The 576,716-nt window shown below is 44.2% G+C and overlaps 6 protein-coding genes and 3 long non-coding RNA genes across 37 annotated transcripts; 4 read left to right on the forward strand and 5 right to left on the reverse strand.

Annotated features, from left to right (window-relative positions):
* Positions 1-3,678: 3,678 nt before the first annotated feature.
* On the reverse strand, positions 3,679-77,555 carry PLXNB1 (plexin B1). 9 transcript variants are annotated; one of them, XM_038148949.1, is made up of 39 exons: positions 77,500-77,555; positions 55,653-55,924; positions 39,653-39,742; positions 38,429-39,572; positions 33,680-33,862; positions 33,136-33,264; positions 31,257-31,357; positions 30,470-30,602; positions 29,617-29,773; positions 26,679-26,787; positions 26,472-26,580; positions 25,013-25,873; positions 24,766-24,891; positions 23,536-23,658; positions 22,480-22,573; positions 22,062-22,228; positions 20,883-21,034; positions 18,976-19,081; positions 17,513-17,649; positions 16,725-16,901; positions 16,367-16,535; positions 15,006-15,248; positions 13,587-13,763; positions 13,106-13,254; positions 12,634-12,734; positions 11,636-11,853; positions 11,240-11,418; positions 10,673-10,739; positions 9,979-10,125; positions 9,319-9,496; positions 8,401-8,504; positions 7,665-7,749; positions 6,785-6,951; positions 6,291-6,451; positions 5,902-6,049; positions 5,133-5,197; positions 4,976-5,051; positions 4,545-4,619; positions 3,679-4,003 (listed from the first exon to the last, which is right to left on the reverse strand). In XM_038148949.1, the coding sequence occupies exons 4-39, from the start codon at positions 39,560-39,562 to the stop codon at positions 3,899-3,901; spliced, it is 6,612 nt and encodes a 2,203-aa protein (XP_038004877.1). In that variant the 5' UTR covers positions 39,563-39,572; positions 39,653-39,742; positions 55,653-55,924; positions 77,500-77,555; the 3' UTR covers positions 3,679-3,898. The 9 variants fall into 9 exon arrangements, with proteins under 9 accessions (XP_038004877.1, XP_038004876.1, XP_038004873.1 ...); XM_038148948.1 differs by lacking the exon at positions 39,653-39,742 and having other exon boundaries at positions 55,674-55,924; XM_038148945.1 differs by lacking the exon at positions 39,653-39,742.
* A 7,726-nt stretch (positions 77,556-85,281) lies between these two features.
* CCDC51 (coiled-coil domain containing 51) lies at positions 85,282-89,124 on the reverse strand. 3 transcript variants are annotated; one of them, XM_038149465.1, is made up of 6 exons: positions 88,893-89,124; positions 88,169-88,274; positions 87,849-88,078; positions 87,378-87,724; positions 86,900-87,064; positions 85,382-86,158 (listed from the first exon to the last, which is right to left on the reverse strand). In XM_038149465.1, exons 4-6 carry the CDS (start codon positions 87,693-87,695, stop codon positions 85,382-85,384), a joined length of 1,260 nt encoding a protein of 419 aa, XP_038005393.1. In that variant the 5' UTR covers positions 87,696-87,724; positions 87,849-88,078; positions 88,169-88,274; positions 88,893-89,124. The 3 variants fall into 3 exon arrangements, with proteins under 3 accessions (XP_038005391.1, XP_038005393.1, XP_038005392.1); XM_038149464.1 differs by having other exon boundaries at positions 88,774-89,124; XM_038149463.1 differs by having other exon boundaries at positions 85,282-86,158; positions 88,169-89,123.
* Positions 89,125-89,471: 347 nt separating this feature from the next.
* LOC119706193 lies at positions 89,472-93,218 on the forward strand. Its single transcript, XR_005258427.1, has 4 exons — positions 89,472-89,531; positions 89,608-89,663; positions 91,449-91,536; positions 92,964-93,218. It is a non-coding gene; the product is annotated as an uncharacterized LOC119706193 (long non-coding RNA).
* Positions 93,219-94,770: 1,552 nt separating this feature from the next.
* Positions 94,771-108,364, reverse strand: CCDC174 (coiled-coil domain containing 174). Its single transcript, XM_038149526.1, has 11 exons — positions 108,235-108,364; positions 106,707-106,811; positions 105,682-105,782; positions 104,748-104,806; positions 103,646-103,826; positions 102,062-102,157; positions 101,082-101,218; positions 100,594-100,688; positions 100,200-100,347; positions 99,260-99,394; positions 94,771-98,210 (listed from the first exon to the last, which is right to left on the reverse strand). Exons 1-11 carry the CDS (start codon positions 108,274-108,276, stop codon positions 97,168-97,170), a joined length of 2,142 nt encoding a protein of 713 aa, XP_038005454.1. The 5' UTR covers positions 108,277-108,364; the 3' UTR covers positions 94,771-97,167.
* Positions 108,365-113,330: 4,966 nt separating this feature from the next.
* On the forward strand, positions 113,331-380,518 carry GRIP2 (glutamate receptor interacting protein 2). Of its 10 annotated transcripts, none has more exons than XM_038148767.1 (24): positions 113,331-113,401; positions 320,841-320,921; positions 324,119-324,254; positions 325,024-325,169; positions 327,977-328,063; positions 328,331-328,406; positions 329,009-329,154; positions 334,347-334,494; positions 336,313-336,482; positions 340,152-340,277; positions 340,923-341,075; positions 341,297-341,483; positions 347,076-347,221; positions 347,837-347,917; positions 356,208-356,274; positions 357,130-357,275; positions 357,566-357,710; positions 361,891-362,030; positions 364,315-364,491; positions 367,250-367,403; positions 370,282-370,402; positions 373,878-374,114; positions 375,796-375,942; positions 378,422-380,518. In XM_038148767.1, exons 1-24 carry the CDS (start codon positions 113,347-113,349, stop codon positions 378,617-378,619), a joined length of 3,270 nt encoding a protein of 1,089 aa, XP_038004695.1. In that variant the 5' UTR covers positions 113,331-113,346; the 3' UTR covers positions 378,620-380,518. The 10 variants fall into 10 exon arrangements, 9 of the variants coding, with proteins under 9 accessions (XP_038004695.1, XP_038004693.1, XP_038004690.1 ...); XM_038148765.1 differs by lacking the exon at positions 113,331-113,401 and adding an exon at positions 123,680-123,900; XM_038148762.1 differs by lacking the exon at positions 113,331-113,401 and adding an exon at positions 123,912-127,610.
* Positions 380,519-383,325: 2,807 nt separating this feature from the next.
* SLC6A6 (solute carrier family 6 member 6) lies at positions 383,326-440,285 on the reverse strand. Of its 9 annotated transcripts, none has more exons than XM_038149269.1 (17): positions 439,549-440,088; positions 435,697-435,732; positions 433,108-433,173; positions 428,816-428,872; positions 416,330-416,569; positions 415,592-415,726; positions 413,487-413,721; positions 407,546-407,678; positions 404,078-404,212; positions 402,025-402,128; positions 401,787-401,911; positions 397,002-397,114; positions 394,171-394,308; positions 393,033-393,135; positions 392,035-392,135; positions 391,182-391,352; positions 383,326-389,724 (listed from the first exon to the last, which is right to left on the reverse strand). In XM_038149269.1, the coding sequence occupies exons 1-17, from the start codon at positions 439,565-439,567 to the stop codon at positions 389,584-389,586; spliced, it is 2,052 nt and encodes a 683-aa protein (XP_038005197.1). In that variant the 5' UTR covers positions 439,568-440,088; the 3' UTR covers positions 383,326-389,583. The 9 variants fall into 9 exon arrangements, with proteins under 9 accessions (XP_038005197.1, XP_038005198.1, XP_038005205.1 ...); XM_038149271.1 differs by lacking the exon at positions 439,549-440,088 and adding an exon at positions 440,149-440,285 and having other exon boundaries at positions 383,328-389,724; XM_038149270.1 differs by lacking the exon at positions 428,816-428,872.
* On the forward strand, positions 439,579-444,778 carry LOC119706156 (translation initiation factor IF-2-like). Its single transcript, XM_038149413.1, has 4 exons — positions 439,579-439,605; positions 440,139-441,049; positions 441,933-442,095; positions 443,400-444,778. The coding sequence occupies exons 1-3, from the start codon at positions 439,579-439,581 to the stop codon at positions 441,994-441,996; spliced, it is 1,002 nt and encodes a 333-aa protein (XP_038005341.1). The 3' UTR covers positions 441,997-442,095; positions 443,400-444,778.
* A 10,964-nt stretch (positions 444,779-455,742) lies between these two features.
* Positions 455,743-471,860, reverse strand: LOC119706089. Of its 2 annotated transcripts, XR_005258397.1 has the most exons (4): positions 471,739-471,860; positions 463,470-463,604; positions 463,110-463,363; positions 455,743-460,469 (listed from the first exon to the last, which is right to left on the reverse strand). It is a non-coding gene; the product is annotated as an uncharacterized LOC119706089 (long non-coding RNA). The 2 variants fall into 2 exon arrangements; XR_005258396.1 differs by having other exon boundaries at positions 463,110-463,604.
* Positions 471,861-510,317: 38,457 nt separating this feature from the next.
* Positions 510,318-512,770, forward strand: LOC119706088. Its single transcript, XR_005258395.1, has 2 exons — positions 510,318-511,412; positions 511,515-512,770. It is a non-coding gene; the product is annotated as an uncharacterized LOC119706088 (long non-coding RNA).
* The last annotated feature ends 63,946 nt before the right edge of the window (positions 512,771-576,716 follow it).

A 576,716-nucleotide genomic window follows, 5' to 3' on the forward strand; every position in this document is an offset into this window, starting at 1 on the left:
CAATACCAGCATGACACAGAGGTTGTATATTAAAATTTATTGAATTATTGTGTAAGAATTCTCTTTATTAAAATCATTTTGACTCTAAACTGATTATTTACAGACAAAACCTCTTATATCACCAATAGATTCCTACATCTCAGAACAGTATCTACAAACAGTTATTACACTATGTAACAAAATTCAGAATTTTTTTCAAGCTTTTTATATTAATTATTAATTCAAACTTGAGAAAGACAGTACCTTGGGTGCTCTGAGCAGAACCTAAGGTGTGGCAGGGCAAAAATGCAGGTCAGGCCATACCATGACAGACAGACAGACACCAAGTCACAAGGCTGGGAGAGAGCAGAGTCACCACGACACAGACCAGGAAAAAGACTACAAGAGCAAATGCCCTGGGTGTTCTGGAAACCAAAATAACCATCCCCACAAGAAAGGCACACATTAAAACAAAAAAAAAGAAAGAAAGAAAGAAAAAAAAAAAAGGAAAAAAAAAAAGCATCTTGCTGCAACTAGGGCACGCCCTGAAAAAGATGGCATTCCACCAAGGCAGCAGCATCCAAGAACCCTCTATTTTCTTTTTAAAAAATCAGCCACCATTTCTACCAAAATAAAAAAGCTTTCAGGTACAGCCTAAATTTGCCACCAGGCAGATGAAAGGAGGAGCTCTCACATCTACATCACGTGGGCGCCAGCTGTGCTTCATCGTGCCAAAGGGAGAGACATTCAAATACACTAACGGAGATTTATCTTAACACTGATCAGTCCTCAGCCTTTCACCCAGACCACGGCAAAAGCAAGTCCCTCCCTCTGACCACAGCACTAAATAAAGCTGGGTGCCTGCCACTAGGGAATGTCGTGGTCCTGGGAGTCCCACTGGAGCAGTGACATCCCTGTGTCCCACAGCAGGCTGCGGTAGCAGGGCTCTCTCTGCTGGTGCCCACTGAACTTGCTACCTGTGAGCAAACAGGAACATCCAGACAGGATTCTCTGTCCTTGACAAGGAATGTCTGGTTGGTTGTGGAATCAGGCAGAGACTGGAAAAAACTTGGAAGGATCACGAGGAATAAATAAATAAGTTTTTCCCTGCAATAGGGAATTTCATAATAAAACCTGTTTTGTGCAAATTTAAATGCAACAGAACCCTGCCACAGAAACAGATTTTGCCACAGGAGAGGGGCACGGACGGAGATAAGAGGGGCCATGCCTAAACACCCAAGATGATCCCAGTGAGGGCCTTCAGTGCGCATCCACGGGGAGCAGGATGCTGGGATCTACAACACCAAGGACAGGTGGATGGGAGGAGATGGGCACTACCAGCTGTCCACCCTCACTGCACCTGCACTGGGCAGTGTGTCCTGTCCAGCCATGCAAGGACAAGCTGAAGATGTTAAGTAAGTCAATCACCTATGCTTAGTTCTATTATTAAGTCTTGATTATCAATCTAATAAAAGCAGACTTTCACAGATACACTCGGAGAAAGCAGATGATTTCCAACATCCAGGAACACAGAAACAGCGAGAATGGGAGGCGGAATGAGAATTAAGCCTCAAGCCACTCTGTTCTGGGAAAGTGCAGAGATAATTCTGCAAAAACAGGGGCAGACACTGACAGTCTGTAGAGCCATAATTCCAGCTGAGTTTCTGTGACTTCTGGCAGACACTGAGCAAGTTGGAGAGGCCACAAACCAGGCCTTGTTTCCTAGGGTAGAAAGTCCATCCACCAACACACAAGGGGACAATGCTACTCCACCACTATAATTGCACCTGCCTCAAACCAAGGAATCTCCTCCTGCAGTCCCTAAAAGAATGGGCTTTACTAACATGCATTGCACTGGCTTTTTCCCATCCAGCAGTCCTTTCCTCTACTCAGCTTTTTGGGGTGACAAATTCAATCAGATTTAGTCACGATAAAGGTTTCAGAGATGCTAAGTTCCCCTAAGTTTTGTGGAAATGGGTGGTCAGGCTGGAGTGAGACCCTAACCGGTCCTCATCTGGGGAAAGAGGCAAACTCTGCAGCCCCATTTTTGCCTGGCAGCAGCCAGCCAGCCACCCTGCTGCTCTGTACAGCAGGATAGGAGCAGAAGGTTGCACAGGGATGCTCAGACTCTGGGCACACCATGTACCTGGCAATACTGCTATACTGCTGAGAGAGGGTCACAGAAGAGGAAGAGAGGCCAGTGTTAGCCCGTTCCAAGAACAATTCTGCAACTGCACAGCACTCACACAAAGCCACAGGGCTGACGGAGCAGGCCTGGAATTACTGCTATTTGCAATGTAAAGAGAAGTAGGGATGTGATCCTGCTTGATTCTAGCTCTGCTCCCTCCTGGCCCACACAATCACCACCTCAGAGTAGTGGCAGAGGAGTCAGACCTGCCTACCTGCCCCAGGCACACAGGACATCAGTGTGGAATTAGCAGCTAGGGGGGCAGGGGTGGGGCGAGCGGGAGAGACAACAAGTAAAGCACCCTTATAAATTAGCTCCTAGAAGGGCAGAGGACCTTTCACAAAGTGGAGGAACTAAGGAGGGAGCAGTGAGGAGCTGCCCAGTGACAGCTGCCAACTAACTGGGCTTGTGCCTGCTCCACAGCCTCTCCTCCATGCACAAATCATCGCTTTTTGCGATGACACCGACCCTCCTTGGGAACATCATGGTTGTGCTTGACAGCTCCTTTGAGTTCACAGCTCACCAAATAATCCTTCTATGTGCCACAACGGGAGAGTTCGAGCAGTGGAGCTGAGAGTTAGGTGTAAGGCAAGCCTAAGAGAAGAGCACAAAGAGAGCCTGGGACTGAGCCGCGGGGAAAGGCGAGCTGCTGGTACGACAACGGAGACACCTACAAGTTATCCCTGCAGACAAAGCAGTGGAGAAAACTGCTCCAGTGCTGACAGACGTTTGTCAGTAGAAGTGCACAGAGATACTTCTCCAAGAAAAGCTTTGTCTCAAAGCCACGAAGTTAAACATTCTCCTTTAGCATTTAAATACATTAACTTTGAGGGTATTTACAAGTCCAGTTCAGAGCAGCAGAACAGCTGGACACTGGAGGAAGGGGGAGTGGCACAAGGCATTTGTTGTGCTTTTCCAAAGAGCAGGGCAACCTGTGACCACAAGGAACCAGGAAGACAGATCCGAGCTGAGTCAGTGGAGACCGAAGTGAGCCAGGTAGCGACTCTCACACACCGAATTTGTCCTGAGGGAAAGGGTGAGGGGGTGCTGTTCATTTACAGTGGGCCCTATGGCAAACACCCATGCTGGTGAGCACATTCCAGCCAAGCAGGTGCCACACACGAGCTGTCAAGAGACCGGAGCACTGGGGAGCAAGAGACCTTCACCATCGGACACTCTCCTTTCCACATCCGACATCTGGGACCAGCAGGGACATTGCTGCAAGGAGTTTCTCAGGAGTGCTTGCTAGCTGGAAATAGAGGTTAGCACAGCCATCAACCCAGGAAAGGCTTCCTCATCCCCAAGGAAGTGAGTGGTTGCAGCAGGGAGTGTTCCAGCACTGGAAAGGGCATCCGTGCAAGGCTGAGGACTCCAAAGACAGTGCTCAGTGTTGTCACCTAGCTCTTCAATAACATGGTTTGCAAACTTGGCACATTCACATAACATCTGTAGGAAGGACCTGTGTGGTCCCTCCGCAGTCTGCCAGGGAAAAAACAGAGCTTGTCTTTTTTTGTTTCATTTTGCTTTTAAAAAGAAAAAAAAAAACTGTAAAAAAATATTCTCTGAGATGCAAGGACGCTTGTACTTTGTACTGCCTTGGCCATCCCCTTGCTCACGTCACCCGCAGGTTCCTTGGAGAGTCTGGTTCCAATGGCAGCAGGACACCCTGTTTATCAACTAGGATGAGCACTGTCCCCATTCAGCCAGGGGAGAGCAGTCTGTCTGTGCCTGTCACAAATCTGTGACTTTATTCTCCACAGCTGCTGCAATCTGTTGCAGTCTATATCCAAGCTGCATCTTCTGTGCCGTTGGGTCTTCTTCCAAGGCAGTGATGATCTGCAACAAGACAGAGCTCACTGGCAGCCCTTCTCCAGCACACAACACCCAACCAGCTGAACACCATGCAGTATGGAGAACCTCAAGCTGAAACTCAGCATGCTCTAGTCTAGAGTGGGTATGTAGTAATTAATCTCAAAATAGCCACAAAAGAAGTATTCAAGATTCATTGTAGTAACTTACAGACTTCACAGGGCAAAAAGAATGCTAAACTTCTCACCTGAAAATTAAGTCTTTAGTACATTAATCTGAACTAACTGCATTTCTTCTTTAAGTAGAGTATTTGGATATTGGAGTAAAAGTAAAGAAGCACACATGAAATCCCAAGAGGCTCCAAGTTACAGGTAAGTTCTTTTTGCTGATCTCCTCGCTTGCTCTTTGATAAGAATAAAACAAACTCATGACATGAGTTATGCATGCCAACAAAACAATACAGTGTTGGAATAGTCTGGCTGCTCTTAACTGTTAATTTTTGTAGTTTTTTTGTTCGGGTGGCAGAAGAAGAAAGGTATATTCATACCTGCTGGAAACACACACTCACCTGGTCATAGTACTTATTGATGTATTTGTACAATTCATGTAGAGCCACCAGGGAATTGAGGTCACCTGAGTAATTCTGTTTATAAGAGAAGAAATTAGACAAAACTGTGAGACACCTAACAATTGTCCTGTCAAATTCTGTGTCCTCACAACTCATTAAGAAAGCAACAGGAAAGAGAATTTACCAACAGTTGCTAACAAAGGAAAAATCACATGTATTTCTAGCCCTGAATCCTTGACTACCCCCTCTTCTCTCCAGTGCTTGCTGGGCAAATCCTCACCCTCCCTGTGGTGCAGGGCAGCCACTAGGCACAGTCAGTGTGTCTGAGCAGAACTGCACACTCAGCTGGAATATTAATAACTTTGCATTAATAACGCTCTCCTGGATGCACAGGTGAGGGGCCAGGTGACTTCTGAAATACTTTTATTTACCCGTGACAGCTCAGCCAGGGCAGAGTTCATCTCCTGGTCACTGGCAGAGATGGTCTGACGAATGTCTGCGTAGTACCTAGACAGGGGCACACAGGAATTAGTGCATGGTCCCCTCTCCTCTCTGCTGAAACTACAGCTCCTCACATCCATCACTTACCTTTCCACCATCTGCTTGTAGCGAGGAATGTCCCGGGCATAAAGCAGCTTATTGATTGGAGAGTCCTTGAACATCCAAAACCAGAATTAGTTATGAAAAGCTCCTTTATTTTGCTGTGGACTAACCGCAGCAGGTAACACACTTCTGTTTTCTGCCATTTGTTCAGGATCAGGAATTTTTTGTCCTCTGCATGGAGAGGCACTTCAAATAGCAGGCTCTCTTCTAGTAATGCAGTCTGAGGAACCCTGAGATGTGCTGATGAAGGCACCCCCGGATCCCCAGTCCAGCCTTCCACCTGGAGCTGGGTGGTCACCAGTATGAGATCACACTGGCTGTGGCTTTGCACAGCTGATGCCTGATGTGCTCCAGAGATCCCCATCCCATCTCTGGTGACCTGTTGTGCAGGACTGTTCCACCCTCAGCACAGGGTGACTAGTGATGGTGGAAAGCCTTTCTAATGGCCAATCTGAATGTCCCAAGTTGCATCCTGTGACTCCCACTGTCTGCCACACCCAAGTGGACTTCAGCTCTGCTCCCCAAGTAACTGCAAGCTGTAAATAAAGAGCACTCCTCAACAATTTCTTGTTGCTAAGCAAAATCTGATCCTCCCTCCTCTCTTCCCAGGAGCCCCCATTCCTCTCCCGCTGCACATGGAAGCCAAGGGGAGCCTGGCCTGCTGTCCCCATGGTGCTATGTAAACATTATTGCCTTCCTAAGGCAGCATTGCTCAACTGTGTGCCAACCATGGTCCTTCTCCCTCTGTACTCACCCGCCCCAACTTATGGTCAGCTATTGTACAGGAGTCCATGAAGGTCTGTGCAATGACCAGCAGCACAGCGTCCACGTTATCCGACGTCTGAACATCAAAAACAAACTGGGGGTTCTTGATGATGTTGATCCAGAACCGCAGGGGGAGGCTGTAGAGAGGACAGAAGTGCAAAAGGGCATCAGCAGAGGTAGCAGCTACAGCGCTGAAAGATATTCTACATTTTATTGCATCTCTCTGCTTTGCTCTCCCAGCAAAGCCAGCTCTTCACCCTATGGTCTGCTGCCCTGCACTTGAATTTTGCTCCTTCTCAGTAGGTAGAGGTGGCTGTCACTTTGCAAGCTCTAAGCAAGCCAGCAGTGCCTCCTCGAGGGCCCTCAGTAACACCCTACCTGTTTGTCTTCCAGATGTGGATGGTCTCAGGGTCTGCAATCCCATAGTGTATGGCCTGCTCATCTAACAGGTCAAAGAAGTACTTGACTGCTAGAGGAACAGGGCGGTTGGTACTGAGGATCACCTGGAACAAGTCATCCACAAACTTCTGCAGAGTGCCCTGTGGAAAATCAAACAGGAGAGGGTCAGCACAGGTAGAGGAGAATAGAGAGCCTAGGCCTCACAGATGAGAGTCACCCTCTTCTTCTCAGTGACAGCCCCTCACCCATCCAAGGGTACTCCACCCCCACTGAAGGGAGCAAGGAGGCCCCTGTGGTGTGTGGAACAGAAGAGAACCTTGTGAACAAAGCAAAATGTAGAAGAGACTCAGATGTTCCCAAAGCCACTGCAGGTAACGGGTATTGCTTCATCTTCACACACACCCCTGAAATCTGCTGGGGGATATGAAGGAAGGCAAGATCCTAAGCACAACACAATCTGTGCTTCTTCTCACCTTCATTGAGAGCAGACGTGTCAGATAGATCTCTGGGATTGCCTTGGCCCGCTCCCGATCTCTTAAGCTCCCACGCCGATGCTTGGGAAGCTCTGGCTCTTCTGTTGGTTTTACCAGGTGCCAAAGTTTGATCCCACCTTCATCTGCATCCTCCAGCATTGGTGTTTCTAAACCAAGCAATTAGTGTTAGCTCCCTCACAGTAGACTTTGGATAGGTGAGGTTCAAGAAAGCAAGATTTCCCAGTATAACAGAAACACAGATGGGAAGGAATCTCTGGAGACCTCTATCCAGCCTTCTGCAGAGTACAACCATTGCCAACAGTACAGCAGGTTGCCTTTGTTCACCCAAAACCTTCAAGGTCTTGGAAACTTCCCCACACAGAGATCCCCCACCACCCCAGTGGTCTGTTCCAGGGTTGAACCACCCTTTTGCTGAAGATGTTTTGTTCCATATTGAATTTGAATCTCTTAAGCTTCAGCCTGTGGCTATTATCCCTCATGCCACAGGAGCATCCAGGGAGTTGTCCACTCTGCCAGGCAATAAGGAAACTGCCTGACATCCCATCATCCCTCTCACGCCATGCTCAGCACCTGAAGGCACAAAGATTTCTGCAAGTTGCAGACCGTGGTCAGCCCTAGAGTCAGACCCTGTGCTTATTCTGCATTTTCACACCCAGCCCAGCCTTCCTCTGCTCTCACACTTTTGCTTTTCTCTGACCTCACCTGACCAAGCTTTCACATTTCCTGACAATCCTGTGAGGGTTCAAGGCATGTGTCAGCCTTCTATATCAGCATAAAGCTGGGGCTACAGCAAGAGACTTGTCCCACTAACTGGCAAGTGCTCTGAAGTAATTTTATGAGAACAAGACATCAAACTCACTTTCTCCTGGGATGTAATCCTGATTTTCCCTGTGGATGTGCTTGGTCAGGCGTGGGACGAGTGCTACTGTTGCTCCATCAGGCACCTGCACATAAGGAAAACAACAATATTCAAAGCAAATGGCATGTTTCATCAGCAGAATAGGCAAGTGCTTGTAGAGCATAACAGGCTGTACCATCACTAGGAATAGGGACAGAAACAGGGATTTGGAGGCACCATCACTGTTTTTCCTGAGGGTGAGAAAATCTTGTCTGTACCAATTAAAGAACAAATGTTCAAAGCACAACGAAGATAATACTCAGGGACTGAGGTCATTCAGATCTAGAACATATTGCAGCAGGGTACTAGCATACTGCAAGATACAACGTACTGGTGCAAGGTAATTAAAACAAATCCCTCTTTCCATTGTTAGAAGGTACTTGGCAGCTCAGTGCGTCATCACCTCCTAACTGATCTGGTCTGGAACAGGAACAGATCCAGCACATCACTTTCACTGCAGTATGAACTTGTGCCTATCCTTCCAAGCCATATCTATGTACACCTCAGGTATGGGATAAGGAAAGGGTTGTGTTTGAGGAAGTCAGGCTGCAGCCACAGCATTGACTTAATTTGAATATGCTCTGCAAGAAAGGTCCAACCTTTTGACAGTGGTCCACCAGGAGCCAGAGCTGCAAACAGAGCCTGACAGTGCGTAGGATGAGAGGAGAGATAAGGCAATGGCAGACTGAGTTCTGACCTTGTAATGCTGAAGAGTGTTCAGACGTTTCCAAGTTCCTTGAACAACAGATGTCACATCCTCATCGGACAGTATCAGATGACCTGCCAGCCCTGATCTCCACTCTACAGCCATTGAAACACAGAAAAGGAAAGGATTAACTGCTCATTCGAGGCATCATCTGCGTTAACCTGGCTGACCTCATTAAACACACTCTGGTCCTCGTCAGCTTTTACCTGTGCTATTTCACAGAAAACATAACCTGAGCAAGTGCCTGTAATGATGCTGAGTCCAGCACTCACAGGACAGACCCCTCTGAGCACAGGGACAGGTGGCCTCATGGCCTCCCATGTTCCACCTGTGATGTTCCTACAAATTCTGTCAGATTGTGACTCTTCAAGGAGGTGGAGACTCTTCAAACCACAAACATGCACCCATAGTTCTTATCAGCTACTATTATCAGCTACTAAATGTCACCATTATTCATCAACAGAATTAAGAAGATGGAAAACTGAGTGTTTTCTGTCCCAGTGTAAGTTCTACCACTCATTAGCTACCATGGGCAAAATCCTCCCTGACATATATTATGAACAGGCTGCCAGGAAGTGCCAGTCTATGCCCACAGCATCTTTGCACTGCACTCAAATCCTCCTCCCCTCCTACACTTTCTCCATATCCCTTTGCCCAAGCCATTGCTGTGGTCTGAGTCTGGCAAAAAACACCATGAAATGAAAGAAGGTGAACCCAACTGCTTCCTTCCCACCCCTGCCTCTTTCTGTTACAGCCTCCTCCCTGTTGTGCCTAGCCAGAGTGGTCAGTGCTTCTGCACACTCAGCAGAGAATGACAAACTTCACATGTGCCAGGGTGCTGTGCACAGACAGTGAACCACCATTCCTTCACTTCCTCACTGAGTTTTGTCAGCAAAGAGCTCTGCTCACCGAGGTCCAGGGTGTCTGGGTCTGGCCGGTGACAGTATGGCGTCCCTTTATAGATCTGATCTAGAATTTTCTCCTTCACCTGCGTTATGGTGTCACAGTCCAACACTTTCGCAGAAATCCCTTGGGAGTCTTCTGCCCCTCCTGCACCAACTCCTGCTTGTGTCAAAGCATTTAAGGTCTGGGGAAGAAAAGGTCAGAGCTACTCAGCTGATAAGATTACATCGGACACATTTACACCTTTGATGGCTGGCATTCAGGCAAGTTAACAGCTAGTCCTTTCACTAGGAGATTCAGAAAAGAAAACATCATGGATGTTAAACACCTCAGTCTTTTGTTCTTAGCCTTGTGTCAAGAGCTGGAAGCCAGTTCAAGAGCGTTGGGCAGGAGCTTGGATGTGCCATCAGCAACATCATCCCCTTATTTCTAGACACAGCACAGCATGTACACCAGATGAGTACGGTGAAGGCTCCTACCAGCCTGGGGCAAAAGTGCCTGATTTAGCAAGAGCTCTTCATCATCTACGAACTTGGAACTTGTGCTGCTGGAACAAACCTGGCTCCCAGGAGACAGTGGCAGGATGTGCTGCACTTGTGCTTTGGTTATGGCAGCAGAGACATTCAGCCCTGCTGTACCAGGGAGGACAGAAGACTTGGCACTTACCAGAGTGCGGTACTCCAGGTCCTCTCTCAGAAGGCGGTTGTCATTCAGGGTATATTTGGCTTTCCCTGTCACCCAGTCAACTGGCCCTTTGTCCACCTGGTGTTTGATTCCTCGAAACAGCATGTAAAGGGGCTCCCCAACAGAATCCTGGCATGGAAAGGAGGAGAGAAATTCAGCTTGGTCCTCCCAGCAGAGCCCCAGGCACGGAAACATGGATATCACGCAGGACTGAGGATACAGCAGCTGAGCCACAGTAGGCAAAGACAGAGCCAGTGCCAACAGCTCCTGCTCCCTGCACAGGAAAAGTGCACTGTCCAGTACCAGAGAGATGCACATGACCAAAGCATTGTTCTGCCTCTGTCACTAATCTGAGAGAATCCTTGCTGCCTCCCCAGCCCTCTAGAAAAGGAATTAGACCAGCATCTGTCCTCCCATGCACAGACCAGCTTGTGTCCTGTGTATTTCAAGATAAAGGAGCTACACTGAAGCCTCCATGACCTGGTGACACATCCTAGAAACAAGTGGTATTGATGCTGATTTAAGACTCCCCGTTCCCAGTGAGCAGCCCAGCCCTTATTCCTCACCCTGAAATACAAAGTGACCCTGGCACTATTTCAGCTATGGGTGAGGCACAAAGCAAAGCTGTGTTTGTCTCCCCTCTTTTGGCCCCTCTACAACGGGACAAAGAGCTCACCCTCACAAAGGCGTACAGGCAGATGGACATCCAGTTGGTCAACAGCTTCTCTACCACTGTTTCTGTCCTGAAAGAGAGCATCAGGTTGGTCACAGGAATGTGGTGCAGAACTGGGAGAGATCTGGAGGTAAAGATCACTCCCTTTGGAAGAAAGGCACTCTGAGTCATGATACAGAATGGAGAGGGGGGGAAAAAAGCCTTTTGAGACCAATGCAGTTAATGCTTTTGACACTACTTATTGGAAGCACTTGTCAGCCTGAAGGAGGCACCAAATTACAGAATTGGAGAGACAAGAAGCAGGGAACAGTAACAGTGGAAAGCCTCTGGTAGGTCTCAAACAAGGGAAATGTGTTCAGATCAGAAGGATGGATCAGATAGGAGACTACTGGGGATCTAAACATGGGAGATAGCTTAGCTTCCAAACATGGCATGGCTGTGAACCCAGGGACGTCTGAACAGCAAAGTGGGATTAGAAGACTTGGCAGAGCCTTTCAGAGCTTGCCAACCAGGCAGAAAGGCTCTGTCCCCTCAGGTAGCTGCCAGTGGGACCATGGCTGGCTCACTCACCTCCGCAGCATCAGCTTGGGGTTTTTGGCCACATACTGCTCCACAAGGTCGTTCAGAAGTGTTTTGAGGATGTCAGTGAAGTACTCCAGCTTCCCGTGCAGCGACACCGTGAGCAGCGATGCCACATAGGCCCGGTCTCTCGGAGAGAAAGTGCGCTGGATCTCCAGAGTGTGGATGAACTGGTGGGAGAGAGATAAGCCAGCGTGTGAATCTGCTAAAAACAAAGCACTCACAGCTGCTGGTTCTTGGAAGAGGTGCAGATAACTAGTAAGGAATTAACCTTAACAGACACTGCCCACCTCCTGCTGCCAGTGCCATGGCTCTGGCCCCGCAGCAGGCTGCCAGCACTATGGCTCTGGCCCCGCAGCAGGCTGCCAGCAGAGAGAGGGACATTACCTTTGTGAGGAAGAGTTTGCTGTTGAGGAGGTTGGAGAGCTGCACCAAGCCCTGCTCCACTGTTTGCCGTCGGCACTCAGGGATGTCAAGGTCCCTTTGCAGTGGGGACTCACGGTGGCCCGGAAAGAAAATGCGTTCTGCGTAGGACTTGTAGTCCAGGAAGGGGATCCCTGTGCCCACAAGGTCACTTGTGAGGTCCATCATCTCAGTCATGAGGTCTGAGGGAAAGGAAAATGCCCATAAGGATGACACAACTGACATGATCTCAACTGATAGTGCAGAGCATGAGGTAGATGGAGGAACCAGGGCCAGCAGCATGGGACTGAGAAAGAGGAAGGATATTTCCTCTCAGGAAGAGGCATACTGGGGTATCATTGCTAGAATATTTAAAGCCAAACTAGGCAGCAGGAGAAATAGCATGAGGAACGTTCCAATCAGGAGCTGGTTTCCAATTTTATAAAGTGAAAGTCACTATTCAGCACACATCTGTGGTTACAGGCATTACCTACAGCAAAGACAGAGTACTAGAGACCTGCTTCTCACTCCTTCACACATTAACTGGGGACTACAGTCTCAGTCACCTGCAGAGTTTCAGAGCCCCAGGTCTCCCACAGTTGTAAAGAGCTGAAGTACAAAGTTTGTAAGCTTTTTGTAAGTTTGTAAGAACATGGGCTGCAATTCAACTTGCCCTATACAAAGACTGGACTATTAGTTGTCCTTAAGATTGCTCCAAATGTGCTGTCTTGACTTTAGGTCTTCACCTGAGTATGGAGGATGAAGTGGAGAATAAGAGAGGTCTGTATAAATCACTGTGCCCTGAATTAAAGAATTTAAAAAGGAAGAATTTGGCTCTACCTTTCTATGCACTGGCACAGGATAAATTATCGCCTGCTCTGAGCTACGCAGACAAGTACACAGGAATGAGAAGAGAGGTAGGGTTGAGGGTGGTTCTCCAAGTTTCCCTGAAGCTGCAAAAACCCAGGAGCTCAGTGACTGACCTGTGAATTCCTTTTTGCATCTGTCCCGAACACTCGTTTCCAGATTTTCCAGTTGGATTTGAACTTTCTTGTAATCCCTCAGAGCCTGTTTGCTCTTCCTCCTGCAATAAGAAGCAAAATTGTTCCTGGTGGCACTAGCCCAGGGACTGTCCTTGCCAACCGCTGTGTTGCTGCCAGAGCAGTTGGTGCTGAGGCGATTTCTACAGAGCATCATCTTTGCAGGATACCACACAGCGTACCATAAACTAGATGTGTCTCTTGAAGCACCCATTAGATTCTAATGAACCACAGGGCAGACTGTGACTAGCACTGCAACATGCCTCCTGCATCCAACACCACCAGGGGCTCAGAATTTAGCACAAAATAAAGCAAACTGTAACCTTGTTTAGGCCCAAGATGTACACGCTTGGTGACACCCGCTGAAAAACACTGAGAGGAACTTCAAGGCCTCATCCACGCCAGAATTTTTTACCTGTATATGAAGACGATGACCAGAACAATCAGTGCCACAAAGGATGCACCAACACCCAAACCAATTTGTGCCTCCAGCGGGAAGGTGAGCTGGCTCTCCGTGTCATACTGCACTCGGCCCAGGAGGAAGTTCAGGTTTCCCATCTGAACCTGTGAGAAGAAGGCATTTGCCATGATGATTCCATTCCTCTGTGCAGGAACGAAATACAAAGCCACAGGGCTTCTCCAGAATGAGCACAGTGGGCACACAGCTGCCTAGAAGAGCTGTCCCACAGCACAGGGAACCCAGCTATACTGTTTACTTTCAGGCAACTTTAGCCTTTAAGAGCAGAATTTGAGAACAAGACCAGTTCCCTGCCACCCCTGTTACCTCCTCCATTCCTCAGCAGGCTTGTACCTTTCCTAACTTCACATCCCACTCCCAGTTCTTGCACATGCTTCTAGAAATGACAGGGTTCCTGGCAGTGCTGCTGATTCCCTACCGTGAACTCTGGGAGCAGGTCCGTGCCCTCGCGCTTGGTGCGGTGCCGCGGAGCCGGCTGCTCCGAGGGGGGCTCGCAGTAGAGGTGATTCCTTGTTAGTGTCTTCACCACACAGATGCCTTCCCCAATCATAGCCATGACTTCATCCTTGGAAATAGCCAGATCTAGATTTTCCCCCTGAAATACATTTGGACAGCGCATGAAATCAGTGAACAAACAACTATGTATTGCCATGGCCTCAGAGAAGATGGAGGCGACTAACACCATGAGATAAAAGCAGCTTTTTTTCTTCTTTGTTTAGGCTCACATGTGAATAGGCTGCAGGAGTTAGGTTTGTAAGTTAAAAAATTCAGTTGCATATGATTTAGGTTTAGCTTTAGGACCTGTAGCACACTGCACAAGTACAGTTATAAATAGCCTGTCCTCTTAAGGCTCTTCAGCAAAACCCAGCTAAGCTCAGCTCTTCACTCTGTATATTTAAAAAGGTAGTCTCATGTCAGTTAACCTGCACACTCAACTGAGTCAGTCAATGCCTTTCAAAGGTGTAACATATCTGTGCTATTTCTCTTATTTGCTTTAATTTTGGGGGATTAAGACTTTTTCTTTTTTTAATAAAACCATGCTGACTGACGGTAATTACATTTTTATGCTTTAATGCTTTCTAAGCCCAGAGCTCTGTCAGGGTATCCCAACAGGCTGACAAGTCAACCTCCTTGTCTTTTAAAGTTCTCTTCCAGTCTTCTCCAACTGCCCTACATCTCCAAGATGCATTCAACTCCAATGGCAGAGGTTTAGGCATTTCTATGCTCTTACATCCTCACAGTTTTTCACCCATATGCAAAAAGAGAGCATGTGGAGAATTTGCACCTACAGCTGCAGCCATTACTTTCTTTAAGAGTACTGGACTGAAAAGCACCTTTCCATACAAAAGAAATACCTGAAAAACTTTTTCTTGCATGTACAGTAAAAATAGAATCACAGTGCTCTTCTGTATCATCTTTAATTAGTGATTTTCCTGCCTTCACTTAGTAACAGGTCTTCCCCACTGGCAGGATTCTTTTAAGTTATTTCTGGAGGAAACTGAAGTAGTTATGATAGAGTCAGCAGCTGAGAACAGGATGTGGGGATAATGTAGTATGAATATCTCATATACAAACAGTTTATTAGGATTAAATAACACCCAAAAAACAAACCACAGAAGTTTCCATAAGCCCTATGAAGCTCGAGCAATGATTTATGGACTCAGGGAGATTTTCTGATGCACTTTTCTTGCCTCCTATGTACTGTTTCTCACAGGCCAAAACAGATGTCCTGCGGCAGGTTGCAACCTGTCAAATGCTTTAAAAACCTTGGATGCTGCACGACACCAACTTAAAACCTCATACAAGGAACATTAATTCCAGCTGGCTTTTGTCTTACCTCCACAGAGATGACACTTCCTGGCTTGTGACGATATGGTTTGGCAGGGTCCTCAGCATTCAATGGTTTTAGGATGGGGTTGACTTCATAAGAGAAAGGCATGGGATGCAGTGAGTTGAAATCAAAGCTCAGATTATCCAGAATAAATTCCAGTTTGATTCGGACACTCCTCAGCAGCAGGTTAATGGCTGGAGTTTTGCACAGGATCAGGTAAGAAGAGTTAACGAGACATGGTTCTTCAAACTAAGTGGAAAAGGCAAAAAAAAAGTGTCAGTAATAGAACACCAATGCTTCTCCTGCAGCTTGGCAATACTTTCCACCCCAAACAATCTGGGGCCAGTCTGCATTCTTCTTATCTGGAGAAATGCCAGAAGAACCCTGGTTAACTGTAAAGGGGAAAAATCCAAGATCTGAGGAATTCCCCATGTTCCTCTAAAGGAAAGCTTTCATAGCACTGGTTTTGTTGGAAGGTCTCAGCAGTGGGAATCAGCTCTGACATTCCCCTGGCAGCAAATTCTGGAGAGAGACCAGCTTTAGATTTCCCTGCTCTGAGAGAATAGGACCAAACATTTTCAATGCAAGGCTGTTTTCCCAGTCTGAATGCTTCTGTGAAAGCGTTCCCATGCCTGGTTGCATATGTTTTATACATTTGGTGAAAGTATTAGACTACTTTTTTTTCTGCCCTACAGCCACAAATCTTTTCTAAGAACATTGATAAAACCAGCTGTTATTGATGCATGTGCATCAGGAGCACATTTATGTACAGGAAGCCCGTCATCATTTGCACTAATGATGCAAACCCTTCTCGTACTAGGGCTGCCAAACCACCCTCTACCTCTGCAAATTCTGCTGCATGCGCTGTGACCTTGGTGACCACATCAATACCTCTGTAATGACCCATCTTAGGAGACTGGCAGCAGGAGAGCAGAAAATAATTGTGGTGCTGTTAATTTCACTGCCTGGTTTTGTATGTCAGAGTGAAAGACATTCCCAGGAACTATAGGAACAGACTGAAATATGCAAAAGGAAGAATCTGAAGCACAGACACACTGAGCCACACAAGCTCTCTGGCTCAGATGTAGATTCCTTTATCTCCCCACTGCTGCATTGCTATTTCTGTCCCACATCACAGTCCTGCACATCTCTAGGCAGAGGCAGACCCAGCCCATGGAAATGTCTGTGGAGGTGCTTAACCTCTCAGCCTGGCAGAGAACACTTCCATGGGCCAAGACTGTTAGTACAATCCAAGCAGATAACAGCAAGTGGAGGGAGGAAAAAAGCCCTAGGGACAGAAAGGCCACTTCTTCAGAGGTGGAACATCAACCCTTGTGCATCTACATCCCCACAGAGAGCTGTGCTACCTGCTGGATGCTGCACAGAGAGCCCTCAGGACACTCAGAGTCCGGGATGATCCTTCGCCATCGCCCCACTCCTCGGCGCCGGCGTTCAGATGGAGAAACTGTAACTCGGATCTTTGGTTTCTGTACAACATCCAAGTTGTAGCCATGAACTCTGAGCACTCTTCCGCCACTGAAAGACAAAAGTAGTTGATCTGACTCACCTGTTATTCATTAGCTCAGTTTTGTCCATGCTCCCATTCTTCTGTTTATGCTCATTCTGACAAGCCTGGCTCCACCCCGAAGTGCTACTCAAGAGAGATGACACTGATGCTGCAGCCCCAGCACACTGCCCAGGGGAAGGGACACTCATTCTTTCTACCTGAGGAAGCTTTTAGGTGGCTCTGCAAAAGTGATGTTGGGATCCAGAGTATATCTAAAGAGGGATCCTTCCAATCTCCGCTCTTGCTCCCCATATTTGATGGTGACTGGGAGTTCTGTGGACACATTGCTGGGACTTGTCTGGCACGCCAGCTGATCCTCTGTCATCTCAGAGAGACTTGGAGAGACAAGAAAAACAAGGGATTAACACAGCCACTGCAGAGACAGATTTTATAGTACTGCGCCTTTCTCTTTGCAAAGAGTCTGCAAACCTCTTCTGCTATTTTCCTAAATCTCATGCTAAAAGCTCTTGTGCCTTATCTTGTGCAATAATTGCTGGGCAGCTGCTGGGAGCAGCACACAGACAAAAAGCAGGTACAGTCATGGTCCAGATTGAACAGACTGGACACATGCTACCAAGGCAGGCACGTGCACCTTCTCACCAGCAGTGAGGTAAGCAGGTTTATGTGTCCCGGGGTGCAAGGAAACAAGCAGCTCTTGGGATCAGGCTGCAGGAGCCAACTGCAGCTTCCCACCAGGAAAACCAGAGTGTCAGGGTGGGTTACAGTCCTGTCAAGGGACAAGCAGAACAGAGGTGTGCAGCCCTGCTCATATCCAGGGAAGGTGGGCCAGAATCTAAGACGGTTGAGGTTGCTGCCATGACCCTCACAGGGAAGATCCCCTGAAACACAGAGGAAAGCAGAGCTCCAGGCAGCATCACACCCTGGGAGGCTCTAGGGGGGACTCAGGACAGTGCACAGCTAGCATACTGGCAAGGTGTGATCTTACATTTGACAAGGGAGGTCTCCAAGCAGGACACTGATCTCATTAGGATGCCCAGTCAGCAGCTTCGAGCCTAGAAGGGTAAGGCAGGTTCCTCCTGCTTTGGGACCCTGGGTTGGAACAATGGATTTCAGCTCTGGATTCTAGAAGAGGGAAGAAAAAAAAAAAAAGAACAAATAAAATAAAAGGAAAGTGAATGACAAGGACCTCAAAAGACAAGACAAGGAAAGAAAACAGCAGAATGTGTTCAGTAGCCTACAATGCTCTGAAAATAGAAGCTACAGATCCAAACCACAGGCAGGCCTCAGCTATACTCCAGCAGTTACTTTGCTGAGCAGAGGAGGGATCAATAACACCAGCAAGAACCACAAATCAAGGACCTTTCCAGAGAGTGCCAAAGGCATATGGATGCTGCAAACAGCTGAGCTGTGAGCCTCACACACAAACCTGAGGATTAACAGACCAAAGGGATTGTTCAGATCAGTAACTGGATTAATAACTCAGTTTAGGAAAAACAAGGTAGCAAATAAATTGCCTGTTTGCCTAGCAGATGAGGAGATTAACAGCAGGGAGCCCTAAGAATTTTTGTTGAGACCTGTGCTGTAACAAAAAAAAAAAACTTAATACCACTGAGGAGCTGCAGCAAAATTTAGCAGAGTGACACAAGTCACTGCTAACAAACAAAAAGCAAGATCCATGAATTAAGAAGGAGGAAGAAGACTAAAGGATAAAAAGCAAACGTACACCACTGCTAGTCTCTAAATGGCATCCTGGTGATAACCAAAAGAAGAGCATCAAGTACAATCTAGTACATAAAATGGTTATATCAAGCCCAAAACCAGAAGAACTTACGATTTGTCAGAATCTATTGTAAATTGCACAGAAAGGAAGAAAAGGAAGTAATTGTATTTAAAGTTACTCAAATATTATTTCATAGTTGCTGGGTTTAAGATATCAAAAAGTTATCAGAAACATGTTTAAAAACGATAGGAAACATTTCTCCACACAATGCACAGGAATTTTGGACTTACTGCCACCAGCTGCTGAAGGTCAGAAGATAAAAGCATGTTCAAACAGCAATTTATATATTAACAAAAGAAAAGTCAGAAGTCTTTGTGAGATGTTAAGCCATCAATAAACTAAATCTTCAAGTTGGAAACAGAGGAAAACCACAGAATACCTCTCAGTATTTAACAGCTACTACTGTCAAAAAAGAAATAAAAATCACTAGACTTCAGGATCTTTAGTATTAGCAGTAGAGCTGTTCTTATAATCCAAAGGAGGGTGAGGGAGGAACAAACCAAATCAAACAAAAAAAACCATCCCAGTATACCACACAACACAAGCAGCAGAAAAATCAGAAGAAAATACCAGCAGGAAGTGCCTGGTAGGGTCTTTTAAGTCCATACAATAAACAGCCATTTAGCAGAGATACTGGGAAAACAGGGGAGATATTATAGTTATGTTACCTGATAGGTGAAAACATGACCAGAAACCCCACGACCTCCTCCAGGCACCTCCACCACGATATGCCCAAACCTCTCTGTCCAGCTCCCGCCGGTGACGCACACGATGCTGCAGGACAATCCAAGAACAAAGTCACACCAGGGGAGAGCAGGGGAGCTGCATCCACTGCAGCATGTCCTAAAAACATCTAGCAACCACAGATCCCTTCTTCCAGCCTTATCTGATGCTCAGAATATGCAACCAAACATCGAGAAAAACCTCTAAAAAAGCTGGGTTAGGTGCAGCAGAAAAAAGCAGGGACCAGTTCCAAACAGGCCCGTCTTATATAAAATTATTCCTTCTGGGACAGACAGTATGAATCCCACTGTGTCACAAATACACAAAGGGTCCAAGAACTCTTCTATATTCCAGAGTTGATGAAAATCAGTTGCATCTGGAGGGACCTCAAGCCAGCAGTGGTCAATCCACACATTAGTGCTGTGTCTGATGCAGGAGAAGACTCAAGACCTGGGTTTAGCTCTTACTGGTCTTCAGCCAGTGGCCTCTGCCACCAGCCAGATCCCCTGATCTGCACCAGCCATTCCTCCCCTTTTTGCCCTTTTTCCAGACATTATCTGCTATTGGAGATGCTGACAAGATGAAAACTGCACTTAGAACAGAGCAGCAAGGAGTCCCGTATTACAGCACTCATTTGCTAACAGAAAAGCTAATCTGCAGGAGACTTCCCAGCCCTCCTTCATAGCAGGAGATTAATTTTGTCTGGACCTTGCTCAGGAGCGGGTTCCAGGTTCACAGCTATATCCCCTCAACTAAAGCGGATGAGGAATTTGAACTTAGGCAGTGCAGCCCAAACCAAGACCCTGTGATACCAGGTGATTTACAGATACAGAACACAGACAGTGCTAACCCCAGAAAGATTAAGCTCTAATTCTAGGATGAAAACAGAAAGCAGATGGATCCAGACAAACAAACTGCACAGACAGGACAACACTGCTCAACACAGCAAGCCATTCCCAGCAGGATCTTACCTGGCTCCTAGAGGGAAGGGTGCTACAACTACTGCTACCATGGAATGGAAAAACATGTTTGTGATAGCTCTGATAAGAGTTTACTCACAATTGCCCTCCTTTTCTCCTGCTGGTTGTTTGGCTCCTCTCCCTCCCTTGTCCAAAGCTCCCACCTACCTGCCCTGCCACAGGTCAACTACACAAAACACCTAACTACTGCTTCATTATTTTGTTGTGCCCTGGCCAGACACACCAGCTGCACAATTCTCTGTTACTGACATGAGCCAGATTCAGGAGGATAGGTCTTTCTGCTTCTCATCCTTCTCCCTGCCACTAGTTTTACAAGCACTGTGTGACCTGTCAGGCACTCTTGGCCACCAGAAGAGTGGCACTGGGCCCACAGGACTTCTTCATCTGTCCCTGGCAGAGAGGATCTTTTCTTTGAGTTTGCTCCTGGGGGGAAGTCTTGCTAGCAAGTGAAGACTGACAGTCTAGGGGTGTGCCTTCAATCATGTGTTCCCATCCTCACCCTGTGTTAACACGGTCAGGCTATTTCCCTATCAGTGACACCTGCACAAGCCATGTCTTTTGCTTTGTTGAAATCTCCTGTGGCTCAGTGAGACACCCATGAAATTGCAGGGTGCTAAGCCCACAGCTCCACGCTGTCTGGGCAGCGTGGTCGGAACACAGCATCGCTGTTTGGCTGTTGCCTTGTACACACCCTTATCTCTCTAGGGTCACTGCCTGAGCAAGTGCTCACACAGTGACCTTACTCAGGGCACTTCCTGGGAACAGGCAGGGCTCAACACCTACTACAGCAAAGGCAAAGACATCTCAGGCTGGGTCAGCAGCCAAGGGAAAAGCCAGCGCCTGCCTCTGGGAGAAGGTTTCAGATACTCTACCTGCTAGAGATCTCATACTCTTGAGCATCTACGGCACAGGGAATTCCTGCAACAGTGACAGTTTCTGCAATGTCTTGATGTTTCTGCCCGAGGTTTGAGCCAGTGATGGTGATTCTAGTGCCACCTTCCACTGGTCCAGACAGGGGGTACACCTGCAAAGACATCCGCGCACGTGTAAATGTCACAGTATCTCAGACCTCCCCAGTCTGGTGACTGATCTACAGCACAGGGCCCTTCAGCTGCCCTGGGGCAAACTCTGCCTCTTCAGGTCACTGCTGTTGACTTCTTTTACTGGCTTGGACTAGTCCCAGGCTGCAGCCTCATCAGAAGAAAGGCCATAAAGAACATCACAGTTGGAGCCTTCTTTCCCCTACCTCGCTGATGCCAGCAGTCCCCACCCAGAGGTGATAATCCAACTGACAAGGCAAAGACGGCCCTACTTTGCCTTCCCATCAACATGCTGACCACTCCACAGGGCATTTCTGCTGAAGAGTGGGAATGCACAAGCCAATACATGTTACTAGTATTGAAGCAGCAAGCACCATTCCCCCCTCAGCATCAGGACGACAATGAATTGCATGCTGCACAAATGTCAAAGCTCTGTCCCTGAGCAGCATCCAAGGTAAACTAAGACAAGATGCAGCACATGGATGTTGTGTGCCACTGAAGGGAGGACAAGCTGACAGCAAAAGGGACACATGGCTACAGACACTTGTCATGTGGCAGTTAGCAAGAAACATTTAAAATAAACAGACAAAAAAAATTAATTCCAGTAACCTGTCATGCCTTTCCCATCATTGCTGTGCTGTTGTCATTAGGTTTTACCCTTCTCTGCCCCAGGCTTAGTTGGGCCAGCCTGTTTCAGGGTCTGGCTCAGGACAGTTGGAGGATCCATCCTGTGGACCATTTCCCAGCTCCTGAATGATTCTGGTGTGCCAGTTTCAGCTGAGATACAAATGAATTCTTCCCCACTGTTCTCTATTAGCAAACTGAAAGCCCAGCAACAACAGTCTAGAATCCTCACAACACTGAGTGACTCCAGTTGAACTTCCTCTTCAGAAGGTCAATAAATTATTGAGCTGCACTGTTTGCACTCTGAGTTCACAGCCCTTTGATTTCCACTGCAGAACGGAGCCCTCCTTGCCCTGTGTGCAGTACACCAGTGAGCAAATTACTCACAGAGTGAATGAGAGGTGCTGGGCACAGGTCTTCAATTTCTTCCTTGCAAGAGCCCCTGAAGATACAGCTGGGGTTGTCACCTCCACACCACACACAGTTGTACTTTGAGTCAGCTGTTTGGCAGCGGCTACAATCAGTGTGTCCCACAGAGCAGTTGTAAAAAGTCACTGCAAAGGAGAAAAATTCAGAGGTACCTGCAAACATCCCCACAGGGCACAGCATAACCCAGCAACCTGGTGTCTTTCACAGACCCCCACTCCTCCTCCTGCCCCATGACAAGTGACAGAAGTGCAGCTCTGTTTTCCTTAGTTTTCTTGTGATAGGACTACCACAAGTATAAAAAGCCTCATTTGAGGATTTCTCAATTCCCCTCCACCTCATCTGCTGTGTTCTTACTGGGAAGGTGTTGCACTCCTACCATGAAGATCTGCAGCACTGTCCACTCGAAGGTGTCGTCGCCTCTGCACAAACACCACAGCATTGAATTCGAGTTGAGGTGCTGTGTAACTGTACTGCAAAGACAAAGATCATCAAGAGGACTTAAGAGAGGTAAAACCAAACCAGCTGAATTGGCAAGAAGCACCAGCATCCATACTAAATAGTGCATGGCACAGACAGCCTGCATGGAACGTCCATGCATGTAGACAAGACAGTGTTAGTTGGGGCAGGCGCAGCAGAGGCTTGTCCTCGTTCACAGTCACAATTCTGCTCTAGAAAGAGTAACAAGTTTTGGTTCACTAAGAAGAATACTGAAAACCAAGTCTGTGCTCACAACAATACTTGTCTTCTTCCTAACTGCATTCCTAAGTGGCCAATTCCTATCTACAAGCCACCTGCTCAGAAAGGTGCTCAAGCTGGCATTTATGTAATTTCAGTAGAGGTGACAATGTAGGATCACAATTGGTCTGCAGGGCTTGTGCACAAGAGCCTGTGTTGTTCTTCTCCCTTAACTATATGAGTTTGTAAACTAAAAAGAACATCTCTGCTTGCAAATCTTGCCTTAAGTAAAATTCACACAGCATCCAGAATTGTACATGTCTGTTTTAGTTTTCCCTGATAATTTTACAATCCACAGGCCCGCTTCTATCACCAAGGACAAAATCAGTACTAAAAAACAGCATTTTTCTTCTCACAAAAGAACAATCATCACAGGAGCCATGATGCAGAGAATGACAAACAACAGTGCTTCAAGCTAAAGCAGGAGTGGCATCGTGCTGGCCATTTCAGAGACAGCACCATCCCCTGCTACAGCTAGTGAGCAACAGGTCATGTGGCTCAGACTGCACAATCTTCCTGAGGTTGAAGGTACCAGTACTGGCAGGCAGCAGCATCATAGCTGAGGGCCCTAGAGTGCTAAATATTCTACAAATACTTTTGCAAAATATGCTCTTTTCTCCAGAGCTTGCCTTCCATCCTATTCTCTTGCTGAGCAAAACCAGCACCTGTGTGAACTGTGAAACGGCACAGCACTCACCTGGTTCATCTGGCAGGTGATATAACACAGGGACTTGTTTGTTTCTTCTCCTTCCACATAAGCTTCCATCACCACTGTCCTCCCCTCCAAATTCAAGACACACTCATAGTCCCACTGCTGGTCCTGCAGGAGGAGACACATGGCACCATTCCTCAGTGACACAGAGCTTCGAGCTGCACAGGTGTTGTCCTGCCTCTCCAGCTCCTTTCCCCAAGCCAGCAAGCCAGCAGCATGCTCCTCTTGTTCCCCTCGTTATGCCAACTCTATGCTATATTCAAGGGCTCTCCATGCTGTGACTGCCTTCATGTATGAAGGGCAAACCATCACAAAACACCTAGAAAGGAGCGCGTGTGTCACTGTGCAGAGAACGCAGCACAGAGGGAGAGATAAATAAAACCAAACAGTGGAAACTTTGAAGTTATGCCAGTACATCCCCATGAAACACTAGCTTGGAGATGAAGAATAGAGTACACAGATTAGGGGAGAGCATGTCAAAACCAGTAAGTGTGTATTTCTCCTCCCTGTCTCTTTCCTGTAAACCTTCCACTGAATTGCTTAGATACTTCCTGTAAAAAAGCTAGATATGCATCTCTCTGGAACCAGCTCTGCTCCTCTGAGCAGTGCAGTATGTCAGGTTTAATGTATAAAGTAACAATTAGACTGTGGGCTGCATGTTCTGAGTTGGTTTGTTTCTGTTTTTTTTTGTCAAAGGTTACTAAATCATCTTCTGTCTTGAGAAGCAAAGAGAATTTTTATCAGAGGCACACCCAAGAAACAGCTGTCAAGGGTGGTTTTCCCCACTGCAGAAGTTTCAGGTATGGCAGGAATAGCCACATTAATATGAGCATGCCAGAAAGGAAAGGGAACACATGACTTGTCTTTAGCTTATGGAGAGACAAACAAACAGGATGAATTCAGTAGAAAGTTATTCCAAGAACTACCATCTGCAGTGCAGCACAGGTGCAATTTAATCCAAATACATGCAGATCTTCTCCAGCAGGTTGGTGCACACCTGTATGTACTCTCCCTTTCTCTGGGTGACCTTCTACACACAAATACATCCAGCTATGGAATTCTTTATGCACAGAAATAGGTTATTCCTCTAGGAGAAACCTAAGCAGAGTCACACCTGTATCTTACACATATTTTTAGCAGCCCAGTGGCCAGGTTGTCCAAACAGTGCCCTGCATTAATGCAATTTCTTGATGGTGATGGCATTGAGCTGACTACCTGATAGAGGTGGAAGTTCTTTCCCAGCAGGGTTATCTTCCTTGCCACGTTGACTGGAAACAGTGAAGATCCCTGGATTCCCTGCACACAGGGACATGCATTTGGACCCCAGCTAGGCTCTTCACTCTGAAAAAAAACCACAGGACACAACCTCTCCTGTGTGCTGAAATACTAGATTGACAATCTGTAAGAAAACTTCAAAGAGTTACAGCCTTAGACTGTGAATTGCAAAAGGCCAGTAACTTACCTCCTCCCAGAACTCAGGGGCATCATACTGATAATCGAGGTCGGGGTGAAGGATCCTGGGAAAGTCAGGGACATCCCTCTCTGAAGAATCGCCATCACCCGACAGAAGAGTAGAAGCAGAGAAAAGAGATGTGTCATTCTCAGCCTGAAGCAAATCCATCCAGTCCTCTGTGTCCTGGAGCTCTGTACCTTCCTCCACCAGCCACTGTGGAGGAGCTGATGTTGGGAGCCCTGAAACAGGGAGCTCAGTTCCTGGCAATCCAGGAGTATCATCAGAGACAACAGGGCTCCCTGGCACCTGGCTGGGGCTCTGAGGAGATGAGATGGCAGATGTCAGCGCCTCTGTGGTAGGAAAAGGACTTGGAGGCCACTTGAAACTTGTGACATGAGGGGAAGGTGTTACAGCTGCCTCTGGAGATGTGTGCAGAGGGCTACCCCCGAGGGTGGTGGGTGGGTCTGTGTGCCGGGCCTCCTGGGCTGTGGCTGGCCCTTCAGTGGGCAAGGCTATGTGATCCATGTTTTTAGATGGGCTGGAGAGGACAGATGCAGCAGGAGAAGTTGTCTCTGGCACAGTGACAGGTTTGTCTGCTGGCGGTGGCAGCGGGGACTCTGTGGCAGCCTGCAGGGAGGCGGCTTCGGTGGGGAGGGCCAGGTGGGTGTAGCTGGGGCTCTGCGCCGGCTCCGTCGTCGTCTCCGAGGCTGCGGAGGGCGTGACGTGGATGGGCTCCGTGTGGGGCACAGTGCTCGGGCCCACATGCACAGGGGTGGTGACAAGTTTTGTGGCCATGGTGGGGGGTGTGGTGGAGGACTTGGTGAGGGGAGCAGCTGAAGAGGGATACACACTCGAGGTTGGGATCTGGGCCTAGAAAGAAACAACAGGTGAGATGAGAAGAGGGAAAGAAATGAAACAATGAAACCCAAGCAGAAGAACACTCTGTATGGCTTCCCATAGACAAGATGCCTTTCCACCCTCTGGATTTTAATGACAGCTATATCTTGTACCATCTTGTGTGACAGGACTGGGGAATGTTCACAGTACAGAAGATCCAGCAACACTCCCTCTTCCCATAGATGGCTGCACCGGCTTCCTCTCAAAGGGTGGTCTGCTAGTGTTCATCCTCCACAAAAATGCAAGGCCACCTGTGGCAGCTACACAGGGTACATGTTCCACCTCCCTGGCGCAGCCTCCCTGCCAGCTTGCTCTTGTCCTTCCATTTTGACAACGCTGGCTGCATAGCCCCAGGACAGTGACCTGCTTCATCTGACTGCACTTCCCCAGAAACCCGTAATATCTATCAGGGATGCAGAGCCTCGTGTCACTGCAAGGAGAGCTCCTCTTTGCTCCAAAAGCCCACCTCTCCTTGCTTGATGTGACTGACAGCTGCTATTTTTCCTGGGAAGAGATCTGACTCACTGAGGCTGTGAGAGCACACAGGACTAGGACTGAGCAGGAGACATACCCTTTCATTGTAGATAATGGTTCCCTCCTCACAGGTTGCTTTGTGGGTGCAGAGGTGCTGCTGGATGCACCAGTTACATCGCCAGAGACTGCTCACACACTTCTGGCACCTGGAGGAATGACAGAAAAGCAGCTGCTAAGACAGGACAACCCAGAAAGGGACAGCCACCCTCCCTAAAACTACAGAAGAGAAAAAGCAGGTGCTCACGGTGCCGATTTCCACAGCAGGGCCACTGCAGCACAGTCATAGAAAGAGAAGTCCACAGAAGCAATGAAGATGTCATGGAAACGCACTACAAGCTTTATGGTGACATGATCTGAAAATGAAAATAAAAATTTCTTAGAAATGGAGCCCCTACAAATTTGCCATACTGTTAGGAGATGCAGCATGCTTTAGGATAGACACTGTCAAACACTAAAGCAGACTCCCTTCCATGCTTTTAGCACCTCAATCACTGGATTACCCTACGGACACTAAAAGCAGGTTGGACAAGTTCATCAGGAGTAGTTTGTGACAGCTCTTGCCAACCCATGGGAAAGAAGCCTAGTCTGAAGATCTGTCCATCCTTATCTCTGTAATTCCACTGCCATCTCTGTATTACAGGAAGAAATAACATTGAGACTCAAAGCTGATTGCCTTCTTTTGTCATCCAAAGGAAAATGAAACCTTAGAACAGATGTGCCCTTCACATGCTGCCTTTACCTTAAGAGCTTTGTTCTATGACCAGACTAAGAAGTGAGTCAGCGAAGAGGTTTATAAGATTTGTGATCTCACTTGCAACGACTAAAGGCTTATCTGCTTTAAAATCCAGGTCTCACATCAATTACAACCATCAGGATAGCCTTGTTCTCTTTGGGAAGAGACTGTCACTGTTTTTTGTAGATCAAATAGCTGCAGAGATGGTCAAATCTTACTGCAGCTGACAGCATCAGCTGGAAGGAGATATTTTACACAAGACAGTACTAAATCAGCTTATTAATCGTGTCCCAGACAAATGCCTTCAGCCTTAGAGCTGGTTACTAGTTCTTCAAATAATGGGAGCATACTGCATTCTCTGCTCAACCCCAGGAGCTGCTGTTTCTCTAAAGCAATTTGCAATAAACGTAAGTAACAAGAACCTTGTGCACTGTTCCTCTCAGAACGAGATTTCAGAGCTCCTCTTGCAAGCAATCTCTAGTCACAGGAAAACAATCAGCATGTGAAGAACCAGTCAGGTCTAAGCTGGGTTCCTGACAGGATGGCAAGGGAAGCAGAATGCTAACAAAACAGTGATAGGGGGTGTATTGAAGCCCAGGATGTGCAGAAAATAAGGGTATATCCTATGCAGCTAGAGGCTGGAGTCACTGCAATACTGCCAACTCCTATCACTGTCATAGAGGTGATTGCATTTGGCAGTGGCGGAAGGGCTAACACCTCCCAGGACTTCAGGGTTATGACACCATATTTATAAATGCTCCTTGCTCCAGAAAGGCCATTATTTCCCATGACTGCCAATAATGCTGTTTGACAGTACAGAAGATGAGGTCGAGCACTTGTAGATTGAGAGCAAGAGTTTGTGCTACTAACTTGGAGCTCAACAGCTACACATGATGGATGAGCTGGTATGCAACCTTTAAAATAAAGCTGGAAAATGGCAAATATTTTCGTGATCTGGGGAAAGTATTATAAGTAAAAATAGGAAAGTGTTGGTATCTGAGGCCCTAATGAGATCTCATTTAGAAAACAATGCATGAATCTGGTTACCAGCTTCAAATTCATCTTAGCAGAGTACAGAAGCCACGCAGAGAAGAAATAAAAATACAGTGAAGGAGAGAGGAAGTCTGAGAAACAAGAGAACACGAAGAAGCAGCTGGCACAGTTAAACAGCAAAGCTCTGTGCTAGGAAGGCCTGGCCATAGTTCATTGAGTGGGAGAAGCACAGCGGAAGCAAAAGGACAACACAAATAGATCAAATGGACAGAAACCATCCACGAGCAAGCTTATGCTACACAACAGGAGCCACTTGATAAGTCTCAGACACAATATGAAAGTAATGTAGGAAAGGTATCTTGCAATAAAAGCAAGGCTGACTTACGAAGGAGTTGATAAGAATATCTGAAGCCTAGAATAATGAGAACTACACTGTGCCTTTATCTACACTGATTTTTCACAACTGTGCTTACATTCAGGCCCATACAACTAAACAGAGAAGCAAATCCTGCCCACTCTGCTTGAAGTGGCAGTGCATGAAGCCCCCTTCCCTCTGCCAGAGCACCCTGAATGGTGAGCTGGTGGGTTTGTTCCAGACTACAGCAGTGTGAAAGCCAGGTATTAAAATACTGCAAATAATATTGAAAATGAAGGAGTTGAATGAGTGTGTTAGCTGAGTTCTGGTGTTATGTCCATGGAGATTGCTTCATACCTATTAGCCAGCTGCATACTTGCACAGAAAAATCTGTTCAGCCATTTTAGGTGAATGGTGTGGAATGTGTCCCAATGGACACCTGCCTTTTACTTCAGATGAACAAGCTCTTTGAAGAGATCAGTTCATCAGAGCTCACACTGACAGGCTGGGTAAAATCCAATGCAAAGAAAACAAATTGAGAACTTTCCAGGTTCTTTAAAGTGGCCAATCAGCAATACTCAGCCAGCTATTGTTCACAGGCTGACTGTGTATTTTCTGAGGTTATGCCACATTGCAGATTTATTTATATCTTGAAGGACCACGGGTCTCTTCTTGCCTTTCCTTATGTGTACTTCCTTCTCCCACTACACGGATTTTGAGAAGGTTGCGTTTTGTTTGGTTTTAATAATAAAGCAATATTTATGAGAGTCTTCTCCCCAGATTTAGGAAAAAGCTGCCAAACCAGCCACCTCTCTAGACTGCATTTCAGATCACATTCAGATTTGCATACACCCCTTCAAACAGGATCTCCTTTCCAACTATCAGAATTTGGCATTGGAATTTGGCAACAGCCCAAAATAGCACAGGATGTGTGTGACACAAGTAGAAAGCAAACAGATATTATGAGGAATGAAATGAACACCTGCTGACAGTCCACATACATTCATGGCTGTTAATCCTGGCAATACGATGGCCTACAACATACTTTCTCCCAACAATGTTCTCAGAGCTATCATGCTCCATTCAAAGCATTTCACTAACCTGTTCCTGCTGGCAAAGCTGGTGCTTGGCTGGGATCTGGAGAAGGACACATGATTCCTGACTCTGTCAGAACTGCTGGGCTTTCGTAATCTTCAAAATAACACGAGTAAAATTCTTCCTCACGCAGAGAAGGTAAGTCCGAGATGGCCAAGAATATCTGTCGGTTCAATAATATCCAGTAAATAATTTGCCTTCATTTAATGTAGTTGTTTGGTTCTGTTTTCTCAAGAATCACATAAAGCAGTTATCTACAAAAACACTCATTTTCCTATAATGTTTCCTAGGACTGACTGCTCCATTCATCATCTCTTGCCATTCCCGAACTGAACTTGGCATCCTTCCAGCAACTGACAACTTCCCCCACTGCCCAAGTCTCTAGCAAAAGACAGGTTCTTGCCACCTCCTGACACAATGACAGACTTCAAACCCCTCCAGCACATTCTTAGCTTTTCTGCCAGCTATCACATGCCAGACAGGAGCTGTAATTTTGGGCCACTCCTTTCAGGCCTTCCTGACAGCAAGTGACAGAAACACTGAAAGCACAGACACAGGCACCTTATAGATACTAAAACAAGGAGGTTCCCCATCCAAGCAGGCATCACATACTCCAGAATACCCAGTAACTCTTAGCAGGCAAGGACATTTAGTTTCAGAGAAAACAAAGAAACAACCAAACAATTGAATTAACAGCTTGGCTGTATTAGGAAATAAGTCCCTCATGTGAGGCAGACAATGTGCCTGAAGGTTCAGTGTTTCAGCACCCCAGTGAAAACAACAGAAAGACTTGTGACTCCTCAGTTTGCAGAGGACTTTTTATAAGCTTGAGCACCATCAGAGGATCACCCTCACTCACATTTCTCTTTTCCTCTCTGCTGATATTGGCTGGAGTTAGTGACTGGACAGACAGACACTGCTGTGTAGAGTTAAAGCTCCAGAGCCACTGCTCACTCAGCCTGGACCGCAAGCACTCGGAGTGACGGCTGCACCTGCAGGGAAACAGCAAGAAGCCCTGTGAGAGACCTGAGCAGCAGCTTGTGTTTGGCTCCCAAGCAGACACTGGCTGGCTCAAGCCTTGCTGCACAAGCCACTGAAGTCCCAGCCTCCCACCTCCTTCAATAACAGGATGAACTGTTGTGAAATTATAGATGGGCAAGCACTTCTTGGGCTTCAGGGGTCATGAGCTAATTCCTGTGACTTTCTACAGGGAAGCAGAGACAGCAGGCAGACACAGACACTGGAAGAAACCACGTGTCATTAAGCAACATCAGTAGGGGAACAAGTAGTGAAAGAGTGCTAAATAAGACACCAGAAGAAGAGACAAGATAGTTTCTCTAAACTTGCAATGTGGTAGTTTGAGCTGAAACCAGACTAAAATCAGGCTGAAATCTAATGAACAGGTGAATTGTGAGTGGTGCCAAAGTCCCAGAAAGCAATGGAAAGATGCCCCTATGTGCAACTCCTACTGCTGCTGGCAGTGTTTTAGGGAAGCAGAGAGAGGAATGTAAGTTAGAGCAAATATCCCATAAAGGAACTAAAAAGAAACAAAATCTAGACACAGATATAAGGAAGAGAGTAAGCAGAGACAATCCCTAGGCACTCTCCCTCCAAAATCCTTACAGGTGAAGAGGGATCAATCTTACCTTCCCTGAAGGACACACCAGCCACAGTAGGGATCTTTCAGTGCCAGACAGGATTCACAGTCCAAGTACAGGGAACATTCCATTATGGGAACCTTTACCACCTGTCAGAGAAAGAAATAATAAGTGGAAAACACAGCACACACAACACAGCTCCCAGGTCATTGGCTTCTTATGCCTAACTAGCAAGTCTCATCATCCACATGCTCATCAAAACAACTTTTTGATCCTCAATTTATCCTCCCTTAAAGACAAACAAAATAGGAACAAGTTTCCAGAGCCCATTTGATTAGACATTTCACATATTGGTGAAGGACATCTAAACATCAGGCTGTAGAGAGACACTGAGGAAAGCAAACTGTATTGCTGTTCATTGGTTATTCTGCAACACATTTTGCAAGGAGGAAATTGTATTTAGTCATAAAAATGCATTTTAACAAAGTGAATTATAGAATAGCTGACTGAATATCATCCACTCTTTTCATTTTCTGGACTCTGTCATGTGAGATAATCTCTCCTGACACACAGGTGACTGAAGCTGGAGACAGCAGCCACAGCTGAGGTCTCTGAATCCATCTGCACTATTGCCCAGCTCTACCTGGCAGAACTATCACTTTGACTGAAAGTAGACCCTGAAGCTTTGATCAATGTGGAACAAAAACTTTCTGCCATCTCAGGGTAAATTTTACTTGCAAAATTTTTCTGCTTTAACTTACCATCCTTGCTGATTTCAGCCTCTTGCTCTCCTTAATCTGCTACTACACTTCAGCTACTACTGTCAGCTACTTTGAAATACCAACTTCTAATCCCAGACCTATTACTTTTGCTAAGTACATGATTTAATTTGCATATTTTAATTGGCAGAACAACTACTGTTAAGGATATATTTCAGATTTCCCTAATCTTCTTCCACTCACAGATTTCAACTCCTGCTTTGAAGTGTTAGAAATTTTACAAGTATCTCAAAGTGCACTGGGGGAGTAAAGGAAAGCAGTGGCTCTCATTCGTTGTTTGTTCTTTCCTTCACAGTGACTCAAGGACTGCTTTTCCTTTGCTAGGAGGATCCTTTTCTTTCCAGTTCAAGGAGCTGATACAAGTGGTGGTAAAATCCTCTCAAATAAAGTATCCATAGCTGGATTTCCTACTCAGCAGACACCAATATCCCAAAAGCCTGAGGCATTGCAATGCCTCTTCTCCTCCAACTGCCTCTAGGCACAAATAGAATTACAGAAAGCAGGAGTAAAGAGAAAGGTGCCTCACATGGGTCCTTCCACAGCCTGATTTCATTTGCAAGACTGTTACTACATCCCTGGTCAGAGAACACCTCTGCTATCTGAAGACATTTCCCACACATTTCTGCTTTTTGTAGGTTACAGAAGAACAGCTTGATCTTTTAACTGATTCAAAACAGAAGTGACACAAAATCTTTCTTTTTTCTTTTTAAACTCCTGCAAAACCAAGATGGGTCACATGTGAACCCAGAGGCTTTCTTCTGCTCAAATGGAGATGCAAACTGTTGTCCAAACAATTCCTGCTCAACACAGCGGAATCCAGGAACTGGTGGTCCCTTGTATTCATGCCAGCAGAGCAGCTTTTTGCAGCCTGCAGTTCACATTCCTCCATCACTGCTGATACAGCCTGACAGACTTCAGAAAACGCACACACAAACAAGCCACGGATTAGGCTAACAAGGCTTTCTCCATGCTTCCTCCAGCTTTTGGGAAAGGTCAGTCCCCATTCCTGTAAGAAGACTGGCAGGCAGCTGCTGCCCAGCACAGGCTTAGCCAGGTGCAGTTCCCCTGCCTCCCCTGCTCCTGTCACCAGTTTGTCTGGACATCTAGTGTTTTTAGCTCCTCTGCAGAAAGGATTGTATTGCTCTTACCATTGACTGGGTCATGACAAAGAGGTGCTCCTGCAACTGGTCGAACAGCAGGTCTCCACTCACCATGCTGTTCACCTGGATAGATACGGAAGCATAGGTGTGTGCCTCTCCCTGGGCTCCCAAGTACACCTGCAAGAGAGCCACAGTTGTGAGCAGGTAAAGCACCACCACATGAGCTGGGGGCACCTGTTCTACAATAGGAACAGACTGGAACTACTGCTGTGTGCAAGGATTTTAACCTCCCACCAGAACCTCTGTACAGTGGCTTCAGCCACATGAAGCACATGCCCAGAAATACCTGTGCAAACCATGCAGGATGCACCAGCCCTGCTGCTGGCTCAGTGCAGATGTAACCAAAGGCAATGTGATCACGTTTGGGGCATTCACATTTTCCACAGGCAGTGCAGGATGAGAAGAGACCATCTGACAGTAATGATCTTTAGTAGGAATCCAACTTCCCAAGGAAAAAGAAACACTGTCCTTTTCCCTTTCTACCTGAGCACCCTTGGTTAGTTTTATCCTTTTTGCAGCATGCAGAGCATACCTTGTGCAGCCTTCCTCTGCTGTCTCCCAGAAAAGCAATGGTGTGGCCATCTTCCACATTCACTGCCACAGCTGTCAGACGGGCCTCAGTTTTCTCCAGGAGAGGAGCTGCTTCCAAGGGTACCCGGCTGGCCATAGGGCTGGGAGTGTGGTCAGAGCCACAGGGGTAGGCATACAGGGTGTCCTTTTTGGAGGAGTGAAAAGAACAGGGAAATCAGTACCAAAAAAATAGGTAAAAATAACATTAGCACATTTAACACTTCCCACCATCCCCTTTCTACCCAAATTCTCCAGCAGTGAATTCAGCTTTAACTCCTCTAAGCTTTTTTACTGAGGGCAAAACCACCCATATTTTAATAATTAGTTTAGGTATGTTGGGTGTCTGTACCCTCATAGAACCCCGCAGACATTTCAGCCAGTTCATTCAGCATCAGTAATGAAGTGCATTGAAACTCCCTCAAGTTCTCCAAAAAACCTTGCTGTTACACACTGCCATGATACTGCTTTGGGGAAGATTAATTGTGCTTTTCTGAACAAAGGAAAAAGAAAAGCATTTCTGTTTCCAGTGCAAAGCCACCTTGTGATAAATTTCACCTCAAGCAATTTGCATGGTTTTGCTGTAACACCTACAAGTTAAATTCTAAGCCTGAAGTAGAATCCCAGAGCATCAGGACACACATAAGCACAGGGTGGGACACAACCTGCTCCAAAGAGCTTACTAACTGCACTTGGGAATCAGAGAGCACATACAAGAGACACCGTTGCGCGCTGTTTCGATCCTTCTAAGTCTTGTGAGAGTTCTGAACATTAACTCCACTGCTCTGTGCAGAAACAGTCATTCTTCTGCTCCAGTTAGTTCCCTCCCAGTGCCACCAAACCTTCACTTACTGCATTCTAAAGAGGGACAACGCAAGCTGCAAACTTATTTACTATTTGTGGTGTGCAGAGAAGAGATATCCCATTATGATTAATCTTTTTCCTATGTAACAAACTCAGTCTTGTCTAGGATAGTTCCTCTGTTGCTCTCTATCTTTCTGGGTGCCTTGTTCCATGTCCATTTCAATTTTACAGTATCCTTTTGGAGACTGAATACAGGATTGTTCACCCAACAATTAGTATCTAAAACACCATTTTTTAATTGATCAGTGTCTTGTCTTCAAACAGTGTGGCTTGTGTAAATTCAAGATTTTCATCATGAAATCCCTTATGGATAATGTTTTCACTCTCCTCTCCAGCCCCTTTACTAATTACTCTGACAAAGCTAAGCGTGGAGCAGCACATTAACCATGCAGTCCGTACTGACTCCAGATCTCTCTCTTGCCTCAGGCAACGTGGCTCAATTTAGACTCCTTGTGAGCAGGGTTACATATTCCTTCTGTCTGATGTCTGTGGCTTTGCATTTGGCAGCTCAGGCTGCGTGGTACCAACCGGCACCAGGCAATGGAGCTGCCCCTGTCAGAGACCCATGATAACAGCACATCATGGCATTCCTGAGGTGTCTGCATATCTCTCCACTCACTGATCCAGTGGAAAACCTGGACCTCTCTCCCCTCTCCTCCCATTTCTCTTTTTTTTTTTTTTTTTTTTTTTTTTTTTTTTTTTTTTTGGTGTGGTTTGTGTTGTTGTTGGCTTTGTTTGTGTTTTAAATACTTGACTACTTCCTGGAGAAACTAGAAGCAATCAGCAGCTTTTGGTAAGGTCTATGGAAATCCCACATTAAAATATATTTAACCTGCTCAGCTCTGTTCCCTTCTCAAATGCATTGTTATCTTAGCAGGGAAGCAAGGCTTGACACAGCAGTCCTATTAACAAACCATGCCAGTTAGACTAGCACTGCTTTCAGTCCAGTGCTTTATTGTTTTCCTTTCAAATACTACTTCAATTATGATTCTGCACACTTGGTATAAGGTTCTGACAAAGTCTGAGGAGGTTACAGCTTTTAATGATGGCTAGTTCTTACCATCCTCTAAACTATCATTTATTTTTAGTAGTATACATTTTTCTTACCACCTGCCATTTGATTTTTAACCTTCTTCCAAACATCCTGTAACTTAAAGACTTCTATTTCTCCAGCTATCCAATTCCTGTAAGATTTATTAGGAAGCAGGCCACTGCCAAAATTCCATGCTCCAAAGCATTAAGCGCTTATTTTAAATGGGATTCTAGGTATCTTTTGCAACCTTTGTACAAATTCTGGAGTCTAATGACCCCACTACTAGCTGATTTTTCAAAGACTGCTTAAAAAATGTCCACATACAAGTCAGAAATATTTGTAAGCCAGTTGTGCTCAGCACTGCTGTTGCCTTTATGTGATGCCAAGGGCAAGTCACCTCACACACAACACTTATCCACCATAAACCAGCGTGACCTGTGCAAGATCTCCCAGCACTGGCACAGCCCAGCCGTGGCCTCGCAGAGGCTGTCTGTATAAAGTACTTCTATAAATTTACATAGAAGCTCTTTGAATTGCTTGCAATGAATAACATCTTGGCAACGTTGCAGAAAATGCACTTGAGGAATCATCCAGTGTCTTAATGAAATGCAGCAGCTGCTGCTGTGAATTCTGCTGTGTGTATCCTATCTGCACAGGTAGGAAACAACAATAGGACAAGCTATATCTATGCATGAAGAGGACTAAAAACAAAAGGACAAGATACATGCCTTGAAAACTACACCCACAGAAGACATGCAGCCTTCCCAAGCCTTGTAGAAATGTTTCACACTTCCAATTTATCATGTCACTAAACAGCATCTACACAGCCTCCTGCATCTCATAACTAATGAATCTCCAGCAGACTGAACAAATGAACTGGGTCTGAAATTCCTATAAAAACAAGCTGTTGTTTTTTTTTTTTTTTCCCAGTTCAAGAGATTGTATTGAACTGTAAAACTCAATTTTAGCCTCCCTTTTTGGGCTGAAACCCAGAGGCACAGCTAACTAAGGAAAAGGGCATACCTTACGCACTAGTTGGTTTGGAGGCAGAAAAATGTGAAATTAATTAGCATTATCCTTACACCCAGCAAAGCTGCCACCATTGAAAACAAGTTAAAACTGTTCCTGCATAAAATGTCTGCTGACAGCCGCTTCCACTCAGCCCCGACTGGAGCAGGCTGGAGCTGGCACAGACCTTTACATGGTGTTAGATACAATTTGAACGACAAGCGCTACCGTGTGCTGAATGATCAGGTTTGTTAGGACATTTACATATCATTGGACACACTTGTTAATAAGACATCACACTATGGTCAGCCCACTCAAGCCAAATCATCCAGCTGGGGCCCTGGGATCATGCACCAGGAATCACAGACAGACTGCCTTTTTCTCCCACCCTATGCATCCACTTCTCCATTGGATCAAATGGTATAAGGGTACTCTACATCATTTTGAATGAAGGATTCATCTGCTCATACCTGTTCAACATTTAACTCCCTTAAGCTCCCCTAAAAATCACTTGTCATTCCACAAGTCATTCCATGTGGCTTTTCAAAAGACTCACAGGGCATGCCTAAGGAATACAGTGAAAGCAGGACATCAAGCTGGGCAGTCTCCTTTTTCCCAACTCTTAGATACTTCTGCTCTCACACTCATCCTGCTCCAAGTCTGCTCTTTACTCTTCCCTTGTCCCACAAGTACTCTACAGTCAGCTTTAGCTACTGAAAGGAAAACCATAATTTTCAGACTGGTTTTGAACCACACACCCAACCCCAGAAACTTCTAAAGCTCTGTGGTACCGCGTTGCTCTTTGCAGCACCAGGCTGGGAAGAGGCAATTCTCTGGACAGCCTATTCTGTGGAGGGAAGACACAAGATAACATACTGCCCTGCTAAGGACCTGAAATACCCTTAGTGAAAACAGGCTGCTCATAGTCACAGAGCCTCATGCCAGGACACTGCATCCAGGAGAGCACTGCTGCCCTGTGTTTCAATCACTGTCCCTGATTTTGCAGCCATTGTGGCTGCCAGATGGTGAGAATTTAGGGTCACAGCCACTTTAGGTCACATTTTTATCCTGCAACATCCCATCATGCTTTTGTCATTGAACGTAAAGGATTATCACCTCTTACAGCTCTGGAGAAAAAGAGCCAGTTCAGGAGAAGGTCCTTCTTGCGCCCAAAAGTCTGCAGGACTAAAGCAGTCTACAGGAAACTGGGATTTTTACGGAATCACAGAATTATTAAGGTTGGAAAGGACCTCTGGAGACCATGTAATCCAACCCCTCTGCCAAAGCAGGGTCACTTAAAACCTGTTACACAGGAGTGCATCCAGGAGGGTTTTGAACGTCTCTTTGTTGACACTTGGTTTTGCCAAGGTTCTTTTTTGTTCCTGAATGCCCTTGCAGGAAGCTGTGAAGCTGGTGAGGTGCACTTCACCATGAGCAACAGGGACCCAGCATAGCCCTTCAATTCCCTTCCCAACACAAAGGAGCACATACACATGCTCCTCTCCTTTCCTGCAGTGCAGATCAGGAGATGACACAGATACAGAACGACTTGAACAACAGCTTCAGTGCTCTTGCCTGGAATTGCCACAAGACAGGCCTCAGGGCCAGGTCACACCAGATGCTCTTTCCACTGCCACATACAGTTCCTCTCCTTCTGCAAGGAATCCTGCCCATGTGGGGCACAACAGATTGAGCCCAAAGGCTTTTAACCCAGATTTCAACATCCATCTGTGTAAGCAAAATAACTTCAGGAACACGCAGCAAGACAAGAACACGCTGCAGACTGCTCAAAAGTACAAAGCCACTTACCGCTGGCAGCTGGACACAGTTGGAACTGACATCATATTCAATATATGCCACTTCTGTCCCTTCTTCTGACTTCCCATCTCTCATGTAGCAAACATCCCTAGTCCAGTTGGTCAGGCGATCCACCTCCTCCATTGTGTAGACACAGAGCGCAGACTCCTCGCTCAGTTTCCCAGAGGAAGCCTGCCAGGCAGAGAAAGCTGCGAACAGCACCTCCCCGTCGGTGTCCAGCTGTCCCTGGGCCAGCTCCTTTCCTGGCCGGGTGACATAGGCTGCTTGCAGGAGGCTGTATGTGTTGGTTTTGCTCTGGCAGAGCAGAGGTAACTCCACGTACGAGTAATAGTGGGAGTCATCCAGGCAGATGCGCGAGATGTAGGTCTTGTACTCACGCGACTGGGATTTGAGGTCCCGCCGGTAGAAGAGGAAATAGACACTGGAGTGGTAAGTGAAGGATTTAATGAAATGGTGGTTGTACTCTGACAGCCGGCCCACAGCCAGTTTTGCTGTTTCTTCATAGGAGAAAATGGAGTGAGAGTCTGTTGCTTGAACATCCCCTCCGTGGGCCCTGAGATTCCGGGTTGTGATGGGAGGAATTCCTCCTCCCACTCCTCGACTAGTGTACCCTCGTCCCACAAACAGCAAGGGCACCTCATCCTTCGAGTAGGCGATGAGTCCCACAGTGGTGATATTGGGATCATTGGCAGCCACGTACTGAGTGTCACCAGGGCTCTCTGGCCGGAAGAGGACGTGGTCGATGGACTCCAGGCTCCTCTTCTCACAGATCCCCTGGTGGACGCTGCCACACACGATGAGCTCCTTCTGCACAGTGTTCACCAGCAGCAGCTTGTTGTGATTGTCAGTGTGGTGTGCCTGAGGGCACTCCAGCTTTGAGACTGGCGGGAGGCAATCCTTACTGTCCAGAACGGGCCCAGTCTGAACCACGTTCTCCAACAGCAGGTCAGATGTCAGCTGAAAGAGAAAATTGGTGGCCCCCAAGTAAATGGTCCCAGATTCCAAGTCCATGGACAGGTGGAGGAATTTTGTAGCATTGTGTGAGAATGTGACATACTGCAGTCCCTGTGGAATTGATGTTCCCAAGAAACAGAGAACAGAAAGGAGGAACGTTCCCAGAGGCATGGTAAACACTCTGCAAGAGAGGAAAGGCTGTTATAACTCCTTGGAGCCAGAAATAAAGATTTATACTCAAAACCCTTCAATAGCACCTACAGCAAGAGGCCTTCAGGAGTGTCAGAGATTTAATTCAGTCAGATCCACACCAGGATGACAGGCACAGCATCCTCAGGAGAAGCTGCAATACTGCAAGTAAATGCAACATTGAAGCTGATCACTACTCTTGTAACATCAGAAAAATCCACATTTAACTGGACTCCTGCACAGCTGAGCTATGATGCCGTATTGGATGTTCTCCAGGACAGGACCAAATTTCCATAGGAGCCAGCATGTTGCATATGGTATTAATGAGCAACACCACAGTAAAACAAACCTCTGTCTAAGACAAACAACCTGCAGGACCATTGTTTAAATAAACTGCAGCTGAGGTCCAATTTGGAGCAAACTTACAAGCCCTTCACTCTGTATTTGATCTAGGTATCATAATTAAACCTTCTCTTTGTTATCACTTATGGCTTTCAACAGCCTCTTATGGGTCTAAGGCTGTTCCACTCATGTTCAGAAGGAACCTTCCCATACCATCTCTGCCACCTAGCATCACCCACCCAAGCAGAACCTGGGTGCCAGGATTAAGCCTCTGGAATATCAGTCACATCAGCTCCTAGCCTCCCCCCTGGGGCTACCAATCTGTCCCCAGCCTTGCCAAGCCAGACCCTGTGGGACCCCATCTTCTTGGGAAGTTACACGGCACATCCAGGTGAGGGGGAGATCACCTTTACCTGCTCACCTGTTACTGCACTCTCTGGGGTAGAAGTCTCTTACTGACACTCATTTCTCCACAGCATTTCTCCCAGTACCATGAAAGGTGATTTAAACATGCCTGTTTTGTAGACAATGCTCCATTCCTTCCCATGTCTCAAAGTGCAAGCAAGTCCAGGTAGGGCAGATGTTGGACAGACCCAGGGAACCACCAGACCTGTTCAGCTCCTCTCCAGAGGATATTTAGACCAACTCCTTTTTAAACCTACTGTGATCCACTCAAGCCATGCCATGGATGGGAACAACTGCTCTGGACAAGACCAGGAACCCCATAGCCTGGTGGAAATGTGGTAATAAGTACCTGCAACATTTAGATTAACACTTTCCCCATGGAGAAAGGGAAACAGCTGCAAGTACTCAATAATTTACTATGAGTACCACCTCATTTAAAATGAGAAGTAGGTGGTGATGCAGCTGCAAATCTATTTCCTTCCACCCCTCCCTCCCTCTTGCAGACAGGGTATCAAAGCTGCACAGAGCTACACAGCTGCCAAGCTGGGTCAGAGGCTCCATGGAGCTGATGAGCACAGTATCTCCTCCAGAACTGCCCTGTAATCTGCTGTGCTCATTCTGGCAACTCAGCTCCTCAGGGGTGATATTAATTTTGTAGTTAAAGTTAAGAAATCTATCATCACTTCCCTCCTAGGGCATCAGCCCTCTTGGGTCTTCCTGGTAAGCTGAAAGTGATTTAGCTCAGAAGTGCTTAAAGCACAGAGGCAGAAAAAGATCTGCAGCATTTCAAGAGTAAACTACTCCTGCATTTACTGCAGGACTTAGGCCACAAACTTCTCAACCCATAAACTGTGTCTTACGCTCATTCTATACAATGCCCAGCACACAATGTGCAGAAAACACAGCAGCAATGCTGAGAATAGCTGTAAGACTCTAGATCCATCTTCTACTCCCATGCTACAGCAAAAAAAAAAAAAAAAACCCACAGAAGTCTGCTTTTTGGCTCCTTTGTCAGTAAAACTGGCATCTTTGCTCTACCTAAAGACCAGTTGAGAGGATTAGTTTACTTGTGAAATCCAGCGGATGGAAGGTATTATAAAAACAACACTTTATTAAATATAGGCTTTGTGAAGCTCTGGAAAAGCTCCACTTCACACGGTTCTTGTAGGTAAGTAGGCAGCACTGTCAGGATATGCCCGGGTGCAGGAATGCTGGCTCTGGGCTGGCAGCTTTCCCCCAGAGCACACAGCCGCTGATTCACACTGCACCAGCGTCGTGTTTAGGCTACGTGCACACTGGGGCTTTTGTTTGCCCTGATAATGGACACTTAGTGCTTTCTGCTTCAGAGCTATGAACACACTCTGCTTCACCCAGACTGGCAAACAGCCCTGAACTACCCTAGGAGTCTCTTATCCAGAGTGGTAAGCGAGTGCATTGTAGCACCTGAGAGAAACCCTCACCGTGTGGGAGACATTATGGGAAAACCCAGCAAGAAGATCCACACAGACTGAAGGAAGGAGATCTAATTTGATTCTATCCCCTCAGGTTTAGATCAGCAGAAAAGATCTTGCTCCAACTCCAACATGTCAGTTATTTTTAATGCTTTTTAATAATTTCTATTGGAGAGAACTTAATTTAAGGAACCCCTTAACCATACATCATGCAGATATCATGATGGCTTGTTGTCCGACTGTCTGGAGTCTCCTCAGTTTCAAAGCTGAAAATGCCTGCAAACAAAACAACAGGCTGATGGCCATCCACCAGCAGGAGCTTGACTATGTTGTGAACAGCAACAATGACACGGAGAAGAGAATCTCTGATCTGGAAGCAGCTGAGAATCACAAGACGTCATTATAGCTACACCACTCTGAGGAATCTGTAATCTTCTTTTGAGCTAATGCAACCTTCCTCTACCAGCACTTACAAAGTAAAATCGGCATGTGTCTCCAGGATTTATGGATTCTGAAACAGAGGCCTGTGGCTTTCTGGCTAGAGGTTATGCCTACAAGCTGCATCACTCTGCTCTGTGTCCCATGGAGCCTCACTGGCAACCGCCAAGGCAGAACTAACCAGTACTTCAACTCACACAACACTACTCCAACAACATGGATCTTGTTACGAGCTCATCAATCTGTATTTGAACCTACCCCAAATGTTTCACTGAAAGCATTTTATCTATTGAAGTACCTCTACTGGAAAGAGGTTGGAAAATCAACTAGTCCTTCATTCCAGCAGACCATAATCAGATCTTGCTGTGGTCAAGGCTCTAACATACAGCTACTCTTCTTTCAGTCACCAACATCCCCCTGGAAGTCATTTTGTGAAGAGCTAGTCCTTAAAAGTGATTCAGATAAGAAACTACTGTCTGGTCCTCATGACTCTGTGAGAACAGAGAAAAAACAGAATGGTAGTACAGCATGTTCTGCAGGCTGGTCCTAATCACCCTGCACAATGGATAAACACTGAATATAGTGCTCTTTGTTGCTCTTTGCTACAAAGATCCATTAGCAAATGAACTAGTATTTATTGCTAGGTGAGCAAACATACATTAGAAATGAGCATGACTGTGTAGCTATCAGTAGCTAGAAGCATTTGCACCCTACATGAGAATAGAGGGGGGAAAAAAGCCAGCCGTGTGTTTTGATTCCATTTTCCAAGTTGTTTCTCAAGCACAGGCATCACTGCCTTTTTTATGCTTGCCTTTCAGTTAAGCCCATGACAACCTCTCTGGGAGGACAGGAAGGAGGAGGATAACCTACATTTAAATCTGATGGTTTCATGACAGGCTACACTACAGAGCTCTTTATGGATTTACTGAACCGTTCTGCTTCCTGTGCTCACTGCTAGTGTATAACACAGCTGTTGCAGACAGATTGCACTAAAAGTGTGTAGCCTTTAATTAATTCTGAATGCAATTGCCAAGGTTTAAAGATTCATTTTAAATAGTCCATTTTTTTGATGAATTCCCGTTAAACAGGAAAATGTTCCAGACAATACTCTGAACATTGCCTCTAACTCACCGTAAAATATTAATATCCAAATAATACTGCTGAGTTTCATTTATTTAATCTGGATCACAACAGAAGGGCTGGAGGATTAGTCAATTCTGCCACAGAATATTTATATCACAACCACGTAACAACAACCAGTAACATTAAAGCAATGGCACAATTGTGTTACTTAAAATTTGAAGTAACACCGTGTTTTCTGTAGCACTATTTTTACCTCTCTGACCTCACGTATCCCTCTGAGAAACTTTGCTTATTTAATAAATAAACAAACCCAGAATTCATTTGGGCACATTTTAACAGCGTATCAACACACAGAGATTATTCCAATCCTCCCAGATTATTTCCCTAATACCACATTCTATTCTCCAAACATAGAGAGGTCAGTTCATGTTCCAACTTCTAGGCTAGATTTCATACTCACCACCAAACCCAGCAAAATTAGCCTTGGGAAAAAAATAGGTCTCTGAAATCTGCACCTGCAATTCCCACCTTATCATTTGCAGAGCCAACCCACAGTGTGAGCACTAAAAGATTTAAAAATTAAAAGCACCATTCTTCCAGCTGCACACCGACCCTTGTGCTCCAGCACATTCAAATGGCCCAGCAGCAGGAAGACCACTGCTCTGTTTTCTGCACAAAAGCCCTGAATTATAGCCCCCTTCTAAGCTTCATATGCTCAACAGAGACTGGCTGTTTTCTGCTGTGAAACATGGCATTCCCATTAAATAAATAAATCTTTGAGTCCTATTTACTACTACCAAGCCAACTCCCTGTTCTGTTGTTTAAGAAGACTTGCACCAAAAAGCTTCGACAGAGATGAACACAAACCACTGTTTTCCAAGTAAAACTGACCCCAAGGAGAATCCCAAGTTCAAGCAATCCTGTCAGCAGCACTGGCACAGACAAGAGAGCTCTGTTATACCAGATGTGAATAACACCAAAGCTGAGGTCAAAATAACTTACAAAAAAACCCCCAAACCCTTAAAGACAGTATCAAATATGAAATGGCAAGGTGGCAGAAATTCTGTACTACAGAATTAACAGCATTCTTAGATAAATACTTCAGAAAATGATGTTTTCTAAACCCTTGATAGTTATTGCTGAACATTACAAGGTAACTTCCTGGATGGTGGTTGAAGGTTTACTGAAAGAATGTTTCACAAAATATTGTCAACTATGTGATACTTTCATAATGCTTGTGCATTGCTCTTTGGAAAAACTGCAGAAAGTGCTTCTACCTCTCTGGGGCTACTTAAATAATAATTTCAGCCGTACTGGAGTTAACTGATGATAGTGAACAGGTATTTCCTCTAAACAGCTCTAGCACAACCAAACTTTATAACACATTTTCATCAGTGCAAGGATAAACACTAAGCTTCCAGTACAACTAGCTAATGAAGTGTTAATGATTAATACCATGTTAAATAGTGAAATTTTTACAAACCAAGACCAACTACACAAACATTTACAAGGAATATAAAGTAACCACGAGATGCTTACTGTTGAAGAAACTTTCTTTGTATATACAATATCGTTGCAAATCAAGGGTTGACTTTTCCACTTCACCATCCTCTCAAACACTAACTCAATGTGAACTCAAGACCATGCTGCATGTGCGTTTTTAAAAGGGAAAATCAAGCCAGCTGTTAGTTTCACAGCATCTTAACACAACCAAAAGATAACGTTCTGCCAGTGTCACACATTTGAAGATTAAAGTCCTTTAGGATCTGCTCCAACTTTCTGTGTAATCAAACCACAGAAAACCACTAAACAACCCTTCTAGCCCATGAGCTCCTGACTAAAGTCTCCTCATGACACCAGGATTGTTTCTTAGGGCCCCTAAATTATAGAAACTACCACCTTAACCCAGCAAGCTGATGCCTGAGGGTTTTCAACCCCAAGTAAAATGCCTTCTCATATTGTCTAACTTTGCTTGTCAAAAAATCTTCTAACTCAAAGAAGCTTCTAGTCACTTTTTGCCTGAACAGTTTGAAAACTAATCCTCCGTCTTAATCCTCCTTGGGCAAGAAGATAAAGACAGCTATTCTAAGTCTGACAGAGGTCCACCTACACAGAAACCCTAGCTGCAGCAGCAGACAATAATAGATGCCTAAGAAGTAGACGAAGGGCAGACAAGCATAATGCAATCCTTCCCTTACACATCCTGCCAGCTTTGAGCTTTCCCAAATCACAGATTGCAGCCACGTGTAATCCTTTGGATGGATACATTAAGCGGTCTGAGCTTCTTCAGTCAGAAATACTTAATTTTCCTAGTAGCTCTCTGATCTCATCCCAATTTGTCAACACCCTACTTTTTTAGCTACCTGACCTGGATAAGCATTCTCTTTTGACAGGACCTGACCTGGACAGGCCACTCCTTTGGCTGACACTGCACTCAAATGTTATTTTACCCAGTTTGAACCCACCAGTTCTCCATTTACCCACACAAGAACCCCTTGATCTTCTAGCTGCCACATCACATGTTACATTTGCATGTGGACAAACACCATCAGTGACTTAAATATTCTTTCAATTTGGAAAAAAAAAAAAACAACCAAAAAAACCCCAAAAAACTAGTTAGGAAAAAAAGATCCCATTCTCTTAGAGTATGTCCAAAGAGCCTAGACAGGTTTACAGCTGTAATAAAACCCTGCTAGGAAAGCAGGGCTCACTGAAGTTAGCCATCCAATTGGCTCTGCCAAGCAAATTCTCTGTTTCTATGATAATCTACATAAATCTAAAGCCCATCACTCCACATAAAAACAAATTTGCTTGCATGAGTTCAGGAAGCCAATTGTTGCCCAAAATATATGAATATGTGGAGCACAGAGAAACCTCTGCAGCACCCAGGAAATTCCAAGTGCAGATTTCCCATTTCTGTTTAACTGAGATCCAAGAGACAATTTTTAATCTGGTTAATATTAACTAAACTGTTTTAAAAAGAATTGTCAGCTAAGACTCTGGAAAAAAAAACAACCAACCTATTGTGGAAATAAAGTCACAGTCCCTATCATGATTTAATAAGTAGTTAAAAGACAGGTGTTTCCCTGTCAGATGTGGGTTATCAGTGAGATCTGCCAAGAACTTATTCTGCAATCTGCACTGCTCAGTACATTCACATAAGATCTAAGAAGAGGAATATGGCTAGAAATGGCAAATTTTATTATTAAAAAAATTAGTAATCACAATCAAATTCGGAGAAGACAGTAAAAAGGCACTTTAAAGTAACTGCACAATATCTTAGGATGTCAATAAATACCAAAACCAACAAAAACTATTCTAAGTAGATAAACACCACAGGATCAAAACTAGCTATTATCACTCAGAAAAACTTTGAAAACTTCATAGGTCAGTTCAGTACTGAGTATCAAGCAAAAAGGCAAATACAGCCTGTGGGGTAATTAGGAAAGAAAACACGTATCCCCATTATTCTGTCAAATGCTGAAGGCAGTTTTGATTCCCACATCTGAAAAAGGAGACAATAACAAAAGGGACAACAAAGATGACCAAAAGCATGGAGAAGCTTCCATATAAGGAGTGATTGAACAGAGCAGGACTTCGGACAGACAAAGAAACAAGCACGGGGAAGATAAGGAAAAGTCAAGAGGTCTGAAACATGGCAGTGTCAAGATGAAAAACACGGAGTTATCGATGGAGTTACAAGGCTATACTACCATATTTTACAATGCAGAAACAAGAGAGCACTCACCAAAGTTACAGACAACTTTCCTAAGTCAGCTCAGGGACATTGTCACTGGATGTAGAATACTTCAAATAACATTTAAAATGCATAATTAAGTTGTAGAGCTCACTGCTGTAGGATGTCATGGAGACCAGAAACATAAACAAGTGAGAAGAGGGATTATATAAATTATGGAGAATAGATATAGTCGAGATCAGATGATGAGATACAACTCCTCATGCCAAGCAGGGCCCTAAACTGATGATGGTCATAAGCTGGGAGGCAAATGGAGGGCGGGGGGGGGGGGTTTGGGGGAATGAAAAAAAAACCCCTAAAACAAACCCACCACATTATACATGCCCTGTTTCTTACAATCCTCATTAAGTATCTGCCTCTGGATCTTGTCAAAGGCAGGACACTGAGCTACACAGAGCTTTGCAATTTGCCCCAGGATGATATTCTATTTAAACTTCTATTTTATGGTACATTTATAGACTTTATTTATTTTTAAATATTAAGAATGTACTCCAGCCCTGCCTAATCACATATTTAGAAGGCTGGAAGCCTAACCTCCCTGGCTGTTTCTGAAGGTAGTATCTTTCATGTTAACATTCAGATACCATCTAACTGAATCCTGACAGCTCAACACAAAAGTTAATGCACACCATGGGAAAGCAAACCCAGGGCCAGAGCCACAGAGCACAGAAGTGGCAGATCCAAGTTAAGTGCACCCACAGTCCCTCTTTCAGGAACAGCTCTTCCCTGTCTGCCAGCACTCGATGGAAACTCCTCACTCAGAGGGAACACAGCGGATCCGTGTGTGCCGTCGGAACAGCCAAGCCTTGGGCAGAACCACGATTGCTAAAAGTAGGTCAGGACCATCCGTTCTAACCAGGGAGAAAGGAAAGCTGGAGCACACCAGACTGTTTGGCCAGGTATTACAGAAAACCTTCATCTGGGATTTCATCACTACTTCAAACAGATGTGATTCATATTTTACCAGCCTCCACCTCAAACAAGGCACACCTTCCCAACCACAGTGCCCTCCCTGTCATTAGGGGCACCTCTCCCAGCCTCAGCCAGGATCCTCCTGTTCTCAGCTCTGGCTCCACCAGCTACAAAAGCCAGAACCCTGCTCTGCCATAGCTGTTTCGTGCCAATTTCTATAAAGCAGAAATGTCCAGCTGCTTCATCCAAAAACAGCCAGGACAGCACAAGATCTCCATGTAATCACTTCTGCCTTAGAGTCTATTTTCCTTGGCAGGATGCCCTACAGAAGGGAGAGAGAAGACCTCTGCAACCAGCACATGCTTCCCAGAGGACAGGACTGTGACCCCTAACCAAGCTCTCACAGAGGCAAAGGCCACACCCCCTAGGGAAGTTCTTTTGCATCCAGCCTGGCCTTGGAGTAACTCAGCAGGAGAGGAGAGAAACTTCAAACATCCTATGAAACGCTTGTGAAAAAGCACCAGTCCTGCACTTTCACTCCAAGAGGAAAAACCCCATGGTCTCCATGCCAGCATCAGCCCTGCAGGTTTGCACAGTGGAAGGGAGAACAGAGGCTGACTACAGAAAGAGTTCATGCCAGCAGTGGTACAGACCACAGGCAGACACACAAGGACCATGTCCCGAGCTCCACCATCCAGTTGTCAAGATGCAAATGAGAAATGTTATGCACTGTAGCCTGTCTTGAATAAATAATTTTGCTTTGCAGACATTGAGCAGTGCAGGGTGCTCTGTTCTGTTAAAGAAATTGTCTTGACACCCTTAAGTCTCAGATTTAGTACCACAATAAATCTATAAAGAACTAATGTGCCCTTGGTAGACAGGAAGAATTCTTTTTGGTATTTTCCTTCATTTTAAATAAAATTCCCTTTTCTGCCTTCCCCTAATCTCCTGGAGAACCATACCTCCTGACAGCAATTTGACAGTCTTCCCCTCTCACTCCAAGAGTGTCAGCAGTTCTGGCTGTAGCCATGAATACAGGCAGTAACATGCAAATACATTTAATGCAATGCAGCCACATGAGTAGTACCTATCCCCTCCCACCCAGAAGAGACAGCAGAATAAACAGAACTCCACATCACTGCCACAATCTGCTTGTGGTTTGCCTTCAAACCAAGATGAGGTATATTCTACCTTGTATTACTCAAGTTATGTTAAAGCATTATCAGAAATGACGCTTTGATCAATTATCTGCCATGAATTAGTGCCTCAGCCTGCAAGGTTCTCAGTCATCAGCTGTGAACTACTAGGCTCAATAGTCTGGCAATTAGGTTACACAGGTCTGCTAGATAATGATCCAAACTGAGGCGACCAGACATTTTCTTCCACCTCAGGAAGGCAATGCCAAGGCTTTCATAAAGCCAGTAACAGATAACAACACACCATGCTGTTCAAAAACCCTGGGGATCTTCCCAAGCTTGGGAAGCTTCACACCTACATAACACATCTAAGAAAGAACAGCTCTCACCACGCTAGTGCAGAAGCCTGAACAGGTTGGGTGCAGACCTGAGAGCCAGGATCAACTTCACCCCAGTCACAACAGCTCTGAACAAAGACTGTCCCATGCAGGCTGGATATTCAGTGCTTTCAAATGGAGTCCAGCATGGAATGGTGGCCCAGGAACCACCCATGCAGGGCATTCAAGGTACACACAGCTGAGGGATCACAGGCTGGCAGCAGCCATGCAGCCTTATTCTTCTACTGCACAATCACAGCCCTCCATGCCAGGCACTGCCCACACTTGGAAGTTCTTGTTTCAAGGATAAAATTCAGAGCACGAGACTGCATACAGAGAGGGGTGAGAGAACTATTGCTGGGCACAGGCCATCAGGCAATGCTGTCCCTTCATACCACAGTGGATCCACAGCCTGGAGGAGTGAAAACAAGCAACAGTAAAATTAAGTGGCAAAGGAAGCAGAAGCTGGGACCCTGCAAGATTTGGTACTTGTAGAAATAAACCTTGTGGAGCAAGAGTTCTTCAGTTATTTTGTTAGCATGCAGACATCTAGTCATGTATTATCCAGAACAAGGAATTGTATAACAAGAAAAAATTCCCAGTAAGAAATTTTGTACCTTCAAGTGGCTTTACAAACATGAGGTTCTGTTCGCTCAGATTACGGAGATCCCAACTTTTTCTGGCAAAATATTTGAGCTCCTGGTTCAGGGTTGAGAAAACTTCTTTGGTGCTGTCCTAGAGGCACAAAGGTTCAGAACCAGCTCATGACAGCCATGAATTTTAAAGACTTTTTGGTCGAGACTGTTCTTCATCTGGTTTGCTACCCTCCCACCTGCTCAGTCTGACAGCCACTGGCTGAGCAGGACTGACTGGCTCATCCTTTCCCCTTTCAGAGAAGCCCAGACCTTCACCCTAGGGCTGCAGAGATGCACTAAACAGGTCTGCAGTGCCAATCTGAAATGCAAACTGCTTGAGCAGGAATTTCAGCCAGTATAACTGGCTGACTGTTGGCATTTCAAGACCATGCTGCCTGCCAGGGTCACCCCTGGGCAAAAAAGTGCCCAGGAGACAGGAAAACCAGATTTACAGTGACAGCACTGAGTCCTACAGCTCAGTAGCTGCTCCTCTGCTAGAAGGAATAGCTAGACAAAACAGAGAGGAAGGAAACAAGGGACAAGTATGCACATCTGTGCTAGAAGGATAAACCATAGCCTGTGGTCATCACAGTTCTGCTTGCAGACTGTCCCAGGTCCAGGCAGCCCTCCTCTGTCATTTTAGGCTGTGTACTCCACACACATGGCAGGGACTGTGCCTTCCTCTGGGAAAGGAAACAGTTTACTCTGCCATGCATAGATAACTAATCGAAACCCCACAAAAGTGTGGCTCAGACAGCTCTTTTCAGACTTATACACGGATCAAACTGAGCAATCAGCCTCCCAACATCAACCCAGGAGTCCATGGTGGGGCTGACACAAATTTCACCTCATAAAAAAGTTTTAGTTTCAATCTTCTCAGGGCTTAGTGGGAAATACACTAGTTAACATCATGGATCAGCTAGGAATAGAAAAGATCATACTGGCTAAAGATGGGTTCAAACTAAAACTAATCTGGACAGACTATCTGGAGAATGGCAGACAGGTCCAGCACACACAGGAGCAAGCTGAGAGAGAAACACTGCTTGAGCCAAGCTACTGATGAAAAAAATAATTGAGAAACTGAGAACAAACCAGGAAAGATACTCCGTAAATGGGGTAACAACTGAGCACATTGCTACTCTGCAATGATGAGACAGGGTTTGGGATACAAACTTCTTCCTACATCAGAGTTGACTAAATCAAGATAAAGGAGAAGCAATCAACAGGAAAGGAACTTCAGTCTCCTCCACCTGGATTCTCAGCCCCAGGTCTGTCTGTATTCCCCACAGCTGTAATCTGAGCACACAACTCCTCAGCCACTCCATGGAGTAACGTTCACTACAGAACATGATATGCACACAAGACTGTTTCTGTATCCTTGGAGAGGGGCTACAGCTTCCCAAAACACACCAACTCAGTTTTCAGTCATAAGAGCCTGCCTCCAAGAATACACAGCACCACAGTTCCGCTACCGGTCAGCTCTGCATAGCTGCTCCCCAGGGATCACAGCAGCAAAATTAGTCAACAAAAAGTTTTAAACCCCCCACCCCCAAACTCAAAACAGCAGAAACCATGTCTCTAGAGACAAAATAACAGCCTGATGTTGTCCTCTTCCTTCTGAAATTAAAAGTTCAAAGGAACAACTAGGGCTGTTCTGTACTGTGCCCTCTGCACATCTGAGTAAGCATCTAAAACCAACTGCAAGAGCTGACTTTCAAGGGTGAAGCATCTAGAAGTGAGCCCTGTTTCTGAGTTATTTTTAAATGTTTAGACAGGACTTAAAATAGGACCAGTGTTTTGAGTACTTCTGAAGAGTATGAACCTCACGTAGGCCATGACATTTTTAGTTTGAAAAAGCTTTGGAACAGAGGTTTTACTGTTCATGCATCAGCTTATCACCCATTTTAGCTCAAATTAAGTTAGAGTCCATTACAAAGCAAGAAACACCCTTTCAAAGGAGGGAAATTAACACAAATAAGATGTAGGCTATCGGCAGTAAGGCAGTCTCTGTATCTCAATAAAACCTACCATCCCATAATAGCAGGAACAGCATTTGCCACAGAGAAAAGGGGAAAGTCAGCTTCTCTGCTTACAATATTCATCTTCACACCACCTTTCCTACCTGTGTAGTTTCTAGACTTACACTCTGCCTCTCTTCAAATTCAAGTCAACAGCCTGCAGACTCCAGCAGCCCAAGGCAGTGCCTTCAGCAAGCAAGAGGTGCATGCTGTACACCACAAGCAGCACAGAACCAACCTAGAACACAAGCTGTGCCAGTCTCTCTTTTACCAGTTTTATTAGCATCCCCCCACCCACCCCATGCTGACAAACCAGGCTGCACTTGCCTGGCTCTGGCCTGAAACATCAGACTGAAGCAAACCCATAGTAGCACTTCACCTCCCTGAATACTCTCCCAGGCTTCAACAATGAGCAGCTCAGGGACTTCCTGGGATAAAGGTGGTTTCTATGCATTTAGTAACCTTCAATAGCTCCTTCTTCTACAGACCTGCCCCATGTCCTCACATATACACATATATTTGGCATTCACAACATCCTGTGGCAAGAAGCTTCCCAGGTTAAGGGCACACATCGAGGACTAAGCTGTTACTTGGTTTTAAGCTTACTCCATGCAACCTGTTCCTACTTCTAATGGAAAAGGAAAAAAAAAAGGCTGCTCCCCCTCTAAACTTTCCACGTGATTCAGCAATTGAAGATAACTGTCATTTACTGTTTTTTCAGGTGGAAGAATCCCAACTTATTCTGTCGTGCTTTGTATGGAAGGTAACACTCACCTGTGTTCACTGTTGCTGCTGTTCCATTTCTAAAAACTGAAGATACCTCTATTAAGATGGCAATGGTTTTCCTAAAGCTGTAGAAAACTCAACTTCCATAAGAGCTGGAGGAACCAGTCTGATGGTTATCAAACACAGCAGGGATTCCCCACTTCTATAGTGAATTGCCCATCTGTAGTTGTCTGTTAAAATATTCAGCCTAACTCCTTAAACTGAGTTTGTTCAAAAGCAAGTTTACTTTCAAGCCACAGCATTCAGCTGCACCCTTCTTCCAGAACAGAGTATATTTTAAAAAAACTTTCTCTTCCTGTTAGTTCCTTGAAAATACAAATTATCTTATGATTGAACCAGCCTGCCCTGATGAAGGGTAGATCCCTCACAAGATTATGTGCCAGAGCTTTATTATGTCATGCGTTCTTCGTGAACATTTAAATCCAGCAGTTTTTCCTCAAGTATGGGCACAGTGTTTATAGATTCCTGACACTCCACAGAACAATATTGTTACCAGACCTTGTTCACCTGCAGAGTCATTTAAGAATATTTGGGTTTGGAGACTGTTTGTATCATGACTCCCAAAAATCCTGAATGACTTCTTTCACAAATGCAGTAATTGCTTCCCACATTGTTTATGAGATATAGAACTTTGTTAATAATACATGCTTAGCTGACTAAGCAACCTAAACTTTCCTGTCAAGCTGAAATAACTTTCCTGGCTTTACTCTGTCCTTTGCCAGTTTTACTCTTAAGAGTCAAATAAGTGTTTTTTAAAGATGCACATATGTAGAAGTATAACTGGAATTTAAAAAAGAGAAAGAAGGCCATTAAAACCCAACAGAACAATATATTACCTAGAGTTACAACAGCACTAACAGCTTCTTAAAAATATAAACCTACCCCACAATTTAAGGTTTTGAACCACACACTAAGGATTAGAAGGAACACCTCACCCCACAAATGGCCCATAACTTGTCCTGATAAAAACAAAGAACCCTTCTCCCTAGGTTCTATGAGCTTCTGAGGTGTTTTCAGAGGCAAAGGTGAATGTTTTTCCTGAAGAATTCTTGCCTTGCACACAGCACTGCATTTGTGTGTTTATCTTTATTCTTAAAAACTGGTGGTGCACAGAAAATAGGGCAGAAAAGCAGTCCCTGAACTGCTTAAAAGGGAGGGGAGGGAAGAGGAGGGAACAAGAAACACTCTCCTAGGTAACACCAAGTCGCTACTCCGGCTGCACAGGAATGAAGTTGAGCGCGACTCAGATAATGACCGTAACTCACATTTCAGAAGTTAGGTTGTTCAGACATGATCTTTCACACTTAAAGGTACTAAAAAGCATGTCCTCTAGTGCACCTCTGCTGGAGCACTTTTTCAGTAGAATCTGGACAGAATCATCTCAGTATCTCAAAGAATACAACATACAGTCCTCTGGCCTCCTTACAATCTTGTGTCTTTTTATGTACCCTGAAAGCATGGATCCAGAAGAGACTGGCCTGAATTCAAGTAATCTCAAGTACTTACTCATTCCCTATTTCAAACTTCTTTCATTTAATGGTTTTACTGGAACCACACAGAGCAATGCAAAGCTGAGGCAACCAGACTCTCCAATCTTTGTACATTTGTTATACGTACTCAGGATTTATTCTTGGATGCCTCAGATTGAAAGAGATTTTCTGAAAACTTGCTCTTTATTACCTAAGAGTTCCATCCAGGTCTACTACCAAACTTTCAGGTTGCACCCCAGAGAGGTCTGGGCTGGGGGTTGCTGTCTCATTTTGTTCATTGTTTTTATTTCTGCTGATTTCATTTCTCCTGATGTTAGAGCTGCAAACCCAACAAGCAGACATCCTTCTGATGAAGGGCTCCTGTACTCCCGGGGCTCTAACGTGATACTCATCTCTCCAGTGCAAAAGTCAGTGACTCATCTACATCAGCTCCTAGTATCCAGGTGCCAGGGTTTCACTTCCCAGACAGAGGTTCATGCAGATTTGCAGATCTCCAGCATCTCATTCAGTCTGGGCTCTCTGGTGTACCACCCTACATTTGATATTCAAATTCCCATATTCAAATTGCATGCATTCACCTACAGAGTGCTTCGCCAGGCAAACTGACAGCAGAGCTGTAACTACCTTGTTTCATAGGAAGCAGCCTGAAAGAATTCAGTTTCAGGGAGACATCTCTTCAAGGGTCTATAGCTGTCAACACCACAAAGCTCAGCCAGCACAAAGCAGCTCATCACACTCCATGGTGATTGACAGACAGAGATGAACATCACTCCTGCTCCAGGAGCCTGTCTTCAGATTTGGCAACACTCACTGGCCCATTTCTGCTTAGAGATCACCATCAGAAATTCATGGCTTTGTTTTGGTTTTTTTTGGTTTGTTTCTGTCTGTAGGTTAAATTAACTCCCTTCTACAGAAAATTCAAAGTTTAAAAGTTAGTTTTTATATTTCAAGTGCAGCACCAGGGTGCCAAGAAGACTTGCAAAAGGTGTACAGTGGCCTGACTTTGGTAGCATTGCAACCCACAATTCCCAATCACTCTCTCAAGAAAGTTAGGGTGACAAAGGAAAAAATGACAAGCAAATAGGCAATCTCTGGAGTAAATACACGTGCTTACAGCAGAACTCTACAGAACAGAGCTTCTGTTGAAGAGATGTCCTTTATCCTTCACAGGATTTCCGTGCATAAAGAGAATGTTCCCTTTGCAAAGGGAACAAGTGAACACTCCCACATACAGCCACTCACTCTTTCCAGCAGACCACGTGCCTGGAGAACTCGTCCAGCTAATCACAGGTGGAACAGTTGGTCAGGTGGGTTCGTCACGCAGCAGCATCCAGAGGCTGCCCAGCATGACAGTGGCCACGCACACGGAGATGATCAGGAACACGGAGGAGCCCAGCGGGCTGCAGCTGTCCATGGGCATCCCAGTGGTGACTCCTGGCACATTTTGCTTACCATCTGGACTCTTGGGAACGTTGAGACACCTTCATTTCTCTTATTGAGGAGTGTGCCTCAAGCTGGAAAAAACAACAGAGCATGAAATGCAAAGACTGTTTTTCCAATAAATTAAATCTGTTGCACTTGACTCCCACTGTGGTTCCCTTCCTCCGAGAAGGCATGGTCTGGCCAGCTGCACAAAGTCCAGGCAGCCCTGAGAAAACAATGGGATCTTTTTCTTGCCAGAACCAGCCTTCCTGTTCACCCTTCTAACCATGGCATGGAGGACACCCCCAGCGCGTCTGCGGAGGAGAGGAGTCTGTTGGCATAGCAACTGCACACGCTAACTCTCTGCTAATGAACAGGGATAAAATGTTTTGTTCTCATTAGGAAAAATACAGACACATTCCTGATTGGTGAGTAATGTCTCTGCCTCTGGGAGATTAGCTCAGAGCTGTGCAGCCTGAAACAGCCTCAATTCAGCCCACTGCAGTGCTTCCCTTGAACAGCCACTCTCCAAGGACCCCACATCTCTCAAGGGAAAGCCCACAGAGCTTTCTGCAGCACTTTGCCTTTGGGCCTGCGACAGCTCAAGGCGAGAATAATGAGAAGAGGCTAGACAGGAGCAAACCGGAACAGGCACAATGGGAACACACCCCCTGTCCCTGCAGGGGAGCCAGCTCTCGCTAGTGCCTTCTCTGCACCTGGGTCCCAAGCTACCTCGGAGCCAGTGAGAGCTTGTCTTAGTGCATCCAATGCAGGTCTACCTTGCACAGGGCTCAGATCCGCCTGGGACCCCAGCTCCCACTCCAGCCACATCTTCCAGTGCTGGGTGAATAAATGGACAGAGCAAAGAGCTGCAGAACACTCACAGCAGAGCTCTGTGACCATTATTAGGTGCCTGGGTGCAGAAAAGACAATAAGGGCTCCTGCCTACAAGTCTTTATTAGGATTTTTGCATTAACAATCAACAAGATCCACCACAAGCCTGGTATTTGCAGAATATTTGCACCCTGTTGTTTTACCACTAAGGTCTGTGTCTGGGTGCTAACCCGAGCTACACAAAGCCTCTGCCCACACAGGCAATACTGCTTCCCAAATCCTCTCCTCTTCAGATCCTCCTGCCACAGGAGCCAGTACAGCAAGTGGGAGGATCAGAGTACTTCACTCTTTGCAAAGATGATCTGGGGCAGATGCAAGACCAGACACCCAATGCACAAGCAAATATCCAGCCTCTAACCACAGTTTTGCTGGGCTTTTGGCATAACCTGGTCTGTACAGCACAAACACAGCCCAGCAGAATCAAACTCTGAGCCCACAGCTCATCTCTCCTTTATGCTGCTACTGGGTCCCATTGTTCACATCAGTTCACCTTGCCTTTCAAAAGCTGTTGGGAATAAGGACTGCACACCTTAGACCTCAGAGGGGACTTCAGTCTTTCTAGAGGCTGAACAGGTACACAAACTCCCTTCTCCCTCTGGTGGGAGACAGGTGTTGGCCGGGATTAGTACCTCACACAGATACACTCAGCTCCACAGCAAACTGGGATGTGGCAAAGCTCTCCTGCTCTCCCACACCCCTGCACTGCTGATGGAGAAAGAGTGGGATTTAGGCTCACAGGCAGCCACAGGCTGTGCTCTGAGCACTTGCTAACTCCCTTATCCAGCCTCTCAGACTTTCACCTGCCATTTTCCTGCTCCTCAGGACTTCAAACACCTCAACTCAACAGCTCAAAGGGATGCAAGAGAAGGCAGAGTCAGCACAGGGAAGAAAGGACCCTGCTCCCTTGCACCTTTGAGAGACGTGCGTGTGCTGCAGGGAACCCAGCGCTGCTGCTCTCCCTCAGCCACAACACCTGCGTGTTAACCTGCGCTGTGATCCGCCCGTAGGACTGCTCGGGCTTCATTTCTACTTCACGTCCTTCCAGCTGAGAATTCTGTCATTTCAGCCCCTAGGCAGGCGGTCTACTGCCTGCAAAGCCATCTCTCTTTGCCTAAAGGAGAGAAATAACCCAGCTCTTGCCCAGCAGCGACAGACCCCGGCCTTGGCTGGCAGCCCCTGCCCAGCCTGCCGTGAAGCGCAGATCCCTCCCAGACCAACACAAGGCCAGAGGGGCCGGGGTGCTGTTTTCCAGCCTCCAGGCATTTTACTTGTTCCAGGCGATCCCTCCCCCAGCCCTCAGAAAGGAAAAGCCGTGGGAATGGAGCTCAACACCCCGAAGTAGGCTCACCCCCGGGCGATGAGGAGCTTAACTCCCTGCGCGCCGGCGGGCAGCCCTCCGCACAGGCTGGCGGCACCTCGGCACACGGGGACATCCCGGGAACGGCCCGGCCTGCTCCCGGCACTGACACCACAGCCCCAGTGCTGGGCCAGCAGGGAAGGGACGGACCTGCCACTCGTCCATCACAGTCCCTGTCACTTTCCCTGGACGCTCGTCATTCCTGCAGTTTTTCTTTGCAGCGTTTCCATCCTCCTGCACACAGCCAGCGAGCCACAAGAGCAAAGCCCTTTCTTCATCTTTCGACTCTCCCAGCAGGTCCCAGAGGCTTCCCACTTAACAAAAAGTTATCTTTACCATGTCACCAAGGCACTTTTCCTCCCTTCCGCCCCACACGCTGCGGTACAAAGCCGCCCTCGTGGGCGCGGAGCCTGCGGTCAGCCATCAGCCAGCATGTCAGGAGTTAAGTTCGCATTTCCATTCTCCTGACCTGCACCAACGCTGGCTGAATATCGAGCTATTCTTTGCAGCTTGATAAAGCATGAGAAAGCTAAAGGCCTCACACACTCCTCTTTTCACAGCTTGGCCTGCTGCCCACAAGCTGTCACTCGCTGGCACCCAGGGCAAAGAGAGAGAGGAGGCCAAACTGCAGCCAGCTGCAATGAATCACTCGCTCCCCGTCCCTCCTCCCCAGGGAGCCCGGGTCCCTCCTTCCGGCAAGGGGATAATGTCTGCCTGGCCGCGCTGCCTTCTTTCACAGAAAAAGCCATCCTGGGGCGGGGGGGGGGCTCCTATTGCAAAAAGCTGCTGCCACAAAAAAGCGCAGAGCCTGAAGAACAAGGATTTCTGCTCAGCAGCTGGATGGGAACGCACGGCTGCCAGCGTTCAGCACAAACACCACTTAAAAAAATCTGAAGTTGGTCATTTGTCTAAATTGCAGGAAATTCTGGAGGAAGGCTCAGGCACAGAATCTGATTTGAAGGAGACTCTTTATGCCCCACTCATGCAATATTTATTTCGGGGACTGATTTCCATTTAGTCCTTTCCTAACGGCCCTTTTCCTTCTCGCTATCCCCAGTGTGATAGATGAGCGATTTCTCACACCAGCCCAATTACCAGGTTTCAGCCAAGCTCTCTCAACCACCACCACCATCCCCTCAAGTTTATTTTGATGAGTTCCATCACATAAACTGCTTCCACACATTACAGTTTGTTCTTCATATTTAACACAAAACAGCAGAGGGAAATGTCCAGATCTCAGGGTCACTGGCATCCCAGACAAAAAGTGTAGCCAAGAAGGCACAGGAAGACCAAGGTCATCACGTGCATTTCTTGCTCTATAGACCCACATTTGGAGAGCAGCGCTTTCAAAAGGTAAAGATGTCCAAGCCTTTGCAAGGTAAAGATGTCAGCTGTTTGTTTTCTGAGAAAGGGGATTTCTCCAGTAAAACACATGCAAACTCAACCCCTCTCCATCAGCCAAAGCATGAACTGAACAGTGGCACATGGATCCACATGGCACATGGATACCTCATCCACTTGTTTCTGTCTCCTGCAAAGAATAACTTTGCTGCACAGTAGCCAGTCCCTGCTCAACAGCTGCATCTCTCCCAGTACAGAGAAAGGAGCTGCAAACTGCAGTTTTACTGGGAAGAGAGTTTAGCCCCAAGCCCCACAAAGGCAAATTCTCATCACCTCCAGGGCAAGAGGAGAGGTTGCTTTCCCAACAGCATGTGCTACCATGTCCAGCATCCCTCTTCTCCCACTAGCACTATCCCAGTGCCTCATATCCCTAACACCCATACTCTCTGCTTTGCTTTCCTACCCAAGGCAGCCTTTTAGGCTCCAAATTCAACACACCTGTCTGGTAGTGGGCTTCAAATTCAGCCAGTGTGAGGGCAGGAGTAAATAAATTCCTCTTATCTCTTCCTGCACTTGTAGGGTGATGAGGGAAGAAAGCTGCACAGTTCCCACCTGGCAGACAATGTGTATTGAAACAGTGAGAAACTCATCAACTTTGTTTGGCTCACAAAGGTGATCCACAAAGGGTTTCTTTTATTATTGTTGATGTTTGGGCTTTAAGGGTGTTTGTTTTTACAAACTTTGAAACAGCACAAAACAAAACCATGAAAAGAAACCTTTTTTTTTAACAGAGAAACGGAAGGACCTTCACCATTCCTAAAGCCACCTTCATCACAAACTAAAACAAGTCTTAAAAACACTCAGGGGCACAGGCTGTCAAGAATCACAACTAATCACAGTCAATGCCACTTTATCACATTCTTTCTCTGCCAGATGACACACTATGGATGGATTTCCCCTTATGACACATTTATAGCACTTTGTAAGGCTTCTCCTGCACTCCTGTACATCTGCATCAGTGTCTCCTCCACAACACCTGCAGCTACAAAACAAGTACATTGAAAAGATTATTACACTGAGCACCCATAAGTTAGCAAGCTCTGGAACTCCGGTTACCCCTTGTGCAAATGAAATACAAAACACTCCCTAACCATGCTCACACACACTGCTCTGCTGCGGGAATGCCAGCTCATCCAGCATTGCCCCCCTCCTCTGACAGAAGGATCTCTAAAGGCAGAGCTTAACAGAAACAGTTAATATCCTGAGTGTGGCTCTGAGCCATCTGAGCTCTGTGTGTAATATAATCAGGTTCATAATGCCCAGAATAGCACTCTGGAGTCCTAGCACAGACTAAGACCTCACTGTATTAAAGTGTTGTGTGGATAGCTGCAGTGGTGCCGTTTTCTCTTCTGTAGAATTACTGAGCACCATATACAGGAACCAACCATAACCCATATTTTACAGAAGCTGGGACACAGGAGAGCAATGTACACTTTTCAAATGTCTTTTTTTGGCAGCTAAATCAAGTTAGTATTTTCACAGACACACTGAGGGAGGGAGGGAAGGGAACACTGAGGTTACTCTCTCTCCAGAGCAGACAGGCAAAAGCCTAGTTCAGCCAAAGCTCACTGAGGCTCTTTATGTTCCTGTTCAGTGACAGAGGTCACTTGTCGAAGCCTGAACCAGATCTGGTACAGGGCTGCCTGCTAAGCATGCTGGCAAAAGGATCTGAGCTATACCCTTCTTTGCAGTTGTTTGTGTTTCTTCAGGAACACCAAAGACCTGGAGTCCGTCCCAACACCGCTTGCACTGCCTTTGCTAAAAACATGCCTTTTAGCTCCAAAGTAAAATTTGTCTTGAATTCGTTGTGCTCTGAAGAAAGAAATCCCATACACAGGATCCACAAAGAAAGTAATTGCATGTGTTTGCCAAATCATTTCACTTATGCAAATTCTAATTTTCAGCACAGATTCCAGGGTACTTTCCTACCATAAACACAGGTTAGATCCATGGTTGAGCTGATTACCCTTTGATGCTCTTCCGGTTCACATTGCACAGCAGGTGCTGCTCATACTTCCAAAGCATCCAGAAGTCACAGCTCTTCAATTCATTGATTTTTATGAAGCATCAGGTCATGCTTTCTGGCCTTCAGCTGATCACAGTTCATGAGCTTTCTGTATATTTTGGGCTTAGGATCTGTATGTGTTTGAAGTGAGTAGAGACTAGATGCCTTTTGGCAAGATGCCTGAGGCAAAGGCCTCAAGAGAGAAATCCACCATTTCCCAGGCTGACACAAATGGACAGGCATCCCTTTGCTTCAACTTTTATTCCCTATTTGTGAACTGGCTATGAAGAAGGACGTTCTCCTCTCACCTAAAAAAAAAATCAGTGGTTTTAGCATTGCTTTTCCTTTTTTTCTGCTGTGTGTTTTCCCCCAGAGAAGAGGAGCCCCACCAGTGTCTGATCAGAGTCCATCCTGCCCCGGCAGCATGTTCTCCTGAGCTAAACAGAACAGGTGGGGAGGCAGGAAGACAAACTTCCACAAAGCTGTTTCTTAAACCAGATTTACAGGGATACAGTGAAACAGAACAGGGTCAGGGAAGATTGAACACATTTGTGCCTAACCAGCAAGACTGCCAGGAGAGACCCTGACCTAAAACAGATTTTCAGGGAGAAACACCAAATCCAACAATCACCTGCAGCCCAGCTGGGAGCTGCCACTGCCTCCACTCTGGCTGTACCACTGCAATGCCATCACAAACGCAGTACCATCTTTCCCACTGAAGTACCTGTTCCTCTAAGAAGAGGCCATAAAAACTACCTCATCTTTTGCATGCTGCAAATGATGAGGATCTGAAAGTCTGGGTTTTGGCATCTAAAGTAACTACTGTGAAAATGCTACAGGAGATTTTTGCCAGAACAGGTGAGAAGAGCTTTCCAAATTCTTGAAAAAGATAATGTGTACAGAGGCAACCCAGTGCAGAACTGCAGAGACAGCAAAAATTGAAGTCCTACTGCTGTTGTGAACATTCCTGAGGCTGTTGGTGTGGGAAAGAGGAGAAAGTTGGTTGCTGCTTTACCTGTAGTCACTCAGGAGACAAGCCATCAAGATCTATAGAAATTATGATTATCTTCTGGAATAATAAATGCAGTTTCTGGGAGAAAGAGTTTTCATAGGGATATTTTTGACTATTGGTTGAGTAACTTCTTTGTTGCAGACTACAGAAAAAAAAAGACCCTTCTTAAAAAAAAGACCCTTCTTCCTATTGCTTTGCCGTTCAAGACATTGTCATTGTCACCTTTCAGATGTGTAAGCATAAGAGACAGCAGCAGCTGAGCTGTGGTAATTAGGAGGGAGAGATGTGCAGACCTTGCTCACATCTTCCTGTTAAGATGCAGTTTACACTTTGGCAGGTTTAACAGTCCCCAGTGAAAATAAGCCATCTGCATCTGCTCCAGCACACCATCCCCATTTCTGAACCCTTCAAGCAGTTCTGGAAAAATCAGCATTGCCTCCCTGCTTCTTTCAGGCCTAAATGCAGTCACAAACCCATTAATTCTCTTACAGTAATGCAGGAACACTGGCTCTAGACCTGTTCACAAGGCATCTACTTAAAAAAAAAAACAAAAAACAAAATAAAACCATTTCCCATTTTATTCAGGCATCTACTGAGTTCCAGGTTTCACTGCTTTCTGTACTTGCAGCAGAGAAGCCAAGAGGGACACAAGCAACCTTATTCAATTCTATTCACAAGCACCCTTCCTTGGGAAAGCCAATAACTTTCAGAGGGTCTCTGCAGACTTTGCTCCACTGCTTTGCACACTGGAGAATGGCTGGTTGGTAATCCTCTTTTCACTCAGTGAGCACAGACCCAAAGGTTTTCATTCCTGTGAGCTCAGAAATTTCCATTTCCATTTGAGAGAGACATTTTCCTGGCAGTTCTCAAAAGATGCATTTGTAAAATAGGGAAACAACCTCAAGGAATGCTAAAGCAAAGGAATAAAGCTGTACGTGGACAGCCTTTCTACCTCAGCCAGGAAAGGAAATTCCTTCTCAGCACCACTGCCCCATAAACACAACCTACTCTGCGAGTACCAAATACTTGATCAAAACAAAGTGACCAGCTGACCACCCTACCCTGTACAAACACCAAACATTTTCAGATCACCTGGGGCAACAGCCTCCAAAATCTCAAATAAAAGAGAGTCCAGAAATGTGCACTTGTGTGTGCATGCAATACAAGCAAAGAAAAGGGGTGCACATCAGATGGCTGCAACACAGAGAAGTGAAGGTGTTCTGCTAACTCACTACAGGAAGACATGCTCACATCAAACTTTAAACTCTGGTCCATAGATTTTTGCTGTCTCCAAAGAGACAGCAAAACTAAAAAGACAAATCCATTGATGTATCCGTATTGTAAAATGTTTAGAAGTTTGCAAATCCAAAGAGGTTGAACCTTGCTTCTTCCAAGTGCAAAAGATTTAGATGCCCCAGAGCCAAGTCCCAGAAAAAAGCCCTAGTCAGTGGCTCAGGAATGCCAGCTCTTAACACCGACCAAATGCATACAAACCCTCTGGTGGGGCAATTCACAGTATCATCTCCACAAAAACTCACTGAATATTGCAGCTATCATTCACTGCCTTACTTCTGTGCCAGGGAAACTTAAGTGAGTCTCACTTTGACACCCTCCAAAGTAGTCAGCCAAGTGAGCTATTTCCCTGCCTTGCTTTAAGGGGATTCCTGCTTGGTGTTTCTGTAGAGGAACAAGAAGGCTTCACACTGCAACGGGCAGGATCCCCTCCATCACTCCCAGCTCCTTAGCAAAGGCATTCCTGAGGTGCACTGTGCCCTAACAAATCAACAAAAGCGCTCCAGGTTTCCTGGCAGCTGGAAATTGGAATTCTGCAGTGAAGGCAAACACCTCTCCAGCTAAAGCAAACACAGCCAGGGAGCCCCTGCTGAGCACCACAGCTACTGTCAAAAGAGGGACAGGGAGAAGGTGGGGTCATAAGGCATCTGGCTGACAAAGAGCAATCCAACGTAAAGACAGAAGACGGTCATAAGCCCAGCCCTGACACAGGCATTCCTCTGAGCAGGCATGTGCTTGCTGAAATGGTTTATCAGAATAAACCCACAAAGCTTAATTTTTAGGGCAATGACCATCTTGCCCTGATACAGATGGTACTTTTGCCTTTAAGAGCATTTATTTTAATGTTTAGAAGACCCATGTAAAAGATCCTGCAAAAATACAGAACAAAAATAGCCTAGTCTTAAACAGCTTATAACTTAACTCTAAAATAAACGAAGACAAAGGGAACAGCAGTGATCAGTATGAGCAGCACTCAGCTCAGCAGAACAAGACGACTCCTGTTTCCAGGGGTAAAGGAAGGCATTTGGGGTTTTTTTTTCTTTTTAAACTATATAACAGAAAAAACCTGATGAAAGATTTGAGAGAAGAATTATTAGGTGGGTTGGAATACATTTATGGGCCAACCACCTCTCAAGCAGAAACCAAACCAGCATTTTTCAAAAGCAGCACAAGGAAACAACAGAGGGTAATGTTACCAGACAAACAGCAGCAAGAGCCCAGTTTCCAGCACTAATATTTGCTAGATTGCATACAAAAAACTAGATGGGCTGCCTCAGTACCTCATTTTCAGTTGCACTTGGCGAGTAAGGGAAAGGAGAAACCAAGCAGGGCTGAAATAGTGACAGCAAAAGAGCTGCCTGCCTCAAACGCTCTTACAACAGGCACAAGCCCATCAATACCATAAAATATCTCTCATTCAATAAAACAAAGGCATCTTCCTCAGATGCACCCTGAGAGCTGGAATAAATACCCAGATTTTACCATCTCCCCCTCCTGATGGTTATGCTCTCCCACAGGGAGTTTCCTGGTAACGCTTTCAGTGCATGGATGGGAGGCAGCAGAGGGTATGTGTGAACAAATTCACTTAAGTCAGACCCGATCTGGACTGCAAATCCAAGTCTTCAGCTTCCATGGCATCATTTGGAGCCCTCACTGAGACCACTGTAAGGCACATTTTCCTTCCCATTCCCTTGAAGAACCACCAGATACCAGCCCATAGGCAAATACTGCCTTTAGGGTAAATCCTGGTCTACCTACACGAGGTTAATTGAGACACACAGATGCCAGGCAGCTGACAGTGCTCAGCAATGGTGCAAAGCCAGCAGCCCCATCAGCAGGTGAGTGCCAGGAGCTCCCACACCACAAATCATCCACCCCCAGCCTGAGGGAGATCCAGCTGGCAGAGTTGTGCTCTGTTTGGGAAGATGGTGAGTGGCACTTAAAGCCCCGAGTCTCAGGAAAGAAATAACAGCTGAATGTGCAGGGTGAAGGACTCCTACATATGTATAGTGGAGAGACACACACAAAGGAGGGCGGGGGGGCAGCTGGGAAGAGTGACAGCAAGACTTGTCTCTGGGCCTTGTGCTTATTTTGACCTTTCAGTTAAAGATTCTCCAAAAAGGCACTGCTCAGCCCCAAGCCTGATTAGATGTCTTGGGAAAAACAGAGCACAAAGCATCACACATGAATGAGCACAGAGCCATAACAGGATCTTGATATTCCCACCCATCCATATGGCCAAAAAAAGCCACGTTCTTCAATGCAAACATTGGCAGCAGCAATATGAAACGAATGTGTTAATTAGCAGATTTTGCAATCCAGCACACAGCAGAGACTGCTGATGGTGGCTATTATATAGTCAATCAGAAGTGAAACAGAACAAGTACCACGTTACTTAAACCATTCACAACAAGGTTAATAATTTGCTAATTGCATATTTCTGGCCTGAGCAGACCAAGGTCTGTTTTTCAAGCTTCTTTTCTCAAAGGTATTTTGAAATGTATTTAGTAAGGCAAGCTCTCCATCACTTGCAACTCTTCTCTTTGTTAACATTCAGTCCCAACTTGAATGTTTAGCTTAAATTCAAGAAAGGCCGCTGCCTGGCTTTACACAGCACCAAACTAAATGAGCTCAATGATTTCCCAGCCTTGTAAAGTTCTTTCATTTTCAGCCTGTAAACAACCACAAGTTATTCTGAAACAATCAGAGGTTAAATTACAACATTCATCAGATTTATTTCTTGTATAGGATTTTCACATTGAATGCAAGAGAAGATTATGAAACTGAATTACTTAAATGCCACTGGAATTTAACATAATTCCTTAGAGTACATGGGTTTACATGCTAAATGCTTAATAAAACTCTACTCTCCTAAAAAGTTTAATCAATAAAATAAATACTGCAAGACAGGTGAGATACACTATTTCACCATTACACTGATATTTCTAAGAAATATAAAAAATATAAATAAGATTTCATTTTCATGAGATATTTGAAGTACAAACCTCAAGCAAACAATATTCTTTACATCCAGGATGTACCACTTATGGTGCATAAGACATGTAGACATAAACAAAGTTTGGAAGGAAAAGAACAAACAGGGATGAAGAACATAACTGAATTGGTCTCGGGGTTATTTCTAAAGCACAGAAAAACAGAAATCAATTGCACCAGGACTAGTCAGAGTCACATAATTTAAGGTACAGCCGCTCTGATTTCCTGCCTAACACACAGGCACTGTTCCATTTTATCCACTCACACCTCCATAAAGCCCATTAAGTGGTTCTGTGAAATGTAGTGGTTTATGGCATCCAGACTAAAGGCCTTTGGAGGTCAAAACCTAAGTTGACTACTCTGCTAGTAGTTTGCTACAATGGCTCCATCATTCTTTCTGGCAGCGTGGCCAGACTAATTTCTTATTTGTTTGCCTTCTGCCTTGAGCCATTAATTCCTTCTCTGCTGGATTAAAGAGGAGCTCCTCAGAGTCAATTATGCACATGTTTTAACCAACTCACCTCTCAATAGCTTTTTTGGCAATCAACAGATTGGCCCTGTCAGTGTCTCAGTACAAGGCATCTTTTCTTGAATCCTTGAACAGCTTTTTACTTTTTTTTTGGTTGGTTTTGGTTTTTTTTTTTTTTTTTAATATCAATTTGATTGTCCTCCCCCCACCTCTTCCCCCTTCTTCAGGGTCACTGCTTTGGTGAGGAACAATCAGTGAAAAATCAGCATCTCTGGCACACAGAAGTCCAAACTTGCCTGTATCAGATGGATGCAATTTCACTGGACTCATTTTACAGCATAACTGAGGAGCTACAGAAATCAGGCTGCAAAGATCGTATCAATTCACTAACAGTCAATTATCTGACTGTACTGAGGGCAAGGAGCTTGTATCTTTCTTAATCATCATTTAATCATTTCTCCAAAACCTCTAAGGTAAACTTCATTACCTCCCCCATTCTGCCAAAGACTTACATACTATTCAGAATATTCAAGCAAGAAAATCCCAACATTCCTGTCATTTCTAGCCATGGTTTTGAATTTGTCCTCAGCATGGCCTGTTCTCTGCTGAATCAACATTAACAGTGGCTTTACACTTATTTTCAGAATACTGATGAACTACTGAACAGCAGAGTACACTACAGATACTTGCTGAAGTCACCTGCTAGGAATACCACTTTCTGAAATGTACCCAGTGACCCATGATTTCAGAAGCATCAGCCTTTTATTTTAATTAAATAATTATGAGGTATGCTGTTGGTGTTGGCACAGATCAATTATTCATACCATTCTACGACTCCAAGTCAAACATCCAAGAAACACATTACATGAACAGTCACCTGCTGCCGTGTTTCTTTCCAGCAGCACTTTCTTACTATTAACACAATCCATCCCTTCAGAGGTGTCTATCCTTGCAAGTATACACCAAAATTATAACTCAAACCTCCCCAAAGACCTGACTTATTCAGGATGACTGCATGAAAAGCATTAATCCCTTGTAGGTGTTAACCAGGCACTCCATATCACAAGGAACTGTACCTTCCTCTACTTCTGTTCTAGCAGCAGGTCCACTGAACTTCCACCTCTAACCAGATTTCCATTGTGTGGCACTTCTCATTTTGTGTTACTTCTCATTTGGTGTTATACAATAAACCCACATTGACGTTTGCAAAGAGCACAAGCAGAGAGCTTATGCTCTGTGTACAGGCCAGCCCAGGGTGTAGGTCAGTGTGACAGCTGGAAGGGCTCTGTCTGTTACACCACTTGGAAGAAAATAATTCCAAGGCAATAGTAGAATGAAATATATGGCTTTTACCAGTCCTTACCTTGGCATTTTCAAAGCAGGAAATTTATTTCCCATTGTGACCCTCCTCCAGCCCAGCTACCTGGGAACACCAATACCTGGCTGTCTGTCAGGGACAAGATCACCAGGACAGCTCCAAGTTCCAGGACAGCAGGAACAAGCAGCCTATGGAAAACTGGTTTCAGGGAAGGCTGGCCATCAGTTTGAACAGCAGAAAGTCTGCTCATATTTATGCATGACTGCTCAAGTGAACTGCATGACTGCTTTTGTTGATCTGCTCTCAGCGATCCATTCTTTCAGTAGGAACACCAGGAGGAAGCCACGCTGGGACTGGGCAAGGGAAAAAAAAAACACCCCGTGGACATACTGAATGGGACAGAAAATTCCCCTACAATTTCTGTAAGTTTATTTCCAGCAATGTCCTGCATTGACTTTTCTAGCAGCTTTTTGGGACACCTCCACACATCAAAGCCCAAGCCACACCACAGTAGTCATTTACACTAAATCTACTTTAGAAATTGATTAAACAATTGATTTTTTTATAGCTTAGATAGATACAAAGTGACCTTTCCATCCCACAAAAAAACAAAGGGAATTAACACATGTAAACAGAGTCTTCATTTCAAAGGGAGTGTTTTGCTCCCTTAGAGGGAAAGTCCTGCAATACTTAATTTTTTTCTTGCAGCTCTCAAAAGATCAATTCTCCTCCCTCCACTTAAGCTTTTCACCTTTCTGTCCAAAACAGGCCAAAGGCATAAGACTTCTCAGAGCATACACAGAAAAGCAGCCCGAAGACAAACATTAGTCTTGCTATAGGTCACCAAGTGGTGAAGACATCAGTACTATTTTGTCAGCTAACAGTTCTATGTCAGTCTGTGAAGCAGCAACAGAGGACAGTTCCCAATAGAGATAAGAGTTTTACAAGCACAAAAAGTTTTATTTTTTCTCTATACAGAAGAGAGGTTTTTGAGATGTATTTTTCATTGCTGAGTGGAATAACAAGGATGGTCCATGTGTTTATACTGGCTGAGACCATTTCCCCTGTGAATCACTGCATACATAAAATTTCTACCTGCTTTAAAATAAACACATTGTGTTTTGGGCAAAGTTCCTTCATTAGGGCCTTGTGGTGCTTTCTACCTGGTGCACTTGGGGATGCAGATTACAATCCTAGAGCTGAACAGCCAGGTGTCATTTGTGTTTTCATGATCAAACAGGCTCTGGCAGCCTGCAGAGCACACGGTGCCTGTAATTGTCACTGTAGCACCCGTTAGCATCTCACTGTGCTGGCAGCACGGGGAGGAAGGGAAACAGATGCACAGCCCAATGGCTTTCAAACATTCAGGAGAAGGATGAAACCTCAGAACGGGGAGTGCAGGTCATTCTCTTGTAACAGCTTTGCTCAGTGCAAAGCAGCATCCCAGCAGCGTCCTGGGACTTGCATGTGGATGCTAAACACCTGCACCAGGCACAGACACAAACCTTTGATCAGCAGGAGAACACTGAAATGCAAAACTACTTAAACAGAAATGTTCTTGGGACTGTGTGAGCAGCACCAGCACACAAGTTCCTCCCAGCAGGACACCCATCCCTGTCATCCACGGGAGGGTAAACACTATTCAGATGTTATTTGTCTGTAGCCAATGAGTCTGGCATTCGTAGGTCCATGGCAAGAGCTCTGCTACAGCAGGTCTGGGATGGTGGGATGCTGTAGATGTATTTGGATGGCTGGATCCAAAACAACACTGTTACGTGATACATCCATCAGCTTGCCTACTCTTTCCACTCTTCACAGTCCTTTTTCACAGAGTTCAACAGAGACGGCTCTCCACAGTGGTGAAGCCTAGTTAAGCATTGTGAACAGTGGCCATCATCATCAGAGGTCATTAAGGAAAGCTTCATGATGCCACCACCCTGTACAGACAGGCATCAGACCCACAGTGAAACAGAACAATTACTTGCAAGACCATCGATGGCAGGGAGCAGCCTGTGTTCTATGCCCAGAAAAGGCATTCACAAAGCTCAAGTATCCACAACAGTACTGCCACTACATACAGGCATAACATACAGGAATAACTAAAAAACATCATTAGCAAGAAAGCATGGCTGTCAGAAGCCTTTATATTAACAAGCTCTGCTGAGCTTGTTACTGAGGCTACTGACACAGGCTTTCACCTCCCCTGCAGACCAGTTCAGTGTGGAGAAGGAAGGGGCCAGGGTGACTTGGGCACTGTGAGGACAGAGACTTGACTGTCCCAAGCCCAGAGAAAGCAAAACAGGCTAAATGGCTCTTTCATCTGGTCCTGTGCAGCTGCTTATATGGCCACACTGCCAGCAGCACAGTCCCTACTGCCCATCTGTGCTGCTGTGGGAGGACATCCTGCAGGTACCTGCCCTCTGGGCAGTACAGAGAGCAAGAGCAGCATTTGTACGGCAGCTGCTCTACCCCACCACTCCTTTTTCTTTAGCTCTGCATCATCTCAGCAGTGCTGGGCACAAAGCACAACCAGACACTCCAGCTCTGGGGCTCCAGCTGCCTGTTACTGAGGCCAAGGAGCTCAGCACATCGAGTCACTCCGGGATGGCAGTGCCGCAGGGGCTGCTCTGCCTTCCTGCCAATTCACATTCTGCCTGTGCTGCCAAGAGGACAAGCTGGTAGCAATCACCCAGGGCCATTCTGAAATTGCACATGCACCTCTGTTGGCTGTCACACATCTGGAGAACAGTTTCTGGTTACAAATCCCCAAAAGAGAGGAAAAAATTTAGATCAAAGGAGGAAATAAACAGTACGAGTCAGTGTTACCCGTTACAGCCACAGCAGTGCCTCAGAAGGCACAGTCACACAAGGGAACCACACCTCTCCATCACAGCCATGAGAAAGCTGCACTGCCATGCAGGACAAACAGCAAAAAGCCCTTGCAATCTTTGTCTTAAATCTCTCACAAGTTTCAGGTTGGCATAAAATGCAATTCAAAATACGTTTCAGCTAAGGATCAGAATATAAATTCACAAATGCTGTAGTGTCCCCAGGTATTTCAGCCTTTCTGCAGCCTCATTTCATCAATTTCTATCAAAATGCTGAAATGATCTGGCAAATAAACCAAGCCCCTGGTTAGTACTTCTCTATTTCCCACAGTGGCACACATAGATCTCATGCAATTAATTCAGCTGCAGATCAGCTTTACCATTCTCTGGGGTAGAATCATTCAGTAGTAGACTGCAATCTGTATGCAAAAAGTCAAGCAGGAAGCAAATAAAGATCAAAATATTGATGTCAGTGCAATTCAGAAGTCCAGGAACTGCTTCTGCACTCGAGATCTCCAGCACATACAACTTCTGGCTACACTAGGAGACCATAGAATACAGGTGAGAAGAGCTCATGATTCTGGTATATGGAAGACAGCAAACAGATGATCAAAATTCTCATCACGTGTTACCAAAATGCTCTCGTGTATGATAATTTTGTAATTCACTAACACAATCACTCTCTCCAACATTTTAAGAAGGTTCAAGGCAAAAAAATCTTGGGACCAAGGCTGAAAGTACTAAAGAGAGAGTTGCTTCAGGACCATTAGCTAACTCCAAGCTGTCCAAAACCCTACAACAGCTTCAGTGAGGACATGATTTCTGACAAAGCCTGGTCTGGCTGGACCATCTCTGAAGCCATGGTTCCTCTGCTTCAAATATTTTTTGTCTGAAGGACTTCCAGCTGAGCAGAACACTCAGCAGGCAATGCCAGGAGCATTTTCTCAAGCATTTGCCTGGCCAGCTGTCCACAGAGGTTGGCATTTCTTTATGGAAACCAGAGAACCCAAAAATTCTGCAGGAGGATGAGGGCATGGGCACTTGTAAGCACAGAGAGATTTCAAGAGCACACAACCTCCTGGAGTCAGGATCAGAGGAGGGGAGACAGGTGGCACTCCAATTCTTAATGTAACTCCACACAAAGAGCAGGGTAGCCACTTACCCAAATTGTGAAATGCTGCAGTACAGGAAAGCTAAAAGAGCAGAGATTGAAACAAAAATTATTTTGAAATTACATAGATGGGCAGAAACCCTCAGCTGAAAACACTACTTCTATGTAGTAATTTTGAGAATTATTATAGCAGGGTAAGATGTCAAACATTCCCATTCTATTTATAGAATGACATGCAATTTAGTCAGAAAACAAGTTTCATCAACATAAATGCATGAACACAATCAGCTTCCTCCACCTGCACAGTTCCAGGCACAACTACCCTCCTGCCAGAGCAGAGCTGCAGGGAAGGGCAGGACACAAGGGCTGCATTCCCCCTGGAGTAACTTCAGCAGCAGGATGAACCCCATCATTGAGACTCAATACCACATTATGCTGAGATAAGCTGACACACATGGTTTTTTCACTGAAACCCAGAAGCACTGCCTTTAATTTCAGAATTAAGGAAAAGTGCAAAGAGAGGGAGAATGGTGATGACTTGAAATTGTCTGCACCTGCAGATACAAAGCAACAGCAAACCATTCAGTCAGTACCTTACAGCTGTGTGTCCCAATGGCTCACCACAGATTCTGTGGGGGTATCTGGAGCAAGTGGTGACGTAATTCCTAAACTCCAGTCCCCAGTACAGACCCAGCCTAGCTAAACCATACCCAGAAGCAAAGATCAGTCCCATTACAGCCTGTGACACAGGGAAGAGAGACTTCCCACATGAGATAGGCCAGGAATAGATACAAGTAGCAAGATGAAATTACAGTGTTCAGATACTTCAAGAAGGGAAATGAATTATCATTTTCTAAAAGGGAGTAGCTATGAAGTTGCAAGAATTTTGAGAGCAGCAGTGCTGGTGGAGAGCAGAGGCTGGGGAAACTCAACAGTTCCAGGTTGTTCCACAGTTAAACTTCAGAGCCAAAAGCAAAGTAAAATCTCACACGTTTACCAGGCACTGAAGAAGCAATCCTAACAGTACTTGCAGTTTTTATACTGCAAGTACATCACTAAAGTTCCCACTCAATTAAAGTCTGGCATCTGGAAACTTCCTTAGGATCTGCTTCATTTGAAGACTCATTTCACATTTTGATCAACATCTAAAATGAGATCATGATACCACAAATTTCTTTTCTGCTTCCTTTTCTCCTCTTTTTCTTTCTTGAGATTGGGAGGCAGGACTTGAAAGTGAAGGTCTAAAATTAAATTCAGGATATTAGAAACTATTTAAAAATTGATTCAATAACAAAACAAAACTAAAAAACCAAACCAAAAAAAAGGCAAAAAATCCAAAACAAAACAAACCACCACCAACAAAAATTTACCTAAACTGAAACCATTTGTTTCTTCTTTTTTCTTTCCCTCACAAGCATTGGGAGGCAGCACTTACTTCTAGTTAATGAAAAGAATACCTAAATTGTTTCCTGGAACCTCAGAATAGCTCAGATGTCTTAGTTACTACTTGGCTGAAAAAAAATTATTAGCAGTGAAAACAAGTCCTCTGCATTTATTACTTCAGCAGCTGGGGAGAAGAGGCAGAGCCTTGGAGAGCTCATTCCAAAGCGCTGTGGTTCTCCCATTAGTCAGGGCTGCGTGTCGGTACAGGTTGGAACATCCTCCTTCGTGTTTTTGCACCTTTGCAGCTCTGCAAGTCTGAGCTCCAGCAACTACAACCCCGGCCAGTTTATTAAGCAGGGGAGCATCTCAGTTATCACTGTGGCAAACCACAGCACGCAGGCTGATTCTTCACGGTGCCAGAGAAAAACGCAGGTAACAAAACCCCCTCCATGCTGACTTGAGAGAGTCTCCCAGATTCAGTGTGCCACCAGGAAAGGTCCTTTGGCTTTCACCGCTGTGCTGGAGTAAAGACAGTGCAACACAGGAGTTTACTGTTTCCCAATTAAATTAAGCATCTACTCTGCCTTGCGGAGCAGCGGTATCATGTCACGAGGCTGTGCACGTGCTCCCGCTGCCTCAATCACTTGTTTCTGAAAAACACATGCAAGAATTTATAGGAATTGTCTTCCAGGACTGAGACGAAACCAGACAAAGCTCAAATAATGATCAATATGAATCTTCTCTAAAGACATCATCACAACCATCAGGTCATCAAAGACGCCTCCAGTAACAGGACAGGGAAAATGATACCAGCAGCACAATGAAAGACCAGCTGGCACATTCCCATGAAGGCAAAAGCAGCCCTCCTGTGGTTTTCATGAACAGCAGAAGATGAATCCTTTCAGATACAGTAATCCTGCAATCAGATACTCACAAGAACCACAAATAAATGCAAATCAAATCCAGGGCTTTAACAGATTATAGGGAACGCAAAGGAGAGTCAGTAGAAGGCACCAGATCCCAGCACGCAGAGCACAAAGACGTTTCACTGAAGATCCAGGTGAGCAAAAAGGGCACCAGTCCAAGCCCTGCTTCCTGAAACTAGCTTGTATCTAGAGGGCTAATTCTTACAAGGAAGCAGGCAGGCTCATGCCTCCTCTGACTGCTACCACCCTGCACAGCCTCCAAGTCCTATCATCTTCCTCCAAGATGCCCTTATGCAAGATTGGGAGGGTTCAGCTCAGAACTTGGCTACAACAAACAATTTGAAGTTTCAGGAGAAAAAAAAACAACAGCTACAAACGAAAACAGAACAGACGGAGAGGCTGTCAGTGAGGAGAAGAAACTGATGTCCTTGTGAGTTGGCTTTGACAGGCAGCAGGAAGGACTGAGACAGAGAAGAAGATGACAGAAGAGAAATAATGTCAAACTACCCAATTCAGCAGTAAAGCTTTTACTAGAAAAAAATCTCAAGCATTTCTGGGGAGTGGCTGCTTCATCTTCTTCTGAACTTGTCTGTTGCTCTCCCTTTCCAGCTGACACTGAAATTTACACTGAAAAAGATATCATGCTTCCCTGTACCCATCACTGCTGGCTAAAGGAACACTCCAGAAAGCAAACAGCAATAGTGGAACACAGAAAGTGCAATTACTTTTGTCTTCTGTTGGACAGTGCTGGATAGCACACACCCCACACAGGCAACCTGGGTGGGTGCTTTTTCCTTCAGAGCACACCCAACATAGAACTGGCACTGCTTAATTTGGCAGGCAGCCTCTCTCCAGGCTCACGGGGCCACCTTCGGCAGCAACAGATACTTTTCAGACTGGTTCAGTCCTTGCAGGCTCTGCTGGCATTGCCAGGAGAGCCCAAGCGTGCCAGCAGCAGCAACACTCCAGCAACAACCCCGCTTCACACAAAGACTGGCACTGAAGGAACAGCTCTGCACACTCATTACAGCCCTCTGTCAGCTATTCCCTCTGCCCTTATATGGGAACATCCCGTGGCCCCGCTGGGAATATGATGCTGTTGGTGGACATGAAAGGTAAGGCAATACCTGAGCTGTCAGCAGGCGAGGGCAGAATTTTTCTGTTCTGAAAAGCAAGCAGAGTCTTGGAGCCTGAACTCTTTGAGCCAGCACTCACATGGGAGAAAGTAGAGATTAAAAGTGTCAACTGCTGACAGTCTGCACCCACCTTTCTCAAGAGTTATGCTGGTGATTTTAATCTTATTAAATATTGTTAATCGTATTACTAACCTAACTCTTTTCACATGTTAGGAAGAAATTTAAAGAGAAAATTCCATATATGACCAAGCTATAGTAAAGGCTTTCTGGCCAAATCTCAGTTCAGGACAAGTCCCTGGCTTGCAGATTCCAGTTCAGCTGCACACAGGTGTGGATGTGCATAGAAATAGTCTGCTCAGCACCAAACTGCCTACAAGTCACCTTCCCTGCCAGATTCTTCTCAATCCATAACTTGTTTAATCTCTTCTCCTGTGATTCTGCTAGGCTTTGCTGGCCTCTCAAAGTGACCCTATTCAAACCTGTGAAATTCCATGCCCCATTTGCAGCAAGGGGAAACACCAATTTCCCCATTACAATGCAAAACCACGGAGCAAAACAGCTCAGTGCATCAGCTTCCCCCTGAATCAGGGTGAATGCTTCCACCGCTGGCTTAGCCCCCCGACGTCACACAGACACATCATTAATAAAAGTCATTGATTTCTGCATTTCATACACAGGGCAGAACACTTCTGTGATCCCTGTTCAAAAAGTGAGGTCACAAATGAGCAGGTCACATTCGGCCTCACACAGAATAAAGCACTTGTTTAAGAAAAATACTGACCCCGCTGTTTTACAACACTCAGGGTTGTAAGCCCCTTCCTCTTTGTAACTAGAGCGGCACTCCAGATACTCTCCCAGGACTACTCCTGTTCCAGACTGCTGCCCTGAGATAAAGCAGCAGCCACAGAAAGTTTAGATTTAAGAAAATAAAGATCTCAAATTGCAACTCCTGGAACACAAAGCACACCTGCTCAGAGGGGCCCGAACACTTGCTGCAAACTCTTTCAAAAGGAATGTGTTCAAGGTGGAAAACGAGATCTCCAGACAGCGGGAATTGCCCAGTCAGGGGAGCGGGGCCAGGGCCGGGCAGCTCCTCCGGCGCGGCTGCCCGACGCTCAGCGCGGCGCCAGCTCCCAGCGAGCCGTGCCCGGGTGGCGGGGGCTCGCCCGGCCCCACCGCTCCCCGCTCCCGGCGGTGCCACCGCCGCCGGAGGGGCTCGCCAGCCCCGCCGCCCGCTCCCGCCGCTCCTCCGGGCGCGGAGCCGCGGGGACCGCCGCCCTCCTCCCCGCAGAGCCAGCCGCGGGGGCGGCTCGGAGCGGGGGCTTCCCGGCCCACCGGAGCCCCCTCGCCCCGCCCGGGAGGCGCCGCCGCTCCGGAGGGGCCGCGCCCATCCCCCCACGCGGAGACAAAGCGCGGCCCCCGGGCGGCACCTGCCGCCGGCCGCCGACCCCCGGCAGCGCTTCCTCGCCCCCGGCCGGGCGCGGCGGCGGCGGCAGCCCGCGCTCCCCTCGCCGCGGCCCCGCCGCCCGCCGCCCCTCACCTGCCGGGCGGCCGCCCCGCTCCGCTCCCGCCGCCGCCGCCGAGCGCTGCCCGCACCGAGCCGCGGAGCGCCCGCCCCGCCCCGCTCCCCGCCGGCCGCCCCGCCCCCCGCCCGCGCTCCTCCAATAGCAGCCGTCCGCTCCCCTCGGGGCCCCGCCCCCAAGGCGGCCCCGCCCCGCAGGATCCGGCTGCCCCCCCCCGGCACGCGGCCGGCGGCGAGACCCCATTGGCTGGCGCAGGGAGGGGGCGTGGCCAGCGCCCCCTCCGCGCCCGGGCCGTGCCCGGGATCCCGTGCCGGGGGCCGGCGGCGGCCGAGGGCTGGTGCTGCTCCTGTTCCGCACGGCGAGCCCGGGGCTGCTGCCGCTCCGCACGGCGGCCGAGGGCTGCTGCCGCCCGGCACGGCGAGCCAAGGGCTGCTGCCGCTCCGCACGGCGGCCGAGGGCTGGTGCCGCTCGGCACGGCGAGCCAGGGGCTGCTGCCGCCCGGCACGGCGAGCTCCGCCTTCACCGAGCGAGGCCCGGGCAGCGAGAGCGTTGCCGCCAAAACGAGCGGCGGCTGCCGGCCGGTCCGAGCGCACAGCGCTGCGCCAGAGGAGTCCGCGGCGCCGCTGGTGAGAGCTGGGCTTAAAGCTGTGTGTTTCGGAAGAAATCGCAGCATTTCTCTCGTCTCCGCGTTTGTAGCAATGTAACTTTGCAGTCGGGCTCGGCAAGCCTTTGTGCTCGGCTCTCCCCGCCGAGAGTGCGAGTGAGTGGGAAGCTGCAGCGGGCCCGGGGCACGGGGAGCAAAACCTGAGAGCCAAGCTGACAGCGAAGCCGCTTTATCCCCCTGCACACACAGCATCGGCAGGCTTAGGCACAGCCCAGCCCCAGTTTGCAGCGTATGTGGGAACCGGCACACGAGCGGGATTGAGGAATTTGACAAAAGCATGGTTATCTCTAGTTGCAAAACAGCGAAGGACATACCATTCTAGCTGGAAGTCTGTGGAGACAAAAGCACCATAAAGCAGAAGCGCCTGAAGTGATATGTGTAATGTAAACTGACTGCTGGTTTTGTGATTTTTGTTCCTGTGAAGCTGGAAGCGCCAGTTATGGGCAGAGCGGAGGCTGGTGCTCTGTGTGAGAGACAAAGGCATTTCTTGCCACTGAGAACTGACTGCATAAATTGCTCTCTCTGAATTAGGGGTAAGTTCTGTCAGTAACAGTTCTACAGAGGGACAGAATTAATGCTCCCATTTTTCTTGCTCACACTGTAACTTCTGTGTTTCCCAGATGTGCTGTGCTCTGCTGTGTTGTTGATCAGTGAATATACAGTTAGTCTAACAACTGACTGGCTATACGTGCAGTGACTGACTGTAAGTACTGGTCATTTGCTTGCTGAGCTGACTGCCAGATGTTTGGCAACCCCAGACAAAAGATGGAGTTATGCCTCAAGCACCCAGCCACAAATTCTGTGTGCAGGAAAGAAAACATCTCTGAGGATGCAAAGAAGTGATTCAGGAGGTGTAGGTAAAAGAAAACTGAGGCAGAGTGCACTGGCCTGGGCTGTGCAAAGTACAGAATTTGCCTTATGCTGGGGTGCCCATCACTTCTCCTTTTTGGCTGCAGATGAAGCTACAGATCTCCATTGAAGGCATAATGCTGCTCTGAAAGTCTGAATCGGGCTTTCCTCCCACGTTCATTTCTGACATTTCAGAAGGACATAGCGGGTACAAATCCCACGTTCAGAAGTGTCGTTAAACATCTACTGTCTTTGTTACAAAAATACATCAGTCTCTCTTACTCCCAGCCCCCCAAATTTTATGAAGGATAAAATATGTCTGAAAGTTTAGAGATGCTGAACAGTCCCCAGGATCTGGCAGCATGACCACGGTCTCCCAAAGGAAGGATTATTTCAGAGGCAGCTGCTGGCTGCTTCTCTGGACCTTTGCTCCTTGGCCCTTCGTTATGCTGAAGAGTCCTTGGAGCCTGCTGTATGCAGAGCCCATGGGGACTCCCATGAGGAGATGATCCCTTACTTGTTCTTCTCCCACCCCAGAAAAAGCCATGCTATTACCACACCCCACTCACTGAATCGCTCTTTAGCTTAGAGCTCACTGAATTATCATCTCACTAATCAGACACATTTTAACTGCACTCAAATTGCATCTGCCAAAATCCAGTTGTGGTGACTAAGAGCATTAAAAAAAAAAAATCCCCTAACTTTTCTTTGCTCCAACCAATTCCTAACTCAAAACACTAATCCGCTTTGTGCCTTTCCTCCAGAGCCAGTCCCAACCTGCAGCCCCTTCTGTCTGGTAAAAAAACATCTGCAGGCTTCACTTAAAAAGCAGCAAAAACCCCTGTGAGAGCACATTTGAAAGGAGAGGCTTTTCCTTCTGTGCCATGGCAGGGTTGGTCAGGGAACTGGAGATAGGGCCTGCCTTGGGAGCAGGGCAAGAAGAGCTTCTGTGCACTTTAGGCTTTAGGGATATCAAAGTGCCCCCTCCCACCCCTCCTACAGCCCTTCTGAGTGACAAGGGTGTTGTAAAACCACTATGGGATTAACCATTCCCCCTTCTGGGAAGAGTTTTTATCAGTCTGCACAAAAATTTTGCAGTTCTTAAAAAAACCAAACAAACCAATCAAACCCTAGAGAAAAAGCTAATTCTCAAACATTATACAGCTGAAAATGATGTCACACACAAATAACAAACATTTTGAGGAACAAATGAAAACAATTGTTGATTTCCATTTGTTCAGAAGGTTTGTTTTGTTGTGTTTGTTTTGGTATATTTAAATCCCTAAAGGATCCTTTTCTGTAAAAACTCTTGTTAATGTTGGTTCTAAGCAGGTTAGCTAAGTTTCTTACGTAACTATTATGATAATCACAAGGCAAGCAGCTGCTTATACTCCTTTTGATTTCCTTCTTACTCTTCCTTCCCTCCAAGCAGGGGATGAGACAAGTTAAGAAAGTCACAAGGGATATGTGAATATTGTCTGTAGCTTCTGGGAATACAGTGTATTTAGAGCAGTAATTCAGGGACCAGCTGAAGGTTAACTACATCTGCCCTACTTCACATCTGACTCCGTTCCTTTCAAGCTTTCAGTTGTCAGAACATTTAGAAACAGCACTGAGGTATTTGTTATGGACATTTGGGCACCTACAGATCTGCTGGCAGCAGTCTGTTGATGTTCAAGGATCTGATTTTGAGTACAAAAAATAGCCAACACCCCAGAACCTGCAGGGGTACAGCAAGAGACTCTGAGCACACACCTATTTGCATAGGTTTGCCTTTCTCCCTGCAGAGCACAGCAAAACAAGCTTGGGATGCTTGTGGCAATCCCTTTATCTTGGAGCTCTTCTGCTGTTTAAGCCCAGACCTTCTCAGATTATCCAGCTGCCAAGCACCAGAAATCTCACTTCTCTTTGCTTTATGAGTGAGGTCATGAATGTAACTTGCTAGCAAAAATCTGGCAATAAAATACAGTTCTAAATATAATATGGACAAATCCAGCATTGTCTGCCTTTTCCTAGCTCACGAACCTCATTCCTACAGCAAATCTCAAACCTTTTTCTGAGGTAAACAGGACATCTCTACCACTCCTGTGCTCCACAAAGAGGGAAGTATTTGTTTTTAGAAGGTATGTTGTGAAAGGAACTGTCTTTTCCAAACAAACAGATACAAAGAAATCAACAGGAGCACCTGCAACTTCCGACCAGGATCCTAGAATCTTGGAACATTCAAAACCCAAGTATTAATAAATAAATATATATCCTGATTGTTATACCACATCTAACTGCTTTTTTCCTGTCTTCTTAAGCAACATTTTCTAGTTCTCTCATGAGTGGAAGGAAGTGCAACTTTTCTCTTGAGAAAGCACCTACTGTTAGAAGTCTGCAGTGACCTCATTCAAAGTTATTTCCATAGCCACAAGCTGTTTGCTTTTGAGTTACTGGTGGTTTCTCAAGGAGCAGTAAGAACCCAAAATAGCTTAGCATGGTCCAAGCTCAGGCCACTGCCACCCATTTTTCTATAGTTAATGTCTATCAAAGAGCTTCCTGTTGCTCTTACCAGGTTCTCCCTGGCTCAGCTTCTGTGTCTTGCCAGACAGAGGAAGTAATCTGAATGAGCGCTGCCTTCCTCTGACCTGCACACCGTACCCAGGTCAGCCCTGGCCTCACCAGTCCTGTGTGGGATTTTGCAGCCACCATCCCCCTCGGATGAGCACTGGGGCCCAGGGCTGGCTGAACCATCCTGCCTAGAGAGGCCTTTGCTCACAGAGTAAGAATTCAAGTCTCAAAAGGCCTTAGCAAGCAGAAAATACTCGTTGAAGAAAGGATCTGCTGAGAGACCTCATTCCAAAATGGAAACTCAGCTATCTATTATAAACCTTTCTAATAACCCAAAGGTATGCGACAGAACAGCAGAATGCATGCAGGTTGGTGTGTGTGGTTTTCTTGGTTGGGTTTTTTTGTCTTCTTTCTTTCTTTTTTTTCTTTTTTTTTTTTTTTTTTCACTTAGTCCTGGCTGAATCATCAGGAAACATGCACTGAGATGTCATGTGCTTGTATAAATCACTGCTGCAAAGGTACCTGAACTGAGTGCCCAGGTAAACACCCCCTGTACAGCTGTGCTGGTTTTGTTCAAACTCATGTATTTGCTGCCTGCGTTACCATGACGAAGGTTTAGCACAAAGAACTAAACAGATTATACATATAGTCCATGTTTTAGCATCTTCCCGGACATTGCCTTCAGCCAGCTCAGGTCGAGCTGCCACTGCTGCAGCCACACCTTCTGGCTTTGGGGTGCACATACAGCGCAGTGCCAAGCTACACGTTTAGATCATTGCCACAATGGAGTGATGATTAATCCAGGATTGAGGGAATACATAAATCTTCTCTCCTAATTATTATATAGTCACAGTTAATTACAAGGGTTTTCCCCTAATTGAAATTATTCTGCTGTCACTTCACATAGGAGGATTTAGCGAGGAAGAGCAGAACTAAGTGAACCATGGTAATTACTTGTAACACAGAGCTCTGCCAGCTGCACACAGGATCTGTTCCTGAGTCTTCCAAACTTCTTACAAATAATCAGTTATTTTCATCTTGACACATACACCTTCCAGCTCTTCTCAAATTTCAGGTGCTATTTCAAACAATCATTTAATACACATAAATGTTCATTGACTGTTCATACAGCCCTCGACCGACTTTTTCTTCCTGTAACTATACAGTTAAAGCTACAGACTATCATAATACTCTCTTTAAATGGGTAAAAAGCAGATTTCTGTAGAGCAATAAACAGTCCTCAGTTTTGTATTCTCATTTATTGTACACAAGTTCAGCCTCAGTCCTCTGCTTGTTTCTGATGCCACCGAGTGCAATTCAGTGAGTGCTCCCTGACTTTCAAGTTTAGCTGCCTAACCTTCAGCATTTAAAACCATGCTGTTATATACAATCCACATGTTCAGTGATGTGAAATAAAAAAAATCAGCCAGTTATAGTAAAGGGGGCCAAGATTATGTAATTAAACTGAAAAAATACCCCAAACCCCAAGCCAGAACAACATTCTCAGTGACTAGTGTGGCAAATTACAAATAGAACCACTGTACTAGTCCTTCCCCTTTAACTACACAGTTGTCTGATTTTCATCAAGCTCCTGCAGGAAATATAACCTGTAAAAATATTCCTGAAATGATAAAATGAAATATTACAGATTTGAAAAATTCTATTGATCTGTATGCACACTTCTTGATACAGATAAGTGTATGGGAATTTTTGTCCCAGTTCTGAAGCCAGCAGATCAAACTGCTTCCCTGACAAATATTTGTTACTCACTTCACACTCCAAATAATCAATGTGGCACTTCCCAAAAGCACCTTTTGCACTTTCATCACGCTTACAGGTAATGAATCCTCAAAGATCATTCCTAACACTGTTTCTTTATTCTGTCATTAGCACCCAGAGATACCAAATGAAGTTGGTGCCACATTTGTCCCTGTCCCAAAGATCTTGCAGTCTTAGGGGCTTACAATCAAAACTTCAAACTCTCTTAGACCAGGAGAAAGTCCCACCACAGCAGTGTGTACCAGACAGGTGATTGCTCACACAAAAGCATTACAACACGAGGTGAGCACGCTGCTCCTTTGTCTGCAGAGGTCTCACAGGAGTGCTTGTGAAGCAGGAGTCCCACTCTGGATTTGCCTATCTGCTGCCCTCGCAGGGAGAGAATGATTTCTTATCTAAGCCATACCAGAAACCTTGTGTGAGGCCACACACAGACACTGATGTTTAACTGTTCAGGCAAGTGTTTAGCCTCGATCAGCCAATTTTCATCCTTCCAGGAGAAACAGGCAGCTGGACCTTTCACTTCTTTCCAAATATTATTTTGTAGTTTGTGTCTGTTACTGCTAATGTACTGGCTTAAAAGCACCTGCTGTAGAGTAGCATTTCAATTGTCAGGCAGGACAAGATGAGGAAAAAACCCCAAAACAACAAACCTGGAGAAAGTCCCAATGAGATACCAGCAGGATAAGAAAGTGATTGCTTCATAGATGATTACTAAAACCGCAAAATACCTTGGGAATGACGGGTTAAGGAGGCTGTGGAGAAAGCATAATTGGCTTATATTGTCAGAATAAACACCAGCAGACTTAATACAGCTCTGTATCTGAAGCCTTTGCCTCTTTCCCTGCCTGAAGGGACACGTAGATATCAATAACAAAGAGCTGAAGCTTCAGAAATGTTTTGGATACTTCATGACAAACCATCCACAGAAAAGGTTACCATGTGTGGCTTCAATGAATTTTAAATTCATCATCCAGCTGTTTGTTAGGATAACTCCTAATTATTTGTGAATGAACAAATGGCAAAACTATGAAGAAATAAAGAGCAAAATACAGATAATTATACAGGAGGCATTTAAATTAATGACAGAGCAAAGGAGTAATTGGAACAGGAAATCACAGATCCAGCTCCAGAGCAAAAATCACTGTATATTTAATCAGTTGTATCATGTCCATCTTGAGGTTCTGTCACTTGGTCCAGTGGTGGCCACAGTGTGGGGTGGTGAAGATGAAATAGGACTTCATGGTGTCCTGGGGGAGAAGGAGGTGACAGGGGAACACTGATGGCTCTGAGGGGATGCAGGACTTGGGGGGCTCACCTCAGCTCAGTTCTGGCACTGTGCAACTGAAGAAGGCTCCTCCTTGTGCCCACACCTGGGGGAGAGGGGAACAGTGGGGATGGAGGGACACCAGTTCATGGGTCAGGCCCCAGAGCCTGTCTGTCCCAGCAATAAATGTGTCTGAACCCCAGAATCTCAAGGGGTCTGGGAGGTGGCTGGAGGCTGCAGAGAGTGGCTTGGGGCTGGGTACAGGGATCTGTGGGTCAGGGTACCCAGGATTTGTACCTGATTACACCACAGAGCTTGTCTGGGCTACTGGGGCCACTGGGAATGCAAACTGGGGCCCATTGGGGTGAGTTAGAGCCTGATGGGAACAACTGGGACCCCTGTGGGGTGATGTGGGGCACTGGGAGCAAGCAGGGGTACAGCTCAGGGTCTGAAGGGGCCATTTTGGGCCTAGCAGATGCAATTTGGGGCTGAGAGGGGATTTTGGGTGCTGTTTTGATACACAAGACTAGACAGTAAGAGTGAAACAGTGAATGAAACAAACAGATCAAGCTGTGGCATTTCCTTTGCTTGTTAAAAAGCACAGTGTGACAGAGACTTGACATGGAGCCTGCAGCAGCAATGGACTAAGGCTTTTCAAGTATTTCAAATATACAGGAGAAGGCATAATGAGAAACACTACAGCAGCTTTATTTGGACTTGTACTCCGGGTACTTAGAGTGCAAGTTTACCTTTATTAATCTAATAAGTTGTGGCAATTAATTAGGGATCAGTTCCCTTTCAGTATGATATAGAGTACAGGCAGAGTAATGGCAAACATAGCACATGTCAGTGCAGTGCTGTAAATGGAACTTCTCTTGATTTGCGTTTCCAGTCTCCGCTCGGTATCACACAACTCCAAAATCACATCTCTCACAGCAGCAGCCTGGCCCTTGCCCTCCCCTGAAGGCCTTGGCATCACTCTTTCTGTAGGTCGGGACTGGATGGCGAGTTTGACACTCTGCAGCTCAGAGAGCACCTGTGTGATACTTTCCTGCAGACTGTTAAACTGCTGCTGTAAACTCCCTAGACATGAACTGACTTGTTTAATGTAGTTTAGCTGCTCATTTAAAGGCATTAAAAGAGAATCTATTTTTATGGAGTCATTCCTGGTTTCTCTAGTTAACGAAGCCCCTTCTTTCCCTCCCTTCGATGCTGTTGTTTGCAGCACATTTTTTAGGTCTTCTATGACATCACTGAGATCTTTCTGCTGCAAGTAATGGCTGGAGGCCTGTTCTTTGATGGCTTCTTGTAAATTTACTGGGCCCTTCTGTGCTTCAAGCACCAAGACTTTCAATTCCTGCAGCCTTACTCGATTGACATAGGTGGAACCAAGAACACCTATAACAGCTCCCAGCACAGAGCCAATAATAGACCAGTTCTTTGTTTTTTCAGCTCTTGTGCGTTCCTTCTCGTGGCTTTCCCTGACAGCTGCAGAGAAGAGAGAGAATTTTTCTCTCTCAGATTCTTCTGCATTTAAATATGCAGCTCGATACCTCTTCTCTTCCTGCAAGAAATAGAGTGATGAAAAGAGAAGGTATAATATGAAGCTATAAAGTCTATACTAAAGGAAAAAAAAACCCAAACCAACCCCCAAACTCCACTGCAGGTGAAGGAATGGAAATTGGGAACATCTATTAGTAGTTTCAGAAACTTTTCCTTGACTGTGGGATTTTCTTTATTAATCCTACTTAAGTCAATCAGGCATCATTCTAAGTCTGAGAAATGGAAAAGGCTATCAGGAATCACAGCCGAAGATCCTGTACATGAGAATCTGCCACGTGATGACAGAAAATGGGTATGAGTGAGCAAGGTCTTCCACTCCCCATAATGTTCACCGTTTCAGCCCTGCTAACTTGTCCAGACACCAGCAGAAAGCAATTGAGAGAATTTCCATGGATTAGCCAGAAAAGAGTTTCTCTCATCCCATGGACAGTTAATTCATTGAATGGCAGCTTTTTCTTTACTACTCAAGTACAGGTCACCACTACAACAATTCATTATCTAGGCTCATTACCTTCAGTTTGATTCTCCAAACTTACTACTCTACTTAAGCATTAACATATAAAATTTGCACAGGGGATCAAACCATTGATAATAAATAATAAGTAAAACAAGTACCCTAAGAAATTAACTTTGATCACTTCAGAACTGAACTGCATCTACAAAGACAATTAATCACCAGTGAAGGAAACAAAGCACACAAATTTTCAACATATTCACCAATGCTTAAGTACCAACAAATTACCTGCAGCAACCTGTGTTCCAGAGTAGCCAGTTCTAAATACTGGGTGTCATCCCGAGAGACCCTGTCTAAGCGATCCCGAATTTCCTTCAGTTTAATCTGTTGGGCTTCTACATTTTCACGAGCCTCTCGAACTATCCCTCGAGCTATCATAAAGACATTTTCTGCCTGAGAAGAAAGAGCATTTATTTTAGAGACTTACTACCATACAGACCTAAATTGCTAATTATATATATATATATTTTTTTGTGGGGGAAGGAAAAAAACCACCAACAAAATAAAACACACTCCATTTCAATTCAGAGGATAAGCTCTATTTACTACATGCATAGCCTAGAACACATTCACAGTACCTGCACAGACAGCCAAAGCAGAAAAAGACATAATTCTCCTTAGATAACCTTTTCTGTCTCAGACAGTGTTCATGCTTCATATAGCTCTATTCATCTTTTTAAAAATTCCACACTATCTCCATGTTTACCTCTGTCACTTTTCCCTGAGCCTCTCGAACTTCATTGATTCCAACAAATTCTTCATATCTGTCCCACCAATTCCTGCACGTTGCAGACACTTTTTGGAGGGAGTTTTTCCCCATAGCAGTCCCTGATTCTGTGATCCGATGAAGGAGGCCCATGGCCATTTCCACTGCAGACTTGGCTTCGGGCCTCTTGGGTGCCGATGGGCAGTAAGTCCTCACCATGTGTAAGTTCACTTTTGGACTCCACTTCATCAATGAGTGGTGATACTGCAGACCACAGGACACTGAGGACACGCTTGATTTGTATTTCATAGGCCCCATGTCTTGAATTTAATTACTAAATAAAAGTGCTACAGGGAAGAAGATGAGAAGTTATTGAAGTATGGCTGATTCGTGGCTCTTCAACTACACGTGTGCCAAAACAAATCAATTCAAGAATGGCTAAACCATTGCTACTTTAACACCACTGCTCACCTAGAGAACTCTCCGCAATTTTCAACAAAGTGCAATTGTGCCACAGATTCCTGATTTTCTGTTAGGAAGTACTCCCACCATGCTTCATGCTTCTTGATAACTAATTCCCCCACGGCGTGAACAGTGATCATGTGCAGATCCAGTAACAGCAGGAGGAACTTCAGAGAAATTCAGTGCTTCAGCAGAGCAGTGACTGCACGGCGTGGTTTGTGCATCAGGCACTCATAATTCTGCAAAAGAACAGAAAAGGAAAAAAGGCAGAGAGGGAACAAAATCTTGATAAAAAAAGAAGTGTGGCTCGATCATTCTCTTTATCTTACATTGCACAGATACAGGAAGTGTTGAAGGATGCAAAGACAAAAACACAAAGGACAGAGGGAAAACCCAGAAGTGCTGAACCGAATACAAGTATTCCCATGAGACTGCCTACAAAATAGAAAACCAGGATGAGCCACAAGAATGGAAAAATCTCAGGCAGTGAACGCACAGCATTCTAACACACAGGGCTGCATTTTAAAATGACCTTAAAATTCTTGCTTACCCTGCAAAAGCATGCTGCTAGTTATGGTTTATTGCCTACTGATTTTAAAGATGATCTTAGAATTCTACTGAGGCACATTACCCTAAAAACTAGAAACTGGAGAATTTTTCAGTCAGGTTTTATGTGGAATTTGAGTATGACTATATTAGATTTTGACTAATATAATGTGAAAACATGAATTACTGAGAACACTTGATAGCTGCTGCATAGTTTTAAAAATTATTTTAAAACAGCTTTCCTTGTTAGTTTTAGGTGGTTAATACAGGCATCTTCACAAAAAAGTACTGAAACAGCAGGAAAAATTCTGACCACCACAGGTTCATTCCCCTGCTGACTAGGTCTAACAACTAATAATAACACCAAGTGGCATGATGAAAATCTTACCAGTTGTTTTACATGCATAACATGTAAGATCAAACCCACAGGAACATGGAAATGAAAGCAGCTCTCTCTCCTGCCAGCATCACACACATCTACTGTCAACAGCAGTGCTGAACACCTACTCTACACTGCAGGCCGCGATAAACATCAGCTCAATTTTGTCTGTTCCGGAGTGCAGAATTCCCCTCTCTTAATTGCATTACTTCCTGAAGAGTTTAACCTAATAACCAGGCGATTGGAGAGTAGAGAGAAAAGAAGGAGAAAGTTGAGATTTGAAGAAGAATTTTTATGCAGACAGTCACAGACTGTGATGAACGTGATCTCAACCCGAGCTCAGAGGACACAAGAAACTTGTGAAAGCTTAATCTGAGATTACGTGCCTGGTTCCTCTCTTGCCTCCCCTTGCAAGAAGCGTTTCCTCTGCCTGCCGTCACTGACAAACCCACTCTCAAAAGCCGCGGCACACACGGAGCCGCTGCCGGGCGGGACTCGACTCCCGGGCCGAGCGCGACCCGGCACGGCCGAGGCGCCCCCGCATCCCGCAGCCGGCTGCCTCCGCACCTCCGACCCCGTCCCTGCCCGGGGCCCTTCCACCGGCCCGGCCGAGCCGCCGCTCCCCTCCCGGCCGGCCCCGGCCCCGGCCCGGCCCCGGCGCGCCCGTACCTGCCCCGGCCCGGCGGCGGCGGAAGCGGCGGCGGCGGAAGCGGCGGCGGAAGCGGCGGCGGCGGGCGGAGCGAGCGGAGCCATGTCGGGCCGGGAGGGTAAGGCCGGGCCCGGGGCCGCCGGTGCCGCCCGCCCGGCCCCGCCCGGCCCTCACTGTCTCCTCTGTCTTTGCAGGCGGCAAGAAGAAGCCGCTGAAGCAGCCGAAGAAGCAGACCAAGGACCTGGATGAGGTAGGGCGGCGGGACAGCCCCGGCGGCGGCGGGGGCCGTGAGGGAGCCGGCGAGCCCGGCTGCGCCGGGGTTCCTTTACAGGAGCAGGCAGTGGCAGGACGAGGGAGAACGGGCTCAAAGTGAAAGGCAGGCGGTGTAGATTAGGTATTAGGGAGGTATTCTTGCCCCTGAGGGTGGTGGGGCCCTGGCACAGGCTGCCCGGAGAAGCTGCGGCTGCCCCATCCCTGGAAGTGTTCAAGGCCAGGTTGGACGAAGCTTGAAGTAACCTGGGCTTGTGGAAGGTGTCTCTGCCCATGGCGGAGCTTTGGAACGAGATGAGCTTTAGGGTCCCTTCCAAGCCAAGCCATTCCGTGTTTCTCTGATGGCATGACGACATCCCGCCTGTGTCCCCCGTGCTGCTGGATGCAGCAGTGCTGGCTGCCGGAGGAGCTTGGGATGCCCTTGCAAAGCATCGGACTGCGAGCTGATTGACCCGAGTCAATCCCTGCGGTCCCAGGAGCCTGGGATTATTGTGTAGCTTGGATAAATTATGTACTAGTGAATATTACATTATGTACTAGTGAATTGCGTGTTAGAGATACTCTGATCTCTTACATTTAAGCATGGATGTCAGCTGCTGTTTCTGAGAATTGTGCATGATGGATGAGGTGCCACTGTTTGGAAAAAGGCAAATACAATACCTCTTTGGAAAAGGAAAAAAACCCATAGCTTTCTAAATAAGCTTTATTGTTAAAGAAATGGTAGAACTAATAAAGTGCTTACAAGGATCCAAGTTATAAACATTTGTGTGTCAAATGATGTAATATTTATTTTTGTCTCAGCTCTGCAATACTGTGAGCACATGGGAGCAACACATTGCAAGAAAAACCCCACAGAAGTGGATAAATGTGAGGGATTGATTTACTAGGAAAGACACATTAGCCAACTGGAGACAGGAAAACCTGGAGAAACAGAATATTCTGTTCTGTGAGGGGTAGGTAGGGGAAGTAATACAGTTACATTGCAGCAAGGGAGGCTTTAACTGAAAGAAGAGGAGAGCTTTGCAGTTGTAAAGATGAGCCATAGACTGGATTGGTGAAGAATCTGTAGAATCTCAGTTGTCAAGGTCCTCACTTCAGTTTCCCCAAAGTCCTGAATACCAAGTTAAAAAATTGGGTCCTTTTCAGCCTTGGTGTCTGTGAAGAATGTGTGTCTGAGGGACTGAGTATGTCTGACTTCACCTGGATTTGGAGGCTCATCCAGCAAGGAGGCTCAATAGCTGCCTTGTCTGCACAATTTGCTAGCAGTCTCATTAGATTGCATGGAATTAATACAAATTTATTAAACCCAACAAAAATGACATATATGTGGGAGGATTTTTAAAAAAAATTATTATTTTTTTACAGGTGAAAGCAGCCTTACTTTATTTACATTCTTTATAGCCTAAATGTTTTTGTTAGTGCCTGTTTGCTGGGCTTCATGTGTCACTGAGGGTATTTCATGAATGGTGTTAGTGCAAACATCTATCAGTCAGAGGAATCATAATCTCAGAATGAGATTATGCCACGGGAAATAATTCCAGAATGACCAAACATACAGACTTAAAGTTCAGTTTGTGGTCCAGCAAAAACCTTGCTGATAGTTCTGCAGTGTTCTGCATATTTAGCATTATTCAGCCATCCTGCCTCAGTCCAGTCAGGTGTTTGTTGCTGCTGGAATATTACATTTGTTTTTCATTGCTTCTCAGTTGTTTTTGAATTTTTCTGTGGAAGAGATGTTAAAAAATGCTGCTGTTCTTTTCTTTAGACGGATCTGGCATTCAAACAAAAACAGAAGGAGGAGCAAAAGAAACTTGAGGAGATGAAAGCAAAAGCTGCTGGAAAAGGGCCCCTGGGTAAGTGAGGTGCCATCCTGGCAGGAGAGATGGGGGTCTTGCTGGCTTCAAAAATTTGATGGTTTTGCTTGACAAACACAAAAAGGCAGGTGCCTCTGGGTTATTTGACATAGATAAATAAGTTGATGGCAGGTACAGATGATATGAGACAAATAGAGGCTATTTTTTCCCATGCATTTTCATCCCCAAATGATGCAGGTTCTGGTTCAGCAGGCAAATCGCTGTGTCTGGCACGCTGACTTACTCCACTGGTATGTGCAGGGACATTTCTGCTCTTTTCTTAGCAAATCACTCTTTTCTTTTCAGATGTATTACCTGTAGGCTTTGCCACAATCCTCCAAGTTTAAAAAATCCAGTGCTTGTCCTCTGAGAGGATGAATTTCTTCATTATAAAAAAGTGACTGGAAGCCAGGCTGGCTTCAGTTGCTGTGCCTGAGTGACTGTAAAACACGTGAGACATGAAGTGAGTCCACAGGGTGTGTCCTGGTGGGCCATGGAGCCATTCTCTGTCTCAGTGACAGTCACAGAGTGGGTCTGCACTCAACTCCTGCTCCTCCAGCTTTTGCTGTGATCCCATCAGAGGTGTTCAAGGGTGCACCCTGCCTGCCTCTGTTCTGTCCTTGCCATCCTAAACTCATTCTGTGTAGGGTGCTTGAGCTCACAGATCTCTTCAGAGTTCTTTCTCTGCCCTTTTCTAGACTGGGTGTCAGCCATCTGGCCCTTGTCTGATGCTCACCAAAGTAGGTAATGACTCTTGTGCTGCTGTGGCAGGGTCAGCCCATTTCCAAGAGCCTTAGCAGGGCAGTGCTGTTGGAATCAAGTTGCAATGCAGAGTCTGTTGCTGACCCTCACCCTTGCAGTCTGTCTTGGTGCAGCCTTGCTGTTCTCTTTCCTTCCCACTGGTCCTACCTGACACAACTGGAGAAAAAGAGCGTTTACAACAAATGCCACATTTGTTGCTGTGTCAACACCTGGTGTTCTTTCACTTTAGTGTCTTCAGTAGTCTGCAGGGAATTCCAGTACCTGCTCCTGTAGAGCTCTGATCCCAGCTGGGGGCTTTGATGTAGGGATACCAATGTTTTTATTCCCTTAGCCTTGATTTTGATTTGACCAGACTACTCCTGCTGTATAAGAAATAGTCAATGGAGAAACAGAGTAATTGTTGGAATATTTCATTCCATTGTAGAATCGGGGGCATATTTGCTTCCAGGAGAAACTTAATTTCCAATGTTAAATAAATTGCTGTGCACAGTAAGGTGTGAGAAATCAAAACCACACAGGAGGATTCTCACATGCAGAAACAATTCACCAGTGGGGACCTGGGCTGTGCAGGCTGTCTAGTGGGGGCATTCAGCTTTATGAGGAGCTGCATTTGTAGCTAAGCTCTGTCACAGTCACCTAACATACTGTGTTGTTTCTTTTGGCAGCCAGTGGTGGAATAAAGAAGTCTGGCAAAAAGTAACTTGATCAAACTGCAGAGTAAGAAATGATCAAGTTACTCAATGGACCTGCAGACTGCAGAGAGTCTTGAATACATTCTGTCATTTGGGAAACATTGTACATTTTGTTTAGTCACAATAAATCCTTTTTGTTAAGATGTGATATTTTCTCTTTACCTGTAGGTTTTGTTTAAAAATGGATTTACTGTTTTATACCGGAAATGAAACTTTTACTGAAGACCATGTGTGCCCTTGCGCAGCCTGAGTGCATCTGTTCGTTCGCTAGTCATTTGTGAGAATAAATTTTAACTTCTCCTCTCTTTTGACCGTGAAGTCAGGGCCTGAGTGTTAAAATCTGCAGAGTTTTATTCTGGAGGCTTAGGTTTAGCTGCAGTTGTTTGAGATGTGGCTATAGCAGTGTGTGCTCTCCTAAGAGCTCTAAGTTTTCTTTAAACAAAAGTTGGGTTATACTTCCATCACCAGCACCTTGGGGGCAGCCACTCCAAAAGAACTCCTTCCTGTGTTCCTACTTTGGAGCACTGCTGTGCCCTGTAATCCCACTGCCTGCTGAACATCACTTGCCTTTGTCCTACAAATTGTCACTGCACCGTTTTCCTGAGCTATGTCTTGACATCACAGCTCTGTCACAGCCATGGAATGCCTTTGGGGTGGAGAGGGGAGGGGAGCAGTAGCTGAATTCTTGAAATGAATGGCACTGACTGAACACTGGTTGTGGATACTTGAAGGAAGGAATATGCTGTTCCTAAGGTGGAGTTACAGGGGAAAGAATCAATTCAAAGGCCTTATTCCTGAAGAGAAATGGTGATACAGAGACTTCCTGCTGTCAGGCGAGGCAGCTGATGGCTGCAGGGAGGGAATGGCTTCTGAGAACAGCGGGACTCTTGGGCTGCAGTGGCGGGGGGAGTTAATGGGAAATCTGGGCTTGCACAGTCTGGGCTCCCAGGGAAGAGACTGCAGCTGCTGGCTGTTCAGTGCACAGCGTGCTGCTAAGAGGGTTTCCTTGTTAAAAACACATTTTTAGAGGACTAGAGGCGTTTCCTCCTTCCCTCCGAAACGCGAGGTTCCGTTTCAGCAGGGCGGGAAGGGAGGATGCCCTGGGCACCTGGGAGCGGGAGGCGCAGGCCTTACCGTGCCATCAGTCCCTGTAACGGGCCGGGACCGGGACCGGGACCGGGGCTGGGACCGGGCCCGGGCGGGGCCGCGCGCGAGGATCCCGCTCTTCCTTGGGCTCCGGCGCCCCCGCGCGGCGCCCGAGGGAACGGCGGGGTGCGGACCGTGCCCGCCGCTGTGCGCATGCGCGGCGCTGCCCGCGGCGGCTCCCGGCGCGGGAGGCTCCGGCCGGGCGGCCCCGGCTTCTGCTCCCCGGAACGGGAGGCTCCGGCCGGGCGGCCCCGGCTTCTGCTCCCCGGCACGGGAGGCTCCGGCCGGGCGGCCCCGGCTTCTGCTCCCCGGCGCGGGAGGCTCCGGCCGGGCGGCCCCGGCTTCTGCTCCCCGGCGCGGGAGGCTCCGGCCGGGCGGCCCCGGCTTCTGCTCCCCGGCACGGGAGGCTCCGGCTTTTGCTCCCGCTGCCTGTGCCCGAGCCCCGAGCAGCCGGCGGCGTCGCCCCCGAGCTCACACAGCTGCAGCCACGTAGGTTGTACCATCTCACGTGCCGCTGGTTCATAGAAGATCAGAGCCCTGCCCTTGGTGATACTGAAGAAATTGTCTTCTCTAAAAGTACTTTTCTGGACATCAGATAGAGCATGAGAAGGCTGAAATTCAAGGCTTGCATTTTGGATAAGGGTACCTTTGGTAACAGAAAATTATTCACACAAAAATGTAGGACAAAGCTGCCTTAGATATAGAGCAGGGACTGCTCCCGCATCCGTGCGGAACACTGAAGGCAACACAAGCCAGCACTGGTACCTCTTGGGGCAGAGCTCCAACCCGTGAAACACAACCAGAGACAGAGTGTGCTCCCAGCTCTGCATGCTCAGTGAGAGCACAAGATGGCTTTACTTCATGTTCATCAGTCACACATTAATGGTGGCAGATCCCTGCCCACCTGCACCCCCTTGCCACTGGTGTGTAACCTGGGGGGTGGTTTAAATGAGGAGGAAGAGGGACAGGGAGACAACACGCTCCAAAATATGAGAGAAATAAAACTTTGGCAGTGCATCAATAAGGAATTGTTTGCTCCAGGAATTACTGAATGAAATGAATGAGGTTGCTGATCCCAGCCAAGCTAACTTGAGGTGGTTTGAGGGGAGGACAGTGAACAGAAATGTGTGCTCCACAGCATGAGACAATATGCAAAAAGCATTTCAGCAAAAAAGCAAGACAAGAGGGAAGCAGACCAAATGGCAAAGTGACAGATCACTGCAGTGAGAGCTGTTCTCAACAGGCTCAACTTTAATGTAGGCACTGAACGGCCCTCCTGGCCAAGAGCCCTCCTGTTTAATGTGGAAAAGAAGCTCAACAAAGGAACACTTTGATTGTATCTTTTTACATAACACTATGCAATAAATGGCATCTCATTCCTTACTGCACCTCCAGCTCAATGTTAAACTAATGCAAAGACAATATAACTCCTAAATCAGAGATACACATAAAATTATCTCAGTCTGAAGGGCACAGGAAAAACAAAGTCCAAAAGGCAGTTGGAAATGGATGTCAATTAAAATAGCAGCAAAATAGACACAGATATTCTTTTTGGGAAATCCATTGAAGGATACGATCGCCATAATCAATTCAAGTCAAGCTCTGCTGTTTGAAAAGACTTTGCCCACTCTTCAGAGTTAGTTCAGCTCCAAGGAAATTATACCCTGCCCTGAATGGCTTCCAGATACTGATTCTGTGAGGTTTCCGAAGAGGAAACTTCTTCAATGTAAATCAGCCAGCCTGGAAAACTGCGTGTGACCTTCCCCAAGACATTTTCCATCCTCATTTTCTTCAAAATTGAGATAGTGGTATTATATTACTTCAGAATAGTATTCTGAGGTTAAATGAATATATAATTGTAATGTACTGTTCCTGCTCTGCAAATTCCAGTGCAAAAGTCAGTGCTGTAGGAGCTGAGGCTAAATTAGAATTTGAGGGCAGAATATGTTCTTCTGCATGTCCTTCAGTCACACTGAACATCTTGCTGTTCACCAGGCTTGCAGAGCAGCCTGAGATCTGAATGAAGCACACAGGAGGAGCACATCAGTTTTGTCTCTTTGGCCAGTTCACTGTTGCATTTAAATGGTCATTATTTTGGCTTTATCTCTGCCATTTAACAATCTATGCAACTGCCCATTCTAACCTGCTTTTCTAGACCTTATCCTTCTATGAGGCTTTTAAAATACAAGTGGAGTGATCTAAATTACCTTCAGAAATAAAAATCTTCTACGTGGCAAGTAAGTATTCTCATTTACTAAGATTCTGAAATAAAAGTTAGTTTGGTAGAGCTTTGTATGCTTTTATATTTAATGACTCCAATATCACAGTTTTTGGAAAAAAAGTATTAAACAAAGCCATATATGTAACTCCTTATGCAAGGAAATCACACTTGGAGAATTATGAGAGGATCTTCTAAATCAGTAAGAGAGTAATTTCAGGTGTCAAGGCTTCTGCTTCAGTGTTGTGTTTATTGTCAGCTTACCCATCATTATTTATTGATTTCTGCAATGTCTCCACTCTAAAACACTGCACAGAATTATGAGCTATATATGGACCTCAGGAATGCAGAGACCATATGAACCACTTCAGTTCACTAGATAATGTTCTGCACTTCCGAAAGATGAGAGATTAAGTGAGGAACAAAATCATTCTGTGTTTGGCAGAACCTACCATTTCCATACTGTTTCTGTGGATGTCACTGAACTTGCAGTACCTCCAAAGAGAAGCCAGCTGGGAGCAACCAACTAAAGGAGTTTATCTCTTGAAAACAACTAATTAATATACCCTTAAGTTCAGGTGTTAGATTCAAAGAGTTAAATTTTAGTAAAGAGGTAAGAATAAAAAAAAAAACAAAACAACAGGGCAAAATATAGCTGTGATGTAAAACAGCTCAGGTGTCCAGGAGATTTATTCTGATAACCTTACAGAAACTTATTTTTCCCATATGTGGGAAAATAATATTCTGCCGAGCATGTAATTAATTATATTCCAGTTCTTTAGATCATGATTCTTGCTTATCTTTTTGCTCAGCTCAAGTCACTTGTCTATAATAAGAGAGCATATCATCTAAACTTTGGTAAAGTGGTTCCTGATTTGGAGTGTCACTGCTGCTGGTCTGTGCTGGAGGTGCCATATCCTGAGTGCTGCAGCCACTGGCCTGCGTTCCTGGCGGCACATCCTGGCTGCTGCTGCCACAGGCGTCTGTTCCTGGTGGCATCTCTTGGCTGCTGCTGCTGCCACAGGTGTGTGTTCCTGGTGGCATCTCTTGGGTGCTGCAGTCACAGGTGTGTGTTCCTGGTGGCATCTCTTGGGTGCTGCAGTCACAGGTGTGTGTTCCTGGTGGCATCTCTTGGGTGCTGCAGTCACAGGTGTGTGTTCCTGGTGGCACATCCTGGGCACTGCATCCACAGGCCGGCATTCCCGGTGGCACATCCTGGGCACTGCATCCACAGGCCGGCATTCCCGGTGGCACACCCTGGCTGCCGTAGCCGTACGCCTGCATCGCAAAGGGCATCTCAGGAGTGCCGTAGCCGTAGCCATGCATTGGTGGCACCATTGCTGGCGTGCCATAGCCGTAAGCCTGCACAGGGAAGGGCACCTCGGCAGCGCCGTAGCCGTAGGCTGGCATGGGCGGTGGCACGCCCCGGGCGCTGTAGCCGTAACCCCGCAGCGGGGGTGGCACCCCTCGGGCACCGAAGCCGTAAGCCTGTGCTGGTGGTAGCATGTCCTCGTCATCGCTGCTGTCATCCTCTGCTGATGACACGCCCTGAGCGTCACGGCCACTGGGCTCTGCTGACCCTGGCTTAACTGGAACGTTGCTGTCGGAAGGCTGTGGTGATGGTGGCACATCTCCGGTGCTGCTGCCACTGCCCCCTGGCACTGATGGCCTCTGTTGGTTTTGTGCTCTCTCTGTTTCCAGCTTTTCAGAGGAGGTTTCAGAACTGTTAAAATTCCGACTTCGGTGATAATCATCTTTCTTTTGTCCCAAAAAGTAATCAGAAGGTGGTGCAAATTCTGGGTCTCGCTCATCTCTAAGTTCTTCCTGTTTCTTTTCCCATTGTCCAAACATCAGTTCTGTTAGAAACAGGAAAATGGCAGATTTAGCAAGGTCTGAAGGCCAGCCAGACAGGAGGGAAAACAAATTGGCAAACAAAGAAGATACAACTGTGTAAAGCCACCTGAAGTTCCTTTTCCACCTCATACTACATGGAAATACAAGAATCTAGTGCAGATTCCTTCAGTGAACCACAGTTAGTTCACTCTGCATTTTAGAGTAAGCTGTCCCCTGTTTTCTGAGTGCAGTATTTGCCGCAGTGCTGCCTGGGTGTTGGTGAAATACCAGGCTTCCTCAGAGGAAGGAAAAAAATAATGTCAGAGAGGATAAAGATTTATGAGCTAGAATCTGAAAGTTTGGGAGTTTAATAGAATCATGAAGTTTCCACTCACAGTGATGTTCATTAATGGAACGTAAAGATTGAAAAGTAAGAAGAATCTGGAAATATCAGTATTGCACAGAAGAGGAATAGTGCTGTTATAGTACTAAAGAAGGTGAACATTTATGTGCTTTGTCTATTCCTTGTTTGCTTTTAATTAGAAGTCAGGCATCAGATTAGAAGAATGTGCACGAGCTTAGATTAATAGTGCAAAATGAGTTATTAGGTTTGGGAAGGACCTACAAGACAGCCATCACTTTGTGACAAGGAAGATGCTTCAAAATGGGACACAGGCACTGAAGTGGGCTCTGCTTGAATCATGTTTTAGTATTGTGCTGTACCTGTTTGTGTGATACATCCTATCAGGTAGCAGAAACCACAGGAATACATCAAGAAAAGATCACACTGTACATCTTATGAACTACAGAATTTGTCCTTCTGTCAACCTGTCAAGATCACTCAGAAATGCAGTAACTCATATAGAGGAAAACTTTTGGGGACATTACAGCAGCTACTGGCACTAAGGCACCCTTGTCAGTCACTGCCCTGGACACTGGAGAGTCATCAGTACCAAGGCAGAAAGGATTTCAGTGCTTCTCAGTCTTACCATACTTGGGTCACAAAACAGAAATGAAAGTGGCAGTGTACATGCTCCTTCCCAACAACGCTCCTGAATCTCCATTTCCTTACCTTTGCCTTTATCCCACTCTCGCACATAAGGCACTCCAGGCTTTGTATCTCTCCTCTCCTGGATGATGACCTCTACCTTCCTACTTGCTGCAGTAACTCTTGGAGGTTCTGGTTCCTCAGCAGCACCTTTCACCTCTGTGTTACAAGAAGAGATGGTAGAGATTGTCAGTTACAGAATAAAATCTGTATGACTCTCACAGGTAAAATTAAGAACACTTATTTCTCCAGTAAGAACAGTATCTCTGTTTTATTTACTGGAGAAAACAATTTGCATTCTTATTCTTCTGAACAACCATAACAGTGAGCAGTGGCATGATGCTGTTCTTCATTTCCAGAACACTTCACAGTTAATCACTTGCATGGAATTCTGACACTGTAAAATATCAGCTACATTTTCCAGTGGGAGACAGACAGTACAAGTTGACTATCAGTGTTGTAAGAGAGACAGCACAGAGACAGGATTAGAATTCAAATTCATTATCCTAAATCCTAGAGTCAGCTGTATCTCCAATTCACACACTGCACTGAAACTGTCACAGTGTATACTGAATGATATAAAATTGACTTGTTACTACTTATTCTACCTCATCTTCATAGAAGAAAAAGCCAGTACAATGTCAGCAGCTCCAGCCTCAACCTGCATAATTAACCCATGTAATTCCTGCTGTCAGGTGTGAATCAGAAAAAGGCTACAATCTACATACTGGATTTCTACCTGCATTATTAAGCTATTTCTGGCATGATTTTATATCTACACACAATTAAATCAGCTCTCATTATCCTAACAGTTATGTTAATTGTATATACAGAATACACATATATAGAATATATATAGAATACATTGAATGTCTAAATGAATATAAATTAGAATCTGTCTGTCCACAGATCAAGAACAAGGTGAAATAGCAACTATTTAATTTAAAAAGGCAACAGATCATACCTCCATTCTCCAGTTTTTCTGCCTCTTCCTCTAATCCAGCTTCTCTTAACTTTTTAATCTTCCGTGCTCGAAGTTTGGACAACCTTGCATCTAGAGCTGCTTTCCTCTTCTCCTTCAGCTGTTCACGTTTATTTCTCTGATCAAGTGTCTTAACAACAAAAGAAAACATGAATTATTCCTCCTTTGTTATTATAAACAAGAACATATCTTCCTTCACGAAACAACTAAAAGCAATCCCAATTGCAATCCTAATCAAGTACTGGGTGTCAACAGGAAAAAAGAAGCCAAATTTCTGTGGCTTCTTTGGGGTCAGTTGCAGGAATCACCTAAAGCAGCACTTACACAAGAAATCAAAGACAGTACCAATGAAACCACTCTGCCCTCACTCTCATACCTGCTCCCTCAGCATATCCAGGGTTGCCCGTTGTTTATGCCTGAGTTCTTGGTCCCGAGAAAAGGCAAAGTAACCAACACCGAGCTGCCTGGCCTCTGAAAAGGAGAAAAACAATCGGTTTAAGTTAAATTCAGTTTATAGTTGACAATAACTACAGCCTCCAGGCACCCCGCTTTCAGGCACAGAATTATTCCCAACACTGCACTGGTTTTAGATGGCTAAAAAAGACTTGCTTTAGGTAATACATGAAGTGAAGCTTCTTGAAGGAGAACACAGGAGGAGGCAGAGAAACATTTGAGAAAAATACAATTTGAAGAAAAAATAAATTTAGACTTATGTACTGGTAACTTTCAACAGTTATTACGCATGTGGCTTCACACACACCTACACTTTGCCACACAGGCACAGGAAGTAACTTTCCCTTGCTCCCTCTACAACTGATTTCTTTGGTGATACAAAAGTAAGTGGTATAAAGTATGGCAGTGTACCATTTTCTCGAATGTCCTCATAATGTATGGGTCCCATGGGCTTTCTGAGGGCTTCCTCCTCTTCCTTTTCCCACTGCTGCCTCTGAAGTTCTCTTCTCATGTCTTCAGATAACAGAGTATTCCCGTCAGGTTCTTGTCTAATTAAAACAAATTAAGGATTACAGAGCACAATTTACCAGTTTGTCAGTACCAAACAGTGCAAGTCTGATTTGGTCTGATCCACTACTGCAGCTTCCTCAAAACACAGATCACTGTAGACACTACTTAGTGATACAATGCTGATGACTATGGCACATGGTCAAGACAGAAATACAAAGCTGCCTCTAAAACAAGGTACTGGTAGAACATGTTATTAAAAGCAAATAAAATAATATCCTTTCTCAGAAGCTTTATGAAGTAATTATCAAATCACAAAATGGGAGATGAAATAATCAGATATTGGCATTTGTGGGGATTCTAGCAATCACATATAGGAACAATGTAAGAAATTGAAAGGTATTTGAAGTAACAAAAAGATAAGCATTTAGAGAGAGAGAGAGATCTACTCAGAATATTAATATTCATACTCAGAATATTAATATTCAAATACTAACACCCAAATATTAATAAGGAAGTAATTTTAACAAAAGAGATGTTAAACAGCTGTTTAACAGAAGAACAAAACTAAACAAATGGAGGTCTAACAAATTCACTTTGAACATCATGAAGAACTTGGAATTGCTAAAAGACTATCATCAATTTCCACATTAAACAGAACTGGAATCACTTTCCTGGCATTTTACGGAAGGTATGATGAAATACAAAGACCTCAGTTTTTAAAAGATGCTTAAAACATTTTTTCTGGAAATTATACAAATCTGGAGAAAGCACTAACATCAATTCTGGATTGGGAATGGGGTGACAAAGCACAGCCTCTCTTCCTTCTCATAAAAAAAGTTAAATACTGAGAGGAACATGCAGCTCCATTAGAGCAACCACACCTTTTCCCTTGAAGTTCCTGATCCATTTTAAGTAGACTTGGTAAGTCCTTCTTCATGCAGCGTCTAGATCGGCCCAAGAAATCAACATAATCAACCCTGTAATGAAAGAAAAAGTGATGCAAAACTTCTATTTGCAGATTAACAGAAATCTTACCCAGAAGACAGAAGCAGTGACCCTTTCCAAAGATTATATGTCACCTCCCAGTCTGTGTGTGACGGTTGCTCCTGTTTCTCACTTAACACACTCCCAGATTAAGAGGACAGTTCTGAATGCGGCATTTGACAGTTCTACCAGACATTTACTCAATCTCCTTTTGAGACCCCTGTTCACCTGGGCAATAAACTGGTGTACAAAATGTTCAAAAGTAACCATGTCATGTAGTTTTCACAACAAAATAGAACTCAGCCTACTGTTTGCTTCCCATGGTGAAGATAATGATGCAGCATTGACTTTCTGTGGATATGAAATTGCTACAATACATTTCAATTATTGGTCTAAAGGCCATTCAGAACAGACTGATAGTGTGCATTCAACTGGCATAACAAAGGCAGACTAAAACACAAGCAAAATGTTCCTCTGAAGCTATTGTGCTTCTTATTCAACTCTTTATAGTACTGAACACCTGATTTACAGTTGTTGAAAAAGCTGTTAAGAGCCACACTTACTGTCCTGTAATGTGGAAAGCTCTTTAGCATCAAGCTGCCTCAATTATCCCATTCTAAAGAATATTACATCTGAAAAAGTATGACTGGCAATCAAGCTCCCAACCCCCAAACTTTTAAACATCTGTGCTTTTAGTAAGTCCTTTACATAGTTTCTAAAGGTATCTACACTTCAGTATTTGAATAACAGGGGTGCTGTTTTGTAGTGGTTACTGCTGAATTAAACTGATTACCAGAAGTAAAATCTCTTGTTCCACAAGCATTTTAAACAATTGGGCAACGAAAATGTTTAGTCAGGACTGGTTTCATAATTATTCCTAATGTCTCACATGAAAAAATAGTGGTTACTTGGAATGACACAGAAAACTGTCAGAGACTATTTGCTGTGCTGCAGCAAAGTGCAAGAAATGCTGAACACCGTGTTCTTATTCCAACCAGAGTTCCTCTCCTTTAAGAGAAGGCTGTACAGTTAAATGACTGCTCATTTTTCAGTCACTCACAATTAAAGAAAGGAAGATGAATACAATAAAATCCTCAAGGTTTGCTAAAATACATTTCAGTTCAGCACATCAAAGCATAAAATGGTACCAAATACTGTGATGACTACTCGCATAAACTATGCAATAAAATAAGAGAGATGATGTTTTCCCCCCTATAGTACATCGCCTTCACTGCAGTTTCTCCAGATCCTAGATGTAGATTCTACTGCAGTGTTACCGATGAGGATGGAAATGACAGTGACATGGAGGACTGTCTTTATAGGAGAAATGAAAGACTGTTAACACCTCCCTGTCAATGTGTAGTATTAAACAAAAAAGAAAAACAAAGGTGCCACTTTGCACATTTTGGAAAAGTATTTTCTCATGAAATTCTCAGGAATAAGAGTGGCCGGGACAGATGAGCCCAATCAGTAGCACCAACCATTCCTCATCCGGGTCCTCTGGTGGTGGAATGTCTGCTTCAGGCTGAGTTTCCTCCTCATCTGTGTCTCTTTCTGAAGTCTTCCCAGCAGCCTCGCTCTGCTGCAGCTCCTGTACTTCGTGCTGTTTGTCTATGATCTTCTGAGTGAAATCCACCAGGTACAAATCCTCAGTTTCTTCATCTAAGGCAGAAAATCGATTCTTAGCGAACGGCCGTGAAAAGAACAGAACTGAGCACAAAATCAATACCAAATAGCTACAATCAGCTTTTCAGCTGCCAGCAGTGCCCTTGACCACAGTATTGGGGAGTACTTAAATCTCATTCAGTGCCAAACAAACCCGGAGCTATCAAGTGGCTCCACAGTGATAACGTCTATTTCTGAATCGAAGTTTCAGGGCATTGTGTGCAGTACAGAAAAGGCTGCATTCTCTGCAGCACAACATTCTCTGCTTGTTAACTATTTCATAAGCAAAGGATTTGCCATGTAATGGCTCAAATACTCTTTTGATACTGAACGTTTGGTATGTTGGCAGGAGCCAAGCATTCATGAGGGTACTTTTTAGGAAAGTAGAGGAAAATGGTGGGGTCATGTGGATGAAGATGGACACTGGTAAAGAAAACAGATAATTTGCAAGGAGGTTTGTATTCTATTTTAATAATTACTTTTTGAAAGGGACTGAATGTGTGAGAGAAGAAAGGAACAGATTAGCATTCTCTGTCCCTATTATCTGCATGACTGGCATTCAGATATGGACCAGCCAGACTCTCCTGATGCTCTTCTCTTCATAAAGGCCCAACAATTAGAACAGGACAGAGCGTCAGCAATGCAATCCACAGATCCCACAACGAAGAACAAATTTTTTTTTGTTTTTCTAAGATACTGTATTGAAAAAACAGAATATAGTTCACCCATTAATGAATGAGTGAAACAAGCCCCTAGTGCTTTACCTCGTCTGGCTGCCCTTCAAAAGTAATTTTATTTTCTCCAGTAATTGTATATTTTTTCCTTTTCAAAATCAAATAAACCATGTCAATCTGTTTGTATAATAATTCCAAGAATTTATACATATATAAATGCTTATTTTGCAATAGTATTGCTCACCTGGGAAGTCTCCTTTTGTCATTTTTTCATACAACTTTGCTTTCTCTTCAAGCTTCTTCCTGAAAAAGAAAATGAACCCAGCAATCCCACCAATTCCAAGCATATTTTACAGTGACCTATTTAGCCTTAGATAAATGGAGTAGGAAAATCATGGGAGTGCCTGAGGTGTTTATTAGAAGCTGACTTATGCCTGGCTTTTGTTTTGAACCTTCACTAGCATTTCTGAAGATACAATATTTTCCAGTTCCAGAATTTATACTGAAAATAATTTTAGTGAAGTTACAAATTTAATCTCAAATGTAATTTGTCAAGTGTGCAGAAATATGACGTTACAAGAATTCCACCTTTATCTAAGTACTGTGGTCTGTCAGATAAATACTGGAAATAAAACTATTATTTGCAGATACTGAAAGGTAGTTTTACAGGAAAAAAGAGAGATAACACAAAATTACACCAAACCTTAGAAACTGAAGAGAAACCCTTAGCTAATATCTAGAATTTCAAAGAGCAAGGAACTGCTTACAGAAGCACAGCAAATGATTTATAAATGGCTTTTTCCACATATATCTTTTTGTACAACCAACCCATTTAGAAAATGAGGTAATTCTTGCAAATGTGAGCCATTTTCTGTCAAGCCTAAGAAACACTGCTGTAGGATTCTAACACATCACTGCACTGGCTGGTAATTCTAAGGATGACTTAAAAAAAAATCAGTACCCCGACACATTTAGACAGCTGTGATAATTTGAGATCATGGGAGCATGAGACTGCTGGGATGCAGTTTGTACGCTGCTGGTAAAAAGTGTGGATGATGCTGAAATTACTCTCTGGTCTAATGAGAACTGCTGGTCCAAAAAACTTCTTTCTGTGCTTTTCTTAATACCAAAGAACAAATTCTGCAAAGCATTCCTTTCTTTCAGAGCCTAAGAGCTACCTTGATTGATCCAATATATCCTGTTCTTCTGCCTTCTGCTCAACATCTTTCGCAGCTCGATTTACAACTCCCGTGTTCTGTTTGGTCCAGATACTTGGTTTCTGTGGAGGGCAAATTTGTAACAACAAACAGATGAAAATATTGAAATGGTAATAATTAAAAAAATATTTCAACTCTATGATGCAAACGATGCACATGAATCATGGAAGGCTTTGTAAATAACATCTTACACATGTTTGACTTGAGACCATTCCTGTGCTGTACAGGCTGCAGGATGGTATCATAGTTAAGGGCAGGCTGAGAAGGCCTTAAAAATCCCAAAGGCACTCCGAAATCAGACAAAATTTATTCTGGAAAGGATGTTAAGGTAAAAAACTCATTCTCAACAATCAATCAAACTCAGCAATCTTGCTGATTAAATATGTAGTAACAAAGCTAAAAAATTATTCTATTCTCTACTGTCTCCATTTTAGATAAAAAACACAATCAGGTGGCCTGTTTGCAGCATAACACTGTAAATGCTGCACGTGCTTCAAATATGGCAGGAACAGCACATTCTGCTTCTAGAAAGCTACAGAATGAACAAAACCCAAAGTGCAGTATAGAGCAAAACAAGAGAGATAATTGTGTGTTCATTATTGTACAGCAGAAACAGATAGCAGAGCATTTATCAAGGGAGTTCAGTGACTCCAGAAGAAACTCTCATCCTCCATCAGCAGCAGTGCAGCATCATACAAAATCCTCTAATAAAAAAACCTCCATCTTTTCCTATAATTAAAGGGTGTGGATCCTTGGGGAATAAAGATTAAGTGGGGATTTAGATGGGCAGAGGCACAAGACTAAGCTTTCCGCTGTGCACAGGAATCTTACCTAGAAATGAAATTTAAAGAATGTTCTCATCATGTACATTTTATATTTGACTAGAAACACAGCTCTGAGTATTTACTATTATTTAAATTTGAATATTGACTTCCTTATTTTCAGGTGAAAGAATGACAAAAACAACAATGGAAGATTATTTTTACCTTATTAGAGGTTCTGGGCTTTGCAAAGACACCAGCATCTTTCAACAGCTTTTCTTTCTTGAATTCCTCTTGCTTTCGGAAGAGTTCAGCTTTGAGATCTACCAGCTACACCAGCAGCAAAACAGCACATAAATAACAGATCACAGACATCAGTTACTGCAAAAAATAACTGCAACTCTAGGAAAGCAATCTGTTAGTTACACTTATAGGAGCATTTGATTGTATTTTTATGTGGAACTTGGAAGCACTGATCTGATCACCAAGAGCACCTCTTACAGCAAACAAAATAAAAACCCACAGAATGCAAATTATGATTAGGGATTAAAACAATCCCCAAAGATTTCCTTGATCCTTTGCTACATAGTGAGGATAAGAGAGGCACAGCTCTGTCTAGATTTTACCAGCCTCCTAATGGCTAACAAACAGAGAAGAAGTAAGGAAAAACACTACTGAATATGAAAAGGGAACTTTTAATCATTAGATAATAAATAAAATCCTGTCTCAGAAAATAATTGATAAATTTTTGCTGTAATAAAATACATATTTTCCCCACCACTTTATGTACTGTTTAATAGTTTTAGATTTTTTTTCTTCTTCTTTTTAAATAAATATATGAATAGCATTGCCATCTGTGACCAAGGTTCATCTCAGCTTTTATTAAGGAACATCACTGGCAGGGGTGTTATCTTGGGATTACAGAACTAGTTTGGAAGAGGATATTAAGCTACTTTTCCTGCAAGTCCTACAGATGACAAAATTCAGAGCTGCACATTAAACCAGGCAAGTGCAAAACTTTGGCATTAATATTTGTCCCAAGCACTAAAGCATTTGCTTTTCAAGTCCCTGGGACAATGAAGAGCAGTGTCTTAAAAATCACTCATTCTCCCCTCTGCTTAGAGGTGATCCTCCAAAAATTCACTGTAAAATATTTCATAGTTAAGTATTAGCATGCATTAACTATTTACACAGCTGTTTATCTGAAGTGTTGGGCAGAACCTCTCGTGAGCGTCCTGGAGAGCAGCGCGGGGCAGCACCTCACCATCCCTCAGGGTGGGGAGTTAATCTGCCACAGCACAGATCTCCTGCTCCTTAGGAAAAACTCTTCTCCCTGTTATGGGCTGATTTAATCATTGCATCAGGAACGCAAACCCCGGCCGGGCAGACTCGGGTTTGGAGCGCAGGGCGTGTGCCCGGTCAGGAAGGACAGGGGACAGACTCCCAGCCCCGACACTGTCACAGACCGAATATGCGACACACGGCCTCACCACATCCCTTCGATGCAGCCTTGGCTGCTGGGACTGCACACGGCAGTGGGGTGAAGGCGAGGAGCAGAGCACCGGCCCATTCCCGGTGAGCGGCTCTCCCCGCAAGCGGCGGCCCCGGCGGATCCCGGGCCGAGCCTCACGGCCTGCGCCGGCCAGGCCCGCCCCGCCCGCGGGAGCCCCGCGGCTGAGCACACCTCACGGCCCTACAAGCCTCCCGGGCAGGCGGAGGGGTTCATTTCGCCTCTCCCCGCTCGGTCACTCACCGAGGACGCGGCCACGTCCAGCGGCTTCTTCCTCCGGTCCATGGCGGGACCGGCCCCGCCGCCGCCTCCTTCCCCGCCGGCCGCCTGCCGTGCAGCGCGGCGGAAGCGCGGCGCTATCGCGACACTGCTGCTGAGGGCGGCCGGGCGGGCGCTGCCGCCATCTTGGGGAGGTCAGGGGAGGTCGGGGGGCTCGGCCCGGGGTGGGTTGGTGGGGCCGGAGCGCGCCCGGCCGGGGCTCCCCTGGCTTTGGGTAATCCCCGAGCTTAAACTGAGAGAGAAAGTGAGCGTTTGTGGCGGGTGCGGGACAAATCCTTCCCGCGTCCCACTGGAAATGGCCTTGTGCAGCCGCGGGGCCGGAGCTGCCGCTGTTGTGACGGAGCTGGGGCTGCCCTGGGCCGGGGTGGGCAGAAACTGCAGGATTGCAGGCTGGCCCAGAGCTGGGCTGGGCTGGAGGAAGAAGATGGTTCAAACTTGGCATCAGTGTGGGCTCATTACGTGGTGCCAGTGCCAAGCCACACGCTGAGGCCAGGTATTCCTATATTTTATTCTTGTTTGTGCAGAGTGGGGAGCTGGGTGTTGACCCGTGGAAGGTTAATTCACCGATCATCCAAACTTCACGCTCTTGATACACCTTAATAAACAAAGGCATCAGCATTCCTTGGTTACAGATTACTCAATTCCCCTGTTTGCTAGTTCCATCTCTTGCTTCTCCTGCTAATCAGTCTGCAGGCACAGTTCTTCCCTCCATTTGAGTCTGGAGCCTGTTTTGGGTAGGTGGTCAATGAGTTGTCACGATCTCCTACTGTCAAAATCATCTTTCCCCAGGTACTGCACAGTTCTGACTTCACTCCTGGTGCCTCTCACCCAGACACCCCATTCATTTGGGGATTGTCTTCTTTTTTTCTTAAAACAGCAGATTAGCCAAACACACAATCAAAACCATCCAGCCATAGCTACTGATTAACACCTAAAAAAAGGAACAAAGTTTGACTCAACCCCCTTTCAAAACTTTGAGAGCCTCAAAACTTGAGGGGTTTGGTATCATCAAGAGGAAAAAAACCAAACTAAACCAAACAAACCACACCAAAAAAACCCCAAACAACCAGGAAAAAACCCAACCCAACCAAACCAACCCAAACTAAAGCTCTCTGTCCTTGGTGAATGCCACAGAGATGAGGCCTGAACATAGCAGCCAAGTACAAACCCACCTACATGTGATGGATCCAGCTCTGTAACCTCACAGAGGAGCACAGGTGCTCTTGGGGAGTGAGATTCTGAGTTTTAATTATACTGGCTAACTCTTTATATCATTTTTCATCCCCACGAAGGAAAAGGACTCTCTGATAGGTTTTAATTGAAATAATGAAGGTCATAGTTATCTGTGGTTGCAAGAGGAAGCTGCCTCTCCCTTGTCTTTAATAAAGTGGAAAAAATACAAGGTGCTCTGATGCTGTTGCTTGGCAGTGTGACAGCTGATAGAAGCACCAGATACAGTTCTTCTGAGTTTGGAAATGTATTGCTTTTGTGTTTGGCAAGCTGGGTCAGGCCTGTGTTTAATAGTTTATGGACACTGAATTGCAAAGCTGATGGGGAAAATCAGTTGCTAAGAAAGCTGCACCTGTATTCCAGGGAGTGTGAAGTGTGCAATTGAGAAAGAACAATTTCTGGCATTCATAAGCAATTTCTGACAGTGAAGCTGCCTTGTTTTTGGCTGTTTAAAAGGGGAATTGGTGAGAGACATCAGGTACAGGGAAGTGCAGGTCATATTAGAGCCATAAAGTATTTTAATCTGCAATGGAAGAGGAGAAATGCACATTACTGGAAAATAGGACAAATGAATGAAAACATCTGTGCTGTTCTAATTAAATCACACTTCAACAAATCATTTATTGTTGCCTGTTCAAATCTCATCTAGTTACAGCACTGAGAAGGAAAAATAGCAAAAAACCCAGGCCAGGGTTGGTTCTTAAAATATTCCTTTCTGGTTGAGGGTGAGATTCATCACCAAGCCTGTAAGGAAAATTTGTGCTACTGAGTTGCAAGACAAGATGTGGAAAAAGGAATTAATCCTAGAAATTCCAAGCTGGCTCGTGCTGCTGTGAGGATTGCAGAGCTTGTGTTCTTGCAAGAAGCAGTGCATTGTTCTGTGGGTAGCAGAGGTCTGGTTAGGGATGCCTGGATTTGAAAGGAGGCAGCATCAGTGATGCTGTACAGAACTGAGGGATGTGTGTGATGAGATAACCTTCAGCTCAGGCTCTCTCTCATGGAGCATCAGCAGGCAGGGAAAACCACAGAGCAGGACAGAGGGGAGCCCTGCTGGAGCCGTGGGATTGCTGTGCTGCTGGGCTCCAGGACAGAGGGGAGCCCTGCTGGAGCCGTGGGATTGCTGTGCTGCTGGGCTCCAGGAGACAGGGGAGCCCTGCTGGAGCCGTGGGATTGCTCTTCTGCTGGGCTCCAGGACAGAGGGGAGCCCTGCTGGAGCCGTGGGATTGCTCTTCTGCTGGGCTCCAGGACAGAGGGGAGCCCTGCTGGAGCCGTGGGATTGCTCTGCTGCCAGGGGATTCAGCACTGAGAGCACACGCGGACAGGTGGCTTTGGGAGCACCGTGTGTCGCTTCAGTGGTCTTTCAGGATTTACAGCCTAAGAACTGACAAGCTTTCACACGTATGGTTCCCTCAGAAAGACTCTATGTGGACTCTAACCTGTGAAGGGCTATTCTGTGCATGCTTTTAATCCAGCCCACATGAATTAATAAAATTCCAGTGAGGGAGGAATAAGAACACTTCAAATTGTGAAGTAAAACCAGCTTAACATAAAGAAATGAAGTGGGGAAGGGGAGGAATCTGTTTCAGTGTACAGTAGAAGCGCAGTGTGGCTTTTCTGTGCTTATTTTTATCAGGATTTTTTGAAAACTGGATAGACTGCCATGTCTGATCTCAGACTGCTGATAGCTCTGAATTCCTGGGGAATAATTGATTCATCACTTCCAATTAGTATGCTGCTCATTTTAGAATGAGATCTGATTGTGTTTGTTTCCACAAAGCTGCATCAACACAAAAAGCTTGTTTATTATTTTTGAGGAAGATTGGGGATCACAGTAAATTGTTCTAAGGGGATTTTTTATGAAACAGTGGTGTTTCACTGTCTCATGAAATTGGTGAGAGGTGCTGCACAAACTTGAAATGAATAAGTTTCAAAGCTTTGGTGTGGATTTCTCCAACACCCCCCTACCAAAACCTTTAGGAGCTCCAGACCAAATGATATTGATGTTTGGAGGTTTTGTTCTTCTGCGACTGATTCTCTTATCTCAGACACTAAGGTTTCATCCTACACTAAGGCCTTGATATTCTATCTTATTTTTCTGCATCTCGGCTTTAAGATGAAATAAAACTGCGAGTAAATAACAGCTGGACATTTTGTGAGGTAAGCCCTAGTGCTAGGGCATTCAGTCCTCATACACTTTCAGAGCCACTCAACATAAGACAACTCATCCATATTATTCTGAGGAATGCAGAAATTCCTTCTGGCTTTCTTTTATATATTTTTTTCAGTCTCTTCATCTCAGAAGTTATTGTATGAAAGAGTTTGTGTTATGTCATCAAAAATCTTTTGTAAAATAGAGCAAGTTTTTCTTTGCTTTTCATAGTTTGCATGATCTTGGTTAGCAGGAGTATTTGTGGAATTTGTGTGTCATAGTGTGTGTGAGGCCAAAAGTGACTGTGGATCAAGCAAAACTGTTGGCAAACTAATCCTTGCAGCATCAGAGGTCCAAAAGTGTTTCTTTCCTTCCTAGAAAAGATCACATCTCTTCCCAAAATCAAGTCCCAGCATGTCTTTACTTACTTCTCTATATTTTCCTAAGGGGACCTGAAGCCTAGTCTAGACTTTTATATTTTTGTATTGTATTTTCAGAAATGGGCAATTGCTGCAGGAAAACAAACAAGCAAAAAAAAGAAACCAAAAGCCCTTTGGTAGAAAATCTAGATGGACACAGTGGATTTATTTTTTTTCAGGAAGCTGCAAGTTGGAATCATTTGGGTAGGTAATTGGCAGGTGTGCAGAATAGGAGAAAAAATCCCAAAGGTTTGATAAAAATTAGTCCAAAGGAAAAAAAAAATCTGACGATGACTTAATACTAAATTGAATGGTGATCTAAAGGAGCCTTGTCCTGTTCTATGGGAACCTGTGTTTTATGTTCAGTTTTATAATGTACTTTAAATCGTGGCTGGTGTCTACAGTGTTGTACTCTCTTCTCTCTTCCTCTATGTTATGAGAGAAGGAATGCTGTTATGTGCTGGTTGTACAGAAATTTTAATTCCTCTCAAATACAGCTTGAAAGTAGGGATTTCCTAAGACCATCCAACAGCTTCAATCAGAAATAGGCTTAATGTCATCTTGCAACAGAATCTGTAGGAGTGACATAGTTACTGCAACCAGAATTAGCTTAGTAAACTGTTATTGATAGCCATGATTTTTTTAGTATGCATTTCAACAAGCTTTGCTGCAAATGGGCCCAGTGACCCTCCTTTGGGGAATGCGTGCACGTTCTCAAGTCTGACGGACATAAGAAAAAAAATTGAGCATGAGTTCAAAAGAATAACAGGTTTTTCACTGTTTTCCTTGTACTAGGAGATACCAATAGATATATTTTCTACACTGAAGATGTAAAAAGGAAGCTTCCAAAGGAAATTGGCTTGTCAATTTCATTGGTGTGTGGCTGTGGATATTTTCATCCCCTGAACAGGAATTCTAATTTATTAGACTACATGTGTTTCTGGTTTCTATCTGACTGGCATAAAAGACAAACATGCCCTTTAAGGAATTGCTCAACTCCTTGTGATTTACCCATTCATCTGTCCACCCTTCTTTCACCATCTGCTTCTTCTGCTGTGGACATGCGAAGTTGCTCCATGCCTGCAGCAAAATGCAGCCTGGATGGTTCACAGTCAGGCTTTTTCAGGCAGCAGTTTTCCTGTCCTTGCAAGCACGGATGGACTTGCCTCTTTGTCAAGGTGTAGCCCTATAAAGAAGCTGGGTTTTGTATTCCAGCTGCACATCTGCAAACTCCTTCGAGACACTACAGACTTGTATTTCTTTGTCTCTAGGTCTGGGATGCCGGGCTGGAGGAAGTGCCTTGTTTTTTGTCTGCGGAGAATGCAGGGCAGAGGTAAGGCAAGAGGGGAACATGACAGCAAAGGGGAGATTATAATCAAGGGGATGCCCCTGGGACGGGCTTGAGTTCAATGCTTCTTTTTCTGCTCATAGATATTGTTACAGCTGCAGGATCCAGGATCCATCCCAAAACTTATGACTTTTTATTTAAAAGAAATGAATACACAGTGTAGCTTTCCCATAAGAATAAGCACATTTTCAGCTTGTAATCTGTTCCCCTTCCAAAATGCTGGTCTAGATGCTGCTCGTGAATGCATACCTGCTCTGCTTACAGCTCTGTCTTTAATCTGAAGCTGGCCTAACAGAGCTTTTATGGTGGTAAAGTTGTCTATCAAAAGCATCTACCAGAGCATAACATTTGGGAACTCTAAACCTCATTGTACCTGCTTTATGGTCTGGTTTTTTTTAAAGAAAACACTGGGCTATTGATTGTGTCAGGTAAAGAGACACATGCTCGTTGTAGCTGTAACTTTCCAAAGAGGCTACTTTCTAGCTGTGAGTTTAAACCTTGTTATTTATGTTAATTTAGTGTCACAATGATGATGTAAGTCATATTTATATCACTTCTTGTAAAATGCTTCTGTTTATATCCTGCTGTTTGAGCTGAATTATTTTAAACCAGCAGGCTCATGGCAGCAGATTCAAGTTTTCTGACATATTGGCAGAAATCTGGGTCCTGTAGCACATTACCAGGCTGCTTTAAAGGAGGGGAACAATTTATATTCACTAGTCTTTGCACAATAATGTTGAATTGCAGTTGATGCTTTTTGAACATATATTGAACGGTGCCATTGCAATCTGTACTGGGTGGGATTTCTGTTCAGTACAAAGCAGTATGTTTTTTTCCCTTAGACCAACAGAAATCTCTAGCCTGAGATCTTTAATTTGTCTTCTCAGGCTAGAAATGCAAGAAATGCAATTAATGTGACTCTTTTAAGAATAAATAAATAAATAATAATTTAAAAAAGTAGCATGTATACATAAATCTTTGTTCTGTGGTTATGAACGATCTTTGAATTGCACTTTGAGATGCAAACATGAAGACATCACTTTTGCACACTTACTCTTTATGGAGGGTCTGGTTCTTGACACTGAGCAGAAAATGGGCTGGTGTTATAGAACAAATTATTGCTGTATGTGTGATTTCCTGATGTATTGGAAAAAATCAGGTCTGTGTACTTAGGCAGGACACATCTCTGGCACGGGGTCTTTTTTACCTTGATGCAACAAAGAGATTTAAATCAGCATAATCAGGGATGGGGTTTCTCTACCATATGGGAATTGATTACTTAGTAGTCATCCTCCATCTGCCTGCATAGATGGCTAAGTGGCAGCCATGATTAATTTATTAAGAGAACAAAACTATCTTGTATATATAATCCTTCTCAGATACTCTGGTAGTGAAAAGCTGCTGTTAGGTGTTTTGGAATTAAGGGAATTTTTTTCCTTCACTGTAGCTCAAAGCCTTGGTCCACTCTAGTTTGGATTTCTCTTTATTTTCTACAGGGAGATTTATCTGCAATAAAGTGTTATTTCCCTATCCATCATCCTGTCATTTATTCCAAAAACATGAAGTGAAAGACATAAGTTGTCTTTCTGGACAAATTAGCTGAGGAGAGGCTCGAAAGGCTGTTTCAGGTAATTTTCCCAGGAAAAGAGAGAGCAGTGTCTAAGGAAGAAAGGAATAGTGGTGGATGGCTCTCTCCCGGCTCCCCTCTGCAGCAGTGTCCCGGAGGTGTCACTCGCGCTGGCAGAGGGACCTTAGGGCGGTAGATGGCACTGCAAGACTGTCATTGCAACTGTGTAATTCCCGTCTCAGCGAGACCGTGAGCGCTTGGCAGAGGTGACCTCGCATGAATGAGTGTCTCCCCTGCACCTCCCTGTCATCTCGCCAGCACTGAAGAGGTAAATTGGTTTCTTCTCCCCACTCCTCCGGTCTCATACATGTAAAGTTAGGTGAGAAACAAGACAGGTGGAAAACCCAGAACTGCAAGAAGAGCTTGCCCCTGATTTCCAGCTGCCAGTCTAAGTTCGGTGAGAGTCAGTGGGACTCGAGTTTTGGGTTCTACTTTGGCCAGCTCTCTGCAATAAAAGTTGGACAAGCGCTTTTATGTTAGGAGACTGAAATAGCAGCCATCCTTTCAATCCCCCAGCTGACAATGGCTTTGTAAGGGCTGAAATCGAAGATTAAATAGGTAAGGAGTTCTCCAAAAGGGTTGTTAGCTTTCTAGAGACACCAAAACACACATCCTAAGGGAATCCATGTTCCTTTTGCTTAAGTGATCCCTGTCCTGTTGTGGAATGGGCCTTCAGCCCCTAATACAAAGGCTACTCCCCATACAGGCTTTCCCATACAAATGTTACTTCAAATAGAACCCCAGAAGATACCAAACTGTTGCTATATGTATCATGAAAGCTTAGAGTGATTGTAGATGTTATTTTAGCAATAATTGAGAAAAGAAATATTGAGTCTCTGTGCATAGAGAGAGCTTGAAAGTGTGTGTGGCGCTGCTGCTATTAGTCAAATATAGACAAGTGGAATGAAAACTAGAATAATACTTCAAAATGAATAACTACATCAGGCAAAAGTCCAATGATTTCTTTATTAAGGCCTTGATGAGTGCCAAGCAACCCCTCAGCTGTACCAAGGAGCCATACAAAATGTGAATTCCATATTTTATGAAACACTGGAGGAGGGAGCCCACTCTGCAAAGAAGTGAAGGGGGCTTTACATTTTTTAGCTCTTGCCCACAGGGCTTGTTTACTTGCCAGCTGATTTGGGACGCATCAGAACACTGAAATGGCAATTATTGTATTTTTCTATCCCTTTTGAATGTTCATGCAAAATTACAGAGTGTTTCCATTAAGACCAACAGTCAATATCAATGATTTGCAACTGTCTTGCCTCCTTCTCTGATCTGAAATAGACTGCAGTCATTAATGTGCTACTGACAGCTGGAGCTGGGTCACAATGAGAGGGACGAGGAGGCAAGACAGTTATAGTAATGACTTTTAACATATGTTGACAGAGATGTAGTGTTGCTTTTTGCACCCTGCTCTTTGCTTGAACTGCTTCTGTTAATCAACCAGAAAAAAAAAAAAAACACTTAATTTTTTCTAATGGCAATATTGAAGTTAGTTTTCATGAGAGTCAAACAGTCATGTGCTTTACTGAGAGATGGATGGATGGATGGATGGATGGATGGATGGATGGATGGATGGATGGATGGATGGATAGTGCTTCTTTTCTTACTATGAAGTGCAGTGGGTTTTGGTGGAATAGATGAATGCTTAATGCCAAATCTGGTTAAGGAAGGAGCCTGAGACTGTGGCATGAGTGAAGGCTGGGTCCAAGCCTGTCTTCATGTCCTGAGGCATCTGCCAGTGATGCACAACAGGAACTCACATCATAAATTCGTTTTCCACAGCTTCTGGTTCATAAGATTCTGGATACTGTTGGATCAGCAGGGCCAAACTTTTGGGAGTCAAACCTGCCAGCTGGTACTCTTGAGTCTGACTGTCCAGAGCAGCTGGGATTGGATTTGACTTCCCTTCCACTGTAGTTCTGAATGGACTTCTGAGCATGCAGATACTGTAGTCATGTTAATAGAAGGCACAGAAGTAGTTCCATTGTGTATTTCTTTCATGGTTGTTAAAAGACACTGAGCTATTCCTGGAAGAAACGACAAATCCCTGGTGATCAACTTTTTTTACTTGCACAGCTGGTAACCAAGAAGAATGCTGTTTGAGAGTGCAGGAACAGCTTAAAGATCTTTTCACATAAAGAACAATTTGTCAATCAGGAAAACAAAGCAAAATGGAGAGCATGTCCTAATGGGAAACCTTCCCAGGCTGTGTGGTACCTGGCATTCTGGGTGATGCAGAGCCAACTATCCTATACCTAATAGCTCTTTCACTTAAGTGATCTGTAAAATTTCCCTGGGGCACCCCTGCAATGAGGAGCAGAGATGAAACCTTACATAGCCAGAGGCAAATCTCGATGCTAAGTGGATTCCTGGAATGAAAACCTCTATGTAGCAGTGGGATGGTTTGGAGATTTTTGCTGTGGGTAAATGGCGGTAAGCACAGTTCTTGCTTGGGAGGGTTATGTGGCTTTATGAAGGTAAACACTTGCACATGGTGCAAATGGTGACATTTTATTACTCATGCCTTTTGTGTGTCTAGGGCAAAACATGGTGGTGTGTGCAGGGGAAAAACTAATATGATAAAGGAAAGGAGGGTGTTCTGAAAGCAGTTTGAAAGAGAAAGAATATGTTTCCAGCAACTCCACCTTCAATCAAAAGTTAGAAAATGGCTGTTCATTGCTGTGACTGAGTTCAATCTTGCCTTTAAATTCTCCTGTCTTCCAAATTAACACTCCAAATCACACAGTAGCTTCACAGTGACCCAGACAAAGCTGTCTACTGGCTGAAGTGAGGAGATTTTCACATAGGATGGGACCAAAAGTATTGTCTCTTATGTTGCATGGTTGTAAACAAATATTAAGAGTATTAAGCAGTTGTATCAGCTGCTAATATTTCAGACTCTGCTGTCTGCTTCCATGTGGAGGGTAGTACACAGAGTAACATGTAGCATGCATGGCCACCTTGGATATTGAATTTCTGACATGTTTCAGTAGCCTGGAAATCAATAGGCAGCAGCTGCAATGGAGCTGAGGGCACTGCAGGCCCCTAATCCCTGCTGTCAGCAGGGCAAGGGGCACAGACCTTGGGGTCTTGCTTTAACATTGATGGTTTGGGGCATGAAGCGAGGAAGATGCAAACCTTCCTCTGCCTTGCTACACTGTGATCCTCCCAGCACCATATTGTCTGCTGGGTCACTGGCAGGTAAATAGGAATGGTCTCTGTGGCGGGGCATCAGCAATAAGTGACAAGATTAGGTTTGGGAACAGCCAGTGGACAGCCAGAGGACAGCCAATGTTGTGTTGTTGGCTGAAAAAGTGATTGGTGTCTGTGACTTGCTCTAAACAGCATCTATAAGTTAAGAACCCTCAAGGGAAGCAAAACCAAAGCTTCACCATTAGCATCAGTCCAGCAGTCAGCTCAGCAAAGACAGGCCTTGTGCCCAGGAGAAGAGATCTGCTGACAGTGGTGTTGCAAGAAGTGGAGAACCAAGGAGAGAAACCCCTGGGTTGGCTGGTCACAGGCAGACTCACTGCTTCAGCACTCAGAGCTTATTGCACATGTACTTTGTAGGGCTCTCATAGAAGGAAGATGACTTTGGAAGGAGGTGAAGGGTGAGTCTGAGCCCTTTCATACTTATGCTGTGATTTCCAAGGGAGAGGGTGAAGAACCAGCTCCTGAGCTGACTCCAAGTACGCCTTTGGGACAGAAAAAAGGAGCACTTCAGCTCCCTTCCAGCATGAACAGAGCACAGAGGTGACCATATCCTCATGGACCCCATAAATGGCTAGCTATACTTGTGTCAGTGAAATCCAAAGACATTTGTCTAAAAGGTATTCAGCCATTCAGAGAGATGAGTATCAGCCAGAAGAGGCAAAATGACAGATTGCTTCCAGCCTTCAGAACCTAGTTGGACATGAACTCTTCTGCAGAAATCCATAGTATGAAGTGCCTGTCAAGAAGCAGGCAACAAAACAAGTAAACTGTTTGCACTGCCTGAATTTAAGGCAAAAACAGAACCAAGTTAGATTAGTAAGTAAAGTTGCTATTAATCAACCTTTGGTGGTAGCAAAGTGAAGATAATCCATTTCAAAATTGCCTTTAACCTTCTACCATGACAGGATCATTATTAAATTCCATGATCTCACTGCTGTGTATGGGTATAAAAGTGAGCGTAGCAGCCAGTGAGACAAACCCATTGTGATGCTGTGTTGTGACAGAGATTGATGCTCTATATTCCCACTACCCTTCCATGTGCCTGAGAGGTGAAAGTAGAGGTTGGTTCTGCATTAATGCAGCCATGTGCTATTTACATATCATGGTGGGATGGAAATAAATTTCCTATAGTCCCTGCCTTTTCCATGTACAGCTGTAAGGATACAGGGTGCACTGCTTCAATACTCAGCAAAGTAGCCCAGCCTTGGTAGAGAAAGAAAATTTATCTTTTACTTAATTAAGTCTAGGAGTGGGAGTGAGAAAGGAAAAGATTATTCTAGACACCTAAATAGATTTCCTTTGTGTAGGATTACAGAGGTCAAAGTAATTTCTAGCTTGATCTTAACTATTGAATGCTGCCTGACAGTAGCACCAGGCCAATATGGAGGGGAGGGAGCCCACAGTCCTCTCTGTTCCCCAGGGGGTTTCACCTCCAGATCACTGCTGAAGCAATGCCACCTCACTAGTGGTGTCACCTCACTAGTGATTCACCTTCACTCAAGCTGCTGGGAATGGTGGGTGGACAGAGCACCACTCCTAAGGGTCTCCCAAGTGCCAGATCCTCATGGATTCAGACATGGCAAGAGAGGAGCTCTTAAGTCACTTGCTGTGGGGCTGAAAGTGAAGATTGACTCGTTTCACTGACATTCCTTGTTGCAGGAAGCCAGCTTACTCTTGTGAGATGATGAAATGAGTGACCCTCAGAGTGAGGGAACACATGACAGGAGAGTTTGAGCTGGAGCTGTCTGGAGGCAAAGAGCTCAAGGACAAAATGGAAGCTAAACAGCCTGGACTTTCTCCCTTAATCACTGCAGGATAATGGGACTTTTACATGGGAGCCTCCTCTCGCGACACAAGTGGCATCACTGTTTATCACCCACCATGTGCATGCAGCATGCAGGAGAGGTGAGATCCATCCCATTTGCAAATCCTGGTTTGAAGGCTTGTGACAGGCCTGAACCATTGCTCAGTTGCCAGCTCCTGAGATTGGAAAACTTGGTATTTTAATATTTTTTTCTTACGGCTATAGTGGTATTTAAAGCACAGTGGAGCCAACTGTCCCCTCTCATGTGCCACTGAAAACTGCAGGGAGGGAGAGGTAGAGTTTGAAGCTAGCCAGGACCATAGAGACCATGCTCTCTACAACCTATTAAGAGCAAACCTCTAATTCAAGACCTCCCATTGTTCCTCCAGCCCTAGAGAGATACCCCAATACACATGCAAGGAAAATTTGGTTTTTGTACTGAGCCATGCTGCCTATTTAGGCTGCACACACTTCAGGGCAGAGACCTTTCCTTTTGCCCAGCTTAGGAGCAGCTGGGCCTTTAGTCTTGCTGTACTCTGTGTTCCTCAGTGGGGCAAGGACCACCAGCTGCTGAAGCAGCCAATGCACAAGGCACAGAAAAGTCCTCAGTTGATCAAACCAGGTCATCCTGTCCTGGGGCATGTGGCCAAAGAAGAATTTCTGCCTCACAAATTTGCTTTGACATTTCTGCAGGATGGGGGAGGACAGCAGTGCCTTCTAAAGTTGTGGCAGTATCCATGTCACAGTGGTGCCTAAATCCTGCATCTGGACATTTCAGTTATACAGACAGGTTAGACATTGCTCAGTGATGTGGCTATTCACTTCTGAAGTTTTCTATGGACTTTCTGCTGTCTGACTTCCCTCCAAAGAAGTGTCATGGATCTGTCTTACATTGATTGTGCTTGTGAATTCCCTACTGATATTTCTAGGTAGGTTTCATTTTTTCTAAACTAGTTTCCCATGTGAGTACTGAAGTTAGTGCTCAGGAAAATCTCACCACACTAGCTTTGGCTCTTTCTACAATAATGGATATGTCAAATTTGATTCTTAAGACCTCTGAGCTGCTTTTTCATCTAATAATATGCTTGCAATTTTCATGTTTAATTATTTCTGTGGTGGCACTGTCCTTTAAAAAGCAGTACTGCTGTAGCCATGACAGTCTAAAGACACTTCAGGGAAAGAGTCTTTTGTGAGAATAACCAGTGTAAATGGCAAAACCAGATGAGATTTCAGGTACAAAAAGTGTCAGTTTAACCTTACCTTTAAGAGCCCCTTCCTCTATCATGTTTGTTTCAGATTCTTATTACTTTTCCTGAGAACAATATTAGATCAATAACAATCACTTTCCTGGAAATAATTTTCTGATGCCCAGAATCTGGTTATCATCATGTAATTATAAAATACAGCTGAGGAAATCAAGGCACAGAAATGGCAGGTGATTTGCCTGTGTGGGTGGTTGAGTTAGTCATATAACTCAACAGCACTTGTCTCTGTGTGCTGCATTTTAACTATTGAAGAAGCAGCATTTCCTTTCCCCAGGATTCATCCTGGCTTCAGATTAGTCCTTCTCAAAAAAAGCTTCTGAGTTGTGCTATCAGAATATTTGGGGCATATCACAAACTTTCTATAAATTAGCATGATGTGCCCTGATCCAGTCCAGCTGTGGAGTTGTGATTTGTTGTGCGTCCAAAAAGTACAAAGAAATTGCAGGGAAGGGGTGGTGATGGAGGGGGTGTTGTGCTTTCCTCCAGGGAACAAGCTGTGCAAATGTGCTGTATTTAGCACAAGGAAAGGAGCTCTTTAAGAAGTTTAGCTGGGTGGGGAGGCAATCCCTTCTTATGTTTCTAGTTTGAAGGTAAATGTGGGCAAAATATATTTTTATGTCTGTGAATTTTTCTGTGCTGCTAGTGGGGTATAGCAGGTCTGAGCTATATCTGTGCTCCTGCTGCCAGCAGTCCTCAGGAAATCTCTCTTAGAAGTGATTGCTCCAGCTGGCTGGAATAAGCCTTCAGGTGCCATCACTCCCATCACTGTCCTTTAAACTGATGGGTAACTCTGGTTAGAAATATGGAAGGGAATCAGCTGTACAGTGCTGCTCTCTGCTGTGGTAGGAACCTCTCATGCAGTCCTAGGGCATTGCATGCTGCTGTCTGCCTCTGCAGTGCTGCAAACTCTTATGATCAAATGAAGAGGGCTGTGTGTTCTTATGAGTTTATAGTTATCCCAGCTTAACTCACACCAAAAGCATGCTACATTAGTAACTTCAGAAGACCCTCTGCAGCCCAGCTCCCACATTGCTCTTCAAGAACTTGGGGGGCAGGGGGAGAAGCTAATTTAACTGTAGGCCTTTAACTCATGTACTTCAGTTAAGATTCTTATCCCCTAGACTGCCCTAAAATAATGGATTTCTGCTTTTGCCCCTTCCTGCAGAAACTGATTTTCTCCCTTGGTGTGCTCAGAGCTTTAGGAGGTTGTTTCAAGAAGATTCCCAAGTACCCTTGTGTTGAGCCACTTTCATCTTCACCAGGCACTGAAAAGGTCTCCCGACTCCTGCTGCCCAGCTTGGCATATGCCATGCCACACTTGGCTGGCAGCTCCCTAAATGGCAAATGCTTCTCAGATGTGAGCAGAGCACAGAGGGTGAAGCTGCTGAGGTGCTGCCCCTTGCAGGGTGCTAGGCTGTCCTACAACAGCTGCTTTTCATGCAGGAAGGGACAGAAAGGCTGAACTGAAAAGCCAAGGTCCATATGGAAGCATTCTCTTACAATTATAGTTGCCCTGTTCCCCCTGAGTGGTGTGACACACCAGCCTCTGAAACTGGAATTAGCTCATGGTATCCCAAGGAGAGCTTGGTCCCTAATATTTTAGATTATAGAAGATGTTGCACATAATATAATAACTCTCACAAAGGGAGGCAGAGATGCAGAATGAGTCCTACCAGATAGCTAATAAAAGAAAAGGCCTCATGAAGAACAAAAAAAGCTGCTAGTGATTGCGGAGATATGTTGCCCCCAGGAAATTAAAAACATGAATGCCCTGGCATATGCAATAAAGCATCTCCTTTGTGTCCATGTAAAAGTGCTGAAACCTCTGGACTATTAAGTAATTGAAAAGATGCTTGTAAATTTTCCCCATACACTTCAACAGCTTGAAAGTGGTAGCGAAAAAGATGAAATAGATCAGCCTGGCTGCTATGCAACTTTATTTACCAGAGAAGCCAACTTCAGGATAAACACACGCGTCAATGCTCGCACCTGTGCGGGGCTGCCAGGCAGCTGCCGCTCGGTGAGGAGAAGAGGCGCCAGGCTGGAGCTGTAACGGGAATGTAGAATGGGAACAGTGTGCTCTCCATATCTTTCCTGGGCATGTATCTGTCCAACGTCAGCCGGAGATTTGGGACCCGCAGGGCGCCGGTGTGGGTCGGAGCCCGGCGCCTGTTTGTAGGCGGGGCCCATCCTGTCTACGCAGACCCCGTCGGGGGGAAAATATACAATATACACATATTGACACAATTTCTCTACCCCGCTTCCCCGAGTTTGCCGTTCCCCGCCCTCCGCGGCGGGGGGAGCGCACCTGCGCGGCGGGCGGCCCGGGGCTGTGCGCAGGCGGGGGCGGGCAGCGCTCCCCCGCCCGGCCCCGGCCCCGCCGCCGCATGCACCGCCCGGCCATAAAGCGCCGGGGAGCCCGGCCGCGCTCGGTAGCGCCCGCCGCTCCCGCCGGGCCCCCCGGGCCCCTCCAGCCACGCCGCTGCCCCGGGGGGCGGCAGCGCTGCCGCGATGCCGGGCTGGAGGAAGAGCCTCGCCCTGTGCCTGCAGCGGATGCAAGAGGACGGTGAGCGCGGCGGGGGGAAAGGAGAGCTGGAGGTGCTCGGAATAACCCTCCGCCTCCCCTTTTCCGTTACTCTTTGGGGTGATGGTGATGGTGAGGTGCGCCCCTCTGGGAGGGGGATGATCCTTTGCTGGCGTGGAGCTCCGCGGATGAAAGGACTGGAGGGGGGATGCTCTTCGTGCCGATAAACTTTGCCGCAGCCAATCTTCCCTTCTATCCCCGGGCTTGCTTGGTTTCTGCTTTTGTTTATTTTTCTTGTTCGAGCGGTGGGGGGCAAACCTGAGCGCGATGTGGCTGCGCGGTCCTTTTTGGCTATTTAGAGGTGTTTGTAGTACCTGAGCCCCAACTTTCTAAAGGTGCTGGTGATGTTGTTTTCAGCTGGTAATTTTCCCCAGCGCCAGCTCCACCTGAGGGATAAAGGGTTTATAAATTGCACAGAGGACGTGTCACGGTAATCTGATTTCTATTGTGCCGCTTACTGTTGCTCACAGTGACTGTGAATTTTTTTGTTTACATGCTCAAGAGTGTGATGTTAAATAAATGCTGGACCTGCGGCTCATAAAAGTAGTGAGAAGACATCCACAAGGTGGCACAGCGTAAAGGAGGTTTAAATGTTGCACTCCGGCTCCTGCCTTTGTAGATGAACAGGGATGAGAGTGGTGGGGAAAGTTTATGTCTCTGAAATCAAGTGTGCTTCTCCTGTGCTCTCATGGGACACAGGTGCAGGAGTTGATCCGGGATAGGCAGAAACAAACAGGAATGCGTGTTTTGTAAAACTAATGCTTTTGTACAAAGTAGCTAATGGCAGGCTTTTCCTTTGGACCCCTTCCCAGACTACCTCTCTAGACTGTTCTAATCTGTAAACAGACTTAACAAATATATGAAGTGGCACTGTTGCAGCATTTCGTGTGAGTAATGCAGGAATCGTGGCATTCTCTGAACCTGCTGGTTAATAAGCACAGAGAGAAATTGTGCTGTTAGATCCCCTGCAAGGTGTTAGGACAGAGTCATTAAGTTGCTGTGCCTTTCTGATGCTGATTCCTGGCTCCCACTGCTTTGGGAGAGCACCATCTATTTCTGCTGCTGGACTGCTCTAGGACCATGGCTTCCCCTTGGAGCCTCTATCCACCCAAGATAGAGCTGTTAAAAATCTTGTCCTGTGGAAGAGTGAATCAATCCCCTGCTCAACACACCGAGACCTGTTGGCGCGAATTCAGCCCTGTTATGGTGCAGTGCTTTGTAACGCTGCCTTGCTGCAGCTGGCATGGATGCTTTTGCACTGTCGGATCGGGGTGGCTTTGGGAGCCTTAGTAAACATTCACTGCAGGGACTTCTTTGATCTACAGCTGTGCTGGGTTACTTTGTCTGTGACTTCATATGTGTGTGTGCTGGCTCTTGTGTCTGGCTCTGTGTAATGCCTTTCCATCTCATCCCTCTTCCCTCTGATTTCAGTCCCAGCACTGCAGTGAGTCTGTGGCTGGTGTGTGTCCTTTTGAGTACATTCCTTTTATTTCTGTGGGTGGTTCACAGAGTAGTCAGTCTTAGGAAGGTGCCATTTAATCACAGAATGGCTTATCTGGTTGGATAAATCTTGCAGGCTTGAGCTGATATGCTGTGTAGAGGAAGATTCGCTGAGCTTGTCGGGAACTTCTTTCCCTTTTCTACAAGGCAGCTCATTTGATGGTTGTGTTATAGCATATACCTCTGCAGGGGCAGCAGAGGAAGTATTTGGTAATGTTTTTGTAGCACTGCAGTGTTAACAGGTATGTTAGAGAAGGTTTTGCATCATGACGTGTCCCTGTCTGTGATGGGAGAATTGGAACTAGATGATCTTTAAGGTTCCTTCCAATCCAAACTATTCCATAACAACACTGCAAGAAATGTCTGCTCTGTTCAGATTTTGATTTTGCAAACCAGTCTCCAACCAGTATATGAAAAAAATATTGACTTCTGTTTTTCTTTATTTCAGAGCAAGTTATGTCTGCCTTCTTGGCATCTCTATGCCCATGTGGTTGTGATAGGTTTGGGGTTTTTTTTAATGCCCAAGCTGGGAAGCTTTTCCCCTGGGAATGTGTGCTCTGGCCCATCAATTTGTTCACTTCCTCTGAGGACCAGAGTACTTAAGCTTCCAAAGAAAATGTCCTGGTGTTCAGCAGGAGCACAATTGTAATTAGAAGAGTGGTATATTTTGGTTACTGAATATTAAAGTGATGAGCACCTCTTGCAATTTGCAGCCATTCAGAGATGATGAATTGAAAGCTTCATTAATCACAGTTGGTAGAAAAGGTCAGCCATGGTAAGTCATATAGGGAAATGCAAGGTATACACAAACTGTGTTGAAGTATGATTGCCATTTCAAATACTACACACAGCAAGTCTCTTCATGCATGTTTTGCCTTAGAGTTTCTGTCTCCTGGAAGATGGATTTGACTTCTGGCCAGTATGCAGAGTGCTTCATTGTATTATGTGTTGGTTTTCCCCTCCACAGAGACTTGTACATGGGATATTCTACTGTTTATTGTGTTTCATGCAAGGAAAAAAAAGAATTGATGTCAACGACTTGGAAATATTTGGTGGAAAATGTTTCCTCCAGCCTGCATTGATAACAGACTTGTTACTCCAAAATCATGGGGTTCATCAGCTCCTCCCTGCCTTACTGTGGGGTTGTCTCAGGCCTGAAAGAAGAGGTTCAAGCATATGGTCTGGCTTTCTGTCCCTCACTGCGTGTGCAGAGCTTTGTGGCCAGATCTGCTGATTTCTCTCCCTGATAACTCATCCTCTTTTGAGGCAGTGATGAGAACTAGTGGCCCACGCCAGACCTTTTTCCATCCCAGTTTCCACCCCTTGTATTGCTGTCCTCTGTGTGAGGACTGAAGGATTTGAATTTCATTCTTGCTGCTCCAGGGTTTCCAGGAGCACAAGAAGCAAAGGCTAATTTCTGCTTTGGTAGCAAGAGTGTATGTGGGCAGGTGGGAAAGTCTCTGTTTTTGGCACATCTGAGTCGATGTGGAAACTGTGTGTCTAGAAAGGATAAACTGTATCTGCAGACTGAGAAGTGGAGATACTTTTATCCAAACTGGTGGAAAGCAGTGTTAGCTAGATGGATGAGACTTGTGTAAGATGGGCCACGGTTGTGGGCAGACACCCTTTGCTTAACTTGAGATGTTTTTCTGCCTTTAGGGGGAGGGAATACAGAGTTTCAGTGTAAATTTAGGTTGTTGATACAATTCCCATTCCTCTCCCAGATGGTTTATCTTGAGTAAAAGCAGAAAATTTGACTCTCACCTTTAAAAATCCAATATGATGACTTATGAAAAATAAAAAAGTCAAAACCCAACCTTATGAAAGACTGAGGTAATGGGATTATAAAATGTGAAGTGAGTTATCTAACCCTTGCTTGAATCATGAGGCAGGTGGCAAGGAGGGGAAGGGGAAAGAGACAAGTCAGACCTGCTTCAAAAAGTGACAATATAGCAGGGTTATGTTGCTGCTATTTGCTTCCTTCCCTTGTATACAGCACCATGCTCGTTACCTTGGAAACAGCTGCAGGAGCATATAGGGGCATTTTGCTGCTGTGCAGCCGTGGGCAGAGGTGTCCTGTGGTGCATGGAAAGGAAAATCTTTCATGGTGCAGGTTGATTTGCAAGATGAGGGCAACAAAGTAAAAACCCATTGGAAGATCTCCCTTTCTTGGCTGCCCTGTCTTGCTGCAGGTACAGTTTGGCAGGAGTGGGACCCTGGGGAAAATTTAGCAGGGGGGTGGATTTTCATGGTTTTGGCAGAGCTATTTAAATTTTTATAATAGGAAGGTAAAAATTATCTCAACAGTCTGTTTTGAGGAGGCTTATAACAGCTGGGCTAAGGACATCAGGTTTTTATTCAGTTCCTCAGAACAATGTACTGGGATGTTTTGCTCAATAGCTCTGAAACTATGTCCATGACTAGAAATGGGATTCTTCTTTACTTATTCACATGTGTCAGGGTGAAACATCCCACTAAGATGTAAATTTGCTGGGTTTGCATGATTAGCAGAAAATTAGATCTTTCAATGGGTTCGATGTTGTTTGTGATATGCATGTGATGTGTAGAATAACTAAAATATAGTAACTGCTAAAAATAATGTGAATTGTCTTTTGTTCACTTACCATAAACATTTTGATCTTGCAAATGGTATGGTGTGCATAACTTTAAATAGTTGAACTATTCTGCTGTTTGAAATACAGTGTTTTTTCTTGTGCTTACCACATCAGAAATAATTCAGTCATTTGGAAAGGTTTTTTTGTTGTTATCAAGTTGTCTTAGGACCATCTTTCAGTGCCAGGTTGAGTCTATTCCATTTCAATACATTGCTTTATGGAGTCCTTTTGTCCAAACCTACAATGACATGATCTATTATACTGGCACTTAATTATCAGTAAAGAAATGTGGCTGTATAGCTGTCACTTTAGTGTGCAGTTGAAATGGTACAGCTGAAGGGCTGTTACATCTGTCCACTGTATGTGGTGCATTAATGTGTTTCTGCATGTGACACTTTTGCTTTACAGTGGGTCCCAGCTTTATCAGAGATGAGGACTTGCTCACACAGAGCTCAGGAATTTATGGTCTGCTGTTTGTTGGTAATACTCATTATACAGGCCACTGCTTTTAAACAAAATGTAAAAATAGAGGTTCTGACCCTCCAATGAAGTGTGGTGAGGAATTAGGATTGCATGAGGGCTGTGGTGGTAATGCTTAAGGGATAATGCTCACTTATCAACCTGATGGAACAGCTGAGCAAATCCTGCTAGACTTTGATGGGGTCTTTTTTCACTCATTAATATGCTGATGGGGATTTGGCACCCATTGAGTGAGTAATAACTCACTCAATGCACCCGAGCACTGTGCTCACTGCTCCCCTCCTTGCTGGCTGTCACACTGCTCTGAATTTGGGCTGCTGCTTTTGATCCCATACTTCAGCAGTCTGAAAATGTTACTCTGATTGAGAAGTCCTGCACAAGCTGGGGAAGAAGCCACAAAGGTTTTATGGAATGACTCCAAAGCCTCATTGAGATTTGATTAAAGACAGAGATTGACAATATTTTGCTTTTTGTAGTGATCTCCCAGATTTTACAACCTGAATGTGCTCCTATATCTGCAGGCTTTGGCTCTATGAAACTGAGTGGACATTGTGGCTTCTGCTCTCTTGTTTATGTTATTACTCTGTGGGGATTCTTGTGAAGAAGTTTTATTAGCAGTATTGAGTGATGATGCTCAGTGCTGACAAAAGCATCAGCTGCAGTGGTTTGGCATGCTTTACCTTTAGAGCTGCCAAGACTGGAAAGTGTGGGGGAAACCTTTCAGGATGCTGAAGACCTTGATGGAAACCATGAATTGTGGTAGCCAGGAAAATTTCAGAGAAGAATTGCCAGATCTGTCTGGAATCAGGCCATGCTTGTTCTCCAAACCTGTTGGTGTTTCTATGGACTCATGCCAAGTGCAGTGGAAAAACACATGGGAAATTCCCAAGAAATGGATGTGGTCTTTGAAACTGTTCCAGTCTTATGTTGTGATTACAGCTACTGACCCAGAGGTCCTCTGATGCTCTGGGTTGCACTGAGAGGAAGATTGCTCCGGTTAAACCAAGGTGTGTGACCAGTCTGAGGTAAATGATTTGCTGTGCTTTTTTTTCATTTGTTTGTCTCTTCTAAGTAGACACAAGTGGGCAGAGCTGCTTAGTGGTAGGCAAAAGAAGGCTGTCCACCAAGACATGAGCTCTATGCCAGGTTCTCTTTCTAAGGCTGAGACTGTGTAGGCCTTCCTACAAGTGTCCCATTTTACTGACTAAATATTTTAAATGTTTTGTTAATTATTAGACTTCATTATGTCAGAATAAAAGTATTTATTTTGAAAATGAAGTGAGTTTAGAGGTGTAGATATAGTTGGATAATTATAGGGGTAGAGCTCTATTGAAATTTCCTCTTTGTAGACATCCCCAAGACAGTGAACCAGGCATTTCTGGAGCTCTGCATCACATAAATGGAGCCATTTCTTTTAAAAGTCAGACCTAACCCTTCACATTCAGAGCAGTGTTCTATGTGCAGGAGGCTTAGGTTTTCTAGAAAAAAAATATCTTTTCTAGAGGAAGAGGAAAACTTTTTTCCCCTGATAGTCTCTTGAAAGGCCGCGTGTCATGTTCCAGTGAATGTTGGTGATGATCCCATGTGTATGGGAACTGCTCCTGCATTCATGTCTTGTGCCAAAGGCAATCATACCATCTAAATATCTGTTTGTGTTCCTGAAAAGAGTATAGCTACTGTGCATGGACACTGGTGTAACTGGGAGTGGAACATGGGCAGCATTTGATTGAGAAAATAAATCCCATGCTCATGGTGTCTGTTGGAAATGGGAGCATCTATTCTGCAGTGCTTGGTCTGAGAGAACCACACAGTGGAATGGAACATTCCCTCTTGGAAGGGTCTGCATTTTGTCCAGTTATTCTTAGTCTTGCTGTGTGCTCTATCCATTGAGAGAAAAATGTAATGAAACTTTTCATGTAAAATCGGAGTAGAATTTTTATTGTTTGCTTGTTTTGTCAAAAGAATGAATTACCTTTTTATTTTCTCCAATTTTCCTCCTCCTCTCTGTCTTTGGAAAATAAAGGAATTCAAATAAGTTTGTAAAATCTATTTGTTTTAGCAATTATGGTGATTTCCCTGTTACTGACTCTCCCCCTCATTAATGTTAGATGAACTTGGCATCTAGTAATTACTGGCTTTCACTTTTCAGCCAAAACTATTTTCTGGCTTCAGCAAAATTTGCTGATTTCACTGAGAGTGTTGAGAGAGCTGCTTTCCACTGGGAAATTAGTTCAAACCTTTTCCTCTGACAGCTTCAGGTAAGCGGCATCAAGACCACTCTGCATTTAAGGAGAAGGGTTATCATGGTATTTGAGCTCAAGGAAATGCAGTGCATTAGGATGGAGTTAGATCCATGTCTTATCTGCATTAAGTGGAGGTGTCAGTGACCCTGCCAGCTAAGCTGCTGTGTCTTGATGAGTAGAAACCTCTTGCTGACGCCACAAAATAAATTCAATGCTACATTCTTCAAGTTGTCTATGAAGTAACACAATTTTTTGCTTAATGACTTCATTTCCACTGTGAACAAAGCACTACAGAGCTTTTGTTTTAGCAATTATATTAACATTGGCTGCTGCTTTGTTACCAGTCAGAGGCTTTTCAAGGCATTTATTTGGATTACAGGTGTTGTTGCCTTTTCTTGTACACGTGATACTGTTAGTCATCCTGGTGACATTTCATTCATCTGTACAAAGAAATAAAGGTCCCAGCTCACATTTTGAGTATTGCCTCATACAGCCCAAGAGGGGAGCTGCTACTTGCATAAAGCCTGAGAGATCTCACTTGGGTCCCATGGGATGGAGCTGAGATTAGCCCCTGGATTTTTTTCTTCTGTCTTTAATTAAAAAAAAAAAATTCAAATTCCTTCTCTGTTCTCAAGGCAAAGTTGAGCTGAATGTACCGAGTCTGTGCACAGGAGACTCCAGTCTTACCTTTGGCCCCAGTTTGATGAGAGCTGTAACCACAGGAGCAGGGTGTAGACTGTAGGGTTGGGGGTGGAGGGCTTGTCCTCATTTCCATCCCCTTGCAGCAGAGGCCTTGAAGATTTACCAGCAAATGAGATGCAAAGAAACAAGGAGAAAAATAAGATAATAAGGCAAACTGTCAGGCAGTGTGACAGTTTTGCAGAAATTAGTGATGCTAAGTTGCTGTCTTCTTACTTGGTACCAATGTGCTTTTCTGGTTCAGTTTTTCTATGTGTTTTCAGGAAATGATGATGATCCCAGGAGTGGGGGCTTCCTCATTAAAACTATCTTGCCCAGATGCATAGCTTCTGATCATTGGAAGTCGGGGAAATTCCCTGGGGCTGTCAGAGTGGGATGAATTTAGTGAAGAGCTGGGAGGATATGTTAGTATTCATAGCAGCTTGTCTCAGGGCTGTGTGTTAATCCTGAGCAGAGGGCACAGCTGGGAATGAATATTTTGTTTCTAGATTAAATGTTCTTTTGTTTTCTTTCATCTTGAAATAGGAGGCAGTCAGTCTCAATACTGTACATGCAGTCATGTCTGTCAAAACACCCTCACAAAGTTCTCCTTTGAGGTTAGAGGGCAGGTAGATCTGTGTGAGGTGGGGTGGTGCTGTCTTCCCCTTGGGAGCATCATCCTTTCAGCCTTCCTCCATCTGGTTCTCCCTTTCAAGTTTTGGCAGTTCCTTCTCAGCTGGAAGGTGGCTGCAGGTAAAATGCTTGGGCCCTGTCCCTGCAGAGAGCTGAACCTGGTGGGCTGCCCCTGAGTTGTTTGCAAAAGCAAAGTTCAGGCATGCTGCAAATCCCGTGGCAGGCATTTGGATGAGATATTGATGATGTGAGCATGCTCCAACTCACTGGCCCTGCTTTGCTACTCCAGAATCTTTAATGGACTTTGTGTCCTTTGCATCCTACCCTAACACCTTGTGCAGTAGCAGCTGGCTGCATGAAATAGCTGCCCAGCTCCCCAACAGATCAGGCTGCAGCCCAGTGGTAACTGCAGCAATTCCAGTGTGGCTGGCACTTACTGATGAGTTGGTTGGTATTGGGGATTGAGCCACAGGCCTTTTGGTCCTGTGCCTGTGTTCCTGACTGAGCACAGGACTTGCAGCAAAATATCTTATCATTTAGTTTCTCAGAGTGATGGGGTATTTTCTCTGTTATTTGAGATTAGTGGGACTGAGGGGTTCTGTGCCACTCTGAAGACCTCTCTATGCCCCAGTCTTTGTGTCTGCAGAACATGGATAATGACTACACTTTAAAAGGGTTTGATGCTCAGATCAAAACAAATATGGTAGTGCAGTTATTAAGTGTAACTGCATGGCTGTCTTCCTCTACTTAGTATCTTCATATTCATAATTATACCAATTGTGCCAAATATTTGAACAAAAATGAGGTAGAAAACGTCTTTCTGGCACAGGCTTGCAAATTTGTTGCAGCATAAAGCTGGACAGAACAATAAGTTCTGTTTATGTGGATAAAAATTTCCCTGTACAGTAATGAACTGTGCTGTGAGTTTACCAGCTATCTAATCTAGTTTCCATCCGTTACACCAAGTGATAATCCTCTAGCAAATTCAGTGCTGTTAACAGCATTTCTGTCAGCCTGGCTCTGGCTGCACATCTAGGCAACCTGCCTTTGAGGAATTTCAAAATTTGCTCTAGTCAGTCATGCTGCTTCCTCAGCCTCTGGAGACTGCATTTCACATGTAACACAAAGCTGAACTGTCTTGCTTCTTTAATTGTATTTATTCTGCTTTTCCTCCACCCACCACCTGCCAAGGCTGTTTGGCCATTTCTAGAGAAGGCTCCTGGGTTGTTTTCTTGGAATAACCATTGTAATTGGCTTTTTGGTGTACCCTGTCCTACTTTAATATAATTCCTTCACTGTTACTGTGCTTATACAGGGACTTGTTAGTAAGTGGGTGGGGGGATCAGAAAGCAAAACGTGTGCAGACCAGGCTGGGATGCTGGTTTCTCCAGGGCTTGCTGGCTGTAGGGTGTGTGTGCCTGGGGATGAGCTGTACAGCCCCGTGTGCCTTTGCTCCCAGAGACAGGCTTGCTCTCCGGTGAGCCCTGTGCTGCTGTGGCAGCTGGCCCTGCCCTGCTGCTTGGGGCTGCCCCTTGCCAAGGGTCACGTACTGCCTGGAGAGGTTCAGTGACAGGCAATACTGCAGTGAATGCCATCCAGTTTCTGTCTCTGAATAATTAACAAGGAGAGCGTGGCTTTTGGCCAGGGATCGCCGTCCTTTGCCACCCATCTGCTTCCCTGACTGTTGCTTGGAGCAGCTGCTTGTCTCCAGGGGCTTCTGGGCAGGGCAGGGGGGGGCAGATTCCTGCCTACCCTTCATTGCCTTGCCACTGACATACTTAGTGAGCTTCAAGTCCTTGGGGTGCTGTTTTTCTGTGCTTCTCTTTTGTGCAAATTCATGCCATGTTTTTTAACTGCAAGCTGCAATGGTAGTTCTTGGTTTCAGTGCTGTGGTGAAGGGCACAAAGGTGGGAGTGAGGGACAAGGACTGGAGGAGTGCAGAGTGAGGGAGCTTGTTTCGCTGTTATCTCCCTCTGCAGCTGTGAGCTTCTTACAGAAATCCAGCTCCAGCACAGCTGGCTGTAGGCTGGAGGTGCTGCTCAGCAGTGTGCAGGGACAGCAGCACTGAGTTGCTCTGTAGGCAGATCCCTCATGCTCAGGTGTGATGGACATGCTGGCAAAGCCCCCACGGACAAGGGGGAAGCCTGTTCAGCACCATGTAAAGCAAAACCACTGACAAAGCAGCCCTTGCACTGGAGGAGCAGGTTATGATGGCAGCCTCTGCAGTTGCAAAACAGCTGAGGAATTCCCTGTGTATATGACTATGTGCAAGTTTTGTAAGGTGACTCTGACACTAGAGGGAATTGGCTCCAGAGGCTTTTTGTAGCCTCTCAGTATAGTAGGATAATGTCATATTTTTATTAGCTGTGGCCCTGTACAGTGGGTGTAGTCCAGCATTTGACCTGTTGAACTTCAACACCAAGTAAGTGACAGTCAGGAAGACACCCCTAAAGGTGTGACAGCTTTTCAAACTCATGTTTGAGCACTACACTCCACTACAAACTCTTCCCCATCTACAGCTTTTCTCATTCAGTTTCCTGCTGAAGCCCAGCAGATTTCCTGTGATGAGTCACTGCTCCGAGCCAATGTGACAGTCAGTGTGTGACTCCTATCTACCTGTCACCTCCTCAGCCTGCCACTAACTAGCTGGGTGGGTTAGCCACTGGCAACCTATTTAACTCATTTTGACACAATGAGTTAGTCAGGTTCACAAGTCAGAGTTGAGATAGACCTTATCAGACAACACACAAACTTTGATTTGTGCTGTGAGAGTATTGCTGATGGTGTTTTGGGGAACATTACGTGAGTAAAGGAGCAGAGGTCTCTAAAGAGATCTTTTAAAAATGTATTTCCCTCTTTTTTTTGTTCATAAAAATTTGCAGTTGCATGAAAAACAACAATTTGGGGATGGATAGGGGGAGTAGGAAAACTAATTTATGTAGCTAAGTAAGAAAGAGGATGGAGGTACACTGTGCCACGACTGGATGGAGGTATTGGGAAGTGCAACTCACCTCCAGTGTATAATATTCACATTTCACTGCACAAGAAGACAGACACAAATCTACCCATCCTCCACAAAAAAAAAAAAAAAATCTATGTGGAAAGGTGTCCTCTTCCCAGGAGGTATTTGTTTCCAACCAAGAGAACAAGTCCATCTTCCTGGCTGACTGTGGTGACCCAGCACTGGAAGGGACCTCTGGGGTCTACTTTCCCTGCAAGTGAGATGTTAAAGCACCAATCATCCAGGATAATAGTGTTTCAGGAGCTCATTGATTTTTAGCAGAGGGAAGTGAGTTAAAATGATGAGTCACTGACCGATTTGAAAATGAACAACCTCCTCAGTGCCATTAGGAGCTGGTAGTAGATCATCCTGGACAAGAGCTGGTGAAAGGGGATGAAAGGATCTCCTTGTGCCTGCTGTTGCTCTACACTGTATGTGGCTGCTGTTTTACTCAATTTTTTTATGGGTGAAGAAGCAGCACACCTTTTTATATAAAAAGCCAACAACTTCTTGTGAGTGTAGTTGAAATTTTAGTCTAATCCTTACTAGTCCTGGTGTAATTGTTGCAGACTAGGAAAGGGTGTTATGCTGTTGCTGAGGAGATGTGGCAGTGCTGGAGAGTTGGAGCAGTTGGAGCTGGTGTAAAGCACCTCTCCCATTAGAGATGCTCTTGCATGGGGATATCTGAATTGAACAGCAGGGAATTTACCTGAAAGATTTCTTCTTGGCAGACTTGTCTGCCCAGGCTAAGGAGCTTCTTGCTTGTTTTGGGCTTTAGGTTGCCACAGGAGGTGTGGAGATGTGGAGAACTGAGGTCTGGCCTGCTTTGTAAAATACTCTGGGGCATACCTTTGAGAGGTGATGAACAAAATGTAAAATTTTATTTTGAAATTGAATAGTACTGTAATGGGTTTTGTTTTGCTTCTTGCATTGTAGACCAACTGAGCCCATGGTTACTTGGTCTCTCAGTATTTGAATGTAAGTCCCCACCTGATGCCTTCTTTCCTATCTCTGGTACCTGCACAAGGCTTTGGTTTAATGAAGTGGAAGTCTGGTGCTGAAATATCTTCTTTGTTTTGTTCCAAGTCTTGACTTTGGGAGTTCAGCCAGTGTTGTGTGCAGATATGATCAATAAAGCTGCTGGTGATGTACTTTGCTATTAAGTCTTAGTTCATTGATTTATGGAGTACCAGGAACTAGGAGAATAACGTGGTTAATTAAGTTAATTGGATTGTAAGGTCCACAGGGATTGTGCCTTTCTTTGTATTCTCTGAAGTGTCTTGGACACCTCTGATCACTATAAAATAATGACTTTTTCTCTTCAAATGCTGGCAGCTTGAACTATTTAGTTGCTTTAAAACTACATGCATTTCAAGGCAAAGAATTTCTACATGGGCCATGGAGTTCTGGCTTTGCAGCCTTTGGCTTTAGAGCTCCAGGTAAAAGTGGAGAAGTAGACTTTTAATAGAATTTAGCTAAATAATCCCAAGCTTTGTATTTGTTTGCCAAGATGTCTTGTGAAATTGTTACCCATGCTCCTAGCAAAAAGTCTGTGGGGCAACTTGTAGTGTTTGTGTTTTATATCTTGGCCTTAGAGCTAATTCTAATTATAGCCTTCTTCCATCCAGTAAGATATATGAAGAAATAATACATCAGGCTCTAGATAGATTTATTCTGTAGCATCCATTTTTTCTGGAAAGTAAACAGATCTCCCCCTGTCTTAAATGGAAATTTATTCTTTGGTATATGAAGTCAAGTCTTGCACAGAGGTATTCTTCTGCAGATTTCATTTCATAGAATTTATAGCTTCTCTTCTTCTCCAAAGGAATTGGAGACTTCAACCTTCCATTATAGGTCTGTAATTTATGTTTTCAAAATTCAATGATTGTTATCTCTCAGTGTTTTTATGAAGCTCTGCTGTGGAGGTGCTCAGATAAGGTTGTATATTAAGTATTGGCCAATTTGCTAGGAGCAGAACTGGGATTATAAATTACCAGAAACAGTCTCAGTCAGCATGAGCTGGTTCTTGTGTTAATGTCTTTAACTTGCTTTGAAGAATTATGGAAGATGATCTGTAGAAAGCCAGACTGTATGAAGCTATGATGTGGTGGCTGGAAAACCTGTACTTGTCTTCCTTGGACAGTGATGAATTGTCACTATCCACAAACAGATTGAGTGAGATTCCCCTGGCATCTTTTGAGGGTCTGGTGAAAGTCAACCCTTATTTTTATAACCTCCTGAAGAGAAAGAGAATCTGCTCATTAAATTTTTAAGATGGCAGCAAGTTGAAAGATGTTACAAAAACACTGGTGAGGAAAGCATGGGCTTAATCTCTTGAGACATCTCAGGAAAATTCTGATTTCCATGACTTTATAGGAAAAGCAAGGCATGGAGGATACATGAAGACTGCATTTGTTCCTTGTATAAATTAGAGCTTCTTTTATTTAGAAAAAAAGGGGGATGGATGGAGAAAGCACTTCTGTGCTGCTTGGCAATGCAGCCATCAAGAGAAGAAAAGTTGTTGAAATTGGATTTACCTAGTAATTTGTTTTGAAACTGTACTTATCTTTAATGATTTAAATTTAGACCTGAGCTATCTGTGCCTTCTTTGGCATCCTTTTTTTGGATGTTCTGTGATTATTTTCCATGTTTACAGTTCCATAGGAACCAAGTACTATCTGAATCTGGAATTTAAACACTTGGCTTTGAGGGGTGTGTTTTTTTTTTTTAGGTTGATGTTGGTTTCCTTTTTTATGAGAGGGTTTTTGGTGTCTCTTTTGGTTTTTGGTGGTGGTTTTTGTGTGTTTCGGTTTGCTTCTTTTTTTCCCCCACCACGAAGTTTAATATATTGTAAAATAGGACATATCCCCAAATCCAGTTGTGAGAGCAATTTACCATTTTTCCTCTTTGCTTGACAGTCATTTTTCTTACTGTTGTTTTTCAAAGTGGAACAAAGTATCATAAAGAGTTCTACTACTTCCATAATGCTACCTGTGATGATATAAATATAATCGAGCCACTTCCCCTCTCGCCCCATCTATCTGTCTTGTCAGGAAAACATTTAGTCCTAACTTTTGCTTGCCCAACTTGTGTGTACGATTCTGCTGCATATTGATATGAAGCTGTCTGTAAAATTAATTTTGATGTGAAAAATTTCAGTTATTTTTTGTTACTAAATAGAAATCCAATATTTAATGTGCTTTTCTTTTCCCTTAGGGAAAAAAAAAATCTATCTTTACAAAAATACATTCCTTGTAAAAGTGCCAACATGGTTTTTCCAGGAGTAATTCCTGTATGTGGTTGGTAAAAATTCAGAAGTACATGAGAAATACCTGCCCTGATAGTAACTGAACTATATGAGGACAGCTTTTCTGATGCATCCAAGTGTTGCATGGCTTGAAGGAGGAATTGATGTTATGTGTTTGTGGTTATTTGTATGGTTGGGTTTTTCTCTATATGTGGATGTGTGTTTTAAAATCTTGCCTGCAGACATCTGTGTTTGCAGAAGCAGCCGTCACTTGAATGAAAGACTGTGTCCTTGTCTGCTGTGCCTGATGTAGGCATCATCTTACAGTTACCAGTGCCAAAATCATTGGCAGCAGTGATTAGATGGAGGCTAATGAAGCTGCAAGCAGTGCAGGGTACCTTGCTGTCTTTTTTGTGGTCAACCCTGTGGACAGGAGGGTGCTGGTGTGGGCCTGCCAGGTGTGTCTGCAAATGCCTCTCCAGCTTCTCCCCTATCTTGCTTTGAATTCCCACTCTCCAGGATTATTCCAGCTGCTACAAGAAGCTCATATAACAAACTAGGAGTGTCTGCTTTTTCAGCTCTTCCCAATGTTAGTAAAACCTCTTTTCTCTTTAATTTTCAGTGTCTGGTTGTTACAGGCTCTCAAATTAGTTTAGAGAGCTTGTGGTATGTGTGGAGCTGAAGCAGGGCAGCAGAAGCAATGCTCCTGGAGGAGAGGCTGAGGGCTTGCCCAGGGCTCCACTGTGGGCATAGAGTTTCCACATCTCTATACCCCTGGAATACAAACTCTGTGGTATGGAACAAGGAACTTTTAGCAAAGTCTTCTGGTGTAAGTCTTTTAGATCCTAAAGAATTGCATTATTCAGGCTGTAGTCTTGCATTTACGTGTGGAGCTGAACAGATCTGTTCCTTCTTCCCACCCTACTGAGTCCTCTGCGAGGCTGCTGCTTTTCCTTCTCTCAATAACTGATAGTGGGGTATATATAAAATTATATATAATGGTCACATTAAAGCACTTCTGTGAGCAGCATAAGTGTTACCTGCCAGCTTTTCCCAGTGGTGCAGTGCAGGTGTGGGCACTGCATTACCTGTGTGAGTACTGCCAGATTTCAGTTGAAATCCTGAAATCCTCTCTCTCTGCCAACAGTGATGGCTGCCATCACAATCTTTATCCCAAGGGACACAACAAGCATAAATGGTTTATGCTCTGTTTTAACCACCTACACCCTTGAATGCCATTGCTACTGCAGATCTCTCTGCATCCAGCTGCTGTTCAAACGGCAGCATGGCTGTGGGCTGAGATGTCCTGAGTTTCTCTAGCCTGCAGAAGGAGTTGCCACTGAAAAACTCACAATAAAATTCCAGAATGACAGTGCTTACCTGCAAATATTTGTGTGAGAGGGATAAATATCAGTGCTGGAGAAGGAGGAGAGACCACAGCAAATGAGATGAGCAGAAGTACTGGTGCTGATCTTCTTGGCCAGGACCAGAAGCTGCACTAGGCAAAATGCCATTGTCAGTGAGTAATGAGGGAAATCCCAAGACATCTGGAGGAGGAATGCTGAAGTGCTTCTGGAGGAGAAAGACTGACAAATGGACTTAAGGGCAAAGCACTTGTAAGAGCTCCTGAGCAGAGAGAAACTCAGAAGCTGAACCTGGTGGAGGGATGTGAGGTCAGTTAGGCACCTTTGTTCTGTGAATCCCTAACGCCCCTTACCTCTGTCCTGAACACCTGCAGCAGGGAGCCTCTGGAAGCTGTAATTTTACATTATCTATATGTGTAGGCTGTTTCAGGCAAAGCACTAGAAATCCATCCCAAAAAACCAACAAACAAAAAAAACAAGAAAAAAAGGAATAGTAAAACACCTTCGAACTGCTCCAAGTGCTGCCTCTGCAGTGGATAGATTTTCCAGCAGCACAAATCACTGCATTGCAAAAAGCAAACCAAACAGGGGAGCACCTGAGTACTGAAATGAACTCTGAAATGCAATATAAATCCTTGCAAGCAGTTCAACAACAGCTCATTTAGTTCTCAGGTTGGTGCTTCTTGGGTTTTGTTTTTGTTTTTTTTTTTTGGGTTTTTGTTTTGTTTTTGTTTTGGTTGTTTTTGTTTTGGGGAAGGAATGAAACAAGATTTAAGCATTGAAAACCATGAAGTAGACTTTCCCCACTATGAGAGTTCTTTTGCAGCAAACTACTTAAGTCTGCTAGGAAGATTTTGGTGTAAAAAGAGGGAATAACAGTTTGAGGCTGTTAGAATTGGCTGGGAGACTGAGCAGTGCAATGTGTCTCTCTTGATGTGGAGTTGCAAAGAGTTCTCAGGGCCTTTGTCCCTTTGGTGCCCTGTTACCTCCGTGGTCTCATCTTTCAGTGGATGTTTCAGTCATCCCTGTCCACAGTCTCATCTAACCCATCACTGGAGCATTTGTCATCTCTGAGGTCAGTACCAGAGTACAGCAGCCCACACTGCAGGGATCAAGCCTTTGCTTGTCCAGAGCCACTGTGACTCGAGAGCTGCCAGCCAGGTTCTCACTGATCTCCCTGTGCACTTACTCCAGGTATTTGGCACGTCACAGTGGACTTGAAAGCTCACCTATCTTCTACTCTTGGCATGGTGATGCTGGAGTAGCTAATGTGACTCACTTGATGTTATTATCAAGGTTGACATGGACCTCTTCTGGGGAGTTTTTTCATTTTTATGGCTTCTTGTCTGCTATGACCTTATGATATCTTTATTGGTGTCCCAAACCTCTGATGGACATTGTGACCTGAAAGAAGAGGCTGTATAGCTTTCTCTAGAGCTTCAAGGCTGTGACTTGCAGAAATGAGGCAATAGAAGACCAAGTCTGGATGGAATGCAAGAAGATGCAAACTGCTGGCTTTATCTTATGATGAAAAGATGTGGGGGTACCTTTTAGGAATAGTGTTATAGTTTGATAGTTTGACGTTGTAAAAGTGATGATTTAGGTATTCTGGCCTCCAAAATGCACCACCCTGCCCTGCCTCCTTGCCCAAGAGTTGTAAAATTCTTAAACTTTGAGAAATACAGTTACAGCTCAGGTCAGAGGCAAGCAGAAAGAATGTGTAGGAGTCCCCTTTGCTGACTTTGAGGTAGGAGAGAATGAGATTTGGATAAAAGTGAAATTTGAGTTGTTCTTCAGTGGAGGCTGTGATTAGTGATTCAGATATGCCAGTCAGTCCATTAAATCTTAACCTTGCTCATCAAGTCCTCAGAGATCTCACTTCCAAAGCAGAAGGCCTGTGCTGGTGGCTAAGGCAGAGGGAAAGAAGCATTTGGTGTCCCAAGTTGGAGCAGTGTCTTGGCTGACTGGCAGATTGCCTCTTTCATCTTTGTTGGCCTATTCAAAAGACCAGCTAGTTGGTGTAAATCCCTGCTGTGCTGACTCTTAAAGATCTTCATTTAGGGTAGTCCCTTCTGCCCCTATTTCCTCCAGCATGCTGCAGGCATCAGTTTAATAGAAATAAAAATTGATTAGTGGGGTCCCTAGTGAATCTTTCAGGGGTTTGGCAGCAACTGCAAATAATGTGTGTGCAGCTGTTTAGTGAAGGGGTGAGATGGCTGTTATTCCTCTTAAAAATTGATCAGTGCTATTCCTGGGTATTGATCTGAGCCTCCTGGACAGAAGAGGAGCCAGCCCTGTCCAAGGGCACATGGATGGCACTTCTTGAGGAAGCTGGGAAAACAGCTCACTTTCTGGGACAAGAAAACTGATTCTTCATCCCATCTTGTATTTTAACCTTTTTTTCTAACAACTTTCCCTAGAGTCATGCTTATGGGTTTGGGTTATGGGAGTCCCCAGTGTTTAACACCTGGTGGAAGCTGTAAATGACTCTGTGGCTGAACAGGTCTAGCACATGTCAATGTTCTGTATTTGCTTAGGGGAAGCACACAGTGTAATTCCCACTGCAATGGATGCAGGCAGGATGACACTGCACCAAGGAGCTTTTCTTTAGCTCATTCCTGTATCCTGTTTACTTGGTCTGTGATAAACGGATTGATGAAAGTCTGTACTGGTTGACTGGGAAAAGCAGTGTCTCTGCATGTGGCTCCAGTCCTTGTCATCCTTTCCTGTTGCTCTTCATTCACAAAAGGCCCTGTGCTTTGCTACTTCCCCCTCAGCTATGAAATGAGAAGTGCAGGCAAGCTGTGGTGGGGTGATTAGGACCTTGCCTGAGGAAGAAATGTGCCCACAAACCAGAACCAGTCCCTCTGCACTGGTATGTGGCATCAAATGCTATCATACAGGAGGAGGTCAGAAGGGATGCCCAGAAAACAACCTCTCATGTATTTCCCTTCCTTGTCACCTCTGCCCTCTCCTGAAAGCTGAGCTTGGCTTTTCCTTTGTAATAAAAGCTGGTTAGGGAACAAGAGATCAGGGAGGGTTTTCAAGTCCAGGTTGCTGGTATATAGCCAGATATTCACAGGCTAGTACATCTCATATTGTACATTCCCTTTGCTGAACACACTGTGGCTGCAGAGCCTCTTCTCTCCTCTCAAGTAGTGCTGCCTGTTGGGAGCCTTTAGCTGGATGCTTATCCCAGGTATTGCCAGGCTGAGTCAGGGCCTGACCCTAAAACACTCTGTGCAATAACAGTGTGATCTCTCCATCTTATGTTGGAAATCTGTGACCAAGCATTGAAAAGTAGCAGAGTTTGGGCTGGTGGGTGGTTGTTGCTGTTGTTGGTTTGTTTGGGTTTTTTGGTTTTTTTTTTGTTTTTTTTTTTGGCTTTTGTTTGGTTTGGTTTTTGTTTTTTGGTGGTTGTTTTTTGTTTGTTTGGTTGTTTTTGTTTTTCAGCTTGTAACCTATAGCTTTAATCCACCTTGAAATGAAGAGTGAATACGTTTCTGTTGTCTTTGTGCCCCAGGGAAGTCTGTGTCTGAAAGGAGAAGCTTAGAGAGCTCAGGAGTTTGTTGTATGGGATTAGCTGGGAGGCAGATGAGGACCTTTTTTGTTCTCTTGGTAGTTATACTGAGTCCCTGTAAGGGTAGTAGGTTTTGTCTGTGTTTTTCAGGGATATATATCTGAAAATAGACACATCCATGAGGAGAAGCAAGCTCTGTTATGCACCCAGCTGCTCCTGCATGTTCAGTAGCAGGACGACAATTTTTGCTGCTGTGCTGGCTCTAACAAAGCTCATGGTGTCTTTCCTCATGGGTGCCCCACCAATGGCCAGGATGCTCTGGTGCTGGACGTGTTGCCTGGTAAATGTTGCTCCTAAATCCTGGGAAGTGCAGTTCCAAGTAGGCTGGGCTGTAGTGTTTCTGAGCTCACTGGTGGAGGTGTCCAGCTCTGCATGGGTGCTGGGGGCAAGTGCCCAGGGTTTTGGCATCTGAGTGCCAGTGCTTGCAGCCTTGCCCTTCTTGGTGCATGTGTTGATGATTTATTAAGGGCTTGTCCTTCAGCCCTGTGCCACTGACTCCCTTCTGAAGGGATTAATGGAGGAGGAGGGGATGCCTTTGGGCTTGTGATTGAGATTTGTTGCTCTGAGCCAACAGCAGAAAAACTTCATTGGAACTGGAGGAGCAAGACTGGGATAGAATTTGCAAGCAGAGCATTCACTTTTCAGCCAAGATTAGCTGCTGAGGAAAGTGCAAGCCAAATGTCCCAGGATAAATGACCCAGTAATGGACCTTTACGAAGGGGGCAGCAGCCTTGAAGGGAGAGTCAGTGCTGGTACCATCCTTAGTATGGCATGGAAGCAGTTTTTCATTGCTGTTTGGTACTTCCTGCAGGAGGCTGCAGCAAACTAATCCTTGCTATTCTCTTGTGTGTTTCATGACTGTTAATAATTAATTTCCCTCTCTTCAGGTTTTTTGGGCGTATGGTGGAGTTTTTTTGCACAAATCTCAGTCCCTTGCCACCTTCACATCCTGTCGAAGATTATTTAATAACATACAAATATCTGCACAGAACAGGGCTGCTGGCTTTTGGGTGATGACTGTATTAGCTGTGCTGCTGACAGCTCCTTGCATTTTGTGCTGGAGGAACGCTTAAACAATGAAATAAGCCCCTGGGGAAAGAGGCAGGAAGGCTGCTGTTTGATATTTAAGGCTTGATTGCACAAGGAGGGCATGAAAAATCAAGCCCCTTGGGAAGGTGCCAGGCACGAGGCCCACACAGAAAGGGATGCTGGAGATCCTGGATCATGTGCTGGCTGCCCCTATCACTCTGTTGGGTGCCTTAGCAGTGACTGTGAGCATGACCCCTGGGTGACACTGCAGGAATGAAATTGCTGTTAATTGCAGCAGTCTGGCCCTCTGGTTGTGGCTTGTCAGGATTTCCTGAGAGATTTTCATTACTAGATCAGGCTTCTGGGGTGTTAAACACAACAACCCATGGTAGGTGGTATCTGAAATAGCTAATCTAGTTATGTCAAGATACATATTGTGTTTATCTGTTGAGCCTCTTTTTTGCACCAGTGGGTGATGGTCATTCCATACCAGAAAACATATTTCAGAATTAGTGAGTATTCAGAGGATGGAAGAAGAATTAATGGCATGATTAAGCTTTTCTGATGTGAAAGAAAAGACAGGGAACCTAGCCCCAAAAATAGATAAATAAGATATCAGTAAATGTGTACCACAATGGCCAGTCTGGGGAAGAACAAATTGGAGTGCTCAGTTATTCTATTTTTGGTCCCTTGTGTTAGTTCTTGATGCCCATGAGCTGAGATGTGACACTACACAGAGCTGCCACCAGCCTGTTCAGTGCAGTCATTATCCCCTGCTATTTGGGGGTGAGCTGTTTGCAGTAACAGGGATGCTAAGAAATGGCACTGCTGTATATGGCAACAGAGCATTTCTGTCCACGGTGTCATCTTTGTCTTTCCCCTTTTAATGACACCTGTAAAGAGGAAGAAAGGGTAGAGCTTTTTGCTCCAAATAGGGAAGAAGGCCTGGACAGCTTCCTCTATCAGCAGCATGAAAGGCCTTCATCCTTCTCAGCCTGGTAAATCTTCCAGGAAAATCAGAAATGGCTTCAGGTGACAGACATGTGACAGCTGGCCAAGCCTGGCCTCTGTGGCTGAGAGGTTCACACAGTGTTCAGTCCATTTGCCTGGGCCCATGTCGCATACATCCCTTAGATCACCCACAGGCAGAAAACAACTTCTGTGCTCTTTGTTTTCCCTACTTAGGTAGGTTTTTTTTTTTTTTTTTTTTTTTTTTGATGCATGGAGTTAAATGAATTTCCTCCAAGGAGGGGAAAATACATCAGGATAAGTAAGGAGTGTGCTGCAAACCAAACATTATTGGGAGTACCTTCCTAGGAGTGGCAGGTTTGTCATTACTGGGATTTGGATTGACAAAAGACCCAGCTACTGAGCCATGCTGTGTGTGGCTAAGAAGTGCATCATTGCTGCTGTCTTTGTGCACACCTGATCTTACATACTGTGGCCAGAGACAGAAATAACATTTTAGCAGTAAATTAATTTCAGAATTTCCAGGTGCTAGTTTTGCTGTAAATTATAAAATACAAAAACTCATAGAAAAGTAAATATGAAAGCATGACTCCTACTATAAATATGTATGTAAATACTAGAATTCAGGCATTCATTATGTTTAAACTGAATTGAGTCTACCCAGCATGCTGAGTCTAATTTCTAACATTGCTTGCTTCCCAGTATTTCTGCTGTGTCCTATTACCAGCACATTTTTCAAAGCAGTGGGATGCATCTTACAGGTAGGATGTGGGGAGCTGGAGAGATTTGTCCAGGTTGCAATGCTGTAACAGGACCAGATTTCTGATGGTTTAGTAGACCATATGGTCTTCCTTGCAGGGATGAGAGACCCCCTTTACAGCCAGAGGCTTTGCAGCTTCTGGGATTTTTGTGCAAGGAAGTTTTGCTCTTTTTATGATCTGGGGACAGGTTTTGGCTGGAGTAGTTTGAAGTGGTGTGGAAACTCATTCTTTTCTGAAATGCTGCTCTCAGGCTGTGAGTTTTCTTTTTCTTCCCTTCTACAGAGCTTGGGCTTGGAAATGTCTCCTCACTGAAATAAAAAGTGATCTTGAAACTTTATGGCAGGCTCATCATTTCTCAGTGTATGACTGCTATAATAGTCATCAAAGCACTAAGGAAACTGTGGCAGCTTTACTTTAACTCCTACTAGTCACTGAACTGTAATCCTAGTTTTACAGCAGTATAAAAAGTGTCATTAAGCTGATCATAAATCACTTGGTTTGCTGGGAAAGCTGTTAGGACCATTCTGGTTCCACAGAAGAGGTGCTTGGTTTGTGATGACAAGTTATAATGCAGCTGTGAAAAAATAACCCAGTGCAGTGCAAGCAAGATGTTGGTATTGGCTGGGAGGGGTCAGTCTTGCCAAACCTGGAGCTGAAAAGAAGCAATTTAATCAAAGTGAATGTGTTAATGGATCTTTGCTGGGCTTTGTTTTTATTGGGTGTCTCTGGGATGACTTCTGCCAGGAATGGGGTAACTCGCCTGGTGCTGCCTGCATGGAGCAGTGTGCTTCAGTGGCACTTGGTTTTTCCATGTACAAAACTGCATTTCTACCCTCCTATCACTCTGCTCTTGGTACAGAATAAGATGTTTCAGGTGCATGCTGAAGCTGTGCAGAGTTCACCACATCTCCTGGAGCCACTGCTGCAGGACTGAGCAGTGCTGTGCAACTTGCCTGCAACATGACTGTCTTATCTGTCACCTGTGTGTGACCCCTTTAGTGCTGAAAATTTCAGTGCTAAAAGCTACCAATTAGAAAAATGGTGTGTTCAGAGCTGGCAATTAATTTGAAGAAGATGATTTTAGGCTCACAAATTCACAGCCTTTTAAATTGTCTTAAATACCAGTGCTCTCCCCATTCAGCTTTCTGCTGTTTGGGGGATGATTTGTGACCTCCATCCTGTGTGCCTGGCCCAGAAATGGCAGCTGCTTGCTGAGTTCTGTTGGGCAAACCTGTCTGAAGATCATGAATTAAGTAAATCATATGTGGATTAAAATAACCTGCTAACTCCAAGACGTGGAGGAAAAGGAAGGTTTTGGTTTTTTCCCTCATGGCTCAAGTCTATTAGACAGGGCTGCTGGAGTGCTAGATGCTTTGCTTTCATCCCAGTTCATCTTTCTCTGTGCCTGAGATACTCTGCTTCTTTTAAAATGGGTCTTCAAATCGGTTTTTGCTAAATTGCTGCAAAATCCTGTGTGGATGCTCTTCAGTTGATTTAATCTTGGTTTATGTTGATTTAGTTTCTTGCCAACTTTTGCTAAATCCATTTGAGGCAGAGTTAAATCAACTTATGAGTGTCCTTGCAATTTAATTAAATCGACTGATGTAGCTAATGCAACTGATTGTAATTAAACGCAAGCAGCTTTTATATAAAGACAAGCCCTGAGGGGGTTCAGGAAATCCCATCTCATGTTCCCATTAGCCCCTACAAGGAGTTTGCTCACAGTTTACCATCTCTGCCTCTGATCCTTGTCCCAGAGCAGAACTTTGCTGTGCCTCGTGTTTACAACTAACTCCATCCCTGGTGGCTCAGCTTCATGGCTCTGCCCCACTGCTGCCATCCTTTCCTTTGGTGACCACAGCCTGGTGGAGAATGGCACTGGCTTGCTTGCTGCCCTAGAGGAATAATAACCTGCTCAGGTGGTCATTATGAAGTTGGTCATTGAGTTCAGTAATTCTGAATACTGACTTTTGCCTAGAACTATGTTGCTTTTTCTTGTTCTAGGCCACAAACTGGAGGCAGTGGTCTGTAATGATGTAATCTTCCAAAAAACATCCAGGTCCCATGCCCCAAGGGCTGCTTGTTGATCTCCAGCAAGGAATCTTGTCATTTAAGTGAGCAAAGATCCTGTGGTAACATGAATTTCTGTGGTTTTGAGTGATAGAAGAGAGGACCAGATGGGAGAGCAGCCGGAGCAGGCTGTAGCATCCTTCCCTGACCCTGCTGGCATTGCATGGACTAACTGCAGTCACAGCAGCAAAGGCAAGGAGTAGCCCTCTTCTTCCACCCCTTTCTACTAACGTCCCCAAAAGTCTGGGTAGCAGAGGATGAGCAAGGGAGGCACTGTTTATGGCCATGCAAGCTTTTAATTTTCCTGTTTAATTTTCCTGTAATTAATTTGCTCTGTTTCTAGCTCAGTTTCCATATTAAGAAAACATTAATAGCCTCTGATGACAGTTTTATGCTCTGTTTACAACATTCCCAATGGGAGCCCTCTCTCAGTGAGCTGAGGTACCATGTGCAGATGTGCCATTCAGTGACAAGCCCACAGGAACTTGTGGGGCTGTCCATGCCCTGGTACTGAAGGCTGATCCTGTGAGCCCCTAAGAGGAGGTTGCTCACAGTTTACTATCTCTGCTTCTGATCCTTGTCTTTAAGAGACTTCAGAAATCATCTTTGGTTCCTGAGGACCCAGACTGAGCTCTTGCACTGCCTTTGCTTTGCACTTATTTTTCAAAGGGCATCAAACCTTCTTGAGGTCCACCTTGCCAAGTGATTCTAGGCTCTTTTTTTTCCCTGTCATCTACCTTTTCTTTCAGCCTGGAGTGACCCATAATCTTTATTGTGCCCCATTATCTCTCTTGGCAGCTGTGTCATGCCTGCAAAAGCAGTGGGAGAGTGGCACTTGGGCTTAGTGAGCTGAGCAAAATCATTGCCTCAAGAGGAAAGTGACCAAGGAGAAACCCCACATGCAGGGAGTTCTGGGGTGCATCCATGGTTAAGGAATAGGCATTCACATCAGGTGGTGGGGTGGGAGCCAGGAGAACTTCAAGAGAATCAATGGGGGGAGGGGGTTTGTGGATGTAAAGGGAAGTGACTGGCTTAACAAAACACCCACAAAACCTTCCTTGTATGATTATTTGTAGAGGGATGTGGTGAACATGCCCAAACCACCTTTTGTAGGATGGAGTTACTGGTGGAAACTGAGGTCATCTTAAAACAGCTGATTGTAAAATCCAACTGTCTGAAGACTGGTAAGTTCCACATCTCAGAGCAGTGTGCCAGAAGAGACAGGGCAGCCTTTGGCTGACATATTTCAACAAAGCGTTGGAACTGGGCCAGGCTGGATGGCTGAAGTGAAGCTGACATCTTGCAGAATAGCTGAGGAAAGCTGAGCAAAGAAGTGTTGAACCAATGAACCAGCAGACATGAGGCTCCTGAAAGCCTTTGGGAGTGAGGGGAGGGAAGGGTACCCTGAAAGACACTGAAGGTAAAAGTGAGTATGATACAATCTTCCTCAATCCGTGGGAGTTGAGCAGGGAAAAAGAAGTCTTAAGGGACAGCCCAGATGTTTGTCTGGATGTTAGATGGAGCAGATAAAACAATCAGCACCTAAAAATAGATTTTGCTTCTGGAAATGCTATAGCAAAGAATGAGTGAATTCAAAACACTAAATTTTGTTCATTTGTTAAAAATCCAATTTGGCGTGCTCTGCTCACCCTTAAAATGCATTTAGATTTTTAATGAGTGAAAAAATTTGGAAAGTGATTTTGATTATTTTGATGTTCTTGAAAGAGAAGTACTTGTAGAGAAATTAATGAAGGAGAGAAAGAAAAGGCTATTTATAATGTTCTCAGCCCTCCCTCTAGCACCAGGGAATGTTTTTGTACAGCAGGATCACAAGTGTGTTGCCAACCACCCTCAAGGCAGAGGAAGGAAGCAGAGCAGAGATGGATGGCATGAGAGGAGTGTGTGCCACGTGCAGTATGTACCTGTGTGAGGTGTATGTAGCTACCATATGCAAGTAAAAAGTCCACCTAAATGAGTGTGGGAACCTCACGTCCTTTTGTTCTCCTCAAACCCATTCTACCAGAGAACTCCTGCTGGAAAATACAGAAGGATAAAAAAAATTAAATACTGCACCAGCAGTAGTTACTTTATGCCTCATTTTCACCATGAAGGCTCTTCTGGGAAAAAGGTATTCCCATGGCCTTGCAGTCAAATTTAATGACAACACATTAGCAATTCCAAGAGGACTGATTGGTTTGAATATCTTGCAGGCTGTCAGCACTGGAGCTGGGCTGCAGCCTGGCCATGGGGGTGGGGTGTGTGTCTGTCATCATCAGGAGCTGTGAGCATCCTGCTGCCTGCCTTAACCAGGGTCTCCTGCTTCCCTGGCCCCAGGGTGGCAGGTGGGTGACTGTGGCAGCATTTCTCACCTCCCTGTTGAAATGAGAATCACCTGCAGCTGCTGCTTCAGGCCTGAAGCTTGGCCATGAAAGCCTCCAGCTGGGGCTGCTGCCAAAGGAAGGGTTTATTTTGTGTCCCACGGGGGTTGTGGAACTGGTGAGATTTGTACTGGGGGTGTAATTGCTTTGGGGAGAGGTGATCCTGCAGGACATGAGACACATGGAAGCAGCAGGTGGAGGTGCAGAGGTAGGGGCTGCCAGGGTTCTATTGCTCCCACCACTCCAGCTTGGTGCTGGGCAGCCTTGCTCAGCTCACACCTGGGAACCAGGTAACACTGGGGGAAGGAGTTTAGTGGGATCTTCCAGTCCACAGGTGCTTTATGTTGTTTGGCTTATTCTGCAAAGTCAATAGCTGTTGATCTCCAGCTCTTGGTGTAAAGTAAAACTGTAGCACCACACTTTTTTGGTTTTAGATTTACCTCTAAGAAGAGAAAAAAATGATTTGGTAGTACTATAAATATTATATTTTCATGCTGGTAATAGGAGGGAAGTGAAGCCAGGCCACTGTTGTCCCTTAGGCTTTCCCTCTGTGGTAGCAGGTCCTGTCATGCTGACCCATGGAGAAAACCAAACCACTGAGTCACTTCTGGAACTGCTGCATTTGGCTCATGGTTTGTGGGGTGGTTTTTAGGCACGTGATAGCACTTGGGTTTAGCAACTGTTTAAGGAATGTGCAGCTGGTGTTCACTTCTCTATCCCCTCCAAACATTGCTGTTGCTCAGAATTTTATATCAATCCACTAAGAGGTTGAAACAAAACACAGTGAGATGGGAATAAGCATAGGAATTAGCTGTGAGGTAACCTAATAACTATTGATAGAAGAGGAACTCACTTGTGACCCAAAGTAGAAATAAAATTAAAACAACTCCTCAAATGTGTTTTCTTTCTACTTTCATCTGCTCCTCTCAGAGTTGAAATGAAAGAGGATATGACAAAATACTGAGCTGGAGCCTGCTTTCTTTGCCGAGTCTGGCCCTGCTGTAATCCTAACTACTTGTGATTGAGCAGGGTTTGAAGGATCACAGGCCAGGGATTTTTGATTTGCTCTTTAAAGAGATTCATGTGTGAATGAAGCATCTCTGGCTGTGTGACTCTCAACTGGTCTTCTGTGAAATTTTGTGTATTTTTAGCAAGACTGTCTGCTTCCTAGTCCATTCTTGGGCCCAAAATTTTTTTTTTTCTCAAGTAACAGATAAACCTTTTTGGCATGACTGGGTTTTGTTGTGTGAGCAGTATTTCAAGTCCTTGCCTGCAGAAGTTTAGCCAGCATAGTTCTGACACAGGTTGGAGTCTTGGTTCTGGGCTGCACGTGACCAGCAGAGATGGTGGCAAGCCCTCTAAATAAAAAACTTCTGTGCTTACTGTTGGAAAGCTTCTTCAAGCCACCCTCTCCTTTTTTGAGGCTAATGAACTTCAGCCCTTGTTGAGTAGCACATGGATCTGTAAATCCCATTGGAGATGTCTCATGCAAAGACTATACCTCTTGAGGCATACAGTGACATGGAGGACATTCCCAAGGGAGCACCATACTCTGCAGAAGGCCCCTGAGCACCAGCCTCCCTAGCTCTCTGGACATGGCTTTTCTCTTAAGGTGGTCCTTGCAACATGCTCTGTCACACAAGCAGTGTTCTGAATTTAATTTTATCACTGTTTTATTGGTCCCAGAGAAGAGCAAAGGGAATTTCTGCAGGTCACAAGGAAGAGTGGAGGTGGTTTAGCCACAGGAAGTACTCGGTGTGGTGTGGAGAAGTTACTGCACAGAAGCACCTGGTTTTAATTAATCTGTTGAACAAATTTGGTTCTAGCAAACTAATTCTATTAACAGGCTAAGCAGAATAATGACAGGCACAGCTGCTATAATTCCTTGTTACGCTTCTAGTTAAAACAAAATCCTCTTTGCATCAAGTAACACAAATCTAATATGTTTATTATAAAATCTTTGGTAGTTGGGCACATCCGAATGTTTCACATGTGTTTTCATAATTTTCCCCCTCCCTACTCTACGAACAAAGTGTGGAAATGATGAGGTGATTTCTCCCCAGAGAAACAGCTAATTGGTGCATTAATGTTCCTGAGATAAATCAAATTGAAATTCCCTGCTATGCTTAGTTATAGGGTAGACTTTCATATTAGTTCTAATGTTCTTTAGGAATATTTCAGTTGGTTCTTCAGTTTTGAGTTTGTTGCTCACTTGCCAGCCAGACCTGTGTTCAAATGGTCAGTTGCTGTCTTCAGGGAACTCGAATGTGCTTGAATTATGGTCTCACTACTAAGGAAAGATAGTGTCAGACCATCTAGCTCAGTTATCTGATCCCTGCTAGTACTAAAGGATGGCCAGAGAAAAGGGGACAGTGTCAATGTGTACACTGGGTGCTCATTCCTTGTGTGCAGTCTGTCCCCTACTTCTGCCTCTTAGTCCTGGCTGCCTGTCCTGCTCCTTGAGAACTGGCTGCAAGTTGGTGACGCTCTATTGAATCCCACCTGTGATTTTAGCCTCCTCCCCATCCTTCAGCTGTGAGTTCCACAGTGCAGCTGTAAACTGTGCAAGAACAACGGCCCTGCTTCATTTGGTTTGAATGATTTGTCCTTGTGTGTGCCCTACATCACCAGGGTACCAGTGTCTCCAGCTAAAAGGCCAAATGCTTAGGGAGGGGGCATATATTGTGGGGCATGAATGATCAAGTTGTGGAGTAGGCAAAATATGAAACCCAAGGAGACAAGAGGGGAATGTGGGCTCAGACCTGACCCATGATCTAACCCTCAGCCTTGGAAGGAATGCTTCCTCCTTGTCACACTTGCCACGTGCCTGTGCAGGGATGCTCTGTGTGCTGCTGCCCTTTGGAGATTTATAGCTTACCCTCAAGATCTGACACTGCTAATTTCTAAAGTGCTACTTTTCCAAACTGGATTTATCACTAAGAAACAGACGAGGTTTCATGGATTAGACTCAAATCATCCACCCTGAGAGAAGGAGAGGGTGCTGGCATGGTCTGCAATTCTTCCCTGCTGGAGCAAGTGGGATGCATAAACCAGGAGTGAGCCCAGGTTCTCTCCTGAACCTGAGTTGGGCTCTGCCTTTTATCCATACTGCAGTGTTATCAAGTCCTTGCATGTAAGTGGCCTTCTTCTGGGATGTCATATCTCACTTTATCACTGTGAGGAAGTTGTAAGGCTTTCTGGTGTTGTTAGCAGCAACACCATCTCTGGTGTACTGACTTCAGGTCTAGCTGGTAAAACATCCTGGCTCCCTGCTGCGAGGGTTGACTGGCTGGAGTCATGCCGTGGGGGTTGCATGTCCAAAAGCATCCTGTCTTCAGATGGAATGCTCTTGTAAGCTGCTCCAGTTTCCCTGTGCATTTTTATAATGCATAAAAACCCATTAGAGCCCTGATGTGCATCTGGGGGTCTCTTACCCTGCAAACAAAGTAGAAAGGGTATTGTTAAACTCCTGGGAAAAGCATTGGGTTTGCCTTGCTGGGGCTACAGCTGCTTGTATGCCCTTAGGGATACAGCTCTATCTGTGTGGGTTCTCTTGCCTGCAGAGCATACGTGGGACAGCTCTTGCAGTCAGTGAGCAAGCTGGCATTTGTTAGACTTGCACTATGAATGGATGTGAGGAAATGGGCTCTTGATATTTGTGGAAAGGATGTTTTCAGTGCAGCACAAGGGAAGGGAAGAGGGAAATCTAAGTCACTGAGATAATTTTGAAACTGTCTGCCCCACTGTGACATTTTGCAGAGTGATTTCAGAAGTGACTTTCAGCACAGCTTATCAGCTTAGTTTAGGAAGAACTGGAAATTAGAGAGTGACGGAGGCCAACCTTCAGAGACCAGCTTTGTCAGAGAAGGCAGCTGCCAAGCAGAGTTTATGTGACTTGCACGCAGTGGAGCAAGACTGTGGAAATCCTTGTGGCTCCAGCTTGCAGCAGCTTGCTGCAGACAAACAAAAGCACAACCCTCTGCTGGCTGTGTCCATCCTCTCCCATCGGTGTGTGTCGGCAGGCACATACCCACACCCTCTCGGTAAGCACATCCACATCTCAGCTTTCCCACCTGAGTTAGCTCCAAATCTGCTCCAGAAAGATAAATAGGAAAGTGGATAAACCAGGGCTGTGATTGTGCCCCATCTGGGATTAGTTTCTGCTGTGTTAGTTAGGGAGATGCAGGTGTCCAAGCTGAAAGCTGCCGGTGTTTGCGATGGCAGTGTCAGGAGGTGAGTGCGAGCAGCTGCAGCACCCTGCGAAAGGGAGTGTTGTACCCAGCTCGATCAGCCCTCGGGTCATGGGGCTGCACTCTTCCTATGGAACATGTCTGTTTTCTTTCCTGTTGCTCTCACTCTGTCAGTGCAGATTGTGAATTACGTGGGTGTTCTGCAGGTAGAAAAGATGATAATCATTCTGCTTTTTTTTTATGGTTAACAATCCAGGGGCACTTTTCTCTAGAAAAAATCCAGGGTATCCAGTGGAGTTATGCCAGCAACATACTTGGCATGGTAGGCTGATTGGAAAATCTGTTTGCTTCTCTGTGAATAAACCCCTGACACCTCATTTTGCTGAAACCCCCAGAGTGGTGTGCAGCTTCTTCCTATAAATACTGGCTGATCAAGGATGCTAAAAGCAGAAAAGCCATCCATTGCTAATTACAAAGCCATTTCTGCCAGGCCATTAAAAGATGATGTTTTATCTACTCTTTGCTTTCAAAACTCACTGTATTTGCATGAATTAATAACAATTTCTCTCTCAGCTTACATTGAATATGATGGCATTTGAACTACAGCTCCCAGCGTATCCAACATAAGCAGTACTTTTAAAAATTCAGAAAAAGACCAACAAACCAAGGAAACACTGATAAAAAAGGACCCCTAAACCAATAGCAACAAAGTAATAATCACGGTCAACATTTCAAGGCTTAATGCTTCAGCCATGGTACTTCATCGATAATTGAAATTGCAAGAGAAATGTAATGCTTGAAATTAATGCAGTTAATTTTATTGCTAGTACTTGTAATTTGAAAGCAATTCTGAAATCAATATGACTTTTTTTTTTTTTTTTGCACAGAATGGGAAAGCCTGGATTAGGTTCAACCACAAACAATTTAGTATTTAAGTGGGACCGACTGTTCCATGAGACATCGGGATTAATTCTATCCTTTTTTCCCCCAGCTATAAATACAATCTTCCCTGCACCATTTGGGTGCATTTAATGTTTGTAAATTGTTTGATATTGTATTTCTTAAAGGCTTCAAATGCTACTCAGGTTTTCTTGCTGTCCCACAGGTCGCTCTGAGTGCCAGTAAGGCTGTGGGAGAGGGGAGAGGCCAGAAGAAGGTTACAAAACTTCTTCCTGCCTAAATTCTATTCCTTCTCAATGAAATATGCTCCTGTACTGCTTTCCAAGCTCTATATCTCCACTGCTGCAGGATCCAAAGGAGATGTCAATTATAGCAGGAGTGTGCTGGGATCATTTGTACCTTGGTCTTCCTGACGAGCTCATCAGGAATGGGCTCCTTTGGGGCTTATGGGGGCTGCAGTGAAGGTAAAGTGTAAGACCTTAAGATGGGAAAGCACTGCAATGCTCTCATTTTGTCTCACGTCATTAAAGCTTCTGTAATGCATTTCTAGACTATGCAAGAGGCTAACTGGGATGGTTGTATCCTTCAGAGATGTCTGTTTGTGCTGCAGGTGTCCCTGTGCTGCAGAAAACTTGGCCTGAATTAATGCCTTGGGCCTCAGTGGGGTTGGAGAGGCTCTCTGAGCAGTCCTGGTGGGCTTCCCTGAGAAGATGTAGGAGACCTGGAAAGGCAACCATGGTGGGGAGAATCAAAGAGGTTATGTGTATCTTGCAAATATGTATTTCATCGGGAAATTGGACTGACTCTGGCCTTAGAACTTCTCTTCTGGGAGAGTCCGGGCAGTTTTGTAACATCCCACCCTCTTTCCAAACTGCTCAAGCTTGTCAACCCCCCAAAACCAACTCATAAGCATTGAATCCAAAGAAGAATATTACCAATTGCCACTGGTGTGTGTAGTCTTATTTTCTGTCTTGTTGGCTGGAGGATCTTCATCCTTATCACCTGAAGCTGCTCAGATGCACGGTGCCTTCTGAGCCAGCCCTCCTCAGGTGTCAGGGTGTGAGAGTTGGCAGCTTGGATATGTGTCTGTGCTTTCCCTCTTCCAATGCAACTGCATTTATGGGCACAGCAACAAATATCACTTATTTTGCAGACTACCTCTGGGGGTCCTGCAGTTCAAAGGTTCTTTTTGACAGAAAAGTCTACGATGATACATGCTGTGATCAAGAGCATGAGCCTGCAGTGTAGGCAGAGAGCAGCATGGGTCCTTCTCCCCTGAGCAGGGATTGGGACCAAAAGCTGCCATCCAGGCTGTCTCGCTGCTTATTCAAACTGGCATCCTCTTGATCTCTGTGGGAGTGCTGCAAATGTAAGAGCAATGGTTTCTTTATATGAAAAATACCCAAAAAAGCTAATTTTAGAATTAACAATGATCTGATTGTTTTCCAAAATACTTTTGGTGTGTAGCTTCCAGTGGCTGGCAGGACTTTGTGGGCCGGAGGGTTATTTAAATAAGAAAATTAATTTTTACCTCCACTATCATCCTTTAATTTATCAACCTAATTAACTCATCTTACCCAGGGATACTTTGTTCCTATGCAATGCCCTCCCCCATCAGAGTCAAGGGAAGACATCTGTGCATACAAAGGGTGTTTCTCCTGTATCCTGTATGCAAGTAGGGTGGTGCTTTCTCATTCATCTGGCTTCATTTTAATCTTTCTCTCTTCACCCCCGAGCTCAGCTGAAGTACATCACAGGTTCTTCAGCTAATTAACATGATTACAGCTGTCTGCATCAGGTTGGGAGATTGAGTTAGAAGCTGTCAAGATCCCAATATACTGCTGTCTCATTACTGAGGCTCCAGTGCAGCCACATATAATGAAATTCAAACAGATCAGGTTAAATTAGATTAACTAATGGAATTCTCATCTTCTCAGTTTAGTGTAATTCTGAACAGTGACTCTTTAGTTTACTTACAAAATAAATATTTCTTTGAGTTGGATTTGACCTGACTCTGTGGGCCTCAACTCTTTGGACTTCTGAGACACTAATGTTCAGGATCTGAACCCTGTGGGTTTGGTTGGTTGGTGGCTTTTGGGGACCTTGTGCTAGGGGACCTGGAAGTAACTTGGCGCTGGGAGAGGAGGCTCTGCAGTGCTCTTAGTTGGTGTTTGTGGGGTGGCCCCAAGGGACTTACCTGGTGGATCTCTCCTGTGCTCAGTGACTGTAGCTGGGATAGAAATACACAGCAACTGCCTCTGCCACAGCTCCTGTACCTCAGTGCAGAAACAGAGGGGCCAGGAGAAACAGCCTCTGCTGCAGCACACTTTGAAGTGTTAGATTTGTGCTATTAGCAGCTCAATCCTTTGTCCTGGTACTGAGAAGGAGGAAGGATGGAGCAGGCCCCTGCTAGCTAACTCCAATGGGTTGATGCTCTTGTTTCAAAGTAGACAAAATTCTGGAAATACAGTAGTACTTGTTCCTCTGTCAAACTAGGGGGGAAAGGGTATTGTGAAATATTCATTTTTTATAGAGGCAATGTCTTGCACAGTCCCTTAGCGATGCCCAGCTCTGGCAGCAAAAACAGCAGTGCCCAAGTGAGTTAGAGCAGCCTTCAAATCTTGATGGGGAGCTGCAAAGTTGTGCAGAACTCAGCAAAGCTGCTGAAGTGTCTTTGCTGTGACCCCTTTTTGTAATCAGCAAGGAAACAGGCAGGATGTAAGGCAAGGTCCCTGCCTGTCTGTCACTGGCTTGGTGTGACAGCCTGTGCTGGTGGAAGATGAAGAGTCTGAAGATTTGATGGCAATGGCAGGGTCCCAGTGCCTGCTGGGGGCTGGCTGTGCTCACTGAGGATCACTGGTATTGTGTGGCTGCTGCTGACCCTGGAGTGACACTGAATCTTGGTGGAGGGTCAATGGATCTTTGTGAAAGGGGCGAAAGCTGCCTCTCTGTTTAACTTAAAGAGCAAATAGTGCGAGTTAGGAAAGGATTTGTGTCCTGGTATCCTCTTACCAGCAGAAAGCCAGGGAGGCACACAACAGTTGGATAGAGTGGGAAAGAAACTGTATTTGTTTTATTTTTCTGTCTTTACAGAAATTGCTTCACTTCTTGACCTCTGTCAGTGTGGCACCCTTTGCAAGAACTAAATTCACTTACTGTGCAATGACATTATCTGACTTGGTGTCACTGTCTGACAGTTCAAGGGCTTTTAAGAAGCCGTTGGGGCTGTGCTCAACTCAGATCCCCACTTTTCCTGACTGTGTGGTGTCTGCAGCCAGCACATTAGTGCTTGTATCCCACTGTCATGATCAGAGTCCCACCATAATCACATTCAGCTTTTGATTCTCTTCCCCAGCTTCCCGCAAACTGAACAAGTTTTGATTAGATAATAAGTAACTTCTGGCCATACAGTGACACTCCTAAGGGCTTAAAGCTCTTCTCTGCGTGGTATTAATTTGGTAGCATCTCTGGGTAAAAGTGAAGGTCTCTGACCAAAAGCAGGTCTCCTCAAACCAATTTTCTTTTAAGAGGCTCTCCTTGCTGTGACATCTCTGCTGTGCCCTCTGTGAGGTTGGTTTGGGGGATATATTGTCCCTGGGAGTGTCCACGGGCTCACCCAGGCTGATGCACTGTGTTCGAGGCACCAGACACTTCTGCTGGTTATGGGATGCTGCTGGGACTGGAAGAAGTTATTCCCAGCAAGACTCCTCTGTCCTTCCTTAACACGCATGTCTTCTCAGCTGTAAATCCCACCACCAGCATAATAGTTGTTTTCATTGCTTCACTGGGAGTAGTGAGGTTAACATCTCAAGCACTAGCTAAAATAGACACAAGCAAATAACACAATAGCTTAATCCCCTGGCAATTACTCTTTCAGTACAGAGCTATGTTTCCTTTTTATTTCCCTCCACTTTCTTTTAAAAGGCAGAATTACATTTTATTTACAACTGGGCCCAGGACCTGTAGTTTGGTGTTTCTGCATGCAGAGTTACAGAATAATCCTCCTGATATTCTCTTCCCAAGGGGAATTTCCTGGTTAGACGGTTGTGACACCTTGGCAATGCAGGGTGGAGCAGTTCAACCGCACTCTCTCATCTTTCTTAAATTTGGCCCATTGCAAATAAGGTTCCTTAGTGGAACAACAGCTTTCTGGTCCTGCTTGTGGTGGAGCTGGCAGCAAGTTCAAGTTGTCATTGCAGAGATGAGCAGCTTCCAGCATACATAAATATCCACTCCTTCTCTGTTGATTCTACCACTTTGCCTATAAACAGACACACAGTCACTCTCCAAGTGAGCCATCTGGGTTTGACAGATGTCGCTGGCTTTTTCTGGACCCATTGTTAAATGGGAAAAAGGGAGGGAATATTCTGAATTGAAGGAAATAGCTTCTGATGGCGGTCTGCAATTTCATGGGCAAATTCATGGGAGATGAGCTGCCCTTCTCTCCTTCAATTGCCATCATCTTCGTTGATTGTAATCTGCATTCAAAGCCTGGGGAAAAAAAATCACTTCTTGTGGGAAGTCCTGGAATTGTCACTTTTTGGGGATGTTTAGGTGTATTTTTACCCTTGATGCAGAGCTAATGGGCTCTTAGTACTTCTGAGAGATGCACTGTTGTTTCTGAAGCTATGTAGTGAGGTCTGTAATGCTCTGATCTGGGACTGAATTCCCATACTCTGGATGCCTTTTATCCATCCTGATCCCAGCACTTGGCAGATGCTGGTACAAGGTAAAGGCCCCCTCCTCTCAGTCTGAGAGCCACATGTACTTGCACATTCTTGAAGCTTCTTTGAATCATGATATTTGCTTCCTAATGTAGAAAGGTTCCTGTGTCTGATAATTTCTGACAAATTATGAAGTTAGTAAAGTTGACTTTATGGCTAAATACCAGCATCAAATATCAACTTTTTGCTGCCTTTATATGTAAATATATAATATACGTATATTTATTATTGTGGATGAAAGCATGTGAAACACATCAACTTTCTGAAAGTGATGGTATTAATAGAAGGGGAGGTGTCTATGAGGTGCTAAAGGTCATACACTAAAAGTGAATTTCAAGGAATTTATTCAGATGAGAGTCCGTGATGAGATGCTTCGCTTCTCCTTTCTAATGCGTGTGGGAGTGAAGTTTCAAGTTCTGGTTGACACACACACAGAGTTTTCTGCCATGCTTGGGGTTCTGTTGGTGGTGAGGCATCTGGCACAGAAGACAATGTGTGCCTGTGGGCTGAACATGGACATGTGGACATGCAAATTACCATAATATTCCAGTGAGAGCAAAGTCCAAAGGGCACATTTAGGACAACTTTGTTAAAATTGCAAATTTTTATGCTTGCTTTTACGGTTTATTGAATTAGCCTAAAAAGGAGGAGAGAAGCAGGGGAAACACTGTACTTACTCAATCCTGCACGTGTGGCAGCACACCAAGTGAGAACCTGTCAAAGATAGAAGTTTGCTAAAGAAATCTGTAAATACTGAAAACCTTGTTTCCTCCTCTGCATTATCTTCCCTGAGAGAGTCAATAAAGGGTGATACTACTTAACAACCTACGCTCAGCTCTGAACCCAGGATCATTGTCAGCCTGTTGGAGAATGTGTGAAAAGTCTTTGTACAGATTGCTGCTGTGCTCCCAGATTTGACACCAACTCCCAGATTTGACACCAGCTGTTGCTCCCAGCTGTTCTGTGTTTGTGCTATAGAAGTGTGTTTCTATTTTGTCAGCTTTAGATGTGTTTCTCCCACAAAGGTTCCTGCCCTGCACTGTAAGCATTTCTGAAAAGATTTTGTCCCTACTGTGTATCCCCTAGTAAAACTTTTTCTTGCAAGTGGTTGTGGAATGGAGCCCTGGGTTCATGCTTTTATGTGACTCTAGGGAAAAATGGCAATTTCTACAGAAGGATTTGACTGTACAACAATTGTAAGGGAAAAAAAACAGAAATTAAGTGGCCAACATTTTGTATCAACAGACGTTTGCTCAAGTTGAAAACAATTTGTTCAAATGATTTGCATTTAAGGTGGGATTTGGGGCATGCACAGAGCTTCAAGTACCTTTCCCCATCCATCTGCTCCTTCTGTGCTCTGTGGCATCTGTGAGCCTTTCTGTAGGAGCTGCAGAAACTTCAGTTCAGTGTGTGGCCAGCCTGGTGAGCTACCACAACTTCCTTAGCTATGGTAAAGTTCTGGTGGTTTTCTTCCTGTCCCTGCTGGACTCTGTCTTGGAGCTGTTTTATCAGCACTAGATTGTTCTTGTGATTTCCTTGCTCCTCACCTGCATCCCCTTCTCTCTCCAGCCCCACTGCTGTGCTCCTTTGTTTTTTTTTTTTCTTTTAATAGCTTGTTTGATGTGTGTTCTCGGTGGCACAGGAATAATCCCAAAGTGCTTTGTCCTACTAAATGCTGGGGCTCAGCCTGGAACATTTGCAGAACTGGCACTCCATCTCCAAGAACTGAGCCTGAAGGGTGTTGTATTAGTGTGAAACAGGCAAAACGGGGAAGCAGAGTGCTGTGGAGTCAAAACTTCAGTACCCAGGCTGGAAGGCACAGAGTCGGTAGTGCTGAGTAGTGTGAGTGCTATCAGCTTGATGCATTTATTTTGCCCATGAAGATCAACTTGCTGGAGGTGCCTGAAAGCAGAACTTTTACTGGCTGTGCTGAAGAAGTGAATATTAACATGAAATCCGGGATTTCCAGTGGGCTCCATGGAAATGACATACTTAAATCACTGTAAATGGTGGCATTTAGTTCCCTCCGGGGATACTCGGAAAGCCCTACCCTGCAAATGCGAATCGATTGCAGCTTTGTGAAGAGAAGTGTGATAAAGGGGTTTGAAAAGCTCACTGAGGGATGAGAGGCCTCTGCAGAAGGGGATCTGTGCGTTTAGGAGCTGAAATGCTGTCTGAATCAGCAACTGGATGGATTGGAATGGTTTCAGGGGTCAGTGCCCAAAGAAATATTTTCAATAAGACATTGATAAACCTTTATTAAACCTAGACTGAGGCCACCCTGTACTGTGTGAGACAGTGAACGAAAGAGACTCATGATAAAAGGTTTGCATTAGTATTGGTAGTTATGTTTGGGCAAGGGGTTTTTTTTTGGCCTTACTTAAAGGGAAAAGTAGTTCAGGAGGTGTCTGTGAAATGACAAAAGAGGCACTTGGGACATTTTCCTTTTGCATGAATTTTCAAAACAAAACACCTGAAGCTAGAAAAGCTTTTCCCTCACTAGTGTCCCATGAAACTCAGAATTTGCTTTCAAGTGAAAACAGCTGCAAACACACATGGAGAAGGAGAGGGCAAAATGCTGCTTTGATGGAGTTAACAAGCATGTGGAGCAGGGTGCTCAGTTGGTAAAGCCTGCTTGGGTTTTTCAAAGACATTAAGTTCCTGCAGGAGATGTTTAAGGAAACGAAGCAGCAGTAGAAAAGAGAAGGAGGGTTTTAGAAGAATAGTTGGTTAAATGAAGATGAACAGACAGTGCAAGTAAATGCATTTTCCTGGTGGAGAGAAGTCACCAGCAGAATACTGCAAGGTCTCATGCTGAGACCTGGTGTCTTTCAAATAGGAATCAGAGACTTGAAAAAGGAATAATAAAAAAAAAAGAAATAAGTTTTGGCAACACACCGAATTATTTGGGGTGGTAAAGACAGGCAAAGTGCAAGGATGTGCAGAAGGATATTCTGAAACAGAATGATGGGATGCTAAAATGACAGATGAATTTCAGGGTAGAAATATGTGAAGTGATGCACATAAAAGTAATTCTGCACGTACATAAGGCAATGAGCTGTGAGATGCCAGCAGGCTCTGGGGGCTTGAGGTTCTGGGTTATAATGTCGAGCTCAGTGGTAGTATTGGCTCAGCGCTCAGCAGTGATGAAAACCAAATTGAACATTAGAAGTTATTAGCAAAGGCAGTGGGAAGAAAACATGCTGCAGCTATGTGAGCTTGTGTTTGCACTGCCTCCTCCTCTTTATCTCCTGGCTCTAGAACAAACCAAGCAAACTGCAAAGAGGTTCAGAGCAGGGTTAAATCAGAGGTATTGGGTTGTTTTTTTACCAGGAATTTTTAAGGAAACCTGTGTTCCTTAGACTATGAAAGAGAATGGCTAAGGTGAAATACAGCAGCAGTCTGTAAAAACCATCAGAAGTGGTAAAGGTAAATAGGGAGTGATTTCTATGGTGATCCATCTCCATCAGGTGAAGGAAGGCAAGGTTGCACGTTTTGCTGGCAAGAAGGGGGAGTGCAATTGTAGCAAAGCATGCGAAATAAAGTTCTAATCATGAGTGCTGTGGCCTTTTTGTAAATGTCTAGGAAGCCTTTAATGAAAGGTTAATTGAGTGTTGGATCGGCAGAAAAGTATCCTGGGAGAGAAAATGGTGAGTACATGACTGGAGACAAATTGATTTGATTTCTGTGCATCACAGTAGGGTGGTAATTCATGCTGTTCCCTGGCTGGTGTGTCCTGAAATTGCAATGCTGGTGTTCAGCCCTTGGCTGGCTGGCTGTCATGACACAGGTGCCATTTGGCAATATGTGCCGTTCCTGTGGCTTGGTTTGAGGCTGGAACTTCAGCCCAACGGAGCATGTAGGTCTTGGGAGAAGCATTCTCTGGGAGACCTGGGTGTCTTGCAGACCCAGTTTGCTGTGGAGATAATTAGCTCCATCCACCTTGTTGAAATGTGTTCAGTGGGGCTGGGAAGCAGTGGGACTTCACTGGCTTTGCTTCTTGTCACCACCCGTGCTGTGGCATGCTTACACTGAAGAAGCAAAGCAGATGAGATATGCTTCCAAGCACAGTATCTGGGTTTTATCTCTGTTAATAAAAAGAAAAAAGTTAAAAGGAAGCTCTGGAAGGGGGAAAAACCTTCAAATTAATTTAATTTTCAATCTGGACAGTTATCTGGAAGAACTCAGTGGTTGTTGCATCAAGCTGAGATCTTTCTCCTTGCTCAGGGCAAGTGTTACCTTGTCAGAATGAGATGTTTCTGGGATCTGAATGCCTGCCAGTAATAGGGCTGTGGACCACGTCAAGCTTTTTTAAAGTCTCTTTTATTTCTGGTGTAATTGTCTGCATTTCACAAATTATCTCTGAGGTTGCTACTGTAGTTTTGTGTTACTGGGCTATTTTGGCTGCTGCGTGCTGTTTTGGCTGCTGCTCACCCAGGTACAGGTCTGCTCTCTCTACCAGGGAGGGTTCTTGACAGTGAGGGTCAAGTAGAGTTGAGTTGGGTCAAAACTCACCAGGCAGATGCCAGGTATTATTTAGAACATTATACCTGGTGTTTTGGGCATGGTAGAGACATCTGCATTGGTTCTTGTATGTGCTTAGGACGTATTGCTGCCCTGAGAATAAATGAGTATTTTAATGAGCAGAGTTTGTCTGCTCACCTAAGCATTAGACTGAATGCATGTTCAGTGCATCTGACTTTGTACAAGGCTGAGACTATAACTGCTCTCCCATTAGGCTTCAGCTCTTTGGACATGTCCCTGGCTGCTGTTAGCTTTCTCTCCCCCAGAATTACTTTGGTGATGTGAGAAGGGGTGAGCAAGAGGACTTGACCTGTGTTTTTGTGACACTCTTTTTCAACACATCAACCTTCATTCAGACTTCAAGCTACTACTTTTTGTTGACTGTTTGCCTCTGTTTTTCTAACCTCGAAATTTTAGATAATTTTAAGTACTAGTATCTGTTAGAAATGCACATGTTACTCTCCACTCTTTCTCATTCATTAGTTCCCATGAGATCCTGTGTTAACTGCAAGCCAAAAAATTTAGCCTTGGAAAGGCAAAAAGAGCTTTCCAAGGAGTAGCTGGGGTAGCTGGTGGGGAGCACTGTAGTCACAATACTCCCAAACTAAGTTGACTTCTGCTCTCTGAGAAAAAGCACAACATAACTTTCTTTGTCAGGCCAAATTTGTAAACTAGAACATTTTTTTTTTTTTTTTTTGTTCTAAGGTTTGTCTGCTATTGGCTTTTTCTGAATTGGTGTAGTGAAAAAATGTAATAGGGAAAATAAGCTGATAATTATAGGCTGAATAAATTCTCTCTAAATCTGAGAATTAATAAATCCAGGACAAAGAGTCGAGGAAAATAAGATTTGCAATATCTTATAATAACCCACTGGCCTGGTGATGTGAATATGATACTGCAAAGGAAGACATTTAACAGTGAGCTCTTACATGCTCAATAGGGCATTTGCACCAGCAAAGTCATGTTCTCTCTTGTGTGCTGCTGCTTGTGGACCAGCGGTGTTTCCTAAATGAAAACCTACATATGTTAGAAGAGGTCACAAATGTCCTAGACTTTGCTAAGTTCTCTGCTTTGAAAGAAAAGCCCTGGAAAAATGCATGACATCTGAAATGGTGCAATTTTTAAAGGATGCTCCACTAGTTCCCTGATGAACAGCCAGAGTGAAGTCCCTCCTGGTGCAGGCAGGTGAAAGTGAGCAGGATGAACCCTGATGAATGTAAATTGAGCTTTGAGCCACCTTGCTCTTGTGGAAGTCCCCATGCTCTGTGTCATCCTGAGGCTCTTGGATTGCAGACTGGAGGGGCTACCATGGCTCTCCTGAGCTCAGAGCGTGTGGATGGGACTGTGCTGTCACACAGGCTGCCATGGGCCCCTCTGTGTTTGAAAGCATGTTTTCCTCCCTATCAACACCAGCACAGACTCATGAGCTGGCACTATTAGCATGTGTGTTTTCCTCTCACACAGTGCAAGAATAATTATCCTCTCTCAGCAGTGTGACTGTTTCTGTTCCCTCTGATTTATGGAGGCAAAGAACTCATTTGAGAGGATGAGTCAGAAGTAATTGAGCTCCAGGGGGCTGTATTTCATGGTTTCTACTCTCTTTATTTTTGCCCTGTACTGCACCTCATGGTTACCAATTCTTTGGCCTTGCAGGGAACGTCAATAAGGCTGAGGAACGAGCTCAGGTCTTGGTGGATGTTTAGAAACCAACCTGATTCTGTAAATCAAGAATGTAACACAGTCACAATCTTTCAAGCTTTGTAATGTTATCATGAATATAAGATGATTCGTAGTTGGCTATTCCCAAATACTTGGCACCTTCTGTAAAATGCAGGATGGGTGCAAAAGCTGCTCTGCAGGGAATTCCACATGCAGCTGGTGCTGGAGGGGGTTTGGCAGCTGGTGAGCTGCAGGGACTGGTGCTGGGTTTAGCTGCAGAACACAAATTAAACAGGATTGCTAGGTGTAACTAAAGCTCCTGGAAAGACAGAATCCAGGGAAAGCTTTAGAGAAGTGCTTGTGCTTCTGCAGGGAAGCCAAAGTCATGTGAGTCAGTTTGTGTGTGAGTACCCCGCTGGTGCTTGAGTCGTGCAGACAGATCCCAGGCAATCAGGGGTTGATGGCATGGCCTGGGCAAAGGTGGTATACAGAGTCATCACTTGCTGAACTGATGGAAGCAATAGATGGGCAGCAGATGTATTTTGCACGTTACTGGTAAAGGTTTGTGGGTGTTAAAAATAAGAAGCTTGACTAGGCCAATATTCAAGCAGCAATCAATTTATTAATTAATGTGGTAAAGTATGAGCAAAACAGCGCTGGGTACAGTGGGGGAAGTTTTCCCTCCAACTGCACGCCAATGGTTGGGGCGTACAGATATTTATAGGGGTGCACATAAGCTTTTTTCAGCAGTTTCTATTCCTAATTTTTACGTCACAATTCTATACACTATTGTGAGTTTGTTTTTCTCAGGATGTACCCCAGAAAGGAGTATCCCCAGATGGTGGGGTCCGACTTCCGAAAGAAGAAAGAGGTCTTCCAGCTGGTGCGGTCCAGACTCCAGATGTGGGCCCACCTTTTAATTGCAAAGACTATAAATCTCATAGCAGTGATGTCCAGCTTCCCTTGGTCGAAGCTATCAATCCTTGGGTTGATGTTCATCTTCCTTTCTCAAGCTGCTTTTTACTGTTTTGCTAAGGTGTTGAGATAAGCATATTTCCTTTACATATATTCTAAACTTATATTTTCAAAGTTCCTTACTACAAGCAATATTCCAAAATTATACTTCAAAAGGTTATTATTGCAAAGCTGTTTAATCCTTAGCTACGTGCAAAAAGTTCCTGTCCAGTAGCAACATCCTTAAAGCTTTATTTTAGATGCTATAAAAGTTAATTGCAAACAAAGGATAAGTTCAAAGGCCTTCTTCCATGCTTTACTCCCTCAGTTATTTTTTTTTTGGAATTCATCCTTTAATTGTCCTATGATCAGTTTCCATACATATCACAATCATAAGCACACATGCTGCCTGTGTGTACCTGACACGAAACACAGCTTTGTATCTCACATGGGCTTGACCTCTGCGTGATATTTTGAGAAGGTTTTTGAGTGCCACAGTGGTTGAGTCTCAAGGCAGCATTGAAAGACCTGCTATGGTCTGAGCTGCTGGCTGACCAGCTGGCAGCAAAGGATTTTTATTGCCCTCTTGAAATAATTCCAGTCCTCTTGTGGTGGTGAGTGAGGCACTGGTGTTCACAGTGGCCTTAATCTCACAGGCAGGATTTGAATTGAGGAGCCAAATAATCCTCCCCTACCTTTCTGGAGAGGTGTGGCAACCAGTTAATCTGGAAGCCTTGGGTAGTGCAATTCAAGTTGGGATGTCTGCTTTTTTTTGCTGTTTTGGTTTCTCCTTCTTGTCTGTGTATTCTTTTTTTAAGTTCAAAATTTTTCCTGTGGAAGTGCTCTGGTGACAGGAAAGAGTGAGATGGCTCATGAGGTGCCCTGTCCCCCTGTGATTTGGTTTGATGCCTTTGCCATTGGCTGAAAAATCTGCCAAATTCAGTTGCTGTATTCTCCCAACTTGGGAGTGACTGATAAACTTCTGTACAAGCTGCAGTGACTGATGACTCTGCTTTTGCATTTCCATTTCTATTTACAGTTTAATTTATCTCTCTCTCTGCCAAGTGCTTCTTGAGAACACTTCAGTGGCTTTTTCCTTCAAGTGTAGCAAAACCAAACAAAAGAGCCTGATGTTTCTTTGCTGGACTGAATAAGTCACTGTTATGATTGATAATGGTGAAACTGGTTTATAATTTATATAAACAGTGATGTACATCATTAAAAACAAAGCAGGCAAACTCCAAGTCCACTGTGGATCTGATTGCTTTGAACAGCAGATGATCTCTGGGGAGCTCAGAGTGGGAGTTCTAGTTCCAAGGGCTCTTTGAAGCATTGTAAGAAGTAATCAGGAAAACTGAGGTGATGGATCAACAATTCATTGATTTATATATGCCTCTGATGGGTGGAATTGTCTGTTGCAAATGGGCTTTGCTAGCTTTTAGCCAGTAATCCCTTGGTTGTTCCCCTCTGCCTATTTCTGCTAAACAGCATGCACTGTCTCAGAATTAATCCCATTAGTTAATTACAGTCTTCTTTTCTCTGTGGCTTCTTTAGTTGGCAGATCCAAACTGTGAATGGTAGCATGGGTGGCATGGTATTTGTTTTTTTTCTGTGCTGTGGTCAACTCAGATTTGGGGTGTGGATGCTTTTGGGAATTAAACTGAAAACAGAAGTGTTATGGACTCTTCAGCATTTTTCTCAGGTGCACATACTTGTGCTGTTTGTCTGCAAGAAGAGTTTTAGGAAGGATTTGAAAATGCAATAAAGATCTGGTTACAGCTGAACTTAAGGAACGTGAAAGCCAGGACTTGTGGAAAGTTTTCAGGTGAAGCTGCCAGCCTCTCTAGGACATGTTTTGCAAACTGAATTTTCCTGGGAAGGTACTTAAGGTTTGCCATGCCCATGTGCTCTGTCTCTGGTGTGCATCTGGGCGATGCAATGCATCCAGGTGCTCACTGTGGCAAAGCCATTCTTAGGGTGAAGGTGATGCCTGATGCTTTTCCCTCAGGGCAATGAAAACCTTGATCTGTCTGTTCACCTACCTGGTGGCCTTTCAATCTGACCTTTAAAATCGTGTAGTGTCCTGCCATGTACACCTCTCATGGATAGAAAAAGTTGTTTCTCTGTTGCAGGTAAAGCTGGTGGTGACTTACTCCAGTCATGCTAAGTTCTAGGGGGAGATTGAAACCCAAATTCTCTGACCTTTGGGCTATCCTTCATCTCTGAGCTGAATTGTTCTGTGGACAGTTTTGTAAATGCATGGGTTCCTCACTCTGAAGTGCTTCCTCCCCCACAGATGGAAATACATCCCCATTTCTCTTTGTCACTTTGCAGCTGGAGTACTCAAGGCACCAGGATCACAGAATATCTCAAATTGGAAGGGACCCATAAGGATCATCAAGTCCAACTCCCTGCTCCTCACATCCAACAATCACTGTATTAATCAGAGCTTATTTTGTACTTTGCTGCTTTGAACACAAATATCTCCAAATGGCTTAAAGATGGCATGGTTGAGTAGTCATGTGAAACAACTCCAGCCTTCCAAAAAATCCAAAACACAGGTGGCTGCTAAAAATGATGTTGCCTGGAAAATTCTTGTGCTTGATTTACTAAAAACAGTTACTGCTATCAGACATCTCTGTGGCTTATGTCAAGGGATTTTGAAGGTTAGTAGTAGATTGCAAGTAAGAGATTATTTTCTTATTGAAGGAAAGTAAGGCTGGTCCCAAGCTACTGGTAAATCATCTTGGTTAGCAAGAGGAGTAGAGGAGGTACAGCAGAAGGTGTGGAAGCGGTGTTTGCTGTATCAGAGCCTGGAAGGCAGCGTTGTAATTCAGAATTCAGATGGCAGAGTGTAAGATACCAGCTTGCTTTAAATGTGTTGCAGTCCTGTGGTGTCAAGAGTTTGATGTGTCCCCGGGGGCTTAGCAATGAACAGCCCCATCTCCGTGCCAGACATTGGAATCACAAGGTATGCAGAAACTTCTCCTCCACAAATCCACAGGGACAGGCTGGGTCCTTCAAGTAAATGGATTGCTTTCAGCGTTCAGGGAAAGCCTCGTGCTGTGTTTGATGGCACTGCTGGATAGAAGTGTTCTCATTGCTGTTGGCGCTGCTGCCTCGTTAATGCCGCGTCGCTCCCCTGCCACGGGGATTCGAGGATGATTTAAGTGCCTTTGCTTTGTCCCTTTGGAGGAAGGGTGAGAATTGCAAGGGAAGCTCTGTCAGGTGCATGGGACCAGTGGAGAACAGGCTGGGGTGGTGTGGTAGAAGGATAGTAAAGGGGGAGAATGGGTATTAAGGGACTGGCAGCGTGGCTAGGGCTAATCAGCTGCCAGGGCTGCAGGCAGGACAGGCAGCTTCCTTGCCTCTGAGATGTGCTGTTCTGGGAGATGCTGCTGGACCATGGAGACACTCCAGTACAAGGCATCAGCTTTTGTTAACCCTGACTGGAATCTGTCTTGTCCAAATTTGTGTGTCTGCACTGATGGCAAAGAGCTGTCACCGTGGGGACAAAGAGCTGTAGAGCTCTGGCCTCCTTGCCCCAGGTAGGGATGAAAGAAAAGGGTAAAGGGGCCTCACTCTAGGCTTTGGGGGCAAAGTCTGCGGGAACAGTCTCCCGTCAGTGAGGAGCACTGAATCCTGCTGCCTTCTTAACAATGGAGGGCACACTTATGCTTTTCCAGGAGCACAATTCCATGTGGGAGAAATTTTCTCCCTGACAAAGCCTCTTCTGAAATGAGAACGCCTTGTCACTAATGAGTGCATCAAAGTACATCAGAGGGCACATGAAAGCAGCACAGCATTTTTAAACCCCTGCCTTGCTATGGTGTAGGGTAAAAGGTCTTTTAAACTTCATTTAAAGTTCTTTTGCTGTTAAAGATACAGGCTATGGATGCAAATACTCTTTCATCTGATGATACCTGGAGGTGAATGTGTTCTAGATTTTACCTGGAGGGTATTTTGTTGTGTGTTTTAATTTGTTATGCTAAGTAATTGCAAAATATCTTGCAAGGTTTGTTGTGGTGCAACCACACAATGATTACATTTCTTCCTTCTTCCCTTCTTGCCATTCTACATCACCCTTTTTCTCTCCTCATTAGTGTACATGCAAAATGAATTTAAACAGTTGAGTGGGCAGCTGCTAAACCCGGGAGGCTCCAAATGATTTTCTTCCAGGGAAAAACCTGAAAGAAACACTTGGGGCTTTTTTTGTCCCAGAATCTTAGGTGGAAAAAGACTTGAAGATACAGTTACTATAGCTATGACTATATATAATCTTTGTGGTTTAAATCCTTAAACTGCTATTTTATATCAGGAATGCTGGAATTATTTTTTTCCCCTCCCTCTGTCTTGAAAACAGAATTTTCATTGGTGGGAGGAATAGGTTTAGGACTGTTCATTCCAGTGCAAACTGAAATTGGGAGCCTTCTCAGCGTATTAGGAGTTGAAGTGCCAAGGCAGGAGATGCAGTCCCCTCTGGGAAGAGAGCGCTCGTGGAGGGCACAGAGCAGGGTTGGGGTGTCCCTTGTGATTCTCTCCTGCCAGCTCCAAGCCAGGCACAGAGAGGACCTGACCCTGCTCATGCCCCATCTCCAGCAAGTGTCTGACCCGTTGAGTCGTAGAGGTGCTCAATTATTTTGATGAGCAATTGCCTTTTGACCTGGGAAAGCGTTCTGCAGACGGATCAGACCCATCAGCCTGATGTGAATCAGCAGCTCTGGCAGAGATCGCTGGCTGTTATTTTGCAGCCCTGCTTTGCCGTGCGAGGTCGTGGATGGTGATTTTAATGAGTAGCCCTGAATGAGAGGAGCATTTCTTGCAGTTGACAGGGGCCCCCAGGGCTGAGCTCACTAGCCACCCAGTCCCAAACCCTGGCTCAGCCTGTTCCCCACCATCCTTGGAGGGGCAAGATTTCCCTGAGGCTGCTCATGTCCTCCAAGGAGCCACTTGTCCATCCTTTCCTCTCATTTTCCTGCTGATTATACCTTTCATGGGGGTGTCTGTGTTTGTCCCCTGACACCCTGTCTCAAGCAGGATTGTTTTGGGTTTAGTTACTCAGCAGAGCTGGTGTTTCCTCAGAAGAATTCCCAATGGCTTGTTTCCAGCCTGGTATCTGTGTCCTTTTTATTATTCAAACTGAAATAAATAAATACATGAAAAATGTGTTACTTTAATTGATATCAGAATATATTTGTTTTTCCCTTAGGAGCAGAAATAAGCAACCAAAATGTCATCTGTAATTTTTTCCATGCATTTCACTGTGAGACCTAGAATAGTCCTGCAGACCACTCCCCCTTCAAGCTCAGTCCAGCTTTTTCCAATTGCATGTAACGGGATTTCTGCCCTCTTTTCCTCCCTGAGGGCAGTGACTACCCTTCCTTTTATACTCCAAACCAGCAGCTATTCTGGGCCAGATCATGGAGATAGATATACTAGACCAGCACTGTACATGGACTATTGACTGTTGTTTCATAGATAGGGTGGTGGGAAACTCATGTTTCCTCTGTCTTGTCCTCTATCCCCTTCACTAATTATTTATCAGCTCTATCACAGCGGTGTCCAGAGGCCTCTGATCAGGTTTCCAGTGTGCTAAGCATAGCTCAAAGAATTTGTTTGGGATGATAAATCAGGAGTATGAGGTAGAAGAGGGTGGCTGTGGCTGAAGGTTCAGAAAGATGAGGTACATGATGCCAGAGTAAGGGGCTGCTAAACACAGCATGTTTCTGGTGGCATCAGCTTCTTTTTTGTCATGTTTGTGATAAAGATCTTTTGCTAAATGGATCACTGAAGAGAGAGTCACAGAGTTTAATCTGATGCTGCATTCTGATTACCTAGACTTGCACTTGTAGGGCTTTATTTGATGACAAGTGTGTTCATGGCAGTGTGCACAACCTCTGTGGCTATGTGGGTGCTTATCTCTGTGCACCTGTACTGCAGCAGGATGGCTGTCCTGCTGTTATCAGTATGTTTGGAAGGATTGGTGCAGAGGGAAAAGGAAGACACCTCTCTTGAATTAATATCTTAATATCTACAACACTTAATTTTATTTGTGCATTTTCAATTGAGTGTTGTTTTGTTGTATTGCTGTAACTCCCTCTGCTGGTTAATTTCACAATTTAACCATCTATTTTGCCTGATTTTACACCTAGATGTAGAAGGATTATGTATTGGAGACTGCCTTGGATAGAAAATGTGAGGAATTTGTACCCTGTTGGGGTGATGTGTTTGCTGCCTGTTCTTGCTGTGCAGGTTTGCCTCTCTCTGCAGCTGAGTAAACCCATTCCTCTGATCACTTGTCCTCTGACTCACAGCTACCAAGTGAGTCTGTAGCAATTCAAATCCCCATCAGAAGGTTTGAGTCTTTGCTGCACTGCCGGGCTGCGGCTGATGGATCTGTGGCCAAAGATGCTGGCTGGGGCCGTGCCTGGGAACGTGTTGTTCCCTCCTCCACAAGCACCATTGTAAAAGGAAATGCCAGGTATAATGGGAGCACTGTGCCATGGAGATTCCCAGGAGTTCCCTGACACAGCTAGCAGTTATTAATGCCATGCTGAAGCTGAGACTGGCAGCTGTGCTGGGCAGAAATATCTCCCCTGGAAGAGACAAAGGTGGCTGGGAATTTTGGTCTCTGCACTGCTGGGCTGCAGCTGCGTGTCCTGTGTGGGAGCATCACCTGCCTTTGTGGGCATGGCTGCTCTCTGCTCAGACAGACACCTCTGCCTCCTGGCTCCCTGCTCCACTTGCCCATAGGGAAACACTTGGTCTTTATTTGACAACTGCTCATTTCCCCATCCATAAGGCGTTTTAACACACTGCCCTGTCTGTGCTGCATTGACACAAAAATACAGAAAAATTGCCTTTGCCGATGCCATACAAGAAACACAAAAGAATTGCTTAATGAATATCATCTCAACTGCAGAATAAATACTACGTTCCTGCAAAGGTGTCAGCTCTTTTCATATTTTTATATATAAGTGCATGTCTTTTCAAGACTTTTGGGACACAAATAATGAAGTGCTCCTCTTTTGCCAGCAGAATAGGAGAGACAGAGATACTATCTCTGTGTTCTCTGGATATTATTCCTTGCTGCTTTGTATTGAGTTTAATTAAATTCTGGACATCTAATACTTAGAGTTGATGAATTATATTTAAAACTACCTGCTAGCTAGAAGTATAGGGGAGAGAGTAATGAAATGCTCAGGAGCCATTGGGCAGAGGCCTTTTCTCCCTGTTTGGCTCCTAGGGGTTCACCTTGATTTAGTGCAGAAGTGCCAAAGGTGCCACAAATCTGCGGCCAGGAAGCGGAGATGTGGTTTGGATCAGATTTAAGATTGGACCCGCCTACATACTGGTGTATTTCTCCTGTTTAAAAATGGAATTTGAGGTTGGCTCCTCTTTCCTTCTGGTTTTCTCTGTGCTAATGTAACTGGCGAACTTGTGTGTATGCCAAGTCAATATGAGACTGGGGAGAAATACCTCAGCCTTTTAGCATTGGCTGAGTTGCCCCAGGTTTGCTTTAGTTTGAGCAAAGGATGGAGTTGGGTGTTTTCTGTGTTTTCTTGTGTAGCTAATGGGTGTACCGAGCTGAACTCAGCATTTTGTTACACACATCCAGCATGGCAAGAAGTCTAACTTGGGATGTGTGCTCTGTGGGCTAGAGCAGAGTGTGGGGATCCCCTGCCACCCCCAGTCCAGGAAGCAGTGTGGTCATGTCCAGGGATGCAGAGAGCATCCTCTCAGTGAACAGCTGGGCTTAATTTCCTTTTTTTTCTGTTCAGCTTTGGGCTGTTGAAGAGGCCTAAGTAAGGCAACTTGGGGAGGTGGAGATGAGCTGGTGCAGGAAGGGGAGGTAGCCCAAGAAGGGAAGCCAAGAATTGGAGATGAGGAACAAAGTCAGAGCTGGGAAAAGGCAGGCAGTAACTGTCTCACCAGGCCAGGGCTGAGCTGAAATCCTCCTCAAAAACCACCATTCCCTAGCGTGTCTCATAAGGGGTGAGTTACAGGTAAGAGGTTAGGCAAGGCAGTTTTCTTTTCATGTTTGTAAGAACATCAAATCTGCTGAGCAAAGCTGGATCTGTAAAGTTGCAAAAACCACCTGAATGGCTGAGTGTGATCCATTACTTGCAGAGCTGAGGTGCTATAAGGGTACCAGAGGGGACAGCAGGGGTCAGTCTTGCTGGAAGGGTTAATCCTCCCTGGAGCTGCTGCAGGCAGAGCTAAGTTCCCTTGGAGACCTGGGAAACCAGCACTAAGCTGAGCTGGAGGAGGTAAAATGCTGTAGTAGTGGCAAAGCTGTAGTACCTCAGCACCCTGCCTGAGGGGGTTATGACTGCAGAGAGCCTCCGTGGAACTCAGGAGCTTGAGCAGTGCGGGTGGGTGCCAGAAGTGCCAGACCCAGCTGGAGCACTCATGTCCCTTGTGCTCAATTGCTTGTGGGGTGTCACAAGGAGGAAGATTCATCATGACCTGACTGTGCTGCTGGGAAGAAATCAGTGGGCTCCTCACCTAGCTTGCTGGACATGCATCCCATGTCCCCAGCTGTGCCTATTGCCTGTGCTTTATCTGGCAGGGAATTTATGGCTCTGGGAAAACTAGTGATGGAGGAGCTGTAGCTCCTTGGTAAAGAGCAAGTAAATGCCCCAATACAGTGCTTGGAAACTTTCCCAGACAGTTTTGACACATCTTAAAAGCTGGTGTTGGAGAACTGGACCTGAGGGATCTGCTTGCATTGCACTTGCAGTGATTTGTTGTGGCTGGAAAAAAAATCAAAACTGCAGAACTAGGGAATGTATTACAGTAATTAACTGTGGCCTGAAGAAAGTGAGGGACATCCTGGACACAGAGGAAATTAAATGGAAAGTGGTATTGACCTTATGTGGGATGGAATTGCAAAGAGTTCTGTTTGCTGGGTGGAAATTAATTATTGGATTTTGTCTAAAGCAGAGCTTATGTAAGAGGCATGTCTGTCTTCCAAACTTTGCCACCTCAACTCTTTGCTTCTCTGCTTATTAAAGAGGCGTATATAGTGATCTGCACAGTGACAGTTCAAGCCATCTCAGTGGGGCTGGCTTGCTAAGGCTGCTGCTGATGTTTTCATTCAGGGATGTTTCAGTGTTAGACAAAAATTTTACTTGACTGGGGGTGAATAAAATCTGTCTGTCACTCAAAATGCAAACCCCTGCAAGCCCTCCACGTGCTGGTGGTGGGATGTTGCCTTGAACAGGGATGCCTTGGCAGGATGAGGATGATGTCGAGTTGAGATCTCCCAAGTCCTCCAGGTCGTGGGATTGCCTCTGCCCTTGGCCAGCACTGGTGTTCACGCTTTGGTGTTCCTGACGCTGCCAACTTGGGCATGTCCAGGATGGGACATCCCAGTGGCAGGTGTGGGGATTTTATTGGCAGCAGCTGACACTGCATTGGTGACTACTCATCTGCAACAGAGATTCAGAAGTAAAGGATTGGGGCTGTTACAGTGGGGATATTATTACTTGTATATTTCTGTGTGTATCCCACAGGAGACCAGATTGTAGACCAAGACTTGTAGGCGCTTGTCAGACACAGAAACAGTGTTTAATTCATTGATTGTTCTGCCAGAACCTTGACAGTTGTGCTTTTTCCTTTTTCATTTTCCCACATGCAGAGAGCAGCTCCAATATTTTTCTCTTTATGTTGACCTTTGTTTGAAATGAAAGGAAAAGAAAATTGTAGAAAGCCCCAGTGAGAAAGCCAGGAATCAGTCTTCTTTCATGTACTGCATGGCTTCTATCTCATAGAAAGGCTATGTGCCTCGTTAAAGCATTTTCATCAAAATTCCTTTTCTAGGAGAAATGATTTTTCACTGGAAGCAAAACATTACTGAAAACACTTGCTGTTTCAGTTTTCATATTTTGCTGGAAGACGTTTTTGTTGCACATTCCTGTTTTTAGGAAATCTGTGTAAAATGTCAAACATTCCAGACTTTGATTTAATAGTAGAATATGCCCATCCTTTTTCTAGTTGTTCCTTATCAGTGTCTAGAGAAGCTCACTCTTTATATAAACAGGCAAAAAGAATAAGAAAGATTTTTTTTTTTTAATAGGCAATTCTGCTGAAAAGCAAAGCAAAACCAGAGGAAGAAAGCAAAGCCCTGCCTCGGTGCAATATCCAACAGTGCAGGTCCTACCTGTGAGGTTGCTCTGTCCCTGAAAGAAGATAGAAGAAAGCTAGAGCTGCCCTGAAGCACTGCAAGAACATATATAAGTGGAAATAACAATGATGAAATATTTTACCCATAAAAACAGCATTTAATTGAAGATTTAATCATTGCAAAAAGAAAAACAATTATTTAAAAAACCCAATTAAAAAAATCTGTATTGCAAAATTACTTTAGGGATTAGTAGTGGGAGATTCCTTTACTGCTGCTGTTATTATGGAAGCTTACTATATTTTATTTTTAATGAAGAGAATATTCAAAATATATCATCAACAAAGACCATATTCTCCTAAAACAGTGTTTCTCCTTGGCTCTGCAGAGTTTTGTTGCTGAGGTTGAGGGATAGGGTAGCTGTATGTGCAAGATGCTGCTGAATCCTTGATCTCCTTGTACTATTTAGATTTTTGATTTTATGTGTCCATAACATTTATGGAAATAGACTTTTATATCTAGCTGTACTCAAAGAGAGTGTTGAGATGTCTTGCCAGTGTGTTTCTATCTCTTTAACCCTTTATTGGAGCAACCCAGCTGCAGACTTTGTTTTTTGTGGCTGAAAGAGTGGAGCAGGGGTAGGGTAGCCTTCCACCTGTTTGGGGACTGTTGTGCTTAGAGTCCCTCATGTTTATTTCCAGATATAGTTCAATGGACAGCTGAGACATGGCCTGCTCAATGCATCTGCTCAGTGACTGTGGTTCTTTTTGTTGGTTACCCCTGTTCGGTCTCTCCTGGTCTTTTCAAGGGGAGAAGCTAAGCAGTGGGAATAGGATGTCAGTGCTAGACAAAGGGTTATCTTCTGTAAGGTTCCCAAGGGATCAGAGGACAGAGGCAGGTCACTTGTTTAGCCTTGCACTGGATAGAGCAAAGATTGGTTACAAGAGCTTATGTGAGATCTGTTCAATGTCCAGACCATGAGCTAAAATCCTATTGTTTTGAGTAGAGCCGGGTGATGGATGTGAAGGGGATCTCCCATGGAAGCACAGTTGCAGTTCCTGCTCAGTTCTGCTCCAAGGGCTCTGGGCTCAGACCTCTTAGGATAGCGTGCGAGGGAGGCAGAGCCTTGCAAGCATCACTTCAGGCTCAGCACAATTAACAGTGAAGTGTGATGCTCGCTAACAGATCTGCAGGGAGTGGAGGAGAGGCTTGTCACAGATTTTGACAGTCCCTTAATGAAATATGTGACCTTTTCCAACGTCCACACATGCTTGGTGAGCTGGTGAGCCCCTGCTCTGCTCTGGACCCTTGCTGCTCTGAGGGCAAGGGGCAGACCTGCAGAGGTGAGAGGGATCTCAAACAGATAGCTGGTGTCTGGCATCATCTGTGGTGCCATCCTTGTGCTGCCAGCCTGTGGTGTTTGGGAGAGAGCTGACAGTATTCCCCTGTGCTGCTGCTTAGTTTCAGACTGTTTTGTTTTGGTTGTTTCAAGTGAGTGATGGATGAATTTCTCATGAGGATTTTGAAGGGTCTGAAAAATGTTATTCAATGACTTCTATTTGACATGTTATATTTTTGACATAGGAAGGGAAGATGAAGAACATGAGGCACCTTCCTTTAAATTTGTGAGACTTCTGCCTGATATGGTTAATATCGGATATTTTCGATAGAAATAGAATAAAGACCTGGAAGCACTGACCCAGGAAAGGAGTGTTGTATAGACTGCATCAGGGAGGGAGATGTTGCAGCTGGTACTGCTGATATCCCACAATGGGAAGGTAGGAAGACTTACATGGAATGACAGGCTAGGGTGATCCTTTGGTTCAGGCACTTTGAAGCTGAGACAAATTATAAGCTTTCCTAAAGTCAGAGCATGTGTGCAGATGCTGTTTCCTCCCTTTGTTAAATCAAGAGAGAGATGAACTAATTATTTTCATATTTTCCTTTCATTTTACTGTGTGTTTTCATTGACCTGAGAATTAGTCCAGTACATCTGACCTTCTTTAACTTAACCTGAGCACTTATAAACTATTTCAGTCTAATCTGGTGTCAGCCTCACAGTTCTTGATTGAAAGCATTGGGAGGTAAAGGGTCCTTAAGAAAAATTATTTTTTCATCTGACTGTGTGCAGTGCTACTGAGTGAGGCAAACAGAGTAAAAACATAGTAGAGCTGAAAGTGTTTTCTGTTCCCTGTTGTGTAGAAATGATTTAATTCTCTCAGAAAATTATTTTCATCAGCATATCAGAGGCTGCAGAAAGAATGTGTGCATTTTGTTTCTCTTCTACTAACTGGGATGTACTTTCCTATGGTACAGTATCATAAGACTGGCAAGTTCTAACATGTCCGGTAAATCATAGATTTTTGAAATAGTGAGATTTTTTGTATAAGCAGTGAAACAGAACTGTGCCACACTTCTTAGGTTGCCTGATGGTTATTTGCACTGAAGGCAGTGCCAGTGAATATTTGATTGAAATTTGAGGGGAGAAAAGGTCAGCAGCAGCTCAAAAAGAGAAAACAAGATTCAAAGCCAGACTGAGTCTCCTTTTTATTTCTTTCATTGCCTTCTGTAATCTATGGGGAGTCTACTTCAGTTTGCATGAAGCTACTCTTCTTGTTTGCTGTTCACATCCCGGTTTCTGGCTGCTTTGCGTTGGTCATCTTCTGACTCTTGGATTTTTTCCCTAATGTAGTCTATGGTCACGTTTGGTGTGTTTTATGGCTGCTGTTGTCTGTTAGTGCAGCTTCTGAAATCAAGGCACTAAGGTTCAGTAATGAACTCCTGAATCACCTTGGCACTGTGTATGTACTGTACTGAGGGTGCTGTGCTCAGGAGGAGGGCGTGGGACCGGCCAGCCCTGCCTGGAACACGGGATGGTGACACCAGGCACCCTGTGGCCATTGATGCAGCAGTGGCAGGGCAAATGTGCCCACATCTGCTGTGCTCTGTGGAGACAAGTTTTACCTGGCCTGGAATGGGAGAGGGCTGAGCTCTGTCCACCTCGATTTACCATTGGCTACATCCCTGCATCTGGTTCAGCTCCTGGCTGACCCATGTGAGCAGCTGTTTCTGTACCCAGGGCATTTCAAAGTTCAAGATTTTGATTTCCAATCTAATTACGTCAAAAGCTATCGCCTCCTTTTTTTTTTTCCTATTTCTTTAAGAAATTTATCTTATCTCTTCTCAATATCCGTGTCTGAAATCTGCTGCTACCCTGTTCCCATGCATAAACACACAAAATGGAGCAAAGATAAGTGAGGTGGGAGCAAACACTTTCTTATTAGGGCTGTAGTTTGAAATAATGAAAATAATAAACAGTCTGGGAGGTGCTGCCACATGTCCTGGTGGCTGTATGAAAGGAAGATGAGAAAGGGTGTTGTGATGCCTTGGAAAAGATTTTAAGTCCTTGTTAAAAGTTTACAGAGCAATTGAATTAACATCAGGCTTTATCAAAGTGTTTTATGACTCTGTGCTGTCCTTCCTTCCCATCCTCAACTAAGACCTGTGATCTGTCAGTAAGCTTGTGCCACAGCTGTAACACTTTCATGTGTCAGCTGGGTCATGAGGAATGATGTGTATATTCACAGAATTGTTGCTGATAGAAACAAAGATCTCAGTTGCACCCTAAAAATTACAGCTAGCCAAACTAGTTCTTGGGACAGGGAGAATGCTCTGTATACATAGCGTGCAAAATGTTGCACTACAGCATGTGACAGTCAGAGAGCAAAGTGACCTGAAGTGACTGGGTGCAAAGGTGAAGTTTGGGGGTATGTCAGGAGACTGGAGCTGTTTGGGGTGACAAGGATGTTTTGGATGTGGTTGAGCTCAGCCCTTCCATCACTAGCCTGGGAAACAGCTGAAGTGCTTCACATGAAATCTCACCCTTCCTCCCACATTGTATCTATGCACAGGTATATATGTGCCAGTGCATGTGTAGCCTGAGACAAACACCTGACATGGAGAATGTCATCCCAATCCATTCAGAATTGGTGGACATTTAAGCAGCAAAAACCAGAGTCTTATAATGGAAGATAGAATGCTCTCAGCACAACTTAGAGTCCAGTAAATTGAGGAAAGTGCCTCTTGAGCCTCATTGAATGGATCACGTATTGAACATGCCATGGATTGAGCTGTACTGAAAGGATCACTGAGGGCACTGTTTCCAGGAGATGAGCATTCCCAGTTGGTCCCCTCAGAGGCTGAGCAGAGGGAAGTGTAATTGTATGGACATGTGTGTAAGTGCCTATGGCTGGATTTTACTTGGTGTAAATCAGCTCAGTTCAGGAGCCTCAGAGTGGCTTTGGTGATTACCTTGGCTCAGGCCAAAGCTCTTGTTAATGGAATGAACATGGAGTGCCAGAGTCCTGCCCTCTCAGCCCTTCTCTCTGACATCATTCCCTGGGCTGCTAAAAAGACCCAGGATCAAAAAGGAAGGAATTGAAAGGAAAAAAAGTTTTTCTCTTTTCATTTACCAGTGGTTTTGAAATTTTCCTCTGCAGTTGGATAACATTTTCAGGATTTTTCTGTCATCTCCTTTGCAAAGACACTATCCATGTATGTGCACAAAATTTGGACCAAAGAGAAAATGTAAATGTGGTGTGACTTGGGATAAAATTAGACTGACAGTGCTGGGCTGTTGTTCCTCCATACTGGGCTAAGTCATCATTATTTGGATTTGCTGGAGTCCAGAAAAGGCTTAGCTCTTGTTTTGAGCAAAGCCAGCAGTCACATCCTGCTTTCTTAATTGCTATTTGAGATGAACCATGATAATCTTCATTATGAAGCCAATTTTAATTAAGCAAACAAAACCTTTCTGCTCTTTTTTTTCTGGCAAGCTTTTGATGACTTCTTCTGAATTGTGACAGTTGGGTTCTGATGTGTTCTTCAAATGCAGCCAGGTTTAGAAGCTGCAATAAAGCAGAGAGTCATGTGCATGGCTTTGAACAGCAGCTTTGCATGGCCCAGAGTCTGTCCATGATGGCCAGTGGATCCCAAGCAGGATTTTAGCCATCAGAGTTCCCTGAGTGCTGGGTTGCTCATGGATCTGTAAGGTGATGTGTAGTTTAATGCAATAATTCAGGGGACCAAGGGGGCTTAAACCAGCAGTGAGATGCTTTATTCTGTGCCAGTGTTTTGCAGGAGAGCAGAGAGGATGGTGGTTTTATGAATGCAGCCCAGGGAATGAGGCTGGGAGGGTACAGGAGAGGGTAGATAAAATTCCTATAGATTCCCATGTATGGCCTCACTGCACCTGTGTGGGGAGGAAGATAAACTAGCATTTACCAAATGCTATCTCTCCTTGCAGCAATAACCAAAGCAGTACTTTATTATTCACTTTAAGATTGTGGGACTACTTTCCCCCTACTGTTCCCTGAGAAAGATTTGAGCTAAACACAAACTTTTAGAGATAATCCCAATTTAGCCAGTTGGCATAATTTGCAACCAATTATAATACCCCTCTGCTTGAGTCCTCCTTCATCCTTTGAGTTGTCTGATGATATTCAGACATGTGTAGTCTCTTTCTGAACCACTTTTTACAGTCTTTATAATATTAGTTGTGTTCCTTCCTATGCTGGTGGCACTAATAGCTGTGTTAAATATTAATACTTTTATACTAATAATATTGGTCATATATGTGGGGCTGCTTAGTTGTGATCCTACTGTCCTAGTGAAATGAAATAGATTAAGTACCATTCCCCAGTGAGAGTGTAATTCATAAAAGCAGGGTGGACAGTATGTTGTGCCTGTCTGATGTATTTTAGAGAATATCTCTGCTGATGATTATACTTTGGAAATTGGAAGAACATGTCCCTGAGACATATAATGTGACTGTCTATTAGGAACATGTAGAGGATGTGTCAAGTTTTCAAGAAATGTACTAGAAAGAGAAATTAAGCTTGAAAATGACAGTGCACTGAGGAAGGCAGGCATCTCCTTCTTCCAATGTGGATGAAAGTGGATTCTGTTTAGCCATGCATGCAATTTTAAAGCTGCATGTACAGGCTCAGGAAGGATCAAAATAGCATTTTTAAGAGGCTGGCAGAACTTGTCCGAAACAATGGTACCTCATTAGCAGATGGTGATCCTTTCAGAGAAAAAAAATAAATGGTGTTTTTTGCTTCACTGAAGGAAGGGAAGAGTATCTAGGCAGAGGTGATGAAGGGTTTGAGCAGAGGGGCACCCAGGGTTCAGACAAAGCTGGGACACACAGCAGCACTGTCAGTCCTGTTTGGTTTATTCATGGGCCACATTGCAGGAAGGAGATGTGTTTGGAGCCCACGCAGCCTCAGTGCTCTGCCTGGGGAGCAAGCTGCAAGTCATGTCTGGTACCACCCATGAAGTGCTGCTTTTAAACAGCAGCTGGGGAGCTGTGAGGGGGTTCCCAGGAAAGAGGGATGGTGGAGGAGGAAAGGAAGTGTGTTGGAGGCAGCATGTAGAATCATGGAGAGAAGGAGTAGGCTGCAGTTTTATACTCTGAATCTTACAGTGAAGAAACTACTGCTGAGACTGGCAAGCTACTTAGAATTTTAATTTTTCTTCTTGATATATGTTTAGTGTAGCTATCAGTGCAGTGGGAGGGAGTAGGCAGATGGAAGAGGAAAAGGAGGACAACTGAGGTGAAGGTCAGGGTCCTGGAGTTGGTCTTTGATTACGCATGTGTCCATTCAGGCCCAGGTGGTACAAACTGGCTTTGCTAATAAACCTTCTAGTAATTGATTTTTATTTTTTAAGAAAGCAAAACCAATGAATGAATCTTTATGGGTTGTGACTCTAATTTGCAATGCTGAAGGGCTCAAGGGTAAAAGTTCAGGATAATGAAAAATTCTCTCAGCTCTACCTGGGCTATAGAGGAATCTTTCAGCCAATCTTCCCACCAGCAGCAGCCAGTAAGTGGGGAGGGAGGAGTAGTGGAAAGAGCCTTTATATATAAGTAGGTTGTATTAATGATTTCCTGTGTGGTACCTACCTGAGATTCTGTTCGCATCTTCATTCTTCCTCATCTGAAAGGGTTTCATTAGCATCTAATTGCTGCTTATTTTCCTCATTCAGAGCATCCAGGTGCTGAACAATGTTCTTAATCAAGTGTGGAGTAACCATTTGTCAAGAAAGTTCCTGCTCCTTCAGGAAGGTGCTTCTGAAAAGGTTTGGCCTTTGTCTGTGCCTGTCTAGGGGAAGAACAAGTGACAAGAGTCTGGAACCTGACTGAGGATCTTCACTTGATCCTACCAACCTTGTCTCCATGATCACACCTCATAGTAGCATACCAGTGAAAGCCTCATCTGAACTGGAACTAATTTAATGGTATGATGCCAGTTTTGGCCTTACTGAGCAACTCTTGGGACACGTAGGTCACTCAGTCAGGAGGTTGAGGGGTGTGAGACATTACTGGAAGCCCTAAATCCTTTGTTCTGTAGAACTAGAAGACTGGCTGGGGAAATGCACAGGTTTGAGCCCAGCTGGATGGGGTGGTAATGAAAACAGAAGTTATGTGGGTTCCCCTTGGCCTCATGCATTTTGTTTCAGTCACAAAGGGTCAACTGTGAGAGAGATTCTTGAACTGGGATATCAAGGGAATAGTTCTGGTGATGTCAGGTGTCTCCAGGTGTCTTAGGTTCAGACTTTATCTTTTCAGTAGTGACCAGGGGAGCAGAGTCATGGACTCTTCTGCTGGCAACATGCAAGACTTGAGGACTTGGGTGTGTTTGTCCACGCCATAACCAGTGACACTGGGGAGCTCAAAGGGTTAGTAAGGTAGAGAATACTCTTCTTTGTGAAAGGGACAAAAGTTGTCCCCTGCCTGATTGAGACTGAATGTAGGAAACACTAAGAGCATTTCCCCCTCTCCACTTTACAGAATTAATCCATTGGAAACAATCTGGATTTAAGGTAGCACGCCTTGGATCAGAATAAATACCTTGTTTTTCTGGACTATTAAGATATTTACTAGCTTTTGGCCAAAACCTCTGCTGATATGACTTCACCAAATTTAGTGAAGCTTGGATCAAGGTCTCCAATGACATATTTTTCATCTAGTTCATTAAGCAGCAAGCAGTTGGATCAGATAGGACACAGAAAGCACAAAACACTTGCTGAGAATGTAATATACTTCATTAGTCATCTGGGTTTGCAAAAGAGCAGGGAGAGAATTGTACCCACACCATCAAAGTCCTGTCAGCCCTGGTGGGTGTCTCACTGTGCGTCTCCAGCCGCTGTGTGAGGGCTGGGATGCAGCTGTATTGATCACTGGCTGGGATGATGTGCAGCTCTTCAGCTGAACTGAAATGCCATAAGAGGAAAAACTTCTGATGAAGCAAATGCTAAGGGGGAAAAAAGATAAAAAGAGATGAGAAAGCATATTCACCCCATGGAAATCCTATTGATGTCATGTTGCTCCCAGGCATTGCTGGTGGGAAAGAGGAAGCAGCTTTGAGGGCTTCTGTGGAACAGCAGCCACAGCAATGAGCAGTCAATATGGGACCACAAGGAAACGTTCATGGTTCTTTCGAAAATGAAGTTTTGTTAATTTTATTTTATTTTTGCTCATGCAGTTCTCAGGAAGTCCCAGCTTTCTTTGGGAGGGGTTGTCAGTGAATTCAGCATGAGCTAAATGTGTACTTGGGGCTTGCAGTGATCTGTAGTAAGTGTGCAGGAAAGGGTAGATATCCCACGTGCCTGTCAAAGTGGTGTGCCAGTCTCTCCAAGCCCTTCAGCAGGAGCATCTCTGACTGTGACTGTGGGAGGAGAGGGAACAGGATGGGTGCAGGAGAAAGATGTCAGCTCTGTAGAAATGTGGAACAGAGGATGTGGATTACGCCCACAGTGTTTGCTATGGAAGAGCAAGGATTGCTGCCTGTGTGTGACATTGTGTGGGAGAGATTAAAGGCACCCTAAGCAAGCAAAAAATGGGTGTGAAGCAGGAGAAGAAAGGGGGATTAAGTTGGAAGGGGTGTGATAGAGGAGGAAGGAGGAGTCTTCCTCTGGGTGAAACACAGGTAGTGTAAGATGACAAGAATTGGATGACTTGGTGTGGATAGTAGGTGCATTGTAGAAGAGGTACAAGAGCTGAAGGATCTGCAGCATGGACCTGGGGTCACTCCTAAACCTCCAACTTCTCCTGGAGATTCCTATCCTTCCAGCTCTTGGAAGCAAGTGGTATGAGGCTTACCAGAACAGCAGTCAGCCCCAAAGATTGGAATGGTGCAGGATGCTTCAGAGTCAGGGTGAATTGTAGGGCTCTCTTACTCTTCAGGAACTGGTTTTCGAGGCTTTCTGCTTTTGGGTGGGTTTCTGGGGTCCCCAAGTGCCACTTGTGATCAGCTCCCTGGAAAGCCTCCTGCCACTGTAAAGGATTCTCTAGTCTCCTCATAGCTGAAGTGCCCAGAAGTTTCAGACTAAGCCTTCATGGTGCCAAGTATTACACTAAAATGTAATAAAGGATATTTTTTGCCCTGAGGAGTCTTTTTCTACTGTGCCTGGAAAAGACAAAACAATGCATGGTATGAATGAGCCCCAAAAAAGAGGGATTGTTGGGCTGCTTCTAGCATCCTCTCATGGATATCAACATCAGCACATTTGGTACAAGAGAAGACCCTGGAGATGAACCTGGTGGGATTTAGAGCTGCCTGGGGTGCTGTACTGCAGGTGTTTCAGTGCAAAGGTATGGAGAAGACCATCTGCTGAGTGTCTAAGGCTGATGCTTCAGTTATATTTGCACGTAGGATGCCTGCATTGTTTACTTATGTTTAAAATCCAACCATAAATTGTACTTTCAGTGGTTATTACACATTTCCTGCTCCAGGAGCAGACTTTCAAAGCCCATAAGAAATATTCAGTTACAATTATTTCTGATTTAAAGGGAAAATATCTGTAGCTTTGTAGCCTTAATAATTTGCTCAAACAGCTGTAGATTAATGAAAGTGTTGCTCAAGGCATGTTTCCAGAAATAGCGTGTAGCTTGGCCTGCTCCAGTCACATTGGGTTAGGAAATGTGTTTTTGTTTTTAATCCTGGAAATGCACACAGGAGGTGATCTATCAGAGCTCTCTGGACTCATGGTTTAGCTGGTCGGGTGGTGTCTGGAGTAGCTTGAAAACTGTTTCTTTATGGAGCTGCAGAGGTCTTTAGAATCACCTCGTAAATGGTTTTGCCTATTGTAGAGGGAAGGTCAGCCTTCAGTGAGTGACCACCAACAGCTCTGCAGTCGGAGCACTGAGAACCTGATGTGACTTTCCTGTCCCAGGAGACAAAGCAGGTAAATCTGTCATTTGAAACACTGAGGTGAATCTACAAAGCATTCCAGTGTGTGGTGTTGGACACTATTGAGCTTCTCAGATTGAGTCACCAGGAAAATTATGTTCTCCAGAAAAATGCTCTTTTTAACTGTATGTTTGTTTGGGTTTTTTTTCCTAATTTGATTGAGGGCAGAATGCCTAGAGACAAGAGGCTAATTGATAATAAAACTGCAGTCATCAAGTGGAAGCAGTTCTTATTCCCACACAGAGCCACAGGGACCTTGCTCCATAATGTCCCGTGGGCTTTCCACAGAGAGAGGCGCAGTCCCTTAAGGTCCAGTCAGGGGCAAGTGTGAAAGCAGAGTTAGAGTCTTGTCATGGAGTGTAGTTTGAGGTCATGTAGTGCCCTGTTGATTGTTGAAGATAGTTGAAGTACCTGGTTTGGCATGCTTCCACATTATCTGTTGGGATTGTTCCTGGCTCTCAAAGAAGCATCAGTAACTGGTATGAGCTGAGCTTTGCCAGGAGAGCAGGGACCATGCTGGCCCTTGCTCTGATTGTGTGGTGTGGACTCCAATGTGTCCTGTAAGGTCCAGGAGTGTCCCAGATGGTACAAGAATAGAGTTAAATGTTATTTGCTCCCTTGTGAAGATCTGATGACTTGCTGACTTGAGCCCAGCAGTGGGACTGGCAAACTCTTCCTGCAGTCATTGCTGCTCAGGATTCCTGTGGTGGAGAGCTGAAGATCCCTCCCTCCTGTGGCTAAGAGGGCACCACACTGTTCCCACTTCAGTGAACACGCATCCACTGTTCTGTGTAAGAAGCAATAAACCTGCTAATCTGTTCAAACGCTGCTGCCCTGTAATAACACACACTTTTCTTCTGAGACACTCACTTTATTGGGATTTTTCCATTGATGTCTGGCCTGATTTATCTATTTCAAACATGACTGCAAATAAAAGCAGCGCTCATTGAGCTGATCCAATTTGACCTGACAGGGACAAAATGACTGGAGCTGGGTCATAATTCTCTTCCAAAAGAGAATGACAGTGGTAGATCAGGGAGATATGGATTGGTTGGTGTTTTACACAGAAGTGGTCCACTTCATTTTTTCATTGCTTTCATGAGCCTGAATGCCAAGTTTTTGCTTGTGGGTGGTAGGTATTTTTTTGGAGGACGGAGGTGAATTGCATTATTTGGGGGGGAAAAAAATGGTACTGCTTGAAAATTTTTGCCCAGTCTTAAAAATGTTGCTAGGCTAGATGTCTGAGTGGGGAACATCCGGGGAGACAGCACTCAGTACTCTTTTGCAAAGCAAAAATCTTTAGGCTTGAAAATAATCAGTTTTTTGAATTGGATTTTAAGAAGAAGGCTGTGCAAAAATCCAAACCAGCTCTGTGAAATCCTGAAATGATTTTATAACCACTGTATGACCTGCAAAGGTAGGGAGATGATTTTGGAGTCCTTCTAGACATATCTGACTAAATAAAGTAGGAGAGGATGTTGAATGTCCTTCCCATACTGAAGGCAGTGGTAATTTGCCTGTGCCAGGGACAGGAAACAGTGACAAAGAATTACTGCTAGGAAAACATCCTCTCAAAGAAGTTGATCTGAGGAGCAGCAGCAGTGTCTAACACAGTTGATGTGAATTTGGAAGCACTGGGATTTGCCAAGCGAGTGCTGGCTGTTGCTCCAATGGTGAAGGCAAGCAAGGAGTTATTACTGCACTAAGATGCAGCACCAGACACTGATTTAATGACTGGAGTATTGCCTGTGGGGTGAGCAGGACCTGGGATGAAGAAAAATTCCCGATTTCCTCTTGTTTTTTGGTTGTTTTGCAAATAACTGACCTAGAATGCTCTTGGCTAGATTGGCAGTTTTGCCCTCCACAGAGGGGGCAAAGTAGCTTTAAATACAAAACAAAGCTTTGTGTGGCAGCTGATGGTTTTCAAGGGCATTGACAAATTTGGAGATGAGTATAAATTTTCACTATCAGACAGTACTAAAAGATTAATTCTATTTGCAGAAGTGATGCCACAGAGACTTACTGTCTTTGCCATGCACAGGTCTCCAGGGAGAAGAGAGAGGTGAGGATGGCAAAGAGACTTTCATAACATTGCACAGCTCTGGGTTTGCTGGTCTCTTAATGAGATTTAATTGCGGGCTGCTTGCTTGCCACTAGATGACAGCCTTACTCTGTGCACCAGGGCCTTGGTTATCATTAATAGGGGGCAGGGAAATGACCCTCTTACAGGACATGTCCTGCCTGTCTTGCTTCCAAATGCCTTCTTGCAAGGCAGGGAGCTAGGCACAGAGAAGATTGCTTAATGGAGAAGATAGTACTTGAACCTTGGACACTCTTCAAATATGAGGACAAATCAAAAAGTGAAATCAAGAATCTGCATTTCTTCCAAGAATGAAAGGATGGATTTTTTTTTTTTTCAGCTGCAGGACTGTGCTCTTTGAATTGCTTCTTCCAGCCTGACCCAGTATGGTCTTTAGGCCAGCAAGCTCTGAGCTCTACATCTGGCCTTCAATCTGGCTCCAGTTTGTGGTGAGCTTTCCTATACAATGACCTGGCAGAGTCCCCTCCTTCCACTGAGCAGAGAAGGAATGAAGACTCTTCAAGCGTATCATCACAGAAAAGTCACATACTCTGCATTCCTTGACTCCTTTTCCTCTGTTTTTCTTTGCTTTTTTCTGTTTTCAGTCAGTCTTGTTGCAGATGCAAGAATCCAATTGCATGGGGATATTTTTGGGGCAGAACATCCTACCACCTTCCTTCTGCAGGCTTTTGGGGTCTGCATGATGCATATGTGCTGGGAAGGAAAAATGCAAATTGCTCAGTTCATGTGACATTGCCATCCAGTTGTTAGCGTGGTGTAGTATATAAAATGATAGAGATCAGCAGGGCAGATTTAATGGCTTGAAAGCTTTCACACTGCCACTGTAATAGTATAAAATCTGAATATATGTGTTCTGTGTCAGGGCTGACTTTAAGGGTCCGAAAGGAATGCAAGCTGGGAATGTGAAAGTAGTCAGGGAGATTTTAGTGTTGGACATACGTGACCTGTTACAGCCTTTCTCAAGCAGCCTTTTGGAGAAAGACCCTTGCAGAGGTTTTGAGTCCTTGGTCAACTGTTCAATTATATTTGTAGCATGCTCTGCCTCAATGTGTTTGCTTTCATGTGATCCTGGGAGCCTTGAGCCCACCTTGCCTGGAGGCAGTAGCACTCCTACCCGAACACGGCTTTTCAGCTTTGCAGGACGGAAAACATCCTCTTGGATTGCTCCTCTGGCTCTGCCCAAGCAGAGCAGGGTTGTATTCTAGACTATCCTTTGTCTAGTGTGTTGTCTGTCCTGCAGCCTTTGGCCGGGGATGCTAAAGAGAACACAGGGACACACCAAGGTGTTTCAGTGTCCAGAATGCGTTGCTGTCAGGATGATGTTAAATAAATTCAGTTGTGAGATAATTATTGACCAGGATCTTCTCAAAGTTTGAGCCACTTAGCTTATACCTTATATAATTGAATTCTCTTTCCCTCCTTCTCCTGTCATTAAATTTTTCTCCATTATGCAATTCAGCCTGGGAGGTGATGAGGGATGGGTTCCCTGGAGCACATGGAGGGAGGTGGATGGTCAGCTCATGGGACAGGATCCTGGAGGTAACAAACACAAGCCCACTGCTGTGCCTCACTGCAGACTGCTCCAGGCAAGATACGCAAGGAAGAGATGTAGGATAACATAGTTCCTTTGTACAGTACATTACACGTGCACACACAAGATGTGATCTCGTGGTTTGTTCAGCTGCTGGATAGCCCCTGTGAAACAGTTAATTCCTGGATATAAGCACATTACCATCTCTCTTTTGATTAGGGTGCTAATACACATTAATATTTTACTACTTTCCACCTATCAGCTGAAGGAGTCATGTCCTCTACTAATGCTTAGTTAGCTGACTTATATGGGCAAATATATAAATAATAATAATGAGGGGGAAAAATGGTAATACATGGAGTGGAACTCATTAATTACTATTTATTAGTCATTAGGGAGTGAACAAAATGTTAATTGAAGTATGTGAGCTTGACTAGCCATGAATGTTTTCAGACGACTGCAAGAGAATCACTGCTTTTCAAAACACTAAGAGCATTTTGAATTCTATTAAATGTGTTTTGTGCCCCTGGTCTTTGCTGAAGGTTTTCAAGCTGTGCTATTGCATAATGATATCTGATAGTAATTTTCAGCAGACCTTCTAGCTCTAGAAAATTGTTGGCGACTCATCCTTATGTTTGAAGAATTGCTTTGGTTTGTATTTCTTTTCACTAGCTACTACATGCCTGTGTGCACAAAGGAAAAAGGAAGCTCCGTTCAGCTGAATCTTGTGGTCTTTCTGGGTCACATTCTGCTTTCTCTGCTAGCTCTCCATATTTGCAAACATACCTTATATTTGCTAACAGAGCTGAGGTTGTGTTCTGTCCCCAGGTATCTCTGTGTAGAGCTACCTTCATGTGTGTGCACACACTTGTGTGCAAAAGTCTCCCTCCCTTATGAACCATCGATGGAGAGGGCACGTTTTGTTGCTCATTTACAGTGTGTTACCCATCCTTGTTCTGTTAGAGGCAATGGCACAGAAACACTGAATGCTGCTCTGCTTTGTTCTTTGCTTTTTCCTCTTCTGTGTATTTTTTTTCTCTTTCCTCCTTTCCGCTGTTTGGACGCAGAATTGGGGTTTATCCTTGCCTGTGAGGGTGACTTTTCAGGCCCAGCTATGTGGCAGTGGCTCTCGGGGTGCCCTCCCCACGTGCAGGGACACACGGGGAGGTGCCCCCGGCCTCGATGCCCAACTGCTCTGATGCTTCCTGACAGCTGCGACTGCATCCAGGAGGGGAGGTCTGAGCAGGAGCGTGTCTCGGTCCTGTGCTTTTATTTCTGGCTCTGTTGTGAAAAATAAAGCTTTCCAGCACATTAAATATCCTTTTGGGAAACGGGAACAGAAAGCGCCATCTCCCAGCTGCGTGTCTGCTTGTAGTGGCCAAGCTTTGGGTGAGCCTTTGCCCCACAGCAGCTCTCAGCACAAGGCAGTTGCTTGTGGGTGCCTTTACCAAAGCTTGAGTGTTGTGGGAAAAGGTTTCAGAGGCTTTTCAGCTATTTGTGCTGGTCATGCAGCAACTTCACAGACTGTCTCCTTGCTCCCTTTGAGCTGAAGGATTGTGGCTACTTGTCTTGTTTTGCACAGTGGTCCTGGCTTTTAAGGACCTGAATTTGTAGCTGAGCATGGAGACGCTCAGTGCTGTTGCTGGGGAACCCAAAGGTGGCACTTACTGCAGAGCAACAGAGGCAGCTCCTGGGGACTTGCTCTCATTTTCATAATGGAGCCATAAGGAATTGGATGAAAAACCTGGTTCTATCAAAGGAGAAAAGCCCCAAATGCATGAGCTCTTCTGTTTTGCATCCTGCTTTAGTCCCTAACAGATATTTTGATGGACAGGCCCATACTCCTCTCTGTGAAGGGTATGGGTGTTGCACAGGCTGGACACTTGGACACTGACTGGACTGTTTTTTAGTGTTTTGGATAATTTGTAGCATGCGTGATCCTTTCAAGGACTAGGACCCCTGGATGCATTATCAACATTTCATGTGTTTGTGTTCCACTCATGCTCCTCCCCTTCAGCAGAGACACAGGAGAATGCAGCTATGGGTGGTTCAGGACACACCATGTCCAGTGGTGCTCCAGGCCCCTGTGGCTGCACAGGACCCACAGTGATAAACAGAAGTGCTACCAGAATTTCTGAGCATGGACAGCCCTTCTTGGAGGAATATCTTCATCAGTTCAGAAGCTTGCAACTGGACTTTGGTTGTTTCTTCTGTTTGTTTGTTTTAATATTAGCTTGTTAATTATCCTAAAAAAGACATCTGTGTGTTCTTCTAAAAATAACAAATCCTTACATGCTTTTGTGCCTGAATAATCTCAATTTGGTGACCCACAAACCATAGGCAGAAGCATAAAAGAAATAATTTTCTTTTTCTCTTAGGAAGCAGATGGCTCAGTTCAACTTCTGTGACGTTCCCTAAATGAAATTGTGTTGTAGACTTTCAGCAAGAAATTAATTTTAGGAGTTTGGGAGAACTCTGGAAGGGTGAAGGGACCAAAACCCCAAATTGTGTGTCTCAACAAGGGACAGGAGAGAATATGTGGGAGGAGAAAGGGAGGAAATAATTATAGTGCAGAATTTATTCCAAGTTTTTCCTTCTGTTTTTTTCCTCTGCAAAGAAATAGCAACATTCACATATTTATTCAGCGGTTGCATTTAATAGCAACCTTTTTTCAGTCTGTAGTTCTTGGCCTGAAGCTGTTAATTGAACAATTCCTTCAAGCTGTTTGCAATTCATGTTGTGGCAACTCGCTGTGTACATCAGCTGGCAGTGCTGCACTTTCCCCATATGTGACCACAGCAGCGTGAATTTGGAGCAGTGTATTTGCACATATTGTTTGCAGATGGATGGCTGGATGGCTGGAAATGTGTAGCCTGCAAATATTTGAGTGTCTGAGTATAAAATTTGCTTTTGCCTCAGTGTTCACACCTGTAAAGCTCAAGCATCAGAGCTGGTACTGTGGGAAAAAAACAAAGTTTGAAGAAAGGACAGGGAGGAAGAGGAAGATGGTTCACATCAGGCACTGGGAAAATCCAGTGCTGAGAGGCTTGCTGTACTTGAGGACCACAGGGGAAGGATGAGGATTTTGTTTAGGAAATAAGGGTGTGTAGGAAGAGAAGAATGGACCTCAGGCTGATCAGCAGTTGGTGAGGGCTGAAGGAAGTTGCTTCTGGCAGAAGGAAGTGGCTGAGCCTGCAGAGTAGAGGATCTGGATATGATGGGGAGGTGTGGAGTTCCTGCACTCCTCTGGCTGGCTGGGATATCACTCCCTGCTCACACTGGGGGTGTCTTTGCTCCTGTCTGTGGTGGGTGAGAAGAGTGCATGAGATCAGTAAAACTATGGGAAGTTGTGGCAACCCGTAACTGTGGTGACTGCATTGCTTTTAGTCATGTGCATCGTATTTTAGCAGAGTGCAAAATTGCATTCTGAGGCAGATGAGTGCTGTGGGAGCAGCTTGGTTTTAGCCGCTCCAGTAGCACAGAGCTGGAAAGCAGAAGATGGAAGGAAAAGGCTGGAAAGGCCTCAAGGACTGATAACATTTTTAAATTTATAAAGCTGTCGAGTTGGATCTCTGGCACTTATATCCACTCACTGTTGATGATTTCTATCCTATTTATAGGGATGCTTTCAAACCAACTGGGATATTTGTGCTATTGTGTGGTGAAAGCAGAGACTGTCACTGGTTTTTTGAGCATCCTTGGACAGGTCTTCCCCCATGCCTCATTTTCCCCATGGTGGATAAAATTGGTCATTCTACTTTTAGGATGTGTTTTGGCATCATCTACCATAAATCTACAAGGCACTTGTGAAAATAATAGAAATGGTCCTGTCTCTATGGGTCTCTGGAGGGAAGAGGGTATATGGAGTAGGAAATGTCAATGCAAGAGCATTTTTGGTCAAAGAGAAAGATCCAAGGAGTAGTAGAACAAAAAGGTGAGTAAAAGTAAATAAGAATACAGTTTCATTTCCCCCTCTCTAAACAAATCACTCTGTGTATGTACATGTGTGTGTGTGTATATATATATATATATATATATATATAAAAAATATATATAATATATACTTATATATAATATAAGTATATTTTTCCCAGGGAGAAAAAAGGTACAATTAATGCATTAGACTTCATTATATTAACATAAAGGTGCAAAGGTTTGTGAAGCTGTGGAAGTAATTGCTTTGACTCTTGCACTGGAGCTTTAGGATAACTGGATGATATTTTTTTCTGCCTCTGTCATTGTCTCCTTGTTCCTGTGCATCACCTAACACAAAACATCATCCCTGCAGGCTTTGGAAACTGTGGCAAATTGTCATCTCACCATTACTGGCTTTTCCTTTAACAAACAGTTTGTATTTCCATAGCCTGCAGCTGCCATCTTTGCAAAGAAAGGAAAGGAGTGTTTTGTCTATTTTTTTTCTCAAATTCTAGATTATTTTATACCCTTTTCTTCAAGAGGGGCTGCATTTGCCTCCACAACAAAAGAAAGAGCTTGCTAAGAGCTTTGTCACTGTGCTTACATTGCTGCAGGCTGGTGTCAGTGTTGTGCTTTATGAATTTTCCCCTTTCTCTCCCCCACTAAGGGCTGTCCTTCCAGCTCACTTGGTTGTGCAGCCTCTGGAGTAGCCCAGCATCACTGAATTGAACTCCTCGTCTGTCCTTCCGAGTCCATATTTCTAAAAGTAGCAAAAGCAAAGTATTATTATCCCCTTTTTGCAAGGAGGAGGTGCGTTGAGGAAAGGAGTTGAATGTGACAACAATTTCCATGACACAGAGATGTCATGCTCTTGAGAAAACTGAGGCAATGTGTCCTCTCAGCCCATGACACATTGTGTAGCAGCCTGGTTGCTCATTGATGGTGTTGGATTTTAACAGTGGAGTCACCAGCCCCAGCGGTGAGGACCTTTGCATCTCTTTGTCCCTTCTGTGGGTATCCCATCCTCCTCCCAGAGGAGCAAAAGATGGCTTTGCTCCAACAGCCAGTGTGCTCTGTGAAGACAGGTCAAGTATGTGAGCTCTAATCTGTTGGTATTTTTAGCTCTGCCAGGAGGATTTGGTCATTTCAGTTCACTACTACTTTGATTTTTTTGTGTGTGTGACATTCAACCTACAGCTGTGGAACATCTCTGGCTGCTGACCTCTCTGAGCAGCCCTGCAGTGCCACGTGGCGGAGCTGTCTTTGCATGGATGATTGGTTTTAAGACTTGGCAGCTAGGGAGGAAAAGTGGAGTGGAAAACCGATCCTGATGAGCAGTGAAGGATTAGCTAGGGAGATTGTACACTGTAAATTTGCATTTCCTTTCCTAGATAGTCACAGGAAATACAGAGAAAGACAGGCAAAGCACAAACATCAACAAGAAAATCAATGCTCTTAAGCTAGTTTTGAACTTCAAAGAAACATCCAGCTCGTTTAAGGCAAAATTACAGGCCTTGTTATCCAAGCTCATTGGTACCGTGGGGCTGGTGTCTTGGAGCTGTGGGGGAGTAGGTTGGCTTCTTTTTACTCTGTATATTATTAAATCCAAAGCCAGCATGGTTCTCATTTTTTTCTTTTTAAAAACATGATGTTTGGTAATGTTGCACGAAGCAGGAAGGAAGTTACTTGATTTCCCTTTCCCCCTCCACCCCAATAACCAGCCTTAGCTGTTTTGCATGCTGTCAGCTCAGGAAAAATCATGCTGAGACTTTAAATGGAGCAAATATGATGAGAGAATCATTAGAAAGGGAAAAAAAGTAAGAAATTATGTGACTGTTGGTCTCTGGTTTTAGAGTTGTACAGGAGTGGGATGGCTTATCAGATGTGGTCAGCATTGGATGGGAAACACTGCAGGAGCTGGAGGTGGTAACTGTAGTGATGCTGGTGTGAGTTCCAGTCTCAACAAGGTGGAACTGAGCTGTTCAGTGCAGGAGCCAGGGCTTTTCTGCTCTGAAAATCTGAGGGAGACAACCACAGTCTAAAGACCACTTGCTGGCATTGTTCTGTCTCCTAGTGCTCCTGAACTGGTGAAGGGGGATGCTGAGATCTCAAACCAGTCTTGAGAGCTCTGTTATTATCCAGGAGAAAAGTAGGTCCTGAGCAGCAAGGATCCAAGCTCAGAATGGTTCAAGGCTCAAATCCCCATCCTCTGCTCAGGCAAGCAGCTGGCAAAGCTCACTCAGACTGACGTGTCTAGGAACTGGGGGCCTAGAAACAGTGCTGGCATATCAGTTTAATGCTTGATATAGGAGACATCATGACTAGCAATGCTTTGCAGTCTTACCCACAGCTTTCATGCTGCTGGTCCTTGACCAAACCAATGATGCTCTCAGGAGCACAGTGTGGTTGGCAGTACGTGAGAACCCACCAAGCCAAGTAAGTCCAATTTTTGTTTGTTATTAGATCATCAGTCACTGAAATGAATGCAGCTTCTCTGCCAGACACTCTTAACAATGTGTGGCCATTAAAAACTACTGAGAGGCATTCAGAACTTCTTTGCTTAGTGTTTCATGGAGGTCATACCTGAAATGTCATCATTTTGTGTTTTCATACTTAGGAATTTTTTTTAATTTAGAAGGACATAGGCAGCAGAGATATCAGCTCATTCTATAACAGCTTGTTAACTTGGTTTAACTCACTATCACTTGATATGACAAAGCACATTTTGGCAGCTGAAAGGCCTAACCTATTGGATACAGCACTTCCCACTCCTTGCCTGCATTGATTGCCCTTTCGACACCGTCACTGGGAACAGGGAACAGGGTGGTAATGCCACGTGAAATGTCAAGCACACATGCGCTCAATTAGTTTATACAAGCAAAGGGCACCTTTGCTTAGAGGCTACACTGACTGCAAAATCCATAATGATGTAACAGCGAGGTTGTGGCATAACCTGCCCTGGGAGAGAAGTTCAGGGCTGCTGCTTCAGCTAGCATTTCCTCTACAGAGCAGGTTTCTAAGAGTGTCTGGACTTCCAGTCTCTTGTGATAATTACTTTGCATCACCATGGAGCACCTGACCCTTCATGCAATTTCTGGGACAGGTGACATGGAGACATGGGCTGCCAGCACAGCATGGTCCATTGGGAAATCATCCCTTTTCCCCAGGGGCCTTTGTGTGGAGGACAGTAGCTGGTAATCGACCATGTTTCTAGTGGAAATGAAAATCATTATCCTCTAGTTTTGTAGTGATGTCTGGCCCAAGGGCAGCCCTGCATTTTCCCACTTTCCTCTAAAGTCAGTGACGGTTGCTGTCTTGAGGTTTTGGAAGCTCTTTAGAGTTTCCATGTTTAACCCTGTTTTTCATTCTGTAACCCTAGATTAGCTGTAACCAAATCTAGTCACCATAAAGGGAGACCACAAAACTTCATAAACTTTAAAATATGCTTAATGATGACTTAAAATAAATGAAAAAAGCTCATTATTTTATTGAGGAGCAGTGGACCTTGTTAGGCACTAGTAGTGAGATGCAAAGCCTTGCCTTTATGTGTTGCCAGACTGAGTTCAGTCAGACTGTATGTAAAGCATGGCTCAAGTAATAGTTCATCTCTCATTCCCACCTGAAGCCACAAGAAATCCTTTGTTGATGTCCCAGTTGTTCTGACAATAATAGGATGCTGCCGACAGCCAGGGGGATGATCAAGAAGAAGAAGCAGTAGGGGATGGGCCTGGACTGCTTCTGTAATGGTGACATTACAGAATTTACATAGGAACTCCTAAGGACTAATCCATAGGTGAAGCAGTCGAGCTGATGGTGCATCAGGGAATGGGCATAGCAATGTGCAGGGGTCCTTGGTGATCTCTGGAGTTCAAAACTGGTGGGGGAATATGGCTTCTCTGGAAATGATAGATGAACACCTAGGTGTGTAGGTTTAGATCTATGTTTCCTACACCACACTGAGGATTTATGCATTTATTCATGGTGCTAGAACTTCACAGGAGCCTATGCATTCAACGTAAGCCAGAATCCAGTCTCCACCAAAGGTCTGACCCATTTTTACCAACAGTCAGTGCTGTTGACGCCTTTGTCTTCTTATAATTATGCTTGAAAGGAGCAATAATTTCAGGAAAAAGTGAGATTAACTCTCATTTAATCTCTTCCCTGTTTTAACATTCTAGATGTTTTGAGCTCATTTGAGGACTGCACACTCTGTGCTAGGACTGGGTTGTGGTTTCTGAACTGGCTATTTCCTTGGGAATGAATGTGAAAGGAGATTTAAGGAGGGTACACTCCTTTTCATTGGGTAAAAATACTGCAGAGCAACTATCTTTACTGGACTTTCCTGGCACCTGCACCTCAACTTCTGAAGTAGAGCACTTAGGAGAGAGAAAAGCAAACCTGAAAGATGAAGAACTGTTTCTGAACATTTTGGCTGGACATGCTCTGTTTTCAGCCTGAAAGTGAGCAAATGTCATCTTCTCCAGCACAAACTGAAGGACACTGGTTGAAGTTACTACATTTATTACAGTGAAGTTTAAATAAAGTTCTTGGATTAGTTGGCTGGCTTTTTATTTTAGTGTTCTGATTTGTGAAATAAACCTGTGACTGCTTTTCTTTTTCACTAAGTGGACACTCCTAGTTCTTTTGTAGCTCCTTCTTCCAGCACAAGTGAGATTCCATCTTCTCCAGAAAAGCCAGCATGCATGGTTTGAGCTAAAATAGCCAGAGAAGGCCATATGACAAAAAAAGAGCAATCCTGTATTGCTCCACTGGAGGGAAGTGTTTGCCTCAGTGTCAGAAGTATCAGTGTAATTTTTGTCCTTAAATCTAGTTCTATTTTCCTTCAAGAGCATGTGATGGGAAACAGCAGCAAAAAAAGCAAGCAATACCCTTGTCAGTAGACTATTTCAGCAAATCCCGTGCCCCTGCTTTCAGTTCAAAATAGGTGCTGCAGTCTTCTAAGACCACCTCTGTTTGAGATACTTAAGCTTCCAGGGGAGGGAAAAAATGTCAAAATAACAAATTTTGGGATCTGTTGCTTTTCAGAACTGACTGAATTACTGTCATTATGTCTTTTGATGTAGACCTTTGACATTTGACTGTCTGACATTTCCTTCCAACAATAGTGAAAACATTGTAAGGGTCAGTTTTGGTTTGTTTTTTGATGTCTCTCTGCCTACCAGTGAAGTCCTGTTACCAAGTGTTTAGCTGATACTAATATTTCTATTATTTAAAAGCTTAAATTAGAAGGGGGGGGGGGTGGAAAGGAAAAAAGTAGCCCATGAAAGTGTGTATCTGCTGGGTAAGAAATGACAGTGTGGCTCAACAGTCATGATGCTGCTGACTGATTCTGGCTGAAACCTCTCAGAAATGAAACCACACAAGTTCTCTCAGGTAAGTGGGATTTGATAAATTCTGCTTCACCTTCCCTTTGTAGGCAGGACTGTACTCTGAGCAAAATTAACATCACCTGACACTATAAAAAACATTTCCAGGAGGCTCCAGTGGCAGTGCAGTTGTGTGCAGTGGTAAAACATGAAATTTTCCACCAGGAGGTGTTTGATTTCTGAGGGGTAGTGGAGGATCAAGCTGGGTCCTGGCTCTGTTAGTGCATCCTGCAGTATCAGGAGTCAAGAGGACGCTAGTGGTCACTGTTACATTAAATAAGCAGCAACTGTATGAAATATAATAAAAAGATGGGTCTGTTAGAGATATTTCTTGGTTGGTATTTGAGAGATTTTGGTTTAATTCTATTCTTTATCACAAATTCCCTCAGACCTTGGGCAAATCACCAAGAGAAGCATCAGCCCCATCTGAGATTTTGCTCCCAGAGTTGGTTCCTGGCTGGGGCTGCATCTCTGGGGACATGCAGCCCACATGAAAACAAGATGTGTGAACGTAGGTCTGAAGCCAGATCTTAGCATCTGTGCTTCATTACCTTTTTTTTTTTTTTGACATAAGGATGGCAGCCAACAGCATTCCCTTGGGAATCCTGTGAGGATAAATCCCCAATCCCTTTGGGAATGCTGTGAGAATAAATTAGAGTAGAGAAAGGTGCTGCTACAGAGAATAAAGAATTAATAGGGGAGAACTAGAAGAATGCCAGAAAACCAGTTTTAAAGTTAAGGCAGAAGTTAAAAACATGGACACATATTAATGCAGACATTTGCTTGTAGATTATTTCTTCTCTCCACTGTGAGCAGACAGACCAGCCTGCTTTTCCTCAAACTGCAGAATTATCTCCTCTAGTCACTGCACATGAGTGACTCAGTGGTAATTTCTGATTCTGAGGCAGGAAAGTGCTGGAGACACTTTTAGCCCTGGGTGAGCAGCAGCAGTGTGCAGGGCTGGTGTGGTGAGTGGGGCTGGGAGCACTGGCTGCCCAAGCAGGTCTGAGCTCTCATCTCTTCTTGTGTTCAAGCTCCTGCAACCATTTCTTTTTCATGCCTTCCCTTTCATCATTTTAAAATCCTAATCAAAAGCAGGAAGGGCATAAATGCAGCCAATCTGTTTAAATAGCCCTCCCTTCCCACCTAGGCCATGCATAGCTCCTTAATTTTAGTGGATGCCTTTGCATGGCTTTGGAGGCTGCTCTAAAAATCACAGAGGACACTGAAGGATCGCAGTAGTTATCTGCTCTTGGCACTGCCACTCTCTTCTGTGCTGTGGCATGAAGTTATGCCTCAGCCTTCTGTTAAAATGAGACTGAAGGTGCTGCATTTAGGTGGGTGGTTGGTGGTTTAAGTAGTTAAGGTGCAGTGAAGTTCTTCCTATTGTGAAAAGTATTGAGTTTGGGCAATTTTTTGTAATCCTTACAAAATGCAGGTGCTCTTTTGGTTTGTTTCGTCTTTTTCTATGTAAGGGCAATAATTTAGATAAATCTGGACTCTCTGCAGAGGGCAAGCAGTTTAAAAGTCTGGCCTGAGATGCTTGCCTCTTGCTACCAAGAGGCTTTTCCTACAAACATTGAGTGACTAAAAGGCACTGTGCCTACCTCAGGCATCAGTGAGCTTTTTAAGGTGCTGGAAGAGGCTGCAGCTTGCTCTGACTTTTTCTGGTTATCCTGACTATGTGCCACATGGGATAAAGAGTCCAGAAACTGTTCAGTGCATTTAATGTGTGGTTGATGCCCACGTGTATGTCTTGCTATTAGTGCTGGAAGTGCTTGGAGAAGGTTGTTCTGAGGCTTTTGGCAACTGGGGAGCTCTGAGTAGTGAGAAGTCCTGGTCAAGCTTCTCTGCGGGAGCCTTGATTGTCTTTGAGCTGGCTACCACAGAGAATTGCAATGTGGGAACCATGCTTGTTCAGCCTGTGGGCATGAGGCTATTTGTCCTTTCTGAACAGTGATGTTTTTAATCACAGGGCTGATCAAATATAGTCCAGAGGAAATCTTCCTTTAGTTTTTGTTCTCCAGGTGCAGCAAGGATAAAATTCTGCTCTGTGCTGAGTTCTGCAAGCCTGGGTGAACCTCCCACATGATTTCAACACCCTGACGGTCCCAGATCTTTGGATACTGGGAGTAAACTTCAGGAGTGATGTAAGTGTGCCTGAGCAGCACTTCAGCTCCCAGGAGGTTCACAGATGTGCCCTGGGAACAAGACATTTTGTGTGCTCTGCTCTTCACAAGGGGATAATTTTTCTCACATTTGTCTCACGAAGTGAGAAGGCTTTCATCTTTCCAGCAGTGATTCAAATAAAGCTTGAGTCACTGTCAGAGAAGTCTTTACTATCTGATAGCTCCTCTGTAATCTGGGAAGAATAATTTGATGAGTGTTGGTTTAGTCCCTACTGGGACAGATGTCTGCGTCACAAAAAATCGATTTGCCATTTGAATAGAGAGGTTAAATGGACTGTGAAGACTGCTCTCCTGTCAGCTCTAGAGGCAATGATGTCTTGTGATTTCTACATATCAAATATAAGGCACCTTGATAGGACAAGGAAAAGACTGCATTGCAAGGGCACAGTCTGCAGCTACTTTGTGGCTAAAATGCTCTTTTCTTGGCTTAGAATAACCAGAGTATGCCAAGAATACGTGGGTGCATTTGTGTGAATGTAAATGAGCCCGTGTGCAGGCATATACACATGAAAGGGTGCACAGTGCAGATGAGGAGAAGAGAAAGAAGAGTGAGTCAGATCCAAATGTCAACAGATGACAAGAAAATTCCCATTTAGCTGAAACATCCGAAGAACCTCCAGGAAACCGACAGCTTGACTCTCAGCCTCGAAATGTTCATTGGTAACCTGGTATAATATCATAATGCAGACCTGTCTCCATCTTTATCCCACTTTTTTATATGCTTTTATTTGCCTGCCTCATTTTCATGCCCACATCACAGCTCAAATCATTTTAGCAAGACGGCTGTGCTTAATCTGACTCCCTGTGCCATGTGTATCTTGTTGATTACAGACCCTCTTAAGATGCCATTATGAGTGACTCTTTGCATGCCCTACTGTCAGCAGCTTTTCCTTTCCTTAAGCCTTTTGAATGTCTTTGCTCAGGAGATTATAAGCCTTTCAATAAATACAGGACGATTACTGAATTAGTGCAAATTTTGCTCTGGGATTGCCAGTCACTTAGAGCTTGGACAGCAACAGCAACTGAAGGTACCTGTGGATTTTGCTAATGTCTGACTGAAGCCAGAAAAGTAATGCAAATATGTCTTTCCATGCAAATTGTCAGGAACTGATATTAAGGAAAGCTTGATCTTGTTTGAGGTCTGCTCTCACGCTCCAGGTACTTGGGAATAGGTGAAGTGACACGGCACCTCTGCTTTCTGTGCCTCCTGCTTTCTGTGCAAGCCAGGCTGGGCTGTGATGGGAAGATACAGAGCCGGGGAGAGCAGGCTGGCAGGTGACAGGCAGATATTTCATTAAGGTCTGCTCATTTCTGTATCTCTTGTCAGGAGCTCAGATCTTGCAAATATCTTGCAAATGCCTGCAGTGGCAGAAATCAGGATAAACAGAGATGTACACAGTTAAAAAAAGAGCTGGTGGAAATGACCCCTTTGAGCACCCTGAGGTGTGTGGTGTGACACTGCTGTCTTCCAGCAGCAACCAAAGAAGAGCAGATGAGACATCTGAGTGGTCATTTATCCTACTCATTCTAGATAAAGCTGAACAAATCTCTGATTTCTCCCTGCCTCAGTTTCTTGTTTCAGTATAGCAACATGAGAGGACACATTCCAAACAGCTCCCTGTCTGGCTTGCACTCTAGTAGGAGTGGCAGGATGATTTGAAAGACTGTACTGACATTTTCAAAGAAGTCCTGTGCTGGGATGGTTGAGCAGCTCATGCAGGTGCTGTGTTTTGCTCCAAAGCCTGCTCTTGGTCTGTGTCCCACTTCTTTGTGCAGGCTGCTATTAGGGGACATCCCTTTAATTTCTTGCTGAAATCTAATATGACATATTTTGGATGACTTTTAGAATCTTGATGTGGGTTAGGTAACAAGGTCCATGGACTCTTCCTGCAGCCTGGCTTCCTTGACGAGTTGGCAGCTTTTGAGAAATCTCCCAGGAGCATTGGGTGAGAGAAGCAGCAAGCAGGAAACAGCAAAGCAAGCTCTCAGTGTATCTGAGTAGCTGCTCTCAGTTTGCACTTGGCAGAGTATTCACAGGTATCAGTGATGGCACAGGAGTTGTGGGTTGGGAATGACCTTTTCTCCCTGCTGGAAATAAAAAATGTGATTGCTTCCCTCTGCCACACTCTGTTTTGAAAAAGAGTCTGGTTTGATTCAAGTCAACCTTTGGAAAACCAGTCTTGGTTTCAGGTTGCAGAGGGGAGATGTTTATGGACTCAGGCTGGCTCTGTGCGCCCTGAAAATGGTTGGCAAGGGTCAGGCTGTGGCAAGCGTGGCCCAGCTTGACCCTGGGGCTGTGTGTGCATGGACTTGGGGTTGTCTGTGTGATAGAGGAGCACATCCTGGAGGGCGGGCTGTAAGGGGGCCCAGAGGATTATCTCTGCAGACCAAACTTGCGGTGGTGCCTTGAAGGATGCATAGTCTCATCTGTTCTGGTCCAGGCATTCTGTGTATAAGGCAGGCAGAAGCAGATTGGGTTAAATCCTAGAGGACATGCCAAAGATTAATAATCCAGGAACTACCTAGTTGCATGAAACTGTTGGAGGCACTAAAACTGGAGATGGAGGCATCAGTGTGTGCTCTTTCATGTCAGTGATCCTGATATGGACAAGTCTTAAGGACTTTTTGACTATTGCCATGAAGTCAGTAGGTTTCTGCTTGGAGCCCATGTTCAGAGAGATATTGCTTGGGGAATGACTGAATTTTATGCCTTTAGGCACTGATCTGATAAAAACAACTAGTGCAACAAGAAGTGCATTGTTCTGGCAGCTATTAGCTTTTTGGGAAAGAGAATATCAGGATTTTTTTTTTTAGAGAGGGAATCCTTAGGCTTTAGAAAGTCATTGTGTTTAATAATGCTTTTTGAAAATTAGAATGGAAATTATGTATTTCAAAAAAATATTCTACATCTACCCCATTAATTTGGTAGAAAATTGTGAAAGCCTTGGGGACTATTAGTGCTTTCAGTCCACGTCAGAGGAAGCACAAACTCCTGAAGCTTTCAATTTAGTGGGTAATGAGGAAAAGAGGACATGGGTGAAGCTCTATCTGAGTGCTCCCACTTTCAGCCAATTTCTTACTTCTTCCTAGCCAACTGTTGGCATCACATCACTCCACTCTGGTAGGTTTTGATGGTGCTAAATCTTTTATTCCCACCAATTATGAATTTGACTTAATTTTTCCCCCCTTCTTCCTTTGCTGGCTGGCTTTTGGGATAATCATGGGGAGTCAGGCCAAACAGTAGGACAGCTGAGTGGATGGAGGGTGTCAGTGTGGTGCTTTCTGCAGCAGGGACTAATGATGTGTTCCAGATCCCACAGGAGACACTAGCTAGTTTTGGAAATGGCAGTTATCAGACATTCGATAAAAAAAAATCCTTTAGCTGTGTTATATGTGTAAATGAAATGTGATTGCAGTTGTCCAGGCATGCTCTGACTATTGTAATGATTTTTTAATGGAGCAAATAGTTTCTATCATTTAATTTCAAGTGATTTTTTTTTTTACTATTCTTTGTCTTATACCATTTTATTTCTCTGTTAAATTGTCCATCTTGGTTGCATATTAATTGAACAGGTCAGGCAAATGGGTGTCCAAAGCTGCAGAGAACAGCTGAGATGAGCAGATCAGCATTTGCCTGCACATCTGCAGCAGCTGCAGCCATGCCCATATTCAAATGTACTCTTATTTTCAGATAAAGTTATATGGGGAGGTAGAAACTCTATCTTTATGCAAACTGCTTTAGGGCAGTGTGCCCCCTGAAGTCCCTGTCTGCTACAGGAATGAGAGGGGTTGAATCTTTCATGTGGCTGTGGGAGGTGGTTGGTGCTTCTCTGCAGAATCCCTCAGAAGGATTTTATCCTGGTGCCGTAGGTTGGCTCCCCTATCTACAGGAGGCTGGTTCAGAGTCACTCACTAGCAATCAAGTGTCTTCTCATTTGCTTTATGTTTTTCTTTCAGACAGAGGAGACTCCTCACAAGCTATAAATATACCCTACCTGGTTCCTCCTTCCTGCATCTGCCCAGCCCCTTTGGTCTTGGTTTTCTTAGACCATCTCCAGACTTCCTCCAAGCCTGGGTTAACTTTATTGATTGAAATTTCTCCTGCAGTCAAAGTGAAAAGCAGCACATTTTTGCAGAGAAAAGAGCAACCCTGCTGAGGTAGGAAGAGAGGAGGTTTGAGGAAACTCCTGTTGCTAGTGCTTCTTCAAGATGCTCAAATAAAACAGTGCAGCTTAAGGGTACCCGAGAAGCAAAGCTCAGTAGCATCAAAGTTGGTCTGAGCACAGAGCAGGAATGAGATTGAATGCATGGCTCAGCCACAGTGATTTATTTTTGCAATTATTGTTTAAGGTCAATATTGCAACAAAATAAACTGCAGCATAACTAAGCTAGACATGGAGGACCCTGGGAGGGAGAATTTATAGTCTAGCTCTGCACTGCAATGCTTTGAGGAGATTTTAAAGGGAACTGTGTGTGCTTAGCACCTGGGAAAAATCAAAAGCCATCTGTTAAATGTTTGTGGGACCAGATTTTTCCTTCTGTCCAAGCAACTCAAAGTTGGACTAGGGGCCTGGAAAAATGGACCCTGTTCAGAAGCTAACCACAAATCAACTCAAGGACAACTCTGTTTCACTGACATGCTGGTTTTTTGTGTGTGTATATGTTATCTTTGGTTAAAGAGCCTCTGTAACTAGCTGGGTTTGGGGAGCTGATCTGGCATCTGTCACTGTCTTTATGTTGTGCCATTTTGTTTTGTTCAGTGGTAAGTGAAAAAAGTTCATAGTTGTGGGCCCTGTGCTCCCTGCTTGGCCTTTGAGTTTTGGAAAACTTCAGTTAATAGGCTGAGGTTTTGGTAGTTGTTGCTTGCAGGCAACAAGGCAAAAATGGTAGAACATGGACTAGGAGAATTGCATTTCAGTGTTGAAGGGAACAGGACAACATTGATTTTTGTTTTCTTATTGCCAACAGACTGATTACAGTAGTTTTGCTTCTGTCCTCTGGGGGCATCTGTCTCCTGGGCATAACAGCAACATAACTTTATATGTGTGGCTGTTGTATGTGGCATTTGTCAGGGGAACAGCAACTCCTGCTTTGCAAATTACAGAGGCAGAGCCCAGCACTGGGATGCTCGAGGGGCATTGTGCCTCTTTAACTCATGAGCCACGGCATCCTGGCACAGCAAATCTGTTTGTTCACGTGTTTGTAGGTTGCTCTCTGAGTTCTTTGTCTACCTGTTAGTTCTCAGTGTAATTTATGCCAGAGTGTTCCCATTTCAGTGTGTGGTTTGCAAAGTCAGCGCGCAGTGAACGTGTTTCAATCTTTGCAGGCAATTAAAGAGGTGAAAGTAGGTTGAGTTCATGGAAGGACAGGAGGAGCAGCCGACTGCCTGACTTGAAAGGCTGCTTATTTTTTCATTGCTGCTGATTTCTGGATAATGACAGATGCTTATACTTCAAGGTGAGATGGAACAGGAGAAAAGAGATTATTAGCTGTGTGAGGGGGTCAGTATGTTTCTGCAAGGAATTTGAGGCCAAGGCATTCAGGTTCAGCTGTCTGAAAGATCTGGAAAACAAAGGAGAAAATCTGAGCTGAACTGGCAGCAAAATTTACACGTAGCCTAATGAATGCTTTTGCACTGTGGCAGTTGAATTCTCTTTTTTTCTTTTAAAACGTGAAGGTAATTGCTTTTACAGTTCTTTGTGCTGTCCAATAAGCTGAAATGCTTTAAAGACAGCATAGAAGAAACATGTAAGTGTCACCAGGCAGAAACTGAAGGAGATTTAAGAGCAAACAGTATATGAAGCTCACTAGAGCTATAAGCAGTTAAGGCTGTTTCTTCTCCAGGGCTGCTGGACCTCAGTTGCCTGCTTGGGAAATGCCTTTGGGGATGAAGGATCTGAGTACTACGAGATCCAGATTTTACATCCATAATGAGTAAGGATTAAATGAAAGACTTCTAACGTTTTATTCTGTTCTGTGTTTACTGAGCAAGATTTCATTTATAAAGGTGCAGTTTTCTAAATGTTCCCTGGTGAGATTTGTTTGGTATGGTCTTGGCAGGCACTCTCTCCAGCCAGGAAAGGGTGCTCATTACAGTTTGAAGGGAGCTTTTCTCCATTTACTCTTTGATGTTTTTGCTTAGTAATGGCTAGGATGTCTTTATTTACTAGATGATGATGATGATGTCTGTCTTTGTATGCATTTTTAACAGTGGAACAGAGCTGCTGTAAGCACATACAAAATGAAATTTTCCAGTTAAATTTCGAAGTTGCCTCCTGTTCATGGCTGTATAATGTTTTAGACACATCAGGTGCAGTTTGCAGAAGGCAAATGAGTGGTTGTAGACAATCCCCCATGTCCATAGTGAACAGGCCAAGAAGGAAGTGGCTTAAAATAGCAGACAGGGAAGTTAGGAGAGAGCTTTAGGGCTCCACATGGCCTGAGGTTAGGAGAGGGAGTAGAATAATTGGGCCAGAGTTTCCAACATCAATTATTCTGTGACTCAGCATGCACAGGGCCAAGCAACTGTCCCTGCCAACTTCTGAGGGGTCTCTTTTCACCTAGAGACTGCAAAGGGCTAATTAAAATTGTGCCCTTCAAGACTTGGGTTTAATGAGCTGTCTAGTGACAGGGAGGGATAAACAAATTTAAAAATCCAGCAACTTCAATAGGAGAACAATTGAATCAATTTTCCAATAGTTTTAAGATGCATGCAGGTCGCAGTAACAAGAACTAGGATCCCATTCTTCTGGGCTGATGTGTGGAGGTGCCTTTGAGCATTTCCCCTTGCTGTTCCTGCCTTAAATGGAGGAGCAGAGTTCTGGGATGAGGCTGGGCTTTGTCCCACGACTTCAGCATCTCTGACAGCAATTCCAGTAAAGATATATTCAAAATACCATCAGCAGCACTGGGAGCCCAAGTGCTCTCATTTCCATCCTGTTTCCACAGTTACCTGTGCACAATTTAGATGGTCCAGCCCCAGGTCTGGGAGTCTGTTTCACTGAGGTCTTGCCTTGCCTTCCCTTGCATTCTTTCAGCTGTAAGAATGAAAGAAAATACTTTGGCCCAAAAGTGCCCTTGCTGTGCTCCTATTTTTCTTAGTGTGAAAATGAAGATGTCCCCCAACTTTTCTGGAGTCAGAAGAAAGTAAAGTGGTGCTTCTGGGGATTGTTGGTTTTGATTGAGATGCCCAGATTTTCCCTTGGCAGGCGAAGTTCCCTGCTCTGCTCTCCTTTCCTGTCCTTTAATTCTTTCCCTGTGCAATAACTAAAAACACCCAGGTGTGAATTCCCCTTCTGCCACCATCTTTCAACAGTCTTCCTGAGCCCGAGGCAAACTTGCATTGCATCTGGTTTTACATGGAAACTAGGGCAGTTTCAAGGAGCAATGCAGTATTGCTTGTGTTCAGGTTTGTCTGGGACACCCCATCCTCCTACCCTGACTGTAGTGGGAGTCTGGCTTTCATCAGCCAAGGCTTCATTCTGTGAAACGTGGAGGGTCATCTACTTAGACAATATAAGATGATCAAGGACAAGGTCAAACAGTTTTATGGGAGATGAGGCTCTGGCCTCGTGCCTTCTGGAAAGAGGGAAAGGTGGAGCAGCACCACACAGACCAAAGGGAGCTGTGGGCATGGTGCCACCTGCTTTGTACTAAGTCCGGGCTACTTTCCCCCAAAGAACTTCCTTTGCACTATAAATTACAATCTGTTTGTGTGCTATGGTTGCTTGGAAGGATGTGAGTTAAACTTTAATGAGTTTCTGTCCAAGAGGAATTGTGAAAATAAATGCAATTCTACCTCCTTGCTCTCTTCCCCACAGCAGAGAGCTCTCTCCCCACGCTCCGGCTCTCTCCACCCCCATCACGTCAGAGCAATCATATAATCATATGGTGCTGAATAAACAAAAGGGTCTAATGTTCTGAATGTGGTGTAAATGGAGCAGTAATGGCAAGTGGCACAGTTTTAAATTTCTTTGATAAACAAATGTGCTCAGGGAGTTGGTTTAGCTCACCAAAGGGACATGGTGGCACTCTTTGTTCCTTCTGCAGTGGTAGTAAGGCGGATGCTGAAGGACCAAAGCAGGGGGATTGGAAGGGTTTAGCTGGCTGTGCAGCTCATGTACCAGCCAGATTTTTGTGCTCTCTGGCTTCCTTGGGATTGTGTTTGCCATGGGCTTCTTTCCAGCTGTGCAAAGTCTCTCTCAGCTGCCTTTAATTTCCAGGATGCTTCTTTAATGTTCATTGCCAGAAGGATAAAGAGGAGCCTGGGAAGCAGCAGCTGTCATGTGAGAGCTGTAGTCGATCAGATAGAAGAGTATTTATTTCATAATTCTCTTTGTAACTTTTTCACAATTTCACGGTCCTGGATAGGGTGGTGGGAAAGCTGAAGTGTACCTGTCAGTCACAGCATTAGCTGAAGGGCAATTAGGAGCACCTGAGGAGGTGAAAAAGAAGATAAAGCAACCAAGTCAGCTGGGTTTCAGTGGGGTTTTTTTATGCCTTCCATACTCCCTTATTCCTGCCATTATTCCAGACAACATGGTCAATGGCTGGCCAAGGAATGAACGAGGCTTGACCTAATTCCCACTTGGGCAGCCCATCTCTCTGGGCAAGTTTTTGCAGCTTGGAGATGGTGTCTGTGTTCTCAGCTGCTGCTTTTACCCTGTTGTAGAGAAACTATAGTTAATTATTATTCTTTATTTGTTTTACTTCTGGCAACCAACCCTGTAATATTCAAAGCCTTGTTTGGGAAAGCTGACTCTGGAGGTTATGGAAACTCCTGGGATTTGGGGTCCTAGGGAAGATGAAGTGCACTTGGGTGTTGTAGGTTTTTATGTTGCCACCTCTAGGTTCCTGTAAGTTCACAGTGTGAAATGGGGGCTTAGAGGTAGAAACCTGCTGATTATTATAGTTGGATCAAGTGTGGAGCGGCCTTAAATCTGGGTTAGACAACTCCTTAATTTTGCCCTTAACTTTTCACCTTGAAAAGTAACTAATGAAGCAGCTTTCCTTTTCCTGCTCTGTTGGTTTGTGCACATTTAAAATTCTTCAGGAGTCAAGGGAGCCCAGGAGGCTAAATCTAATTTTTTTTTTTTTTTTTTGTGACAGGCAAGTGGGACTGGGTAATGGCTAAATCTTTTGTGTGTTGAATGAACAATAAAGAAATAGAGAATTTGTTTAACTACATAAATATATGAACCCTGTAGCGCCCTACTGTAAAATGGCTCTGAATTGCACGGGTAGCTCCACGCATTGCATAGCTGTGGGGAACCCATACATTATGTTGTCAGGATGAGTGATACCCTGTTTTGGTAGGAACAACAGGAGTCATTCATTACTTCAAGAGCTCCTTACAGGCTGACAAGGTGGTAGCCTGCACTCTCAATAGCATATTTTAAAACTGAAAGCACCCTCCTTGTGTGCTCAGAAGAGGCTGGACGCTTGAAGAGCTTCTTCCTGCTGAAGTGGTGCTCTAAGTGTGCATGGCATGAGCACCTCGGTGTCTCTCCTGAAAATTGCTTCAGGAGGTGAAGACAAAATGGATGGCTTGAAGGGTTATTGCTGTGTTTGCAACCTCACCTCAAATCCTGATTTAAAGGCAATATTTGCAGAAGGGATTTACGAACCTATGTGGCACAGAGTGGTGCAGGGACCAAAGTTATTTTACAGCTTTTGGCATGTTTCATCCTCTGGCTAGAAATGAAAATATACTCAAGGATCTCGCCAGTAATTATAGAAGGGGAAACTACTTTTGAGCATGTAGGTTAGCAGATGCTTTGTGAAAAGTGCTGTGTGGCAGGAATTGGGTCTTTGGCCCATTGAACTGAGGATCCAGAGACCAGTGGTGTCCAAAGTCAGTGGTGGCTCTGAGGGCTCTCCTGCCCTGCAGACCTGCAAGCAGGACAGAAGTGTCTGTGCAAGTATGGGGTGCTGCTCCAAGCTGTGGAACTGTGGAACTGTTTCACAGGCAGTGATGGTGTGGTGAGTCCAAAAGTGAGAAGTCCTCTCATCTTCAGCCAGAGCCAATCAGCCCTTGTGCGCAAGAACAGCCAAGTAATAAATCAGGAATTAGACCCTATCAATATTCTGGAGATGCAGTTACTGAAATCCCTCAGTAGCTTTTCCTGGCTCAGGTAATGGTAGTGTGGATGCAGAAATGCTTTAAACCCATCTTTGTGGGTTCACCCTTGCCTGGAACAACAATCCTTTTGGGTTATGTGGTCCTGAATTAGAGGCATGTGGTGTGTCTCAGTGTCTTTCCTCTGCCCTTGCTGATGTTCTGCACTGCCTTGTGTCTCCCTGATGTTTTCTGTTTATTGTTACCTTTAAAACATTGAAAAATATTTTGTATTATGTTTCTTGGGTCTGTTCAGCTGTGCAAAATAGAGTTGTTTGTGACTCTGCTTCCACCTTTCATTGTCTAGTACTAAATTAATTTTATTTATCTATATTTGCTGTCCCTAATGCCTCAAAAGATGAGTTTAGGTATTAAATTATTTTTTCTTTATAAAAACATTTAGAGTCCTTGATATGAATTATGATCCCTTAGCCTTTAAGCCACAGTGACTTTGTTTTCAGAGCCTTTTTGTTGGCAATTGTGAAGTTTAGTGAAGTTTACAATGGTGGCTTTTTCAAAAATGAAAACTGATATTCCCACATTTGCTTTCAGGAATTGCAGATTTAAAAGAAATTCTAAATGTTGAGACTCACAGTAAAATCATAAGGCTTGGCTGCTCTGGGAATACCCTGAGATTTTTAATTTGACAGGATAAATGCCAACAGTCTTCTTAGTGGTGCATTTCATCTAATAGGAATTAATTTTAAGAGGCTTCTGGTGAATTTTTTTCCAAAATGGAGCACTCGGACTTGCAGAATATAAGCTTTCACATAGGAAAAGTGTGTCCAGTCAGCAACAGAGAGAGAAACAAATCCAAGCTGGGAAGCAACCTGTGAATTCACTCAGAGCTGGTCTGCACACTGAATATTAAGGAGTTGTTCCTTGCAGTAATTTTTACTTCTGGGGGCGACTGTTGTTCCATCTTAGTCACTGACAGAATTCCTTTGGGCATCACTGGAGCACAGATGTCAAACCTTGTCTGCTGCCTCTGGATTTCTTATGTAAGAGTGTTGAGGCTCTGCAGTCAGGAGCTGCTTTCCTTGGCATTGAACAGAGATCAGAATCAGACCCATTGTCAGAGGCTTCGTGAAATTAGTTTGGGTTTTTTCCCCCCACATCACTAGTTTCAATCACAAGATGTCAATAAGGAGGACCTAAATACAGAGGCTCTGTTGACAGCTTCCTCTCTGCTTGTTTATTTTCAGTTGGCTGATATTAGGTGGTTTATCAACATCTGCTACCTTCAGCACACGTGCCATCACGTTTGTCACGCTGTCATGGGCTACCAGAGGTGGCAATGGCTGTGCTATGGGCAGGCCAGCAGCCCTGGTCTGTTTGAAATGAACATTCAGTGTGTGATCAAACTGTTGTGGTTTAAGCAAGGAGCTCTTCAACACCTCTGGGAGATTTGTGTGGTTTTGGGATCTGTCCCATCCACCAAGCAGCCTCTGTGCTGCAGAACGTGGCCTGCTCATGTCTGGGCCTTGGACCTCCAGAATGGGAGCTTCATTTTGGATAAGCCATAATTTTGTTCGTTCTTGGCTTGGAAAGCTTTTATGAAACTCTTGTTCTTAATCCTCAGAGCAGTCCTCTCTCTTCTATGAAAGTTGGCATAGAGAAAACAAATCTCATTGTGTGATGTTCCTGAACATTAGCCCCACTGCCCAAAGTGCTGAACCATGCTGTGCACCTGTTGGGTCATTCCTAAGGACATGGAAGCATAAAATTGCCCTTCAGGCTTCTTTTTGCTTTTCCTAATTTCTATGAGAAATCTCTTTGCAGGTGGACAGATATGGAGGCCTTTTCTAGGTTTTGGATGCAGGGAAAGAAAAGCTCATCTACTGCAGAGAGACACCCAGGAAGAATTAAGTGAGATGCTAATGAACACTGAACTGTGCTATGAATATGCCTGGGTGTGTATCAGAACTGGGGAGGTCAGAGCTACTGCTCTCCAGATTTTTGTGGGTGTGGAAATGTGGAAAATAATGGAACGGAAGTACTTTTCTTTCTTCAATCTTGTTGAAATTCAAAGTGACCAGAAACCTGAACTGTATGGGAGAGCTGGGATCTGGAAATTTGAAAGTGCAATCTTCTCAGTTCTCCAAAGAAACTCTGAATCAAAAGGGCAATTTTCTCCCATTTTCGCCCCAAAGAGAAAAATTATCAGTGATAATTACTTCTTTTTATCATCAGAGTAGGAGACATTGCATAGGAGAGAAAATCCAAACTGATAGGTCATGGATGATAGGATGGAATTGCTCTAAAAATTGTCATAAGTTGGGATAGGATTTTGATTTTTTTCCCCATGTCAGCTTCATGGTGTGGCTTAAATTCAGCTGAAGAGCAGAGGATGAAATTAGAAAACTGGTATTGAAATGTGAGGACATAAAGACACAAAGAAAATTTCTCTAAAGCATAATGTAGCACATGTGCTACAATTTAAGGTTTCTTGCATGTACTGCCTGAACAGGAATGACTTCTGAATTTGAGCTGAATCTGGCAGAGAAGGTGTGCAAACCTGAGAAACCTGTGCAGGCCAGCCCCTGTTAGAGCTGCACACCTGGCCAGCCTTGGGTTATCAGCACAAGTGCCCAGATTAATTACAAAGAGGGGGAAAATGACCCATAGCTAGCCAATTTTTTCTTTCTAATGGGGCACATTTAACACTTATAGGAAGCTATTACAATCAGAATCAGGTTGTATTATCATCTGCTGCTTCAAATTGCATGCAAATCTCCTCAAAGCCTACCTCTTCCCAGTGGGATAGAAAGAGAGCTTTTTCCCCCATTTTGCTAATGCTGCCATCTCAGTGTCTCACTCCATGACATTTAACATCTTTGCCAAATTTAATTTGTGCAAAATCAGCTGCTTAGTCGTGCTGAGGGCAGTCCTGCTGATTTTAGCAGTATGTGGACAGCATGGTGATTGACACTGGAAGAGGCAACCCCAGGGCTCCTGTGAGAGACTTGCCAGTCCTGCATTACTCTGCTGCACTGGGCCTGTGGAGCAGCCCTGGCTGTGCGGCCAGAAAGGTTAAATTTGCTCTTGGCAGATAAGAATATTTAACTGGTCAACTGAGGAGGCTGCAGCTGTATTTTTGTGGCCTGCAAAGCTAGAGGGTTTTGGTATTTGGTAGAGAAGGGTGGGTGGTTGGCTGGGTGTAATTGTTTTTGTCATATTTGCTGCTGCTGAGGAATGCAAAGAGCAGGTGTGAGCGGGAGTGGGAGGAACCTGTGGCTGACCTAAAGTTTTGTACTCAGTTTGCAATACTGACTTTTTTTGTGGATGATTCAGTCACCTACACTGACCAAAAAGCTGGCAGTCAAAACCCTCCCTGCTCTCTTGTCCTCTACCAGCCATGCCCAGCCTGGCTGTTGACTGTGTCTGTTAGTCATGGTTGGAAAAATCAGGGCATGGACACTCTGGAAGATGAGGACAGAGCTGAAGTGCAACTCATTTTCAACTTCCTATTTACATCTGTATACAGGCTACTGAGGCACACAGGTTTTGGCTGAACAATTAGGAGAATGTATTCTACCTCCTAATTACTGTTAATATCTAATCTGATTCCCCCAAATAGTTGTTCTAGAATTGCATTTTTTTCCTTGATTAGGCTTAGAAAATGGTAGAAGTTGGGGGGTTTTTATCTCTTGGTATTTAAGTATGTCCTTGCAGTATAATTTGAAATAATCTTGAGATTTAGACAAAACTTTTATAATAAATAAAGATATGTCTGGGATTTTAAAAATATCTGGTCCTGCAAACATGGGCACATGAAAACTGTTTCAGGTGCATACAATTTTGTACCCATTTGCAGATGTTTTGAGGCCTAATCTTGGTGATCAGGGAAGCACAGCTTGTAGCCAAGTATTTAAACTAAGAAAGAAACCTGTAGCATTTATTGCACAAAGGCCCTCAAAAAAGTTTTGAATGTGCAAAGCGCCTTGACATATTCTATGCCTCAAAGATCAGACTAGCATGTAAGGCCAAAGTTCTGGTCAGTCTCTGTATTCACCATTCCTTAAATATACCATGAATACTTTGTCCTGAAGGTCACGAGTGTAGTCATTCGTTGAATTGTCTAAGGGATTGCCCCTGTGAGTTGTGCTGCCTTGTAAGGACAGGGACCTGGGAGATCAGTGTCTTGGTTTCCATCATGGTGTATGACTGTTTTCTAAAAAAAAAAAAAAAGGAAAAAAAAGAAGTTTATTTTTTTCTTGTGAAGAAATCTTTGATTTTTACAAGATCTACAGAGAGACTGTTTCAGTTGATTATGTGGGGATCACAAGGTCTATAGGCATCAAAAGCATTTATCTGATGGGTGTGACCTAGTATATTCAGGTAATATTCTGTTTGATTCCAAGGGTATTAAAGGGAATCCAAGTCTAATGGATGCTCTTGATGAGCTATGGTGTCATTTATGCCTGTGTGAAAGAAGGAAAGGTCACTTGGTATCAAAGAATCAGGACTGACTTACTCTTCATACAGAGAAATCTCTCATCTGGCCATTTGTCATGAATGTGTAAGAGAGAGGTGGACATTGAGAGAGATTTTCTGATTTAGATTTTAGATGGGTTATATTAGCCAGTATCTTAGCCTGCAGCAGATGTGCAAGAAAAATCCTTTTTTTATCCCTAGTGATGGCCAAGCTTCAAACTTTGTTTTACCAAAGGTAGAAAAGCTTCTAGATGCTTGGGTACACCTCAAAGTATTATCTGAGTCTGTTTGGTTTGCTTATCCACACAGTTTTGCCATGGCTTAGTTACAGGTTATAAATAAATATTCCTACTATGGTAAAATACTGGCTATTGAAAAGCTCTTGAATCTAGCAGAGAGATGCATAACAGGAATTAATGGCTGAAAGATGGAGCCAGATGAATCTACAGCAGTGGAGTGATGAATGTTTTAAGGAGTAATTTTAGATAATCATTGAGATTAAGGAGGTAAAGAATAGAGGAGAGTTAACATTTCTCGATACCTTCAGATCATGATTGAATGCCTTTCTGGAAGATATTTTTCAGGAAATTATGCATTGCTGAGCTCAGTATAAAGAAAACTGGGCCAAAGATAATGGTCTGTGTTAGAAGAGAGATGTCACTGGTTAGCAAATGGTGTCTCCTGGCTTTGGATGTTATGAATTGAAGCAGTTGATGACTTGGTAAGTGGTACATTTTCCTTAAAGTTTCCAGGACTTCTGTATGGACTGAAAGTACAGAGATAACTCTGAAGAGTAATCTATTTTTATCACATTAAAGAACCCCCATCAATCTGAGCCTGGACTAAACATTTATGCTGATGTCTCACTTCAAATATAAATTATATCATAATTCATGACTACTTTGTAATTGAAGGACATTTTTTGAGATCACTTATTTTATGAAGACTTAATTTTGCAATTTAAAAATATTTTAATGGTTGGTTGCTTAACTAGGAAATTCTCTAATAGGAAAATCCTATGTGGGTAGAAGATGTCACAAAGGGGAGATACTATATGGTAAAAAAAATCAACCCATCTTACCTGTCACAACATGTAGTATGTGTCCCGAGGGATGTTTCAGTGGAAAGCTGCAGTGAAAGGAGGAACAAGAAAGTATTGTATGTTTGACTACTACCTGAATTTTATACTTGCACAGAAACAATGGTGGTTTTTTCCCCTCTACCATCGCTATTTAGGAAAGGGCTTTTATTTCACCATTGCACTGGAGGAGAGCTGCAAATATTCCTTCCTTGTGCCAAGGACCCCCGCTGTAGCCAGTGGAGGTGAACCCTTTTGTAGGCTGGTAGAGTCTCTTGCTACTTCTGCTCCAAGGATGCCACTTCCAAACTGTTTCACATGCAATTTTAAGTGGACCATTTAAGTGTCTCTCTTCTGAGACCCCTCACATTGACCTCCTGTATGTTTTTCACTGAGATGCTTCCTTGAGGAGATGGCCTGTCAAACTATCAAACCTCTGCAGAGCTACTGGCTTTGCCTGCTGTAGCAATCCCTTCTGCCAATTCTTAGGACATGTATGGATCTGAACACTGTCAGGAAGGACAGTGATGCACATTAGTGCAAAATGCTTCTGACAGAGCAGCAGGTGTTGCTCAGTGTAATCTTCCCCATGGAAGCCTAAGAGAGCTTGGTGCCTGAAGAAAGTGAGGAGAGATTTGCTGGTGGATTCCTGTCCCAGACATCTATGCAAATACAGCTCTCTTACAACATTGCAGGGCAGATGTTAACTGAGGTGAATACATGAGTATGGGCTGAGAAAGAGTGGCTGGAACTGAAGGCAGCGATGGAGAGGACTACTTTCCATCTTGATTTGTACAGTTTTCATCTTTTTTTCTCATGGTGCAATGTATGGTTGCTGCATAAGAAGGACTGTTGAGCTTAGGTGGACCTTTGATCTGATCTCCCAAGTATTAACCTGCTGCATCAACATCATTGTTTCTGTTGATGACTTGGTGGCACAGTAGCACTGAAAATCCTCATCCTTTAGGAGTAAATAATCAGTTTTCTGTTCCCAGTGTGTGTGGTGTTGCCTGGCTGTCACACTATACCTCGTTGCTGCTAGTTAAGCCTGTATATTAGGGGATTTTGTCTTATGAGACTTGGCACTGAGATACTGCAGTGATGGAAATAGTACAGGTCCTTTAGGCAGGTACAGCAGCTCACCTGGAAAATGATTATACTGAACAGCAGAGAAATTTTCTGTCTGAGAAAAGAAGTGTTGAGAAATTTGGAGTTCTGAAGCCAACACATCTCTTGTGGGTGTGCAGGCACAGGGGCCAATACTTTGCTGTGTCCCTTCTCTGTGCTGTGCTTTACTCTGAAGTAGGAGCCATGTGATCAAGAGCCACCTTCCCACCAATTATTTAGACACAGAGCAGTGCAACAGCCTCTGAGCGAGGTATTTATACCATGGGATCCTCGTGCTTATAAATAACTGCAGCACTGCCAGCATTGCCTGCTTGACTGTAACCACACTATTTATATAAATCTGACAATGTAACTACAGCTGTGGAAGACGATTTAAATACAGCTGGTGAAGTAAGTACACCCTTAGGAAGATATAACTAACTACAAACATAATAGTCTCAGGTAACTATACCCACAGGAAAGCATAAACATGCAAATAACAGCCACAATGTAAGTGTAATTTAAATGTCAGAGGGTCTCAATCTTGATGTAATAGCAGTTGGGTAACTTTACTCAGAGGAGAGGAAAATAACTGTGTGAGTAACAGCTGCAGTCCTCTCCAGTGATGGGAGAGGGGAGCTTGGAGAGTTACAGCTGTGATCTCGAACTCCCAGAATCAGGAGGTCATCTGCATGGGGCCAGAGCAGGTTTCAAACTGAAACTTTAGGTCTGGGCAATTAACTGTGGAGGGGGTCTGTTCCTGGGAAGTGGAGTGCTGGGAGGGGGGTGTTGTGTTCTGGGCCAGGATGATGAGGTGGGTGTTACGTTCTAGCCCAGGATGATGACAGATGGAGGAGTGCAGTGGATTTGGCTTCTGCTCACTTCCCCAGGAATTCAATTCAGTATATTTCAGAACATGGTTTTAACCTGAAACCAGATGTTCTGAAAGAGAAAAGGTTTCCAAACACATGAAATAGTGATGAGCCCCTACAGCTGCAGAGCAACACATCACGTTGTGTATGCTGTGTACAGGACTGGTAAAGGAACTTGTGCTGGAAACAGAGGATAGGAAAACAGAGAGATTCTAAAGCAGCAATTCATGCAGAGGCAGACAGCAAATATGAAGAGAAACTGTTAAAATAATGTCTCAATTTAATATATTTTCTTTTTTTGAAGCAGCCTGATCTAATTGACCTTCTAAATAGAGATGATTTTTCCGTTTTCTGTCTTATAAAAAATAAAAAGTGAAATAAAAATAATTGCCAATTATTCTCTGTTTGTATACAGCTATTCAGCAATAAACTTGACTGAAGATGCAGCAGAAGCAATCCACTTTCCCACTGCCTGCCATGTTAGATTGAGACTGTGGCCTCTGAGCTGTGTTTAGATAGAAATTGGATTGAGTAAAATAAAATGATTGCTGTCTCCTCTGGACCTTCACATGGGCTTTATATCTTTCTTAAGATGTATGTTTGACAGTGGAAGGTGAATGCCTTAGTTTTAAAATAGAATCAATTTAAAGCTTTCACACAGTACTGATCAGTTAAGTTATTGTGTTACGTCAGGAAACCGGGTTTTGGAGTGGGTTTTTTTGAGTTAATTTTTTAATCAGTTTTGTAGAAGATGTTGATTGTCAAAACTTGAAATTAAATACTTGTGGGGCTGTGTTGAGAGTGAGACCTGGAACATCACCAAGTCCAGGGCATGGTGTCGCTGGGTTTGGCAAATCACCTGGTAGATTTCTGAGAAGTTTCGGATCACTTCTGATATTTAGAAACAGGGAGCAAAATATATTCTTTGATCTCTCTTTGGAAATGTGGTATAAATATGTAATGATTAGCTTGGTTTTCCTTTGTCCTTGGTGCAATGACAGCTGTCTGAATGCTATGACAGCTCTGTAGGAATTGGTGCTTGGAACAGACAGGTGGTTGTCAAAGGGAGCATTGTATCTTGGGAATGACTCACTGGAAATCGGAGTTATCTCCATTTTAGAGGTAAGCTGAAGTGTCTGACTGCTTTACCTTAATGTTCCAAGGATATCCTTCACTCTGCAAGCAAGATGATCAGTAAACCCTTGGGCTCAGTATTAAATTCCTACAGGGTGCAGGGATACAGGCACAAAATGCAAAGACCAAATGAGATAAGAGGTAAGATTTTCTGCCTGCAGCTTCCCACTTAACGGGACTAAGGACATGCACTGTGCCCTGCAGGAAACTTCTCAGGGAGAGTGTATCATTAGCAATGCATATTCCCTTCTTTAAAGCTCAACCTGGGAGCCTTTCTTGATTTGAAGTGTCTGGAAAGTGATGGGGCAGTGTGATGCTGGTGAGTTGGGTATGGGCAGCAAGAAGCCCTACTGACAGAAGGATTGGTCAACAAGAAGGGGAGGGGGAGGGAAGTGATGCTGAGCATGGGGAGATGTCAGCTGCATTATTCACCAGCTTCCTTCAGGCCAGCTTCAGGACTCACATTCTGCTCTGCTGCATTCAGAAATCACCATGGTGAGTGCTCTCTGTAATCTCCCAGATGATTTTACACCACCAGTGGAGAGATTTAGCAGATGGTATCAGACATGAGCAGCAATGTCAGACAGGCCCCCATAATCACTGCTTATGTTGGTTGAAACTAAGATTTCTGGAGCAGCATGAAGTGCTTGTATTGGTTGCTAGTTCTGCTTGGGTCTAGTCCTAATCAGAGTCCTAAACAGGTCAGTAGCTGCAGAAATGAGGAGGGCTTGAGGACAAGTCTCTTGCAAGAGCTAACAGAGGATAGGTAAGGTGTCCTCTTAGTCAGTGATAAGAGCATCTTAATCATAAAATAGTTTGGGTTGGAAGGAATATTGAAGAGCATCCAGTTCCAACCTCTCTACCATGGGCAGGGATGCCATTCACTAGACTGGGTTGCTCAAAGCCCCATCTAGAACCCTTCCAGGGGTTGGCGTATTTTAGCCTTGGCTACACAGCAGTGACGTGCTTTACTCTTGCTGGGATCCTACCAAATTTTGTTTTCCCTTTGAGTCCCAAGGAGGTAACACAGGAGTTTTTTAGCTCTCAGAGGAGCTGCCACTGCAGATGTGGTGTGTCTGCTTTATTGTAGTTTTTTTTGGATCCAACTGACAAGATCTGTCACAATTTGTTGTCTTTATTGCACTTCCTCATAGCGATTAAGGAATTCAATATGCTTTTATTTAGCTAATGACCAGAAATTGTGCATTATAAGGTTTCAGTCCCAAAATTCCATCATATGATACTTTTTTAATGCAGAAGTCAGCTGCCTTGTGTCAGCCTAACTTTCAAAGAAATGCAGTAAAATTTAATGGTAATGGGGGTTACAGTTGTTCTTCATTAAATGCATTTGTCTTTTCCTTTAGAATTTCAGCATTGCAAATTTTATTTGACTCTGACTTCTGTTTCGTAACCACTCTTGCTTAAGACCATTACAGAAAATTGCATCTCAACCCATACATGCTTTATGGTGGTAGTGGGCCAAATTTTACCAGTGGAGGTGGTTCACAGTGAGCTTGTAGAATTCCTTTCCACAGACTGCTATAAATGCAGGAGGTTTGTACAGACCTTCACAGACCTTTCCTTATAGCTGGGAGAAGTGCCTGGTGGAGCAATGTTGGTAAAGTTTAGGCTGAGAAGAACACAGACAAGAACATAGTTTAAAACGTGGGAGATTTCTTGCAGGAGTCATGTACACCTGCTCTCTCCCTGGTCTTCACTTGATATCCTCTTGTACCCACTGCTGAAGGCAGCAAAGTTCAGTTAATCTTGGTGTTGGTCATTTACTGATTTATTCAACAGAGGATTAAGCTGTTGTTTGGATGTCAAGTCCTTTTTAGTTCGTTGTTGTTCTTAGGAGGAAATGTGAAAGAGGCAGAATTTATGTCAGTCAATAGCAGTTTTCATCAGCATCTTACATAGAAAACCCGACACTAAGCCTGTCAGAAAAAAAAGCAGATGTATTTTTCCCTGTATGAACTATTTTCATCCAGTATTGTCTTTCCTTTCTGTTACAAAGTTTTATTTCTGTTTTCCAGCTGGCCCAAATACCACGCTGCTTAGCACAGCAACCTCTTTTTAACTGAGGTTTTCTAGCATTAATACCCCTGCATTTCTTTCACTGGAAATTCTGTTGTTGCTATACAAAATTGCTCAAAAATTATCCTGTGACCCAGAGGTTGTCTTTCATGAAAGCACACTGAATTGCTAAGGATATATCTGTACAAGGATGGCAAATCTGCATCAAAAATTGGCAATGTTGTAACACATAAATGTAACTGATTACCATAATCACAGTTTCAAGAGATTTGTAGCGGAATTACTGTCTTTTCAGTCTAGGTTACCAGCTTATTCACAGGAGAAGATCCTCACAATAACATGGCTGTTGAGTATTTTTTATTAAGTGTCATGGTATTGTCCATTTGTTCCTGTGTGGACAAATCTATATATGATAACTGGACATACTGGACAGAGGCAAAGGACCGAGAGCAAGTGGAATTTTGGTGCTGAAGATCAGCCTTGGCTACGGCAGGTGAGGCACCAAGGGTTTGTCTTGCTGCTGCCACTGCCACCTGTGCCACAGTATAAAGTTTGTCTCTCCACATTGCCAGCCCAGCAGAGCTACTGCATGCTGGAGTGTAGTTCAGTGTTAAAAAAGAGCAATTAGGGGAGGGTGGCTCTTTGTGTAACTTAGTATGCTCTGGATGAAAGGAAAATATGCTCTGCTCTTTGACTTTGAGAAGGGCTGGGGAAGCTCAGCACTACTTAGGAAGAGCAAAGCTTCACAAAGGATAAGAGGTGGGATTTAACTCAGTGGTTGATCTCCTTTTTCAGTACTTCTGTGGCTTTTCAAATTCTTTGTCAGGCGAGGGACGGAAAGGTATCTTGAAAGCCAGGAGAGGTGTCCTGCCTGGGCCCCTCTGCAGCAGGACCTCACCTGTATGAAGATGGCCATTGTCACTTGTCACCTCTATCTCGAGTGTCAAAGCCCTTGTCCTTCCCTTGCTGGTACTCAGTGTTTGTGTGCTGAGCTGTGACCCTAAAGCCAAGGTGGGTTCTGCTGCTAGCAAGTTTTACAGTATTTCTGAGCTGCTTGGGAAGACAGTTCTTCAACCCACTTTTCCTTCTAATCTTCATTTTTGCATGAAGATAAAAAGTGTTTTCAAGGATTCCCTTGAGGACCAATTTAGAGTTCAGTTTTGATTGAATTAGTTGGATGTATGTAAATAGAATCACGCATTTAACAGAAACCCAGATGAAAGACACTTTCAGGAGGGCTTGGGGCAGATGCTGTCAGTTTAGCCTGCAGTAAGCACCTCAGAGCAAATCCTGTGCCTCTCCCTTTTATCGTGATTTATTCCTTTCTCCTTCACATCTCAGCCACTGGTGAATGCTGTTGTTCCAAGATGCACATTTGTTTTGGGCACTTGTGCCTCAAGTCTACCTTGGGTCTGTGGCTGGCCCCTTTTACATAGTTGTGGGCCAGAGAAAAAATACTTTTGTGCTGTTCCAGAAGCTCTTGTGTTTGAAAAACTGGAATCATAAATATGGATGGCACAATGTGCTGGCATGAGCAAGGAGGGGGATAAAGATTAAGGCAAACTGCTTTAATTAGCTGTCTCTGTGTTGGGGGACAGGCACCCCATGTGTCAGCAGTGAGAGAGGGGATGTGGGATGCTTCATTACCTCCCTGCTGTGAGCAGGGATAAGGAACAGCCACCTGCAAAGCCAACAGCACGGGCAGGAGCTGCAGTGAATGGAACAGGCTTGTGAGTACAGCTGGGGGCTTGAATGGCTGCAGAGTCCTGCACGTCCCTCCCACAAACTGGGAGTTCAGGGACAGGCAGCCAATTTACACCTTGGCAAAGTAAGCCTGGACCACAAGGCTCTGCTCCAGATGTGTCTTCTGTGAATGCTGAGGAGGGCGACTTCCAAAGGCTCACCTTTATTCCTCATGACAAGAGCCTGAATTGCAATCTTCTTGGCTGGTAGTTTTTCTTCATCTGGGTGCCTTGTGAGGTCATAACATGACTGTATCACTGTTTTTGCACCACAAAACACCTGTTCATCCTCCTGTGGGCAGCCCTGATCTCTGCAAGTACCTGCTGGGCTGTGGCTGGGAGGCCCTGCTTGCTGCTGATGTGGCAGGGTTGGATCAACCTCACAAAGTGAGAACGCAGAGAAGGCCATGAGCTGTGGGCAGGGGGCAGAACTTGTGCTTTCCTAGGTGCTTTGGAAGTGACCAGCATGCTTCCTTTCCACACTAAGCTGGGGCTTTAGTTTGCGTTTCCTCAGGTTTGCAAAGCTCAGTGCTAGAATCTGGAAAATGTTGGGCTTTACATGGCAAAGAGGACTGCATGCTTTAAGATGTGTGTAATCAGTTGTGGGACCAATTCTTTCCTTTCAGCCATCTCATAGCACAGAAACATCCCCAGCCAACAGCAAGGCTTTTGGAGCCTTCTATGCAGAATAATCTCTTCAGTGCTGCCCTCACTCGCAGCCATGCTGTTTGGTCAGGACCTAATCCAGTTCAGATGAGGCTGTACTGCTTCTGTGACATGTCTGTCTGGCATGTGATGCTATGCAGCCAGATACCCTGCATCGTTGGTAAAAGCAAAGTAAACAAGACAGTGCCCACGTCCTCCCTCCCAGCCCTGAGCCTGCCTGTCTCTCTCCCTGAATGTGGGCTCTCGGGAGTTACTTAGCCAAAGGCTAAATCATATTATGTCATACATATTAACTGGAAACAAAGCAAGTCTCAGCAGACTTGAGATCTGAGCAGATGCCAAATGTCAAATTTGATGGAAAATGCTTAATTACTTCTCCCAAGCCAACTTGTTTTTTACTCCTCCCATGTTTTCTGCAAATTTCTCTTTTGCAGTGTGAAATGTCTTCCCCGATTCAGCCCTTGGTTCAGCTTTCCAGAATGGAGATTCTTGTTCCTACAAGAAGCTGGGAAACTCAGATGAGGGAGCTTGGAAGAATGTGATCATTTCAACATAGTCCTTGCAGCTTTTGTTCTCAGTTTTATGGTCACCTTCCTTCTATAGAATTGTTTTGGGGGCTTGAGGTTTTATTTCTGCCTTCTGTCCCTCATGTCTTCAGTGGATTTTTGCACCTTCTCTCTTTGGCTGTATTTTTACCACTTACTTTAATCCATGAGAGTGAGTTGCAGAGAGCATGGTGGTGATGTGATGAAACTTGAGAGTAGATGTGCTTGGGAGTGAGTCTGCTTCTAAGTGAGATTACAGGTCAAACTGAGATGATGGGAGTCTTAAATGTGCAAAAACTTCTCACAGGAACTGTGTATGATGTGTGTGAAATTCAGGTTCTACTCACTGTAGTAAAGCTGGCCAGGGTACAAGCTTAAAACTCTTTTCCCATAGCTAAGGTGAGTGCATTGTCCATAATGCTATTCTGGGAGGACCTCTATTGTCTCCTTGCTATATTTTGCTGTTGGTCTAGTGATGAATTCAGATGAGTTTTGTCCCTAGGTGAGACAGGTAGGTTTATGAAATCATTGTTACTCTTAAAGGATAAAAAAACTCACCCTACAAAGAAACAGCAGTTGGGTGTGTAACCATTCAGTTGGGCAGCAGTGAGGATTTGAATACAGAGTCTAGATTTGAATATAGAATCTTAGGCTGCTGCTATTTCCAGGAGCTGTATTTTAGCTCTTGGAGAGCTTTATATGCAGAGGTTGAGAGCTGTACCATCAGCAGAAGCTTTACATATCCCAAAGGGATGAAGGCAGGGGAAGGAGGGCTGCAGAAACCAAGAGAGCTTTTGGGAACAGAGACAGTCATGGGGACACTGAAGGTAACTGACACAGTCCTGCTCCTACAAGTGGGGCAGCTGCTGTGCCTGCAAGGCTGCCTCAGTGCTGTGCAACCACTGCCTGGGGCTGGCACCAGTGAGAGCAGTGACCTTCCTGCAACATTGGCAATGTGGTTTCTCCTCTTGCACACAAGAAGGAGATGATGAGCTAAGAGGTCTCTGAAGAAATAGGTTTTTCTCTCTAAGAAACTTCCCTCTTTCTAGGTCTTTTCCAGCTTTTCCAGTTTCTTGTACCATCCAAGCACTGAGCAGTGCAGCTGCTGCAGAGCACAGCCCAGGATGTACACGGGGCCTGTTGAGAGTACAGAAGTGAGATGTGTTGCGTTTTTTCATACTTGACATATTTTCTGTGATAAATGAATTTCCTGTGTTTGGATTTTCCTGCTTTCCAGATCTGCCTGTGTGTCTTTCTCTAACCCTTCCCTTTGGTGAGTCTCCCCTGTCCCACTGGGGCAACCCAGCAGCAGCAGAGCTCTTCCTCACGCAGGATCTCCCAGCACACAGGGAGCCATGGTTTGGGAGGAGGGGCAGGGACAGTGGTGTGTGCATTTACTGTTGTAGTATTTTCAAAGAGGTGGGAAACTAGACAGCATCTACAGGACCTGAGAGCTGCATGGCAGGGCTCAAGCAGCCTCTAGCATGACATTAGCACAAAAAAGTGAATTGTGAAAAGAAGAGATTGATGTGAACTTACACTTGTTCTCTTTGAAGGGTAGTTTCCTTAATGACTCCCATGTTCTCTCCTGCACCTGAGCAGCCTTTGCCATCTTCAAGCAGTCCTGGTCCACGCTGGTGTCTGGACTCACACTGGATCTTAAATTCCCTCTCCCGTCGAGCTCTGGTGTTTGGAACATCTTCAGTTTCATCCAGAAGCAAACCCAGAGCAATTCACTTTGATGTGTGAAGTCTGAATTAATGAAATGACTGAATTAATGTTTTGTGCCTCTTGGGGAAGAGAGCAAGGGGAACGTGTTGGCCTATATTTCATCAGAGGGAAAAACTTGCTTAGTTGTATGCACAGAACCAAGATATCTAAGACTGTATGGTCTCTGTGTTGATCAAGTGCAGGTTCTCCAAACCTGTTTCATTTCCCATGCAGCCATTTCTTGCAAACTCTTTGTAGAGCTGTGGGTCAAAAGAAGGGCTTAGTGAAACTTTCTTTTGTCTCTTTTCTTGAAAATTGAAATTGAACTTCAAAGAAGAAACATCTTTTCTGGCCGTTTGTGGCAGGGCCTTGTTGGAGACCAGAAACCCCCTCATTTCTGAGGAGTAAGTTCAATTTCATAATAACTGTGAAGCACTTGGATGCTGTGGTGATTTACTGCTATAGAGGAAGTATGACCATGGGACCCTGGATTTAGAGCAGCCTTTGGTTGGGGTGAGGTGAATTGGGCTCTGAGAGGCCCCTGGATCTGTAGATTCATTTTAGTGTGGAAGGACTGTTGCCTTTTGGTCATCACCATTAAACCACTGAATGGAAAGGAGATGAGGCTCGGGCTTAAAAATAGTACATATCCTATAATTTAAAACGTGCACTTTCATAATTATGTACTCAGAGGCTGAATAAAAGTAATAAAAACCCTTAACTGTGCATTTCATAAGGCTTTCATAATGCAGTTTATAGTTTTAATATTCTTGCACCTGGTTCTGTTTCATGTGGATTTTATGAGCAATCTGTCTGGAGTGGCCAGGGCCAGTGCAGGCAGTGGCAGTGTTTGCACATAGCCTTCTGAGCCCAGGGAAGTGGGAGCTGGCAGCCTGGAGCTGCCTGGGGCCAGCCTGTCTGCCAGCAGATCAGCTTCCCTCTGTCCTGGCACGGTGGTGCCTTGCTAAATTATGCTCTGAGGTCTTAACACATAATGCCTGGTGCGTCCCAGGAGCTGCTCAGCATCTTGCAGGATGAGCTCCCAACTGCAAACGGGATCTTACACCCTCCCCACGCAAAATTGCTCTAAGAGAGTGAACACTTTTCTGCAGTAACATTGATTATTTTTCTGAGGTGCTTGCTCACAGCAATAATGTGTGGTTGTGGATCCTGCTCATTGTTCTGGCAGGAGGTTTTAAAAAAATTATTCTTCTTCTCACAAGATGCTCTTGAGAATTGATCCTGAATCAAAGGTAAAGTAACAGGGCATAACTGAGAGGCAGCAAGTTTTGTTCATCTACAAAATTTCCTGGGTTCTGCTTGGTCCTTTTTATTAGCTTTATTTATCTGGGTAGAAACCCACTGAGATTACAATCTCAGTTTCCAGGATGATTTGTCCTAGTCTCCTGGCTTTGAAAAATGGTCTCCAAACCATGTCAGGGGTGACAGTCTGGCTGTTCTTTTTTGTTACTCACAATCTGTCCTGTTGCTATAGGAAGCTGTAAATGGTTTGTTTGTTTGCTTTTTTTCCTACACAGCTCCTATAAATCTTTTTTCCCTTTCTCAGGGTGTGAGTTATGACTCCTAGGAGGTTAGTGAAAATCACCCTGAAAGGGATGGCAAGTATCAATTTGCTCTAAGTCGTTTATTTATAAAGGCTGGGAGAAACACTCGTGGAAATCACAGCTCTGGACCTCTTGATGAGCTCCCCCCTTGCTTGTGGTGTGGATTGCATTGCTCTGCCCTGGCATGGGATGGCTCCGTGCAAAGGGAGGAGCAGGGGGTACATTGCCACCCCGTGTGCAGACCCCTTCCCTCCAGATCCACCATGGAAAAAAGGCTTGGCAAAGCTTTGACATCAGTGCTGGCACTGCTGCTTTCCCCTTGCATAAACATAAGCCTCCTGCAGAGCTCAGCTTAGTGGCAATTCTAAATAGTGAAATATTTTCCAGTAGTCCACAGCACTGGCAAACCTGCCTGTGGGTGATGTCTTGTCAGGTATTCCCACATGCAGGGTGGACCTGCAAGGCAGGACTTTGCTGGACAAGGAGTTTAAAGGGAGATATTTGCCATTAAAAAAAAAAAAAGTTTTATAGTGAGAAAGCCTTTAGAAGAGCAGGAGACTGGATCTGATTGTGCTGATGTCAGTCTGGATTTAGCTGTCCTAAAGGGAATGAGGTCAGTCTAGACTGACACTAGCATAAAAGGAGAGGGCAGAATTAGGCTTATGATATCTAAAAAAGTCTGAGGTCCTGATTCATCAAAGGACTTAAGTATGGCTGAATTCTTCCTAAAGCCCATATGTTAGCATTTTGCTGACAGGGAACATTTATTTTTATTCAGAAATATCAGAAAGGACGAAGAGGAACACTTTAGAAATGGTTTCCTTCTGACTAGAGGTATAATTGGCTCTAAATTTGGGCATAAACAGGAGAAAACATGTTTTAGGTTGAGAATTTTTTGTTAAGTAATGTATTTTACTGTGGAAAGCAGCTTCTGATGCAAATATTGTGTCAGTTGCAATGACAACAGTGGTATAATTATTTTTGATAATGAAGGAGCGTACTATTATTTTGAACCAAGGAAGCTATAGAGTGGTCATCCTGTAGGAATTTTTTACTGGCTACAACTTATTTCTGTATGGTGTTGTAATTGTGACATAATCACAATCTTGAGATAATACAAGCACTTGACTGCCCTTTTTGCATCAAAATACCCCAGAGATGTAATTATCTCATGGCTACTACATTTTCTGACAAGTCTGGTAGCTTAAATATTGCAGACCCTGAACATTGATATGCACAGAAAACATTAAATATTCATTTGCTGATTTGCTGATACATGTATTTATAAAAATCCCATTTCTCCATTGAGTGAGAGGTGGTTTTCAGGTCACCCAATTCAATAACTATGAGCATATTTGAGGAGTCAGGAATTCTTGCTCATTTGAAGTTCTGTAGTTTTCTTCTTTTTTTCCAAAATAAATGTAGTAACTACTTTGCTAGGAAAAGGAATGCATTTCTTCTACAGTTTGTTCTGCTAATAGTCTCTGTGTACTGCGTGTGCAACTGTGCTGGCCTCATTGTAGTATATCCATGGAAATATGCAGTGCTCTGTGCTGGGCTGCAGCTCTTTCCACCCTTTGCAATGCACAGACTGACCTCCCACCCTCCTCGTGGTTCACAGTGGGGAGGGACACAGCCTTGGTCTGGCTCCAGGAGGGGAGTGAAGCTTCCATTTCATCTCTTCTGTCTCCCTGATCATGGTGAAATAAACTTCATTTTTTCAAATTGTTACAAAGTGCTTGACTTTTCTGCAGGATGAGCAAGTGTTTTGAAGCAGCGGATGCCTCCAGAGTAATTTGGAGGCCAAAGCAGCCTCTTCTGTTGAACCTGGGTCTGGCCAGCCAACTGCCTGGGAGGCCTCAGATTTTGAAAGGAAAAATGGCCAGGGCTAGTAGTAAATGTTTAGAAGATGCCTCAGCTTTTAAAGAGCAAAACCATTTGTTCCTTGCTGTATCTGCAGAGTTGTCCAATTCACCTTTTGGGGAGTGGGACTTATTTGTGGCTGTTTGTGTGACCTGTGGTGTCCCTAGTGTACATGCATGAATGCTGTGCATGCCGTGGCGTCACTTTGGAGTCTACATCTGTGTTGCATTGGCTGCTGGAAGTGCCAGGTTTGCTCCTTTCAAGCTGCTTAGGAAGAGGAAGAAGGTGGGGATCTCTCCAGTGAGTTTTGAGCAGTGCATTAGTGTCACCTCTGATAGCAGTAAGTGACCCGGGAAATCAGCTGGGAGCACTCCCCAGTGATTACAGGGCAGAAAAGGGTATCTGTGCCTCAGAGGCTTTTCTGCTGGTGTGCCCCACTGAAGTGATGGGTAAATCCAGGGGCTGCATCTTCCTCAGTGACAAGTTAAATCTTCCCCTTGTAATTGCCTGAAACACCACGTGTGGTAAGTTGGATAAGCTGAGCAGTTGTGCTGCTGTTTGTGTTTATCCAAAAGTCACAAGCAGTGAGGGGTCCTCTGCTTGAGTCCAATGTGAGGCAAAGGAGCAGGATCCAACGTGTGGGCTTTTTTTTTAAGGAAAAAGAAAAGAGGAAAAGCGCAATGAACCCCACGTGGTCAACACAAATGGTTTGCTGCCTTTTCTCCTGCACTGGCTAATAATCTATTATAGGAAAAATAGATTACCTGCTGGTGAACATATGGGGTGGTGCATGAAGGGAAGATGTTCTTCTGGATCTAAGTAGCCAAACTGCTTCTAGCTGGAGCTGTGTCTTCTGTAACAGGTAGGTGCAGGAGCAACCTTTGTAGAAGTGAGGAGCCTCCTGTGCTATTCTTACTGAAGAAAAAAAAAACAACAACAAACCCCTGAATTTCCAGACATGCCATGGCTTTAGGCTGGGGTACTCCTGATGTGGACAGAGAACTGTGTGGGTTTGCAGTACCAATATGTGATGATGCTTTTGGAATTTGCTGTTCTGTTTTGTTCCTTCTGCAGAGCCTAGCTGTCATCCTGCTCTTATGTTATGTTAAAAAAACCCCAAAAAACAACAAAACCAAAATGCCTTTGTAGTGTGTTTTTGATCTGTTCAGCTCTGAGGAAACCTTTCTGGTATCACCCACCTCAGGTATATAGCTACTTAGCTGTGGTTTGAAGGGGAGTATCACTTTTATGCTTTATGTACTTGAAAGGAAGTTAAATAAATAGCTCGTTTACTCCTTTTAGTTTGTCTTAGACTCTTCACCCCAAAGAAATTGTGAAGCCAAGTGGAATAGTTTGCAAGCAGTTTGCCCATGAAATGCATTTCTTTTTAATTGCCTCATTAAGTCAGGTTATGATGGATTATATGACCTTATCCAATGCAGCCTGACATAAATGGGATGCTGTCAGAAGTTCTGGAATAACAGAGTGATATTCACTTGACTGGGGTTTTCTTGCTTGTGTTTTTAGCCGCGTTGATTGCTCGCAGTGGTTATACACATCAAGAATGTCTTGGCATGAGTAAAGGCAAGGTCATTAATGCTTTTTGTCATGATTACTTGATAAGCTTATTGTTCCACCAGGAATTAATGCCTTGCTGTTAGCACAGGAAGGAGGCGTGGGGCTGTCATGCTGTGCTGCAATGGGGCGGGTGTTGGGCTCATGGATTCCTCCTGGTGCCTCCCAGGGCTCTGTCCATCAGCTGTGATCAGGGGTAGCAGCCAGTGGCAGCACTGCCATTCCCAGCAACTCACAGAGCATTTTTCAGCTGAGGTATTTTAAATTATTTGGCTGTGTTTAATAAACACAGCTTGAGGAGGCCCCTCTGTGTTGCACTTCTGTTTTGGAGAGGGGCATAGCAAATGGAGGTGTTGTGTCCAAGGCAAAGAAAGGTGGCTTGGCAGCAGGAGCTGGCTTTGCTCCCTCCTTGAGGGAACAGGAGCCCTCTCATTTCCTGGCATGTGTTGGTGGCTTGTGTAACAGAGAGATACAAGAACATCCTCCTCTTCCCATGATAGATGAGGTTTGTAGGTTTCAAACTGTTCAAATAAGACTTTAAGCCACTAAAAAAGTAGAAGAAAAACTCCCACTCTCAGGTAAATCATTATGCTGCATTTGTTTTCTGAACCCTCTAATAATAATATAAAAAAGCCATTTTGAATGCTATTCCTTTTGCATTTTCAATTTCTCCCTTGGAATCTCTCATCTGTTAAATTAGTTTTTGGATTCACCCCAAACTTATGAATATTTCTTTGTCCCTCTTCACTTATTGTCTTTACTCCGTCATTCTTTTCCAGAATAATTTCCAGTGGATGAATTTTTTGGAAACAGTATTTCCATGTGTAGGTTTTACTCACCCAGCACATCGTTCTTTAAATAATACTGGTGTTTTTTACATCCTGGATGGTTCTATTTAATTGTCAGGAGCTGGACTGTTGACTTGGATGAAGCCCCACTGTGTGTAAGTGCTCTTAAAAGCATTGATTAGGATGGCAGGTTTTGACAGCCGAGTCAGCCAGAAACCTTGAAATACACCATTTGGGATCGTTGTTGGTGTTAATGAGTCTCAACTGCCATGGGCTTCTGTTTTTTTTATCCAAAAGTTTAGAGCTTTCTCCTTCATTAGGACAAGGGCATTCTTCAGATTCCTTTGAAACAGATGAAGCACCTCCTGTTTCCTGCAGTGGTCATTGCTATGGGTACTTTTGATGGAAATAAGTGAGATTTAGGGATTTTTTTGGAGATACTGCATTTATTTGCTTATTTACATTAAAGTTCACTGAAAAACTGATTTCCATAATCATTCTTGAGGTTTGTGGGACAAAAATGAATTCTAAATCAGAATACATCTAAACTTTAAAGTTTTCCCAGGAAGTTGAAATTTTAGTGTATTCCTTATGAAAACACTGAAATATATTTCCAGGAGAGTAGATTGCTGCCTGGCATTTCTGTGGGAACTGAACTTGGCATTATTCTTATCAGCTTCATTTGAGTTCCACAGGGGGAGGAGGTGGCAGGAGAGTGAGAGAACTCACATCAAGTCAGATTTGCATTTACTGGAGCTTGCAGCCTCTGCAGCTCCATGGATCCCTGTGCTTCCAGCCAGGAATGAGCTTGCAAGTGTCAGACAGGGCTGAGCAGGCTGCTTGGCCATTGTGGTGTGTGTTTGTAGCACCTGAAGAAAAAACACAACTGCACGCCCTTCTTGTTTGGCCTCCAGCCATTTGGTCCGGACACCTTGCACAGCCTGACATTCATCCATCCCTCCTCTCTTCTCCTTGTTGAAGTTTTCCTGACAGACCCTTAAACTAGTTGGTTTCTGAACATTATCTATGTTGTGGCTCCTGGGGATGTGAAAACCTTGCAGAAACACAGCAGAGCCGGCCAGTAGCAAGGCTCCCCTGCACGTTCATGAAAATCGAGCTGCTTCTATCAAAGTTCTCCTAAAGCCTCTCAGTCCTTTGTAAAAGCACTCATTTAATCAGAAATCTCCTTTATTTCCGTTCCTCCTCTCTCTCCTCATCCATTTCCTCATTCCCATTCCCAAACTTGTCTTTGTTTTCTCCTGTACTTCCAACCTGAAGTTCTGGTATCAAGTGCTATTTTTGGGCTGCCAGCCCCTTGCAAGCAGTCAGATTTAGCGGGTTTTGGAAAAATGCAAGCAACTTCTCTGAGGCAACAGAGGAAGCCACAGAGCTGAAGGCTAGTCCTGATAGAATCCAGGGAGTTTTTACTGTCATGAAATTCTTTAGCAAGAGCTCTTGTTTGTCTGGAGCTGCTGTGCAGTGATGATTTTTAAATAAGAGCTTCAACTTCACCTGAGTGTATCTTACTGATTACAGAGCTGAACCTAAATGTCTGGGGAGAATATGCTAAACTTCACTGCTGCTGGTGACAGGCTTTAGTAATACCTGCTTCCACAAGCCTGTGGCTTTAGACGTCTGCCTCATTTGGGCTTCCTGCAAATTACAACCCCAAGGAGCTTAGGGGACTGAAATAATCTGTACTGACAGAATGTGGTATGGAAATGTCCCTCTTTAACTATTTTGCTGCATGACTTCAGTGTGGAAACAAAGGAAGATTGATGGCAGAGAGCAAGTGGAAATCACACTGATGTTTAGCCTTGATCTAAGTTAGGCACTGGAGAAAGAAATAAATGGAAAAGGGAAGTTGGATCCAGGAGTGTCATTCCTTTTCTTTATTAACTGTCTAAGTTACTCATGGAGGGAACTCAGCATCTTGTGCCAGAAGCACCACTGTGAATTGCTTTGCTTGGCAGTGCCATCTTTTCAGAGCATTTTGTTTCAATTCCCTCAGAACCTCGGTGGGAGAGCAGAGTCTCTGAACAGCTGTAATGAGCCCATGACTTCATTTCCAAATGGCATCTCCTGAGGACATTAAGAAGGTGGTGAGATTTGGGAGGAGCAGTGAGCTGGCTGCTTCTCACTGGCTATGGCAGCTTCAAGGGTCAGCAGATCCTGCAATTAACAGGGAGCAATGAGCCAGCCAGGATGCTCAGGCACTTGAACTGAGATCCTGGGCAGAAGCTAAGGGAAGAGGAAGAAGGCAGTGAGAAACTTGGGAATGGCTTTTTTCTTGCAGCTCTCATCAAGGCTGACCCCTGGCCATAGGAGCCCTTCATTTGAAAGAGAGAATGACATGTTTTTCCTCCTAAATAAGCTCAGATCCTTGTATTATAGCCCTAATTACTGTGTCATCTGAGTGCTTGAATGTATTTGAATTTTCAGAGCAACTCGATGGTGCATGTGCTCGTATCCCTGTTTTTAGCTGGGTGCTTGAGGGCAAAGTCCTACTGATTTCAAGGGGCTGGCTTGACACCATGGTGTGGCCCATCATCTTGTACAGTCCTGAAGCAATGCCATTCACCTCTCCTAGTGGTAAATCATGGATCCCCTACCAAGAAAAGGAAGGGTGTTTTGGGGCCAGTTGGCAGCTCTGAGGTCTCTCAATGATCTGGCTAGAGGTCCTTACAGCCTCAGCTATTGTCTGTTTGCAGGAGGCTGCCTGTGCCTCCCTTTCTTGATTACAGCAAGACAGCCAGGGCTATTTCAACTGCAGTGATTGCAAGTAGGCTTTGGGAAGCTGATTATTCACAGTCATACCTGACTCTTTCTGATCTGGAAAATAATACCAACATTTGTCAGTGTGAATCCCTTGTGAGGCACTGAGCTCAGAGCCCCTCAGTGGGGTGTGGTGGAATCTGTTTGCCTGCAGAACAGGAGGAGGTAGGAGAGCAAACTGTGCCCACCTCATCCCACTGAAACGTCTTGTACTGTCAGTACATCTTTGGTCTGCTGCAGAGTAAATATCTTCCTAGTTCTTCTGAGCTGCTGAATCCCCCTCCTCCACTGGAACTGCCCACTGAACACAGGCCATATTTCACCAGGGTTTGGACTGACTCCCACATCTCATGATCAAACGCCTTGTCAGTTCTGCATGACACCCTTGGGCTGATTTCAGACTGGCAGGGCAGCTTCCAGTTTCATTCCCCCAGTGTTTCTCCAGCCATCCTGTCTTAAAAGCCATGTGTGTAACTTGTCTCTGCTTGCTCCTTCTAAGTTATCTCTCTCAGTACTGTTTTTTCTTTCTAGTCCTTTACCTATGAGCCTCAGGGTTTCATGTAAAAGCAGAAGTTTGAACCAATGTGTGTTTTTCTGCCCCTGTGAGATCATCCTCCACTTAGAAACCACGATTACAGGGTCAGTCCCTTTAGACTCAGATACTACTGAGCCACTACTTTATGCTCCTGAAAAACTCCACTTTTCTCTGAGCTTACTTTCTTTGTCAGCTGCCTGCCAGCCTGCATTTGGTACAGGATCAGAGCTGTCACCTTTCCAGATTTCCTTGCTAAACCTTTCCTTGCTAAAATAAAATTTCAGAGTGGCTATAACATGGGAGTGCTGATAAACAGTACCTGAAAGCACCAATTGTGCAGCATTCCAACTTCCACAGAACGGAGTTTTGCTACAACAATTCTATGTTGGTCTCTCTACTTTCCCTTCCAGTAGAAAAGTGTCTACCACATGATCCTGGGCTATGCTGCAGCATGTCTTTGGGTGTCTGTGAGTGCCAGGGATTACAGGTCACTTACCAATTGTCACCAACTCTGTCACCCCACTTTTCCAGCCTGTGGCTTTCACCCTACCGAGTGAAGCTTACTATTTAATTGGTGCTACTGTGATCACACAGCAACCTTTGGAAGGCAGAAGGGCACTGCAGGTGCTGGAATGTCTTGTGAACTATTATCAAACAAGTGAGAGAAATTAAGGTAATTGCAGAAAAGGACCTGGAAAAGAAAATGTGTGAGTCAGATAAACTCATATTTTACTCAGGCATTTTAATAATTTCCTATGATTAATGGCCACAGTCTGTTCCTTGCTCCCAGTATTGTTGTTGTTACAGTGAAAATACCATGGCCACTGTCAAGCACTCAAATTTATTTATATGGTTGGTGTGGGTTTTGTTGTCTCTATAGCAATTACAGCTCTTTATTCTTTCACAGGTATTTTTGGACAGCTAGTGTTTTCCAGCCCTAGAAAAAATAAACAAGCAAAAAGCCAAATATGCACCCGATGCCTTTAAAACTGTGAACATTTAAAAAACTATCGGAGCCTTTTTTCTTTGACAGTTTTTATTCTGAGACCACATTCCCTTGAAATAAGCATTAGCTTAGTATGAGTGGTTGGAAGGAGCTGTGTAAATCCTCAATTGCTCTGCCAGGCCTGTGCTCTTTCATTTCTTGAAGATTTTGAAATCCCCAACTTTAATTTCTGTAGCTGCAGTTAAGCTGGTAAGATGCTGCACACAGGTGGCAAAACTCCAACACTATCCTCTTTCTCTTTTGCCTTGATTTATTGTCATGTTTACGATTTTGTAATAAAGCCAAAAGCCCCAAATAATTCACTTGAGATGCAGCAGTTTCAGGACACTAAGCTGTTGTCTTCTCCAGAACTTCTTGTGGTCTTTGAAACAGCTGGAAAATAGTGAAGGGAAGGGAATGAAATGGCAGGGTATCAGCAGAAACTTGCAGAGGGGGTCAGTGCCACTGATTGGTGTTAAAGCAGGTGAAGACTTCATGACATAAAGCCTAACAGCAGTGCTGCATGGTGTGATTAATAACTGCAGCATGTTGGGCTGTCTCCAGCCTCACAGAAACTCTGAGTTATGCAGCAAGTGAAACAGAATGCGGTAGGGAAGGATCAGCTAAGGGCTCACCTGTGAAATTGTAGTTGAAGCAGGATGAACCTCCTTGTTTGGAGAAATTTGCTAAGGGTGGAACAAGGATGTGGAGTGTCTGTGGTGTCTCTGTGCTGCAGCAGACCCCTGTGCTCCTGTGATTTCCTGGAACCATGTTGCAGCAGGTGGGGATGGCTTTGAGAACATAGTGCCAAGCACCAGCTCTGGAGAGCAAAGTTTTGCCTGAGGATTGCCTACCAAAACAGGCCACAGGCTGGGTCTACTTAAGTCTGTCAGATCTGTCAGCTGTGGCTTGGGTGGCCTGGCATAGGCAAATAGCGCTGTGTTTTTGCATCCCTTGCTCCTTGAGGTCTTCCTGCTGAAAACCTCTCTCCCTTTAGTGTTTGTGGCAGATGCACCATATGCATGCTTTATAAAAATTCAAGGCAATAGTATTGGCTTCCTCCTGTTTGAAATCCCTTGGCATGTCCCAGTGTGAGAAATATTGAATAGTGCTGCTGCTTAGGGAGCAGGCTCTTCCACAGGCACAGAATGGCTCTGCAGTCAGGGGTGGGATTAGACAGGAACAGAAGAAGAGGAGGATTGCCCATGATGAAGGGCAGCGGGAGGCTGTTCTCAGTCATGTTGGGAAGAGGCAGCTGCCGTGTGCTGCTGACTCACATAATGACCCTTGTGCTAATGTTGTTCCCTATCATTTAACACAAAAATAAAACTGCTAAATTGAGACCAATTTGAAACGTGCGTGGTTTGCTTTGGAAGACATTTAATAGCAGCAATACTTTAACTGTAGGACTCTGATTGGAAAAGGAGGGACAAGTAAATAGTTTACATTAGCTTAGCAATATTATTGTTATTGTTGAACCTTTCTAAATTCTACCCAAATCGTGGCTCAAATCAAACAGCTTCAGATAATTTGTGAGAAGCAATAGGTGAAACTAAGTGGGAGTAGGACATAAAAGGAGTGTGTGATTACCTGAATGGAAACCAAAGTGTTCCCAGTACTCACAGCAGTTAGTGAGATGCTTTGAAGGTTTTTTCACCTCTTAAATCCTTAGTGCTTTGAGGCAGCGATTTTGGCCTTCAAATGACTACAGCAACTTGCTGCCCTGGCAGTGGAATAAATTTTGAAAGCAGTGTGAGTGCAATCTACAGGATTAACAGCCAGGCCATAAAGCAGAAATCTTTACAAAACAGAGAGATCTTGTGATTACTTAATAATGAAAAAGTAGCCTACAAGATCTGGGTGGTTCATAGTGGCTTGTTGCCTTTTATACTGGCAGGTGGGAAAACACAGGATGGGCTGAGTGCAGGGAGCATCTGCAGTCACAGGGGACATACAGGTTGTATCTTTGGTCCCTGAGAGCCCATCTCAGCAAAATCTTTTGCATTGCTCCACGCTGTCTTGCTTTCCTGCTGCTTGCTGTACTGCTGCAGCTCTGTAAAATATTCATGAGATGAGAAGGATTTTGCCCTCAGATGACCCTCTATAGCATTGCTTGCTGGACTGAGAGTCTGGGCTACCGTACAGCCCCAATCCATGTGTTTTGTTTTTATAGAAGTGGTAGTGGTGACTCAGTATGGATGGCAACTAGAATTGGTTATGTCAGCTCTAACTAATGACACTGAAGACCAATAAAGTGACTCTTAGATTGGTTTTGTATTATTAGTCTTGTTATTAATTATGGAGACATGACAGTGGCATTAGTGCTAGTATTAACCATCAAAATAAAACAGAATTGTACTCATAAATCTCACTGATTAGGAGTACATGAAGGATTATAGCCATTCTCCAAAGGAAAAGAGAGGAAAAGGAGTGGGTCTGGAGTAGGAGTGAGATGGAGGTGGAAGAAAATTTAGGGAGGGATAGCAATATGCTGAAAATTGTTCAAAGAAGGAGCCTGAGCAAAGGGGACCTGGACTAGGGCTAAAGTCTGCCACTGCCTGGGTGGACAAGATTAGATTTTCCTGCATGTTAGCAGGAAATATGGACCCCACTGCCCTCGAGCCTGGCTACTCGTCTAGTGCTTCCCACTTCGCTTTGGGACTCTGCTGCTGGCCTGGCATCCAATCTAGAATCCACTGCAAAGAGTTTCTCCACTGTGTGAGGCTGGGCCAGAACCCTGCCCATCTCCCAGGAAGCTTGTGGGAGCCTCAATGCCTGGGAAGAGCAGGCTGATCTCAAATGGTGGAGACCAATGCAAACTGGGCCAAGCTCTTGCCAGGAGCAGGCTCTGATTTGGATGCTGCCTGTGGACAGGAGGAAAGGAAAGCAGGAACATCCATGCAGCCCTGGAGGGGAGGCAGGGAGAGCCCTGCTCAGCAGAAGAGTTGCCTTTGCTCCTGCACAGTGAGCCAAGTCTGACAGTGGTGAAGTGCTGAGAGGAGGCAGTGCAAATTGCCTCCTGCCCTGGAGAAAGGTGGCAGGAGGAGAATTATGCCTCGGAGTGATGCATGGGAACAGCACAATTTCCTGGGGTGGTGCAATTTGCACGGGTCTGCTTTTCTGGAGACAAGACTCATTAAAATATGGGCTTTAATGAGCTGAGAAGCATCTGACAGATCTTGCACTTGGGGTCTGCCTTGTGGCACTGCTGATGTGGCCACGTCTGGGTGCTGGGAGTTCAGGCCTCCAAGGGTTACCCAAGGCTGGCAGTGTCTGTGGCTGGTGACCATGCTCTGCCCTGTGTTGGCCTTTGCAGGGTGTGGGCTGCATCTTGCTCAGCACTGAGAATGATGGCCCTATTTATAATGCCTTAAATGAAGTGCATGATAATTTAATTTGTACATCCATTAATACTATCTACTGCGGGGTTTGTACTTAATTATATCACTCTAAATGGAGTTTTAGGTATATTAACAGGCTCTCAGTCCTGCTGCCAGGCATAGCCATGTCCAATCCCTGCACATGGTTGCTTGGAGAAGGTCTGTTCCATTCCACTAACCCCACTGGCCTGGTTGGGGAGAGGGCTCTTCCAGGCTGGCAGTCACTGCCTAAAAATTATTATTCCTTCCTCAAGTGGCCAGGAGGCAATAATGATATTTCTCTAGCATCAGTCTAGGGGATAGGATGGTATTGACTCTCTCTGCAGGGCAGAGACAAAGGGGAAATTTTGGGCCAGGAGCTACATTGGTTCCCAAAATTTTCCAAGGCAAGATCTTCCTTCAGCCAAATAACTTTGTAGGTTGGCTGAGGATTGACCTGTCTATAGGCAGCTGATAAGCTACTTCTGCTATTGTTTCTTTTGGGTATAAATGGGTTAATAAACATCTGTCTTAGGTCATGTCTCCTGGTCTGGTTTAAATCTGAGAAGCCAGCAGTAAAGGTGTGTGTTTGTCACAGAATCATAGAATGGTTTGGGTTGGAAGGGACCTGAAAAATCATCTAGTTCTGACCCACCCTGACACGGGCAGGGTGCCACCTGCTCTATTAGGTTGTTTAGGGCCTCACTCATCCTTGTCACCCACCTGACCCCCAGGCAGTCATTCTCAAGCACACAGGGTTGTTTTCCACTTAGCCTCCTGACTCTCAAAACTGTCATTTACAAACAAAACTAGTCTTTCAAAGGGAATGCTCTCCTTACTGCTCATCCATACCTTGGTTTGCAGTGCTAGGATGACAGCAATGAAAGCAACTCTGAACTCTCTCTCTTTGGAGATTGCCATGGACAGGAGATCAGAGTTTCCCACACAGGGTTCTTGCATTCTTCTCAGTGGTCTGGTGGTGTCTGAGAGCAGCTATGGCCCTGGGTGGGCACTATAGTCTGCATGTTATTGTCCGTTAAAGTCTTCCCAGAATTACCAGAGAGTCATGTAGAAGCATTTAAAGACTCTAAATTATTTGAAAACTTTAGAGAGTCTAAGCTTTTGAAACAGGAAGAGAAGCTATTTTCAGGGATGCATTCATTGGTTCTGCTAAAAATGTCTTGACTAGCTACTTCACCTTGCATTGCCTCGGTGTCTGCAAGAAACTGGAAAAATTACTTGTCTTTGTCCAAAGATGCTGGTGAGAAAGTAAGTGCTGAAAGGTGAGCAATTGTGTGAGCACAGGAAAGTCAAGGGTTTTTTCCTACAAGCTTGCAGAGTTATTTAGCATTTCTCATAGATGCAGATATTATTTGCTGTCTGCGTTAGCTATTTCTAGTCTTTGAAAAGAAGCCAGAATTCTTTAAGAGTCACTGCTTTTTCTGAGCTGATGCTGGCTCTTTTGCCTGAGGAGTATTTGAAATCTGCCAGAATGCATGTATTGTCAAAAACAGAAATTGAAAACCCTATACAGGATCTGCTGCCCCTGTGAGTTATGTGCTTTCCCAAGTCATCAGGGAGAAGGAATGCCTGCTCTTGTTGTCTGTAAGGGCTGTGGATGGACAGAGGCAAAAGAAATCCCTCTCCCTCCTCCCCCCTCTCCCATCACCACCCAAAACTCTCTCTTTGGGTGGAAAGAAGCTTTTGAAACACACACACACATACATACAAGCGCTTTCCCAGTGACCTGCCTGCCTCTAGCTGTCCCTCCTTCTTTGGGAGCTGGAGCTGCTGAGACACCGGAGTTGGGGAGATCCCGTCCCCTCTCTGCAGCCTTGAGACCAAATGAATAAAGTGAACAAGGTTTTGAAGATCCTTAAGAAGTCATCGAGGAGAAGGAAGAGATGGAGAGAGGAGCTGAGGGTGGAGGAGGAAGGAGACAGCCAGGAACTCTGTGACCCAGGTGGTTTGTGCCACCTGCACCTCTGTACTGCTGGTAAGGAAACAGGAATGTTCCTGCTCACCTTGGGACAATGTGCCTGTTTGATATCCATTGCTTATGTGTGACAGGAGAGCTTCCTACAGCCAGACACTGCTGTTCTGCTCTTTGTGAAAAATATTGGTGGGAGAAGTGGTAAAGGCAGGGAACTGAAACTCCTGGGTTTCCTTTTATAAACCTTCCCTTGCTTGTGTGGGTGGCATTTTGCACATTTGTGAAGTGGGGAGAGAAGGGAATATTCTTTCTGGAAGAATGGTGCTCCTGGAAATGTAGGGGGAATGTGTAGCTCATTCAGAATTTTGTTTGATATATGTGGTTGCATTTTGATGTATTTAAGGCAGAATGTTTATTCTGTATATTTATGCAACTGAAAAGCAATGGGAAATGGATGAATTTAGGTTGCTGTTTTTCTGAGGGATGTTTTTGTCCACCAAAGTTGGTCTGGACCCAGGTCCATTATATTCACCCTTGCTTTCCAAGCAAACAATGCTGTGGCTGTAATATCATTGAAAATGATTCTGTGTTTAGTCTCTCTATAAAACACCAAAACAAAAGATGCCAAGAATGTGAAAAAGGGCCATGTAGAGCATTCACTGACATGTCCCCAGCACGTCTGAACTTTCTGCTGGGGGCTGTGACCCAGCAGAAGAAAATGTGTTGGTCTGTGCACTTGGCCATCAGGCTCAGCTTCCTTCCTTTTGCATTGCCAGTGTCCAAGGGATATGAAGCCCTTATGAAACCACACTTAGGACGAAGCCACACTCAGGTTCAATGTAGGTCAGTGCTCTTCTTGCTGTCACAGTTGGTAGTTTGTTTGCAATAGTATTGTAGCTTTTGTACCTTTTACAGCCTCACTCTTTTTCTTTCTCACGCACCTAATTCTGTTGAGCTGCTTTTGTGACCCTGTCCTGGAGCACGCGATGGCCCCGTTCTTGCAGGACCCTGGGTGGCTTCATTTACAGCTGGAGACCTGGGGCACAGAGATGTTACTGGACTTGCCCAGGGTTACACAGACTGGGGCAGGGGTGGGCACTGGCCTCTAAGCTCGAGACCTGAGAAAGTGTCATGATGAGCAACACTCGCGCCTGTTATGCTCTTGGCTTCAGCTCCCATTTGTCCAGACTTTCACCTCTCTTACACTCCTTAGGTAGTTCAAGAGTGATTGTTTCTGCCACCATTTTTCCAGTGAATATAGTCAAATAATTTTGCTTAAAATTTTGTTGTATTTCTTACCTTATCTTTAGTAAGAAACTGCTCAACAGATAAGAAAGGAAATTAAAACCTGAATGTATTCAGGTATCAGAATGTGAGAAGGCAGCAGAAAACATTAGCCAGTTTTGACAGTTTGACAGTCTATTTCTATTGGTAACCCTGTGTGTATTTTACTTCCATCTTTTTAACAGGACGTTGTCACTGAGAGGGTTCACCCCCAGCCCTGAGATTCTCATGCTGGGAATGTGGTCCCATCATGGCTGAGTTTTATATTCAGTCCACTTCCTTCTTGCCATCTCATCTAGTGAGCTCCAAGGTGTTGACCTGAGAGATGGAATGCTTTGGTTATCTTTTATTTATTTGGTATCTCTTTTGATAAAAAGAATGACACAGATCTTTTGAACCTGCAGTTAATGCCAAGCTGTGTGGGCAGTAGTAGTTAGATAGCCTGAGTCCATCTCAGCTGGGTGTACACTGTGGACTTCTCCCTCTAAGCCATGGATTCAGGCTGCTTAGCAGGGAAAGAAGAACTGGGGCTTCTTGACCCAAACCATCACAAACTCGTGTGATGAATTCTCTGGAGAGTCTGTTCCTCTCTGTTATTGTAAGGGAAGTAAAACTGATGGCTAAGATTTCACTTGTGGGCTGACTTTTATATGGCTTGTAGGGGTTTTTGGACATGAATGTGTGACTGTCTAAGAACCTTTTGGCTTTATTGCCTGGATATGCTTTAGGTGAAGGGTCCCCTCTTTCACAGTCTCTGCTACTCTGCAACAATTTGTAAGGCTGAGGCTTTCAAAAATCTCAACTGATGGCTTTTTTTTTTTTCCCCTAAATGCAAGATGGGTAGTGGGTTAATGCACTTCTGCCATCCAGGCAACAGTGATAGAGATGGATTGACAGAAAAAAAGAGAAAAGCATCAGTTAAGGCAAATGGGGAGAAAAATACTGCATTCCTGCAGTTGGGTTCTGGGCTGGCAGTTATTCCAGCCAGTTATATCTCCACAATAAAATGTAAATGAATGCAATCATTTCTTTTGGAGCCTGGAGGCCTAGTGGTATGAAAAGATAAGCGAGCATTTCCCATTGTTTATTTGGTGGGGGTGGCTCTTCTGTGTCTGCTACTGGCTCTCTGATACCTTGGCAGCATCTAAATGTTGCCTTTACTATTAAAAACACAGAGACGGGAGTCTAATATCTGAAACGGATTAGAGGGGTGTTTACAGAAGCGTCAGCCAGCCCCCACTCCCTGCAGGCTCTCAGCATTTGTGCTCCTTCTGCAGGAGCAGTGCACAGGAGTGGGAATGCCAGCAGCTGGCTGAGGACTGGGAAAAGCAGATGCATAAGGCAGGGAGAGATGGGTCTGGAACGTGTGTGGCTGTCACTGGTCAGAGGGACGAGCAGGAGGGACTGGGAGTCTCCAGTGAGCTGCTTCTCTGGAGGTTGAGGAGGGGGAACACAGGGAGAGTGGAGAACAATAGGACATGACAGTGGCATTGGGATAATCTCTGATCCTATTTAGGCATATTTAATTGGCCTGTCAGTTTTTCACTTCTCATGCATTTTCATAAGGATTTTTCTTCGCCTCTTGTTTTATCTTCTCGTAGCTCCTTGGATTTCCCTGTGGACAGTCTCTCTGGATTTCTTTGTTTTGTGTCCCTCCCCTTCCCATTGCAAAGCAGCACTGAGTTTGCCTGGCTTTGTGGAGTCTAAGCAGAAAGTCAGATTCAGCAAAGGAGCTGTTTGGGAAAGCCTCATGTTATTCTCAAGAGAGAAATTTGGTAAGGGAGGGCTGATTGTCAGTGACCTAAACATTTATGCCATCTATCACAGCTGTTTTTGCACTGTTCTAAGGCTCTGAATATAAACCTATATCCCAATCATGTGTAATGTTAAGGGGAACTATTTTTTTTCTCCCTCTGGTCCCTCTGTAATAGGAGATACATTTATTCTTATGATTTTTCACCCAGTATTGGCTACCTTAAAGATACAGAGCTGCTGAACTTCTGGGTTATATAAATTAATTCAAAGGGATGTTGCTCAGCCTTTCAGAACATCTCTGTTAAACTCCTACCCTTTCATTCCTAAGTGATGCCAGACCTAGTTGCTTCATCCTCCCACAAGAAATCCCCCAGGCACATGATTAAAACCAAGCCATCCTTGTAAAGTCACTGGCCGAGCTTGCCAGAATTGCTGGTGTATTTCTTGTGGCTTTGAAGTTCACAAGTACTGGGGCTTTGAGGGACATGAGGACCTACAGAGGGACAGCCCTGGCAGGCAAAGTTGATTAGAAGCTGCAGTGCTCTCTGATGGGCTGCTCTCAGAGCTGGTCTTGTCCTACCTGCTCCCTGGGATGAAGACAAACATCTTCAAAGAGGTGTTTTTCAGAGTGATTCCCCTTCAGAAGGGGCCTGCACCAACAAGGGAGTCCAAAACTGCATGGCCAGGCTGTCCAAAGGGTTTGTGTGCTTTGGGAAATCAACAGGCAAAACTCATGAGAAGGGCATCCCAGACCCTCAGCATGGGAGGTGATGGGAAGAGCTGCAGCTGGTGGTGGAGGCCAGGAATGGGTATCTCCTACTTTGGAAGAGACCCTGTACCTCCTGTCTGCGGAAGTGCAGCTGCCATAAAATCCTGTGTCCCATCAGCAGGGTGGTTTTCACAAGGCTTTTATGAATTTTGTGATGACAGCTTGGTTTGTGGCAATTTATTGTCCTGCAGGGCTGTCTTCTCTGCTTATATCTTGTGGGTCTCATTGTACAGCAGTAAATCATTGCAAAGCTGATAGTTTAGTTTCCAGCCATAAATTCAAATGCTGGAAAAAGAGATTTGTGTATTCCAATGCCTCTGTTCTTCAAATGTGGCTGTTCACAGAGCTCTGTATGCCCCTAGATGTGAGAATGATATTTGGTAAAAGCAGCGGTAACTTAAATAGTCTGAGGAACCTCTAAATGAATTTTAATATGGGATTGCAAGAGGTGAAGTGATTTGGACAAGAGTCTACACCAGGGAAGGTAGAGAAACAGGAAAGGGAAAGAGATCCTTTTGGCAGAGCATTGGCACAGGGCTGGGTCTATGTGTGCTGCACTATTTGGTCAAGGCTGTGGTCTGGGGATGGTTCTGGAGCTCTGGAAGCAGCAGTCAAGCAGCTGAGGTTAAACCCCTGAAGGTCCTGGCACAGCACTGAGAGCTGGCACCAAGTGTTCTGCTAGTGAGGGCAACATTGTTGCTGGCAGAACGGAGAAAACCTAGAGTGGGAATTAATGTGTGGCTCTGAAGAAGTCAGGGTTAAGAGCATCGAGGCTGGGATGTTTGTAGATAAAGGCAAAGGATCCCAAGGAAGCCACAGGCTGAAGACCCTAATAATCCTCCCTCCTCCAGTGCCCTGCAGTAGTGAGCAAACTGTAAATGAAGCAGTTATTAGCAGCTCTGCTCATATCACAAGATATAAACTGGTCTATTGAAAGAGTTGCCCTTTTTTAACCTTTCAAAGTGATTTCCCATGTGGGGACCAGCAGAAGGAGAAAGCTGTGCTTCCTGACTGGAGTCAGGTGCCCTTTCAAAGCCCCAGCAGCCCTGATCTCCCTCTTAGCAAAGGGCCTTGTGGAGCTGCATTATTTATGGCTCCTCCTGGGCACCCCACTGCACATCCTGCAGTGCCCATGGAGAGGGAATTGCTGGCATTCGCTGCAGATTCAGAGGTCACTAGAAGCTCACAAATGGTTATGGTCTCTCTTAACTTCCAGCAAAGACAATTGTACAGAGAAAGTTTTTGATCAAATAGATTCAGTCCATTGCAGCCAAACATAAATTTTGCTGAGAAAATATTCTGCTTCAACATTTTCAGCAATTAAACCCTTCTACATTCGGACTGTCTGGTGCTAGAAATTAATTAGTTGATAATATTCTCTTTAGAATAAAGACAAATGTTTTTATGTCTTTGCTGAAGGCTAATATTTGCAAAAAGAAAAAGAAAAGTATATGAGTTCCTTAAATCTCTTTAATCTTGTTCTGATAAATATACTTTCTTACTGTTAAGCATTCTTTGAATTTCTGTGTGCCTCTTTCTCACATTTCATATAATGGCAAGTGCTGCAGAGAGGGTAAATAAGATCTGCAGGTTTCAGCTTTCAGAGGACTGGAGTGATCAGATTCAATCCAGTCTTTCCATCTTGGGATCAACTGTAATAAACACCAAGGAAGTGAGTGAAAATGTTTCATGAGGCAGACATTTTTCATCTTCAAGAGCAAGTACATGAATGCTCAAATGATTAGAGGTGGCATCCACACCTTGCTTGCTTATAAAGTAGTTGCAGAAGCTGTGTAGTTCAGTCTTTTTGCAGCCAGATCTTGAATTTTTCTGTGGTTGAGACAAGCACAGGTGAGCCTGGAGGCCAACAGCTGGAATTTCTAAGGAAGCAGAGACACATACTGAATTAGCTTCTCAAAATACTCTGCAGCACTTGCTTTGGCAGGTTTTCTGCCGTTGAAAAACAAAAAGAAATGAGCAAAGCCAGGCAGCAAAAGAGTTTTAGAAAAATCCAGACACCATCTTTGCTCTGATTCATCTGAAATCCCACCTGTAGGATGCATCAACACTGACTGTAGTGCAAAGTGTTTTCACCTCATTCACCTGATGATGGGACCAACCCATTAATAAGGAAATGCAAATAGAGAGTGAGAGTTTCAGTCTCCCTGACTATAAAATGCAGCTTTGACATTGTTTTTAGACATCAACATAAAATATAAGGTATAGACTGAATCACAGCCTTGGTGAAGGGCTGAGTTTGGCATTGCTGATTAGTGAAATCAATTTGGCAATTCTGGGATGAGGGAAATGTAGGCTACTGGAGTAGGAAAATACTTCAGAAATAGGGCTAATAAATTAAGTCTGAAGACAGTAGATGTGGGAGATGGAGTTCCTAAAGTCTCCCTTGGATGACAAAAACAAATATCTCACTTATTAGGAAGTATGGAATTGCTGGTAAGTGCTTTTCAAAATATCAGCTGTTGGCCAGATTCGATCCATTATTAATTATGCCATCATGGTGATAATTGTTACAAGTTAGACACTTCCCAGACAAATCTCTAATTAATTAACAGTGCAGTCAGTTCTTGGAAAAGTGAGCATTGGGTCTCCTCTGTGATGGTGCAGCTCGGGGTCTGATAACCACAGGGGCTGGTAAATTTACAGCTACTATCAAATGGGGTGAGAAATTCAAGCCTGGTGTGAACAGAAACATGCTTAAAGGAGGAAATATTAATGATGAATTTTCAGATATATGGATATATGGATTTACTCAGGGCTGGGCTCAGTTACCTACTCTGCTGTTGGCTTCCTGTCTAGTGGCTAGGCCACTGATGGGTGAATTTTCTGCCAGAGTAAATGGGTACAGCTGTTTTGCATATGAAATAATAATGCCAGTTATGTGTGGCAGTGGATTTGGTAATAAGATTTAATGGTGGACAAGGATAATTCAGCTTGATATCCTGTGAAAACACAGGCCAAATCCTTCAGCCATGTATCCCTGGCAACTTGGACAAGACCAAGGCAAACCTGGTTGTTTTACTGGTAGGCACATATCTGGTTTTCATTAAGGGAAACCAGAATCCAGAGAATGTGCTGTTGCCTTCATTAATTTGTTATTGTGACTAGAACACCTTTATTGGTATTATTTTGGAAAAGGCATTTGTATATAATGGTTTAAAATAGAGTTAACTGTACTTCTCTTGGTCCATTCTTTACCTCTTCTACTTAAACCCTACTCAGCGTGATATGGGAATATCTGTGCACTGTAGGCAAAATGAACCCTTTGTTTCTATAAGCAAACATAGTATTGGTGCAGTGTGTTTAATGAGACTAATAAAATTCAATTTCATGAGTCCTTAAAACCTCTTGAACATTCTGCTATTGATTAATAATTGTTTCACTTGAAGCTTCCAATATTTTGCTCAAAAAACAAAGTAGTTTTTTACTGGGTGCTAAATATTTGTAACAGCAAGTGTACCAGCACAAACAAGCTATTTTAAAAGGTACATATACATCCTAGCATGAGCAGTACTGATTCTGCATGGTTATTTACATTTTCCCGATAGAAAATGTCTAAAATGAGGCTGTTTTAATTTCAAAGCTAAGCTGCAGGTTGCAGTGACCGCAGCTTTCCTACCATCCTTTCTGGGGCTGATGGTGCTCTGTAAGTGACAGATTTGTGTGTTATCTTTAACTGTGTTCACAGCAAAGGACTGCAGCTGGCACTTAAACTGGGGCACAAGAACCTGCTTAAAAGGGAGATGCCTTTTGGCTTTCAGCTCTCTAACTCGTCTGGGCTGTTCCTGGCTAATTGCTTCATTAGCACAGCAACAATGTAAAATAGAGTGAGAGGACTGTTGGGAGTACATCCATGAAGGCAGAGCATGACCCCTGTCTAGGCAGGCATCTGCAGCCAGCATTTGCAGGAGCCTTTCATTCTCCCAAGTCAATTGGCAGTCGGAGCGAGCGGCAGCACAGCACACGCAGATAAGACTATTTTAATTTCTTGCTTCAGGAGACTCAGCTGCCTCCTTGGAAAGACTGATGTCTTGTCCATGGATTCACAGACTGAACAAACATACTGTGCCATTTAATTATTAAAGGATAGCTTCAGCATTTCCTGGCAAAATAAACTGTGGTCTTAGGCTGAATCCTGGCAAAAGTGTTTCACCTGCAGGACCACTCCTCTTAGTGTGGGCAATAGGCAATACCACTTTGGCCACTACTCTGGGATAATACAGCTCTGCTAGCCCCATTTCCAAATGTCAGATGATAAAATAGTCATAGTAGGAAGAGATGTCTACAAATAATACTGATTGGGTGGAATTCCATTGGGTGGAATCTCAAGAAAGGAACATAGAGGTGAATGCTTAAAGGAGTTGTCTTAGCTCTGGGACATAATTCAAATGCTATTCACCCATTTGAATTGCAGAAAACTGCCTGAAAATCCTGTGTGTTCAGCCTTCCTGCTCTTACGGGGTGTGACTTAGGGAGAGGAAAAATGGGAAGACATTATCAGCACATATGGTGGTTACACACGGCTGCATTCCTGGTCTCAGCAAACACAATGGTGAGAACTAGGAATTTCTCCAAAGAGCCTCTTCTGGTTTCTTGCAGCTGGTGCTACAGAGGGTTGAGGGTCTGGGAGAAGTTCTAACTCATGGGAAATAATTGCATGTAGCTGAAAACTAAATGTGGCATTTCTCATGAAGTGTCCTTTTGGTGAGTTTGTGAGAAATTGCACAAGATGTTAAGAGTGTGTGGCAGAAAAGGTGCTCCTGAATGCAGAAAATAAGAACTTTCAAAGTATCAAGGGTGAGGTTTAATGACTGAAGCATGTTTGCCTTTTTTGCTGAACACAGTTTGTGGCAGACTGTCACCTGCATAAGTTATTGTCAGGGTAATTAAACGTTATAGTGCCACATGACACATCCCAACCCACATTTTACTCTGTTGGAGGCTGTGGCATTGCACAGGGAAAGCTGTAGCCATGCTAATTAGGATCAGGCAAGGTACTTGTAAAGCATAATTTAGACCATTTCCTTTTGGGAATTGTCTTCTAATGAGCGTGGTTCCAATGAAATGATTCATTGTTCACACTGTCACAGGATCATTTATTAAGGGTAATCAGTTAAAGCAGCACAGGTGTCAATGTGGGTAGAACATCTTCTTCCAAACGCCTGTTATTGACAATGTCAATATATGAGGAGAAACCACTTCAGTTTGGCTTTGTTGAGCTGCCAGTTTGACCCCCCCAGCCCGAACTAACAGCATTTATTAGCAGCATATTTGATTTTACAGACTCCCAGAGACAATAAACTTGGAGCACGGAGGAGGGGTGAGCCCCTCCTGGCTACTCTGGTGCTGCTCTGCTTTCCACAGCAGATATGGGTGTTTCTGTGGGAATTCATATGCCAGGAAGGGGGGCTTCACTGCCAACAGATAGCAGCCAATGAGTCTGTGGGATACCTGAATTTTATAGATCAGCTCATCCTGCCTTTGGTTCAAGGCTTACTGTATTGGATTTGTTGTTTCAGCATTGATCCCGCTTGCTTATCTAAGGCAGACTTTTTGTCTCCAAATGCTTTAATGCCACAGTTGGTCAATATTATTTTCTTCTGTGGTTCTCAAAGAGCTCTCAGGCTCTTGTGGGGGGGATCTGTTGTCTGTTAATTGCAACAGATTATCATAATATTCACTATGGCATGAATGTTTTTGAGAGATACCTTCAGATTGTTGTTGGCCCATCTGTTTGACATATTTTTGCAGGACAGTAATCCCACATAATCTGCATGCCCATATATACTCATACACTATTTACAGAAAAAAAACTATCTGTGGTGAATTTTGTTCTGCTTTCTTCCTAAATGGAAGGTGTACAGTGGTTAGCCACTTTAATGTGGTCTGATCTATAGAGATGATAAAAAGACTGCTAGTCCAGTATCTGGAAATACCTGGCTTTAATTTTTGCAGGCAACATGCAAATACCAAAAGAAAAGAAGAAAAGCCTGCCTTTCCATATAAATCTGCATTTTTCTCCCCAGAGCCTGTTTTATGGGTCTGCCCACTGACTGTACTGATAGTCATTGAAGCACATAAACAGTAATGTGGGAACATCCTTTAAACCAGTGAAGAGAAGATGAAAATAATCAGAACAAATTCACAAAGGCAGTATTATCAGTATTTGTAACTTTAATACATTCATCTATAACTGCACCTGTTAGTAAGGAAATACTGCCTTCTAAAATGCATTTTAGTACAGTGTGTAATTTTCAGGATATGTATTAGACACACAGGATTTTGCTTTATTATTCCTGAAGAAGAAAACAAACTATATGGCAACTTCAAAGGAAAATTGAACTAATTTAATGTGAGTTCTACTTGGAATAGTTTCTGCTCCTTTAATTTTGTTCTGATACATATTTTTAACTTTTACTTGAATAGAAGGCTGTTTCTTTTCCTTGCCACTTCTCCACCAGTTGCTGTTATAGAAAAAGTGTATTCATTGTCAGACAGATAAACGTAGCAGTACATACATATATTCTGAATACTGTATATTCATTAATCACACTGTGTTTTTGTTTATTTTTTCTGAAACTTCGTGTATATTTTCATTACCCTCTTGCATTATTTGCAATGGATTCTACGGCTTGGCAGAGCCACCTCAAATACTAGACGTGATAAATGGTAATAGATTTCCCATTATACAAATGCTTTTTTATCCTCTTAGTTTAATTGCTGCATTTCTCACTACTTCTGTTGTTCACTCTTGATGACCACTGTCCCCACAGTCACTTCCTGAGCTGAAATGAGGATTAGATTTATATATGGGAGAGCAGAAAACACATTTCAGTATCGAAGAGAAACAGCTTTCTTTTGTTTTCAACTGGAATTTCCTCTAAGGTAAAATCAATTGTCTTGGGACATTCAGGCAATTCCCCAGGCTAAAGAAGTTCTCTGAGACTCTTGGAGGAGGGTAAATTGGATCTTAATATTAGGTTAAATCAGAATATGCTTAAATTCTAGTGATGAACCTAGAGAGAGAATGAAATGGCATGGTTCCTCTAGTCTTATTTGTAGACTGGTACTTCAGCATCATGAAAGCAAGGAAGCTGTGGTGAAAAATGGTATTTTGATTGGAAAAAGAGTGTAAGATCCTCTGCTGCAGCTCCAGTGAAATTAATTGGAGATGCCTGTGCTCAGTAGAGGGAAGAGGAGAAAAAGCAGCCTGAACAGAGCATGCAACTGTGCGTGGGGAGCTGGGAGTCAGCTCTCAGGCTGTCTCAGAAATTGAACATTTGGGGTCTAATCAGCCCCCAAGTGCTCAGGCTTTTCATCTTCTGTACAAGGCTTTAAATACATAATTTACATCTAAATTTATCTGTAGTTAATACACACGTACACACTTGTCAGTGCTTTCAACTCGATATAATTTTAAAGAAAACAAGATGGAGACAAGAAGAAAATCTATTGTGTTGTTACATCAAGATTGACCTCGAAAGTACTGAGGGTTTATTGAGTTTTGAGGGTCTGTAATGGAAATTCCTGAATTTGGAATTTGGTGTTAGCTCTCTGGGATTGTCATTTGTGTGTGCTGCTGATGCTTCTACACATTCAGAGCAGCTCTCCATAGCCCTTTCACTGCTGCAGAGCTTTCTGGGTCAGTCTGTGTTGTTTTCCTTTGGTTCCAAACTTATACCTCTGAGTCTGAATTTGCAAAGCTGTTCATGTGTCCTTCAAGCCTGAAAAGTGGGAAGGTAACCCTGGTGACTAAGTGCAAAAAACTCAGTGGCAGAGCATTGCTGAGATCAGGCACTGGAGGTGAAATATTCTGTGTCATGTCTCTAAGGAGACTCCTGGAAAGCCACAGCGTGTTGTTTCCACAGACCAATTGCTGCAGGCAGCAAATTGCAATCTCAGAAGTCATCTGAGGGATCAGCAGAAATGTTGGCTAGAGATAAACTCCCAGATGTCCATCTATTGAGGGCAGCCTTTACCCCTCAGGTATTGATTTAGTAATGAAGCTTTCTCGTACAGATCCAGCGTTTCCCTATGGGTTCCTGGAAGGCACCTCTGAGCTCCCCTGGGACCATGGTAAGAAACAGCTGAGAGCCACTACTGCTGTGGTCTGAGTTCCCTTTGAGAGAGGAAAGAATATTTTGCTTATTCAGCTGCTGGGAGAGGCTCAACTCAGCAGAAAAGGTCAACTAAAGTGCTACTCCCAGTGCGATTTGGTCTAAAATTCGGATGAAAGGGAGCACTAACATTGGTCAGGCAGAGTCCTCGGCAGGTGGTGTTCTCCCAGAAGAGTGTGAGGATGTGCAGGGCTGGGCAAGGAAGGGAGTGAGACTTGTGTGCCATCATGAACCCTCTCTAAACCCTTCCACAAAAAAATTGTGTGAAGTTTGTTTGGGATATTGATGTTCAACATGTAGTTTGTGGAATGGTGGATTTCCTCTTAGGTCTGTTTGATATTGTCAGTGGTTTCTACAGACACAGAAAGCTCTACTGCAGACAAGTTTCTTTAGCAGGACTTGCCCTGCTGGGGCTGTTACCAGAACAGTCCCATTGTATTTATGCTGGTGCTGGGTTTCTGGTCAACTGCTCCCATGAAACTGAGGGCTTTTATCTCCTTTGCTCTGGTAATCTCTGGATTAGCTTTCTGGTGAAGTGCAAGCAGGCACTCGTGTGTGCTAAAGAATAATCTTACTTTGCAAATTAATATGTTAATGTAGTGCCAGATTCCCAGCCTTTAACAGTGGGAGACCGGTGATAGGTTTAAAACATCAATGTGCGATTTTATTCATCCGGATGAGATAACAAAACAGCCCTGCTCTGAAAGTAGCGAAAAGGGTCTGTGCCCCCTCTAGCTCAGTCTCTGCCATTCTCCCCCCGAAACCCCTTCCCTCTCACTCCCTAAAGCCCGAGTGTATTTCCCAGTGCTCGCCCATTCATTTGGAGCCGGCAGCCCCTGGCAGAGCCAGGCAGAGGTGCGGAGGGAGCAGCGGCACAGAGCCATGTGAGCGCAGCGCTGGCGGCTGCAGAAGATGTTCGCTGTCTCGCTCAAGTGCCGGCTCGGGGTGGTGAGACGGAGGAGCAAAGGTATGGTCAGAGCAGAGCAGCTCGCTGCTGCCCGAGAGGGACTCGGAGGGCACTCACTTGAGCATTTGCTTTTCCTTGGCTGGGCAAGAGGAAAAAAAGCTACTTGGTCTGTGATTGATTTTCACCCTCTGTGCATTGGCAGGCGGGAGTAGGATTATTTTAATTTCTTGCATGTCCTATATTTTTCAGATGCGGGATTTTTTTTCCGTTGACTCTCTGGATTTTTTCTCTATTCATCTACCATGGTTATTACTGCAGTAAAGTAGATTTAGGTGTGCCTCAGAGTCTCACAAGGTTTCCCTCCTCCCATGGGGGAGCTGTTACTTTGCAGGGAGAAGCACTTGAGTGTTGGACTCCAGCAGACTGTTAGGAAGTCATGGTGCCTGTCCCTCCCTACACTCCTTCCAGAAGGGGAGTGAGTTGAAAGGATGAGAAACCTGGCAGGATAAAGGGGAGAAAATCAACTTTGAAAAGGTTGGAGGAACAGTAATATTTTATTTCAGAGCAAGTTAATCTGAGACGGGACAGTTTCTGCACTCACCATCCTGCAGTGTTGTTTGCAATCAGAAGTGAAGAAGTTTTGTTGTGCTGGACTGTGATCCCGGGTCCCTCGCCCCCAGTTCAGCTGTGTGGGTGTTTGGAGGTCTCTGCTCCCCTGGCTCACGGGTGCGCTGCAGCCGGGGCTCGCTCTCGCTGCTGTTGCCTTTGATTTCTGGGAGGTTTGCATTTTAATGGAGCCTGAAGCAGATCTCACCGCTTGGAGCTTAACTCCCCTGTGCAAGCCCTCGCAGCCAGAGGCGCTCCTGCAGCAGATCAAAGCCCTTTGCTGTTAAGGAAGATGACCTGCATTTTTATGGGGACCTCTAAAGCAAACCTGCTTTTAGGGGCTCAGTGTAACCAGGATGCTATTGATTCCAAATGAATGCATAAACTCAGCTTTTAGTCTCACTTAAGGGGAGAGACACTTACATGCTGATGCAAGGGTTTCTGTGCTGGCACACAGAAACTCTGTTAGGACTGGCAGGTAGAAAACTTCGGTAGCAAAGAGAAAGGCCTGAACATGATGCCCAAGTTTCTGATGTGGACTGGACCTTAAGTCTAGGGTGCAATTCCTGTGTGACTTGCCTAGTAGGTAAAAAAGTATTTACTCAGATCAAGGTTGCAATTCTATGGGATGGATGGGAATAGGGAACGGGAGCCTGAGGGCTGCCTCACTTGACATGGGTTGCTGGGGTGCTAAGAGAGCATGTGAGTTGTGATAGCCCCACTGTGCTCCTTCCTCCTGTGTGTGCACAGGCTGTGAGAAGCTCTCCCGCACTCTTTACTGCACACAGGGGCACGTTCACCCTGGGGTTACAGTTCTGCTGTGGCAGCCTTGGAGCTGAACTTATTCAGATGTATTAATTTATTTTTGGCATCACTTGCCTTTGACAGTTTATCCTCATGCTGCTTTGTTTCTTTGCCTCCATAGTTTGGAGGCTTCATGGGCTTCTCTGCACTGGAAGAAGTTTCGTGTTTGCAATAAAACATGTTGGCACAGGCAGTATTTCCACTTTCTAGAGCAATGCCTGGAAGTGCTTGAATCAAACTCAGCCCTGGGGTCCCTTTTTAATTGGCAGATGCCAGGAGAAGGTCTGGTGCCTTTTTACAGTTCTTTTTCCCTGGCATGCTTTTTTGCTACATATCCTTAAGGAATTGGCAGTAATGTTGGAACACGATGGGTTTTTCTTCTACAATTTTCCAGGAAAGTAAGGAACACAGGGCAGAATAAGGGCATTTGTGCCTGCAAATCACTGAATATACAGCCTGAGATTGTAATAAAGGCTAAGAAAGAGTTATCCCTGTACTACCTGATAAAGTTTTAGTGGCTTTAGTTGAAATATTTAGAATTTACTTCGATCACCTGCTTTTCTTAGTGACAGATTTAAATGAGAGAATTGCTAATCCAATGCTAAATTGAACTGCTTTGATCAAGGATTAAATTGAGCTGGAAGTGGCTTTTGGGACTTGAGCTTTGAAATGAACAACCAGAGAGAGACGTTGTTACTCGTCTTCAGCATTTTGGGACAGATGATATTTCAGGAACGTACCCAAAAGAATGATCAAAAATAAATATTGCCTGGGCTCTTTGGTACTGGAATGAGCCCATCATGACTGGGCAGCAACCAAGGACAGGACATGCTATGAATTATGTTAGTAAGTAAAGAAACTCTGCTACATTTCACATTTCACATGTTGCATCCTAGGAGATGGTCAGGCTGTTATTTGGTACTAAAAATTCCCACCAGCTTTTGAAGAGAGACAGGAAGAAATGGCAAAGGGGATGTGTGAAAGAGAGTGGCAGATACCCCAGCCCAGGTATCTCTCTGTCCTCTGGTCCAGGCATTTATGTGACCCACTGTCCCAAAACTGTGCTCTGCCTGGTTCTGCAGGTGGATGCTTGCTGAGGGGATACTCCTCTGCTAAAGCTGATTTTAATTAATTGTAAGATAAGATGTTCAAATCTCAGCTATGGTGGCTGCTGTTAATTTTGTGTAGTTTTACCTTTAAACACCCTCATAGAAATAAGGATTGGTCTCCTTGTACTTATTGCTACTCTCTGCTTCAAAACAGACCCCTTCCCCCTACTTTCTGCCTTCTCTGCTATTTTCTTTTCCATCCCTCAAACTTTGCCTGCTCCTCGCCAGCTAATCCCCTCACTTCGGGGAGAAATTCTTGCTGTCAGTCCTCTTGGATTCCTGCTTTCCTTCTCTCGCTGAGCCCTTGAGCTTTTCCTGGCATGAGGAACATTCACAGTTAATCCACCAGGCATTCAGCCCGTTGGCTGGGGCTGGCAGAGCTTCCCTGCCCACAGCTCTCAGCTGTCTTTGGCCAACATCAGCTCATGCAGCTGCGGGGCTCCTCACTCCTCTTCAAGGACTCTTGATCCTCTGCAGAAGGTGCTACTGAAAACCCCAAGGAACATACAGTCACCTGTCCAATACAATAATTATACTTTCCTCAGTATTAGTGTGTTTTTCAATGGGAAAAGCTAAATGATTTCTGTCTGGTCGTGCTTGTCATTCAGCTGAGCTCAAAAGGGACTGTGTGGGGAGGGTTGGTTGGTGGTTGCCTGCCCTGCTAGCCCCCACTTGATGCAGCAAATCAACTGGATTTTATAAATAAGTAAACAGAAGCAGTGAAGAGCCTAAATAATTAACTAGATACATGTGTTGGAGTGAAAAGTAGCAAATGAGGCAATTTGAAAGTGTCCTCACTGCTTCCCCTGCTTTCCAAAGCCTGCAGCCCAAGGGGAGAGGGGATGCTCTGTGAGAGCTGGTGAGAGCAGCAGCTACCTGAACAAACAGCAGCACACACCAAGGGATCTGGACCCCACTGCCACGGCAGAAGAAAATCTTGGTTACTTGGTTTGAGACATTCAAGCTTAAAGCATGTTTATTTTTGTCCAGTCTAGTTTCTCCTACTGTGTGGTGTGTGAAAGTAATTTTGCTGTTCCTTTGTCAAAAACTGTCATCTGGAACATGCCAGGCATCACATCTTGTAAAAGAAAATACATGTTCTGCTTTCCATTTACATACCTCAGTGTTTTTCAGCCTCTTAAGCTTCACTGAGTCATGTTTACTACGTTCTTTTTTGGACTAGATGCTTTCTCTTGCATTTTGTTCTTCCTCTCTTGTGTTGTCTGGGAACTGAGGAAATAAATAAGCAAAGAAAAAAACACTCTGAAGCCCCCAGGAATAAAATAGAAGGATATGTTCAGAAAAACTGTCATATAGAGTGAAATTTTCAATTAAAAAAAGTTTTAGAACAGCAGCTTTTACTGTGAGACCCAGATTTTCAATGATAACACATTTGGGCATGTAGGCATTCTTGTCCCTTTGATGGAAGTTACTGCATCCTGTTTGGTGTAGGAAGAGGTTTGGTTTTATTTCCATGTTTTTATTGAGAACAGTGTCATGGGAATCAATCCCAAGAGCTGGGAACATGCTCTTGTGCCACGTCACCTTGTTTGCTGTACAGCAGTGTCATGTTGTAAAGCATCCTGGCTGTGTTTCATAGCAGGGAGTGTTGCTGCAATTGTGTTTCTGTCACAAAAAGATTTGCTCACTGCAGAAGGACAAGAAAAGGTTTGTGTCTCTATTTGGCAAAGGAAAAAAAGAGCAAAAAAGTGCAAGCAGGTAAGCTGCTTCCATCCTCTGGTATGGTGCCAAGTCCAGAGCACCACACAGCGACATGAGAGGGTGAAAAGTCCAGTGGAGCTTCTACTCCTGGAGGAGAAAAACCATTGTTATTCCTGCATTTATCGTCCAGGCCCAGAGGAGCCAGTAAAACAAAGCAGATGGGCAACCAACCCTCAGAGAAACCAGACTCATCCTCAAGATGAAGCTGTGGTGCAGAGGTTGAGCCCATGGTGAGGCCAAGTGCAGTGTTTTAGCCCTTGCTTGGCTACCTTTTCCTTAGGATGATCACTGCCTGCTAGAATTTATCCTCACCTGTCTGTTTCAAAGCAGAAGGCATCCTGGAGGTGCTGCTGGGAATATTTATGGGGCTGTTCCTGCTGCAGCAATGAAAACCAGGCAGTGGTGAACACAGGGAACTCCCTCAGCCCAAACCTCTGGGCTGGCAGTGGCTGTGATTGCTTTCCTGTCAGCGTGGCTACGCTTCAGCCCATTCCCTGTCTCATCAGTAGCTCATGATTGGGCATGTTTTATTTATATCTCCAAATGGAGGCCATTTTTCAGCCTGATGCTCTAGCATCCCAGGTGACTGTCACCTGCTCTGAGCACTGTGGGGTTCCTTCAGCCCTAGCTCATCCCTCATCTTCCTCCAGGCTCCAGTAGCAGAGAGGAGAGTGATCTCTTAGGGGGGTAATTGAATGAAGAAAGCCCCTAGCAGTCCAGAGGCAGATAAATCCTTGCAGGGAAGCCAGTGTGCAAAACAGTGTGTCTGAGGGGCATTAACCCTTCCTGCTGGAAAGGTGCAGCATGGATTGGAATCCTGTGTGCAAATCCTGCCCAGATCCCACCTGTTGGAACAGGAATGAAAGACAAACCCTTCCTTGCTGTGGATATATTACACAAGAGCAGTTGCACTGGCCCTTTGCTGTGCTGCATGGGGAATCCCAGGCTCTTTCTGGAGTGGTTTGGAAAATCTGGGCCTTGATTTTGACCCTGCATGAATCATAAGGGGTGAAATCCTTGTGCTCCTTGTGTGAATCCATGCATCCTTTCTGTTTTGCATATAGGACTATGTGGGGGTTTTGGGGGTGTTACTAAAGCTAAAAACAGAGGCTAGGGACTCTGTCCCATACCTTCCCTTTATATTACTGTGATTAACAATTTGTTGTGCAGGTGGTTTTCTGGGCATTTTCCTCTGTGACAACTAGTCCAGCTGTCTCCCTTGAGAAGAGTTCAGGATGGCAAGAGCAGGTGCCTATTATTGATCAAGGCTTGTTTTTGTGGATGGATTTGCCCACTGGCTGCAGGACATCACCCATCATCCTCTGTCCCATGTATCCCCCTGGCACAAGGGCATGTCACAGTGACAGGGCAGCCCCTGACTCTGGGAAGTGCTGCTGATTTGCATCTCTGGCTTGCCAGCTCAGACAGGCATTTTTGGAGAAGAAAGAATAATTTCTTTAACCCAGATGACTTATGATCTGCTTTGTCATAGAGAGGAAAACCAGGCCTTGAATTTGGAAAGCTGTAGAAGGTCCACGAGGTCACCACTGGCCTATCTGCAGAGTGTGTGAGTGAAGGAAATGCAAATGCACATGCTACTGTGATTTGATAGTTGCCAAATCAAATTGTATCAATTTGATACATTGAACTGTTTTATAAACAAAACCCAGTTCACCAAAATTGTAAGATGTAGGGAGTTCAGAGTCAAGAGAAACAAGACTTAAAAATATTATTTCAGAATTACCATCTTGCTGATGTGTGTCTGAAGGTGTGTCTGAAGTTTCTTTTTTTGCATTGTGTATTGTCACCAGAGAGGGTTTGGATATTAAAACCATGGATCTAAAGGAAGTTCTTTTCCCTGTTTGCCACTGAGCTACTTTCCTCTTGACTCCATTCCTTGCATACAGCTGTGGGACATTTTTGTCACAGTCTTCTAAGACAGTGAATAATACAAAGCAGTTTGGCAGGCAGCATTTAAAACAGATGAGGAAATACCTTGATTTCCTATTCCCCTGCACCTGTACAACTTTTTATCCACAGCATTTCTTCCCTCGTGTACAGGCGTCTGACTTTGCATGCTCACGGGGGTGTGCCAAATCACAATTCTTCATTTATTTTGGAGCTGACAGGGAATCCACAGTGGGTCTGTCTGGAGGCCAATCTGCTCCTGTGCCTCAGGGCCATGTCAAGGAGATTGTATTAGCTTCTCTATTCTCTCAGTGTGGCAGAAAGCACTTTCCTTTTAATTGTAAAAATCCACCAAATCTGACAGAATTGAAAGTCTAAAATCACCCCATGGGCACCCTCAGTAAATTCTGTGTAATGCTTTCCCTCCTCCTCAAAGTCTTAAAATTCAAGCTCCTACCAGGCTGAACTGTGCCTCCAGTGTGACATTGGGAACAAGCCAAAATTATAATCCCCTATCAGTAAAATAGAATCTTTTTCTTTAACCTCTTTCTTCTACAATCACCTACAAAAATATATTCTTTAAAAGTACTAGAAAGGCGAAAGGCAGGAACTGAAGTTATCTACATGCTGATGCTACTAATATGGGACATTTTACATACTTGCAAACAGATCTAAGCTTTTGTCCTGGTTTAGGGCAAATTTGGGAAGAAACTTCCAGAAGGGTTCCTCTAGAAAGCAAATTCAAGCAGCTTCTCCCCCAGCTGGTTTGGGAAAAGATTTCCTTGCAGAAAAGTGGATGAAACTGCTTATTTAACAAGCAAAGTATTCACAAGCATAAAAAAATTGAATAACATTAAACAATAAAACCTCTTGCTGTTCTGAAGAGATGGCAAGTTCAGAAAGTCCTTCTTGTGGGGTGTAGCTTGGCTCACTCAGTCTCTTATCAGCCCCTCCTGCTCTGGAAGTGCTGCATCCCAGGCCCTGGTGGGCCACAGATGCAAGCTCCTGGTGCTCTTCTGGGTTTTCAGTCCAGAGCAGGGATGATCAGTTCCAAGAAAAAGCCATAGTCCAGGGAATTTCTCTTCCTCAGCTAGCTAAAAACTAACTAAAAAGCAAAGGAGAGCTCTCTCCTGCTGTGTGCTGCAGACAACAGTCTGAGAAACACACAGAGAGAAAGCTGAAGCTCTTTTCTCTGTGTTTTTGAATACAGCTGCCTCAGGCATTCCATCGCTTCTCCTTCTCCCCCCTTCACTCTCAGATCTGGTTTTAAAAGTGCAAAACTTAGTTCTGGTCTAAACAGATGAGTGAGGATATGATTCAACATCATAAATTCACCCCAGGACAGCTTTCTATCCTGTCTCAATGTAAATACCTGGTAAGGAAGCAGGTTTTTATTTCATACTTTGCGGGAATTACTTTGAATGGTAATGGACAAAATGAAATTAATTTATTAACTAGCAAAATATTTTAACAATGCATTCCAGAAGAGTAAGAGGACAAAAATAATGTGATGTGAAGCTTCAGCATTCAGGCTCTGGTGGAGTCTTGAGATGATAATAAGGCCATATATTGGCAAGGTAAAAGGTCTGTATTTTAATTTTGAATATTTGTTGTCTGTCCAAAGATGTTTCTATGAGTTACAGATACAAACAGAAACTGAACAACAGTGACTTTTGCTGTAGGCTGAAATTACAGTAATTTTTCAATTACTTTCAACAAATCTGGTGGCCACCAGCTGTTCTCCTAATGCAACTGTTAGCTAATAACAAGAAGTGCTTCCCCAGCTTTCTATTCCCTCCTGGATATACTGTGCTGGCTCATTTAGCTCAGTTTAAAGGAGTGATCTGTCTCATTGCAGAATGTGTTGGGAGGGGGTCTGAACAGGATTCCTCTATTCACTTTTTGCTCTGTTGCATGAGCTACTTACACCTCACTCACCCTGTATTCAGGGCAAAGAAAATAGCACTGTGAAAATAGCACCCTCCTCCTCGGGTATTAGTCCTTGGGAAAAAAACCCACTGCTTTCTTTTAATATGGGTCTATAAAAGCTCTTCTCTAAATGTGCTGTGTTGTGCATTTGAGGCTCACTGGGTCTGACATGCTGGAGTTAGGGTTGTGTCCTTGCCCAGGCTGGCAGCCTAGTGCTGAACTCTTCTCCTCTTCTTGGTTTCACTCAGCTCCTGAGGGTTATTGTAACCTAGTTTTTTTTGTGAGCGATTTCCTTTCCTCTCTGTTGCAATTGCTCTTTTTGCTTTACAGAGTACAGCCAGATTAATCATACAAAGCCATGGAAATCAACAGCAGTGTGTAATTCAGGGCTTGATAACTGATTGTGGGGAGGGCACAAGGGAAGGGTTGTGCTCTTTACAAAATTGCCACATGATATATCAATCCTCAAGACGTATGTCTGTGTTTCCTTTTTTTACAATATATTTTAGGAAACACAAACCAAAAAGAAACTAAGGGCCTTTTAAAAGAAATGGTCTGTCTTTGCAACCCCTTCTCATCTGAGTGCATTGGAGTGTAGCAGAACAGTCATGAGATAATGTTTTCTCCTCATACACACTCTTTTTCCACTGAGAAAACAGGCCTGAGCAGAAAATGAATGCTTTGGGCATTTGTCCAGAATCCTGCAGTGGGTTGTTCATGCTGTTGCTGTGTCTGTGCTGCTTGGAGAGATCAGCATGCATGGCACTGGGGCCAAATGCCAATTAGAGAATAAAAGTGATTACAAACCAACAGTTGCTGAGGTATTTTTGTGTGAACATAATTTTCACCAAGGAACCTCAGACAAAATATGAAGTTAGCAGAGGCTCAGTGCTGTCTGTGAGAAGATATGGCCTTTTCTCAGCTGGCCTGTAACCAAGAAGAAATATCAGCCTTTTTCACTTCATGGCTTTGCACATTACTCTTGTGGTTTCCCCCCATCCCCTCTCTGCTTGCTTATATTTTGTTTATACATTTGCATGTCTTTAAAAGTTTTGGGAAATTATGAATTTAACTGATACCTCTGGCAGTGAGGAGGGCAGAGTCTTTCCACCTAATTCCTTCCCAACTCTCTTGCAACCATATAAGTGGTCTAAGAAATGAAGGTAGTTAAGAGTTTTTTAATAAAAAAGGAGAGTCAGAACTCAGAGATGGATGAGATCTGCAGAATTTTGATGTACCTGCCATTAGAAACTCCTTAGAGAGCCCAGGATGAGCTTTGTAACCACAGTCTGAATAAAAAGAAAGAGACATTTTCGTGAGAAATACGTAATGACTGGGTGGTCAGGATATTCATGTGAGCAGAGAGATTCCAGCTCAGATCTCTCATGTGCCTGACTTAGATCTGCAGTTGGAATTGACATCTCAGGTTATTTTAGGTTATCAGCTATGGCATGTGCAGCTTCTGCATCATCACAGAAACAACGAACAAAGTTCTAGTTTTGCAAGACAAAAAAATTCTTCCCCACTTGGATTCACTGCCAGTGCAACAAGAAAAGCACAGATACATGAATTCAATAACACAGGTCTCTGTTCCTGAAATAATTCTTCCTCTGCCTTTAAGTGAGGGCTCCAAGGGTAAGCATTGTTTTTTCCAATGTCTATTTAGTAATCCCGCTGGAAAATAAAATAATGTCCAGTTAGTTTACTTTACCAGCTGCTCTTGCCATATATTAACAATACCTGTGGTCTTACATCCCAGATGTATTGGCAAAGTCTTTCTTTGACAAAATCATCCTTGATTGGTAAAGCAGGAAGAAATAACTCCTTTTTGTTTCCATGATATGTAGCTGAATGGTCATAAAGATGAGACATTTTCAGAAAGCAAGGAGTTGAAGTAGTAATAATATGCTGTCTGTGTTGCACCTGTAAAGCAAGCGTTGCTTCCCTGAGCAGTTCATTTCTTATGCATTTTCTTTCTTTGAATCTATTGTCATGTTTTCTGATGAACTCCCTTCCTGCCCTGGAAGGAGCTATTGCTTACAGTTTTGTCTTCAAACAATGAGCATAATAATAGATAATTAAAATGACTCAAGAAATTCAGGCACTAGAGTACCCACATTTATACATTCCTTTATGGGAAAAAATATAGGGAGGGGATAAAACAGACTGATTTGAACAATAAAAAGCAATTCTAGCATCCCTCACAGGGAAATTAAAATGATTGTGGTGTTTCTGATATATTTTTATTGAAAAACAGTCAAGAACTGAGCTCTTGTTGAGCAAGTTCAGGCTTTGTCTGTCTGTCTGTCTGTCTGTCTGGCTAAGGTGCTGTCATTTGGCACAGTGGAGCAGGCTGATTTCAGGTTGCCAGCAGCACAGGGAATATGCTGATTGTTAAAGCCTCACTGGCAGGTGCACCCTGATTTTGGGAACCTCAGGGGGTGAAGTAAACCTGCACAAGCTCTGACCCTTCAGCATACCCATATTACTTGGATAATTACTTGGATATTGGTTAATACAAATGAATTAACTGCATGTTGGCCTCATGCTCCCAGTCCATGGGGACACACCCAATGAGCAAACAAGAGCTGAGTCCTGTTCCTGCTCCTAGGCATCAGGTGAAGTGCAACCCAAGGACAGGAGGATATCATCAGCCTTCAAATGCCATCAAAGCTGAAGGTCTCCAGAGATGGCCTTGTGTCACAGAAGGAAGTTTGTTCATGCATGTCCTACTCATACATGGTTCAGAGCCTGGATATCCTCTGTGGTCATTCCTTGGGCACCCATTTCTGGTCTGTGCTGTCTCCCCACCACTGCCACAGGGAATGGGATTTAGAGCTGTAGTGCCTGGAGGGAGCAGTGGGTGTTGTGCTGGGACCAGTGGCACAACCTCTATTGCTCACTTCACCCATGGTCCTTTTCTCAACCCCCCATGGTTGGGGTTTCCAGCACTGGCTTGCCAGAACTCTCCCAAACCCAGAGTATTTCCCCAAAACCCCTTTATCTGCTACTTTCAATGTAGCTTGGGGTAACATGATATTTTCTTTTCCCAACAGTTGCACCACTTTTTTTTCCTCCTGCACATAAGCATCAAATGCTGTTTGCTGAATATTTCACTTGTTCTTATTTGGGCTGAAGGTTTCTGTTACCACTGGCCCTTAGGGGACCAATTTAGCTGCACTGAACCAGTTTTGGTGTTCAATTCCTTCTTTTCAAAGAGCTGCATTTACACATCAGTTGAACCCTTCGTATGCTGGCATCTTCCACACTTCCAGCTCGATGAATGTTTAAAAATGATACTTCTATCCCCACACACAGATATGCTTCTGCCTTCGAAATGCTGGGGGGACATGAAAGTCCTGCTGAGAAGCGGGGGAGATTTTGATGTAAATGATGTCCCGCAAGGGACACAACCTCATTCCAGCTGAGTGAGGTTTTATGCACAGAAATGCAAAATATTCAGACCATGTATCATTAAAGTGTTGCAGCAAAGCTTCCCCAAGCCAGTGAGTGCCTCAGTAAATTCTGAATTGCTGACCAAGTCTCAATTTTCTGCCCTCACCTGTGCTATGAGATCGGCCTTTATAATTGCAAAGGTGTCCTGCTGCATCCTGATGTTTGTGGGGCTCTTACCCCTGGGAATCTTGACCCTGCTGGGGTCTCGTGGGCATACCTTGATGGGCAAGCCTACAAAATTCACTCTCTTCTCTTCCAGTCCTAGTAAGAGATGCAGGCAGAGGAAGTAATTCTATAGTCTCTAGTGCTTTTCAGATAAAATACACAGGATTAACGTTCTTTTGGTGCCCATAGGTTTACATTTGGATATTGGTAATGCACGGTGTGCATATTATTTTATATTATGACTTTCCTTAATGTAATCAGAGTTGTGATGTTGGTATCATGGTGGAGGAGAGAAGGCTTGGTGTTTTATTGCAGGGAACTTTCAGAAGCATCATTCTAATGTCAGCACATGGGTCTTTTCATGAGGCTGGGTGCCCTGCAATCACACAGAAGCTGTAGAAAAGCCCACCACACTGTCTGGTTTTAATTGTCTTCCCACTCTCAGCTGCCTAGGAATCAGCCTATTCAGACGTCACAGGATAAAGATATTAGAACCAGAACAAGCTCCTGTAGAGGATCCCTGGAGGTGGTGTGTGCATGTGTGCTGCACTGACTGTGTGAATACCCCTAAGTTCTATATATTCCTCCTGGGCCATTAAGCAGGATCCTTATTTCCTGTCAGATTGTAGCATCTGAGTGATGGAGTACAAGACCCTGCCTATTGCCTGCCTATCAGTTTAACTTCTCAAAGCCCTTTTGGAAGGCATGGTGCTGTTTAAGCAGAATATATAATTATTTGGAGTTTGTTTTGCTGTAACTGTTGGCACAATGGAATCCACATGGTCTTTCACCCTACTTGGCACAACCCTTTCTTACTGTAGGATGGAGATAGCCTGATGCAAGGGACTGTGATGTAAATGTCAGTACTTAAGATCTCCATCACAAGCTGCAGTAACAGAGATGTGTGCTGGGTCTGGTGTGAAGGGCTGGGAAGGAAAGTGGTTTAATGCTGGTACTGTCTAAAATGTGTTTACTAGTTGTGTCCTAGTATCAGTAGTATATGATAGCCCTGTAGTCTGCACAGGGATTGTGTGTGCAGGGCAATGCACAATTTCAAGGATTCTATGGTCTGTCCTCAGTATGGCTGACGAGACAGAGCATCCAAGAGAGGATGTCCATGTCCGTGTATTTCTCTTCCCGTCTTGTGTTATCCCTGACAGCTCCTGGATGCTGCTGCTCAGTTCTGCACTGTCAGATTCTGCTATTTAGGAATGGCACTGAAGCAGCATTATGTTTGCTTTTCCTATTCAAAATGCATATCCTCCCTTTGCTTAAAGCTACAGAGGGAGTGATGTGGCATGTGCACAAGGCCTCTGCAATGACCATCTAAAGCCTGGGACATTCTTCTCTCTCAGGACTCTCCCCTGTAAAACAAGCTCTGAACTGACTCCTTTGGTGGCAAAGGTATCAAGATGATCCCCAGCAGAAGCCCAAGGGGGATACTGGGATACATTTATTTATTTGTGGCATATCCTCTCAGCTTTGGTAGTCTAGTTATTAAAATGAGGCTTGTCAGCACACTGAAGAGGGTTGGGGGGCCTTTGCATCTTCCATGCGGTTTGATCCTGTGCAGCTCGTTAACACTCAGTTGCTTTTGTGATTAATTATTTAGTCTTCTCCCTTGATACTGGGGTATAATAGCACAGCCCCCATTTCTGCTGAGATTCACAGTTCTTTGCTTTTCCCTTCAAGCCTCTCACACCACCTCGAAGCCCAGAGCAAGGCTGTCCAGGCTGCAGCACTTAAAGAGCCCGGCAGCTCTGGAGCTGCTGCTGGTCCTGTGGCTCTGCTGGGAAAGGACTGGGGCTCAGCCCATGGGTGGCCATCAGTCCCAGCTCCTGCACTGCCCAAGTCAGTGGGGAGCAGTGGGACAGCTGCCCCTGAGTGCTCTGTCCCTCCAAGAAGGACCTCTCTCTCCAATGGGTACTTGTGTGAGGGGAGACATCAGACCAGGCTGGCATCGACTCTGTGTGCAGCCAGACACAAGAATTGCAAATTGGAGGTGAACTTGTCAGCAGAGAGACTTTATTTGGGGAGTCAGCCTCGGCAGCCTTCTTCCCTTTGTTTTTTGGATGCCTTTTGAACAGCTTTCAGTTCAAGTTTTTGTAATCACCCAAGCGTTGCTTCTTCAGCCTTTTGTTTTTGGGGATGTTGCTCGTTGCCTTGATTTGCTGTCTCTGTTTATTTGTGCAAAGAAGTTTGTCAGGTCTCTGCACGTGGCAGGGGCTTGTGCCCATTATGGGGCAGGTGTGGGGTTGACCCTGAGTGTGCTGGTGTGTGATCACACACTGGATGTGTGTGGACAGGCATAGGGTGATGTATGGACAGGCATAGGGTGAATTTGGGCCCAGTGGTTGCTATAGCTGTTACTGGGGTTGTGTTTCAAAATGGATGAGCTGAGAGCTTGCAAAGCCTGAACCCATTCTCTAGGGCATCAAGGCCATGGATCATGTGCAACTGGTGGCCAGTGCAGGGCTAGCAGGAATCCCCAGTGCTGGAAAGGACCTTCCCCAGCTATCCTTGGCTGTGCTTCCTGTGTGAAGCTGCTGGATAAGGCAAAGCCTGAGGTCTGAATAATTACCAAGGAATTAGCTGTGTTTTCTTTATGCCACAGTCTCTCCCCTTCCTCTGATGTTTGCATCCTTTTCCTTTCATCTCGTGCCTCTGTGGCAAGTGCCTTGCACAGCCATGGGATGCGTGGGAGGCTCAGCCCAGGGGCAGACAGGCACATCCCAGTGCAGCAGGGGCTGGATCGTGTCCCCACCCTGCAGATGTGCCAGATGTAACTCAGAGGGTGTGAGTCTGTCCTTTGCCCTGCTGCAAACTCCCTGTCTGCTCCTAGATGAGCACTTTTCCCTCAGAGCCATAAAACAGCCAAGTGCCAGCTCCCCTCCCCACCAAAGATGTTGGAAAAGCCTAGGAAACTGATGAAGCATTAGTCTTGGTTTCTTTATGTTTTATTAGGGCTCATAAATTAAGTGGAAACTCACAATAATGTGGAAGAGAGCCAGGGAGAGCAATTATTTGTCAGAAAGACAACATGACTAATGGCTTTGCTACGTGTTAATTGAAAGCATTGGAAATTTTAGCAATGTAACACCTGAAGGCAGCTGGTGTGTAGAGCAGACTACAACAGGCTGCATCACTCACTCCTGTTTAGGGAGACCAGTAGTAACTAAAAGTTGTGGATCAAAGAACATCTTTAAGACTTGCAGCCAGATAATGGAGCAAAGCCCCAGACCTCAGATGTCCCCCTATCTCCGTTTTACAAGCGGAGGCTCCTGCTTGCAGACCAATTTACTGTCTCCGAGTGTCTGGGCTGCAGTTTCCCCATAGGTTGTAATTCTGGAATTTGTCATCCCTTACAGGTCCATTTGTCATATTTCACTTTACTTCCCAAGTCTGTAGTTAGCTGTAGATCTGTGCCAATCCCTCCTTGGGGCTGCCTGTGCAGAACTGTGGGTGCTCCTGTCCCCTGCCCACATGCCCTCATCACAGCACTTTCCCTCACAGATCCAAGACCTCAGACACCTCCCAGGTGCTGTGCAGGGTGAGAGCTCCTGCAGCAGGGCATCCCTGTGGGCCCTGGCTCCACCAGCATGATGGGGACTGTCACCATTGTGTTGGGCAGTGTCACCGAGGCCCTCCCTGTCCCTGGGGGCACATCCAGCTTCCAGGAAAGACATTTCAAATGGGAGAATCCTTGTGTGCCCCTCCACCTCCAGTGTCCATTAATAGCACGTTAATAGCCTGCTGGGTCAGAGATTTTGAGGGTAACACATAAGCTGGAAAGAATCCAGAGCAGAGGCTGGACTGGCTGCCCTGGCAATTAGGTCATAGGAAAATTAAAAGTCAAGCCCTAAACGTGCATTTTTTTTTTCAAACTTAAGCAGCTCTGGAAATCACATTGGGTCATTGATAATGTTATTTATTAATAATAACCATTTCAGGATCTGGGTCTTAATATATAGGCTTCAATTTATTCCACTACTTAGTCTACTTAGTGTTCATGGAACAATTAATGTTACAGGGAAACTAATATATATTATAAGTTGTGGGATTCAGGCAGTCTATAGGAATATGTTTTCTGAGTTTTCAAGAAATTAGCAAAATAGAAGGTAATTCTGTAGTAAAAGAGTAGATGAAGTAAAGAAAGTTAAAATACAAATTATATACAACATCTTGGTAAAGTCTCACAAAATCATTAAATAACTGAAATGATTTTATTTGTATTATGTTGGTTTTTTAATGTGCTTGATTATATTCTGCAGTGCCCTGAGCACCTTGACTTCATAAATAAAACAATGATGTGGAATCTTCATAATATGAAAATTAATGCTTAAATGCTCAGAGACATAAATATTCCAGCAGTTTTTCTAAGGGTAGTGATAAGGGTTCATAAACACGTTAATTTTTCCACTCCTAAATATTTCAGGTCAATGGAGTAGAAGAGGAGATGTTAACAAAATCTGTGCTCTTTTCATAAGAGACTGGAGTGTTTGGAGGGCAGCTGCTCTTCTGCAGCACTCTAATAACATCTCCAGATACTGCAATAGCAATAAAGCATGACAGGATTGTATAATAACTTGATTTATCCCATTTTTAGTAACATGAAGAGGGTATGTTACAGCAGCCATCTAACCCATGCATCCTTTCAGAGCCTTGGGCAATTTGGGACAGTTACTGCAGAGGGCCACCATTTATTGTTTGAGTCTCTGAACTCACCAGAACTCCTTTGGGGGTGGTGCACGTAGTGCTTTCTTCTTGGAAGGGACTGGGAGCAGGACATGCACGTGTGCCTGTCTCACCTGCCTGCCAGGAGAGGCTTTGGGAAAGGGGCAAAGCCAGTTTGATGCAAAGACATTTTAAACGTACTCAACCCAGTTTCCCTCCTGAGCTGACCTGTAGCCCTTACCTGCATCATTTATGTGTTTTCCCCCTAGCTCTGTGGCCTGGGGTATGGGGCAGGAGGAAAACTCTGGGGTGGGAGTGCCTTTGTGCTGAGTTTATAGTGGAGCCTGTCTGGCCATTGGTGCCCTCTCCAGCCTGGGGTCAAGTCTCCTGAGAGCTGATGTGGCTCTGCTTTGTACACGGAAGGAGCCACACTTTACCACAATGTATCCCCCAGGAGGGGAACTGCTCCAAAGTCCTCAGAGGCCAAAGATTCATCACGGGATGATGCTGCAGGCAGTCTCTGAATGGACAGCCCCTCACTGATTAGCACAGTGTAGGAAAACTGTGGGTTCTTTTCCCTCTTGTGTACATTTGCACATCTAATGATCACTTGGGTAGCAGACATGTAAAATTGGGTTGGATGGAAAGATTTCCAAAAGGATGCTACTTGACCCCTGCCTCCCACACATTCCAGAGCTTCTCGGTAGCCAGGAGGCGTCCCAGAAGAAGATAATTAGGCTCGTGCTATTTCAACTTCCTCTGATCCCTGAGAAAGAGTTAATTACAGTCTTTTCCCTCTTGCTCAAAGGTGGCTGGGTATTATTATCAGAGCTGTAATTATTCATGCTAATTGCTTATTTGGAGAGGGAGAGAGCATGAGAGAGAGAAGTCCCAGACTCCCCCTCAGTGATTAGCAGAGCAGACCAGGTGCACTTTGCGCAGGCTGGTCCGAGGTGGTGCTGGGCTGGAAGGAGCTCGGGGATGCTGGAGTGGCTGTGAGCGAGCTGTGGAACAGCCCTGGTCCTGCTAATGCTGCCACCTCCTCCGGGACTGAGGAAAAAGAGCATGCACTTCTTGCAGACCTTCCTCTGGTGGAGGGCACTCCGAGGTAATTGTACTGCTAACTGGACTCTTCATTCGTTTTGTGGCTTAATTAACCTTTCATCATTTGTTTTGTTTTGTTTAAATTCTCAGGGTGGGTTGTGAGATGCATGTCTGAGGTCTGTGATTAAGCTCGTCTGCAGATCTTGCAGCTGATATTTCAATAACTGAACACAACTTCCTCGATCCTCTGACTGCCTCTGTGCTCCTGGGTTTGAGACGGGATGGGGAAAAGCGGCGGCACGTCTGTCCCCTTCCCCAGTTATGGGCTTCTAGTTGTAAGGCTGATTGCCTTTGGAGGCTTATTCCTGTAACCAAATCTGGGGCTTGCTTATTAAAAGCAGCGTGTTTAAGCCTTATTTGTTGGTGACTAAGGGTATCAGAAGTGTGATGGTCTTGATTAGATGCTTTGAAGACAGCAGCATAGTAAAATTTAGCATGCTGCAGAAGCTGGCACTTTGTGGGAAAAGAGAGTGAGAAGCTGTCTCCTTGGGCACACCTGGAGCAGCCTGGAGATGGAGGTGTGCTGTGAGCATGATGGCACGCTGGCTTCTTCTGAAGTGACCAAATGGTTGGTGAGGTGGGTGCTTGTTGGGAGTACTTAAGTCATCCCTGAGAAGTAATTATTTTATTTGGGTTTACTTTTTCCTGGAACAGCAGGACTTTGTGTTCTGCTTGACTAGGGTTGCAGACTGCTCCTGGTTCTAATCTCTGCATGAGTCAGTGCAGTGGTGAGCAGTCTGCTGTGGCAGTGGGCTGTTTTCTGTTCCTCTTTCTCTTTTCTTTTAAGTCTTTGATTCCTGCTGTTCTTAAGGCTGAGGAAAACAACCTTAAGAATTGTACTTACAGGTGACGTAAACTATGCAGGTTTTAACAAAATAACTGGAAGTAGTTGCCCCTGCCAAATACCTTAGGATGCTCCTCTATCCTTCTGTAAAGGCGTCTGTGCTGTCCTCCTTATGGAGGACATGTGCTGTGCTGTGCTGAAAGCCAAACCCACTGTTCTGCCTTCTGGAGATCTAAAATTATGATCCATATGCTTTAACTTCCTAACTGGCCATGACTATGTTTTAATGTACTGAATAAGCTTTTCATCTGGATATTTTACTACTTAAATTTTGCAGGCTTTCCATGTTCCCATCCTCTTCCTGACAGAAGAATTGGCTGGGGACAGAGCACTGCTGCAGCAGGGACTGCAGTCATCCTCATCCTCTGGGGTGGGAGGCAGGGACAGGGATAGGGAGACATTTCCGTGTGAGTATCAGAGAAGTTTGGATTGACAAAGAGATCAGAGGCTTGGGTCACTGTTCTAACAGGTATTGTGTTGCTGAGCCTCAGCTGAAGCTTTACTTGTAGTTTTCTAAGCCTTTTGCATGTTGCTTATTGAGAAAACTGTTCACCTTCAACAAGCCACAGAATCCAAATATGCAGCAGTGATACACAATAGAAATTGCATTTAGTAACCCAGTTCATCCAAATCCAGATCCCCTAAAGACAGCAAACTTTTTACTTTGAAAATCTGTAGGAATTAAGAGTCTTTTTACTTCCTGAGGCATCTGGCCAAAGTGCAGTGATACATTTAAAATTTTTTTTTCTTCTCCCCATATTTTCTAACAATTACAACTTCATCCTTTGCTTTTTTGTTCCCAAGCTCTGTGTATGAGCATGTTATCCAGCTAATTACTACATACTGCTTTCTGTTATCCAGCTAATTACAACTTACCCTTTCCTATGGACCTCAGATTTCCTGAACACCTCCTAAATAATACTGTTCTAGAAGATCAATGTACCTTTGTGTGCTTTCATAGCAAACCTACCACTCCCTGCCAGCAGCACTTGCTGCTTCTATGTCTGTGGTTTATTCTTTGTGGTGGAGCTGCAGGGCTGTGAGTGAGTTGACTTTTTGGCACCCATGTCACTCAGTAGTTCAACTCCATGTATAAATTGCCTGGGCAGGTCAGAAATCTTCAGGCTTTTAGAGCTGATCTTTGCATTACAGGGGTTAAAGTGTGGTGTGCTGCTGCCATCCAGGAGAGGGATGCTCCAGAGGAATGTGCTCTGGAGAATACCAAAGCCCGTGGGAGACTGTGATCTCCCTAATGGGGAAACACGTCCCTCCATGGAGCAGCTACACACGGCCACAGTGTGTGTGTGGCTCTCATCGAGGTCCCTGATTGTGGGCCTCTGCAGGAACAGAATTGCTTTGAAAATCTCTACAGTTCTTATCTTTTTCAAGTCATAAAGGGATTCCCTGATGGATTTTTGTGTCCCCTATTCCTACTTTGATATCAGAGTTAGAGTATGTAGGTAAGGGGAATCTTTAAATATTACTGGAATTTTCCATTAGGCTGTTGTTAGTAAGGAAACAAAAATCCTGTAAGATGCTGTGATCATGATGTCCCTGCTGACTTGTGTTAATGCTGGCTCTGGACTGACAGGGGTTAAGCTATTGTACTGCTGTGGTTTCCACTTCTGTCCCCCAGGAAGGGAAGTGACACAGCTACCAAGGGCAACTTGTCTGCTCAGTGCTCAGTGTTGGGAGCTGATGCTGGTGTGTGTGTGAGTGTGTTCAGTGGCTACAGGGTGACCAACAGGAATCCTGGGAATGTTAAGCACTCATTATTAATAATAAAAATAATAAAAATAAAAAATTAAAAATTAGAGCATTGATGATGTGGAACTAGCTGAGCTTCTGTGTCATAGGAAGAAAGATGCAGGACGTCCAGCATGGGCGAGTCCCAGCTGGAGACAGCACTGTTACCCTTGACCTGCTGACATCCAGATTTCTGGGATGCAAGTAAGGAGGCTTGGAGCAAGGCAGCTGCAAGTACAGGGCTGGATAAGAAGCTGGGGAATGCAGTCTTGTAGCAGTTTGGTGCTTGCTAAATGCCTGCCTTTCATCTGCTGTTGACCTGTGCTGGACTTGGAGCGAATCAGGAGCAATCCAGACAAGGCTTTTGGACAGCAGGCGTGTCCAAGCAGGCTTGGTGTGCTTTGATCTGTAAGACTCTCCTGTAAGCATCAACCAACCTTTCAACTGGTTGCTGTGGGAGAGAAGTTTTGATGGAATGAGATGGCACAGTTTGGTTTAATGGATTTTTTGAACTCCTGTGGCTGAAATCAGAAAATGTAGATGAAAGGCTTTGGGAGTGAGGGGACAGGGGAAGCTGACCCCCCAGTCCGCATCAACCACTGCAGTAGTTTGGGCAGTGTTATAATTTTCCTTTCTTTTTCTGAAAAGATCCATTAATTAAAAGGTTATATAAATCAGCATTCATTGTGTTTGACAGATCTGAGATTCAGTGCTAATTCATGGAGCAGCTCTACTCAGTGTGTGTGTGTATCTTTAGGGGCTGGGGCTGCCAGCAAGTCATCATCTGTCACTCTGAGTTCTTGCTCCATCTATGCCTGGTATATCTGGAGGGGGAAATATAGGGGGGAGCCCTTACACAACTGGGTGTGATTAGTGAACATCACAGAAAAAAACCAACCAAGCAAACTAAACCTCTGTGTGTTAGCTATCAGAACACAGGAACTGACAAAAGGTATTTGGGCAATGACCAAAATGCTCTTCTCAGGGAATACCTACACTTCTTTGTGGCCACCCCTAGCAGGCCTCTGGGCCAAGCCCCAACAGTGTGGAACTGAGCAGCCTTAGAGCAGCCTTGTTTTTCTACAAGTTAGCCCTGGGAAACATCCTAGCTGGAAATAATTTTCTGCTCCAAAGTGTAATTCCTGTAGCAGGTGATTTCCTTGGGGTTGGGTTTTTTCACACTTTCTTAAACAACATTGTGAAGGGCAAGTGCTGATAGGTTTTTTTTTTTCCTTTTTCCTTGAGATATTGCTATTTCCTTTCTTTTCCCACATAGCACTCATGAGGGCATCCCTCATTATCCTCATCCCTGACAGAACTTTCAAACCCTTGCTCAAATCCTTCCTTGTCATTTTGTCTGACATGCAGTGGTGACATAATGTGACAGGGACATATGTAACAAGCTTCTGTGGAGAGACATATGTAGGAATATATATCTGTGTATAAATATTTTGGTAGCACTTAAATGTATTACCAGTTTCTCCCACATTCCTTTGCTGAATGGTGGGGATTTTTTGTGTTATCCCCAAGCTCCCAGGCAGACACATTGCAGCTTTCTGCTATATTCCACTTTCGTGCTCAACCAGACTGAAAGGTTTTTTATAAAATACCACTGTTCATTTTCCAACATATCACAAGTAAATATTCTTGATAGTATTATCTTGACAATAAATAACCTGTGCTGCTCCTGCTTTGTGCTGTATTATTCTCTTCCCCTCTGTGGCACTGTGCAGTTCCCACTCCCCTGTTTCCTACTGAAATCTGTAAAGCTTTGCTGCTGTGACTGCATGAGGGCCTTTTGTATGTCCATGACCACAGAATGAATGGATGCTGACCTCGTAGGGATCTGATTGAGCTGTCCTGGGTGCATAACTCAGTGGAAATAACAGTGTGTAATCTTACTCCTTACATTATCAATACCATAGTGCAAAAAGCTTGTGTGAGCTGTCTTAACCCACTCCCCATCACCTTCTAATTGGCTGCTCTGTGCCTTCAAAAACTCCTGGCTTTTGAAGGGGCTGACATATATAATTTTTTTTCTTTACTCTTTGTGAGACTTAATTCAAGTTAGCACATGAATTTTGTGTCTTGCTGAGTTTACACGAGGGGAGCAGCAAAGGCAAATGTCAAAAGAGGATCTAATTTCTGTCAAAATGCTGGGAAAAGAAATGCTAAAGGGTATCCTGTGCTTCTCATGCACTTTACTGTATTATCAGCATGTTACTATGATGGCCAAGTCAGGCCCTCCTGGCTTCAATACCTGACTTGTGAATCCTGAAAAGCCTGGTGTAATGGGGCTGAAATCTGTTCTGAAGCCTAATTCCCCCGACATCTGGTGGTTTTCTTTGGTTTTGGGGTGGTGGTTTTGTTTTTGTTTTTTTTTAATTTTTTTTTTTTGCTTGGGCTTTTTTAATAATGTATTTTTAAACTGTCTAGCAGTTATTTACTATGGTAGGTTGGCTTATACAGGCAACAGAGCAAGAAAAAACATCACTTGTGCATTGCATCAGCACCTTCTTTTTTGCAGGAAGAAAAGGGACCCTGTATATATGTGCATGTAAGAACAAAAATATTAACCTGCATCCCTTTCTGTCCCCGTTGTCCTCCTGCAGCTGTTAGCCATTTTAAAAGGGGATGTGGAGTCCAAGTGCAGGGACATGCTGCTCTCTCGTGGAGCTCCATGCATTGCAGGAGAGGCTGGAGCACAGTGCTGCTCTACCTTGCAGCCTTAGGCTCAGCCCTGCTGTAGCAGCCTTTGAAACGACTGATGCTTCTTTTTGGAAGGGAAAATGAGATCTTACAGGTGATGAGATGAACGGCGTTCCTGTCTTTATTTTCCAGCCAGCCCCTGCCTTGGGATGGAACATGCAGGAATACATTGTGGAGCTGGCTTGGCTTTGGTGGGCGGTAAGGAAGGATGAGGATGTGATGGTAGGGACAGGTTTCTCCAGCCTTTTTTAGTGATTAGTGGAGCTGAAGAGCCTGTATACATACCCAGGATATTAGAGGCTTGCTTGCATGTCCAGCGTGCTCCCACAGGCAGCCCTGTCTGTGTCTGCAGTGCTGCAGCCTGAGGCAAAGGCAGAGTGCTGGGCACTGCCAAACACGGGGCCAAATCCCTCTGGCAAAGTGTGGAGCAAACCTGAGGTCTGGGATGTTCCCACAGAGGAGGAGGAGGGATCGTCCTGTGTGTCTCCTGCTCTGTTGAGGAATCTGCTAAATCCTACCGTGGTCCAGCAGCTTCTGTCTCTTGGAAAAGTCAATAAATAAATGATAAATTTAACGTGTGTGCCCGAATGATGTGATTTTCTGGAGAAGAGCCCTTTCCCCCGCTGACGTTCGAGGCGGGGGGAGATTTGGCAGCCTGGCTGTAATCGCAAGAGGGCAGAGTTGGCTCATGGCTCGAGAGCTCCTCCAGCTCATGGCCCCAGCATGGGACAGCGGGGCTGGCCTTGCCCCTGGCACCGGTGGCAGCCTGAGCAGTTGCTGGGCTGTCGGTGCAAATGTGGCTCCATCCCTCTGACTGTGCCCTACAGCACCAGTGTTACCTGGGGGGATATACAGACGAGACAGGAATATCTCTTGTGACTCTTCTCCAGTTGCTTTGGAAGGTCAGCAGTACCCGTGCTACACTTATGGGTGGTCTCTCTATGACTTTAATAAAACTTCATATTAATATTGATGTTAGAATTGAAAACATAAATTGATTGCTAATTAGCAGCTGCACTGTGGCTCAAGCAGTGCTGGTAATAATGCATGGAGGCAGCTTCAGTAGCATTGCCTGCTCTGAACTCTGCAAATAGCTGTAAATGAAGATCACAGGTCCTGTTTGCAGTTAAAATAGCAGAGGTGCCATTGCGAATGAACATATTTTCTGAGCAAACACTGAGCAGGCCAATAATACTGGCACATTTTGAGCCTATCTTTTGTGACAGTGCCTGGAAGGAGCTGGAATGATCATGGTGGGAGACTGCCTCCTGGTCACCTGTTGGTGGTTGCTCTTTGCACTTTCAGATAATGCAGAGATGCAGATTTTAAGGCTTTTAAAGAAATTCTAGATTTAGAGTGATGGGAGGAGAAAATCTTGTAGCATTGCTTTCAGTTCCAGTGGAAAATAACGACTTGGATAAGTTCAGCCACTCCCTCTGGGATCCTGCCTAGAGACTGAAGTGTAACACAGTGCAGGTACTTTTTGGAAGTCCTTCTTGCTGAGATTGAGCCTCTTGTCTCCCTCTGAGCTGCTCTGGCTCCTTGGGATAGGAGAGACTTTGTTCTAACTTCATCTGACCAAGAGCAGATCTAAAACATGAACGCTCACACAGAAGACACTGAAGTCCCTGATCCTAGACTGGAGACAAAGTCTGTGCTGAGGATCTGGGCTGCAAGCACAGCCTGGATGCTGAAGCAAGCTCATCAGAGCCATGAGGTAATTTGAAACTGAAAATTTGAAATACCCAAGGCTCTGTCATGTCTCTGAGCATATCGTCTGTCTGAAGAAAACCCACAGGTCATCCTTCCCCACCTGCATTGCCATCACTCTCAGTCCACGACTACAGCTGTCTGTCCCATGGGCTGGCATCCAGGCTCCCAAGTGCTTCTTAAGAAGGGTCTCTAGAGATAAGAGATGCCATCCAAGCTGTGTGCTCCCCTCAGCCTCAAGATGAGGGGATTTGTAGACTGTCCCCAGGACAAAGGAAAGAGTGCTGCTCACTTCAGCTGGTTTTCACCCTGCCACAGGGAAAGGTGTGGTCAGCCAGAGTCCCAGGGCTGTGCAGCACCGTGGTGGAAGGTAGTCCCTGCTTTCCTGCTTCCCACACTGAGAGTCCAATTAGATCAAAGTTCTAAAACACAGCTGAAGCACAGCAGAAACATCTTGTCCTTGGGAGATTAGTGGCTGAGTCATGCTGCCTTTGCCCTTCCGTAGCTTGGGAGCTTCTCTTCCTCAAGGGATTTTTCATTTTTCTTTAAACTTGGAGGATTTTTGGAGCTGCATGGCAGAGAAACAACTGGCAGAGCCTGGATTGCTTTACTTCAGCTTTCCTCCCACTTTCCTCCCAGCTGCAAGGTGCAATCCAAAACCATTTCCTTGTCAACAGCTTTTCCTCTTGGCTGTTTTGGTCTCCATGCCAAGGAAACACAGGTTTCTCAGTTCCTCATTTCAGCAGTGGACTAACTTAGCGGGAAACAACCAGTGCCAACCTATCAGGCTTAGTGGGGTTGGACATTTTCCTTCACTTTTCCCCTTTTTTTCTTTTTTAGTTCTTCCTAACTGGACAATCTTTGAACATGGTGAACTGTTTGAAAGCAGTGTTATCTTTCTAAAATATAGCTGAACTGTAGTGTACTTACTGCACAGGTACTTGCTGCACTGGGGAGGATTTCTGCTTTGTGCCGTGCTTGATGTTCTGGATAAGGAGTTATCAGGAGGAAATCTTTAATGGCTGTTATTTAGGCTGGTTTGTGTCAAAATAGAAATCCATGGCACAACTCTACTGAGCAGTTTGAAGTGTGGCAATCAATACAAGTGCAACCTGTGCAATTTTTAGCTAAGACTCCACACAATCTTCACTCGAGGTTTTTGAGTTTCATTGACGCCATGAAGTGCAGCAGTAAAGTTATGATGAATGGACAACTCTACATTCTCTGGAATTTCTCCTGGGGTATGGGAATAGCGTGACATTTTTGGCCCTCTCCTCCAATTCTTTCCTGGAAAGAAAAATTGAAGTTTTAAAACTGAAGGCAGAGCCATGCTATTACCCAAGCCATGCTGGCAATCTCTTCTGTGATTGGGGAGCAGCTCCCATGTGCAGCTTTGTCAGGGTTCAGAGTCAGCTCTGCCGTCTCTCACTCTGTGAGTCTGCACTAAGCAGGTGCAATAGCGGTGTCTGGATTGCGGATTCTCCTCTAATGAGGTGATGGTAGGTGGTGCGTGCCATTAACCTTCCAGGCTCTTCTAATTACTCACTTTCTGATCAGACACAGCTTGTATTAATATGTGATGGCTGAACTCAGTAAAGTGTTGCTGGAGCACCTTAGGCTCTACAGACTCCAGAGCAGCCTCCTCTTTTTGCTTCCCTCCTTCCCCTGCTCCATGCACAAACAAAGTAAGCTTGAAGCTCACACTTGGAAGAAGGGTTGGGAAGGGAATAGGGGCAGAAAACTAACATTAAAGAAAAAGTACAAAAAGTACACTGCAAAAACCTCTCAGTTTTTGTGTGTGTTTCCACTTAGTAATTTTCTATATTTTTCTTCTTTACCTCTTAATTTTTGCCTCATCAGCCTTGGGAGTTGCTTTCAATGGGACTTTCCAAATTTGCTTCACCACCACTCACTTATTTTGTTCAAACACTTCTTTAATCCTCTGTCCTTACCTGAGCCCAGCATTTTCACAGGGGAAAAAAACAACAACAAAAAAAGCTTCTTTCAGTGGTTGATTGTGTTTGCCCTCCAGCTCGCTGGCTGGGTGATGTAACTCCTTGGGCATGTAGTCCATAGAGAGGTGGTGTCTGGTGGCAGACAAAGCAGTGCTTGGGGTGGGCTGTACTAGTGGGGGTGAGAAGATGTGTCCCCATAGCTCCTGGAGCAGAGCCAAATCCTGGGGCCAAGGGTGATGGGGTGCACCTGTCTAAACAAGCAAAAGCTCCCCTCTCCAGCAGGTGGGTGTCTATGGTGATGTAGGAGGGACCAGTGGTGGAGCTGGCAGCCATGGCCTCCAAACTGAAGCAGCATGAGGAGGATCCCAAAACCTGCGCCCTGGGTTGGCTTTTCAGGGTGCTGTGCAGAAACAAAGAGAAGTGCCCCTAACTTCTCCCATGGATCCAAATGTCACTGCAAAGCCTGAGGAGAGATTTCCCAAGGACCACAGATGAGTTGAAAGGAAGACACAGAAGGAAAAGGACTTTCCAAAGTGAAACAGGTGCAGTGGGAAACATTGAATTAGCAAGGGAGTTGGCATCCTTATCTTGATGGGAATGCATGGGGAACATAAACGTTGGTATGTTTGACTTAACATGACTGAAGAGCCTAATCTAAGATGCAGAGTAATGAATCTGACGTTACTTAGATCTAAACTTGTCCCTAGGTAATGACATTTGCCTCAGTGAAGACTCATCTTGTACTGTATGTTCATTATAACTGAATTCTGTTTAAGGATGCTCATTGTATAGCATCTCATAAAATAAAATCAATTATGCTTCAGCCATCTTATCTCTGCTAAATGTAAAATGGGAATTGATTGTGCCTCTGAGAAGAAAACTCCTTGTAACACTTTTCATCTGTGTCTAAATGTGTTCCTGGTAGGCCAAAACCTTTTAGAAACAGCTGCAGTGAGAGTTGGATGCTGGGGCTGGATGGGGGAAGGTGCTGCCTTGTCCTGTCCTCAGAGAAAGTATGGGGAGAGTTCTATGCTGCCTTAATAGAGCACCCTTTCTGTACATGCATTTAAACAACAGTCTGGAGACGAGGACAAAATGTAATACCCAATGAAATCATGCCCTTGGGGTGCCAGATTAGTTGCAGGTGCAATGGCAAAGCAGTCTTGTTTAACACATTTTTATCTTCTGTACCAGTGGATCCAAATGGATGAAAAAGATCAGGAGTGCTGGGCCATGGCATGTGGGAGGAAAGCCTGAGTCATGGGTGGTTAGTAAATGACAGCAGAATTGAAATGCCACAAAAGCCTCTACCATGCACCCTTGTAGGATGCTAATTGTTGATGATCTGCAAAGTCCTGGCTGAACTTCTAAGAGTGCTCTATTTCCCTAAAGGAAAGGAGGAATAAAACAGCCTCTTTTTGTAGCCTCTCAGCTGAGCTATGAGAACATGTATGACAGAGTAGGCATGGCCTCCCTTGTGCTGCTGGTTGAGATGGGGTGGCATCACTGCCCTGGGCCCCCAAAGAGCTTCTCCCCCACTTCTCCTGTGGCACCAAGTGGAGCCTACCTGAGTGGCCTGAAGTTCTCTTGGCATCCTGCTGATGATGGTAGTGTCCTGTGCCTCTGCAGGTGAAAGGACTAAGGTGCAAAGGACAGCTGCCCCCTTTCATTCTGGGGGGAAATGAGTCCAGAGAGTGATGCTGGGGAGGGTGGGAATGTGGGGCAAAGGACTGCTGGATGCAGAACTGCTCCTGATAGTGCTGAGAACCTTTTTTCTTTCCCAAAAGGTAAGGGTGCCCTTCTAGTTTATAAAGCTCCAGGCACTATTTCCTGATTGAGAACAATCTTCCATTCATCATCCATTTACCAGGTCTCTTGCTTGCACTTGGGTTGGTTTCCAGGCTGTGCTGGAAACTTCCTGCTCAAGGCTGAGAAACATCAGGTTTGACTGGAATGAGGTATTTTCACTGGGTAACAACTGTCACTTGAGGATTTAGTTGGAAAAAAATTCTCAACCTGTTTAATTTTCCTACAAACCTGGTGTTGTGAGTCTAGTAGGACTCACAGCTCTGTGAATCACTCCCTGGCCTGGCACTGGTGGCCTCAGGGACCTGATGGAGAAGAGCCAAGTTATGGGGGTGGCATGCAGAGAACTGCAGCATGCTGTCACCAGGTTGCCCTGACAAAAATAGCTGTGCATGCCTCAGGTTGAGGCTCTGTATGATGAGAACGTATGAATTAGGAGCTTACTGCTCACTTTGAAGTCAGCAGAAGAAGGACCAACTTGATCCTCCCTGCTGACAGACCCAAGAGATTACTACTCTTCTTTTGTCCCTAAACCCAGTGCTGACTAATTCTGAAAAAAGACATGTTAGAGCTATAGCTCAGTGCCTGGGGAGATGTTGGAGGTATTAGTAGGGCACTGGTTAAACCTATGTAAAATTCTCCAGGGTTTAGCTTGAGGTCAGAGCCTTGTCCTGCTGCTTGATGTAAGACCTGCTTATTGCATGGTAAGGCTCAGACACAAATACCTGTCCCCTTCCTCCCTGGCTCCTTGGGGCTCACAGCATTGCTGGCTCCTTCCTTGCTTCCTTATTGACTTGGTCATCTCTGTGAAAACACAATACTTTCCTAAATTTGGCTTCATCAAGACTGTGGGTGTTGTCTCTTCTCCCCCCTTCCTCAGCTTCAAAAGCTATCTTAAAAACTGTGCAGCGGTTTAAATGGCAGCTTGATGGGAATCCATGGCAAATGACTCTGCAATTAGTAAATCTCTCCTATTGTGACAGCTCTACTATTAAACTGCCATAAATGTCAGGCTATTAATCTGCTGTCTGCTCAATCCCCATGCTTCCCCTTTCTTGCCTGTCCTTTTCACCATTTACTATTTTTAAAAAGTTTTAACTGCCTTCCAGCAAGTGTTTTCAGGGAGAGGGTGTGAGGTTGCAGTGGGAGGAAGGCTTTGTGGCACTGTCCTTTAGGAGCTCTTCACCTTTAAGAAAGGTGAGAGAAAACACTGAATGGTCACCTCTCATTTGCTTTGAAACTTTTGCTAGTTCAAAACTGAAGTGAAACTCCTAATTTGCAGAGTCCAAGGAAGGTGAAAGCACAGGGAGAGAAGCTGTGACAGCAGCTGGGCAGCAATATTGTCTTAGGAAAAGCCATAGCTGTCCTAATGGCACTCTGAACTTTGAAGCTGCCATTTTCTCCATCCCGTGACACAGATGAGCATCACATTTCTGAGCCCATAAATCTGCTCTGTCACCCCAGGGCTTGGGGACAGGGGACAGGCAATGTGCTGGGGCAGAAGCCTGAAGGGCTGAAAACATCAGTGACAGCAGAACCTCAAATTTCACCCCAGACAGGGTTTCCATAGTGGTGGTATTTTGTGTGAGGGCAGCACACTCCTGTGCATTCACCCCTCTGGAAAAGCAGAGGCTGCCAATCCAGGGGCAGAGGGAGCAGTAACATGCTGAGAAGTGGCTGCTGCAGTGTGGGACTGGACTGGCAGGAAGGCTTTGCATTTATTCTGAGCATTGAGATCAGCCTGTTGAGGTGACTCTTCTGTCCTGGGGTTTCTGCTAGACATGGAAGCTGTGTCCTCTGCAGTGGTGTGAGGATGAGCTCATTGCAGGGACGTCTCTGTGGGCTGGTGAGAAAACACACAGGAAGGTCCCCACCAGCCTTAAATCTGTGACCTCACGGCACAGAGCTGCTGTCCAGTGTGTTCCTGGTCTCAGTGCAGAGGTTTGCCCACCCTGCAGCTCCCCATGTACCATGGTGGCCCATGGAGGAAGAGCTGGTGATGGTGCTGTCCACTGCTGCCTGGCAGCTTTGCAGAAAATCTGGATGTGTACTTAGAAAATGTGCATGTATAGCTGTCCTGTTCTCCAAATGAAATAACATTGTCCAGTAACCAACCAATATATTTGCACCTGATGTTTCGAGAAGAATGTATCTTGCAGTACTGTCTGGACTAGGTCTTTCTGAAAGCTGGAAAATTTGGGATACTATGGCCTTTCAACAGCTGGAGTATAAAGAAAGCACCTACCCTGGGATGGGCCTTGGAAGAAGTAACAGAAAAGTGACCCCTCTACACAAAATCTGAGACTTAAAAACTGTTGGGGGCATGAAACAAAGGGAAAAACTCCTCTGATGGGGAATTGCATCTTACTTTGTCAGGCTTTTTCCTCGGCCTCAATGACTTCAACACAGCTGTGATGGCATAAATCAGCTGCGCCATGTAAACACCTACATTTTCTTTGTGTTCTGTTGCTATAGAAACTTTCCCAAAGCCTGGGTACCAACACAGTCACTTTGCTGTTTTGGGAACACTGGATGCCTCTAAGCTGGGGGCATCCAGTCCAGAAGATCTCCTGTAGACTTAGGCCCATTCTGGAAAGGACTTTTTTTGGCTGCTGCATTTGGGCTGCTGAGGTATTAAAGAAAGTGAAGATCTGCATCCACTCAGTGCCAGCTTTATTCCCTGGTGACAGGAGATGGGTTTCCGCTGAGCATGCTGCCCTCTGTTAACTGTGGGTATTTGGGAGATTCTTAAATACAGTATTATATCCCTAATTATGCAGAAATCCTTCAATCTGGTGTGTTTCATCTGGAATTATGCTCGACCGTCAAATCCTGCCAAATACCTTCTTAGAGCGAGGGAGGCTGGTGCACTCGGGTTGCTCTCTGCAGAGAGGAGAATCCCGGCCACGAGGCCACGGCTCCCAGCCCTGGATGGATCCCAGCTGTGGATGCTGCTGGAGTGGCTCTGCCAATGTCTTTTTTCACAGGGGACAGCGGGTACACCCAGCTTCCCTCACCCATGTGGTCCCAGTGTAAACATTCATGTTGTTGGAAGCTTCCCAAGTAAGGGGAGCATTTTTATTTGTGGAGTTCCTTTATGGCAGTGCTTCCAGAGTGGTTCCTTCTAACCCAAGTGATTCCATGAAGAAGGGAAAGAAGAGAGTGGCTTGGAGAGAGGATTGATGCAGCAGCTACAGTAATGACCTGTGAAGAACATTTGCACCTTCCTCCTCCAATACCCTTCTCCTCTGGCTAAATCACTGTACACCAGGAGTGAGTCATTCTGGGGATAACTACAGCTGCATGATGCTTTGTATATTTAATAATGTATTTAATGTAGCTGCAATTCAGATCACAAATACCCTTTGTAATGGTGAGACTACTGCCTAAAAAACATCCTGATGGGCTTGAGACAATGCTATTTCTAAAGGAATCCACTTTTAATTACTTTGGAACACCACATAAAGTGTAAGTAACTGCTAGGCAGCCATGCCTGGGCACCATCTACATGCAGTGGTCTCCAGGAGTGTGTGGTTACTGCAGGGGTGCACCTGAAATCTTGCAAGGAAGCTTTAATGTCCCCATTGTGACCTGCCCCTCAGGTGTTGCTTGCTGGTTCAGAGCCTCTGTAGGTGTCACTGCTCTGTCTGATTGTTTTGATCAAGACCTGTTTGATCCTGTTGTCTGTCCCCTAACATCAATTCTCAGCTATAAAGAAAGCAAACCCATAATTTCCACTCAAATCTCCACATCCTACTAAGCCTTGTGCTGCTTTCAGAAATGAATTAATAGTTGAGTAAATGGGGTTTATAGTACAGTATATTTTGGAGAATAAATATTCATAAGTGATCACTCTGTAAATAATTGCACAGAATATTTCTATTACAAAAAGCTTTTTCTAGGAAGCTCTTCTGGAATGCTAGTTCAGTTCTGCAGTAGGTCTGTGACTGCATGTCAGGGATGTCAGCTAATATGAAGGTGAGTGATCACAAAACTACAAAACTAGGTCTTCATAGTGCTTCTTACTGCTTTCAGAAAATAATTTTCTCTGTGCTTTTTTTGTCTTCCTTTGAAAAGAAGAAGACAGTCAAAGCATCTTTTTTGCCAAATGTACAGCTTTAAAACTTGTTTTTCTTGGCCATAATTTATCCAGTGTTGATTCTGGCTTGGATTCTGTGTGTTCATGTTTGTGGGGTAATAAGGTTTTCAGTATTGTTCCCAGTGGCTCTTGCACAGAAGTGCACTCTTGGAGGAGGAGGTGTAGCTCTAGAGAGTCAGCTTCTGCAGGATTTTTGTGCCTTTGAGTACCAGAAGCAACACCCAGGAAAGCAATAATGAACAAATATCTAACTTTTAATGCCTTCTTGCCCAAGTAACTACCAATTTTCAGCATGTGAAGAGCTGCTGGGGTAGCAGAGAGTGTGCACTTGCTGCCTCTTCTCATGTGTAATCTAAAGGTACAAATGATAAAGCATCTTTCCCATAAACTAGGTCACTGGGTTAAGAGAGTTTTGAAAATATCCCCTTCTAACCCATGCCTCTAGTATCTCAGCATCCATCTAGATTTTAATATGGTTATATGCTTATGATGTGTCTGTCATCTGCTTGCTCTGAGGATTTTCTTCCTTAGTTGAGGAAATACTTTGCAAGATCAAGATCACTGCTGAATGCAGGATGATGCTGTGACTGGCAACAATTCATCTTCATTTGAACACTAAATATTCCAATTCACCAGCTAATGAAAGGCTTGAATTAGGATAGCAACATCGTGACTGTTCCAGGAAGGGTTTGAAAAGGCAATATTGAGCTGTACTTCACACAAATTCAGTTTTAAAAAACTAGCTGAGCTTTTGAAATTTCTGAGTATGGTACCCATTCCCTAGACTCTTGTGTCTTCTGCTTCCATGGGTTTGTCTGAGACACTCTTGTAGGGGTAGTGTTTGCACTGCTTCCTTCCTGGGTTTGAGTAGGTTCTTTTTGATAGTGATTCAGCAGAAAATTCTAGGTTTTAGGGAGAGGAGGAATAGGGGAAGCAGTTACTGAGCTGCATTTGCTGTTCTGTCAAAAGAGATGAATCTTCTCTTTAGTTTTCTGATTGCTAAAGTTAGGAAATTGATTCAAGGGACTTGAGATGACCTGTTCTCTAGGCAAACATATCCTTCTCCTTGGCCATTCCAGGGGAAGCCCTGGAGATGCTGTTAGACAGCTCACACAGGGATCCCTTCCCTGGTACCTTCCTGAACAGCACTGCTGAGACATTATGATACAAAACATTAGCTTGACTTGTTGATTCAAACACTAAATGCTTCCTCCTTCTCCTGATACCTTTTGGGCCCAAGTGTGATCTCCAGTCTGGGCAGGGTGGGCTGGCACACTTTTACTCCTAATGGTGAGGCCTCCCCTGGTCTCGTCATGGGAATAGGAAAAGTTGCTTTGCTAACAGGTGTGTTACCCCTTTGGGACTGGTAATCAGCATCCTGCAAGGAGGTGCCAGATGCTGGTTTTCTGAGCAGCAGGAGCGCAGATTTCAGGTGAAGAAGGACTTGGTCTTCCTTGCCCTGCAGCAGCAAGAGCTGAATGGCCACGACCTCATTTTGTTAGTTTAAGATGTCTTTGAAAATACCTTTTCTCCCCCTCCCCTCTTTCTGAGAAATAGGCTTCACTCTGCCTTGGATCAAGGCAACCCCTTTTTCTCATGTAGTATAAATTCCATCTAGTCCAGGTAGTCAAGATTCCCAACTAGCTTTTTGGGCAGTCTGTGAGAGCAATAGGTCATAGCTGTCACTGTGGTTAATAGAATTAATTTCTCTCTTTTTAAATGTAAGGCAGTTGTTCTCCCATCTGCCTCCTTTAAATCTTCTCCCAGCCCAGAGCTTAACAGCCAGGTCCCAGCCACCCTGAGGTTTGTGGGAGGTTTCATGTTCTGACTTTCGTGGCATAATGACTTTTCTGCCTGTGTCCAGATGACACTGACTACCAGTTACAAAAGGAACACGGTAAATTCATCTGTTAGCTGCTCTCTCTCCTGCAAGATTTACTTCCATCAGGGATTTTTACAGCCCAATGCTGTGTCTTTCGTGATGGGGATGTGTGGTGGAGGAAATTTATTGTTCCCTTCCTAATAGATAGCTGTAATTTCATTTCAGAACAAGCACTTTATGTGCAAGGAGGAGATTCCATTATGCCTCCACACAGCATTGGGAGCATCTGTGGCAGTGGGGTATTTGGATTAAAGAGAGTAAAGGCTGCACATCTGCTGCCCTCCACCCCTATTCACAGAACCAAGTGTTAATCCTAAAGAAAAGAGAGCAATTAGCTTGTAAACCTTTCCTGAACCCACTGGAAGATTAGCCATTTTCAATTAAAGCTTTTCAGCTGGAAAGATAATGGGCTAAAATTTCCAGCTTTAAAAAAATACTATTATTGACCATGTGGCTTTATTTCTGCCAATTTGCGTCCTTTATAATTAGCTACCCTGGGATAATTAGCAGTGCCTCACACCGTACCCTGATCCCCACTCTCTCCCCACACAACGCAAACGGGGAACTGACTTTGTGGTTGGTCTCTTGGCCTGCTGCGGCTGATGTGGATCCACTGGTGCTGTCCGGACCCACGCTGGGGATGAGCCTAAGCAGTGTTTTATAGGTGACTGGAACACACCAGTGAAAGGATAAACCTTTACAGGCTGCTGGGAGGATGAGCCTAAGCAGTGTTTTATAGGTGACTGGAACACACCAGTGAAAGGATAAACCTTTACAGGCTGCTGGGAGCGTGCTGGAACTGCTCCCGGGGAGACCGGATGGGAGCAGGGAGGCTGCTCCCATGCTGCAAACCTGCACTAACAAGCCATTTGCAGTCCCTCAGGGAGCTCCGCATGTTCTGAAGCCAAAATACTTCATAAATCACCGGTCTCGGCACTTGAGGGTTACCCGGAGCTGTGTGTGGCTCTGCCTTGCCCCAGCTTGGGAGGTAAAACGTGACAAGCTGGAGCGGGAGCGGAGCGGGCAGCCGGGAACACCTCGCCCGGCACACGCGGCTGCACCGGCGCGGCCCGAGGGCGGCTGCGAGCTCCAGCGTCCCTGAGGGCGGCTGGGGGGAGCCGGGAGCCCTCCTGAGGCAGCGGGGCAGCCTGACCTGGTTCCACCCCGCGCTGGGAAGCTGCTGCCTGTGGCGTGGCAGTGCCTTTCGTGTCGTGTCTGTCTGCTTTCTGTGATCGGTCCCCCCGCGCTCCTGCGGCCGCCGCGGAGCGTGGGTGGCACTGCTGCTGCCCGCCGTGGGCTGTGCTGCCGAGCCGGCCTGGGGGACAGCCGGGGCTGGGGCCGACACCGGCCCGCGGCCTCGTCCAGCGCTGCCTGCCCGCTCAGCTGGGCACCCCTTCTGCGCTGCCTTGTGGCCCCTGCTACCACGAGGTAATGTCGCCTGCTTTGGTGGCTTTGGTCCCTACATGTGACTCTGAAGCACAGCCGTGTGCTGCTGGCAGTGGCTGGGCTACGGCTGGGCAAAAGACGAGAGGAAGGCTGACCTTTCAGGGAGCCGCCCGGCCATGCAGCCTGAGGTGCCTCACATGAGGCACCTCCTCAGCCAAGGACTTCTGAATGAGGTGAGCCCGCTGAGATATCTGAATGCAAAACCATCCAGAGCTCTGACTCCTGCGTGCTACGTGGGCTGTGCTTTTTCTGAGTCACCAAAATTATTGATATTGCTTCTAGTTCTTGGCTATCTCCCATACAGACCTTGGCCATGTCCCACCTAGCTTTGCCTTGTCTCTTCTGGAAGAGTTGTACAGCTCAGATGCTGCATAGTAGCATGCTAGAGCATATATAAAAGCCATTACAGTTTTTTTTTTGGTGGAGGAATACATCTTGGTGCTCTTGGGATTTCACTGGCCTTATCATGCTGCTGATACTAATATTGTCTTTTGCAGTCAATGCTTTTCCTGCTATTTCTTTGTTGAAACACATATGAAAATGTGCCTTGGAAAATATTTTATATCTGAGCTAGTTAATACAGCACCTTGGAGAGAAAGTGTCTGATGCAACAGAGTACAAATGAAGGCTCATTAAGCAGGAATTCAGTGATTCTACTGAATGCCCCAGCAATTAAATTTCATCTTGTTTCATATGCAGGTCAGGAGAGTTAGGAAAGAGAATAGAGGCAGCAGAGCAATGTGGCTCTGTACTATGCAAATTAGTGTTAACATGGCATTTCATTTATTGTTAATGCATTGTTACACTGCTACTCATTGAAAAGAAACTGTGTGACAACGGGTAAGACTGATGACCCACTTGCTTATTTTTCCATCTGCATTGGCAGCATTGCCTCTGCAGAGACCAGTGCCAAGATGAATCCTTTAAGGGGAAGATGCAGAGGTTTTTCTTCCCACAGGCAGGAGTGGAGTAGGATGCTGACTAAGACCTGTCCTACAGGTTGCAGCATTGCCTCTTTCTCTGTCTTATGGGGTGAGATGTGGCATGGCCACATCCCTGCTACTAGAAGGGTCCTCTCTTTGGGCTCAAGCACTGCATCCTTTTAGATCAAGAGGAGGAAGTCCCTACTACTGCAAAAACCTGAGCTCTTGTGGCATGTATCATGGTAAGGGGTTTAGGGATGCTGATGTGCTTTGCAGCCCTATCCACATGCTCACACCTCTGCTCCCTGCCGTCCTTTGGGCTGATTGAGCTCTAAGGGTGTGTCCTATTCTTGTAGGGCTGCAGCGCCTGTTTCCCAGTTTCTCTCTATTTCCAAAGGTCTGTAGCAGAATATGTTTTCTCTCATCTGTACTTTGATTGTGTTGGAGCTTGTTTCACCTAAACTGCTCGCCCATAGTGTGGAAGGAAGGTGGATGCAGGCCAGCTGCTAAAAGACCCATCACTCTTTTCATTCTTGGTGATATGAATAAAATATAAAGAAGAAACAGCATTTTTGGTGAAGATCGCCAACAGGCCCTTTCAGGGCAGCCAGTGGTGCAGATATTGAAGTGCCAAGTGCAACTGCCATGCACGTGCTGTGGATTGGAGGGGTTTAATGACCTTAAAACTGGAAATCAGTCCCATCATTTGAAAAGTTTAGATGCTTACTGTGCTTACTTGCCCACCATATTTTTTGTGGGTTTTTTCTTTTTTTTTCTTTTTTTTTTCCTTGTTTTTTTCTGTCAACAAATTGCTATCATTCCAGTGCATGGATCACTAAAAGCTGGGAAGTAGGCATTTTGTTTCCTCTAGTGGTATGGTGCTGCTCTTGCTTTCTGTGTCTGCATGGTTCCTCCAATCACACACATGCTCGAGGATTTTACCAGTGTCATAAGGCTGTGGGATACCAGCCAGCTCTATTGCCATGAAAGATTTGAGGGGGTAAAAAGTAAAACCAATTAGGAGAATCTCTAAAGAAGGGGGGGGGTTGTTTATTTTGCCTAGAAAAAGTACTTGTTCTGTAAATAAAGCCACAGAAGTAGAGATAAATGGGAGAAATATGCTCTGTCTACCTGCAAGTGTTGAACCTGCATGCAACTTCCAGAGCTCTGCTCCTTTTGGACCAGGTCATAAACTCCAACCTTGCCCTGGCATGGCTGCTGGTTGTTGTTGTATCTTTAACCTCCTGCTGCATTTCTTATTGTTGTGTCTTGTCAAGCTCATCTCCATTTGGCTTAAAAAAATCATTGTAAAGCCAAGATTCACTTTTGTGGGGATGACCTTTGCTAACAAGGTCCCTGAACGAGCTCTTTTGTATCATTAGAGCTGGCTGGGGAATAAAGGACCTTGTACTTTCCTGCAGCCTATTTGTCTTCCACTGTTTCTCTTATCAGCACTGGGGTCTCCAGCCCCAGTGTGTCCTACTCTGATTACCCAGAAAAATGTGTAGGAACCATTTTTATTGTGCTCTGATGGCGGAGGGAATGGATGGGGGTCTTGGAAGTACCTTTGCTCTGTAAAGGAAGTATTCTGTCTCCGTGCTCTGTGTGTGTGCATGCAGCATGGGTTCTAATTGCTTACTGGATGGGTCAATTTATCTTTCAGTGTTCATTACCCGTAATAAATTAATGTTTAGGACTGGCTGGTGGAATTTGCACTTGAAGAAAAGAACAATCAAGGACTTCTTCCTCTGGCTCCATTATTAAGCTGTTTAAATACCCTTAAAGATTTTTTTCTTTTCAAGTCCCTTCTCCATTTGCCATAAAAATATATCGATGAAACAGTGCATTGCATTTTGGGGTTGCATGTGAAAATCAGGGCATCTGCTTAGACCAGAGATGAGGCCTGAGGCTGATATGCAGTTGTCTGGGGTTTCTAAATAAGCACAACTATGTAAAATTGGAGCAGATGAAATGGAGCAAATGTGCAGCCAGTGGGTAGCTGGGTAATCAGCTGTGAAGTCTCTTCCACCAGGAGAGTGATGGGTCTGCCTTTTGTCCCTCCTCCTCCTCTCTGTCTGTTGCAACCAAAAAATCAATCAAAGAAGGGTATAGGCTCTCCAAACTTCTTGATTTTTGTGCAGAAATGATTAGAATTCCCAGTAAAAACTGTCTTTCCCAGTAGGACAACTGGAAGCACTGGGTCTGCTTTGACAGAAACAAGCCTTGAGAGGGTGGATGAGCAGGAAGATGCGTCCCCAGCCCCAGGGGTCCCTGGTGTACAGGCGTGTATTATTAAATGGAAGGAGTAGGATGAGAAGAAGGAGATGGCAATGGAAAATCTTAATTTAACATCTGAAGTAAAAAAAAGTAGAAAGCATCTGTGTCAGTCTCTTCTGAACCTTCCCTAACCCAAAGCAATTTCTGTTGCTATTAATATCATTTTATATGCGGTTGGAACGTCGGTGTTTCTCTGCGCTAAGTGCATGTGGTTGGGGGTTTTTCCTCATCGTCTTCTTGTGGCTCACTGTTCATTATGTTCATTCAGCTGTCTTCGGAGAGTCTCCTGAGACTTCCTAATGTGGAGTGATGTAAGATTCTCTCTGTGTTCTCCACAGCTCAGAGCATGTTCAATGCTAAATGGTTCACATCAGGTTCTTGTGTGAGCATTCCACAGTCCTGTGACTTCTGACAAGGATCCTTTTGGATGTGGTTAAATAAATAATGGTTACAAATACCCATCAAACACTGGACTAAATAATGGATATTCTGAATAGCCTGTGATCTTCCCTCTCCTGTCCTCCCTGTCTTGTTTGGATAAACGTGTATTCTGTAAATGTCGCCCCAACAGTTTAGGCCGTGTAAGGTTTGCAGCATCACTCTCACCAAGGTCCTGGGAGGATTTGTAAGGCAGCTCTGGAGAGATATGTATGAGTTTCACAAGCACACAGGATGCGGGGGGTACAAGAAATGCATTAGTACATGTCTGTGCATGTAAAGGTAGATATTCCTTACTTACAACAAATGAACTTTACTCAAAGGGCAGCCTGTTCCTGAGAAAAGTAAATGCCCATTTCTGTAGAGCGGGTGCTTCACTGGCATCAGCACTTCAGTTGTATGGATGAGAACCATGAGCCTGCATGGATGGATGTTTCCAATAGGGACTATCCAGAAGCTCTCTAGCCATGGACTGTCCTCAGCCTGTGCTGTCTTTTTCCTTGAGCATTTTATACTGATGTGGAGGTGCAAGAAAGCATTTCCTAAACCCTCTTTCCTCCTGGAATGGTAATAGGAGATCAGAATATGCCAAAAACACAGAACTGAGATTTTTTTTTTGTTTTCTTTTTTTTTCCTGTGAAAAGAGTTTTTTAACCTCCACAAAATTAACTTATTTTAAAAACCATACATTGGTAGGTGAGGCTTGTATGTAGTTGATATTGCCAGAGAATTTTTGGAAAGTTGCTAATTCTGAGCACACAAAGTTTATGTCAAGAAGGTACAGGACAATGCACAGACTGTTCCTGAAACATCAAAACTCCACATACTGTTCCTCGAGTTTGTCACCATAGCATAGGTTGATGCCTCATGCTCTTTTATGACACCTACACATTTTGATGCCATACCATATGTTTTTGTTCTGCCTTGTTTTCTTGGGGTGTGTGGTGTATTCTTTCCCTTCCCCATTAGAAACTCAAGCTGTTCACTTCAACTGGTTTTAATGTAGTGCCACCTGAAACATGAAGAAAGTGTTGTGTTTGTGGATTTTGGCCAGAAACCATAGAGTAAACATCTTTGTCCTCTCCAGGCTCCTGATGCTCTGGTGTCCTGCCAAGCAGCTCAACGAATGCCACCAGCAATTCTAGGCTTGAAATGCCCAAATGCCTCTTCCTTCTCCATCAACATCAGAGGAATGGGGCAGCTCCAGCCAGTTCTCAGCCACAAAAACAAGCAGTTGAAGCTTCTTGTGTATTAGACTTGTGCTCTCACACACTTTCTTTGTGCAGCAGATAACCTGGGAAGAATTTTATGGTGGTGTAAACACACAATTATTTTAAATTTTTCTTTAAAACACCATTTTAGTGACATCCATTTCATGGCATCCAAAGCAACTGGCTATTCTCAAATTAGCAGCTTCTTGTATTTGTGGTGCAACTGGTAATATTTTTTCTTTAAGATGAAATTTCTCTGCAGCAATAGCATTAATAGCTGTGTGAAAAGATTTCTAATTATAAATTTTGCCTCAATTACTAATTAAGTCTATTGTCAGACTGAATAACTTCTTTTAAACAAATTATGGCCCAAAATATCTCTTTTGTTAGTAGTTTTTTTATTACTAAGTGATTTTATTCCTTTTGTAGAAGTTATCCTCTCATGAAACAGCTGAATTTGAATAGAGATGCTGCTGCATTCCAAGCTGAACAAGAGCTCTGGCATTAGGCTGAAACCCAGTTATCCTCCTCCACACCGAGTTAGGGCCCCTAGGTCTGTAAAAATTTCCTGCTGGTGCATTCAGATGCGTTTAGTTCCTCTCGATTTATCCTGATTTCTTTCCTAAGGAAACAAAGCTTAACCTTGCTGCCTTTCCATGAGCTTCCTTCTAAATTTGTGACCTCTTGGCTACTTTCAGACAAATCTAGTAGCAGTCTCAACCATGACTGGACCCTCATACAAAAACGTGGATGCCTTTTGTGCCTTAGTCCATGCTCATCTTGATCTCTCTTCACTGTTTGTGGGAATAATCTTGCTGTTATAGATGACAGTAGTTCTCAAGGGAATAGGGTGACTGTGGAGAATGCTGCCATGAGCTGGTTAGCACAGTTTGCATGTCACAGCTTGGCTGGGAAGGGGACCTGCACAGTGCTGGAGGCAGGATCTGACCCTGTGCACACCCTAATAGCCCCATGGCCAGGGTGTTGGCATACCCTGCATGTTCTGGATCTTCAACACAAATCAGCCAACTTTTCCATTTTAGTAGTAAAGGAAGGAGACACTGGTTTACTGCAACCATTTCTTCCTAGGCCAGTGCCCTTTCCTTTCCCGGTGCAGGGCCAGCAGTTTCGAGGGAAGTCATGCAGCATCTTGTCCTGGAGGACCAAACTCCCCGAGACCAGCTGGGTCCCAGCAGTGCCCTCAAAGCCTCCTCTCGCCCAGATCTCAGCACAGGGACGGCATGCCTTTTGCCCGTGCTGATTCCTCCGCCCTTCCTAAGGAAGGGTTAAACCGAGTTTTCAGCAAACGCTGTAGAGAGGACACAAGGCTGCAGCCTCATATTCCCTTACGAGCACCGTGTGTGTGTATGTTTGGGAGGCTCTGTAATGCTTTGACAGCAGCTTGACATTGCCTTGAAAGGTGCTGGAGGCTCTGCAAGCACTTGCCAAGAGGGGGTGGGGGAGAGGAAAGTGTGTCAGGCAACACTGCAGTCGCAGCCTCTTCTTGTGCTCAGCCCCGCTGCTGCTGCTGCTGCAACTGCAACTGCTGCTGCAACTGCAGCTGCAACTCGGGGGCTGCTGCGCGGCTCCGCTGCCGGCCAAGTTCTGGCGCTGAGCGCGGCGCGGGGGCAGCGCTGCCTCCGCCGCAGCACCGCCTGCCCGCCCCCTCCCGTCTATGCCTTTTTTTATTCCCCCAACCCCCGCCTGAAATGCCCACGAAAGCTTCCGAGGGGCTCGGGCAGGAAGGGGCCAGCGCAGCTCCATGGGATGATGCCCGCTCTCCGCCGGCGGGGCGCGGGGTGGAATTCCGCCGGGAATGAAGTGCTCGCTCGACATTTGCTGCATCTGCCGGAGCGTCAGGGTTCAGTGGCTGCCTCCCCTTCAACCAGCTGTTCCGGTTAATCACTGCGCTTCCAACTTTTGCTTGGCAATGCCTGATGGACAGTGGAGCCGAGAGAACTAGCACCGGATTTTTTTAAAAAAACCCATTTTAAAAAAAACCCCATACCCTTCATTTTCCTATTTCTACACAGGACTGGCGAGCCGCACGTTAAACAGCCGTGTAAAGATATTTCTTCCTAAAGGATTGCCACGTTTCTGAGTCCTCGCAAACTGGAGAGCCCCGGACGATCGTGCTCGATCTCGCTGCCGGGCAGTGCGGGAGCCGCGTGTGCGCCGCAGCCGCGCTCGGCGGTGGGAGGCAGCCCGGGCTGCCCGGGAAGGGATTCCAGCGCGGGCAGGGGCAGAAAACGGAGCGGCTCTTACAATTAGTTGAATGATTTGATAGATAACAGCAGACATGCTTTGTGGACTGAAAAAGGATTTGCAGTCAGACTTTGGTGAGTGAGCCTTGTCTGTATTTTTTTTTTTCGCCCTTGTCCAGTAGTTTACTTCTGTTTAATCTGATTTTCTTTAAGAGTCTTTAATATCATGAACAGTTTCACGTGCTACTTTCAAAGTGGTTTTACAAATCCAAACGGTTGCATGCAAACTTAATTGCTTTGATTTGTGAAATATTTCTTGGCTTCTCTGTAAAGAATTTCTCCCTGTGACCACTGGAGAGTACCCTTCAGGCTGCCTTCTCCTTCTCCACCTGGAAGATTGGCAGTCACAGGGGCTGTTCTTATGGCACCTCAGATATTGTGGAGCCTTCACAACTGTTTTGGCTTTTTAAAAAACAAAATCTAAATGTAGCTCCTTATTTTCCAGGCTCAGTGTGTGAATGGTCTGGGCATTCGGCAATAGTGATTACAGGGCTGGGAAGGAAGAAGGGACTCTGCTGAATGTGGTGGGATCACTGCCATTGCCCCCCCTCCTGTATAATCCACTATTACCTTGTCTAATAAATATTTCAGCTCCTGCTGGAAATCTGCCATTTCAATGAGCTGCTAACCCCTGCTTTAGATACGAGTTCACTGTTACTGTGGAGTATAAAAAAAATCGATTTCATTTCTACAAAAGAGTAGGTAGATGAGTGCAGAAGGGCACCTTTACAAAGGGCAGGCATCAAATTGCAGCCCCAGTCTTTCCAGGATGGACAGGCTCTTATATTTCTAACTGAGTGCAATATTCTGGTACTTTGTTGCATGCTGTAGCTCTGCTTGTTGCAGCTGAATGTGCTGCATGGAGCTTGTCTTCCGCTCTGAGGCAAGCATTTCCCTTCTGAAGGCAAAGATGTTGGAGTTGGAAGTACAGAGGTAATTTACGGTTTCTGAATCATTTTGCACTGCCTGAAGTGATGTAGTGAGACTGACTTCGTCCTCTCCTTGGCATCAAGAAGCCCTAAAGCATGAACCTAACTTCAGAAAATTGTTTTCCCTCCCTAAATCTGAGGGTAAGATGAACCAGGTGGAAAGCATCTTAGCCTGGCTGTGTTGGCTAATCCCATGGATAGTGACTGGAGGCAATGTCCACCTACTATACCAGCACAGCAAGAAGCATTTTGGGGGCTTAATTTGAAGCTACCAGAGACACGTTGATGAGTCCTGATAGGCTCAGGGAGTCTGGGTGTGTGACTTGGCAGGAATGTGCTTGTTCCATGGAAAGATCAAAAGACAACTTGGCAAAATCTCACACTGCTTTTGGGGTTGAGCCAGGACCTGGGCCCTGGTTTGGAGGTGGCTGACACTGAGTGTGCTCAAGGGGTCTCCTTGATGCCACCAGCCACAGGGTCATTTGTGAAGCCCTTCCAACGTGACACCAGAGACATCTGGTGCTTCAAGATGGCTGTGTTGTTGCAAATGGTGATGTTGTCTGGAGGCTGGGTGATCAGATGAGAAATTTTCCTGATGTCAGCCCCAAACATTTCTCGAGAATCTTGGGCCAATGTTGTGTCACATACAAGGGAATGGTGCAGTCACTGGGTGGGTAAGGAAGCTTTTTTACCCTGGTGTCATACCCTCACAGCTTATGCTTATGGTACTCCTGAGGACCAAGACCATGGCTTTCATGGGAATGCTTTCTGGAAATCTAGAATGGAAGCAATGTAGGGAATTGCAATCTTACCACTCATTTTAGCATTTTAAGTGGAATAGGCAAAACCAAATGGATTGTTTCAAAGAAGCACCCAAATATTTCAGAAGTGCTTTTTGGGCCCACTACTATTAGGGCATTGGTGACTTCTTTTCTTTCTGTCAGTTGCTTTCAGATATTTTTTGATGGGACATTTTAATCATAGAGAGATTTTGTGTGTCCTTCAGAATGGAAGGATCAGAAAACACAAAGTAGCAGTGATGTTTTATGGGAAGTAGTGTTTATTTTCTATTTAGAATGAGTGGTTCTGCTGCTAGCAGGCGATTGTGTTTCCACAAGAACCTTTGTACTCCTGCTGTTGGAGGACTTCCCTGAAATCCTTTATGGCCTTTCTGAAATCCAGGAACATCCTCTGTGTTTTGCTCTAGCAAACTTCACATTCAGTCAGTCCTTACTGCAGGATCACTGCAGAAATGGGCAGAGCAACAGAACTCACTGAATCTCCTTCGTGCTGCTCCAAGTGACCCACTGAAGATCCCATCCCAAACCAGCCCACGTCAAATGTTAATTGAGGACAGCACAGACAACTTCAGAAGACCATTTATCTTTCAGATGTGTCCATTTGGGTGACTTAATTATTTTTGATTTTTTAAAATACAGTTTGTATAGAAGGCAAAGGAAGAATAAAGATAGTAGATGAGTGAGGATGTTCAGTGCTTTTCTGTTTGGGTTTAGGTGTGGGTTTTTTTGTAGACATTAGAAGCCATGCTTTTAGCATGAGATGGACTCTCTGCAGACCAAGGAGAGCAGAATTTCCTGTCCTTTTTCCAGACTGGCAATCTGCACCCTTTATTGCAGGACGGGAATGGCCAGAAAAAGAGACCTGTTAATAGATCTCTACCCTTTCCTGCTCTCGGTTTTCAAGGGATCAGCTCCCCCGTTCTCTCACTGCTTGCCAAATAAGCAGGGGAATGAAAGAATAGAAAAAAACATGCCTGAAAGGGATAGAAAACTAATGTGAGGAGCAAGAATAAGACAGGAGGAAATCTTCATAGATAAATCTCCTAGGAAGAAAGATTTTATCTTTGTTATTGAAGAATTCATCACAATAGTGCTATTTAATATAAGTCCTGCTCATCAGGCTGCTTACGTCACTTGTCAGCTTTGCCTCAGTTGCAGCCAAATGAAAGATTAAGAGAAAAACTAACTGGGGTGTGTGTACCAAGATAAACATCTCTGGGTCTGAATCATTGATCTTAATATCCTTGAGCCAAAACTGGGCAGAGAGAGTTTGTGCTATTCCTCTGCCTTGAGATAGTATCGGCCATACCTGTGATATCATCCATCCACCTGCATTTGAATATATTCAATCTGGGAACACCGTATCAGCTCAAATTAATTCAGTACTCTGAAATATTAAGACTTTGCTTATTTTTAATTTCAGTACCTTTGTATTCTGTCCTAACACAGATGACAGATTACTGCTTTCCCTCTGTGTATCACATCCAAATATCTGAAGAAAGCAATAATTTTTTTTCCTCCTCCTGCTCTTCTTTTTAGCATAGGCAACTCATCTCTCCCCCCAGCCTCAAAAGTTGTCCTGCAGATGTCTGACCAGCCTGCACTGATTCAGCCTGATGGAACTCCAGCTGGGCCACATAGTTGTTGAGCAGTGGTACCCAATCCTGGGGACTGTATTCAAGCCAGGGCCTTTATCAGTGCTGAGTAAAAGAAAATGATGATTTCACAGATTTTGTAGACTATACCCACCTTGCTTGCAGCAGGGTGTTAGCTCTTGCATATGACATGGCACTGTGGATTTACATTTGGTTTGCAGCCCACAGTATCTGAAGAGTCCTTGCTGTCACTTTGATAGTTTTTCCCCATCCTTCATTCATTAGATTGTTTCTGCCTGGGTCTGGTAGCTTGCATGCCCCTCTACCAAATTGTACATCTGTCCTTTCATGTATGAGTCATTCTGGGTTCAAAATTTACTTCCCAGCCTGCTTCCAGTCCCTCATGCCTTGTGGCTGTCAGTAAACTTAATAAGATCTCTGCAACCATCCAGGCCATTTAGAGAAAACTTGGAACCATACCAGGCTGGTGGAGGGTCCTCACAGAACTTCATTTAATACATCTTTCCCTCCTGATTGTGAACAACTGATGAATTTTCTCAGTGTGTGGTTTTCCAATCAGTTTTGCATACACTTCATAATCATCTGTATCCTGCTTCCCAAACATACTTACAAAAATAGCATGTGAAACAGTGTCAGAAGCGTTTCTAAAATTGAGATATAGCAACTTGCATTTTCTGTCTATCCAGAAATGTTACTCTCATATGGAAAGCAATTGAGTGGGCATGACTTATTTATGGTAGATTCAGGTTTGCAGTTAGTCCTCCTCATTTGGTGTTAACAGCTCACACACAGATAGCTCCAGGAACTGAAAGGAGGGTGATGGATTTGTCATTCTCTCACCCCCACTCTGGTAGCATGTTGTTTTGGTTTGGTTTTTTTAAACTGAACATTGCATTTTATTCCTCAGCCTTGTGATGTCTTACCCCTCCTCCTTAGGTTCTTATGGATACCTCCTGATGGCTTTAGGACTTTGGTGACCAGGTCTCTAAAGTTTTGTTGACTAAACTTTTAAGTATAAATGAGCTGATCTGTGCTGTCAAAATGAATTCTTGCTCTTTTCTAGAGATTACGCATTCTACTGAAATTGATCTTTTCTAGAAGAAAACAGATGAAAGTAATATCCTACAGCTTTTCATGGCCTATAGAAACAATTTTTTAAATTCAGTTTTTCTCCTCCAGTATGGAGGTTACTGAGTTTTTCTCTCAAATGCTTGTGGTCAAGCACATCTTATTACTACAGATTTGTTAAGAGAAGGATGTTTTTCAGTGCTAAGACCAGGGAGATTTGATACAAATGTTGGTCCACAGTGTCAGTTGAACAACTTCTATAGAGGTTTTCTCTTCAGTGTTAGATGTTGGATCCCAGTTTCCAGCCCAGGCGTTAACCTCCCTGCCACCCTGCTTAAAAAAATTTCATTGCCATTGGAAGAGGTTCAGTCTGGCTTAGAGTGACCCATAGAAGGGGACTGAGTTTCATGTGGTGTGTCAAGTCTTGCTTTTGGCTTTATGTCTAGGATCATTGTTTTTTATAATGGTTCTTCTGTTTCATTAATCCATGGAAGGCAAGGGTAGCTGCCCTGCCAAAGTGCTTGCATATGTTAGGGCATGAAGGATTTGATTTCTTTTGAAAATGGACTGTTAAAATTGATTGTGTGCGGATGTTAGTGTTTACTGTTTGTGATATTATCCACCTAACTCAAGGGTGGAAACCATGGAATTTTACCCAGAAGGTTAGAAAAAGATATTGGGCAACTTGGAGACAAGGGCACCTCTGCTTTTGTGTGTAGGCGTGTGTAGGCATGTGTGGATGTTGCAAATAAACGAAACAATTAAATCTAACAAGTAATAATCAGAAAGATGTGCTAATGCAGAGCTGGAGTGGGAAAAGTAGAGCAAAAAAAAAAAAAATCAGCCATGTTCATCAATTGACAATGAAATGCTACCAGGCATAAGAACATTTAAGGCTCTTTTCAGCTGTCGGTTCAGCTACTGCATAAATTTTAGCATGTGAGTAATCCCATCAGGGTAGGCATAGTCTTAAGCCTTGATAGGATGGGGCCCCCAGGTCATTGTACGCCTGTCTATTCAAGGTGGCAGATTTTGGTTTCAAGACAAACGTGCTTGTGTGTGCGTTAGGAAATTCTGGGTCTGTGACAGTCTGACTGCTTGTCTGCTTCTGATTTTTTTTTCTTATAATATTATTATTATTATTCTGTTCATAACAACAACAAAAAATTACTAACTGAGCATGATGTTCTTAGCTGCCAAGTTTATTAATCTATGGATTTACAAATCAGTTCTAACTTGAAATGTGCAAAATCACACAGGATGAAGAATTTCTCTCCCTCCATTCCTAACAATTGCCACCCCCGATTTTTTTATTTCAATAGAAGTATTGTTTTTCCTTTGACCGTGTTTTTGTTCAAGGATCTGATAATTATATGCTTAGAGATGATGGCTTTTCAAAAGCATCTTTCCCAGCAATTTTCAACTGGAGATGTGGATAAAAATATCTCCCCATTTTTTATCAGAAATGTTTTCAGTAATGTGCAATTATGAGCTCTGCCTTCATTCAATTCATCCTGGAAGAATTTGCTTCACAGGGAAATTCGTTTCCTAGCTGCTGTAGATGCCAGCATAGTTGGCAGCTGCAGGTTTTGTGGGGAGGAGGGAAAAGAAAGGCCCAGAAATTAAAATTGCTCTGAAGTAAATTGATCTCAACACCTGGAAACCATGAAAAGATGGAATATCATACTTTTTTGTTAAATCATTGTTAAGCTGCTTTGCATGTCAGTCCCAAAACGGCCCTGTAAATTATTTACTGTAGCTGAGAGATGAAGAGATCATCACCTTCATCACTCCTCACAAGTGATCTGTTTCTTACTGTGCAGGTTCATGTTAGCAAGGTGAAGGCATTGTGGTTTTCTTGCCAGCAGTACTCCAACTTCCAGCCTTAATATATAATCAACACTTGTGTGGTTTATCATAATGAAGCTGTGAGGTAGGAGCTGGCTCAGGTCTGGGGAGAACAGCATTGGTGAGGTCTGGGGAGCAGTTTCAAAAGCATAAACATGCTTTTGTCCTGGGAGGCAAGAACTTGTGCTGGAAAGAGTATGATCTGGCTCCCTGCTGCCAGGTGTGTGGATGAAAACAGGATTTGTTGCATTCCTTCTACATCTTTCCCAAAGTAGGGATGTAGGTCCCTGATCTGGTGTGTGCTTCTGTTTTGGAGGTCATGCGCCAAGTTGTTTGCAGAGATTGAGTAAAGTGACTTGTTTGAGACTCCAGGTAATTCTTCCCTCCCAAGTTGTGTCCCTCCTTCGAGCCCTCTCAGTACGTGGGAAGCCCAGAGGTCCAGCATCCTCAGCCCCTGCCTTATGGGAGCTCTCACCTGAGGCTGAGGGTGGGATGGCACAGCCCCAGACATCTGCTTTCCCAGCCAAATAGCTGACTTCAGTCATGGATCTGCTCCTTGGTCTTTGAGCAACCACATGCATGACCATACAAATGGTGAGGGTCTGAGTCAGACCTCCAGCAGTCCCCACTGTTGTGCCACCACCCCACATGGTGGAGATGTTGCAGCAATTAATCTGCTTCTCCTTCAGATTTCAGTGGAGATCCCCTCCTTTCCCCTTGTGGGCATGATGGCTGATCCATACAGGGTCCTTACTGCAGTGAATCCTTCATCCTGAAATATGAGGGAAATAGCCTGCTCCTGCCCCAGTGATTTATAGAGGATAATTTCATTATGGAATGTGGTGCCATTTGTGTAGGATTAAACTCTTGGCATCAGATGAAGGTATGTGTTTTGCTAAGGATTTTTTTTTTCAATTATGTAATGCATTTCCCATACAACCCACTGTGTAAAGAGATCCTTCCTGCCATGAGACGCTGTGCTCTGCTGCTCCTGCTCCCAGAATGCCTCCAGCCTGCAGCCCAGCAGCCCCCAGGAGCAGGGGGGATTTTGGGGCACCATCTCTGCAGATTCAGCCTCAGTTGATGCCTCTGCAGCAGTGAAGCCATGCAGGGGAATCACGGGGATGTGAGTCTGAGGTAGGAATGGACTACATGGGGTCCTGGGATAGAGCCATAGAGGTATGCCTGGAATCAGTGGGAAGATGCTCAAGTATGTGCAGATCTGGATGAGACAGCCCAGGTGACTTGTAAACCTAGTACCTGTGGAGTTAAAATCAGAGTGAAGTTAGAAGAGCTCAGAGACAGAGGGTGCTCATTGCTTCATTCACTCATTGCTTCCTATTTTCCTCTGAACCCAGGTGTCACTCTGTGGTCCATTGCTCCCTTGCCTGTCTGTGCTGTGCAGCATGTGGATCTTCTCCCTGCCATTCCCTGCTCCTTGCTGCTGTAGCCAGGCCATGAGAGGTGACTACTGCTGTTAAGGTGGTGGCAAATACCACCCAGCTCCAGGCTGGCTGCAGAGACTGTCAAGAGATAGGTGCCGTGGTTTGTGAGGCTGGACAAGAGGCTTGAGACAGCAGAGAATTTTATTATAATAATAATAATAATAATAATAATAATAATAATAATAATAATAATAATAATAATAATAATAATAATAATAATAATTATTATTATTATTATTATTATTATTATTTCAAAGAAGAATCAAAGAAACTCCTCTTCCCCCTTGTATTTCAATTTATCCCCAACCTTCTTACTCAAGTGAGCTTGGCAGAGGGGCCCCATCACTTAGAGGAGGGATAAGTATTCACCTTACAGGAACTGGAAAACAAAATGTTTGGAAACTGTGGTGGAGGCGGGCAAGCAGAGCTCCACTGGCTTTCCCTCCTTTGTAAAGGACCCTTTATAATTCAGCAGCTGACTCCAGCAGCGTCATGAGCTATAATAGGCAATTAGCTCCTAGCAGATTTATGTGACACCGTGTTTTATAAGCAAACAGTCATGTGTGTGTAGTCATTAAATGGACCTGCTGTATCTGATGTTCACTGAGACAATCTCTTCCCCCTCACCTCCCTGAGCACACACTCAGCTCTCCTGCAGCAGTGTGGATGCACAGACATCCATACTTGTGTGAAATGGTGGAGATGTGTCGTCAGCAGCTGCCTTTGGTTCTGGCATGCAGTGGCAAGAGGTAAACTTTTGGCAATATTTGCTTTTGGAGAGTCCAGACTCCATCTGGAGGTTAGAGAGGTGGGAATGGGAGATATCTGGTGCAAGGATGTCCCCCCACAATCCTGAGGACCCCTGGTGAGGTGAGGGGCTGGATGGGCACTTGCACAGTACCCTGCCAAGGACTGGCATCCAAGTTTTTGCAGTGGATGCCAGTCCACTGACATTCTCTTCTCCAGACTTGGAAAGGAGTCAGGTTTAGTATTCACAGTTAATTTTAGACATACCTGCGCATGCAGCTCTTCCACACATCCATTACACACTCTACAGAACCTGCTGGTTTTAATTTTTATTAGCACAAGTGCCTTGTTGAATCAAAATTAAGTGGGTATTTGGAAGCATAATGTGAAGCATTACATTTAATGGCCTGTGTTCCTGCCTGGAGAAAGGCTGTCACATGCATCTTCTCTCTTCCCAGGACTCTGCAGTCTTTAGCTACACCTGAATTTTCCTGAGTTCATTGCTACTTCCTATCATCTGTAAACTGTAAAACTCCCAGCTGCAACCATTCAGGTGTGTGTTGCATCTTTTCAGATGTATGGCCTCATTCTGCTGCTCACCTGCCTGGCCTTGGGTTGTGGTATGTGGGGAGAGGGCAGGTTTGGGGTGCAGGTGGAGCTGTGCTGCTGGAGCTCCTCAGCTCAGCCCTGGGAGAGCTCGTGTGCCTCTCCCCTTCTTATTCACGTTCCCTTCCCTTGTTCAGGGGGAGCAGGGGTCTGCCTGGGGCAATGCAAAACTGACTTTTCCTTAGTCCTAGGCATGAATCTGCCAGTCCCTCTGGTGTTTGTGATGGTCGGGAGAGCTGGGACTCTCACCAAATTGCAAGTGCTGTTTTAACCAGTGCCCCCATTTCCCAACCTGAGGCTCCTTGTGGCCATACCTTGCTTCTGCCTAATCCTTTGATTGCCATGGTTTTGCGTTTCAAAAAAGGCCAAGGGAAAATTAACCCACAGAACTATGGGGCATGAATTCTTCACAGAGCAGGATTTCCATGTGAAAATCTCATTGTTGTTTTGGCTTACAGGTACTCGCAAGAAATATCTTTGTGAGCTTTTCAGAGGGTCACAGAGCACAGCTTGCAGCATTTTGTTCTGAATTTCACCAGGAGTTACCATGTCTTTGGTGAATTCTTATGCTGGCTGAAGTTGAGACTGGGTTCTCCACCTGTTTTGTTTCACCTGTGTGATATAAAGCAACTGGAAACCAGCACAGCAGTTTGCATTAAGACAGCCATGAAAAACAGCTGGAATACATTAATAACTCTGCTGGAGCAGGGTCTCATCCTTCTTTCATACTGAACAGATGTTTGCTTTCATTGAAGTGGTGCTGTGCTGATCTTTGACATCAGCCTGCTTGGAGGCTGGGAGGTTGGCAGAGTCTGAAGCCAAGTCAAGGCTTAATGGGAAGCAAGAAGTGGGCAAACACAAGAGCTGAGCTTGTTGGAAGCAAGATTTAATGGGCAATTTAGGCAAATTTTTAACAGCTGGTTTGATGAGATCAGACTGCACCAGTTCCAACATCAATTAACTTGGAGCTTTGGAACTTTCATGTTTTACCTTGTTGTCCTGCTAAATCTAATATTCCTTGATTCTTCGATTTCTCTTCTTCTCCCCACTTCCTTTCATTTTAAGTGAGGCTCTTGCTTACTCTTTCTTTAGTCATTTAGCTGTAAGCTTATTCCATCTCTCACACAGCTCCTGTGAATCCTCCTGACACAGTCTAGGATAAATCAGCCTGGGCTCATACATGGGCCATTGCATAAGAGATGGTTTGTGTGTCAGAGTCTAAAATCTACATATGTTTAGATCAGTCCTGAAGTGGGAACATCTGTATGTATTAATATATAATGGCTTTTACCACATGAATGAATAATCCAACTCCCACGATTTGGTATTTACTTTTTTTGAAACATTGCTACTTAGCTGAACACTGAGGGAGAATCACATTTATGGGAATTAAGTCTTAGTAAGGTTTAGCGGAGCTTTGTGGATAAGCTGGAAACAAGTCTAAATGGGGTGCCAGAAATCTTTCTTTTAAAATAGTTAATGCTGTCTGGAATTTCTTCCTTATTTTTTGACTCCCACTGGTTTTTAAGCACTTTGCATCAAAATGCAGTGCAAATCTGGGATAAAGCACCTGATTTGCCACCTACTGCATTAAATGTCTTCCTCTGTGATGTCACCTTCCTGCAGCACCAGCTGTCTTTGCAGTGCTAAAATAGGTTCCCAAACCTTGGGGGCTGCGCTGTGAGCTGGGGGCTCCAGCTGGGGCATCACCCTATTGCTGGCAAACCTGGCTGTGAGATGCTTTAGTGTGCTGGCCCATGGGATGTTGCAAAAGGCTGTTGGAGATAAGTTTTACCTGAATCTATTTGCTCACTTCACACCTTGATCCCTGGCTCACGCTTTTATTAAATGTTACTGCACTGAAATGCATCTCTTCTCTTGCCTGATTTGCCAGTGGTTTTTTTTTTGTTTGTTTTGTTTTGTTCTGCTGTTTTTGTTTTCCTGTGGTTTGCAAGGGTTTTCTTATTGCTCTTGGCACTGAGTTTGATGCATACCACACATGAACCTGTATCAATCTCAGCCACCTCTTGAACTGGCACTGTAAATCTCCCAAATTTGATCCTTCATTTAATTTTCTGTGCCTTTCCTCTGAGTCAGAGCAGACTTGTAATTGGGAGCAGAGAAAGGGTGCTCACCTGGATATGTGGTAGGGTGACCTTCCTTGAAAAAGTCCTCCTGGGCTCCCCTTACCCACCCCTTGTTATATCTTGCTGGTACAAGTGTTGCTTATGTCAAACTGATGAGATCATCAGGGAAGCAAGATGTGATTTGCTTTTACAGAAGCAAAAAGAAAGGGGCTTTTTCCAACTCATCCAAGGAGCTGTGTTTTCTAAAAGGTTTCCTTAAGCTTGCTGTACCTCTCTTCAGTTGGTCTCCACATGGGCTGCTGTAAGTTTAGAGGTGCTAAATTTTTGAGTGTGCTCTTTGGGGCACATAATTTACTTTTGTAACAAAGACTCTTTTTAAAGTACTATAGAAGTAAAACAAAAAAAGGCATTACAGCTGTAGCTAAGTCCCTGTTTGTAAAGGATTAAGAGGCTGAATGTTGGCACAATGTCTTTTTGCCACCTCATCTTCCCTGTGTGGGGAAGAATCCAGTGGTTTTTCCTTTGCTTTGTCTACTGCCTGTCACAAGAGATTTGCTCTTGACAATTTGTCTGCTGAAGTGAGAAAAGTTATCTGCCTGTAGAAAAGCCCAGAATTAAAAACTGTTGTCTCAAGCCCCTGATTTACAAACTCCAGGATATCCAATGGTAGTTTTCATTTCTTCTATTTCAGAACGTGTGCTCTGTTTTTTTACTTCCTGCCCAGGTATAAATTGGGAAATAGGTATTCCAGTTTTCCTCTGTTTAAAATTAAACATCTTTTCACCATAAAAAAGTAGCTCAGGGAACCCTGGCAGTCATTGCTTTTTGTCTCTGTGCAGCAATATTGATGTATCCTTCTGCTTCATTTGAGGTGGGATCTTCAGCTTTGAGCTGGTCAAAACTGCAGAAGAGATTAATTATAGGCAAAAATTATCCTTTCACTGAACCGTGATATTTCTTTTCAGCCAATTTAATCCCAGATGGCACCATCACCTGTTTTGTTTTGGGTTTTTTGGTAAGATTGGGTTGTGACTGAGCCATTCAACATCTAGTCTCACTCCCTGCATAATACAGGTCAAAGAGCTTAGTTCCTGTGAGCCATCCTCTGAATTGCCTAAGGGCTGCCAAATACTTCTGAGAAAGATGTCCATCCATCATGCCAAGACATTCTGTAACACAGTGTCCAGGTGGTTAATTCTTTGCATTCAGTGGAAAGAGAGGACATGCACATGTTCCAACATCTAGGATGCATCTATAGCTTTGCTTCTCAAATTCTGGCTCTCTAGCTCTGCCCTGAAGACTTCTGTGCTCTCCTTCCAGGCTCACACAGCAGACCAGATTGCCTTCTCCCTTCTCTTCAGTAGAGCCCTACCTTGTACTTCCCAAACTCCTTTGCTCGCTGGAAAGTTAACAGCCTCTTGATTTAACAGTTCTTTTGTAAGATCTTGGAGGATGAAAGACAACAAGTACCGTTTTTAAAGCAATCATAATAGGGATCAAAGGAGAGTTTGTAAAAAGCAAAATAGGTGCAAGAATTTGCTATCACTATCACTGCAGCAAATTGATTTCCACTTCAGAAGATGGAAGTCCAGACTTCTCCCTGTTCTGTCACTCCCAAGCTGTTGCTTTGTGCTTCGTGTTCCCACCCAGGCTGTGCATGGGGGTGCCCAGCTCTTGGCACTGCCAATGGCCCTTGAGTCTTGTCTCCCTGTCTTCTCCCTGGATCTCTGTGAGTCCAACCCCAGCATTAAGGTAAGACAGTAAAAACCCAAAAGACAGCAAGATGAAATATATTTTAATACGGACATTGATAATGTTTTTAGCTTCAACTATTGACATGTCAAAAAATAAAAGGTTTTGCCTGCTAGGGTGTAGCTTTTGACAAGCTGCCTTAGTTGGAAGGCAGCTTGGAGCCAAATCCTGCACAGTGAAAACATTCCACGATGGTTTTCATTAAAGCAAACCTTGTTTTCCTTTTTTGACTAACTCCAGGGTTTTTAAAGAAGAAAGTAATAGTGGCCTCTAGACTTAGGTGGCACCAGTGATTTGAGTCCTAAAGTCTAATAAACTGACAGTACTTAATTTCATTTGATTGAAAACCCACAATAGAGCTGTCTTTTATTATTTGATTTTACTCCACAGTCACTTAGCATGGCATTTGGAGCTTGGAAGAAGGTAGGTCCTCAGGGTTTGGATTCAGCAGGCTGCATTTCTTATTCACCTCCATATTTAAGAAAGAGTTTAGAAGCTTACATGGAGTTAATAGGGAGAATTGATTCTCTTGCCAGCTAGGATTTACTGCTGCCTGCTGCTTAGATTAATAAATCCAGTTGTATCTAATGAGGCATTCTTCCTTGGGAATGATGTTAGACTTTATTGGTAATTTCTCACCATATTACAATTGCTAGCTTGGATAATTTCCATGAAAGATCAGTCTGAAAATGTATCTTATTGCTCTAGAATTTTTACTCTTGAAAGTTAGTTTCTTCAGATAACACAATCAATATATCAGCAATATTTCATCTTTCTAGCTTAGAGTTGGACTCTCCCCAGTACACTCTACGCTGCTTAATAAGAGAAATTGCCAGATTGACTGGAAAATGTAACTTTAATAACATCATTTCAGGCACTGGAACCATTGAGAAATAATAATCTCATGCAGTTGGTTTTTGCACTATTCTTTTCTCTCCTGCACAGAATTACTGTGAATGCTCTGTGTGAGTCTGTGTGTGCAAATGACCTGCAAGGGGGTGAGGCACTGCAGGGCTTCCTCTGCCACTGGGTCATCCACAAATATAAACTGATGAAACTGTCTGAAAATGCCTGGGAGGATGAGAAGGATTGAAGGAAGGGAAGTCTCTCTCCATTTCTCTCTTTCTATTTTTAAACACTAGAAATGCAAATCTTGCTGGGAACTGCTTAAGAAAAGTGAACAGGAGAGGGCTCAGTGAGTGAAGAGGGATCTTCTTGGTGTTGGTGTTGTTAGAGGATTGTTAGGAAGAGATGGATAAAAGTGAAGATTCTTGGATTTTGTTTGGGAAAAGCTATTTGTGCTGAAGATCCAGCCTGTGAAATCCCTCAAGCAGCTCTTAATAAGCCTAACTTAATGCACAAAATCATATCCTCACTAGAATCAGGAGAGAGTCATCCCTGATACTTTTAAATGAAAGAAACAAAAATTACATGCTACTTCAGAAGAACAACATAAGCTCCTCTGAACAGAAGAGCAAAAGAATGCTTCATTTCCAGCAGTTCTGCATCCACTATCCCCCGGTTTCCTCCCTACCATGCAGAGGAAAATGAGTGGTGGAGTTGGTCTAGACCTGGTTAGCACAACAGCTCTTTGCTTTTCTGAGATCAATAACTTAAGTCTTTTCTACTCAAAACACATTTTTATTGAAAATTACAGGATTATAAACCTATTTCAGGCTGCACTCTCTCTCCTCTCCAGGCTGATGGATATTGGCCACTGGATTCCAGAGGTAGAGAGGACAGTAGATGAACAGCATGGGAATTTAACTTTCATACAAAATGAGGAGAGAGAAAAAAAGGAGCTGGTTTTAATAATTTTTTTTTTTTTTTAACTTTTGCGAGTGTTTTTTCTTCCATCTCTCAGTACAGCTTGAGTGGCAATTAAGAACTGCTTCTAGGTCCTCTATCACAGAGTCCCTCGGATGTGCTGATTAGATAAAGTGACTCTGTGTTGGCTTCCAAAGCAATAATGAGAACAAACAATGCATTGTAGCAAGGGCTCTGGTATAGAAAAGACATGAGTGTAATGGCAGGTTGATTGTAGATTTTTAAATTGTGGGCTTGTTTTCCTTTCTTCCTTTTTTTTTCCCCCCTTGGAATGTAATGTATTTAATGAAAACATGAGGAGCAGATGTTGGCACTGCAAGCTGAGTCCAGCATTCATTCTTATCAGATGGGACTTGGATCAGTCCTTGAGAGGTATTTAATAACCTGTGAAAGTTGACATAAGTTAAACCTTACCAAAACCTGACTTTTCTGCAAAGCCGACTGAAAAGGGTTTTGTGCTCACAAAACTTGTTTACTAAAAGAAGAAAGTCTTCCCCCATCTTCATGCAAAGCAGGAATCTTTCATCAGTGTTATCTGCTACAGTCTTGCAGGGGGTATAAAATATGCTTTTATATCCCTTGGAAGCCAACCTGCTTGGTAACAGAGACATGTTCTGGCTCATATCTTGGTCCCATAAAGGCCACTGCTGTGCAAATAATTATCTACAGCATTTCAGTTGAAAATGATTGCTTGAAACAAATTGCTCCTTTAAAAGTAATTTTGGTTTCTTATTAAAAATAAAAAAAAAAAACCCAGAAGAACAAAGCATGGAGTTTCTGTTGAACAATAGGCTATTGTATTTTCCTAGAACTGATTTCTGTGAATACAGCAGCAGGTGTTATGAAATTGTACATGCCTGAGGAGGGTTGGTGGGTGAATGAATACAGAAGAAAAGAAGGAGAGATGCGGAGGGTGTGGGGAGACAAATTTCATGCTGTGTCTATTGAGGAGAAGAAATTAAGAAGTACAACTTCCTTTTGGAATACCTTTGAAGTTTGGACAAGTTCTTCCTGACTCAGAAGCCAGGAGCAGCAACTACACAAGTGGGCTGAAGAGCTGCCACAACAGCCTCTGGTGGCACAAGAAGCTGCAGTTGATGGAGCACGTTCCCAGGCCAGGGTTGGGAAAACAGCATCGTTGCAGTACGGCTGGCACAGGGACTGGCAGCAGGTTGCTAACATTTTTTTTCCCCAGAATTATCTGGGAAAATGGGATAAAGCTCAGTTGTTTTTGGGGCAAGAGCCTTATTTCCAGCAAGGGTGGTTCTTGTACAGCATGGCTGTTTTCCTGGGCTGTTCAGAAATTTGTGATGAGAGAAGTTAAGAAAAAACTTCCCCAACTTCTTGTTTGTCTCTGGGTGGCTCCTGAGTATGATCTGGGAGGGGATTTGTTGCCAGTAAAGGGATAAATAAGAGGCTTTTCTTCACAAAAGGCAACCTCTGCAGTTTTTACCAGATTTGTTGATACATGTATTTATTAAATTAGGGAGGAGCTGCTCCCTAAATTACTTGGTCTGTTTCAGCCTGAGCTCACTGGTTAAGGGGAATTTTTTTTAATCTTCCTGGCGCAAAGGAAGGGAAAAGCATTTCAAAACACTGCTTGACTGTGGATTAGTGCTGTGGGAGAGACATATGGAAGGTGCCTTGGGCTGAGGGAAGGGGTAGAGCTGTGGTGGCCACTGGGTTTTTCACTGGCATTCTTCAAGTCTACCCCACCTTCTGAAGAATAAAAAGTGAGGAAACACGGGGCCCTTTCAGGGTTGGGGATTTTTGTTTGTGGGCTTTTTGTTTGTTTGTTGTTGTTGTTTGGTTTGTTTTTTTTTTTGGTTTTTTTTTTTTTTTTTTTTAATGCAGCAAGCTAAAATCAGTGTGATGAAAATGAAATTGTGGTGTAGAATCCTAAAGCAAAAGTGACTTCCTGTTTTTTTGTTTTAAGCACAGGAATGTGGACTATCTTGTCTAAGGATTTAGTGTATTTGTTGCTGTATGCTTGGATTAGTTTTATGTAGGGCAGGATTATGCTTTAGATCAACTTTTCCAGTATTCCAGGAAAAGCAGTCTAGAGATCACTGTTAGATGTATTTCATCTGTTTCTTGGGGTTCTATTTATTTATTTTCTTTACATTTAAGGTTATAGAGCCAAGGCACTGTATTTCTAGAGATGCAGAAAGACCTGAGTAGCTGTACTGGTTATAGTGAACTCATGTACAGATTTTCCTAGGGCCTGAGGAGCTGTGGATTTAGATAAGCAGAAGAAAATTCAAGCCACCTGCTGAGGAAGGCTTGGGGAAGGTGGGATCCTTCATGCAAACAGCTCCTTGTCGGAAGCAAACACATGGGAGGAGCTCTTGCTCTGCCCTGAGCGTCATAATTAAGTAGTTTCAGGAAATCATGCAGTCTGTAACAGTATTCATGGGCTTTTTGTTTTCCTGTCCTGAGCTCTCTGGATCTGCCTGTCTCACATGTTAAAGGCTAAGTGCTTTGAAGATCGAGGCCACCACTGTGCTGCTCTTGTGCAGAGCTGACACCGGCACCGCTGTCCCCATCCTGCTGTGGTGGTGCTGAAATAACCCAAACTGCCCTGGGGAGTTGTGCTGGGGGGGCAGTTGGGTACAGCCTTGCAATCCAGCCCAAATCCATCACTGGTGCATCAGATGCCTCTGGCTGTGCTGCCATGTGGAGTGCCAGCCTGGGGAGAGTGGGAAGGATTGTGTCACTGTCCTCCTCTGATGATGGTCCAGCCTCTGGCCAGACTGTTGTTGGGGCTGTATCATGTGTGAGCTAAAAACCAATTTCAGATTCAGAATGGGTGTGCATGGATATACCACTTTCCCCTTCCCCTCCTTCCAGTAATATATCAACTTTTTAAAGGTGATTAGATGCCCAAAGATGCAGCTAGATGATTATAGTCTGTTTTTGAAGTCCATGTCTGCATCTTCAGGCACTCAGAGATCTTTAAAATCCCAGGCACTGGAGGTTTGCTCCCAGAGCCGCAGTTTGAATCATCACTACTTGCCTGACCTACACTCGTGTACCCTCAGCTGCTCTTTGCCTGACTACAGATAAATGCCTCCCTTGACTTACAGAATTAACTCTCCTCAAAATGGATCAAATTGCAATTAGTTTTAGTCATTTGGATTTCTGCTTCTAGCCCCATGCTTTTGTTCTAGCAAAAAAATACTGGCTTGCCTTAGCGTGAACCGCTTTTGGTTCTTAATGCTGGTTTGGTATTCATTTCCCTAAACAAGGAATGCAATTACCCTGTAGCAAAATAACTGTCTCCAACTGTATTTTTTCCATTAAACAAATGGTTTTACCTTTTGGTCTTCCCATAGGATTAATGCACTTTCTCTGCAGGAACTGTCTTAAAGTGATCCAGGAATCTGAACAACTTGCATAGAGCAGTCTAATTGTCACAGAATCTGATTTAGCCAATGCTCATTTTCATTAAGAAGTGATCTCTGCTAATAACAGAGACTAATAGCTCTCCTAACTGAATAAAACCCTGAACTTTCCTTTTCCCCCCACAGGCAGGGATAATGAACTCCTAAATCAGTGCTTCTTCCAAGGAAGCTTTTTTCTCCCCATTTTAACAGTTTGGCTTGGCAGCTAACTGATGTCAGGAGATCCTGGTGCCTGTGCTTGCAGGGGTAGTGGAGTCTGCCCTGACCTTCCTTTATTCCTGCCCCCCAGCTAAAGCATGGAGATTTTCCCTACTCTTTTTTCTGTCCAGTTTGTTTTTGAAGGAACGAGATGGGGATTCTCTCTTATTTACTGTCACTGTACATGGTACACTGTACACTGATATGTATCACTGTTCTGCACTGCTTCTGCAGGGGAGGAGAGTTCAGAGCTCTGTGGGAAGGTGTAGGGACTTGGAAGGTGTTGTCTCTCTGGTGGTATGTAAATAGTAAGGCATGTAAATAGTAAGAACTATTGTCAAAGACTTACAAGAACTTTGTATGTTGCCACAGATTCCCATCAATATAGGGATCAATATACGGCAAGTGTTGCAATCTCAGTTTTATTGAGGGTCTTATGCACTTGGTGAGCTTTTCTGAAAGGTCTAGAACTAGCATTACCATCACTGCTTGAAAACCATCAATTACACAGTCTTTTTTTGGAAGATTTCTGGCCCTCTTGGTGTGAGAGTAAAAAAAGCTTGATAAATACAACTCTAATAGCTCCAGCACAGATTGCTTGCAAAAAGAACCTGCATGGGATTTAAAAAGAGAGTTACTTTCCCAATTTTAAGGAGAAGAGAGGTTCATGGATTTTCAGTGCTCGGATTGATGCTGCAATTTTGGTCAACTGAGCAATCAGGCTGGTTAGGAGACTCACCCCCAAACTGGTGCTATGATAGCAGAAGAAATTACTGAGAGCACAAAAAGAAGGAGTTCCTTTATTAAAACAAACAAACAAAAAAAACCCCAATGTAACTCCTTGCACAAACAAACAAAGAAGTTTATAAAAAGTGACTCCGTTATTACCAGCTTGAGTGGCAGAACAGGAAATCTGCAAATGCACAAAGAGCCGTGCACGGCGGGGATGGTCCTGCAAGCAAATGCCAGTTCCCATTTCAGCAGGCCTTGTGTGGCAGCCTCCTTTCCTGTTCAAACATTTTAGCCAGATAATGAGGGGAAAAACCCAAACCTTTTTCACATAATCAACTGAGTTTGGAAGGGAGGAGCAGTAGGAGAAGGGTAGCTGTGGTGCTGATTATTTGCTGGCTGATGTGGCTGTCAGGAGCAGTGACACAGGGCGGCGTTGCTAATTGCCAGCAGGGCCTGTAGCTCAGGTCACTGCTCTTGGCCACTTGGCTGCTGCTGGAAGCTGTTGTTAATTCACAGGCAACCTGGTTTCTTGCTCAAAGGGAAGCCAAGGCATGTTTGCCAACAGCTGTTGGGGTAGGAAGGGCAACCAGTAGCGAATTGGGGTTTCCTATCAACGCTGATTGGGGTTGTGATGGGGAAAGGAAGCATAGAAGGGTACTGGTGCCTATCTGGTCTGGGGCGGTGTGTATATGCGAAACAGATGGTTCTCTGCTTCAGTTTGCCAGCAGATTATGGAGCTGGCTTTGAACCATCTTGCGTGGTTTCCCAGGAATGCAGGAATCCCATCCACAGCAGAACCTCACTGCCTTGAGCACGTTACCTGGGGGCAGAGCTGGCAGCAGTGCTCTCCTGTGGTGGGCAGCTGCATGCTGGGGTGGTCCTTGCCATCCGCAGTGGCCTGTGGCACCAAAGGCACACTCATGCTCCAGTGCCAGCAAACAGTTCCAGCCCTGGGTGGCCCAGGGTATGTTGCAGATGCCTTTTGCACAATTACCTCCAGTGTTGAAAAAGGAAGCTTGTGCTGGGTTTCCTGAGCTTTAGGATTTCTCTTCCAATGTGCTGCTGCGTTTGGGAAAGAAATAAAGGGTGGCTGTAGCTGTTGGGAATGTGTAGCAGTTGGATTTGTCCTGCTGCTCCCCTAGGAATTGCCGCCTTCCTTTTATACACCCAAACCATCCCTGTTATCTGACTCTGCAATTGTGCCAGAGGTTACAGAGAGAAGGGAAACCAGAATATTAGGATAAACCTCCTGGTGCAAGAGAACCTGGATATAGGATAAACCTCCTGGTGACAGAGACTAAGATTTACACCATCTTTTTTCTGTTTATGGGGAAGGTGGGCTTCACAGCAAACTGAACATAGGGATTGAGGCCGCTCTGTATAGACCCTTGTCTCGAATGAGGCTGAACTAAAATTTTTGTTCACTTTGTATGGAGTGGGACAAAAACTTCTTTGTACCTTAAATGTAACTTAGTTAAGGGCTGTGGACAGTAATAAATTGATAAGGTTTTCAGTAACCTATATTTATACTATTATGTACAACTTCTAAACCCTCACAGCTACTGAAAAATTCAAAAATGTGGTCACTGAGAATGGGAGTTATTTGGTACTACATGGTTACTGGAAATTATTGATTGGAAAAGTGCCAACTTTTTATGAAATGCCATAAAAATAGACATTTTAGATGGATGGAAATGAGATCTGTAAAAGCATGCTGCCTTCTCTGCAAATAAACTCTGTGATAACTCTGTAGCAGTCTTCCAATAGGATAATACAAAGATATTTAGATGCTTTAAATTTCAGCTTATGCTGGACAGTGTATTTACAGTGTATAAAGCTATTCTCTCTTCACTCTGACTTTTTTTTCCCTTTTAATCATTTAAAAGAGGGTGCTCTTTATATTGTACAGAGGCTGGAACAGCAGCTGGAAAAGGTGACTGAAATAATGGGATCTATAAGAATAGGCAATTTCACTCAAGGATAGTGATTTAGTGCCCTGTGAGTGTCCTGATGTATGACTGCATTTCCAAACACCGTAAGTTTTTTCACAAGCATAATGACAGGCTTGAAACTTGTGATATGAATGCCCCAGCTTTCTCTATCCTCAGCTGTTCCACATAATTACAGGAGTAAGGGAATTTTGTTCTACCCTAGCAGATTAGCTCCAAGAAGAATAAATCAGATAAAGTTACTGCCTTCCAGTTTCCATCTCTGCAAGGTGAGAGTCCACACGGTGTAGTGCAAAGCTGGGGCTGGTAATGTTTTTTTCTTGCCTGCAGTCTGTGATACAGATGGGATTCCAATTTTGGTGTCACCAGGACAACTTCTTAAAGTGCTCTGGTTCAGTTGCTTGTGGCTTTTGGTACTAATTTCAGCTTCTGTGTTTGCTCTGCTCACAGATGATGGCCCTTACTCAAAGGGAAGCAAGGACTCAGGTGGGATGGACGCAGCTCTGGTCTCCAGGAGGCAAAGCATCCCAGGTAAAGGAGGGGATCAGCTCCTGCTCCAAAACATTGGGATATCCATTACAGTTTACCTGGATACCCCTAAAATGGGTAAAACCCCTCAAAACACTAATTTTGGTGCATCTATCAGCAAGGCTTTTGCTGGAAGACAGAAATGGATGGTGGTAACTGGTCTCAGTGGGTGCTGTGTTACTGGTGCAATCCCTGTCTTGTGTGGACCTGTTGGCAGTAGTTACATGGAGCTGGGAAAGGACTTATTCCTGCACTGAACTGACACTCACAAAGAAGAAAACTGCAGAGATGGAAAAAAGGAGAGAGGGAGGAAATGCTGCAATAGCTGAGCTCATCAAGCAGAGAGAGAGACTGGCAGTGTCTGGCAAGCTTCAAATTTCCCACATCTGACTAAGTTTGTTTTGATATTTAGTCAGTCACTGCAAATTTTTGTGTGAGATAAACCTTCCCAAGCAGAAACATCCCAGGGGCTGAAGAGGAAGTGGAGAAGTGGTAATTCATTTGCCTCTGCTGGCCCTGGGCTTCAAGTGCCAGCAGCACTCCAGCAGGTCTGGATGGGCTGCCTTGGACAACTCATCTCCTTCCTAGGAATGCCAGGGACTTGGTTTTGACTTCTTGCTGCTAATGCCCCATTCACAGGGTTGGTTTAATGTGTTCTAGGTAATGGGGAGGAAGCGGGACCCTTTTGCTATTGCTTCATCATTCAGCACTTGTTCCAGAGGATATTCTGCATCACACCACTGCAACACACCACACCTTTCCCTGATGGGGATAGGCTCACAAGAGCCAGTGCATCCAACAACCCCAGCTCAAGACATCTCAATGGGGAGGGAAAAATTCAGGTGTGCTCTTCCTGCCCTGGGATGCAAAATCCAATCATATATGCCAGTAGAAGAAATCCAAATCTGCACATAGATGGTGCTTAAAGACTATGTCTTGAAGGACCAGATCCTCTTAACCAGCTCACTTTTACACTTTGTGGTCTGCGACAGGGGCAGTAGATTTATAGAAACATGGGTCAAAATTCCTTATGGCTGACCTTGATTGGTTGATCTCAGGAATCTGCCTTTTTTGGAGCAGTAATTTCTCCTTGAACCCATAACAATGGGTAATTGCACTCTGGGAGTTCTCATTTTAAACACTTATCAAGGATCAAAATTAAACCTCATTGCAAAGCTAATAATCTCCCCTTGTGGCACCATCTGTGTTGATCAGTCATGTCTGTAGTTGAGAGGAAATTTGCAGGATGGTGCCGGATGTTGTTCTTTCCAGCACGGTGGTGAGCCCCCCCAAGGTCCTGGCAGCCCCTGGGCTCTCGGGTTGGTGAATTGAAAATTAACTTACTGCAGTTGGCTAGGGATCAAAACTGAGTTTAAAGAGCAGAAGTATTATGGACCTGACATTTTTACAAGGAGCTGCCAGTGCCACATTAAATGGATGCCCAGCAGTGCCTAAATGCCTGCCAGACTGGAGTTGGATTGCAAAGAGGTTCCCTACTTACATTAATCAAGTGCACAGATTATTCTTGGAAGTGCTTTACAAAACAGGTAGTGCATGGAAGCGCTCTAAGTGAGCTGCAATTTCTGGTGTCCTGGTGGCTTTGAACAGGAGCAAAGTGCTGGTGATGAGGCACCACAGTGCCAATAGACCCTGTGTTTTGGATGGGTGGAGGAGGCCCTGCACTAGCATGGATCTTCTGTGTCAATATGCTATTTAAGGGGCCCTGCCTTGCTCTGGAAGTCAGTGTGCAAGAGGTCTCAAATGTCTCCTCTCCAAACAGAGCATCTCATTTAAACCTGGTAAGGTTTACTGTGTAAACAAGCACCTGGGCCATTTGCAACATGGGCTTTTTGTCCACATCTGTGGGGCTGCTGTTTGTTGTGTGCTGCCAGTGCCCATCACCATGTTTTCCTCATAACCTTGGAGAAAGGCAACCTGTGAGGGTAACTGGTTTCCTCCTGTAAAACCATGGAAGATTTCAGTGCATTGAGATAGTGGAGCTGGATCGATAATGCTATAGACAAATTGTGTAAAAGCTTCTGAGAGGAGGCTCTGACAAGGTGTGGGTGTTGTCCTATTTGCCCCAGGGATAGTCCCCCTTTGAGCAGGGTGTGAGGTCTGTTGTACGCAGTATCTCAGAGCTGCCTTTTGCCAATGTTTGGAGCTCTTGGTCTTTTCCTTAGGCCAGGACTGATTCTCCTGCTCAGTTACTGCCCTTTCCATGTCAAATCCAAAAGCTGGAATAATTTAGGAACCCTGTTTTTATAAAACCCGGACATGACTTGTGATGAGATCAAAACTAATACAGGGTTGGGCTTATATGTAGGTGCTGGACTGACAGGAGTGTTGTGTTGGACTAGAAAAGGTAAAATGTGCACTGCCTGCAGCACCCAGAGAAGCAGTAGTGGTGCAGCAGGTGTGGGTTGGGCATCCCCTGGACCTGGACCTGTGTGTGGCGGCAGGCAGTGCATGTGGAACAGGTCATGGTATCAAAGTGACTTGTGTCTTCAATTCCAGCTGCAGATGAGGTGGTAGGAGGGAGTTTGACTAGGACTAGGTGCAGATGGGTGAGCAAACTGCTGTGAATGAGTGTAGGTCATGCCTCCCCCTCCGCCCCCTGATGATGGCAGGATCTCACCCCTCTCCACATTGTGTTTTGTATCTCCTGACTATATTGATGTCTCATGATAGTTTTTTTTAATCACAGTATTTTAAGAGTCACGCTGTTTGGTCCATCCAAGCAGCTACTGCAGGTCCACATCTCCTGGACTTGGCTGCAGGAGCATCCTCCTTCTGTGTAACTGTGACCACCTGACAGCTCTGTTAATGCCCTCCCCACTCTATAGCAAACATAGTTCCTGAGGTGGTCTCCCTGGATCATTGCTGAGCTCCCATCATGCTGGTTTTGAATTTTTCTACTGCCTCCAGCACCTTGAAACACAAGGTTTTTACTCTCTTATAGGCCCATATTGCTCTGCCTTGTCTTCCTTGGTCCCGCTTGCCAGATTTCCATGCAAACACTGCTGTGGGTCTACCATGACACACTTCTGTATTACAACTTAACTTCAAATAAACAGAGGCTTTTTCTTCATGCTGGTTGTTCAAAACTACTTTCCCACTACCTGTAGGAAAAGGGTATCCTTGGGATTGAAGGAATGGGCCTTCCACTGAGTTGTTTGTCTTTATTCCCAATCTTTCAGAGGAGTTCAGAGGGGTCACAATTGTGGAGCTGATTAAGAAAGAAGGAAGCACCCTCGGTTTAACCATTTCAGGTGGCACAGACAAAGATGGAAAGCCAAGAGTCTCCAATCTGAGGCCAGGGGGACTGGCTGCAAGGTGAGAAATGGAAATGGGGTGCAGAGAGCACAGCAGGAATGGAGAGGAATAGTTGCATGTTCCAGCTACTGAATGAATAGAGTTATGATTAAAGTAGTTGGCAACCAAGACCCTTTTTTCAAGTGCCCCAGAATGCAAAGTTGTTGCTTCAGGAAGTAGAACATGTTCTATTTTGAGTTATTTCCTATGCTCTGTACAATTATGCTCTGAAATTTTTTGTAGGGATATTTGTGGTTCTGTGAAATTAGGCAGCCTTGTCAGGAGAGCTGCATGGTACAATACATCTTGATCAAGCTAAGTGGTTTAATATTGTATCTGTTCTGAATACTGAGTGTATAAGTAACATTATTGGCTCAGAAAAGAAATGGGCAAAGAAAGGCTCCAAGAAGCAGGAAAAAGGAAAGAGTAATTGAACAATTTTGCAGAAAACAGGCAAAAGGAAAGATGTTTTTTCTTTCCTTGCTGGATTTTTTTCAGACAGCTCTTGGTGTGCTTTTCTTTGACTGATTGCTCTACATGAATGGGAACTGAGCAACAGCAGAGAGGTTGTGAATACATACACTGCAATTGTTGCTGTATGTACAGATCTGAACACTTGCCACCGGGAAAGATAGATGGCTTCAATTTTAACACTTCCCTCTGATAGCAGACACATGCAATCAGACAGCAGAGATCAGTCCAGCATTGCTGGCTTGTTCAGGAAGTCCTACAGTTACCAGCCAGCTGGAGACTTTGTGCTACCACTGCTTTTTATTTTATTTCTTTGCAGGAGTGACCAGCTGAACGTGGGGGATTACATCAAGTCAGTGAATGGCATTAACCTGACCAAGCTGCGGCACGACGAGATCATCAGCCTGCTGAAGAACGTGGGCGAGAGGGTGGTGCTGGAAGTAGAGTACGAGCTTCCTCCAGCCAGTGGGTGCCTCTCAGACAATGCTGCTCTCTCTTCTTGGCTGCTTTTTGTCCTGGGGTGCAGATGGACTTGCTTGTGCAGAGGTGCCGTGGCCAAGGCAGCGTCCAGGGGCGTTTTGCCGTTGCCTTCATCTGCTCGCGCGGGCAGCGGAGGCTGCCGAGCTGTGTGCAGTCGGAGCAGAGCACTTTTTCCAGCACAGTGGGTGCCTGCTCATGCACACTGGCAGGGGATGGCTGATTAGGTCTGTCTTGCCTCAGAGTGACTCGAAAGCACAAGCCAATCTGCCTCCTGATGCCGCTTCAGCTTCTCGTTTTCCTTTTGGATTGTGGCAGCAAGAGGTTTAATTCAGTCTTAAACATGTATTACCAGATGCCCTTTTCTGAGCTGTGGCAAGTGCTGTTAGTCCTTAGGATTCTTTGAAGTGTTACGTGTTTTTAGAAGGGAAACTGAAGCAATCTGCTTTCCAGCTAGGGGGCCCATAGGCAGAAGATGGCAAGCCCAAATAACAGGGTTTATGTCCTGTCATGGGAGACTATATGCTCTTGCCCCCATTTGTTTTGATTAATGATGTTTCTGGTTAAAACAAATTCCTCGATACAGTTTCTTATCACAGTCTTTCCATTGTGAATACAATCCCCCAGTTATTCCTCAATCATTTACCCAGATCAATCAGACAATGATTGGGCAGAAGAAATAGAACAACTAAAAATAAAATGACAGGAAAAACAAAGCTAATGCAATCTAACATTTTGCCCCAGATAGGAAGATATTTTACACTTCAGAGCTTTGCTGTAGCTGCTGCCTTTAGATGAAATGTATTGAATATAGAAATGACAGAGTAAAGCCCAAAAGAATACAATCTGATCTGGAATAGATGAATCTGTATCCATCGTTCCCCTCTCTTCTGCTGTAAATGTTAGTGAGTTTTTGCATACACCTCTGGTAAAGCCGGCTGTGGCTCAAGTCTTCCATGCCCTCATGCTCCCTAGAGATGACCACTCTTAACCTTTCTCCATGGTATTCCTTATTCTCTGTGATATTCCTCATGAGGAATCTGATAAACTGAAGTTGCCAGCCAAGGAGTGATGCCAGCTCAATCAATAGCAGCAGTGCACGATGTCCTCAGCTTTAAATGAGCAGGAAGAGCACATTGAGATAGTGACTTCTCTCCAGTGAGATTATTGGGGCTGTTTATGAATGGTCCAAAGAAAAAAGCACTGCAAAATACAGGGAATTGTCAATTATTGCCTGATTCCAATTCATTGCAGGCTTTTATCTGCTGTGAGGGTTTGTTATCGCTGTGTATGCTCACCATACCCCCCCCCCCATCTTTCCCTGGGCAAAGAGCAGAAATACAGTGCAATTCAATAACTTGTGCTTGTGGGTTTGACTTTTTCTCCCCACTCTGTAATTTCCTGCTTTGAAAGGCATCTTGCAAGTCCAAGTCTAGTTTTCAGGCTACTGTGTCCTATCATCTCTTTCTTAAATAAATCAAACTCTGTGTTAACACTGGCTCAGGTTTCCCAGCTCCCACTGATCTTAAGGCTGTTGCAGCACTTCATACTTCAATGCTTAGGACAGAAATTGGATGGCTTCTGAACTCATTTGTGGATACTTTATACCCTTTTCTTGGTATTTGAGTACCACCCCTTGGCTGGGAGCCTTCCCGTGCCCTGAGCACTCCCTTTGGGAGTATTTCTAGGCTGTGTCCCTGTTAGCTGTCTGTGCACAGCAGTAGGAGCAAAGTGGGGACAGTGTTTGGAGGTTTATTTGGCCTCACTGTAGCTGGTCCCCAGGGCTGTCTGCCTAGAGGCAGTACCATGCCTCCATTGCATGTCTTTTGGGTAAGCTTAAGGGCTGGGCTAAGCCTAATTTGGCTGCAGGTTGCAAGCCCTCAGGGTTCTTGGCAGTAAGGATGAGTGTGGTCAGAGAGGACAGCGAGGAGATTAGCTTCAAAACTCCCCTCCTGAGCCAGGGGAAATGGCAGTGTGGATGTGCCTAGGGCACCCTTCATCTCCAAGTCAAGTTCTTGGTCTTTTTTTCCAGATTATCCTTGTGGCTATTCATGGCACTTGGTTTGAAAATTACAAATTTTCAGAGTGGACCAGGCTGAAATGTCAGTGGGTGCAGTTCTGGATAGAGAAGACTGGGAAATTGTCCCATGTTCACCGCAGTAGTGCAATAAATCATTAACTAGTAGGGGACATCGAGAGATGAAAACCGTTTATTTCTTTTTCTCTTCACTTTGTACATTTTGTATTTTGTACAAATAGTACTGTGTATTTAACATAAAAATACTGAATTGCCCCAAGGATCAGTTTAAAGGATTCACTTAATCTTTTTTAAAATCCAAAATATGAGAGGTAAGGGAAGGAAACCAACTTTATGCATTGAGGATTTGGGATTTTCATTTTCTTTAAGGTCAGCTGGTGACTTGATTCCTTATGCTGCTGCTGGTTTTTTTAATAAGTTTCTATCTGTGGCAGAAGCTTTTGAGAAAAGCTGAATGCATTAAAGCCAGTTGATAAACGAGATGGTTTTACTTGAATGTCAGGGCATTAACCAAGACAAATTTGAGGGGAGATGCACAACACTGAGCTGGTGAAATCATCCTAACACCTGATGTTGGCTCTGATAAAGGTTCATGTGTCCAGGTTGGGCTCTTTTTGCTTCCGAGCAGGGAAAATAAAATATGGGTTTTGGGCTGGACTTTAATTTCAGTGTTGTTCGGATGAGTTTTGATACTGTTTTGCACTGTGGTTGGAAAAGGTTTACCTGGGGTAACTGGGTCTTTCTCTCTTCCTTTTAGTGCCAGAAAGCAGTGCTGGCATTATTCCCAAGACCATTGAAGTGTCCCTCTACAAGGAAGGCAACAGCTTTGGATTTGTGCTGAGAGGTTAGTAGCTTCTCCAGTGAAAAGCAGAAGCAGAGGTGGAAAGTGGCAAAAGTAAGAAGGTGAATGACAAAAACCTCATTTAAGCAGTCAAAGAATGTCCTGGAGAGGATCCCCTCCTGCCTCTAAGGACTGCTGGCTGCGTAATCTAGGGCAATGATTTTGCTGGCAGGCTGTGTCAGCTGTTATGTGATAAATGTTTCTTTCTCAGTGCTCTCAGTCAGACTTTCAAACCTCCGGTGACTTACAGCTTTCCTGGTTTGATTACAGGGGGAGCCCATGAAGACTGGCACAAGTCCAGGCCGCTGGTGCTCACCTACGTGAGGCCAGGCGGCCCTGCAGACAGGTACTGCTCGTGCCACACCTCCACATCTGCCTTCACAGGGCAGGCAGCAGCCGTCCCCTGAATGTATGCCCTTCCTGTCCTCCTCCTGGTGCCTCCCCAAGGCTCCTCATGCTGCTGGTGTGCAGTGCCAGTGGTGGTGTGGTGCCTATGCAGAGTGGGGAGGTGGGCACGGTGCTCCCAGGCTGGCCTGGTGCAGATGTTGGAGTTAAAGGCAGAAACTGCTCCTGCAGAGGCAGCCCCTTCATCAGCCCCATGCAGCTGAATCGCTGGTGCTATGTTGGAAAGCAGGAGCCAGTTTACCTTACTCTCGTGCTTATAATTTAATGTGATGGGCCTGGTACTATAAATAACCCGGACTATTGTCCAAGGAGTGTTCTTCCATCCTACAGGATGAGAATAATTGATTTCCTAATATGTGTGCGTAGGTATACCTGTGTACACACACAAATAAATACGTTTATATATTTACATGTAGATAATATAGATATACAGCAAATTTATCTATATAGATATAGATATTTATATAAAGATATATAGATTATTTATCTAAATATAAATAAATATATATACATAAAGAGGAGAATTGCCTTTGGTTCTTACAGGGAAGGGTCCTTGAAAATTGGGGACAGGCTGCTGAGTGTGGATGGGATTCCTCTGCACAGCATGACCCACGCTGATGCCCTCAGCATCCTGCGGCAGTGCAGCCAGGAGGCACTTTTCCAGATCGAGTATGATGTGACTATCATGGGTAAGGACAAGATGGTTGTGATGGGATTTTTTTCTCTGACTGCCTGGGAAAAATGTGAGACTAGAGACAGTAATTGGGATACTCAGTTTCAGTGGAAAAATTGCTGAGCAGTGTGCTGCCAGCATGGATGTAGGGGGTAGAGTTCAACTCTGGCTTTGTTAAATGCATTTGAAATGCCCTTATGCAGTGATGTGTCTTGATAGGAATGATGAGTGGCTTTAGAGGAGAGGGCAAAAGGGGATTTTCTAATGTAGGCAGGGAGAGCACAGGAGAAATCAGAGCTAAAGGGGGCTGGAGTGCTCTGCCAGCACTGCAAATAGCACTATTAAATGTGAGCAGAGGAGTGAGCTGCATGCAGGCAGAGACTTGCTGTGGCCTTGGTTCTGAATTTTGACCCTGCTTAATTCTGGAGCTTCCCTTTCTTAGAAATGTTATTTCAGATCTTCTTCTGAAATGAATGAGGGGTGATCAAATGCTTGACCCCAAATAAGACAGAATTTACTGGAGGGCAGAGGCTGAGTATTTCTAAAGAGCATTTTTCACATTTGAGGGTTTGGTGGTTTGTTGGAGGTTTTTTTTTTTTTTTTTTTGTTTTTGTTTTTGTTAATTTGATTTTAAGTTTCAAGCCCTGGGAAAGGGTTTATTATTAGCTACTGTAAAGTCATTTTGAGCTGGCTTTGTGACACACAGCTGTTACTGCAGGGAGCATTGTTAATGAGTTTAGGGTTACCACAGAATTTGAAGCTGTGTTCGTTCTGGAAGCCTGTTGAGCTGTGTAGTAGGTTGTGATGTTTCACATCCATCTCCAGAGGGGTTTCTGCCTCCCTGGAGCCATAAGCTTAAAACCTGACTTGAGGCAAAAATAGCCATGAAGGTGATTTGGTGTCTAGGTGTTTCTTCTTGGCTAAGTCTCTGACCTAAAACTGTGGGCATTGAGTGAACATGGAGGGACAGCAGGGTTTTATGCAGTGGCTCTTGGTCTTGTGTTGCTAATCTGTGGACCAGAGCTAGACACTTCCCAAAAATGTAAAACCTGCCCCTTTCTTAGATAATTTTTGCCTAGAGAGAGCTCTCCAACCCTTTAAAGGAATATATTTGTTCTGCTTTCTTTTAAGGCAAGATGATACAGAATATGTCGCTTACAACAATCTCTGCAGACAGTTTTGCCAGGCAGCAGCTAATTATTGGAGTGGGAGATGAGTACATTGTCTCCAGTTCACAACTATCACAGCCTCTGGAAGATGATGAGGGAAGAGCTGGTGCTGAACGTGGTCTGGAAGATGATGAGGGAAGGGAAGGGGCTTCCAGGGAAGCCTCTGGAAGATGATAAGGGAAGGGAAGATCTGCTGCTGAATGTGGTCTGGTGATATTTTCAGCCTAAAGGAAGGACTCTTAATTCCCATTTTGAAAATCTGGTGAAGGGGCTGGTGACATCGCAATGAATTGGTGCTTGTCCTCAGGAAAATAGAGGTTCATCCTCAGGAAAATAGAGGTTTTTACATGGTGCTCACTCTCTGCTGCAGCTGTATGTGCTGGGCTGGTGTGGGCTGACCCTTGAGGAGGGAAAATTGTTTTTCTGCATCTGTCCTTGGTGAGAGCCCAGGGTTGCTGCGGGGGAGTGTTGAATCATGGCATTCCCAGCTGTCTCTGTGGTTTTCCAGCCAAAATTGAGCACTGGGGATGATCTGCATGGGGCCAGCCCTGCTCTTGGTGTGAGGGATGTGGCAGCTGCCTGCCATCGCCATGGGCATCCCCTGCCTGTAGGGATTTCACCAGGGAGGCCAGTGTAGGATGGGACCATGACAGACTTTTTATCAAGTTGGCTAAGATTTCTCAAGGCCACTGGAGGAATTAAAATAATCTGCTATTTCCATTTTAAATGAGTGCCAACTGGGCATGGACCCTCCAGGGGCATTGGGAAAATCTGCCCTTTGCTGATGCTGGATGATCTTTGCAATGAACAGATGCTTTCCCATGGCTGCGCTTTATCTTATGGGCCTTTTGTAAAACTGGAGAATGAAAAAAAAAAATCACCTCAAGTAAACTGACCAGCCAGAAAATGGTATTTGAGTAGTTACTTTGTAAATAATCTGTGTGTGCTATGCACCAAGGATCTGGGCTGCAAGCCTTTAGAGTTGACTCATGAAGGAGGGAAGGTTGCTGCCAGAGATGATGGATGAGCAAAGCAGTTTGCTGTGTCCTTTTCCTCCTCTCCCTTCCCCTGGCTGCCCCTCCACCCATTCAGTTTTAGGCTGAAGTTTTTTAAGCCTGTGGAGCTCTCCTGCTGATGGAGTGGAGGGCTGATAGTCCCACAAGTGGGTGACTTGTCAGTGTCTGCTGAGCACTGGCAGGGACTAGAGCCTGAAGAGGGGCCCAGGAAGTCAAATGCCTCCATGAGCTTGTAAAGCTGCAGGGGACAAGAGCTGGTGGGCTGTGTCAGGAAGGGGGTAGCTCCCCAGTTTGGTTCTTCTAGGAGTTTTTGGTTTATATTGTTTGCATTTGCAAATGATGTCCCTTTCCCTTTCCTTCCCCCTTCCCTTTTCCTCTTTTCCCTTTCCTCTTCCCCCTTTCCCTTCTTATTTTCCCTTTCCTTTTCTATTTCCCTTCTTCTCATTTTCTATTCCCTTCTCTCTCCCAAAGTGCATTACAGCAGGAAAAATTCATCCCTACCATTACACTTGGCTTATTCCCCAAGCAATTGCACTTTCCAGGCTGGTTACAAGAGCCATTCCTCCTTAGAGAGGTGAGCAAAGCCAAGTGAGGCTCAGAAACCTAGTGCAAGAATGAAACCCTCCCACAGTACTTCCTTATAAAGAAGTTTCCTTCTAGAAAACACCTGCCAACCCCCTGTTTTGAGTGGTGGGGTACCTTTCCCATATCTTCAGCACTGGAGTGAGTGAGAACCTGGAGCAGGCTCTGTTCCCCTTGTATCCATCACAATATTGCTGAGTACCCTGCAGGTGTAGGGGTGCGAGCAGGTGTTGCAGAGCCCTTTGTGTCCTCCTGGGAGGTTGTAACTGTGCATGATGGTGCAGAAACACCTGCTGGTGCCAGTGCAACAATGCCAATTGACTCCTTACAGTAAAGTTATTGTATGGCCTGCTCTGTCCCTTCCGTGTTTCCTTTAAAATTAGCTCGGGTATAATAGCTCCGTGTTAATCACACCTCACAAATATTCCTGCATTGCTGACTCCTGACCTTTGATTTGAGGCAAATCTTCTCCTAGAATAATTAATAGAGGCTTGGCTGGTATTTCCTCAATAAATGCCTCTATAAAATGAATTTGGAGGAATTCTCATCTGTGATGGAGATGAGAATTAAAAGGGACAGCGAGGTGGCTCGTGCTGTGTGTGGCAGGAGGAATGACCATGGGCTGGAGGTGGGACTGTGGTTTCCTACAGTCTTACTAATAACCCTGGTCCTGAGGTCTTGAGGCTCTTTCCTCTCACCATCTTGCTGAGCCCTCCTTGGGAGCACTTGGCAAAGCTGAGCAGCTTGGACGCTGGGTAAGCTGGAGAGGAGTAGGTGTTTTCCTTGCAAAGAAAGGTCTGATGGTCCAGCAAACTCTTTTTATTTTCCTTATCTTCTTCCCTTCAGGTGGAGGGATATAAATCCATGTCCTTCTTCAGAGGATATGTGCTGGACATAACACAAAGAAAAACTGGCTGCAAAACTGACATATACCTGGTGTTTGCTATTGGAAGAGATCCTCAGTATCTTGGCGCTTCCTTTGCTAACAAAAGCTTAAGTGCACTTTCTGCAGGCTTTAGCTGGGTGCTTTGTGTATCTTTTGATTAAACTGGGACTGTGCTTTTTACCAGACTTGCTGATCTCCCCCGTGGTCCTTTTCATCAGAGAATAAACAGTGTTTTATGTGAAGCCTCCATAACCTTTAACTTGACTCATTCCTCCTGCTTCCTCTCCTGTGAAAAATGGCACTGTGAGTAGACCAGAGCCTGAGCATCCCTTGGCTGATCCCCAAGGGGAATTTCCAAGGTAAATTTCTATCTCCAGAGACTCAGTATCTTCAGCAAATCTCAGGAAAGACCTTGCTACCTTGCTGCAGCTTAGCTTCCCAGATCTGCATTGAAATTGCCATTTTTCAGAGAATGAGCCATGCATCAGGTTTGGAGCCAAGTAGCATCAGCATTTTTAGTGGAGCATATCTTTGGAAGGGAAAAGCCTTACTATAAATAATTAAGGGTTGAGGAGCCATCAGGTGCTCAGAGGGCTCTGCTGGCCTTTCCTTTGAAGTCATGGCTGGGTCTTCATGAGTGCTTTTGTGGAGGCTGTCACCTACACATGGGGGGTGCTGGTTATTGGATGTCTGATGGTGGTAATACATTTGTGAATCCCACCTCTTTGTGATGGCTTTAGGTAATCTGGAAGCAAATGTTTGTAACAAAGCAGGAGGGAATGCTGTCTCATCAGCCAGAAACACAGGCTTTCTTTGTCCTCCCCCTTCCTCAGAAGAGATGGATAGGTTTGGTGCAGGCTTACGCTAACAGGTGCAATTTCGTAGGAGTTTCATAGTCTCACTTGCAGCATCTATTAAGCTTATTGCAGCGATGCATCTTTTAAAAATGAGTTGCCCTGTATTGTCTCATGGGAGAGGAGGCTGCTGTGAGCAGGGGGTTGGCAGTGCTGTGTCTGTTCCCACTGTCACACTGAAGGAGTTCAAACAAACAGTTGAGGTGGTATTTTGAGACTGGTGCTGAAGCACAGAGGAGTTGACTGGCTTGTCATCAGCCATGGAACTTCTTAGTACTTCAAATTGTGGGATCCTGTTTCCTTGTGCCTTGTCATTTTGGTTTGTTTGGAAAAAAAACAGTAACAATGATGTCCTTAAGATGTTGCTTTTTTGTGCTTGTAATACCATTGATGTGACTGTTGCAGAGCCTTTTAGCAATCTATTCCTCAATATTGCCATTTAATCCAAAGTAAAGAGAGACGAGAGTTCTTTCCATGAGTGAATCATTGTAATACTCTTCATTGTCATGTAGATTTTGTGCAGAGACAATTTTTCTTCTTGAGTGTTCTTCTTTGTTAACTCACCATGTGACATGGACCATAGATGTCCAAGCTAAAGATTTGCTGCTTCACATGGCAAGTCAGCACTGTTGGCCAACCCTTGCATTTAGAGATGGAAAGGCTGTATGAGAAGTGTCTTCAGGTGCTCTCTTGTTTTTCAGATACTGTAGCAAATGCTTCTGGTCCCTTACTAGTTGAAATAGCAAAGACTCCAGGGTCCACGCTGGGAATCACGCTGACCACAGCCATGCACCGGAACAAGCAGGTCATTGTCATCGACAAGATCAAGCCAGCCAGCGTGGTGGACAGGTACAGATTTGAACAGGCTGTTCCTAGCTCTGCTTTTCCTTTCTCTGCTGCTTTTTTTGCCCCCTAATTATTTATAAACCATTCTTCTCAGTCTTGGCTTGAAATCTTCATGTCCACATGTTCTTAGCACTGTTTGCACTAAAAATATCTGACACACCAGCAGTGGACACTCCTCACCAGGAGTGCAGGTAACTCAGTGCATGTGAAAGCTGAGTTTTAAAAACCTCAGGTCTGACTGTGCTGGAGCTGTGAAATGGCTAAAGCCTGTTATGGAAACTTCTGTCTGGAGCCTTTTCCTGCCGGACAAGGAAAAGGGATGCACAGACAGGTTGCTGTGCAGCACTAGCTGTGTTCAGCTGTGTTGCTGAGCTGAACTCCTGGCTCCCAGGATGTAACTATACTGCTGGGCGAGCCCTTAGCCATCCAGACTGGCTATGAGGGGCACTCTTACAAACTTAAAAGATTTTTTGCGAAGCCACCAACAACACTGACTCAAACATGAATGTATTGGTTTTGCACAGCCTGGTTTTTGGTTGTGGGGGGTGCCACACAGGTGGCTTCTGTGAGAAGTTGCTGGAAGCTTCCACCATGTCCAGCAAAGGCAGTACCTGATGGCTCTGAAGATGGACATGCTGCTGGCCAAAACTGGGCCAAGTAAAGATGGTGTAAGACCTCTGTCATAACATACTTAAGAAGAAAACCAAAGGAAGTTTTGTGCACAGTGTTAATTACAGCTAGAGAGGAGGAGAAGGTGAGAACGTGTGAGGGAAACAGCATGGAGACACCACGGGCAGTGGAGAAGGAGGGGGAGGAGCTGCCCTAGGCACCGGAGCTGAGATTTCTCTGCAGGCTGTAGTGAGACCATGGTGAAGCAGCTGTGCCCCTGCAGCCTGTGGGGATCCACAGGGATGCAGAGATCCACCCGCAGCCTGTGGGGATCCCCGCAGCCCGAGGGGATCCATGGGGGATGCAGAGATCATCTGCAGCCCTTGGGGGAGAGGTGCCCATGCTGGAATGGGTGGATGCCTGGAGGAGGCTGTGATCCAGTGAGAGAGGGGAGACTCAGTGGAGAGAGGGGGCCCTGCTTCCAGGCTGGGGCAACCTGTCCTTGGAGGACTGCACCCCGTGGGAGGAGAGACCCATGCCACAGCAGTTTTGGAAGGGCTGTGTGCCTGTGGGGGGAATTCACATTGCAGCAGGTGTGGTAGTACTGCTGCTGGTGAGATTGGAACCATGTTGGGGAAGTTCACTGAGAATTGTCTCCGTGGGAGGGACCCCACAGTCTCACAGGGGAAAAACTCCTCTCCCTGTGTAGTGGAAGAAAACCTCGGGTGATGAAACCCCCACCCTCTGTCTTCCTGCACTGTCAGTGGGAAGGAAGAAGGGATTAGGGGAAGAAAAGACATTTTAAGGTCTTCTACTTCTCATTATTCTCTGATTTTGTTAGTAATAAACCCACTTTGTGCCTTGAAGTTGAGCCTGTTTTGCCCTTGGAGTGTTTTTTCTCAGTCCTTATCTTAACTCATGAACCCTTTGTTTAATTTTTTTTTCCTCTCCTCTGCCCAGCTATGGAAGGGGCAGGTGAGTGAGTGGCTGTTGTGGGTGCCTGGCATTGGGCCAGTTTCAAGCCATGACAACCATCCTAGCTGAGTAATGCTTGAACCTGATGTTCAGATTGGAATTTGAAAAAAAAAATTATGTGAAAAGAAATGAGCAAGAATTTGAGCACTAATTTGCAGTTGAATTTTGTGTCCCTTGCTGAAGGGACGTGGATTTTGGCTGTGTGTGTAATTTCCTCTCCTGCTGTTCCCTTTGCAGATGTGGTGCATTGCATGTTGGTGACCACATTCTCTCCATTGATGGCACGAGCACAGAGCACTGCTCCTTATTAGAGGCAACTCAGCTTTTAGCTGCCACTTCAGAAAATGTCAAGCTGGAGATATTACCTGTTCACCAAAGCAGGCTGCCTTTGAAGCCTCCAGAAACAGGTGTGTCTTCTATGCCTACACTGTTGGTCACCCTCAAAACTCACTTTAGGTCCCTACAAGGGGTTCTTGCTTTTGAGTGCTGGCAACAGATTCCAAAGAGAGACATCTGTAGAGGGAAAAAAATTGATGTTTTGATGAAATGTATGTGATTAGATGATGTTCTTCAAGGATGTGAATAGGAAAAGAGGCAACATCTGAACACCTGTGCTTGAATAGGGAAATTGGAGATGGGAATCCCAGGGTTTTGCAGTACTGTGCAAGCCACTTCCTTAGTGCCTCAGATAAGAGACTTTGATCGAGAGGGAGGAAAACAGCCTTGCTGCTGGCAAGTATATTTTCCAAGCTCAGTTTTTATTTGCTGATTCCTGGTAAGGCTTTGTAAAGGATGTGTTCAGTAGCTAGAACAGGGTCTTGATGAGCTTCCAAAGTTGGAATGGAAGTGTTCATCTTTCAGACCAATCTGCTTGAGAGGCAGCTTGTCTGGGCAGCCTGGGGTAGAGTGAACCCATCTGTAGGTGCTGGTTTCCACCACCCATATGAAAGAAATACCAAGGAAGTAAATTCTGTCTCCAGTAAGATCAAGCCCAAAACGCCTGTAAAATGTCCTTAGGAGTTCACCCTGGTGAGCATTCTTGTTGCCCACTGTTAGTTCCTCTTTCCACAAGAGAAGCTGTCTCAGACTCTCCTATAAATTTCATTGTGACCATGGCCTCAGTATTAGTGTATTTGTTGCAGCTCTTGCCTGCAGTTTTTTTACACTCTGTATTGGCAGTCTTTTAATGCAGGTGTTTTGGGTATGACAGTTTAGTACAGTCCCTTTTTTCACCATTTTCAATCACTTGTCTCTCAGGGACATGCATTTTAATAATATTGATGCACAGTAGCCCTGGGCACATCTGCTCTTTCCACTCTCTTCTAGGGTGGTTTGGGGAAAGGAGGGAAATATCTTATGCCCTTCCTTAAACTGATACAGTGAAACCTAAAACCTAAAAACATCACCATGACCAGAAATAAATTCCTTACATGTCCAGTCCAAATTGTGCAGAATTGAAGCAGTTTAACTAAGTGAATGGATGACTTGACCTTTGTGCCCAAGAAAAAATGGAAAACTATAATCCTTTTTCAATGGCTGTTAAAATGAAGTATTCTCCTCCTTCCATTAGTGCCCTGCTCCTAATCTTCTTGAGAATATGTGCATTGAGCAGCTGCTCAGGAGAAAGAGGCTCTGTGGAAGGACAGCTTGGTGTGATCAGAGCCTCTTTACCCAAACCCCCATACAGAGATCAGTTTGCTCTGGCAGAAATACAGAACACAAACTTAGGACAACAATTGCAACACATGAGTATGAAAACTCAGGGATGTAACAATTATTCCCACTTTTGATTAAACTCTTTATCATGTGAGGGATCATAGAGAAGGATGCTGTGCCAACTCCACAGGCTGTTCTTTCTGAGCTTAGCAAACAGGGATAGTGAGGAAACTTGGACCCTGCAAAAACAAACTCTTGTGGTTGGTAAGACAGTGGAGCCCAGGGAAAGAAACTGAGGAGAGGATATGATGCAGATCCATCCCTGTTCAGCACTTGCATTACTGAGTCCTTTCAGACTGTGAATGCATGGTGTTCATCATTATATTTTTTTAAAGTGGTTTCTTGTGCACTCAGCATCTGGTTGGAGGAGATGGAGAGGGATCTGATGCTGGATCAGTTGCCATGCAAAAAATATGGCCTAATGCTGAAGCATGGGATTTGTCAAACTCAGTTGGCTGTCTCTGTGGTTCTGGGGGCACTTGGAGAGTTTGTGGGAGGGTTATGCCCAGCTCACAGGATCAATGGGGGCAGATGGTGCCCAGGAGCAGTGCTGGGATGGATGGGTTTCCTCAGGCAGGGATAATGTGTGAAAAATTGGGGAAGACTGTTGTAGGGAGTTTTTTCACAGAACTGTCCAAAGTGCCTCCTCTCCCTGAATTTGCTGACAGCTGTTTCAAAGGCACATTTTTTCTGTTGTCAATGTAAGCTAAGAATTAATAGACAAATGGGAGAATTTTAGTTATTATAAGTGGATTAAATTATTTTGTTTATGTGCCCATAAGCTCTGTCCCCTATGTTTGAAGTGTTTAATTTTATTAAGAACTTTTCTTTTTGTCTAGCTATAGCTAATTTGATTGTTGTTTTTAAAAGCTGCCTGGCTCAAAATTTACTTTTGAAAATACACAAAATAGAAACCCCAGAGCTGGAAGTGTATTTTTAAAAGCTTGATAGACTAAGTGCTAAACTCACTAAATATTTAGCAAAGACTAAATATAATCACTATATTGTCTGGAAAATCTGACCTAAATGATTTAATGCCTGTGATACACACAGAGAAATGGATTTCTGCTGTTCAAGGCACTAAATAATGACCTTTAGAGGAGATCTCTGGGTGGGCTCAGTAAGCAAATAAGTCCCTCTCCCAGGTTTGCACCCTAAGGAGGTTCTGGTAGTTCCAGTGCTGGTGGCATTTTTGCCTGGTCAGAGGACCCAGAGGCAGGAGGAGATGTCATCCTGGGAAGGTGGTGGCATGTCAGTGCAAGTGGCTGTGAGATTAAAAACCCTGGGATATTGTGTGGCTGTGATGATGCTCTGCAGTGGGATGCTCTTCATGCTTAGCTGAAAAAAAAAAGCTTGAAATCTTGCTTGTTAGCCAGAAATTCCTCTTGGAGGAAAACAGATTCAGGCAGCATGGTGCAGAGATTTGGAACAGAACACCTGGTGTTGGACAAGGAAAACCCAACTGACCCTGTGCTACTCAGGGGAAAAAAGAGCATCAGTGAGAACAGAAAAGGGACCTGTGCCTGGGCACTTCAGAAGAGACTTGTGACTTTGTGACTTGGTGTTGCAAAGCTGTAGTTCCTGGACAGGGGTTTCCAGATGATGGATGTCGCACTGCAACAGATTCTGCTAGAATGTGCTGGGGTTAGGGCTGAAATTAAAGCAGTGCTGTGCCCCTGAACAGGCTCTGCCATTTTGGTGCTATGCTTTCATTTGCTGTTTGCCACAGCATTGGCATATTTCTGTGCTGGTGGCCTCCTTAATTTAAGCAGTGGTGTATAAACCCCCTTTTGTTGTGGTGAGCTGGAGGTGACTCTCTGCTACTCCTGTCTTTCATCCATGTGTGCATTCCTGTGCAAGAGTAGCTGCTAAACAAGCGAATGCTGAAGCCAAGCAGAGTGCTCACAGCACGTGGGGAGGGCGTTGAGCCTCGTCACAGGGAGGGCAGCTCTGGAGCAAGGTGGGAAACCGCACAAGGAGGCTTCCCTGGTGCTGTCAGAGTGCTGATGGCCTCTGCAGGAAACTCCTGGCTGGATGGAGCTTCTGCACGTCACACAACAGACTGCAAATGGTAATGGCATGTGTGCACTGCCAGCACGGCTGAGTCAGGCTGGTGGCACTGGATGCAGAGTTTTTCGTGGGAAAGGGGAGGATTTCTGCCACTTTGCATCAAGTGTCATAAGGTTACGTGGGGTAGCATTTTTGCTGCTGAGGCTAGACACGCTATGGTTGGGTCCTGACTTGTTCAGAGGCAGTATAAAGCTCTTTTGTACAATCTCCTGGCTGATGGTTCTTACCTTTTCTTTCTCTCTTTTCTTCTTCCTGCCTGTGGCCATTTCTGCTCTCCTGGATGCCATCAGTCAAGGTGCAGAAGAGTGACCACCATCACTGTTGGGACCCCTGTGTCAACTACTGTCACACCCACCACCCTGGACACTGCAAGACACCCACTTGGACCCAGACATCTGGACAGGATTACTGCAAATGTAACCTCAGTGCATGGCATTGCCCTCATCCTGCCCGTGTTCGTTCTTGTTGTGGCCCTCCATTTCCTTAATATTCAGATCCATAGTGTGGCTTGTCACTTGTTTCCTCCTCAGTCATCTAGTTCTGCTTCCACAGCCGAATGCTGAGGTACAAAATCAGTATCTGCAGCCCAGCACACACAGATCTGGTAACTGGGACAAGAGCAGTGTGCTGGGCAGACCCATGCACCCATCCTGTAACCCCATGTTCTCATGGTTTCATACAGCAAAAATGAGTTTCTGTGGGACAGGGAAGGGTGTCTCTGGTGTTGTGTAGGAATGTGATACAGCTCATCCAGCTCAGCCCTTGTGCCATACTGCTTGTTAACAGCAGGATTATGGCTACTTCAAAATCTGTAGATGCTCTTCTTGCAGAATTGGGCTCTGTGCTGCCCCAGGTTTCTTGTCTTGTGGCAGTAAGATAGGGAAGAAGACACGTTGCACTGTGTCCGAACTGTTGTAAGCAAACATTCCTTGAGTCTTGCGCCCTGGAGCTGGAAAGGAGGAGCTGCTCCAAACCCATGAGGTGTTTGGTGACACTGTTAGTGAGTGAACCACTGCTGCAGCCCCCTGTGCATGTCCCTAACGCGCTCTGTGTGTCCCCAGCTCTGGTGGCTGCCAACTTCTCGTCTCCCACCATGAACGCGCAGGGATTCCCGTGTCAGAACTCCAACACGCTACCTCGCAGCTCCCACCCCATGAGCCCCCGCACCACCATGCTGAGGAGGAGGCAGAAGAAGAAGGAGCACAAGAGCTCACGTAAGAGCAGTCCTGGGCCAGGCTGGGTTGGAGGGGACATGCACGCTTGCCTTGCCGTCCTTGTTGTCAACGGTTAGCCGGGGTAGAGGCACTCATCTCAGCACTGTCAGTGCCTCCCTCATCCTTGGTCACTGTTCCCACCACCACCAGACCAAGGTCTGGACCCAGGCTGTTATGTTCACCATGGCTGCCCTGACCTTCTGCCTCTCTCATCCTCTCAGTGTCGCTGGCCTCCAGCACGGTGGGTCCTGGCGGGCAGATAGTCCACACGGAGACGACAGAGGTGGTCCTCAGGGGAGACCCTCTGAATGGCTTTGGACTTCAGCTCCAGGGAGGCATCTTTGCTACGGAAACTCTGTCTTCCCCACCTCTCGTCCGTTTTATTGAGCCTGACAGCCCGGCAGAGAGGTTAGAGACCTTGCCCTTGGATGCTGATGGTGCTGCTACTGAACATTTCATGGTTTGGTTTGTTTTCTCTCCTCAGAGGCTCATTTAGATATTTACTATCATCCTTGTAATATCTCCCATTCTTCACTGGGCATGGTTTACTGTCACTGCCATTTCTGCACTCGTCGGCTGACCGCGGCCTCCCTCGCACCCCAGGTGAACGTCTTGGCACCAGGCTGCGGCTGGTCTGGGAGGAGGAGGAAGGGAGTGTGTGTCTGTGTGAGAGTGCCATTCCCATTCCCTTTCTTTTGTCTTTTTTTAAATTCCTCTTTGAAAGATAAATCTTTTGTATAGGTGCAAAAAGGGGAAAGTGGCCCCTGCAAAATGTTTTCTGACTGGTTTTGTTGTAGCAGAGCCCAGCTATATAAGCTGACCATAATGACAAGGCTTTGAACCACAGAGATAGGGCTTTAGCTGAGGAGCAGGTAGGTGCTGCAGTCAACCCCTCCTGCTTTTGGCTGTGCAATGCTGGGAAAAGTGCAGAAGGGAGGAGCAGCATTAACTGCTCTCTGTCACCCTGAGGACACTGGGAACAGTGACTCTTCCAGTGGTGGAGCCTCAGCCCTAGAGATCAGCTGCTCCCAATACCCTTGCTGGCTGGATTTAGAGTCTGCTCGAGTGTCTGTGCACTATAATCTAGGTGTCTTCTGGTAAGGCTTTTGTTACTAAACAGGTTAAGTCCTAGCATGGCTTGATCTCTTGAGGGATTTAAAAGAGAGCTGATTTCTTTAGGCTGGAACTTAATGTCCCTGTGCTTTTTCCCCTTCCTACCTTTGATTACCACTGTGGTCTGTCCTCCCTAAGGGTGCCAAAGGTGCAGCAATGGGGCAGTACTCAGTGCCTTATGCAGAACCTTTCTTGGAGAAGTCTCTGATGGCCCCATCAGCATGTGCTGAAGGTTTGGTGTCTCCAAGCCAGCCCAGAAGAACAGCACATGGGGGAGTTGTAGACTCGTATGAGAGGGAAAGTGTCTGCAAAATGAAATGCAAGTCCTTGCTGTGCAGACCAGTCTCTTTGTTGTAGCCTCTCTGGTCAGCCAATGCAGAGGCGAGGTGGAACAGGAGTATCTGGTGCTTGTGTCTGTGGAAGGACAGCAACAAGAGGCTGGCACAGGAAAAAGATCAAGAGAGATTTAAAAAGCCTGTTATGCCTTTTGTTTGTTTGATTGTTTCCAAACAGGGTTTAAAAATTAAGGTGATGGGTTTTTTATCTTCTATTGTGGGTGAACCTGGTTCATCTTGCGAAGCACCAAACTCCTTTTATAAATCAGGCAGCAACAAAGCCTGCTGTCCCAGGGGACAAGGGAGATGTGCTGAAATGTGCCTGGCTTTGCTTTATGCTCTTGCCAAGCCTGAAGGAAAGGCAGTGAATGGCAGTGCAGCCTTGCCTGGCTCTGATGTGTCACACCCGCTGCTCGCCCTTGCGCTGCCCGCCCGGCAGCATTCACGCTCTTCTGGCTGCCGCTTCCTGGAGACTGCGAGCAATCCTCTCTGCATTTGCAGCCTGGATTTGATTTGGGGATTAAATCTCTGCTGTGCATTTCATTCTTTCCTAAATCATACTGCTCTTCCTAGCTGGCAGGAAAATGCTGTCTTTCCTCCCCATCTTGAAGTGATAAGTGCACTGGGTTTGCAGTGAAGTGAAAAAGGCAGTTTTAGGTTTTTATTTAATTTTTTTGTTTCTTGCTGTTTCACAGAGCTCTTTGCTCCATCATTCAAGATATTTTATTCCCTGCTTTTCAGAGGTTCTGCTGTAGCTGCAGCCCAAGACATTAGAGCCCTTTTCATCCCCTTTACCAGGCTGGGTTCCTAGCTGAGGCTGGGCTGGGCTCTTTCTTGTGCTGCAGTTTTTGCTCTTTGCCAAAAAGGTGAGCTCTGGGGATATAGGGATCAGGTTTAGCACCCTGGATCTCACCTGGATGTTCACACACTCTGCAAAATCTGTGGATCTTCATGTGCTGTTGTACAAGCACATGATCCTCACTGGCTTTGTCCATCTGCTTTTTGTGGAGGAGCTGCCTTTGGGGTGCCCAGCAAGTGTGGGTACTACCAGGGAGGTGCATGACATCACCCTCTTTTCAGGGATGCTAGGCTGTCTCACATTTATTGTCTGCTTTGTGCTAGCTTGTGCCGAGCAGTTTGATGCAAAAAATTCATACCTGTCTGACCTGTGATTTGTTTTACTGCAAATAGCCTCTAATAGACCTCCCTCCCCACCTGTTGTTTTGTTTCCAGGGTGCATGATGAAGCCTTTGGGTTCTGAATGAGACAGTGATTCAGCCTCTTTTATCAGCAGGGAGGGTAGAAGGGGAAGAAGCCTGACATCCCCTCTTGGCTACCTTGAAGCGCACAGCTTTTGTGTCCTTCCTCCCCCAGCTGTCATTGGCAGCAGAGGGAGAGTATCTGACTTGTCCATCCTGGTATCCAAAATCAATGCTTCCTGCTGAGCTACATGTTTTGTAGCTCTGCTCAGACACAGTTGTTTGATCATTGTGTTTCTGCCTTTTGGGTGTGAATAGTTTGCAAAAGCAAGTTTAGCAGCTGGCTGAAGCTGTCAGCAGAGCTTTGATCCATTAGGGGCTGAGACCCACCCACCAATGTGCAGGCACAGATGTGCACACGCACACAGATGTGCATGTCTGACCTGTGCAAGCTGCCTCAGGGGCATGGAAGGGCACAAGGGATGAGTTTCTGCATCCAGCAGTGTGGCCATGATCACAGCTGCTTCCCCCACTGCTGGAGTGACCATGCAGATGTGGATGATGCTGAGTGAGCTCCTCAGTGTATATCCTGCCCAAGGCTTGAATATGTGCTGCTCTGTATCAAACGAGACACCTCTGCTGCTGTCTTTAAGCCCAAGAAATGAGTCATGGCAAAATGCAAATCTGTTCTACCCCAGGGAGATATTTCCATCATGGACTCCAGCACATCCATAGTGCTGTCTTTCACTCCACGAGATGCCTGTACTCCTGTTCTTTCTGATTTTAGGACGCTTCTGCTCCCATAGTCTGAAAACACTTTTTAGGTGCTGATGTTAGACTGAGCATCTCTGAGACAAATGCCTTCTCTTTGGAAAAACTGTGAAGATTCTTGTAGGATCCTATGGCAGAGCAAAGGAGAGCTCTGCAAGACCCTTGCCCCCCAGGCTCCACTCCCAATGCATGGACACATAACAGCTGGAGATGGATGTCTCTGGAATGATCCTGAAGGGTTAACAGGAGATGTCAGGCCTCCTTGTACTTGGCAGAGGAAGCCAGAAGGTTGTGGCATCACACCACAAACTTTTACAAACCTGCAAGACCAGGGCTTAAACAACTGTGATTAACTGAGGCTAATAATAAAAGAAATAAAATACCTCTGACCTGGTAGAGCTGTTGGCTGTAAAAGACTCAGGCAAATGCACCTTGAGTGAAAATCCATGAGAAATGGCTGTTTTGGGAGAAGGCAGCTCTGGTGGGAAAGCTGGCAAACGTTTGCTTTGATGCAGTGTAAAAGTATCCTATGAGCTCCCAGCCCTAGTGGCTGAAAGAGTGGTGCTAAAGTGGATTGTGTCCCTGTGTGAGCTTGAGATGACAGTGATGTCTGAGCGATGCAGCTGTTGGTCTCTCCTTTGCAAAAGGTGCACTGCCAGGATAACAAGAGACCTCTTGGTGACAGAGGAGTCATCTCTGTTGTACTCGGTGCCATCTTCTTATTTATGAGCTGATGTTTCTATATGGCTGCATAGCCACAAGTCTAGTAAAGGACTGTAATTAAACTTGATGTGATTTATTCACAAGGGTGGGTTCATTTATACATCATGGAGTTGTCTGTCCTAATCCAAGAATCCTTGGACAAACAGCTCTGAATTTGCATCTCATAAAGTGGCCAGCATTTTTCCATGGACGGCATGCACTCAGGCAGAAGTGTGAACATACCTTCCTACCAGTGAAAGAACCTCCCTGAGCTCTCTCTAAACTTGTTCATATCTCAGCTTTTGATGGGCCACTGGCACAAGCTGTTGTGCTTGTTAATTTTTCTTGAATTCAGACGTGCGTGCTTTTTCTTGATAACTCGGCCTTTCATACACATCTTGTTGTTTGGACATGAATAATACAATCAAGTGTCTGTTGTCTTTGATGCCTTTGTGTGCCTGGAAGCTGTGGTGCTGTGTTTTCTTACAGCTGAATTGGGTGTGAGTGATGAAGAGTGACTGGAAGGTTTAGTAGAAAACACGCTGTCTTCTGTGAGGTGTCTCTGAAAGAAAGGGGAAGACAAAGATGTGTTTGATGATTAAACAGAAAGGGAATAAAGATTCTCTGGAGAAGGCTTAAAACAGGCTAACTAATGTCTTCTGGAGAATCTTTGTGATAAAATAACTTCACATTTTGAGGGAAACCTTAGACTTGATGTCATAACCCTAAACCTCTTTTGAAGACCACTCTGTAGCTTATGTTAGTGATGAGTGAAGGGTGGTTTCCCAGGCTCTGATCTAGTGGACAGCCAGGTGATAAGTGGAAAGTCTAAAAAGATGTAGTTAAAGGGAACAACTGATAGAGGAGAAGGAAGATGAGCAATTTCCCATGGTTGCAGGGAGCACTGCAGTCTTGTTTTTGTAGAGCCATGGGCCAGCCCAGGTGGAAGCTGACTGAGATGATGTGGGAGATAACTTGGAAGATCATCTTGCTGGTGTTGCAGTATATGTAAAAAAAAAAGGGGAGCGTGGGTGGATACTGAATGTAGGAATGTGTGAAAAACACCTTGCTTATAAATGCAGGGGGGTCCCAAGAGACAAACTGTGCTGTAGCAGTACATCTCCAACATAGCCCTGCCATCAATATTCTCCTTCCAAAGTAAAAATCCTGCTGATCTCTGTTCCTGGAGAAAGTGGGTCTAAAGCAGGAGCCCCAAAGAGTCTGTTGTGGTTATATTGTCAGGCCATCACACTGGAATAATATTGGCCTTTCAAGGCAGTTAAAAACTATCGCCGTACATTTGGCTTCCAGAAATGCAATTAGAAAGGATAAATTATTATCTAATTTGCTGAGACATTTCAGTGAGTTTATTGGATTGTAGCTTCAGTATTTGCCATGAACTAAGTAGAGGAATCTGTGCAATTTTCAATGCCATTAGTTTGTGTTCCAGAGGGTGCAGGTGCATGAGAAGAGGGGTTTGTGGTTAGATAGGGAAAGAAGTCACATTCCCTTGCGTTTATCATTCTCACCTCTCAGCCATGGTATTGATTTTTAGAAGGGCGAGGGTTACTTTTTATCCCCCTTGGTTGTTGCAAAAAATGTGACCAGAAATGGCTATTTAGGAGCAAAGTATGTTTAAACTTTAGGAACCAACAAAGGTTTACCTTGTGCCTTTCCAGGGACCCTGGGACAGGCACAGCAAAACAAGTTATTTTCTCTTTGGGGCCACCTCTGCAGAATATGTCAGTACTTTGTGTGTCTTGTAACAGATTTGCCTGGCAAAAGTAACTCATGGCTGCTTGTGGGGTTGTTTTCTTCCTCCTTCCCTCTTTTTCCTTGTCTCCTTGTTCCGTTCCCTCTTTTCCCACTGTGAACTGCAGGTGTGGACTGCTGCAAGTAGGAGACAGAGTCCTTTCCATCAATGGCATCGCGACGGAGGACGGGACCATGGAGGAGGCCAACCAGCTCCTGCGCGACGCGGCGCTCACCAACAAAGTGGTGCTCGAGATCGAATTCGATGTTGCAGGTACGTTCCCAAAGGAGCTGCTGCTCCTTTCTGCTCGTAGGACTCTGCCAGTGCCTTTGCCAACCCTGTATTCACCAGGCTCAGAGGGAAGAGTGAGAAACCCTGTAAGGACCTTCTCCATTTCTTGTTGTTCTCTAACATGCACTGAGGTGGAGGGTTCTTCTGATCCTTTCATAAATGTTCTGTGCTCATTGCTTGGCTGAGATAAGCCTAAGGAGTAGATGAAGAGGACACACTTTAAATATTTGCTCATTAATAGGAATAATATTCATGTTCATTTATGCCTTGAAGCCAGGAGGGAGCCAAATCTATAGGCCAGGGGTAAAGTGCAGTTTTGTATTAAATCTTTTTTAAGATTTAATTTACATTGACAGAGCTGTTTCAGTTTTGAAATAAAGTGTGATGTGAGCACTTCAACTTGATGTTCAGAGCATGTATTTGTAATGAGAATCCAAATTTCAACCTGAAGTCCATGGGGCCTCAGATAACCTTATTTGAACCAATAAAGCAGTGCTTTATAGGCTTGTTTTCTTGGTTCCAAAGAAAGCATCCATGCAACTGAAAATTCTCTTTTTTCTCCTTTTTTTTCTTTTTTGTTTGTTTTTTGCTTTATAGAGTCTGTCATACCCAGCAGCGGTACTTTCCATGTTAAATTGCCCAAGAAAAGAGGTGTAGAGCTTGGAATTACAATCAGCTGTAAGTATTGCTCAGACTTGCAGTAGCAGTTGCAAGAGCCTCTGCTTTCCACACAGGCATTTTAGAGGACTCAACAGAGAGATAAGATCATGTGGGGTTTCCGTGGCACTCCAGTGCTCGTGATTTATCCCAGAATGAATCAGATGTGTGGTTCCTGCCTCCATGAGCTAGCAGCTGCAGGGAAAGGCAGCTGCATGAAGGGTTGGGACAAAGGATGTGTCTCCACTGATCACTTGATCTGTGGTGCAGAATTATGTTATGTGTAATATTATTTTTATTTCCTTGCTCACACTTGTATTATGTTCTTTTTAAAAAGAATTGCCTGGGTCTGGTGGGACCCTTGCAAAAAGAGGTGGAGGGACAAGAACTAGTAAGAGGTAAACCCCACAGGTTGAAGGGTAGAGAGGGGAAACTGCTAAGAGGAGGAGCATGAAGAGGGTGGTTGGTTTTAGAGACAGGTGAAGGCACTTTAAATTCCAGGGTTTGTCAGAAATTGTTTTGTTTACAAGCTCAAGCCATGCAGAAGGGGAGCCATGTGCCAGGACTTGGTGTGCACTGAGAGAAGAGAACATAAACCTTTTTCCTTCTTTTCTCTCTTCTCTGCTCACTCTTGATTAATTATCTCTGTTTCCCTTCTGAGCATGTTTTTCCTTTAAAAATCTTTTGGCCATGCTGTCAGGGGATGATATAGGCAGATCCACCCCAAGTTTCTGGCTAACCTGGGGTCTTGTTATGTAAGTGAATTTTTCCTGTATGGCAAACACATGCAGGTCTCGGATCACTCATTCCTCTCTCACTTCTGGGAAAAGTGAGTTGAATCATCTGAAGTTTGCCATGCCCAGAGACTGCCACCACCTCTGATCTGAAGCAGAGCAGCTTGTGAGACTGCGATAATGGGATCTTTGTCTGAGCCCTCAGGAGCACGGACCCAGCTGTGTCTGGGGAATGGAGTTGCAAGGGACACTTGAAAACTAGGTTTCATTAAAAGAGAAGCTATGGTAATTACCTCTTGACATTTACTGCATTAGTTAGAGAGTTAATTGGAGGTGTTCTGGTCTAAGTGGGATGATTCTCAGGAGTGACTGGAACATTGACAGGATGATGCCTTTGCACCTGGTGATATTTCTTGTCCCTCTTCTCAGCTTTCCCTATTCGTGCCACAAGGACAATCCTGAGAAATAACAGCACAGTATTTAACATTTGCCTTGGTAGCAGTTACTGTCTGAAGGCATCAAAGTGCTTTCTGAAAGCAGCAGGCTGTCTGTGATGGCATTTCACTGGCGGGGAGCAGTGCATGGTGCAGACTGTGCTGGGTTCCAACCTGCTGCCCAGCCACTGCCTTGGCATTCCAGCCTCAGGGAGCAACCCAGGATATGGATCTGGTAGCAAAAACTGGCTTGAGCAAGGCCCTATTAAGTTTCAAAGTTTAGTTTATGTCTGGGGCTAGAGAGTAAAATGAACTTGGGAGCTGCTGGCAAGAACAGAAGTTTTTATTTGTGAAGTCTTATTTGAACGGGATCTGCTTCAGATGTGCATTTACACTTCAAACATATTTTTATGTTGGAAAGGTTTTCATTTCAAATCTGTTAAGTGATTTCACACACTTTTTTTGAAATCACTGCTAATAGAAAGGAAGTGACCCCTGGGTTTTAAATAGATGCCCATTATTCAACTACAAAGCAGCTTTTTAACACTATAATTGATTTGATCTTTTTGATTGCTGAGCATGTTTGTAGGACATTGTTTAAGTAATGCACATGCATAAACCTAAAATATATTGCAGTTACTTCCTGAGTCAAAGCCAAAATTATACTTAGAAATGGAGAAAAAGGCACTCAGAAAACGTGGTGGGCAAGGATGAAATTCAAGCTTAATCCTCATTTTGTTTTCACATATTAGTCTATATAATCCTATGTCCATATGATCCTTAGCAAATTAGATCATCATTTTTTCACTTTGCCTCTGACCAGGCAGATAAATATACCAGTTTCAAACATTAAAACCAAAGCAAGCAGCCTTATGTTAAGTACTTCCTTCAGAGACATGATGTGCATGCAGGAGTGTGATGCAAGCAGCAAAAGAATAGAGGTAAAAATAACCCTTCTCTGTTTTGCTCAGTTCCTTTCCTCTCAGTTCTGCTGACTTGAGTGTTTGTGTAGATCTAGAAACAGCTTTCACAGCTTTCTTTCTGATGTGGAAAAGTGTATAACTACTGTTTTAAAGGAGAGGACTTGGTTTACTGGCCTCTTGCATTGGATTCCTGTTCCCTACTCTGTAAAACTGGAGCAGCTTGAGTAGACGACAAGGTGAAGGGGTCAGAAGAAGATCCACTGCACTGTCATGGCCACAGAATTGGGTTTATTCATGAACTTTATAGTCTGGCTACACTTCAGATGTAAGATGAGTTGCTTTCATTGAGTTTTACCTCTTGGCTTCTGCTGGCTTCTCTGTAGTTAATTCCTCTGCCTAGGAAGGTTTGCCTCTGCCTTCTTAAATGGGGAGAAGGTGTTACGACCTCATCAGAGGAGCACTACAGAAATAAATGTGATCAAGTTCTTGCTGTGCTGTGGCTTTCAGAGCTAACTGGGAGATGGACTAGGTAAAGGGTGGGGTGAGAGCAGGATTCTTGATGGATGTGTTGGAAGAATTCATGAAATGGAGCTGGCTGTAGGAGGAGCCGTAAATCTGCTGTAAATGCTCATAAAAGGGCTGAAAACCCAGGAGATTTGTGTATGAGGAGGGCAGATGCTGCTGGTTTTGGGATGAGCATGCAGAGAGGGGCTGTACTTGTTCCTGGTGAGGGGCAGGTGTTTGCTGAGGCCATTTAACCTTTCAGAGATCTCAGGGTTTTTCAGGAAGAGAAGGCTTGGGCTGGATGAGTCTCCAGCTGTGGTCTGAGAGCATGGACGGGTTTCTTCCCCCTGCTCAAACACAGTGTGGCAAAGGGACACAGCAAATCAAAATGCATGGTGGAATTACATGCATATAGCATTATTTCCCTTTCTATTCCTCAAAGGATGAGTACAAAATCCAAGGGGTGAGCCTCTCACTGACAGTGCTTTGAACTCCTGAGGAATCTCTGTGCCCTCAAGCATCATTTCAGTCTCCTCAATATGCTAAATGACATACACTGAAGCTGCCATGTGTGTGCTGCTCCATGCACTTTGTCCAGAGGTGAAGGGATACAAAGCCAGCTAAACTCTCATTTTCTCTGTGCTCCAGTACCTCAGCCTCTGTCCCAGAGAAAAAGGCATTTGATTGTAGAGTAGCTGCTCTGGCTGAAGAACAGAGCATGCTCCTTTCTGCTCCAAGAGCTCTGAAGCCTACCTGTTTGCAGCAACCTCTGGGGCTCTGGATGGTGAGGATGCAAATGCTGGTAAACTGAGAGTTTTGATGTGAAGATTTGACCCTTGTTAGCCTGAACTACCCATCTCCATTAGCACAACTCATGCCTCAAATGCTCTGATCTTGCTGGCTGCATCCAGTTCTAATGATGCAGTTACGCCTTTGAAGGTTTTCTGTAAATCTCTTACAAATTAAAATCTCCAGCAGTGAGAAGCTAATAGCCACGTATTCTCATATGTTCAATACCTCACCTCTTAAAATAAGGTATAGATTTGTTATTCCCCTCTGCAAAATGATAGTTGATTACACAAAAGATTACCTTTTATGTTCAGAGTTAGGGATTTTTTTCCTGTCTCAAATATCCTCTCCAAGGGCTGGTTGTGACATTCACTGTAGGGTAGAGATGTGTTGCTGTTGCTGTTTAAAGAGATACTGAAATTGCCATTAATTTTAGATATGCATTAATGCTTTATATAGCTTGTTTATCAAATTACCTTTATATATCTTAACAAATCAATTCCTGTGCCCTTGGTGTGAAGCACTGCAGATAAGGAGAAGGCAGTATATCTGCTTGCAGGTGATAAAACCAGAATTTGGGTAGATAGATAACTTTGATTAAGTCGCTTAAGCAGTGTAATCACTGTCCTAGTGAGAAGATGGATCTCTGAGCCAAGCAAATCTGGTTTTGCTGGCTCTGTATTAGCCTGTGCCCTGCCACCAGCCCAGGCGAGCGTGTCTGCAGGCGGGGCAGGCTCAGCAGCCACCTGTCCTGCCCCCTCACTCACACTACAGCTGATTCACTCCAGTGCTTTTATCCTGGTGGGATATCCTGATCTGGTTTTGCTGCCTGGAGATTGTGAAAGGAAAAGGATCTGTGATGAGGCAGATATCCTGCTGGAGGCACTGATAATTTATGCACCTGCTGCTAAACTTAATGAATGATAGAGGAAAAAGTTGGGTACTGAGGATTTGATTTTCACTGCTGTTCTTTGTAATCAATTCTGATTCACTTTTTTCCCTCTTCTCATTCCTTAGCTATCCTGAGATTATTTGGTTTCTGATTTTGTTATTTCCAATTTAAAAATGCTTCTTACTTAAATGCATTCTTATGACATTATTACAATTTCTTTAATTACACATTGGCAGTGTTGCTTTGGCTTGGTCAATAATGAAGGGCATTTTTAACAGGTTTGATGCCTGTGAAATATGTGCTGGTGCTCCTTGGAGGGGAATAATTTACCAGTACAAGTCATTATGCATTCTATTAAAAACACAAACTGGACATGTGTTCCTGGCCTCGTCATCCATCACAGTGCAAACACTGAGTTAGCCACAGTCCCAGCAGAGAGACTGAAAGCAATTTATAAAAAGTAAATAACAGTATTGATCAATTCACCTTTTTATCACTGCCCTGTCACCACTGCCAAGCAGTGTTTTCATTGTGAGTTTCTTCCCCACCACATGCTTCTACCTTTACCAGCTGTTGATTTATGGAGCCTTCTCTGGGCCACTGGAGCAGATTTAAACTATCTTTTGTACTGGTAAATCCACCAAAAATACAAATGGATCTGAAAAAGAGCCTGTTTCCACCTGCAGTGGCTGGGCCTGGCAGTGAGCATGGGTTTCTGCACGCCAGCTCCTGCCTCCATCTCTTCCCTTGGCTTCCTTTGCTGCCATCTCCATTTCACACACAGGAGAGCAAAACCCAGAGGCAAGGCTGAGTGTCCAAACTGTGTCTTCCTGCAGCAGAGTTCCCAAGACAATGTCCTTTGAAGAGATATAACCACATTAACAGCAGAAATGAATGGATAAGGAGGCTTTATTCATCTGTGCAAATGTCTTGATGCCAAAGACCACAGCCCTAATAATGATGTACTTTAGGTTGGTGCTGTTTTAATTGCAGACAAATTGGAAATTATCTATTCAAAATATCACCAGGGATTCATGTATCTAATGTCTCTGACCTCTGCTGAGCCACCCCTTCAGTGAAATTGCAGCTCTCTCACTGTCAGACAGGCAGCTGTTGCACGGAGAAACATTGTCACCCTGTGTGAATGGCCCAGGATGGTTAAAAATGTGGTTCTCAGGGGTGCTCAGGGCAACCTGATCCCAGCAGACGGACAGGAAGCCCATCTGGACACTCTGCTGGGGTGCCAGGAAGGCTTTGGGATGCCAAAGGTTAATTAATGGAGTCAGTAACTGCAGGTTTTTGGAATGAACAACAAGCCTTTTGTTCTGTGCTGTGAGATTTCATTATCTTAACCTTGTATCTTATGCCTCTTGAGAGAACATGGTTATTCATTAAGTCTCTCTAACTTACCCTTCAGAGTTGATGGTTTTATAAAGCCTTTGCATTTTACATTAAGTAATTTTGTAATGTGATGATCCCCCATCCCTGGAAGTGTTCAAGGACAGGTTGGGTGGAGTTTTAAGCAACCTGGTCTAGTGGAAGGTGTCCCTGTTCCATGAGCAGAACTAGATATCTTTAAGATCCTTCTGATCCAAGTGTTTCTATAATGATTCTGTGATGAAAATTTAGAATTTTTTACATTTACAAGGGCTGCAATTTATTAAAGTTTGTGTTGTCTGTTGGTAGGGACAGTTGTATGCAGTTGCATATGGCTCTTCCATTTAACTCAGGTCTCAAGAAAATCCATTCTGAGAGCAAAATGTCTAAAAAAACCCTGCAAACAAAACCCAGAATGATTTTTCCTTAAAACTTGCTTTGTTCTCTAATGGATAAAGCACTTGGTTTGTTACCCTTGCTTCTGTCATGGGAAGCTTGTGCTGTGTTCAGTGCTGACACCAACTGTGGAGCTGCAGAAGGACAAGGTCTTGTTCTCTGCTCAGAGGCTGACTGTGTGCAGGATCCCCCCACGTGTCACAGGACTTGCAGGGCAGACACTGAGATAAACATAAATTCTGCAGAGCTCGAGGCATGTTGTTGTCTGTGCTTGCTTGCTTGCTGTTTTTTTCCCCCCTCCCTCTTTGCTCTCTTGGTGTTCGTGATCTCTGGACATGTTGTTGAGCTGTGGCTTGGTCAGGTTAGAGATGGCCATCCCAGCTCACCACCAGGACAGGTTAGGATCCTCCCTAACCCCTTTCTGTCACACTGCCTCTGCTTTGAAACTAGTAAACAAACCATGCACTGAAAAGTAATTTTGCTAACCTGGATTGTTTTGACAGAACCAGGCTAGGGAGTGATTAAACATGCAGCAATGCCACCTGACCCAGGGCTTAGGGTGTGCTCACAGGGTCTGCCCTCACTGCTGCTTGAACACCACTCTGTACACCTCTGTCAGCAGCAAATATATGTCCTACACTGAAAAGGAGAGCAACAGTAATAATTATCAGAATGATACATCTCAATCCCTGTGCTGTTCGTCCCTGGTGTGTGGCCTTCTCAGTCAGTGTGGGGATTTCTGCATTGTTTTTACCTGAACCCCACCCTTATTCCCACTGCTCAGCTTTGCCCAGTGTCTCTTGTCCTGACTGCTGTCTGCTCCATGCTGTGGACAGGCTGAATATAGGCACAAGCCCTCTGGGAATCTCCACAACATATCTTCCTCCCTTAGATCTGCAGACAGAAGCACAACATGAGTGTCCAGTCCAAAATTGTCTGGTACCAGGCTCCAGTAAAACATGGGGAAAAGAATTCCTCCAGGCTCTGTACCATTCAGCAGTCACATTGCTGTGACTATTATAAAATCAGTCACAGTCTGCTTTTTGCTGTCTGACCTCACTGTGGTTCTCAGCCCTGCCACAACTGAGATTGGCTGTAATTTTTCTCTCTTTAGTACAGAAGGTTTGGTTATTTCTAGGAGAGGATATCCTTAAAGGTGTTGGGTTAGACATATATTTTTAAATCTCATAAATGAATATAAACAACAGAAAAATCTAGAGCAGAGAGGTTGGTAAACACTTACTATGTCTGACTTTCTGGGTGCTCTCTAACTGCTGTTCAGGCAGGTGGATCTCTGTGTGTTTGGTGCCACGTGCCTCACAGATATTTTAATCTCTGCCCTGCACCTGATATGTTCAAAGGCTGTGAGTTTCTTTCTTCCCACACAGTTTTTGTGAGAAGCTGAGAAGCTCTGTCAACTTCAAATGAGGCAATGCAATTCCCATAGCAAGGCAAGAGGGAAGGATGCAGGGTGGAATGGATGCTCTTTCTTGGTGTATGTTTGGCGTGTGCATGACGAGGAGGTCAGGAGAGTTTGAGTCATAAATCTCTCTTGGGTATCTCAGGAGAGAAGCAGGTCTTGCAGGCAAGTCTGAAAATGTAAATGCTCCCAGAGATGCGTATTTGCATCTCGTGGGCTGAAAAACTTATCAGGGTCAGCCAGGAGATAAGAGTTAGAAACCACCCACCCCTTCCAGCTCCAGCACAAACCACCCCTGATTCATCTGGTTGTATGATTAAGTGCCCTAGAGAGATGAACCAGCTGAAAAACTGAGCTTTTTCCCTGGGTTATTTTCCACCTGGAAAATTTCACAGCCCACTTTACTTGAAGAACACAGAAATGCTTGTATGGAGCACAGGGCAGAGCTGGATGATCTCCAGGCAGCAGTGCTAATTCTGACTGCAGCCATGGCCTTTGATTCCCTTCTCTTGTGTGTGAGGGGTAGTGAGGGTAGTGCTGGGATTGGCAGTGCCACCTCTTCCTGTTGGACACCTCTTGCTGCTGGACACCACATGTCCTCTCCTTCAGGAGTCCAAAGGAAATTTAACATGGGCAAAGGGCAACCAACAAACTGCAGGGATTTATTTATTATTTTTCTTTCTTTCTGGAGAGGCTTCCAGAATTCAACTGTGAAGCGTCATTTTGTTATGGGAATATAAATCCCCTTTCGTTATGGCTGCTTCTCCCCATTAACCATCCACCATACCCATCCCAGACAGCAAACTCACCACCAGGCTTTGTACCATGTGTCTCTTTTGCAGCTGCAAGCAGAAAGCTTGGGGATCCTTTGATCATCTCTGACATCAAGAAAGGGAGTGTAGCCCACAGGTGAGTGCAGGATTTTCCATCTGTCAAACCCATTGCAAAATGGCCTTCCATGAATGTCTGCCAGAGAAGCTGAATGTAGCCCAAGCAGTAGCACTGCTTTGGATGTAGCACAAGCAGTAGCACTTGGGTTTGGATATTTCCAGAATCCAAGGAGATCTCAGCACTAGAGGTTTTTCTTAGACCACAGTAGGGTTTGCAATAAAAAATGTCTGAATTGAAGCGAATAGAGTTGAGCTAATGCAGAAGATGACCAGGGCACTGGTTTAGATGTCTGCTGAGTCTCTAGGAGATGGATGTTAAGCATTTAAGAGCATGTGGTAAAGGGCTTCATATATCCCAGGAGGTGCTATGGCTCATCAGGTAGTTTGCCATGTCTCAGCTCCTGCTTTGGTGAACAGAGTGAGTGAATTGTGGGCACTGGTGGAGAACTGTGCAAATACCTCAGGATTTATTGACTTCCCCTCTGATCCCAACACCTCATAGCAAGGCGTTCAGAGGAATTTAGTGTGTCTGTATTGCTTATTTCCAAGAGTGCTCACACAAGAGTTTCTGTAAGGGGTAGAATATCTGTCAGTTAAACATTAGGCATTTTCAGGGTTATGGGTTACCCAGGATATTTATCTAATTTATGTATTTATCTATCTTCCTAGCTGGTTCTGTCTAGATACATGCTGTACACAAACTACCTCTCTGTAAAATTACAAGTGTCCCAGACTCAGCTCATGGTTGTTTTCCGGAAAAGATCAAGGGCAGCAAAAAGTTAATATTGTCATTTCCACTGCAGAAGTGAATGTGTTGTGGGATCTGAAAGGCAAATACAAATGTACTCTTAGTTTTCTTTTCCTCTCCATGTAGAACTGGCACCTTGGAGCCGGGAGACAAGCTGCTAGCCATTGATAACATCCGACTCGACAATTGCTCAATGGAGGATGCTGTGCAGATTTTAAGGCAGTGTGAAGACCTGGTCAAATTGAAGATTAGGAAGGATGAAGATAACTCTGGTACAGAAATACTGATGCAAACTGGTGCCTGTCCACTGTAATGACATTTCCCAGTAGGTAGTGCAAACTAACAAAGATAAGGGCTGCTGCTATCCAGTCACCACTTTCCAATTGATTATAGTCTATTTTTGTTATTCTGCCCTTAAGTGATGTCTGGAAGGTTAAAATCCTATTTGGTATGAGTGTCACTGAAGACTTCTGGCTTTTGCTTCTAGAGGCTGCAAGTCTTTCCTATGACTGTTTTTATTTGGGAAATGACAAGAATTCAGCATTCCTGTTTTCTCTTTCAGACGAGCAGGAGACAACTGGTGCTATTATCTACACGGTGGAGCTGAAGCGATATGGAGGCCCTTTGGGCATAACCATCTCTGGGACAGAGGAACCTTTTGATCCTATTGTCATTTCAGGCTTGACTAAACGAGGGCTGGCAGAGAGGTGAGGTTTGGGGACAGAGCAGTTGAATTTATTTGAGAAGGGGTCTTGAACCATGCCAGGTTTCTTCTGCTGTCATGAACTCTTCTTTGGTGTCTTAGTCTGCTAAGGAGGAAAGGTGCTCTGAAGGTACCCAGTGACATGAAGCAGTGGCGGGGGCTGTGCTGCTGGGGCAATGAGAGAGACACTTCAGGAAAAGTCAGACTCAGTGAGTCAGGTGAATTCTGCAGCCAGAAATACATATTTATTTGTCCCTCTTCCATAGGGGTGCTTCCTGGCCATGCACACCTTATGTCAGGAGAGTGCCCAGCCTGCCTATGAAACCACCATAGACTCTGTCCAGGACTCCCCTGTTGCTAATCTGCCTTATGGCCATTGCAGTGGTGTGTCCTGCTGAAACCAGGGATCTCAGATGTATTCTGACTTGTCTTTGCTTGTTGCTCACTGTGTTACATGTGAGGTATCTCAGTGCAGGTTGGCATGCCCAAGCATCAGGCATTTATATTGATGAATGTAGGAGCAGATTTACCTTCAGCCACTGGAGAGGTTCCTGTGTGCCTGGGTCTGAATATATGTGGATGTGTGTGATTTAAAGGATCAGGACATTCCTGAGAGTATAAGATGGAGCTGAGTCATACACTCTATCTTAATTAATCTTTCTGTACGGGAGCTGTGACTTGTAAATAGATCATTTCAGCAGCCCTGACTCATGCTTCTCTGAGGGTCTCTTACTTTGTGCTGCCTGACAGGCAGAACAACAACAACAAAAAAAACCCCTGAACAAACTGCTGTAAAGTGCAAGACCTTGGAGATGTTTGACGGCAGATTTGGCCTTTTGTTTTTTTCTGTTTCAAGACCACGCTCTGTCTTAGCTGGACTGTGAAACAGCTCAATGTCCTTTACTGCATGGGGTCCCCAGAGCTCTCAGCACACTGCTGTGCATTTCCATTGCTTCCCTTTGGTGCGGAATGCAGAAGATCTGTGTCTCCTGGGAAGGAAGGAGATGGTCTTAGTCATTAGTGATTCTTCTCGCTGGGGATTTTATATCACTGCCTGCCACCCTAGGGTTTGATCTTCTTCCTTATAAAATAGTAGCCACAGAGTAGCCAAGGCTTTTCTACGTACCACTTCTGTACTGTACCTGCAACCCAGCATGAGAGAGGTTAAGAACAGCCAGCTCAAATGCTGTCAGGTGTCAGAAGATAAAATTGTATTTTTGTTGATCTCAGTTCCCTTTGCAATTCCACGGCTGTTCCTCCTTTGAACTCGGACGCACCTCGGTGACTGCTGCATCCGGAAACGTAGTGCAGGCGAGTGCTGCAGCACCACTGAATTTTGATCAGGAGCAAGCAGCCAGTGAGGAATGAAAAGCCTTGTGAGAAGAGTGATGGAGCTGTTCAGCATGCTCACTGTGGCTGAGTAGCAGATAACAGCATGGGGACAGGGCAGCACAAGGATGTCTCTGGGTAACCTTGGCTCCCTGTGGGGAGGGCGAGGAGCACTGGGATGAAGGCTGCTTGCAGGAAAGGTGCATTTTTTCCTCCTGTGACTGAGAGAAAGGGAATGACTTGACCTTGTCAAGGGAAGAGGGCTGCTCCTAGTGTTATTCTAAATTGTCGCTTTCCTGATGTCTCTACCACAGAGGCCCTTAGCCAGGCTCTGATTGAAGGATGGGGATTTAAATCCAAATCCATGCTCTTGCTGGAGCACAGAACATGGTTCGGTAGCACTGACATGGGGTGGACCTGATCCCAGTGTCTGATAACAGGAATCCATGGGCCATTCTTGTAGAGGCACAAGTGAAAGTCGGCACTGCATTTTGGGCTGCTGGCAGTGGGGGAGGCAGGGTGTCCTCTAGGATCTGTCACACATCTGTCTGTGGGTGACAGGCTGCCTAATTCAAAAAGGCTTCAGAGTCAGGTGATTTAGGTTTTATCTTGACCTGGAACTTTCTTTCCCCTCGTGTTTGATCTGACAGAAACCTACAAAAGCAACTCAGGCTGTTAGAGTGGTGTGGAGCTGTGGCTCTCTCCCATGTTACTGTCTGTGTTGTAATGGTTCTCCAAGAGCAATTTTTGGCTATTTATGACATTTTAAAGTGCCAGACCAGCCTTCTTTTGTGCCACCTACTCATGTAGATGGGGGTGGCTGTAGGAGAGTTTGGTCTAGGACTATCCAGCACCAAGCCATGCTGGCAGGGAGAAGAAGGAATGGTAACTCTACCCATGTGTCACGTTAATCCCTACAACATGCATGCAGCCACCTCTTCCCCAGTGCTTGCTGAGAAGTTCTAGCAGCCCCTTTTACACCTTCCCACTTACCTGTTACTCAGTTCTGTTCTTGCATGTCCCCTCTGAGCAAGAAGGGGTATGCAGCCCATGGCTCCTTGGGCTGCTTTGTGTTTGAGGTGAGTTAAGGACTGTTGGTAGTAATGGAGAGGCATGAGGGTCACTAGCTGGAAACTGCTTTCTCTGTCAGTCCTGCTCACCTTCTGTCTGCATGGCCTCACAGGGGGGACCCTGAGAGGACTGGACTTTGGTTTGCTTTCTCACCTTTGAAGAAAAATACCTGGCTGAATGTGACCTTTCTCTTTAATTGTTTCTGTATTTTTTCTTGCTGAGAGACTTTCACAGTTACTGCAGAGCTGTCATGTTGTTCAGGGCTGGGTGATTGGGCTGGTGTCTTGGATGGATATGTCCCCATGCTGGGTTCAGGATTCAGCAGGAAACCCTAGAATGCTGAAACACTGCAGTGAGAAAAGGATCTTCTGTAAACTGCCAGGAGTTCAGCTTGATTTTTTTTACTTCAATAGATGAAACTTTTAAGACAAATCCTCTGGTCCCAGTTTCATCTGTAATTTGTTTGAATGCAGAAATGTTTGTTTCCCTGACAGCTTTTCCAGGCTGATTTGGGTGGGACAAGACGGACATCTAGTGGCTGATGGGATCATCATGGCACTGCTGAGTAGCTCAGCAGCAGCAGAGGCTGCAGCCTGAGCAGTCCTGCCCTCTGCTTGGCTGCATTTCCTGATTTGATGTACTTACAGTGGAAGTTTCACAGCAGTGTGTCTACAGAACTTTGATATTTTGGGGAAAGCCAAGCAGCTGTTTTGCCTGCCTTGATATATCAAATTCCAGTTCTGCAGGAACTGTCTCAGTCCAGTTTGGAGATGCAACCTGAGGGAGACAAGTTGACAAAAAGCCAAAAAGGACAAAAAGATACTGCAGTGCAGATTTGCATCTCCTTCTGACTCCATCACAGCGGTTCCTGGTAGCAGAACCTCCTGCAGTACTGGAGGAGGAGGTGGTTGCTGCTCTTGTGTGCTGGCATTTGGGAGCTGGAGTGTGAGTTTGGGAAGCTCAGTCCAGCCAGTGGCAAGTGTGAGCTCCAGCCTTGGCAGTGGCTGTGGCAGTGGACACATCCTGCCCTGCCTGCTCTTCCCAGAGCTTCACTGGGAAGAGGTAAAGAGAGCTTTTGTCTGTGAGCAGACAGAAGGGAAGGATGGGGAAGGGGGAAGAATTGCCAGGATTTGTTAGTTTCCTCATGCCTGTTGCTGAAGCCTGAGGATTTGTCTAGGTGAGAGCAATAGCCAGTGCTGGAAAGTGGCTGAGCAATAAAACACATCCTCTTCCTGAGCTGGTGGAGGAAGTTACAGGGGTGTAGCTGAGTAGGGTGAGCTTTAAGCACATCATTAACTGCAGCTGGTTCAGCTCATGCTTGCACACACATGAGCAATTTTGTTGAGCTGTTTCGGTTTGGGTTTTTTCCAATAGGTTTCTAGGTTTGTCTCATAATTTCTCTCCATCAGGATGAACATGTCCTTCAGTTCCATGTTTGATGACTGTGTTGGACTCCACATACGGAAAATGCTTGTGCTTTTGACCCCATTGCATTGAAGTGTTTTGTCTCTAAGCTGGTCTGCATTCCCAGTTCCCAAGGGGCCTGGGATTTGAGGAGGTCATTTGTTCCCCTGTGTGTTTGTATGTCTGTGCACATGGAAGCTGGGGAGGATCAAGATTCTTGGTGTGTGGTGAAGAGGAAGTCACAGCTATGGAGTGTACCAAGAGGGAACAAATACATATTTTAAAGTGCTGAGAGTTAATTTCTTCCAGCGAGAGCTGAGTGTCCTGTTCTCCAGAGGAATTGCTTCTCTGGAGTTCCTGACAGTGCCTTTTCCCTCCAGAACTGGAGCCATCCACGTCGGGGACCGGATCTTAGCGATCAACAACGTCAGCCTGAAGGGCAAACCGCTGAGCGAGGCCATTCACCTGCTGCAGATGGCAGGAGAGACCGTCACCCTCAAGATCAAGAAGCAGACAGAGAGTGAGTTGAGGAGCTGGGGTGGGGAGGGGGAAGGCTCACCCCAGCAGAGACCCTGGGCCATGGAGCAGGCACTGCTGGGGGGTTTCTGTCCTGTTGTGGACGGTGAGATGAGGCAGTTGGCGTGGCATGGCTAGGCACAGCGGGAAAATATGTGTGTTTCTTGAACTTCAGACTCACAGATGAAAGAAAGGCAATCCAAAGCCTCTCTGTGGTGATGGGAAGAGATGAAACAGCAGGTTTATTGGCAATAGTATTTTTTAATTCAGATTGACACCTTGTACTGTTGCCATTCCACTGTGTTGGTATTTCACGTGGAAGTGAAGCAGAAGTTACTTTTAGAAGTATAAGAATGTGGGATTTTTTAAAAAATATAACCCTGATAAATGAGCAAGGAGACTCTGAGTTGGTAGAAACCATGAATTCCCTCACACACCCCCCACTTCCAATTTTAATTCAACATTTTGAAAACAATTGGCAATAAATCTGTTGCACCTCTTTTCCTGGCTTGGGGTTGTAAGATCATCTTTCAAGGCATCTAACTTCATTCTAGGGATCCCCTTCTGGTTTTCCTGCCAAGCTCCCTGTGGCTTTGAAGCTGTTGTTGACATAGTATAAAAATTCAGAAGCATACTTAGGACTGGTGGGTCACTGTTTTTTGGGGACAGAAGGGTGATTGGAAAAAAAGAGAGATCATGCAAACTTTTCTTCCTGATTGCATGATCGCAGCCAAACAGAGGCTTTTTCATTAAATTCAGAAAGTACCAGGTGCCTGGCTTCATTCCAGTCTCTCCCACCCCCAGTATTTTCCTTCTTTTTTTGGTGTGATGCTTCTGCAGTCTGTAGATTTGGCTGGACTTACCCAGCCAATGGCCCAGAGTGCAGTGGGAATTAGAAGAAATCAAGAGATAAACCTTTCTAAGCAAGCACAGCCCTTGGGATGTCTGTCCTGCATCTTAAAAAGTGGCGTCACTCTTAAACATAGAACCTCTATACACCTCAAAGCAGTTTGCAGATGTGTGGCAATGCACCTGTTTTACAAATTGATGAAGACTGGGCAGGGAGTAGGGATGTAGCAAACAGAGAAAGAGCTGGGGAGTTGATTCCTCTTCAAGAAGCCCCAGTCTCTTCCCCTGTAGCCAAATGTCTTGGTCTTTGGTCTGAAATGCTCTGTTTTTCCTCCTGCTGACACTTAGCATTGTCACAGGCACTTGGTGAAATAATTGACATGCAAGTGCCTGTTGGAAACTCATTAATCATTCTGAGAATGAAGCAGGTGTAATTGAAATTTCAAGGTAATCTTGAGTTAATCATGGTGAGCAATCTTCTGAAGGCTTGGAAAATAGGGACTTTCAGGACACCAGGCTTTGTTTGGTAAAATAATCTGTCGTCATTGACAAATGCAGACTTTCAGAGGGCTTTTTATCCCCCAGGTCAGAGATCCAGGGTGTGGAGGGCTAATAAGATATCTAATCAACTAGGACTTTAAAATATTCAGTACAAAGAAGTGCTTGTGCTGAGAAACCGTTCTTTGCATAGCTTTTGCCTGAAAGGAAATTTGATATAATGATAGTAAGGGCCTGTTAGCACTAAAGTAATGAAAGGGAAGGTCTGAGCTTCATCATTCACATTCAGCTCCCATTTTCCAATCACTGATCAGGGGAAATTCTGCCTCAAAATACCACACCCCGGAATTCCACTGTTGTCACATGCGTGGGAGACTCTGGAGAGGCGTGATGAGCTTTGAGTTCCTCTGAGGTTGTACAGTTGTGGAAGAGGGCTGTAACTTCAGCAGTGGTGGTTGTCATTGGAGTCTAATTAAAACATCTGTTTGTAGCCAAGTTTGCAGCCAGCACCTGCCCTGGTGCTGCTCTGAGTGTAAAGGAGGCCCTCTGAGACCAGAGAAGCTACAGGGTATTGCTTGCAGGAGCCAACGTTTCTCTGGGCAAGGCTGTTTGGAGGAAACTTCCAAAGGTACAGGAAGATGTGCTTGTGAATTGAGATTAGGTCCCAACTCTCTCGTATGTGGTAATCCTCAAATCCCCATGGCTGCTCCTTGTATTCCATGTGCTAAAAACTCAGAAAGGCATTTTTTCTTGATTCAGCTTGAGATAAGAGTAATGCATTAAATCCTTTCAGCTTCATTGCACATGCCTTTCTCAGCTACTTTTGAAGAGCTAAAGAGATACTTTAAAGACTTAGAGTACCTGGCCTTGCTCCCGTGTCAGCACAAGCTTTTCCCTGAGGCTTGCTCTTCGTGCCTGCTAAAGCACAATTCTGGTTGCAGAATCCTACCCCAAGAAGTCGGGGAGCATAAATGAAGTGAGTGACCCAGAAGATGAGCTGACAGACTCCCAGAAAACTAGCAAGCTGTCTGAGATATACTCCACCACAATTCCAAGTGTGGACAATACTGTGGAGTCCTGGGATGGCTCTGCCATTGATGCTGGATATGGAAGCCAAGGTAAGCCAGGGTTGTGTTTTCTTAGGGGTCTCTGCTCTGTCTGGGTCTTATCTCTGAACATGAGCCAAAGCCTGTGGCCTGACCACATTTGTATGGCCTCTTGCTTCCAGAAGGGAACAAAATATATTTTAAAACACACTCAAGTGCTGCTTTGAGTTGGTGTATCTGTTTAGACTTTTATTGGCACATTTGTTCTGGCTTATATGGCATCATACTGCTCTCATCATTTTCAAAACCATTACAGCACTTCATAATTCGCATAATCAGAGACAATATTCACTGGCCATATGTTTCACAGAGTATTGGTCCATAGCTTACTTTTATTTCTCCAGAGAGGCCTTGTAGGACATAATAATCCTCTTCAGGATGTTTTAAAATCCACTAGAATGTCTTGTGACTGGAAGCACTTGCTTACCAAAATAATTAAGGTAATACTACAAGAAAGTCTCTCTCTCTAGTGAGTGATCAGATGAACGCATGTCTTCAAGGTCAGGTTTATTCAGCTGTAGCTTCTAGCAGATGTGGAACTGGAATGGAGGATACTCTAGTCATGGGAATATATTTTTACTTGGAGAAAAGCCCTGGAAAATAGTTATACCAGTTCAGATTTAGTGATGTAAGCTAGCATTAGCCCGTGTTGAAACAAACCAAAATCCTGAATCAACGCACAACAGGAAACTGCTGGAAAGGCTCCTGTCCAGAGCAGAATGTGAAACTAGGGAGGGATGCTGCAGGGTGCTGCTGCAAAGTGTCAGTGTGCTGGGCTCACTGCACTCTGGCTCAGTTCAAAGAACAGCACTGCCCAGGTGTCTCTTCCCCCATCCCTGCATCTTCCTTCAGCCTCTGTTCATCTGAAGTCTTAATTTGGGAGCCCGGTTGTGACTGGAGGCTTCATTAAGGAGGAATCCCCTGGCCTTCATAATGCTGCAATCCTTCTCCATCTAATTGAATGTTAACACAGGTTGGACACTGGGAAGTGATTGCTTTGCCAGTAAATTGAGAACAAGTAATTGAGCACAGTGCCCCAGGGAGCGCGGCTGGTGCCAAGTTGCCCAAGATCCACACACTGCAACTTTGCTTCAGGGGCTCTCTTGTCTTCCCTGGTAATTGGATTTGGCTGCATGGTGGTGCAGTGGTGCTGGTTGGGAAGGGGGGTGCGGGAAGGTAGGGAGAAGGGCGTGGATGGTTGCCCATGGGATGGCACAGAAGGCAGGGTGCAGGCTAACCTGGGAATCAAAGAGCCTGGAGGTTGGGGGTTACACCCCAAATGAAGAACTATAGATCAGGCTCTGCGGCCTTGTAGGCTTTTAGGTTCATCTACAGCAGTAGGAGATTGCTCAAGGAAGAATTTTGGCAGGGAAGCTGTGCTGGACCTGGTAGGAACATGCCACCAGGTGGCTCTGAATCCCAGGGATCCCACCCCTCTCTCTGGAAGGATGAGGTGAATCTATAATGATTCCAAGTGACTGCTCTGGACACGTGCCCCTGTGCCCAGCCCAGACCTGCTGCCCACCCGCTGCAGGGACCTGCATCCAGAGCCTTTGTCCTGCTCTGGCAGGCAGTGGGTGCTTCCCACTGCTGTAAGGTCTTGGCAAGCAATTTTCCTGGGGCTTTCTCCAGAGAAGTCTAACCTTTAAAAACACACAGAGGAAACAATCAATTAAATGAAATAACAGGTCTTGGCATTTTTAGAGAAAGTGTTGGCATTGTCTTTGGGTATTTCCAGTGCTCTTAGCTGTTTAGGACGTCAAGTCTCCCTTAATTACTTGTTTCTCCATTACTTCTTCCTGTTTGCTTGGCACAGCGTGTGATGGGAGCATATGGTGCTTCTTGGAAAGGCTCTGAGGATTTCTCTGAAACACTGAATGGGCAGTAGGAGGTGGGCAGGGGACTCAGGAGATTTATTTCTACTGCAGATGGCACTGACACTGATGAGGAATGGTCTTTTTTGGAAGTTTTCTGTTTAGGCATCTTCTCATGAGACTTGAGGATCTTGTGACTTGCTAGTGATGGATTTTCATCTCTGGAGTAAGACACTGCAGTATGGAAAAGTCCATGGGAGCAGATGTTGTGAAACTTGTCTGATTTCATACTAACAGTCTGTATTGATCTCCTGTCAAATGTGATATAGATGAGCCTCCTCTGCTCTCAAGCCAGCAGAGATTTTCATCCTGTTCCTTGCCTTTCACACACGTCCCTGAAGCAGCTTCCTGTATCTGCACCAGCTGATCCCAAAGGCATGGGAATTCTGAGAGAACTGGCTGGCAGCTCTTAGGATAAGAGCTGATTTTTCCTCACCACTGAGGGAAGCTTGTCAGGATCTTCCCTTTGCCCTTTGAAGAACTTGTTGTATTTAAAGGTGACTGATTCAACTGCATAATTTCTGCTGGGTTCAGTGTGGAAACAGGAGCTATTAACCACAGCTGGCACTGGCTGGAGCCAGGATCTGCATCTGTCTGTATGTGTACTCTCAGGTCTGTGGATCCCAGACCCACACCATAAAACTACTGAGAAGCAGGGGAGAAAAGGAGAAATGGGGCATCCCATGTCAACATCCTGAGAAGCTGCTTTGGTTAAAGCCAGAAGAGACTGGAATAACTGCTTTTGGATGACTGAGACGGAAAGTGTACAGTCCATGTGACCTCAATTTTGGGACCTAGGGAAGGAGTCTCTCCTGGCTCTGCATGTCCTACTCCATTTGGGGTTTCTGACCAGGTATTGCCCTCTCTCTTCCTCCACTCCTTCTTGTCTTCCCTAGGTACATACATACCCCAGGCTGCTGGCATAGCCCTCCATCCACACGAGTGGAGACACAGCAGGCAGAAGAGCAGCACCCCTCCAGCAGACCCCAGGAAAAACTACCCCTACATGGATGGAAGCTTCAGTGAAGATGACTGGGACAAGCCCGGCAGGTACGGAGAGGTGGGAGGAGGCAGGGAGGTGTTTGGAAGTATGGGTGTCAAGGCACAGGGACAGGGTGGGCATGGGAATGTGATGAAGTGGCCAGTAATGTCCCACTTGGCATCAGACAGCCATGGGGGGGAAGGATGCTGGTGGTGCACCAGCTGTGTTGGGCCACTTCCCCATTGCCAGGTTACCCTTAGTGTGGCTGTGTGACAGCTCTGCCATGGCCAGGTGGTATTTGTGGAGTTAGGGTGGTCTCAGCTGCATGGACCACAGGTTCCTACCATGTTTCTTGCTGCAGTATTTTTGTAGTTTAGATGTAATAAACAGATATGGTCAGGGCTGTCCCTGTATGTGTTGGCCAGACTTTTTTGAGTAAGGATGCAGCTTCACAACAGCTCAGTGTTACAAGGCAAAAGAGGCCAACTTGGTGGACCAGTGTGAGGTTGCATATCCATGTTAAAATCTACCAAAACTGTGGCTGGATTCTCTCTCCATCACACTTTGGCCCTTCCAACACCTCAAACAAATCTACACTGAGTGAAAATGGTCAAATGAATCTCCCAGCTCAGTCAGCCTGGGCAAAATGCCGTGACACCTCCTGAGGCCAGGGAGGCAGCTGCAGCTGCCCCATGCTTTGGGTGAAAATGCTGCTGGATCTGCCTTGGCCACAGGCTGCCCCTCACTGAGCCAGACATAATGGAAAAGCCCCATTGCTTCAAAACTTCCCCCCCCTCAACATCCTCCAGAGTCCCCACAGTTGTGTGTGTCATGTTGTTACTGTCGGTTCTTTTTTCTCCTATTTTTTTTCCTTAACTTTTGTTTGTCCAAACAAAACCCTTAGAACATCTCATGGCCATTTCCACCTATTTAAAGATGATCAAGCTGGCAGGAAGGCTGGCAGCGCTGGAGACTTTGTTCTTGTTTTGCCTCTCAGCAAGAGCCAGCTCACAGAGGTCACTGCTCCCTCCCGGCGAGGCTGCTGGCAGCTGAAGTTGGCAAATCTGAGCCCTCGAAACCCCCATGTCCCTAATGAGGACTCCAAGCCCTGATGTCAAAGTGCAAGTGAGATGGTTCATGCTGCTGAGCCCTCTTTATTAAAGAGAAAAACAAACCCTGACAGCCTTTAGCCTGAAAGAACCTGCTGACCCAGTGATGTGGGAGCCCATTCTGATCCATCTGTGTCCTGGATGTGTTTGTGTATTGCTGCTCTGAGAGGCAAGACTGATAACTAGAAGGGACATTTGCCTCTTTGGGAACCTGGGAGCAGAGGAAGGAAATGAGTAAGGGGAAAAAATAAAAAAAATTCTTTTTTGGGGGAAATTTTGGTTTGTTTTTATAAAGTCTTGCTGGGTGTTTATTTGACCTTTCTGCCTGGCATAAAGGCTACTGTCCTTTAAAAGCTGATGAAAGATAGGGGGTGAATTTAAAATACAATAAGCCATGTCGTGTACTGCTCTCTTCAGGAAGTCCATGATCCCACAAGGAGCAAAAGGGTGTGTGAGTGAGTTTCTGCCTGCTACAGACTCCCATTTAAGCCAGTGGATCAAAGGGAAAGTGTGTGCTAAAGACTTTGCAGTTGTTAAACATCTGGAAAAAGACAAGGGGTCATTATATATTTAATGGAGGCCAAGCTCTCTGTGACATGTGTTCAAGTAAAATGCTGTGACTTTGCTGAGTGGTGAATGAGTGTCCCTTCCTGTCTGTGGAGCTGAAGACCATTAAACTGTGCAAGATACGACCACATGGTGCAGAGCTGGAGCATCATCCTTGCAGCTCCTTACAAGATATGCATAAGATGCATTAGGGCAGCTCCAATATCACTGTCCCCTGGGGGCTCTTCCCATGACTCATTAGTGGGTTTATCATGATCTTGATTTAACACCACAGAGAGTTTCCTTCAAGAGGCTCCTGTTAAACAGCACTGGTGGTCTGAGTTTTGCAGTCTGGTGTTCAGTAAGCAGTGTCCAGCATCACCTGCTTTTTTGTTCAGAGGATTTCACCATGTTTAATTGCTGTTTGATTTAGAGATATGAGAATTGACCTTGGCTTGTGGTCAGAGATAAAAAGTGCTGCAACTGCCAAGGTGGGGAATTGCAGAACCCCCAGCACACAGTGGTCACATTAACGTGTGTTTGTACCAGCTTGAGAGAGGTTCTCTCTAACCTTACTCTCTGTTGTAGACAGAACTGGTGGCAAACTTTACACAGCTGTAAGTGCCAAGACTGCTATACAGCAAAAAAAAGAGAGACCTCCTGAAAGTAACAGCTCAGTTCCCTGGCCATCCCAAAGCAAATGAAACTGGGTTTGTATGGGTTGTACATGACACTGTTGGTACTGCTGGCTGTAGTGTGCGTTTGCTTGTCCAGCCCAGGGCAGTCATTTTTATATACATCTTTGCATTATTTACTCTCATAGAGACCTAATGTATTTATCATTTTCTCACCATGTCTGTTACCCTCTGTGTTTTTCTCTCTCTTCTCAGGTGTTCTGTGTCTCAGATCTGAGCTCTATCCCATCAGCCTTTGTACTAACAGTCTCTGAGGCTCCTGGTTTACCCATAATGCATCCTTTTTTCTTTCACTTCTCTATTTCACCAAAAGGTCTTCCTAAACCTACAATCTTCCTACAGGCACTTTTTAATTTACCCTTTGAACTTTGACATTACTACACCAACTTAATGCTTCCTTTGAAGGACACTTGCCCCGTTAGTAAATGCATGGAGGTCTCGTATGTGGACTCTTGTTTGAAAAGTTCATATTGTTTGCTTTTGTATATGAAGACTCTTCAAGTCTGCTTTTACTGGTGAGACACTTGCTGTAGCCTTGCAGCTTTCACCCCGCTGCAGAAGAGTGCTGACAATATTTGGTTCCTACGTTACAACAGATACCCCAACCGCCAAAATGGCCTTGAGACCACTCATGAGGACAATTTTTGGCGTGTTTTTGGAGAAGCTTTGGAGGATTTGGAAACATGCGGCCAGTCTGAACTTTTGAGGGAGATTGAGGTAAATCACTTTCTGAATTTGTTGCTGACCTGACTGTTTTGCTCTTTCCATAAATGGTAGACCGTTTCCCCAGATGTTACTTGCCCATAGCATCCTTGAGCTGCCAGTGGTGTGAAGAAGGGTTTGGGTTTGATTCCTGTCAGGCCTTGTGCTAATGGGTAACTCTGCCTCATTAGACATCTGCTTGTGTGTGCTCTTTCCCTGAGCCCATGTCTTGCCTGCCAGGAACTCCACACCCTTTTCACAAACCGTTGCTGGCCAATAATATTCACATGACTGTTGGCAAGCCTTCTCTATCCAGTGGTAAACCCTCTGCTTGGAAAGATACTGTCTGTCCAAAGCACTTGAAGGCCGAGCAAGAGGAGCCCCACAGACCCCATTGGGACTGAAGCCTTGGCTTGCTTCAAGTGCTGACAGGCACACGTACCTTGCATTCAGCTGTCACTCTGCCGGAAACTGTTTCAGTGAAATAGGTAATTGGAAGCTTTTCAGCCAGCCTTCCCCATGGAAAAATCTGAGAAAGTAATTGCTTCCTGCAGAAATAAAGGTGTTTCCTCTCTTCACAAACCACTTTCTCTTTTCTTTATCCAAAATGCTTTGGAGGTCATGTTATTGTGTCCGGTTATAGGATGAGGAGTCTGGATTTCTAAGTCATGGGATGCAAATAAAGGGCCCCCTTGAGACTGTGAGCAGCAGGAAGCAAACCTGCCTGGCAGGATGGGGCCTGTGCTGCTCCCTTCCCTAGTTCAGCTCCTGCAGCCTGAACAAAGGAGGAGGACCCCATAAGACCATCTCTCCCTGTGCCCTCCAGGTGCAGAGGACTGGGGAGAACTCTCTGGGTCATGCCCTCCATCACTCCCAGTGGGACTGGTTTTATGTACACTTGCATATTGCGGAGGCTTCAGAGAAAAAAAGACAGCTTCTGACTAATTGAAGGTCAAAGAGGAAAGTCCTGTTTTGGTTTGTATTGTGACAAGGGACTTGCTAATTGTTCTTTCCTCCTTGATCCTTAGCAACTGTAAGTGGAGGAGGAAATCTCAATTAAATTTATTGGAATAAATTTAATGGAAATAAATGGAATGCTGTTTTTATTATCTTAACTGCTTAAGGAAATGCTGACTTAAAAAAAGCCACAACACACTCAAAATCCCAAATCCCCAGCCCTCTCAGAGTATGACTTTTCCCTTGATCACTTATTTCCTGGATCTGAATGTATTTAGAAACAAGTTTAGGCAGTTGTTCTCAACCTTTCTGAACAGCATGTGTTGACTTCTTAAGAGAAAGTGACTCTCTAAAATGATGTATAAATCTTTCTTTTCTGCTGGTATCTAAATGCAAAAGATGGGATTTGTTGGACTGTGATTTGTTTTCCAGGGATCTGTGGTGCAATTGCTGCTTTTTGCTGTTTGGGGCTTTGACAGCTACAGAAATGTTTTTAAACATGTAAAGGAATCTTACTGAAAGCTGAGCACCTCCAGAGTTTCTGTGTATTAAGCATGTTTTTAGAATATTTTGAAAGTTTTGGGGACAGAAGGGAAGTGCTCTGATTTTAGCAGGAATCTGTTGGGTTCAACTCCCCTTTCATCAAATCCAAAATACTGCTGATCCATTCCTCACTCTCCGTGTGCTCAGCCTTTGTGAAGTGTGCTGTGGGATGTGCAGAGCTCACTGGGGCCTTTGCTGTATTGCAACTTTCTTAGCCCCCAGCACTCAGCCTCCTGTGGTTTTATGACAGTCAGAGATTTGATTCGTTTGTATTAAAAAAAAAAAATTTAAATTGGCCCTTCATAATTTGCTTTTAAATAAGAAGAGGAATCATGCAAGGTGACCCATGACAGCCTAGGAACAGGTTCACACAGAATCAGAATCCGATTCCAGGCTATGAGTATGGGAAGAAACAGGCTTTTTCCAGTAAAGTGTGTGCTTTGAGGGCAGCCAAGACATGAGAAAAATAATGCAGAGCAGCCACAAGCTGGAGAAGTCTGGAATTGCCCTTTTTGCTCTTGCACTAAACCTAAAGCTTATGGAAAAACTTTAGGAAATTGCTTGTGATGCTGCAAGGAGGATTTAAATGCTGTGAAGATGGAAAAGGAGTCCAGTGCTGTTGGGTCCTGGTTGGTTGTGGTATCTGCAGCCTGTGGGAGAGGGCAGTGGCATGGTGTGCACAGACCTTTCTGTTCTTCCTGGCTCTGCAGTGCTGGGACAGCACAGCACAATGCCCTGGGGGCTGAGGCTACCCGAGGGCAGTGACCAAATGTACCCTGGCTGGCTGTGCTGTTGTTTGTTAGTCTGCCTTTCAAGTATGTGGTAAGTCAGTGTCCTTCCAGGTAACAGGTATTTGAGTTTTGCCCAAACTTGAGCTGATCAAGTCATGTGTGAAGACCTGAAAAGTGTAAAGATGAAAGGTTTTCTGTATTTTATCCAACCCTTTTTAGGATAACGTGGGTAGTGCTGGCATTTTGCTACTGCCACCATAATTCACTTTATTTGCCTTTGTTTCACCTTGGAGCAAAGAGCTGGAGTGTCTTGATTAGAGATTTAGTTGGTTGATATTTCCCCTGTGCACAGAAGCAATTGCTCTTTGACTTGCCACATTTAATGTTGAAGAATTTTGCTGTCTGCTCCATACCTTTCTTTAATTTCTTCTCCCTTTTGACATTTATTGGCACTGCATACCCTTTGAACTTGAACTTTGAAATTACAGGTTTCATTACACTGTTTAAATGGACTCTATGACCTGGAGCCAGCTGAGGTTCCACAGACTGGATTCTTGACTCCTTCAGTAGCTTTGATCAACATAATCTCATTAGTGAAAAGCATTGCCAAATGGAGTCGAATCTACTTAGGGGCATCTTTTAATGGATGCTATCAAGGATGACCAGGCTTAAATACTACTTAATTTCATATTTTTAACTCAGTTTTGCTCAGTGACAGCTCCTGTTTGCTGACAGATAAAATCCTAATTTTTGTGCTGAATTGCCCTCAGTGGAGTCCAAGGCATGGACTCCCCTGGGCCATTGCCAGCACTGTGTGATGCTGGAGAGGAGCTGCAGCCTGCAGAGGTAGGCTGGAGAGCCAGGCAGACACTGACTCCTCTGGGAGCTCCCTGAGAATGGTGTATTTGTCCTCCTTGACTCAAGATTGTTCATGCCCAAGGTGAGGCCTGCCTGGCCCAGTTGGTGTAGAAGGGGTTATGGAAAAATAAGGCAGTGCTTCACAAATGCTTCCTTCTGAGATTAAGCTCCCTGTTGGGGTGGGGGTGGAGAACATGAAGTGGCTCAGTCATAGACCTGGAAGCAAGCTCCCAAGGCCTAGGAACGGCTCTTACAGCCAACAGGAAGAGCTTCTTGGTATTTATTTTCTGGTTAATGAGAGCAGTGGTGCTGCCGTGTTGTCTGTGGCGCTTTAGTGGCTACATGGTCTATCTCTTCCTGCTGGGGACTCAGCAGAGTGACGTTGTGCCCTCGCCCCGCAGGCATCCATCATGACAGGGAGTGTGCACAACCTGGGCTTGGAGGGCAGCAAGCTGCTCCTGGACTCTGTCAACCCCTCGGGAATGAGCCCACTGAGGAAAGCCAACTCCAGCTGCACCGACGGACAGACTGAGGGCAGCAGCTCCCCTGCAAAGAGGAATGAGAGGAACCTGGACATGAAGAAGATGGAGAAGGAGATGCAGGAAATTATGTCCCCAACCCCCCTTGAGTTTCACAAGGTTTGTGTCGCTAAGGGTGGGTGTAACTGGCACTGCAGTACCTCAATGGTTAAAGCTGTAGAACCTTTGCAACCTTGTAAGAAATCTCCTTTGCTCAGAGAGACCCCCAGAAACTGATCCTTGTTAAAGCTGGCCCTCACCAAGGACTGCAGCAAAGGTTTCCAGAAGTTTAGATTAAGATGAAGGAGCCCCTTCAGAAGAGTAATGGGATTTAGCTGCCATCCTTCAGCAGGGTTAAACCTGGGCTGCCATCCTTCAGCAGGGTTCAAACCTGGGCTTTGCTGTTTCTCTTTATATATAAGATTTTCAGGTCCTTGTGTTTTGGCATTTGTTAATTGATGCTGCAGATAAAAGTGAGAGAGCTCAAACTATGGCCCCCTGGAGACCCATCAGCTCTTTTCCTGTGGTACACTCGATTTAGTAGGCCACTTCTCAAACAAAAAACTACTTCCCTCCGCTTCCACTCCACTTCAGTGATGGGATACTGGTTTGATTTCAGCATCCAGCTGAATGTAGCCAGTTTAACCATTGTGCAAGGCAATGGTAATTAGGAAAAGTAATTAACTGTAGAAGCTGCTGATGTAGAATGCAAGCAGGGAAGGGAGCTGGAGAGGTTTCAAAAATTTGATTGCCTTTTTCTTTCCTAATGTGACTTCAGAATGAAACCTGCAGTTATGCTAGCTGGAAAAAACAACTTTTTCATGTTTGATCTGCTTTTGCCCTTCAGGGCATGGCAAATGTGTCTTTAAATAAAGCTCCTTGCTACCTAAAGGAGAAGAGCTATGTAATTAGGCATGTTATAGGGTGACTTTTCATTCTGCTGGAGCATCTGGTGTTGGCTGTGTTTGGGAATGAGGTTGAGGCCAGGTGGGATGCTGCTGTGTGTCATCTTGAGCATTGTCCTTTCCCAGGATCGCAGATCCATGAGGCTAACCCAGCCTGGGGCACAGTCATGGTAGAAATTCACTCCCAGCTCATGGCAGGCAAGGGGAGGTTTTGGTAGTGTTTTGGAATCAGTTGTCCCTGGTTCCCAGTGTTATTACCCCATGGTAATACACTTCCAGCAGTGCTCCTCTCCTTTGGACAAAGCCAAAACGTGACATGCCCAAGGATGGTGAGGTTGCCCATTTCTTGTCCTCAGAGCGTCAGCACTTACTGATATGAATTTTCTGAAAATTACTTGTAAATAATATGGAGAATTTTAGATATTCCTGCTGAGTGCTGTATTAAAAATGAGCTGTCTTCACATTTGACTCACTATATTAAAAATTCCAAGTAAACATGTTGATTTTTCATGTGCTGGTCTGGCAGACCCAGAGGATACAATCATAACCTGAGCCAAGGAAGGCAATGCTGTATTACAAACACTTGTTTGCTGCTCTTTGGGTGAAACATGAGTGCTGTCTGTATTACACTGCCTGTGTTTCCTTCCACATCCAAGAGCGAGGGACTGTCACAGGGTTGGTTTTATGCCAGGCACCAAAGCAAGTCTCCTGTGGTCATGGTGTCAGGTAAATAAGGCTCAGTCTGCCCAGGCTAAGAAAAACCTGCCCAGGAGACCCAGAGCAGAATTGCTGTAGGTCTGCACAATTACTTATGCTGCTCCCATCCTGGCACCCCTGTACATCACCTCCTTACTCTGCTGCATTGAAACCTGCTTCTTCTCTTTCTGCCTCTCCAGATGACACTCCACAAAGACCCAGAGAGCGAAGACTTTGGATTCAGTTTGTCGGATGGCCTGTTAGAAAAAGGTGTCTATGTAAATATGGTCCGTCCGGATGGGCCAGCAGATCAGTGTGGCCTCAAGCCATATGACAGAGTGCTTCAGGTAATAAATGCAAAATGCAGTTCTGGAGGCTGGGACGGAGTGAATGAGTGGCTGAGAGGAAGAGAGAAGTGAGACCCATCCATGGCAGCACTAACTTTAATGAAAGGTAATAGTTAGCCAACTAGGTTGGCTCTTAGCCACCAACACTTAATGGGACCTGTGTTTTATATTAAGAAATCACTAGGTAGTACCTTCCGGTGGTACCCCAGGTGGTACTCCTAGGTCACACTGGTCCTGGGCACAGTCTGTTCTGGCACTGGCCTTTTTGAGCTTGGCCAGCTCAAAACAAGCAAAAAGTTGTGTTGCTTCCTTTCCTGACCCTCAATCCTACTCCTGGTTTTTGGATGAACCAGACTGTATTGACCAATATGTGTTCCTGTGAAGCCCCTTGTGGAATTAAGTGAAGTACATGAAGTTCTGTGCATGCCTTTGACAACTAGAAAAGTTTTCTAGGAAACACATCCTTCAAGCAAAGTATTTTTTATGGATATTTTTCTTTGAAAAATGCTTCATCTGAAATAGCTGATGCAGAAACAGCGTAAAAACTCTGGTCAAAAGCACAGTCTGTAATAAATGTGCCCTGGGCATATCAACTGCTGGAGGGACAGAAAAAGCCTGGTGAGTTTTGGAGATTGGAGAGAAGCTCTGTGTGGATGAAAACCAACTATTTTAGCTTTGAGGCAACTCAAACAGCAACTGAAGGAAGTGCAACCTCTGTGGAAAAATTGCTACCATTTGGAAATGCAGATATTGTGACCATATTTGGAAACACTCAGATGTTTAGTTTTACTAATTTCTAGGTGGGGGTTCGTAGCAGTCGGATTAGAGCCAATACTTTATGTACATCAGGTAACTGGAGGACTGGCAGCACTGTGGGGAACCTTGTTTAAGCTTGTTATGGTCTCTCGCCAGTTGGCTGCTATACAATTATTCCTTCTCAGCTTCAAATAAAAGATGGTGCAAGAATGAACAAGAAGCTAATTAGGCTCTGGGCTGCCTTTCTGTTCAGTGTTGGATGTGCTGCTTTTTGTGAGTGCCAAGTGCTCTGGGAGGTGTGCCCAAAATCCTAAACAGAGCGGCACGGAGACTTTGGACACCCTTTTTCCACACGCTGTGCCGCGCCGCTCACACCGACGGGCACACGAGGCGACTGCCATCACATTGTCATGTGAGTTGGGAATGGGGGATTGCAGACCTGCTACAGATGACTCCCTCCAAGAGCTGCATTGCTGAGGATGCTGCACAGTGCTGCTGATTGTGGGCACGATGATGTGCCCGAAGGCCAGCGAAACGCCTCGTCCCTGCTGTCACAGACCCTCTGTCTCTTGGCTGCATGGATTAACTGGAGCATGGCATTGCACTAGTGGCACTTCTGCACTGGAGCTGCCTGGCTGGCACAGAGCAGGGGCAGAGCAAGCTTGTGGTTTATCTCTCCTTGTCCACAAGTGGGCTAGAAATTGTCCCTCTGCTGTAAGGGGCAGTACTGGGGTCTCTGTGTGGACACTGGCTAGGGTGGGGGGACACTGCTGCTTTCACAGACCCAGCACTGTGGGCATGCATTAATTCTGGGAAGAGGCTTGGGATGGAAGGGTTGTATGGAGCCAAATACCCAGCCCTTACCCAAAGAAGGAAGCAACACCTGGTCCCAGAGGTTATGTTCACTCCAAAGGCGCATGGGAAATTGCTTTTCCCCTTCCCCACTTCCCATCCCTGTGCTGTTTGCCAGCCTGCTCTGTCCCAGAGCTGTCATGGCACCAAGCCCAAGTGTTCTGGTAGCTGTAGGTGGGAGAGCTGGGGTGGTTTCTCCAGATAACCCAGCCTAGAAATGTGCTTGAAGGTCTGCAAGAGCCAGCAGAAACTGCTTTCACTGTTGAATCCTACAGAGAGAATTTGCAGCTGCCTCCTGAGCCCACATGAAATGCATCCAGACTTTGTGAAATGCAGGATATAAATGGGGAGAAGGGAAGAAGAAATTGTTTGGTGTAGTCTGGGTTTACCTCTGGCTGAGCTGGAAAATGGTTGCCAGAAGCCTCAGGCCTTTGTTTGTTTTCTATGTGCTGGATACTTGGCACCGCAAATTTAAGGCCAGTAAAAGCCATTATGGCAAAAAAAAAAAAAAAAGAAAAAAAAGAAAATGGCAACTTTTTTTTTTCTACAGGCTTGAACAGGAGAAGTGGTTTTGAGCCCTGCAGTGTTTAATACTTGTAATACTGCCCCAGGCCCTGAGTCGGGGTTCATTCCTGGTCCAGACTTTTTCCCCCTTCCTCTGTCAGTTACTGCATTGTTCTGCAGCTAAGCATGGATGCTCATTCTGAAGGGGTGCTTCTGCTCTTCTCCATTGTGAACCTGGAATCAGGGATCCCCAAGAGTTGTGTATTTTTTCCAGCTGGGGTTTAGCACTAATCTTGCATTTGCTGACTAACAAACATGATCTTTCTGTTGTTCCTTCCCATGGCATGTCCTAAATCCATCCTGGCAGGTAAACCGCATCCGAACGAGAGACTTTGACTGCTGTCTGGCCGTTCCCTTGATTTCAGAGGCTGGAGATAAGCTGGACCTGGTGATTAGCCGGAACCCCTTGGCCCTGGCTGCCAATGCTCCCTCGGAGGGGAACAGAGAGCTCTCAGCACAGGTGCCCCGCAGCGCCGAGGTCAAGGCGAGTGTCCAGACACTCTGAGCAGCAGGAGCAGAGCAGATGATGCCTCTGCCGAGCTCTTGTGGTATTTGGGGTGTTATTCCTGGTTTTTTGCACTGGTATTTGTAAATGCTCTGTGTACCATAACCTGCAAGTGGGGAGGTGGGTCTCCAGTGAGCCTGTAGACCGCCAAATATTGCTGGGAAGGTCAGAGCTGTGTGTGCGTCTGGGGCTGTGGCAGCGATGGCAGCAGGACAAACTGCCGAGAGGAGGAAGGACCATCCACAGCCATCCCCCGTGGCAGGGCATCCCCCTGTGCTTCTGCCATCGAGTGTGCAGGCTCCTGCCTCTGACATCCTCCTCACCCTGAAAGGCCTTGGCCATCCTACAAACACACATGGTGCTATTATGTTCTTTGTTTGCTCAGTTAATCACATACAGCAAGACTGAAATGCCTTTCCTTTTATGTTGTGCCCAGCTCCATCCTTTCAACACTCCTGGCAAATCAATTCCTGCAGCCCCTTGCACTCCCAGTGCAGGGCTGTGGAGAGAGCCAGTTGAAAGACACTTCAAAATGTGCTTGAGAGTGGCTAAATGCAATTCTTGTGCAGAAACTGGTATTTGCAGCTGTCTCCTGCCAGCCCTATCCACATTCTCCCCTAGGTTTGGCTCACCCCGTAGTGGGATTAGGCACCTTGTGTGGCTGATTCCAATGAGCAATGTTCAATGTTACCTGTGCTCAGTAGTGACTACAGAGGCCATACCCAAGGCTAAAGGCCTCGAGTACCTGCCTGAATCCCCCTTGTTTGTCTGAGCTTTACAGAGATTTCTTCTTGCAAACCTGGCCTGTGCCTGGAAGTAAAATGGCAGAATAGTGAAATTCCTGGGGCTGCCCCTGGTGTTTTGGATCAATGAAACCTTGCTGTCTCCCCTGAGGCAGAGGATTGACAAGCCTTTGGTTGGGTGGGGGTTGTGTCCTGTGTCCCTATGGGCTGGGTGGTGTGTGCCCCCTTGCCTGTTGCTGCCCTCTTGAAGCTCTGTGGCTGTCCCCCTCCTGCCCGAGAGCCCCTGCCCCTCGGGCAGAGGGGCTGTGGCAGAGGGGCTGTGACATTTTCTGCCCTGTTTCCCACATTAGCACTTTATGATGATGTCCCTGTCCTGGTGGCAGTGTGCAGCTTTGCTTTCCCTGGGAAGGCCTGGGCCGTGGAGTCCAAGAGCTCCCTCCATCAGACACTCCAGAGCCCACTGCCCCGTTGGCTGCTTGCCCTCCCAGTTCCCCCGTCCCCTGCATGCAGGAGGGAGTTGGGTGGGTGTACAGCACGTGTGTGTCACTTTGCTGAGCCAGGACTTGTCCCCGCACTGTCTGTCCCCTCCAGCCCTTGTGACAGCACAAAGGTATCTGGGTGTTCCTTCCAGGCACGGCCCCATCCAGCTCTTTGTCCTTGTAGCCATTTTCTCTTTGAGTATGCAATATCCCATACCATTGCTGCCACAGCTAGATAACGTGCCATAATTGATACTGTGGAGCATTGACAGTGCAGCCGAAAGTGTTTTTATATGCAATATTCTGAGCAGTGGAAGCTCACTGGGGCTTCTCATAGGTTTTTAATGAAGACTTTTATTAAAGGCTTTAAAAAAAAAAAAAAAAGGAGGAAGAAGAAAAACTTGGTCCTTGTATCCCTTCCTATGCATTTTGAATGATATGAAGATGAAATGCATTACTTAAATGTGTATTTTTATCCATATATTAGAGTGTATTCCTTGTAAAGTATTTTTATATGCTAATTTTCTTATGTATCTATGAAAGCACAATATTTAAAAGTACAGCATTTCAAAGAATATTTTAGTCCTGTTTTGGACCTATTTGTAAATCTCTGTATTTAAATGGGATTGGAATGACTTTGACTTTTTTTAAAATTAAATAAAAGCAAATGAAATGCATTTATTTTGGTTTGTGTTGCTTTCTGCTGGAGGATGATAGTGAGGCAACGCTTTGCTTCCAGCAGCATTTTAACTTGCCAGGGGACACTGTTTGTAAGACGCCTTGGAGGACAAGGGGGAGGCCATGCAGAGGGTTTTGCTGGGAGGCCACTGTTTGTAGGGCTACCAGTGTTGTCCCCTGCCACCCACCATAATCAGCAGGACTTGGGTTGCTCCCTTCCCTGTGCTCATAGAGACAATTTTGCTGAAGCTGTTAACAAGAGCTGGAGATGCTCCTGCATGTGGTTCCAGCACTGCTTGCAGCTTTTCCACACTGGGAATCTTGGCTTAAAGCTGGGCTGCTCCATGACAAAACACTGACGCAGCAAAGCACGCGGCAGCCGTGACGTGGCAGCATTTGCAAAGCTGTGGTTAATCCCTGGGGATGGGTTAGAAAACTCCTGGAGGATGATGTGCTGGCAGGAGATGTCCCATCTGGTGCTCAGAACCCTGCAGCTCCAGAGGGGTGCCTTGGGGATCTGCACTGTGGTAGCCAAATTACCCCAGATCTGAAACCAGACATCCCAAGGAATGACTGCCATGAGCCCAGAACGCAGCTCTTGTGTCCGTGCATGGAGGATTTGTTCCCTCTGCTCCCAGTGTGGGCAGCACAGGCTGGAATGCTCCCTGGATAAGGCCATAGGGAATCTCTTCTCACCAGCACAGAGAGGCTGAGGTCGGTTTAACAATCCTTCACGGCCAAGTGGGTAATGCAGGAATTTTCAGAGATGGAGCAGGGTATAGGAATGCTCCTACTTAGACACTGCCACATAAACACCCCTTATCTGCCCTCTCTGGCTGCCCTCCTGGGGTGACCACTTCAGAACAGGGCCCTGCACGAGCCCTTGCCAAACCTGGAGCCAAGCGAAGCACGGGGGCTGCAGGAGGCTGAATGAGCGCCCATGGAACGAGAGCCTCGGGGCTCAGAGTGTGCCCAGGGTTCCCTGGGTGTCCCAGGGGAAAGGTTAGAACGGAGCTGCTCCCTGGGATGTGCCTCAGTGGGCTGCACATCCCCTGCTGATGTCACTTCTCATCCCATGGGCCTTGGCCGATGGGAGCTGCTGCATCCCTGGGCAGGTGATGGCCACCAGGGCAGGTAGCCAAAACCATTCAGCAGCAGCTTGTGGCACTTAGTGACTTTTAAAATTTCCTGGTTATTTATTTTATTTTAACCTGAGACACGCTGGAGTTGCGTCTGTGCTCTTACGAGCCTGCTTAGCCCAGGCATTGCAGGCTGTGCTGGTGAGAGAAACCCCTGACAAAGTCCTCAATCCCATCTGGCAAAATAACCAACCAAGCCAAAAAACCCCAGCTAAAGACAGCTGTGGGACTGATCCTGGGCATGGGGTGCTGGAGGCTCAGCAGGGATATTCAAATGTTTTATTTTCACAAGGAGGAGCCACCTACACTTTGGTTTTTTCTTTCCCTACCTCAGATCAGGATTTCAGGAATGGACACTCCGGTTTAACCTCCATCTGTTTGACTGAAGAGGCCAAAGGGGTCAAGAGGTCAGTGAGCTTAAAAAACCAGTCCCATTCACCAGAAAAATAAATGTTGGGGTGGGTTTTTCCCTTTCTTTTTCTTCCTATTGGGCTTTTCTGACATATTTGAACTCTCACAGTGCCATGCATCACGGGCTGGGCACTGGCTGGTGAGAAAAGGCTTTCTTTTGCATCACTTGGGTTTTTTAATTTAGTTTTTGATCTCTTTGATGTAATTTTTGTGGGTTTTGTTTTCCTCACCCCCTTTTTTTGCTTATTAACTTGTATTCCATGAATTTTTGCACTTTTACCTCTGACTCTCCCCATCCCACTGAATAAGGGGCTGAGTGAGTGGCTGTGTGTGGGGCTGTGCTGCCAACCAGGGTGAAACCATGGCACATGTGATGTTAGATAGTGATTACACATATTTCATATATATATATATATATATAGTATTTTATAAGGGCAAAAAACCCCACACCAACAACCCCAAAATAAGTAACAGGTTTAAAGGAAGAACTGAGCTATTCAAAGACTAAAAAAAACCCATTCAAAAGCATAGCTGGTTTATAAAGGAAAGTTTTATTTTCAGTTATAAGGTGATTACAAACTCATCTAAAAAAGCAAAGATGACTTAAAAATATCCATATACATTTTATTTATCTAAAAAGCAAAACAGAAACTGCAAAATACAAACATTTACCATATACACAAAGGATAGGGGGTTGTAGGATTAAATTACAATCCAGGGTTTTGTTTCAAATACAAATATTCCGTTTTGGAACACACAAAAAATGTTTTAAAATGTTTTAAAAATATTTTTAAGGTTTTTTTTTCTTTAAAAAAAGTTCAGATGACATTTTCAAGGAGGCTATCATCACCCTCGCCTCCTCGCTGCATGTGCTACTCATTATCACATTACTGTAGTCACAGTTGCTAGGAATTTAAATAATTAAAAAAACACCACTGGTTTTTTTAGCCAAACACATCAAACAAGATGGATCACCTCTTACAATGTGAAGTCCCTGGCAACATTATCAGGTAACAATCACAACATTACACTGGAGAAAAAGAACATCCTATTGAACAACGAGCACTTCAGAACAGTACTGGGATGCTGCGGTGCTGAGAGACCAGCGCTGGCTTCCAGGACAGGAGCAGGTCATGAACTAACTCAACTTGCCCCCTCAGGTTTTGTTTGTTTCATCAGCCTCTCAACAGAATTTTGCCACTGTTTGTTGGTTGTTTTTTTTTTTTTTTTTCTTTCTATATTGAAAAAAATTCGACTCTTTCGAACATCTCAGCTGCAGAAGCAGGTACATTTAGGAACAGTGTGTATCGTGCTCACTGTGCTACAGGGCTGAAGCCTTCCCCCACAAATGCACACACACACAGCACGTGCACAGCTCCTTAGCATCACTGAGTTTGACTTTTTCTTTTTTTTTTTAAATTAGCTTTATTTTTCCCATTATTTCTTCTGATTTCTCAAGTTATGCCACCTTTTCCCTGTGCTGCAAAGGTAAAAGCGAGCAGCACCATTCTGCTGTGCACTGCAGAGCCTCAGGGAGCAAGCCTCCCAAACCTGCCTCTTTAAAATTATCTTCAATTTACTTTACTCTTGAACTCGTGGTAATTAAATTCTGACACTTCTACTGATTATTTCAAATGAGGACACATCAGCAATACAAAAAGGCTGTGTCTGCCATTCAATTGCCCAACACTATCAGCAGGGTCAGGCTTTTTTCCAGGCACAAACCCTGTCACTGAAGTTTTCCATCTTTGATGGGGATGGGTGGGTGATTCGTTTTCTTAAAAGTTTTCAACCTGCAAAATTTTGAGCTTGTCCCTGTTTTCTGTTGAAATGGTGTCTCAAGCTATTTCTGCTCTTGTTTTAGGACATGGGTGAATTGAAATCACCAATTCCCAATGACAACTGGAAAAAAACCACACAAATAATGTGACTTTTTCTGTTTATTTTTAATAGAAACAAACAAATTTTTTTTTTGCCTGTTTTTTTGAGAAGCATTTTCCATGTACACATTTCTTTTGAGCTGGCAGAAAAGAGCCACAATCTGGTGGAGGGTGTGGGGCTGGTTATATTCTGGCAGTTTTCCAGTGGGTGCTGGTGCTGGTTATATTCAAGTCTCTCTTGAGCAATCTTTCCCATAGGCTCAAACTTACTGCTAACACCGTAAGAAATTTTTTGTGACTAAAATATGGAGCTCAGGGTACCTCTTTTGCACAAGTTCAAGGGTTTCTTAAATGTCAAGTGTCACCAAATCAACTAAATACTTTGTTTCTTAAGCTTATCTTTGATTATAAGAAATAAAACAAGCTACCAGGGTCTGACAGTTCCTGACCTTTGCTCATGCAAATATACAAATACACAACTACACGTCAATCCTAACCACAAGGCTTTGGATGCTGATTTTGGAGAAAACAAGTCCAGGGCAGCTGCCTGAACCCACACCACACCCAACCTCCCATGCCAGGAGCCATTGGTGCCTACAAGGAGCCAGGAGAGCTCACAAATCGAATCTTAAGGCTTCTTTGGAGGGGCCATCGTCCAGGATTTTGTCATTACTTTCCCTCTTCCACCACCCCCATTTAGGAAAGACCATTTGGACACCCTGGCAGGTTGGCTCTTTGCAGGCAAGTGGTGTCTAAACCTCCTCAATCCTCATCCTGAACAGCTTGGCAAGATTTACACACATGATTTGCAGCCCAGGAATAGAAGCAATGTCCTCACTGTGTGCGTGCATATGAGGGTGGAAGATTTCATCTACTAGTCTACTTAAACACAGATTTATTTTCATTCTTTTTACTGAAAGTGAGCAACTTCCATTGAATCTCCTTGGAAATGATGTCAGGGTCATCTTTCTTCCAAGTGTACTTGAGCTGCTTAACTAACTTGTCCACTGCATTCGATGCACAGCTTATTTAACATCTTATATACATTATGCCTCCAGGAGTGATCCTGCAGGGACCACAAGACATGGAAGCCAATAATCAGTTATTCAAAAGTGTTCAAATCCTTCTCCCACAGCTGGAAGTTTGCCAGTGATGCAACAAGTGGGAGCTTTGAACCCAAATGTGAAAGCACAACCTCAACAAAACAGAAAGTCTCCTTAGCAAATAAAAACAGACCAGGAGGAGACCTGGAAAAGATCTATTGAATGGAGATGTCCATGTGTCTTCAGATCGACCTCAGTTTTTAAACGCTGAGACAAAGAAGAGGAACCAGGAGGATCTGCAGCTGGGAAGGGAGGATGAACACAGGGCTGGAAACAGCTGCAGGAGGTGCTGTCCTGGCGGCGACAATCAGAGCTCTGCGGATGCTGCTGGGGTTCTCTTGGTGTTACAGCATCTGTAAGGCCGCGCTATTTTTTCCCCCCTTCTTTTTCTCATTTTGTCCTCTCCTCAAGAACAGCAGTGAAAATCAATTTTGCTGAGCTGTTTCAGCAGATCACAGCTAGCTCCCCTCCACCCCTAATTCCAGGAGCTGCGCTGCTGCTGCGGGGTGGCCACCAGCACTGTTCTAGATGGCAAATGCAGCTGCCAGGCTCTTGTATTTTCATTTACAACACAAGAACAAATCCATTGTGGACCTACTATCTCAAACTTGAAAGAGGACTTTTCTAAGTGTATGGATCTGTTTGGACCAGATGAAAAGGAAAGCTATAGATGAGAAGGAAAAATAGAATAATAACAACAACAACAATAAAAAACCAGTTCTATTTATGAAATCATACTGTTTAAACACTGAGATACAGACTACTGGTAAAGTCCCTTAGAATAGATACTCATTCAGAGAGATCATCACTAGTGACAGGTGAACTGAAAAGGTTTGGAAAATTGAGAAAAATAAGAAATAGATCAGAAAAATCTCACGGGGAAATGTTCCCCTTTACATTTCTACTATCTCTTGATTTCAGTTCAGCTGGAAATAAATACTGCTGAAACTCTGCTGTTTTCAAGCCCAGAAGACCCCATGAATACAAAGATACATGAAACATGAAAAGGTGTGCGTGTTGTCTTGGTTTATGCTGGCTTAAATCTCAGGGATCTGGTTCGAAAGATCTTATGCCAAAACTGCACTGTTTTCCCAGATCCAAACCAGTTCATCTATAACTAGTCATGATGCTTTACAGAGAGTTCCTCATTTACACAAAACAGGTAAAATATGTCATAAGAGTAACAAGTAAATATTGGAAAAAAAATCAGTTGTCTTTGCAGTCAAAATAGGTAGAAAACACAAACTTTTTTTTTAAAAATTATGTTTTAATAAATTTGGCAGAGGATCATGTTGAAATGCAAATTAATCACCAAGAAAAGTTTAGAAATCTGATAAAATTGTTAGGTAAAAACCCCAAACTGTAAAAATGCAAATGTGCTCACTGGAACTCAAACCCCAGATAAAACAAGAATTAAGTACATTTTTTTTTCAGGGAAGGGAGGAGGGAGAGGAGAACTGTTTTCCAGAAACAATGATTTCTTGGCTCTTGGTGAGTCCCAGCCCTCCCCTGCAGTTGTGCTGAAGAGCACAGCAGGGCCAGGGAGGCTGACACAGAGAATCTTCAGTGAGGTTGTTGCATATGTGCGAGACCTTTTCACTTGGAACATGGAAGCAACTGATTTGAATGGCACAGTTCGTACTGAAATGGGGCTGGGTTCTATTCTCTGGTAGTTGTATTTTGAAAGGTGTAGTATTATTCCTCTGGTTCTTCCCACTAAGACACTCTCCACAACACGGGAGATGCCTGAACCCCCAGCTGACTTGCTGGAGACATCTTTGATGTAGCCAAACCATTTTTTCCCTAACTAAAGCTTGTCTCAGCTCTATAGCACAAAAGTCATGTGCAAACTATATAATCTCAAACACAGTTGGATGACAATGTATGTGTATATATATATATATATATATATATATATATATATAAAAGAAATAAATCAAGCATCAGTGTTTCATCTGCCCTCACAAAAACATTAATTTAGACCCCCTTAACCTTCTACTTCCTCTTCACCCGTGTCTGTTTACTGCAGACACTGACTGTAACTCAAAAATGAGAGTCCAAGCTGAAGCCCACTAAGAGAGTGGTTTTGGTTACATTTCCTTGCCCTCGATTGTTAAAAAAATAAAACTGCTGCATGCATATTCCTTTATTTTGGGCATATTTGATGACACCCACTGGCTCTCAGAATTCCTCCTGTAAGCTTGGGTGGTTTCTGCTACTGCCCAGCAGGTGTCATTTAGATGTTTGCCATCTCCAGCTATGCAAAAATTTCCTTCAGAACTCTCATAACACAGCAATGAGAAAAAAGAAAACATAACTCTACCATGGCTGGTTTTGTTGCTGCAACTCAGCTCTCTGTTGTAAAAGTATCTACAAATTCAAACTAGAAAGATTTGGAAGTTATAGATGCAGCGATGTTTTGCTTTAATAATTAATAATTATTTTGGTCCATCTCTTAGTTTTACATCTCCCTGCTTCTGTTACAGGGAAACCAACAAGTTAAGAAATGTTTGTGCTGCTGTGGCCAGTTAGCACATGGGACAAGAAAAAATGAGATAAAGCTACTGTGTAGGAATGTTAAGAACTGTTTATGTTCCTGTTTAAATAAGTGACAACCTCTGCCTTGACAGACTAAGCTTAAAACAGAATAAGCAGATACAAACTCTGCTTTTATCAAGTATTTCTTCTAAATACCTTTGGATAGACTACCCGTGGTATTATAAGAAAAAAACCTGTCTCCCTCGAATACAATGCCCACATGACAAGGCTGAGTTTTGCCAGAGAACCCGTTCCCAGCACAACCTGCTCAAGTTGAAAAAAAAAAGGCAGAAAAGCAAGAAAAAATAATAAAAAGGCTTTTGTCCATGTTTTGGACAGTTTTCAGGGATTCAATTCCCCACAGAAACATTCACCTGCATTACATGAAGTGGATCCCCCATCCCTGTACTCCTTGTGGGGGTTTCTCTTCACTTCCCAGTCTCACCTGGAATGGTACCCAATTCCTTCTGATCAACACAAAATATTTCAGTGTTATGTGTTCCCTTTGCTTTAATTTAAATTCCAAAGAGCCCTGACTCTTCAGCAGATAAGAATCATAAATATGTTTGCCACCCTCCAGCCCCCTTAAAAATAAAATAAAATAGAATAAAATAAAGTAAAATAAAATAAAATAATGGGTTAATCCAATGATGAGCAAGGAAACTGGGGCCTCTAGGTCCACTACTGCTATTTAGTAACATGGGACAAGGGACTCACTTAGTCCTTTTGTCTGCTCCTCCAACAGCAATGACCTCCCTCCCCTAAATAAATAAATAAAGCAAATCCTGGTTACTGAACTTGGAAAAGCATTTTTGAGATACATGGATGAAAAGCACCTGTTTGCTGTGATATTATTATCATCATTACTATTATTATTAACAATGTGTCTGTTATCAATACCAGTTACACCAGGTGAGTGGTTTTGTTCCTCCTCTCAGGGATGACCTGGTTTGTGTTCACCTCTGGACAGTCAGAGTCCAGAAGTGATTCCTTTATTTTCCCACCCAAACCAAAGTCCAAATGAGGAAGCAAACACCTTAAGCACCCAGAGAGCAGGTGCTGCTTTTCCTCTCTTGCCTGCTCTGCGCTCATCCCTGCTGCCCTGGGGACAGGCTGCCCTCCCAGTTTGCAGAATTCAAGTTTACACCAGTGCCACCACACCAAAATATGGTTTGCTGGAAAACTCAGGAGCAGGTACCCAACCTCCCTGCTCACACACAAACAGCAGGCACTTCACTTATGTTAAAAAAAACCTCAAAAAATTTAAAAACAACAAAACAAGACTGAACCATGCCAAATCCCTCAAACGCCTTCCCCAAGTTCTCTTCAGTGGGTGTGACAGGGTCCCAGTGCTGTCCCTGGGAGGTACAGCCACAATACTGTTCACATCCAGCTTCTCTGCATCCCTTGCAACCCCTCCACTCCAGCTGCTTGGCGATGTCCTTACCAGGGACTGCACTAAAAACTGAACCCACTCCCCAAAGTGACCCTGACACCTGTCGTTTACCACAGCTGAACCAGAGGGTGGAAACACTACACCTTTGAAAATTCTCTTGAAACGGCATTTTTTAAAAAAAATGTATCTCACAACAGAGCTCCTTTTGTGTGTTCTGTAGATTACCCTGCTCCCAACCATACCAGCACCTAAAATTGCTTTCTGAGACTTGAATGTATTGCTGGCAAGACAATCAATTCAAGTGGTAAGGTGTATAATATTTAGAGATAAAGATATATATATTTAAAAAAACCCAATAATAGTAAATTCTTGTAATATGTCTAGTCTGATATGAAAGCTCTCCCTCTACAGAGAGACGTCTGCTGTGATTACCTTACAAAATATTAAAAAAAAAAACCAACACACAAAAAATAACTTTCTCTGTGAGAAATAAAAATAAATCCTAGTGCAAATATAAAGCTCTGTAAACCTGGTCCTATGAGAATCTATGGTTAGTAAACGGCAGTTAAAGCAGGTTTATCCTCTCACAGAGAGAGCTCACATCATGGTTTCCACAATGATATGAGTTGGCTTGATCAATCCGCCATTCGAAGTTCCATTGGGGCAGAAGGGGGTGCCACTCTCCGTCTCCTTGGACCATCGATTCACTTCCTTGGGGGCAGCCACCGCCTTTATCCTCTGCAGGAGAGAAGGAGAGCACAGCTGAGATGAGCAGAAAACCTCTGAGGAGAGCAGAGGGGAGATGAGCAGGAGGCCTCTGTGTCTCCACGTGCAGGATGTGGCATTCCAAGGACAGGGATGGTGGCTGTGGGAGATGTGTGGCTCTGTAAGGATGTGGGGATCTCTGGAGCCTTCAGCTCCTGCTCAGCTGCAGAGCCTTGAGGCAGGGCAGTCAGACAGGAGCATTATCCAGCATCCTGCACACTGGGCTTTCAGTGCTGCACAGGATGTGTGTCCTCCTCCCTCATTTGGAAACAGCTCTGCCTCTCAGCCAGCCTTCACTGCCAAGTGGCAACTTCTGTCCTACATCTCAGTTCACAAAGGAAGAACTGAATGGCATCTGACCAGTGTGTACTCTCTTTCCTTTCCTAACATGGTCTTTGAAAAGTGTTTTGGCTACTTTTAGACTTGTCTCTCATGGTGACAATGGTGACAATGAAGGCAGGAAAATTAACACTTATGCCCCGGCCACAGCTGAAAAAGGCCATTAACACTTGGACGAAAACAAATGCAAATGTTTGTGCTCTGGGATGTTTGGGTTTGGTATTTTTTTAAATTCTATTCTCTTTTTTCCTAACCCAAAGTGTCCCACTTTCTTCTCCAAAAATACCCCGACCTGCATTTAAGATCAACTTGTTAGACAAAAAGAAAACTAATCTGAAAACTTTGAAGAGAACTGCTAAGTGTCATGCTTGCACAGCCTCTAAAAACTTTCCACCACTAGAAAAAAAAAATACAGGAGCCCAGACTGAACTGAAAAGGGCAAGAGATTTCCTGCAAATCCAAACCTGAGGGAATCTGCACTGTCAGGTCTAAATCAGACACTAACTTTTCCAAATACCAGGACAATCTGAATCCAGTTTTTCAGTTTGAAATAAAATAAACATAAATTTAAAAAGCTAAAAAGTGAAGTCCTCTGTCAAGAGGGTTTAACTTTTATTTGGTCCCCCACAGAGAAGACCATGCCTGAGAGACACACAATCCACAGGTGTATCTGAATTTCCTTGAAATTCAATGAGTTTTCACACAACCAGGCTTGACCCAAGTCTCTCTTTCTTTATCTTGCTTTCCCAGCAATTTTCAGGATGGTGCTTCTGTGTCCCTGGGGACTGGAGAAGAGAAACCTGAGACCCAGATACACCCCAGTCCTTGAATGTTTGTCTGCACGTGGAGGTAATGATTTGCCAAGCTGGAAGCTGCACAAGTGGGACATGAGTAAAATCACTTGGTGTTTATCTGAGAACAGAAGGCTTTGTGTTTGTTCTCTTTTGCTGTTTGCCCAGAGGACAGGTGATCTTTAACAGCTTTATTTGCCTTACCTGGGCAAGGTGGCAGTTTTCCAAGCATTACTTTGTATAAAACACAACAAGTTAAAGCTCCCTTTCCTCTCCAGACAGACACTTGGTTGTTCTTACCTCAATGAGTGACCCATCTGACCGAATGATGCGGATGACCATCACCATAGGGATGCAGATCATGGAGGAAAGGGCAAGAACCCAGCCCAGGCCAATTGCCCAGTCTGGGTATGTGTAGACCTTGTTGTAGGTCAGTGGTTTATACTTGGCCAAAGAAAAGATAAAGCACCCCTGTGGATGAGAAAGGAAAACAAAGTGAGGCTCAAAAAATGCTTAAAGCAGTAGGGCCCTGGTGTAACCACTGGCCCTGAGGAGGACAGGCCGTGAAAGGCAGAGCTGATGGATACCATATGTATTTTAAACCAATGGGAGAATTGTTCTTCCATTTCAATCACTGGAAGAGCATCTGCATCTGCTTACAGCATCTGCTGTGTGATGACAGAGTGCTGAGATGGTGCTGAACAGCTGCAGTACACTGCCAATTCTTCTTCAGGGCTCAACTATTTGCTGTGCACTGCAAGATTACCAGGATATTCTTCCCACCCAATGAAATACTTCAAGCCAAAGTCTGCCTCAGACTGCTAAAGTCTTTTTATTACAATGGCCTAGCAGTCCTATGTCTTAAAGTAGGGACTGCTCTTTGGAGAGCGAGTTTTCTCTTCATCAATGTAGAAATTTGCCAATCCTAAGAAAAATCCACTTAAACATAGCCAACTGCAATTTGTGCAGGCACAGTAGAGAGCTGTGATGTTAGAAGCTGACATCTGAGAACACGATGTCTTTGCAAGGTATGCTCAAGCCTTCAGCTTCTCTTTGCAAACTGAATGCAACAGCCTTCCCTTGAAGAGAAGCAGTAAGAGGGGGCTTAGCACTGCCAAGTGCAAGACTTGAAAGAGCACAGGTCAGTACTCACCACGCAGAGAACTGGTGTGATCACAATCCAGCTCCACTTCATCCAGGGACCAGGTCTGTATCCAATCATATCCTCAATGGCATCATAAATATTATCAGCGCCTGCAAGAATCGAGCAAATACAAGCCCTGTAAATACTGTAGGATTAAAGCTGCTTTCCTAGGCTCCCCAAGGGGTATTTAAAGTGAAAATGAGGGTATCATACGTATTCTTCACATGCTTCCCACAGTTGTGAAGTCCAAGATGATTTCCTTGAAAAGCTCGAATGTTGGGGGATCTCTCATCCCACCCTCCCCTCATTATTTGCCTGCAGGAGTGCGACTCTAATCTCTGCTGCCCCCATCACACCCCCTCTCCTCTCTCCAGACTCTCGCTGAACTTCCCAGAGGGATCACCATGAGAAAGACTTGACAGCAAACAGTGCACCTGCTTCTACAGAAATCTGACTTTGTTTTGCTTTTCTGAGGCGATGGAATTCATGGAGAATCGGAGAAATAACCAGTCCTAATCAGCAAACATCTGATTATTGCCCAGCCACAGCTCGGGCAGCTACAGAGGCCACTGTCAGACCGTGGCGCTTGGCATTGCCAAAAGGAATGGGGCAGAATATATTTTCAGCTTTCTTTTTGTACTTTCTGTTTGGTTGGCTTGTCCCTCCAGACATTGCAGCTCTGAAAGGAAATTCTCTGAGAGACAAACAGAAATTTTCATGGCTGGCCACACTTTCAACTCTCACCTCTAAACTTAACACATGAAAATGCTTAATTGTGCCCTTATTAATTAGCAATGGAGGAACACTCATTTTTTTGTGGAAAAAACACTGGAGATTGGATTCATCCCAGATGCAAATTTGTCTCCAAGAGGTCAGGGAAAATTTATATTAGTGGCATGTGCCTGTTGCTGGGAAGAAGACTCTGGGGCGGCTGATGATTAAATATTTGGCTAGCAAAATTGTCACTGACTCATCAAAAGTTATGATATGAAAGGATTCTCACTTACCATAAACCCAGGCTACAGCAATACATTCAAAGAATGCAACCCACAAAAGGCATACACCACTAGCTGCATAGTAGTCAAAGAGTTGAAAAACATACATGCCACCCTGTTAAAGAGAGACGCAATTGGTTAAGATCCAACAGGAAAAAAACCCCAAGAATTCAGGCCTGGCTCCCAGTAACATCTACCAACATATCCCAGTGACTCCCGTCCAACAAGAAGCAGCATCTAGCAAACAGGTAAGATAAATATTTGGCATTACCTTCCCCAGGGAATATGCATGTTTACTACAGGAATAACTCCAAACAAGACAATGATTAAACAAAATTAAGCCACTTAATATAATCTACTGAGACACCTAAATCTTTCCATCTTCTAAGTATTTTAGGATGGGCATTTAAAAGAAACAAATGGTTGCCTCCTAACATTAACACCTTAAAAAGACTAAAAATGAAGTCAGTTCATCAGGAGGGTCTTCATTTATTTATTGAGTCAAAAGGCTGCTTTCATGAAAATAGTTCGTTTTTTGTTTTATAACTCTATTTATACTCTGCTGTTAGACTCTACTCTTACTACACTGCACTTTCACTTGAAAAACTGTGGGGTTTGGGCATTTTTGTTACAGGTGCTATTTTACCTCCCACAGTCATGCTCTTTCAGTTGTTTTTAAAATCTGGCTTGGATTTTATTTTGAAGATAAATATCACAACAGTGCAGGCACTGGAACATATTCCTGTCTTGTTTACACTAGAATAAATCAAGTGGAATTTAATTAATTCAAATCTGTGTAAGATAAAAATCTCTTTCCCTGCATGCCACTGGATGAGTTCTCAAAGTGCTCTGCTGAAGGTTTCCCCTATGTTTCATCATTTAGGACTAGATGTTAATACTCATACTCGTGTTGACTGGTACCTGAGATCAGATTGAATTTAATGAGGTTTCATGTATCTGTTCCTGTGACTGAAAAGGGACATATCACTCCCATTCAAAATGCTTTCAGAGCTAGGGATGAAAGATGATCTGTCCATCTAAAAAGCACTCCTCCTCTGAGTCACTAATGCTTTGCAGTCTCAAACATAGCTAAAACTGGCCTGAAAAATGGCTGAAGAAGAAGGCAATTTGCTGCACTGGTGGTACTTACCTCAGTCACCATAGTTAGTCCCAGAAGATAGCTAAGGAAACACACTATGGCGATGAAGATTTCCCGTCGGTAACCCTTCCTTAGGAAGGATGGGTGCAGATCAACTAATGACGTGATCTGTCCTTCAACTTCAACAAACTACAGGGGGAAAACAACAGTGGAGAAACGACTTGAAGATTACCTGTTATGCAGTTCATCCAGGCTCCTGCTTGAACAAACCCTCCCCAGCAACACCCCAGCCCTGTGCTCTGTGCTGCTCTCGATAAAGAAACGGAAACGGCTCCTTTGTAAAGCTGAGGTTGGAGCCTGGGAGAAGCTTTCAGGATGGAACAAGCTTTCAGAATTTCTTTTCATTACCTAAGAAGCCTTATGAGCTAAAAAGGGGCTCTGCAAATGCAAGCCACAAGGACGAGGGAAGCACTTATGTGCCTGATGACAGGAAGGCACTTATGTGACTTTTATGCTGTCACTGTCCCAGATGAACACAGGATGTATGCTAGAGAAGAGGCAGAGGGAAAACACTCAAAAAAAGTCCAAGCTAGGAGAGTACCTCCCAGACCTTTTCTGATGTGCCAGGAAACATCACAGATATTAGTTAGGCTAATTCCACAATTTGATATAATTCTGCTCTTGGGTATGTTAGTCAAAATCCAGCCAAGGCAAAGCATACTGTGATGTGAAAGAACACCTCTTCTTGACTGAACGTGGAGCTGTGAGAGGAGTATCTCTGACTGAGGCTCTGGGTACTTCTGCAGCAATAATGGAGCTGCTCATACAGTTCACATTCAATGATCTGGCAAACTATTTGCACTTGCAAACCAAAAATGAAGCTCTGAATAAATGAGCTGAAAGACTTTATCTTGCTTCATGATAACTGTATTTATACTCACTTGTCTTTCGAAAACTATACAACTGTGTAACTTGAGTTAACTAAAAAACACAAACTGGATTTGAATAAAAGTTGGAAGTTAATTCAAAAACAGATCTTTCTGCAGCTGGAGGAAAGCAACTACTGAACTTCCCCAAGCAAAACCATAGAAGGGATCTTTTGACTGATCTGTGCTTTCAACCTGTCAAGGTACAAAAGCACCAAGCTCACTGAAGACACGAGGATATGGACTGGAGGTATCCATCAAGGCCTCCTCTGTAGAAAAGATCTTCACTTTAAGTAGATACATCATCTTAACTAATAACTTATCTTGGGGAACCTAAGACAGAAGTTTATTTCAGAAAAAGCTGCATTTTCCTACCTGGCACCTCATTGCTCTTGCAGCACCCAGAAATGCCCTATAACAACCCTACTCTATTTCCTGAAGTTCTATTTTGGAAATAGAGACCGTTCTGCAAACGGATTTTGTCCTCCACCAAATTTTATTGCATCCTGTCTTGTTACTTTGACTTGTGTAAAACTGGTTTTCTTTTTAAATGCAACCCTTTCCTTTGAGCTGATTTGATCTAAAACTGCTCTGGCATTCCAGAAACCTGCTTGACTGCACTCCAAAAAAACCAGAGGGGTGGAGGAGAGAAATTAAGCGCTCCAATTAGTTTTAATCATTCTGCACAGTGAGGAGCTTTTTAAAATTACTAGACAGCTTCCAATTTGCATAAGCATAGGGTTGCTGAACCACAGCATTGGGTACTTTCACATTTACTTAGGAGCAATTGAGAGTTGCTCAGTAGAGTTCAAAGATTAAGCCATAAAGAGCAATTTAGAGCAAATGAAATGAAAAAAAAAGTCGGAGATTAAGTACACAACAAGTGGGTAAAAATTCCATTTACAGAGCTCTCCTCATATGAGAGAGCATTTAGGCTACAGAAACATTTCATCCTTATGAATATATATATATATATATATATATATATATATATATATATATATATATATATCTTAGTGACTTTACATTTGAATGCAGAAAATTTTGGCAATTTTGAATGTGCAGTTACTGCATAATCCCTGGTCACCCATGTTTCCTTGTAAGTAGACTATCTAGAAATGATTTACAGGTTCCTTGGCAGTATTTAGTCCAACATTCCTACAAGTAACCACTGGGAAAAATAACAGAACTTCCTGACTGAACTTTCTGATTTTTTCCACGCTCACTAATTAAGAGCAGCGTGTGCTATAAAATTAGTACAGCTGGAATCTGAGATGCTTTCTGGCCTGTCTGGAGGTACTGAATGCATGCTGCTGACGTGAAAGTCAGCAGGATTCCACATTGCTCAGCACCTCCAAGCCCAAGGCCACCAAAAAAGGCTGCAGCTTTGTCTTATTGTTCTTGAAGCCACCCTGGATATACTGCACAAAACATTATGTGCTTTTTTGTACCTCATGCTGACTTTGCTTTTCTTTTTTGACACTTGGCAACCATCAAAACCCATACTCCTAGCAGTTATTAATTGTTAGTTTTTTAATGATGGTGTATACACCCTGCAGGTGTTCGCAATGGCACAAAGGGCTCTGTGGAACAGACTACTGCAGTCCTTTGTGTTTTAAAATGATTAAGCTTTTTTCCCAAAGTAGGAAAATACTGTAACCAAAATGGTGGTATTTTGTGGCCAGACTAGGAGTGAAATTTAGGTTAGGGAGTACTGCCCTAGTGGGATAGACCCCACTAACCCTTGATGACAAAGATTTACTGAGCAACACAATATAATGAATCAACAGCTGTAGATTCATCAAGTGCAGCCCCTATACTAAAAAGCAACCCAGATGAATTCCTCTCAAGCACCACTAGAGGTATTCTCTTGTTAATTCATGCCTGTAAAACGAGCTTTTCTCAGTGAGCAGTGCTGACACAGTAAGTCACACATCCCTTATCCATTGTACTAACCTGGCTATCCAGTCCAAGCAACAGAAGCATAATAAAAAAAAGGATTGCCCAAAAGGTGGGCAGTGGCATCATGGACACAGCTTTTGGGTAGGCAATGAAGGCCAGGCCTGGACCTAGAGAAAGAGAAAATAGGGAGGGGGGAAGGGAAGGGAAGAAAAGTAGTAAGTACCAGCTCTTTGGTAAAGGCAGCCACCCTCAAATTCAGGAATGCCTGGTTCCGTTCAGATAAATCCAAACGCAGCTGGAAATACCAGAAATGAAACAGTTTGGCTCTTTTATCTGAAATCGAAGCACGCATGACTACAGCAGAAACCACGGGCAAACCCCCAAGGCCAGTGCTAAGAGATCTCCAGTTTTAACATCTGTCTCAAACATGCCAATAATGGAGCTGTCCTACACCTGCCCTGCAGGGACACAGGACAGTCTAGGGGCTGGGGGACAAGGGGTGACCCAAGGGAATGGCAGAATCCCACTGCTAGCCCACATGGTCATGATGAAGATGATGATGATGAAACTCTTTTGCATGCAGGGAAGGGGACTCTGCTATAACCATTCCCTGGGATTTCCACTAATGCAACCACTGCCTCCCTCTGTATGCAACCTCCAAACCCCGCATGGCTTTTCTAAACTGGGATTTGCACTCCAAGGAGTTTGCTCCTTCTCTTCTACAAACCCTCCCTGCTGCACTGAGTGATCAGGCTACTCCTAATTTTATAAACTGAAAACTGCTGTTAGGAACTGCTGGGGTGTACAATCACTCTGTGTAAAACTGCTTCCCCGTGCTGTTACACCATCTGCCCCTATCCAGGCCAGCCTCCATGGACCTGCCACGGTGACACTGAGCATGACCATCATCAGCCCCAAGTGCAGGATGGGCTGCAAGTGTAGGAGGACCAGCAAGGGTTGGGGCTGAGTGCTTGGGGCTGAGTGCCCAGGTTCTCTGCTCTGGAACCCAAAGTGTGGAGTGCTCCTCCCTAGGTGGGGTCTGGCCTGCCCTGTGACCAGGTGTCACCTCACTCGTAGCCACACACAGAGCACAGGTGCAGTGCTCCTCTCCAGAGGCATCCTCACCTGGAGCCGGGAGCTATCAGTGTCCTTTGTGAGAGCTTTTGTGCAGAGAGGAAGAGCCCTACACCAGTGGGAGACAGGAATACTGGCAGCTCTGCATTTATGGCAGGCTCTCAGAGGAGATGAAGAAATTTGGTGATGCTGACAAAAAATTCTGAGGGCAGATAACAAACCAGAGTGAAACAAGGAATGCCTGGCTCATCTGCTTGTTTACTTTGAGGAGCCTTCAAAGTGCCAATTTTCAAGTGGATTGATGTAATTTTCAATGGGAAAAGGATTTTTTTAAGATGCTGCAGTGCGGGGCCAAAAAAATCTTATCTCTGATCTGTACAGAAAAATCTCTAACACTGCTCTTCCTACCTCCCACTTTTCCTTTCCAACAAGAAAGATGGAAAAAGAAGCAAGAGAAAGAGGTAAAATGAGATGAATTTTTTTCAAACTAAAGATAACTTTCAGTCACTGAAAATATTTGAACATAAATAAATACAAATTAGCCAACAATCAAACAACTAATTTTATTTTAATGAAACACAACTAAGATTTTATACGACAGAGGATACAAAAAAATTGGTGAATGTCTCAAATTTTGGGAGCTTTGCTTTTTTTCCACTTTAATTCAGTGGATACAGTAGATCCTCTCTGAGGGAGAGCTGCTAACAGATGGCATTTGCACCTGATCTGTGCAATTGATGAGACAGATGTAAAACTGCTCTCCTCAAAATTTGCTGCAATTTGTATGCTTTGGCCACTGAAACTGTTCTTGCACTGTGATACCAACTAATACCAAGTGCCCTAAGCCCTGAGCTATATTTTGATTTTCCTTTGAAACTAAGTGTTGAAATACAAAAAGTCCATGCGAAAGAAAATGTTCCTGGCAAGTCCTCAACCGAAACATAAATAATCTAAAATTTGTATTTAATTTGAAACCCTGTTGTTTTGAAGAGTGTTTTGCAAAAGTGAAGCACTTGTGGCTGCTATTAAAAGCCAGTGAGCACTGCTATGATCCCAGCCCACACACTGGCTGACTGCCATGGGGTGCTGTGGCATGGCTGGAGAGCTGCAGAGGCAGAGACCAGCCAGGCACCAGGAAACCCAAGGCATTATTGTCAGACAAGCTTAATCTGAATTTGTTTGCAAAGGGAATTGAAAAAAAAAAAAGAAAAGAAAAAGAAAAGGCAAATCTTGTGCTGGTGTAACAGTGCTACAAATTGCATGAGTGGTGAAGTATTTTTTCCAGCTAAACAGAGGCCACACGGATTAGACAGGACTCACTATGGTTTTGTTGAGCCCCCACTGCTTTTCTCTCTATCTTTAAAAGAATTCCTGAAAAGAAAAAGAACCTGTTTACTTAAAATCGGCTTTCACTCAGGAGTCAGAAGTCTGAGTTAACTGTTGAATAAACCTGCTAAAGCCAGTGAAGGCCAGCAGTGACCAGTGCCTTCAGCAGGAGCCAGCCCTGGCTGACAAGTGTGTCCCAGGCACATGGCACCAACACTGATTTTGGCACTGGGAAAAAATGTGGCCATGAGATTCCGCTGTCAGCAAATTTGCTGATGTTCCTGTGGCTTTCAGGAGAGCAAACAAATGGTGTCATGGATAAGGCAGGAGGAATTTAACTTTCTGGGCAGAGATGGGGTCTCAGCCCTGCGGACAACATCTTCTGCCAAGTGCTGCAGCCAAGTGGCAGCACCTCTGCTTGCCTTTTCCTGACCCAGGGGAGCAGTTCTGACCGTGCATCACAAGAAACCAAAAAAGGCAAGGCCAGAAAAAAAAAGGCTCAAGCACCTGCTGAATCCTCCTGTGCTAAGAAGAAGCAAGGAAAACTTCTCCCAGAGCCCCATGGATGTCCTGGGACACTCATCCCAGGGGAACCAAGGGTTTTCGGTAGCTCTGCACTTCTCTCTCTGAGAAAAGCAGCAAGAAAACACGTCGGAGGTGGTTTGGATACTTCAGGATAATTTCAGTAGTGCTTACTGTCATGTAAAAATGTCCCCTAGGACTTAGCCAAAGACCAGCAGTGATGGGCACGCGCTGCATGGTGAGCCAGTTGCAATCTCTGGCCATCAGTGACATGGATTTAAATAAAGGAGAAGACAACAAACTATGCAAAAAAAAATCAAAAGGAGAGTTCAGATGCTAGTCTGTGCCCTTGCTGTCCCTACAATAAGCTATTAAACCCCTTCTTTAAAAAAATGCATTTTGAGGTGCTGGAAAAAGGCTATTTAAACACTAAGTGAGTTAATTTGTGTTTAAAGATTACTTAACAATCCAGTGTTACTACAGAATTGCTTAATTCTAGAAATTTCAGGTGACAGGAATGTAGCTGCCTCTATCAGAGATATAATAATAAAAATTAGAATAAATATTGACCAGATAAAAACCTAATGTACAGATACTTAAAAATACTACTCTTGGAATTGATCCACCTATATATAAATTAAAAAATAGGGCTATTTATGATTCATTCAATAGGATTATTCCCTTGCTTCCTGTTTCCAAACAAAGCAATCAACCTCCAATCCAAATAAGCATTATGGCCAAGATTGTTACTAATTGCACTTGCAAGAGCTATGCCAATTGCAGCCACCCAAGAATCCAGCGGTGCCATCAATGTCATTAGTTTTTCATTAGCCCTTGTGAAGTGAGACATTTTTCTTAAAGACTTAACTCCCAGAGCCACATGATTAGAAGATATATTGACTTTTTCATTTTAACAGCATGTTTGCAGAGGAAAGCTTTCAAATTCTATGCAGGTGAATTAAAAGTGCTCGAAAAATTAGAAAGAAATATGAAAAGTGCACTCAGGTGACATTGTTATTACTAGAATCTGATTAGCTTTAAGCCTCATGGCTGTCAAGGCCTGATTCATTATTTTTCCATGGTAATTCCCAACTAATCTGTCTGTTCTATGTGAAAACACATGGTTACACCTGCCCTCATGGACTAGAAATGCACAGAGGAAAAATGTCATCTGTTTTGTTTGAGATCCAGTCACAAGCTATGAGGATTGAGCTTCTGCCTCTGCCTGTGCATAGGAGAATGTTAATGGGAAGGACACTTCTGAAATAAGGGAGGAATCTAAGTGTACATCAGATTTCAAAATGGACTTTGACAGTTCTGTCAACCTCACGCTGAAGCTACAGAGAACAAATGCAGGATTGCAACACCTAGAGTTCCTGTGGGTGAAATGGTCCACAAAACCCTGGAGATGGGAGTTCTCCAACTTCTCTTGCCTTTCAGTGAGATTTGGGAATGTATGTGTGTGTGTCCCTTCAAAAGGCCATGGTACTAATCCTACTCCAGTGCTGTGAGCAAGCAACACTAAGCTATAAAAATACATAAACATGGGCAATTTGCATTTGAATGAAAATAAAGGTAGTCTGAAAAGAAGGATGGAATAAATTCTTGAATCAATGACATTCTGGACTCTGGATAATGGTTCAGTTATCTTAACTCTAATCTCAACTCAAATGGATTACCACACTCCAGGAAATGTGTTTGCTGCCCTGTTAATCAAGACAGAGTAAACACTACAACCCCAGCTAACCCTCACTGCTCTAGATTAAAGCCCAAATCAACAACGTGCTTTTTTTTTCTGGCGATTATGGGAAATCTTGTTCTGTTTTATCACTTAAATGTTAGCTGATTGGGTCTGCAGAACTTTGCTCACACGCTGGGCGGCAGTGCCCACCACCACTGCCACCAACACCATCGTACCTGACTCTGCCACATCAGCAATGTTCACCCCTTGCTCTTGTGCCATGAAGCCCAGGACGGAAAAAATTGCGAAGCCAGACACAAAACTGGTACCACTGTTCAGGCATCCCAGCAGCAAACAGTCCCTAAGTCACACATATGTCATGGAGCAAGTTAATTAAAAAAAAATTAACCCATTGTCCCTACTTTATTTACATCATTTAGCTAAAACACTAAACCCCCTTGGATGGAAACTTGCCTATAGCAGTTGTATTTGTACTTGTTGTAGCTCCCCAGGGAAGTCATTGCTCCTAAGCAGATTGCATATGAGAAGAAGATTTGTGTCCCTGCATCTATCCAGACCTAAAGGGAAAGATAGAAATACTGTTATTACCAGCAATAATCAACAATAACACACAGTTGATTGCAATAACCAACACAAACACACAGTTCAAACTAAGCAAAATCTACAAAATAATTGCTTCCATTGAGGGTGAGAGCTAAAGGACCAGGGAGACAGGGAAAGAGAACAACACATTCGCAAGTTTGGCTTTCACAAGGAAAAGAAAATTGTTAGCATCAGAACCCAGAAGAACATAATCTCTACAATAGTTCCTGTTTCCCCTCCCCAGAGATGCTCAGTATTTCTAGTTTCTTAGTCATTCAGCTGATCCTTCCTGTTGGCGCAACAACAAACGTGTTTCAGTGCAATAGGAAATGCAGAAGTATTTATAACATTGCTCATTTCTCTTGTAACTCATTTCAGTTAGAGTCAGCCGACAGAGTCCTTAAACTGAGGATGTGAAAAGCTTGAGAAACAGGTTTGTGTATTTGGTCTGTTTATTTTTCTAGCTTTCTGGTTGTTTTTGTACCTGCTTAAATGCAAGATAAAAAGCCATAGGGGTGGGGGAAAACAAGCAAAATACAATGCACTTTATAAGATACATATTTGATCTTGGTCTCATGATTCTTTGTCCTGATTACATTAAAAAAAACACATACAGAGTGAAATAACCATACACTATGAACTTCTTGGCTAGTAAATACATAGCAAGCTATCAAAACACATCCTCTGAATCCCATCTGTTCTCTTCTTTCTGCAAATTCAAGTCTGCTAACACCAGTGGAGACCACCAAGGAGTTTGAGTAAGTGAGGATGTAGACTGAGGACCATTACCTCCTCCCTCCCACCATCACTTCCCAGCACCTTGCTGAGAAGGCTGAGGAGACTACTGTCTCCTCGGAGTGATGCTTTTGCTAGACCGTGGGTGGGAGCCAGCCAGCTCACACGAACCTCTCCTATGTTCTCTGCTGACACTCTCTGGTTAGGGCTAACAGTAGATCATAAAAATGATAGGGTCCCATAAAAGAAGATTAAACCATAAAATATAATGTCTCCTGTGAAAAGGGTGTCTTGTAAAAGAGGACAAGACTAGATAATGAACCAAATTTTCACATTGTTTCTTTCAATTACCCTTTTCCTACTTCAGTCCTTTAGTGACCACTGGAGTTTTATTTTAACCTAATACTCATTAGAAAGCAATAGCAAAGGCAGATGTTATTTCCTATCACTGTGACAAACATTTTATTGTTTTCAAAGATCCCTTGTTTGCTTTTCTTTTTTTCTTGGGGGAATACTGTATTTTTTTTTCATTTCTCACGTGAACACTGTTGGCTGAAACAATGCTGATCTGCTCAAGTGTCCCATACTTGCACTCTGTGAGCACAGACAGAATTTCTATCTATACAGAAAGAGTAAGCCTGGCTCCCACTAGCCAGGGCTAAGCAAGTAGTTCCTGTGCCTCAGAAAGCATCTTCTCCACCTTTGCATGGCTTTTCATTCTTCCATAGTTTCATTCACTTCTCTCCCAATCTCCTCCTATGGAGCAGTGGCAGTTAAGTGACACTGATACTCACAGTTGTCGCTTGCTGTTCCATCTGTGAAGCTCACGTGTCTCCCCTTTGAAACTAAAGACTATCCTCATTAAAAAAATGCATCTCCCTTACCTTACCAACAAGAAAGCTGAGATTGTATAACGGGACAGAGTCTACAGCCTCAGAGTCCTTTGACACAAAAAAAATACACACGCATACACACACAAACATACACATGGAAAGATGCATTAACACATTTAACAGTGACCTTCTCAAGCAGAGCTCTGGAAAATATAACCCAGCATTAAAGTTCATGCTATATTTGGACCTCTAAAGACTGTGGAAAAAAATCTGATTGCCATTACATCAGCACCATCACCCTCCACCATCCCCCTTTGCACAGGAAATCATCCCGCTCCCCACTCCTGGTTCTGTACCTGTGGGTCAGCTAACCGTGAGATATCAGGGTAAAGATAAAACTTGATGCCTTCTGCAGCTCCAGGCAGGGTCACACCACGGATGAGTAGAACAAGGAGCATGATGAATGGGAATGTGGCAGTGATGTACACTACCTGGAAATAAGAAAAGGAAAAAGGAATGTTTAGTCTGTGGCAGCCAAAGCTCCAGAACCAAGAGAGGTTTAACAACGGGAATTCAAAGCCCCCTCATATCTAAAAAGGGTCTGACCTGAGTTTCTGTGTCTACTTTTAGTTTAGTGGTCTTTAACACCTTACTGCCTTAGGCCTGAAGGCAATGCATGAATCCCTCCAGAGGGCCCAGTCAATGGTCACATCACTCAGACATGATTTTATATGATTCATGACTTTTGTTCAAATTCTGCCTTTGTGTTTGTCCCCTTCACATGACAAGTGCACCTCTGCCAGGGAAGTGAAAAGGTTTACTCACTGAGGGCCCCTGAAACATGATTACCTCATTCTTTATTGGAACTTTAAAACGGCAAACTGTTTCGCAAGCTCTGCCGCTACCTCTGACCTTGATGTGCAGCCCCACTGCTGCTCCTACAGCCAGCCTCCCCAGGAACTGTGTTCAGAAGTGAAGGTCATTTTATCTGTGCTCCTGTGTCTCCCTTCCTATCTCCTTGAACACATCAAGCCCTCCAGGTTGGCATCAGCCTCAACAGTGGTAATTTCCAGTCCTATAACTTCATTCTTGCCCTTGCTGCCTATTCAGCAACATCATTACTGGAAACTAAGGCTCTATTCATCCAGTTTGAAAATATGTCTTCATTATCTTTAACCTCTATTCCCACTCTCTTTGAATAACAGCCTACTTCTTCTCTTCTTGTTATCTCCTCATTCATTTGATGAAAGAGCCCTTTGCTTTCATCTCCAGCACGAGGGTTAATTGAGCTTGCATTTGGACAGTTCTATCTTTAGACCCACACTTTTTGACCTCTAACATTTTGCTTTCTTTGCTCATCAGTGCTTTCTCTCATTTTTTATATAACTGCTGTGTTACAGACACTACTGTCCAAGAAAGGGGATTTTTCTTGGAGTCAGATGATTCCCCCAGGTAATTACAGTTTGCTGCCACGAGTTAAAATGTATTTTTGTTTTTCAGAATTTGCTTAACTACTGCAAAGCTCCCAGGATGCTCCATTGCTCTTCATAAGTGTGTCCTCTGAGAATAACAAGGAGAACTCAAAGCCTGCATTGCCATAATAATTCACAGAGCGGGGCTGATTTCACAGAATGAAAGGAAATCTTTTCATACATGCCCTTTTTAATTATCTCTTTGAGTTTTCTGTATATTTTCCACAAATAACATTTATTGCACATTAGCCTAGTTTCACCAAAACCAGGATAAAAGGATTTATCCACCTTCTTATTATTTTTTTAAAAAAAGCCAGGACTATAAAAAAATCAAAGTTTTCTTACAAAACAAACAAACAAACAAAACAAAACAAACCCCAAAAAACCAAAACATAACAAAAAGCTTTGACACATTTGCAGGATCTGAATGAACAAAAACCTATAGAGAGGTCTTTGCACTGCAGGTAGAGATTCTCTCACAATGCTGCAGGAATTTTTAAGATGAAGCACATCATCTATAGCTTAAGCATAATTAATATTTTTCATCATGATTTCGTATTTATTTGTCCAAAGCTTTCCTAAAAGATTTGAAAAGTACAGCTTTCCCCCCACCCCCACCCTGCTCTCCAAAGAGCCATTAACACACTGGAAAGCAGGGAAGTGCTATAAACAACCCTCTACTAAAGTAAACCAGACTTTTCAAATAATTCAAGTCCTCCATTAGAGTTTACAGTTTACTTTTGTTTGACCCCAAAGTTAATGGAGCCAACTGGAGACGTTGCAATGGTTTTGCTGGCCCTTGGCTGCACACCCGCACGAGCTCCGAAGGGAGAGAGCAGAGAGTGAACTCCTACCCAACCACCCTGCTTTAGACAGGAGACCCTTTTGCAGGATTTGCAGAGAACACAGGTTTTTAGATGTCTGATTTTAACAGACCCGTTTTCAACCTTTTATCTTCACGGGGAGTGGAAATAGTACCACAGGGAGCTTGGAAGGCCTCTCTGTGCTATCAGAGCCTTTTCTGAGCAGACATCAGGGTTGTCAAAGGTGCTGCAGAAATGCTCACTTCCACCCTGCTGCTGCAGGAGATTTACTGCATCTACCTTTACTATAAAACTTGTACAATCTCCTCACTAAGTCACATCAGTCAGTGGGAATAGAGAAACAAACATTTTTTGTCAATGCATGCTTTACAGGTGTGGAAGCTGCCCTTCAGGGGAAAAGTGGAGGGAATCCAGGGCAAGGCACCAGCTTTTAAATGAGGCCCATTGATAAAAATCACAGAAAACAAGGCAGAAACTGCAGTAAAGCAAGTGGTTTAGTCAACAGTGGAGCTCATGAGGTCTGGCTCCCTACAAAGTTCTGTCACCTTATTGATTCTGCAGTGTGCAAGATGCTAAACCTGCTAAATGATGCTCTCTCTACAGCTGAGGCACTTGGAACTTCTCCCCCTGACTTCTCTGGGGACTTATAAAAGATGAGTTCACACTGTGACCTTTTTCTTAGGAGGGGCACTAATGGGGTCACTTCCTCCCACCTAGTTGAGAAGAAATGTGGGGAACTTAATACCTTGAGATCCCTCCTCCTCCATCAGACTTATCTGAACACTGCCTCAAGCAGCAATTTTGAAAGTTAAGAATTACACAAACACAATGGCTTCAAAAACTTACAAAAACAGGTATAAAACCACTACTGAATGCAAGGGGGAATAGTATTATGCTTCACACCAAGTGACTGACCAAGACTTGCAATGGAGCAGGATGTTCAGGAGGGATGCAACTGTTGTCCTTTACAGGAAAACATGATTCTGAAGAGCATGTGATGGGACCAACACCCACCAGCTATGCAGGATCTTTGTTAGTGACAATGGTCCTGAACAGGTACCTAAGTTTAGCCTTGTGTGTCTCCACAGAGCTCTTCCGTAGGCGAGTGGCATTTCAAAAATGCTGTGCCTCCACAACACCCCTACCACAGCTCTGTTAACATCCCTCCTGCTGCACTGGGATGAACTTGGCTGGAGTGAGAACACAGACACACAGTGCAGAGCACCACCCACCACAAGCCTGAGACCTTCTGCACTCATGACATCAGTGGGATGCTCGTCCTCTGAGAGCTAAAGGTGGGGCTCAATCTGTGCTTGTATCTGCTTCTTTATGCTCTTCCAGTAGTGGCTACTTGACTCACAGGCATTTTGGACATTGATAATGACCTTCAAAAGTCAGTTGAATTCTCTTACTCAATGGAAAAATACAGTTTTTCCAGGAAATAGTGAATATCTTCCAGAACAGCATTACTTCGTATTCCTAACATCTCTAACTGCAATGACTATAGAATGGGTAAAAGAGCACTTACCTTCCCAGTGGATTTGACTCCTTTCCAAATGCAGAAGAAACATATCACCCAGACAAGGAGGAGACACAGTGCTAGATCCCACTTGATAATACCAATATCTTCGATTCCCGAGGACAAGCTCAGCACATTGCGCCTGAATATTTGAAAGGAAACAAAAGAAGAGAGAGATGCAGGAGCTCAGTTGATGCAGACTCTGGTTGTGATGGCTAAGAATACACAATGGTGTGCAGGGCAGCTGACACACAGACAGATCTCTGCTCTCAAAACACATGCTAAGTCAGTGGCTTATGTGACCAAAGCTGTGCTTTGCAACCCAACATCTCCCCTATGTCTGTGGGACTCCTTAATTCAATATACTGCATTTAAAAACCTTAAGCTCGTTTTAGCAGCCTGTGACCACCCCACTATGAGATGAAAGAGTATTTGCTTTCCTGAAGATTGAAAAACAGCTTGCCCCAGTGAAGCTGCCTGGCAGTAGTGCACCCCATGTCTCCATCATGGACACTTGCAGCTGACCTGCATCCACATGTTTCTGCTCCTTTTCAGTTCATTGGCAAGGCTGCCACGAGGAGGAAAGGGAAAAAGCAGTGCAGGGAAGTGTCAGGCCATGCAGCTTTGCAGGGTGAAGGCTGGAGCCATTATCTCTTCTTCCCTTGGGCCCCCCAAACAAACACTGCCCGAGTGCTGTCACCTGCCCTCAGCACCCCCAACACCGGGGTCTCACTTAGCTAACACCAGATTATTTAGGAGATTTTATTCCCTCACTTAGGTTAATAAATAAAAAGTAATTCCTGAGCTGTGTTTTAAGGGAGCAATATCTGACCATTAAAAGAGGGGAAATATTCATTAAGGCTTCTCTCTTTTCAAAATTCCCATGGCTTACCATTAAATACTTACTTTGAACTATTTTTCAAATAATTTCATGCAACTTACACTGTCCTCACACACTGCACAGGCCTTGTCATAGTCAACACTTCATTTGTCAAATATGTAAAAGAACAAACTGTTTCTTACTGTTCAATAAGCTACAACTCTGCAAATGAACCCAGTAAACTCTGCAAAGTTTTTTTGTCAAAGAGAAGTTTTGACCTCAATTACCACAGAAATGCCTTGCCCCAAGACTACGGAAGAGAACTTGCTATCTAACAGATTTTTTTTTTTACTTTCAGATAGCTGTAAAAGTCAGGCACTTTCATGCACCAGAGTCATGGAGAGCAGAGCCCAGAGCAGTCTGGGTCAGGCCCACGTGTCTGGTGTGCACAGCTTTGCGTGGGGATCCGGTACAAGACAGACCATGGTGGTTTGGTTTTCCCCTGAACTAATGAATTTCTTTTTTTTTTTTTTTTTTTTTTTGCTATTGCCACGGAAATAATAGTGAATGAAGTCACTGATGGAAAATCTGCAATTAGTTTTTGGAAAAAGCCCTGGATTGACCAGTTTAATAGGACTCAAACCCTTGCCCATCTGTTTCTGCACCTCTGCTTGCCAAGCTCACTTGGATTACCTGTGTGACTGTGTTCTCACACCAAATGCTTTTTTCTCTCTGAACGTGTGTGTATTTTGTTATGGAAAAGGACTAATGGCACCAGACAGGGTAAGACTGCCCTAATCAGCACAGCTATTCAATAGTTATGAGAACCCCCTCAGTAATGAATATTTGGCATAAAGTTGCAGTCTTGCTTCACCTGAGCCTAAAGAAACAAAGGAAAAACCTGCTGTGCATATACAAAAGTAGAAAATACATTTATAAGATGAAAAAGTTCAGCCGCAACCTTCTATGCCTTTTTAAAACATAAATGGCAATTTTCCACTCAAAGGGGCAGTTCATATTGAAAAGGCAATCTGTAGAGTTGGCTCTCGAGAAACAGTGAATAATTAACTGCAAATGCCTTTTGGAATAGGGAGCTTTGTTAATGCATTCAGTTAAGACTTCTTTGCTTTTTACTGCAGAACTAAAAGCAAGTGGCCATCTCTCCTAGAGTTTGTTTGCCCCAGCAATTCTTTCAAGATTTTTTGGAAAATACCCCAGTGGGTGACAGAGAGCCAGATATCTTGCTTTTCTATGCTTTTCTTGCTTATCCCATCTCACAAAGACTGACTTCCTCAAGGAATATGCTCAGAATTACTAGGGGAGATTCAGCATTACAATTCTTTTATGAATTCTAGCCCTACATATTTTTGCAGAAGCAAAATCAACATGGATTTTTGGCCCAGTAAATTCCAGTTCAGAAAGGAGCATGAGCTGGGCTGTGCTGATAGCTCTTCAATTTTGTTACATAACCCCCATGCCACTGAGATTCAGCCAAGCCCACTCAGCTACCTTCACACCACTCACACACAGAGTTGTTAGTCATTCAGATTTATAGTCTGATGCTGTCATTAACTGTCACTCATATATAATCAATGGGACAACAGGCTGAGTTTGTTATAAACAGGAGTTCTTGACCCTTGAACACTAATATGTTCTAGTGAGTGCAATATGGAAATGTAACAGGAGCTGTAACTGGCCCTACAACATAAACAAAAATAAAATGAAGAGAGTTATGCAATCCTTGGGGGATATTCCAGCTCATTAATCAAGTGAATGCAGACAGGACCTTTCAAACCAGGAAAGGTGACCCACCCTTTCATGTTGGATGGACGAGAATAATTAACACTGAAGAGGCTGTACAGAAAAATATTAAGATAAGAATATAAAACAATTTGAAAAACTCTCACGTTTGCTCTTAAGGGCAGAGACAGCTGCTCTAGATTTTGTTTAGTTTTTTTTTTGTTGTTGCTCCCTTTAGAATTACATGCCATTAGCATGTGATGGTCTTTCTTGGGATTTGGATGAACAAAGTCTGCTGATTACCAAATATTTATAAACACTTGGCCAGCACCAGACAATCAGAGGTTTTGTTCAACCCTAATTACCCTGTTACACTTATCCCTTATGTATTAATATGTGTATAAGCCTTTAAGGTTTTGAACTTCAAAATAAAATCTTCAGAAATAAGACCTGAAGCATGTGATACCAAGAGGTAAGTCTCCTCATATAAAGCCTGATTTTCTTAACACCCTTTTATTGCTGCTCAAGCAAGCATGTGATTTGCACCAAACATTAATTCAAATGAACTGAAATGTCAGGCTGCACTATATATGCAGCCAGGCTGAGAAGTTCAACATGAAGAGGTTAATGCATCTATGTGGTCAATTATACCTGGGCAGCATTAGATTCACAAAGCAGTACTGATGAGGACACTACATAAATGTCCCACAATAAAAATGGCATTGGGTTTCAGAAACCAAATACTCACAAACCTCTGAAATTAAACTGGAATTAATTGTGCCACAAAGCAGATGGATATCTTCAGTAAAGACTAATTATTTACCTGTCCTTTCAATGTTGGTAGCTGGTTGGCTGGCAGCCAGTATTGTCTATGGCAGCATGGTACCTGAAAGTTCTTCAAACTATTTTTAATTACAGAATTGTAAAGAATAGTAGCATGTCTGGGAAAAAAAATGGGGATATTCAGTGCTTGCATCATGTGAAAGCTATGCTACTTTTATTACAACAGTGCTGCATGATCTCTGCTCTTACTTCAAGACATCAATAGTTATTTATGCAGAGACAGCAGCTATTTTTAATAGTCCTCTAAGTGTCATGACTCCTGGAGGCAGCTTGCTCTGTTAAGGGCAGTTTTGCCCATGATGAAACAGTGAATTATGGGCAGTATGTCTGTCCTAGTAGGATTACAAAGCCAAACTCCTCCCTAGCAAGACTCCAGGGAAGAGTTCAGCTTACAGTGTCTAAAACTGTTGAGGACACAAGTTAAAGTGGCTGCAAAGTGCAGAGAGAGCTACTCCAGGAGCACTCATCACTGAGCAACCTTTGCTCCAACTCTGCTACAGACACAGTGAGGGCGCAACTGAGGACAGCAAAGTGTGCGAGGATCAAGGATTTGCTGTCCAGCCTCAGGCTCCTCCAGCCTGACTACATCTTCAGGAGGATTTGGCTCAGCATGCAGAGGAGTCTTCTGACTTGCTTTCCCTTAGAGGGAAGGTAACTAAAAGCTCCATCACTAATGTGCTCCCATGGGGACATCATTCCCCTTAACCTTGGCTGCCCTGCCACAACCCCCTTTATCAAACACCTGCTGTGGTGTGACCCACAGAGAGCTCTGCTGTTCCCCAGTGGGCTGGAGCCTTCACTCTTTTGCAATCCCTTTCCCAGCTCCCAGCCCTTTTCCTTTCTGTTGGGGTATCTTCATGATGCATGATCATGATGCCTGGGGACCCCAGGTAGACAATTTGGCCCATAAATCTGTGCAGTACAGGAGTAGGAGCTTCCAGAGCAGCAGGACAATTCCATGGCCACATCAGGAGCCGCCAAGCTCACAGGTGCCCCAGGTACAAGAGGACTGTCAGCAAAATCACTGCACAAAAGCAATGATGAGCACAGCGCTTTGGAAATCTGGGGCAGCAACGATTTCAGGGGCAGCACTGTGGACCTCTAATTCCATAGGAGGCCTTGAAAAGACCTTGGAACACATGACCAAACCTCATTTGGATTCAAGGCCTTCAGTCCAAAGTCATTGTGGGAGAGTCCAAAGGAGTGAGAGCTGCTTCCTCTTCTACAGCTACTTGCCTCTCAGTTCCCCCAAAATATACCAAGGTACCACTTAACAATTGTTTTCCAACTTCCTCCATATTTATAAGGGAGGAAATCACCTGGGAAAGCAGCTGACCCCCAGCACAGAAACACAGAGCTCATGGTGAAAACGCGACTCTCAGAGCCTGCACCCTGTCTCTCACACCAGCCACCAGAGCCTTTTGACAAACTACCAATCTCAGATTCGATCTGCCCCTTTATATTATGGCTCTCATGTTACAAATATTAGCACAGCTCCTAAGACTATTTTTTTCTAAAGCTAATGCATGCCAAACATCTTCAGCACGAACATGATTCCTGCTGGGGCTTTGGCTGATGCTTATTTTTAAAAATAGAGAAGTAGGTACAAGTTGATCAGAGATGAAACTGCACTTTAAACATGCTGAAAGAGCCAAGCTGGGCCGGAAACTGATTCTACTCGTAAGTGACTATCTGAGCAAGCAAGCAAGCAAAAATTATTAATAAATTATGTGAAGATACCTTGGATTTAAGTTTTCCTACAGGTGTCTTCCTCTGCTGCTATGTTTTGACACTTACATAAACACACAGAGTTTTGAGGTCATGCCTGTTCAGAGATCATGTTATGCAATATGATTTAAAACTTGAAAAATAACAGAGAAATGAGAATAAGAAGCTTATGACTGATGAAATTCAGGCATCTGGCAAAACAGTCTCCTCAGAGAGTGCAGAAAAAAAAGTTTTAACAGAGATGACCTGAGAAACCTAGAATACAGGACAACGTTCACCACCTCTGTCAGATTTATTACTGAGGTCAAAACCTTACATTGTCATCAGACTGAAGAGAGATGTGTTATAGCTACACAAAGTGTCCTGCAAATGCTAACAGCTGGGGAATAGGCAACCACAAAGGTGATGATTTGTCACTGTTTCCACTGTAAATCCCTGCTATCAGGGCATCTGCAGTGACTTGTTTGTGTTCTCCTGCCACCCTCAGAGAATCCAGCCAAGAAGGAATAAGTTTTCTTCCAAAGAAGAAGCTGTACTTGGTTTTTAAACCTCCCTGTATGGTCTAGGATAAATACACTTAGACATCTATCACCTGCCTCCACCACTCCTGGACTTACCTCAAGATAGGTGAGAACCAGTAGCAAACACTGGTCAAAAAACTGACACCCAGAGCAATTTTCTTTCCCTATCTAACACTCCCCACTGGGCTTCCATAAAATCTCAGGACTGACCTCTGGCATGACACCAAAAGCTCCCTGAAGACACCATGAAGAGGGGGTACTTAATCCCAAAACTCTGTTATGAAGAGGGGGTACTTACTCCCAAAACTCTGTGACAGGAGAGGTGAAGTTAGTGGCATTCAGCGATATCCAGAGCGTTTTGTTCTTCCTGAGAGTGTCTTCCACACAGGTGGGCGTGTTCCACTTCTGGTGGCAGTGTGCCCATGGCAGGACGCTCTGGAACGACTGGAACAGGTAGTAGAGTCCCCAGGCCAGGATCACGATGTAGTACACATTCAGAAGGGACACAATCACTATGGAAGCATAACCAATTCCTGGAAAGAAGGGGAGAGACAAGAAAAACGTGCAGATGTGACAGCTGCTGCACCCTGTGATCTCCTGGGGCTTGTGCCATTCCCACTGTGCTGTGGCCCTGTGTCCTGCCCTACCCTACTGCTGATGGAAACCCAGCTCAACCACACACAAGCACAGACCTGCCACCATCTCTGGCACTCAGGGCTGAGTTTCTGGCTATGGTTTGCTGACATTGAGGGGAGGACTACAGGAATTTACCCAATTTAGCACTAACCCAGCTGTTTCAAGTTTTACTAGAGGGAAGTCAAGGCATCAGGCTTTGCTTGTTTGCTGCATCATCTCACTTCTTAGGTTGCCCGTGTGGGCAGCCTCACTCTTGTCACACTGTACCCCAAGCCAACCTCCCTGGCAGCAGCTCAGCTGGACAGCACCTCCACCACTCTCAGTTTTCAACTGGCAGGGCTCAGTCTATGTGGGGAAAAAAAATCACATTTCTTGAATGAGGTAAAAAGGTATCAATGTGAAAGTGGTGGTTTCTGCCTCAATTTCATTTGTGCAAAGGAAGCATGGTATTTGTGGATCTTATGGTTACCTGGATCAATCTCTGCTTACACAGTTTGCCAGTTATGAACCACAAGCAAAAAAAAAAATACTTCCTTTAAAAATTTAGAGTTGTCTCTTACAAGAACCTGTGAGGCTCCCTTTAACATCACTCTGATGGATATTTCAGCACTTGGGATACCTGCCTCATATTTTACACTTTAAAACCTTGTTGCAGCAGGAGTCTTTATCACTAGAGATTATTTTCATGTCAGATGGAAACAAGCAGAGCAAGTGCTATTTATTCTGTACATCTGCATTTCTTTCAGCATATACAGCTAGCTACATTAGCTAAACTTTCTCTTTATGGATGCCTGGGAGATTGCTATTTAAACAAGGAACATTCCTTCTTCCTCCTCCTCCTCAAAAAAAAAAAAAAAAGTTTTCACAAAAGTGGGAGGAGGAGGAAGAAAATTAAGCTAAAGCAGCACAATTACATCACCCTCAGCAGCATTTTGAGTACTAGGTGGGATGGTGAGCCTCAGAGAAAACCCCCACTTCTGCTTGGGGTGACATCAGGGGAGAGAGATGCCTGGAACAGCAACAATGGCAGAGCTAAAGACATGCCAGTGTGAAGTGCCCACTCTTTCCAAATTGGATTTGAACAGGGCCACATGCTTAGTGCAGTTATTTCAAATGATTCTGCCTGTGCTGTCCAGCTGTAAAGGGCAATCTACACACAAGACAGGCATCCTCTGTCATTTTTCTAACCTTTAAGTTTTCCTTCTAGTCAACTTCCAGAGCAGCCTTCACACTGTTCCTGTGAGCATCGAGCAGGCAAAGGCCCCTTGATAATATCAGACCAACATTTGCCAGGGCCTGCTCAGTTATGACCAAAGCCCTGTTCCTGAATCCCACCAAAAAATGCTGTCCAGGTTTTGACTGCATCAGTAGGAGACAGATGATGCCAATGAGAAACTTTCACATGGACGGGTTTTGATTTCCAGACCAAAATAACATTTCAAAGATGGTTTCATTAATGCCATCTAGCCTTCCAAGACAACGCTTTCTCTGATACCTGTAAACAAAATGTGCAATTGCCTTAAAAGGCATAATATGCAATTTCTTTCTTGGTTATTGGCAGTTTTGCCAGTTAACAAGCTAATAGCATCAAAATCAATACCTCACTTTGTCCTTCAGACTCTCTGACTTCTACCTTTCCAGGAACCAATATCATACTCTTAATTACTAGAGCAAATAGCTGAGTTAATGGACATGAGGGGAATGGTGCTGCTACAAATGGTTTGCAGAGGGGTCTTTAAGCAGTAAAGCACAACAAGATGTACTAACCAGTGAAAATAGGGCAGATCTTTTCCCAGCATGTAATTCCACCTTCGGAGGTATACTGTCCTAGCACCACCTCCAGGAAAAACACGGGAAGACCTCCCCCAAACAGGAAAATGAAATAAGGTATAAGAAATGCACCTGTTGAGAAAATACAATAGTACATAATGAGATTAAATGAATGAACGTATGCAAGATCATCAAAAAAGTGGCAACAGGCACATATAAACAAAGAAAGGTATTTGATACTTAAATGTCACTATGCAATAATCTTATTCTGGGGTGTTTTTGCTCATTTTTTCTGCAAGAAGGAAGAGTATAGGCTGAAAGGGGCATTTTCTTACCTCTTTAAAGTGAATATCTCCAATAACAATGGCAGATTGTTAGGCACACAATACTTTCATATGGGTCAGACTGCTCTTATTCTGAAATCCCCTGGTCTGAAATCTTAATGGTCTATATTAATAGCATACCTTCTAGTTAAAACTCAGACTCAGCTGTAGCAGAAGTAAAAGAGCAGGAAAGGTTCAATAGCACAACATTAGAAACTGCTGGATGTTTTCCCCTAATAAAGTTTTAATAAAAAACTTCACTACTCAGTGATGAAACAACCTCTCCTGAAGACTGGTGAGGGAGGCAGAAAACACAGGTATGAACAGCCTCCTTAAAAACTGGATGAAGGCACTGAAAAATAGTGAGCGTGGGGCAGACAGACTGACCGCTGAGCGCGGAAGGAAAGCTCACCTCCGCCATTTTTGTAGCAGAGATACGGGAACCGCCAGACGTTGCCCAAACCGATGAATCCCCCCGCCACGGACAGCAGGAAGTCGATCTTGCTCGCCCACTTCTCCCGCTGCGGTGGCTTTCCCTCAGCCTCATCCTCAGGCCGTGTCCCCGGGCTCTTGCCAGGGGAAGGTTTGAGGATGTCCTTGTGGAAATCTTTCAAGCACTGAAGCTTTTCCTTTGTTGCCATATTTCTGCTTTCTACACAGAAAAAGAACAAAAAAAAAAAAAAAAAAAAAAAAGGAAAAAAAAAAAGAGAGGTTTATTAAACAGTCTTTAAACAGTCTTTTCCAGCTGAGCTCTCTAACACTGCAAGAACTGTTTAGCCAAACTCGTTCTATACAAAACAGTGTTGTTTATTAAGCTGAGATAGGAAAATACTTCTGATGACTTCACTGACCAGGAGAGGCAAAGTCCCCCTGACTGTGTGGTCACCTCTCTGCAGGCAGAGCAGTGTAGAGCACCATGAAGCTCTGGCACTGCTCGCTGCTGACCTGCTGCCTGCAGGGAAGGGGTGCCCCAGCAGCACTCCCCGTGCCGGCTCCTGCACGTGGTGCTCCTGGGCAAGTGTCTAACGCTGCTTCCGTGCCCAAAATAAAGTACAAATCACTGCATCTGGTTCCTTCTGAAACATTTATGTGAAATACAGAATAGTAAATCTCACCTTTCCAGATAAAACCCATTCTTCTACTTCCCAATAACTTGAGCGATCCTGTATTATTTATGGCCTGCAATTTCCATTCCCTGAAGTACTATAAACCTTTCAGAAAACTATACATTCATAAAAACTGCAATGGAAACTCATTTGTTCTAATCAGCCTGCAGGAACTGAAGGAATCTTTTCGGTTTATTCCATTTTCATAACTGCACTGTTTTCCCTTGACATCAATAAAGGGACAAAAATGAGCCTTTATATTCAATTATTGTGAAATGCACACCTATGCAATGGAACCGTTTGCTGAGAATGATGGCTCCTTAGTTAATTAAAAAGTCAGTGGCATGATTCATATTAAATCATAGCTGGTTTAATAATTTATATATATAATTTATTATCAAAATCATAGACATTCAAAAATAATAACAGAAAGAATTATTCTACCAAGTGCCTTTTTAACCAAGATTTTCTAATGAAAACAATTCAGGAGTAACTTGTAGCTTTTATGTTAACTGAGATGTCAGGCATATGTGGCCAATTAATTCCCCACATAACTCAAGTGACTTCAGCTGGCTCTGACCAGTTATTATTGCATAGTGTGTTGATACTGAAATTTTCACCAGAACCAGGCAAACCATCAAGTTTGTTCCAGATCACAACCACTCACTGCTTATACATGTCATTATGAGTATAGTCATAAAAACATCATGCTGCAGATTATGCTGTTTGATAGCTGCCAGCCTCCCCCATACCTGCATACTGGTTTTGATCTCTAACCTGACTGAGCTCGTGGCAGTGACCCGAAGATTGAGCTGACATTAGCTCTGCAGGAAGTTTTTAATCCGAAGATGATTTTGAGATAGATATGCATCACTGTACCTGCAATGCTTTCCATACACCACGGAAAGTTTCAGAGGGCTAACACAGCCATAAACCACAGCAGCTCCACGCTCACCCCACTGGCACACTGGTGGCCTTCCAAAGCAGGCACTGTGATAGCAGCTGCCTATCAGGCCATGATCTAAAGAGGGACTTTAATCTCCACAACGTTAATCATTATGACTTTCTATTGGTTTTTAAACCAGGGCACTGGTGAGTGCTGGGTGACACGGGCACTGCAATACCTCGTGATCAACAGCAGAGAGAGCTCACAGAAGGAAAAAGTCAATCTCAGGGTGATGGACCATCACCACTGCATGGCGATGAAGGCAGGACATGTTCCACCAACATAGCTCCTGTTGGCTACTGTTAGAGACATGGTATGAGATAAAGCACTAACAGAATAAAAATGGTAGGGCCAGCTCTGCAACAATCTTTAGGCACTTAGGTGCTTTTGGGCTTAATTGACAGTAGCTAACTTGAGTGGAGTATCACGAATGGAGATTAATGGAGGTGCCTCTAAAAGGGATTCACAACAGCCTTAACCTCCCTGAGAAACCTGCATCTCACACCAAGCCCCAAACAGGCACCATCCTGCATAAACTCCTGGAGACCTCTCTTGAGGGAGAAAAAAAAAGTGGACATTACTGCTTTTCTTCAAAGAGGTGGTTGATGTCCTGCTCTCTCTGCAACAGCTACCAGGTATGGAGAAAGCTCATATTTGCTTTCTTTTGCTATTTGTGCTCCTTGAATCCCTATCTTTCATCTTGCTGGAGCATGTCATACCCATCAGGCAACAGGCTATTCTGGGCTGAGGAATGGAGGGCATTTGGATCGTCTCAGGGAAGCTGCTCTTCACAGGGGTTATTGAAACACTCATCAGCCGAGGGAGAAAGCGTGCAAAAGAGAGAGGCTCACACCTAGTGTTTAGGATATGCTCTTTTTTTCACGCAGTTTTTTGGTGAACTGGTGGGACAGCCATAAACCTGCTTAAGAGGGCACAGAGATATAAAGATTTACAGATCCCTGTAGGACTGGGTTTGAAATAGGAGCTTAACTGCTCTCCGTGGAGACTGATACTGGAAATACCCCGAAACAGACCATTGGGAACACAGGCTCCCCTTATATAAAAAAACCTAAGGAGACCTGCAGCATTAGCCACCTCGAAGATTAAAAACTCTTCAGGATTGCAATTTTTTGCACTCTACTTTTATCTCGTGACACAGAGTTCTTTATTTCTCTGCCAGCTCTAATCCTCTTGCCCGCGGATTTACTTTGACCCAGGTGTTAGTCAGCTCTACCCAGAGTTTGGAAGGCTGACCAGTTGATTGCATTCTGTAAACCCTGACTCTCCCTGGGACAAGGTGATCACCCTATGGTTTGTCCCAATTAGCAGCACACAAATGTGAAGTGATGCCTTTCCAGACTCTTTCTTTGTAACTGAGTGGAACTGCGTTATAAAAAGGGATCTTTAATTTGTCTCAAGATACCCTAAATTAATGACTGTGCTTAAAAACCTAATTAGTAAGTGTAAATTATGCTTCAGCCTTAGCTGGAGTGTGGTGACAGATCGTGATCTGTCCCTTAGTCCATGAACCCTCAAGGTCATGCTTCCTTTTGGGCTTGTTTCACTGTATGGGTGGCAGGAAATGTGCACCAGAACTTCGGTGCAAGTCACCAGCTCTCATTAGTGGGACACACTACCTATCCAAGGCTTGCACAAAATCAGTAACAGCCCAGCTTTACTGTGTACAGACTTGCTAAAATCCCAATTGTGTCTGGAGGACCGGCAGCTGTGGCTGGCAGGCACGTACAGTCCACCAGTACCACAGGAACTGCCACTAAGCGGCCACCTGGGACTGCGGTCCCAGCCCGTGTCACGTTCAAGGGATGTCGGATTTATCCCCCTCTGCTGCCAACCATTGGTGTCCACCCAGCCATTCCCAATTACAGGAACTGTCTACAAAGGCTGCAAGGGTGGGGGGTACGGGCGATTCTCCCTGGTGAAGAAAAGCCAAGAAAAGTAAGTTTGTTTAGTGAAAGGCATTGTCTTTTTCCTTAATGGGGTTGGAGTTTCATTTCCTTTAGCTATGTCCCACTGGGTGAGGCTAAAATGGCTCTTAAGGGAAATAGTCTGACAGAGATGCTGAAACAATATGTTGTCACCGCCCAGGTCAGAAGCAGAGAATAATAGGTTATTTTTACTGTATCACTTAGTAGGGATGGTATCCGAGATCTAAGTCCATCAGATTCCCCCAAGGAAATATATTGTGAAAAAATGCTCTTGCAACCACACAGTCCAAAAGGAGCGATCCAAGTCTGAGGCATACGTCTGCCTCCCAGAGACACACGTCTGCCTTCCAGGAGCCACATCTGACTGTGAGAGTACCCCCTCCAGGAAGCTTCAGATGGCCCCAGGAAGCTTTGGCTTCATCTGATGAACTCAATATGGATAAATAAAAAGCAGCAGTCAAGCCTGCTATTTATGGTGTGCCCCTAGGCCGAGCCCAGTCACACTGCAAGAGCAAGGGGAGAAAAAATCCAGACGGGGCCAGGCCCAGAACTGCTCTCACATACAAACCCTCATTAACTGAGGATGGAGTAATCAATTATCAAATCGATGCTGGTAAACTATGGAAAAACAGAACAAGGGATCAAGCATGGGCACTTTGCACTTCTCAAGTATCTGCACACTGGTGTGGCCAGGAGGCCCTTCCACAGGAGAGTCACGTGTCTGTGCCTTGCACAAATTTCATCAGGTGAAATACCCTGCAATAACCCAGGCTCTCTGGCTGCCTCCCATAATTGATCAGTCTTTGATGCACAGGTGAAAATATCTCCATAAGAGGAGTGCTTTCACAGCCAGCTTGGCTTGGGCCATCCCCTGGGCTACAGCTATGAGATCTTCACACGTAGAGTCTGCACCTCAGATAACCCATACCCTTTAAAAAATACTGGCATTGAAATGTAATCCCTCATAACACGCAGAAAAAAATAAGGGGTAGAGGAAGGGGCAGGCGCTGCACAGACAGGGCAGACGGTGAGCGATGGCCATGAGGGAAGGCTGCCAGCACAGCCAGGACCTGCTGGTTGTCAAAACAGACACAACTCCCAATACTGCTGAACTACTGACTTTTTTTGTCAGACGACCCATGGATTACACATCTGAAAATACACTGTGTTCAGTATTTGCTTTGGGATTACAGTAATGATCCCCTCCAAGCTTCTTACAGCCAAAGACGAGTGACCGATGCACAGCAACACCTTCCAGGAGGAGCCTCGAGGACAAGCACATCACAGATGCCACCTCATTTAATAGTTAATAAAAATCAAATCTTTCAAACAGTATTTTTCCAAATGCTGATGGAAATGGGAAAATCAAAGTCTGCCTGAACACAGATATGTGTTTGTAAATATTTACACATGCTAAAATGCATGCCCTGTCTTGCATCTGAACATCAGAAACCACAGCAAAGCAAATGCTTCTTTTTTGGCCAATGCATATAAACTTTGATTAAAGATTCAGTATACTGAATTGTTGACTAGAGTGGTAACTGAATGTTTTTTTTTTCTTGCTTCTCTTTCTGTTGGAAAACTAAAAGCAAAGTACACATTCAGAGTGCCTTTCACCTTGATGGGAATGTTGCTTGAAGAATGACTGTATGGCTGTATCACTAATTTTATGGATTATTTTTGCAATATGATATGTATCATCATTACTTCTGCTTTCAAAGCTTCTCTAGTAAGTTCAGCCTGTGCAGAATGCATATCTTGAGCTTCTCAGGACTCTCTGATCCTTTTCTGCCTCAATGACTTTTGAAAGACATCAGTTTATCACATTATAATTAATTCTTCTAACCCCGTTTAAGCTCACTGCTTCTTTAGACATTGCCATCTCTCTTATTTTTCTGTCATTTATTTTGTGTTCTGCAAATAGAAATCAATTTTATTCCCTTAAAAACTGAGCTTTCCTAGAACTGCCAATCTATTTGTGGGTTGGCTCTTTAAAAAATTATTATTATTTTTCATTCACATTCATGAATATTTCAGAATTAGATGCCCTGATTGCTGGATCAGAGCTGGTCTTCAAATAAGCAGCTTCCACTTTCATTGAGAACAGTGGAAAAACTGCTATTGATTTCAACAGTAGTAGGATCAGGTCCCAAATAAAACTGCATTTATTATGTTTGGCTCATTTCCTAGGATTACTTGGAACTTTGAAAGCTGTAATTCTTGATGTTGACAGCTCTCCCTCCCTCCCAGGGCAGTGTGGTTAAGCCAATCGATACATGATTAAAATAAACAGCCCCTTGATCAAACTCATGGCTGCAGTGCAAGTCTTTCAGATCTGGAGGGAAAAAAAGCCTTTATGTCTGCCAGCCCTCAATGCCCCACCAGTATCAAAGGAGCACCTGACTTCACTTATTGTCCCTAATTCATATGCAAGTTCATTCTGCTTCATTGAACAAGATACCTACAATTTCTGAAAAATAATACCACTCTCTTTACTGCACACACTGCCTCTCTTCCTCTTAAAAACTGCCCCTAAAAATTCTCTGAACTGCAGCTCACTGTTCTGTCTTTTAATGGATTCCTCTTTTTCTGTATACTTTTCCCTGGGTTTGGGCTGTTATTTAAACCCTAGAATCCATTTGTCCTTTCTTCTTAGTTTTTGCTCCAACTTTCTCCATCTCCCTTCTCACTTCTTCATCATTTCTTTTTCTTTCACTGTGATGCTTTTTTTAAGTCTTCTAAGACTGACTGGAAAATCTGCTACTGAAAATTATCTAGGAGGAAAATGAACTTCTTTATAAAGCTGAAGCCTACTCTAAAAGAAAAGCCCAGGGCTTAATGCAATTTCTTTTTCATCAGTTGGGGTCTGGACAAAAGGTATCTTTTTTCCCTACATGCTTTTTTTTCTTGCTGCTGTTTCCATTCATGTTCTTCAAATGCTTCAAATAGGCACCATGTCACAGCACCGAGCTGTTATAAAATCCTGCATCTTTGCTCAGATTTCAGCAGCAGAAAATCTGCAGTCACATAATATTTTCGATGCTCATTTTGTTCTACTTATTTATGTCAAAGAACAAAGCAGTTACAACTAAACCCGGAACAGGAGGAAATGAAAAACTCCTTTTCCGTTGTGTGGGGTGGAAAGGAGGAAAATGAACACCCACAAATTCCAATGGATTTCAGAGGGAGCATGACCCTGACCCTAAACAGGGGCTGAGGCAAAGATGATGCTTCTCCAGCCTCAGAGATGGAGCCCGATTCCCCTGGAGATGGCACAGGGCAGTCCTGGCAGTCAGTAGGGAGAAGCATGAGATGCAGTGGAGGTCTGGCACACTGAGCCACACCAGTTATGACTCTGTCCTACTGAAATCCCCTGTGGGATTGCACAGTGTCTCCTGGACCCCAAGTGTCCTGCCTGGAGAGCCATGGTGCTCCCGCTGTGTCCCCTCCTCAGAGAAGCAAGCCCAGGGGTTGCTCTGGCAAAGATAACCAAGGGGAAGGAGAGAGGAGTTGGCAGAGGCAGAGACTGAGGGGAAACTGCTGGTAACTCTGTGCAGGAGAACAACCAGTTAAAACTTGGGTTTGCTCACGTGAAGCCAACTGCTGACCCAATTTAATGCCTCTGGGTGTGCCAGCTCACAGCCTCCTGACTGTCAACAGGCTGGAAAGAAGCACCAGCTTCTCACTGCCATCCCTGCCTGCTCCCCCTGCTCTACACCCACTGTGAAAGTGGAAAACCATGACTTCTCTGGGTGACACCACCTCTTTGAACTTAAGAGAGGGCCCTTAACAAAATGCATTCTATCCATGTGGTGTAGCAAGCTGACGGTTTTCCAAGCAAGATGGGCATTGTTGAAGAAGATTCAACAAGCTGTGCACATCCTCAACTCTTCAGCCTCCTTGTACCCTGAAGTTATACACCTTCTGACCAAGGGAACAAGAATTGTTGTATTTTACTTTCAGTTCTGAAGGTCTGCATCTGAATGGATTGCAATTCTCTATCAACCCCTGGTGTCAATTAAGTAATTTCTATTGCCACAAATAAACCACATCAAAATCAATTAAGGGATGTCCTTCATCCTGCTGTATAAAAAGGCAAACCCCCTAAAGCTTATGAACTCAGTCAGTGGTATGCACTGTACCTATTGAATTTTTTGCATGTGATTAATAGTGTATTGATCCTATGTGACACTTCTGAAGGCACTTGCAACACATGATAATGTCAGACAGCAATTTCCATGCTACAGTAATGGAGCACTGCCCCCGTGCAGGGAAGAGAAACAATAAAGTAGTAATTTAGAGAGGCAAATGTGCAATAAAACATATGAATTCATTATATCAAAGTAGTTTTTTCTTGGAGATAAATCATTTCACCCTCACCTGCTTTTTCTTTCATGCTGATTCTAAATTTAGCCTTAAATTAACTGAGTTTACCAATGCTAATGTTCAGGGCATTCTCACAATTGAGGAATACTGTATTTTTTCATTATGTTTTCTAACTAAGTAAAAAACAGATGGATGTGTAAGATTATACATTTTTGGAGAAACAAGTAGAGTCTTCTATACCCAGCAATGGCTTTGATCAGCTGCTGCCATACCTGCCTAGGCCACCTCCACACAAAGCCAGAGTTGTGTTTTCACTGCCTCTATCCATTCATCTTAAACAATAACTGAGGACAGATTTTTATCCCACCTGTGGCAGCTGTACAAACATGTCATACAGTACCTTATTCCCAGAAATCTAGATCCCCACACCATCACTGGAAGGGAACAATCCTTTCTTCTTCTTTGTTCCCGTGCCCCATCTGCCCAACACCTGATTTTTTTTTTTTTTCTAGAGTACATTAATGGAAGGAAGAGTTGTGCAACACGGCACTGTGGGTGGAAAGCAGCCAGCCAACCTGCACCAGGAAAACAGCTATTACACGCACGCGATCCGCAGTGTTAGTCCCATTACAGGGCTATAAAACCTGAGCAGGTTACAAAGCCCTGAGGGCTGGGCCATGAGCACTAAAACCTAATGGTGAGAGTGAGCTACTTTTGATTTTAGCCTTGACTTCTCCTCCATGATGGCAGTAAATATCAGCAAAAATACGACTCGGTGACAGAAATGAGCTGTAATCTTTTAAGAAGTGGAGTATCGACCCTTTGCTGATGAACCAGGGTACCCAGGTGACTGGGGTGCTCTGCCAGTGCACCTCTTCTCACAGGCCTTCAGCCACAGAGATTTCCTAAGCACCTTGAGGTTTAATTTACTGTTGTTGTTTTCTTTCCTTCAAGCAAAAACAAGAAAAAAAAAAGGGAACAAAAACTTTAGGCGTATGAAGCTTTGCACAGGAAATGAAATTGAAACCACTGACACGGCAGCGCAGCAGCGCGGGCGGGTCTGCAGGAGACGTGCAAAAAGAAGAAGTGGCAAAGCTGATGAACAAGCTCAGGGAGAGCACAACTTTGCAAAACAGATTGGTGAAACATAGATTTTCGCACACAAAAAAGTGAAGCTCTGTAGCTACTATGATATTTATTTGCTCTCCTGCAGCTGGTGCCAGGTGCTGGCTTGCACGGTCGGACAATGGCATGTTTTGTTTAATCCCAGAACAGCCTTGGCTCTGTCTCCAGCTGCAGCCCCGTCCTCTCAATTTCCCTGGCTGCCCAGAGCCACTCACTGTGCTCATGGAGGACATTTGAGAAGGAATACCACTATGTCCTACAGGCCTTGCAATGGGCATTATTTCAGCAAAATAAATAAATAAAGTTCTGAGTTGCAAATAGAACCTTTGGTACTGACCACTAAACCACCATGCTTTTAAATACCATGTGTTTCAGACTGATTCCCAACCAGAGGTGTATTTTCAGTTCAGTTTTGCCATGGGTCTCTGACATTTGCTTTCACAGACCGAGAGCTGTGCTCATTTTTATGTCAAGAGATATGAAAACCAAACAGTGCCAGAACAAATACTTCACTTTTCCAAGGAAACTAACACATAAACCACTTCTGCATACCATGGTCTGCAAAGTGCAGAGCACTCACCAAGCAGGAACAAAACCCTGGGCTCACACACTACTGGGACAAAAGCCCCACAGAATTCACTCTCGAATTGCAGCCTCCAAAGGGAATTGTATTAGAGCAAAGGCTGACTCCAATACAAGACACAAGTATCTGCAGTCCCATCTTCCTACCAGGGTCAATCCCACAGGCTACAGGTACTTGTTTACTTGTTTTTCTGTTGGCTTTTGCAGGTAAGCTTCCCCAAATACAGCATGACAATATGTGAACAGCCTGAGTATTTTTCTCCACCTCGTCTTATCTTTTCAAACAAATGCTAGCTGATGGTTTCATTGCAGGTTGCTTTTATAGTCCTGGCCTGACTACTATAAACTGAACTTGCTCCTGTTACCGTCCGAGGATTTTTCTTAGTGCAATTTCATCTTTTGAACACACTTAAATAGGATACCAATATGGCACATTAACTTTATTAGCTAAAGCTGTCTTCATCATGACTACAATTACTTTTCACTACTTGGTTTTCTTATGCAAAAGTTAATAATGGACAGGTGGGAAATTGTTTGCAGTTCCACTTTAAACAACAGGCACCTGACAAGCTGCTGAGATAGTAACAAAACCACTTTGCATGCAAAGTAATGGCAGAAAGTGAGAGACTTCCTTTGGTTGACTTGTCTGAATTTTTGGAGGTGACTTTTGCAAGAGCTACATGAACTTGTGATAGCTTTACAGAAGGAGAAATCACCTAGGTGATTCAAAGTCAAATGTAGTGCTTGAAGTTCCACATTTGGATACTATCTGTCCATGAAATTTGACTAGTAACCTACTGCTTGTGTACTGCACAAAAAGCAGTGGAGAAGGGAACTTCAACCCTACTGAGCAACAGTATCTCCCATTCTATATTCCCTCTACCAGGCACAAAACCTTTTTCACACTTAAAGAGCAGTACCCTGCATCATTTAAGCAGGATCTGTATGAGGTGAGAGTATTTATGTGGTTACAGAAAAGGGAGGGCAGCAATGAAAGCAAAAATCTTGATTTTAGAATCTTGTCTTGTATAAAAAGGGACAAAAAAAGCTTTTGGTTGCTCCTATTTAGTCCTTCTTCAATCCACTATGGTAGCCCCATTTGTAAACTTTACTTTTGACAGAACCTGATGGGAAACCAGGTGTTTACATAAGCAATATACTGCTTGTTGATAAAGTAGAGAGATGGAGAGAAAGTATCTTATCTTGTCAGACTTGAAAAAGAAACCCTATGAAATATTCCCATTTTTTTTCCCACCAAGGGAGTTTTAGAAGGGGTTTTTTTTGGGTTTTTTTTGCATTAGAATAGCTACATCATTGTTCAAAATCCCCTAGGCTGATATGGTGAATCTGAGTGTGATCTTGCTTTCTCTCAGCACAAGTAAAATAACATTGTTCTGATGAAGGGCGTTTTTTTGGCTAACATATGGGCTGACCATGAAAATTTGCTACCCGATGGAGCTCGCAGATGCCCCTGTGCACGTCCCAGCTTTCTGGCAGACAGCTGCAGGGCTGGGAGGGCCTTGAGCTGAGGAGCAGATGCTCTGTGCAGCATTAACTCCCTCACGTGGTTACGGCCGCATGAGGAAACCAGCACGTAACGGCCCGGCCAGGGCAGTTGGTGGCTCACTAAATCCTAAATACCCCAAAGCTCTCTTCAAGGCTGCTAGAGAATAAGATTTGTCACTGAAAAGGGAAAAAATAGTGATATTTGCTTTTAAATACTTATAATCCTGTTATAATTATGCTTTATACTCCTCAATTGATTACTTCAGTTGGAACTTACTGAAGATTTGAAGAGAACTCAAGAGAAATCCTGCAACAAATTCCAAATAATTTCAGAGATATCCAAATTTCACCAACAAAGCTCATCTGAGGTCATTGTTTACATCTTGATATTGTTCCCATGTAAGTAAAACCTCTGTCACCTCACTGACCTTTGCTCCTGTTCTATACAGGCATGAATGACAGGGAGTGAGGAGTTAATGGCATGCACAGCACTATGGCTGAATCAGTAAAGGAAGTGGGCATTAAACAGAACCATAAAGTAATTCAGGGTAGAAGGCATTTCTGGAGGTCACATTGCCCAGCCTCCTGCTCAAAGAAGGGCCAATATCAAAATCAGACTGGCTTGCTGATGGCTTTAGATGGTCAAGCTCTGGCCAAGTGTGGAGACTGTACAGTCCCTGTGCAACTTGTCCCACTGCTTCTGCTCAGGATGAACATTTATTCCATATAAACAATCTGAATGTCTCTACTGGACAAAGAAAGAAGATGAGGAGGAAAAGGGAGAGGAGGATTAATACAGAATGACAAGTTGATACCAAATGGAAGGCTCACTCTTCACTCTTCTGGTGCTGCACACATACAATACAAGCAGTTGGAAAGCAAAAGATACTGAGGGGGTCACGGTGAGTGACAATGGGTAAGCTCCAGGTTAAGAACAGGAAAAGCAACAGTCCCTGGTGGCAGCATATCAGACAATACCCATTTTAATATTCCTTTAAGAAAACCAAACAAAAAGCCTCACTGAGTGCTTCAATGCATGCCAAGCAATTATTGCTTTCCACAATGTGTCCTGTGACTCACTGTGCCACAATGAACTGGCATATGGTGCTCATTCAGGGTATATAACTCACACATTAGCTCTGAAGAGCTAATAGTTACTTGGACTCTAGTTAATTTTGGGGGTTTTTAATTTCCCTATGGCAATGCAATAAATGTCATGCTTCTTATTGTATTATTATTTTTTAAAAGTGTTTTTAGTGGCAGGCAAGTGTCATTAACGCCTCAAATCTCTCGTATGCAATGAAAATCAATTCAAACAAACTCTGGCATGCGAAAGCACATAAATAACTGGTAAATACTACCTGTGGTCTTCTGGGTCCAGATTTGACTGATGCCAAGAGCAATCAACTCCTTTTTGGCTGCAAAGGATAGGAGGGCACTCAATACCTTGCAGAAGGCACTCAGTACCTGGCAAAAATCAAGCTTTCTGTGTGCCAGCTCCCCATGAAAGAGCAAACCGTGAAGCATGTGCAACAAAAAGGGTTCTCTTCTCTGGCAAGGGAAGGCAATCTCCCAGAGAGACACAGAGCCAGCTCTCTGTAGGGTGTCAAATACTATTCTGGGCTGGAAAGGGGGCACTTTCTCTTATAAAAGGAAACATAAAAAGTAACAAAGCTTCTCTCTTTGAGTGAGTCTGCCCAAGAGCAGTAGACTAGAAATCCAATTTTCATCATGAAGAAAACATCAGAGATGCTTAAAAGCAGAGACTGAGTAGTGGCAGAAAAAACTGTGTGCAATTACAAGAAAATTCTTCTCCTGTAATCAAGATGCCTCAAATGAGCCCAGGCTGCACCATGACTTGTGATTACAATCAAAAAAACACGGCTTCAAGAGTTCTGATGGAGCTTTCCACCATACCCAGATGACTTCATGGGGGTAAGAATCCTGTAGAGGTAAGGGCTACTTATCACTTGTATACACTTGGCAAAAGTACACTGAAGCCACTGCTATTCATTAGCAGAAGTGGATTAGAAAGATGGAAGTGGCTAATTCAGATTTTGTCCATGTAGGGACTCAGAGCTGCAGCAGAAGTGAACAGGGTTGAAGGCCAGCAGGGCTGATCCCTGAGAAGGGGGCCCGACTTTTGACATAATTTGCACAATAAAGCAATAGCAATGCTACTGGAATCAACAAAACTATGCTGGAATAAATCCGTTGATAATTATATCCTGAATTTGTATGTCTTTGAGCTAATTTCATAGGTATCAAACATTATTAACACCTCAAATGTGACTTGGAAGGCAAAACATAAACACTTCAGCCTTGCTCCTGATCCCCAAGGACACAATTATTCCTTCAGTCGTTTCCTGTATAGACCAAATGCAATGATTACTAATACAAATATTAGTAATTTTTCCCTGCGTTTTTGCTTTACAAAACATGAATTTGGACTGTGTCATCTCAGGTGTTTTCTTTAGCATTTAACACAACAGTGATGGAATAATATGGGCATGACTTTAGTATGAATGACTCTGCCTATTTCCTCACCTTTAATCTCCTGAACTCTTTAGTTGAGTGGAAGATAGTAGAAATTGTGCCTGAACCAAGACTCCCAGCATTTGACCTGCACTTTTTTGTCACTGCTCTGTAGGTTCTTTGCTAATGGTCACAATATATTCCCCATCTCCTTATAAATATCTTATTAAAATTTTTGTTGCATCTCACTGAGCTACCTTCCTAGGTAGCTCTAGGAATGCGTTCAAGAAAAGGCAAAAGTACATAACTATTAAGTAAAAGTACATAACTATTAAGTAGAACTCAGGCCTTTTTCCAATCAAAAGTCATATTCATTATGCAAAAATGTCAAATGTCCTTCATTTCACCCAAGGAAATAAAACCAGCATTTAGACAATAACCACCTTCTCCTCAGTGCAAAGACCTTCCTGAGTGCAAAGACCCTCCTGCCAGAGAAGGAAATGCTGCCCTTGACCAAATCCCAAACGTTCATTCTCTTATTGGCTAATTCATGACAGTGTTAGCTAGATTTTCATTACAGAGCATTATTTGTAGCTGCTGTTTTCATAAAGCAGCTGTAATAAACAAATGAGATTGTTTGATTGACCCAGTCAGGCCTGGGTCAGAATCATATGCATGCCATATAGCAACCAAAATGTGTTTCAGATGAGGAAATAACCTAACTTCTCCAAACAACCTTTTAAAAGTAAATGATGGTTGTGCTGAATGAAATGTTTTAACAACTGCACTATGCGCTATTTTTCTCCAGCCTAAATGCAGACAGGATTTATTTTATTTCTGTTCTGGTCTGTACAGGTACAAATGGGCACCCTGGATGTGGATCACACTGGTAAGATCAATGGAAAGCGGGATCAATACCGAGACCCAGACCCAGACCAGAACTTTGCAGCTGCTTCCCACCTTGATTTATGTGCATCTAAAAGCCCTAACCCACGTCAGACATTCAGATACCAAACTCAGAGCTTGTGGTTTGCCCTCATCTCTGCATCATTTACTTTTTCCACTCATTGCCCCTCAACCACAGCTTGCCGTATTGACAGTCCAGACACTTATTTAGAATAAGTAAACACGGTGCCCTCTCCAACCCAGTTTGGCTGTTTCACAGCTGGTGCTGCACTTCAGAGCCTGATCCCACAAACCTGCTTCGTGACAGCACCGAACAAACATCCTCTAAAAAGCTTTCCACTCATAGCTGGGGTTTTTTGGGTTGGGTGCTCGGTCAGTTCTGTGACTCACCAGCCTTACAGTATTTTTCGTGGTGCAGGTGCCACCACCTGAGTGGTCCAGGTTTCCCCAGAGCAGTGGGAAAGACAAGATGAAATCCCAGGGGCCAAGACAGAACCTTAACTCTTCTACAAGAGAAGTCTAATGTCCAGCAGATGTTCAGCTGACTACAGCCCCAGGAGAGCTGAGGAAAAGATGATCTGCTGTGGGGAAGACCACATCATGCCATACACAGAAGAGGTACAGAAACAATATTCTTATTGTATAATGAGGAAAGGGACAAAATGAAGACAAAGGAGAAGGCTAAACATGCCAGTTTTTATGAACTTTTTTAACTAGAGGAAGGAAAACCAGGGAAGATATACAAATAAGAATGATGAAGCTGGACTAACATGTAAAAGACATCTGTAATAGGTATCAGAATATTAAAACTTGATGTTCTTTTCTCTACATATGGTAAAACACTAACAACTTCTATGTAAATGATAAAATCCCAGGGCATTAAAATAAATAATGGCATACTGCTTCAAAATCTTCCTGGATAAAATAAGGGGCATGCAATGGGATGGGGATTCAGTGTTAGAAAGTATAAAGCCCAACATCCCAGGAGAGCAGTTACATTGCCTGAGGAGCAGCTAGCAAAGCCATGAATCCAAGAATAACCTAAAGGTGACTGCAGGTAAGATTAGCCAAGTAATAGAGTTTCTCTGTGTGACGCTTCTGAGTGATGTAGAAGGGTCAAAGGCTAAGCTATTTCTGGATGTGGACAAGGGAAGGGGGGATAGGAAATCTAAAGCATAATGCTATGTCAAAACAGCCACAGTGAACAAATTATGAGTTGTTCAAGTCTCCACAGATCAGAAAGGAGATAGAGAAATTAAAGGAAATACAAATAAGGACAACAAAAGTGATCTAAGGAGAGAGTACGAGAGCTAAAATTAATATGTTCTATAAAGGAGAAGACTCCTGGGCTGAAATCCAGCTATAAATACCTTCCAGGTAATGTGTGGAGAGGAAGGTAATTAATCTACCTCAAAAGATAGTAAGACAAAAAGGAATTGCTTGAATTTAGGAATGGAAAAATTCAGGATATATAATAAGAAAAAGTCGTTTGAAGAGACACATCTGCTCAACAGGGCAGATTCCCAAGATGAGAGCTAAGGCACACTTACTGTATGCAATCCAGAACAGATCGTATAAGGATGAGGCTCTGGGAAATTCTGCCATCACAACTTTCTACTGTCCAAAAAGATCACCACAGTACAACTTACTGATCTTTTAGTTGTGTTCTTTTATGGGTTATCTTCAAGACTGCTTCTCTATTAAAAAAAAAACCCCAAAACAGCACTCAACCTGTACATCCAGGTGGTGACAATACATCTACACCAGAGCTCAGAGCTGGGGGTGTGCAGCACTCCAAGGTGCATGGCAAACCTCTCTGCCTCTCTTCTGGCTATGCAGTGGTGTGGAAGATGCGAGCTTATTGGGTGCCAGGCATAAGGGTGTCAGCAAGAACAAAAACACTGACCCAGACCTGAGATTATTCTGAGTATCTCAACATTGAGGTCAAAGGCCAAAGTGGGGACTACCTCTTGTGATACTCATGGTCTTCCTCAGCCTTGTGTTAAGACATCCTGCACAGAAGCTTTCAATGTCACTGCATAAATTATGTACTTAGATTTATGATTAACTGAAAACCAATGCTAGCAGTGTTTAACAACTCTCAAGAGCTCCAAATAGAAAATAAAGAAGAATATAAAATAAAATCCCCAAAACATTTGCAACAGACCTTACCATTTTCAATGACAAACGGGTACACACAAATGTGAGGAATATAAAACCCAAGTACCCTTAATACCCTCCCTTAAACAAATCCCATCCCAACTGCACTCACCAATCGGGACTTCTGTCCCCTCCTCAATGTAGATGGGCAGTGGTGATTCCTCCATAGGATGAGGCACTGATGGAAAGTAATGAATTGTGGTAGTATTTGTCGCAAAGTGACTAAAATAAGATGGTCCCTTTCTTAGCATTACAACTACATATGGCTGGTTACTATCACAAAGAGCCCCTTCTCAAAGTGGTCACAGGGACCGGCCCAAGCCACGGCCTGAGGGGTTAATCCCCACTAAGCACTCGCTGCCACAGGAGCCAACTCTCTGAACAGGACCTGGGAGAGATCCCTGTCCTGGATGCTTCACCATCCTGCCATTTCAAACTCAATACTCCCATCCCTGGAGTTTAACTCCCTTTTGGAAACTCCCACTGTTGTAGAGCCAAGGGAAGCCAATGCACAGACAGGCACAAACAGAGTTATTGAGTCAAAGTCATAATATTTCATGCACAGAACCAGAGGAGAGAGGCTCTGGTGCTCAAAGCTTGCCGTTAGCCATTGAAAAGCCACAGCATGTGATGGAAGGCTGCACTGCAAACGGTCTCTGGACCACTGACTTTTCATTACTCATTTCAGAGTGTATGTATTGGACTTAGGAATTTTCTTTGAGATGCTGCAATCTCCAAGCAAAACTCCCCATCAAAACTCCCCATCTGCACTGTGTGGTTATTCTGCAATTTCCAGACACTGTACAGTCACTGCTGTAGGGTTCATCTGTTTGGATTCTTCTCTATTTGGGAGCTTCTTCCCTTAAAGGGGTTTTTGCTTCACCATTTCCCCTTTATAATCTATGGGAAGCATATGCTTCACAGGATTTTCAAGAGATTTGAATTTCCCATTCTAGAATGAAATAATAATGAGCTACAAATGTTGAAAATGTTCATACTCAAAAACCTTCTGGATTTTTTTCTTCTCTGTTACCTTTTAAAAATGATCATGTACCTTCTCAAAGATACAAATGCTTAACCTAGTCTCAGCTAGGATTCCCAGCAGCAGGAAAGGAGGATTCTTTAATCCTTGGTGGGGTATCCTTCACTTAGTACTGGATTTCTTTGGTTTGGGTTTTTTTTTTTTGGTTTTTTTTGTTTTTGTTTTTTTTTTTAAAGATTGTCTTATCCATGAAACCAGCCAAGGAACACTTGTGGTTTAAAGCTATTAAATAAAGCATCTAACAATGTTTCTGCTAGCAACACAACCAGAATAAAGAGTGTTTTCAACAGATGCTTGACTAGCAACAGGCATATCAAGAACCCCACGCTGGTGTTTGCAGGATGCAAAGGGCTGCCAGCTCCTGCCTTTCCATCAGCCCACCCCTCGCTCACGTGGAGGATGAAGGGAAGCACAGGGGAGAGGAAGAGCAGAACACGGCTGCCTACAGAACTACTGTACAAGCCACAGAAATCATGGTCTACCGGGACGCCTTGCGCAAGCCACTTTTATCTAGAAGCTGAACTAACATTCCAGCTCAACAATAGCAAAAAAACATTTGTTACCACACGGCATTTTGCTACATATTAACCAGCAAGTTGCTACGCAAGCATAATGGAGTGCTGCAATTCTGAGATACATGTTGTTAAAAAATAATAAATTGATTTATGGGAAATCAGCCTGAGGTGAGTGCTCGTGGGCTTGCCATGCCACTGGACACAGTACATGCTCGGAAGTTATGCGAAGCAGGCTCTGCATTGGGAACAATGCAGTCATTTTCCTTGCTAAGCTAATTTTGCATAGAGGCAATGAGAGTCTTCATCTATGCAGCCCTGTAAAACATTTAATCAGATTTATTTACTAGGAAGAAATACCAGAGCAGAGCTTTCTATACTACTCAACAGTTTTCAAAGCTGAGATCTGCGAAAAAAAAACAACAAACAGGTCGCTAGATAGTGTGGAAAAAATCCAGCTGGGTTTTTATGATGTGCAGCTTTCTCAGTCCCCCGAAGAATACTTTAACAGGCTCCCCCAGACTGAGAGCCAGGCTGGAGCCAAATGCTTTCACAGAACATTTGCAACAGTACCCACCAAAGGCTGGCGGCATCTACTCTTGCTTTAACGGGCATCACCATAGGTTGCAGAGAAGGCCTGAAATACCTACGGGCTATTTAAGGCCAGGTACACACAGACACTCTCTCTAACCCATACACACACACCACACACCTGCACATAACAAACGGCTCTACGGGCAGAACTTGGATTCTGTAGGATCCAAGGCACAAAAGCTGAATTTGTCACAGCGTTTGGGGAGCAAGGACTCTGGGGTGCTAAATACAGCTCTCACTTATGTTTGTTTTGGGCAAACCATTTTAACATTATCCCTCCAGGATTTACACACCGACTTTATGGGCATGCTGCTTAAATGCCTACAAAGCATTTTGCAATGTTTTCTAAATTCTGTGGTGATACACACAGAAGAACTGCACAGACAGATTTAAGATATCAGTTGCTGAGCATTATTGCTGCCTAACTACAGCCTATTTTTACATGCTCTATACTTGGTTTCTACAAATAGATGGTAAGTGTTCAGTATTTTAATGTTTTAATGAGTTTTTAAGCCTTTTTGTAATTTCATAAACAAGCATAAATAACACTTACATGAAGAAGAATCTCTGCTGAATGTATTTTCTTTTCCTGTTTGGAAAAAAAAAGAAAGAAAAAGAAAAGGGAAAAAATATTTTAAAGGAAAAAAATGGGTCCAGCAAAATAAGTCAGACATGTTTCAATGCTACAATGCACTGCGTTTTCTGAATTTCATCAGTAAAAACTTCTACTTGAAGAACACCAAGACACTGAATGTAATACCAATGTCAAAACAGGAGATCACTTCTTCCGTGTTTAATCCTATATAGAACATCACAGGAGATATGACTATATCCCTCTAAATAGCAGGACAATTACACTGCAGCAGTGAAATAAAATACAAATGCCATGTGAACTGGATCAAAAATGAAAAAAAATAAAAGAACCTTTAACTACATTCCAGCTCAGTGATAACCCCTTGGCTCAGTGTATGGGTTGTTCTCCTACCTATGGACATGGGACTTACACTGTGATGCAGGGCCCCCCTGCTGCCTTTTGGAACAGCAAGTTTGTTTTTCCATGCCAGTGCTCAAGCACTGACTGCATTCAAGCCCAGGTTGGGCAGGCACAGCAGCGAAGGCATCCTTCGAGGCTGTGACAATTCAGAGTGACAGAGAACCACAACAGGAAACGCAGCAACTGCTAAAATGGGGAACCTTCCCAACAGGCCTTAACAGCCACCTCCTGCAGCCATGGGACTGCCACCCTGCTGCCACCCACCCAAAGCTTGCTGGCATTTGGTTCACACTCCCCTTCCACCAGCTGAGCTGGTGGGTTTGGTGGATGCTCTTGGAACAGGGTTTAGGGCTGGCACTAAATGGCATTTTGCTGGTGTAAATCTGGACACATTGGGAAAAAAGAGACTGACAGAAATACAGAGGCTGCTGTAGGACACCAGCCATGGTTTCAGAGTCATGGACTGGCAGCACAGCAGCCCTTCCAACAGCAGGTTTTTGGGGGAAAAAAAACAATGAAGTGAGGAATGTTCAATTAAATTCTACTCTATTAATACAGTAGAATATGTATCAATATTAGCTTGTATCAATATTAGTACTGTGAGAGCAATTTAAAGTTTACATGCCTTGGGATGTAAACAAAGCTCACACAAATCAATTAAATCCATGGTGCTACAACAACTGAGGGTTCAATTAAATAGGCATATATGGAAGAAATTCAACAAACATAAAATCACTGCATTTTCATCCTCATGCTTTTCTTCTAAGGGCCAAGGACCCAACCCTGCAAGCAGCCCCCCTAGAGTGTTATTAGAATAAATTTTAGCTCTGTGTATAGAGCTCTTGATGGAGCAGACACAGGATTACTTTTAAAAAAAATAACCCTGATCCATTCTGGTCATTAAGTTCATGATGAAAAGAAGTCGAAGGCACTAATCCGACTGGGTAATCTATTCAAAGCTGCACTTCTTAAATGATCTACAATTTATTTATATGACCAATCAAATAAACATTACTTACAAAAGGCTGCAACTACCACGGCTTTCCCATCCAATTTTAAGTGTTGTAATATAGCTAAATTTAAAAGAAACTAATCAGCATAGTCATTTCAGAGTTGATGGCAGCATGATTTAAACCCCAGGTAGGGCACCACTGCAGAGACTCCCCTTACTGCCATTGGGGCATTGGTGCAATGTTGCCCCACTGCCCACCGGGACAAAAATATGGGGCATTGGAAAATATAGAAGGGGCAAAATTTAAATAATGGGGGGGGGTGCTGCTAAGCCTTGATGTGCATTGATGAAAATCCTAGGAATATCACCATCTGGAAAGTGCCCAAGAGTCTCTTTGGAAACATCCAGCCCATAAGACCTGGGTGGAAGCCACTGAGATACACTAAGAGTATTGATTTAAAAAATCCTCACTGAAATATTAGCAATGATTAGCTGCAAGATAAGATCCTCACCCAGGCTTTACAAACAGAACTCCACTCAGGCATGGGAGGTTTCCCAAGCACTCTGCAGCAAGAGCAAGCCAACCTAAAGTGTCTTCCTAGTTTTCCAGGACAATGTGGCACCTCTTTTCTGCCAGCATTTCACACCAACTGAAGTCTCTTTGCCATTGCCCCCACATTTCACCTCTGACATGAAAGCTCCAGGCAACCCACACAAAAGCTCCACATTTGAAACTACCAGTGAAGAGCTGTATGCCAAGTTTTCTTTCTGGTTACAGAAAAGGAAAATAAAACAGAAGTCGGTTGCATTTGAAAGGTCCTAAATTTCTACCTGATTCCAGAGCAAGATTCCTTAAGCAAACAAACCAAACGCCCCAGGATTTCGATGCAGCACCCGTGAGCACACATCCACCCTCTCGGGGCCTACAGGTATCAGGGTGCCACCTGCGACCTCCTGCTTTTTGCCAAGTATGACAGAAAGGAACCCTCAGAGCACAGGTGAGAGAAGCAGGTTAATAAATGTCAGCAAGAAGCGGCCTCTCCTCTCCCGGCCGCGGGCCGGGGTCCCGGGCAGCCCCGGGCAGGGGAAAGGTGTCTGCCGCCCTCCAGCGGGAGCTGCGTTAGCACCGAGGCACAGAGGTGCGAAGGGGAAGGGACAGAGGTGAAAGGCAAATAAAGCGAAAAAAGACAAAAAGAGAACATGCAAAGCAGATAAGAGACAGCTGAAGGGGAAACAGGAAGATACTATCTCTGAAAGTACCAAAAATGAAGCTTCCAATGTCAGTTTAACGAGAGCAGCACAAACATCCTCCTTGCACACTCGTGCTTCGGACTCGACTTGGTCCGGGTGAGGGACACTGTCACTGTCACGCTGCTGGCTGCCTCAGCTGCTCACACATTTTGCTTAAAAAAACCCCCAATAACCTTCAAGGAAACCTTTCCGTACCACTTGCAGCAAAGGCAGGCAATGCCAGAAAGCAGTCAGCTCGGCTGAACGCAGACCCAGAGGTAAACACCCGGCTGTCAACAGCCATCAGAGGTCTCACCAAAGCCTCTCCCATCGAAATTCCACAGCAGCAGGTTTTAACGGGCTGATTTACCCTCAAATCTAAAGCCATAAAATCTAAACCGGTAGCAACTGTCATCTGAGCCTGAATTACACAGCCGATGACATGTGTCCCCGTCAGGACTGCCTCACTGTTTTGCTAGTCCAAAACTCAAAACATTTTCACATGCAAGCAATAAAAAAAAAAAAATGCAGTTACCAAAATAGCACTATCAACGTAACCAGCTCCTCTCGGCACATTTTCTTAATGCCTTTCCCAATACGGTTAAAAAACATAGGAACTCATCAAAAACCTCCACCTTTACACCTTGGCACAAACTGTGCTGGAATAAGTGTGGGGTTGTATTTCTTCATGTTTATCTGGATGTTCTCCCACTACTTTTTCCTTTCTTTTATTTCATCCGTACTTCCCTTTAAACATAGCTCTTATCAAACAGCAGAAATCGACCTCTACAATTTCTAAATACCAAGTTTTGCCACTCTTGGAGCTGCCTAAGGACAACACAGCTTGCTTTCAGTATCATAAATAACACATACTCTGCACATTTCTTTGCCTGAGTGAAATAAATTCTCCCATGCTCTTATATGGAAACCTTGTGAGTCCTCCCACATACCTCCTGCTATAATACCAGGCAGCAATGGGCATTCATTATCTTAAAGCCAGCGGGTGAATTTTGGATCCAAGCTACCCCCAGATGAACCCAGAATTATCACCCCTTCGCAACACACTGAGCTTGGTAACCTGCCCTGTGTAGTCCCTGTGTTTTATTTCTAAGCCCCATCACTACTTTCATTTCAACACGTCAAGAACTCCCAAAATAAATGGAAAATGAGGGGAATAAAAAAGAAAATGAGGGAAATCACAAGAAAGCAGCAGCAGTGGTATTACCCACCAGGTAGGCCCATTAGCATCAGATGTAGCAATGCCTGTACCAGTCTCTTCACTCGAGGTTAGCGCACGGCAGACAGAGAAAGCACAGCGGGGAGGGGTGGGAGAAAAAATGGGCAAAAATAGCCGGGGAGAGAAGCGTGCGCCGTCGATGTGCTGGAGGGCCGCCAACGGGGAATGGCTGAGAATGTTATCGCCAAAAAAAGTTAACGCAAGGTGTGGGGGGTGTGGGGTAAATAACCGCTGGGGAGAAAAAACACCGCCGAGGTAATGCGAGAGCTAGGGAGGAGGGGGCTTTAAAGAGAAGGATGAATTAATAAATAAATGGAAGGGGGGAAGGGAAAGCGCGCCCGTGGGCACCCCGAGTCGAGGCGGACAAAGGGAGGACGATGCCGCCGCCACCGGCCCGGCTCGGTTCGGCTCCGCTGGGCGCGGAGCGGCCGCCCCTTTGTTCGGCGCGGCGGCGAGGGGCGATCCGCGCCGCTCCGCGCCAGCCCCGCCACCGCCACCGCCGCCGCCACCACCGCAGCGGCAGCGGCGGCAGCAGCGGCGGCAGCGGCAGCCCCACCGCCCGCCCGCCCTCCCGCCCGGGAGGTGCCGGTACCTGTGTCCGCTGGCCGCGGTGCCTGCGCGCCGCTGCGCCCCTGCGGCGGTGCGGCGCGTCCGGCGGAGCGGTGCGGCGCGACTAGCAGCGCCGAGCAGGAGGAAACGGTAATTTATAAGCGCTTTCTTCCTGACCTCTCGTGTCTGTTGTCTAATGAGGGAGCTTTGAGCATCACCCATCCTGCTGAGTGGAAAAACACCGGCACGGCCTCTTCTTTGCTGGGGAGGGGGGAGCCTAAAGGAAGGGGTGTGGGGGAGGAGGGGCCATGCCGCAGACACGGCGGCGGAGCCCGGGCTGGCAGGCGGCCGCGGGCCGGCGGGGAGGGGCGGGCGGGTGCGGGGCAGCGGCCGCCGGGCAGCGGCCGCCGCCTCGGGGGGGCCGCCCCGGGCCGCCCGCCCTCCCCCGCGGCCGCCGCGGGCAGCGGGAGCGGCAGCGGGGCCGTCCCGAGCCGGCCCGAGGGACCCGGCCCGCGTCCCGCGGCGGCCGCGGCGGGCAGGGAGCGGAGCGAGGGCTCCCAGCCGCTGATCTCGTCTCGGTATTTCTCATTTCCGTACATTTTTTTAATCGTTATTTTTTATCTGTACACCAAGAGTGCCCTTATCACAGAAAAGGCATCCCGCGGCGCTGTCACCGCCGCTGCCTGTCCCTGCTCTGGGCCCTGGCTCTGCTCCGCGCCCGCTTTTCTCCCCGGCCCCCCGGGGGACTGGACTCTGGAGCCGGTGCCGCTCTGCCAGGCTTTGGGGACAGGTTTGCTCCCGGAGCCGTCTGCTGCTGGAGGAGGCAACACGGGAGCGTGGTCTGGCAGGTGCCTGGGAGGCTGGGACATCCCTGCTCTGCCCTGCCGCCTCACAAACGCGCGATCCCCGGCACCGGGAAGTCCCGGTCGCAGCGGGAGAACAAAGTACGGCCGGGGCGATCGGCGGGGAAAACGAGCAGGGCAACTGCTCTTGTTCTGTTTTGCGTCGGGTTTCACAGAACCGAAAGCAGGTCCTCTTCCCCTGCAGGCGAACGGCTATATGACTCAAACATGTCCTTGCGCTCCTACCTGCATCCCCCTGGTTCTCTTAATGAAAGGATTCAGCAGCAGACAGCCGCGAGGCGTTTTCATATAACCCCTGCTGAAGACTTAGTAAGATCCTCTGTACTGCAAAATACCATTTGCATTGTGGGGGTACGCTTGTGGTGAAAAGGAGATTTTGGGGCATCTGTGTTTCACAGAAGTCCCACGGGGCTAACCTTGCACTGGGTACAGCAGGATGGACCAAAGGAGAGTGAATAGTCCCCACATCTCTGCTCTCTAGATTTTCCTGACTACAAGATGCTACCTTTCTACACCACAAACCAGGACAGCAGTTACTGGGGGACCACCTCCAGAGCCCATAACCTGTGCATAGGCTGCCGGGGGGAGCAAATTCCATCACAGCAGCCTCCAGGGAGGTCTCAGGAAAGGCTGATTTCCTTAGCTGATTCTTGCAAAAGCTGCACCATTCTGCCCACTTTTTGATGGCAGTTCAGGGTGTCAGAAAACCCGTGCCACAGTCACACAGCCGATTTTCCCTTGCTCCAGTGCATTCTGTGATTTTCTGTATCCGAGCTGAGTTGGAACGTGAGTAGGTTTTTAGCAGAAAACCAGATAGAGATAGGATATACACAGCTAATTGATGACATATCTCCACTGAACAGCCTCGTTTAAACTCGTAACGATGTAGTCCGTGCTGCCACCTACGTCTTCTGATTCAGGTTTCTTGTGTACTGCAACTTTGATTTGTACACATCCTTTGCAGGAGGCAGCTCACATTTTGTGAGGCTCCACGAGGGACCACAAACAGGAGGCTCTGGCTGCACTAGGGAATGAAGCAAAAGGCTTCTCACCGGCTCAGCCACTTGTTTGGTTTCGGTGAGGATGCCTAGATGCAGATTAGGAACCAGCAGTCCCATCAGTGAAATGTAAGTAGTGGCTGGAGCCTTGTCTGTGTGAAGCATCCTGCCAGCACAGCTGTACCACTGACAGCAGTGGAATATTTTGCTCTAGTTCTCTAGAGGAATCAAAGTCTGTATTTTGTCTCTTGCTCTCTCTTCTGTTGCTCCTCACTTCTTAAAAGTCAGCCACACAAAGCCCATGGTTGCTACATGTGTTTAAAAATAAAATGTTTGGGGTAAAAGACGAACAGCCAAAGCTGTTTTGAAGTCAGAGGCATGTAAACAGTACCTGGAACCAATAACAATAACAACAATAATAATAATAATAATAATAATTCATTATGAGACAGCACAACTTCTGAGAATGTGCCTGATGAATATTTGGGGGAACTCTGCCTTCAGCTGCAGTGGCGCACAGCAGCGCTGATGCTTCTGGCTTCTCCACTCTCTTATGTAACTGAAATCACAAGTTAGAGCCCAAATTACAAAGCATAAGCATGTGTATAATATTAAGCATACAAATGGTGCCTGAAATTACTATCCTTTTCATGTAGGTCTGTTTTTAATCTGTTAGACTTTTTGCTTCTGCAGCTCTATTGATTTCAGTGTCCGCTGATGCAGTTCATAAAGCAATCAAGCCTAGCCCCTTAAAAACCCCACTGGGAAGACATTAACCCAAACTTAACTAAGGCCAAAATCACTCTGGCTACAGGTAGGTGGAGTTCAAATGACTGTTGTACCTCAGGTGTATCCTGTATCAAGATGCTGTAGCAAGCAGAACACCATATCCCCGTGGCTTCTTTGGCAACCAGTCAGAGTGGCAGGTTTCTGCCCCCCAGGCCAAGGCATGGGTTTGCCATCACCTTCCTTTAAATTCTCTCTCTTTCTCAGAGACTATTTTTGCCATTACCATGCTGATCTACTTGCTGGAGTTTTAAGGTGTGGATGCTGATGCAGCGAGTGCCTCTTGTATCTGTTTAATCCGATAACATAACTCTTTTTTAATCTCCACGTCTGGGTCACAGGGTTTAAAAAAGACACTGGGCCAAATCCCCAGCTTGGCTACAACGTGTGGAAATGTACTGAGATGGCATGAAAGACAGGAGAGATTCACTGTATTTGTACCCGGGCAGAGAGGTCTTGAGGGGCAGGGATGTGAGTGCCAGATTTCAGATGGATGAATATTAACCCAAGGGTATGGCAGAGCTAATTCAGGTTTCCATAAGGTGAAGTGGAGGGAAGGATATTACACCAGAACCTAAAATATGCTGATCAGCAAATTCTCATTCATTTTTAAATGGTAACCGATTTAATATTTCTTCATTTTTCAGGAGAAACCTTGTTTTCATTGTTTGGCTGCTAGAGGGAACATAATGTTTAATGGACTCAGGAGCAAGACTGGGCATGGACAAAGAGGAGATTTTGTAGGGATTGGGAAGATTTTACAAATAAACATTAAAATTAAAAAAACCAAAGTTCATCTAGGCATGATGTCCAGCAGAAATGTAGGAGAGAAATAGACAGCACTGCCTCTAAAGGATTGTGTAAGCAAGAATGGCAAAAAGATGGTCTGAATAAATCCATTGCACTAATGATGTTCTATACATGAATGTCCTATACAAAGTTATATGGGTTCAGTCTTTGGGATTCCCCTGTGTAGCAGATGATCCTGAGCCTGAAAAAGGGAAGCAGATTTTGTAAGGGATTTGCATATCATGGAGTGACGCTGGCTTGCAGATTTTAAGCATTACTAAATTGGGGAATAAATTGTTGCTATTGCTGTTACATACCAGGATATCTCACTAATCCACACAATCCACTAAGTTGCTGTAGTTTTAGTCTGTGTTTATTTTAGATGAAATTATGGCCTGGACAGTTAATTTTTCTTAGTTTATCCATATAAATCATATATAAATAAGGTATCAAACAGAAACCAAAACATGACCTGTGTTTTTGGTACACTCCCCATCATGTGAACCCGCCAGTGACAGAGCTCTGCACCAGCTTTACAAGTCGAACACAAAGGCAATGAAAAACCACAGGTCTTCTTGAAAAGTAGCCAGTTGGCATTAAATTCTCTTGCTGTAATGCTCTGGCTGGCCTATATTGCTTATATTTGAGACTGCCTAGCCATTATGGGATTGCCTACACTGGTCCTTTCCTTACATCAAGCTAATTACAAATTAACTTAAGGCACTTAGCAGGGCTGAGAGGCTGGACCTGGTCCTTTCTGAGTTTGCAAATGCCTGTTGCTTTACAGTGTCTGAATCCTAAAGTGAGGGGCAAACACACAGGAACCAAACAGCCTGGAACCAAAGTGGTTACGCTGACTTTTGAAAAAAGTGACTGTCTCAAGTTAACTGAGTCAGCTACCTGGAAATAAGAGCCTCTCATATAGCCAAAGATTTTCACTGGGATTTTCAAGATCTCCTGAGCAATTTAAAATCCTTGAAAAGAATGCACTATAGAATGAAAAATATAGGTATTATTAAAGAATGTCTCTGAACTGAAAGCCATTCAGTTTCATAAAAACGAGCTAAAAAAGCAATAACAGGTAGTCTGTCTCCTGCTGGATGCTGTATGAACCATATGTTTTGTATTTTGGAAGTCACTCTAAAACAATGGTTTTTTTCTTCACTATTGCTGTTGGGAAGAACAGTAGAAGAACTATGTATAAATGAGATTAAAGTAATCTAATTAAAAAAATAAACAATGTGTTTTCATCTTCAATTCATATCCAGTCATTTGGGATCTAACTTAAAAAAAAAAAAAGGAAGATAAAAATTTAGAAATTCAGAAAGGATTTTGAAAGACAACTGTTTCCCTTTAAGATTAATGATAATCATACTTGTGTGTTCAAGGGAGAATGGATCCAGGGTTATGTAACAGGATAAAGAAACAAAATCCTTTTTCCTTAAATTAAAATAACCAGTATGTGTGTGAATTTTAGTCAGTCACTGAAAATTCAGGAAACCCATTTTCTTTCACAACTGCATTCCACATGCTAAAATTGACGTCTTCTAACTTTTAAACAGAATCACAATAATTAAAGACAAAAAAGATTTGTTTGTTTCATTTGACCACACGTTGCCAATAGAGGAATGTTCCCTAGGGAAAATTCTGTGGCACTTGCCCTGTGCAGCAATCCAAATACGTACTCATCTTTTTATTTTATGTGGCATTAGCAAATCCAGTTATTGCACTTCCCAGTTGTTGTTTATTTTTTTTCTTTTTAATCTGATTACCTAGTACTAGATATATGATTGATAACTTATCTCTTTTAAAAATTTCTTTTGCCTGAACTATTACATAACAGTTCTTATAAAATCTTGCAATGCCTGCCTAAATTTACCAAAACCAGAACAAGAACAACAGGCAATGAATTTTTTGATGTTGGCATTGTTCTTTGCTGGCCTAAACATACAAAATTCATTTTAAAAAACACCCAAGAAAATAATTTCCTACCACAGAACCTCCATTTTCCACTTCTGTATTTTACAGAAGCACTCATACCAGAATTTCTGCATCAGAATTTGACACATAAAATTCCTCTATCACATGAGTTCAATTTTCCAAAAGAAGGCAAATGGTAGTATTAATAACCAAGATATAAGCCCTGAAAAGGCTAAGTCACTGAATGTACTTGCTGAAAAAAAAAAAAAAAAGGAAAAAAAAAGAAAGACATCTTGTTGGATCTAATTCTGGAGTCATTGTTTGACACAATGCAGAGCAGTTGGGATTTGCATAGAAAGGCTTTGCTGAGCTCAGGTGATGTTCACTTGTGCGTGGGAGAAGCTCGTGTGAGCTTTGCTGAGTGACTCTGAGCTTTGTCTGCAGACCAAAATAAACACTGCAGATATTGGCCCATCCTTGCACATGTCCACACTCAACGTTTCAGTCCTGAAAGCAAAGCTCCACGTCTGGGCAGTTTAAATGATGTTCCCTCACTGGACCAAGTCCTCTGTTAGCACTACTCCAGTAGCACAGGGTGTGCTTGGAGATGATGCACGTGGTGAATATGCCTCTTTCCCTGCTAGTAACACACCTGCCATGCTGCAGGTAAATATTCTGCTGTTGCATGGCCTGCAGAGATTTCCTGGGCCTCACGAGCACAACAGGTCCTGCCAAGTCAAGATGGTTACATGCGTGCAGCAAGGTGATACGGAACCTGGGAACCTACGGGAGATGTAAGTTGGGAGACAGGGAAGAAGTTGTGGCAGACCCACTCTGAAAGCAATAAAAGGTCAACAGAGTCTGAGGCTGCCCTGCAGAACCACTTCCATTTCCATTTGGAGCTGATTATTGAGCTGGGAAGGGTTGGCCTTACCACATCCCAGGTGACAGTAGACATCACAGTGCAAAATAGTCCAAAAATGTACTGTGGAGGCAGTTGAGCCTACATGACTTACAAAATGGCTCCAGAAAAGCTGATGGATTAAACTCACCAAAGAAGAAGAGTGATCACTTGAGTGAATTCATACATGCTCATATTTCTTTCTATTTGCCTATGGGTCCCTCTGCTCCCTCCCCTCTCAAAGTGATGGTGAAACAGCTATGAGGAGTGTATAACTGAAAATTATGCACTCCTTATATCCTTTGTTTATTCTGACAAGATATAGGCAAACACTGGGAGAAAATATTGTAAGAGACAAAACCATTCCCAAATGCATGCTTGTACGAGTTCAGACACATGGAATTTCTAGCTAGGTGAATTAATGCACTGCAAACAGAGAAAGGGCTTCAAATGCCTCAGTGTCTAGAAAAAAGAATAAATTTAAAATGAACCCTGCAAGCTATCCAGCAACTGCTCATCCAGCATCATGATTTTAATTAACAGAACTGGAAAGCAAGCATATAATATAAACTTAAAAACACAGCGTTTTCCAGACTACCAGTCCAAATGCAAAACAAATTGCTTGCATCTGGTGGCAGGGAGGCAGAGCTGGGGCGGGAGCGCCGCTCCAGCCCGGTCAAGTGACGCGGCAGCATCTGCAGAGCTGCCCTGCCCTGTACAGCCCTGGCACAGCCAGGCCACAGACACTCGAAGCATTGCCCGCGTGCTCCAGGAGATGCCTGGGCTTCCACCTCTGCCGGCAGCACGTCACCGCGGGGACGCCAGCGGCTCCCAGCCGTGGGTGACCTTCATCCTCCCCAGGCAGTTCCCTTTTCTGGACCTTTGGCACGCTCCCAAGTGATCTTTCAGCCAGAATCTCCATGGCCTAAAATAAATTCAGCAATATTCACTGTGGCATCCCTGTACTTCTCTTTTGGGATATCTGATGCTTGTGTCCCAACCTGGGCAGAGACTGGTTTTATAAAGTTTATCTGGGTGCAGCAGCACTACCAACCCATGAGTGCATCCTTGCAGACTGCGATTTCTGCCTGTCTGTCCCAGCCACAGCAATCTCACTTTGTTGTCTGTACATGAGAAGGTCGGGAAGGGGAAGAGAGTGGAATAGGCTCACCACAAAGCACAAACTATCCAGACTTGGGCCTCTAAATCTCTTTGGCCAATGTTAGTCAGCTCTGATTTGTATCAAAGCCCAATATTATCATTGACTGATTATTAAATGTCCCACAAATGGTTAATATTTTGTGAACAGTTGGTCACAGACTGTCTGTAGCACTGAACAATTGTCTCTTACTCTCTGTGTCAGCTGAAGTCCTCAAGTTTTCTCCTTTTTTATTTCCACAAGTTTGTCTGTTGGGCTCATGAAAATCATGGAGAGAAGTGTGAAAACTTGTCCTGATACTCCCACATTTCCTTGGGAAGTACATCCCAGCAAACTGTGGAGCAGCCAAAGTGGGTTTGGGATGCCCTTGGCACTCACAAAGACACCCTTGACCCCTGTTGCCCCATAGCAAGTGCTGCTGGAGGCCACTGGCATTGTGGAGGAGCTGCATGGCCAGGCTGGGCTGTGGCAGTGACCAGGCATCATCTGAGCAGCAGGGCCTGGGACTGCCTGGTGGCAGAGCTGAAGAAGTCATGGAGCAGAGACACACAGTGGAGGGTGTGGTGGACCCCAGGAGCTTTTCCATCCAGTGCCTCTGGAGGTCCTGTGAAACCATGTGGAGAGGGGTACGGCATCTATCAGGCACATCGCCTGGCCTGCTGAGCTCAGGACACAGGCACCATCTCCAGCCAGAGCAGAGGACACTGCCACATGGCCACTGCACCTGGCTTCAACTCAGCTTTCCCCTCAAGCTGAATTCATGCCACCCCAGCAGTCTTTGCACATGTCACTGCCTGAATTTTTTGTCCCTACTGGGAGGCTAAGCTCCCAGTTCTCCCAGTAAGACACAGGTTTAAATACAGGTCATGTTTCTGCTGTTCTCCACCAGCAAAACAGCTGTTTGCTCTAAACATGAAGATATTTTTGTAAGAGCAAAAGCATGAATTATTTCAAACTTGCCTCAGGATAAATTTTCAAGGGTACTGCGGAGACTGTTTCCACAACAAAACAGGAGCTCTTCTCCTACTGAATTGTTCATGTTACTTTCATGAATGCTAGAAAAGAGGCTGGCTTTTTTTTAAATGTCAGCAGGTACCTGGAACGGGAATTTGTTTCCGTAAATCCTTTGGAAACTATTGTTGATGTTGTCTAATCTGACCAAAAGTTCAATTTGGCAATTTTTATTAGGCCTTGCTGTTAGGTATAGGCAATTAGCTTAACAAAATATCAGATAGAATCTCTGCTGTGCTTGCAATGCCTGTTGCTCTGATCCTTACCTGGTGGGAAATGGCTTTGGAGGAGCACAGCCACATCTTTGTAGCTGTTTACATCACATTTCTGACAGAGCTCCACCCTGCTTTCCCCATTTGTACTTTGTTTTTCATGAATAAAGGTCATGGCATTGGCATCACAAAAAAATATTGTTGCTGTAGAAGGAATTCAGCCGTCCCCTCTGGGTAACAAACAATTATGTACTCCAAGGCTGGCAGGGCAGCAATCAGAGATGGAAGAGAAGGCCAAGACCCATTGAGATCTCTGCACACCTCCAGCATCCCACGAGTCAGCTGTGTCCCTGCCTGTGCTGGGCCACTGCAGACTCTGCATAGTCTCTAACATTTTGCCCAATCTAGATTTAGGCAGCCCCCCAGCTGTTGGCAGTGGGTCTGTTGTGGGTACCTGCCTCCCAGCCAGCCACTCTACTGGAATTTGTTGTCTAATAGTCAAAGGGCATTTTCTCTGCAACAATGTCCTGCATTAGCCCAACACTCCCTGTGTGTGTTGGTGGCCTGGGGACATGGTTACCAGATGGAGTTGCCAACCACTGGTTGCCCCTGCTCTGGAGTGCTCTCCAAGGAAGTGCTGTGGCCAGGACACGTTGTTTGGTCTGCTGCTTGTGTGGGACTCTGAGCCAGCTGTAGCCCAGCTACACAATACATCATTTTAGCCATGTTGTATCTAGATCAGGGAATAAATGTATAGGAGCTACATCCTTGATTCAGCTATAAAGTAAATGAAATCTCTCCCATGTTTCTGTATTAACATCCACTTTGACCTCCGTGTTTGTGCTCATGTCACCACTCATCTTTAGGCTCAAAAGCCATTCTTCTAATCTTTTGTTACATTTGAGGCTCTCAAGCTGTCTGATGCTTTTTCTTTCTTTCAGGCTGCCAATACTTTCAAGCAAGATGAAATTTTAAATAGCTTCAATATTCCAGGAGTAATTTCATCACCAGTGCCTGTAGAAACACTCCCCTAAACTTATGGTCCGTGGGTTTATGATTGTCTGGGCATGGACCAAAATCTCAATTGTTCTGAGAATATGAGGGAAATGAGGAGAAGTTGCTGCATTATTGCTACAGCCAAGGACACACAACAGCCAACAAGCAAAAGCTCAACACCAAAAGCATTGGGAAAACTTTTAGCACAAACACTATTCAAACAATTCCCAATTCAGTAGAAAGCACACTGGAGAAAAATCAGGTTAGGCAGACCTTGAACTTTCTTTCCCAGGATCACACCAGTTGAGCAGCAAATCAAATTCTACAGAAGTAGTTGGGGATTTTATTCGTAAACAGCCTAGAGGTGAATTCCTCATTTTTTTCTCAATTAGATACGTCTGAAACAGAATTTTATGAATAATAATTATTACTTGTTTTTACATGGTGCTTTAGCATAATCCCAGAAATTATAATTTAGGGAGTACAGATCTTTCTTGTTGTAAAGCCCTCAAGATTCCTGTGGCAATAACCAGGAAACAGATAAAATAGAAGCAATTAATAAAGTATTTCATCATTAAAAATTTTCCAACACCAGAAGATTTTGCAAATCACCCAGCAGGTTTTGTACATCCTTTGGCTTTTGAAATTTTGTCAGTAATGAAAGCTAAATGAATGTTGAATACAAATATAAGGCTTAAAACAATGTCACATGGGTGTCACATGTTAGTGTGCACAAAAATAATATTTGAAGGGAGCGGTTCAAATAAAATCATTTTTTTTTAATAAAGCAATATTCTCTTGATTATTAACAGACTAAAAGCTGCCTGAAAGAGATTCTAAGGCCATCATGCTCCTATTTACCCTTAGCATCGACTAAGTAGTGGTCGAATTGACATCCCTATTTAAGGTTTCCACATCTCTTAGTACTTTGCAGTGTATTTCCTCTGTGAAGTTTCCTAACTTCTGCTAACCCTGTAGGTCTGGGAGGCCTGCAGAGCACATCCACGCTCTATAGGAAGTGGTTTTGGTGTTGCTCTAGCAACCCCAAATCAGTACTGAGTAAGCAGAGGTGCTGTTCAGCAGAGAAATCACACAAATGTCTGTGCATCCTCACTGCTATTAAGAATGGAGGCAGCAGTTATGAAGATCAAGCCTAATACCATTCAAGGAATTGCAATTCTCTCATTTATTCCTCCCCTATGTTTTAATTTGATATAACTTCTATTCCTGGTGCTGCTTGCTGCAGCACACTCCCCATGACTGGGGAGCCATTCTTTCCTTTGCTCAAAGTACTCCCAGACAGGAACTCAGGTTGGGTAACAAATCCTTTGTGACTCTGCAGCCATGTAAATGGAGAAGGTTCTCACCCACTGGAGAATCCAGGTCCTCTTTTACTTTACACCAGAGCTGACTGCATTTTGGAAGAAAGAAATTATTCCTTTTTTGTTGTTTTTTTCTAAATGTGAAGCTCCTTTAATTCACCCTTTTAAAGCATTTGGGGATCATCTGATGAAAAGTCCTAAAGAAACACAAGACATCCCTGCTGCTTGGGTTGTAAAGCTAAAGCTCATGCTCTGAAAAGAGAAGTGTGCTTAGAAAAAAGCTTTTGAACACAAAAACAAACAATGGCAATGCATGCTGGCAAACACTTCATCTGCCTGCTTCCATTTACATATTTTTACATATCCATGGAGTACTGTGAAGGGCCTTGGTCACCTTGACCTGTCACTGACACAAGTCTGTTTAAGCTTTCTTCAAAATTAGTCCCTGCTGCCACTGAGGTATTTTTTGCTGTTGCTTTTGTTTGTTATTCATCTTTGAATTGTTTTCAGTCTGAAAGCATCTTTCTGGTCCCAGAACTGTACAGAATATATCAGGCAATCCTCTAGGGGCACTGAAAGAAAATTTAAAACTCCCTCCCCCATGACTCTTACACAGTCAACCCATATCCTTTTGATTTTAGACCTTGTTTTAGGTCTACACAAAAAGGGCTTTGACATCATTAATCGGGTTTGGTTGTTTTTTTCCCTTTAGTTTTGATTTCTTCCAGTTTTCTGGATAGATTTCACACAGCTTGCCACCACAGCTCTAGAGGACAATAAAAAAAAAGTATGGGAACTCCTCCAAAGTACGTGTTTGCAAGGAGTGCTATGCCAGGAACATCATTACCAGAGTCCCAGTAAATAATCCAGAACCAATGCCATAACTTTTATGTGTACCAGGGGCACTGAAACCCATGCTGAAATACTTGGCAAGTCTGTCCTTAAACTAGGATATATTGTATTGATATTGGCTGTGATCAACCACAACATTCCTTGGTTTTGAGGTAGTATTTCTGAAGGGGGAGGTTTGTGATGCCAGTTCTTGTCATATGTTTTCCTGTCTCACCCTATCTCCAAGCCCAGCTAATCTGATGATATCCAACTGTCCTAATGAGCTGCATCTACTTCTAGGCTGAAGCGTTGACAGCTGCCTGTTCTATTGCCAACAAAAACTTCTGAGACAACTGTATCTCATTCCTGCAAGTACGCAAATCACTTCATTTCTAGCACAAATATGAGATATAATGATATTTCTTTTCGTGTATCCAGGTTGAAAAAGAGGCATGTGAAAAAATGCCATCCAGCACTCAATTATTTCCTCACGTGCAGTTTAATTCCTCAGCTGGAAACAAGGGCTATGTGTATTGGGTACAGAGAAATCAAGGGCTCATGTCCCGTACAGCAGAGGTACAGTCACATGGACCAAGGTCAGTGAGAAGGACATGTTCCTCCAATTAATGTTGGCATGTGTTTGTTTATATTTTTATACATTGGTAATTCTTCCATTTGCTGTTCTTGGATTCAGAGCTCTTGGCAAGAGCTTCAGCTTGTTCTTATTCACATAGGAGTTAATGCACTTAATTCTTCACCACCACCTTGACCATCTCAAGCATGTGGGATTTGCCCTCTTCCCCAAGGCTGTTGGACCCACTGACTCATAAACATTTCCTTCCCCTGGACTGCCTTTTTAATGCACAGAAACTGGTTACAGGTAAGAGCAGGCTCCCAACAAGCCATTAAAAACTACTCACAACCTCTGGAGAGAAAGCTATCTAAGACATAGACTGAATTTGCAGGAGGAATTTTGTCTTGGGGGGACTACAGCAATAACAGACAACAATCCCCAAAGATGGAGAGGAGACACGCAGAAACACTGATTTGGATCCAAATGCAGTCAGAACAAATAGAAGCAACAACTCCAGTGGCAGCTGATCAGGGCAGCTCATCTCCAGGCAGAACTAGTACTTCTCTTTGTAAAAAGAAAAACCCATGTCTACCCTCTGCCCCTCAAAAATTTTATGACTTGCCAGATTCCAGGAATCACAGAAAATACTACTGAGCCAGGGCCAAGGACCAGAAAATCTAGGGGAAGCACATCTAGTCCTGGAAAACCATTGTAGCAGCCTAGGTCACCACTGTGGCTCCTCCTGTGCCAGCCTTTCACACTGTTTTCCCAGCTGAAGATAGAACCCATTTCTCCAATTCAGCTTTGCCTCAGTAAATTACTCACACACATACAAGCTCAAAAACTCGAGACTCTTGCCTAGGATAAGGCTGGAAGGAGGGAGGGAGAGTTTATTATTGTTCTAAGGGGTTTATGTAGGTTTTTAAAATTAATTCTTGGGATATGCTCAGACACTGCGATGGTGGAGACCATATAAGTAGCTAGATTAGAGCAAGAGACATAACAGTGGTATTGGATACAGAAATAACAGCCATTGCCAGTTCCATGGGAAGAGAGGACAAATGAATAAACATCAATCATAACATCTGAAACCACCAGGCTTGGAAACGCCTCTTGATTTTAGGAAAAATCCACTGAAAGATGCCAGGGCTAGATCTGCCATCTGACTTTTTCTCAGGAGTATAATTGCCATTGAGGAAGAAAGGGATTTTTGAGGAGCCATAAATCCAGGAACCTTCTATGCCATTTTCTTTTAGTCATAAGCTCTATGGACAAATACAAGGCTTTGTTTGTTTGGTAGGGCATATTTCTGTTTTTATTTTAAATATGTAGTTTTCCCTAAGGTTTTTTTTCCAAATGTTTTTCATGATGAAAAATTGCATGATATCCGAGGACAATGTACAAACTGAATGCAAAGGCAAGAAAAATATCCAAATAGGTCTAACTCTTGGCATCTCCCAAGTACAAGATGGTCTCACCTCTACAGGACCTTCTCCACTCTTAGCAGATCCAGCACACCATCAAGAAGGCAGGGAAGAATTCAGGAAGAAATGATAAGTGTATAAGGACTAAATGTCAGTGCAACTATAGTATAAGTCCTATCCCAGCCTATGAGACCAGAAAGGTATTTTCAGTTTCTGGTGTTATTTACAAAGATATTTCTGAAAGAATGCAGACTCTGCTCTTTTGGGGAGGGAGGAATTGGCTTCTTTAGAATTACTCAAAACTTATTAAATAAGAAACTTTCTGTATTTCCTCACAGCTGGAGACCAATCATTGCGACACAGATAGAAAAGCTGGAGGCTGGAAGAAGAGAAATTCTTTGATTTAACCCCAGTTCCTTACACACACAGCTGGTGTGTGCAAAATGTGTCCAGATTCCTGAATATCTCTATCTGCCTCAGCAATATTTGAAGCTTTACATTGAGCTGAGTGCTCAAATCCCAGAAGATGTCATTGGGGGGCTAATCCCTTAGGACATCTTGGTGTCAAATTCTTTGAGGATACTTGAGTAGACTAAATGCATCACAGTGAGGTGACATTTACCTTCTACAGAGCATGGAGAAGACCGTATGTTATGAAACTCTGTTCAGCTTTGGTTTTCTCAGCGAAAGAAAAATATTATAGAATAAATCCAAACATAACCACAACGAAGTTTTAAGAGGCTCAAGGTATTGATTCAAGATGGGGATGCCCAAAATACACATTAAGGGTGGAATGCTGGCACCAAGAATATCAGCAAGAAAATCTCCTGGTGGCTGCATTGCGACTGTGTCCATACAGTTTATCCAGACAAAGACAGTATAAACACCAGAGGCTCAATTGTCCCTGAGCTAACAGGGCTCAGTTGTTTAAGCGCAGGAAATGGCCCACCCTTTTCCCACCTTTGTACACCCAGGCAGGGGTCAGACACAGTGTAGCTGCCACAAGAGCAAGGCTGATTCCAGCTAGTGTCTGACACAGGGTGACAGGGGCAGGGGGATGGCAGAGCTGCTGCCCTGGAGCTCTGCCAATGGTGGCACAAATGGGGACAAGGTATGGTCAAATCTGTGAAAATGCCTCATGGGCAAGCAGTTACTTTCTACTGGTTATCTTGGAAAAACTGGCTTAAACCACTGCTCAAGACACAGTTTTCGTTTTTAAAGTCAATACTCAGGTGAAAGAAAAGTTCCAATAGTTTCCCTTAAAAGTCTTCTTATATGAGAAAGGAGTCCAAGGAAACAAAATTACCACAGTTATTGTCCCAACACAATCCCACCTTCTTCCAGTATCTTTTGCTACCAAAACAGGATCTTGAAGTAGTTGTTTTTAGTTCAGGATTAAGATGATTTCATCTTTCACATTCATTATCTGAATAAACGAGTACATACTTCTCTCATTCTTCATATTTGTCTTGATTATTCACCTTTGGTAATGGAACATGTAGGAGTGGGAAGGCATGAGTTCACTGCCAGGGAGTGCCTCTGCAGGCAAAATGAGATGCAAGTACAAAAATCAAAAGCCATGATGGAAGAGAACTATTTTTTCATTTTCTCTTAACCTAAAAACTCCAGGCAAAATAGTTGCCCAGGCCTCTCCAGGAGCTCTCCACATATTAAGCATTGTGAAGCCCCCATCTTGGGAATTGTGGGATCAGGCATTGAGAGCTGAATTTCCATGCTACACAGACATGCACACATTTCATCCAGTTGTGGTTTCCTTAATATGCAAGGACCCTAAAGTCAGCTCTGGTTTGACTCATCAGTTCCAGCTAATTTTCAAGCTAAGGACTCTAATAAGCAGATTCAAGAGCATCTGGGCAAATTTAGCTCCAACCAATTTGCCTCAAGAACATCCTTTGAATACATTTGCATAGTCTGTGCTCACAAAGCTCCATCAAACATGCTTTGCCAGCTGCTGGCTGGGCCCCTCAGCCTGGCACACTGTTCTCACTGCTAATATCCACTGAAGCCATGACAAAGTGCTCACAGTCATCCACTCTTCCTTTAGTTGATATTATGTGTACCCCTGCACCATGGTGTGCAACAAATGCCTGGAATAATGATGATTTAAATGCTGGACAGGCAGTGTGCAGGCAGGGAGCTCATGCCCCATGTCACTGTGCCACAACCTTGACCTGATGACAGCATGCCTGAGAGTAAGAATGCAGAGCCATCACTAGCACCGGGCTTGGCTTTCCCTCTGCAGTGCCAAGTTTGATAGTCTCTTTGGTGATCCAGGCACATGCCCATTAAGAAAGTTTATTTTAAAGAGGTTGGGTAGCAGCTGATGGGTGGTAGCAATGTTTTAGTATTCCAAATCAGGCAGTGTTTGAATGAACAATCTACAGATGTGAATGTCAGATGTATTGGCAATACCAGTGCTAGAGTCTTTGTGAACTCTGAGTACTTGTTCTTTGGTGCCTAATTATAGTCCCTGGAACAGTTCATTACTTGCAGTATTGGGATCTAGGGATCCTGGTCAGATTTGGAGTCCCTTTGTGCCAGGTGCTGCACAAACACAACTGCCAGCTCTGGTAGATCCTACAAGCTAAGACCCTGCAAACTCTTCCCCATGTCTGAACTTTCTGCACAGCTGTAACTTCACTGGGTTTAGTCTGATCTGTGCAGATATGCAGTTCTATTGTGTTCTAGCTCATTCTCTATTTAACACCTATTGAACACTCTGCAACTGCTTAAAATCATGAAGTAAATCGTGCATAAATGTTTGCAGAATGTGGGGCTGAATAAAGACCAGCAGCAATATAGGCAAGTGAGTGAAAGGGAAGATAAAAGTAACCATAAGGGGAACTTGTGATTACGTAGCCTGGCTACATACATAGTTTGTGGGCTTCACAGTTTGGTAATTTTGTTTGTTTGCTTAATGCAAATGAGCAAGAGAATTTAAAGACTCCCTGCCACCTACTGAAGCCAGAGCTGCAGTGTTGTAGGCCTTGCCCAGTGCATTTATAAGTCCTTCCTTGTTCAGCAAAACACCTGGCCATATTTTGCACTCTAAGAGGAGAATACCAAATAGCACGTTCTGGCCAAGAACTGGGGACCACTAGCCTTTGCAAAGTGCAAACCCAAATAAACATTCTATCCCCAAAATACTCCTGTACAATGAGCATATGGAGGGAGGAGTCTCTGAGGTTTGGGGGTGTTTTTTCTTTCAATATTTGTGAACTCTTTTCTGTGTTCCTTGGCTAGCTCTAGCCAAAAGCTACCTTTAGGAGTGTTCTGTATTCAGTCTAATTTAGATGTACCCAATTTAGATTCAAGTTCTCACTATGGATCACTTTCAGAACAAGTTTCTTTGTAAGCTGTTGACAGAAAATGGTTATAGTCCTATTATACTCGAGTAAAAATGCAAACAAAGTAATAGAGGGAATATCTTTTCCTTTGGTTTACTGGAGTTTATTTCCCTGTTGTGCAAAGTTTTGTCACAAACTCACTATGTCTTGACTCGTACTTTTTGTTCTTCATGAGCAGTTTAACAAGCTGAAGTTCAGAGAATTTGCAGAGTGCATTTGTTTTGGAGTGACAATATTTCCAGGGAGCCAGAATTCCTAAAACAAATTATGTTAATCAGAAATGTGTTGTAACTTCTCTGCTTTGGGAACACTGAGATAAGAGATCACCTTTAACTTACTGACACACTTCTGAGTTTTGGCCACTGAATAGCTGCAACAATCTACACATCGAGTATCAGCTATTTGTAGCACTTGGCAAACAGGATAAAACAGGTGAAACTATGATTTTTTTATCAGCTCTCTGCAGGTTTAAAAGCCTTATTTAACAAAGAGTTTCTATACTTACTGAAGTTAAGCATACACTGAAGATAAGCCAAAGCCTGAAAGCTTTGCTGAATTCACACTCAGTTAGGTAAGGTTACAGGGTTTTTGCTTAATCTGGGCCACAGCTAACAGCTGAGTAGTGATACTGGGTGCAACAACCAGGAGGGTGTGGATGCTATTTTTGACCCACTTACATTGATTGCTATTCAAGTTTTGTGTCAGTTACAACATGTTACATAGACACAGAGAATCTACAAACAAGCCCAAGTTACCTTCTTGGTTTAACAACACCTCACTTCAGAGCCCTTCATTTTTTTACCTTGGCTGGTGGCTTTGTTTTCACCCCAGCATGCCAAGTTGGCTGATCTTACTGAATATTGATATGTGAAAGAAACAAGCCTCCCCTTTATTTAACATGAGTCTTGTTTGCTCTTCCTGGCATTGGATCTTTATTACGTCTGCAGGGAGGGTTAGCTTTTAATCTGTGTTATTGCAATGTGTCTCCATCAAGATAGAGGCATGCCCCAGCAGGACAAGATGCTATGAAAGTTCAGGTTTGCTGCTCCTTGCTTCCAGCAAAGGAAATAATGTTTTAACCACCCATGTTGAACCGCCAGTGGCCAGCATGGAAAGCTTTTGTAGACCAAAAGCTACCAGACCGTTGATATTTGCAATGCCCAAGATGCAGCTCAGGGACCAGCAAATCAAAGGATGAATCTTGAATTTTCTACTGAAGTCTTGATCTCATTAAGGTTGACTTGCCTAGGAAATCTTCCTTCATGATATTAAACCTACTGATTTAAACATGAACCCAATCCCTTTCCTACTGAAATCCTTCCTAAATGGCATTAAGAGAAGCCAAAACTTGTGGATTACCCTGGTGAAAGAACATGCTATGAGCAGGCATTATGGGCTTTGGGAGGAACAAAACAGAGCACAGTAATGATCAGAAATCCCAGGATCACACTCTCAAACCAAACACAAGGTCCTTACAAGTTTTCCTCTGAAATGAGTGGGAGGATGGCTATCAGGGCTATGTCAATGCTGTATTGGAACACACCTTTGCCATAACTTTGGTTGATAGCTCTCCCAGTGTACCTGTCTGTGGACAAAATACACTTTCCAAAGGTATTTATGACTTTCACATACAGACCTTGTTCTTTCCAACAAAAGCAAATGAAGCTCATGCAGAAAGACACTTGGATTATGACGATCTGCTGACACACATGAAAAAAGGTGGTTTTTTTCAACTCAAAATAGCCAGAATACCCCTATGAAATATTCTTTCTCACACAACATACTGTTTTCTCATTATGCGTGTTGACATTTTTCAGACTGACCTCAGCTAGATATTTTGTTCCGGAGTCCCCATTTAGTGGAACATTTAAACAATAACACTTTGAAGCATGCTCAGTCTCTCTTTTGAAGTCCATTCAGGCTCTGCCCTAGGGTCAGCAGGCGCATTCCAGCAATGATGCACGGACCATCTGCTGTACAAGTTTAAATCCCACTGGTCCTATACCTAGAGGTACTAACATGTTGCATAACTAGCACTGAAAAACAGCCTGTCAGTTCAGATGGAGTTTGGATTTATTCCTAGAGCTCTCTTATGCTCCCGCTGGAGGGCCTGTGTACAGTAACCTTTGAATGTGGTTTCTGGGAACTACAAAGTAATGAGATAAATAATAAGAAATGACATTAAATTTTTGTAGTCAAAACCTTTATTTTCCTTTGCCCATTTACACCCTGGCTCTGTGATTCCCTAGGTTCACTGTCTGGCACATCATTTAGGTGCCTTCCTGTTCCAGACTTTTCATTTAGGTGGGCTCTGGCTTAGTTACCCTAAATAGTGATCCATGGCTTAGTGTCAATTGCTGCACAAGGGAAAACCAGGATGGTGCAATATAAGGGGTGAATTTTTCAAGAAAATGCCAATGATTCATATGACCAGGGACTATTTACTTGGGTAGGAACCTGGCATCAAAAACATGACAAAAATCTCTGCCAAGAAAAGTCTTTGTCTATATATTTTATCCATTGTGCTTTAATGTCATTATTAAACTTAACAATGCATTGGCTGAGGTTAATGTATATCAGACCCAAGCACTGTTTTTCTCATTGATGCTATGTAAACATAGAGGAAGGAGTGGTCCCTGCCCTTGGGAGTTTAGATTTTAAACTTGGACAATACTCTTCAAACATATGGTGTATCCTGCAGGCTGAATTACCAAACTTCAATCAGCATTAGCCTTAACAATTAATTTATGTTGCACTTATGTTCTGTATTTGGGGGCAATAGCCATGATGGCCCTTGACAGAAATGTGAATGTATATACATGATATACATGCTGACCTTTTAATGGTGCAGAGAGACATGGCAACAAGAAGAGGGTCAGCTGAGACCTGTGGGATGGAGTATGGCACAAGGGTGAGCATGGCAGAGAGCCATAAATAGAGTACAAAAGAGGAGATGTGGAAGTCTTGTGGCATAAGTGAAAGAGAACAGCCATATCAGAGCAAGTTTTTTCAGAGCAGCTCTAGCACTAGTTGAGCACCAAAAGAAGTGGGCACATTTCCACTTCTGAGTATCTGTCACTTATTTAGATGCCTCCTTGGAAACTGAGTTCTCCGGAAAATCTGTCTTCAGCGGTGGGTGCGGAGCACTAGACAATCTGGCCTGTTCATTTTCTCAGTATGTGGTTCATCTGTTCTAAGGAACAAGTCCTTCTGGAAATGGGAGAAAAAAAGGCAGAAAGAAATGTTGGATACAGAAAAGCATGCAAGCTGCCTTGTGGGCTAATGATCAAGAAAGGCAGAATAAGCAAAATTTCATAAACCAAATGAAGTCAAATGTCTTATAAACACTGCAGAAGTCCAGGAAAGATGGTGGACATGGGTTAGAGCACTGAGTAGGAGTCAGAAGATATGAATTGGCTGAATTGCTTAATCTCCCTGCACAAAATGTTCATATCTGACCAAAAAAAAAAAAAAAAAAAGGTGGAACATGAATATTTGACCCACTTCCCTACAGGAGGAAATTGTGAACAGAACAGCCCACAGGGTTGAGGGGAGATCATCTGAGGCTTTCTGCCTCCATAAAACAGAGTTTAAAACTGCACAACAGAGCATGAAGGGACCTAAAGCTGTAGAGCATAATGTGGGACACGCTTCCATATAGGCAGAAATCCAGCCCCCAGCTGCGGAGGGATATAAATCCCCCATTAGTTTGTCATGCCACACAATGGAGTGTGATGTAGCACTAGTGGTAGCCAGTCAACTTTTTAGTTAGAGCTCCTCAGACCTTGCTGTCACCTCTGAACCCTCTGAATCAAACCAGTCACCTTTTGCATAATGAACCCCTCTCTGCGTCACCTCCAAACTTGTCCTTGCATCTCCCTGGTGGGATCCTGTAAGAGGATTGGATGGGCCACGAGGGAGCAACTCCATTGTGTGAACACAAAAAGCCACGTTCATTAGCAGGCAGGCATCTTAGAACCAGTCGTGGAAAAAAAGAGAGTGGATTTGCCATTAAATCGGATATTCTTGGAGGTTTTCCTCAACACAACTCCCTCTTTAAAGCTAACAGAAGCAATTGAGAAAACTGCTTAGTAATTCCTGAGTTCCAGTCCCAGCTCTGACATGAACTCTGAGGCCAATATAATCCTCTTGTTCCCTACAATAAGGCCTCAATCCTCCCCTGCTGTAAATCAGCCTAACGCCATTCACACAAGTTAGTGTTGCCCCATTGGAAGATTTGGTTCAGAAATTAGGGCACCACGGGACAGGGCCATGCAGAAATACCCAGGAAAATCTGTTCCCCAGAGAAGTTTACACCCCAAACCAAGAATATGTGTGCTTGTGAGCTGTCCTCATGACATTTTGGGCCCACACAGTGGTTGCCTCCTGAGAGGACATGTTCCTGTGAGAATCAGGTTTATGAGTGATAGCTATCTCCCAGGGTAATTAACCATCTTCAGTTGCTGCTGCCAGTGAAGGGAGGGAGCTTTGCAGTGCCCACTGCACAGCCATAGATTCACTCTGCAAAGGAGCTTCCAGAGACTTACTTTGTGCAGGAAACAAATCAAAGGGGCCAGCTCAGGATCTGGGAATGACCAAAATTTAAACAAGGCTCCTAGTGCATATCCATTGCCATTTTCTAGTTACATTTGCCCTCTTCTTGGTAAACAGAAAATATTTTCTTGGAATCAGTCTAATTTCTTATGCCAGTGGCAAAATAAACCCCAGCTCATCATGGATGTGTCCTTTCCAAAGAATTACCACAAAAATGTCTGAAACCCTATAAAGGCTGTTAATGACTATAAATCTCCATAGGGCTTTTCCCCCCCTTCCTTTTCCCTCTTTTCTCCTTGCTCTGATGAGCTGGTGAGTTGGGAATGGCTTTAAATACCACAATAGTCATGGCAGGACATCAAGAAAGAAAAAGGAACAGGGTTTTGAAATACTTTGTGTAAGGCTCCAAGCACTGGAGTTGGTGCTTAGCTGACTGGCGTGTACCACACAGCAGTCAGATGATCTCTGCAGCTTTGGGAAATAGGAGAAACTCTGGAGAAGGGTGGGGGGGAAATGGTCTCTCCCACATTGGTCTTTATTGTCTTATGGATTTTATCACAGTATTGTTCTTTATTTCCTGCTATTTATAGGCTCTCATGTTTTGTGCTGCTTTCATGTTTGTGTTATCTGCCTTCCCACGACATGCTTCACCCCAGCCCTTGCCTACAGCTGGGTCCATAAAGGCACATGGTTTGGAATGGCACATCAGGGCTCATCTTCTTTCCCTGGGCAATGAAAGCAAACTGCCCTTTTCTGAAGCACTGAGCAACCTAAGATGGTGATTTAAATGATGGTGGTTGTTCTGGAAACTCTCAAGACAGGAACTGAAGAGTTTGTCACTGGGCTTTTGGTTGTCAAGCAGTGGCATTCTTTGAAAGACCCAGAGAGTGATGCTGGGGCTGTTTGCTCTGAAGTCCACATTTTACAATGAATTTAAACAATCAGCCCATCAGTATATGACTTGGTGATAACCGCTCCAAAACCTTCACCTGACTTCTTTAATAACGCTTGTCCTTGTGAAAGGTAGTGCAGAAAGAACGTGCTACAGGGGCTATCTCTGTCTTAATTCTCTGTGATTTAGGGATGCAACTCCACTGACCTGAGCTAGCGAAAGTGAAGCTAATTCTGGTTTGAAACAAGCATGAGTTTTCTAAAAGTCACACCCCTGATAAACTTGCTGCCTAAAAGATGGCTCCAAAAGGCCAAGGGGCTAGAAATAAAAATGAGAGAGGTGCAAAATAGTGCTGAAATTGCTCAAGTCAATGATTGAATCCTATCAAGATCCTTGTACCTTACCCCAAAGTAGTTTCTGGGCAGCCAAAACACCAATTCCCAGCATAAAGCAGAAACCAGGCCGTTGGTTAGGCAGGCTGATGCTGAGGGATTTGCCCCCACCAACAATCCCTTCTGTCCACTTAGGGAGTGACAACAAGGCTCTTGCATGATTCCACAAGGGTCTTGCATGATTCCATCACTTCTCATGTTCTAAGCAGCCTGCCTTGGAAGAGTCCACACACCTCAGTGCCAGTAACAATAGGAAACACTTTCACCTAAACAGAGAGGAACAGCAAGCCCTGCTGTGGGACCCTTTCACAACACTTACCCAGCAGCAACACCTGCTATGCTGGAGAATTTTAAAGAAAATTAAAAACTTACATAAAGATGAAGCCAGGCTTGGGCAGATTTGCTGATGGGACTTTTGGGCAAGTTACTCCCGCTCTTTTACTGGTGAATGTGTGCAAAAAGGCCACGAACATCATTCTTTGGTGCTGTGGAACAGCATAAAGGCACCTGTTTGCAGAGGGGAGTTTTGTTTCACAAATTGTGTCTACTTTGGGAACATACCTTGAAAAAAGAAGCATAATTCTGCTGTATGCAGTGTGAATCACAGGTTTTATTCAGACAGTTAGACAGAGGTTTCTGCAGTTGTCCTCACTCCCTGTAGCAGCCAGACTGAAAGAAGAGAATGGATGGAAATTGGAAGCATCAATAATGCACCAGACTAAGCAAAGATAAAGTGTGGTGCAAGGAGAATTAAGTGGTGACAAAGAGCATACTCAAATTGGTGAATCCCAGGATTCTTTTGAGGTGCTGCTAAGAAGCAAGTTTATGTCAAGCCAGGAACATCACTAAAGCACATTTCTTGTCTCCCAAGCACCAGTGTGTCCCAAAAGCTGCCACTAAAAATTTTTAGTATCCATTACAGGGAAATCATTGATTGCAAACAATGTGGGGAAAGCTATGTGAAAATTCTTTTTCAGGGTGGGATGAAAAAAATGTCAATAGGAGCTCCACAACACTGGAAAACAAAGACCAAACCATCTCTCATTCCATCTGAGAACCAATTAAAAGCGTGAAACCAAAGATTTCCAGCAGAGACTTCTGCAAAAGCTTAAAAGATAGTGGCTCTGGAGCAACTGCTGCAAAACATAGCCCCAGCCCTCCCAAAAAGTGCCAAGTGCCTTAATGTCCATGGGAATCAGCGTGGATGGGGGTGTCATCTCTCCCAAGCCCAGCAGTTACATTCTCCTTCTGTCCTTTGTTTCAGCTGGTGAAAATCCGACTGTTTTCAGCTCGGTGTCTGGTGTGAGCCAACTCCTGTTTATCTCCTGAGCCACGCTTCCCAGCGTGTCATCGGGTGCCCTCTTGGCCACCATCTAAGGAGCACTGACAGGTTGCAGTAGTTTTCCAGTCTGCCTCTGAAATGGTTATTCACACTTTTATCATGGCAAGATTAGATAATTGTAATTCTTTATTGGCTGTCTTCCCAAAGGGGGCTCTGCACAAACTCCAGATGGTGTGAAATATGGCCGGCAGGATTTGAGTTAAGAAGGGACAGTATCATGCATTCTGTTAAAACCTCCACCTTGGCAATTGGTTAGACAGCAAACTGATTTCAAACCTGTCCCTTTCCCCTCTGTGCCCAGCTGAGGCCAGGTCTCTGTCAGCAATACTGTGATTCGTTATGGTACAGAGTACATTACCCAGGCGCACACTACCTGGTAAATAATTCTCTGAGGAGTCATTTCAAGAAGGTGAGGGAAGTATAAACCTGATTTCCATCTGCTCACTCTACTCGATAGCCTGTGCAAAAGCTGGGCGGGATTCTGCATTACACCCTTTGCAAACATCACACGGTGTCAAGGATCGATGAGCTGCTCTTAGTGAACTGCCCTAACCAAAACTGCAGCCTGAAGACCCCTGTTCCTGGCCACCTGCCTCCAGGCATGAGCTATGCCAAAGCCCTCCTCTGGCATAGCTAGGGCGAAATGGCAATGCCAACCTTATCCCACAGAGGCAGCCATTTAAATGCAGCACATCCCTAAAGCTCTTCTAATTTTCAGGTGGCCAATCCCTTCCAACCCCATTGTGAGGCGCCAAGGGGACACCTGGACAGCAGTCAGCTCCCTGCTCCTGCTCTAGCCCTGCAGGGCCTCATCAGAAAACCCAGACTGCTGGGACGTGTTCCTATGTGCCATCTTTCACTTTGTATAAACAGTGGTTACACAAACAATTGATAGGATAATAACTGGCTTAATACAGACCAGCACAAATAAAACCTTCCGGTGTTTTGGGCTTTTGTCTTTTTAGAACTTTCCCTTTCTGGAAGAGTGTGATACGAAAGGTGTATTCCTTCCCATTTGATTTGTTTTTATATTGAGCCTAATAGTTAAAACCTTCCCCGATTTACCTCACAGTGCCTAAACTCCTGCAGGCCTTTCGGGCAAGGGAAACGTCCTGGGCAGGCTGTAATTAAAATCTAGTAAAGAATGATAATTTGGCTTCTTTTTATTAACTGCTATTTACACAGCAGAGCGTGATTTGCTGCATAAGGGGGAGAAGGGCTGGGGAAGGCTCTGCTGTGCACTGGAATGGCATGGCAAACACGGCTCTCAGCTGTTTACCTTCCCTGTCACTTCTGCAGGGAACCTGTGACCTGCCACTCATGGACGTGGATATAAAAGCTCATGCTGTTTTGGTTGGTTGTTTTTTCTGTTAGTGCAAGACAGCTGACACAGACTGTTTGCTTTGGGAAAACAACCAAACCCTTTTGTTTTGCATGAAGGGGGTGAAAAAACCTGTATATAAAGAATTGCCCTGACTCTGCAAACAGCTACTGCACAAGGAAGAATGACTGGTGGTCAGCTCCAGGGCATGCTGACTGTCATTTTAGACTTACAGTGCCACTGTCATTTTAGAAATTTAGAAGCCTTGGGAAGCTGAAGACACAAAAATAATTCCCCACATGATAAAACCAAAATTTTAAGAAAAATTCCAGCAATGTGAGAGAACAGATAAAATCAGGATGGTTTTCCTGAAATCATGAGAATTTGGAGTTGAGATAAAATGATCTCTGCACCTTGTGCTATACTGTTCTGTACTTTCTATGTACTGAGAAGTATAGAGCAACTTTTTGTGCTGCTTTTACAAACCATGTCCTGCTGGACCAGATGTTTGGCCATTTTAACTCTAGAGATATAGTGAAAAAGGGCTTGGGATGACTGCAGCCTGTACCACCCTGAGAGCAGCTTCAAGAACAGGAGCTACCACAATGTAAATGCAGCACTTTGATAAAGCCCTGCCTCAGTGCTGCCTTCAGCATGCTGCAGCCTATGAGAGATGAGCTAACAGACACCTCTCAGGTACCCATTCATTCCATTTCCAGGTTTCTCCAAACAAGACTGTGAAGGTGCCAGTCCAAGTCCCACCAGTACTGAGGTACAGTCTTAGCTTAAATTTAGAATGAAATTTTTACATCTTTTAATTTTCTAACTGTTCATTTTAAAGACAAATTTTATCAGTATTTTTTTAGCTGGAGCACTTCACCGGTGGGTGGGCTCTAGTTATCTGAACAGAGGCATCTAGAGCTATTTGAAAAGTTTGTGACCCCTCTAAGGCAGGTAAAAGTAAGGGCCTACAGGAGATTGACATCCTCTTTTACGGACAGATGGAGCTCATGTGGGACACACAGAGGCACTGCAGTATATCACATATCTTATACGGTGCCAGACACATATGGGTAGGTGTTGCATATAGGAAAAGCCTTATAAAATAAGGATCTTGTTACCCTTGTAAAATCATGACTCAGGCCTGCTACTTAGGCTAAGCAGAAGGGAACTGTGGGAGAGTGACTCAGCTGGAATAGGGGTAGAGAGATGTGAGAGCCGTGAGAGCCATGAGAGCCGTGCTGCATGACTGCCGCGTGTCCACATCGTGGTGCGTGGTGTGTGGTGCTTGGGCTTGTTGTGCCTTAAAACTGTGTAAGCTGATAACTGGCTCACTGCTTAAAAAGGCTGGTTCTTGCAATAAAGTGACTCCCCTTTGCACTGTCTGGGGACTCTGTGTCGTTTGCTTCATACAGGTAGGCAACTCAACTGCCTCCTATGTGAATCAACTCAATGTTTGCAAAGGATCTGCTACCAGCTTCTTTGTCTGCTGAGAACTGAGCCATGAATGCATTCTGTGCATTTCAGAAAACTGTCTGAAAGGAGTGCTGGGAAAGGAAATGCCTGCTTACTTTTCATAAAATATAACAGCTTAGTTGTATTCCCTGCAAAGTCACTAGAAAAGCCTCCATGACCACAGCATTAAGCAGCAGAGAAACCCAAGCCATGATCTGCTCAAGCCTTCATGCACACAAACATCAATCCATTCAGCACATGCATGTGATGCTGATAACCATCTGATGGGCCACGTGACAGACTAGAAAATCAGACAGCAAACCTCACGCCAGTGTGTGACACAGAGCCCACCAGCCCAAACATGTGCCATTTCAAGCCTAGTTCTTTATCAGATGAAAGAAAGGCTCTCCTGATCACATAAACAGCATAATAAGTGCTGGAGCCCTCAGCTGTGAACATGAATGCTCAATATGCCAGGTGGCTTAAGCTGCAAGCGTGTAATCTCCTGTTGTTGTGTAGCTTTCAGGCATCCTTCCACGTTCTTAATTCTCCTGATAAATTTAGAGAGATTTGTTTCCAAAGAACACATTTTCCAGCATATCACACATCGTGAGCTCTATCTACCACACTACAGCCCAGAGTGAAAGAGCTCAGATATTCCTATAGACCCACTCTTGAACAGCTGGGGGGAAGCACATTAAAAAGAGGCATGTTGTATTCTCTAGAGACCACCACCGTGACCAGAAGTGTGAATGACTACCCAAACCTCGTATTATTTGCAAAGCTGAAGAGCGAGTAGAAAAATAAATAGATCACAGGCATTCATATAGAGGCTTAAATTAGAGAGAGGGATGTGGCTGTCTGCATAGGAAGGCTGTGTGTTCATGTGGTGCAAATCAACACAGCTCTGTTATGGAATTACATCAGTCTGTTCCAATGGGGATTCAGTCCAGGTATGCACATGAGGATGTCTGTCTTTACCATGGAAACACAACACCTAGGTGAGGGATCACACGAGCAGCTTAACAGCAACTGTATTAATACTTGACAGAGCAGGAAAGAAAAATGGAAACAGTTGTTCTAATTGAAACTATGGGGGGTGTGTAAGTAGGGCAGAATGCAGAGCAATTACCTGATTTGGAGCTGAGCCACAACACCAGCACTGCTGCTCCTGCTCTATGGGACTGCAAAGGAGCCTCAGTAATCAGGATTCTGGTTTTCCACCTTTGGCTAAAATGATTGTTTACCCAGAAACAGGGAACTGTGTAAAAAGACATGGTGCCTGCCCAAATCTGAGGACTGAAGAAAGGCCACAAGCTGAGGAGCTGAATTGCTGTCCACATTTGCACCAAACAGCAAAGAGATATGGTGCTCCCTCAGAGAGATATTTCCTGCCTGGATAGTGGATGGGCACAGCTTTGACCAGCTGGGGGAAGGAAACTCCAGGTTACTACAAATGAAATCAAGGCTCCAGAAGAATTAACATGAACATTCTGGATTTCCTCAGAGTGGAGATGCTACCAGCTCACAGTACCCTCTCCCTGCAGTCCATTTGCCACATACCACTCCTATTCCTTCCTCACAGCCATCACTAGCAGGCTCCAAGCACTGCTCCTCACTCACCACCACATCTCTCCATGTCACCTGCAGAGAGGCAAACCTGCCCAGAAGGCTGTTGAGAGGCTGGTCCCCAGAAATCTCCCATGGCAGTGGATTCCCAGGCACAGAGTGCAAGAGAGCCACAAAGACAACGGTTAATAACAAAATGAGGCTCCACTGTAGCATGGAGAGGGTATAACCTGGCCTAGAGTTATTTTGGAGTATCACTCAAGAAGCAGCGATACTGTCTACAAGAAAGACCAGATGAAGTCCTGCAGGAGCAAAGTTCCTTTTCTGAGGAAAAGCCAATAGGCAATGGCTCACCCAGTGATGCCATTCGTGGTCCAACAAGCATGTCTTAGTCACATAACAGAGGAACACCTTGAAGCATCTGCTCCATCATCAGTCACTGCTTTGTGACTGTGTCAGTGGCTGCAGCCACAGGGGTCCAGTGCTACAGGCCCTGCACACATCCAACACACAGGTCTGAACCTGTGACCTGCAGCTTCTGCAGACCATCACAAATCCCCTGAGACATACAGCTCCCCACAGCCTTGCAGGTTGTTTTTAGTTAGACAAATTCAAATGGCTGCCACAAAAGCTTAATCTCTTTCCAGCCACACTCACGCTGAGTGTCAATAGGAAAAAGTCCCATGAATACGCTTGATAATTACAGAGCCATGGCTGTAGCAAAGAACAAAGTATAATGCAGGCTTGAATACTCAGGAAATTGACTGCTGATATGTTTCCATTCATTGTTTTGTTCTCTGTTCTCAGTGTTATATTAAAATCTCCTACTAAGAATGAGCTTTCTTGTTTAATGGAACTTGTCAGTTAGAGGAAATCTGCTTGAGCTGTTTGATCTATTCTTTAAAATAATATTAATTGCAAATTTAGCACATGACCCTATCTTAGTTAGTTCAAAAAATAATGCTGATCTTTTCCAAAATGTATTTGTTTCCCAGAAAAATCACGGGCCATCACTTTCCCACTTGAAAGCATTCACTGTCCCTTCGCCCCACTATTCAGTCCTGGCTATTCATTAGATATGTTGATCAATTGTACCAATCACCTGACATTGTTTTCCTGACTCTATTAGTGAAAAGTGATAGTAGTGAATAGCAAATAGTAAACATGGTGCAAATCTCTGGTCACGAGAAAATCCTTGAAACCTTGCAGTTTGTGAGGATCTTTACAAAATCCTGACAACCATATCCACATTCAACTGTGACCTCGCATCTACAGGAAATCACAGTGCTTCTGCTTGCCTCTCCATTAATGGAACTGACTTGTCTATTTTTAATTCCATGTGGCTCATAATTAAGAACTGAATTTGCATGTTTGCTATTCATCGTGAATATGCATTCATCCTGAATATTCCCAGCATGTGCAGTCACAATAACAAATCTTAATTTCAGGCTCAGAAGCTGATGTACAGCAGAATCTGAATTTCCTAAGTCGTACAGTTCAATGGTATTTAAATCTGAAGCTTTCACTTGGTTCCTTGCAGACATAAAAGAACAATTTAGAAGAATCAGATGCAGTGGCCAGTTCAGACTATGTAAATTTGTGGGATTATTTAAATTTTCTGGTTCTGAACCTTCAATGAAAATCTGCAAAAATGGCATGGGGTTGTTCACAGAAACAATATTTCTTTTGTGAGTGTCTTCCTGCACCGAGTTATATCGGAATGATGGAAGAAAGGGGAAATGGCCGGTTAAAGGACTCATATTATTAGATATAACACGTTCTATCATCATCAGTACTTGATCCTTTACTTTAGGCAATCTCAAAAGACTTTTGGAAGTGCTCAGAAACCACTGTCCATGTCACCATGACCACAAGTGCTGTCACTTTTAGGAATTTGACTTTACAAACAGAGAAGCGGTGTCCCGTTCCCTGAGAGGCAGCAGCACCAGCTCTGCAGCTGACTCCCTTTCCCCTCCATCACAAACCTTTGGCAGACACTGTGAATCCCCTCCCTTGCCTGTGTCAGCAGGTTTGGTTATCCCTGTTCTCATTCATTTGCTTCTCCTGGCCTTGCTAAGAACGCGGCCCCGGTGCAGCGAGGCAGGCCCAGAGAGGCACCTCCCTGAGGGACGCGCCTCAGGCGCGGCTGCCGGGCCCCAGCTCCCTGCCCACGCACCGTTCCGGACACGCACCGCCCTCCTCTGCTCCATCTTCCCTGCTCCTGACGGATGTAGGCAGCTCAAGGTGCGGGAATTCCTCTCAAATAAATCCATCTATCCCCGCCCTGAACTTTTATAGAAGCAAGGGCAGAACTGTTCAAACCAACCGAAGGGAAGAAACCGGAAATAAGAGGTGACCTCCTTCCACCCGTCAGTGCTGGGGGCTGAGGTGCGGCCCCCTCCTCGAGCTCCCTGCTTATTCCCGCACCTTTGCCTCATTCCCTCCTGGAGCAAGGCCCTCCCACGGGCTCGTGTTTTCCACGGCCCATGAAGAGCCCTCTGTTCCCGCATGAGTCACGCCGCAGGCTGGGCGGTGACATCGGGCCCTGGGCTGCCCTCGGCATTCCCCGCGGGCGCGGTGGTGACAGGGAAAGGGCCGGGACTGGCGGTGGGGGCCCGGCTCAGCACGGCTGCAGAAAGCGGCCTGTGGTGGGGGATGCCACCCGTGAGCCACCCCACGAGCAGCTGCAGAAGCCCTGTTTTTCGTGCCTGCCAGCAGGCAAACCCTCTCCTGGAATCGCCGGCTTGGTGCTCAAGCCCTGCCGGCTGTCACTACCTGTGCCAGCCCGCCCGGGACACGGCACTTGCTGCAAACACCTTTTTCTTTGACGGCGCTGGCACTTCATTTGAGCCAGGATAAAGAGGGCGCGGCCGGTTTTCAAGTCTGCTTTGGACTACAATAAGAGCTCTTTATGGGTTTAAAATTACCATTCTGCAATACTGGCAAACCATTACCTCTTCCAGGGAAGCTGTTTTGTAGTACTGCAGGAAAGTTATCCCTCTGGTGTTGTAAGCTGCACCAGCAGCATTGCAGACCTGTATTCCTGACCAGAGGCTACTTCAGCAAGGGATTGAATGGCTTCATGACCTTGATGGATGCACAGAGTCAGTTCAAGAGCACTCAGCTGTGCAAATGAAATGCTGGCACCTCATTGATAAGAGGGAAAAGTGCCCATGCCAAGGCAGAGGGGGGGACATGTAAGGATGAAGCAGATAATTTTTGGCTCGGGGTGATGGCTCCAGCTCTGAGCTTGCCGTTTTGGGGAGATAGGCACCCCACCTACTTCAAGACAGTCTCTTTCCCTCTGTGGCAGGAGCAGCCAGCCTGGTTTGCCAAGGCTTTATTATAAACAAAATGTTTAATGAAGTATTTTTCTAACCATTTTCTTCTTCTAGTGCTGCTGGAGGTCAGAGCCATCCCAGAGCAGTTTGCTCACCAATGGACTTTAGCTACACCAGCACAGACCCTCCATGTCTACTGGGGAGGGGTGACGGGTGAGCTCCCCCAGTCTAACATTGCCTTGAAACATCAATAAGTCAATTGCTCACAGAGAGGAAAAAGCCAAACTCCTCAGTTTCAGTGCAAGGAGAGTTCTGCTTTTGCTCTCAGCTCATACTTTGGTGCTGTTTGAGGGTTAGACTACAACTCAGACCTACAATTCTGCTTTAGATTTAGCTGAACCTCCATGAAATGTCATGTACGCTTATGAGATTTCAGCACAAGAGATGGGAAACACCTAATGCCTGATATTGCTTTCCTGAGGCATTTTTCATTGATGAGACTTCTATACCCTGAACCAAATCCTCCCCCCAGTTTGTCCTCCAACCCTGGTTACACATCTGTAGCCAAATAACATCCCCCTTTTCTTTTTCCTTCTGGAGACACAGCAGCTGTTCTGTTTTGCTGCTGAATGGAGCAATGTTTTACCAGCTACGGTTTCCTGATTTGCAGTTTTGGTGGCAGAGCTGTCACAGAGTTCCCACCATCAGCCCCTGCCAGTGTCCCCCCTGCCAAATAACACTCAGGCCTTTCAGCTGGCCAGAGCAGTTGTTCCCGGGGGCAATGCTGATCAGGCACTGATCTAGTTGAAGCAAAAAGCAAAGCAAACCAAAAAACATACACAAAAAAGAAAAAAACCAAAATCCTTTCTATTTTACAGGGTTTTTTGTTCACAGTCTAACCACCAGCAGTTCCTGATGTGGCTTGCTGCAGAGTCACATGAAGAGTTGTTTAGATACAACTGGGAGGGGGCTGAGCTGGAGTAAAACAGTGTGGAAAAAAGCTGAGATGGGAACATCTCAAGACAGAATTACTACTAAAGCTTCCTTGTCCTTAAACCATGGCCAAGGTTTCTTATCTTGGACCATAACCAGGAGATCATCATAATTTTCCAGTAAACAGCCAATTCTTTTCACAATTTATACATCATTACACATCCCCCATGTAGCAGAGAATCAGCTCTACAGACTCCTTTCAGGCCTTAAAAGGATCCTTAGGCTTCAGTTTTCATTTTTAAATGAATACAAGCATTCAACTGAGCTCTAAGCTATTAAAGCAAGACATCACTTCACTGATAAACTAAATAATTTCACAATAATTCACTTAATTGTTCGATTCACCTATGCCTTTGGACCAATGTTTTGAGATTCCAAATAACACAAATAATAACAAAAATAACAGCAGCACATTCCATCTTACTGAACGAAACAGTGATATACCAAAATACAGCTTGTGATACATTATCACTGGCTGTGCAGGAGTGTGGGTGGGAAGCAGGAGGCTGCAAGAAGAGACAGATAAAGCAGCTCCTACACGCGACTTTTCCCTCTGTACTGTTTTCCTTTTGCTGAAGAAGCGCAGCAAATACATTAACACATGCATGAAAAATGAGCTGAGGTAATTCCATCTATGAGCATGTGATCGGTCCTGCTGCCACAAATGTTTTCCCTCTAGGTCCATATCTGAATCTCACACAGACTGACTCACTCTGCGGCCGCACACGTCACTACTACCCGGCAGCGTCAGGCTGTCATTTGTTTCCTTTTGGAACGGGATGTTCTATAATAGCTCCAACTCCCACTCCATAGTTTATGAAATTGCAGTTCTTTCACATACTCCTTTGTTCCTGAGCAGCCAGGAGTTTTCAGTTTGTTTCTAAGGTGCTAAAAGAGGATCAGAGTGGCCTGAGCTCAGGGATGCCTCACCCAAAGCTCCAACAGGATGTGTCTTTCATAGAATGAAGGTGTGATGGTTCTCAGTGCACTGTAGAGTTTGTTCTTCAGGAAGACAAAGGAAGCACAGTGCAGAACTGTTGCTTCTGGGGTTTCTCCCACAGCCAGGGAGCGACTGTCATGGACATGGAAGCTGAAGCTCTGGACATGCTGAACGAACCATGAAAGTAGAACCAGCTCTGCTTCAGAGTGTCTTGCTATGATGCTCAAATATGCAACACTTGTTTTTCAGCACTGATTAGTTTGACCCTCTGCTCCACAAATCCTAATCTACATCTGTGTCTTATTCTGGAACAGGTAAGTGTTTCGGAAGTGGATCCCTGGCTGACTATGCTTCACTTAATACCACACAATTTCAGAGCTCAGCCTACAGGACTAAACTCATACTAGCCTCAGGTTAAAAACCCCAAGTGGCAATAGTATAGACACGGAGCTGCCAGCACCAACTGGTTTGTTCTGCTGGCTTGGTGCTCCTGGTTTGTTCTGCTGGCTTGGTGCTCCTGTCATATCAAACTACCACTGCTTGCTCTCTGTCTTTCAGAGCCCAAAGTCTGGAGCTGTTGTATCTCAGCACACAATTGCAAAAGGAGGAATGTGATGTGGTTCTAGAAGTGCAGCAGGAGGGAGGAAGCTGCAGTCCCCCAAGGTTCCCTGCCCACCTAAAGACCATGTTCATCAGGATACACCTGCTGAGTTTCCTGCTGTGAACATCTGACAGGCAGCTGATACAAAAGGACAGAACTGAGGGAGCAGAGAGCCAAAGACTGAAAGGATGCAAAAGATGTTGGCATTTTCCTGCTTACTTTTGGGATGCTGCTATGATTCAATGCAGGCTAAAATGGCTTTGTCCTCACACGGGGTGCACAGCAAAATGGATGCATTGCTATGTGGAATCCAGTGTTCCCTGCTCCAAGTGCTGCTCCCCTATTTAACAAAGAGCTTTAACCAAATGGGGAGCTGACATTACCTCCTAAGGGCACAGACATTCCTAACAAGGAGGTCAATAACAACTTCAAGCATAGCAAAAAGAGTATTCCTATCATTCTTCAGAAAAACATTATCACTTATTACCTGTCACTGGGAATACAATAAGAATCTTAAAGATGACTCAGAGACGATTTGGAAAAGCAAAACTTAGAATTTACAAACTGCACATAACATTTCTCTGAGACACAAAATGTTCCTGAGGCTCCTGCTTGCATGAAGGTGCCATAAGCATCCCTGCAGAAATTTATTCTGAGCTCCTGGATCTTTATCCGAGGTTCATTCATTGGGTTTAAATAAATAAGCATTAACAAACCCAAGGCTCCAGATCTTCTACTGTCCTGCATTGAGCCAAGATCTTAAGCAAAGAGGCTTAAGTCACATTTATATTTCCTTGACCTAGAGACAGAGCACAGCTCAGTACATCCCAGTTATGGAGCAAAAAGACCTCTATGGCAGTACAACCTTGCGTTCAGCTGCCTGAGAAATCTTTAGAAACTGCTGTAAAGGCAGATCACCACAGGCTGGCATTCCCTGTTTGCTGCAGATGCTTTCACATGCAGCACTGGCTGGGCAGAGCAGCCAGAGCCCCAGCCCTGACTTACTTGCACCTCAGCCTCAGGAATCCTCCTGGTGCTGCCTTGCCAGCCTTGGGTAATGCTGCACTGCAGGAATACAGTGCCCAGGCTCTCAGAGCCAGCCCTTGAGCTTTGGCAGCTGCCAGGACAAAAGACAACCTCTAAATGTAAGTCAATATAATCTCACAGACATCACCTATAACTTTACCTGGGCTTACCTGGGTCGCTGTGGAGGGTAGGGCACTGTTTCCCTTGACATTCACAACGAACGCGTGCACCAGAGAATACGAGGCTCCTCGTACACAGCGTATTGTTCTGGATTTCCTATTTCTTCGGGGTTGTCTTGGCAACGAAGAGGGTTTGCCGCTAGAGGTGTGTGAAACACTGGGTAACAAAAAACATCACAACTCCCACTTGTTTCATTCCATCACCCTTTTAAACCTGACTCTTTTTCAACCTGGAACGCTCTCAGTGTGCTGCGTGTCAGGAGGGGCAGCACAAATCAGCGCAGACTCCTCTGCCTCCCCCTTTCCCCCATCACAGTGATTTTGAAAATAACAAAAAATGACATTTTTCATTGGAAAACAATGTCTATCCAGATACCCTTACATGCTCTGTTCCCATTCTCCCATCAACTGCCTTCTTAGGGAGTAGTTCACTGGCAGGCAATGGAACTGACAGCTCCAGAATGGATGAATGGATTTCAGCAAAATCAGGATAGGGCTTTTTCATTTGTTTGCTTATTTTAATTAATGACATTTTTAGTGATGTCAGTGAAGTCAATGGGGTGACTGTGGACTGATTTCAGTATGACCAGGTATGCCAATTTGCCCTGATCAAAAGAAGCCTTTCCTTTTTACCGAGAAGAGATGATGGACAGAGAATGTTACACCTGGTCAGCAAACTAATGGAAATGCCCCACTTGCCCTTCTGACTCAGCGCCTTCCATGGACAACAGACCTTTATTTACTGTGGATGAGATCCTGGAAGTATTCTGAAAAGCTTTTAAAGCATCTGTGGATGCACACAGATGCACCAACATCACCTTGCTCGTTCATGTAATTTGCCTTTATTTTTACTTACTGAAGGCATTAAAACATTAACCCAAACAGCTGTTCAGATGCCTCTATTTTTTTATGCAGCAAAGGGAAAAAAAGTCTGAACAGCTGTGTCAGTGGAACACATCCAGGTGGCATCCCTAAGGCAAAGTTTCTACAAAACCTGTAAGATAGTGTTTTTATTATCTTAGTTATTGTATTTCTTTTTTATTACTTCGCTCTTGTAGATTCTTAAAGAGGTATTAGCTACTTATTTCTTCACCCTTGTCCCTCAGTGCTTGAGCTGTGCTGTAGCTCAACACAGATGCTGCAGTGATTCAGCCATCAAAGGGGAAAATCACCCTTTCAGCAGAATCATTCTGAATCTATTCTGGGGTCTTAAATGGGATGTAAGTCTGGGTAAGGAGCAATTTTACATATCTGGCCTTTCTACAGGGAGAAACTCAAGATGTGGCACCAAAAATTGCCTTAGGGACACTCGAGAGCAGAGGGAATTTGTTTTCCAGGTTGTATAACTAAGCCAGCTGAGACGCAGAGTTTTTTGTTGCAGTTCCTTGACAGGGTAGGTGGGTCATCCTCAAGGAGAGGCTAAGTCTCACAATTACACAAGAGTCTGAAAGAGCAGCTGTTTGAGACTCCAACATGTGTAGCATTGGGGATTTGGAAATCACTGGTCAAATTCTCAGTTGGGTGATGCTGAAATCTGTATCAGGTCCACTGACAAAGACTCATGAAGAAACTCCCTTACTGAAGTTCTGAATTCCTCAGCCAGAATCCCAGAACTCTCCCATTCTGCATGGAGTAAATTTTAGCTTTCTAAACTCTGGTGCCCTTTCCATGCATTTACTATCATGTCCCAGCCATGAGAGGCTTCCAGACACCAGCTCCAAGCTCTGCATTTCCTGGCACCACGCTCCCTCTGTGCCCTAGGCCATCCCACCATAGTCCAAACCCTACGCCCTGCCCTGGGCTCATCTGTTTGAGGCCTTCCACAAACCCTCCTAAGAGTGGGATTCTGTTGCTATAAGGCAGCTTACTGATTTATGGATGTGTTGTCCATAAACTGATGGTTGGTATTTTCTGCCCTGACATCAGTCCTTGGATTAACAACTCAGTAGAACAAAGTGAAAGCACTGAAGTGTCTGAAAATTGCCAGCCACATCACAGGTGTTACAGCAAATGATATTCATAATAACGAATGACAATAGCAATGACAACTGTAGTTATTAAGCAATTTGTTGCTGTTATTATTCTTTCTCTTATTCCCACAATATTTGGCAAATATGGGCTCTCCTCTCCAGAGAGTTCTTGAGACTGAAGAAATGTTTTCAGGAGACACAGAGTGCAAAGAAAAGAGTTTCTTTTCAGCTTATAGCATAATGATAGTAGACAGCTAAATGACTGGAATCTGTTTCTATACCACTAAGTCTTTTATTTTTTATTTTTTTTAATTAGCTTGATAAAAAAATTATGGAAAAATATCTGTACAGTCCTGAGAAGGACTGTCTTCCAGGGGAAAGCTCAGCAGAATCATCTCTGAGTCTAAAGGAAAATTTCATTCTCCTCTAAATCATTCCCTTTTGGTACATTCTCTTCATATTTAGTAGGTGGATGCAATTCCCTCTATATGTACTAAGCTTGTGTTATTACAGTTTGAGCACGATATATGTTTATTTGGAGTCTAACAAGATCATCAATCCGGAAATACCACTGCACTTCATATTATGTATTTATTTATGGTGTTAGGATGAAATTTACCTGGGTCCAGAGAACAAAATTAGGCTGTTACAGCCCTTGGTTTCATATAAGTTATTTTCCTCTCAATGCCTATGCCCTGTGGATACAAATTTATTTCTCCAATACTGGATGAAAAATCTCCCATTCTTTCACTGCCTCCAGGTAATGATGTCTATACCTTTCCTTCTGCTTCCAATTTTGTGTCCATTACTTGAATGCTTGAAAACATGAAATACAATACCATAAGTCACAGAGCAAGAAAATCTGCAGCGTGTAGGGAATATTTATCTTCCTTTTCAATCCTTTTGTAATTAAAGAAATTCTACTCAATCATTTGATATCTTCAGTGACATTATCATACTTCTGATCTTAACCTTCCAGTTAAATTTTAGGGGCTGGTAAGCCATTAGAAAGAAAGAGTACTTTGCAGACAGGTTATGGGATGCAGATTTGGAAAATCGCAGTTCTTCTCTGAAGTATGTCACACACTGAGCAATGAAAGATGACTTTAAATGGAACGTGTACTAATAAATGTAAATATGAAAGTGGAAAATTACATCACAGAATATGAGAGCTCAATGTAGTTAATCATAACAGTAATTATCTTAAATAATACTGAAAATATCAATGAAAAACGTTGAGAGACCTTTGTTAAGTGTCCAAATTTGTTCTGATTGCTGTATTTGACAACTCTGCGAGAACCTAAGTCTCAGAGACTTGGAATCTCCATGAGATTAGATAGTGTTTGCACACAAAATGCAGGAGAGAAGTTAAATGAACAAATGGCAAGTTTATCTCAAATAGAAGTGTTATAAAACCATTAAGCACGTAAAAGTTTATTCAGTTAGTTGGCTAAGGCCCAGCAAAGATTTCACAACACTATCAGCAGGGTGTTGAAATACTTAAAAAAAAAAAAGCCCAACAAAAAAACCCCAACAAACCAACAACCCAGCAACCAAAAGCATTATTTCAGAGAAGCACTGCCATTTAAGAAACATTCTCTTCAGTATTTATTAGATAAGAAACTGTTTATCAGCATGTGTGTACGTTCTTCCTGGAATCAAGGTCCATGCAGTTTATTTCACATACAGCAATATTCTCTCAGTGCTTTGCAATTTTTCCATGCTCAAGTACCAGGAAAGAGACATATACCGTTACAAAGAAGTATAACACATTTATATTTACTTAGTGATTTGTGCTGAGATAGACAATCACAGTGTAATGAGTTAACCAACAGGAGCTTCTGGCACTTCTTGTGCACAGAGGAAAAAAAAAATCTCTTAGAAACATGGATGGATAGGAATGTGTCAAAGCAGCGACACAAGGAAAGGTAGCTTATGTGGCTACTGATACAATAGAAAATTTGAATGTTGTGAAATAAAATAAATAAAATTGAGGTGTTACTTATGTAAAGCAAATGAAAGATGTGCTCTGGACATCCAGTAAAACTCCAGTGTAGTTGTACTGATCCTATAGCAACCTTTGAAACAGAAAATTTCTGAGTTTCTGCTCCCTCATGTATCTTTTCTTAGGAATAGTCTGGCCCTCTAGGAAATATTTCACTCTACCTTCCAGCACACACAGAAGTTTGAAAACAATGCAAATGTAAATAGTTCCTGATGCCAAACACTTCAGTTGCCAAGAAGAAATGATGCATTTTGTACCAGGGTTATATTATGACCAAGATTAATTTTTTGGATTGTCTCCGGCTATTCTTTAACAAAAACACCTCCTGATGAAACTCAACTTGTAACTCACGGGTTTTGTGTATTCAGGGGAACTTTTCCCGACAGCTGATTTACAGTGTCCATACAGAACAAGCTGTACTGTGACTTGCCTTTAATCCAGCTGCCAGATATTCCAGATGTAAGCTGTGGGACAGGGGACCAGGTTTTTGAAGATGAATCTACTCACTGATGAAGATCTTATGGAAAACCAGAACAAACCAATCAATGAATATACTCTAAATTCTCTTAACAAAAGGGAAATTTCTCACTATTATGATATGAGCAACTATCACCCAGTAAGAATTGAGGCCAGGCCTCAAGTAATATTTTACAGCACGAGTTATATGATCAGGTTGCTTGGTGCAACTGCACCAATTGATTGGTCACACATGTGCTTGCAATGTCTCTAACCAGGTCTGCTCTCTTGTTTGTAAGTCAACCTCCATAAAAAAGAAACCACTTTATATATCTACATTTGTATATGGAGATTCATCAATGTTCAAAAACAACTACTGTAAATTCAAAGATGAATTCTGGCATCAAACCAGGCATCATCAAAATACAAACCTAAGAAAAAGTAGAAGGGAATAAAAGAAAAGAAGGGAGAACTGCCAAGTGGTAGAGAAATAGTGAGAAAATATTGGGAATGTGTTAGATTATTATCAGATGGGACTTTCTTTGCATCCAATTTTAGTTACTTTTGGGAATAGCATGTGACCAAAATTTGCTTATGACTGTCATATCACTTGAGTTTTGTAGATTCCTACCATGTCAAAACCTTTTGATTAGAAGTAAATTTCCCTGAGTAATGTGGCAGCTTCTCCTTCCAGCAGCCAAAGAATATTTGTCTGAGTCGAATGCAGTTTACAAGGCTTAAGTCATTAAGCATGACTGAGCTGACCAATCACACCACACGAACACCGACTCATCACCCCTAAGTCATGTCAAAAAAATAACCACATAAAGTAAACCAAAACCTCAGGATCTGGAACAGTGGAGGGACTGAAAAACTTCAGTTTCTACACAAGAAATTTGTGAAAAGAAAAAACACTACATTTTACAAGGAAATTATTTTGCTGAAAGTTGCATGCTCAGTTATATGATTACATTGCTGGTGTCCCCTGTTCTTCTTTTTCCTCCCATGTTGCTCTCTAGGAAATATTTCCAAAACTTGCTGGTTCAGTTACCTGTTTCAGAGCTGTGGCATTCAGTAGTTCTAGGAACAAAGCCACATTATTATAAACACTTCAGCTACAACATTTCTAAGGAAATTAGACTGACTATCATAATCTCCTGTTGACTCTCACCTGACAATTTTAAATTCTCTAGTGTGGCAGTAGACTCTGAGGACAAAAAATTAATTTTAAAAATTTAATTAAAAAGCCAAAGAAGAAATTCAGGATAAAAATTTCAAAGCTTGGAAAGGTGAGTCAGAAAACAGCAAGATGAGAAAGGATGAAAACTAACACCACACTGATGACTCTGGAAAATTCCACGTCAAAGTACATCATGGTACATCACAAAGCACACATATTGTTTTGGTACAACAAGATGATAAACAGTGCGCTTGGACTTCAGAGGCTTTTTTTAAGAAGTGTTTTTAACCTTTCTTATTCAACATTGTACTTGAATAACAGCCCATTCCTGAATTTACAGTCATGAATATTCTCCACACTCACATGTGAAGTTACATTGGCTTCCAGCACATTATGTTTTGGAGTACAGACATCAGCCCTGAACATTATCTTCTGGCCTTCAAGCTTGTCACATAATGTTTAGTATTTAGATAATAGCTGCTATCTAGAAAGGAGCCGTCTTGACGTGACCAAGGTATTTCACCACTCTGCAGAAGCTCGTGCCATGAATCAGCAGCCTCATGAGAGATGCTCTGTCACTCTCTGGTACTCAGTGCTGCTTTACAGAATGACACAATATCAAAGATAATAGTCAGCCTCTGGACAAATAACAAACTAATGAATACAGAACATTAAAGCCTAAAGTAATTTTCCCTGTACCCCTCTAGAGAACTATAACCAACACTATAGAAAAGTCTCAATGAAATCTTGCTGAGTTCTGTGTGGAGCCCTGTTGAAAGCCAAGAGTGATGTAAGGTTTGCTTGGAGTTTGAACTGAACCCTCTGCATTGTTCTGAGAGCTTACCATTAAAAGAAGAATAAATGTTAGCAATAAAAAGGTCAAGAAAATGAACATATGACAGCATCTAAAGATCTGCAAGGGACCTCATAAATATATAGCAAACATCCTCCCTGATGGATTCCCCAGAAGAGAAGAATTCTACATCACCCACAAAGCACATTTTTTACAATCTGTTTATTTCTGTCTGGATACAAAGGACTGAAGCAGAGTGTTTAACATATGAGTTGTAAAATTCAAAGTTTAAAGCTTAGGAAAACAACCAAGATTAGAGCTGTTCAACAAAATTGTATCTCCCTTCACAAAGTGTCTTTTTATTCTTACAATTTGTCAATCAACCAACAAATGAGACTCAGCTATCAATACTGTTAAGTGCCATGGCTTTAGGTACACAAAATAAATTAAACAGCATGGGCTTGAATTATACCAACACCACAGGCAACTGCTGCAGGTTTTCCCACCCAGTGCATTGCTGAGGGCTTAGGGTATTTGCTGTCATTTCATTCTCTGGTGCCCTAAACTTTGAAGAATCCAAAAAGTTCTGGCAATTTTTGTTGGGTTCGGTCCCTTCTACATGGGCCGTGTGTGACCAAGAGCAACTTCTCATGAAAAACTTAGCAGAAACTTGAGCATGCTCTGCCAAAAAGCCCCTGGGAAGCAAGGATTGTTGGCACATCCCTACCTTCAAGCAAGCAGGGAGCAGAGGGGCTCTTGGGGTTATTCAGCTCCAGGCAAATATGGTCTCTTCTAAGACTTTGAAAGCAAAATTACAGAAGATACAAATGGTAAACACGAAAGGGGAAGACAGAGAAACATGTACCAAAGAACATGCACAGACAGAATGGGAACATTGTCCTGTTAGAACAGCATTTACACATATGGGATACAGGTGTACAGGATTCTGTTTCTCCTCCTGGCATTCAGCCCTAGGTGGTGAAACAGCTGATGCTCTAGGCTGTGGTGGTCCATCCTTTTTCCAGCTGGTCAGGGACCACTGTGAGCACAACATAGCTCTGGCAACAAGGACTTGCAAGTCAAGTTGATGCCTGCACACAAATGCTTGAAGTGGCCTTTAGCTGCTGAAAATTCTACTGCCCTCTCCTCTACCCCTTGTCATCTCTTAGATCACAGCAGAAAAGGAAATGGGCAAAACACAGCTACCTGGTCCTGAACTAACTCTTGAGGTCCATCATGTTGAGTTTGTGCTCTGGAGCTGAAGTGAAAATATTTGACAAAAGGAAAAAAAAACCCACCACTTCTAAGAGAAACCACATAAAGCAGCTAGAGAAAAAGAAGTGACAACAAACAAGCTCTGCAGTCAAGAAAAGGGTAAAATCTTGGCTCTACTGAAGTCAGTGGGATGTTTGCCAGAATGCTGTAGACAGCGTGTTTTATCCAGAACTTTTAATTAGTTATTAAATTATTCAATGGCAAGTTGGCTGGTTTAAGGCCCAAAAAAAAAAAAGAAAAAATCATAGAATAGCTCCAGCATGCCTCTCCCTGCCCTGCCTACCCCTTGGGAGGTTCAGATAATGCACAGCTTTTTTTATGGGAGACTTGACAGGTATTTCATTGAACCTTATTTGAAATCAGTAGGTTCCCAGGCCCTGCCTCCTTCCCAAGTTTGGGGCTGAAGATAGGAAACACCTGCTAATGACACCAGAGACATAGCAAACATCAAAGTCATGTGTCAGCAGAAAGCACCCTGGAAACCTGGCCCCTGCAGTACTGACACAGCCAGTCTGGTGGGGAATAGTGCACATGAAGAAATGGGATGCTGTGCTCATTTAATTGACGTGCATTTGAAAGGATTTGAATTATTCTTGAATGACGTACCCACAAATAAATAAGGCAGCTCACTGCCTTCAGGCTTTAGCCACTTTGTGAAGAGCCCCACAAAGTGAATGATCCATTCCCACTGCACACTTCTGATCTGCCTCATTTTTCTGCTTTCCTCCATCTCCTTCTGCCTTTCCCCCCACGAAGTACACCGGTTTCTATGGGAACAAAACACATCATGGGAAGGGACAGAGCTCGGTGACGTCCCCACGTGCAGACCAAAAACAGGGTTCAGATCAGCCTTTTGCAGCTTCTGCCACGAGCCAGGGAAGGCGACGGGCGCTGGCCGCACACGTGTGCGCGCACGAGCGAGCGCGGCGGCTGTCCCCTTGTCACACGAGGCACACACATGCACAGCCACCGGCTCCCTGGGACAGCAGAAGGCTCGGCAGAACTCGTTCCATCCCAGTCTGCTTTAATATAGCTGAAAATTGCTTTGACAGCTGAATAGCTTCTTTGTTTATAACTCGTTCTTAGCTGACTCTGCTGCATTATGGAGCTTGGTAAAGAGATTACTTTGTCAAGAAATGAACATATATGGTCCAGGCATGAACAATTTAGTGTGATGAACTGCATTCATTTTATGTGAAGTGCAGTCTGCACATCTGCTGCCTGTACTGCATATGCCTTACTCCATGGGTTTCATTTTCTGATCTCAAGTGTTTTATGAATTTTCTTGGGGTCTTTGGGATTATCTTTTATCTCCTTTACCCTCTCCTGGACAGATGCAGAGAATTTACATTATGTCAAATCTCAAGACAATTTGTCTTACGTTAAATGTACGAAATCAAAATTTTGGCTGCAAAGAACAGATCATCAATGTTATCCACCTGCAAATATCTTATTCCTACCCTGAATTGCTAGAGGTTTTTTGTATTTGAATTAGGATTTCAACACAGTGGAGTGCCAGCTTAGAAACTGTACCTGCTATAGGGAACACCATATGGAAAATATACAGCTTCTTACTGTGTTCCTTCATCCCCAGTGCTAAAACCCTAAGTAGACAGATCTCTATTCACATGACTTCAGCTGCACCTGAACCTGTCCATTGTCTTTACAGAGCATTATCTATAAAATATTAAAGTAAAAGTAACCTGTACTGCACTGCAGGCACTTATCAGGGCCTTGCACAGTGCCCTGGCTGTGCTCTGCAGGCTCTGAAGCCATTGCCTTTAGCTGTGCTCAAGTTGACTGCACCAGTCATCTCTGATCACCATTGCAGTTTTTACTCTTAGCTATGGCTCACTTAGAAATTACATTACTGCAGATTGACTTTGTGCCCTGCCTGGAGGCACAACAGAGACTCAGGGCATTTTTTAATGGTTTCTCCCATCTTATTCCCCTCTCCCTCACTCAGTTTTTTAAACAAGCACCATTCATTCTGATGGGTAGATGACATGATCCAGTATAAAAATGACTAAGAACATTAATTGTCCTCCTAACAATAAAATTCCTATCAGCTTTGTAGTAGGCATTACATTGATCTTTCCTGGACTGGAGACTGAACACTTTTCTTACAGGCATCACTGTAGGCTTTGCAGCCTCTTGCATTTCACGGGGTTTTGCTCAGCCCATGAACTGTCAAAACTCCAGTTTACACTACACCCTGCATTTTGCCACTTCCGAACACACCAACCTTCTCTATAAGCAGAGGGGAAGTTGGTCAGACAGACAAATCCCTCCTTATCTCTTAGTCATAACCCTGATCTACCTCAGATGATTTAAAGAGCTTCACACATATTAACCTTTCAAATAAAAGAGAAAAGAAAATGGCTTCTCTGCAAACCACTGCTAGAAAACAGAAACTGCAGAATGATTCCTCACAACCTTACTTGCTCCCACTCATACTCCTAATGGGCACATATTTCACAAGAGATGGCACTCTACAGGCTGATTTGTTGAAAAAAGAATATATGTATTTGAAATTCAACATCTCTGTGGAAATCCTTGTATTAGAAACTAGTGCCTTGACTACTTAATTCCTTAACTTTCATGCCTACAGCAAATGACGGACTGGTGGCACTGACAAAAAAAAAAGTACCTCTGACCCTGCGATACTCAGGTAATAATATAATAATATAATAATAATAATGAAAGGCTGCACAGCTGGCTTAGAAGAATTATACTGGGAATTTTCAGATTTAGCAAGAAGTCATGCGGTCTTCAGAGTCAGTAAATTTCCACAGACAGTTTCTGTTCTTCACCCCCCCTTGTGGCAAACATGGCTGAGCCACCAAACATGTCTCAATCGGTCTGTAACCTGCTCCTCCACAGGAGCACTCGGAAAATCCCAGCCCAGCAGAGCCCAGCAGACACCAGCTGTACTGGGGTATGGCTGGTGCCAGTAAAGGCAGCAGGGATTTGCACCCCTCACTGCTTGTGTGCATTGGTCAGAGAGGCTGAAGTCAAATGGCTGAAACACATCAAAAGCTTTGTGAAAAAAGAGACCACGAGGGAGAAGAAAGGAGAGTCGTGGTTTGCAGAGGAGAAGTAAATAATTTCCAAGGTCAGATACCCAAGATACAGAGAAAAAATGAGAAGTAGAGAGGGGAAGGAAAGCATGTCATCACCTCACAGCATGATGTGTCAGGAGTAAATCCAGCTTTGCATGTGCTCAGTGTGCCCTGCCCTTTCCGCCAAGAGCCCCATATTGTTCAAATGGTGGATTTCCACATTCATATATCTTCTCATTTCAGTGCTGCTGGCACCTAAAAATCTGAGTTTAGGTTTCCAAAGCCAACTAAAATCTCTGCCTCTGACTCTAGTCTTAGCTGTGCTGTGCCAGTATATGAACATGACTCTCCTTCCATAATGTCATAGTTAATAACAAGCTAAATATGTCCCACCTAGAGGATCTAGAGGGTCAAGGTGTCAGTCCACATCTTGTAAGTAAACATGAGAGCTTATTAAAGGCCACTTTCCCCAAAAAGGACTTTAAATTTTGGGCCATGACAATGATTCAGTGCATAACCCCTTTGACTGAAGACACATAACCAATTTTCTGTTTAGGACTGTGCCAGGGAATACACATCAGACAGTGGACTCCAGGGTCCTGCCACTTTAGACCCCCCCCAGCTCACAATGCCTCAGATGGTTGACTTGCATCAAGCTCCTCATGGACATGAGAATACATTTACCCAGAAAGAAGATCTTGTCTGCTCTGGTTTCTGGAAATGTAATGGAAAACACAAGGGTTGATGCTATTAGCAGGTGGAGACTTTTCCTGTTCAGAGCACTTTCAGCCTGTTGTACTTATTGAAAAAGTGGGCATGGTGGGAGCAGTACCACAGGCCCAGCTCTCAGTGCCCATTAGAGGTAAAGATGCTGGGCTTGAGTACATAATTAAGATTAGCAGGTTGGACCTCAATAGATCAAAGCATTTAAGATTGTATCTGCAGAGCTGAATAACTGAAGGAAGTCTAAGGCTACTGCAAATGTATTTTAACTGTAAATGACAAATTTCCCACAAGTACTGGCAACCTTTCTCTGGATCACATCAAAATAGTTCCTAAAAGAAATTTTGGAAATCCAAACCCAGAAAGAATCACCCCAAAGAAGCTCTGAAGTTATTTCCTTTAAAGAGAAGGGATAGGCACAGGAATTTCTTCATTCTCTTGTCTCGGAGACGGGCAGTGGGATTTTGCACAACCACAACAGCCTGGCTCAGCCATCCACAGGATGTTTCAAGTTCTCCCTCAGCAGGGCATAAGTCCACCTGAAAGAGTAGTGATAGGGAAGGAATTGCACAGCCACTGCCCCAGCCTGAATATTATAAAGCTCCTCCAGACCAGCTCTGTAAACAGGAATTGCCTTTGGACCCTTAAAAACCACGCACCATATCATTCTGGAATGGCGTTAATCTCCTGGTCGTGGAGGTCAAAGTAAGAGTTCTATTATAAGCTCTGTGAAACACATCTCCTTCCCAGCCACTCACTTGCAGGGAACAAAATCCAGTCAGCCAAAATGATCCATGTGTAACAGGACACCAGAGCAGACATTAGAAGCAATGGGCGAGGCATTTTGGAGCTGTGAGACCTCCAAGCTGGTGCCGAGCCCTTGGTGAGGCAATACTGGCTCAGAGCCACAGTCAAGGAAGCAGAAGAGACAGTTTTCTCTTTGCTTCCTTGCAGAGAACAATGGTCTCTTCACAGACAATACCAGCTGGAGAGGCCACAGCCACACCTCTCACTCAAGGTCCAGCAGGCCCTTCCATGGTACTCCCTAGCATCAGCTGTGTTTCCTGCTTGCCCCTGCTGTGCTTCCATCTTGCCCAGATGAAGGGATATAGCATATATCCCTTCCTCCCCATAGTCCTGGTTCATTTATCTCAATAGCACTTAAAACAACTGAAGCCCAGGAAAGACTGGACCTTGTGATTACAAATGACAAAGCCCCAGCCTTGGAGTCACGTTGGCTGAGCAATGATTGACATGTGCCAGAGCACAGAGCATAGGCCAGAGCACCCTGATCCCCAGGGTGTGGTAAGCTGGAGGTAAGCTGAGGACCCTCCACATCTCTTTCTTTAAGATATTTTCTTTGTATTTTCCTCGGGGTCCAAAATGCACATTGGATTTGCTGATAAACTTATCAGTAGCAGAGTGAAACATCCGTTTCATTTGTGCTGTTTACACAGAGGCTTTTTCTCCAGTTGGTAGGTTGGGATTCAGTGAACAGGGTGACCCTGTGTTTTCTGCCATTCCTCACAAACGCTGCTCCTAGCAGTGTGTGCCACATGTCAGAAGATGGGGAGAGACTCTGCATCAGGGACTAGCCCTCCCCCACCCTGATGCTGGAATCTTCACCTCTACACTGGAGGTGGTCTCTCCCCCCACATCATTCCCAGCCCCAACCCAACCCCTAGAGATGAGGAAAGGCTGTGGCACAGTATGTGGACGCCGATTACATCTCCAAACAGGAGGAGCACACAATCGGTGGGATCCGCCTGCTTTCCAACCCCTTTGTGCTCAGGGGCAGAAATACAAATAAGCCTCAATGTCTTTTTCCTGCTTATATGAACCAAGATCCGTTTTTCAATAGCAGGCCCTGTCAGATAAGTATTCCCTATTCTCAGTGGTTATTTTTGGGAGAGAAAGCCTTTTGCTGGCTCCCATGACACTCCCCTTCAGCACTTGGGAGGTGCAAGGGGATGGCAGGTAGAGCTGTGATTCAGGGATGCTTCTACACCCACTGGAAGCTGGTGTTGCCATGCCAACCCTGTAGCCTGTGCACAGCCAGCCCAGGGCACTGCAGGCTGCTGCAGTGTCTGTTCTTCTGCACTCAGATCAGACTCAGGACCTTTCAGTGGAAGATTTGTTGGAACTTTTGGTTGCAGGATGGATGACAGCTCACCAGCCCATCTCCCCACTTAGTCTTGTCTCAAAGAGAATAGTATCACAAACTTTATGAGGGAGTTTTGCCTCCTAAATGAATTACATCACATAACCATTGCTAATACCCCATGTTGTTTCAGAAAGACCACAGAGAAGTGGGCAGGAATGGCAACAATCCTCCCAACAAGCCCAGGCACCCCTGGCAGAGCCGCACCCATCCTTCACCCACTCAGCATGTCAGGTCATGTGCTGCCTGAGACAGCATCCAGAGCCCATCTGAAGCACTCACAGCACGTGACCAATTACCTTTCCTCTGCTTAGACTCACCAAAAGGGACATTTTAAAAACTGTTCATTCCAAAAAAGCACTAAGTGACAAAGTCAGATCTGTGCAAAGCCAGTGGAGGTGGAGGGCACTGCAGACAGCTCATAGCAAAAAGACTAGTTTGTACTTTATTGCCTTGTTGGAGAATTCCCTGGGTAATTTCCTTGGTATTTTCTAGCTTACTTCCTTATTGCTCTCTGCGTAAACTAGGTCAAAACACTTGCCTTGTCTAAGCCTTGGTTTGTCAACATATTAAATGAAGGCGATGGAACAAGTTGTTCCCTGCATTTTCTGCATGGAGTTCAACCTTACAGAAAGTCCATAGAATGCCCTTCTTCTCCTTCATTAGAGCCAGGGAGGCCTTTGAAATCCCCAAACTCAGACAAGCTGAGGAGTGTTGCATATTGCTATAGGTAGTTCAAGAGGAGCATAAGTGAACAACTAGATTAATAAGAAGGATGTGCTCAGAGTTGCTTGGCATTTTGTCCCTAAAAGAAAAAATTGCATCACCTGTAATTTTTTTTCTTGATCAGCCTGCTGGCTAAAGTAGGAATACCCTTACAAATCACAATATCTGAAGTCTCAAGAAGTATTATAGGAACAATGAGATTCTACCACCCACTGTGCTGCATCCCAGATCTGGTTGCTCCTTCCTGAGATACTGCAGTACATCCCAGCTGTGTTGGCTGCCACTCTACTCACACTGTTCATTCATCTGCACTGATTTTCTCAATAAAAAGCTGAGCATTTAAAACCACAGTACCTTTGAGGGGCCTGCAGCATGTACAGTGGGATCTAATAAAAGGAAAACTGCTGTGAGCAGACAATACAGACAGAGAGGTGGTCAAAGGTCTTTGAATCTGAATTAATACATGTGGCTATCAAGTTTGCCTTAACAGAAAGGGTTAGTCTACAGCATCCCAGATGGGGAATGAAAAGTTTTTTCTGAAAAAGGTAGGGTTTTTTTTAGTATGTGTCAGCCAGCAGTAATGTTTTACTGCACTGTTAACATGCAGGGTGGAGTATACCAACAGACACCACATTAGACATAAGACTGTTCTTCAGAAAGCTTCTGTATTTCAGTGTCTGCATGAAATATGGCAATAAACCAAGACCAATTTTATTGTATGTTACATGGTATCAGCACTCTAATACTTCCTTGTTTAATAAGATCCAGCAATCTGGATAGATTTTTTTTTACTTCTATGATTCCTTACTCCTTTTGCATTTCAGAATTTGGGAGCAATTTTGGCATCAGGTCCTCAAAAATGTAACCGCAGTATTTTCCAGGGCAGAGATAACCAAAATGAGAATTTTAACTCAGCAAGACGTCCACAGGGAAGTGGAGGAAGAAATTGTTGTCAGAACAGTATTGCCATGACTGTTGTTTCCTATAGCATCCTTTAGCTGCCTTCCACGCCCTAAGTGGCCCTTGCCTGGCTCCTCCTCCTCCGTGTCCCACCTGTGGGCTGTGTCTTCTGTTTCATGGCCCTGCACGGGCTGTCTCCAGTTTATGGTATCATCACAAGTCATTACTTTGATCCACATAGCCAGGCTTGGTACACAAGTTCAAGAGTGCAAGTCCTTTGAACTGCATTCCTCAAGTCCACTTTTCATCCCACTATCAGATAGGTACTGAACAGAGGCCAAATGGAAAATCCCAGCATGACATGCACAGGCTGTCATTCACATAATGGCTATGATCAGAAAAGGGTTGGTAAGAGACCTCACCATATACTGAACCATGTGAATTATATGTGTTTAGTCTAATTGGAAAGATTTCTGATATCTCTGGGTCAAAGTCTCACAATGCATAGGCAAACATTTTAGAGGACTTATATATTAACGACATATCATTAGCCAGAATCAGAACTTGTTCTGCTTAGTCAGTTATCTTGGATGAAAAATATTCAGCCAGAGACTCTGAGACATGATCTGGCTCCAGGAGTTAAAATTAGGACTGCTTCCCTCACTGCCCAGCTATGGCAATTACACAGCTAAGGCTTCCAGACAACAGAGCTACTTGAAGATATTGGGAAGAAATAGAGGAAAAAACCCAATTACACACCAATAAAACAAATATCTAATTTTTGACAGTTTTAAAGCTTGTTTGCTTGATTTCTTGCTACAGCAGAATAAAAGAAAGTGCCATAGTGATGACTTTGGGCCATTAAAGGATGAGGTCCTTTGATGTGCTCGTGTCTCGTGCTGCACTGCACAGAGTCTGTAGGGATGTACATCCTGGAGCATCCCAGCACATCCAGTCCCCAGAGGGGCTTTGCAAACTGCTTAGATAACTGTTGCATTAAATTACATTTAGCTTGAGTGATCAGTAGCTCGTCAGTTGACTTCTGGCTCTGATTTCTAATAACTGGAAGCATCTGACATAACGAAAGCCCTTAGAGAAGGCACAGGGAAAGAAATAAATGTGCTAATTAAGCTATGCAGAGTGCCTTGGAGAAGAGTGCTCCACTTCAAGGATACCCTGACATTTCTGACCCATTACAAGTAGCAGCATAGAAATTTCAGGAATTTAATGTAGAGTGTTTAATTGAGACACAAATGAAAAGAAATCAGTGGAATTTAAAACTGATTTCTTCCCTATAGCTTAGTAAATATTCTTAGCCACTAATGTGGCTGACTTTGATTACAGGAGGTAAATCATCCTCATAAATGTGATAGAAAACCATGCCGGCCCAGCACATTTATGATGAATTCTTTGCTTGCAGTGCAAATGGAAATGCAATAGTCCTATTGCTGTATCCAGCTTAGCACTTAAATACAGCTTTTCTCATTTATGTCCATCATTATCTCCACCTAAGGACATGGAGGAATGTTTTGGATTTTACATATGATACATATTTTCTTCTAAGAGTGAACCTGTAAAAATACAGCTCAAATAACACTACACTCAGCATCTCTCCCCTCCAAACCCTCTACAGTATCCTCACAGGATACATTTTGGTATATCTCTTTAAATCTGGTTAAACTGAGGCTTGACAATCAGAAAGTTGCCAGTGTCAAAACGCATGTTAGGTACAGAGCTGGGGAGAGAAACCCTGACCCAGATTCCTAGTTGTCAGCTCTATCAGTTTCCTGGCATTCCTTTCCTTGCTGGCATTTAGGAACACATTATCTGGATGTCCCATTCATATAAAAGGCATTGAAAGAGAGACCACTCTTCTTCTTAGGATGATTTGAAGGCCCTTGCTGCCACCTTTGAAGAATTTCTACTTGTTTTTAAAATGAAAATGTGTTAATTATAACATAATTTGTGTAATAATTTCATTAGTAGGAAAAGTTCACCCTCCTGTATTGTAAAATAGCTCTCATTTTTCATGTACCCTAAGTTACTCAATAGTCAGCACCTGATGTCTGTGTTTTCATCTGGACTCACCACACCTCTAAAACATGTCAGAGTATCCCTTTTTATAGTTATAAATAGGAATTTAAAACATAGCCCTGGCTATGATTGTTTTGGAATTCGGAGTCCATATGCATCAAAGGTGTCAAACTGGGTTAACCTTTTCATACTTATCCATGTTGCTGAATATTAAATTAATTGGTTGTGATTAACACAGGAGGGTCATTAATGAAAGCTCTTTCCATCCAGGTGGTTTTATTCAGTGTCTGAAGGACATGAATACTTGGATCAAGTTTCTCTAGACACATTGCTCTGTTTTTTCTGTTAGTGGGAACTCAGAGGACTGGATATGCAATCTTCAACCACTCCAGTTTTTGTCTCCAACTCTATTTAATCCATGTACCAGGGCAACTACTTGCTACTGGAAGAATTGCAGTGGAAGTGACTGATGAACCTGAAAAAATCCAAATAAGGAGAACCTACAGTTCCAGCATTTTTCCCTCTGATCTCCTAACCAGAGCAATATCCTGCAGAGAGAAATCTAGATCTCACTGAATGTGAGAAAGCTGGCTGGGAATGGCAGCAGCACCCCTTTGATGGCAGAGCCAAGGAAGAAAACTATCTAACTCTCCCATTGCAAAGTTTCCACTGGACCAAAAACAAAACAAGTTTGGTCATGCATGGGTCTGGCTCTTTTAATACTCATCTGGGCCTCCTATTCTTTCTCCAGCTGTGGATGCTGCACTCTTGAGCCTTTGCTCCTCTCCTGCAGCCCCCCAGCTGGGCTTGGGTAATCTGTGCTCTGACTTGTGCTGCTCTGCATTTCCTAATGGGTCTGTGCTGCTCTAAGCTATCTTATAGGGTAATAAACTGGAAGAGGAGAGATTTAGATTAGATATTAGGAATAAATTCTTTACTCTGAGGGTGGTGAGGACCTGGTTACCCAGAGAAGCTGTTGATACCCTGTTCCTAGAAGTGTTCAAGGCCAGGTTGGACGGGATTTGGAGCAACCTGGGATAGTGGGAGCTGTCTCTGACCACGACAGGAGCATGGAACTGGAGGATCTTTAAGGTCCCTTCCAATCCAAGACATTCTATAATTCTAATAAGCCATCTGCAGTTTTAATACAATAAGGAACAAGAAAGATTGTATTTCTGTTGCTTTACTTATATGTGGAGCAATGTAACTGGCTCTCCCTGTCTCAGTCTTGTGCTATTAATAAAGTCCATGTGAAGAATATACACATTTACAGCACATCTGAAACCTGTGTATGCAACTGGTCTCCAGCTAGAATAGTTTCCATGCTTTGTGTCTCCATATAGTCCATCTTTCTGGCACATGTGACCCAGAAATGTGTCACCAGGACTTGTGTAGTCACTGGACTGATGAAAGGAATTCGAGGGAAACAGAAGAAGCATGCTGCCTCCAACCTTTGCTCAGCTTGTTGCTGTTGCTCTCTGAAAAAGTTAGCAACACATGAAAAAGATGTCCTCATCCCAACGTGGCCATGGTCTTACCTTTTCATACATCTGCCTTTTATGTAAAGCCATTTTCCTAGAAATTATTAAGAAAAAGGTACTAAAAATCCACAGCTGTCAGTTTTTGAAAGCAAATAATCACTCCCATGCAATGGCTGAAAGGCAGACTTATACCTAAAGACTTGTAATTGGCATCACTGACACTTTCCATTGTCCAATCAAAATGTTAAAAATAAAAAATAAACAAAATTCACAGAGAAAAATACACTGGATTTTAACATTCTTTCACATTTCATAACCAAAGCTGCGGTCAGCAACATGGAGCAAGAAAGATGTTTGGTTATAAGTCATGACTACAATCCAACAGTCTCACAGTCTCACTGGCATCACATGGAAAACTTCCAAATTAAATGGATGTCCAAATTAAAGACATTCAGACTAAAGATGAAACATCACTAATAACTCTATTTTGTCCATTATAAATAAAAATCAATCCAGCCAAACAATCAGGAAGATAACTGATGCAACATTTTCTTTTGGGCATTCTTGTCAGTGATTTACCCCGTGTGTTTTAAATGCCTAAAACAACCAAAGTAGTGGACAAGCTATTCTAGTCCTCTGGGCATGAATTGTCCTGCTAATGTTTGCTCTCCAGGTCTCCCCACAGCCACATCCTTCTCAGGTCTCTCTTCTTCCTTCCAGCCTGCAGCTGGTGAGTCACTCTTTAATCAGTGCAGCCATCAGGAAATTCACCTGCCCGATCACAGCAACCTTGGTCTTACTGCCATGACCTTCACTCTGCCCATTCCCCCCTTTGCTTGTTACTCCCACTCATTGCTCCACTTCTAAACTTAGGACTGTCAGCACTTCAGGACAAAGCTCCCACCATGTGTGGCACCAAGCCCACCCTCCATCACAGTGTCTGCAGACCCCGTGGAAGGTCAGAAGCATCTTAACTGCCCAAAGGATGAAAGGACCACAATCCTCAGGCCTCATCAGGTTTGAAATCCAGGGTAAAATTTCCACTGGCATCAACAGTGCTGGATGAAGCAGCAAGGGGCCGATCCTGAAGGAAATGCTAAATGCCACTTGAAGGGTCTGCATCTTCTCAATGGTAAGGGATTCCATCTTGCAAATGGAAGTCCTAAAGCCAACAAATCATTTTAACAAGGACTGTGAAACTCCTCCAGCCACACTCATTAGAAAGTTACCTGCCACAAAAGCCATGAGGCAATAATGAGTCTGGAGGTGTAGGAGTCAGCAGAGGGTATTTTATCCTTCTCTCTATATTTTCTCCAGAAACAATAAAGGAGATACAAGACAAAATGTGAGATTATGTCACAGCAGAAGAATGTCTCTGCCCAGAGGAAGATAAGCCTTTTTCACTAAAGTCAAGTAATCTTCAAAAGATGACTGAGCTGTATTGCACTGAGAGTGCTGTATGCACTCTGCAGTTTTATCCAGTCTTTCCACTTCCTCTATTTTATGTAAAGAGCTAGATTATATATTACATTATATAGCTCAGCTGATCTTAGGGTGTGCTCCAAGTCCAGTTACTAATTAGAATAAGGAAAAATATCAACCTAAGTGGCAGGAATTTCATCATGTTAGACTGGCAATGGAAACTTTAACAAGAAGAACGGTCAAATCATGTCAGACACAGTGTTTGATTATCCATAGATGGAATACCTGAGCCCTGGATCGCCCCATTCTGTCTTTTCCCAACAGCTTTAGCTGTGTCACAGGACAGAGACTCTCACCTGCTTACAGTTTCCAGGAGCCCAGGTCATCTGTGGCTCTAAGGAGATGCACTTTCTGCATATTAAAAGATGGAGACACTGACTAGTTACTGTCTCACTGGCACACGTTTCACATTAGCTGGGGACAATCTTCCCTCTCCCTCTCCCTGCCCTTCTTCATTATCTGGATAACTGGCTGCTGACTATCTCTGAAGGAGTATGTTTGGGAGTCATCACAGGAGTGTATTATGAAGGAAAGAGCTCAACCACAATCATATCCTAATTATAAGAACAGAAAGGCCACATAACACAAAGTTTCTGCATTCCAGACCCCTGTACTTCAGATCCCATTTTGTATCCAGCAGTCAATATAGACACTTTTGCAGAGGCCAGGCTCATCAGCCCACAATTTTCTGGTGAAAATCTGCACTTCAAACATGGATTTAGGTGAAATTTCATGATACAGAAATGTATCAAGACAACAGCCTGCAGAAAAGCAGGGTATAGACAGCAGTGATCTCCAGTTCCCTTTGCAAACACTCCGCTGCAAAGGTGCTTTAATTGTATTTATGTTGTTAAATGCCAGAAGGACTTCAGGGTGCTCAGGCTCTTTTTGGGCTCCATAGCAGCAGGAAATCTTTCTCAGTGGGGTGGGGAAGCCTCAGGCTGAAAAATCTAGCTGGTCACTATCCAGACCACAAGGATTTCAAAACATATGGTACCCACAGGCTGGATCTACCCACTTGCAACACAGTGCTTTCCCTGTGCCATCTACTCCCTCCCAAAAATCCCACAATTGCTTTTATTCTGGCTTAACTCATTTCTCTTCTCTGAAAAGACACGGTTGTGAAAATACAAACTTTTGGACCATATTTGAAATAATGATTCTATTCATAGTTTCCAAACTCTCCTTTAACCATACTAGGAAGACAGCAAAAGGGATAAATCTAACTGAGCTGCACAAACTCTTCCATACTGCTTTCATAGGCACCCAGAGAGAAAGGGCACACAGAGCTCAGGACACAGAACCTGCCTCAGAGACACCAAGGACAAGTTAAGGTGAGGCAGCAGGAACACCTTAGGCTGGAGGAATTGACCTATTTCAATGCAGCTGAACAAGGATCTCAGCCCATGCAGACCCTTCCTTTCCTAAAGTCTACTTTTTTGATCCTGGTAAATTTGTTTCCTGTGTTATGCTATTATTTATCCCAGGTTTACTAACTTACTTTGATATCAAAACCTGGCTACAAGAGGAGTTGTGTATTTTGTTCAACGAGATGCAGTTATTGTGAGTTTCCAAAGTCCCCACAGCGTCATCTACCACACATAAAGTTCAGGGCTGTGACTTCTCCGAACTATTCAGTGATATAAATTCTTGGAACACATGGGGAGAGAGCCTTATGCCATACATATGGGAGCATGGCTACACAGAGATAACACCTGCCAGCTTCAGGAGACTTGTAATGGCAAGTTTTTTTCATTGCTTTCATTATCTCAATTCTATATATGGGGTGTTGCTGGAAATCATGTGAGTTCTTGAAGGTCAGCTCCTCTGCTTGTAAATGTGTTTAAGAGTTTCACTTTTGGACCGCTGGAAAATGAAAGAGAGGTACTACTCAATAAACTTTTGCTCTACAAAAAATGGATGCCCATGGAAATAATTTTCATTTCTTATACTAATTTCTAACTGCCATGTCCTCCCTTTACAAGGATAGCTTCCTAGCATGAAGGTATGGAATGCCCTAGATTTCATTTATGATGACATTGTCATCAAACCCAAAAAAATAGCTAAATGAAATGATAATAATTAAATGTACTCAGCTGCATTTTCCCTGAGAATTTCTGCATGCTTTGAGTGTGGGAGAAGTGACTCATTCTTTGTGAAGAGAACGCAGTATAAATCCTGCTAATTATTCGTGCTGAGAGTGGTATCTACAATTCATTAATTATATGGAAGTTATAGGGCCCTGGCACTTTTTCATGAAGTGCCATTAATATTGCAGCTGGCTAAGCTACAGACACTCTGCAAGATCTTGAGAAATCATATTTCAGATAAGGGATAAATACTTTAAATATATTTTTATTCAACATATTTTAAGATTTCTTCTTTGAACATACTCCCCTGACAAATGAAACAATCTCAGCAACTCTGGCAGGACAAAAAAAGAAAGCCTCAGCTGCAGCTAGAATTCAGAAATAGATATTATGCAGCACCAAGAGATATTGTGCACTGTTATAGGATTCCTGGAATGAGTGCAGGACTGGAAGTGAATCCCCTGCCATTTATCAATCCCCTATTACCGAAGGCCACATTCCAGAATAACTCTCAGAACAAGCTATCAGGTTGTTAATTAGTAGTCACTACCATATAAATTAGAACCAAGGGACTAACAGAGCCCAGACACCGTGGCACAGGCTGGAGCCCCCCAGCCCATTTCAGAAATGGTGTCTGTGCTGCCCATGCCCAGATCTGCCACGACCATGCCCAGCCCCACCACTGAACCAGCACAGCAGAAAAAGCTGTCACTAGCAGTGTGTGTATAAACCACGAAGAGATGGAACTATCCAGGGAAGAAAAAAGGAGAAGGAAGGTGGGGAAGGCAACACATGAGGTGATGCAAATTCCATCAAGCTTGAAAGAGCCTGTCAAGTCCTTATCCTGCTATAGACAAGGAGCTATAGTTAACTGAGCTGATCCACCTTTCTGATAAACTGAATCCTGTTCCATTGCAGTGCCATTTGTATCCAGGCTGGCGTGTGTGTCTGGCTGTCTCTAGGACAGACATTAGGAAAATAATGGAAAGCACCTGATAGCATCAGTCAGGTAAGATGGCTGATGTTCCCTCTACAGTCCAAAATGTTGCAAAAATACAAAATAATATTTTAGGCTGGGATGACTCAGAAATCAGCGTCAACTTGCCAACTTGGAAGGCCTTAGGATGTTTGCTTCAAATAGTATCTTGGTAACAAATTCATATGTCACATTCACATACAGAGATCCATACATAATGAGATTAAAGGCCACAGCTCCTTAGGAGAAACCCTGTTAATACAGAAATACCAAGAGAGTCTCCTGCCTGCAAACAGAAAACTTACAGTCCAAAGGCCCTTCATTAAGTGAATAGTTCTATTTCAAGAGCTCTGCCCTGTAACAGCCTCTAGCAAGAAAAGCCCATTATTTGGTTTTTGTTTTCATGGGGGTTTTTGTTCATTTTTGGTTGGTTTTTGTTTGTTTGTATGTTTTTGTTTGTTTGCTTGTTTATTTGTTTTTTAATCTAGCATTTTTATCATGCCTGAATTTCATTTGGGAGAGTTATATTTTGGGTAAAGGATTTATTCTGAAGGCTTAGATTTCTAATAGACTGAAACCCGTTAAGTTTTGTTTGGATATTTTTTTTATTCAGGAAGAATTTCTTTTGGTATTTAGGAACTCCAGTAGGAGGACAGGGATGAGCCCTTATATTATGTATCAACAATTAACTTATGAATCAAGTTATTAACTTAGTAACTGATAACAGTATATTTTAAGGGTGCCATCACAGAGATGAGCTCTATGACCAGTATCAGGAAGAACTAAGAATGGGAATAGTCAGACTGCATGTGAGAATCAAAAGTTCCTGACAGTTCCCTAAAAAATTTCCTTGCAAGGAGGATGCCATATACCTTAAAATGTTTTTAGGTAGTATCAAGGGAAAAAGCCTCAAAGAAAGCTTCTGACTGAAGCACACTGGAGATTAGGTGTACCTGAAGAGATTGATCAGTCCTGGGTCAGCCACAGGTCTAGATTATTACTGCACTAAAGGCACCAAACACTTAAATCACGACACAAACTGACCATAAAGACCCTGTAACATTAGACTCTTTCTTTACTTTGCATGGTCACCAGTCACATGTGAAAACCATGACAATTTCAAGCATCATGATGAGATTTGTATTATTTTCCCATGGGTTATTTTTCCAGACTGGAAAAAGATATTTGGGGAAAAATGTTTTGGAAACTGAAGTCACGTGCTTTGAAGTGAAAAAACAGGCAGCCTGAAAATATATATTCTGACCTCAGCATTAAACAGAACTCATCAGTTTCTTAAAAGAAAATACTGTATGCTTTGGAAATTAAAATGAACTTCCACATGATTGGAGCAGAAACCTCATACTTGATTTCTGTGCATTTAACATGAAATACAGAAACCTTTGATTTAGAGTTCAGCACGTTTCAGTAGATTCCAGATAGCCCTAAGGGCAGCTCCAAAACTCAAGGTAATTATGAAAATAAAACTGAATTTCTCAAACAAACCAAAGGTTTGGTTTAAATCCTGAAAAGAAACTTGTGGAGACTGGTCCATGATGGTTTGCCAGAACTGGATACATGGACTGCTTCCACACTAATCTGGCCACACCTGAAGCACATGTGTGAACAGTCTCTATGGCTGGCACTTAGGAGATATGTGTGTAAAAGCCTTAACTGAATCTCACCTTCCAACTCAGTCTGGACCATCCTGCTAAATGTGCCTTCAAGGAAAAAGCTCCCAAGGCCTTCGACAGAGAACATAAGATTAGGCATCACTTGCTTGACCAATTAGCTGCTATTTGACGTTGCACATGCTTGACATTAATTCCTTTAATCATGAAAAGGCCTACAAAGTCTTTAACTTGCTAGAAACCAGCAGAGGCAGAGTTTCCCTGTGCAGAAGTTTCTAGGTCTGCCCTGCCAATGGGTTTAAAGCTCAAGAAATCCTACTTCTCCTTGTTCTCAGGGTCTCACTCACTCTCCTCTCTCTTCAGCATTTATTTCAGTCTCTACAGTAGCAGTTGGGCTAGACAGGTACCTTGGCTGTGCCTTGCCCTATGGCTCACAGAACCTTGCTCAACCCTGAGCAGGACTTGTCCCTGCCATCTTTGAGCCTAAAAGACAGCACCCAGGAAACCCTGTAGCTGCAGGGTTACAAAAACCTTCCTGTCAGTGAACACCTCTCAACATAGCACTATTAAATAAATAGCACACAGTGGTGTTGACTTTACCTCTGCGTTGTACCCAGCACGTAGCCACAGCTCAGTATTGCACCACACACACCTAATGTTTGCTTTTCATTGATGGCCTCTGCTGGTTTATCCCCTCCAGGCCCATTTCCCACCCCTGACTTGAACCTATGCTGTTGCTATACTCCCTCCTAATTGCCAAAAATTGCTTGTCTCCTCCATGCCCTGGGACTGTTCAAGGTATCCATTTCACAGTGCTGATGCTCCTCTTGTATTGAAGCCAGTTTGGTATTACAAAAGATGACATTACTAAAACTTAAAATGCTTTTCTTAATAATGACATGATACAAAATTAGTAATGTATGCTACATTAATTTGCTGGTCTGTTCCACTTCCTTCCATTATATGAGCATTATAAAGCAAACCACCCAGTTCCCAATAACAGTGTCTTACTCTAAACTCACATAAGTGCAGGGCCTAGCTTTGGTAGATTTTGAAACACAAGGACAGTAAAGGAAGCCATTTGGAGACTCACTTAGAGGTAATTATCTTATTCTGTGTATATATTAGCTGTACAGACCTTATTCTGGCCACACATTAATCCCACCTTGTGTTAACTTCCACACCAAGGTATCCAGTTCAGCACCAGGGGCTTCTCACAGGGAAGGAGCACAAGATCATCCCTCAGACTTCTCAAGGGAGAAGAATTTGACCTTCCAAGTTAGACTTTACAACGCCGCTACGACCTTAAAAAGCCTCTGTTCTCTTCCCATTGAAACCGATAAATTTTATTTTTGCTTGGCAGATCCTGCTTCCCAGAGACCTCCCTCTTGTTCCCTTCTCCTTGTCCCACATCCTTCCCTGAAGAGCTTTCCTTACTCCCATCTCCCTAATCATCTTGGGCTCATTTCCAGGGGTGCTTGTAAAAACACAGCAGCGTGCTATAAATGGCCAGTCTTGCCAGCTTTAAACTTCTAGTTTCTGTTTCTGAGGCAGGAGAGGGGAAAAAGGGTATTCCAAGGGGACCCCTTTGACGTGACCATTCATCTGCCTCCATCAGCAGTTCCCAAGCCTGTTGTCTCCCACTCTCATTTCCAGGCTCATGACCTCGCTTCCATCAGTGCTCCTCGGGTCGCGACCCCAACTCTGGAAACTTCTCATCTGCATCAGTCAAAAGTGATGCCTCAAGAATAATTTTCTAGCTGGTGCCATGTTTGTTTATGCTCCTGAGGGGCGTGATTATCCTGGAGTTCAGGTTCAAACTTGTCTCTCTGCTTGTTTGTAAGTTTGGGAAGAATTTCTGGGTGTCATTCAGCCAGCTGATAGCGAACTCCAGCTTTTGACTGTTCTGGTTAGAGACAATTAAATCCCAACTGACCTGGTATGGCATTAAGCTCTTGGTTGCAAAGTTCAGCCGTGCTTGGAAGAAGCAAGGATTTTGCTTCTCTGCAGAGTCTGAAAACATCATTGTTTTCCCTGCTTGCATGTCACGATCATTCAGATATAACAATTACTGTGCCCAAACCACTCCTTATGCAGTGACACGATTTCATCCCCCACACTCTGCACCCTCCCTGCTGCACACACGCAGGCAGGCAGCTGAACTCTCACAGCTGGTGTTCTGCACGTCAGGTTGTCTTCCTCTTTATGGTCACTGAGACTCTGTAGGTAGTGAACATTGTAATATACTAATTTCCTCCACTGCTTTGTCATCTTTGCTTGCTGATAAAAGGGCGATGGGAGGGGAAAATCAACAGTGGTTTGAAGACATCTCGAAAACACCACTAAAAATGCTAAAACTGTCAGAACATTTGCAGTTTGGATGTGCTACAGCAAGTCCTGCTTTGGAATTTCCCTGGAATTAAAACAATTGGCCATTTTTCAACTACCTGTTTCTTCTATTTTCACACCATATCCTCAGCCTACATGCCTTTGTAGAGGTGGTTCTGCTCCTGCATTAAAGACCAATTCCTTTAGCTTTCCTGCCCACAAAATGTCTCTCAACTGGTACTCTCTTACTAAAGCAGCTCTTTGACTTTCTCTTTAACCTCAACATATTTCAACGTTACTGTTTTTCAGTTTAAACAGCCAAGAGATATCTGCCTAGACACACCAGGCTGGAATTTGGGGAATGTAAAGTGGAAGCTTAGCAGTAGCAGCAGCACCTGGGTGCAGCCAGCCTTCCTACCTGCCTTGGGAAAACATAAAATATAAATCTTGAGTCAAAGGGAAACCAGGTGATACTGAGTATTAACTAAGGGAAACCAGTTATTAAAGCGTATGAAAGGACATGACACCACCCCTGCACTTGAGAGGGATAAAATTATTGAAGATCAGTCAAGGAGCGAGAGAGAAGAAAGACATTTGTGACTTTTCACCACTCAGGCACATGTGAGTACATGAAGCAGCTGGATACAATCCCTTTTTCTAATTATTCAGTCTCCATATGAGGTTTAAGCATCTGACTTTGGATGCTGCCAATAAAAGAGATTAGGCTGAAAATGTTTCAGCATGAAAGGCAACCACTGGAGACAACATCAGGGCTTCTCTCTCCCCCAAGTATGAGGGCAAACCCCATGGCCTGGCAGTGCAGAACAGCAAGTGAGGAAAATACTTTGTTTGAATGAAACTTGGTGAGCATCAGAACACATCATCAGCATGGAGAAATTCCTGTAATGATGTGCATGAGACCATCACTTGTTTGTCTCCGTACTGCGCTTGCAGAAGGGTTGCAGATCCCTGCTGAATTGCAAATGGTTTTCACTTTTGTCCTGGGTTTTGTTGCCACTCTGTGCTTACAAGAGTGCACAGAGGTCAGGTTTACCTTCTGCCTTCACTTGTGCCATTATGAAATATAAAACTGCTGGAGATGTCAAAGTGATGGACTTGAAGCTGGTGTGGTTATTGCTACTGAATTGAATGTACCTGAAATATCTCTGCCTGCGACATCTCCAGTTCCAGCCAGGGGGATTCAGATGGACAGAACTTTCAAGGTTTGTGGGCAGTTGTCTGGTTGTGGTTGGATTTTGCTTTTTTCTTCTTTTTAAATTTTTGTATTTGGATTTGTTTCAGCTAGGAGGGAATTAAAAATTTTGCCAGAGAGGACAGAGCACTGGACTGATCTGAGATCTGCAGAAATTAATTCAGCCTCTTGCTTAGAAAATGTGTCTTCATGAATAGTGTTCTACATAAAGGAAAAACTGTACTGTTGAATGTAAAAGAGATTCCAAAATTAGAATAATGTAATTCATCTTGTTAATACACATTAGAGAAGGATTGGTAATATGCATGGACTAGATGGAATTTGGTAAACAGGTGGACAACTAAATATTTTGACCAATATAGGAGATAAAATCTCATTTTGAAGAAAAGGGCCACTATCAAAGGTTCATGGCTGAAAAACTGATTAGAGCACAGCCATTGTAGCTACACGATATTTGTATAATCAGATCAGACTCCCATTTGATTTATCAAATGCACAGGAGCTCTCATTTCAGGGGTGTATGGAAGCACACTTTGAAGTGCATATTTGATATCTGGACAAAGCTCTGATGTACAGGTGCAGTTTTTGTAAAACGTCCAAGAAAATACAAAGGGGTCTTTTAAGAGAGAGCCTTCCCCAGCTGGGAAAACCTCTTCTCTTTGGGATTACAAGGCTATTCAGCTAATATTGATATTTGGGCTATTCTTGCTGATCCAAAGGAACCGAACTGCACATAGAAATGTTGGAAGGTCATGGGTTTAAATTTGTCAAAGACTCTTTTGGGTTGTTTTTTTTTTTAGTAGAAAGGCCATATGCTTTATTGATCCATTGAAATATGACAATGAAAAATATTTTCCAGAAAAAGTGGATGCCAAAGGGTAAAGCAGTGGAGTTCAGCTGCATCTCCATCCTGGCTTTGAAAGACACACATAACCACAGTGTTTCATGTCACTGAAGGTCCACAGGTCTCTCCTACCTCTGCCAACACAGACAAGACTGCAGCAGGTATCATCAATAGATGTGTTTTAGACCTCGGGGCACCAGAAGGCCTATCCTAAACATTAATAATTTAGGGAAGGGGGGTTTTCTTGGGAAGGTTTTCAAAAGATGAAAGTGCTTTTGAAGAAAAAGAAACTTTGCTTGCAAATCACATAACAGCTGCAAGGCATGAAGAGAAACTCTAAGGTGAACTCTGCTGGCCACTCTGACAGCCTTCCCAGGGAGCTGAATGAGGAGAGCTGAGCTGGCACATCTTGGTAAGGCTCCCAGTGCCAAGGACTGTACACAAAATGATGCTAAGGGACCCACTCTGCTCAATTTACTACAGGAAAGACAATCATGTTTTCTCATTTTACTCATTTATCAGTTCTGAATGTGTGCCCATTAACTATATAAACTGTAGAGGGGAAAAAACAGTTGGTGAAATAATCCTACAAAGCAGCAAGGGTAGCAGCTCACTAAAAATCTGTAATTCTGAGTGAGAACAAGTGTCAGAAAGTTCATAGGGCTTCCTGTGTGATCCTGTACCTGTCAAAGAAAAGGATCTAGAGAAGGTCTTATTTGTGAAACTGAAAAATCCACATAGTCCTTGAAAGGAGATGAACTCTTCAAAGTAAAAAGAGGACAAAGGCAATAATTCACCACAGTTTGTTTCTTCTTGCCCTTCATTAGATTATTATTCCCTAAACCAGCCCACCAGGAAACAGAGACATGGAAAATAAGTGCAAGTATGTACTGCCATGAGAGCAGTAAGCCTTACTCCAACAATTCTCAAAGTAAGAAGCTTAACTCTACTGTATGATGATAAAACAATTTCATCTGAGACACCAAATCTTCAGTCCCAAAGATAGAAACATTTCATCTGCATCTGAGAAATGGCAATGATTCTACAAACGTGGAGGCTCATGGAATTACAATGGCTTTCTTCGAAGATGCTGAAAGGCACAGATGCCAAAACAAGATCAAGCTGAAACTGATAGTGCACAAGACTATATGAATCAACCAGACAGGCCAGTGATGCAGGGGTCAAACAGATGGGAGGAAGAAAAGAAAAAAAGACTGCAGGCCAAGGGTATTTGAACTGTATGTGAACGCATTTACATTCAGTGTGGCACTATCCATGTGTCACACACAAAGTGGGACTGTGCTAGCCCTGAGGAATGCTGCAATATTGCCTTATGACAAGACATTCACTCATGACATGGACACTTCTCTAAATTAAGTGCTTTCTAGTGCCAGATAGTCTTTCAGATTTGCTTTTTTTAGTGCTTTTTAAATAGCTTGCTCTCCAGTGACCTGGAGTCACATGCTTGTGCCTTTGATCATTCAGAGAGTATTTCACAAATTCTTTGGGAAAATATTCATACCAGCCTAGATAAATAACAGAGCTGTGCCTGTCGGAAACTCCCTTCTCTACCTGGAACCAGCTGAAGACAGGTGGAGATATTTCCACAGTCAGCATCAGAGCTAAAACTAAGGAGTAAAAAGGTGCTCACCTGTAAGTTTGAGCTCCAGGGCTATTGCTAGCAAGAATGACTAATGTAAAAGGTCAGTGGAATGACACAAGTAAAGACTTTTACCACATGAGGGTGCAGAATTTAGAAGGAAGGCTGGGATTGTATCTGGCCAGCTCCTGTTGTATCAAGAAATGCATCTCTGCAGACAGGGACAGGCACAGCCAGAGCTGAACTCAAGAGGGTGGCAGAGATTATTGGGTGGGCTCAGTCACCACTTGGGAAGAGCAGTGGGGACTTTCCTTGGGAGTGAAAGGAGCTCACAGCAGTGGGATCTGAGTGAGCTGCCCTGGTGTGCTTTTAGTCCTTGGCCTTTACTAATTTTCATATTTACATGTCACTGGCCTGGGCACATCAGTGAATCTGTAGACAGACAGTTCCCTGTTCCCAGCTGTCCCAGCTGCACAGAGCAAGGACAGAAGGAGGCACAGCAGTTTTACAGGGATGGAGTGATTTTGAGGTCCTTGCAGGTCCTTTGTTCTTTCTGGCATGCACCAGAGCACCTGAAGGCGGCCCTGAGATGTTTCCCAGGGTGTGCAATGGGCCCTGCCTGCAGTGCACTTCAGCATGGCCCATTTCCATGGTCCCTGTGCAGTGAGTCATGAGCTGAACGGAATACACAAAAGAGGTTGTTCTTGTCTCTCCTGCCCCCTTTCTACAGCCTCTGAGAGTGGCCAGGACAGCATATAGGAGCATAAGTACCAGCAGGAGTGAAGTCCTGCTCCGGAAGTGATTGAGAAGTCTGTTTAAAAAACTGGCTAATGAAGTCTGATGCATTAAGTCTCATGGATCATCCTTGGAAGGAAACTACACAACTTCAGTTACGATGCATAAGAGCACCACAGACCTCAACACACACTCCACAAGTCACCAGGAATTCACTAGGATGAATGAAAGCTGCTCCACTGAATCCTGCAATCCACAGCAGATTGGCACAGGACTGAACCCCAAAGTGCTCCATGGGGGCCCAGACTGGCACAGGACTGAACCCCAAAGTGCTCCATGGGGGCCCATCATGTACCCCTGAGGCATGGCAGCCTCCTCCACCAGGCATCTCTGGGTGGGTGGCCTAACTCATTCTTTCAGGTGTACCTGACAAACTGAAAAATAGATTTAGGAATCCAGAATGATGCCTCAAAACTGCACAGATGTTAAAAGGCCCAAGCAAACAGCACAAGCAGCCCTTCTCCTTGCTGGGCAAATCTAAGAAAGGATGCAACAGAGGGCAGTGAGTTTTAATGCATGATCAGAAGCTGGTGTAAAAGTCCTTGTAAAAACATGAAATCTATTATATTTATCAAAAATTTGCTAAGTAAGGTTAATACCCTGGCATTGACCCTGTCTCATATGCCCTTAATAACATTATTATGCTTTGTCCTGTTAAGATTTTACAGCAGAAGATATAACACCTGGTCGATAATCCATTATAAACAGGTACTTTTCTTCTTTCCCCTTGCCCACAGCCTCCACCCCGCTGCAGCAGGGAAGATACTGCTTCAGCCAGAGAATTTTCCAATGTCAGCCTGTAACCACCATATGCCTCAAGAAAAAGGAACTGATCAGGCATTGTGGTCTTTATCCTGGCAGTCGAAGAGCCTGCATGAATATCAACATTATCATAAATCATTCAATTGCTGAAAGTCATCCTAACATCTGAAGGAGCTGAATAGCAACCATTTCTCAGTCCTTATGCACATCCACTCACAGCAGCTGAGCTGTGGGAGTATATAGACCTATTTTTCAGCTAGCATGATAATCAAGACATTCCTTATTTAAGAGTGAATTCATTTGCCTTTGTATTAGTCCTAAATAAGAATTCCAGAAATTAATATGTAATCTCCAACTCAAATGAAGATTAAACTGAGGCTACTAAACTCCTTTATTCCTTAAAACACATATAAAGCCCCAGCAAGATTCTTATCTTGGTGTCAATCTAAACATACTGAATAAAATTTAAAACCCCCCATTTCAGACTGTTTTTTCTCAGCAGCCCCATTGTAGCCATAAAAATCAGAATCTGTCCTTAATATCTCTGCACACTGGTACCGTGCAGAACTAGCTCCAGACTATTTATAGCTCACTCTATATATACACACTGCAGCTTCCAAAGGAATATTTTATCTTTTGGGAGGACAATGCTTTCAGTAATGTAAGAAGCCAAAGTTTTGCTTAAAAAAAAAAAAAAAAGAAAAAAACAAAACCTCTGCTCAAACCCTTAATGTAAGAAGCCAAAGTTTTGCTTTAAAAAAAAACCAAAAACAAAAATCAAAAAACAAAACCTCTGCTCAAACCCTTAACCTGGAAGAGTGGCCCTGCACTGCCAATCAGATAATGGGCTTAATTCTTACATCACACTTTATTTGTAGCTCACTGTGTAGTTAATGTTTGCAGCTTATCTAACAAGAGAAATGTGAAACCAGAGTTTTAGAACAATAGAAACAAGGCTGTCACCAGCAGGCTGCCAATGAATCATGTCCCCCCAGTCAAGTTCTCCCAGAAGGTCATTTGTAACAGAAATACATCCCTGCCTGAGCTGGCAAAATGCTGAAAAATGTTTCTCAGTTTTATCCTAATAAAACATCGAACAGATCAATTACCAGAACAACTTCACCTGGTAGGATTTTAAAGTTCTATTGTCTGCAAGGATTAATAGTAAAGGTTACTGAGTGAGTGGGCCTGCTTTCTTCTGTGTCTGGGATTCTAGAGGTGGTTTTACCTTCAATCTAAATTCAAGGTAACAAAAAACCTTTTACAAACCTTAAGAAAAGTGACTTACTGTTCTCTTTCACATTTTCAAAATCAGAAAAAAAAATTAAACATTAGGTAACTTTCTTCCACATCATTCAGAACAGAAGCCCTGAAATCATGGAAAGCCAGTGAGGTCTGCGAGAATGATTTTCCAAGAGACAGAAAGCAGCAGCGATACTTACTTTCTTCTGTTCAGAGAGAGATGCAGAAAAAGGACAAGGAAGTACCAAAACCAAAAAAAAAAACAAAAATCCAAACAAGTGATAACCCCCCCCCAAAAAAAAAAAAACCCCAAAAGAAAAGAAAATGCCCAAACCTGAGTCATAAAATCTGGTTTTTGCTCATATGGAATTATTTTAAAGTAACTGCAGCTTAAAAAAAAAAAATAGATATTTTCTGCTGTGCTTGCAAAAGAGCTCCAGATTTTCTGCAAGAGGGAAAGCAGATGATGGGGGGAGCTGTTCTTTTAAGAAAAATGTCATTGGCACAAACAGCTGGCACTTGGTGACGTGTTATTTATATGTGCAGTTGCTGTGTTTTTTACCAGATAAGAAAGCATTATCTCATTTGTGATTCAGGTGAGGAACACAAGCAGCTCTGCAGCGCCGCTGGCCGCTGCACCGCGTTCCTTATCGGATCAAAACATCTGTCATTTTGCAAATGAGTCCAGTATAAAAGTGCATCAAATATGCTGCTTCAGGATGAGACAGAATTCTGCAAGGAAACCTGAAAAGCAGCCTCCCCCTGCAAGTGCTGGGATGGTCTGTTGCATATTCACTAGTGGGGATGAGAGCAAGGACTGGGAGGGGGAAGGGGAGAAAAAGAGAGAGACCTTGGAAGTGTCATGATTATAAATTATCCTTTCTCTAAGAGACAACTGTGCCTGAGAACCACCTCGCTTGTGAGGTTCACGATGCAAAATGATTATCACATCATCAACAGACCTGGCTGAATCCTGTCCTTTGTGGTCCAGAGGACTTTACTCAAGAAAACACTGATGGGCTGGGGAAGGAAGGATGCATGGAGAGGTGGCCAGCATGGGGATTACCACCAGAAGCGCACTTCAGGGGCTCTGCTCACAAAGATGGAAATGAATCCATTTTAAGGTCAGCTGAGGATGAACTGGTAGGAGCTCCCACTTCCAGGGAAGGCAAGGTGTGCCTCTAGTTCAAGCTGAGAGGAAAAACAGGGCATGCTCATGCACCCATGTCCATCCCTGCAGTAATGCTGCACGTGGCACAAAGTTAGAGCCCAGCAATTCACAGTATGGATGGAGTTTTCCTCTGATGGTGTTCTCCAGAAAACTGGGCTGGGTCTAGTACCCCTGTGAGTACAAGGGCATTTTTGAACTCCTCTTTAGCAGGAACAAAGACAACTCAAGGTAGCTTCAAAATCCCCCATGCCTAGAAATGCCTCTGTAGCTCTGGAAGCAGGCAGCTGGATCCAGATTGAGATCCCCATCTGTGTCACACTGAGCGACTGCTTCCTGCTTTGCCTTTGGGCTTTTATTTAAAAATACAGGACAAAAAATGACTGTTTCTTTAGCCCTTGCTGAGAAATCCCTTGAACTTCAGCTGATACACAGGGGAAAACTAAGGACAGACTCTGAAGTGGGTTATTGTTCCTTTAGCTTGTGCACAGCCACATGCTGCCTTTTCTGTCCCATCAAAGACCCCCTTGGTGTCCCTTTATGGCTGTTGTACATCCAATTGTGGATGAAATGTGAAACATCCTCTTTTTTCCCCACGGAGTACCCAAACCAGGCATGCAACTTAAGAAAAATAGGTGAAAACACCTATTTTAACTTTGCTTCTAATCAGAAAACATATATTCTTAAATATGCATACATCAGCAGAAACAGCAGGTAAGGGCTCCCACTCTAAAACAAACAGAAACATGCACTTTGAACCCTCATATGAAATTGCAGTAAAAGCCCAACCCAATAATTATTTTCCTTGATTTCCAGCCAGACGAGGCACAAGACAAATAAGTCATCAAGGACAAATAAAAGGAGGTTCATTCATCGCATTCAGGACTGGAATCTTTAATGGTCACCAAATGAACTAAGATAACTAAGTAACCATTGTAAATATTAATCTTTAAAGGAAAACAATACTCCCAACAACAGGAAGTCTGATAAGACATTGGATGTGGCCATCAGTGTTATGGAGTCTCTCTAATTTCCTTAGTTTTTTCTTATGCCTCTAGAGGGATCAGGAAGGGGACCATATGGTATCTCTCAAAGGAAGTAAATTAACATTATTAATAGCTAATGTGGGAGAGGTGAAACAGTGATTGTTCGTTCTGGTTGTTATTGTGCTTTTGTTGGGGGGAAGCCTGCCTGCTAGTAAGCTTAAGCACTCAAGCCAAATTCAAAATCTTGTATTTATAAACAGAGATCTGATAACAGTTGCCTAAGCATCCATGATGCTTTGCCAGCGCACGCACATGGAGCTGATCCGAAGGGCCTGTCCTGGGGTTAGCCCACACAGAGGACAGCTCAGGCTGCAGTCCTTGTTCCCAAGTAATACCTCACAAGGACCCTCACAATCTCCTTTGTGTTGGTTTTGTTTGAAGCAGAAGAGCAAGGATGGGTAGGTCTGCACTTTGAGGGATGCAGCCTGTCCTCTGTCACCCACTGAGGCAGGGGATCAAGGGGCCACAGAGGAGGTAGGTTCTCACAGGCAGTGGTCACCCTGTGGGACATCTCCTTTTGAGCCCACAGTGCTGGCACAGCTGCTTTCCAAGCATTGCTCAGCAGGATGATACGGAAGTCGAAGAAGAATTATTTTGTGGGAAGCAGTGATAACAAAGTGCTGCATTAGGATTGATTGAATTGGTGACTTGGATGAATATGTCAGCAGCCTGGGATCCCTTGCACTTTCTCTGCACTACGAGAAGAATTCACCTTTCTTAAGCCTCTGCTTTTATCCCCCAAATACTTAGAGGATGTTATTTATTCACTGTAAATAATATTGCCACTTAGGTTATACTTTGTGGCTACTTAAAGAGTGAGACCCTGATGTCAAACTTGTCTGTTTGTCCCAGAGCAGCTGAAAGCATAAAATGCATTTCTCATTTTTTTCAAGGGTTTCTATACTTTCTATTTTCTTCCCATTAATGAAAACCTGAGGCAGTTTCTAGCTGGCCTTGCAGAAGTGGACTTTATGACACCTTGCATGTTGAGACAATCTGCAAAATAAATTTGATAGGTAAAACTGAGAGCTGTTGATTGCAATTCCCATTATCCATTGAGCTAGGTAGATTTTAACAAACTTTGGGGAAATTGTTCAGTAAATTCCTCAGAAAGAAAACAGCAGAATTTGGTAAAATTATCTCACTGGACCTTAATAAAAATGTAGTAGTTAAGTAAGATTACCTCATGCTTCAGGGCACATGGTGATTACTTCATAGAGATAAAGGAATTCCCTCTGCCCTTGAAAGCTTATACTTCAACTCCAGGCTGCCAGCTGGAATTTGATTTCTAGGCCTGAAGAGGACAACTTGAATGTTTTAAGACTATCCAGACTTCAGTTAAACTGAGGTGGAACTGCTCTGTAAGGAAACCCCTTCCCTACTACACAACTCCACTTGCAGAGAGAAGTCAGTAAATTCTGATTTAGTTGTGTCTTACATCTGGTCTAAAATACCTCTTCCTGGTTGATGATGGGATGTTTTATTTCTTAAGAAACTCATCATATTGACCAAGAAGTTCATGAAAGGCTGAAGAGATGTGCATTGTTTCCTGGCTCTATGGAGTCATATGACATGGATAAATTGGTCTCTGTGCTGAAGCCTGAGTGGTTTATAATGTTGTGAAGTTTTCCACACTGCAAATTTTAGGGCCCTTTTGTATTTCAAGTTACGTAAACTTATAATAAAACTGTTGTTCCTTGGCTCTGCAGAATGGGACTTTCTGCTCCATCAGGACTGGGTTGGTTTCCAGACACAAAAGGGAAGATGCTTTCATGATAGTTTAGGAGGGGATATTTGCATAATATCCACAGAAGTATGAGAAGACAGATGTTTTGTAAGGACAGCTCTACAATAAGGGAAAACACTAACTCAAAAGAAATTAAATGGGTCAAACTCTCTAGTGATTGAAATACTCTTTAAGATAACAAATCTGCCCATTTTAATAATCTTAATTATCAATATCAATATGATGGTATCATCCTGATGATTGCAACTCATTAGAGTGTGGTCACACATTTGCTTCTTGTTGCCTGTCCCCCACCTTCCATCCCTCTTGGGCACCAAACGTGGTTGTTTGGTGGTGGCAGATGAAGACAATTCTACTCTAAACCCACCAGAACCTCAAAAAGCAAAGCAAGTTACAGTGCACTTCCAGGGAATCATAACACCACGGCCAAAGGTTTACAGATCTCAAGAGGCCCTGTCTTACCCCGAAATCAGCGTGGTCTTGGAGTTCACGTGTCTGAGGCAGCTAGAGAGCATGAGCAACACTGGGCCAAGCAAAGGTCACAGGCACACAGTTAACCCCTGCACGAAGCTATTGCTCACTTGCTACTCATTCCCCATCCTTATCATGTAATTAATCACACTTTGTGAGAGCTTCAGGAAGGAGGGTGTTGTCTGGGGTGGCTGTGATAACTCAGTTGCCACTTGTACTCTCCACCCAGGCAAGGGATTATTGCAGAAATCTAGTGCTGCCTCCCTCCCCACCCATGCTGCCTGGACCTCCTGGGTTCTGGGCGAGGGTACAGAGCTCATCCCTCCTCCCTGCTGGTGCACAGAGCAAAGGGCAGACTTGGCTCCTGCCCTGCTCTTGACCGGAGCAGCAGCACCTCAGCGAGACCTCAGGTGACGGTGTCAGGTTATTTGTGGTAAAGCTCAGCAACTTGCTTACTAATCTCTGGAAAGAAGGGGGAAGCAGAGGAAGGAATTTAACCCCGAGGTGCCTCTCAGTCAGCTGGCACAGGCACACAGTGCCTCCCAGGGCCACCCCAGGGAAGTGTGCCTCCAGGGCACTCTGCTCCCAAAGCCAGGCTGTGTCTCTGCCTGCCACAGGACAGTTTATAGGACAAATATTGAGGATAATTAAGGATAATCTCTGCTTTAGGTGTTTTACAAAGAAGGTCAGGTACTGTCTTTCCTTGTCAGATGTGATGAAGTCAGGCAGCTCCCACAAGGAGGAGGTATTTGTTTCTCAGAACAAGTAAGAATAAAAAGCCCAATCTAGATCCTAAGGGTTTCCTGGATTTAATCTTCTCAAAATTTAGACAAGATCATTACAGTGAATCCTGTCTCTAAAGAGCCATAACAGTGAATTACACTACCAGCATCAATCTCCTTCTGGTACATGCCTTCCTTACTGTTCTCATGCTAGCAAATACAGAGAAGTGCTATAATACTTACGTCCCTAGCTCAGACACTAACATCCTTTCAAGCAACTTGGCAGGTCAGGGTAGATCAGATAGTCACATGAAAGCAGAGGAGGAATCTGCCCTGGCAACTTGTGCTATTTTTTTCTGTGTTTAATCTGATGATTTCATAATATTTGGTCATAAGATGTTGTTTTGGATATTCAGTCATTATCATGACAGGTTTCTTCCTAAATAGCCTTTGGGTAACAGACATTTGCATTGCTGGTGAAGTGGCAAAGTTGGGACCAACCAATTCCTGCTCTTGAAAGATCCCACTATTCCCCAGCTGACAGGATTTGAGAGGGCATGTGTTGCATGATCTCTTCTGCTTATAGATGTGACAACTGAAACCAGAGGAGGTCTGAGAAAAAGGCATGTTCCAACCTCTGTTTCACAATCCTTGGGTACAGAAAAGCTCAGTTACCAAGAAACCAGAGCAACAGCATTTCCCCACCCATGTGAAGGGGGAATATTCCTTGGAAATATCTGTCTTATGCCACAATGGGCAGGATACTGAAGGACCAGTAGCCAGAGGAGGGCAATGGGTCTGTGGTCAAGCCAAGACTGTGCTCATGCAAGAGAAAAGTTCTGTGATTTCTTTGAAAAGGCTGATTCAAAACATTGGAAAAACATGTGGCAGCACAGGCACTGAGAGATCATTGTTAGATCTGAGCCATTTGTAGCACTCCTGACCCAACAATCCCCTTTGTCATGCCTTGGTGTGTCCAGTTCTTTAAATCCAAGCACATTGCTGCAGCACTTGAGCAGCTTCGGCAACATTTTTTAAGTATCAGCATATAACTATATCTTAATTAAGCTGATGGGATTGAGAGCAGAATTTGATGCTCAAGGCTGCATATGGCAATTGAGCTTTTACAAATTACCATGCCCACATAATTATGAAAATAAAACTGAAAAGGGCTTGCTGTCCAGGTAACTCTGCAGTTCTACATAGTTCACCACGTTAAACTAATGCATGTGATTTTATTTTATGCCTGTTCTGCTCAGTGCTTTCATGATCTTTTCAAAGTTCATAGATAAACAAGAGTCCCCTGACTCATACACAGTAGATGAAAGAATAGGCAAGGGGAAAACCCTTGAAGTGTTAGGCCAGTCAAATTGTTCATGGCTGCAAGAAACCTTTCCCTAAAGCAGATTCACCCCGCTCACCCTCTTCACATGTCACTTCACACCTCAGGGGACTCACCTTAGCTCCCGTATTGTATCTTTTCATGAAGTCTCAGGCAGCTTTGTAAATCCATGTACCAATGCAAGCACCAAGGCCTGGCTGCCAGGAGAACAGATCCAACAGAGACTGCTCCAGCCTGGCTCCTGCCACCTTCCCTGCCGGCCTCGCCTCGCTCCTGCCTGGACAGACAGAACGGGCAGGAACGGCAGCCAGCTCCAAACTCCTGCACCTGGCAAAGGAGAGGAGGGAAGGAGCCTGGATCTCTGTCTCAGTCACCTCTGGTGCAGTCAGGCTTAGGGATGGAGGGGGCCTAAAGTCCACACAGGCAATGCAAACTAAGAAGCTGAGGGATGGGCTCACCATTACACTGGATATGACAGTAAGGCCACATCAAAGAAAGCGGAGAGAGCAGCGTCACAGTTTGTGATGACACAAACTGTCTCTGCTTTCTGTGCTTACTCTTTATATCTATATACACACACACAGAGGCACACACAAGCCAGGCAAGCCAGGCAGGATTCCTCAGCTCTAGCTCAGCTCACCTTGTCACCCATGACCAAGTCCCATGAAAAGGCAGGTGCTGAGTTCACAAGGATACTCCCAGCAGTGAACACCATCTCACAAAGCTCAAGGAACAAAGCTGACTTGCTGCGCACTAGTCTCCAGCTTTGGGGTCTTTGTTTTGGAAGAGCTCCCTGGAACTGGTCCATAATCCTAGCCATGAGCTCCATCAGAACCTCACCAGCATCCCATCTAAAGCCTCGTCTCATCACAACTCACCTCATCGTTTGCTGGCTCCCAGCAGGGTGCAATGACAGGGCAGGGGGCTAGCATTATTTTAAACTCTGGGACACTGTTCTGAAGCTTGCCAAAATTACACTGCAGATTTTTAATTCAGCTTGATGAGCACTGAGTCTTCGTACCAACTGTGCCTCATGGAATAAATGCTTGTGTTCAAGGCCGGCTGCTGTGCCAGCCTCAGCTCCATTCTACACCTCGTGCACCAACTATGCGACCACAAGTAGTCCATACACCTGCCAGCAAAAAGGAAGAGAAAGACAAGCTCCATCACCCTTTCCCCTCTCAGGAGCCAAATTCAGCTCTGTTTACAAGACATTTTGTACTCAGGCAAGAAGAGGTGCTTGCAGTTAATCCTATTGTTTGGACAGTAATAGGCATACATCCCCCAGTACATATGCAGACCATCCAACTCCTAGACCTTAGAAGAGATACATATAAAAATATAGATATCATCATATTACTTTAGAGATTGGAAAACACAGGCTTGAGAAAAGTATCAGATTAATCATCCAGAATCCCACAAAACTAGAGCCAGAATCACACCTACAGCTCTTCATTTTCTAATGTCCAACTGTCTGCATATTTTTCAGTCTGGTTCTGCTGAAAACTTATGTTGTGACAAGAATCTAAACACTTTTTATCACTTTTGACTTACAAACTATGAGATCACATTTGTCAGATGTAAAACTAGGAGTAATGCATGCAAATTTAAAGTTTTCTCAAAGCAGAAGGGAAACATTTTAGTCTGGAATGGTAAGGATGGGGTGGGCTTGCTGTAAGAAAGTACTTCTTATTCAAGGTAATGACATATTCAACTTGACAATGGCTCTTTTGACTGTTGATTCTCACCCCATACCCGGGATGAAGATTTATTTTTATTGTGCCTCTTCCTTACAGGGCTCCAGATACTGCTAATAACTGAATTCCAGTCACAAAGCACACTTGCAGAGATAAGTCCACTAGCTGAGCTGCTGACTGCATTTTCTGATGTCCTTAGAAAACACCAACCTGGGTGGGTAATTAACTTTAAATACCCACCAATAAAAATAGTTCAGTCTATAATACACTCATGTAGTTACATTACTGATACCTTCCCAGAGTGACAGGGACAGTGCAGGATGTACAGCAGCCTAGAAATGGGTTGGGTGTAATACATCTGTAGGGCAGAAGTGCGTTTTTACCACAGGTGTTCTTACTACAGGTGCCTTAAGCACAAAGCTGCATCAGGCTTGGGGCTCTTTGGAGGTTCTCTCAGCACCATCACGTTTGAAATTTTGGGTTGGAGCTGTGCTTATTCATCCATAATGACAAAGTCAGACTGATCTCTGTTATTCTATTCTGAGCCCAGCTTAACTTCATTAACTATCAGAACAAGGTCATGCTCTGTTAAGTTTGTACTTTCACATCCCATAGTAACTTTGAATCATCCTCACTGTCAATGCACTGACATTTATGGTCTTCTACTATCATCCCTTTGTTTATGTTCAAAGTTCATTCACTGCCTTCTTCCATTAGGGCTCTGTAACATATTCTCTGCCCTAATACCTCTTGTTACCTTTTTCTTACTTGACCCATCAAAAGTTTCTATCTGTCACCAAAGAGGTAGTTTCCATGGAAACTCTGAAGAACAGCAAAGTTAACGAGGCATAAAATGAAGACAGTGTCCTCAAGCTCACCCATTTTGAAAATCTAGGTCAGCAATGTTTGCTTAAAACATTCCACTCTTCTAAAACCATGTTCACTTGACTGTTAAGGATGTAATAAAAAGAGAAGCTCTAGTATATCCCAAACTTAGCATGTTTAATATAATACTGGATGTTCATGTGAATAAACTATTTTTACAATTTCTCCCAGCCTGTTTTCCCTTTCAGTTTCCTTGGATAACCCACAGGCATTTAGTTTTATCATCCAGTTACTTATCTTCACCAAACATTTACTCTGGCCATCATAATCAGTCTTTCAGGTAGTGTTCAAGAACCCTGCTATGATCTCACTGAGGGCAGGAGGTATTGGCTCTATCAATCCCTTTTAATCTCATTTAGAGGATCTACAGGAATGAAAGAACAGTCTACATGAAAGCCCAATTCAATCTTAGCCTGCACAACACACAGGCAGAAGCCCGGTATTGAAACCAATGCTGAAATTTGGAATTTGAATTTCCTTACAGTTGATGTTGTCTGATCTCAGCCACCAACTCCAAGCACCAAATGCTGCTCTGTTGAAATGCAGTGGACTGTGCTCCAGTAAATGATTTATTGCATTCAAGGGGTTTCCTTAGTGAGAATCACAGTTTCTCTCAGGAGAAGAAACAGCCATACCAAGTGTTAGTGCTAAAATATGCTGTCAAGTACATAAGGTTATGGAAGGCTGCCTCAAAAAAGCTGCTGTGGAGGGAAATAATGCTGATGATCTGTTCATCATTTCCTCTACTAGTTAAAAGCAGATGTAATCAGCTGCAGTCAAACACCTTTTGAGATGCAACTATATAGCCAACAATACCCATGTTTTTGGGCACGTCTCAATCTGATCTCCACTATTTCTCTCTAATTTATACTGACTGAGGGCCTTCAGTGCTTTGGGTAGCTGAGTGATGACCTGCTCCTGTTAAAAGGTAAGCTCCTGTGGAACACAGAGCCTTTTTGCCTGTTTTTTTTTCTGTTCACAGTGGATGGTGATGGGATTTCAGCTGTTGATGACAAGCAAGAAACAAAGGTTAAAAAAATACCTATAACCTCATGACTTCCTGAGAAAATAGGGTGCACATGATGACAGCTTAGAAAAAAAATCTGCTGTCCTAGTAAAAACCTACTGCAATCCACCCTACGTTCCTTGTGTTATCAAATATCAAATCTGAAGTAAATCAGGCCTTTTCCTGGCCAATTCCCTTTTCTCTGCCTAAACCCCTATGTAATGTGTTGATTTAGAAATGATGTACAGCCAGGACAGTTTGAACAACATCTGAAGCAGAACAGCAGCCCCCAAAAACACTTCAGTGTAATCCAATTACACTAATTAAAATAATTATTTCCACTTAGTTTGCTACTGAACTGCTTGCTTGGCACAACTAGAGTCAGTGCATACAAAGGTCAGGTGCAGCCTCTCCAAACTCTAGGGAGGACATAAAAAAGTTGTGTAGCAGGATGCAAGTCTCTAGATGCTGTTTGTGGTTTGGTTTTGCTCAAGTGTGTCAGTTAACAACTGACAGGTGGAGAGCTTCCAACTTGCTTCTTCTTGTCTACACACATCATGCTTTCCCCTCTCAGATCTCATTCCACTCCTCTGTTGTGCTGCAAACTGAACTCCCAGCCTGGAAAGTTTTCTCCAATGGTAAGTTTTGAAATGAAGATGTGCTAAAAACTTAAAATGTTTCTGCAAATGGGTACTTCATGGCACTGGTTCTAGAATAAAAATCATAAGGTAGACAGATTGTTCTCCAAATTTGCAATTGAAGCGTCTGCTACTTGTGCCTACATCTTTTGCAGAATTTCTGGAGGAAAATTCAATCCATTTTAGAAAGAAACAAATAGAGATATAACTGTCAAACTTATTTTCTATTTTTTCAGTGAGCCTAAAGGAAGGTTTCCTTCAACTCACTCTATGTTGTCAGTATTGCTTTGTCTCCAGCGCTTTACAATTTTCCAGCATGCCTGTCTGCTGCCAAATCCTTCCCTTGACATGACCACAGAATAAAAAATCCTTTGCTTCCCTCATTTGAACATCCAGCAAGCCACAGTGGCTTTCTTAACTACTGCCTTCTATGAAGAAGCACAGAAAGTAGTCCTCAGTCATGCCCACTTGAACAACCATGTGAAAGAGCCTGATTTCATTTTTCCTCGTATCAGCACAGTAGATCTCTAATATTACCCTGAATAATGCCTCTAACTGGCTACCTCAGGAGGCTCCTGGGTCTTTCAAAGTGCCAGCATTCTTGTCCCCCACACAAGACAGCAAACCATCCTTCCCCTCTGTTAACTCAGGACTAGGGGATTACTGCCCCACCATCTGCATTTGGCCAGAACAGATGCAAAAAAAACCCACAAAGATTTGGAGCTCCCAAGCCAACAGTGACTTTGGTATAGCAGATGCTGCTGTAAAGGAACCTGGTGGCTTCAAGAACTGGGACACTGGGGTTTTTCTCATACGCCCTCATGCTGTCACTCACTATCTGATCTGTATCAGAAGGACAAGGCCACAATGTGCCTACTGTCAGTATTTCCCTGTGCCTTGGACTTCTATATTCTTTGGACAACTGAGCTTTTTGCTGCAGTTGAGATGACACTTACTGTACTCATCAGGAGGTGTGAGGTTATCTGTCAGTGTGTCTTCATTCACAACATACATGCACAAACTTCCAGGTGAAAAACGGATGAGTTTGGATTAGCCTTTGTTTTAATTTTGGGGTGAAGTTAAAGAAGTTGCAAGCAAAACAAAGCAATACAGTTATCAGTCAGCTCTCAGATTATGACAATGATGGGGAGCCAATTCAGTAGATCAATAGATATATTGATCTATCTGGGGAGAACATAAATAATGGAACATATGCCAAGCACATGTGGATAGAAGGGACAGAGTACTCAATCTCCAAATGGCACCTGCTGATTTGTGGAACATATAAAATATGCCTTTGCAATCTATTGATTGTCATGGAATTGGATCAAAGCACTGATCTCCTAGAACTGGCACTGCTCTAGCTAGAGCCTAAAAGACAAAACTATATGACAAATCCCAGCTAAGAATCTTTTAGGTTCCATTGCTTCTGTCATTCTCACTCAGAGTTTTTGCTGCATTCATTTATGTTTCTCCAGACCCTCTGAGTTATCTTTAATCAAGACTTACATGTTGATGACAAACTGCATTCTGTCATTCAGATGTCCTACTTCTATCCCAGGAATGCAGCTAGTTTGGAGTTTGCCTTATCCCAGGAAGATTGGGAGATGTTAATCCATTCTTGTGTTACATCTTGGCTGGGCTCCTCGCACTCTGCTGACAACTTTAACAAGCAGGGCCATGAATTTATTGCAGCCTAATTTGAATTTATCTGCAAAAGATGCCACCTGAGACAAAACATTCATGTATCATTTTGCCTGACTTTAGAACCCATCAACTCTCTCCCCAGGAATGGGGGGCATTGATATTAACAATTCCTCTGCTCGAGCTTATTGCCATTCACTGATCCTCTGCAATGGCAAACATCGCTCCAGGCTCATCCTTTCCCTTTGCTCCTGGTGGACAGATTTAGTGATCTGAGTGAGGGAACAGAGCATACTAATTAAATTCAGATATTGAATCTAAATCAGGAGGTGCTGCAAATACCAGTGAAGGCAGGGAAAACACAGTTCAAAAGGAATTCATAGCCCCTGGGACTAAATGGAAAAATCTGTCAGAATGCAAACAGAAATGTTTGGTAAAGAGAAATAACATGAAAGATACTTTCACAATAGAGTCACTGAAAAATTTTGATGTTAAATGGATTGTAGAAAGCAAATCAGATCAAAGCTTGAAGTAAAATATGGCATTATTGAAAACAACACAAGATTAGGGAAGTCTCCTTCATCACAGGCAGAACACATTTCTATATTTAATTTACTCCCAGGTTGCTACAGGCCACAACCGCATCTGTAAAAGCCAAAGTGTAAGAGGAAAACCGAAAGTGATTTATAAGGATAGATGTTAAAGACTAAATGTGAGTGACACAGCCAAATGGATGGGGAGGAGTAAAAAGATTGGCATAAACCTGTTGGGAAAACTACTGTGGAAAGGAGGAATTTGCAAAAGCTCAGGGGGCTCAGCTAGGAAAATGAATGAGTCAAACTTTGAAATAAAGGAGGGGCCAGGGTTACTGTCCAGAAAATGGTGAAGTTGAGAGATCTGTTCACCTAAAATATACTCTCCAGGGAAGTACTGATGTAAATCTGGAATGGGCTAAAGGGCAATAGAAAGAAAACAGTTTTGTATTTTTTGTGCATAAAATGGCTACATTTATAAGCACCAAAGGATAAATCTTCAGCTGAATTAGACCACTGCAGCTGCACCAAAGTCTGCCAGTTTACACCAGCCAAGATCTGGCATACCTATCATAATTCACATGCTGGGTTGTGAACAGTAATTAACCCTAGCTCCACCCAGCAGAGTTCCCTTGCCCTTTGTATTTGTTAGTCAATATATGCTTTAGGAAAACAGGGCTGAAAGGACCTTTTTGATTGTCTGATCCTTTCTTTTGCTGTTACAGTGAGCCCTAACCACTGCAGCTGACAAACTGTAAAATTACTGTGGCTTCTTGCTCCCACTGCTCTTTGTAAAAAAAGTTCCCTGTAAAATTTGTCAGAGAACCTAACTTAACATCTAAAATAACAAAATCAATTTTAAAACCCTCCCTCTTTCTTTGTTAACAATGTTCTTCTCTTACTCTGGTGTTTTAACTCTCCATAGTGAAAGAGGGGGTAAATGCCCCTTCTAATTACAGCTGATAAATTAGAGGAATGGTGACTTTTGCTAAAGAATGAAAGATGTTACTGTATGGCTTCTTTGGGATCATTTTCATAGGTGATGCTTTGAAATGGACAGTACTCACATGGTCCCAGGAGGGCCAGGATTGCCAAGACCAGTCATGACAATATTTTGTTTACTTTTTTTAGAAAGTCAACAGTGTTGAGTGGCTGGAGACACCAGACTGAAACCCTGAACCAGATGAAGTCAGCATCAGTTCTGCCACTGGTGATGATTCTCTTGCATCTGTACACCTCAGATACTTCTGACATCTGCCATTGCTCCTCTGCACCAAAATTCCTCCCCTATCCTAAGTTCACATCAGCAAAGATCTCTTGTTCCTCCCCCCCCCCCCCCCCCCACCCCATTCCAACCTTCCCACATACTTTCAGAAGGCAAAAGGCAAAATTGAATAACCTTTCACCAGGCCGGAGTACCATCCTCTACAATCAGTGATGCCTAACTTGCCCTAGGTCATCACCAATAGGTTTTTCACAGAGTTAATGATTTTGGGGAGCTCTGAAAAGCATTAGCACAGAGAGCAATATAGAGTTGAGGTCATGCCAGGGGGAGGTGGAAGCCTCACGAGACTGACCTGATCACAGTTGTCCCAGAAAAAGGGCATTCACCCCATCCCAGACAAGTTGGGGTGGAGAGAAAAAGAAAAAAATAAAATCAGGCCCTGGCTCATAAAAGGTAGTAGAAATTTAATTAGAAGAAATGTTGCACTTTACATGCAAAGAATTGCACAGACCAGTAATAACCTTTATAATACCAGGGCAGAAGTTCACTGGGGAGCAAATTCACTCGAATTCACTCTTCAATGCTGCACTCTACAGTGAATGAGAAAATAAAAATACCTGCCATTTTCCCTGGCAGGTATCTTCAATGAGATTATCAAAACAAAGATACTAGAAATCAAACAGCTTTATGAGCAGTGATAGTAACAGATCATTTGATATACATGGAAAAGCAACCAAGCTTTCAAACAAACCCTTCAGCTCCGAGGCAGAAATCTCTAACTTGAGACTAAACAGAGGCTAGGATGGCCTGAGCTTATATTTATGCTTAGAAATGCACCTTTTTGAAAGTTCTGTATTTTTTTTCTTTTGTCGGGCAACTTTCTGCTAAAGCACTAAGCAGCATCACGCACTTTCTTCTGCACAGACTTCCCTTTCCCCTGTCTTCTGAAAAAGCAAATAATCACAAAGAATAGAGTTCAGGCTTTGTTGTTCCTGTCCAAGAGCTGCAGACAGGGGAAGGCAAACAGAAGAAGGTTTCTGTGTTACAAGATGTAGATTAGAGAGGAAACCAGCATCCTTTATTGGGTCATGCAAGTTGAAGAGGAAGAAACTGGCTCTCGATGCTTCACATGCTGCATGTCCATGAATACCTTGCAAATATTAACTAATCCACATGAAACCCCTGAGACAAGTTAATATAAACCATTTATATGTAGGCAAACAAACAGCAAGAGTGTCCAGAACCTGCCTGGGGGCTTTGTCAGCGGCTCAGGAACTGGAGCAGGTCAGTCAAACATCTTCCAACTTTCTCTAGTCCATTGGCTTCAGTGTCATCAGAAAATGTAACCAGTGTCATGTTAAAGGTCCAAGCATGGCCCAACCCTCTCAGACAAGCTGGGACATAACATTTCATGGAAATCTGTGCCGGGATTATGGGATGAGAGCAGTTTTAAAGGGCTGGGAGAAGACCCTAAGAGAAAGGCTGGCCATTTCAGCTCAGCTTTGGAAATTCTGGGTTTCTTCCATGTGTGACTCAGTAAAATTTGCATACATGGCATTTACATCCACACAGACATCAAAGAAATTCTTCATTTAGAGAGTTCTCAGCACTAAGACTGACAAGCTAAAAGGCATTTTCCCATGAAAGGCATACCCTCTTTGTGTGTCTAATCCAGGAATTTAATGCAGCACTTCAATAACTAAATTTACACCCTTATGTTCTGTCTCCTCACTTTATTTAATTTCCCTGATTACTAAGGAATGAATTCCATTCCTTATTTGAGCTGGTGAGCACAGGGAAATGACTTTTTTCTTCCTTTTTGATAGAAAAAGTTTCCATTGGCAACAAGAACCTGGACAGTTTTGTCCAACTTTCCTGCCTGAATTATGAGACAGAAAGAAAGCAGCAAGAGAAGATCCTAATCCTACAAAATCCAGTGGCTTGGAGTGAAGTGGGGCAGCTGTAACACAGTTCAGTGCAGTAGAACTAAGGGAGTCCTCATCAATCTAGATGAAATAATCTTGGTCTACACTTGACAGCTGAAAATTCAAATACTTTAAAAGAAATTACCTTAGCAAGAGAAATGATTGCTCAAAGGAAGCGAGGCACATGTAGCAATTTGATATGGGGATGCAATCCAGGATTCCCATGGTCTGTTCCCAGCCTTGGGCTGGCCTCCTGTGAAACTATGAGGCAATCACTCAACAGCTTTTCCTTCACTTTATTCGTCTTTATAGGATGTTATAGGACTAAAATGCAGAACTTCACAGAGGATGTGTTCCTACAATTCATTATTTGGGCTGCAATGCACCAGCTTGTGCTTTGATAGCATGGGCTGAATAGTGCCTGAATTGCTCCATGCCTTGGTTTTCCACTGACATAAAGAGAATATTCACGTGCTTTGAGATCTTGGATGGAAAAGAAATGCAAACACAAAAGTGCTACTCTTCTATTGAGAGGAAGAGACAGTTAAATTCTGCCCTTTTGCTTCCCTACTCTATTGGGATTGGCATGAAAACATAAAGATGACAGGCTGGGCCCCATTCTATTAAGATTTAAATTTAGCAAGGAACTGGAAAATTACTGGGAGCCTTATGTCTAACCTCTGCCTCAGAAGCAAATATGCATAATTCTTGTTCCATAGCTAAATTTGAGTGAATTACCAAATGTTGGACCAATAAAAGAACTGTCCAACACAAACCTTATCTGCCCGAGATGCACATATCTGCTTACAATATCCTTTGTTAGTTAAACAAAACAGAATCATTGTTGCTAAGAAGTTAATATTGTTTGAGATTCACTGGCTTACACACAGAACACTTTCCTGAGTTCCCCCAAACACATTCCTTTTCTGTTCTCTTTATTTCTTCCCCCCCTTTTTTTCCCTTTTGTACTGACTTGGCTAAGGCTGACGTTTCCTTTAGGTGAACTTGCTCATAAGGTGATATGAACTTTGAGGCAGGCAAACATTTCAGCTGATACAGTGAAGGGTAAACAGCTGTTCAGATCAGAGCAAACAATTCATCTGGAGAGCAAAATATAACTGAAGTAATTCCCCAAGCATTGAACAGGAGCCTACTTGCTCTGCCTCCTACCAGCTCACTCTTTTCTTGCTTGCCTTTAAACCTGTGTTGCCAGTGTCCAAAATTCCTTCATCCAAAAACTGACTTATGGAAAAATTAATCAAACCACAGTGTTCCAATGAATGAATAAACACCCTTCAATGTGTTCTGTGATGTATTTTTTTATTTGATTGTCTTTTCTAGTGCTGGGACAGTACCTGCCACAAACATCAACATGGAAATGAAAATATAAAGAACCACTTAATTACCAGAGCAGTATCAGTGAAGATGCCAGATGTAAAACAGAAACCCAGCAGAAGGACATCACTCCATGGCAGCTGCTAATGTCCCTCTCCTGACAGCAGAGTTACATTTGGGATTGATCTGCTAAAACCATCCCATCCCATGTTCCATGTCCTGCAGCATTATAGGGGCTACCATTCAGAGCACATTTCAGTCAGGGTAATTTCACCTGCCTCATACGTGTCTGCCAGCAGAACTGTGCCCTGCTCAGAGCTGACCACACCACAGCTGTGACTGATGCTGTGTGCACCAGCTGTGCAGAGCTGCCTGGTTTGTGAGCTCTGAGAGCCCTCCAGGTCCTTGGCCACAGCTATCTGCAGAAAGCTGTGCAGGGTAAATGAGGGCACAGCCAACTCCCTGCCACTGTAACCAGACATCCTGAGCATCTCCCCGCCAGGCTGCAGCCTGCAGCGTGGGCAGGCACAGATATGCTGGGGGGATGTAGGCGAAACATAAAACCCAAGCAGAGATGTTCTGCTCTCTCAGAAAAAGCACTGATAAGAGCCACTTTTCACAGCATGTGCTTTCCCATCAGAGATTAACAACTCAAATACTTGCCTTTCACTGGTTAGCAATTTTTCTAGCCTAAAGACTCATGCAAAACATTTTTGAGAGTCTGAGAAATGAAGCCTCTCATTTTACACACAAAACAGGCACGGAATTGGAGGCAGCCTTGGAAGCTGCATGATCTAGGATCAGTCTGAGGGTCTGTGTCAGACTTCAATGGGTTTTATTCCACAGGCTGGCAGTGAGCAACCCCTTAAGCCATGAACAGTCTTCATAACTAGACCAAAAGCAAACTCTTCTCCAGCAAGCACAAGGGGACCGAATCCAACTAAAATTTGTGGCCCATGCACAAATTCACTCTGAATTTCTACTGGCACCAAGTAGGCCTTATTATGAGGATAATATTCAGATCTCAATGTGTATCACAGCCAAGCAGGGACAGGTGAAATGAGCTGTCTCTGCACTGAAAGCGTTTGACACCACTTGCTAACTCTTCAAGGCAGAGAGGTACAAGATGTGCCCCAGCATCACAGAAATGACTGGCAGAACTAAAATGTGATCATGAAATGTGTTGACTGAGTCTGTCTTGCAAAGAAACTTTAAAGTCTGGCTGTTAGGGGCTCCTGAAATAGCATTTCCCAAAGGTTTACAAAAAACTACAATGAAGTAGTCAGTGAAGAGCATCATTGCCCCATCCCGGGCAGAATTAGAATATTTCATCACATGTCATCAACCACTAAAGGAAGAAAGCACATGTTGACTCATCATGGGTGAGGTGGTAGGGATCTGTGGCTTCAGAGGATGAGGAATTACTCTGCTTCACAGTTCTGTCCACTGGGAAATCACACATGGCTGTGACATGCAGCGCAAACCATTTGTAATACTCCCACATTACCCTGGAGTTTGGTTTGGGTATTTTTCAAAGTGTATTTCACAGAATCTCAATTTGAATGTGAATTTAAGAGCTAGATGGAAGAACATGTTCCTTTTCAGATGAAGGAAGATCACTCAGTATAATCAGATTAAATGAAACATTAAGTGATGCCAAGATCAAAGAGTTTCTCATCTCAGAAATGCCTCCCTATTCTATGGTTAGATACAATCACAACAGAAAATAACTGAAGAGATTCAAAGCATCCATAAAAGAAAATGAAAGAAGAAAAAAATAAGAATGAAGAATGGTGCCCTAGATCTAAGTTGCAGGACCATTCCTTTCTGCCTTCAAAACATTGTATAATCTGCTTTCTTGATCAGTTGGGGTATCCTTTTCACACCGCAGAGCATGAGCACTCTCTGGAACCAGACACAGAGAAAAACCTCCCAGGAACTAAGGGCTGACAAACCTCCCACTTGCTGATCCAAAACATAACTCTTTCAGCAGCTTGCACAGCCCTGACCACAGAGGATTAAACAAACACACATTACATGCACATACCTCAACCCTAACATGGCCCACACGATCCATCCCTGCAAGGAGCACAAAGGGTGAGCAGGTGACATGTGACAAAAGGGACTTGGCACATCACTGGAGCTTGGGATAGAGGGAATGGCCAAGAAGGAGCAGACAGGAGGGTCCTCAGCCCCAGTCCAGGGCAGTGTGTACTTCCATAAACCCATCACAAACCCAGACCAGGAGTCTTCCTCCCCAAATCCCTCTCTCCCTTACATCACCTGAATGCTCTCTCCCTCTCTCTGCTGAGAACCTCCCTCAGGTTCATGGACCCTTCCTTGCTCTAGTCCAGCCTCACGACAGTTCCTATAACTTTCCCCTTTCCTCCAGCTCTGTTACATAAGCTGCTACCTGCTATTTTAGATTATACATAGCAACATGATGATAAAAACAGAAACAGCAAGTTTGGGTTAATTTCCCTCCCTCCTCTCTTTGTTTGGTTTTCTGGAACTACTTCATCCCAAACATTTGTAAATAGTGCTTGGAGCTGCATTCCAAGTTTCAGCAGTAAACATTAAACTATCTAATATATATATAGAAGGATGCCTGTTCTTCCAGTGTATCCAGGCAACCTTGCAATACAAAGTTAAAGCACAGCTATTTGTTCAAAAAGTGTTTTCACAGCTATTTCCTCTTCCCCCCCCCCCCCCCCCCCGCCTTGACTTTTTCCACCAGGCACTACTTGTATTTATCATCTGGAGATTCTGTTCCCTTTTTCCTTTTTTAAGAACTATAACAGCTTGTTTTAAGAGAAGCAAAGCACAGACATTTAGCTTATAATAAAGCTTGATTTAGTTTGTGACAAATGAAAGAAAAATAGCAAAAGTTTCACAAGAACACCTGAATAAAAACTCCTTTGTCACATGCTGTGTAACTTTGGAAGGAAGACAATTTCCAAATATTAAGGAAATCAGAATTCTGTAAGGAAGGAAGAAAACCCCATTTATACAAACACTAAAGCAAGCTGAAAATGTAGTTTACTGCATCCTACCTTACACTAGCTGAAGGTTTCAGAATAAAACATGTTTCCTCAGAGAGCAAAGGTCAGGCTGAACTAAAATTTTTCTAGAGGAAGAATATAAACTTTTATTAGATTTTTCAGTTGAGAGCTCTTTGGAGTAAAAAGTCAGCATCTCAATAGGAAGCGTTTTTCATTTCAAAATGTTAATTCAAAATGAAAAGTGTTACTTTGACACATTGAACACCTTTATTTTGGTAGGGAATGTTGACATTTTATGTTATTTCTTATTTGAAAACCTGTTCAGAATATTTTTCTACTATATGGCTCAAAATTTCAACTTTTGCTTCCTATTATGATGCAAAACAATTTTTCCTTCTTATTAAAGTTTTCTTCTGGGCTAAAAAATTCTGCTGAACATTCCCTGAACATTCCCTGATTTCCTTGCCATTCTTTTCTCATTAAGTGCTACAGTACATAGTTGACATTTTTTATCAGAATAACAGTCAATTAAATACTGCACATTTTGAAAAAAATTGAAAACATTTATTTTTTCAGCCTATAGGGTGAATGGAGAGGAAAAATAAAGAAAATTCTCTGAGGATGTAACTATATATTTTGGCAATAGCATTCTTATGCCATCTTTTACACAGCTACCTCAGTGTTTTTCAGCTGTCATCATATGCCCAACAAACTGGTGGGTGACACTAAAGGTATGAAATCAACTGTTACTTTCTTTAAAGAAGCAAACCCCACTTCCTAAATGATAATTTTTGCCTTTACAGAATCTGCAGATATGGGGTCATGTAGATGAGCTAGGAAAATGAGCCTGACACAAGGAAGAGCTGGAAACTAATGCACTACATTTATGAACTACAGAGTCATTTGCACATCTCAGGCATGGAGAATGAACTTCCATTGCCTTTTCCAGGCAACTTCAGCTTCCAGCCAAGAGCCTTTTCCAAAGTGTTTTGTTCCTCAATTTACCAAAAAGGAAGCAATGGGCATGAGAGCAGATGCTGATTTAGTGAGCACAGACTCCTCTTGGGCAAGTGGCTTTTCCTGAAGTTGTTTATGCTGAGAGATGACTTTGAGAAGCTGAGGTCAGCAAGGGAATATAGTTTATTATTTGGCCCCAGAGTTCTTGTGTGATTTGTCTTCCAAGTTTTGGTGTGCAGAGGAAACTTCAGTCAGTTTTTCCTCACTTCAGTGCCAAATCTTGGTTTGGTTTTGGTTTTGTTTTTTTTTGAACAGGTAAAGGTCTTGGGTCTTTACTAACTGCTTGAGCCCATGGGGTGATGTCTAAGAACAAAGGCAGTAGGTAAGACCTACCACAAATTTCTTCTCATTTTGAAGAATTCCTTAATTCCAGCAGCTCCTCTAAAGGATATGCTGGATTCCACTAAAATTCATGGGACTGGTGAAAAAAAACTCTTAGTGATTTTCACTTCCCAGTGGCACCCCATAAAACTTAACCCCTAGGTCTTTGATTATACAGTGTAACTATCTCTCCCAGTGGTAACACAAGGAGGACATCAATAATTTCTTAGGTTCAGTTGTAAAGTACTTGAACAAATAAAGTACCTGGAAAATAAAGCAGCTAGTAAAGATCAAGAAAGATGCTGTTAAAACACATCAGTTTTCCAGGCTCTGATTTCAGCGGTGATAAAATACTAAGAAAGCAGTAAGAACAACCATAATTGTCTAGATCCCATTTTCCTGTTATTTACCTATTAAAAGAAAAAAAGAATATAACCCAAAGAAAGCAAAACATTTGTAGCAAGTTCCCAGAAGTCTCTGAAATATGTCAAATGTCTGTTGAGGCACTGCAACACATTTCCTATTTCATTGCTCCCATACATCAAGGCAAGAAATGGTTAAAAGGCACAATTTCTCCTGGTTATAAAATACAGGACTCAGGCAGAAAGTCAACAGTCCTGCTCATGCTTCCGGTGCAACAGAACTTTCTCTTTGTTTTGATTTCTCTCTTTTTTTTTTCCCTTTTAAACAAAAATAGTCACACACACACACACACAAAATAATAGCAGAATGGAAGGGAAACAGTTCAAAAGGTGTTTTTAAATACTTTTCCACCTCAGCTGGACAACAATTCATAGCATTACTTGCAGCAACAAGTCTGGGTGAGTACTGACTGCCCTGGGTGCTCCCAGACACAGCAGGGTGACAAGGAATATTGGTTTTGCTGGTGATGGGCTTTTGTCTTGATGGTATCAGCACTGAAAGGTTTGCCACCTTTCTTCTAATGTAAGGTAGGTGCCCAAGCTTTGAGTACAGACAAATATCACCTCCTTTAAGCTTTGTGTAAATAAATGTCTTGGCAGGAGCTCTCATTTCTGGATTACCTCTGCACATAAATATGACTATTTCCTTAAAAGCAAAAAGTAGCTAGATGGGGGTAAGAGCTGGTTTGGTGATTAACTCTGCCTCTTCCCCCTTCTTATCCCCCAAAAGTCAGGTATAAACAGAAAAAAAAATCAGACACAAGCCAAGAAAACACCATGAAGGGGTGAACTTTTCCAAAGGGAAATGGAGATTCAGCAGCAAAGGTGGTTCTCTTGTGGGACAGATGACCCCCTGTGATCCCTTCCAAACTTACAACTTACGTCTGTGAAACCAAAGCCAGCTTCTGAAAGTCAAGAGTAAAATTCACAGATCTCTTGTAAATCGAGATGAATCCAAGGGGCAAGCAGCTAAAACTGATGGACTAGATCTGCAGTGAGGCTTGGATATTACCATGTCAACTTATACCATGTGAGGTATCTGCAATTTCAAATATCCATATTTTAAAGCAGCAAACTTCAGCAAGATTAGGCTGGCATTAATCACAAAAATGTTCTCTTTAGGGAATGGCTGTTCACTCAAGAGAGAATTAATAGAGTACAGCCATTATTAGCAGGAGAATGGAGGTCAAAGGCTTTCCTGGCCCACACCTCTGGAAGGACTGTGAGGTCAGAAGTGAGAAAGAAGTGTCCCTGCAAGCTCTACCAGGACTTCAACAGATGCAGAACTACTTTTCCTCTGGATGGGATGGCTCCTTCAAAATACATACTTGGTAGATGGAATAAAACTTGGAGAGGAAGCAAGAGACATTTAGAGAATTGAAAATCAGACTAGACACTGACTTTGCACACTCAGCCAGCAATCTGGAACTGACTTATCTGGAAAATGCAATTGCTGTCATCAGCAATTATTGTACATCTCAATTTTCCCAAACCACCACATGATTGCTCCTCCCTTTCACATCCCAAATAGCTACAGCAGGTGCACTCCCACCCTGCTTCCCCTATGTGAGATAACAATGATTGCCACAACAGGAATCCTTCCCTTTCCACAAATCTTCTCTCCAGGATTCTCAGGTCTCCATAATATACACCCTCAATGGTGACCTAAGCCTTTTCTACCCTCCTCATTAAAAAATGAGCAGGATCCTGCCATGTGGTTTGACAGAGACAAGGCCACCATGCAAGACAAATAGACAGACCTTGCCAGCTGCAGAGCAGTCTGCACTGAGGTGTGAGATTCATCCAAGGCACAACTTCCTTGCCTTCATCTGGATTATGCAAAGAATAGTTTTGGCCTGAGGGCCAAATTGATCCATCTGGATATTAACTGATAGCAGTAATTAGAGCTGAACTAATGAACTACTGAAACTGTACTGTACTAAGAACCACTGAAACTGCCGGCATCTCTATTTGCTTGGTTCTTTGCTGCCCAGCAGTCTAGTTCAATTCATCACTGTATTAAGCAGGGAAGCTTCTATACTTAGCAACAGTTTATCCTGCCCAAAACATCATGTTTCAACCCCGTGGCAAACCTGGAAAGAATCTAGAAATAGGCAATGAAAATGTGAGACATTGTGACACACAAAGGCACGAAGGAAAGGCCAGCACAGTTCAAGGTGAAGAAAAACCCCAGGGGACATGGGAGTGCTATACAGACTAGACAATAGCACAGGGAAAGCTGGCAGTGTCCTGTACCCATGGGGGAGGCAAGAACAATCAAAGTCTTTACTTATACCACAAGCATTTATCTGCAGTTAAAAATAAAATTATCTTCCTCTTCTCCAAAACCAAGAGTTAGACACACAGATAATAATTCAGAAATAAGCAACAAATGTCAGAAAAAGTTAGTGAGGTTGTAACTGTGGGTACTGTGGATCCTATGAATAACAATTTGATTTATAAAGAAAATCTCACCTTTCGCCTGGCTGTCATCTACAGGATTCCTTGTGTCCATCTCAAAAAATTGTACTTTGGAGAGGGGATGCTCATCTTCTGGTCACTGGCCTGTCTTGTTTAGGACTTTCTGTGCTTCATTGGTTAGATGTAGAGGGAAGGTGGGTTCAGAAATTCAATAAAATGAAAGTTGCAATTAGAGCATCTGAACACATTCAGGTGTGTTCTGACCTGGGGACTGATTGAAGCACACTCTCACCAAAGTACTCAGTGAAGCAAGGATGCCTCCTGACTTTTATGGGGTTTGAAATACTCTTTATGCTGGTGTTGTATAAATACACCATGGTCCTACTCTCTAACAAGAGCAGAAATAAAGGATCCTGCTGTTATTAGGAAGATGCACCCATTCACTTTCCTTAATCTTGGACCAAGTACATACCAAAGCCTTCAAAACCTCTTCAGCAATTTAGGACCCGAGTTCATGAGGAACCCATAATCTCCTTTTAACTAGGCATGAAGGACACTTTGAAAAGACACTCAAATTTGTAGCAGGATTCAGCAGTTCTGTACTGGTCACCCTGGGACTCCTTGCTCTGCTTAGCATAAAGAAGAGCACACAGATGACATCTGTCCAACTCATGTTGCACACACACTGCAGGAGTAAAGCACTGCAGGAGTAAAGCACAGGTGCTTGAAAAGCTTGGCTTCTACTCTAACAGAGCCTCATCACCTGATGTGCTTCACTGGCTTTGCAATTTCTTTTTGGAGAAGGGCTGAGAGGTCCCAAAGCCTCACGCTTTATCCATATTATACCTTTTAAGAGCTGAAATTCAGCTTGCCTGGCACCTTTCAAAACATGTAAGCCACAAAACTCTCTTTCCCACTTCCTGCCAATCACTTCAGAATCTGGAAGGCCACGCTTGGGTGGCTGCATCCATGGGCTGTGGAGGGGTGTGCGTGTGACCAATGCCCTCTAGAGGGTAACCATGGCCCGGCAAGACACTGGTTCTGGGTACTGCTGCCCACCCATCACTCCTGTTCTCAGCTAAACACCTTACCAAGAAAGGTGGAATTGCGTGGAGGGGGGGGGGGGGGGGAAATCAAAAGTGGATTTGGGTTTCAAAAAAAGTAAAAACCTGGGAAGGGCCATTCATTGGAGGATATTTGGCAGAGCTGACTCCATGGTGTAAGAGTTTCTTGCACACTGTAGTGAATACTGGAAGCAAAAAAGATGAATCAGAAGCTAATCCTCACCTGAGGAGGTCTTTGCAACAAAGGGCCAGTTTAAGAGCACCCACTGCCATAAGGTCCTTTCCTACCTACCAGCAGAGCATCTTTAAATAAGTTGGCCCATTACTCAAGGCTGTGTCTGAATTTGAGGGAACACGTATCAGCTAGCCAGAGATGTGGCAATGCCAAGATACATTTAAGTGAGGCCATTTCCATTACCAATGGACTCTTTCAGCCAGCCCAGGCCCACTAGTAAAAAAGAGAGACACACTTTTGGTGTTGTCCTTTTGTCTTAATCCATTGAATGTACACAATATACTTCTCTCCAGGTATTTCTGAATACTAACTAAAGAGAAGAAGCCTCTACCTGATTTGGCCTTTTTGAAAGTGTCCACATAAGAACTATCTCTCCAAATGGAACCTTGGTCTAACCTTTCTGTATATGACTTTGATCTGCAGACATGAACACAGCTTTCATCAGGGCACTGCCATTTTGGAGGAAGGACCCAATGGAATGACTATATTTATATCTCAAATATTTCACTGAGCTGTTACATACAGTACAATCTATTCTTTTCCACTGCATATGTATAAATAGTCTCCTCCTAATCTAGGGGTCAGTTGAGCTGTACCTCAGTGCCACTCAGGACTCAGAAACTCCGTGTGTGCTTGTACCCATCAACTGCTCTAAGCACACAGGTCTCTGCTGTCACACATGCTTTAAATCCTTGTACCACAGATCCACCTAGGAGCCTCTAAGGCTCTTTTAAAACCTACAAAGCAGGTGCCTGCCCAAAAATCACACCTATAAAACCTCATATACCAAATACTGTGGAAATGTCTCAAGTTGGACCTGCCACAAAAAAAAAACAAACCAAAAAAAAACCCAACAAACTCCAACAAAATAAACCAGCTAAGGGGACAATAGGCAGAGCACTGACTGGCTTCTGTTCCTATTACAGCCAATAATTTTGTGGCCAAGAGTGTATTACAGGATGTGGGAAAGCAGAATTCATCCCTGGGCTTCCTAGTTTGGGGCCAGGGCTCGATTCCAGCTTTCCAGTGTCTGCACATATACTTGGCATAACACAGCCTGGGTCCTGCTGCAGCCCAGCCCTCCTGGTGCTTTGGGTTTGCTGCTGGTTGATATCTTCCTTCACATTTTATCTGTGGCTGCCCACACAGGAGCCTTTTTAAACAGTGCATGCTTTACTAGCTCCTGCAGACCAGTGTCCCTGTCAAGCTAGAATCTATAGTCCTGCAAGCTGAGAGTTTCATGCAGTCAAAAGACCTTTCTTTTACCAGGTAAGACAAAAGGGCTCCTGGCTGGTGAGCATCCCGCTCATCCCAGCCTTTTGCTGAGATTGAGAAAAGCTGTACCAAGGAACAGGTCTCTGATGCCAACTTAAAAACGGAGGAACCTCTCTGGGCTCCCACAGCATTTATCCTCCCTCTAAACCCTGCACAGTATTTATCTGCTCCCCAATGCTTTGGCAGTCTGGCTTTAAATGCCTCGAGCATTGAAGCTCCTTGAGTTTAGACAGACCAAGAAGCCAGCAATTAGGAAACTCTTTACCAAAAGCCAGCTCACATATTGCTTTTGCCTCATTTTTATCATCTGACTACTCTTGTTCCAATTGTTTATCCCTCAAGGATTATTTTTTTAATGCTTTCTTTTTTTTTCCTCAGAGTGGAACTTGTTTTGCCAATGACTACTGAACCCTAGCTTTGTATTTGGGAAGCTTCAACATAATAAAAAATTTCACCCATTAATGTTTTACAGCTATCGGTACAACTTCTAATTCTTAATTTTAGTCATTCTTTAAAAAAAGTGCAAGAAATGGTCTTTCCAAACCTCTGGCCAAGTCTGCTGGCCAGGTTTATTTATACATGATCCCAAACTCCTGAAGTGGTAATAGTTCCAGGAAAAGAGAAAAAAGGAAAAGAAACACACTTTATAGGATCTTTCATTGGTAAAGTCCACATCTATTTCTGCTTGATATCCAAAGCCAATTTGAGCTTCCTGATCAGCACAATTCCCTGGTTATTAGACTTGTTTATGGAATTTCTAAAAATAGAGAGCAACTATATTTTTTTTACGTTAGAACATGAGTTTTTCTTAAAAGACTGGGATGTTAAGGAAAGAAGCCACTAGGGGAAAAGGCAGGAAAAAGTTAAGAACATTTCCTTCAGCCAGCTTTTAAAACACACTGCATTTCCTCTCTGCATGAGTTGGAGAACAGTTTTGGAAAACTGTTGTTTCTCACACACTTTCATCTCATGGCTGGTTTCAGAGACAAGTATTCACAGCTGTGTGAAGCAACTGAGAATCTGCTATTTGCAATTATTATGCTTCTCTTTATCTATAAGAATCTGCAGTGCTTATGCATGGCTCCTTTTGTCCTGTCAGTCCCACTCTTGCCCCCAGCCTGCTGGCTTAGTGCAGAGTATCCCTTGTCTCCCCCAGAGGACATCTTCTCCAAGCTGGCACACACCCCCCATCCCTTCTGTTTTTGCAGAAGGGTCCTGAACACTTTGTAGTCAAGTGGAGACATCCCTCTCTTCAGCTCTCTCAGTCACCTTCATGGACACCACTGGTAGCTCACAGTCTACACCACTAAGATCCATTGGTACTAAAATTGCTTTCTATTTCCACTCCTCTATTTGCTGGACACAACAGATTCCCTGTCATTATGTTTGCTTTAAGTCTAAGCAAAGCCATTTCACACACACTCCCCTACCAAAGTACTCTCTATTTAGGAATGTTCATGGCAGTTTCCCTCCTGAGGATTTATAAGAACTTTAAAAACATAACTTCATTCCTGAAGCTGGAAAATGTTAGAATATGGTTTTCTGAAGATGTGCAAGCTCAGGTTCATCAACTGGTTCTAGGTTATAGATCTCCATGGTGCAGGTGAGAAAAAACCCAAGTTGGAGCATAGAGCCTCTCTTCTGCTGCCTGTAACACACTGTTGAACAGCCCCATTTTTATCCCTGTCTCTTTCCCAGCAGGGCTCAGTGAAAAACATAATCTTCTCTTTCCTGGCCTTGTCTTTCTCACATCTGTAAACACCACAAATCATACCTTTGGAAATACAAGCTAGTCCTATTACAGAAACATGTCCTTTTCCTGATGACTGTTCACTTGGGGCTGTCAGTGATGTCCCTGCTGTGTATTTTGTGCAGGTGGGAGGCTCGGCCATGTAACGCACAGAACATACCCTTGCCTAAGAAGGGAAGGCACTTGACAATGTTTGCAAGAGTACCTGAATTTGGCCCTGAGTGCCAAACACCCAAGACCTGAATTTGAATGGACTAACCCCAAAGAAAACTCAGTATTAAACTCAGCTGTGCTTCCCATAATTCACTGACCTCGGGTCCTCCAGCAGGTCAGACCAGGTGTCCATATAATGGTAACAGGTGGAGAATGACCTTGCTCTTTAAATACACATCTCCCAGTAAGAAGCTACACCACATTACACAACACTAGAACATAATTAACATCCCAGCAGTTGGTTCTGAGTGTGGAACTTACACACAGGGAGGGTAAAAACCTGTCACAAACACCAGGCAATTCCCATGCTGCTGTTGTCCTGCAGATCATTTTGCTTCCAGCCTTCATTCCCTTCCTCCTATTTCCATCCACCCACTCAGGAGTCTCAAAGGCTGTGTGACGGGGGCACAGAACTGGACTCAGAGAAACAGCCTTTTACTGCCATAAAGTATCTTTTTCTCATCTGGGTAATTCAACCTATCTTCCACCTAAAGCAATTCCAGGACGCTACACAAGTGTACCTGTACAAGAAAATAAAGGTATTTTTTATGAAATCTGCAAGCATTTACCAGGTGGGACATGAACAATAATCAGACAACACCAAAGACATTTATTTATTTTCTAGAGAAGCACCTCCTAAGTGCCAGAAGCAGGGCAGGTAGTTATCCAAGTTTGCCAGGTCAGTTTTTAGCATGAGCTGCTCCCATTTTTCTTCTTCTCCCCTGTTCAGTGTGTCTGCCCCTCCTGGCAAGCAGCAGCCTTGAGAGGAAAGTTACTGTGCCCAGAAAGGGCTTGGCACTGCACTAATGTACTTTGACAGTGTGTTTTCTTCCCTGGCACCCAGCCACACACAAATCCCCTCTCTGAGTCACTCCCAGTGAGAAAACCAACACCGGCATTCTGCTCTGTTGAAATGGTAAGGCTGAGAGAGCAAACATAAAAGGAGCTGCCCATCAGAAGGGGCTGGGGATGAGCTGATGTCTGAAAGCATCAGAGGCAAAGGGAGGGAATTCCTATAAGTGCAGAGCAACGCTGATAAGGGGGGAAGAAAAAGAGTAGTGAAGGAAGCTGGAAAACTACTCCAGGCAGAGCAGATGATGCACACTCCCACCAGTGACTTATGGCAAAGTCAGGCCTCCCAGGCTGGACTCTCACTTTCTGCTTTCCTTCTTATTTTAATTGCCATAGCATTTCTTGGAGTTATCAGGGCCAGTTTTGTCCTGCTCTGTACAAATATGGCAGATGCCATCTTGGCAAGTACCAAGGTTGAAACAGGGACCAGCAGAGCAATAAAAGCAGGATTCTCTGCAGCCTGAGGTGGGAAGCCAGGCCAGCAGCTGGGAGCTATAACAGACCAATATCCTCTGCAGATTGGGCACAGATGTGGACATGTAACCACAGGCCAGGGTGTTACACAAACACATCATGTGGACAAACTGTGCCTCAAATGCTTACAGCCTAAACTGGCAACAGGCAGAGGAAGAACAGGACAAGCAGAAGATGGCAGTGAGGGTGAGAAATGAGTCTCCAATTTTCTTCAGAGTGAGATCAGAGCATGGAAGTTAATCTGGATATTACTAGAGAAGATTCACCAACCTGCACATCTTCTGACAGATCCTTTGTGTTTGCATGGCAGGATCCAGAAACAGACAGGAACTTTGGGGGGCATTTTCTCAGTAACTTAGCTCCCCTCAGGCTGCTTTGCCACAGTTATTGAAGTGGTTAGTTACTTTACACAGGAATGAAACAGGTGGAGAATAAGCCAGAGGCTTGCTTGGCTGAAGGTAATGTGTCTTCTGCCTTGGAAAAAAAAGCAGAACAAACGTCAGCAGGCCTCCATTCAAGCACTCCAGTGACTAAGCCCTCTTGGAAACCTTTAGACACAGCTTACTTATACTTGTCTCTGAAGGTAAAAATATGGCAGTGCATACAAGTCATAGGTCACTGTGTGAAGACATCTAATTTTGAGCCAGGTACTAATAACAGGAGCATCCTAGGCGTGCTTGGGACATTTACAGAATCAGCAGCTGGCAGTTCCCTCCCAGCATAGGCATAAAAAGCAGATATATGACCATGTAACTACAGTCCTGCATATTTGAAAGTAATCCTCTGCTCCAGGCTGCTAAAAGCTAGTTTGAAGAGCAGATTTCTGTGTTTAAAGCTCTCTCTGACTGGGCAGTAGTGAGAGACTACAAAGTTGTTGCATGAGACAGAGGGAGAACTGCCACAATATTACAGCCTTGCAAGGAGAAAAGGCAGATGAACTAATCTATTTCCATAATTGCACAGTGTTCTGTAGACCAAACAATACACAATCCACTCATCGGCTTTATGCAATCTCATATAAAATAAACCAGGATGCCCACAGGATCAAGTATAACTTGGTGGGTTTAGGCAGATACTCCAGACCACACAACTCTGAGAAGCAGTAATCAATGGAATAAATAAAAATATAAGCAGGCATCAAATTACTTCAAATACCAAGGAATAGCACAGGAGACTAAACCTTTATTATGTGGCAGCCACCATGAAATGGGATGTATAAATAAAACCAAGTGAAAATGGAAATTGCATGCAAGGCAGAAACCCTATAGAGCTCAGCATCTCCCAGGATCTCATACTGGGCATTGGTGATCCAACCACTATATCTCTGGTAGCTGTTTCCCCAGGCAGCCTCATTGTGTCTCCTGTCAATGTTTCATGACAAGAGCATCTTCCCTTGTGCATACTCGCACTTGTGTTGAAAGGCACCGGTGTGCAGCACCCACTCACACAGGCCCTCACAACCAGTTTTGTTAACAGCTGCACCCACAGAATCTTTTAGAAGGGGAATGAAGCAGAAAAAGCCAACACTTAACAAATCAGGATCAACCAAAGCTACTCAGCCTGTAGAAACAGTGTGAGAGGAAAGCATACTTCTGATGCACAGTATGAGGCTTCACAGCACTTCAAGTTATAGTAAAAGCCTTCTACACTCAAGCTACATAAGAGTCATCAGTTGCTCCTGGAAGCAGTCAGGGTGCAGAAAGATGGAATTATATCCAAATCTTATGGCTGAGGACCCTCAGTATGATGCTTCCTTGGCTTCCTCTCCTTCTCCCAGAATACACAGACCAGCTTCGACCCCTCTCTATGACTGCTCTGGGATAAAACCTCTACTTTTTCCAAAATATGGCTTCAGACTTCAGAGCTGTATATACACCCACATGTAGAGCTGTGCACGAGTGCCTAAACCTGTGTGCACAGAAACATCACCTGAGTCACGACAGTGCTTCTGCAAAGCCCAAACCATGGGCTAAGGTACATGTGTAGCTGAGATGAATCAGCACAGACATGATTTTATTTTCACCACCTGAGGATCTCATGCTAAATGTCTCTTTGTGCTCATGTAAAAAAAGCTGGACGGACAAGTTACAGCTCCCAGGGAAAAGCACATGCTTGTTTAAAGATGGAGCAAGCTCCTCCTCGTTCTAACAGCAGAACCAGATGCTGCACTGATATCACTACCCTTGAACTTACCCTTGTCTGAGTCATCTATGAGATGGTTGAAGCTGACAGGCTGTTAAAAATCATTGCCCATGGATTATATTCAAAGAGAGCTTTAAAATATTTTTTAATTATTTTTGCTTCCACTCCACCAAACACTGTTAATCAAGAACTATTTCCAAAACATGCTGTATGTAGCAGAGCTACACTCCACAGGAGAGGCACCAATTGGGTTGGACACCTTCCAGCTCCAACTGTCAGATGATCAAGGTGTTCTCATTCTTAGAATAAGGTGCTCTTTATGGGCAGGGAATTTACATTTTTTCTTTATTTATGCAAAATGCAAAGGAGAATGCTTGGCTGTGGGGAAATCAAGCTGCCTGGTTGGATTTTGCATTTTGATGACCATTCACTACCAGTGATATACTTAATACTTTTTCTCACTTATTACTTGCTTCATTTCCCAGGTTGTTATTTCTTCATGTAGCACATAAAGACCTGGCCTCTGCTCTCCCCATCTGGTTGTGACAACGTGCAACACCCAACCCCTTCCTGTAGGTGCATCAGGAGAAAATTGGAAGGAATTTTGTAGCTCCAAAACCTTGTGATCCAGCTTTAAGTCTTGCACTGGTTTTTGGACTCGGCTAGCTCTGTGTCACACAGAGCAGTTTGTTTGCAGAGATTTCACTACTCCTGATTTTCCTCTACTTTGCATTCCTATTTTTTTTTTTACATCCAAAGCCCAGTATGGGAAAATGTGAACTCAACACAGAACAAACCTTAGTGCTTCAAACACTGTTGCTTAAAAGTACCACAGCATGTGCAAAAATGAGAACAGATTTTAAAGAGGAATAAAAAAGAAAACCCCACAAAGAAAAAATGTCAGGTTTGTCTAAGAAGTGATCCTTTTCACTGTGGAAGGCTTCACAGATTCAAAATCCTTTTCACAATCCTCCTAATTTAGAATTGGTAAAACATGAAGGTACCCCTATTTCAGTGGTTTGAAGTTTCATCCTGAAAAATGTTGGGAAATTTTTGAAAGAAGCTTCACCATACTTTATAGTTTACATTATAATTGCTATCAATGTGTAGAGACGGTATAGAAATATATAGATAATAATAACATAATTTCAGTAAAAATAGCACAAGATTAATTTACTCCAGGATGCTCTAAAAATTAGTCAGATTTAAAATAGTTTATTTTCAAAGAGTGCAAACTGTTTTTACCAAAATAAAATCTTTAATGTAATCTTTCCTCAGAAGCTTTGAAAATTTATATTAAGAATTTGAAAACCACTTAAAAAAACTCGTAAGAATGTAGTAATACTTCCGCTAGTTAACTAATTTATCAAGCAGCAGCACTGAATCTAATAAAAACAAGTCCAAGACACTAAATGTGTCCTTCAGTCTGGATTTTCCCCTCAGCTTGTTTACATCCTCGGTTAGGCATATTTTCCTGATCACCATGGAGTGTAAAGAGGTCCCCAGTTCACCAAAAAACCCCACCCCAAACAAAGAGACCCCCAGCAAACAAACAAAAAAACCCTAAATCACATCTCGATCCTGAAGATGCTGAACTGTTCCTATCTGGAGTGTTTGTTCAATTTTACAACTACATTTATTTATTCAAAGAGTATTTTCACACTGGCTCTCCTCCCAGGCATGTTTAAACAAGCAGCAGCACACGGTGCCAGGACACAACAGAAACGTGTTCTATAGACAAGTAAACACAATACCCAATGGCTTTAGCTGCCCACACCATGAAGGGATTTTGAGCAAGTCACTTCAAATTAAGTTGCAGTCTCTGGACACAAAGCAGAGTTGGTTTAGAGCTCTTTGGCTATGTTTTGGGTTGTGGTTCTTTTATTGCTTTGGTTTTTAAGCCATTGGCTGGCCCACACTCCCCAAAGATGTGGGCTATTCATTCTGTTCCAGCTTAAAGACTCAAACTGGACTTGATTTCAGTATGAAGTGCGTGGTCTGTAATGTGGTTATAATTTAGCCTGGAAACACAGCGAGCCATCTCTACCACGCACGGCCTGTGTGCCTGTGACTGCAGCGGGAGCGGCCACCAGCCCAGCCGTCAGCACAGGCCGGTTCTGATGGGCCCTCATGAGGCACACGAGGCCGGGCAGCCGCGTCACGCCCTCGGGATGTCGGTCGGTCCAGTCCCACTGCAGCCAGGTTAAAAAAAGAACACTCAGCAAGGAAAAAGGCATCTTTTCCTGAGAGCTGAGGTTAGTCCTCACCATCAATCTGTTGGCGGTGGCTGAGTGACAGCCCAGCTCCTCCCGTGCGGAGCTGGAGCCAGGCCGCAGGAAACGGCCGCCCCCGTGCAGGCCCGGGCGGCTGCTCCCACTGCCATGGCTCTCCATCCCCGGGACACTGCTGCAGTCATTTTCCTGTTGTGCAGGCAGAAGGGAGGAGAGCGACCCACACATGGCTCCTACAGAGATTACAGCCTTGTCAGCAAGAGCTGAAAATACAGGCGAGCTGGCACCGTTTCAGAGCTACAGCCTCCCCCCCTTGCCCTTTCCTTTACAAACACTCTCCCTGAGTCATGGATCAGCGCTGGATCCATCCATAAACTCTTCCTGGAAGACCAGCACATCTTGACCTGGGACCAGATATTTCCCCCATCATCGACATTTCTCCTTGCTTTTGTTAATGTTAGAACGATCCTTTCAAAATTTCTTTTCTTAAACAATGGATTCCAAACTTTGAGATGATTCTGCCAGAGTCTACCAGCGCCCCAGAGGGCACCAAGTAGAGCAGCTATAGTGAGTTACCTGCAAGGAACACGGCTGTGGCTCTCTCAGCAGAACCCAGGAGACTGCATCTACCCGCCAGCCCAGCGGGTGAACTGGCCCTGCTTTACCACAGCTGTGATTCTGGGCTCCCCAAGGCTGGAAGTCTCAGCAGCTGCTGCTGAATTCCCTCTAGAATAGCCATTTCAATCTCGGCTCCATGTGGAGCTCACTGGCAAGGAAGGAGGTGAAGGTATAACAACCTGGATGTAGTCCTCCAGCACAGCCACCTAGTGTGGCAGCACCACAACAGAACACTTCCCTACTGCTTCTGTCAAAAATTTTTGCCATTACACAATGCCTGTATTCCATGTCAAATTAAAAAAGCCTTCTCCAAACCTGGAGGACCTTCACTCCCCCGCCTTTCATTCTTTTCTCTGTGCTCATGTCTCCCTCTCACTGGAATATTTACTGTTTTGACGTCAACTTGCACCAAGAGCCAGGAGGCATCTGACAGCGTTTTGTCAGTGACAGACAGCACAGCCTCCTCTGGTCCCCATTTAGTGAAAAACAGTTCTTCACGTGAGACAAACCACCACAAGCTCAGCATTTAGAGCCTAAGTGTCACATTAGATGGGAACATTAGGATCTTCTGCTGTGTAAGATTTTGGCACCTCTTCACTTTTATGGTTCAGAACTGTTGACATGATAAAATAAAACCCCTAACTGAGGTTCAAGATGCTTATTATGGTGAGGAAGAGAATTGTATGGTGTGGGAAATTTCCAACACAAATAATTATGACCATTATTTTGAGGCATGACCACACTGTTCCATATTTGCAGTCTGGGCGTGGGTAGATTTTGTTTCAAGGCAGGACATCCATCACACCCCACTGCCCTGTGCACAGCATGACTGTGAGAGGACTCACGTTAAGTGTACTGGATTTGGAACCCTATGGCAGGTCACAAGTGTCACTGGAAATAACATGATAGAGGAAGAAGTAATAGAGCACCATGACAGAGCATTTAAAGAGCTGGGCAATCATTGAACGACGACAGTGATGACTGGAAAATAAGAAGCCACTGAAGGACAGAGTTTCAGTGGGCTTTCCCTGCACCCCCTCAAGCACCAAAACATACTATGATTATTTTAAAGGTATATTACTACTGATAGTCATCCTATGGCCAAAACCAACAATATATTTGCCTCCTTCCTAAGGTGTTTGCACTTCATCACTGAGATGACACGTTTCAGATGAACTGGCTTTTTATTGTGGAACTATTCCAAAGTAGAGTATTTTGTTAACTAACATTTGCTGCACATAGAGGTTTATTACTGAAGGGTTGCTCTTAAGTGCCTAATCTTAAAATGAAAAGGAAGTGGATTATATTTTTTATGAGAGTTAAAAGTATTATTAGAGCTTGGAAGTTCAAAATAAGTCATGTTAAGAGTGGTTTGCATAGGTGCTACAGGTATTTACTTTAGGGCCCACAGTTTTTCAGTGTGGCACTTTTATTCCAGCCAACAAATAGGAAAACAAGCTGTTAGAGACCTAACTAACCTACATGTCTCTAAAGGTAAGTAATGGACTGACATGAATGCCAAATTTGATGTCTCTTGTAAATAGTCCCATTTAAACTGCTCTCCCAAGCCTAGAAAATCTTGCCCCCAATCTGCCTAAAACTACAAAACTTGCTCAGGTTTGATGCTCACAGTAGCAGAATTGCACAGTATTTAAGTTTGCAAAACCTTTTACTGAAGTGTTTCACTTCTACCTGACAATGACCACAGCTGGGCAAATAGCCAAGTCTCCAGTCCAGCACAAAACCCAGAAATCAAGGAAATGCCATTTGCCATTGACTCAACAGATGTTATTAAAAAGTATAAATAGTTTAATGGCTTTTTGAAGTGACAAATATCTCCAGTGCCTCCAAAAGTTCTCTCTTCAGGTTATTTAACCATATTAAAATCTTGCTGGATTTTTTTTTTTTTTGGGGGAGGGGGGTGGATTTTGGTGGAAATGGAAATGGATAGTAGAGAGGAGAGGCTGTTTGTTCTTCATTCTAAATTTAGACCAACTCATCAATTAATTTCAAAAATGTCAAGCTCTTTCAGCACTTCTGTAATTTTATATTCTGAAAACACTGAAGCAGAACATTTACACTTTTTAAAGTAGTGGCTCCATTCAGCAAAAACAATTTATAAACAACAACCTGAAAACAAGGAATGGAAGAGTTGAACAGAGACTTTCCTGTTCCCTGGATGACTGCCTGTCCCCTTGTACCCCCAAAACACCCCCAAACCAACCAACCAATCAACCCCCACCAAACAAAACCAAACCTCATCGTTTAAGCATATGACTACACATACATATACAAAATAGCACATAACTGCTACACATTTGAAGTCTAAGGACTTCTAAAATAAAGCTATATGTGAATCCAATTATGATTAAAATTCAAGCATCTCACAGTATAGGCATTCTCAGATAATTATTGCATCCATGGCAGCATTTGGGAAAATAAATATCATCCCAATAAAAGACAAAGCAGTATAGTCTCTTCCCATGAGTTTCATGCAAATAAAACCAGGAAACAAATACGTTTCACACACTGCCCATGAGAAAGCCTCTATTTGCATTATGAAAACAATCACATTCTGCACACAACAAATACTCCCAAGTTTTTGTCATCCATCATCTTGCCTCTTCTAAAATTGCAATAACCAAACCAACAATTTCCCAACTCTCAGCTCTGCAGCTCTCTGTAGCAGAAACACCTGCATCAAAGGTTTAAACAGACCACACACATCATCTGCTCCATCCAGTTTTCAGAACATTCTAAATTTAATTATTGGTCCGTATTGCCTCTTCACCTGCTCACAAGTCCTGGAAGCTCCTTGTGCAGCTGAAGCATGTAACTGCACTAAATCTGCATTGTACTGCTCTCTGCAGGAGAAGGAATGCTTCCAAAGCTAAGGACATGGTGGAAATGGATGAGTTATGGAGCCCGTTGGGAGTTTCCCCCTTTCACCACCACACACCTTGAACAAACCAACCCGACCATTTCAAGGGTTGTAAAGCAAACCTCTGCTTTGCACCTATAACTGGGGGCCGCCACTCCACTGCTCCCCAAAATAAAAGCACATGGTCCCACCTGTGTCTGGACACCTAAGCCTTACACTGCCTTTGCTGCAGCTGTTTTACCTGCAGCTGTTTTTACCAGAAAGCAGGTACAGAAGACATCAACCAAGCCACCTGCCCACACCTCATGGTCCAGGAAACGTGACACACCCAGAGCAGCAATGCGGGAGCTTGAGCACTCCTTTCTACAGAAATAAATACAGCGAAGGAAGCAACTCTAACCTTCTGCCATGCCATCCTGCCAGCACACCTCAACTTTAACCTTCAAGGTTTCCCCCATCCCTGTCCATTCTGCTGAGGCTGCCAAAAAGGGTGCGATTGGTGTCATTTGGGATGGCAGGATCTGCAGGGCTGACATATGACCCTTTGGAAACTGGACTGTACCCAACACTTCTATTTCCCCAGGCCCTTAAGCAGCTGTCAGAGTGCTGACCTATAATCCCTCCTGTCCCATCCCATGCAGATTCTGAGCTGGTGACACAACATGGAAGGCTCTAGGTACTTGCAGTCATTCAGGCATCTAGAACAAGGAGCTTTCCAACCCATGGGCTGCTCGTGCAATGGCCAAAAGGATTTTGCAGCCAAAGATAAACACACCTCTACAGTTTCCAGCCAGCTATAGCTTCTAAGGCAGGCAGTCTTCTCTTCTGCTTCACACAAGGAAGGAACTGGTTGTTCTTCAGGCCCACCTGCCACCAACCTACCAAAAACAGATCGGTCACCTTCAACTCTGGCAGGAGTCTCTTATTCTATCAACAGTGTGTTAAATGGCTTTCAATCCCTTGCATATCAGCCTGGCATGGGAAGCTCTTTCAGGCTGGGTGACAGCATCATTTTAATGTTGATATTTGCGAATATAAAGAAAAATAAATCTGCATTTACTTGGCAGTGATAAAATGCCTTTTAGATCACAGGTTTCGGCAGCAATTTTTTCCCCAGAAAAATTCAAGTAGAAAGTGGAGGACTGAAAACGCAACATCTTAAGAAATTATCTTAATCTCCTTTTTATTTTTCATTAACGTTTTACCCTCAGCCCTTTTCCCTCTTCTCATTTCCATGTATTTTCTTCTTCCCCCCTTCCTTCCATACCCACCCTTTATTATACATACATCTGATATGCTTGTGTTAAGGAGGACTATGATACTTCATCTGCATGTTGGATGGTAAGACCCACTCTTAGAGTGCAAATTAGGACTGAAACTTGTAAAAAAAAGGTTTTAAAAAATTGCTTCATAACCTCTCCCTTTAAACCACTTCTAACTCTGCCCTATTCCCTTTATTTCTCTTTGTCTGCTATACACAACAGGTATTCCCCATGTAGGTGGATACAGCAATAGCTAAGAGAAATGGGAGATGAAAGCCTGCTACCTGTTTTTTATTTATGTCCTGTAAAACCCCTGTAAAAGAGCATGTGGAGTTACACAAGAGATCCTGTAAACAAGGTGAGGGCCAGTTGCTTTTTACAGCACAGAAAATCTCCATTTCTTGGAATAGACAGATCAGCTTGGAAGGAAGTCAGCCCTCACCTCAAGGTCTTTCTCCCTCTTTAGGGCTCATCAGAAACAGCAGCTAAGCCAGAAGGCGCTGCCCAGGAGTCAGGAGAGCCAAACAAACAGATCAGTGTAAGGCACAGCCTCAGCTGCAGTGATGTTTCCATTTCTCGCCTGGCCAGGCACCCGGAGGTGGGGTCGTGTTGTCAGAGCAGTATTTCCTCAGCTGCCAGGCTCAGCAGTCTGGAGATTTCTGCTAGAGGAGCACAGCTGGGACTGGCAAGCAGCACTTGTCCCAGGGTTAATATATGGCTGTGTGCCTCCCCGATAGACTTGGGAAGCCAAGGAGAGAAAACCTGAGAACTGTTCCAGAATTAGATCAGATGGCCCTGAGCCATCTTCACAGCCCTGGGTACCCAGAGAACTGGGGGAGAGTCTAAGATATGAGTTTCACACTGGTGGGCAGGTCCAGCACCAGCAAGGGTGAAGAGAAAAGTTCATTTGCATTTCTGCTCCCCTTCCCAGCTCACCTCTCACACCATCTGAATCTATTCTTTCTGCTTTGTTTTCCCTCCTGTACTCAGCAGTGCTCTGACTTTCCTCCCCCCCCCAGCCCTCCATATGCAGTTCAGCTCCAAGCTGTCACTCAAAAGGTTGACATTTCTGAAAAATGTCCAGATACTTCAGCTATTTCTATTCTGCCTGACATAAGGTGAAAATCTGAGTCAGCTGGCTGTGCTCTGTCAGGTTTTTTGCAGCCAGCGTTCTGCCTCTCAAAAACACCCACCTAATTTTGGAAACACCAGTCTTAACTTTGGTGCTCCTGATGAGAAGCAGAAAAACACACTCAACTTAATCCCAGCTGCAGAAAAGGATCCAGAGAAAGGAAGATGCCTGAATATGAAAAAAAAAGAAACCAAACTTGCTCCTGCTCACTTACAAACATTTTATGTAGTTTTTATGGGAGGAAGACAGAAGCCTCTTGCCAAAAATATTGTCTGGGCATAATTATTCCTCTCTTCTCCCCCTGCCAAGCTAACCTCCCTCTGAATCAGGACATAAGGAAGGAATAGAGCCAGACAGGACTTCTACACATTTTGGCTCAACATACTGCAAGTGTAAGCTGTCAGGCAGCACTGTAGCAACAGAAATGTGTTACTGAGTAGTATGGGAATATTAATAAGCAGGAGATGGACTTGAACTTCTGTCACAAAGCATCCTTCAGAACCACAAAAAGAATAGAAAGGGAAGGAGAGAAGAAAACAAACTAATCTGCTGTTCAGGGCAGTACTCAGCCATTCTAGAGGGAGCAAATTTACCCCAGGCCAAAGCTTCACCATGACAGTGGCCATTTGAAGTGACTAGTAAGTCTGAGACTCGCAAAATTGTTTCAACTCTGCTCCCAGTGACATCAAAAGTAAACTACAGATAAGTTTCAGTGAAAAGTGACATAAATAAAATTTTTAAAAAGCACTTTTGAAAAGCTCAATTTTATGTTCTAGCTCCAAAAGCATAAAAAACCCTACCCCAATCCCCAACCTCAGCTCATCCTATTTCCATGCCACAGGATTAGCTCTACCTTTGTCATGCCTTGTCAGCATTTCTCAAAATGACCTTAGAATTTTGCAGTTCTGAAGGCTCTGTACCCTCCTAAACCATCTGTCCCAGGACATCACTGCCTTAAAATCCTATCAAAACCTGCTTCTTCAGCAGCATAAATCCATTCTTTCTTTACAGTTTGTCACAAAATACAGTTTGGTCCCTTTCTTTTTGCAGGGATTTCAATAGAAAGGCTTTTTTAATACTGAAAGCTGTAAAGGCTGGGGTCACTTAGCACTGAAACAATGGGCACTAGTACTATGGTCTTACATTCATATCACCTAGAAAACAGCAATGAATTCAAGCCTGGAGAATGAACCACAACACCTCTGATACTTCTAGATGAAACTATTGTAGGGTGCAATAGCAAGAAACAACTTTTGGAGGCCTCATCATGACCACCATCCACCCCCCCACATTCTTGGCAATTAGTCTTTTGTACTTACTATTAACAAATAGCCAGCTGCCAGCCATGAGATAACTTTAACAATTATTAAACAACATAGTAAATTCTCACTGTCACTCACCCTTCACAACACAGCCACCTCTTCTCATTTAGTGGTGTGTCCGGTGCCAAGCCAAGCCTCCAAATGAAAAACTCTCAGCCTTGAGAGGGAAAATAGAAGCAGGGCCTCTGGAAGCTACACCTCACAAGGGTAACGAGGCTGCCAAGGTGCCTCTCTGCTGGGCTGGTCAGGTGTGCTCTGGCCTTTCCTTACAAATCCTGTGAGGACTCTTCATCCCCAGCTGTAAGGCTTTGTGGTTTACAACTACAGTTGAAACCAGAAGGAGCCTGTGTACTATTTCCAGCTTGAGGAACTTCTGGTGAAAAAGTGAAAAATATTTCCTCTCTTGGAAACCCTGGCTTTAAACCTGAATCAGTTGTGAACTCTAATTCAGAATTAAATTGTGGTTCTTTGTCTTTTTCTAATTAGTACTGTCACCTGTCTGTTACTGGCATATCAAACAGATGTTGCCTGTCATCAAAAGTGGCTCCTGCTTTGTAGTTTCATTAAGGTAGGCAAGAGAGCCTACCAGGTATTAGCTAGGGAAAAATCAGGAAGAAACTCAGGCCTATGGTCTAAGCACAGTGTTGGGAATGAAGCTCTGCTGTGCTTTTCACTGAACTTAAAGTATCATTCTGATACCACTGAGAAAATCAGTTAGTGTCTCTGGACCTTGTCCTCTGGAATATCATCTCCATTTTGACCATAAAGCCATTGTCCCCAGTTATCCATCCCTGCAGGGGGGACCATGTTTGCACAGTGCTTTGTAAACCTATGTTTTTAAAAATTATCTGCTGGCACCCGAGTCAGAAGCTGTAAGTCATTCTACACCCTCCAAGTAAGAAATTGGATTCTACTGACATCCCTGGGAATGTTCTCTCTGGCTTGAAGCTGTTCTTATTTAGGTATTGTAAGTGTGTCCTGTAGCCAGTATTGTTTTGTGGCCAACACTATTGCTATGGCTCTATAAATCTGCAGACACTCTGCAGCAGGAGTGCAGTGCCAAAAAACTGCAGAGTTCTCTGCTCTGCTTCCAGTTTGGGAACACATGCTGGAGCAATACAGCTAGGCAGATGTGGCATCCTGAGCACCTGATAAAACCTGGTAACTGGAGAGGGATTTCTGCATGTCTCTCAACTGAAATGCTCAAATGTTACAGCAAATGAATGAAAAAATGAACAGGAGATGTTGCATATTAGTACTTCTAGGACCTATACCCAAAGAGGTACAGTTGGCAGTCACTGGTGTGTCTGTGTCTTCTCAGACTTCCTTTCCTCCCCTGCCAAATCAGCTCCCAGGCTTACTTCCTTTGTAGCATGGAGAGGGTAGCAGCTCGCTGGGGGACTGCTTACTGCAGGAAAAACAGCCCCTTCACAGAGCAGAACAAAGAGAACATCAATCCAAGCTGATGGGGCCGAAGGGGCTTCTCAGTGCTGCAAAACCCACCTTCCCATCTGTGCAGCAACTGCAGGAGAGAGCTGGGAACCCTGGGGATGCTCTCCCTTGGCACCCTCCCAGGTTCTCAGCTGGCTGCTCTGCTCTGCTTGGTGTGAATGAGAGAAACTCTGGCTTCAGATGCTATTCTGCCTCTTTCCAAAACCCCACAGTCTGGCAGGAAGGGAGGTGCTTTAGCAGGGGGAACTCAGATTTATTCAGTACAATTCAGCCTGCTGCAGAGGACAGCTCTTGTAGAGCAGGTGGCAGCATTACAGCACTACCTATAATAGCTCTGCAGCAATAATTAGCATTCTGCTAAAGGCATAACATGGCCTCTCCTAGGCCTGTCTGCTCCACTAACCACTGCTCCCACCCACAGCAGCTGCATCCCCATCCCACCACCTGCTGCAGGCCAGGTGAGTGAGTTTGTGTCAGTCTAACCCCCGACCATTCCATCTCCAGCACAGCCTCTGCCAGGCAGAACAGCATTCCTCCCAGGTCAGGTACTAAAGGGTAGTGCCAGTCCTGTCCATGGAGCTCCTACCTGCCTCAGAAGATGGAAGGGGAAGAGGGTGGAGAGTTGCCAGAGCTGTGCTGACACCAATTCCGTGTCTCATGTGCTGTGGCCATGGGATTTTGCCCTTGGGCTGGCTCTTGAATGACTGCTCAGTGGGAGTGGGCTACTGTCTGGCCTTGCAGCTCACAGCACAGGAGGGGAGCTGAAGAGAGCGGCTGTTCCACTGCTGAGATGGGGACAGTAGGTTGTTATTAGTTATGTTGTGGTGCTGCCTAATATGTTCTGGGTGCATTCCAAAGGCAGAGAGAAACAGGGGCCCTGCCCTGGAGAGCCATGTATAATTGAAAGAGCAGTCAATGCATTATCCAAGCTGCGGGCTCTCCAAACAAACCATCCCTCCCATTCAGAGGATTGTTTGAGGCTGAAGGGAGTGCTGGGGATCATGCAGACCACCCCAACTACTGTCATGGACTGGGATTTATTTAATCTTCCCAGAGCAATGGCTGGAAGCTTAGAAGAGATTCCACAGTGTCCCCTGATAGTTTGTTCCAATTGCTGTAACTCTTCTTGGAATGATGAGGTTTTTTCCTAATATTTATACTAAACGTTCCCTGCTGCAGCCTCAAGCCATAACAGCATTTTCTGTCATTTTACTAATGAGAGTGTTTGATGTGTGCTCTTCCTCAGAACATCCCTTAAATATATCTGAGCACAGCCAGCCTGTCTCCTCCATGGTACGAGCTATCCCAGGGCTCCCAGCATTTCCTCAGAGGCCACAGCACTTTCGTGGGTCAGTGCACAGCTCCAGCCAGCTTGCCCGTCTTCATCTCAGCTGGTACAAATGGACACTAAACACAGAATCTTCCTCCGACTTTCTTAATAAGTTCCACATGGCCAGTGCTCTCCATGCCTCCAGCATTCAGGCCCTCTGAGCTCTTTGCACCCCATCATTTAGGAGCCTTCACAATCATTGACACAGTGAGAGACTCTCGAGTTGTAATTGGGGTCTTTTGTTACTGAGGCAGAGAGATAACTGGGGGTCCCCAAGGTGCTCCAGAAAAACAGTGGTGAAACTCAGACTGCATCCAGAAGTGCTGTGGGTGGACCTTTATGCCACATTCCTTCCATTCTGCTGCACACATGTCTCTGCCTAAGGATGAAGAAATGCACTGTGATGTCCTGTTCACACAGACCTGGATAATCAAACTCTTAAATAAACTCAGAAGCTGATTCCTGAGATTATTCATGAACTGGGGAAATATATTTGCTCCCCATTTCTCCTCGTCTCTCATAGATAACAGGTGAAAGCATACATGTTTTGGTCTCAGCAGTGAAAAGCAAATTAATTATTTATTGCAAGTCTTCCTGGGTAAAGCCTTTCAGAATCATTTTCTAATCTCTGGTGCCCCAGTGAAGCCTCTGGAAAGGACCTCAATTTCTGGGACCATCATGCAGCTATGCAAGAACTTTCATTGATGTCAGAGCACCCAGAATCCTGATCCCCTCTGAAAATGTTGGTCATCATTAGTAAAGAACTGGTTAAAGTGTGCAGCATCTGCTTGGTTCTTCTCTCTGGATACAGCTACCTATCTGGGATTTCACCAGGAGTAATGAACAGCTAAGACTAGATGGATGAAACCAAGGCTGCACTTACTGGTGATTTTATCTTGGTAGATATAAATCAATGAGAAAAGAGAAACAAAAAAAAAAAAAAAAGAAAGAAAGGAGAAACAATAAAATCCAAGACAAAATATCTGTAAAGAAAGATGTTTTGCAGAGTTTTTTTATGAGGTTTCAGGTGGCCTTCCTTAATCCTGACTCAGAGAATTCATGAATATTCCTGACTCTAGGAGGACAGACTTCTGTTGCATAATGTAATTCTCGCTGAATTTTCTCTCTGAAGTGCATGCATGGACTTCAACCGATGGCCTTTTCACAGCGTTTAGTATTCATACTAAAAGGTATTTGCTTTTGTTGGTTTTACCTGGCCATTTTTGGGGTCCTGAATCACATCCTAAGCAAGCTTATAGTCAATCAGGAATGATCAGTGACTTTAAATGACCATTAGGCTTCAGTATTTAGGAAGAGAAGTCCGTTAATAATCAAGATCTAGAGGACATTCCCTCAGTTAATTTCCAGGGCCTGCTTTGAAATTCCCCATGCATTAAGGGCTTGCAGAGTAGCCTAATGATTAGAGAAGCATAATTCAAACCTAATGATTAAAGAAGCATATAATCACAAAGCCTGGTATTTCTTCCCAGCTTAGAATGTGCTCATGTAAACATTGTGTATTGCACTTGGCTGAGCACCCGAGCTGAATCCCCTTCTTGCTGTGCTGTCCTCCAGCCACAGAAGCAGGTTCATTCATCACAGGGCTGCTGGCAGCCTTTGCCAGCTGCTGTGCACATCACCACTTGTGATCTAAAAACTAAGTGTTTACATGGTGGAAGGTTTCACAAAGAAAACTAGACCTCAGTCATAATCCCAAACCACTGGCTTCACCTAGAGGAGACTGGAAGCCTCTAAGAGGGGACAGCAAAGTATTTTGTGACCAACCAGAATGGTAACCATGGCCATCATGATGACACTGATCAAGGGACAAGTGGAAGAGGCAGCTGTGGGCAATGACAGAATATCCACACTGAGGACAGAGAGATGAGGAGCTGCACTGCCCATGGAGCCTTGCAGGGACCATATGTGCTGTGACATGGCAGGATTCCCGAAATGCCAAGGCAAATCAGACAGGCTGTGCAGTCAGCACAGCCAGCAGAGCCAATGCAAGCCTTCCCCTTTGGAAGAGGAAAGGATGCTGGAGTTTGGGTAGCCCCAGGGCCGAGAGGTTGCAGCTGCCTCACTGATTTTGCTCTGGGTTAAGGCTGACAACTGCAAAAACATTCCCTGACCTTGCTGTTCTTTGTCACTCAAAGCCAGCATTTGGCTGGACTCAGAGGAAATCACAGACTCACTCTTTCAAACGTAGGGAGAAAAATGAAAACCCACAGCTAAAACAGCTGCTTCCTTCAGCAGCTGACCCCTCGGGTGGAGACCAAAGCAAGCTGCTTCCCCTGCTCTCCTCACTGGCTCAGAGGACAGCCCTCCTACACACTATGCACTCTTAGTAGGGAGGAGCTCCTGAGGGACCTCAGGTGAAGTTGGTGGAAATAAAAAAAAAAAAAAACACCTTAAAATCTTAAAAGTGAGATTTCAACATCAGTTTTTATGCTGTACTAGAATGAAATGAGATGTGTAAATTTTCCCTGGAAAATGAATTTATCCTTTGCTGGGATCCCATCCCAGGTGAGTGCCTTCACAGCTGGGCAGAGCCCCAAGGTGCTGGAGCCCTTCCAAATCAGGCTGCAGTGCTATTCTTTCAGTTCCTGCAAGGAAGATGTCCCAGGGTTTCAAAGCAGGGGGTGCCACCCCTCTGTGGTGCGCAATGCTGGGGGCTCTTCTCTCCTTCCCTCCAGCTTGCAAAAGAGAACCTTTCCCAACAGCATGTTAGCTGAAACTCCCCGGGGAGAGCTGGTGGAGAACATTGACAAACACTTCATTTGTGACTGGGCACAGATGGAAAATGAGTACTGAGATTTTCTGACGGGAGTATGTTTATAAAGAGCTTAGGGTATCTCAGGTATCTTCAGATCAAATGAGAAAGGGAGGTTTAACTGCTTCCTTATGTTAGGTGACCCCTCACTGAGGGCAATGGGTTCAGAAGTGAGACTTCAGTTCACTGAAATTCTTATTCAGCTGCTTAGATCCCGACTGGGTTATTTGAGAGCATGCAAACAAGTTGAAATAGGACAGGAATGAAACCCAAATTCCCTGTGTCGCAGGGTTCTGTTTAGCAGCTCGTCACTCCTCGCAGGCACAGCGCATGTGACTCATCTCGGCAGTGTCAGCAGTGAACCAACACACCCCCGAGAATGAAAGAATGTTTCCAGACCTACTGTGACCTAAAGTTCCTCTGGATTTCAGCCTCCCTAGGAGGGAAGGCAAGGCAAGGACAGACAATATGGACAACTGTGCTGGAACATTCCTCATTTATCACAGAGAACCCTTCCATAAAATGATCAAATGTGCCAGAAACAGATGATTTACTCCTGAACAGTCACTCCAGAACTGGGCTTTTCTGTCAGAAGCCTGAAAACTTCTCTAATTCTTGGGCTAAACAGATATTTTCAGTAGACTATAACAATTCCACTGATCAGTTCATGCCCTTCCATTTCTGTGCTGAAGCTGATCTTCAACTTAAATAGGTTTTAACACCCTGGTTCTGTGTGCCCTGTATCCCATCTTAGCCTCATCTTAGGCAAGTGACAACTTCCCTTCAGTCTTTTTTAACATCATTATCTCTTACTTCCCCTCTAGCCTGCTCCCTTTCAATTTTTTCCACTTTTGTCATAGTCACAAATTTCTTAAGCTCTGTTAAAAATTCCCCCTCATGACCTTATACCTTTATTATTTCACTGAAGTTTAGACAGATGTGATCTATCACATCTCCTTTGTCCAGATCTTATCAAAGAAAACCATTAAGTGAATCAGACATGATTTATCCTTTATCAACACTTGTAGTTTATGTCATTTTTCCATTTCTTCCTTGTATTTAATTACTGTTTCTTTCAATAATTGTTCTGATAGCTCTGTATGCCACAGCAGTTAGAGTGATCAGTTTGTGATTTTCCAGATGGCTTCCTCCTTCCATCTTAAGTACAGGTACTACATTTTCTATTCTCTAACCATACAACACTACCTTTAACTTGATGAATAAGTAAAATATCTTTTAACAAACTTGCAGTTTCATCTGCCAGGTCTCCCAGATTTAGAGGGTGAAGATGTTTTGGTTCCCTGCACACATCAGTTAAACAATTTGTGTTTTCTTTCCCATTGGCCACCCTGCAATTTTTCCAAATTCAGTATCATTAAAAGATACCTATTACAAGTTTGGGTCATCCCTGGACTCCTTGAAGAAAAAGATATTGGGGTATCCCCACCATTTTCTGTATCAGGTCATTGTTACTATGTCTGCAAATCTGACTTGTCTCTCCTTCTCCTCCCTTGTATTTCCTCCTCTCTGCTTTTAAAAGAAAAAGTAGGAAAAAACTCTCTGTATTTCCAACAAACTTCCTTTGCTGTCTGTTTGTTCATATGTGCGTTGGTCACCTGACAACATTTGTGTCAAGAGAGAGTGGAGTAACTCCCAGAACAAGCAGGAAAAACTGATTTTGATTATCAATTCCAACAGGAAAGAAATGTTCTGGCTGCTGACAATGCCTCCCTGGAACACTTCTGGACTGTCCATAGGGAATTCATTTTTAGCTCTATAAGTTGAAACCAGTGTTATATTAGATAGCTATTTCATTTCAGCTGTATGTGTAGTAACGTGCAGAAAGGGTCCTGAAGTGAGGCATGCAGACCATACAGATGAGATCTGCACAAGGTCAATCTCAATGTTTTAATTCCAGCTCCAGGATCTTTCAGAACACCCTGTCCCTTTCCCTACTTAGAAGCTTTACTACTGACTGGCTTTCACTCATTTCAGATGGGTTTGTTGCCAGATGTCTCCACAGGCAAGATTACTTTCTAACCTCATTCTCATAATAAATACGAACACTGCTTTCACAATACCTTTTAGCATGGGAATTCAAAGTGTTTTAAATATGTTGAGCGTTTTAACAGCAATGAAGAACAAATTTTGCAAATTATGGTTTAACCTCATATGAGCAGATGAAAATTAACACTGGGAAGAGTACAAATATAAGGGGATAGCTTTGGCTTTCTGATGGATGACAACCTACATCAGATCTTTGGACAAACCTCACCTTTAACAGCCTTTTCCAACCTCATGATGATGCTACAGAGATCCCTTCAGTCAGAAAAGATGTTTCCTGGAGAGCAGTTTATTTGAAGGGGCTCTCTGCAGCTGCTGAACATCTCCTCCAAAACAAGGGAATGCATCCCCTTTGGGTTCTGCTATAGGAGTTTCATTGCTTTCCTGCTACATTTTGCTTACTGTACAGTGAACCCATTAAATTGATGTTTGCTTCCAAGCTGCATCCCAGAGCTTCAGGGAAGACAGAGACTAGGAGATCATCTGGCATAAGAGTGTTCTTGCCCTCTGCCAGGCTTTTCCCAGGTAACAATTCTGTCAGCACTGCTGCCCTGCTGCCACAGGGATCTGGCTCTGAGTTCACCTGCCCTCAACATCCTTCAGTAGGGAAGGCCTGACTTCTTCAACTCTTCCTCATTCCAAAGAAGATGTGATGTGCTCCTAGAACATCCTGCAGAGGAAAGACTTCATTCCCAGCAAGGTGTGATGGCTCAAATTGACCAGACAATTTCTCTCTATTGGAGGACAATGTGTGAATGAGGAGCAACCCAACACCCATTATACAAGAAGCTTTTCACACTGATCCAATGCTTTGGAAACACTGCAAGTTATTTTTTGGTCACCACAGCATTTGGTGTCAATGAACTGCCTCTCCTGCAGAAGGGAAGAAGTTTGGAGCCCTAACCCATGCTGCAAGCTGCTGGACTCCCAAATCTGCTTGGCCTCTTGGATGTGCAGGTGGGACCGTGGGGCTCCGGGAGCCCCAGTTCAGCACAGCAGAAGTACTTGGGAGCTGCAGACCCTCAGGATCTGCCTGGCTGTCTGCCAGTCATAGTAGTGATAAGGCACAGGTCCAGGGGAATTTTGCCTGTATTTCAGAGGGAATTTATTCCTTTAGATGAAACAGAGATTGTTTGTTTTCAGTTAATCATTGCTTCCCAATGAAGAAAACTTCTTGTCAGAGAATTCCCAGCAAATTCACTTTCTAGATTTCAGCAGAGAAGCTCAAAACCAGCTCAGATGCCCTCTCCCACCTCTGCTCACAAGGCTCTTGACAACCTTTGCCCCTTGAAGGTCCCTTTGGGGCACACAGGCTTTGCTGCAGTCTAGCAGCACTGGAGAGCACAGAACCCATGGAGAGGAGACACACTTTGAAACTGGGTTGTGGTTTAGCTTCTCTAGCTCATTCCCTCATCTTTTTTTTTTTTTTTTTTTTTTTTTTTCTGCAGCATTTATCCCTGCCTTAAAGTATCATTTTCTCTTCTATCTGCCTCCAGAAGCACAGTGGCATGACCGGTCTACTCTTTTCTGAGATAGTGAATTGGCTGGGGACCTCAAAAGTCAGAGAGTGTTGGCAGCTGCCACAAATTTTTCACAAGTTTCTAAAATCTGATTTTCATACAGCTCCAGCAACCAGACCAATGTGATAAATACAAATTTTCACTTTCTTTTACTTTCGATCCTGCATGATAGTAGAAAAGATGTGATGATTGAATGGCAAAAATGAGAGAAAATAAAAGAGAACTCCAGGTCCTGAGGCTACTAGTCTAAAGAAGTAGGGCTTGCAAATGTCTCAAATGCAAGAATTTCATACAGTTTTTGCAAATAAACAGGTGCTGAGTGTTAGGGACACTTAGTTCTCTCTGAGGGGAAGCTGTAGCAGGGTTCAAACAATATTAGACACTGGAACACGGGTGAAAATCCACCAGGTTCCATTAGTTCCTGGCATTTGGAAACACTTCTTTTCCATGCCAGTATTTTGAACTCAGTTTTCCCACACCAAGGAAGGCCGATTTTCAATGTTTTAAACAGTCAGCAATAGAGATGGTGAGAGCTTGCTTTTTTCCACAATAGCAGATTGAAGTATTCTTTAATAAGAAAAGATTTTTGTTGAGCTTAAAAAGGAGATTTTACTGCAGTTAGAAAATATAAACTGAATATAAGTCACTTCCTCTCTTGGGGGTCATGGTTTTCTCTGTCTATAGGTCGTTCTCTTTTTTTTTTTTCTTGTGAAATGTAACATAGGCAGAGCATAAGTCATGAATATGTACTTTTAAAAACTCTAAAAAAATATATAAAAAACTCACTGTGGCTTGACTCCATAAAGAAGAAAAGGTTAAAAAAGTGTTCAGACTTTTTTCCTTTAACACCACCCTATGGAAAATCACACCAGCTCTGTAGCACTTGTCAGAGCAGACGCCTTGCTTTTAGCCAGGCAAAGATTTGGTGCTGTGTATTTTGCCCTTTGAGTGTGGGAAAACACCATGGGGGAAAAAAAGTGTTAGTGCTTTCCATTTCTTGCATTAATACTCTCAGCCTGCAGAGTTATCACTATCATTCCAAAAAAAAATGATAAAACAAAACAAAAACAAACCCAGCCATCTGCTTAAAAAGCCCAGGCTGGTCATAAATCCACTGGATCCCTTAGATTTAAAAAAGGGGGAAATGCTTTGAGGCAATTGCAAATTATGCAATGCCAGCCCCCTCCCTGGGAGTGCTGAAACCTTTAATCACCTAAGGAGGGGGAGATGCACCGAGGCCTGGGAGCCCCGTGTCAATATTATTCCTCTTACATAACATCCTGCTTTATTTGCTGATTGAATTGGCTTTTTTTTTTTTCTTTTTTTTGGTTTTAACTGAAGCTGTCTCTCAGATGCCAAAAAAGCTTACTGGTGAATTGCAACCTCTTCAGAAGAAAAGCAAACCTCACCCACAAGCAAAAACAAAACAGCATGACAGATTGAGATTTGCTATCTAAAACCAAACAATCATTAACAACAAATAATCCCACAAAGAAGGTACAGCAAGCACTGGGCACCTTCCTGACACAGAAAATTAGGGCCAGCCTAGCAGGACAGAGAGACAGAGCTCCCCCTCTCCCACAAACCTGAATTACCCACCACATATTTTCTTTACCCTCCTGCAGGGAAAATGTTTTATTGATAAGGCCTCTCCTGGGATTGTGATTACCCCCAGGGCTGAGTGAGATCTGAAGCTGGTTGGTTTGACATCATGTCTAGACAGTCCCTTTCCCTGGCAAACAGTCAGCGCACCTGAGAACAGACCAGTGAGCCCAAAAATGTGCAAAACTGGGCAGGAGGAACCTTTAGGGGCACATTGGACACACTGAGGAGGCTGCACAGAGCCACTGGGAAGTGTGTGGAGCACAAGGAGTCCTCCTCCATGCGTGCACTGACAGCTCTGCCCTCTCCTGTGCCCTCAGCTGTGCCCAGGCTGGCATCATTGAAGCAGTGTCCATGATTCCTGCAAGCAGCCACAGCAGCACAGCCATGCACACAGCAGCAGAGATGCCCCTGGTGCCCACACACACCACGAGTGCCCATGGGCACCACCCCGTGTCCCCACAGGGGTGACATGGCAGGGCTGCCTCACACCGTGCCCATGGCCCACGTGGCACCTGCAGCTCTCTGCTCTGGGCCTGCTGCAGGGGTATCTGAGCTGCCAGGGAAAACAAACTCAGAACCAGTTTTCCTTAAAACACAGCAGCTCTGGATCACCTGCCCAAAGCTGGAAAGAGAAGGAGCTATATCTGCCTCTCAGTGAAGGCTCCAGTCCCTCTTTCAGCCCCCTGGGCTCTGTGATACACACATTTAGGGGCTCTCTCACAGTGAGTGAGAGAGCAAACACCACATTTGTACATGAAAACAGACCCGTGCCTTGCCCTGACTTCTTCCAGGGTTAGTGCATGCACAGAGATGAGTTCTTGATCCATCAGCCTGGCACATAGGTCTCTCTTCAATCTCTGTTCCCTGGTACAAAAGGAGAGGGTGGAGACCTCGAGTTTCCTCCAGGACAGCCAGGCACTGTGATTGCTCTTGCTATCTTTTAGGCTCACATGATAAAGCTGCTGCCTGCAGACCAAGCCCATGCCAACTGAATTGTTGTCTGGGCCAACCAACACCCACGGGACCCAATCCCTTTTGTGCTCTCCCTCTTTGAACTGGGTAGAAATCATCTCTGTGGAAACCCCTGGTATTTTTAGGCCAGAGCTGAGCTGCCTGAATGGCCCATGGCTGGTTGCCTGCCTGCCCCTTGGGAGCGGGGCATGCAGAAGGCAGGAGGAAAAGGCACAGTCATGGCGTGGTGTTTTGAAGCTGTCCTCAGCTGCCTGGGTGCCGCAGAGAGCCTGTAGGCAACTTATTCCACAAACAACATAGACCTGAAGAATCTCTACAGAAGGGAGGAATTCAAAGGCTGCTGAGAGCCACCTTTGCTTACAAGTGGGGATGGAAGACGTGCTAAGAGCTTCTCTCTGGTCCTGGTTAGCAGCTGGCTGGCTCAGCTGAGCATCCATCACGCAGCAAAACGCGATAATTGTCTTGCTCTGTGCTCCCCAAACCTGCCAAGTGTGGCCGATGCCCACTGTGAGCAAATCCCACCCTCATTATCCGCTCCCCATCCTCGTCGGTGCGAGGCGCCGGCTCTGAGCGCGCCGTGAGCAGCCGCCGTCCCCTCGCTGCTGGGCCGGTTTGTCATCGCCAGCGTTTGTTTGGGAATGTTTGTTGGGAAGCACATGGTGGCAGGGTCACTGGATGTTGTTGAGGTTTTTTTCCGCTTGCGCCTGGGGGCCAGAGAGCTTTGTGCGTTTCTCAGTCTGTTAAACTCAATTAAAAAAAAAATAAAAAAAACCCCAACATCAGGATAACTTAAAGCAGATGTGGACACAAGCCTGAGACCCTTCTGAGCACAAACACAGCCATTTCATTGCAATTCCAAACTGCTTTTCTGGCAAGCCTCCCCCCCATGTCCTACATTCTTTCATTCCAAGGAAGACAAACAATTCAGACTGGAGCGGCAAGGCACGTTTTTCAAATAAACAGGTTCCCTCAAACAGTTTTTGCATTTGTGTCACCCCAATACCACATTCCTCCCTTAAAGGATCTTCTGGGATGATCCAAATGACAATTTGTGTCACACCTTCCATTGAAATGGTTCGAAGCACCGCACCCAGCCCATGTGAGCCTCTCAAATGAAAGTGTTTTCACCTTGCACAGCACAGTATCTTCATGACCTTTAGTTACTGACAGAATCTGTGGCTTTTTTGGATGCTAAAACTAAAAATCCTGTGGAACCTTGCACTGCTGGGAGAGGAACATCCCTGGAATGTGAAGAGCACTACTTGCTGGTGACTGGGGATCCTTTGAAAAGCAGGTTGCACGGTCATTTCTGCTCACCAACACCAGGCCTGTTGTTTTAAACAAATAAACCGTATTTTACCTTACAGGTCTTTAAATGGCCCAACCAGAAGGAGATTTTTGGACAGAAGTAGTCTATAGCAAGTTACCTGATTCCCTTGTTACCTTCATTCCACCTCTCATTTCTCCCTGCGTCCCCCAGACCAGCAGCTGCCTTGTCCAGAGTCACTCACCCCTCCTTTTAGTTTCTGAGTTTCATCCTTACTTCACCAGCTACTTTTGACTCTGGCCATGACTTCTGTGATTAATTCCTGGACTCTGCTCCAGCCCTGCTCATGAGTTCTCTTCAGCTCCACATTGCTCCACCTGTCTTTTGCTAAATAAAAACAAGGGCAAGTCTGGGAGAGTTTTAGTATTTCAAAGTTTTGGTTCATTATATGTTTTTCATATTCTCCTCTGTGAGAAAGAATAGAAGTTGTCTCTGGAGAACCTCAGGAGATGCAGTTCCAAAATCTGCACCTGGGATCCTGTTTCTCCTGGACCTTCCCCACACAAGGAAACAAAACTGAGGCAGACTCATCTCTAGCCTTCTACCCACAGAAAGCAGACAGCCAGTACTGGCAATTTCCATTTCAAATCAAGATGGTTTGGAGATATCCTGGGCTGCTGTGTGTGATCAATTTGAAGAATTTTTTAAACCCTTGAGTCAAATGGCATGTATACTAACTAAAACTGATTGTAACTATTACATAATAGATGTAATAAATATAATAGCAGGTAGCAAACAATGAACAAAAGATAATAAAATGGATTATTTCTCACAGAATAAATAGAGAGGGATCAAAAAAAAAAAAAAAAAGGAATGCCTTCTGCAATGTGAGGACAGAGCAATGGCTTGAGAACCAACAGGAGGTCAGTCTCTGGGTGAACAGTTTCAATCTATATCATTTCCTCTCCAGCTACAACAGCTTCATCCCAAGTCTCAAAGCTGGATTCCTTAATGAGACACAGATACAGATGTGATGATCAGTACAATGACAGCAAAGTGACTCCAGTGGTAGGAGTGAAGCACGAGAAATGAGAGGGCCTTCACAGCCCAGCCCTAACAGGAGGTACACTGTTGCATCAGCTAAGAACAGAAATATCTACTCCAGCCTCTTAATAGGATTTTCATATTCCTCATGAGCTTAACATGGGAAAATATGTACAAAAATAAATCGATCATTACAAATCAGGATGATGAAAAATCTTTAAATCTCCCAAATCCTTCTAAATCCCTTTACAGGCTTCTGTATTTCTCACAGTAAGTTCCTTCAGTTAATTCTGCCACTGAGTTAAGGTACCCAGAGGAGAAATTAAAAAGCTGTGCTTGAAAAAATTTTTCTTTGACTGCTGGACTTTGCAGGACCTGACAAACCAAGGGACAAGCACTCCATATCAAGGACAGCTGCATAAACTTCCTGAGCACAAGAAATTAATCATAATAAAAGGCTTTTAAATTTTTTTTAATACAGTTAGGTACCAAAGATAAAAGGGTTATTTCCCAGAATCGTTCCTGTTTGGCATGGATCCTGATTGCTTAGATGAAGAACTTTTATTATTGAGCTTTTCATAACCTCTAACCTCAAAATCTGGGGAATGCCTTACATGGAAAATACAGAACACAGTAAAATTTCAAGCATTTCTGGCTTTTGTGTTCCCTCACACCAATATTCCTTCCTGCTCTTCAGCAGCTCACCCCAGGGCCATGCAGGCAGCAGAGTCTGAAGGCTGCTCCCAAGCCAACTCTTGGCTAATAGAAATAATTCTGAAAGTTGGGTGGGACTGAACCAAGCAAAGTAAATCACTCTTTAAGCCTAGCCAGATTTGCCTCTACTTGTATAAGATTGTGAATTGAGTGCTTAAGGATTTCAGGCTTCTCCTGTATTGATTGATGTTTCAGATATTCCTGCTTCCAGCGCTCAAAAGCTGCTTGCTGCCAATATTGATGAAGTGTTCTCTGTGTGGTTCTGCAACACAAGCCCATTCTGCTGCATGGATGGATGAGAGCTCAGTGCTTCTTGTCTGGAGCCAGCGTCACAAAGTGACCTGGGAAGGGCAGCCCCGGGCAGGGCAGTGTCCCCACACCCACCAGGTTCCCACTGAAGCTGGCGCAGGAGGCAGGAGAAGAAGGAGGAGAAATTCTCTCCTGCTGCCAAAATACAGCATGAGCACAAACACTGCAGTCACTTTACACCTTTGTTCACCTGGAATTTCAAGCGGCAGGGAAATGAAACCGAGCTGAGAGTGAGGCAGGAGGGGGTCCTGCCCTGGGCTGGCTGGGGCAGCACAGCTGGGATGTCAGCAGCTGACGTGGGAGGGCTCGTGGCAGCAGCTGCTCCTGAGGCAGGAAGGTCAGGAAGCTGCCTCCATCCCCATCTGCCAGAGCCGTGTCCAGTCCCAAGCTGTCACTGCATTAGAATTATTTCATCACATACCAGCACTGTCTGACTCCAAGCTCATCCCATAGGCTACACAGGCAGAAAATAAATTTTAGGGACACACGTGTTCTGTCACGGCCTTTAGCATCAAAAACAAATATAAAGCTATTAAGTGTGAGAGGGAAAGCTGATATTTGGGGATGAAGGAAGACTTGCAGCTCAATTCTACAGGGCATTCCCTCAGAGGAACAGCCCCTTTGAAATTATCATGCAAATCTGGAGGCTTTTCAGCAATTTCAGCTAAATCCTTCAGGCTTGTGTGCACAGAGAGGTTAATTTGGTTTCAAGCAGTATGGATTAAAAGCAGAACAGTTATTCCTGATTAATTCCCTCTGTGATCACTTCTATTTTGGAACAAAAAGGCCTGACTCTGAACCAACCCAACTCTTCCCCAGCCTGGTTTAGGTACCTTAAGTCAGTCAGTCTTTCCCAACTGACAGTGTTTGTAAAGACAATTGGTTGGGAACAGTCAGGGATTGCTTCACAGACAGACAAACTTTTACTAGGTCAGGAAAAACACCTTAAAATATGGAACATTTATTTCCTGGATGAGACTCAGATAGACTCAGATATCAATTACATCATTAACAAGTTCAGGATAATTCTTCCATGAGCCAACTTCTGATCTAAACCACAATAAGAACTTGACCACTGACTTTAGAGGAAGTTTTTCCAAGAATTGGAGGAAAATAATGTTATCAGACCTCCAGCAATGCTTCCAGGGGAGTCTGTCAAGGGTGACAGAACTGACCCTTTATTTCCATGCAACTAGTTGAAAATTTGTCAGTTGGAAAGAAGGTCTTGAGTTGCTTGTAATTTACTTTTTTAGCTAGAATTTTGTTTAATCTGTTACAACAAGCAGTGAAATGAAAACAGTGAGAAATCCAAACATTTCACCAGTCAGGAAACTAAAAGTGCAGAGGGACCTTGACCACAGAAGAGTGGCTGAAAGGAACATTAGAGCACAGAAGAGAACAACTAAAACTGGATGTAAGGAATCCACAAACTACCTGTGGTTTCAGGGGATGCTCTGGGGCCTCCACTGGCAATATCTAGATACTGACCCCTGATCTGCAGTGAAAACATTGTCCCCACTCCTGCCTTCTGCTCAGGAGTGATGCCTGCATTGGCTACGTGCAAATCTGTGTTTCTGTAAATCATCAATTCTGCCCTGCAGAATGCAGACACCTCCAAAAGGCAGCATGGCAGCTCTGTGGGTGCTTATGGCAACACTGCAGGGCAGGCTAAGAGACAAAGTCAAGGACAATTATCTGAGATGGAATATCTGGTCCTGTTGCAACTCATTCAGACAAACTCCAGCAAAACATCTCCCTCCTCCTACCCTGCAGGCAGAACTTTCACCTACCAAATTCACATCCCACTCTCACCACAGACTCTTTCCCAAAACCATGTCTTGCCCAAGCTGATCTCAGAGAGACTAATCCTGAAAACTACCTTTATAAATCTCAGTGTAGTGGATGAAAAAAATGAGCAATTAATTACTTGACTAAATTAAGTGAGCAATAATAAGGGAATCTTTAAAAGCTGGAAGTGCTAGTCCAAAGCACCTTTCAAGTTTCTGCTGTCACTTTCAGCCTGGCTTGTTGCTGTGTCCTACAAGACTCAGGGATTGTTAATAATCTACATCAATTTACAGTCTCTCAGGAAAATTAGAATAAGAGGTGGATCAAGTGATATGAAAAATAAAATTAGGATATTTGGGCAGTAGACACCAAATAAACGTTATTCCCATCAGTCACTGTTATTTACTGCTTGTGAAGCACAGCAGAGAGCACAGAACAGGGCAAGAGGGGGCTGGTCACCAGGCTGCAAGTGGACAGAGTTGCCAAGCTATAAATATGCTGATGTATTTTTACACTTGTTGTTGCAAAGTCAGGATGGTCGTTGTGATGCTGGAACGTTGCTGGGGCTGTTTTCTAATTATAATTAGATTCTGTTACTTTTCCAGTGTCATTATCAGAGACACAGTCATGTGTGCTTGCTTTTAAATGCTGTTGGCCCTGCTAATTATTCTGGGCACAAGGGAACTCTGCAGGCAGAGGGGAAATAATTCCAGTCCCAGGAGCGCCTCCTTCAGATGGTGGGTACCACCCTGACACCATCACAGTCCCCAGCAGGGACACACTGCAGGATGCTGGGCTGATTTTTGGATGCCAATTTCAGCGAGCACCTCTCCAACAGCACACCTCAGGGGGTGCAGGCAGCCTCTCTGCAGGTGCTCTTTCCTTGCCCTCACCTGCTGGTGCCCTCATGTCTGTAGGCTCTTTTGCACCTGTGGATTCAAAGGCAGGATTTGAAAGCTAATGTACTGAAACATTTCCAGAATTCAAAAATAAATTACACCTGTCACTATGAAATGACTTGCTGAAGCAGCCACGCTTAAACATCTGTGCCTGACCCGAGCATCTGATGCTAAAAGGATTTTTCATTTTTTCTGGGAGCACCATTGTTCTGCATCTCACAAGTACTGCCACAAGGACCTTCCCAAACAAACTGTGAGGAGCTGTGCCCAGGAGAAACAGAACCCTGGACTTTGTGGGTGTAGCTGATGTGCAGAAAGATTCCAGCTGAAAGCATTAGAGGACTTACTGGAGCAGTTCCTCATCTACAAATCCACTGGAAAGTGGAATTAAATGATGGGACTTAACAGCTAGGGAGAACCACACTGTCTCTGCTTAATCTTCCTATTAGGATAACACAACCAGGACAAGGGCAGGAAACAGCCTACCATATTGATACAACACTTCAGGAGGTTTTTTTTTCCTGGAATTCTATGCTACCAATGGTATTTCTGATGTTAAGCAAATAGTAGGAAGAAATTTGAGATGGTTCTGTGCAAATGTTTGAATGCTCCCAGAAGCTTTGGCCATTCAGCCCCAGGCCCTGCTCTGCCTGATCAGGTTTGACTGATGCTCAGGTACCTCAGTGTGCACTTCAGCTCCTTGATACCAAGCCTGGAGATTGCAGATTCTGCATCTTACACCATTCCCAAGGTGTGTCCCATGCTGTGGAGTGGCCTCTGACACATAAAGACTCCTGGTCCATCAGACCCTGCAAACCTCCCTGTATTCCTTGGGATCTATCTCTAGGTCTTATGCATTCCCTTAGGTTTGTGTCTGAATGAACTGCTGGAGCTTCAGAGGGGAAAAGCTTTCAAGAGCATCAATGGTACTGCATTTATCAGCTGCAGATTCTTCTTGACATGTTCTTTCTGTGTCAGAGGAAAAACTGATTGAGCTGACTCTTGCACTCAAAATTCCACAGTAACTATTTATGGTTTTCCTGAATTACACTGGCCCTATGTCCAGAAAACCAGGTGTCAGTGCCCAGTGTATGTCTTCCTTTGCTCAGCATCAAGCCCTAAGTTCTATTTTCCTTTTTATCAATAGCTCTTCCCCTTCCTGATGATGATTATTATACCTTTCAAACATTTGTAGATTGTTTAGATTGTTTGAAGTCACCCTTTAATCACCTTGTGCAGCCAGGGCACATATACTTAGCTCCATTAATCTTACTTTATTTAGCTGCCATACTGCAGGGCAAGATGCTCCCATCAAATAACCCTTCACCTTCCTGGCTCTGTAGGAATATCAGTTACTCTCAGTCCCAGGGGGACTGGTCACCTCTGCAGCCCAGGGTGCTCCAGAGGTGTGTGCAGGCCAGGATGATGGAGGAGAGCACTTCACCCCACTTTACAGCTTGAAAATATAGGGAGACCATACAAAAGAATCATTTTTGCTTTTAGAAATACTATCTACATCCTTTAAAGCAGGAAAGTTAATTAGCCTGGCTGCTCTGAAAGTTTTCTCCTGGGAAAAAAAAAAAAAAAACTTCCACTCCTTCAGTGATCAGAACTTTTTAATCCTGGTGCCAAACACATTTCTCTGAATTAATATTGGTGGAATGAAAAGGCTTTCTGCTCTGCTTCAGCCTTCTCTCCCAGGATAAATCTTTTTGGAATTTGCTTTACATATTGTGCTTTTGAATGTTCTTTTAAATGTTCAAAAATGACTGTGTGAGAATGTCGCCTTCTCATTAACAAAATTTACTACATTTTTTCCTCCATTGTTACCAGTACAGTTCCAGCAGTGTTAACAATGGGAACCCTAGAGCAAATGGTCTGGCACCAGCACTTGTCATCCCACTATGGCTGGTCAAAAATGTGTTTGAAAAGTGGCCTTGTGTTTTTTTTAAGCATGCTTGTTTTCAGTAAGCACTTCCAAATGATTTTTTTAAATGAATAAATAAATAAATAAATCCAATGTTTACTGAGATTTTAATCAGAAAGATACTGAGGGGTTTCTGGGTTTTTTTTGGAAAACCTATGGTGGTGAATAAAGGAAAGTATTGTGTACCATTACCTGCCTTTTTCTTGGCTGGGGGAAGAAGTTAGTGAAAAGAAAAAACCAGGAGGGTTTAGATCTCTTCATTCACAATGAACTGAAGCAGTTGTTTTTAAATTCAAAATCACTGACAAAATCATAAACCTTCTGATGCCTTTAAAACTTCATTCAAGTGTATATTCTTTCTCTTTTTATCACAGAGTGTCAGTATAATATGGTCCATCGTGACAACAGTGAGTGACAAAGTTTTCAAGTTTGCAAGAAGCTTTCAACACTAAGGTAAGGAGACCTCAGCTAAATTCAGCAAAGGCAGGAAATGTCTAAATGTGTTTCTGGCACTGGTGGAAGAAGTGCAGCAGCAAAGCTCTCTGGTGAAAGCTCTGCAGGCAGCCAGAATGGTCCCCTCTGAAACTAAAACTTAGTAATCTACAAAAGCTGCTTCCATTCATTGGAAACTACTGATACTTTTTCTTCTTTTGCAAATACTTAATTTCCTTTGTTACCAGAAATCTCTGCTGTAACTTAAACACAGCAAAAGCACATGCTCTGAAATCCCTCAGCTGTGCCTTCCTACAGCCATGGAAACATAAATTTTTGCATGTCCAGGGCAAGGCAAGGTGGATTTGTCAGGGTTTTTCCTTTTCCTTGCCGCCTTTCACAAAATCTATTTGCTTGTTGGGGCTATGAAAATCAAGATCCTGGACTGAGACATTTTTTATTTCAACCCAGACCAAGGTCACACCTGGGCATGACCAGTGACTTGCCTGGCCTTCCTCAGTGAATTGGTTTTTATACTCTTCTCATAATGAATTTAAGTCATCAGCTGTTAATACTTCTGCAAACCTACTGCTTCCTTCCTGGTGTTAGGCAAGGATTCAGAGGACCCAGTTAATACTCACAGCTCTATCCAATTTAAGAACAGGATTTTGAGCTCAATTAGGTTGCTTACTGGCTGCTTCTGAACCTGAGCTGGGACTAAACTGTGTGAGAACTTTCCATTGGGCCAGACAGAAATAACCCAAGATATGTCACCACACCTGAACAAAAGCTCTGCTCCACTGCTGATTTAGTGCTCTGCATTCCCAGTGGTCCTGTGGAGATGCCTGCAGTTGTATAAGAACCTACTCATTTACAATACAGCCCCTTTTTCTTTTTTTATTTTTTTAATGCACTCATAAAGTGATGTTATTAATAGTTTGTGATCTACTGCGCTTTTCATCTGAGGATCTCTCACAAAGCATTTTAGGAGGCTGAATCAATTTTCAAAACACTCCTATGTAATACTATCCCAATTTTACTGGAAGCAGTACTAAGGCAGTGGGAGGCAATTTTCCCAAGGGTTCATTGGTAGTGTCAGAAATAGAGCCCTGGAGTTGGACTCCAAATATAGCTGACATTCTCATCCCACGGCTGAAAACTGGATGCAGGAGTCCCCACTTTATCACTGAACATCCCTTCTGCCTTATGCTTCCCAAAGGCTGCCTGTTGCCATGGCAACTGCAGTTCGGCTCTCTGGACCAGATTTGCCTCTGTTACATCAATGCAAATCATGAGCAAATTCATTGAAAGTGATGGAGCTACCCCAGGTTTCCATGGTCAAGGGAGGATACAGAGCAGATTTAGTCCCTCTGAATTTGGTATAAGAAGGTGGTCATCTCTTGAGAGGGGAAGAAATTATTTGATCATTGCAGGGGGGAAGAGGATGAAGAATATCTTGCAACAAAGGTATAAAAGGAAAATCTGAGAACTTTACTTTGGGGTGACCTGATATTCTCAGATCTCCTTTGGACCATTACCAATGGAAGGCTTTATTGTTCCCAAAGGAGAGTTCTGCTTCCCCCTTGCACTGTGCAAAGGCCATATTCATGCTTTTACTGTGAGAATAAGGGATGGGGGAGAATGGAGTCAAAGAATCTGCAGAAGGGTTGTGGACAAGGCCAGCCTGTGCTGCTGTTTGCAGGATGGGGTGAGGGAGCTGAGAACAAGTCCACAGATTGCCTCCCCGTGGCCTCTTCCTGGAGGGGAAGGGAATGCCTGATGGAATGGGAACCCAAACAAACAATTCCTTCAGTGTCTGCCACAACACTGGGAGGACCTGACCTGCTGCTTACCAGGGAAATGGAAGTAATGTGGGAGGCAAGATATGAAACAGGGAAAGCTCTTCCAGGAATAGTAACCATCACCTCAGAGCTGCCTCATTTCCTGCAGCACCTCAGCTCTCTAGACCAGAGGGCAAAGCTGAGGCTGGCACAGCCAGCGTCCCCTGCAGTCACACACAGCCTTTGTGCAGTGGGAACTCGAGGCTGGCACGGGGAGGAAGGGTATGGTAAAGTACAGAAATGGGGCTTCTCAAAGGCTTAGAAGTTGGTTGGTCACCCCGCACTTGGGCTAATACACGAATTCTAATTTGAGATAAACTTCTCCTATGATCCTGGAAAGCAAACCGTCCTATCCTGTGTCCAAAGCTGAGCAGGCAGCTGCTGTTTCATCCAGTTCACAGAGACGCTGGAAATACCCTCCCGTAAAGCTCAGTCTGTCACACTAGCAGGGGTTATGCTGTTACTCTTGCTGCACTTCAAATACTTTAATCTACAGTTATTAAACTTCATTAATTAATATTCAACCTTTCCAAGCTGCCAGTCATGCACATTACACTGTCCCTGACTGCTCAAGGTAAACCCTTTGGATCAGGTAGATTCAGTATTCAAAGGAGGTGTTACCACCACGGCAAAACTGATGCAAATTTTTTAACTGGAACTCCTGAAAATCAAAACAGGAGCTGGGAAGAGTGTGTGCAGCAAGGTCTGGCACCATCTGCTGTTCCTTATGGCAAAAATCCTGCTGAGTTTTAAGAGCTGTTTATGCATTTGTGCTGCAAAAACCTTGTCCTGCTCTGGGGACAAGGAGCACGTGGTGGTGACACTGGATGGGAGTGGGACTCAGCACCCAGTCTGGAGGACCTCAGACACCATTCCAGAGGTCACTGCAAGATTGATCCTTGCACATATTGAAGAGCAAAGAGTGGCTTTGGAAAGCAGGGCTGATCAGACTAAACCCTGCTGAACATCCCAGAGCTGCACCAGGGATGTGCTTGGTCAGCCAGGCCATGCTTTGGATTCATGTTTCATAAAACTCAGCATCTCTTGTGAAACAAGCTTTTTTTTTTTTGCCCACCTCAAAATAAGAGGTCAGTGCTCTGGTGCAGTATCTCATCACATGCTGAAATTTGTATTTGTCCTATAATTTTACCAAAAGCCTGACCTGATTTCCAGCTTTTTAATGAATCCCATGAACATGAGGTTCAGGCTGAGGGACCATGGTGAGCACTTTCCACATCTGCTGCTGGAAAGAGCAACCAAGCAAAAAAATGACTGGAGATAACAAAGAAATTAAGTTTTTACATTGTGAATATTTCCAGTTTCTTGGGAAGTCATGAATCCAAATTTTCTTTTCTTTTTTTAAGCAATTTTCTAGTTCTACCCAAAAGGTAGGGTAAAAAGCTTGAAAATACAACATAAAATTAAGTTGTCATAAGAGCAATAAAAATTTTTGCTCTTATAAACAAATTTGTGATTTTTATGTCCGCTTCATTACAGTTTTGAAGGCACAACATATAAGATTTAAGTAGTTGATGTTAGTAATAATACAGTGCCATTACTGTGAGACAGCAATATCTATCCATGTATGATAAAGGCAAAAACTGACTTCTCCCTTCAAGTTAGACCACATTAATCTCCCATGCAATTCCCTTGAAGATTTATACTTCCATTGACTCAGGAAGTCTTGCCACTCTACAGGATTGCCATAATTTGAAAGGACAAAATGTTTACAAGGAAAGGCAAAAAAATCTCAAGATTTGAACTGGCTGATCATTGTTAAAAGTTCAGAAATTAGGCAGTCATATTAATATTGGAAATACACTTTGTAAGTAGGTGCTTGAAAATGGACTTTGCTCCTGTAAAAATGGATCTGATGGAAATGGATCTGATGGAAATATCCAAAAGGAGTATTTCCACTTCTGAGGGATCCAAACAAGCCCATTTTCTCAGACATCTTGGAAGAGGAATATTTGAGGATTATTGTCACAAGAGTTTACAGAATGAGCTTCTGCTCCACACACTGATGCGGTTCATAGGCATTAGCTCAGACATGGTGAGTGTTCTGTGTCTAGGAATGGCAACAAACATTCTTTGGATCTATGTTTTACCAGTACTTTTTACATCCAAACTACAGAGTTTCCTTATTTTTTCCTCCCAGGCATCTCTGAGCACAGCCCTACAGCAGGACGCCTCACTGGGCTCATTCCTCATGGCTGCCTGTGAAGCTGGGAAACACTGCAGCCACATCAATTCCTTGGACTGAAGTTGTGAAAAGAGCTTTTCAAGGTCACAAAATATCAGAAGACTAAGTGATGATCCCTCTGTGAGAAGGCCTGATACCAGTGACTTTGCCAACACTGCTTGCTTTTGCTGACTTTGCCCTGATCTTTTCAGGCACTGCTCATTGCCATTTTTCTGACAACCTAACTCTGTTCCCAGGGGCACAGGTCACTTATGGTAACATTCAGAACACAAAAGGATGGAAGCTGAACACTCTGTGTCAGCTAAATATATAGAGATATATATATATCTATATATATATATACACACATATATACATACAGTTGGGTTTGCATAAATGAGCTTTACCCATAAAAGCCAAGAGTGCACCCCTCATTGGGGTATGTAAGTCCCTGATTGCCTCTCCTCAGTAAAGAGACAGATCAACAAAACAAAAACATCCACAGACAAACCAGGGGCTAATTACATGATTGTGCCAAAACTGGAGAGCCATACAAAGGGAGCAGCAGCAGCAGCAGTAAATTATCTCAGCTGCTGCATGAAAATGGAAAAAAATAGTGTTGGCTATCATGTTCTCTAGCATGGCTTTCACTTGCTTGAGTTGGTAATTTGCCCATTTTGCACGGGTTTTTGGCCTTGTGAACTCAAAGTTCTTTTTTTCCCCACGGTCAAAACCCATCCTGTCCTCGTTCCATGGTCGCCAAGGTGCAAACTGCAGCTTCTTGCAGCACAGCTCTGCCCTGCACCTCCACCATGGGATGGGGAACCACGCAGAGACCTCTCGGCTGGCTGAGACTGGGCAGGGCAAGGGTAGAGCCGAGTCAGACATTATCCCAACATGCCATTAATCTCCTCAAAGAGAGTCTATTGTAGTGAAAAATCAGATTTAGGTGAATTAAAGTCAGTCTAACATGGGTGCTTAAAGGGAGGAGGATGCTGAATTCCAGGTGAATTTCCAGTGAGACCAACATTTTCTCACATAAGAAACCA

This window comes from Motacilla alba, chromosome 12 (genome assembly GCF_015832195.1).
Source record: "Motacilla alba alba isolate MOTALB_02 chromosome 12, Motacilla_alba_V1.0_pri, whole genome shotgun sequence".
NCBI lineage: Eukaryota > Metazoa > Chordata > Aves > Passeriformes > Motacillidae > Motacilla > Motacilla alba.

Bases quoted from the DNA above. Each gene is read 5' to 3' on its own strand.
- PLXNB1 (XM_038148948.1), bottom strand. From the start codon at position 39,562: ATGCCTCTGGGAACGTTCCTCCTTTCTGTTCTCTGTTTCTTGGGAACA. The intron at 24,892-25,012 runs GTAAGTTACTGG...GTTTTTTTTCAG, and splicing joins CCCCTGAGTTCTGGGAGGAG to AGTGAAGAGCCTAGCTGGGG. The intron at 15,249-16,366 runs GTAGCACAGCTC...TTTTCCACTTAG, and splicing joins CTCTGTGCAGCATCCAGCAG to TTTGAAGAACCATGTCTCGT.
- CCDC174 (XM_038149526.1), bottom strand. From the start codon at position 108,276: ATGGACCGGAGGAAGAAGCCGCTGGACGTGGCCGCGTCCTCG. The intron at 103,827-104,747 runs GTGAGCAATACT...TTTCTGCCTTAG, and splicing joins GACAAAAGGAGACTTCCCAG to ATGAAGAAACTGAGGATTTG. The intron at 99,395-100,199 runs GTATGATCTGTT...CTTGTAACACAG, and splicing joins AGAAAAACTGGAGAATGGAG to AGGTGAAAGGTGCTGCTGAG.
- SLC6A6 (XM_038149269.1), bottom strand. The intron at 402,129-404,077 runs GTACAGAACCAG...CTTTCCCTTTAG, and splicing joins CACGGTTAGCTGACCCACAG to GTCTGGATAGATGCAGGGAC. The intron at 394,309-397,001 runs GTTAGTACAATG...TTCCCCCTGTAG, and splicing joins TGCTTGGACTGGATAGCCAG to TTTGTTGAAGTTGAAGGACA.
- LOC119706156 (XM_038149413.1), top strand. From the start codon at position 439,579: ATGCCTGTACCAGTCTCTTCACTCGAG. The intron at 439,606-440,138 runs GTTAGCGCACGG...CCCGCCCGGGAG, and splicing joins TACCAGTCTCTTCACTCGAG to GTGCCGGTACCTGTGTCCGC. The intron at 441,050-441,932 runs GTACGGCCGGGG...CATCCTTTGCAG, and splicing joins GGTCGCAGCGGGAGAACAAA to GAGGCAGCTCACATTTTGTG.
- CCDC51 (XM_038149463.1), bottom strand. From the start codon at position 87,695: ATGGGGCCTATGAAATACAAATCAAGCGTGTCCTCAGTGTCCTGTGGT. The intron at 87,065-87,377 runs GTAAACATGGAG...CTTTCTTCTCAG, and splicing joins CTCAGGGAAAAGTGACAGAG to GCAGAAAATGTCTTTATGAT. The intron at 86,159-86,899 runs GTAATTTGTTGG...TATTTCTTGCAG, and splicing joins TGGAACACAGGTTGCTGCAG to GAAGAGAAGAGGTATCGAGC.
- GRIP2 (XM_038148761.1), top strand. From the start codon at position 243,658: ATGAATAAAGTGAACAAGGTTTTGAAGATCCTTAAGAAGTCATCGAGG. The intron at 328,407-329,008 runs GTACTGCTCGTG...TGGTTCTTACAG, and splicing joins CCAGGCGGCCCTGCAGACAG to GGAAGGGTCCTTGAAAATTG. The intron at 336,483-340,151 runs GTGTGTCTTCTA...GGATGCCATCAG, and splicing joins TTTGAAGCCTCCAGAAACAG to TCAAGGTGCAGAAGAGTGAC.